Source organism: Grampus griseus, assembly GCF_964374135.1.
Source record: "Grampus griseus genome assembly, chromosome: 14".
Classification (NCBI taxonomy): Eukaryota; Metazoa; Chordata; class Mammalia; order Artiodactyla; family Delphinidae; genus Grampus; species Grampus griseus.
The window spans coordinates 32655768-33232483 of NC_139008.1; the positions used below are offsets into that span (position 1 = coordinate 32655768).

General features: G+C 42.5%; 2 protein-coding genes across 12 annotated transcripts; one reads left to right on the forward strand and one right to left on the reverse strand.

Annotated features, from left to right (window-relative positions):
- Positions 1 to 78921: 78921 nt before the first annotated feature.
- Positions 78922 to 79780, forward strand: LOC309832601 (small ribosomal subunit protein uS5-like; the record flags this gene model as incomplete). Its single annotated transcript, XM_082670538.1, is given in 2 exon segments — positions 78922 to 79031; positions 79033 to 79780. Coding segments are annotated over 2 exon segments (858 nt in total).
- A 19350-nt stretch (positions 79781 to 99130) lies between these two features.
- On the reverse strand, positions 99131 to 463368 carry RBFOX1 (RNA binding fox-1 homolog 1). Of its 11 annotated transcripts, XR_014297671.1 has the most exons (15): positions 450244 to 450520; positions 283493 to 283735; positions 229981 to 230124; positions 223297 to 223350; positions 216403 to 216495; positions 214597 to 214657; positions 204604 to 204657; positions 182185 to 182265; positions 158010 to 158142; positions 141292 to 141334; positions 136650 to 136714; positions 117106 to 117158; positions 103380 to 103455; positions 101772 to 101849; positions 100417 to 100468 (listed from the first exon to the last, which is right to left on the reverse strand). XR_014297671.1 is itself a non-coding variant. In XM_082669671.1 (14 exons), the coding sequence occupies exons 1-14, from the start codon at positions 450328 to 450330 to the stop codon at positions 100433 to 100435; spliced, it is 1248 nt and encodes a 415-aa protein (XP_082525797.1). In that variant the 5' UTR covers positions 450331 to 450520; the 3' UTR covers positions 99131 to 100432. The 11 variants fall into 11 exon arrangements, 9 of the variants coding, with proteins under 9 accessions (XP_082525797.1, XP_082525801.1, XP_082525799.1 ...); XR_014297670.1 differs by lacking the exon at positions 141292 to 141334 and having other exon boundaries at positions 99131 to 100468; XM_082669671.1 differs by lacking the exon at positions 117106 to 117158 and having other exon boundaries at positions 99131 to 100468.
- Between the last annotated feature and the right edge of the window lie 113348 nt (positions 463369 to 576716).

A 576716-nucleotide genomic window follows, 5' to 3' on the forward strand; every position in this document is an offset into this window, starting at 1 on the left:
CTTGGGGGAGAGGTGACCAAGAGATTATCCTGGAAAGGAATGACGTCTAAAATGGTATCTGAAGGTCATAGAGCAGTTTTCCAGGCTTAAAGGAGTGGGGAGGAAACAGAACTTGCCAAACACTGATAATGAACAATACCTGGTATATTCCGGCACTCCTTGGTTAGTAATAAGTAGCAAAATATACATGGGGAGATATGAGCGTCCAGGGAGGTGAGAGTCAGGTCATGAAAAGCTATGATGCCATATCAAGAAACACACTTTCAAAAAACTGAGTTGCCACCTATATAGGGCAAAGCATATAAATCTAGGCATATCGCTTGATGAGTTTGGATGTACGTGTGCATCCACGGAAATAACACTCCAGTCAACATACAGAACAGTTTCAGCTCTTGATTCTAGCCTTATGGTGGTCAATATCCCCCAGGGTTACACCTCTGCTCTCTATCACTGAATATTATGTTTGCCTGTCTTTGAACTTCATATATGTGGGATAATGAGACATACACGTTTTAGGTCTGACTTCTTTTATTCAATATTCTCCCAGTAACGAGGTTTTCTTGTTGTGTTTAGTTCTATCTTTTTTTTTTTTTTTTGCGGTACGCAGGCCTCTCACTGTTGTGACCTCTCCCATTGCAGAGCACAGGCTCTGGACGCGCAGGCTCAGCGGCCATGGCTCACGGGCCCAGCCGCTCCACGGCATGTGGGATCTTCCCGGACCGGGGCACGAACCCATGTCCCCTGCATCGGCAGGCGGACTCTCAACCACTGCGCCACCCGGGAAGCCCTAGTTCTATCTTTATTGCTGTGCATCTTCCCATTTTTTGAATGCGTCACAATGCATCCATCCCCTTCTACCGTGGGTGAACATTAGGGTTACTAACAGGGTCACATATTCTAAATAATGCTGTGATAAACATTCTCACACGTGTTCTTTGGAGGACACTGGTGTTCATTTCTGTTGGGTGTGTACCCAGGAGTGAAATCGTGTCAGGGGTATGTCAGGGTGTGGGTTAAGGCTACTAAGAACCTTCGCATACATTGTCCCATTCACTCAAGAACATTTCTAGAATACCTACTCTGTGCTGGGTGTACAGCAGTCAACAGCACAGCACCCTACCCTCTTGACGCTTGCTGGTATAACCTCAATGGACTATATAAGCCCCAAATCATGGCTGAAGAAAGTTTGCCATCATAATGCCTCCAAGAGTCGAGAATAATGATGGAAATACTTATAATTGACATTTGCCCTATCAGTCTGCCTGAACTCTTTAAGAAAAGCTAAGGTGTGGAGAACTAGAAATCTATTATTACTCAACGATAAGAGAGAAGGATTTTAGGGGAAAAAAATCTGATGGAAACACATTGCCCACCACATTGCCTCTGGGTATGGTGTGTGACCACCTTGTTCACCTCCCAGGGAGAGTGTGACATACACAGTCCCTAATGGGATGGACTCAGAGCTATTGGGATGTGACTCAGAATTGGCCATAATTCCTGGAAACCGGAAGTGAAACCAGAGCGTAGTGTATGGTGTGAGAGGGCCACCTGGCCCTCCCAGGATGGTCATGCCCTCAATCGGGTACATCAGCTTCTCTTAACAGCTTTTCAACTTGCTTCCAAGCTGGAATCCTGTGGCGGAGGCAGGATGCTGGACCAAGCCCGGTCCCTCTTTCCCATGTAAGAAGCTGGCTTATCCACTGTACCTAGTTCCCTGGCTACATTTTCCTAAGAGTACTCTCAACAAATCCTGGGTTTTGAGCTCTTGGACCAGGTTTTGAAGGCTATTTCTAGAGCAAGGAACTTAACAAGGGAAAAGGAAACAAAGAAGGAGTAATATTCTTACCATTTTGCAGAGGAAAACAAACAAAAATTTTATCTACGTGATAAACCAAGCAAGAACTTCTGGGGTGGGGGGGGGGGTGGTCACATAAATTCCAAGGGTTAAATAGAAACTTAAGATGCTACAGCTTGTTTGGCATCTCAGGAAAAATCTGAGCCACTACCAGCCTGAACCTCCATCCATCAGAAAAATGGGGGGCAAATGAAATGTATCCTCTGAAAATACTAGTGATGCATTGTGAGACCCCAAAACCTTTTACTCTTTGATCCAATAATTCTGCTTTTAGGATATACAAATGTACAGAATATTCACTGCAGTATCATTTATGATAGAAATAAACCAGGGGGAAAGTATGTATTCAAAATAGGCGAAAGGTTGAATAAATTATCAAGTGTTCATATGGTAGACTAGTACAAACGTTGAAAATTATTTTAGGAAATATGCCTAGTACATACTTACGATATAAATTTAATTGATGAAAAAGCAATATACAGACGTTTACATATTAAGCGTGGTAAATCAGTTTCATTCTTCGTGTCATCACCAACTGGTTGCTAATAGCTGTTTGGAATTCTGCATCGGAAAATATTCTGAGGTCCTATGTGCACTCAGCAGAAATGATTAGCAAGGTCTGTGTGGGCAGAAGAAGGGAGAATATCTCACCTTTGCCAGCAATTTGCTATGCCAGGTTTATTCAGAATAATTTAAACTATGACACATGCAATATGCATTCACACACATGAGCATGTTCATGCAGACAAGGGGAGAAATAATTGAGCAAAAAGAAAGTAAACTCTGTTGATCAGCAGAAAAGCATGACTTTGTTTACTTATGTGATAAGGTGGGTAAGGATTTCTGGAGCTTCCATCTTAATGATTCCTTGGATTAAATAAAGTCACATAGAAATACAAACAGATTTCACGTCCACTAGAAAGGTGACCATTCAAAAGCAGGCGATGATGAGTTTGTGGAGGTGGAGACATGGGGACCCTTATATGTTGCTGGTGGGGATGCAAAGTGATACAGCTCCTTTGCAAAACAGTTTGGCCATTTCTTGAAAAGTTAAGGGTAAATTTATCAGATGACTCAGAAATTCCATGCCCAGAGAAATGAAAGCATGTAACTAACACACAAATGTTCTTAGGAGCATAGTGTATAATAACACCAAACTGGAAACAGTTTGAATGTCCATCATTGGGTGAATTGAGAGACAAAATGTGGTCTCTCCATACAATGGACTATTATTCAGCCTTAAAAAGGGATGAGGTACTGATACCTGCTACAACGTGGATGGCCCTTAGTAACATTTTGCAAAACGAGAGAAGCCAGACACAAAAGTCCACATATTGTATGATTCCAAGTATATGAAATTCTTCATGGAAGACATATGTATATATAGAGAAAAGAAATCAGCTGTTACCTGAGGTTGGGAAGGAAATGGAGATTAATTATAAAAGAGCATGAAGGATCTTATCGGGTGATGAAAATGCTCTGAAACTGGTTTATGGTGATGGTCCCACAACTCAGTAAATTTACTGACAATCATTGAACTGCACAACTACAAAGGGGATATTTACGATGTATAAGTATACCTCAATAATGTTGTTTAAAAGGTATAAATGGAAGGAGAGAGAGGGCGTGCTCCCGACAGGATGCTATCAGTGACTTTCTTGGTAGGATGGTGGAAAATTATTTTCTTATTTACATCTCTCTACGTTTTCCTTGTTTTCATCTGAGTATACCTTTTTTCTTAATAATCAGAAGAAAAACTACCATCCCCTAAACCCCACTCAAACCCCTTTCAGAATCAACAGATCTTTATGATGGAGACCTCCTATCCTCATCTCCATTCCTGTTGGGTGATACGATTGGACCAATGCGCCAAGGGCACCTTGGTGGATGCGCTAAGCGTATCCACATGGATGTTGAAGGCCCTACTCTTGGCAAACATATGATTCTCCTCCTCTAATAACTAGATGAAACATTTTCACCTTTCGAATGCTTATTTTCCAGCTTCCAATTTCCCGGGGCCATGGCCTCCAGCTCTTATATGAAGTGTGCAGTCATGCTTCATGCTTGAGAAAAATCATGCCATTGCTGTGTAAGGTCAAGACTCGTGTTTGAATCCTCTAGAGCCCCCAGAGAAATAGCCCTGCCAAGTTTTTCTCGACGTCGCAGATTTCACGTGTTAGAATTGCTTGCAGTGTCTGGCACAATATTTTAAAGCGGTTCTGTAAGTAAAGGCCCTTCCTTAGAAGCAGGCCGTTTTTCTACTTGTGTTGGGAAAATGTCACACAATACACTAGATTCTCACCCTATTACATTTCCAGGTCACTATAGAGAGGAGTTACACCTCAATGAAGTGGGTCAGACATAGGCCATTGTAATGTAGCAAATAATAACAAGTATTATCACTGAGCTCTTACTATGTGCCAGGTACTATGTGAAACATTTTATGTACAGTATTTTTCATTGTATATACAATGAATATAAAACTTCATTCTGTATACATTATTTTACTAAAGCACTGTTATTATTATCAATAATTCACTTTAGAGGAAATGGGTCAAAGAGAAGAAATGAGTCAGTTAGTGAGGTGCGGAGTCAAATTTAGGACTCAGTTCTGTCTTATTTTGACTTTGGGACAGACAAGACACAAAGTGACCTGGAACCAGGGGACCAGATGGAAAATATAAACTGCTTAGCCATTTGCAACTGAGATAGATGCATACAGCTGGCCCTGGTCATGGTAAAGTCCATTGCAGTAGATTCCAGTGCTGGTAGACAATGATGAAGAAGCAACCACAGTCTCCTCCACCCGAGTGATGTTAAAAATCTCCTCTGCAGTATATATGTAACCCTTCTGAAAATACATAGGAGCAACCACTGAGTTGTCTGAAAAACACTGATTTAACTTGCATTGCCTTAAATTGATTCGTCTTCAGTTTCTGTCATCAGGCCATTTGGAGACTTTTGATAAAAATTCGTTTCTGTTATTCAATAACAAGAATTAATACATTTCCTACAAATGAATTCGTGTCCACTGACACAATTTAATTGCTAACCCTGTGAGATGATTTTCTTTACGATAAAAGACTGTCCTTGGGTGAGCTTGCAGACAGTGTAACTGGAACGGATGGGGCTTCTTAGAGGAAAACAGGACTGAAAAGCGTCCTGTTGAAATGAGGTGTCAGGACATGGGTGAGAATGAAGGCTCCATTTTGAGTTGTGAATGTCCTGAGAGTTCGTCCCCACCTGTCCATATATCCTGGGAAGGTAGGGGGCAAGCACCTGCCCTCGCCCACATTTTTTGTCTTCTCTCTACCTCTGCAATAGCAGATAAATGGACCATGGTGCAGTGTTAAGACATTAGAAGGATTTTTCTCTTTGGATTTCTGCTTTTCACTGTTGTGTACAGGAAGGATGAATAATGTTGAGACATAATAAAAATGCTTTCAGTCCCCTGAAGCTAGGAAAGCATTTTAATGGAGTGAGTGATGTTGCAAAACCTTCTTTATCAAGAAACACGAAGGAAAAGCTTTTCAAATACTGACTGCATACACAAACCTGCTATGTTAGAGACACCTCCCCAGAGGTGGTCAGGAAGGGGCTCGCTTAGAGAACACTGCCCTCATTCCTGTCCTGTAGCTGAGGATTCAGGATGAAGGGGCACAAGGCTTTTCAAGAGCTGGCTCTCACCCCCTCTCCAGCCTCATCTCTTTCCACAAATTTTACCCCCTAGACAGGATGATGGAATTTCTAGTCCCCAAATGCGCTGCGGCTTCCTGTTTCTGTGGCCTTGTGTCTCTGGGGGTCTCCATGCGTCGTGTGCCTTTTTCCTCCTCTTCTGATTCATTCTCATGCTTTGTGACTCATTTCACATTTTCTCCACTGGAGAAATCATTCTCTAAGGACTCAGTCACAGGGTGTTGTCCTCTTTATATGTACCCATAATCACCTTGCATTTTCTTCTGACAAGTGTTTTACATCAATATATAGCAATATGTCAATATCTCTACATCTATATCTTTACACTTCTCTCCCTCTCCTTAAGTGGGGACCAGAGAAATCCATATAAATAACAAAAGGTGGGGAAGTTTTACCGAAAATTATACCTTATACTTAACCCAAGCAAAAAATCACCCAAGCCCAGGAGATTGCAAGAAAAAAAAAAGAGAGAGAGAGAAATTGATTAATAGTAGAATGGTGGTTGCCAGGCACTGGGGGGTTGGGGAAAATGGGGAGATGTTGGTCAAAGGATACATTTATAAGATGAATAAGTCCTGGGGGCCTAATGTACAGCGTGGTAATCATAGTTAATAATAATGTATTATAGACTTGAAATTTGCTGAGAGTAGATCTCAAGAGTCCTCACCCCCACCCCCCCCGACAAACACACACAAAATGATAACTTTGTGATGGACAGGTTAGTTAGCTTGACTGTGGCCATCGTTTTATGATGCATACTTATGTCACATTGTCGTGTTGAATACCTTAAATAAATATAATTTTAATTTGTTAATCATACCTCAATAAAGCTGAAAATATTATGTAAAAATTTTAATTCAAGTTGATTCCAAACCAAAGTGTTGAATTCTGAAACCTAGGGCAGCATTTCTGAAATCAGGTGACCATGTTAGAAATGTAGGTGCCAGATGCCTTCACTTATCCTGGTGATAGGAGTGACAGGCCCCCAACTCTCCCATTTATGTGGGGATCTCATCTTTCTGTCCTTTAATGTTTAAATAAAATCATGTCCATCTCTCTATCCAATATAAGTTAGGAAACTCAGTCTTCAATGTTCTTTGAATATTTCAAGGGAGTCAGAGATGGAGTATTACGCTTTTTAAAATTACTCTTGAAAGGTCCTCATCTAAGCCCCAAATTTCCCAGTAAATATGAATTCCCGCAACTGTAAATTATCCTACCATGGCTGTTTTCAGGGGGTGAAATGGTAAAATGGAAAGAGAATGAGCTTTGAGGTCAACATATTGAATCCAAGGCCAGGCAATTAGGTAAGCTGTTGGCTCGGCAAACTGAGCTAGAAGTCAAAAAACAAAATGGAAAATGGAGATAATGATGGTCTAATTGTACCTCTCCTATAATGTGCTTATCAAGATTAAATGGATCAATATATGTGAAATGTTTAGAACAGTTGTCTGGGCATAGCGAGCACTTAATGCGTATTATCTACTGTTACTCTAAGTCAGTGCCAAGCGTGTGTTGGGGATGGGAGAACTCAAGATGGAAACACGTTATTAGGAAATAGGAGATAATGGAGTTATACTTACTATTCCAGTATTTAAAGCTTAGCCTAAAATGCTACTGATGAAGTGATTCCTGTATAATGAGAATAATAAATACTAAAAAGATAATGAACTCAGAACATTCCTCAAAAAAAAAGCCAATTGTTTACTCAGTTATGGTAAATTGCTTATGTAGTTCCTACAGATTATGAATTAATTCTGCTTTTTCAAGCATAGTGCTACATAGGTATGTGTACTTGTATTTTGTGTTGTTTTTCTTTCTATTGTTGAAGATAATGATAGGGATGTAATACTTCTTTTTTTTTTTTTTTTTTTTTTTGCGGTACGCGGGCCTCTCACTGTTGTGGTCTCTCCCGTTGCGGAGCACAGGCTCCGGACGCGCAGGCTCAGCGGCCATGGCTCACGGGCCCAGCCGCTCCGTGGCATCTTCCCGGACCGGGGCACAAACCCATGTCCCCTGCATTGGCAGGCGGACTCTCAACCACTGCACCACCAGGGAAGCCCGGGATGTAATACTTCTTGAATTAAAACTGTATTTCTGGATGAAGTGGAGAAAACTTATGCAAAGCCCTAGCTCATGACTTGAGACACAGAAGGAACTCAATACTGTCTCTTCTTTTCATGTGCTTCATCTTCTACACCCTGACTTTCCTTGCAGTGCACCTACTGATTCAAAAACTCTGGGGAACGTCCCAACAATCTGTGTTTTCACAAGTCCTCCTGGTGACACTGATGCACTCTCCAGTGAAAGCCTGTGTTTTGGGATGGTAATACTGGAAACTATTGATTCCTGAGCCAGAGGAGAAAACATCACCAGAAACAACAGAAATAGGAGGGGCTTTTAACATTGTTAAGTCTACTCAGTGACTACAGTCATCCAAGTCCTGAACTGGGTATAACCAGGAAGGTTATAAAAGAAGGTACCAACCATGAGATGCTATGACATGCAAATGTTTAGGAAAATAATTTTATTATTATTCCAAATTATGAAACCAACACCAGTTATTGTAAAAAATATAAAAATGAGGACATTTTTATTTTTTTATTATTTTTTTTTGAGCACATTTTTAAATTGTCCAAATCCTGCCACTGGTGCAAAATAATTTTATATATTTTGTTCTAGATTCTTTCCTTTCAGTCTTTTCGCATTTTTTTGGGGGGCTGTACTGTGAGGCATTTGGGATCTTAGTTCCATGACCAGGGATCAAACCTGTGCCCTCTGCAGTGGAAGTACAGAGTCTTAACCACTGGACCACCAGGGAAGTCCCTTTCTTTTTTCCTCCTTTCAGTATTGCCTCTGTGTGTATAGGTGTAGGTGTGTTTACTCTAAAAGATGAGATCAAATTTTACATTGTTTCACATTCCGATTTACTTGCTTGCAGCTGGATCGTTTCTCCATATCATTTTAAGTCAACTTTGAGGTGGGGTTTATATACATAAAATGCGCCCATCTTAAGCATACGTTTCATGAGTTTTGACAATGTGTTCACGCATCTAACCACCACCACAATCAATATCTAGACATTTTCTTCATCACAGAAATTCCAGTTGTGACTCTCGTCAGTAATTCCTGCAGCCCCACCCTGGCTATTAGCTGTCTACTTTTTGTCAGTAGGGATTATGTTTGTCTTTTTTAGAGTTTCATATAAACACATTAATTTAGTTTTTAATCTTCTGTGTCAGCATAATGTTTTAATATTTCTGCGTTTGTCTGTAGCTCATTCCATTTTTATACTGTATAGTATTCCATTGTGTGGACATACCGCTATTTGTTTATCCATTCATCTATCGATGGACCATCAGGCTATTTCCGGTATGAGGGTATTATGAATAAAGGTGCCATGAATGTTCACACACAAGTCTTTGTATGGACATATATTTTCATTTCTTTGGATGAATTTCTAAGAGGGGAATTATTAGGTCATATAGTAAGTTTACATTTCATTTCATAAGAAACCTCAACAACCTTTTCCAAGTGTTATACTATTTTATATTCCCTGGGACTCCCAGTTGCTCCGTATCCTTGCCAACAGTTGGTGGTGTCTGTTTTTTTTTTTTTTTTTAATTTTAGCTATTCTTATTGATATGGAATGACATCTTATTGTGGTTTAATTTTTCATTTTCCTGGCAACTAATAATAATGATGACCATTTTTCTTGTGCTTATTGGTCGTTTTTAGATCTTCTTTCATGAAGTGTCTGTTCAAAAATTTTACCTCTGTTTTATTGGCTTACTAATCTTTTTATTGGTAAGTAAGACATATCTATCTATATTCATATATATGTAACAAAGATACATATATATATTCAAATATTTTCAATATTTGTCAATATGACAAGTGTATATATTCAAATATACTTCACATTCATTCCCTTAGTTTGTAACTTGCCTTTCATTCTCTTAGAAGTATCTATTAAAGAGCAGAAGAATTTAATTTTTCTGAAGTCCAATATATCATTGTTTTTCATTTACAGTTCATGCTTTTTGTTTCCTAAGAAATCTTGTCAACCCAAGACCATGAAAAATGATCCTATTATTCTTTTAGAAACTTTATAATGTTAGCTTTTAGGTTCTAATGTATGATCCACTTTTAGTTAATTTTTATATAGGGTGAAGTTGATCTCATTTCATATAAATATCCAGTTGTTCCAGTAACATTTATTGAAACTATTGTCCTTTCCCACACTAAATTACCTCAGCACAGTTGTTGAAAATCAGTTGATATGCAGTATATTTATGGATGCCCTATTTGGTTCCATTGACCTATATACTCACCTTTATGCCAATTTCTAGTCTATTTTTACTTCTATTCAATGCCTTGATTATTGTAGCTTAATAATAACTCTAAATAGTATAAGTCATCCAGCTCTGGTCTTCATTTTCTAAATTATTTAGGTTATTCTAGTTTCTTTGAATTTCCACATACATTTTAGAATCAAAATCTAATCAATTTCTATGAAAAAAATCCCACCAGGGCTGGAGTTATGAAATTGTTGAACCTATAGATTCAAATCCCTTTAAATTTTTTGAGACCTGTTTTATGGTCCATCTTTTCTGGGGCAAGTGTTGGAAAACCATAAGTTAACTCAGCTTTATTCCTGTCATGATCTTTCTGGGTCCTCACTGAATGCCCCAAATACTCACCAAGGATCTTCCATTTTTTCTGATTAAAACTTGAACGTCTACCCACACTCTATGATCTCTGGTATATTTTCTGCTTGCAATTTCCTTGTTCTTTGACCAGTCTTTTGTGATGTCCCTTTGTGCATATGTGGCCTCATGCTAAGCAAAGACTCAAAGGGACCCCTATGTAGATATGAGGCATTCTTTTTCAGCATAAATCACTTCCTCTTTCCCTTCTTCTTCTTCTTACTTTTTAAGAGGATGAAAAGATTTTACTACATACTTCTAGCAACTTAATTTGGAAAAAAAATCAGTTTTAGAATAGACTTCTACTTCTCATATCGAAATATACTTATGTTTTATTACTTTTAGAAACGTTATATATTTAAGGTACACAATATGATGTTTTGATAACACATACATTGTGCAATGATTATTAGCATTATTATCAGTCAAGCTCATTAACATGTCCATAACCTCACGTGGTTACCTTTCTGTGTGTGTGTGGTGGTGTAGTGAGAACACTTAATATCTACTCTCTTAGCAAGTTTTGTGTGTCCAATACAATATTATTAACTATAGTCACTATGCTGTGCATTACATCTCTAGAATTTACTCATTCTACAGAACTAAAACTTTGCAACCTTTGACCGACAACGTAACTCCCTTCTTTCCAAAACTGTTTTCTCACGTATTTAGGCTCATCAGCTTCCTTAAATATTTGTTATCTCCATCTTCTCAAATCATTGAGGCCACTGGAGTCTTTCTGGGTTCTGTCTCCCACACAGACACACCATACCCTATATATTCCTTCTATGGAGAACGGAGAAAACTAGGGCTCAACTCATATTATTCTTCTGTCTAGGTCCCCAGACCTGTGTAATCTATTGTTTGCCATAGTTGTGATACAGATATAGATATATAGTGATATATTTTTTCATAGTTGTGATATATATAATATACATATTATATTATGTGTATATAATATACATATCATATATATATATACGTGTATATGTGTATATATTAGTTCCCCAGTGTCATCCAGAACAAGGTTACTTTATTTTTTATGCAGCCTTAAAATGTGGCTATCATCCTCATGGTCACAATATGGTTGCTCTCCCTCAGAGCATTGCAGCAGCATTCCAGAAATAAAGTCAGGGATATGGTTCCTCAATTTTTTCATAAGTGTTATTAAAAGCTCTTAAGAGTTATGAATTGGGAATATTGAATATAATTTTACCTTCTTTTATACATTTAGGCAGTTTCCAATATTTAGATAAAATGAACATCTGAGAAATTTGACTTCTTAAAATATCTTTTTCTAAATAGAATTTTCACTACACTCCTCCTCCAAATAAATGATGTTTCCATTGAAAGGATAAAGGCATCCCCCAGATCTCATCAAGAAATTTAAATTACAACTTCTGTAAGAAGAATCTAATCTAATTTTTTAAAAAAATCTTAATGCAAGAAGGTGTTCCCTGGAATTTTGTTTAAAAAGAGAAGCCAAGGGGTTTTATTTCTCTCTCTCCCATTCTTCTGCTCTCTCCTCTTTTTCCTCTCACTGTCTTCCTTCTTCCTTCTTCCTCTCTTACCCCATCCCTTTTTCTTTAACGTCATTAACAGTTCCTAGCATTCTTAGCAGGTGATATTTTTTAAACAATAGATACAACAACATTAAATGTTGTTTACATTTTAATTTTGAATTCGAGTTCCATGAAAATATTAAGGTCCTTGAACATAGGAAGCCTAAAATGTATTTTAAAATTTCCATTCTAAATTATATCCCAAAACTTACATTCTAAAAATTTTGGTAAATGTTTATATTTTATTTTTAAAAACTCCTAAAAATGCAGCTGTTATGACCACCATGGTATTGATCTATGTAATGGATTATTGATATATCACTTTAGGAAAAAGGCATGTGTGTACACAATTCCTATGTGTTCTTTAAAGGTGTGTATAGAAAAGATCCCCTAGGGGTTTAATAATTTTATAAATGGGGTTTTTTTTGAAGCTTGGCTCTTATAAGTAGAAATTTTACCATTGTTCTCATACCAAGAAAAAAGGATAAAGTGGGGTTTTTTTTTGTTTTTATGTTTGTTTATTTTTTTCCTTTATTATACCATTAAATGACCCAGAGCAAAGGGGAAAATTCCAGGAGATAGAAATTAGTAGAAGTGTTGCCACTAATGGAAGGACTGTCCCAGTTTTAGTACTGTTGAGTCCCACATTCGGGGATAACCTTTAGTCCTGGCCAAATTGGGCAAATTTATCATTAAATGTCCATGTCCCAGGAAATCACTGAGTCACAGGCAAGCCAGGACAGATGGTCACTCTAATTAGAGGGGAAAAAAGAGGGCCCGAAATTAATGTAATGTCTATAAGACTTGGATTGGCTCACTGTAGGTTATACTTTGTTTTTTATAGCTTTGATCTCATTCAATCATCACAACTGCCACAACTGCCTTATGATGTGGACATTATGATTCTACCGTATAGGTGAGTATTCATCCCCTGCACCACAATGGATGTTCAAAGGGGAGGCTATTAAACCAAGCAGGGTGAATCACCAAGCATCCCTGGGAGTTTATCTTCTGCTATTAGGAGAAAAAAGTTCTTTCTCTTCTTTGGGACTCCTATGTCCTGATAATGTAAGCTTGGGGCTCTGTGCCTCTGACTTCAGCTCTTGGTAGAAGCCCTCTTAAAAGACAAAAGAGGAATATCAAGACAGAGAGAGATACCAAACTGGGAAGAGGAGGGAAAGTACTAGAGAATATGGGGGAAGAGAGAGAAGGGGAGAAGGAAATTGATGAAATTGAATCCCTAAACTCCATAATGTTAACCACACCCCTGGAATTCCAACCAAGCTCCCCAGTTGCTGTTTACTGCTCCTAGCTAAATTGAGGTGCTTTTTTTTTAAACTCTTAGAGATAATCATATCTTCACCAATACGCTGTCTTTATTGGGGAGATCCAGTGTTGGCATCCCCAATCTCTCATTTCTCCTAAGTAGAACTTAAATGTGTGGGAAACATGCTCACACATGCAAGCTGTGATATTGGGATTTATAATAGAAATATATATTTGGTCTTCGTCCTGTTTCTGGCACAGAGCTCCTAAAACCCTTGGAATTTCCTGAGTGATAAGAGTTCATAACAAACCCCTTTCAACCACACCTGAGTTTATGTTAATGAGGTGATATTTGGAATGTACTGAAGGGTGGGGGCTGGTTGCCAGGGGAGCCAGCCATGTGATTAGAGGGTTGGAACTTTCAGTCCCACCTGCCCTGACCTCCAGAGAGGAGAGAGGGGCTAGAGGTTGAATTGATCACCAGTGGTCAATGATTCAATCAGTTGTGCTGATACAATAAAGCCTCCACAAAAAATTCAAAAGGATGGGGTTTGGAGAGCTTCCAGATTGGTGAACACGTGGATGTTTGGGGGGAACGGTACCCTCTTTTTCTTTATACCTTGCGCTAGGCCTCTCTTCCATCTGGCTGTTCCCTGAGTTACACACTTTTGTAGCCAGTAAGTAAAATGTTTTTCTGCATTCTATGAGCTGCTTTCGCAAATTAATCAAACCCAAGGAGGGGATAGTTGGAACCGCCCATCTACAGCCAGTGGGTCAGATGTATAGGTGACAAACTGGACTTGTGATTGGTGTCTGAGGGGGGTGGGCAGTCTTTTCGGACTGTGTAATCCGATGGTATCCCTCAACTTGTGGAATCTGTTGCTGTCTCTGGGTAGAGAGCAACAGCATTGAGTTAACTGTAGGACACCCAGCTGGTGTTGAAGGATTGCTTGGTGCTGTGGGGGGCAAAAAGCCCACACATGGGGAGGACACACCCTCCACATTTGAGTTCTGCTTAGTCTATAAAAATGATATTCAAAATGCCTTAAGGACATTAGGAGAGGCTGCTGTTACTGTCTGAGAAAAGCATAGAAAAAGAGGTTTGGGGACTTCCCTGGTGGCGCAGTGGTTAAGAATCCACCTGCCAATGCAGGGAACACGGGTTTGAGCCCTGGTCCAGGAAGATCCCACATGCCACAGAGCAACTAAGCCCGAGCAATGAGCCTGCATTCTAGAGCCCGCGTGCCACAACTACTGAGCCTGCACTCTAGAGCCCGTGTGCCACAACTACTGAGCCCGTGCTCTGCAACAAGAGAAGCCACCACGATGAGAATCTCTCGCGCGCCGCAATGAGAGTAGCCCCCGCTTGCCGCAACTAGAGAAAGCCCGTGCGCAGCAACGAAGACCCAATGCAGCCAAAAAAAAAAAAACTTAATAAAAAAAAAGAATAAGAAAAAGAGGCTTGGCTTTCAAAACTTCACCCTGGCCGTCTCTCCAGCTCCAGCCAAGAGGGAGAAGTGATCTCTCCATCTTTTTTTCTGTCCGAGTGGAGTTTTGGCAGAAATGCCTCCAATTTGTTTTTGAGATTTGCTTTCTTGCCTGAGTAAGCGTTAAACAGAAGGAAACCTCTCTCTCAAGGTGAAAAATTACTTTTAAATTTTCCACTTAGGAAACCGCGTGTTGGCACCTGCGTTGGTGAGTAACATGAAGGCTAACCTCAGGGGCTCTGCAGGAAGCCCAGACAGATACAGTCTGGGGCTGTCTGCAGACAGACATCTCCCTCGTGTTTCCAGCCCCTCTCCAACTTAACCCTGTTTTTGTCTTTTTTTTTTTTTCTTTTTTCCTTGAAGGTCTAAATGCCTTTGAAAACCTTTGGATAAACAGATATCCACTGTGATGCCAGTTTGCATGGTTCTTTCCTATTGATTTAGCTTGTAATTTATTTCTTTATTTCTGACACATTTCACTTACATTCCCTGGTAAGGGCAAAGTGCTGAAGCTAGAAAACTGTAATTAAATAATTGGGCGGCTGGCCGGCCGGGAGAGGCTATGAAGCTGCTCTTTGTGGGTCATCCCTGAGAAGGCAGAGACGGGAGTGGCAAGCGATAGGAAAGCCATGTGCTTGTAGGCATGGGTAGGCTTTATTTTTGTAAATAAGGATCAAAGCGGGTTTTCACGCTGAATTACGGCAGTTCCTTCAAAGTGCCGTGAAATGATATATTATTACTCCTTGCATGCCTGATTCCCTCGACTGGGAGCTGGGGAGGAAAAAGGCCCATTGTGTTATCCATAGCCAAGTCTTTAATGAGATGATGAGACGTGCAAACTGCACACTGTGCAATATTTTTCTTCCTGACTCAATCTATATTAAGTCCACAGCCCGCTGAAGCCCAGGGTTTGGTGCATTTTTCCAATTTCGTTGCTGTCGATGACTCTGGAAGTGCTGATCCCATCAAACTGCCCCTCTCCTTCCTACACAGATTTCAGTAACTTGGGAAAGAGAAATTCCATTAGCGGGCCATGGAGCTGCTTTAAACAAACAGCATGGTTTCCCTCTTTGCCCACTTTACCTCCGATTGGCTTGTCTTCTCATCAGGAATTATAACCATGTGTGAAGCCATCTTCCCAAGGAATGCTGTGAGAGGGCATTTATTTACTCATGAAACAGTGGGTGAAATAATTGATGAAAGTGGCTATTTCTGAAGTACACCAGCCAAGCTATTAAAAAAAAAAAAAAAGCAGAAACAAAATCCTGTAGACAAATGGATTGCTCCATATACTCCAGGTCAGGGATGGGCCCACTTTTCCTGTAAAAGTCCAGATAGTAAATATTTCGTGTTCTTTGGGGCCACATAGATCTCTACTGCATACTCTTCTTTGCTCTTATTGTTGGTGCTTTTGCTGTTTTACAATCTTTTAAACATGGGGGAAAAACATTCTCACTTAGCTCAAGGGCTTTGCGAGGAAGGGCTGCAGCCCCAGTTTGTCCTGCTCCAAATGATGTTTGTTTTAAACGTGAGCCACCAAATTAACGTTCAGGATGGTATAAAAGGCATTTGTGTGTCGTTGAGAAATCTCTGGGTTCAGAGATGGGCAGCTCTGCGTTTCCTCTCCGCTGTGACTGCTCCTAGTTGGGTCCTCTTGGACTAGTTCTTGGTTTCTCTGAGCCATGAAAAAGGGAAGTAATACCTACCTTATAAAAGCAGATGACAGTTCTGAGGGCAATAACCCTGTTTTTTATTTTTAGTTCAAAATTGATCCTAATGCTTGCAGGAATGGCTAGCTCATAGCAGACGTTCAATACATGCTCTATGAATGACGAGATTAATGTTAATGAAACATTATCTATGTGAGAACCTTAAAAAAGAACACGCTGCTTACAGGTTTGGGAAATATGGCCAACGAAGGGAATTCCCTGGCGGTCCAGTGGTTAGGACTCCACGCTTTCACTGCCGTGGGACTGGGTTCAAATCCTGGTCCGGGAACTAAGATCTCGCAAGCCATGCGGTGCGGGGGGAATAAAGTGGCCAAGAAGCACAGTTATTTGTATTAGTCAGGTTTCCAGAACCAGTAGGATAAAGAAAGATGTATAGATAGAGATTTATTAGGAGGGATTGGCTCAGTTATGGAGGCTGAGAAGTCCCACAGTCTGCCATCTGCAAACCAGAGACCCAGGAGAGCCAATGGTGTAGTTGCAGTCCAAGCCAGGGGCCTGAGAACAGAAGGGCCAATGATGTAAGTCCCGGTCCAAGACTGAAGGCCTGAGAACCAGCGCTGATGCTCCAGGGCAGGAGAAGATGGACATCCAGGCTCAAGGAGAGAGCAAATTAACCCTTACTCTGCCTTTTTGTCAATTCCAGCCTTTGATGGATTGGATGATACCCACCCACATTGATGAGGGTGATCTTCTTTACTCAGTCTATCAGTTCAGATCTCTTCCTGAAACACCTCACAGACACATCTAGAAATAATGTTTTGCCAGCCAGCTGGGCATCCACTGGCTCCCAGGGCAAAAGTAGTCTACATTTGCTTCAAGAATATATAGAAATGATGTCATAAGAATGTAATGATGGCTGAATCCTGAGGGAGATTAAATCATAACCTGCAAAGGCATTTTAATATTGCCATTCTTTCTTGTTGGCCCAGCTTGGGTTTGCAGAATGCTGTGAGCAGAGGGGATTTTCTTAATTCTTGCAGAAAGATGCAGAATAGGTGGGAGTCAGAGAAGAGGATGAAGCTGGCCAGAAGGGTCAAGGATTGGCCAAGGAAAGGAAGGAGAAACATAAACATTATGTATGATCAACATGCAGAACAAAAATAATGAAAGGACTATGGTTTATAGATAGTCACTTTAGGAAGCTATATGCTTATTGCAAAGATGCCAACAGTGCTTTGTATATATCTGAAAGCACCATCTGGAAACGGCTATTTGACTTTGTGCCACACACAAATGCTTTAGTAACAGTGAATCTTTTTCTCTGGATGTGGCAGAAAGAACATGGAATTTATAGCTCATACAATATAAATTCAAATTTTTATCCTCTAGTTATGTGATAAAGAAAATATGATCAAACATTAATTTTAGACTCTAGGTGGTATGCACATTGAATTCCCTATTTTCCATTTTTTCAGAAGTTTAAAATTTTTACAATTAAACGTTAAGAAAAGTAGTAAAAAGCAATCCTTATTCTCTACTTCTAGCCATGTGCATTGCTTTCTCTAAACCTTCATTTTGTCAACCACAAAATGAAAATCATGAAATGTATGTCACATGGTCATTGTGAGGATAGTAACACTCCACATTCAAATCCTTGTAAAGGGAAAATAACTATGCAAATGCTTTTTATAAAATCTACGTTTAGGCAAATCTTTTATTAATTCTACTTTATAATGGGCAATGCACACGGGTTGCAATCACTTAAACAGTACAAAAGAGTTTACAGTGAAGAGACATTCTGTTCCCTCCTGACTCCCATCACTTCCCTTCCTAGTGGTGACCACATTTTTCACCAATAGTAGTAACACAGCAAATAAACATCCCTAGCATCTGTAGTGATGTCTCTTTTGGTTTCTAACGTTATCAGTTTGTGGCACCTTTCTTCCCCTTTGTCTTTGATCAATTTTGAAGGACTTCTGTCAACTTTATTAGTCTTTCTAAAAGAATCAACTTCTGCCTTTCTGATTCTCCCTGTGATAACTTTTGTTTTCTATTTCTTTAATTTCTGCTTTCAACTTTATTGTCTCTGCTTTTTCTAACTCCTGTGGGTTTATTCTGTTGGTTCTGTTCCAAACTTCTTAAGTTAGATGCCAAGCTCATTTATTACATATATATAATATATAAATAAAGTATATATTATATATAGTTATACATTTATAATATAGATATATAAAATGAATATCATATATCATATATATCATATGTATATAAAAATATGTATATGTATATGTATGTGTATATATATAATATGTATATATGCTTAACACTTCATCCTTCATCATTTGATATCTGGTATTTTAATTATAATTCAGTTCCAAATATTTTGAAAATATCCAGTATGCTTCTCTGAACCATAGGTGGTTTGGAAGTAATTTTTTAAATTTCTTTTTTTTTTTAATAAGGTAAGGATTCTATTTTCTTTTTTAATATTTATTTATTTTTGGCTGTGTCGGGTCTTAGTTGTGGCACACGGGATCTGCGGCACGTGGGATCTTTCATTGCTATGCACGGGCTTCTAGTTGTGGCATGCAGGCTCAGTAGTTGTGGCACGTGGGCTTAGTTGCCCTGCAGCACGTGGGATCCTAGTTCCCTAACCAGGGATCAAACCCGCATCCCCTGCATTGGAAGGTGGATTCTTAACCACTGGACCATCAGGGAAGTCCCTAAAATTTCTTAATCTATATTTATTTTAGTTAATTTTGGTAACACTTTTCTAACTTAATTACATTATAGTCCAAAAACTGTGGTCCATATAATACCAATTATTTGGAACTTGGTGATACTTGCTTTTGGAACTCAGGTAGCTTCTGTAGCTGAAGATGCTGTCCTCAGTAGCAGGGCTAATGTGTTCCTTCTCCCTATGAAATATCCGTTTTTACTCCACTTGGAATACAGCATGAATGCATAGTTACATTTGTTATAAATGTTTCATGGACCAGGAAAGAGTCTTTACTCTCCAGGTACTTTATATACATCCATTAGGTCAAAAGTCTCAATTAGGAATATAAGACTTCCGGCACTCATTGTCTTAGACCTTCATCTTAGAATAAGACAAAGCTACACTTACCACCTTGTTTTGTGTGCAATAGCTCTTAACACAGTTAGGGGTGAAAAGCAGGAGCTCAACAAATATTTGCTATGATCCTTCTTCATATGTTATTTTGATGGATTGATTACTTTTAGTCTTCTCTATTAGAAGGTGAGTGTTTTGAGGTCAGGAGTGCCAGTACCTCTGTGTCATCATAGGCACAACAGATGCTTAGTCGATGTTGGTGGAAGTAAAGGATGGTGACAGATGCTTTCATTTTTTTTTTTCCTGATAAGAAAAAAAAAATTGATTTATGAGAAAAAGAGAGAGATGGAAACTTCAGTTGACTTTGTAGATAGTAAAACACGTTATATTAGAATGCTTCTAAAATCCCCTTTTACTGAATTTCTTTACATAAAGAAATCAATGACCCATTCTCAGGTTTGATTTATGTGAGAACTGCCAGGTGGTACGGGGGTGAGGAAGGAGCTGCTGGGAAGATCACATACCCTCTGGACGTGTCTCTGAGATAGGCCAGTACTTTTACTGGTGGCAGGGCAAGGAGACATTTTAGTCTTCAACAAAATAGAATAAAACATTTAACCACCTAGCGATACTTAAACATCTTAAACTAATGATCAATAAATCTGATTAAACAAGATTAGGGGTCTCCGGGTGCTGAAAATCCCATGGCTTGCATACAGCTCTCTGTCCATCTAGTGGTTGTCACAGTGAAGGATTAATCCAGCATTAAACTTCATCCTTTCACAATTCAGAGCTATCCTACAGGGAATGATGAAGGGCAGAAGGAAACCCGTGTGTCCTGCATGTATCTGCACTTCAATGAGGTGAAATGAATAGAGAATTTGGGGTGAGATCGCCCTGAATTTGACGTTTCTCATCTGAATTTTTATTTTATTTTATTTTTATGGGAGTATAATTGCTTTACAATGTTGTGTTAATTTCTGGTGTACAAAGAAGTGAATCAGCTCTATGTATACATATATCCCCTCCCTCTTGGACCTTCTTCCCATCACCCCCATCCCACCCATCTAGCTCATCACAGAGCACCGAGCTGAGCTCCCTGTGCTATACCACAGGTTCCCACTAGCTGTTTTACACATGGTAGTGTATTTATGTCAAACCTAATCTCCCAATTCATCCCACCCTCCCCTTACCCACCCCTGTGTCCACACGTCCGTTCTCTACGTCTGCGTCTCTCTTCCTGCCCTGAAAATAGATTCATCTGAACCTTTTTCTAGATTCCACGTATATGCGTTAATATACGATATTTGTTTTTCTCTTTCTGATTTACTTCACTCTGTATGACAGACTCTAGGTCCATCCACATCTCTACTCTCATCTGAATTTTTAAAAATAATGATGATAAAAGCTAAATAAATATATTATAGCTTTACATAAATCAATTTATTAAACCTTAATAGCTTCATGTGGTAGGTATTGTCATTAGCCCTAGTTGGTAAATGAAAACAATTGAATCCAGATGCCAAGTGATTTCAATGGTTGTAGTAGCTAATAAACTGCAGCTATTATCACTACAGTTTTAGTAACTCTGATGCCACATCCCGGCTGGAGAAGTATCTCTCAGCTCTTGAGTGGAGGGGGGCTTACCCTGTCCATGGAACTCAGGTAGCTTCTGTAGCTGAAGGTGCTGTCCTCAGTAGCAGGGCTAATGTGTTTCTTCTCCCCATGAAATATCTGGTTTTGCTCCACTTAGAACACAGCACGTTTTATGTTGGACTGAGCTACTTCTCTTCATTTCGTAAGCTGTTTTGGATGCTGTGCTGGGATCTTGTAGGTATCCTCTCTCCTTACAAAACAACGTACCCACAGACTTGTAGACTGGAAGGACACTTGGGGATCATCAAGCACACGGGTCTTAAATCGTGGCTGCCCCCTGCTTTACTCATAAATGCAGAATCAGAGTCTGTCCATTGTCGGAGAACATAGCGATCACTCCAGGGGAGAACCATGGATCTATTCCACACAAATCCCTTTTTTCTTTTTAATAAATTCGTTTATTTATTTTTAATAAATTTATTTATTTGCTTTTGGGTGTGTTGGGTCTTTGTTTCTGTACGAGGGCTTTCTCTAGTTGCAGCAAGCGGGGGCCACTCTTCATCGTGGTGTGCGGGCCTCTCACTGTCGCGGCCTCTCTTGTTGCGGAGCACAGGCTCCAGACGCGCAGGCTCAATAGTTGTGGCTCACGGGCCTAGTTGCTCCGCGGCATGTGGAATCTTCCCAAACCAGGGCTCGAACCAGTGTCCTCTGCATTGTCAGGCAGATTCTTAACCACTGCGCCAACAGGGAAGTCCCACAAATCCCATTTTAAATATGTATTCATGGAGGTCCAGAGAGGGGGTAGTTCTTCTCTCGAGGTCATTTACTTTCTGCTAGCTAATACCAGAGTCAGGACTGACACCCAAATGTTGAATTTATGCTTCAAGATACATTCTCAGTTCAACGTCCCATGTCAATGGTGCATTCCGATAAAAAATGAATTTTAAAACTTCTAAAGATAAAAGCCACAGTAAAAGTAGATGCTGCTAACTTGGCTTCTGAATTTATCTTTGTGATGTGTAGGTTTGTTTTTTCAGCATTTAGAAGTGGGGGGATAAAAGGAGCAAGTTTGGTCTAGATAAGAGGTTTTCTAAAAGAACCTTGACTATCAGGTGAGAAAAAGGAGTTAGGGAAAGCAAGAGTCAAGAAGGAAAAGCAGGTGGCTCAGGCCAATCTAGGGACTGAGATTATTTTCACACTTTGTTATAAGCTGTGAGATGGATAAGTGCCAGTGATTAAGTAACAACCACCACAACGAAATCACGGAACGAAGCTGTGTGGCCAGGAGAAGCACATTTCTGGGTTGACTTCTCATTGTGCAAAATGAGACGAGAAAGTGGCAAACAGAACAGAGCCATGTTGGGTTGGAAGGAGAAATACGGAAATAGGGAGATCAGCACCCACACCCAGCTAAGCATCATCACGACAGAGAGAAAGGATGTGGGCAACTCGCCCCCCTCCTGTTCCCTGATTCAAGGTGGGAACATGTTTATTAAATGACACGTAATTGGATAACAAGGAAGTTTAGTTGCCAAGACATTTAACGGGTACTGAAATGTCATATTGATTTGAACCTTGCTCTAAATGGCACATTATATTGTTAGAGGAGAAAATTAAAAATCAAAACATGGGCAAGCTATTTAACTAAGAGCAATCTTTTGCATTAAAATGCTGCAGTGAGTGGATTGCAGGCCATGGTACCTGTTTTCTCAGTTACCCCCTGATACCTAGTGCCGAGACACAGCCACGTTTGATGGAAGCCTCTTGCCTAGTTTAAGGTTACAAGTCTAATTGCTTAAATGTCAGCTGGGTTGGGTGGTGGTGTCCAAGTACAAATCGAATCCATGGTGGAAGTTACTAGGGGGTCACAGAACAATGGATAAAAGGAAGTCTGGAGTCACAGAGAACTGGCTTAATTTCTGACTCTAAAGCCAGGCAAGTTCTGAATCCCCCTCGTCTGTAAGATAGAACCAATATTAGCTTCCTGGCAGAATTGCTTGAGTGAATGTCATTTTAAACTCTTGTCAACAGTAGCCTCAGTCACCGGTGACTATTAGTATTGTCAGTAGTAGTAGTGGTAGTAAACAACATTAGAAAAAACAGCATTTAACACATAGATATGGAATCTTAAAAAAAAGTGGTTCTGATGAACCTAGGGGCAGGACAGGAATAAAGAGGCAGATGTAGAGAATGGACTTGAGGACACGGGCCGGGGGGGAAGGGTAAGCTGGGACGAAGTGAGAGAGTGGCATTGACATATATACATCACCAAATGTAAAAGAGCTAGTGGGAAGCAGCTGCATAGCACAGGGAGATCAGCTCAGTGCTTTGTGACCACCTAGAGGGGTGGGATAGGGAGGGTGGGAGGGAAACGCAAGAGGGAGGGGATATGGGGATATATATATATGTATAGCTGATTCAGTTTGTTATACAGCAGAAACTAACACACCATTGTAAAGCAATTATACTCCAATAAAGATGTAAAATAAAAAAAAAAAACCCAGTATTTTCTGTCAAGAGTCTTATACTGCTTATTTTGTAATCTATTTTGTGATACAATTTAACAGGTATGAACTCACACGTATCAAACTCCTTCACCAATGTTGGGCCCCTTGAATCTCTGTTGGCCCCTCCTTAGGAGGAGTCATCTGTGTTGACAAGGAGATGTGTTCCTCATTCTCCTTGGAGTCTAACCTCAGGTGGATACAACAGAGCCTGCTGTGCTGATGGCCTTGGAAGCCATGTTAGGTGTTTCTTTCAATAAACACATTTGGGCTATTAAGTAGCTGGACCCTTGGGAAAGACTAAGATAAAGCTTGAAGTTGAGATTGTTCCTGATGAGGACAGAAACACCCTTGAGTGACAGGCTTGGGCTCAGGGACTCAATCTTGAAAGCGGGGTTTTTATTTTGACTTCTCCCAGGAAGTGCACTTTTGCCCCATGTATTTATACAGCAGATCCATGTGTTTGAGAATAAATATACTAGGTGAGAGGCTGAACAGAACTGAGAGCTCTCTAAATTTCCTCCATTTCAAAGATCCCTTGGTTTCTGACCACTGAAAAATCCTGGAGAGGAGGTCCCTGACATTTGTGAGGGATGTGACAAAAAGATGTAATGAACCACCCCCATCCCCATCATCCATCACTCGCTCTGACATTTTTGTCTTCTATACAGTTTCCGGAACAACATTGGCAATTGGCTTTCTTTTGTAGACTCTTCCTAATGAAGAAGGCAAGCCCATAATCTGTGATCAATAGAGATAAGCAAAACCAGACAGGAAGCTAAGGGAAAGGGGTTTACTCGCTGGGTACATGAGTCACTTTTCCCTCCCACAATCCAGATTCTTTACAGAAGGGCAAATGACTACATAGACATGTCAGAGGGATTTGGCAATCTCAGAAAACAGTTGAAGCTGGAACTGTAAGATCTATGAATGTCGGAATACCCTTGCCCTTACCGTGAAGATACACATAACTGGATTTATCTCCTACAACATTCTCACTCCCCAACAAGATTCAGAAAGCCTCAGGCTATAAAAATTGACCAAGACCAAAAACAAACAAACAAACAATATCCCTCTATGCCCAAACTATTCAGTTATAGCATTATTTGCAGTGTCAAAAGACTGGCAGCAAACAATCCCGAAGTTCTCAATGAGCAGTTCATTGAATTATCCATGTATATCTACACAATGGCGTTCTACACAGCTATAAAAAGGAATGAGAAAATATTTCATTATGTTGCCATGTAATTATCTCTGGAATATATTGTTAACTAAATTAAGACAAGGTGGAGGTAAATGTTTATGTCACACTGTGCTTTATCACAGTATAAGCAAATAGTTGTGAAGGGAAGTTTCATTTAGCTGTATTCTAGTGAACAGAGAAGACATAATAGAATTAAACTGTCACCATTTAAAAAAATCAATTCTTGGATCTAGTCAGTAATCATAAGTGGTTTATGATGATATGACAAAAAATAGCGAGAACCAGACAACGTATGTATAAGTAAACTGTGCCTTCTACGAAGTATTCTTGACCAAAAAAAAAAAAAAAATCATTGAACCCAGTATGATCAAACTTCTAAATCCAAATATAAATTTATAGGACACACAGGAGACAGAGGAACAGGTCAAAATGCACTAGAGAGATGTAATCAGTAAAATCCACCCTGTGGGAAATTGTGTGTGACAAATAATCTAGGTTATTAAAAGTAAAGATAAAGAATACGGAGGGGAAACTTTTGGATCAAAAGGGGATATTTGATGATATTAGGAACTTTTGTTAATTTTTAGGTGTGAACATGGAATGTGGTTATTTATTTTAAGGAGATTGTATTTTTGTGATAGATGCTAAAATATTTGCAGAGGAAATGATATGATAATTGGCATTTTCAACAAAATAATCTGGAGAATGAGGAGTGGATGAGGGTAGAGAAAAACAAGACGGGCTATGTTTTGATGACTATTGAGTTTCAGTGATAGATTGATCCGTTTTATTATACTATTGAATATTTTCCTTGTGCACATATTTGCAAATTTCCATCATGCACATTTTAGAAAAATACTCATATTCTTAGTCCCAAAGACCAAATGGAGATCTCAGAGATAAATATTATAGGTAGGGATTTTTTCCACTTAGATGTACAGAGAGATCTGTAAATCTCTCTATTATTATAAATAATAATTAATTCTGTTTATTTCGTGTCTAAAATATGCAATCAGTTTTTAAGCACTTCATCTATTTTGAAGTGATTTAATCATCCCAACCATTCTGTGAAGTAGGTACTATTATTATTCCAATTTCAGAGATGAGGTCACAGAGGCATAGAAGTTAAGTAAGCTGTTCAAGGTCACACTGCTAGTGATGACTGAGTCAGGCACCCAATGGTGGCAGCCTACCTCCAGACACATGCTGTCAACCACTAATTGAAGTGCTTGGATCTGAGTCACGGAAATGAACAGTAGCAGCTTCAGCAACTATAACAGCTAACATTTATTCTGAGCACTCTTCTGTAGCATGCACTGTACTAAATATTTTATATCTACTATCTTTAATTCAAGACAATCCTATAGAGGAGTCTTATTGTTTTCACTTTACAGTGAAGGAAAAGAAAACTCAAAGAGATTAGTAGCTCACGCATCCATGATCGTTCAGGTAGACTCTGGCAGAGGTAGGGTGTTATATAAGTTATCTGATGCTGAGTCACAAACTACTCAAAAATTATGGGCTTCAAATATTGGATTGGCCAAAAAGTTCGTTCGGGTTTTTCCGTAACATATTATGGCTGTTTGGCTCCTAACTGCAGGTGGCCAAGTTAGGCTGGGCTCAGTTGGGTGGTTCTTCTAACCTTGCCTGGGATCCCTCGTGAATCTGTTATCATCTGTGTTTTGGCTGGCGGCTCTGCTTGTGAGATTTGGCTGGCTGTTGAGAGAAGCACCTTGGTTTTCCCCCAAAGGGTCCCGTCCTCCAGTCGGCTAACTTGGGCTTGTTCTTATCGTGGAGCCATGGGTCCAAGAGCAAGATGTCACTTCTGCCAAATTCTACTGGTCAAGGCCAATGGCAAGGCCAGCCCAGATTCGAGGAGTGGAAAAACAGACTCCATCTGTTGATGGGAGAATCTGGAAAGTTACATTGTGAATGGAGCAGATTCAGTGAAGGACAGAAAATTGGGGCTGTTTTTGCAATTAATCTATCGTAGGCACAGACCCAACTCTTAGTAACTTGAAAGCAATTGCATACCTTTCCCTCATTTTAGGTTCTACTGCAAATTTCGATTACTTGTGACCAAGCCAGTCTGAACTTATCTAAATCAGAATTCTCCATCCGGCTCCGTTCTAAGTGCTGAGCCAGTGCATACTTGGAGCAAGATACCAAAGGTTTGATGCTGTGACTTGCCAGAGGATAGGATTACACCTTAGGAAGGCAAGAGACTGGATGCCATGGGAAAGAAGAGTTTTAACAAAAAGCCCCAGTTTCCAGGTAATGAGAGATTCCTGACAAGTAACAACAGCCATGCAGCCATAATAGAATTTCAATGAGATAAATTCCACTTTCTGCCCAAGTTTAGCCACTCAGGGAAGAAACAATTACCTTGTGAAAATGCAGCACTCTCCCTATATTATCCCTTCATTAAAATATTCAAATGAAGGTAACAACACTGTTATAACCTCATTTATAAAGAAAAATAACATTAATGCATTGAACGCTAATGCATTTACCTCGGAGCGCTTCCCAGAGATGCTAAAATGTGAAGTTTATAAAATGTTCAGTGATGTTGAACTTGAATTGCAACCTAATGCCTGAATTGCTACATTTAACATTAAAAGCATGTTATTAATCTTCAATTTAGGGGAGAATAATTTTCACTCACTGTGCAGAAAAGAAAAAAACAGTTATGATGGGATTTCATTCAGATCAAATTTGCTTTAATTGCAACTCTATTAAATTAGAAATAGACATTTTATCCTGATATGATTCTTTGATGTCTGTAGTTTTAATGCTAATAAAAGCATTATCACCACAGGTGTGAGCTGCATTATGTACAATAATTAGGACTTCAATTAAAGATGTGTCAAGCTACCCTAAGGTAATTTGGAAAACGAATGCAAAAGAAATAACAGGTGAAAATGTGGGGGCAGTTTAATTCTCTACGCTTTTGCCAACATCAACTTCTCATTATTGTGTATTTTGTAAAGAACAACAATGATGCCATTAAGAATAATACATCCGGGGCCTCCCTGGTGGTGCGGTGGTTGGGAGTCCGCCTGCCGATGCAGGGGACACGGGTTCGTGCCCCGGTCCGGGAAGATCCCACATGCCGCGGAGCGGCTGGGCCCGTGAGCCATGGCCGCTGAGCCTGCGCGTCCGGAGCCTGTGCTCCGCAACAGGAGAGGCCATGGCAGTGACAGGCCCACGTACCGCAAAAAAAAAAGAATAATATATGCATCAGTCAGCAGCCATCAACATCAAAGGAAGACCCTCCACTAGCAAAAAGGATTACAACTCACTGAAGGCTCAGATGATGTTTAGCATTTTTAGCAATAAGGTATTTTTTTCTTAAGGTATGTACATTGTTTTTTATTTTTAAAAAATTTTTTTAATGGCTTAAAACAGTAAACATTTATTTTCTTATTATGTCCATGGTTTAAAAAGCAGGAGCAGCTTAGCTGCCTGGTTCTGTTTCAGGATGTCTCATGACTTTGCAGTGAACGTGTTGGCTGGGGTTGCAGTCATCTCAAGGCTTGAGCAGCACTGGGAAATGTGCTTCCAAGCTCACTCACAAGGATGTCGTTCCTCACAGCCTGTTGCCTGGAGAGCTGTTTCCCACTGCATGGTTCTCTCCATAGGGCTGTTTGAGTATCCTCATGGACATTGTTTTTTAGACACAATGTTATTGCATACTTAATAGATTATAGTATAGTGTAAACATAACTTTTTTTTTTTTTGCGAACCTCTCACTGTTGTGGCCTCTCCCATTGCGGAGCACAGGCTCCGGACGCGCAGGCTCAGCGGCCATGGCTCACGGGCCCAGCCGCTCCGGGGCACGAACCCGTGTCCCCTGCATCGGCAGGCGGACTCCCAACCACTGCACCACCAGGGAAACCCTAAACATAACTTTTATATGCATTGGGAAACCAAAAAACTTGCTTTATTGTAGTGATCTGGAACTGAACCCACAGTACCTCTGAGGCATGCCTCTGAGGCATGCCTGTAAATCAATAAATGAGTAAAAGAAAAAACAAAAAAAAGAATAATACACCCAAGACATGGTTAAGCAAAGTACTGCAGAGCAATTGAGTGGAACACTTTGCAGACAAAGAAAGGCATTGTACAAGAATATTCACAAAATGATGAAATGCAAACAATGTATATTAAGTAAAGGAAAAGTCATAAATTCGTATGTATAGTATACCATATTTATAAAATATGCACAGAAAAGTCTGGGAGGAAATATAACCAAATGTTACTTAGTTATTATTAATCTTTAAGTGGGGGATTACAGGGGCTTCTTTTTTAAATGTTTTGATTCTGTGTTTTATAATCAGCAAATATTATTTTGTGTTAGGGGAAAATCATAAAAGAAAAAAATTTATTCAGTATGATGAGCTTGCCATAATCAAAGATTGTGTTGTATTTCTTTGTCAGATCTAAACACTAAGATTTCAGGCAGGTAACACCCCCTGGGGGGTAAGTGAATAAATGAATGAGTCAATGAATATACGAATGAATGAATATATGAGTGAATGAATATACGGATGAATGAGCAATGAATTTATGAATAAATGAATGAGTGAATGAATGTGTGAATGAATATATGAATTAATGAAGAGTTGGGGTTCATTATGTAGCTAACAGGAAGGTGGCCAGAAATTATGGTTTTGCCTTTTGCTTTTCCTGTGAAGACCTCTCTTCAGAATCTAAATCTCTTTGTTGTACTGAAATATATTAAAGGAGGGATGGTCAATATGATCCAATTATGCTCTTCTCCAAAATGGACAGAATTTGGGGACAGAATCAGTAGATGTGGACTTAGCCACAATGCCTCACTTAAGAGATGGCAACGTCTTTCTGTTCACACAGAAGTAAATTGACTTAGTTACGGTGATATGACATTAGACTTAAGGATTTCTTTCTTTTTTTTTTGCTAACCTTTGTTAAATATTTTGTTACTGTTCACACCCACTGTGTGTCAGGGAATGGACCATATGCTGTTGGGAAGGCAAAGATAGATGAAGACCTGTTTCCTGCCCTCTGGGTGGCTTGGAATAGAGAGAAAAGGGAGCTGGCTTTGAAATTGGGCATTCCTCAGGTCCAAGCCAAGCTCCGTCAGTCACTGACTGAGCAGCAAGTGACTTACCATCCCCCAGTTCCCATAGCCTCATCTCTAAATTTAGAAAAATCATAATACTCCATTGGGTTTTGTAAAAACTTAAACCAGATACTATAAAAATAAGCTGGCACATAGTAAGCACTCAGATAAATAGTAACCATCCTCGTGAAAGAAAAAATATATAATAAAATACAACAAAATGCAGCGTAAATATATTAACATGCACTGCATGATTTAGATTGCCTTTAAGTGACTTTCACGTATACCTGGTTTTGTCTTCTGAGGACAAAGGGGACCTTCTGTGTTTTTAGGAATTTAATTACATCAAGAGCAGTTTCAATTACTTGCAATGAGGTTTGGGTGCTATTGTGATGGGATGATGCCAGAGACTCAGATATTTCTCATCATTGCCCGAAAAGTCCTAGTTTTGGAAGCCCAGGAAAATCTGGATGAGATCTGGAGGTATAAATGGTGACTCCTACATTCTGCCCTGTGACTTGGAGTCTGGAGGCCAACATGCTCAGAAGAACTGAAGAGAAAGAGGACAGAAAGGGAGCTAGGTCATGGAGAATGACCTTGACAAGTCAACCCACCAGCTGTATGTTCAGGAAAGTGTGGAAAAATTGTGAAGAGCTGATCATGGCTCAGATTTCTCAGTGTTCACAGAATGCCAGAACACACACACACACACACACACACACACACATGCTATGTGCCAGACTCTTGTTCTATGTGCTTTGCTACAATTCTATGAAGTCATTACTATTATTATCATCATCCCTATCCTATGAATAAGGAAACTGAGCCCCGGGGACAGTAAGTCTCGTGGTCCAAGTACACACAGCTAATAAAGTAGTTGGCCTGGGATATAAACCGAAGCCCTCTCCTGACTGCTCTGGTATAAAATTGCCCTAAAGCCCAGTAACTCAAGCCAGTGTCTGCTTAAAGTGCTGGACTCTGATTCATAAAAATTAGCCGAGAAGTAAAATGTGGTAAAAAGTGGCTGGGGGCAGAGGCAGAAGCAACTGGGGAAGGGGAGATACCATTTGTGCCTCCAAGCTGTCATCATTTCCGACAGTCCTTTAAATGTTTAAAGAACACACAGTGTTTCCTTTTCTCACATAGGGGGCCACCTCGCACAGTGCCTTGGACACAGGAAGCTCGTTACGTAACGGTTCAGCGGTTAGGACTCTTCACCCACATTGGCCTGAAGCTTAGGCATGCCACGTCTCATCGGGCCAGTCCTGGTAAGTAAGCCTCGGCTTTGGCACCTGACACACCTGAATTCAAATTCTGGAATTCCTGCTTAGTTTGTGTGACTTGACCTTCCTTATCAGATCCTGAGTTTCTCAGCATTAGCATGGAATGATAGTGTCTTCTTGCGGGGTTGTCACAAGGATGCCGTCAAATTGTGCCAGGTGCTCCATAAAACGGAGCTGGTTTTATTCTTACAGCCATTATCCAGGTTTTAAACAGGGGACTTTACTTCTACTTTACAATCCTACTTTCTCAGTATGATTTTCTTCTTTTAAAAAATGTTTATTGAAGTATAGTTAATTTACGATGTTGTGTTGGTTTCAGATGTACAGCAAAGTGATTCAGTTTTATATATTATATATATATATTATTTTTTAGATTCTTTTCCATTATAGGTTATTACAAGATACTGAATATAGTTCCCTGTGCTATATAGTAGGTCCTTGCTGCTTATCTATTTTATATGTAGTAGTGTATATATTTTAATCCCAAACTCCTAATTTATCCCTCCCCTCCTTTTCCCCTTTGGTAACCATAGGTTTGTTTGCGAACGCGGTATGATTTTCAAAATGTGACTGTTCTCCATTTTAAAAGGCAGAGCGTTTGTGCACAACACTGAAATGGCATAACATTTGAGTCTCTTATTCAAAGTAGGTTAACACGAACTACTTAACCCTCACCCCCCATCTCAGTAGCTTCATAAACTTTTTTTTCTCTTTCCTGTAAATCAGAAGTGAGTCGGGGACCTTCCTGGGCTGCCCTCCTCCATGCAGCCTTGTGGGGAGCCAGTGTCCTTCTATTCTGTGGCTACGTCACTCTGGGGCTCTTTGCTTCTAGCCACATGGATGGGATTAAGAGGGGTCAGCAGATCACGCCAGATGTTTTAGGATCCAGGCTTCAAAGTAACTTACGCGCTCTCTGCTCGTATTCTTTTGGCCAAAACTAGTCACGTGGTTTTACCTAGATGTAACATGGCTGAGAAACACAGTTTGGGGTGTGCCGAGGAGGAAAATGAAAATGGTAATGTCTCTGGCCTCTACATTACAGAAAACTGTAATGTAGGGCAGGTAGAAGTTCCGGAGAAATACAAATAACTATTACCTTAATATTACCACAACAGACAGCCACACTGACCATTTCTTGGTTCTTATTATATGGTCCTATGACTATCATTTTAAAGGCTGCATAGATAGTCTAGGCTGTATTATAATTTTCTTAATCATTCCCCTATCATCGGGCAAATATGTAGGATCATTCTAATCCTCTTGCGCCGAATGTTACAGCTTCATCCTGTCAACACAGATAATGGCAAAGTGCCTGCCACCACTGTAGGTGCATTGCTATGCGGTTACCAGCCGGATGCCCAAATCATCCAATGTAACTCTCATGCCTCCTTAAGCAAAGGAATATTCAGAGTCCCAGAGGCCGGCCTGACAGTTCTTACCCTGGGTTCATTGCCTCTGAATTAGAAGGGGAGAGTTAGATAGTGTCTGAGTCAAATTAGACTTGACTTGGATTATATTTTCTTCCATAGAGGCAAGCCATCTCTATTAGAATGTTCAGTGGCCAGTGTCAGGGAGGAATGGTCGCGGTTTCAAATGATCGCCTGGCTAATAATCAGAGGACCGTCATGCCACTCAGCAGAACTCTGTCCTTTCAGCGGTGTTGCACGAACTGTAACTGCAGTCTTTGATGGCGTGGGATTGCAGAAAGAGTGCAAATAAAACGCAGATTTGTTTCCATTTTATTCCATTCCAACAGCCGTTATTCATAACAGCTTAATGTGCAGCCGCTGCATTTCCCAAATGCAACGTGGTGAGGGTTTTGCACAGTTAAAACTGGTTTTATAGGCAAGGGAAATGCCACCAGGTCAGCAAAATTGTTGCTACCCTTTCACTCTCCTGGATTTAGCTCTGTAGGATGAGTATTCAGATCCTGGAATAGTTGTTGCCTCCGTAATGCAAAATCCAAACTACCAGAGTCAGGGTTATGCCGGGGAATTCACACACACACACTCACACACTCTCACACACACACACACGAAGAGCAGCTTATATAACCCTATAAATTAAATATGAAGCCTCTTTGCGCTTTCAAAAAAATCAGAGAGAATCAAAGGCTTGTACAAATTCTTCTCACTCTGCTTGTAGACATCGTTACTCTCGTAAGCCTTTGCATCCTGGGTCCTGAGGTGACTTTCGTTCCTTTTTGATGCTTTGCAGGTTTCTGCATGCAAAGGGTTAATCACGATCACACATGACTTTTAATTCTGCTTCACGGCTTTATAAGAAAGACCTGTCCACCAAAATGTAAAAAGCATGGCATGTATTGGGAGAAGAGTGATTGCAGGCAAGATCACATCTTTTTTTTTTTAACCCAACGTAGCTGTCCAAAGGCAGTTCATTGTTATGACTGCTCTGACTTACAGTGGTGAGAAAACAGGTATCAAACAGGGAGACAAGTGGAGTCATTGCCAAGTGGTATTAAACACTCACTGGTCAGAACATAATCTTTTTTTTTTTTTTTTACAGATTTTATTTTATTTTTAAAATTTTATTTCTTAAATTTATTTATTTTGGATTCACTGGGTCTTAGTTGCAGCCAGTGGGCTCCATAGTTGTGCCATGCGAACTCTTAGTTGTGTCATGCATGTGGGATCTAGTTCCCTGACCAGGGATTGAACTGCGTCCCCTGCATTGGAAGGTGGATTCTTAACCACTGCACCACCAGGGAAGTCCCAGAACATAATCTTTCTACATGAAGAATATATATCTACATGCGGTTCTTCATGTAAAAAGATTATGTTCTGACCCATAGAGTTTAGCACTGCTTTTCCAGGATTGTACCTGGATTTGGTCTGATCCATTTTTACTGATCTCCACTCTTTCCAGACCAATAGCCCCTGTTTACCTTCCATTGCTTTGGAAGTTTCATTTTCAGAATTTGGGATGTGCCTGTGTTTTCCTGACATGGCCTCTAAAATTCAGAAACCATTTTAGAATTCAACACTCCTTTGAACTAAAGTTTCGTGATGAGAGCTCCATGCAATATTGTTTGATGACCAGGGAGTATGTCCAAGGGCCCCAACACGGTGATATGACATGTATTCCTTAGCGTCCCATTGGGGAACCTCGGTGACGATGGAGACAGACAAGTCTCTGCATCCCTGCTGTTGCCACAAAGCCGGTTTTACCGAAAGCAGCTCAGACCATAGTGGCAGCTTCCCTATCACTCTCTGAGTGGGACATTAAAGTGAGACGTGCATCATCAAGTGATTTTGATTCATTTTTTGGGAAGTGATGGCATTTAGTGAAATCCAATGAATTGTCCCTTTCAGCACTAATAATGTGTTCTGAGCTTTCCCCTTTCAGCACTAATAATGTGTTCTGAGCTTTCCCCACTAGATGCTGTGTAATGGTAATATAATAGGATTGCTATGGCAATTAAGTGATTGCATATTTTTGGGCAATGGAGGGCATCCACTGGGGCACAAGCCATTAGTAAAATGGAAATGTTGTCACAGGATTGGTTGGGATCTGGCTCAGGCACTGGGGACACGAGCCACCATCCATTTTATTTTTTCAGAAAATTTGGAGGTGGGCTTATAATATCACTGGGCTCCACTATTCACACTGGGATTGTACTGGGAAGGGCCCAATAGACTCTCTACCTAGTCAGTGACCATCATCACCATTAAAGCATTTAACAAATATTTATCTGCACAGATGCTAAGACAAAGTGGATTATTGGATATGCTTTTCCGATGGCTGAAGGGCATTTAATATCTTGTAAGCATCGACGATTTCTTTGTTTGCAGAATATTTTATGGTTTTCCATACAGGGAGGTTTCTTGGGATCTCCTTGTCCATCCCTCCCAACCCCCTCCCCTGCAACATACATGCCAACTACCATGTAAGATTAATAAATAAGACATTATCCCCATTTCATAGATGAGGATGCTGATTTCTAATGACCGGTCCCAGTTCAACTTAAGTCCATAGAACTGTGCACTGCTGAAGTGGGGACATCCGAGGTTGGAAGATCTGGACTGTCAGGTCTTCCCTCCAGCCTGAGCAACCTGGCATCAGTGAATCTGTTCTTTCTTTTTCATATCTCAACTGGCTGTACAAACATTTGCTAAAGCTGGATGTTAGTAAGTGGGTGATCCCTATACATTGTTCCGTGCTCTTTACTATGTTTGAAAATATTGCGTGATGATCAATGACCAAAATAAAATAAGTTGATTGCCTAAAGTGGGGATAACCACCTCAGAGTATCTTTTGGGGGTATTGACTTTAGAACGTGAATACTATATATTATGGCATTTAGGAAATGCTCATTTCTGTGTTCCCATTTTTGTTATTGCTGGTATTCCTTTTTTTTTAAATACATTTATTTATTTATTTATTTATTTATCTTTGGCTGCATCGGGTCTTTGTGGCTGCGTGCGGGCTTTCTCTAGTTGCTGCGAGCGGGCGTTACTCTTCGTTGCGGTGCACGGGCTTCTCATTGTGGTGGCTTCTCCTGTTGCGGAGTATGGGCTTTAGGTGCGTGGGCTTCAGTAGTTGTGGTACATGGGCTCAGTGGTTGTGGCTCACGGGCTCGAGAGCACAGGCTCAGTAGTTGTGGTGCACGGGCTTAGTTTCTCTGTGGCATGCGGGATCTTCCCAGACCAGGGCTTGAACCCGTGTCCCCTGCATTGGCAGGTGGATTCTTAACCACTGCGCCACCAGGGAAGTCCCTATTGCTGGTATCTTTGGAGGAGTGGTAGTAAGGAAGTGGTCATAGTGTCTTCACAGCCTGCCTTTCAAGCCAAATCCAGCCTCTGTACCCCTACACTGAATTAAATCTCAGAGACGGAGTTTTGGGTGAAGTAGGAAAGGATGGTTTTATTGCTTTACCAGGCAAAGGGAGCCACAGTAGGCAATGCCCTCAAAATTGTGTGTCCCAACCTGGAGGGGATACTGAGGAGTTTTATAGTAATGGTTCAAAGAGGAGGGCGTGATCAGCTTGTGGCCTTTCTTCTGATTGGTTGGTGGTGAGGTAAGTGTGAGTCAGCATCATCAACCTTCTGGTTCCAATAGGTCTGGGGTCTACGTGCTTGTGGGCAGCATACAGTTAACTTCTCCCACCTGATGGGGGTTTCAGTACCTGCAAAACAGCTCAAGGATATTATGTGTGTCCCTTGAGGGGGAACCAGGACTCTGCCCTGAGGCTGCGCTATTGTTTCTTAACTGTTCCTCCCTTGTCTCCCCATCCCCTCCCTTCCCTGATTATCAACTGCTTGAACCTGCCCGTTGGAACTCAGGGAAGGTGGTGGAAGCTGAATGAAGCCTATTTCCTGTAATCAAGAAATGGGGGGACACAGACAGGCTTTTGTGTCCAGGAGCCCCACAGGGTCCTGCCCGGTTTCACCTTTACAGCTAAGGTGTAGAGCCATCACAAAGACTAGAGCCTCTGAGGTAGTATTAAAGCCACGTGCTCACAGTTGTAATGCAAAGTAGAAGAGGGAGCGGGGTCTTTGCACAAGCTGTGTCTCCTATGCACAAGCCTCTTTCTGTACCATCATCCATTTCCACCAAATGCCCTTGTTCTTCCTCCAAGACTGTAGAGCAAGTTCACAATCAGCTATTAGCAGCTCAGGCACTATTACTCACAGAATCCTTCCACTGTACACCAGATCAGGTTGGGTCTCCATTTAATGCTCTCGGTATGCCTTAGACCTTTCTATTTTTATTGTGGTACAATACACATAACATTGACCATTCTAACCATTTTAAAGCAAACAGCTCACTGGCATTTAGTACATCTGTAATGTTGTACAATCATCATCACTGTTTAGTTCCAGGATGTTATGACCCCAAAAGAAAACCTCATGCCCATTAGGCAGTCACTTCCCATTCCCCCCTCCTCACTCCCTAGTAACCGCTAATGCTTTTTGTCTCTACAAATTTGCCTATTCTGGATATTTCCATGTAAGTGGAATTATATAATTTTACATCTGGCTCCTTTCACTTAAATATTTTGCCCAAGGTTCTTCCATGTTATATCTGGGATAAGTACTTCATTCTTTTCAAAAACACTATCAAGAGAGTAAGAAGACAATCCATAGGATTGGAGAAAATATTTGCGAATCATATAACTGGTAAGGATCTAGTATCCAAAATATATAAAGAACTCTTACGACTCAACAACAAAAAGACAAACAAGCCAATTAAAAAAAAATGGGCAAAAGACTTAGATAGATATCTCTCCAAAGAAGACATACAAATGGCCAACATCAGGGAAACGCAGATCAAGCCTTTCTTTTAGTAATTCCTCACACCTTGTATTTATTGATATGTCATTCTTTAATTAATACCTGTGTCCTCCACTGGACTGAGGGTTCCAAAAGGACTGGAACTAAATATCTATTTATTATTGCAATCCTAGCACAGTGACACATGATAAGCCTTCAATAAATATTTGTTGAGTAAACCAAGGGATGGACAAGGAGAAACAAAGAACTTTTGGAGATCAAAAAAGAGAACAATGTCAACTCTTTCAAATTAGGGAAATACTACAGATAGTTTATAGATGTCACATTTCTGTACAAGGGAAACAGCAGTTGTCCTCTGACCTCCTCTCCTAAATCTCCAGACCGTGAGAACTCGTGATATTGTTGTTTTCATTGTCTTTGATAGCAGTGTTGAGCTACCCTGTGTTTATTGATTACTGTAAGGCATTGCACTAGAAGCCGAGGATATGATGATCAATTAATAAAGACGTGGCTTGGGACTTGCCTGGTGGCGCAGTGGTTGGGAGTCTGCCTGCCGATGCAGGGGACACGGGTTCGGGCCCTGGTCCAGGAAGATCCCACATGCCGTGGAGCAACTAGGCCCAAGTGCCACAACTACTGAGCCTGTGCTGTAGAGCCTGTGATCCACAACTACTGAGCCCGCATGCCACAACTACTGAAGCCCACATGCCTAGAGCCCATGCTCCACAACAAAGAGAAGCCACCACAATGAGAAGCCCGTGCACCACAACAAAGAGTAGCCCCCGCTCGCCGCAGCTAGAGAAAGCCTGCACACAGCAACGAAGACCCAGTGCATCCAAAAGTTAAAAAAAAAAAAAAGTCATGGCTTAAGCTTTACGTAAACTCTTTCCCAGATCTCACTCTTGGTTTGCCTGTGAAGGAACTAGGCTCAGAAAATCCTTTAAATAAGTGATTCAGACACAGGGTCTGTGGGATGCCCTCGCCAGGCTGGGCCTGCCCCCTCCAGATCACTACCTGAGCATCTTTCCCTGCAGTTACTTGAGTTGGCTCCATCTTCTCCCTGCCCTTCTCTGTAAGGTGAAGACCTGGAGGAGATAATTCCTATTACAGTCCTTTGGGGATTTTCCAAAACATAAACAGAAAGACAGTCTGATGACAAGATTCCTCATGAAGAGAAGGAAGACCGTGCATAAAATATGCCATGAGCAAAGACAAGGAAACAAGACTGCAGATGCATTCTGTGGTTCCAGAAATTCAGAAGCCCTCCTATGTCTGACTGGGAGGCACATAAGGAAGTCATCACAATACAAGGTGTCAATCAAGCCATGTGGCTGACAGGGTCTTGGTGCTCCAGCCGGGTGTCAGGCCTGTGCCTCTGAGGTGGGAGAGCCGAGTTAGGACATTGGTCCATTAGAGACCTCCCGGCTCCATGTAATATCAAATGGTGAAAGCTCTCCCAGAGATCTCCTCTCAACACTAAGACCCAGCTCCACTCAACGGCCAGCAAGCTACAGTGCTGGACACCCCATGCCAAACAACTAGCAAGACAGGAACACAACCCCACCCATTAGCAGAGAGGCTGCCTAAAATCATAATAAGGTCACAGACACCCCAAAACACACCACCAGACATGGTCCTGCCCACCAGAAAGACAAGATCCAGCCTCATCCACCAGAACACAGGCACCAGTCCCCTCCACCAGGAAGCCTACACAACCCACTGAACCAACTCTACCCACTGGGGGCAGACACCAAAAACAATGGGAACAATGAACCTGCAACCTGCGAAAAGGAGACCCCAAACACAGTAAGTTAAGCAAAATGAGAAGACAGAGAAACACACAGCAAATGAAGGAGCAAGGTAAAAACCCACCAGACAAAACAAATGAAGAGGAAATAGGCAGTCTACCTGAAAAAGAATTCAGAGTAATGATAGGAAAGATGATCCAAAATCTTGGAAATAGAATGGAAAAAAGCCAAGAAACATTTAACAAGGACCTAGAAGAACTAAAGAGCAAACAAACAATGATGAACAACACAATAAATGAAATTAAAAATTCTGTAGAAGGAATCAATAGCAGAATAACTGAGGCAGAATAACGGATAAGTGACCTGGAAGATAAAATATTGGAATTAACTACCGTAGAGCAGAATAAAGAAAAAAGAATGAAAAGAATTGAGGACAGTCTCAAAGACCTCTGGGACAACATTAGACACACCAACATTCAAATTATATGGGTCCCAGAAGAAGACAAAAAGAAAAGGACTGAGAAAATATTTGAAGAGATTATAGTTGAAAACTTCCCTAATATGGAAATAGTCAGTCAAGTCCAGGAAGCACAGAGAGTCCCATACAGGATAAATCCAAGGAGAAACATGCCAAAACACATATTAATCAAACTATCAAAAATTAAATACAAAGATAAAATATTAAAAGCAGCAAGGGAAGAACAACAAATAACACACAAGGGGATCCCCATAAGGTTTACAGCTGATCTTTCATCAGAAACTCTGCAAGCCAGAAGGGAGTGGCAGGACATATTTAAAGTGATGAAACGGAAAAACCTACAACCAAGATTACTCTACCCAGGAAGGATTTCATTCAGATTCGACAGAGAAATTAAAACCTTTACAGACAAGCAAAAGCTAAGAGAATCCAGCACCACCAAACCAGCTTTACAACAAATGCTAAAGAAATTTCTCTAGGCAGGAAACACAAGAGAAGGAAAAACCTACAATAACAAACCCAAAGCAATTAAGAAAATGATAATAGGAACATGCATATCAATAACTACCTTAAATGTAAATGGATTAAATGCTCCAACCAAAAGACATAGACTGGCTGAATGGATACAGAAATAAGACCTGTATATATGCTGTCTACAAGAAACCTATTTCAGACTTGGGGACACATACAGACTGAAAGTGAGGGGATGGAAAAAGATATTCTATGCAAATGGAAATCAAAAGAAAGCTGGAGTAGAAATTCTCATATCAGACAAAATTCACTTTAAAATAAAGACTATTACAAGAGACAAAGGACACTACATAATGATCAAGGGATCAATCCAAGAAGAAGATATAACAATTGTAAATATTTGTGCACCCAACATAGGAGCACCTCAGTACATAAGGCAAATGCTAACAGGGGAAATCGACAGTAACACAATCATAGTAGGGGACTTTAACACCCCACTTTCACCAATGGACAGATCATCCAAAATGAAAATAAATAAGGAAACACAAGCTTTAAATGACACATTAGACCAGATGGTTTTAATTGATATTTATAGGACATTCCATCCAAAAACAACAGAATACACTTTCTTCTCAAGTGCACATGAAACGTTCTCCAGGATAGATTATATCTTGGGACACAAATCAAACCTTGGTAAATTTAAGAAAATTGAAACCATATCAAGTATCTATTCCGACAACAATGCTATCAGACTAGATATTAATTACAGGAAAAAATCTGTAAAAAATTCAAACACATGGAGGCTAAACAATACACTACTAAATAACCAAGAGATCAATCACTAAAGAAATCAAAATATACCTGCAAACAAATGACAATGAAAACATGACGACCCAAAACCTATGGGATGCAGCAAAAGCAGCTCTAAGAGGGAAGTTTATAGCAATACAGTCCTACCTCAAGAAACAAGAAACATCTCAGATAAACAACCTAACCTCACACCTAAAGCAATTAGAGAAAGAAGAACAAAAAACCCCCAAAGTTAACAGAAGGAAAGAAATCATAAAGATCAGATCAGAAATAAATGAAAAAGAAATGAAGGAAACAATAGCAAAGATCAATAAAACTAAAAGCTGGTTCTTTGTGAAGAAAAACAAAATTGATAAACCATTAGCCAGACTCATCAATAAAAAAAGGGAGAAGACTCAAATCAATAGAATTAGAAATGAAAAAGGAGAAGTGACAACTGACACTGCAGAAATACAACGGATCATGAGAGATTACTACAAACAATATATGCCAATAAAATGGACGACCTGGAAGAAATGGACAAATTCTTAGAAAAGCACAATCTTCTGAGACTGAAACAGGAAGATATAGAAAATATAAACAGACCAATCACAAGCACTGAAATTGAGACTGTGATGAAAACTCTTCCAACAAACAAAAGCCCAGGACCAGATGGCTTCACAGGTGAATTCTATCAAACATTTAGAGAAGAGCTAATACCCATCCTTCTCAAACTCTTGCAAAATATAGCAGAGGGAGGAACACTCCCAAACTCATTCTATGAGGCCACCATCACCCTAATACCAAAACCAAAGATGTCACAAAGAAAGAAAACTACAGGCCAATATCACTGATGAACATAGATGCAAAAATCCTCAACAAAATACTAGCAAACAGAATCCAACAGCACATTAAACGGATCATACACCATGATCAAGTGGGGTTTATCCCAGGAATGCAGTGATTCTTCAATACACACAAATCAATCAATGTGATACACCATATTAACAAGTTGAAGGAGAAAAACCATATGATCATCTCAATACATGCAGAAAAAGCTTTCAACAAAATTCAACACCCATTTATGATAAAAACCCTCCAGAAAGTTGGCACAGAGGGAACTTACCTCAACATAATACAGGCCATATATGACAAACCCCCAGCCAACATTGTTCTCAAGGTGAAAAACTGAAACCATTTCCTCTAAGATTAGGAACAAGACAAAGTTGTCCACTCACACCACTGTTATTCAACAGTTTTAAAGTTTTAGCCACAGCAATCAGAGAAGAAAAAAAATAAAAAGAATCCAAATTGGAAAAGAAGAAGTAAAGCTTTCAGTGTTTGCAGATGACATGATACTATACATAGAGAGTCCTAAAGATGCTACCAGAAAACTGCTAGCGCTAATCAATGAATTTGGTAAAGTATCAGGATACAAAATTAATGCACAGAAATCTCTTGCATTCCTATACACTAATGATGAAAAATCTGAAAGAGAAATTAAGGAAACACTCCTATTTACCATTGCAACAAAAAGAATAAAATACCTAGGAATAAACCTACCTAAGGAGACTAAAGACCTTTATGCAGAAAACTATAAGATACTGATGAAAGAAATTAAAGTGGATACCAACAAATGGAGAGATATACCATGTTCTTGGATTGGAAGAATCAACATTATGAAAATGACTATACTACCCAAAGCAATCTACAGATTCAGTGCAATCCCTATCAAACTACCAATGGCATTTTTCACAGAAACAGAACAAAAAATTTCACAATTTGTATGGAAACACAAAAGACCCCAAATAGCCAAAGCAATTTTGAGAAAGAAAAATGGAGCTGGAGGAATCAGGATCCCAGACTTCTGACTATACTACAAAGCTACAGTAATCAAGACAGTATGGTACTGGCACAAAAACAGAAATATAGATCAATGGAACAGGATAGAAATCCCAGAGATAAACCCATGCACATATGGTCACCTTATTTTTGATAAAGGAGGCAAGGAGATGCAATGGAGAAAAGACAGTCTCTTCAATAAATGGTGATCAGAAAACTGGACAGCTACATGTAGAAGAATGAAATTAGAACACTTCCTAACACCATCCACAAAAATAAACTTAAAATGGATTAAAGACCTAAATGTAAGGTGAGACACCATAAAACTCTCAGAGGGAAAGATAGGGAGAACACTCAATGACATAAATCACAGCAAGATCCTTTTTGACCCACCTCCTAGAGAAATGGAAATAAAAGCAAGAATAAACAAATAGGACCTAACGATACTTAAAAGCTTTTGCACAGCAAAGGAAAACATAAACAAGACGAAAAGACAACCCTTAGAATGGGAGAAATTATTTGCAAACAAATCAACGGACAAAGGATTAATCTCCAGAATTTACAAGCAGCTCATGCAGCTCAATATCAAAAAATCAAACAACCCAATCCAAAAATGGGCAGAAGAGCTAAATAGACATTTCTCCAAAGAAGATATACAGATTGCCAACAAACACATGAAAGGATGCTCAACATCACTGATCATTAGAGAAATGCAAATCACAACTACAATGAGATATCACCTCACACCAGTCAGAATGGCCATCATCAAAAAATCTACAAACAATAAATGCTGGAGAGGATGTGGAGAAAAGGGAACCCTCTTGCACTGTTGGTGGGAATGTAAATTGATACCGCCACTATGGAGAACCGTATGGAGGTTCCTTAAAAAACTAAAAATAGAATTACCATACAACCCAGCTATCCCACTACTGGACATATACCCTGAGAAAATCATAATTGAAAAAATGTCATGGACCACAGTGTTCATTGCAGCTCTATTTACAATAGCCAGGACATGGAAGCAACCTAAGTGTCCATTGACAGATGAATGGATAAAGAAGATGTGGCACATATATGCAATGGAATATTACTCAGCCATAAAAGGAAACGAAATTGAGTTATTTGTAGTGAGGTGGACGGACCTAGAGTCTGTCACATAGAGTGAAGCAAGACAGAAAGAGAAAAACAGATACTGTAGGCTAACACATATATATGGAATCTAAAAAAAAAAAAAATGGTTCTGAAGAACCTAGGGGCAGGACAAGAATAAAGACACAGACGTCAAGAATGGACTTGAGGACATGGGGAGGGGAAAGGGTAAGCTGGGACGAAGTGAGAGAGTGGCACTGACATATATACACTACCAAATGTAAAATAGCTAGCTAGTGGGAAGCAGCCACATAGCACAGGGAGATCAGCTCGGTGCTTTGTGACCACCTAGAGGGGTGGGATAGGGAGGGTAGGAGGGAGACGCAAGAGGGAGGAGATATGGGGATATATGTGTATGTATAGCTGATTCACTTTGTTATAAAGAAGAAACTAACACACCATTGTAAAGCAATTATACTCCAATAAAGATGTTAAAAAGAAAAAAATAAGCGATTCAAAGACACTCAGACCGGAACCAAAAAGTTGTACATTCAATCCATCTTTCTTCACTCTTCCACGCTCCTGGACTATTTCTCCATGGCCTCTGCCTTCTCTGCATCAAACAGAGGGCCCAGGGAATGGGAGATGTCAAAAGTTATTTAATAATGAACAGTTGATGGTAATGAGGGAAGGAGGGTGGGAAGCAAGAAACCAAAAAACAAGATTAAATTTGGGACCCAATATTGTTTCTTAAGATGAATAAAATGATACCAATAGCTAATACTTATTGAGTCCTTACTATATTCTGTGCAAAGCACTTAACTCTCATTGTCTCATTGACTGTAAAGATCTCCTATAGGCTGTAGGCACTATTTAACTATTATCATTCCTATTTTGAGTAAGAGGAAACTGAAGCACAGGACATTGATTAACTGGCTCAGGGTCACCCAGGTGGCAATGAACAGAGCCAGGATTTGAACTCAGGGATTCCACATCCAGTGACTATGTCCCTAGGAACGAGGCTATAGGTGCCTCCAAGGTAGAGTACAGTCCAGGGTATCATGGGTTCTTGCTCCTACGTTCACATGCCTTAGAGTCTAACACTTTGTAGAGAGAAATATTTATTGTTCCTGGTGTCCTTGGTACACATTGCCAGCAACACCCAAGGAGGGTAGAAGCTGCCCTGCTGCAGTCAGCTGGCAGAAAGATTTCCCATCCATCCCAATGAGTGAGGAGCAAAACAAGATGCCCATCCTTCATGGATTGCTCTGGAGGCTCCAATAGTGAACAGAGACAAGAGCACAGCTAAGCGCTGGGGAGTGCCCAAGGGGCGGCCATCCCGGGAAAGTGGACAATTCCATTGGCCGCAGAGACCTTTGAGTGAGACGCTGCTGGGAGAACAGAAAGAACACAGGGCAGGAAAGCTGCATTCCAAGCCCAGTTCTGTGCCTGGATCAGAGACGGTCACAGCCGAGCAGCGTCACCAGCCAGTGGCAACCTCAAGGACCCTTGTCGCTGTTCTCGCCATGCTCTTCCTTCAGATCTTGGCATCGCTGGTTCCTCTCATCCCCCAGCTCTTGGTTGAAATATCACATCTTCCTAGAGGTCTTCCCGAGACATCTGATCAACAGTAACTCCCCCTCTCCGTTACTCAGTAGCCCATTAACCTATTTTATGTTTTTTCATAGCACTGATCATTATCTGAAATTACCTCCTTTATTCTGTTGTCAATTTGTTCCCTGGCTTACTCCTTTCCTTGTAACCTCTGTAATTGTTTTCATGGTCATTGCTGGTACCTAGAACAATACTTGACATATGCTGAGAAAAGAAAGGAAGGGAGGGAGGGAGGGAAGAAGGGGAACTTTAGTGATCACCAACTCTTCTTTGTTTGGAGGAAGCAGCTGAGGCACAGAGAGGTTAACTGGCATGCCCAAAGGCACACAGCAAGTGAAGGAGAGCCAAGATTTAACTCATGTCTGTTTGACTCTACAGCCTCTGCCTTTTCCTATGATCACTCACTGCCTTGTTGGTTATCATGCTTACGTGGATGAAGGTTTCCTGAAATAATATTTCTACTTTCTGCACTGAAAGTAAGCCAACCATTCCTCTGGCTTCTACCCTCCGCTAGATATTTTCTTTGTTATATCAACTTGAGCTTTGTTGCCCTTGGCTTTTTCTACAAATCTTTGAAACTTATACAAGAGAGATGTCTCTCATTCCAGTCCGTCCTCTATCCCACACCCAAAGCCATCTTTGAAAGAAAGGATGGATACCTTAGGTTCTCACTCTGCACACAAACACTGCTTCCTCTGTTTGTTTACCAACAGCACGTTCATATCTTTAGGATGAACACCTAAGGAAAAAAGCCACGGCATTTGAAGTTACCATCTAGCCAGTCTCTCTCTCCTTTAGATGAAATTTTGCTTTAGTCTAGACACCTAAAACATTTGAGTAAGGAAAGCATCCCACCTTTGATCACTTTTAAATACTCACTAAAAAGAAACAAACTTCATTGAAGAAGAAATGTAAAGCCCTCTTGATCTCTATGAAAACACAGCCAATTATCAAGACAATTTCCAAATAACCCCAAAGCTCGTATAAATGTCTTGCAGCACTGGGAGAGTAAAACTAAATATTTACTACATGCCCAACAAAATTAAGATTTATCTGGCACCAAAGGAAAAAAAGAGAAAGCTACTTCTACAGGCTGAAATCCCACCACTACAAAAAGAAGCAGGGTGTTTTGAAAGGAAAACGTTTTAACCGTGTTTGCAAGGGTCATTTCCATGTCTCTGAAACTCTGCTATTAAATAATGCATGTTTTTCAAGTGAAAAAATGAAGCAGCTAAGTACTGTCTTCTTGAAGAATGTCTAGATGTCCAGGGGAAAGAAAAGATTGGACCCACTGGAGCGGTCTGATCCCGTCCTTCCCAAGAGAGGGTGGTGAGGGGCAGAGCAGGGGCCTTGGGGTCTTGTACAAGATCTGTAGCAATTTTTTGTCTTGTCAGGAAATTGGGCTGCAGGGAGGTAGGGATAGGGTTGGAGAACAGGGAGAGGGTTGGCTTGGGAGCCAGACACTGGGATTCACTCCCTGCTCGCTCATTTCCTTGCAGGCACATTCTTTTAACTCTAGTTGCTAGCCAAGTAGGAATAGTTGCTTAGCTCTCAGAGTCTTTGGGGAAGATTAAATTAAATAGCATGTGTAAAGCACAGTGCCTTGGGCATGGAATCCACTCCATAAAGATGAACTATTCCATTAGTAGTAGTCGTAGCAGCCGTGTACTATTGGCAGAGACAGCAATGATCATCGAACATCCCAGGTGCTCCTCTGTGTTTCCCAGTGTCCTTTGCAGATAGGTCTGGGCCATGTGACCCATTCTGGACAATGGGCTGCCAGCAGAAATGATGTGAGTCCAGGCAGAGCCAGGTAGGAGTGTGTGTGGGTTTCTGAAGCCCTCTCCTCTCCTGGTGTGAGAGCCGTGTTGCTATGGTGGCATCACAAGATAGTAGAGTCTCCACGAGTCTGGTTTCTGAGGGATTCTGTAGAGAGGTGTCCCCCCACTGACCATGTGGGACACAGAGCATGAGTAGGAAATAAGTCTTTGCTGTTAGGCTACTGGGATTCTGGGTTAGTTTGTCACTGCAGCAGTTAGCCTGGTGCTTATATGATTTATTATTATTTTTCTTATTATTTCTTGATCAAAGCAGGTTCAAGGGGACCAGAAACCCCCAGGGGGTTGGAGGGGGAAGGCATTCTGAAGCCAGTTTTCATTTCAGTTTTCATTATCAACTGATATCTTCTGTCATATATATATGTGTGTGTGTATGTATATATCTTCCATATATATTCTGTATATCTACATAATATCTATATAGTCTATAGATATCATCTATACTTTTACCCAACTCTTTTTTTTAATAAATTTATTTATTTTATTTATTTCATTTTTAGCTGTGTTGGGTCTTCGTTGCTCTGAGCAGGCTTTCTCTAGTTGCAGCGAGCCGGTTTCTTATTGCAGTGCCTTCTCTTGTTGTGGAGCACGGGCTCTAGGAGCGCGAGCTCAGTAGCTGTGGCTCGTGGGCTCTAGAGCGCAGGCTCAGTAGTTGTAGCGCGTGGGCTTAGTTGCTCCGTGGCATGTGGGATCTTCCCGGACCGGGGCTTGAACCCATGTCCCCTGCATTGGGAGGCGGATTCTTAACCACTGCGCCACCAGGAAGCCCTACCCAACTCTTAATTCTTGCTGGTTTATGGGTTTAACCAATCCTTGTGAGCAACCTTAAACAATTTCTGAAATTAGGAAGGAATGTATATGTTTCCTCCCAATACATTCTTCTGACTGCTGTTTTTGTATTTCTAAAACACCATCCTGTCCCCCAAACTCCCATTGTTCCCATTTCTATGAAGATAAAATACAATCTTTTCACCTGACAATCAAGGCTCTCTGAGACCTGGCTGCTTCATTCTCATCCCTTTCTAAACCCTCTGCTACAATCAGGCCGCTATTGACATTACTTTCCCATCTCTGTAGGATTCAGTTACTCTGAGTGTCAACATCTTTGCTTTTAACTTTAAAAAAAAAAAAAAATTTAAACAAATACTTACTTTCTGTCTCTTTTCCTTGAAGGAAGGAACCCAAGTGTTGAAACCAAGACTTAACTGTTTTTTTTTAAATCGTACCAAAGATTCCACAGACTTTATCTTTGCCTTTTTTTTTTAATAGCAGCTGTACTGAGATAGAATTGACATGCTAAACAATTGATCTATTTAAATTATAAATTTAAATGTTTTAATATAGGTAGAGAATTGTGCAAATATCAATACCACGATCAATTTTAGAACATTTTCATCACCTCCCCCTTTCCTAAAAATATCCATACCTATTAGCAGTCACTCCATTTTTTCCTCTACCCCCAGCCCCTAGAAACCACTAATCTACTTTCTCTCTATATAAATTTGCCTATTCTGGACATTTCATATAAATGGAATTACAATATGTGTTTTTTTGTGAATGGTTTATAGCATTTAGCCTAATGTTTCCAAGGATCGTCTGTATTGTAACATGTATCAGTAATTAATTCTTGTTTAAGGCCAAATAATATTCCATTGCATAAATACATTACATCAGTTGTATTTTACTTATCCATTCATCAGTTGATGGGCATATGAGTTTGTTTCCTTTTTTTTTTTTTTTACTATGTTGAATAACACTGATGTGTACATTTGTGTATATGTTTTTTCATAGATGTACACTTTCATTTCTCTTGGGCGCATACCTAGGCATGGAATTGCTGGGGTGTAGGGGACTCTGCTGTTGTTGATTTTTTTTGGTTGTTACTGTTGTTAAAGCGCAATGTATTCTCACTTCCTGTGACACGCGGGAAGGAAGGGGAGGGGTCGCTGGTGCACAAATACTGTGCTTGCTGATGGCAGTTTATAGAGGAGATACTCTTATCCCAGCAGCCCGAGGGCGCTCGGGAATTCCAGGATAGAAATGGCAAACCCACTGGAGGTGTGGTCTCCTGCCATCTTCCTCTGATGCCCCTTGTGCCTTCACAGGGCCTTCGCGGAGCAAGTGGGCACCCATCCTTGATGGGGGGGGGGTGAGTGTCTGCCGCTTGTGAGGTCTATATTCACATTCGGCGTCCACATGGAACAAGCCCCTTCACTCTGCAGCAGAATGGTAATAAGGATGATCGTGAAGACAATTGGCTTCATCAGCATCACTTATATAAACACCTTCTATGTAACTAGCCTGCACAGTATTAACCCATTCAACCTTCCGAATGATCTTATTGGATGAATATTAATTTTCCTTTTTACATATGACGAAGCTCAGCAATTTAAGAGAACGTGGTCAGAGTCACCCAACTGGTGTGTGAACAAAAGTCGCCTGGTTTTAGGGTAAGGTTACCCCTTGCCGTGTTCTCCTAAGATAGGCAGGTGGAAACTCCAAATACAACTGTGAACGGAATCAGTGTTCCATGTACATCCCAGCGTTAGGTGGGTCCCCACATCTCTCCCTGCTACTGAAGCATCCCCCTGAATATGGCTCATTTGTTAAGTCTATGAAGGTGACAAATGTTACAGCTAAGAGAATTGTTTCTACGTATGTTAAAGTACATCAATTATTTTTGAATTTATCAAAAGGATGTGACCGAAATCACAAATCGTCGCTTTGCAATCGAAAATTGGAAACATAAAATAACAGAAACTAAACAACATTTTAAACCAAGCTTATTTTTTCTGATTCTCTGTAATAGCCTTCAGATTATGAAAAATGTACGTGTTCATTGTAGAATAAGGATGTCGAGAAGAACGTAGGGAATTTGGGGAAAAACACGGAAATAAAACCAAAAAATCACCCTTAACCTTACCATACAGAAACAACCACTGTTCCCATCTCTTCCTATTTGTTTTAAATTCATTGAAAGTGAAATTGGGACTATAGGATAAGGATTAAAGTTCCCAAATCTCGAGTCACACAGGCCTGAACTTGATTCTCAGCACCGCCACCTGCTGGCTGTTTGACCTTGGGCCAGTTCCTTAACCTTAACTCTGGAAATCGCACCTACTTACCTGTTTGTGAATTAAATGCCATGACACATAGACAGCATTTAACAGAGTGTCTAGCATGTGGCAAGGACTTGGTCACTGGTGGTAGTTGTGTTTAATGACAGTGCTCTTATTTTTACTTTACTGTGACCCTCTCCCCCAGATGATTCAATAGTTTTTTTTTTAATGACTTTATTTTGGTTGCTTTGTCTCTTATTGATATACTATGATTTATTTAGCCAGTTTCCTAATTAGGTCAAGGGTACTTTTGATCTCCAATGAATTAAATAATGCTTCGGTTCCGTCTTTTTTTTTAATTGAAGTATAGTTGATTTACAGTGTTGTGTTAATTTCCGCCATATAGCGAAGTGATTCGGTTATATATATATATATATATTCTTTTTTATAGTCTTTCCATCTTACTCTTAAGACAGCTTTCTGTCAATGCCAGGGTCCTCTGATTCCCATCATTGGCCACATCTGGGATATCCCCACTCAACGTGGTCCATCCTGGTGGGGAAAGACAAGCTGCTTCAGCCCTAGACACAAACCCTCCAACGAAAATAAAATGAGCCATTTTTTTCCTAAGCAGAAAACACAGTGTTTGCTCACTCGGCAGTCTTTCTGGAGCATGGGGGTAATTTGTAGCTTGAACGATTGAGACAAACACTTGGCGTGAGGCGGAGAGAAGTAGGATGAGTCTGTAATTGGAATATTTTGTCTCATTTATTCTTGATAATGTGCCAGAGTCCACTCCATCAGCCAGAGGTGATTGTTCACAGAATGCCTCACACCTGGAACCAGTGCTTCTAGAAACCAGATGTGGTGCATTGTTAGATGCTATTTGAAAGCAAGGGTGAGCCAGCTCCTTCTAAACACCCTCCTGCCCTTTCTCATTCTCTCTCCATTTTTCCTACAATTTTTTGTCCTCTCTGGGGTTCTAGTTACACTTATTTGGAGTCCAGGGTTGCTGGCCCATTTTCACCAAGTCTCTGAATGGTCTATTCTGAATCCCCTGCAGGTAGTGATGGGAAGGGGGTATGCTAGGGAGGGGCACGGGAGTCCAGAAGAATCAGGAAGGATAACACATTCGCTCTGGCACCCACAGTGGTTCAGATACCTCTTTCTCGTGTGGCGAGAGCAGGTGCTAAGCCATTGTGTGGTCAGAAAGTTCAAATCCGGGAAACTACTTCTGCTTTTGTTGTTTTACAGAATGACATATATGTTTGAAACCTTTGCTTTCTTGGGTCTCTGCAGGTTACAAAAGGAAGGAAAGGACTGCATGGGCTGGCTTCTTCAGGGCACTGGGTCAAAATGCAATCTGGCATTTTAGATATTTATAGGAACCATCTGAGGAGCTTGTAAAGACACAGTCCTGTCCCCAGCTCCAAATACACCGAATCAGAATTTTCAGGGGAAGGGGCTGGACATCTGCATTTTTCATAAGTCTCCTGATGGTCCCGGTAAGGTCAAACTGGGAAAAGTTGATAGGGAGTGATTACAGCTCAATCTTGATCACCTGACCTTGATTAAATGCAGATTCTGATCCTGTAAATCGAGGTGGCAGAAGGGGAGGGGGCTGAGACTCTGTTTTTTTCAGGTACTGACAGGATCGCAGGATACATAACAGGGGTTAGCTAGCACCTGCTGCAGTTTTTGTACTGCCCATGACCTAAGAACTATTAAAAAAATAAAAAGAATATTATTTCATTATACATGAACATTTTATGAAATTTAAGTGTCAATGTTCATGAATGAATTTTTATTGGAACACAGCTGTTACCTGAAAACTGGGTTTGCCTCTTGGTGGGTATCAAGCCAATAGACAAAACCAAGCCAGAGATCTGGAGAAGGAAGGATTTTTTATTACGGGCAGCAAGTAAGAAGAGTACCGGGATCTTTCGCAAAGCAGTGTCTCTTTGAATAGCAAAATTGGGGAAGTTTTAAGCTAAGGGTACATGCATATTCATGAAGGGGCTTCAGCAGAGGAGTTTAGTTGATTGAAGTCAAGAAGGATCAGCATCATCATTCCATCCCTACCTGGGTGGGGGCCTTGGTACCTGCAGAACTCAAAGATATATTGTTTTATATATATATATATATATATATATATATATCCCTTGAGGAAGCAGGACCCTGCCCCGAGGCTGCACTATTGTTTCTTGACTGTTCCTCCCTTGTTTCTGCATTCCCTCCCTTAAGATCATTAATTACTGAGACCTGTTCAAGGGCAAGCATTGCAGCCAGGCTCAGATTACAGAATGGCTTAGGCCAAAATGGGTTCTCTTATGTGGAAAAAGCCACTCCTGGTTCTCTTTCCCTGGGGGCCCAGCCACACGCATTCTTACAGATTGACTGTGGCGGCAGAGTTGAGTAGCTGTGATCGAGATCATATAGCTCCAAAAGCCTAAAATATTTACTATCTGGCCCTTTACAGAAAACGTTTGCCAGTCCCTGGTCTAGATCTGGAAGCAAAAAAGCAGAGATGTCCTTTAAGGAAATTTATTCCTCAGTACCTGCTGGGATATGGGTGATAAGCCGGGCAATCCAGGATGTTGAGTTTGAATATCAATAATGATTCAGAAAATGAATATTACAGTAAAACAGGAGGTGAACTCTGACAAGAAAAAAATTCTCCGAACCTTTATTCTTCCCCACCCTTCACCTCCTGACCTCAATTTCTGACTTCGGATGGCATGTATTTGCATAATGGTTTTCTTTTGTTCTTTTTCTTGCCAACTAATTGAATTAGGATGGCAGGGGAAAAAAAAAAAAAAAAACCTTCAGGCTCCAACCCAGTTTCAGAAGCCTGTAAATAAGGGTATAGGTGAACCCAAGGGAAGCGTGTTTTGTTTTTGTTTCGTGTTTGATTTTGCTTCTTATATTTAGTATTTGGACATTAAGTGACTCAGTGATAGAATGTCAGTAGGTGAGTCTTTTCAGAGAATGGAGTCAAAATTCAGCTTAAACCTGCTTTTCCTGGAGAGACTCTATCCATCTCTCTCAACTCTATGGGCTTAGGGTCCTGTTAGTCGTGGTCTAGAATGGGTGGAGGAGACTCAGAAAATTTTGCAAACTTGGATATTCTACGGTCTTTACAAAGACTTCTCACTGAGAGGACATGGAGTAGGGTTTTCTGCCAGCGGATTGATTCCTTCTTAATTGTTTTGCCCCCAGGATCCCAGTAGCATAGTTTGGAGACACGTTGAGGTTTGAGAGCTTTTGTTTGACCTGGAAGCAAGGAAGAAATGGTGAACATTGACAATGCAGTGGGTACAATGATCAAACTCCCCCTCCAGTTGTAACTCTTGCCTCTGGACCAGATGCTTGGAAAGTATTTGGGCACTTTAAAATTTATTTGCCTTTTTATAGAACAAGGGTATTCTTCCTGTGCAAGAAGTTTAGTTATTTCTTCAGCGCACAGGGTTATACTTCTTTAACTTTGCTCATGTTCAGTATCATGCCAGAGTTCCAAACTCATGAAAGCCCAGGCAAATATTGACCCTGGCTGCATCCTTACCCTAAACTCTGCTCCTTTCTCCAAGACAGGGGTGTCGTTCCTTGCTCTTTCCCAGTGCTCCACTATAAGACAAAAAGCAAGGATGGAAACAATCAGGAAAAAGAAAAATCAGAAGCAAACTGAGTTTTTCCCTTTATATTTGTGACATTCAGCCTGCTTGTGTCTTGTCTCTGAAGTTGGACAAGATGCTCAGCAAAGTTTCTTTCCATCTCTTCTTCCCAAGGCTCCTCTTACTCCCCCTTGCCAGACTTGGGCCGTGTCTGCCTCTTCCTGCAAAGAGCTTGCAGCCCATGTTCCTTGTGTTGTTGAACCCAAGTTCATATGCCTGACACAGTCAGGTCAGAGTTTGGAGCAGAGGAAGGTCTATTGCAGGGCCAAGCAAGGGGAATGGGTGGCTTGTGCTCAAACAACTCCTTGATGGTTTTCAGGGAAGAGTTTTTAAAGGCAAAATGTTGGGTGAGGGTTGCAGGGTGTGTGACTTTCTTCTGACTGGTTGGTGGTGAGGTTACAGGCCGGTGCTCCAGGAATCTTGTGCTCAGCCTGCAGTTAACCCTCCTCTACCTGGGTGGGAGCCTTAGTTCCTGCAGAAGAACTCAAAGATATATTGTTATATACATCCTTTGAGAAGGAACTAAGGCTCTGCTTTATCGCTGCACTATTGTCCATTGACTGTCTTTCCTTTGTTTCTGCATTCCCTCACCTCCCTAATCAGTAACTATTTGTATCTGCCCTTTGGAACTCAGGGAAGCCTTTTTCCTACAAACAAGAAATGGGGGGCACAGAAAGGCCCTGGTACCTGGCAGTTCCCTGCAGGGTCCTCTTCAGTTTCACTTGCTTAGGCTACGTGAGAGGCTCCAGCTATGAAGGAAATAAAAGGCAAGAGGCCACTTATCTCAGAACATAGTCTTTCAAAAAGAAGTGACACATCTTAGGAAGGACGGAATCTTTGCATTTCCCCGTAATGGTCCCTGACACCATGAACTACAAAATATTGCTGAAAAGTCTACTGCCTGTCTCTTTCTCTCTCTCTCACCATCTCAGTCTCTTTCTGTTCTAGGAACAAAGAAAACTTTTAAAAGAGAGAGGGAAAGAGCAAAAGGGTTGTTAACTCTTTTATATGTCTATGGAGCCCGGATCTCTGATAATGGCAAGGTGAGGGTGGGGTGGGGAAGGCTGGACTAGGAAACAGTGCCTGGGAGCAGCTGACATTAGATAAGATAGTAGTTTTTTTAGGAGGGAAAAAAAAAAAAACAGAAACACCTGTCACCTCTAATTACATTCCATGACTCTTGCTGAATGCTACCCCAGAAATGGAATACTTTTTTTTTGAATTTTATTTTATTTTTTTATACAGCAGGTTCTTGTTAGTCATCCATTTTATACATATTAGTGTGTATATGCCAATCCCAATCTCCCAATTCATCACACCTCCACCCCCCACCACCACTTTCCCCCCTTGGTGTCCATATGTTTGTTCTCTACATCTGTGTCTGTATTTCTGCCCTGCAAACCGGTTTGTCTGTACCATTTTTCTAGGTTCCATATATATGCGTTAATATACGATATTTGTTTTTCTCTTTCTGACTTACTTCACTCCGTATGACAGTCTCTAGATCCATCCACGTCTCTACAAATGACCCAATTTTGTTCCTTTTTATGTCTGAGTAATATGAAATGGAATACTTTGATGTGAAGAAATAACAACTTCACCTTTCCCATTTACACCAATGCAATAACGAGGGAAGGAGGTTTGTCAAATTTGAACTTGAATCATTTCACTAATCCTCTAAGAAATTATGTAAAGACATGTTCTTCATTTATTAGCCATGGCAGGGGAGAGGGCAATTTTCCCCCTTCCCCCGCTTGAGTTCTTTTGGCTGGTCTAATAATTAAATGGATACAAAACAGATTAATAGGAGGAAAAAAATTAATTCATGACCATGGAGGTCTCATAAAATGGGACCCAAAAGAAGTGGTCAAAGTGGGCAGCGTTTGTATTTTTTAGACTAAGAAATAATAAGTGTGTGAGTCATTGACAGGACAAAGAAACTTTGGCTTGGGTGATTAATTAGTAAAGGGGTAAAAAGGTTTGTCTATACACACTTCTCAGCCCTCAGCTCCCCATGTTTCATGATAAGGATGTCCTTCTAGCTCCAGATAGAGAGAGGGCATCTTTCACATGGGAGATTTATTTCCCCCCTTCAGGGGGACAGAGGAGGATCAGAGTTTCCTTGTTAGATTGGCTGCTTTTCAAGTGACTTCAATTCAAAATCATCAATATGCCATTGGGGCATATTTGGGGGTGGCCTGCCCTGAAGCCCAATACCATCTTTTCCATAATTTTTATTACTAAAAAGAGAAAACGGTGATCAAAGAGGCCTGTATTCGTTTTTCATTGTTGCTAAGTTTGTTGTCACAAACTTAGTGGCTTAAAAAAAAATCGATGATTGTCTCTGAATCGGGAAAAGTGATCCTGAGTCTCATTTTCCTCTTTGCTGTTTTCTGTGTTTTCCACATAATAAGCAGGTATTCCTTTAGTCAGTCCAAAAAAAAAAGGAAAGGAAAGAAATAAAATAAATAATGTAAAGGGACATGGTAAAATGTGTTTCAATAAAAGCAACGTACCTGTGTGTGATTCTTTCAAATGTCATCCACAAGAGATTCACCTGCAGGTTGGAGAGCATTACACCCACATTACAGATCTGAGAGGTGGCTTGTATAGGGGAGCAAAATTTGCCACCCCAAAATGTGTCTCTTTGGCAGAAGGATTAATTTAGGCTGACTTTTTCTGTCTTTTTCTAAACCATTTTTTAAATTGAAGTATAGTTAATTTACAATATTGTGTTAGCTTCAGGTGTATAGCAAAGTGATTCAGATATAGATAGATAGATAGATAGATAGATACTCTTTTTCAGATTCTTTTCCATTATAGGTTATTACAAGATATTGACTATAGTTCCCTGTGCTATACAGTAGGTCCTTGTTGTTTATCTATTTTATATATAGTAGTGTGTATATGTTAATCCCAAATTCCTAATTTATCTCCCCCCACCCTGGCTGATTATTTTTAAAGCCCAAAAGACTCAGGAAGAACCTTCAACCTTCTCCTAACTGCCCGAAAGAATGTAGAGGACCTGTTGCAGGAAGGGAGCATCACCGTAGATCACTGTTGTAGGAAGTAAGTGTGTAGACAGAGAGGAACTTAGCAAAGTCTCTTTGTTAAAATTCCTCTCTGTGTCCCACTGTCTCTGCTGGCCCAGCGAACGTATGTTCGCCAAACATTTGCTTTTCCATCTTCATGTCAATTGCCTTCCTCCCCTCTGAAGTCCCAAATCACTGCCCCCCACAATATCCTCTTTTGTTTTTAGCTGAAGATGGTATTTAAGGTGAGAGATTCCACCATTTTGGTCAATTACTCCAGTTTCCTGGGTCTCTCCCATGTACACATGTTATTAAACCTTTGTTTGGTTTTCTCTTGTTAATCAGTCTCATGTCAATTTAATTCTTAGACCAGCCAGAAGAACCTAGAAGGGTAGAGGAAAATGTGCTCCTCCCGGACACCTGACTTGCCCAAGGCCACAGATAATGAACGTATACATACCAGACACCTAGTATACCTCAGACCTACCCTAGGTATGGGGCATAGGATGTTCAAAACAAGTGTAGTCACTGGCTTCCAGATGCTTTTAAGACAGACGTGAACAAAGTATCACAAATGTGTGTTTGTAGACAGCAGTCAGTGCCTGAAGGGGAAAATGCCAGGAAACGAGATTGGAGAGTCTAAGAAAACTTTGTGAAAAAGTGATGTTTAGCCTTGGACTCATCCTGTATGACTAAGAATGAATAAGAGAGAGAAGTGGAGAGGGAACAAGTTCACTGGTAAGGTCATAAGAAGGATCATTTTCTAACTCCCAGTTCAGTTGTGTTTGTTCCACTGTGTTCAGCTGCGTTTTGTCCCCACTCCTGGTTCTCATGCCTCAATAAATAACCTCCAAAGGGGCCTGAGCCAATATGATCTCTAGGACTTGGGGTTTGTTTTGTTTTCCACCCTAAGGAGCCTATAAATCAATTTCCTGCAGGTGGTTCCTGGAAATAGATGAGTGGGGAAAATCCAAATAAACTCTTTTCGCTTTATTATTAAAAAAAACAAAACAAATGAATGATAACAACAAAACCCCAATGTGCTCGGATATGCTTCAAGGACTGTCTCGTTTCATTTTCTCAGAACCAGTCTCCCCATTTCTATCAGCCTTCAGATGCCCCAAGCAGGTGGCCCGAAGCTCTTCCCACTCCCGAATTCATAGAATTGCTTACACCCAATTCCAGTAGAACACACTCACATGCTGGTTATTGGGTTCCTTTTAAACATTTTTTATCTCTATTTTTTATTTTTAAAAATGAATGTCCTCAGCCAAAAAGGAAATAAAGAATAAAATCATGCCATTTGCAGCAACATGGATGGACCTAGAGATGATCATACTAAGTGAAGTAAGTCAGACAGAGAATGACAGTTCCAAGACCAACCATAGGATCAAAAAGTGAATGGTGGCCCAATTCCTGGAATTCCCCGCCCCTTCCCAAAATAACTAGAATACTCCTCCCACTCATTAGCCTATGAAATTACCCATCCCTATAAAAACTGACAATCTCATACCCTGGGGCCACTCTTGCCTTCTGAGATGGCCCACACTCTATCTGTGGAGTGTGTTTCTCTCTAAATAAATCCACTTCTTTTTTCTTTTTAAGGTGTCATATTGTTGCAAATTTATTTTCTCAAATTTCTTACCATTTATTTTATAATTTTGTCCTTTATTTATTATTTATTTATTTTTTAGGTAATCTTTTTTTAAATTTTTTAAATTTAATTTTATTTACTTTTTATACAGCAGGTTCTTATTAGTTACCTATTTTATACATATTACTGTATATATGTCAATCCCAATCTCCCAATTCATCCCCCCACCCCCCCACCACCACCACTTTCCCCCCTTGGTGTCCATACGTTTGTTTTCTACATCTGTATCTCTATTTCTGCCCTGCAAACTGGTTCATCTGTACCATTTTTCTAGGTTCCACATATATACGTTAATATACGATATTTGTTTTTCTCTTTGACTTACTTCACTCTGTATGACAGTCTCTAGATCCATCCACATCTCTACAAATGACCCAGTTTCATTCCTTTTCATGGCTGAGTAATATTCCATTGTATATATGTACCACATCTTCTTTATCCATTCATCTGTCAATGGGCATTTAGGTTGTTTCCATGTCCTGGCTATTGTAAATAGTGCTGCAGTGAACATTGGGGTGCATGGGTTTTTTTGAATTATGGTTTTCTCTGGGTATGTGCCCAGTAGTGGGATTGTTGGGTCATATGGTAATTCTATTTTTAGTTTTTTAAGGAACCTCCATACTGTTCTCCATAGTGGCTGTATCAATTTACATTCCCACCAAGAGTGTAAGAGGGTTCCCTTTTCTCCACATCCTCTGTAGCACTTGTTGTTTGTAGATTTTCTGATGATGCTCATTCTAACTGGTGTGAGGTGATACCTCATTGTAGTTTTGATTTGCATTTCTCTAATAATTAGTGATGTTGAGCAGCTTTTCATGTGCTTCTTGGCCATCTGTATGTCTTCTTTGGAGAAATGTCTATTTAGGTCTTCTGCCCATTTTTTGATTGGGTTGTTGGGTTTTTTTTAATATTGAGCTGCATGAGCTGTTTATATATTTTGGAGATTAATCCTTTGTCCGTTGATTTGTTTGCAAATATTTTCTCCTATTCTGAGGGTTGTCTTTTTATCTTGTTTGTAGTTTCCTTTGTTTTGCAAAAGCTTTTAATTTTCATTAGGTCCCATTTGTTTATTTCTGGTTTTATTTCCATTACTCTAGTAGGTGGATCAAAAAGATCTTGCTGTGATTAATGTCAAAGAGTGTTCTTCCTATGTTTTCCTCTAAGAGTTTTAGAGTGTCCAGTCTTACATTTAGGTCTCTAATCCATTTTGAGTTTACTTTTGTGTATGGTATTAGGGAGTGTTCTAATTTCATTCTTTTACATGTAGCTGTCCAGTTTTCCCAGCACCACTTATTGAAGAGACTGTCTTTTCTCCATTGTATCTCCTTGCCTCCTTTGTCATAGATTAGTTGACCATAGGTGCATGGGTTTATATCTGGGCTTTCTAACATGTTCCATTGATCTGTATTTCTGTTTTTGTGTCAGTACCATTTTGTCTTGATTACTGTAGCTTTGTAGTATAGTCTGAAGTCAGGGAGCCTGATTCCTCCAGCTCCGTTTTTCTTTCTCAAGATTGCTTTGGCTATTCGGGGTCTTTAGTGTCTCCATACAAATTTTAAGATTTTTTGTTCTAGTTCTGTGAAAAATGCCATTGGTTGTTTGATAGGGATTGCATTGAATCTATAGATTGCTTTGGGTAGTATAGTCATTTTCATAATGTTGATTCTTCCAATCCAAGAACATGGTATATCTCTCCATCTGTTTGTATCATCTTTAATTTTTTTCATCAGTGTCTTATAGTTTTCTGCATACAGGTCTTTTGTGTCCTTAGGTAGGTTTATTCCTAGGTATTTTATTCTTTTTGTTGCAATGGTAAATGGGAGTGTTTCCTTAATTTCTCTTTCAGATTTTTCATCATTATTGTATAGGAATGCAAGAGATTTCTGTGCATTAATTTTATATCCTGCAACTTTACCAAATTCATTGATTAGCTCTAGTAGTTTTCTGGTGGCATTTTTAGGATTCTCTATGTATAGTATCATGTCATCTGCAAACAGTGCAGTTTTACTTCTTTTCCAATTTCTATTTCTTCTCTGATTGCCGTGGCTAGGACTTCCAAAACTATGTTGAATAATAGTGGCAAGAGTGAACATCCTTGTCTTGTTCCTGATCTTAGAGGAAATGCTTTCAGTTTTTCACCATTGACAATGATGTTTGCTGTGGGTTTGTCTTATATGGCCTTTATTTTCTTGAGGTACGTTCCCTCTATGCCCACTTTCTGGAGAGTTTTTATCAGCAATGGGTGTTGAATTTTGTCAAAAGCTTTCTCTGCATCTATTGAGATGATGATATGGTGTTTTTTCTTCATTTGGTGAAGAATGGTGTATCACATTGATTGATTTGCGTGTGTTGAAGAATCCTTGCATTACTGGGATTAATCCCCCTTGATCATGATGTATGACCCTTTTAATGTGTTGCTGGATTCTGTTTGCTAGTATTTTGTTGAGGATTTTGGCATCTGTATTCATCAGTGATATTGGTCTGTAATTTTCTTTTTTTTGTAGTATCTTTGTCTGGTTTTGGTATCAGGGTAAAAAATCCACTTCTTACCTATCACTTTGTCTCTCACTGAATTCCTTCTGCAGTGAGACATCAAGAACCTGAGCTTTATTATGTCCTGCAACCAGGTATGTGATCTCAGTTGGAAGACTGTGAGTTTTGGCCAGGTTCGAGTCCCAGCCGAGTGGGTTCAAGTCCCAGTGTGGGTTTTGGCTGGCTTTGAGTCCCAGCCACATGGCTTAGAGTCCCAATCTGAGGTGCATGGTTTCAGTATCACTTGTATGTGGAATCCAAAAAAAAAATGATTTAAATGTACTTATTTATACAACAGAAATAGAACCACAGACATAGAAAACAAACTTATGGTTACCAAAGGGGAAGGGGGGAGGGATAAATTAGTAGTTTGGAATTAACAGATACACACTACTATATATACAATAGATAAAGAGCAAGGACCTACTGTATAGCACAGGGAACCGTATTCAACATCTTATAATAACCTACAATGGAAAAGAATCTGAAAAAGAATATATATATGTATGTATGTATATATATAAATGAATCACTTTGCTGTACACCTGAAATGAACACAACTCTGTAAATCAACTATAATTTTTAAAAAAAGAATGTCAGCGAGGGTGGCCTCAAAGCCGACTCAGTGCTGCCATTGGAGGTGCAAACCCAGGGACCTGCATCATGATTAAAATACTTTCTCCTTGGGAAGAAGGCAGCTGAGGTCTGAACCCTTCAGCTTGAAGGGGGTTCTATGGAAACGTGTCAGGAAAAGAGAGGCTGAAAAGTTCACACAGCCACACGATTCAAAACATTCTATTCTCAGGTCACAGTTCAAATCTCGTTGTCTCAAGGTGATGCAATTCAACAGACTGAGACTTGTCCAGAAGCCTGGGCCATCCAACCCCATTATTTTTTCCCAGCAAAGTGGCCATGCCGGGTTTCGAAATTTTTGAACTGTGTCCTCAACACTCAAAATCCAATTTCCCAGCCTTCCTCCCTGAAAAAAAAAAAAAAAAAAAAACAGGACCAAAGGACTGCATGTGGTGAGATGAAGAGGATGTTTTCCTTCCTTTTCTTTCACTGTCTGTTCTTCCCTTTAACAAAGCAAATGCCTCTTTATGAGTTTGCACTTGGTTCAGCTACTGAAGAGCTGCAAGGAATGCGGTTACTGGTTCAGCTGGAGGGACCAGTTAGGGAATTGTTTCCCTCTAGATTAGCTTCATATCCTGCTTCCCACAGTAGCACACTTTTCATGCAATTCTGATTCTATTTCTTCCTCTTATTTCTTTGACTTGTTTCCACCACTTTCATGAATAATGTACAGGATGCAAGGCACGAGATATGGGGGATGCAGACATGCTAGGCTGTGCAGTCTTGCTTTTTTGACTTCTTCTCTCCTGGTTTCCATGGTGCCATGTTCCTTTGGTTACTCTTTAATCATCCAGCCGGACTTCCCAACTCCCTTCTGATTGCCGACACTGATTCCCCTCTACCTGCATCTTGCATGTTGTTGTAGGTTCTGTCCTGGGTTTTCTCATAAACTCTCATGTACTTGAATTTACTTCTTCCATCCCATTTCTATGAGATCTCCATGCACACATATTAAAATTTGTTTGTTTTTCTCCTGTTAATCTGTCTTGTGTCAATTTTATTGTAGTCCAGCCTCAAGCACTCAAGAAAGGTAGAGGGGGAAATTCCCCCTTGCTGACAATACTCAGTTTTTAGCTGGACATTTCCACCTATGCCATGGACTCTACAAATTCAATCCATCCCCAACTGAAGTCCCAACCTTTCACCTCTTCAATAAAGTGCAAACAGACAACAAAATTTGGTGATGTAGTATAAAGACAAGAAGCAATGTTTTACCACCTTCACTGCTAGTGGACTTGACAGTGTTTTGGGGTGAGGTGGCCTGAATTCCCAAACAACTGCATGGAGCTTTACATGGTTCCTTCTCTGAATGCAGTTAACTGCTTCGGGTCATCCCTGTTAATTTCCATCTTTCCTATGGACTCTGAATCAGTTGCAGACTTATTTACCCTCTAGTTTACAAACAGTACACAGCTTGGCACCTTCAGGCATGAAATGCTACAAGTCTGACTCACTGCAAACATTTCTGGAGGTGCTTTTTGTGCTGAATGCCAGAAAAAGTGATGCCAGTGATAGGGGTCATTTTTGAGAACCTAAATTTGTGAACGTTCTCCTTTAAGACATAGCATCAAACTCTCCTATGGAGTCTCTTGACTTCTTTTCTGGGACACTTTGGAATCTACAGGGAAACATACCCATAACAATTATCCCACTTGTCTTTCACATAAGGAGATGGAGGCTTAGGTCTATGGAACTGGTACGTGGTAGAGAAAGTGTTCATACGCATTGATCTGAACCCCAGTTGTTAGTTACCCCCTCTCCTAATGATTTTCCCTTATAAGTGTCTTTTAAATCTATTTATTTCTCTCATTGCCACTGCCACAGCTTTATTCTACGACCTCTATTTCTTACCTACATTATAGGAGTAACGTTTTTGTTCTCACTTCTCTAATCACGCCCATCTTTCTCCATTCTCTCTTCCTGTTATCTTTCTAAAACCAAGACTAATCATACTACTTCCCTTTGGCTGGAGTGCTTTACCAAACCCATGCCATTATCTTCTTTTCCCCTTTTCGTATTGCACTAAAACTTATATAATATAAAATTAATCATTTTAGTGTACAATCCAGTTGCCTTTAGTGCATTTACTGTGTTGTACAACTATCACGTCTATCTTGATCCAAAACATGCTTATCACCCCAAAAGGAAACTCCAAATCCATAGGCTGTTTCTCTCCTGTTCCTTCTTCCCTCCGCCCCTCCCATCAGCAATCTGCTTTCTGTCTCAACGGATTTACTTATTTTGAATCTTTCATATAGTGCGACCCTATAATATGTGATCTTTTGTGTCTGACTTCTTTAGTATCTTCAAGGTTCATCCGTGTTGTAACATGAATTAGTACTTTATTCATTTTTATGGCCGAATAATATCCCATTGTAGGTATATATCCCATTTTGATTATTCAGTCATCATTGATGGGCATTTGGGCTGTTTCCACCTTTTGGTGATTGTGAACAGGAGCTATGAACATTCACGGACATATTTCGTTTGAATACTTATTTTCAATTCTTTTGAGTATAAACCTAGAGATGGAATTGCTGGATCAGATGGTAATTCTATGTTTCACCTATTGAGTAACAGCTAAACCATTTTCCACAGCAGTTGTATCATTCTACATTCCCCCTAGCAATGTTCAAGTGTTCCGATTTTTCTACACCCTCAGCAACAGTTGTTTTTTTCCCTTTTTGCTTGTTTGCTTTGCTTCTTAAATTATAGCTGTATTAGTGTTCTGGGGTTGCCATAACAAAGGATCACATACTTAGTGACTTACGACTCTGGGTAGATCACTTTCTTTTTACAAACCTACATTTCTTCTTGGGCTAAAGGGGCACCATGAATAGAGTCATCCCTAAGGTCTTTTTCAGGATTCACAGTCTATGCTTCTAAGGCCACAAAGTTGTCCCCTTGAAGTGATGCAGGGACACACACACACACACACACACACACACACGCACACACACTGCTTATGATAGGTTTTCCACTCTGAGATGAAACTGTCTATTGCAAGATTTCCCATCCAGGGTGCTGGGATAGTAATCCCCTTGGGGCAGAGGGATGGGACCTAGGGCTACTAGAGCCCTCAGGCCAGTCACCTCTGGATAAAAGCAACTTCATCCATTTATCCCAGTGTACTGGGACCCAGTGTACATAGACCATTTTTCTCACGTGCCATATGTAAGAAGTCCGGGAAGCCCTTGCTATTAGAAGGCAATAGGTCACTTTGAGAAACAATGCTTCTGGACTCAAACAACATCCTGGTTGTATATATTATCTTCCCTCTCTCCTTTAAATTGTTGGTTTGTGCCCTTCCCCTTGTTTGGAGTATCTACATATCCTTTAGAACTCTGGTAAGCAAAACTTCCTTTGGAAGTTTTGTCAGTAGGGTTTGGCCAGGAGACAGAACTCTCACACTAGTTATCTTAACAGGAAAGACTTAACATAAAGAAATATTAAGTAGGTATTGAACTAAACAAGCAAAAAGAACACTGAGATACCGCAGGTGGAAAGCAGCTACCACCCCTTGGGCTGAGGGAACAAAGGGAAGAGGTTGGAATTATTAAAATTTAAAGGCTTGGAGGAGGAGTCCTGCCAAGCTGGGATGCACACCTCTGCCTGAGGGTGTTGCCCGGTCAGGGCTCAAGTCTCTGAGCTCAGAGTAGGGGGGGTCACTCTTATCAGAGTAGGGGGTGGACTGGCCGACCAGGGCTTGTGTCTCTGAGTGGGTATAATCAGGCTGGTTCTGTGAGTCTTGGAGAAACTGAAAAGTGGAATCAATCTCTGGTCCTAGAGCACCCAGCCAGAGTGTGGGAGCCAGGCTGGGATGATGCCGTTAGAAACAGAAAGGAAAGAGGAAGCCAGTGGTGACCTAAGAGGCAGGTGCAAATCCCTTCTCCAGATTTGCAGGCTCCCCGGGGACCCCCCATTTTCAGAACCAAAGCAGGAACCACTTGGCGGAGCATAAATGTGATTTGCCAACCTCAGCATCACAACACAGAGTATAAAAAAGTAGGTTTGCAATTTGATTAAGAACAGATATATAGATTATATACACATAAATACTAGAAGAAAATACATCCAGTTGTTAATAGTGATTTTCTCTGGCATTATAGATTTTTATTTTTATTATCTCTGGATTTTTATTTCTAGCCTTAAACTTTTGTGAGTTCTCTGAAATGCTTACAACATTCATGTATTTCCTCCACACTTAAAGGAGAAAAGATTAAATGTTTTTTTTTTTTAAGGTGGGTTTGAAACTAAGAGGTGGTAGCATATTAACTGGTAGCAAAGCCCCCTCAGTGCCTTTTCCTTGCTGAAATCAACGAGTCTCTTCCTTTATCCTGCAGCCCCTCGCATCCTGCTGTTCATGAATAATCTTTCCGATTCTCTCTTTCCCTTTAAACAGTGAACTACTTTGAGAGCAAGGGCTGTATTTTATTTATCTCTGTGTCCTCAAATTTTCCAGCTTCCACATCATAGTAGATGTTCACTAAATGTTTGTTGAATGATGCATGGATGAATGGATGGGCCAAGCAAGAAGGCAACAAGTGAGCCCCAGAGAATGGCCCTTAGCAGAACCTGAAAAGGAACCACTGGAATGAAGCCAAAGTGAAAGATGGCAAGAGAGACTCAGGGCAACACTATTCAATATCTTGGATCTGCCCTTGTTCTTCCCAGTAGGGTTTTTGTAATTTGAAGAAAAAGGAATTGTGCTTCTGCAGCGAGCCATCAGCCAAGCAGAGAAGGCAGAGATGCGCAAAGAGATCCATTGTGGGTGGGAGGATAGTCAGATATCCTCTAGGTCCAAGGTGCTGAGAAAGTGATTAGTAACAGTGAAGCGCATTGCCAGGACCATGGACAGAGGCATTAGAATAAAGGGCAGAAGTGGCGCCCCGGAGCCTGGAATACAAAACTCTTTGTAGCCAGGGTCTTGCTTATTCCTCCAACTCCATTGCTTAGCAGTCAAGTCGCATCCAGCTCAGTCCATGAGTCACTCCCTGTAGCTTTCCTCTGCCTGAAACTCCAGCCTCTACCCACCCGATTAATTCTTTTTCTTTTTAAAGAATCAATTTTATTTATTTATTTATTTTTGGTTGCGTTGGGTCTTCGTTGCTGTGCACGGGTTTTCTCTAGTCGCGACGAGTGGGGGCTGCTCTTCATTGTGGTGCACGGGCTTCTCATTGCGGTGGCTTCTCTTGTTGTGGAGCACAGGCTCTAGACGCACAGGCTTCAGTAGTTGTGGCACGTGGGCTCAGTAGTTGTGGCGCACGGGCTTAGTTGCTCTGCGGCATGTGGGATCTTCCCAGACCGGGGCTCAAACTCGTGTCCCCTGCATTGGCAGGTGGATTCTTAACCACTGCGCCACCAGGGAAGTCCCACCCGATAAATTCTTAATCATCCAGAGACACTCAAACCAGTTGTCTCTTTTTCCAGTAATTTTGCTTCCCAAGCTGCTCTTTATCTTATACATTTGTGGTTCCCTATTCTTTTCCCCCAAAGACAACCGACTGCAGGAATTCATCCAGGTTCTGGAGACTGGATGCAAAGCCTGACACCATCACTTGCCATCTGGGCATGTTTCCTAAATCTGCCTCAGTTTCCTTATTTGTAAAATAGCTATAATAGTGCATCTTGCTAAATAGTGTATTTGTGACCATTACAACACGTAAGCCATTTTCATAGCTTAGAACATCGGCTGGCGTATAGAACATGATCATAAGCATTGATGGTTAGTGTTATTATCACACTGTATTGTAATTGTTTCTTTAAATAAAATCTCTCCTATTAAGTCCTGGCAGAGATTTTAAGTTGTTCAGTGTTGTCTTCTGAGGACTTGGTATGCGGTAGGTGTTCAATGAACACCAAAAATGAACCAGAAGGAATGAATAAATTAAAGTTTTGATTAAGAAGCTCACCCAGCTAAGGCTTCCTTAGTGGAACTGCCTGTCTAATAGGAAATTCACGGAAAATCTTCGATGTTGCTGAAAATGTTTCTACGTTGGAGAAGCACATTTTCCTGTAAGAAAATGCAGTTCTGCTAAACATCATTAAGACTTTCTTGAGAAACTGCTTCCAGGTTGACACAATAGACATCAGAGCCCGTATAGGACCATCAGTGCAGATTATATGAAGCAGGGCTCTTTTGTTTGATAGAGGTAGAAACTCAACTGGAAAAAACATTAGAAGAAAATATGATTTATGGGAGGTACTGGGATATGATTGAATAGCTACAGGGAAATAGCTGGGCCTGGGGGTCAGCAGGAACCAGGGGTTTTTACTTTCTCCATCTCTTATTTCAGTTTGCCACTCTCTGGATTTCTATTATCTTGTTTTACTTTTTATTGACACTTTTCTAGATTGTCCCCACTACAAGAACATAAGAGATGCCAGGGTAGGGACGCTGTATCAGTTTCCTGTTGCTAGTATATCAAACGACGACATAGTGGTTTAGAACAATACAGATGTATTCTTACAATTCTGGAGCTCAAGCCTGAAATGAGCCCATCGTGGCCACAGGGCTACAATGAAGGTGCTGGCAGGGCTGATATCCTTCTGGAAGTCCTGAGGGTGAGTCCGTTTCCTTGCCTTTTCCAGCTTCTAGAGGCCGCCCACATTTCTTGGCTGTGGTCCTTCCACCGTCTTCAAATCCGGCAGCTTTGAAGTCAGCATCTTCAGATCTCTCTCTCTGACTCTGAATCTCCTGTCTCTTTCTTCTAAGAACGTCTCTGATGACATTGGGTCCGTTTGGGTAATCCAGGATAATGTCCTCATCACAAGACTTTTAATATAATCACATCTGCAAAGTCTTTTTTTGCCATATACAGTAACAGTCACAGGGTTCCGGGGATTCAGGTGTGGATATCTTTTTTTAGGGGGTGGAGGGGGAAAGGGAGGCATTATTTAGCCTACTGCAGGCATTATTTTCTCCAGGGTCACCACAATGTCTAGTATACAGTAGCGTGAAAAGTATCATCGATTGAGTGAATTAATGAAAGAGTGAAAGCACCTCTCTGTTTATCACGTTCAGTCTTTCCCTTCAAACAGGCTTCCTCTCTATGGGGGAAGACATGGCTGTCGGTTGTTCCTGAGCCTTGGGAACCTCCCTCCACCACGACTCTTGGAAAAATGCTTAATTCATTTTTCAGTCCCCTTTGAAAACTCTTGGAGAATGATTCTGATCAGGCCTAGTTGATTCAGGCCCATGCGCGGGCCAACTGGGCAGGAAAGAGTGGTTATTCATGGTGGTTCCCTAACCCCATAAGAGTAAGAACAGAAGTAGTCCCACAGATACAGGGGGTATTCTTCCTTAGCATATATGAGGTTATTTTTAGACAGGCAGTTAGTCCATATCCACAAAGCAGATGATGTAAGAACTGGTGAGAGGGCTGTTCCTACCTGGAACTTGTTTTTATTTCTCTTCCAATTAATATGTTCTGACTTTCAGAGCTAGTTCCAAATGTTCTCCTTTTTATTCTTCATAAGATTAACTTAGTGTATAACTTAGGCTAACAACTAAATAAAGTTTGGATGTGACCCAACGAATTAATTGATTTTAAAAATCTGAAAATTGCTACTTAAAACAACTCTGCGCCCATTATTCCCTGTAGGAACTTATTTCCTAATGATTGATCACTTTTGCCTAAAAATAAATCACGGCACAGCAATGCTAGCTATATTAGGGTTCTGGTTATGGGAGTTCTAGATCAGTGGTTTCTAATCCTATCAAACTCAATGCCCCCGCTTATTAAAAATAATGTCTGGGGACTTCCCTGGTGGCACAGTGGTTAAATCCGCCTGCCAATGCAGGGGACATGGGTTCGAGCCTTGGTCCAGGAAGATCCCACATGCCCCGGAGCAACTAAGCCCGTGCGCCGCAACTACTGAGGCTGTGTGCCACAACTACTGAAGCCCGCACGCCTAGAGTCTGTGCTCTACAACAAGAGAAGCTACCACAATGAGAAGCCCGCGCACCGCAACGAAGAGTAGCCTCCCCTCGCCGCAACTGGAGAGAGCCTGCGCACAGCAACGAAGACCCAATGCAACCAAAAATAAATAAATAAAATAAATAAATAAATTTCTAAAAAATATATATTAATGTCTAACTTCCGTTTTATGATGCTGAAGTGCAATTCTTTTTTTTTTTTTTTTTTGCGGTACGTGGGCCTCTCACTGTTGTGGCCTCTCCCGTCGCGGAGCATAGGCTCCGGACGCGCAGGCTCAGCGGCCATGGCTCACGGGCCCAGCCGCTCCGCGGCATGTGGGATCTTCCCGGACCGGGGCACGAACCCGCGTCCCCTGCATCGGCAGGCGGACTCCCAACCACTGCGCCACCAGGGAAGCCCCTGAAGTGCAATTCTTAAGTAATATATACACCTGCACAATTTTGGATACAATAAATTCTCAACATGTAATATAAGAGAGAATAAAGATATAATTCATAATAAAATAATTTGTATGTATTTAAAATGTCAATTGTCTAGAACGGCTACACTATAAAATAACTAAGTCACAAAATTCCAAAATCGCATTAGGAGGCACTACCAGCCCTGTTAAAAACACCTCTCTTGGTAGATAGGTATTGCAAATTTAATGTATGACTAACCCCCACCCTTTCCCACGTCAATTAATTTCTGTCAGATTTCTATCAGATCACACAGTTATGACCTTTCGTGGTACTCACTCCTACCTGAAGCCATCTTGTTCCGTTATTAATGGCTGAGCCGTTAATTGGCTCTCTCCTCTGCTTGAACATCAGCTTCATGATCCTGGGAATCTTCTCTGTCTTTTTCAGTGCCCAGTCCATAGTAGAAGCTCAATATACAGCTGCTGAACAAATGAACAAATCAATGTTCCTTTGACAAACCAAAGCATTTCAGGGTTGGGAAGGGCCTTCCTGATTTGATGACACTAAGACCAAACGATGGTGGAATTGATTTGCCCATGTTTACAGAGCTAATAAGTGAATGGGCCCAGGTCTCTCAATCCATGCCCTTGCATCCAGGCATCACACATGTATGGCTTAAGTTTATCCTTCAATAACTAGAGAGATTTTTGTTTAATGACACTGATACTTCTTCCCTTGATCCTAAGTAATCAGGCAGTGGGAATTTAAATATGATCATTTCTAATGATGATGAGAAATATTTAGTATATTCTAGCTGGCATGTGATAGCTTCCTTTTTTTCTTTTTTTCTTACTTTTTATATCAGTCTCCCATGTCTGTCCTGTATAACCCCAAAACAGCCCCCTCCAGGATGCTAAGGTAGCACATCCTCTATAGTCATTAACCAACCCAGCAAGTACTTTCTATTTTTGTCTGATCAACCTTCCAGAAAGACACATTTTTTGTTGAGAAAAAAGCCAGAGTATGCTTTACAGATGGCATGAAAAAGGAAATAGTGACAGAGAGTACAAATTGCCGAAAATAGCACGTAGCAGAGAGCTGCTTCGCAATATTAGTTTATGAATTTGGCCAGCTCAGTAAGGCTTTAGTGTCAGCAAAGCACTTGGAGGTTTTCCTTGTTTATTCCATTCAAAGAGATATTGCATCTTAGCATACAAAGCACTATCTAACAGCAGTTGGGTCTGCTTAGATTTAGAAGGAAGCTGAGAGAGCAGTTTATATTTGCTTTTGATTTCTCTGTGTGAGAGGAATGCAGTGATTACTTCCAGCAACTTTGAAAGTCATATGCTCAAAACCAGAGAAATACAAGGGAGAAAGCAACAGAGGTGCATTGAAGAAAGAACAAGAGCAAGAGTCAGCGATTTGTTTCTGGAAGCTGGTGAAGTAAATTTACAATGGAAGTAAATACACAATTTACTTCAAGCTCACAAATAAAGCCTGGAAATTCACCCCAAAACCAGTGTGGATGTGCATTAGTAAAGGAAATATTCCAAGTGTAGCTTAAGCTTGGGTTCTGGTTTCTCCCTGATCTCATTATATTCATCAAGTCTTGCAAAGATCTAGGCTTCTTTCTTTCTTTCTTTTTTATAAATTTATTTATTTCGCTGCATTGGGTCTTCATTGCTGTGCGCGGGCTTTTTCTCTAGTTGTGGCGAGCGGGGGCAACTCCTCGCTGCAGTTCGCAGGCTTCTCATTGCGGTGGCTTCTCTTGTTGCAGAGCATAGGCTCTAGAGCGCAGGCTCAGTAGTTGTGGTGCATGGGCCCAGTTGCTCCGCGGCATGTGGAATCTTCCCAGACTAGGGCTCGAACCCATGTCCCCTGCATCAGCAGGCGGATTCTTAACCACTGTGCCACCAGGGAAGTCCTGGGCTTCTTTCTTGCCTCAGAAGGAAAACTTCACGTACTGGAAAATAGCACCGCGCCCCATATGCTTTTCCATATGGTGAGGGAATCCAAATTTTTAAAATAATGGATTGTTTCCTAACATCTAATGGTTACTCTGAATCTGGATGACTGAAAACATTTAAGCTTGGTGACAGCCCACTTTAATTGCATCACAGAAGCTGAAAGAAACTCTAAATCATTATTTGTCACAGGTGAAAGGGAATTAACCATCTGGTAGCCCAAACTCTTCTTTTTACCTATGGGGAACCAACGTCCCAAGAGGAGAGTTGACCTGCCCAAGGTCCTGAAATGAGCCAATGGCAAGTCTGACAATGGAAGTTGGTGTAGAGGGTTAGTTATTCTTCACTTTTAGCCTTACTAGCAGCCCTCTCTTGAACCACTTACTTGACGTCTTTGTGAATCAGTTTTCTCATCGTGGTGCCAATCCCAGGGTTGGTGAGGGGGTCTGAACACTGTAAAGCTTCTCAGTGTGCGCTTCCTCAAATCTAACATGCTTGATAAGTAGCAGCTTTTATCATCTTCAGAGTTGTTATCTTTATCATTATCCCCAGCATCATGATTATACTTATTCCTAGTTCCATGTATGGGTCTTCACCTGGCTGCAAACATATCAATTCCAAAGTCTGAAACACAGAGGAGTCCTAACAGGGAAATAGACTGAAAACTGAAGTCTCTTCAGTTGCCTCCATAACTTGTCTACACTACATCACAATGTAGCCAAAATTTATTTCTTTATTTAGGTATCACCCATGGAGGACTTAAGTTAAATCCTTCAATAACCAAACAGAGGCTTTTTTCATGTTTAAAAAAAAAAAAACTAGTGGAGAGGTACCTTTTGATCCTATTGACCCAGATTGTTTTGTCTCATTTCTTTCCTTTTGTAATTATTAGGAGAAACTTCAAGGGAAAACTACCTTCTTGGCTGTCTGGGACTAAATTATAAAAACTAAAACATTTATTTTACTGAAATTGCCAGTAGTGCAACTGAGCAGAGCAATCCCACTGGGGTTTATCTAAACCACAGCAAAGTGATGAAGAGCTAATTTGAGGTCAGATCTTCATAGGGCTAGACTCCCAGCCAACCCAGCCAGTGTGCAATCCACTGTCTTGTGTTTAGCTTCCCGACTAAACAGAAACAGAAGGTTTGTCAGACTCAGACCAGACAATGAGAATAAAAAGATGCCACCCAACCGCTCTCATTGCAGAGGCAAGCTTGTTAGTAAATGTGTGTGAAGTTTCTGTATGTGGACAACGTGAATGAAACCGGCCCATACAGGGTCTCATCAACTCTGGTAGGTTAGAAGCTTGACCTGCCTCGTTTATACAAATAGACAGGCATTCTTAGTCCCTAGATGCGGCTCACGTATGTTTAATCAACATGTTGTGAGTGAACTGAAAGAATAAACCCACATGGCTCACCTACATGCAACCAGACACTAAACTCACACATTTGTATCTAATCCTTGTGGTCCAATGGCTGCTAGGAACCTTTGTGTCATAGATGCGGAAACAGAGACTCAGAGAGGTGATGTCACATCCCCATGGTCACTCAGCTGGAAAGTAGCAAATGCACAATTTGAACTCAGATCTGAGGACAAAGCCTGTATTTCTTCCTTTACACACAGACCCACCCCAAACTGTGTTGCTGTAATGACAGAAATGCACCTCAACAGACAGAACTTCAGAGCAGAGTCTGTCTCAGAAAGCAGTGTGGGCTGTATCACTGGCTCCCTAAGAGGAGGCTTCCAAGCACTGGAATTGTCGGGGGCTGGAGAGGTCGCACCGGATGACTTTTTTATTGAAGTATAGTTGAGTCACAATATTATATTAGTTTCAGGTGTACAGTATAGTGATTCAGTATTTTTACAGATTATACTCCATGAAATGTCATTACAAGGATGACTTTTCATGGCGTGGCCATCTATGACACATCAGTTGCTTATTCATTCATTCATTCATTCACACTTTAATTCAGTTTCCTCCTGATAAGCACTTGCACAATTTTAAAAAATGCTTTCAGTCATTAGGACCGGAAGAAACTGTGTTTCTCCTAACACCTGTTTGGTTTCATCCAGTGATTGACACAAATCACGAACTGATTATATATAAGCGTGTGTGTGTGTGTGTATTTCCATGTTCACTAGTGGGTTTAGAGCAAAATTGACAGTTCCCCTCCAAAAAGTGATTCAGCCACCCAGTCTGAGCTATATTTTATTAATCAGTCGATATTATTTCTCCATTCTGTTCTATATTTGATCTCGATTTCTTCCGTTTTTCCATCTTGTGTTTCTGTGTTTATTTATAAGCTGTGTCAAATCCCTTTTGTTGGGAAAATGATGCGAATGTGCATGTGCCTTTGTGTGTATCTGTGTGAATCCACAAAAATACCTGCACGCGCCTCTTTGCTATTCAGTCTTGAGCCTTTGAACTTCCGCCAGCGCAGAGGAATAGAAGCATTGCTGGCACTTGCTTCAATTAGAGCCAGCCAAGAGAAGCGGGCACAGTGAATGTCTGTTTTCCCCATCTCTGACTCCAAGGGCAGTTCATCACAGGATTCAAGCCCAACCTCACCCTATGTGGAATAAGGGCCTTTTCTCTTTTGTGAGCTTTAGGGTCCTAAATCTGACTTCCTTGGAAGGGAGTACAGTTTTCCTCTGCCAAGGGTAACCGAAGCCCTTGCATCTGTTATGCTGATCCATCCAGAACCCTTGCCAGATCTAGTATGCTGATCAATTACGCTGACCTGATAATACTAACATGAGCGTGAGGATGCCTAGAGCCAAAGGCTGGAAACCAAAGCAATAGCAAGGAGCGGCTCAGACCAGCCAAAATGAACCAGGACTTATTCTATTAGAGAGAATATTCCATTTGCTCCGATAATGAGAACTCAGTTGAGATTGGTTAATTCAATTCTGCCCATCTTATCAGATTTATTTTTAATGAAACTGAACAATAGTTTCATTTGTTATGTTATTAGTTTTCCCAGTAGAAGCAACGAGACTCTAACGTTGAAAGCGAAGCAGACAAGCTTTGCCAGTGTCTTTGGCTCATCAGTGATGTGAGCCAGTTTGGATATTACACAGTGAAATGCTTCTGTCCTCTTCTGGGTCTGCTGTCCTGTTCATGGGACTTAGAGCTGTGAGACCATCTTTTCTCTTCTGTAACCTCTCTGTGCCTCATCTAATCTCATCATTCCCTTGTTAATAAACCTGCCAGGGCTCCTGATGGCCACATTTCCAACAGTTGCTAGCTGAGTGACATTGGCAGAGTGGCTTAACCTCTGTAAACCTCATTTATTTATTTATTTTTCATTCGCAAAGTGGTGACAATATAAATCACTCCAGAGCCTTCTCATAAGAATTCAATTCAATAGTGTCTTACAAAGGTGTAATATTTGGCATGTAGTACGTGCTCAATAAATGTTGGTGTCATCTTATTTCTTTGTGTGTCCATCTACCTCAGGACATAATTCACTCCTTCAGGGGCAGAAACTACATTTGGGATGCCTGATTCTTTTTTTTTTTTTTTTTGCGGTACGCGGGCCTCTTACTGCTGTGGCCTCTCCCATTGCGGAGCACAGGCTCCGGACGCGCAGGCTCAGCGGCCATGGCTCACGGGCCCAGCCGCTCCGCAGCATGTGGGATCTTCCCGGACCGGGGCACGAACCCGTGTCCCCTCCATCGGCAGGCGGACTCACAACCACTGCGCCACCAGGGAAGCCCATGGGATGCCTGATTCTTATGTGCCTGTCTTGACTTGCTTAAAGCACTGAATAAATACTTGCTTAGTTGAGCTGACTGCTGTGTCCCCAAATATGGAGTTCCAATCCTCAGCCCACTTTATTGTTTTTCTTTGCCTCTGAAACTTCTAGAATCACTTTCTGTTGCATTTCTGTGATGTCCACCCTGATGAAAAAAACCAAACAAAATGAAAGTCTACCATACTTAGTTCAAACCTCAATGTTAAGATAAATGATAGTCGTCTTACACTGGCTTCCCTTCTCTCCCTGGGCAAGTGACTTATTGAGTGAAGGAACGCAGAGAAACTTACAAAAGGATGAGGGAAGGAGAATAGGGGAAGGCAGAAGGCTAGACAGAGATGGGGTTTCTGGAGAAGCCTAGCCACAACTGATCCCACAAGGATCTCTGGACTGTTGGTTGTACCAGCAAGTTTTCCCACCACCAGGAAAGGGGACTGGGCTGACAGACACACGCATCACTTAGACATTGCGTGAGCATCACTCCGGTGGGAAAGTGTGCACAGTCCTCTAAGCATCCTCAAGGCGGTGGCTCCTACCAGTGAAGTTCATTTTGCAGGGAAGGGTACAGCTCTGAGTGGCGAGCAGCAAAAACCGGCAGAAGCTGGGGTGTGGAGCTGTGACCTGGTAAGAAGGAATGTAAGCCTCGTCCATAATATATGCTACCAGAGCCAAGGAAGACGTTGGGTCTGGAATATATATAAGAGGCTTTTGGTCCAGCAACTCAAAACTTCCCAGAAACAGTGCAGCCTCAGGCCTGGAGCCAAGCGATGCTTGGAAACAGCCTGATGACATTCAAGAGGTGAGTCATTTATTATTTCTTAGAGAAAAAAAAAATAGGATTTTGGCAGTGCAGCTCTGATACCTTAACCCCATCCCCATTTTCATTTTGAACATGTTTAATTGGAGTGTTGTGCAATTACTTGCATGTCTATTCCAATATGGTGTTTACTTACAAAGCACTGTGGGCCATGTCAGCAATTAGCCATTTTCTCTGACGCCTGTCGTAGTGCTAATTACTAGCGGACGCAGAATACTTTTTCTGACAAAGACACGGGAGCGTGGCACAAAGGTTTCTCCAACATCTCTGCATGTTCCCTTCATCTGGATCGAGCTCTGGTTGACTTCCGTAAAGCCGATGCGACCGCTCAAAAGAAGGTTCGCCAGGAATCAGACAACGACGGTATAAGTTTCTAACCACGGTCCAATTGTACTGTCATGTCAGGGGCCCCACTCCCAGACTGTGTTTCTGGCCCTGGAGATTCTGAAAAGTCAGACCTGTGAGCAGTAAATCACAGAGCTGGAAATCCTCTGTTTCCTCGCAGGTCCTGCCAAACAATTATGCAGTGAAATGTTCTAGTTGTACTCTGATTTTAATGTTAATACCCATTTCCATAATTTCTCTGGATCTTGAAGGGGCTGTTTAATACTTGCCAGAGAAGCAAATCAACTAGAAGGAACACCCACAGATGGCTCAGGTTTCCCATTAAGCCGGAGCACCGAGATCGGCTTTGTTTCACGTTTGGTTTGGGCAGCCAAACTGTTCACAAAGAAGCCGGCCCGAAAGCTTGCCCAGCTCTTTAAAGGGCCACCTTGAAACCAAGTCATCCCGAGTGAGTGAATGACAAAGGGGAGCAAAGTGGAATGTCTTCTAATTGGTCAAATGCAGGCCTCTGGGGCTCAGTTCCTACCTCCAGGGCCTCCCCCTTTATGCCCCGGGATGGCTCCGACCGCCATATACGGGTGCATTTCTTAAAACTTCGAGGCTCAGAAACTCTTCACTGAAGGCCCCCAAGCCTCTACAGAGGCAAGAGCTGAATGGAATTGTGGGTGTATCTTCCTAGCACTGGCACGAGGCCAGTTCTCAGTGAGGGCCCAGAAATGAAGCACAGAGTGGGAGCTTATACCCGACAGGGACGCCCCTTCGTTTAATCTCAGTGACCTGCGCTTCCGTCAGTAGGAGCACATCACCACATCACGGTCTGCTTGCCTTCTCCCCCACTGGATGTAGAAGTCCCAAAGAGTGCACCTGGGCCCTCTGGTTCTCTTTCATGGCATGTGATACTTCCCTGATTCTTTATTGGTAAAAAATATCTGGGTTGGCAGAAGCCTAATTTTGTCTGCATTCAGTTAAAAGAAAGGCTGAGTGGTTCATGTAATAATGGGAACCATGATAGGAAACAGAATAGAATGGGATCAATCTTCTCTCTTCTTTTTTCATCCTTCACCTTTCTGTGTATGAGCACTTGACCTCTCAAATAATAATAGCTTTATCCTTGGGCTGGAACCATGGCTGCTATAGCTCTGGGCTCTCAGCTGCCTAGTTTTCAGAAGAAAAGGGAAGTACCCTCTTTCTAAGCTCCAGCTCCCAAAACCCCAGGAAAGGAAAATGAGGCCCACATTTCAGTCACATGACCACCTCTGGACCAATCACTGGGGTCCAGCATATGGAGCATTCTGATTGGCCAGTTTGCATCAGGTGTCTGCACTTGGGTGAGGAGGTGGGGGCCTGCTGCTCCATTTGACCCTATGACAGAGCCCTCCCCGCGGAGAAGGGGAGGAGGCAGCACAAACGCAGTCGCTGGGGAACATTTATGAGACGAGCTGTCATCCCCATCAGAGTTTCTACTACACATGTCCAGCACAATTTCTAATTCTTATTTTTACATTTATTTAATGCCTGTCTCTACCATCAGACGGAAAGCTGGTTCTCACCATAGACAACCCAGCTTGTGCAAAATGAACACTTATTAGGTGAACATATGACTTAATCTCAATAGCTTCATCTTAGGGACTTGGGGAAAAAGAAGATGAAATTCCTAGAAATCCTCAGGAATTTCCCATAAGTCGTTCTATACTTTTCATAACGCTATTATGTGTTTTTTAAAAACAATAACAGATGACCATCATCATAAAAAGTGGATAATTTTTTTTCACCGATAGGGTTATAGGAGATGGCTTAGAGGTTTTCTGTAACAAAAATGCATTATCATGCATTTTTAGGAACTGATGTATTGTGACAAGATTAGATATTTCAATAATATGTAAGAGTTCCTGATACAGATATTTCATCATAGAAATCATCAGCAAAAATAAATTTCAAATAAGAATCACTTTTAGCTCTTCTTCTCCGTAAAGACACCTAATGGCGGATGATGTCAGTGCTGCCGATGGGTCCGGAGGCCCCGGGGGCCCTGGAATGGGAGGCAGCGTTGGCTTCCATGGAGGCTTTGTCAGCGGCGTCCGGGGCCAGGGCTGAAAGCCACGGAGCTCGCGGAGGCGAGGCCAAGGGCAAGGAGTGGCTCCCCATCACTAAGCTGGGCCGCCTGGTCAAGGACATGAAGATCAAGTCCCTGGAGGAGATCTGTCTCTTGTCTCTGCACATCAAAGAACCTGAGATCATTGACGTTTTCTTGGGGGCATCCCTCAAGGACGAGGTTTTGAAGATCACGCCTGTGCAAAAACAGGCCCATGCTGGCCAGCGGACCGGGTTCAAGGCATTTGTCGCTGTTGGGGATTACAACGGACATGTTGGTTTGGATGTCAAGTGGTCTAAGGAGGTAGCCACTGCCATCCGTGGGGCCGTCATTCAGGCCAAGCTCTCCATTGTCCCCGTGCGGCAAGGCTCCTGGTTGAACAAGCTTGGCAAGTCCCGTACCGTCCCTTGCAAGGTGACTGGCCGCTGTGGCTCTGTGCTGGTGCGCCTCATGCCTGCCCCCAGGGGCACTGGCATCATCTCAGCCCCTGTGCCCAAGAAGCTACTGATGATGGCTGGAATTGATGACCGCTACACCTCTGCCAGGGGCTGCACCGCCATGCTGGGCAACTTCGCCAAGACCACTTTCGATGCCATTTCCAAGACCTACAGTTATCTCACTTCTGATCTCTGGAAAGAGACGGTGTTCACCAAGTCTCCGTATCAGGAATTCACTGACCATCTTGTAAAGGCCCACATCAGAGTTTCCATGCAGAGGACCCAGGCTCCAGCGGTAGCCACAACATAGTTTTCTATGAGAAAAATAAAGTGAGTGAAGCCAGTTTAAAAAAAAAATCACTTTTAAAATGGAGAGATAATTCCTCAGATGTTTAGTATTTTAAAATTATCATTCTTAAGTTGAAACTTTAAAGCGCAAGACATTCAGTGCCCAATCCAATATCCTGATCTTTCTTTTGTGACAAAATGGTCCAGACATGGAAAAATGCCTTTCCTTTTGCATTGTCATTGGTCGAATTGTTAAAGAAGAGACCAAACACGTCTTGGGGTGGTTTTAACACCCAAAGTTGGGTGTCAGGGCTCATGTTGTTTCATATATGTGCCCCTTCCCTTTTTTAAAAAAAATTATTTTATTTTATTTTTATTCTTGGGTGCATTGGGTCTTCGTTACTGCGCGTGGGCCTTCTCTAGTTGTGGCAAGCGGGGGCTACTCTTCATTGCGGTGTGCAGGCTTTTCACTGCGGTGGCTTCTCTTGTTGTGGAGCACGGGCTCTAGGTGCGCAGGCTTCAGTAGTTGTGGCTCACGGGCTCTAGAGCGCAGGCTCAGTAGTTGTGGTGCACAGGCTTAGTCGTTCTGCAGCATGTGGGGATCTTCCCAGACCAGGGCTCGAACCTGTGTCCCCTGCACTGGCAGGCAGATTCTTAACAAATGCGCCACCAGGGAAGCCCGCCCCTTCCCTTCTTAGAGATGAATCATCCTATCTATCTATCATCTATCTATCTATCTGTCTATCTATATCTATCTATCATCTATCCATATCTATTTTTCTTTCTATCTATCTCTATATATCTATCCAAGTATGTTTTGTCTTACAAACCTCTGTAGCCTACAGTGAATATTCAAACCCTGGAATACACAAGTGCACATTATTGGATAGTATTTGAATAATGCAGTGATTATAGCTCCTAGCAAGATTCACAGCCCTACGAAGAATTACACGTTGAAATGGACTATTTAACGATTTATTTTGCTTCCAAAATTTGCTATTTCTTGGAACACCACTCATAGTATTTGCATATGCTATGCATGTAAACTCATTAGTGCTTATTTTACTTTCAAGAATGACTTACCATGAGCAGCAGAAAGGGCCATGAACACACCCTTGTAACGGGGCAAGAACAGCCAGCAAGACTGACTGATTTGTTCATAACCCCTTTTCTCCTATGCGCTCCTGTCCACGTTCCAGAAAGTTTACTCTTTGATTTTACATGTCAGTGTTTCCTGCTCTTGCTGTTCACCAATGTCAGTGGATCCTTCAGTAATGACTGTATGCCAGGAAGTTATTCCCACATGGAAACCCTAAGCCATACATGGCACGGGACCGACAGCAGTGGACCGAAGTATGTCCTTGAGACTAACGACATCAGATTCCATATAGCTCATGCATCCTTCATGATAAGCGCCCAATGCTTACGGTAGGTGACATTGTATAAATTTTGCAAATAGGGAAATTGAGGCTCACAGGAAACTTGCCCAAGGTCACAAAGCTATAGAATGACAGAATTGGGTTCAATACTTTATTATACTACCTGTCATCCCTTCAAGCATCGGTATTTATATTTCCTTAAATTTCTATGTTTTTATTTCTGTCTGGAGTGCATGAATACTTATTTCTTTTGGCAGTGCTACCACTGCTATTATTATGTATTTTAAAATTATTTAGGGACTGCTTAAAATGCACGGTGCCAAATATTTTCTACATTCACATGTAGAAAATGTAATCCTTCCAATAGCACTCTGATGCCAGAACTCTTATTATCTCCATTTAACCAAAGAGGAAACTGAGGCTCTGAGATGCCTTCCCAAAGTCTCTTGAAAAATTACAAAGCTGATTAACGAAAGCAGTTCTGTCTCATTCCAAATCTTATGTTCTTTTTTTTTTAATATATAAATTTATTTATTTATTTTGGCTGCGTTGGGTCTTCGTTGCTGCTCGCGGGCTTTCTCTACTTGCGGTGAGCAGGGGCTACTCTTGGTTGCAGTACTCAGGCTTCTCAGGCTTCTCATTGCGGTGGCTTCTCTTGTTGCAGAGCACGGGCTCTAGGCGCACGGGCTTCAGTAGTTGTGGCTCTCAGGCTCTAGAGCGCAGGCTCAGTAGTTGTGGCGCACAGGCTTAGTTGCTCTGTGGCATGTGGGATCTTCCTGGACCAGGGCTCGAACCCGTGTCCGCTGCATTGGCAGGCGGATACTTAACCACTGCACCACCAGGGAAACCCCCAAATCTTACGTTCTTAAACACAACAACATCACTTCCTGCAATCAGGAAATGATACCAGCTGTATCCTGGAAGTAGGTGGAGTGACATTTGACTCAGAGAAGGGGACTTCTGTAAGCTTCCAGGTGTGAGATTTGGGGTGGGGATGGTGGCCTGGGGGAGTGAATGCAGTGAATGACCAAATGGTCCTGGGATGCTAGAGCTGGGAGGTCTTCTAGAGACCATGTAGGTTACGGAACAGAGCGGGAGGCTAAGGCATTCGGGATTGCAGAAGCTAAGAATGTTTTAGCCCTCTGTGGTAGGCGGCTCTGAGCACTTCCCAGAAATTTACTCATGTAACCCTCACAACAGTCTCAGTTACAAAGGAGAAAACTAGGCACAGGGAGATTAACTAGCTTGTCCAAAGTCATTCAACAAGGATGTGACAAAGAAATGCGGGAACTAGTGTCTCTGCCCTGTCCAGCCCCATCTCTGGGGTCTTCTTCCCTCTGTGTGCCTTGAGTGAGGGGTGGAGTTTTACTGCAAAGGATGATTCTTAACAATCCAGCTGCCTGATCAACTTATTTTTAGGGGAAGGGAGGAGTAGGGAATGATTAGTGACCTTAGTTCTTTCTCTTACAGGTTCTTAAACTCAAGTCGCGAGTATTTGCCCTGGATGGGCTGGGGGTTTGGTGGGCACAAAGAGTTCATTTAGGACATTTATTTTTCTTGGAGAGATGGTGAGGGCAGGTGACAGACTCATTTCTACAATCCCAGGTTAAAACTAAAATCTGAAGCAAATGTTCACCCTAGTGCCAGACACCTAAAGTGCTTTTAGACCCAGAGACACAAGCATATCATCGTGCTGTTATTTGCAGAAGTGTTCAGCTCAGCTGTGAAGGGATTGTTTCATTCAGTTCTGTTTAAAATCATGTAGGCAGGAACTAAAAAAGCATTTGGCTCAGGGAGAGAGGACTTTTAGTAATTTACACCCTTCCATTATTATAAGGCTCGTGTGTGTGTGTGTGCACGCTGTATGTACATCACATTCCTTTTGGCAAGTAATGCATTTAATTAATCTACGTGGAGTTTTAGTACAACATAGTTGATTAGCATAGTAGACACAGCGCCTTTTTAATATAACAAATCTACTGAGAAATATCCTTAGCTAACGAGCTGCATCATTTTGGGAAAGTTTGTCTTATAACTAATGTATGAAAATAACACTGTATTTTTTATGGAGCGTGCTCAGAGCCAAATAAGTCATCCTGGGTATGAATAGAGTTCTAAATCTTCTACAATCTGTACCCGCCCCCCCCAGTCTATTTTTTTTTTAACTTTTATGGGTTGATTTCTCTTCTATATGATTTCTTGGCAAAGAGGTAGAGCCAGAACAGACTCATCAACTTTCAGTAGAGGTTTTTTGTAGGTCATCTGAAGGCAGAAGGAATATTTACGACAGACAAGTTATGTGAATTGCCTTCAACCTCTTTGTAAATTTGGGGAAGAGTTCACTTATATTCCAGCAAGAGTACCCACTGATGGGCACAACTTCTAGCCCTCTTCCCAGACTAATAAAGAATGACTCTGCCAGCTTCAAAAGGGAATCTCTTTCACTACAGTCCCATCACAGAAATGACATTCTGACCTTCTGACTTTAGTCTTCCTTGACTTATGTTGTGGTTACATCCTGAAGGTTGAAAATCTCAAAAGTCAAAAATGCATTTAAGGGACTTCCCTGGGATCCCACATGCCACGGAGCAATTAAGCCCGTGCGTCACAACTACTGAGCCCGCACACCACAACTACTGAAGCCCACGCGGCTAGAGCCCGTGCTCCGCAACAAGAGAAGCCACCACAATGAGAAGCCTGTGTACCGCCACAAAGAGTAGCCCCTGCTCGCCGCAACTAGAGAAAGCCCGCGTGCGGCAACGGAGACCCAGTGCAGCCAAAAATAAATAAAAATAAATAAATCTATAGAAATTATTTTAAAGAAAAGAAAGTATGCATAAAAGTGCTTAATATAGAGAATTAAAAAAATACATTTAATACACCTAACCTACTGAACACCATAGCTTAGCCTAGCCTACCATAACCATGCTCAGAACACTTACATTAGCCTACAGTTGGGCAAAATCATCTAACACAAAGCCTACTTTGTAATAAAGTGTTGACTATCTCATGGAACTTACTGAATGCTGTCCTGAAAGTGGAAACCAGAATGGTTGTATGGGTGCAGCATGGTTGTAAGGGTAGTGGTTGTTTACCCTTGAGATCTCGTGGCTGACTGGAAGCTGGGGCTCACTGCCACACCCAGCATCACACGAGAAAATCAGACTCCATGTTGCTAGCTGGGGAAAAGATCAAAATTCAAAATTTGAAATATGATTTCTACTGAATGCACATTGCTTTTGCACCATCATAACGTCGAAAAATGCTGGGTCTAACCATTGTAAGTTGGGGACTGTATTTCATTATTCTAAGCACCAAACACATTGTTCAGACCTTCAGCTAGAATAAGAGATGAGAATGTGAACCAATGCTCAGAAATTCCATTTTGATTCTTCTGAGGGTTGATGACCTGTAGAACATTGAAATGCCTCTTAAAAATATACCAAGGTGGTTTTTTTTGAAGTATAATTTATACACAATGAAATGCACAGTGTGTGATCACAGATCGACCACATTTGACAAATTCCCGTACCTGTATAACCCATATGCCTATAAAGATAGAAATATGCTCATCCTTCCAGAAGCGCTCATATTTCTTTTAATTTGCATTTCTCTCGTAACTAATGATGTTCAACACTCTCTCTTGAGTTGATTGAACTTTGGTATACCTTCTTTTGTGACGTATATGATTAAATCTATTGCCCATTTTTAAAAATTGGGTTGTATGAGCTTTTTCTTTTTAATGTATTCAGCATGTAAGTTCTTTGTCACATATATATATATATTTTTTAATTTTTTAAAATTAATTAATTTATTTTTGTCTGTGTTGGGTCTTCGTTTCTGTGCGAGGGCTTTCTCTAGTTGTGGCAAGCAGGGGCCACTCTTCATCGCGGTGCGCAGGCCTCTCACTGTCGCGGCCTCTCTTGTTGCGGAGCACAGGCTCCAGACGCGCAGGCTCAGTAGTTCTGGCTCACGGGCCTAGCCGCTCCACGGCATGTGGGATCTTCCCAGACCAGGGCTCGAACCCGTGTCCCCTGCATTAGCAGGTGGACTCTCAACCACTGCGCCACCAGGGAAGCCCTGTCACATATATTTATATGAATATTTTATCCCAGTCAACGTTTTGCCTATTTATGATATGTTTAGCACCCTTTGATAAACAGACATTTAAAATTTTGATCAGGTTCTGTTTTTTTTCTTTTATAGTTAGTATTTCTGTGTTCTAAGAAATCATTGCTTACTGCAAGGTCATGAAGATATTCTCTTATGTTTTCTTCTAGAATATTGTTTTAGCTTTTGGGATAAGTCTGTGATCTAGCTCAACCAATAAGAGTGGGGGAGTGGTGAAGATTTTTGTTTTGTTTAATATCAGGGGTTGTTGAAAACACTCTTATTGAATTGCTTTGTCACCTGTGTCAAAAACCATTTGTTCACATATGTATTTTTAGACTTTCTATTCTATTCTACTGGTCTGTATGTCTATCCTCTTACTGTCAATTTATGGTAGATCTTGAATCCAATTAGAGTATATCCTTCAACTTTTTTTTCCTCTAAATTGTTCTTATTCAAAATTGTTCAAGCTCTTCTTAGTCTTTTGCATTTCAATATACATTTAGAATCATCATGTCAGTTTCTACAAAATTTTTTTATGGATATTGAAAAATATTATGCTGAATCTGTAAATAAATGCAGAAACAATTGACATCTTAGTACTATTGAGTCTTAATACCTGAACATTGCATAGTTTCCATATTTTAAGTCTTCTATAATCCTTCTTAGCAATATCTTACAGTTTTTGGTGCATGTCTTTTGTTAAGTTTATAAGTATTTTATATTTTGCATTTTTTATATTTTATATTTTGTAAATGATATTTTTCCCAATTGTTCTTTGCTAGTTTTCAGAGATACAATTGATTTTTGTATATTAATTTTATCTTTTACAACTTGCTAAATTTACTTGTTTATTCTAGAATTTATCTATTTTTTTTGTAGAATCCTTTAGGTTTTTTACATGTAAAATCCTGTCATCTGTGAGTAGAGTTTTATTTCTTCCTTTCAAACTTTATAACTTTTATTCTATTTTATTTTATTACACTTGTTAGGACCGCTAATGCGATATTGAATAGAAGCAATGAAAGCAGACATCCTTTTTTTTTTGCCTAATCTTTGGAAGGAAGCATTGAATTTTCACTGTAACTTCAATATTAGTTGCAGATTTTTTTGGTGAGATATTTGTTATCATTTATCAAGTCACACAAGCTACCAAGATTGCCAGTACAAATGTTGACATAGTTGCTTGAGAAATGCAGGGACTCCAGAAGGCAGTTTCCCATCATCAGCCGACATTGGACAGCCTCCTGGTATCTACAGGAGACCCATGCAACGTCATCAGTGATGATTGCTTTGCGTACATTCCCAGAAAACTTTCTGGTATCTTTTTGTTGAATCACCATCTGTGAAGCCAACCAGAACATTTGCCAAATGAACAACACGGTCTTGGCTTCTTGGACTCGTGGATCAGCTTTAGGTGGCTGAGGAAGGAATATTTTTTCCCGGTTAGTCCCAAGAGGGCTACAGTCCTGGATGTGCATTTTTTCCCCCAAGGGCTAGGGATCTTTTTTTTTTCTTTTCCTCCTGCTAGAAATAGCCCTCATCAAGTATATTCCATCATGATTAATTAAGATCAACAGTATTGCCCTGTCCAGACAGATGATGCAAGCTATGATTGAGGAGTTAAAGATCAAAGAACAAACAGCCCCTTCAACCAACTCTGGTCTGTTCCTGAGTCCTATACATCCCTGTAACCTTGTTTTCTCTCCTAACCCATTTAGTCAACAATGAAATGTGTTAAACTTAACCAAGAGGAGAACTGTAAAACAAAATAGGCACAATAGAGCATTCCCCTTGACTTTGACCCTTGAATCTTTTCTCCTCCCTATTTTCTCCACCTCTCCTCTTCCTGAACTTGACTGACAGATTTCAAGGCTTGCAATCTCTTTTTTTTTTTTTTTTTTTGCGGTACGTGGGCCTCTCACTGCTGTGGCCTCTCCCGCTGTGGAGCACAGGCTCCGGACGCGCAGGCTCAGCGGCCATGGCTCACGGGCCCAGCCGCTCCGCGGCATGTGGGATGTTCCCGGACCGGGGCACAAACCCGTGTCCCCTGCATCGGCAGGCGGACTCTCAACCACTGCGCCACCAGGGAAGCCCCAAGGCTTGCAATCTCTTTAATGCGCTGTTGGCTAGTTATGAGAATGGGATCACTAACACTCCTGCACAAGAGGCATAATAAAATAGAAAAATCTCTAACTTTTCCAACCATACCTTTACAGAAGTTAAAGGTGAAAACTGTTACATGTCCAATCTGTTCCTGAAGTCATGTACCCCTCCCTTGTCCTCACCCTATAGAATTCCAACCTTGCCTTGAGTTACCAAGTTCAGATGGTCCCTGAAGCATATTAGCCGAGTCAAGTCTTTTGCTCTATTTGAGTCACTTAAGCTATTTTCTTTTTAATAGTTCAAAGTTGAGAATTTAACAGTGTGTAAGAATTTACCCTGTAAGCAAAAGAAATTGGGCATATGGGTGAAAGTAAGCCTTGGAGTATTTGGTGGATTAAGTTATTTGGTACAACTAAATCCTGGAACTCATGAGAGGGGAAGAAGGGGTTAAATGGGGCCAGGTTATTAAGAGGCATGAGTACTATATTGGACTTTTAATCGTAGGTGCTTCATTAAAAATTATTGAATGAATGAATATTTATAAGACAAAGACTGGAGAGTGTCACCTGGAATAACTTACAATGTTCCTTTGGAAGAAATCTTAGTCGCCAAGAGCTTTGCTTATTTAATTAATTTACTTGCATATTTCTTTATTTTATTCTTAATAGCTAATTTAGATTTGAGAAAATGCTCAAGACATTAGAAGCCGAACACAATATCCAGTTTGAGTTTGGTTTGTAGAATACGGCAACTGATTGGACTGTAGGAGTTTGGGAAATTATTTAGATTGAGTTTCAGTTCAATCGTATCTACTTTGTGTGAGAAATCTCTCAATCTCACTCAACACACACACACACACACGCACACAGTTTTGGTCATATTTATCCATCAGTAAAACAGAAGATATCTTTGGGCAATTCGAAGTAATTTGGAAAATGTGTGCTTCTTATTCTTAATTTTGACTCAGGTCTCTATCAAAGTCTCATCAAAATGGGTTCTGAGAAGTAGATTCTTTTTTTCCCCACTTTAAAAAAAATTCTTTTCCATGAAAAGAAAGGTTTATTACAGGATACTGAATATAGTTCCCTGTGCTATACAACAGGACCTTGTTGTTCATCTATTATATGTATACCAGTTTACAGCCACTAACCCCAAACTCCCCATCCAATCCTCCTCCACCCCCTTCCCCTTGGCAACCACCCGTCTGTTCTCTATGTCTGTGAATCTGTTTTTATTTCAAACATAGGTTCATTCGTGTCATATTTAGATTCCGTATATGAGTGACATCATATTGTATTTGTTTTTCTCTTTCTGACTTACTTTGCTTAGTATGATCATCTCCATGTCCATCCATGTAGCTGCAAATGGCATTATTTCATTCTTTTTTATGGCTGAGTAGGATTCCATTGTATATACGTACCACATCTTTATCCATTCTTCTGTCAGTGGACACTTAGGTTGTTTCCATGTCTTGGCTATTGTAAATAGTGCTGCTGTGAACATAGGGGTGCATGTATCTTTTGGAATTATAGTTTTGTCTGGATATGTGCCCATGAGTGGGATTGCTGAATCATATGGCAACTCTAGTTTTAGTTTTTTGAGGGACCTCCATACTGTTCTTTATAGGGGCTGCACCAATGTACATTCCCACCAACAGTATAGGAGCGTTCTCTTTCTGAGAAGTGGATTCTTTTATCATGTGAGTTCTCCTGAGACTTTTTTCTCTCCCCTGATAATAATAATGGCTAAAGGATACCGTTTTGTGTCAAGCACAACCTACCTTTCCCTAGGCAGGGTCTCATTTCTTTCTCTGAACAACCTTATGAGATATGTTTCATTGCTCTGCCCATTATTCAGATAAGGAAACTGAGTTTCATAGAGGCAAGTGGCAGATCAGATGTGGTGAGTTTATGTAAATGATTTTTATCCTCATTGGTCAGCTGGGCATTAAGCAGTCAGTGTCATCTGGGGCATCGGTCAAGGAGAGAGGTTCAGGAAAATGTATGGCCCTGGGATTTAAGGAGAGTGCCTCAAGGTGAGACATGAAAGTGGTACAAGAGACATGCATAGCTCTTCAAGTTTACGGTGTTTTCCTCTGTCCACACTCCCACCTACCCAACCCACACTACATCTCAAATACTCTCATTCTCAAGCAGAGACATGGATTTGATTACATTGGTTCTGAAATGCCCCCAGGCTTTCAATGAAGTCTTTCTTTTTTTTCAGCAACAATATATACATTTTTTTTTCTTTTTCCCCGTTACATTTGGAAATCTGTCAGTAGAGAAACATTGTCCCAGTGGAGAGCCATGCCAGGGAGTCAGAAAAATGTACATATCTGTTGAGTTAGATCACTCACAAGTCCTGGACCTGCCCTTTCCCCCTCTAAAGGCAGGAATGTTAAGACCATCTTCTTCCTGCAGGAGCCCTTTGCCCCAAACCCACCAAATTTATCAGGCTGTAGAAAGTACCTGGAACAAGAATAATCACAATGGCAATAACGATAAGCTTTCTTGTACCCCGGATGCGTGAGAAGCATAGCGCTATGGATTTTACTTATTGTATCATTTACTTCTCTTCATAGCCGGTGGGGGGGTGTGGTTTCATTTATCCTATTTTTATCATATGAGGAAACTTTGGTTCCTGAATTTCAGGTGACATCCCTAGGGTCACCCAGAGATATAATGGGAGACCCAGGCTTTGACACCAGATCAGTCAGACTCCGAGCAAGTGCCAGGGACCCTGATAAGGTTACAAATCCAGTTATCATCCCTCAGGTGTTACGAAATCCATACTTGTAGAAAACAGGTGAAAAGTTCATAGTAGGGCATTTGCAGAGCATGGGTTGGCCAAAAAGTTTGTTTGGGCTTTCCTGTAACCCAATAAATAATTATTTGAAGAGTCTTCCTTTTCACCTATCAGTGGTCATTCTGGCTAGGATGGGACAGTGGAGGGTCATGGTTTGCCAGTGTGGGATCACCACTTCTGTGAACAAATAAACACAGTGACTCTAAGTGTTGCCTTTCCTGTGTTGGGAAGGAAACATTTTCTTTCTACCCTTCTAGGTCCTGTGGCTGGTCTAACAATACAAATGAAATAAGGCAGATTAACAGGAGAAAAACAAATTTAATTACATACTACACACGAAGTATACAATTTAATGAGTTCGGACATATGTATATACCACCGAAACCATCACCCAGATCAAAATAGTGAACCCCCAAGGGTTTCCTGGTGGCCTTCTGTAGTCCTTCCCTGTTCTACCCCCATCCCCACCCTGGCCCTAGGTCATCACCGATCTGCTTCCTATTCTTCCAGTCAATCCCATATCCTGGTGGGTCTTCTTGCATCCAACTGTATTTTATTTATTATATTTTGTTTTTCCCACTCTGTGTGTGGAAGACAAGTAAACAACACCCAGAAGTTTGGCTGGATGCACTCCTGGCCTTTTGAGCAGCCCCTGGGTGCAAGGCTTCCCTTGAGTGGCATCTGGACACCACCCCTACTCCCAGCGTCTTTGCGTGGCACTGTCTCTTATTGATGGTTTCCAAATCCCCAAGAGTCAACACACCAGGCTTACAGGACAGAGAGGAGAGTGATGGAGAGAGAGAGCCTTTGAGAGCAGCCCCTCCCGAGGTAAGGAGCACAGCTGTTCGGTGGATGTGTTCCTGGAACTCACATGATGTACGGTACACAGTTTCACATGAATCATTTACTGCTATGCTCGCAAAAGGCTTTAAAAAAAAGAACATACATATGGCATGTCACTCTTTCCCCATAGTACCATCCTCCTTTATTTCAGAGCATGATTTCTCCAGAACCGAAGCGGTCTTGGAGGTAGTGAATTTAAACAGTTTGGCATTGGATTAGGCCCTGATTTAAAGTGTTATTTTTAATATTAAAAAGAGGAGTGTTACTTTTATATCCAGGAGAAGCAATGAGTTAACAAATAAAAAATTGATTAGAGACAGGCTGCTATCTCTGAGATGATAGTATGATGTTAGAACTCGGCTTTCAAAAGCCTAAAACCCAGTCAGTGGGCCATTAGCTCAGCAAGCAGTCAAACTAAAAAAGAGCGATTTCGGGATGGGCAACGTCTGTGGTCTTCATTTTTTCAAGGTTTCAAAAATTAGCTTAGCACTTTCCCAGATGGAGAGAATACTTATTCTTAATGGCTACGGTCATGGTTATGTTGAGTAAATTAAATTTCAGTGATGCTTTGGAGTCTTACAGGCAGTGTTTCTTCCCCAATTTTACTAGCACACGACGTGAAGAGAAAAGTTTGGAGAAGAAATGAAGTATGCTAGTATTACTCAGTTCATGTCTGGGATGAAGTTTTCATTTTAATAATGCCATTAAGCCCCAAGGCTGGAATTCAAGGTCATGGATTATAGCATGCATGCACTTGTAGTTTTTATCTACATAGGGACATTTTCCTTTTTTGGCAATGCCACACTCCTATGCCCTGATGGGTTGTTCCTTGTCTTATACGATAAGAATGGAAACCTCTATGAGGATGCTAATCCAAACTTGGCCAATCAGAGCACCCCAACCCTCCCAGGCACAGTGATTGGTCCAAGGGGGACCAATCAGAATCCTTCCCTGGCTTTTGCTATGTCTTCACTACATGGTTTCACTGTGTGAGCAAGAAGCCATAACTTTAGCTGGTTTTTCTAAGATGACGCAATATAGGTTCAAGGCTGCCAGATGGCAACTACCCCACCAAACGGAGGGAGCAATTGGAAGTACGAAAAAATATATGAGGGCTAAACACAATGTGAAACAGAGTGGAGGGATGGAGAAAGATAGAGCTCTGACAGCATCCTATACTGGTGGAGTCAGGCATGCCTGAAAGTCAGGGCTTAATATTTCTTGCTGTTGTTGAGCCAATCCTAGTTGGGTTTCTGCCCCTGCAGCTGAAAGGATCTATGCTAATCTCACATTATACGGAAAGTCTTTCCCCCAGGTAGTCTGAGTTTGGGATAAAAGACTGACCTCCCAAGGAAAATCATGCTCTACATTTTAGTATTGATACTTTAACTTTCCCAACTTTTGAGTTCTCTTGGAGATTAGAAAGTACCTTTTAGCATCATTTTGGGTTGATAGGGCAGTTAAAAGAGTACAGACATTGGAATCCTTTAGACCTGGGTTGGAATCCTGGATTTTTCAGCTAACTGCTGGGGTGGGTCGCTTCCTCTTTTTTAGCCCCAGGGTCCTCGTATATAAAATGAGGATGGGTTAGTAACCGTTCGCAGAGTCTGGCAACCCGGCCCACCTAGATAATTAAATCAGAACCCCTGGGAATGAAGTTTAGGCATGGACTTTTGGCAAAAGCATCCCACCTGATTCTACTGTGCAGCTGGGTATGAGAACCTCTAGAGTTGATGAGATCTAAGGCAGGAGCTCTCAAAGTCTAGGCTGCGTGCCAGTCACCCTGACTCAACACTAGCCACTGAAATTCCAAAGCTCTGTGGAGGGTGGGTTTTGGTACCTATAAGACTTTGTGGGGTTTTTTTGGTTTTATTTTATTTTATTAAAACATATTCTTTTTGATGTGGACCATTTTTAAAGTCTTTATTGAATTTGTTACAATATTGCTTCTGTTTTATGATTTGGGTTTTTGGTCGCAAGGCATGTGGGATCTTAACTCCCCGACCAGGGATTGAACCTGCACCCCCTGCACTGGAAGGCAAAGTCTTAACCACTGGACCGCCAGAGAAGTCCCCATTTTGCTTTACTTTAAATCCTCTAAACCAGGAAGGAACAGAACTTTCTAGATGGTAATATATTGAGGCTAATGAAGGAGAAAAGGAGGGGTGAATATTTAGTGCACATCTTCTATGTTCAGAGCAGTTTATGTGCATTTTCTTACCCTTTTCTCACAACTGCCCTTCAAGGTAATTCTATTTTTCTCTATTTTACTAACAAGGAAGGGGGGCTTCATTTGGTTAAGTGCGTTGGCCCACAACCAAGTGTAGGTGCTGAGATTCACACTTGGGGTAGAGAGGCTTTAATGCTGTGTTGCCTGGCATTGGGGGGGATGTGCATTTGTGGATCTGCAAACCCAAAGCAGAGTCTTCCGGGCTGTTTTCTGGGTGGCATGCATGCAGACTCCAGGGCACTATGATGGTTTCCAAGAACAGTTTCAATAGGTGAGCATTCTCCCTGGTTCTCCAAATTCAACCTAGCTTGGAACTCCCTCCTGCCATTAAAAAATCCAATGTCTCACTTTTTAACATGGGGTTAGATTTTTGTTGCCAAGTGGGAGGTGAGTGACTTTTCCAGAACCAAACCTCTCGGTGCTACACACCGCATTTAATTCTCGCCAAAACCCTTTCGTTTCACCCACATGAAAATTGAGCCCCAGAGGGGCTGATTAAGTTGCCTAAGTTTGCACAGTTGGGAAGAAGATAGATGATAACAGAGTTGAAATGTCGATGGAGAGAAATTTTTAAAAAGAGGCAAAAGACCTCTACCCACTGAATTTTGCTGTCCGTGTTTCCATTCGGGCTACTGCATGTCTAAGTCTCTCAGAGCAAATGGAAATCACTATTATTTGTTTATATCAGCTTTCATGAGTCATTCTTTTTCTAAATGATGGAAAAAAGGATAAAAAGAAAGGAGGATTTTTTCTTCTACGAGGTAGGGCACAAACAATTTTGAATTTCAATCTCAGAAGATTGCAACTGACATTGAAAGTTTTGTGGGTTTTTCATTTTTCCTTCTTACCTCCTTTTCTCACAAAGCAAAAGCTTGTGCTCTGTCTCTCGATGTCTCTCGGTCTTTAGGGGGAGAGGGGAAGAACAGGGCTTGGGAAAAAAAGGAAGTAGTCCAAAGAACAATGCATCATCTAGTCGTGCAGTTTAGGAAAATAAAAAAGGGAAAAGCGGCAGCAGGCCAGTTAGCTGACAGCCCTGTCCCGCTGAGCGGCAGTGTCCTCCGGTGCTGAAATCCTACTTACAGTAATGAATTTCACTGCTGCTCGGCAGCCTAGGACTGTTTGGGGGAGATAAAAGTCAAGCTGTATGCAGTGCCTCTGACCTGTTTTTCAGTTCCGGACAACTTCCTGGTGTGGCTGCAGAGAGTTTGCCTTTCCGGATGTGAGCATGAGGGTTTCGTGCGCTGATCTGAAATTGCTATCTGCTTTTTTTTTAAAATTCTCCTTTAAGGGTTACTGGAGTCTGCGTGCTTTCCAACCGTCACCTGCCCGCAGCACCGCCGTGACCCTACTTCTTGGGTCTCTGCTCTTCTGTTTTCTACCCGCGGTCCTGTTGTTTCTTCTTTCTTAGAGGCTGGGGAATTCTCTTGCTCTCCCTGGCTTTTTGCCTCATGCAGGCAACGCACCATCTGCCTGCCTCAGTCAGAGAGCTGGGATGTCAAAGTCACAGGCACGGGCTGGGGACCCTGAGGATAATCATGGGAGGGTGGTCTGCACTCTCAGAGGCGGACTCTGGGACCATCCTGATTTCCACCTTTTGAACAAGTGTAGGAAGTCATGGCCAAGTTACTTACCTGGGATGCCGCAAGGATTAAGTGCCAAGTGTCTGTAAAGTATTGTTCAGCGTGGAGCAGCAAGAACTTTGGAGCCAGACAGCCGATGCCCAAGGCGTGGCTGCACCATGTAGAGCCGTATCCCTTGGGCATCACCAGGTTTGCTTAAGCTTCTGCTCCCTGGTGGGTAGCGTGGGTAATAATAGTACCTGCCTTGCCAGTTCTTGAGGATTAAATGAGATCGTAATAACTATGATGTTGATAAGTTCCATTTGCTGATTGCTTCCTCTGCCAGTATCTATGTGCTTTACAAGAACTAGCATATATATTTATGGTCCACTAATGGGTATATTGTAGCTATGCTAATGCATAAAAAGAAACATATTACATATTATAAAGCTTTTGGTATCCATGTGTGTATACAAAGAGATTTTGGATGTATAAACTGTATAGATTATACATACATCTGTATGTATAATTGTGTTACATATCATATAGATATGGAATATATATTATTTGAATGTATGCAATATATATGGACACAGATAAATTATACAGATAGATATAGAAATGATTTATTACTAAAAAGAAAAAATGCCATATGCCAGGCTAAGTGCTTCACACTTTTGAATGCATATCGTTCTCATAAGAACCCTATGAGGTGGGTATTATTTATCATCTGCATTTTATAGGGACTGTAACTGAAGCACAGAGAGGCTAAGAGACTTTCTGAATGCCTCTCATACACATGTCCATGTATAGACAGTTATGTGTTTATAGTATATAGATTAAATATGTCTGTTTTGTAGACGGTTTGAGATGGTATTCAGACAATGTTAGCTGGTCTTGTTATTTGTTTTATCCTCAGTACAAGCTATAACATTTGTTACCTTTAGGGAATGACACCATTAGTTTTAAAAGAACCCTGGGTGTTTTCATCACAATACCACTTTGCTGTCCAGAAAATATTTCCCCTTTGAGAGGGTCGGTAAATTCCCTTCTCTAGGCCAGATACCTGTGATCAAAGCAGCCTGGATTTCCTAGGCCGTAAGAGTCAGAGACACACCTCTGGTTCCCCCCCCCCAACTTTCCAGGAGGGTGATTAGGACACAGCATATAAGCTAAGACTGGGCTCTCCTAGGAGACTCCTCAAAGGTGCCCCGGGGCCACTGCTCCTGGTCACCCCCCAAATCTCTATTCCTTAGGACGGCAAAAAAGCAATGAGAAACCCTGGCCTTTGGTCCAGTATCAAGCATCACGTTAAGCGACTGTACAATGAGAATTTCATATCCCTCAGAGAATACTGCGCCTTGTGAATTTAAATACAAACTTCCTAAATATGTAATATATAGTGTATAACACGTAACACCACACATGCACACACACGTGCATCACCATGCATGCACACATGTATCATCCAGCAATGAATAAAAAACAGAAAAAACACCTTCATTTTCCAACAAAAATGATTGTTTTATCTCTTCCCTAGAGAGACTATTTTTTTAGTCCTAATTCTTGACTTTAAGTGTGAAAAAATAATCACAGGCTGTCATGAGAAAGGGTAAGAATATGCATGGATATATGCACGTGTAGGTCTGTGCTTGTGTATACGTACACTCGTGCACACACATGATTGGCTCCGCCGATGTTACGAGGGTCAGATCTGGAGGGAGAACAAGCCATGAACACAATTAGGAAGTCACTGAAAGATGGGACCTCCAATACTCAACCCTGGGAGTCCTGGAAGCAGATGGGGCCCAGGAATCTGCTTTTTCAACCAGCTCATCAAGTGTTTCTGAGAGAGAACGTCTCTGCATGGTACATTGGAGGGACATGCTCACAGCAGGAAAGGGCTTTTGCTTGTGTGTGCATGAGTGCGTGAGCACAAGCACGTATGCATGGGAAAGCAATGTGCTTACTGGAGCTCTTTGCAGGAAAAGTAGCTGCGTGCCAGGAAGTAGCAACAGTCTTTGGGTACCAGCCTAAAGAATCCAGGTTGTCGGGATGTTGAGTGGGAAAATGGGACTTAGAGTGGTCTAAGCTAATGGAGTCAGATTTGTGATGCGTATTTTTAAAATATATTTTTTAATTAATTTAATTTTTATTTTTGGCTGTGTTGGCTCTTCGTTGCTGTGCACGGGCTTTCTCTAGTTGCGGTGGGTGGGGGCTATTCTTTGTTGCGGTGCGCGGGCTTCTCATTGCGGTGGCCTCTATTGTTGCGGAGCACGGGCTCTAGGCGCGTGGGCTTAAGTAGTGGTGGCTCACGGGCTCTAGAGCGCAGGCTCAGTAGTTGTGGCACACGGGCTTAGTTGCTCCGCGGCATATGGGATCTTCCCGGACCAGAGCTCGAACCCGTGTCCCCTGCACTGGCAGGCAGATTCTTAACCACTATGCCACCAGGGAAGCCCTTTAAAATATTTTTTAACATGGAGAAGGTTTTCCTATTTAATTAAAATACGGTTCTAAGAAAAAAAATTACAGATGAGATGAGGCTCTGACTACCTCCCAGGCATTGTCCACAAAACAAATAAATAAGTACCAGCCTCTGTTTAGACACAAAGCCTGTGCATCACACCTAGTGGGCATCACCTCATGACCTTCCCCTGACCCGTTAGCTCACCTCTGCCCACAATCCAGGTGGAGGAGACGGGTGGGCGTCAAGCACTAGCGTCCACTGGTCGAGTCTTATAAGAAACCATTTCACTTCTGCCATCCATTTTTTATTTTCTTTACAACTTGACGTGAAATATATGTGTTTATCTCCGTTTTGGAGAAGAACCTGATTTGGGAGATTCACCTCTATTTATATCCTCCTATTTGGATGGGGCAGGGACTCAGCTGTAAGCCAGCGTTTTAGGAGATGTCCATCATCTCCTCACCATGTGCCAGGATAAAGCTAGGGACTTATTTTTTTGAAATTAATACAGCCTCACATATTTTGTAAGGAGAGTATTAGATGCCCAAGTTCACCATCACCACCACCACCATCATCAATAATAAGAGAGAATTTTTGGAAGAAGACGCAAGCGTCCCGGCCAACAGTCACTAGATGTGACTTTAGGCGGATCGTAGGACCTTTCCTTATCGTCTTCATTTATACAATCAGGGTAACACTGTCTTCAAAGATCAATGGACATAGAGCAGTGGAAGTTGACTTAACTTGTACAGTCCCATGTGTAAGGAGTTTACAGAGAAGGGACCACTGAATATACCTGAAATGGTATAATGAATGCTCTGAAGACAACTGCGTTGTGGGGAAAAAGAAAAATCAGCCTTTGGCTCGTAGAGCAAGACTTCTAAAATTGCTGAAATTTCCCATTGGGCCAGGAGAACAGGGACCCATTGTGGAATGTTGGACCTGCCACTGGCTTGCTGTGTGGTTCAGATAAATGAACCTCTTTGGTCTCAGTGTCCTCACCTGTAAACAATGAGCTTACAATTTATGAAGTACCACCGTAAGCCCTTCCCATATGGGCTTTTATTCCACATATCAGTATTAAAGGGTAGGTGGTCTTCTCATCCTGAATTATGGATGAAGAGACCGAGGCACGGAGCTTCGGTTTAACCTGCCCTTGACTGCAGCTAGCAAGGGACCGAATCAGGATTCAAACTCAGAACACCTGCTTCCAGAGCCCGTATTTTTAAAATCTTTGTGTCTTACCAACTTGATAGCAGTATTAAGTAAATAAGATAGGATTAAGATATTATTAAGATAACTAAATGGGGTAGATAATCCAACCCTGGTGGGAGCATTAAATAATTAAATGAAATGAGGAACACAAGATTCTTGGTCTTAGTAAGCCCTCAGTAAATGTAAACTCTACCACTTACTATTTTTTCATCTTCTTCCTACAAGTCTCCCTAACTGTTGTACTAGTAACTAAGAGTTGTACTAATAACTTAACAGATGTTAGTAGATGTTTCATTTGAAATGTACAGTTGTTGTTGTTGTTGTTGTTTTGTTTTAAACCAAAGGCTGATATTGCCATGCCAGGAAAGAGCTAGCTTAGTTCTGTTTCTTTCTTAAACATCTGTGGTTGGTTCCACGGACTTCTTTGGAACGATACATGAGGAAGGGGAGCCCTCTGAGCCAGGCAGCCAGAGCACCTGCAGGAAGCACCTGGGTCTACCTGTGGCAACCAGGACAGCCCACTGCTCACCTGGGCGGCCCCAACCCATGGCCCCTGGTGGGCACAAGGGCAGTCCTGTGTGGGCGTGATGACTCCACTCCCCCAGGAAACACACAGAAGCCAAAGGACTCAGAACACAACTCAGGTGGACCTTTTCAGACTAAGCTTTTATTTTTTGATATTACAAACCAGTTTTCTTTATTCACAAACCACTGTAAGTGATATAAACACTAATTTCTAAAGACAGATATACACATTTTCTGGGTTTGCAGATTGCGTGAGGTGTGTGTTAAGTCACTATATGCCACACATGATAGTAATCTTTTTTCCATAATTCATAATAGCAATAGTTATTTAGATAAATGAAAACATTCCAAATAAATACCGTTTAAAAAAATCCAAAATGTCTGTTTACATCTCTGACATACAGTTTAAAATGACTTATTGGCCTCTTGGAGGAGTGCCTGACAAAAGATTCTGTAACATCAGTTGGCACCCAGGCGGCTCTAAATGATTTTATTAAAACTACATACAATCATGGGGGAAAGTACAGCTCATCGATGAAAATCAAAACTGCAAATTAATTTTACTTGAACCAACACAGTAAGAATTCTATGTTTGTGATTCCAAATACAATGCAAATTCTGGATTTTGAAATCTGAGGCAAATGGGAGACATCACTTGATTCTCCCGAGCCCTCTGTTCCTTCTACCTTGTTCCCCTTTGGGGTCGGATGCGGTAGCATTTTAGTACATCGTTTCCCTTAAAAACATCAACCAGGCACCCATTGTCATGACACCATCTTCCGGGTGGGGGGGCGAGACTGTCTCAGGGATGCTCTGAAACACCCTCACGCGCCCCCGCCCCCACCAAATCAATCTGGTGAAAAGAACATCTTTTTCTACTTTTGGTCGCTAAGCAGTTTTTTCCCCCGTTTCTCTCTTTTTGCAAGATCACGGTGATCTGTCTTAGATAGCGAAGCTACAGAAACTCGGTTTTCAAATCTCGTGAGACTTTATTTAATATCCAACCGATCTTACTGCATGCACATAGGATGACAAGAGAAAAGCTGGATCACAAACACTTTTTTTTTTTTTTTAAAGTTTTGTTTGGTTTTTGTCTTAAAGCAGAGTTGTTACAGCAGTTTGGCAGGTCACAGCGGTGAATTGATAGCGTTACTAAAGTGAGTGCCGGATGGCCTGCACCGCACACATGGAAATTTTACCTATGGCAGCAAAACTACTGGGGACGACTTGCTGCAGGATTTTTTTTTTTATTTAAATACAAAAACAGGAAGGTCTGTGACACCCAACTTAGATTAACTTTGTAAACAGGACAACATGGAAAGACTTCAAACAGAAGAAGTATACGGACAAACTGCAATTTTTCGGCTGTGTCACTCGGGCCCTGCGTCAGAGGTGGGGGGACTTTGTTCTTTGGGGGATGCTGAGGGTGGGCCTACTTTTTTGCTTCCTTCTGACAAGTGTCCTGGGCCTTGGAGACAAAAAAAAAAAACAAACTAAAGATACTGATTTGAGAGAATCCTCGGGGACCAGGAGGAATGGGAGGGCGGGCTCTCACGGACTGAAAAATTGCAGGTTGCTTACACGACACGGTCATGTTTCAAAAAGTACCAAGCGGATGAAAGTACCATGATTATCTCTACCCAATGACTGCAATACTTGTAAAATGCTTCTATAAATCCGAATATGATTATCATGTAATTCCATAAAAATTATACGTCTGTCTGTAACAGTTGTTCTACAAGGCTAAAACTAAAGCTTCATGTGACTGTTTCTAGAACTTAACAATGCCACTGCACAGATGTAAATTTTATACATTTTTTTTCACTGGTACAAAGAATTTAAGTTTTTATTACTTTCTTTTTTTTGGAAAAAAAGAAAAAAATAGAAACAGTGCTTTTTATCACCTTTTTATTAATGTTATTTTTTTTCCCTCCCATAATATAAAAGTCAGCAATGATATCAATAATTTATTATACTGGAAGAAATATAAAAAGAATGCTTGTGGATGGCCTAACTATCAGTCTTTTGCCTAAATAACTAGCGGCTGGTTAAGAAGCTGAATACCGCCGGGTGGAATGGTTTAAAGGGTGGGTTTGCACAGCTGCATTCAGCTCGGATGCACAAGTATTATTAGAAGCATCCCCTTAACAACATAACCTTTGGCTTGAACTGACGACGAGTGACTTAGAACCGTTGATATATGGTTGTTGGTGCAGTGTGGGTCGTTTAGATTCATCAGTTACTATTTTTTTTTTCTTTCAGCCAAACCCCAGTCCCAACCCCCTAGGTGCCGCCCACCCTTCCCCTTTCATAAAATAAAATAATGCAGATGCAGAAGAACATGACTCCTGTAGTCACTTACACGCTTCCCAGACAGCTGATAACCCCAGTAGCTTAATATTCAGCATATATAATTCATTTACATGAGATAGCACTCTGGATATGGCCCTACACCAGTTTTTAGTCATAGCTAGCATCTCTCTAGATCAACCACAAAAACTCCTACAGCCAGCAACCAAACTACGGAACCTTCAGGAAATGAAAGACCCACAATATTAAAATACACAGAACAAAATATCTGAGGTATAAGATAAAAAATGTACTTTTTTTCCTCTTTTTATTTTTTTTTAGATGCTAAAATGATGCACTACTGCATGTATTGCAATACCCAGGCCTCGGAAAGCTTCCTTTCTCCCCACATTGGAAGGTTTTTATGGTTTTGTCATTTAGTATGGAGCAAAACGGTTGTATCCCCCTCGGTATATACTAGCCTGCAATGAAGAAAGAACGAGACCCACATCATCAGCATGGCTCCTAGTCTTGGCATCAGTCAAGGGTGCAAAAGCATTCTGAAACAAAGCAATTTAAGGGGTGTGTTTTTTACATTTTCCTTTTGTAACACATGGATCATCAAAAAAGACTAATGTGAAAAACAGACACTCAGAAACAACCAAGACGGAGGCACCCCTACCCATCCCAGGTCACTCTTAGAGAACCGAAGATAGGGCCATCCTGACCTCCCCCAATAGCTCCTTATAACGAAAAATCCCTGTAAAACCAAATTCCGTCGGCCAGCCCTGTGAGCTAAAAGGACTCGGGTACAAATGGACCACTGAAGGACTGGGGCTGTCTCATTCGGTTGGCTTGTTTGATTCGTTAATAATACTGTGTTCCGTCGGGAAAAGCTCTATCTACACTTGAGAAGTCGAATGCAGATGACTTACTGAATGTAGTCATTCAACGCTCCTTTCCAACACATTCCCCAAGTGGACTGGGTGTTGAAGCGGAGCTGATTGAATGCAAAATCAGGATGAGAATGTAAATCAGCTTCTTACTTGACTTGGCTCAACAATCTGTATGCAAGTTGCTCTTGAGAGAGGAGTTGTGCAGATGAATTACTTGATGTCACTAAACTTGTGCAAAATAATGGGTTTCCAAATCATGGCGGAATTTCTACGACCAAGCTCCAGGCAACTGTCTGGCCATGGCTTTAGATGGCTTGGAGGTGGCACTCAACTATTTCCTTTTGCGAAAAGTTTTGGCGATTCAAACGAATGCCTATGGGGATTTATTCTTAGGAGAAGGACTGATATTCTCGATCCCAAGCAGAAAACTGCATGCCAAAAGCTTTGTAATGATTGCATACGCTCTCACGTGATGGGCACGTCTTACTGTACGTTTTAGTGCATAGAAGTTTGAACAAGTACAGGCAAATTCACCCCCCCACCTCCCAGTGTTGCCCTCCCCCCACCCCTCCCAAAACAAAAACCCAGACCCCCCGCAAAAAAACAAAAGACAACCCCCAAACTGATTCCTTCTAATTCCTTATGTACTAGGCACACACACAAAGTGTGCCCTTCTCTCTATTTTCTTTCCTGGGCGACTATGACTTTAAACATGAATTGTAATAGGGGAGGAGAGGCAGTCAGATTCTCAGCTGCCTGACAGCAGAGGCCTGGAAGTGTGCAGCTTAGCTCCTCTGAAGTCTGTGCTGGGGCTGGAACCTTGGGGCTATGTGAATGAGCAGCAAGGGAGGGAGAAAAAAAAAGAAAAAAAAAGTTCTGCATTGACACTGCATTCTGTTAGTGATGGATTTAATTATCAAAATGACTAATTATTCCATTAAGGTAAGTGCTCGGCTAGGTGAGACTTGCGAAATGAGAAATATAATAACTTACATGCACTACATTGCCAAGAAATTAAGACATTTATCAAGTTTACCGGGAGGATTAATGTGGCATTTTAGCTGCTGTTAGCAGGAGACAAATTCAATTAAGGGAAAGTGAGAGGACGTCAACCGTCAACCCATCCTAAGGTCCCAGCTGTGGGGAGGGATGGGAGGCAGGAAGAAGTGAGGAAGAGGAGGAATTGGTACTCACCATGGCACCAACGCCGTAGGTGGGGGCTGGAGCAAGTGTGTGGTGGTAGGGGTCGGTAGCATAAACTCGTCCGTAACTGAAAGGAAGACAGAGGTGAAGATTAATCCATAATGTGCAATTATGAAGTAATAATAACAACCATAAAACACAAAATACCAAGACAGTGTGGAGGGGCCCTATTCATCTTGAGAAATAAGAAACATATTCCAATCGGCCCTGTAACATGAGAAGAGTCCATCTTATACAACACATTCCTTTGTCCACTTAACACCGCTGGTGATAAAGGGGTGTGTGTGTGTGCGTTTCCTCTCTCTCGCACACCCCTTGCTACACTGCTCAGGTAGGTACCTCGAAGATGGAGGGAGGCAGAGGAAACAATTTGAAAGAGTGGTTTTAAGAAAGCCAGTAACCACAAAGGACAAGCTATAATCAAGAGAAATTGTCCTCTTCTCCTAATATAGCTGTCACCAATCAAGCGAGACAGGGTGGATCAAAAAGAGTGAAGCAACCCAGTCTGTACACTTAGGGTCCAACATCTTAGAATGGGAGAGAACAAATGGATTCAAATAGATGCATCCTTAAAGGATCCGTGGGACCGCCGCCCCATCATTCAAGAATTACAGCCTGATTTGATTTTGGTTCTCTCACCCCAGAACTTCTATCTCATCATCTACAGCCAGGTTCTGGCAAGGGACATGTTTCAAACAGTATATTTCTTGATGCCATTTCCTTATCTGAGTTTTTTATTTTCCTCTCTCTCTCTCTCTCCCATCCTCCTCCCTTCACTTCCCTGGCTCCCAGCACAGGTTTTAGAATAAAAATGTAGAAGGGATGGAAGCCTAACGCATTGGATAGCTACAAAGTGTCTGGAACTGAACAGTGCAACAAATCAGAAATTAGGGTTCAGAGAAGTTGAGTCACTTGCTCAAGGTCACAGAGCTAGACAGAGTCAGAGCTGATCCCTAAATCTCTCAGGGCAACTATCACACCTTTTCCATGGTTCCAGGTACCCTTCGTTGAATGGCCTGCCAGATATCTTCTCGGAGAGAGTTTGAACATTGCTGTTTTGGTAACGATCAAAGCTGAGATGCAGGCTAGGTTAGGTGAGGGTCCCTGGAAGCAGAGCCCGAAATGGAGATTCTTCCGTACCTGGTTTGTTGAGGGGTGCTTTCAAGAGGAGAGAGTGGCGAGCAGGTCGGAGAAAGGGAAAACAGAGAAGCAAGGACGTATGTGGTCTGAGCCGGAGTTTAGCTTCTACCTGATCCTGAGAATTGCACCCCAGAGCTGATCCCATCTGGAGGCAAGTGGGTTGGTTTTTTAATGTTCATGTACATTAAGCATTAGCTGTGGGCTTCCCAGAAGGGCAGAGAATAACTTCCTAGTTGAAGTGACTCTTTGGCAGAGGGTAAGGCTCTGCAGAAAGAGGCAACTGGGTGCCATTAGTGACCAACATTCACAGCGGCTGGGGGAGGGGTACACCAGCCACTAAGCGGGGTAGATGTGGATTATCCACAGCTGTCAAGTCTTGAACTTTCCTTTAAAGAATGAAGGAACAAGGCAGGAAGAAATCGTTTGCCTGTGCTATCAACCCTGGAGCCTAATATGCATGGACCTTATTCTTTTCCTTCCCTATCTATCTTCCCCCACCTGTCTTCCAATCTTCTTTCTCATAGTTGATGGATAAGAATGTACTGGATGATCTCACACCATGGAGCCTGGGAAGGTGGGAAGAAGCTGGGGGAAGAATCTTCTAACTCTCAGGCTCCGAGTTAGACTCCAGATGGAAAACAATATATGATTATACCAAGTTCTCATTGGATATGTCTTACTCCCAAGCCCTCCTTTTGCTTGTTTCAAAGGTCCCTGAGCTCAGATAATCTACATGAGTCTTTGTCCTGATCCTCAAAAATAGTGACATGGGGCTTTCCTGGTGGCGCAGTGGTTGAGAGTCCACCTGCCGATGCAGGGGACACGGGTTCATGCCCCGGTCCGGGAAGATCCCACATGCCGTGGAGCGGCTGGGCCCGTGAGCCATGGCCGCTGAGCCTGCGTGTCGGGAGCCTGTGCTCCGCAACGGGAGAGGCCACAACAGTGAGAGGCCCGCGTACCGCAAAAACAAACAAAAAAAGTAGTGACATGAATAGATATTTCTTTTCTGAGATGACTCTCTCAGCGAAACTAACAAGTAGTCAACCCCCTCTTGCTTTTCATTCCTCGGGACACCCCTCATGCCTTTGACTCATCGAAAATGGCCTTTCATCAGATTCTCCCTGTCTGGGAGAAAAAGAAAACAGATGTACGTCCAAGACAGGGTGTGTTAAAACAAGAAGAATGATGACGTTTTTGAAAAAACTCTTATTCGTGGAGGTCACTCATGAAACCCGGGCCTCTCTACCCATTATTAGAAGTAGATACTAATAGGGGGAAAAGAACACGATGGATAACTTTGGTGTTGATTTTCATTTCACGAGAAAATAAAGTCTGTCATGGGTCTGGAGAAAAAAACTGTTAATAGGATTATTTTTTATGTATTTTCATCTGGCAAAGCTGGTTGTAGGAACAGGCCGTAAACAGCAAAGGCAAACTAAAAATGCCTGGACATTTACTAAGTGAAGCCACAGCATGGTGTTCCTTCAAAACAAGTGTGAAAATGCAAACTCAGAGCAATGACGATGTTTTTTAATTTGGGGACCGGTTTTACTGTGGCAAAACGTCCTCTTTTGGGGAGACAATAGATTGGCAGTCTGAATGTATTCCCTGAAAACGCAGCCCCACTTCTCCTCTCGCATACTTTAACGGTCAGTTCTTATCTATCTATAACCCTGGGCCAAGTTTCAACCCCTGTGGAAAACCCAAGGTAACAGTTTGGCAGTGTTCCCTTCCCAGGCAGAAGAAAAATACAGCAGCACCGAACTAGTCCTTGCAAATGAGCGAGCTCTTTTTTCTCCTCAGGGTGACCTCTACCTTCAGAATCCGATGGTTTTATTATGATTAATAAATTTCATTTCCACAGAGGAAAAGGGACCATGTCAGCTCAAACTGAAAGCAAGGAGGCTTCTTTTCAAATGCTAATCTCTAAACACGCCCTTGTGTGACACTACCATTTAGACACAAGGTTATTAGGGAAGATGTGGACTTGAGCTCTACTCTTACAGCAGGTATGCCAGGCACGTCAGTGACCTCCTATCCTCAGAGCTGGCTCAGCACAGCCCAAAGGAAGAGTGGCAATTCCCAGGGACCTCAATGGGAAAGATGGGTAATGTCGTAAGACCGCCATGTTATGACTAACCCGTGCTTGTGGTCACCCTCCACACCACCCATCCCTGGCCAAAGGGGACAATAGTGCAATCAGGTCATGATGCTCTCTGTGGCCTCACATCCCATCCATCAGAAATTACAGATGAAATCTGAAACATGTCCACTTCACTCCACTCACGCTACCATCACCCTGACATAAGCCACGGGTATTTCATCAGAACCAAATCAAAAACAGGCTTGAATCGTCTCCTTGGTCCTACTCTTGCTTCTTCAATCCGCCAGCCATTTATATCTAAATCTATCTGTCTATCTATCTATCTGTCCCTATCTATCTATCTATCATCTATATCTATCTTTCCATCTATCTAATATCAATCTATATAAATCTAATCATATCTAATTCCCTTGCTTAAAATCCTTCAGTGGCTGTCCATCGATCCTAGAATAAAATCCAAGCTTTCATGAGCTGCTCCTGGCCCGCTCTCAATCCTATCTTACTCCCCTCTACCCCTCGCTCACTGTGCTCCAGACACTCTGGCCTCATCAATACTCCTGGGATGCATGCAAATTCACTCTCTCCTTAGGACCTTGGCCCGTGCTCATCTTCTATCTGAACTGCGTCCTTTCTTCCTTTATGTCTCAGCTCAAATGTCAGCTCCCCAGCGCTGCCTGCCTCCCTGATCGCTCTTTCTGAAACAAACATGCTTTCCAACCCCATCCCCATCCTTCACGTGATGGAGCAAATCTCCATTCATTTTGTTTCCTTCTCTACCTGATGATGTACCTGTCCCCCTCTGGAATGCCAGTCCCTCGGGGGCTGGAGCCGAGTCTACCTTGTTCCCCCTTTTCTCCCCAGTGTCCAGCACAGCATTGGCCATGGGGCAGGTGAACAAGGGACCAAGCCAACGCCACATGTTGAGTGAAGGCAGCAAGAGGGAGGAGTAAAGAGAGAAGAGAGGCCCGGGAAGAGCCCTGTATCCATCATAGTGATTCTGTCAGGAGCAAAGATTCTCGCAGCTATGCTTTCTGAAGATTCTAGGTCAGCTGCTCCCAGAGACACTCAAAACCCTTCAAGACGCTCAGAAGAAAACTTTCTTGAGACTCAAAATACACAGTGTGTCATTTCACATCACCCCTGAGAGTTCACAAAACAGAGGCCAAGTTGCCATAAAGTTCATCAAAGCGAAAGAACAAAGGAATAAAAGAGAACTGCTCTGCTGGCTCGTTCACCACAGCTCGTGGCCATCGTGAACACTCATGTTTTTTTGACCTTAGCGACAAGTTAAAACCAGGAGGCCAGCCTGCCCTGCGGAGGACAAAGGCTTGGGGCCACAAGATCCAGGTTCAAGTTCTGCCTTTGCAATGTCCTTGCTCAATGACGCAGGGTAATCTCTCTGAGCCTCATTTTCCTTGTTTTTACGTAAAATGGTTTCGTTCTGTCTGAGCTCTGCCTAATTCACAGATAAAGTGCATGAAAGGAAACCAGATACATTTTAAAGCCATCTACAGATAGTGGAGATTATGATACAAGGGTTCTTATATAGAATCTCACAAGCTAACCTTTCACTCCTGCCCAGACTTTTGGTCTGCAGAGGCAACCGAAAGATCCTATTCCAATAGAATCACGTGTAGCTCTAGCAATCGAGTCACAGATGCTTCTGGAGTCAAGATCTATCTCATTTATGAGTTACAGATGTAGTTGCAATTGCTATATTTGAACTTGAGGTTATGCTGGAGTCAAATGAATAAGTAAGCGCCTGTTGAATGGGAAACATGAGCCCGTGTTTGTTAAAGTGCTTTGTCAACTCTACTGAGAAATGTAAATACTACTTATTATTAACATCTTCTAAATCCGGGTGCAGCTAGCTGGATGTGAAAGAAATATGATAGGGCCATGTTGGTACCCTACCCCAGGGTTTTAACAATCAAGTGATTTTCTTATAGGGACATCGGAAGAACACTGTAATTAGCTTCACTCCATAGAGTTCACTCTATATATTTTAATTCAGAGTCTTTATGCTCCTGGGACCTTTTATTCTTACTTTAGCATCACCTCCCCATGCCTCCTGTCCCACAGATAGCTGGAGGGAATCCCTGTGAGGCAGAAAGATGAATAAAATGGGCTCAGTCCTCAGATGAGGTTCGTTCCCAGTGTGGTGTAGGCCTCCTAGACAGCCTCAATGCAGCACGAAGGTGCAAAGGTTTGCGTCCCCACCACAAGGGGACATGCTACAGAGTATGCATTCAAAACAGGATACCTCACTAGGGATCAGAAGGCACGCCCGCAGTCTCTGCAATGCCACTGGGGCTACAGGCCCTCCTAATAATATCTAAGATAGAGTCTGGAAGGGGTTTGGGAATTTCACTCATTCAAGTCACACGCCTCCCACACAGTGTACAAACAGGGTCCCACACCATGGCCCTATGGTTCTTACAGTCTGCTATTTGGAGAGTGATGGCTTAGCTAGGACATGCTCCCCTTCCCTCCCCTGTGGTCATGACCTCAGCGGCTCATTTCCTCTTAGTGAAGGCACTCACTAAGGAATATTCCTCTATCACTACAGTAGCTTTCTCTGGTCTGATCTAGGCAATGGCTTATATAACTGTAGACCATGGGGTGACCAGGCTTTAGTCTAAAAGCTTCCCAAGATATATTAGTCAGAGGGATGGTAACAGTCCCATAACTCAAAACCTCTAAGGAAGATAGGGTAGAAATAGAAGAAATGCTCCAAGAGGAAGCACAGAGAGTTATCCCACCCCGACTCTCCTGCTGCTTGCCTCCTTAGCTTGGATTTGAAATGATTATCTTCGTAAATCACCTTTTCCAGTCTCATGATTCTTTTCCTCAGAAGTAGGAGGGAAAGCCTCTTCTGGGCTCTTTGGCTTCTAGATGGGAAGCCGCAGAGTTTGCTGCTGTACACGGATGCCTGTCCCGCGTCTGCACTGTGTGGATGTAAGTAGGCATATACACCCGAAAGCTGCAGAAGCTATGAGAAGCAGATCACATCCATGACAACTCAGATGGTACCACCCTTGCTATGCCTTCTCAATACCATTCACAACCTCTTCCTTTTACGAACGCAAACAGCACAGGTTTGAGGTAAGAACCCTTATTCTGGATTCATCGGAGCTGAGTACCAGCCTCTGTCTGGGAGTCGAGAAGACACAGTAAGTCCTGCTTTTGGTTACACAGTCCCTCCACTCCAGAATGTCTCCTCCAACAAAAGACGCATGGCCACACTCTCTTCAATGCCAAGGCCAAAGCCAAGGCCACCCTCCTTTTAGAAAGTCTGTTTCACCTTCTATGTGTCCCAACTACAGCTCTAGCAAAATCTCCCATCATGCCTTGAAATCAACATGACACCCCAGATGCGGTTTAATCCCTGGGGGACCACAATGAACATTCTGTGTTTGTATCCCCCCGTGAGATCTTCAGTACACTTGCAGAGAAGCAAGGCTGCAGAGCAGGTAAGAATTCCTCAGGGTCAGAATTCCTAGAATCAAATTCTGCTTGTGCACTTCCCCTGCTGTAACCTCAGAATGTTTCTCTCCTCTCTGAGCCAGTTTCTCCGTCCATGAATGGAGATAATGATGGTGCAGACTGGTTGTATAAGGCTGTAGTGAGGTTGAAATGAGGGTTGAGGGTCACCGGTTACTGAGAACCCAAACAAGCATCAGTTATTGATGTTGTTAAGATTATTGAGAGGATTGCAGCTCCTGCCCTCTCTCTATTCTATGTGAGGTCCCTCCAGTAAAGCCCCTGGGATACATGTGTCAGAACTACCCCTGAACTGAGTGGTCCTTCTGAAGCCCTGTGTACCAGCACCCTCCACGTCCCATGTAAGCAGATCAAAGATTTTAAGAGGTTAACGAACAGGATGAGAAGGAGATAGACTCTGGGCCCTGTACCCCAGGGATGTCCTTCTAGAACACGCACACACACACACACACACACACACACACACACACAGTCAGAGGCAAGATTAAAACATAAAGTCAAGACACACTACCAATGTCCAGGCTGCCCGTCACAATACTTTCATTCCAGGTGGTCTCTAAGAGACCAGTTCTTGGGGCACACACACTCTTTCAATATTCATTTGAGCAAAATGAATGAAAACACGGCTCTCTAACGTTACTCTCCATAGAATTATAACAAGAGCCACAAATGCTGTGACCGCCTGGAGGGGTGGGATAGGGAGGGTGGGAGGGAGGGAGGCGCAAGAGGGAACAGATATGGGAACATACGTATGTGTATAACTGATTCACTTTGTTATACAGCAGATACTAACACACCATTGTAAAGCAATTATACCCCAATAAAGATGTTAAAAAAAAAAAAAGAGCCACAAATGCGAGCCACAGAGGACACTGTAAGTTTCATAGTAGCCACATTAAAAAAAAAAGTAAAAAGAAAACAGGTGCCACTAATTTTTTATATTTTAATTTGACCCGACAGATTAAAAACACCTTAATGTTTTTAAAACACATTTAACGTGTCATCAACATAAAGATGATGAGTGAAGTACCTTACATCGTGTTCGTACCAGGTTCTGGAAATCTAGTGTGTATCTGGACCAGCCACATTCCAAGGGCTCCATGGCCACGTGGTAATCGGCCACCATGTTGCAGAGGAGGACTCCAGAAAAACCTACTGAATGTCCTCCACCCACTGAAAGGCAGAAGATTCCTGACTGATCAGCTCAATGTTTCCTAGAGTGTGAGCTGAGGCCTTCTCTATTAGAATGGCCTGGGGGGGGGGGGGACTCGTAAGAATGCAGGTTGTCAGGCTCCCTCTCCAGACCTAGGAATCAGAATCTCTGGGGCAGGCAGAGGGGAGGATGGAGTGGATTCTGCATTTGGTTTCTTTTTTCAGTTTCAATATTTTTTATTGAAGTACAGTTGATTTACAATGTTGTATTAATTTCTGCTGTACAGCAAAGTGATTCAGTTACCTATATATATATACATATATATATTTATACATTCTTTTTTTATATTCTTTCACATTATGGTTTATCATAGGATATCGAACATTGTTCTCTGTGCTACACAGTGGGACCTTGTCACTTATGCATTTGTAATAAATTCTGCAGGTGGTCGCCACCCACTCTGACATGGGATAGCCACTATTCTATATTTTTTAAATTCTGCCCTGATTAGCCCTCCCTTACTCAGGCTAATTCAGAGCTCTCTGGATATCGTTAATGTTCATAAGTAAACTGATAAAGACATTTCATTTTTAGAAGGTATAATTACTGCATGCAACAAGCTTTGAACTATGCCTAGTACACAGTAAGAGCTCAATAAATGCTATGATTATTTTTACTAAGTTCCTTTGCCTATATGTTCCCTTATCACTCTGTGCTTCCCCTATTAGAACACACATCACATTTTATTGGAAACAGACCAATTAACTACCAGTCGATTTGCTGCATGACAACTCTGCTGAATAATGAAATCACTGAAACGGAAGGAAGACCATTAGACGAAATTTGCTGAAGGATCAATGAGAGGAATGGCCAGTTTGGAAATTTCTTCTAAATATTATCTGAGGTCTTAGTACGACTGCATGGGTGTGCAAGTGTGTGCGTGTGCAGGTTGGGGGGGATAAAGAGATGGAGGGGGCTGGTGACACCCCCCCCCACTGTGCCCCTGAACTTGCCAAACAATGCCTCTAATAAAAGCGTATAGCAACCCATGTCATGGGGACTGGTTTCAACAGCATTTGCAGATGTGTTTTTATGGCCCAGGCTTCTGTATCCAGTACTCGTAAGGGACTGGGAGTCTCTCCGCAGGCTGGCTTCCCATCGCCACGATGGTACCTGCCATGGTGGAGGGGCGAGACTGGCTGCTGGACGGAGACCCAGCCTCACCTGCCCCCCAGAGACACACACATGCGCACACGCTCCCTTGGGCCAGGGGCAGCTGGCAGCCAGAACAATGAAGTCAAAGTGTCTGGTAGTTTTCAGGGCATGGGTTATCTGCTGATTTTTCACCACTGATTTTCAGCAAAGGAGGGAATTTTGGAGAATAGCACTAGAACACCCTTGGCTTGTGTGACCCTCTGTCTCCCTGGATATGCAGAATTCTCCCTTCACCACTCTGTTCTGCCCCCAGACCCATGCCCAGCATGTCAAGTGCTCAGCACACACGAGCTGCATGAAGGAGACGGGCCAAGTCAAACAAACTCCTACTGGAACAACTGTTTAGAGAATCGTTTAGTTCCCTTGGGGTCCCTCCAGATTTTAACAACGATGCCCATTCCCAACTCACAAATACTAGTTTTCTAGGAGCAAGATAGCACAGCCGAAGAATGCAGGAGAATTCCACCTGGAGGCAAAGGTCAATGTTCCAAGGTCAAGATGAAAGGAGTAATTGGGGGCAGTGTGGTCTCAGGGAAAAAGCAGTGGGACCAGATAGACTCCTGTGTGACCATGGCCAAGTTACCAAACCCCTCTGGGCCTGAGCGTTTTGTTCTTTTTTAATTTGCAAAGCAAGGAGAGTAGTAACCTCTACCTCACTGAGCTACTGTAATAAATTATATATGCATGTATATATACATACATACATATATACATAAATGCATGTGTATATATGTATATACTGTATATAATTTATCATACTTGTAAGTACACAGAATTTGCTCAATAAATGACGGCAAGTTATGACTACACCCTGGGGAATTCAGTAAAGCCCAAACGAGGGACAGTTACTGCAGGGATGAAAGGCTTGCTTTCCCTGCTAACAAAAAGCCTTAGCTCTCCAGGGAAATGACCAATACACCCTGGGGGCAGGAGGGACGTGTGGGCATTTAACACAAACTGGTCCTTGCGAGTTTCTAATCTGCCAGCATATCCTGTTTGTTCTCTTGTCAAAATACAGCCAAGGAACCACTTCTCAGCTCTTCTACAGCCATTGTCCTAACCCAGGCCATTGTAACACCTCCCTGGGCTGCCCCAAGGGACTCCCTTTCTTCTGCTCTTGCCATATTGAAATCCACAAAGCAGTCCAACTCATCATTAAAAATAGTAAGTCAAACCACAGCCGACCCTCCAACGCCTTCCTACCACACTTAAAATCTCAAATGGTTTCTGTAGCCTCCAAGTTCTAATTTGTTTGGACCCCTGGCTATCTTCCTGGTATTATCTCTAAAATCCTCCCTTTTACTCACATGCTCTGGGCACACTGTGCCTGAACACCTTAAGCATACCTCAACCACAGGGCATTTGCACTTGCTGCTGCTTCAGCCTGAAATGCTTTCAATTCCACAATTACTCACCTGGCTCACACCCTGGCTTGATTCGTGTCCCGGCTCAAGTGTCACCCTCTCAGAGAGGCCACCTCTGATCAATGAATATAAAAGTAGCATCGCAACTTACTTTCTACCCCCACCCTTGCTTTTTGATTCATTATAGCTACTGTATAACTTTACATGCAATTATATTATATGCTCATGTATGTTTGGGGTCTGGTCTGCACTAGGATGGAGGCTTTTTGAAGGATGGAGGCTCTCTGAAGGAAGGGCTTCTCTTAACTTATTTAATGCTATGCCTCGAAAGCCTAGAAGAGTTGCTGATGCACGGTGATGACCCAAAACATATGAATTAACTGAAATGAATTTCCAGCTGTTCTATCAAAATAAGTCATGTGCTTTTCAACCTCCATTCTTGTACAAGACCCACATTCTACTCCAACTACAATCCCTGGCCAGTCCTGGAAAACCTCCAGTGAATCACAGCAGCAGGGAGACCTCAGGTCGAAGAGAAGGGAAAATCACCTTGCCCTTTTCACCATCTCCTGCAGAATCCAACTCATCAAAGTTTCTTGATGTTACAGAATGAGAAGCCTTTGGTGTGGTTCAAGGTGAATGAGACAGCCACATAAACACATGTCTTTCAGGAACGAAAATCAGAATGAGACAACCAATATTGCAGTTGGAGCCACTGACAACGAAAACACATACCCTTGGAAATACAGTCTCATAAACCACACATGCTAGTGAGACATGTTTCCTCTATGTGACCAGCAAAGCAGAATCGACGTGTTGGCATCTACAAAAGACCCAAGTAAAAATAATCACTTTTCCTTTGGGAACTGAAAGAAAAATTCTTCAGGGCTTCCACTGCTCCTATCTTATGATTTGCATCTCACCTCCTCTGCCCCAAGCCACAGACAAAACTGTCCGGCCATCTCTGCCCTCATAGACAGCTGTGTAAGAATAATGCTTCTTTATAAGAATTTCAGGTATCAAACCCATCAAGCCCTCCAAACAGACTTTAAGCATCTTGTTGATCTCTTTTTCTCATTTCGATAGAGGTAAGTTGCCTTTCTGGGTCAAATACTGAAATCCAGGAGACACCAGGGTTCAATTAGACCCACCCTAAGGAGTGTTGTGTATACTGAGGGGAGAGCTCCAGACAGCTGGGCTGTTTAGGGTGTGGGTGCCCTGGGTTTTTTCCAGTATGTGGGAAATAAGAAAGACTTCATTGAAACCATGAGTCACAACCTTTGTTGACTGCGCAGTTCTGACTTTTCATTTTCATTCTATGAGGAGGGTGGTCTGGCTGGGAGATAATTCACGTTTGATTGATATGGGTGTCTCCTTTTTCATGCTTGATTCGAAATTCAGAGTTCAAATTGAACCTTATGAAGCATACAACATATTATTAATATGGCCATCAAAGCAACAGGGATATCTCTCTCAATTTGAAATTTGATCAATAGCAATTCATTAAGAATTTACGGAGCAGCCATCCTAAATTAGACAAGGTAGGTGAAAACACTCTCTCGACTCAGGCAAACTTTCATTGTCTGCAGCCTCTTTTCGAAATATTGTGTGTGGACCACTTGCTTATTACAAGGCAGGGTTTGTTAAGTCACAGGGCAAAATCAATATCTACCTCTTAGGTGGTAACTTCGCAATGTTTGATCTATGATGTCAAAATGAACCTAAGACACACTGGAACATGCATACAGATTAACAGGGAAGACAGAGGCTCTGGACCACCAGTATAACCACAAAGGATGTTCATTAACATTTTCAACCAACCTTCTTCCCTACCCTGATTTCCCCTTTAGTTGCATGCTTCGTTCTCTATAGGTTCTTCAAACGTTAAATGTCGCGTATCCCAGGAAGGTTCCCCTGCCACCCCCAGCAAAGCAACCCCCCATCTTCTACTGTTAGGCATTAGTGAATGCACCACCTCTCACAAGGAGAAACAGAGATATGTGAGGCTAAAGGCTGGAAGGAAAACAGCCGAGTTTTCAAGAAAGGAGTAAGCTGGCGCTTTAAAATATGAACACGCATACCTCAGGCACTCTCAGGGGAAGACTGTAACCCATTAAAAATACTGAGTCCGACCATCAGTGAAACAGAACAGAGAGGGCTGGGGATGTGTTCCTAGCTCTCCAGGCTTCCCTGATCTCTCTCTTTTTCTCCAAAGACTGTAAGCAGGGGGTGAAGCGTTAGCAAACACGCCTTTGTTCACAGCACGCCATTGATCACATGTGCTTGGTTAACAGATGAATGTCTATGTGTCAGGCTCCGTTTAATGTATGTTTTTGAAGGTCATGGCACACTCAATGACATGAGAATGAGCTGTCATATCCTCCCTTGTAGACTAAAAGCAACACATTGGTAAGATCTCCTAGTCATTGTTTTGGTCAGAGTTTAGGCTTCAAAGCAAAAAAAAAAAAAAAAAAATGTGTTGTTAGTTAAGGCACTCACCTATCTTGACATTTAATCAAGTAATTCCATGCTAATGGAAGTCCAAACATAACTGTTCTGAACCACATCAAAGCAAAAAGACAGGCGTTATTTTGATGGACACATCATGCAACTGTGCAATTTCCATAGGCCAATGCCCTGATTTCAAAATCAGAAGACTCTGTCTCTCTCATGTCCTGCTACTTGTAGTATGTTTTAAAAGAAAGAACTAGAGGATCTTTAACTAATGGAATAGAGATCCCCTTCTTATAAGACAGAGATAATTATATTCCCCAATGCCTCCAGCTTTACAGATTCGTTCTTTGAGGGCCTATAATATATACCAGTCATTCCATACAGATCCCAAATAATCACATAGAAATCTGTGTGAACCCAGACATAATACGTCCGAAAACATAGAAGTCCCATGACTGTGTCCCTAAATCTCCCATTTAGTATTTCACCATAAGATTATACCATAAGATTTTATTGCGGCTTCATTCAATATAGTGTTACTTTTCTGGATCATGTATTATTAAAACTGGAATTAAAATATCCAAGTTAGCAAAATGCCTACTGTCTTTTTAGACAGCAGAGCCGAAAAGCTCCAGCTATACTCCAAAGATATGACTTTTTCTTTTTTTTTTTTAAACTAAACTTTCTAGCGTGACCGACTGCAGCATGTGAAGGAAAAAAAAAAAAAAAAAAAAGGATACTGGGACTTGGATGGATGCATCAAGAAGTAGCAATGTTTGTTACCTGCAGAGGTGTTACAAGAAATTTCATCTGCTGCAACGAAGACGAACTGATTTCTGGAAGAGAAGATAAAATTCACAATACTGCTCGCTCAGGGGGAAATGCTCTCTCTGCCAATTGGTTCGATGTATTCAGATGAGGGGGAGGGAAGGGTGCTGCGTTTGGATGTTGCAAGGAAATGTGCTGCTCTCTCTTGGACCTAGAGAGTTTAGGAAGATCATGAAACAGGCATGCGGGGAACCCTTCCACAAAATCATGATGATGTCAGAACATGGACCACGTATAAGCTGTTGCACTGAAGTATTAATTATGTGTTACTAAAATGTCATCATGCCAGGGTATGTTTCTACGGCTAGGGCATTTCAAACTGGGCTTCTATGGAGTTCTAATGCTCAAAGGAGACCACACTAAAAAAAAAAAGAAACAAAATTAGACTACCTATTAGAAAAAGAGTATACTGCAACTAGCTAGGAAAATCATAAAATCCCAAACTCTATTATTATAGTATAATATCCAAAAAAATTTTTTAAATGAAAGAAAAAGCAATGCTGTCATTTCTGAAGAGTATGTTAAATGGTGTCATGTTATGGATAATAATTTCCTCACCAAATGAGGCTTGCTACATAAAGAAGGTAAGAGAACTCATCAATTGAAATAAACCCTGTCTTGCCAAATTATTTTTAACGATGCGGTATTAAAAGGAAAATAGAAATGGAAAATGCTGTTTCCCTTTGATTTAGTAAATCCAGAAAGATGATAAAACTCTCTTAAGATGTTTCCAACTGTGCCATTTCCACAATATAATGTTCTAATTCACGGGTACTGTCTGTTTCTCTAGAAATAAGAACGTCTGCGTCAGGCAGATTACAAAAATGTCCCAATGAGACTGGCTAGGCTCTTAAATGCCGCAGAAGCAGGAGTATTGAGGCTTCTAATTCTCATTTGTTAGGTTTTACTGTGCACAGGAATCATCTGGAACCCAGATAAATGCATTTTTGCCTTTTGGTTTGATTGGTCTTGTTCCAACGTTTCTAAAAGTATCTAGTGATTGAGCATCCCTTCAAACATCTTAAGAAAGTTTTACTATTGTAAGAGGTACACCCTGGAATACAAATAGAGCTACCATTTGAAAATTCACTAGAATTTAACATTCAGCTGAAGACTCTCATCATTGCCACACCAATGAAATCTCAACAAAATTATGCATGGTCTGAGGATAGCATTTTTTATGTTTCTCGTCCACATAACAAAAGTCATAACTAAGTTCATTTATCACCTCTCTTAAAACAATGAAAGTTAGTGTTGTTGGATGTTGGCTATCTTTTTGCTCTTTTAGAAACTTTTTGGGCCCCATCGTTATCTGGCATCAACTTTTCAAGGTTTGAGGAGAAGTAAAATTAGTATCCCTGAAAATGAAGCTGTTTGGGTTGAGTATCTGTTTTGACCTGCTCACCTAGGACTGACTCTAAGACACAGACAGCTCAAATTACATGTATGATATTGTCCGGTGGACCAAACAAGTACTTTGGAAGGACCTCTGTTTCTAGCATGATCAAAAGAAGAACCTACCATAACCAAGAACGGTGATCTGGTTTATCTAAGGGGCAAGCTCTTTGGAAGAGCCATTCTGTTATCTACGAGGGGGGCCTCATTCGTGAGGTGGCCCTATCCCATACATACTCGCTAACCCTAAACGCACTTCTCCCTTGAGTCTCTCTTCTGCATTTTCCCTAAGAAACTGTCCAGCCTGCTAGACTCTGGGAAAGCCATGGGAGGCAACCAACACAGATTAAAAAACAGTGTTTGGGCTTCCCTGGTGGCGCAGTGGTTGAGAGTCCGCCTGCCGATGCGGGAGACACGGGTTCGTGCCACGGTCCGGGAACATCCCACATGCCGCAGAGCGGCTGGGCCCGTGAGCCATGGCCGCTAAGCCTGCGCGACCGGAGCCTGTGCTCTGCAACGGGAGAGGCCACAACAGTGAGAGGCCCGCGTACCGCAAAACAACAACAACAAAACAGTGATTGGATGAAGAGAGAAAACTTGTAAAAATGCAGCCTGCAAGGATGATTATAAAGCAATGAGACCCTTTTCTTTAATTGTACCAGATTTTTAGAAACTATGATGGCTGTCCTTCGTAGCACTCTTATTTTTGACATGATATACTTACTCTTTAAAAAAAATGCTACACTTTCTCCAGTTCCTTCTTCTTTTTTGTTTTTGTAATCTATATATTTGGACTTTTTTCAGTGTCTTTGATTCCTGGGCAAATTTCTAAACAAAGGAGATTACTCCCATTGATGACTTACTGTCTTCAAAAGAGTTGGCTCAGGCTACCTCCAACTATCAAATCGTCTACATCGAAGTTTAGAGAGTTATCACCAACATTTTAAAGAATATACCATGGGCTCTGCAGCAGTGCCAAAAAAGGAGTATAAACATGTTTGTAAAAAAGTAGTAATCCACTGGACGTATCAATTCTGTACTTTTTTTTAACCCACACAAGCAGTCCCACTACATCCAAGGAAGGTTACCCTAACGTCTTAGAAAAGTGCATTCCTATGAAGCTCATTAATTCCATGGAGTAAGCCTGTGTGATCACCCCTCCCTCTAAACTACCCTTTCATCGACTGATTATAAGTACAATTAATAGGAACTGCCTGGCAAACATAGCCTGGTAAGAGACACCCCACATGTCAGGCCAACAGAGGAATGTGGGTAGAATAAGGGGCAAGTTTCATTGTGGTGTCTATGTCTCCTCTGTTAGGACACTTTTATATACAATTCTGTTTCTCTCCACTTGAAATTGAAGATAAACCATGTCTTTTAGTCTGCCCATAAAATGATATGACCCTCTCGGTGAAATTATTTACCCCAAATGACCAGAGAGAGGTATGATCAAAGAGATTAAAGACCTAGCAGAGAAGTCTGCTGTTCCCAAACTGTCAGGAAAACTTAATGATCAGAGCAACCCAGGTGTGCTCTGGACAGGGGGGTCACCTCTCAAGAGGGCAAAGGAGCCTGGCACGGGGCCTGTCCCCTTTTGCTAATCCTGCTCTTCACTGTCAACCCAGGCCTGAGAACTTAAACTTCAAATGCAGTTGGACCTTATTTTCAGCAAACTGGTTTGTGCAGTGGCTGTTGATGATTAGGTCTGGCTGAGTCATTCTCAACCTTGGCTGGACAGGGTAAACAGCTGGTGTGCTTCTAAAATTCCTAGTGACCGATTAAATGGCAGCTCTGTAAGTGGGTCTCAGGCATCTGTAGTTTCTAAAGACCTCCAGGTGATTGTGTTATGCAGCCAAGGCTGAGAAGCACTTGTCTAGCTGAATGGTTCTCCCCTTGGCTGCCCCTAGATTCACAGGGAGAGGTTAAAAGCAGTAAAGCCGAGCCCTACTCCTGTGGGTCCTGGCATAACTGTTCCGGGACTGGATCTGGAAAGAGGTAGCTTAGAAAATGCTCGGCAGGTGCATCTTATATCAGCCACAGCCGGGAAGCACTTGGGGATGGTACAAATGCAGAGTGGAAAGGGGGCTGGATCACCAAATCTCTTGCAGGTTTTGCTTCTTTTGCAGCTTCCGTTTTGCCACCCACCATGCTGGCCTCTAAGACAACCTAGCTGTGTGGTTGCTGAGGATGCCCAGGAATGGTTACTTCTAGTTTCTGAAGACCTTCTAAAAGAATGGGCTTTAAACCTCATTTCTGCAGAAGCTGGTGAAAGTGGCCATAATATCATGCTCTCTGTTTTTGCTTCCTCCTCTGTCCATCTTCTTTCACTGTCTCCAATGGATATACTCAAGTTCATCTAGGCAGGGTCTTCCCATTTTTTCCTAGTGAGTCTGCATCTAATTCTCTTTACCATTTTTTTCACCTAGAATTCCTCTCTATTTTTGACCTCTCCCTCTACTCCAGAACTTCTCAAACTTCCCTGAAGACAACTATCTACAATGTTTGTTAAAAATATAGATGCCTGGGTTTCAACCCTGACCACCTGCATCAGAATTTCCAGGAGAGAGGTCTGATCATCTGGACCCCACTCATACCTCCAGGGAGGGAATTGTGGTTTTAGGTATTTTTTTTTTACCATGGAGAAATTTGAGAAATCATGCTGAGAGATCTCCTGCAAGTTCATTCTCGTTTTCATTTCAAAGCCCACCTTTCCCAGGAAGACTCTTAGATATACAGAGGCTTTGTGAGAGAAGAGAGGATTGCTAATTTAAGAAAAATAAGGAAATAGTAAATTACCGAGCACAAGAGAGAAGGCTATGTTCATCTTGACTCTTTGGAGTGTTGACACCAAAGAGCCACTACCTAAAGTTGATGGGGCGCTTATCCATGACAGGCGGTTGCCAGGTGCTGTGCATATATATTCATGCAATTTTCCTTACAATCTCTCTTATTATCCCCACGTTCATAAACGAGGAAATGGAGACACAGAAGGTTATGTAATGTGAACAAGATGTTAAGTGAAATCTGGACATTGTTGGATTGGCTCAAGACTCTAATTTTTTTTTTTGCTTAAATATAAAAATCATAATAAAATATTTTATTTTTATTATTTTTAACTAAAGTATTTACAATATTTATTTTTAAATAAGTTTGTTTACACTAAATAAATATTGTAAATAAAAATTTATAATTTATTTTTTAACTAAAGTATTTACAATATTGATTTACAATAATTAGTTTCAGGTGTACAACGTAGTGATTCAATATTTTTATAGAGTAGACTCCATTTAAAGTTATTATAAAATAATGACTACATTCCCCTGTACTTTATATCCTTGTTGCTCATTTATTTTACACATAGTAGTTTGTATCTCTTCATCCCATACCCTTATCTCCCCCCTCTCCCTTTCTTCTCCTCACTTATTCTCTATATCTGTGAGTCGGTTTCTGTTTTCTTATATATATTCATTTGTTTTGTTTTTTTAGATTCCAAGACCCCAACTCTCATTCACCCTCTAAGATTCTGCTCAGGGATGCTCACAACAGAGGGTATTGAGTCAGTAATGGGTGTGGCTTCTCTGCGGAGAACTTTTCTAACATGGTCTTTCTCTCTTTTTAATATATTACCAGACTTCATGATGTTTTACGATGATTTCCAAAGACTGACCACCCAGACTGTGGGTCTGACTCAGCTGGTGGTACATTTACATGAGTCCTGTGACTTGCCATGTTATCCTTATTATCCTACTTTTCACCTTCCCTGAAATCTCATCTCTTGGCAATTTAATTTTCTTCTAAAAATCACCCACAGCTGAATCCTAAGAGTCAAATGAAAATAACAGCCAGCCAGTGTTGCTGGAAGGGGTGTGAGAAGCTAGGTATCAACAAGATACAGAGAAAATTCTGGCATAGGTTGTGGTGGAGGGAAAGGCCAGACAGGAGGTTCTCCCATCAAATAATACTGGCTTTAAGTTCTACTGTTAAAGTTTCTGGTCATTTATCATTCTTTGGCCTCAATTCTTTTTTGTCACTATTGTTACACAAAACTCAGGGTTGGCGCCATTCATAGCAAGTTTCCTTTTGTATCCAATGCTGGGAATATTCAATCGAACACACACACACACACTGACATGTGAATAAAACCCTCCAAGGCTATCTACTAAAAAACCCCTACAGCCTGAGAAGCGGGTCTTCTGGTCGGGCAGACGGCAGCCCCAAGATGGCAGTGGGACAAAGTCAATTTAATTCTATCTATAGTCTCTGGGGCATCTATTAGTTATAAGACAGAGGTTCTCAAACCTGACTGCCCATTACAATCAGCTAAGATTTTTTTAAATATAAAATACCAATCACCAGGCCATTTTAAAAAATATAACATACCAATTACCAGGCCCGATCATTAAAGGACAGAATCTTTGAGAGTGGTACCCAGGCACAGGTATGCCTGAAAAGCCGCTCAGGTGATTCTAACGTATCTGCCAGCATTGAGAACTAATTTCTCACTGTGCAAATATTCTCTGAACATATGTGCCCTGACTTCGCAGGAAATAAGAGTTGTGTCTTCTGTGGTTTTTTTTGTTTTTGTTTTTTTAATTAAATTGCACTAGTGTTGATCTCCATCACAGAGAATCCAGCCTTGAGTATTTCCTGAACAGTTAAATATAACATGCAGAAAAAAGGTGCTCCTATTAAAATTCCATTTGGTGCCTTTGCTAAATTGTTTACTGGTGTTGTTCATTCACTTCTCAGATGGTTAATGAGGGCTTACAACGTGCCGGGCACCCAGCTAAGCTTAAGGAATTTGATGCCATGCTCATGGCATGTTAAATCACTGAGGAATATCTATACTGGGCTTGGCTATCTCGAAGCTCATAATCTGATTATATTTCAGTTTTATCACCTTGAAAGGGAGACCGATTTGCTTGTGATCAGTATTTTACCTGTCACCCTGACTCAGTTCTAAAACTCTAGAATTGTACAAATCCCATTCAGATTCATATTTTTCCCTGCCCTGTTGTAATTTATATATATATATATATGTGTGTGTGTGTGTGTGTGTGTGTTTCTGTGTGTGTGTGTGTGTGTATATATATATTTAGTATTCTATCATATGTACTTCAAGAGGCCATGGCCAATTGTAGAATTGAGATGAGGTATAAAGAAACAAACAAGCAAGTGAATAAAAAGACTGACTATAGACTCCTCTGAAAGGGTCTATCCTGGTATTTTTTTATTTTAAAAGGGGACTGCATTAACACCCATTCAAAACTATTTTATTGAGCCCCAGTTCCTACTGCTAACACCGCACACATAAAAATGTTTAAGTGCAAAAGGAGTTAAGTACTGTGAATCTGTCCCCAGTGTGAATATTCCATCCAAAATCTCTGAGTTTTAGAGATTCAAATGCAAGAGCATCTCCATTTCCTGGAGACCTGGGGAGAGTCCACTTCTGTAATTTTAGTATCTCCAACATTTAATAATCTCCCCTGTTCCCACTGTACCACTTTCTCGGCTAAAGTGAAAGAGAACTGTGAGTCTGGAAGCTGGGCCTGGTCACACACAAGCTGTGTTCCAATAGAAAAATCATTTCACCTTTCTGGGCCTCAGCTTCCTCATCTGGAAAATGGGAATGAAAATAGCACCTACCCCTCTTAGATTTTTGTTTGTTTTGTGCAGATTAATGAGAACATGAATGGGAAAGCCTTTATTTGGGGGGAAAACATCATGTATTTTTCTGGCTGCATGGACTCATGAAAAATACAGGCTTCTCTCTCCCCACAAAGAGGCCTGGTGTTTGTGTTGTTAAGTCCTGGGCTTCTGGGGTTTTAGGGCAAGTGGGAGATAGTTAAGAGCCTTTCGAGGCTATAGGTCATTTTACAGGTGGGCTGGAGCCTCCAAGGACGGCAAAATCCCACCTCAGCTTTGGTTGGGCAGAAGGAGCTTCTCATGTGAATGAGTGCCTATCACGGGGTGGAAATGGGTCAGGCAAGTTCTCTGAAAAGCATACGTGTTCTCTAGGGGAAGCAGCCCTCATATGGCTGAGGGGGTCCCCGAGTTTCTGGAGGCTGGGAAGAGCAGCAGGTATCCAGGCTGAGGCTCTGGAGGGTGGAGAGGCCATGCTGAGAAGGTCTGGGTCCACTTAGGAGTTATGTGCAAAATGAAGTGAGCTGATGGTAGAAAGTTCCCTGGGGTTCCAATAACCCACCTCCACCGCAGTATTGGACTTCTCACCAAGCACAACGGGAAAAGGGCAGCACCGGCAGATTTAGTTTGACTTTTTTTAACTCTTTAAATCTAAAGCCGTGTTGATTTGGGGGCTGGGTTTACACTGGGAGAACTGGTTGTTTTTCCTAAGAAGCTGATGCATCCCTGACAGCCTGAGCTCCTTCCTCCTTGGACAGAAAAGAGAAGCAATAATCCAGGAGAAAGATGAACAGAAGGACAGGCTGTTTGATCTCATGGTTCCCAGTTGCTTCTTCCTTCAACATTTTTTGGCCCAATGTATTTTTCCCCAGTTTTGAGATATGATTGACAAATTAAAATTTTTATAATCAGGTTGTACATGCTTTTTTAAAAGTGTGCAAAGTGATGATTTAATATCCACGTACATTGTGAAATGACTAAGACAATCAAGCTAATTAACACATCCATCACTTCACATAGTTACCTTTCTTTGTGTGTGGTGAGGACACCTCAGTTCTACTCTCTTAGCAAATTTCGGGTCTATGTATTTTCATATTTCTAGGATGGAAGTCAAGATTGAAAAACAAAACAACACCAACAAAAAAACTTCTAGAGTCAAAAATATTCTCCTGACTCTGAAAACCTGCCGCCACAAGAAAGGACTCATTTTGGGGCCAAGAACAAAACAAAATATGCCTATCATTTAGTGATGCTGCTGATAATAAAAATAAGGAGGATAATGATGTTGAGGATGATGATGATGATGATGATATCCTGAGGGCTACTCAGTATCAGTGCTATTCAAGGAGCTTTTTCTTCATGATCTCAATTAATTCTCACAACAACCCATGGAGGCAGGCATGATTCATCAGCCCCACTTTAAAGATGAGGCAGTTGAGAGTCAATTAGCCTGCCTGTACTACCGCGTGTAGTAAGTAACTTACTGAGATTGTCTCTATATGTAAATCTCTGATCACAGTCTGTTGGTGAATAAGCAAAGGTTTGCCAACGCATGTGCCAATCAAAGAATAGATACAATGAGTATGAAAGACACTGCTTTACATCTTTGTCAGGCCAATGACAAGTTGGGGAAGGCACAGGTTCCCAGAATGTTAGTGTTACGGTGGGTCCTGAAGATTGCCTCATCTAAAAATGATTTGCACTTTTAGATAGATTTAATTTAATTTGCTTGCTTTTGCCTGTATACATCCAATGCTTTCAAATAACCATATACACCCTAAAAAAACCTGTCAATAGTCAATTGAGTTATTGATAACGCCATGCTTTTCGCCACCTCTTTCAGTTTATAAAGCAATGTTCACCTTCGTCTCTTTCTGATTCTAACCGGTGTTATGCTCTCCCCTAGCAGATGACAAAACAGAGGCTCCATAAAGGTAAGAGAAATCAGATGTGACTTTTCCAGGGTACGTGTTACAACAGTGTGAGTTTACAGCATTACACAACCAATGAGGAGATATTAGCATGGAATCACTTTCATTATTCTTGGATCTTTGGAATCAAAAAATGATTATTTGTGGCCCTAAACTAGTTGAGGAAGGAAGTCACAACAGAATGGATTGTGAGGGATGCCCAACCGTGGACAGCTCTTACTTTCTCCTTTAGGAAGGGAGAGAGCAGAGAGATGTTTACAAAGCAACAAGTTACAATGACAAACTCTCTTACATGTGGAAGATTTGTGGAAGGAGAACTCAGAGTGAACATTATTTACTGCCTATCGGGGTAGAATTGAAGCACCCTGAGAATGGTGCTTCTCACAAATCGCCCCGGGATCTTGAAAGTACAGATTGTGGTTCAGGTGGGGCTTGAGATTCTGCATTTCTCACAAGTTCCTGGTGAGGCCAATTTGGTTGGTCTGGGAACAATGCTTCTCAGAGTAAGGCTCTAAGGACCCTCAAGATGAACCACTTCAATCTTGAAATTTTAGAACAGAATAAGGTAAGCACTTCTTTTCCTGTTGTTTGTTTTAGTTCGATACAGATATTGAATAAACAATGAAAAGAACAGCAGAGAAACTGTCTTTCTGGGAAAGCTGTGGAGCTAATATTTTCCAGGAGACATTTTTCAAGTGTCCCCACCCCCACCAGCTGGGCTCCTATTCTAGTTACTAGAAGTGGTCCACAAACCCTCTAACAATATAGAAATGGCGGGGGGGGGGGGAAGTCCCTCAATCTTTTAATGCAATCAAATTTCAAATTACAAAATTGGACCATGAAAGGAGATAGGGATTAAAAGGATGCTAGAAGCATCCAGCAATACTAGTTTTCTTTTTAAAGAGATTCCACGGCTGCAAAAACAGTGGGAACCACTGTTCCAGGTTATCAGATGTATGATGTATGTCTGGACTCTCAGGCCAACACATTTCAATCTAAGTGATTAAGATAATGAAGGGAAAAGGGTGTTTGGCTTTGATTCTGTCTCATCTCCCCACAACCTAATGATCTATCTGAACATTAACACATCATAATGTAGTAAGAATAGGCCTGGAAACAATGACAACATGGACAAGTTAGTTCCTCCTCAAGCTCTTCCTACCCGACTACCCTAAATTCTGATAGCGGCCCTACTCTAAATGCTTTGTATGGTAATTCAAGATGAAAGGCACTATGATTTAGAGGAGAATCTCATTCCAGAAGAATAAATCACTGTGATTCACATCAGGGAGAAAACCATGAGAAGTCATTTATTTCTGCCCAATGACTGCTCACAGGCATGTATTACACACAAATATGAAAATAAGAGAGGCCACATTTAAGTAGAAGTCAGTTCTTCTGGAAAAGAATTAAAAGTTCTCTTCATAGGTACAAAAGTCAGAACTTGCTTTGATAACGTTAAAAGAAATACTAGAAATTTTTAAGTGAAAAGTTCCCTCTTACCCCCAAAGATAGATTTTCTAGCATATCTGATAGTGATCAAAAAAATAAAAGGCGAAGTGGAGCAGGTTTAATTTTTGTCACATTCACTAATGCTTCATCAGTTCAGAGTCTATCTACTGTGTGTATATTCCCTTCTACTTGACTGGAATACTGTCTTCTACGAGGAAAGTTCTTTATTTGCAACAGAAATGGCTCATCCAGAGGCTTCTGTGTACAGGTCCTCATCAGAGGTTCCTGACCAGCCTCTAGAAAGCTCTGGGCTTTCTCACCTGCTTCTAAACCTTTCACAGCTGAAGGACCCTGATGGCGCTACTGAAAAGATAGGTTTTATTTGCTTTTTTGTGGCCTATCAAGTCAATGATCTGCAACCCAAAAAGTATGTAATTAGGCCATGATATGACCAAAGGAGTTGTTATATCTTGTCTTGTCACTGGCAAACGTGTCTACCCAAATGGCTGTGACAGCTATGGTCTATTGGGTTTGGAATGTCCTTTAATATCTCCCCAACTCCTTCTTGGTCCAGTCTGTTGACTATTACAGGCTTGCTTCTTTTTTTAACCGCTTCAATTTAATTATATATTCATCTGGCAGTGCCTAACGGTTGTTAAGAAGCCGTTAAGATTATGGACCAAAGGCAAATACTTCTTGAAACAAAAACTTGAGCACTTTTTCATTTAACGTGTGCGCGCGTGTGTGTGTACCTGTCTGTAGATTAAAAAGAAGAGAAACTCAGGAAACACACTGATCAGTAACAGCCATATTACTTTTCATCACTGAGAGCTTAGTGTCCATAAACACAAGTTCCCAAAATCACACTGATGCTACCAGCAAGAGCTCTACATTCCCTCCTTCACTATCTCTGAGCATGGAATCAGCACCAACCTGCAGAACAGGTTGGCAGAAGATATAATTATCTTAGTTATCGTAATTTGTTTGGTGAACGTTCAATCAGAACTATTGATCCATAGGGAAAAATAAATGAGAGCATGAAATTCCATTCGCTTCTTAATCATTAAGTTATCAAGTTGTGTCTCAGGTATGACTATTTGAAGCTGCAAACGTGCCTTTGCCCTGACTTTGTAACAATAGCATAAGGAGGTAGAAACAGTCCAGGACCTGGACCGACAGACATTGGACTTGAAGCCCAATAGTGGGATTTCCCAGGGTGTACATCACCCTGCCTGGACCTGCTTCTCCTATCCACACACTGGTGGTTCTACTTAGGATGACCACACATGTTCTTCTGGTTTTACGACAGTCGTAGTTGAAGCCTGCTGTCCTGGAGTCATTACTACCAGTGCATCCCTTCTCTGTTACGTCATCCCATTTTAAATGATCATTTCAATGTCCCATTTAAAATGATCCATTTTAAATGATCATTATATGGGTGCCCTAACTATACTGCTTACCTGATCAGGTCATTTGTTCCAATGTTTTATATAGTACCTGGCACACTAGAGACACTACGGAAAAAATTAACTTCAAAACAGAAATCTACGTGGTGAAAAGATTTTTAAAAGTGGCAGGAAACATCATCTAAGACTGCTCACTTTAAGAAAACCTGACATATCAAAATCTAAACTTTGGAGGACTGATCAATTGGGGGGGCTTAAGTAGCCAAAAAAAAAAAAAGCATGTTTTTCCATTAAAAAAATGCAAAACAAAGCAAACATAAATTATTCTTGGAACTCAGTGGATTAAAAAGGATTAGAGTTGCGTATAATCCTACCTACTATATTTTAAAAGTCTTGTCCACATCATAATCAGTTGAGTATATTTGGTCATTATCCTCCCTAAACTTTGCTTGACTCTGGAATCAGTTAAAGAAACAACAGATTCAAAGCCCTGGATTACAGAGATTCAGGTGTAACTGAAATAACCTAGATATTTTTGGTTTCCTCTAAGCTCACTGTTGCTACCCAGATTTAAAGCTCTTAATGGACTATGTTGTGGGAATATGAAAAACTGGAATTTATGACTATGAAAATATAAACATGAAAATGAAAACAAGAGTATCTTATGTACTGCCCTTGATGCACTGAATATTTCATAGGCAGTGTCTCAAAACTTCCAAATCACTCTGTGAGGTGGAATCAATATACCCACCACAGATGAGGTGACGGAGGGCAAAGAAACGACTTCTCAAGGTTGCTCCACTAAGATGCAATAGAGCCTGGGGATTAAGGGCATAGACATTAGCTCTCAAGTTGAGCTGAACATCTGCTTCACCCTTCCCCAAGCTCGTCTTCCCCATCTGTACCATGGCGGTCAATTTAATACTTAGTGAGACAGTTCAGTGACTGTCTTTGTAAAGCACTTAGAACACTTAGTGCTATCACATAGTAAGGACTCCATACACAGCCATTGTTATTATTGCTATTATCATAATTATTGTTATCGTTATCACAGAGAGATGATTTGAATCAAAGTTTGCTCAGTTACTGTATTAAACTTCAAGAAGTCTTAAGAAATAGTGCAAGTACCAAAGTCCTCTATTTCCACCTAAGGAACACTTTCACAGGAGCATTCTCATATATATGGCAAGTTTTATTGAAGCAATTTATTTTCATGTAGTATGTGTGCCTTGTAACAGGAAACTCACAGGCAATCCCTGTTTCTTTCTTGTTACCCTGAAGCTGTCTAGAATAATTAGCTTCCCTTTCTCTTCCTGAGGGGATGCTGGATCACCAAAAAAAAAGAATCAGTTAAGAAAGTAAACTTTAAACCAAATAGAAGAATAAGAATATAAATAAAAACAAGGAAATATTATATACAATACTATGTATGAATATATATTTCAACCTGGTGTTCTAATTTTAAAGACTGGATGTGCTTTGCTGGGCACTGGAGTACAGAAGGATATAAATAAAGGCATTAGTGTCTCATTTCTATTACGAGTTCAAAGAGCATCATTTTCTTTTCTTAATTGCAGAGCCCAGAAGAGCTCATCAGGATGAGTGAAAACAGTGGAAAAGATTAAAAGCTAAAATCAAGAACAACTTCAACAGGGCACTAAATAAAAGATAGCAGAGTAACTATTGCTGCCATGTTTTAACTCAACAGATTAGAATGTGAGTCCAAAATAGCTTCCTTCCGACCCTGAATCCTTGTCTTAACTGCAGATCTATCCCCTCATGAACTAAGCCCTCAGTTTCTCGTTCATCTGAGAATACTATTCTTGGCATCACCAAGTTTTAGAATGCTCTCACTCTATTTTTAATTTAAATCCACCCGTGGATTTCTCAAAAAAAGATTGAAAATGTAAATAAAATATAATAAGGAGTCTATCATAGAGTTGCCAACTTTTACTTTGCCAAGGAAGAACATTAAAAACAAAACTGGATAAAAAAAGAAGAAAGCAAAGCTGTTGTCATCATTTCATACAAGAAAAGCTATTTTTCACAGCATATGCGAAAGAAGCACGGGTAAAGCCTGGCCATTCCCCAGACAAGGGAGTTGACGGCCATATTACATTGTCCGTGTTCTTCTCCTGTCCTGGTAAACCAGTAAGTGTCATCAGGTCTTGAGCTGGCCAAGGGAGCTAGTGCTTCACACAAAGCACCAGGATAAGACCTTGAAATCCCTCCTTACACACATCTACAAAGGATGGGTGCAGGGGCTTGTGACTGCTTTTTAATCAGAAACAGTTTCCACCCTTATCTAACTTGGTTCACATAAGAGGAATGGGGAAAACAATGAAACTTCCCGCCTTTCTCTGCTTCGCATGGTCTACCCTCATTAAGGGATCCACATTGCCCATAGATGAACTTTCTACATTCTACTCCACAGCAAGAGATAGTAAAATTGTTAATCCCTAAAGTATAACAGTATTTTTAAAATTAACCTTTCTACCAAAAAAAACCCTTAAATGGTAAATTAAATTTCCCATTCAGGGGGCTCATATGCTTTATAGGCTGACAACCCCTGCATTTTTAGTCTATATGATTTGGTAAGGACTCCACATAAAATGGTGTATCGTTTTAAATGCAATTATTAGCCTTATTTTAATGACGGCATTTCTCTATTATTTAACCTAAATCCAGGACGTCAAAAGTCCTAAAGTAGAGAGAGTACCCACATAAATGGAAATCAACTCAAACCCCTTTAGTTTTTCGGTTTAGATCAAACTAAGGTTGTACGTAAGGATTTAGTTCTACTTCCTGTAGTTTAGCTTATGATGAAATATTATAAGAGCATAGAGATGATAGTTTTTTCCCATCTGTCCATCCTTCCTTCCTTCTTTCTTTCTTTCCGTCCTTCTTTCCTCTCTCTCTCTCTCTCTTGCTCACTTTCTCTCTCTCTTTTCCTTTTCTTCCATTCTTCCTCCCTCCCTCCGTCCCTTCTGCCCTCCTTCCCTCCCTTCCTTCCTTTTTCTCTCTTCTCTCTTTCTTTCCATTCATCCACCTAACCACCTATGTATCTATTTATCTATCATCTATCTACCTTTCTAACCATCCATCCATCCATCCACCCATCTATGCATGTATGTATCCATCCATCCCTACCACCCGTATAATTTTAAATAGTTGATCTACAGATCCACCTCTCCATGACTCCAAAGACATGACTACTTATTCCTATTGAGTTTTAAGAAAGAACTACTAATCTATTTCTCTCTGAGATAGAACCTTTTATTCATAGGTTGTAGTATCGCATTTAATAGACGTTCTAGCATGGGGCTTGTGACTGGCTGAACTTGACGAGTCCTGACCTCCTTGTATTAAGATTTACCTAGATACTGTTATGAGTCCTCCATGAGGTCTTAAGGCAGAAGTGTGTGTGTGTGTGTGTGTGTGTATGTGTTGTGTACACATATATTTTCCACATATGTATATGAATAATATATATACACAACACACACATATATGTGTATGACCATACATATATATATTTCAAGTGCAGAGAGCAGGATAATTGATATTATGGCATTTTAATTGGGTTTCCATTAAGCTGAGCTATATGAAATTGCCAGTATTGCACCATGTGGGGCACACAAAGGTAGAAATTTCACATGGTACAGTCTAACATTGCTGATGAAAGTTAAAGGTCTCAAAAAACAAACAAAAAAGGGTAGAAAATAAAACAAACAGAAGCCTGTTGCTTGCTGTCTCTTTTGCTCAGTCTAGGGGCACCCGTATGGCCAGGACTACTACTGTATGTCAGAAGCTGCTAACTTTCAGGGATCTTTACGGAAATGCATGTCTTATATGAAAACAGTGGCCCAGGGTAACTATCAGGGTAACTGGATTGTCGTGAAATCTTGGAGTGAACCACTTTATTACCTTCTCCTCTAGCTGGTCTGAATTGAGTTCCCTTCTGCCCTAACGTGGAGGGCCGTTTCCATGCACTGGTTGTTAGGGGATGTTAGAATGTTTAGCAAGCAGGACAAGCATGACAAATGTCTGCCTTTTTGGCGCAGTAACATTTTCATCAAAGCAGTGTACACATCAGACATATTTACCCAAATATCTGTAGCATAATTCATGGAAAAGGAAATCTCCCCCCCACCACCACCCCTCCACCTCCCAGTCTGGCTGCTCAAAGATGCAACAAGGACCAAGTCGTGGACACAAAGAAACCGAAAGCCAATCAATAAAGAGAAGCCTGTCCCCAGGCTTAATTCAAGCAAGCCATTCACTGAGTTACTGTGATGATGGACCTGTCAAATCCAGAACATACCACGAACACATCAGCAACACCAAGTGGCATGCAATGACCAGATGACCATTGGCCCCACTGCCATGCTTTGATTGGTTCAAGCTCAGAAAACCATCTCCCTTGAGAGTTCAGACAGTTGGCTTTCCACAAATCAAAGTGAGATTTGAAGTAAAGATTTGAGGTGAGGTCAAAGGCTTACCAAATGTTTCCTAAATGCCAAGGAAAGATGTTTGCCTATTGTCATTCAATTCATCAATAAGATTATAAAATTACCTAGTCCAGTCAGGTCTTTTTCTTTGGGGGAAATCTCTGCCCACACCAGACGGTCTTCATTCTGGAGGTCAGCATTCAGAAACTCTCAGGGTACTCCGAGATAATCAGCATGTGATCATTTAACCAAGAAGATGTTGGGTGGGGAGTTGCAAGGTGGCCGTCAAGGACGTTCTGGCCAGTCCTGAGGCTACTGGAGTTCAAGATTTTCCAAAGGCCCCTGAATCTTTAATTTGATGAGGGCTTAATTTGTGCTGATAAAAGGTAAAATTCTACCGACTGGGGACATCAAACTTCTTTCCCTTTCAAGATGTCTGAAGAGTGAATCTCACGATTAGAGAGAAAGTTTGTTGCAGCTTCTCTTTTGATCAAGTTGACAGCCAGTGAGTGTGACCCAAACATTCTCTATTCCTGCTGATTTTACTTCCTATTTTGAAGGAGTTTCTTTGGGTTAAGAAGCTTTTCTCTTTGTCATCCTGCCTTTCTTCTAGAAAGTAGGAACTAAGAGTGTCTCCCTACTGATATGACACTGTGATTGAGTAAAAAGAAATGATTACACAGCTGCCCTGAGATAATTCTAGATAATTGGCATCTTAATCTAGATTCGAAAGCTATTCTGATCATTTCACATTTTCCCCCAAATATGCGTCTTCTCTAAAAGGGTCTTCCTTCTCTTTACCTGCTTAACTAAAAATAAAAGGAAGTACCACCATTTCATAAGTACACTTTACACATCAAACCAGAAACATCACTTTAAAGATTGTTTTCTGGTAATTTACCTATTACTGCATTTCCCTCAATGCGATATCTCCACACGTGGCAAGTGTCTTGCTTATAATAAAGTGAAATAGGGCTAGCAATCAATTGCCTCAGCAACCAAAAGGACCTAATCTGCAGATTTCTTTAATGAACAGCAAGAGGCCAATTATATGGACAAGAGTATATTTAGTTGGTTTCTTCAACTGAAACTATTACACCAAAGTGGGAATTGCAGAGTTAGTCAAGATTTACCAAACCAAGAATGAGGGCAATTTTTCAGTAGAACATGTTGCCGGTGAGAAATCTTAATAATATTAAAACAACAGATTTCATAAATACATTTGCATATATGGTGCCCCCAAATGCAGCAAATTGTTCACTTAATTTTTAAGATGAACGCAAACAGAGATGGCCAGATTCTCAAGTAATTCTATCTAAGAATAGTATTAAACATTGTTTTTTATTTTCCAAATGTCTAGATTGGTTTTATTGAAGAAAGCAATTTAAATTATGTCTTTGTAATTAACCTTTTTTTTCAGCTTGGGGATAGATGCACTTATACTGAGAAGCAAGATAAAAAATCCAAAGACAGAAATCTGTTTAAGATTCTTATAATTATGCAGCAGGCTAAAGTTACTATGATTATAATTATATACAGAGTGGGTGTTGGAGAATTTAGCACCCAGAGATATTTTCATAAAAATGATTAAGGGTTGTAGATGAACCACATTACGACTGATATTTGTGAGTCTTCAGTGTGCAGAATCTAATAGCATTAAGTCTTCTCATTTGTAGAATGATCTTGAGGATTTCAAGATTGTCATCATTTTTATTAGCTTTTGTGACCCTCTCAATTTCCCTAATCTAGTGTCAAAGTGTATTGAAGACAGCAACTTCTATAAGACATATTCTGCATCCTGGCAACTGATGACTGGGTAACTGGATAATTTAGGCAATTAGAACTGCACGTTGACAATAGTTTGGGTTCCTCTGGAAGCTCCCTCCAGCCTTGAGAGCTCGTGATGGCTGTTCATAAGAAAACAGGAATAATACCTGCATACATTCAGACAACAGATCTCAATTCTATCTTGCCAAAGAGCCATTTTATTACAAGTTTAGGCAGGGGGGTTTCAAAGTGAGGCTTTTTGGGTTCAGGAATTTCTTTTGCTTTAGTATACCTCAGAAGAAGTCTGTAGTTACAATGAGCTAACGACACACCTTGTGAGAAATGGAATGGAACTGCAGAGAAAGCATACCACAGCAAACCAAGATAAGGACTGAGTCACAAGAGGCCAGGGAGGAGAACCAGTGTCTGCCGACACTCCCCATTCTCGAGTCCAAGACATCGCCTGCTTACCTGTCGGACCCAGCATGCCTCAGCCACACATGCAAATTGGTACCATTACTGTTTTATTCATGAAACATATTTTTAAATTAGAGTCATTACCCAAAATAAGCACCCTCCATGACATTTGTGCATGCAGAGCATCTGAACATTCACATTTATGTCCTCAGAAAACAGAGCCAACGATTTGCATTCGATATGGAAACGCACACTTTTCTTTTTTTTTCAAAGCACTTATACAAAAATAGCTGTGGCTTGCCATTTCAGAAACCGAGTCATCTGTTAAGCCTGGGTAACGCGTAATAGAGCTCCTCCATCCCCCAGCCTTCACCCCCGACATCCAATTCTGACTTCTGCATTTCTTAAACCCTTCCGCTGCCAGTCTTAACATGTGGTGTGCATTACAAATAAATGTTGGCTTCTGTTCGTATGGTCATTGGGCGTTGCCAAAAAGAACAACTCTCCTTATGAATGCCAGATACACCTCCCCCATTCCTTTGGTTTGGATTAAAAAATGCAATAAGGGGAATGCTTTCCTGGATGTACAAAGATGTTAAAAAAAAAAAAAAAAAGGGGGAAACGGGGTACTGAAAATCGAGGTAAACCTGCAGGATCATCTCCTGGTTTTTGTCCTATGCGTTAGATGAAACCAGGGTCTTACAGAGAAGACCATGAGAAGATTGGTACAGGGAGTATACTTTGTGCATGCAAGGTGTGCTGTCGCAGGAATTGAGATCAGGAAAACAACTATGCACGGACAAAGTGTATCACTATCTTTGTGTCTCAGCAGAGAGGGCAGGTGTTTAGAATGAGCTAGGCGTCATTGTGCATCCTCTCTCTATGTGGCCCCCTGTTGACCTTCACCATGAGACCTAACTTTTGGGGTGCTGCCTCCCCAGCAGTCATGCATTTGCACCAAGACCAGACGAGAATCTCGTCTCCCACGAGTTAATTTCCAGGTAAATGTCAAGCATGAGAAGGAAGGCCCTTACCTGTCACTGTAGGCAGCAGCAGTGGCAGGGGTGGGCTGGGCGTAGCGATATGCAGCGTAACCACCCTAAAACACAAGGAGAAAGTGGACTTAGGAACGCAGAGGAAGCCAACTCAGGGCGCCCGATTGTGAGACCACATCAGAACAGTGGTTACCCACCTCTAACAAACTAAAGTGGAGGTTAATGAAAGCTTAGCATGGAAACACGCCAGAAAGATGGGGGGTGGACCACCAACCCCAGCTGGATGTTAAAGGTTAGCAGTTGTAAGCATATCCCAAAGGGACAACCCAGAGACCCTTTGAAAGAGATGTACCTACATGTTAATTAATGGTAATTGTTTTGGGGTGGGGAGGATTACGGGGAATTATTTAAATGCTCTTTATGCTTTGCTGAACTTTCCAGATTTTCAAAAATGAGTATGCTTTACCTTTACTTATCAGCTATTAACTTACATTTTATTCAATCTTTGATTACTTCCTTAAAAATCCAATATTGGTCAAGCTGATGCCCTGCTGTCTTACTTTGATATTTATTAAAAAAAAATAAGATAACCCTTTGATTGGAAGTTTATTAGCCATCTCTTGCACGTGTAGTTGTTCAACCACTAAAGCAGTTAAAGAAGACTGTCTCCAGCTTTCTATATATCACGTAATGATTAAAAAAAGGAATGGTGAGCACTTAAAAATTCTGTCTTTTCAGCTAAAGATATCACACTGGTTCAGATGGAGAATTTGTTTGGTGTGGAAAATATAAAGTCTTCCAATTTGTAAATAAAATCATTAGGAGAGAAAAAAAAATCTGAGAAAAATAATTAACATTTAGTTGTATGTACCAGTAATTGCAATTGTTCAATTAAGCAGAGGACAAACAAATGGGCACATTCTAAAGGAACTGTGTTCAGTGGAGCATTGATTATCAAACTGTGAAAATAACAGAGCTCCTTGCTCAGCAGACCACAGCGATACATCAACCACTGTCGAATGATTTCAGCACAGTTAACAAGCAGGATCCAGTCTCCACCGATAACACAGGGACCATTCAGGTTCTAATTAGAATACATAGTCCCATAATCCTCTGGGAGAAGGGTTCTCACCCTCACTGGAAAGAGGCAATTCAGGACAGACTGCGATGTCAGAGGGCATCTAACAGCATAAATAACTGGTGTAATGGGGGGATTTAATGGTAGGGTTTTGGGTGAAGGAGTTCATTATATTTGGCTCCAGGTATAGGATAGAAAACAGATGAACGAGAAAACTGCAAGAAGCGTCGCTATCACTTACACAGCAATTCCAAAAAGCTAGTTTCTCCTTAATCAAGTTCCTTCTTTGGATCATGCTAGAGACGATACCTCCAAGACATGCTGACAGATAATCACCAATAATTTGGAGCCAGTATTAAAAAAAAAAAAGTCTCCCTTGAAAAACAATGTGAAAGTTAAAAAAAGAGGTCTTAGCCAGATACCACCTGGTGTTCCAAACACCATGTCCTCTAATTAGGAATGGAGAAACTCATTAAATGTGCTGAGGAGATGGAAAACCAAAGCAATTGTCACACCCAGCACCAAGCAGATACAGAGTGATGCGCTGAGGAATACAGACCGATGGGCTGAGGGAAAATCGGGGTCACCAGAGTTCTGGAGCCATTCTTTCCATCTGCTTGCCCATCTCTTCAGCTTTCATCACGCAGCCATAAAAGACACAGGTCTGCAGGTATATATGTTCCTGAACTTAATGAGGAAGGGAGGGGCTGGCATTGGCTTCCTGATTGCTAGGAGGCCTTAGCTGCAACCAGCTGAAAGCTCTGAACAGAGAAAGTCTGAGTGTGTGTTTCATTTTTTCTTTCACTTCCAGAACGGAAAAGAAAAGTTATTGCAAAGTTCTTTGCATCGAGTTCCGTGTCAATCAATCATGCCTTGGTGACTGTGAATTTGGTCCCAGTAAAGATTTCTGGCCACGTCCTGCTTGCAAACCTTCTTTGAACTCTGTAGGACTCCCCCAACTTCTGCAATGTTTTCCGTCAATGGAAGTAGGTAGCAAGTTTGATAAGTGGGAAAAACTGTGGCAGTGCAACAGAATACACCTAAAACAAACCTCACTATTAGGTTGATACTTATTGCATGAATATAAAATGGATGTGTGTACACCTGGGATCCTGCAGAGGGACTTATCTATAACGCTTCAGGAAAGATCCATCCTCTGTATGTCTGCCTAATGACTTGGCCATTTAGAGAAAATAAATGTGTGTTTCCATGCAAGACAGGCACAAGTGGTCAATGTCCTGATACTTATCTTTGTTATTTAAGAATGTGTTTACAAGTATTCCTGATTCATGAGTCAAGGTCATAGTTTGCTAAAGTCTGTGGAACCAGTGGAGAGCTTTTGACCTTGGTCAGTGATCTTCTTGCTGTCCAGCAGACCTGATGATATCAGAAATGTTCTCTTTGCTGTCCAGTATGGTAGCTGCTTGTCCTAAATGTCTACTGAACCCTTGAAGTGTGGCTGGTACACCAAATGGAGTTTTTGATTTCTTTAAGTTGAGTTCATTTGAATTTAAATGTACACAACCACATGGGGCTGGTGGCTACAGTACTGGATGGTCCAGGCCTAAGTGATCCCTGAAATATGTAATAATTGGAAAAAGAAAAGGACTGGACGGCTGGGTGTCACCACATCTATATACTGCATTGTCTTCGTTCGCTATTTTTCTTCTGTATGAAATCCGTTTAAGGGGAAAACCAGAGTTGTGTATTAACTCCGTATATGTGTTCATACACTGTAAAGTAATAAAAAAAATACAAATTGCTTTAATTAGCCGTTCTAACAGGTGACTCTAATCAGTTTTATTGCCCTATATTTTGCAGCTCGTTGAGCAAAGCCAAAGCTTCTGCAAGGTTCTGGAGTAATGTCTGAAAAAAGAAGCACTCACTCCTATCTGCGGTCACCAAACCATGTTCACATTGAAACTGGTCCTCCCAGACCTTAGGACAAAAAAATGCATCCTTGACAAGTAGATTTTTCCCACCACCAAACCAAAGGTAAAAAAGGGATGACAAACACAAAATGGTCTACACTCCCTACTCACAAAATGTACTCACTTTCACATGCTAGGCAGCAAAATACAAGTGTGAACTTATAGAACATACACATTTTAAATGTCATTATGGATTTCCCCTCTCAACCTGGCCACCACCACCAGATGCGGCCATGGGAGATACTGACTCACATGGTCAGAAACACTTCCTTTGTTAGCAAGACTTCTGGAGGTCCACTGGGGGAAGTTATCAACTAAGGACCTTTAATGATACACCAATGAACCATTTTCAAAATTGTGCTTGGTGGGATATTCATAGTGGCAGGGAAGGGCAAGGTTTCATGATCAAATAGGTTTGGGAGATGCTGAGTGAAATGAAATGAAACTGGATACTCATTTGTGGAACTTTGTAAAGCATTATTAATGAGCCCTGTGGCTCTCCACTGCATCACAGAGTGGTCTGACAACGGAAATCACACGTTTAAACTTGAGAGCATACTTTTGGAAAAAGATGTTCAAATATCCAAACGGCGAATTGCTTAGGAAGCGAGGTAAAATTTTTGTCATTGGTGGGGACACAGGGATTGGGTAGGGCTTTTCCTTTCTGAGAACATCCAAGGATCTCACTTTGTCTAAAACGGGTGGATTAATAATATACATAAAATTGATTCACTATGACATTTAAAGAACATTTGCAAAATGTAAAACATAAATATAAATCATTACTCTTTCATCTGCGTATGTTCAGCTAGTTTTGAAATATGGCAATAGAAGTCCTGTTTTCTTAGAAAGTGAAAATAAAAGTTGATGTCAGGAATTTTAACTATTTGGTCCTCTCCTAGGTCCAAGTACCCATTTTTTATATTAGATTTCTTATTAAAACTTGATTAATCTCACAGTAAAAAAAAAAGTACCTTCTTAATTGACTTAATACTGAACCAAAACGAGGATGCAGGTTACAGGGAAACCCATGTAATAAAACTCCCACTGATCATTAGTTTTCATTCCTCTTTCCTTTTACTTGACAGTTTTAATGTTGGTTTTAGACCTAGCCAGCTACACTTCGATGGATGTGTTGATTTTTTTCTGTTTCCTTCCTACAAGTTCGTTCATTTGGGTGTTGCTTCAGCAGTGGGAAATAGGTTTCAGAGCTACGGCAAAAGTTGTGAAATAAATTTATAAGAAGCTACAATGAAACCAGGGGAAGTTATGTTAGCTATGCTGACTCTCAATGCTGGATGTATAAAAGGCTTTTTGGTTTAACCATCCCAGTTGACTCCAGGAACCTACTATTTTTTCAGACTATTGGTTCAATGAAACCCTTGAATTATTTTCACTGAGTTTATATTCATTGAAGCCAGATACATTTTAAGCCAAGAAATGAAGAGCCAAGCCAGACCTTTTGACACACAATCTAGCAAAGAGGGAAACATTTCATGATGAGCATCTCTCTTCTAGAAGAATTCACATCAAAACTGGAAAATTCAGTTAAGTCTTTCCTCCTTCTATGTTAGAGACCATCTCCCCTCCCCGCAATTGTCTTGTTAGTAGGATTTCACAGCAAACCCACAATCAATAGTGATGAGTTTTTCCACCAGCCGGGATTTCATACCTGCAGCAATTTATTGCCATACACAGGCTCTTGATACACTACTCTATAAGGAAACAGAAATGTAATGTTTTTCAATGCAAAAATGAAACAAAAGAAAATGCATAAGTCAGACAGAAATTCCAGAGCAATTCATTTACAAGTTTGCTTCTCTTATTTCACTAAGACCTAAGAGTGACCCATCAAACCAAAAGAAAGACTAAGCAATGCCGAGGCTTTTTTAGCTACAAAATCTCTGTAACTGAGAGTATCAAGACGGTGGGGCTGGGGATCAAACCGCACTCACCGTATTTGTGTTATAACCTGTGTTTATTTTTAAAGAAGAAAAAAGGATATTTTCATGGCTTCTTCCCCTACCAGCATATTTCAATAGTTCAAGTTAACTCGCTCACATTTATCTATCTCATGATTGGAATTCTCTGGAACACCTGAGGATTTAACTTTGATGCCTAATGATTGAGGCAATTAGGATGACAGCACAGTAGCAACCATAACTGTATCAACGCCTTTATATTTTTTAAATTTAATTTCATGTAATAACACAACACAATTGCATTTCATGAAACAATGAATCACAATGAAGCTATCAAAGCTGCTTTTAACATATATGACAAGAAACATTGTGTGTGTGTGTGTGTAATATATATTTTTTATATAGTCTGGCTTCTCTTTCCAATTTAATTCTACTTAGCCTTCCTTTTTAAGTTAAAATCTACATTTATGGAACTACAACTGTAAAAGTTCTTTCTCTCTCTCTCTCTCTCTCGCTTATTTGAATGTTTCAAGTACAGATATTATTCCCTGTGGCTTGTCCACCCCATACACTCTCCATTATCCTCTCACTTCTCACTCTCCCCCTTTCCTTTCTTTCACTGCATTTCTCAAGTTTGCTCAATAGGGACAACAGTGTTATTCTGTTGGCCCAGGGCTTAAGGGTTGAACTCGGCAATTAGATCACATGGGCTCAAACCCCAGTGACAGTGAAGATTTCTGAACAAATAATTTCATCTCTTTCCTGAAAAAAGTTTCCTCCTCCGGGAAAAAAAAAAAAATGGAGGTGATGGGTAATGAGATTGCTCCTTGATAGGACCATGTGCAGAGGGAATGAGGTGATGTAACAGTTGAGTGTCTTGTCTCTTACACAGGAGGTGCTTAACTTCTGGATGGGCTGTTGCCTCCTCCCCCATCGTTACTGACCAGCCTAATGACGACCCCCAGCTGGATCAGATCCTGAAAACAGGATCTCAGGAATAAACACTTGGGGTTTTTATCTGGAGAATTTTCTCTTCCCACCTTTCAATGCTACTGACACTTCTGTCCTGAGCTCAAACATCAGTGAAATGAGGACACCTTTTTAAGATCCATGGACAGCAGAGTGACATGAATGCAGAAATAATTGTATTTAAGTCATGGTGTCACCCAGAACCTTGTTATAATGGGATTTAGGCATGATGCAGAAATGCACTGGAATCTCATCCAGACATATTCACTAGGGAGCCTCTCAGCTGCATTGAGTGTTAGAAAGCTTAGGGCTTTTCTAATAAAAGGGAGTGAGGTTAACATTTATAGTCTATGTCATCAGGACTTCCCTGGTGGCATGGTGGTTAAGAATCTGCCTGCCAATGCAGGGGACATGAGTTTGAGCCCTGGTCCGGGAAGATCCCACGTGCCGTGGAGCAACTAAGCCCGTGTGCCACACTACTGAACCTGCACTCTAGAGCCCGTGAACCACAACTACTGAGCCCACATGTCACAACTAATGAAGCCCACGCGCCTAGAGCCCGTGCTCTGCAACAAGAGAAGCCACTGCAATGAGAAGCCTGCCCACCACAGCGAAGAGAATCCCCACTCGCCGCAACTAGAGAAAGCCTGCAATGAAGACCCAATGCAGCTCTAAAAAAAAAACAAGAAAAAAAAGATACCATTACTCTATATCATCTCTCTCTCTCACTCTTCCTCTCACTCTCTGGCTCTCTCTGCCCTCCTGCTCCCCCGTCTTCTCTTCCCTTCTTTCCAGTGCCCAGAACTCTACTCTCTTACTTTTGTTTCTACTGAGAGTTTCTCAGATCTTTTTTAACAGCTCTATTATTATTTCCTTCTCTGCATTTTCAATAGTTATCTTTTGATCAAATGCCATATTCTTTGCTATCTCCCTGAGCAGGTGAAAACACTTGTCTTGGTTCAGTTCAGTAACCCTTATTTTCAGCTCCTTGATTGACGCCAGCCTTATGAGATCTCTAGCTTCACCCCTAAATCTAATGGATTGCTTTGCAGGTCCTGGGGACGTGGTCCTTCAACTTTCAAATGGTTGATCATACCCATGTATCGCTTCTCCTATTGTTTATATATTTTTTCATTAACTTGGCCCATTTTTTTTTATTGACGTATAGTTGGTTTACAATGTTGTGCCATGGCCCACTTTTTAATTCAAAAGAATTTATGGAAATGGGTACCACTAAACAATGAGTGAATTTGTAGGTTTGATAGGCTAGTGATGGAAGCTCAATTCCTACCTTTCAAAATACTAAAAGTGTGTGTGTGTTTGTGTGTGTGTGTGTGTATGTAGTGTGTCCTCAGGTAGAAGGGACCCACGTGACGACTTTTGTGACCCTCCTTGCTGACTCAGAAACCCCTTGTGTCCTCTGACGTGTGGCCATCTGCACTGGGCCTGAGCATAACAGGCAGTATTTCCCCTGCAGGGCTGGGCTCCCGAGTAAGATGATTCTTCTCTGCACTCAGCCCAAAGGAGCGGCCCTGGTTTTGAACCTTAGCTTCTAGCTCACAGCATCTTCTTACAAATCCACTGCCTCCAGCACTTTCAGGATGTCCATGCTTATCACTCTCTCTCTCGCTTCAATCTTCTCTTCCCTGAAACGTTTAAGAGGAGCTAATTCTAGGTAAGGGGGATTGCTAGTTACGGGGATCCTGCGGGTCTTTCAAATCCTCTGTGCTCTGGCAGGACTGGGAGATGCCAGAGGGCTCCACCATCAGGTGGGAGGGATGGGGACCTTGGACGACAAAGAGGAGAAGGAGTGGAGAAAGCAGGGTATGTACAAAAGGTCAGTCGTTCTGGTACCCATGCTGTTATAGTTGCTGGGTTGCTCTGATCCACTGTCAAGGCTGAGGATAACCGGGGCAGGAAGATTTGGAGAGCAGCCTCCCCTTACTTTCCTTAAAAGTAACCAAAGCCAGAAGCTTACTACTCTGCCCAATAAAATGAAAAAGAAATAACTGGTTTAGACCTATTAGAGGGGACCAATGTGTCTAAGACATGTCCCAGGTCTTCTCAGGATGGCCCTAGACCTATTTATTGTGCACTATTTTTTTTAACACCTTTATTGGAGTATAATTGCTTTATAATGTTGTGTTAGTTTCTGCAGTACAACAAAGTGAATCAGCTATACGTATACATATATCCCCATACCCACCCCTTGCGTCTCTCTCCCACCCTCCCTATCCCACCCCTCTAGGTGGTCACAAAGCACCAAGCTGATCTCCCTGTGCTAGTGCACTATTTTTAATGAGATCAAACGAGCAAGCCACACACTTCCTTTAAATAAAATAGAACCTTGCGTGCCTTTTTATGAACCTCTTTAATCATCATTTCTTTAAAAAAAAAATGGAGCACGGGGGACATTTCTAATCATCAGAATATACCAGTATCTAAAAGGAAGTAGGGGTAGCAGCTTGAAATAGCACATTCAAGATTATAATATACTTCTGGCCAGGATGAATCCTGCACCATAAGCTTTAGAGTGCAGGAAATATTCATATTCTTTTTTGCCTTAAATCAACTTAAGGCCATCTACGAGCCCTTGGTTTGCTGCACTGATGGGGCAGAGTCTAGCTCATCACTGTCCCCCACATACATACACCACCCATGCAGCAAGATTCCAAAGCCGCCTTCAGATACAGAGTAAAGTATTCCAGAAGCTACCTTCCTGGAGAGAGGACAGAAATGTGCCGCGTAAACAAAGCTAAAACTTCGTATTTCAGTTAGCTTTGCCGTCACCAAACTGCCTGTCTGGAGCTGCCTCCTTAAAATCTTATCATCATAATATGAACAGTGGGAAGAATATATAAATGTTTTTGGCTAGTAGGGTGGCTTGATAAGGGCAAAAGGGACAGATTTCTAAGCCTTGGCACCAGGAAACTCGGGACTTGAAGTTACTGACGTAACTCTGTTCATCCAAACCTCACCCAGTGGGAAGCAAAACCCCCAAAAGGAACCGAAAGCACAAAGGGACTTTTTTGGAGCTTTTCTCCCTGAATGGAGTTTCTCTTTCCACCTTAGTCTGGATGCTCTCCTCTGAGTCCCTTTGCTCTCTCTACTTGCCTTGTTCTCGCGGCTTTTCATTGGTCTCAACCAATGCAGATGTTCTCTATCTGTTACTCTCGCCCATTCTTTTTCCTTATTTGTGGGCTCCTACTGCCTGTACCTTCAGGAAGCTTCTACTTCCTGTTATACAAAAAGCTATGAGGCAGGGCTTCCCTGGTGGTGCAGTGGTTGAGAGTCCGTCTGCTGATGCAGGGGACGCGGGTTCGTGCCCTGGTCAGGGAGGATCCCACATGCCGTGGGGCGGCTGGGCCCGTGAGCCATGGCTGCTGAGCCTGCGCGTCCGGAGCCTGTGCTCCGCAACGGGAGAGGCCACGACAGTTAGAGGCCCGCGTACCGCAAACAACAACAACAACAACAAAAACTAAAAAGCTATGAGGCAAGGAAGAGACACCAATTTGACCTACCCATAGGACAGCACAAATAATTCAATAAGTCATTGTCATCTTACAAATAATTCAATAAATTATTGTCATTTTATAGAGAAGGGAACACTCAGTAAATGGCAGCTAATAATTGTAATGTGTTTGATTTTAGCTAGGCTTAGTAATGTCCACATGTTTTTTCCCCTTGGGTGAGTGTTGATGAAGATAGTTTTCCTTTCTGTGTATTTTCTTTTTTTCTAATTTCTCCATCCCTTCTCTACTCTCCTCCATTTCCCAAATTAAAAAAAAAAAGTCCTAAACTAAGTCCTAACTCCCTCCATTTGCATCCTCTATCCAGAGGCTACCCTAGGGGAAGGGTATAGACTGATGTTGGGGTTCATGGGTTAACTGAGGATTTGGAGGAGGTCCAGCCTGTTTAGCCCCTGCCTGCTTCTCTGTTTAAAATGGTATAAACTCAAAGTTTGGAAAAAGAGGACTTGAGAAGGAGTGGATGGAGCTACACACACAAGAAGGAAACAGGTTGTTCCCTGGGTGAATAAAGAACATGTAGGTTGCTCTTTCATTTCATTAAGGGGGGAAAAAAAACCCTAACCCACAGATTATAATAAATGTACTTGATGCAATTATAATAAAACCCAAGTTCATCGTTGATGGAGATTAATACTCTGCCTCAAAATTGTAATTATTTGAAATTCGAAGGGAAGGAAATTAAATAACTAGTGTCTTTCCTATTTTCTAGTAAATTGCCTCAATTTGATCAGAAATATGGTTACATTTTTCTTTGTTATCTAATCTATAAAACAACAAATATGATTCCACTGAATTTATTTGAGGTCCCTCGTAATAAAAATGATATGATTTAGAAAATACCCCCAACCCCACCCGTTTCTTTTAAATTGTGTTTATTCCAAGTCATTTTCAAAACATTGAGGCTAATATCATACCATGGGTGAATAACTACCTCTAGATCAAGTTAGGTAAATTTAATTATGGCCCCATAATGAGAAACATCCTCCTCTTCTCTAAAAGTGAAAAGCTTAATAAAGTGGTACCATTTAACAAACAATTCTAAACTGGACAAATAATTCTACATCAGGTAACTGTTTGGGCGAGATGGAGGGAATAAAGAGTTGAAAAAAATAAGAGTTGAATGCTCAAGTTGGCCTGTATTTTGTTAGGAGATATTTCTTGCTAAAATCATCAGTGGGAGAGAGAGAGAGAGAAACGGGGTTTGGGGGAAGAAATATCTTTCTGGGGCTGTAGTGATCAACAATTAAATATATTTACAAGAAAACATCCAAAACATCAGCCATGAAAATATATTTTCACCCTCTACAGCTGGTAACTACAGCTGTCATCCTACATATTATACTGAAACCACACAGACCATACTGAGAACTTCAGAGAGGATTTCTTTTTGAAGGAGGGTCTTTAACTTGACATGGGAAAAATGTCATCTTTTTGGGGAAGGTGTTTTGCGTTTATTCTGAAGTTAATCAGGGAGTTAATGCCACTCACTCAACAGCACGATAGCTATCATGAGCAGAAGGCCTTCAGTCCTCCAAGCCTTTGAACTCTTTCTCACAGGAACAGGAAATGGGCGGCACCCAGTAGAGAAATTTGCAGCAAACTTGTAAAAAGAATGACTCGGGAGGAAACAAGGATGGCATGCACGTTAATGAATACTTACATAAATGTCTGCACCATAAAATCCATCCTGGTAAACAACACTGCAAGGGTGCACACACAAAGAAAAACATTCATATTAGTGCATTTCCCCATGCAGACACACCAACCCCTGCACTGGCGAAGTTAGTCTGGTCACAAGATCCGAAACACAGGAACCGAGGATCGTTTTCAGATTGGTTAAGGAGGTTGGAGACAACGGCAGTCCATCAGACTGAGAAAATTAGGCTGGGGTTCGGTGTCGGCCCAGAATCAAGACATGGCGGCGTGCTGGGTACCAGACTTTCCAATCTTTCCGGAGGGGTGCAGAAATGCAGAGAGGATTCACGTTTATTTTAAGTGACCCACGCAGATATGAGGATCGGGGTTTGCATTCAGCCAAACCATCTAGGTCCCCCGGGAAAAAAAATCATCTGCTTAAAATATATGATCGATAAGAGCAGGTGTATGGATGTCACATTTTCAGTACGGGTTAGAGCTGAGTGACCTCAGGGGCACTGCACAATCCAGACGATCTCAGAAACTTTCTTCTGTATTCTTTCACACTCTAGTATTCTATTTGGTAATTCCACGTGCCCCTCTTTTATGGTACATGTAGAATATCTCTAATTATACGGGTGTGTGAACAGGTGTGTAGATGTGTGTGCAAAAGTATGTGTGCTTTTGTATATGGGTGTGCTTCGTGCGTATATATGCATATGAATGTGTGCGTTACTTTGAACATGTAAACGCATACGTGTGTGCATGTGTATACCATGTACATGCGTATAAGTGCGTGTGTGTGCATGTGTATATGAATGTAGACACTGTGCATATGATGTGTGTAGTAGTATGTGTGTGCACATCTGTGTGTACGTGGGCTCATGAGTCATGTGTGTGTACACGCCTATGTCTGTGTGTATATTCGCATAAATTATAACCAGACTAAGCAGACTCCCACGTAATGATTGAACAAGCCTGGCCTCACAGCAGCTCTCTGATTCCTGTCCATTTAGAGAAGGGACTTCACAGGACGGGGTAAATAAAAGATCCTGGACTTTTCCAGAAGTTTTCTGGTTTACCTCTAGTGAAATATCCAGGAAAAGAAGCTCACAGCTCTGTGCTCCTAGGAAACTGACTTAAAATTCCTAAGCATTAAAACGGGTTTAATGAGGATCCCATGTAGCCTGCGCACCTCACAGGCCTCTGTGAAGATCCCAGAACATCTCAAATACAAAAATGCGGGTTTCTAAGGCATGTTTCCAAAGGATAGCAGTTGTTATTAATAACCTTCCCTGATCTCTTCCCCTGGAATTTACAGATGATTTATGATTCTGTCAAATGCGCCCCACCGCAAATTCTCCAATGCGCCCCACCGTCGAATGGAGCTGCAGTCCTAACAGAAGCAGGACTTTGATTACCGAAGGATTCCAGCAGGTTTCAGGAGCAGAGTGGACCCGCAGGTAAGCCAAGCATATCGAGAGCCAAGGGGAGACACTCGACAACACGCACATGCACACACGCACACGGCAGTGACACTGGTTTGCTGGAGAACACTGCAGCGTGCTTCTCAGAGCTTTTCAGAGTTGATTGGTTAAACCCCAAGTACCATCATCTTTAAAAACGGGGCAGGGATTTCACATGCTAAGGAGGTCAGTAGGAATCACTTTCAGCTGTTTTTGTTTGGATCGAAAAGGCGCTCCGGTTCACAAGAGCACTTGTCAAGCAGCGTCAAACCCTAATCCGAGATACAGAGGTAAGTGGCATCCTGAGCTAGGCTTTGATTTCTCTTTCAACGTTTCCAACATAAAAAGATACTGCCTGTTGGGGGTCAGAAGCCAGGGCTGGCCTCTGCCAACAAGACTGGGCCCAGAGCTGATCATTCAGCCAGATCAGAACAGCACTGTCCATTCCCCCAAGACGTCACACTGTCCATTCCTCCATGACATCACGCCCTTGCAAGTGCTGGTCCTCGTGCCAGGGAAGCCTTATGTCCTGATAACCTCATCCAAAAGCAGAACACCATTCAAGAGCCAAGTTAGAGAGGAAACACACGGGCATCTGGGTCACAGCCTCAGCAGTCAGCAGCTATGCGCCCTGGGACTAATGACCTAAGCTACCTGAGCTTCACTTCTTCATCTGTGAAATGGGGAAGGAGATTAAGTGCCCACGTCAAGGGAGGATTGAGTTAGGTGATGTGTGCAAAGCGATGAGCAAGGTAGTTGCCAACAAAGTTCTAATTAAATATCACATCGCTATGAGCTTTATCCAGTGCCCACCCCAAGCGGAGTTCTTCCTCCTTCCTGTGAACACCAGCACCACGTTTTCCGATCCTTAAATCCTCACTTGGTCCAACAATTTTAAATATTGGTCAAATATTAAAGGCATTTGTGTAGGCAGCTCATTTCGCCCTGAAAGTTGCACCCAATAGCTTACTCGACATTCTATCCCACTTGATGGCCAACACATTGCTTTTCACACTGAAGATGTAAGTAAATATCTATTGAGTGAACACTGCCCATAGTTTAAAGGGGGGAGTAGGCCATTAGTAGGTGACAGAAGGTGACACAGAACAATTCTAGGTAGAATCTTCATCTGGTTATTCAGCATCAATGGCTGTTGTCAATGGGGGGGGGGTAAGATTCGAAAACTGGACCCTGGGACTTCCCTGGCAGTCCAGTGGTTAGGACTCTGAGCTTCCACTGCAGGGGGCATGGGTTCGCTCCCTGGTCGGGGAACTAAGATCCCACAAGCCACGCGGTGAGGCCAAAAACAAACAAACAAACAATAAAACCCAAAAACCTGGACCCGGACTTAGGATACCAGTGCGAGAGGCTAGACAGAATGTGATGCACATGTGAACAATATATTAATATTTAACCAAACAATATACATTCAAATATGGGAAGGGATGCCTTTCTCTAAATATTTGTAGAGGGGGACTCCATCTGTGTCTGCTCTTGCAGACAATGGGGGCTGTTCCAGGGGGCACAGGACCAGGAGTTGCTGAGGCAGAGCTCTGGCTGAGAAAAGGGCCCCTTCTTTCATCAGGACAAGGTCTTGCGCACTGTGGCCAGCTGCGTGCCTCCATGGCAAGCCTCTTGGTACCAACAGCTCCCAGAAGTGAGTCAGGAACAGGTCCCGATGTTTGCCTTAGGCTTGTTCAGCCAGGTGACCTGGCTGCCACGCTCTGCCCTCCACCATGGACCACAGAAGATTACTCAGGGACTCTGACATCCCACGTTTACAAGACAGAGAACCAAAGGGAACATGCGATCTGGCGTCTCATTTGAACAGACTCAAACAAACTGACTGATGAGCCCTATTCCTCTGCTGTTGAAATGCTTACTACACTCCAACCAGGATGCTGAGGCTCAGGGCAAGTCCACCAGCTAAGGCTGCCCCCAGGGAGCTTACAGGGAGGCACAAAGCCAGGTACCCTGGTGTAAGGTGGCAGCCGCGAGAGCTGCTGCAGAGGAGGGGAATGATGGCGCTCTGACCTGGTAATGGAAGGAGGAGGGCTGGCATCAGAGGTGAGGGAACCCCAGCGAACGGCCCAGAAACCCCAGCACCTGAGCTAGTTCAAGAGGAACTAGGGAGGAAAAGCAAGCCAGACAAAGGGAACAGCCAATGCAAGGTCTGATGTCTACAGGGTCCAGGGCATAATTTCTAGTTTGGGGGTGTTCAGAGGCTCAGCCAACTGTGGTGGCTTCCCTAAGAAAGGAAGTGGAGAATTCTAGCTGCTCTTACAAACCACCCAGGGTAGGGACTGCTGGTTTTCACTATGGGCAACACCTGCACAGTTTGGAGAGAAACGAACCAGAGGGTGAGTGATCTACCTTCACGATGACTCCAAAAAACTAGGAACCGATACGGCCATCCTCATTGGCCGCATGAAACAAAGCCACTTGATGGGCTGCGAGTTTCATCACGATACTGTGTGTTTTTTCCCTAAGTCATAGCACGAATGTGATCGCTACGAGCCCTCACACCTAGAGAGCGATTCCTCTGTGTCCGTCCCTAGTCTGACCTAATTATCATTATCCCACCTAATCCTCAAAATACCCCTACGAGACGGATAATGTTATTATAGCCTCTTTGGACATCAAGAGAGTGAAATGGAGAGAGCTAGGTACTGATGAAGAAGCTGGGATTCTAGCCCAGGTTGTATTGGCTTCACAGCCCACATTTTTAATTGCCATGGCAGGCGGCAGTGGTCAAACTTCAGCAGGCATCAGGACCACCCCGAGGGCCTGTTAAAACACAGATGGCTGGGCCCCATGCCCAGCCCAGAGGTTCTGAATCAATAGATCTGGACGGCGGGGTGGGGAGGCTGGGTCTAAGAATTTGCATTTTTAACAAGTAATGGGACGCTGACGCTGCCGGTCCTAGGACTAATAGGCTTATTGCCCTACGGAGCACCAACCTCCACGTGTCATTTTACTTTACATTTGAGACAACCCTGAAGGTCAGCTTCCTAGGGCCTACTCTAAATAGGAGCTGGTTATAGGCAAGCTCTTAGAAAGTCCCATGTTGGTTTTCGAGAATGGATCCAAACATTTTTTTAAAACCCCACTAAACAGGTGCATATGTGAAGGGAAATGAGGGCAGGGGATGATGTCTAATGCATAGCTATCAATAAATTAGCCACATTCCAGTACAAGAGAGGAGAGTTGCCATCATGCATTGAAAGGTGCAGCCTTATTTTAATGCAGAGGCGGTCTGTCTAGCCATGCAAAGGTAACTGTAATCTCTTCGGAACTGCAATATGCTTTCACAAGAGCGTGATGCAAATGCACATCTCATTTTCTTAGAAAGGTAATAACAGGAGTTAAATATTTGAATGAATGCAAGCAGGGAATGATTGCACTATAGCAAATTAGTTTACTTTATAAAAAAAGGAAAGAAAGAAATCATGCGATGCCCAAACTATACAATCTGTTTGGGTAACATAATATATCCCAACCACAAATACATTCTTGAAGGAAAGGTTATGTAAAGCTGCTTTATCTTACTGCCCATTCCAAGTGGAAAATAATATTTTTAATGCATTCAAATCTAGTTGTTTCTGAATGGATATCAGGTGGGGCCATACACTCACTAGCATTTGTATAGAATTGGGCAGTGTATGTACACTGACATTCTCCTGGGGAAAATACATATTTTAATTAGATTATCAAAGGCATCTGTGACATCCCACATTCTCCCCCCAAATTTAAGAACCACTGACTTAGAGTGTTTGTCTTTAAATGCACTCAATTAAGAGGCTTTTTTTTTTTTAATGTGAGAGGTTACATTTTAAAACTGACTGAGAATTTAAACAAGAATTCACGGCAAAACCAAAAAACCAAAAAAGCTAAAGAGAATTCTGGGAAGTATTCTGGGGCTAGGTGATGATGACCTAATGTTTATGTTCATCGAGAAACGTCCCAAGCATCAGATAATACAATCTGAGGATAAGACATTTATAAATTAAAACCAAAAAACATGGTTGATTTACAGAAAGAAAGGTTTGCACACACTGTTCTAAAGGCTTCTTCAGGACCTAACCTGAAAGCACTCCCAAAGGCTCTGTGTATGGGCTTCATTCTTGCACTGACCAACTGTAAGAAGTTTTTTCCTGGGATACCACCATATCTTTCTTGCACTTAGAGTAGCATATTCAGCTCAAAATACTTCTCATGGTAACTCTGAGAGGTTGTACATACATGTGACATAATTAATGACTTGAGAAAGTACAAAATGTCTTGCTCAAAAATATCCAGAGAGCCAAGATAAAAACCCTATAGCAAATGCTGGGTGCTTAACTTAGAAGAAGAAGAAGAACTTTAAAAATCTCCTATGGTTCTCTACATCCCTAGCCCCATACAATGTGATGGGTACATAGTAGGCACTTGATAAGGTGCCATTAATTAACTAATTAAGAACAAGAACTTGGTGAGGCCAATCTCATAGGGTTTTGTGGGGAGAGGACTGAGGTTTAGTTGCTGTCCTGTAACATCCGATGTTGTACTGAGCCTGTGTATGTGTCTCTTACGCTTCTACCTTCCGTCTTCATCCACACATCATCAGCCTGCCAGCCCCCTTGGATGACAACTACCCAATGGGTAATTTCTCCCAAATATGAGTCCTAGGAAGACAGACTGGACATGGTAGCCATTTATCTAAACAGACTCCAGGGGCAAATGCAAGGAGAAATATGGACGACTTGGTCCATTTAGCTCTCCCTGAGACTGTTCACTAGTTAATATCTTATTTCCAATCTACAGATTCCATAAACCACTGAAGTGCCTCTGTCCAAAGCCGTCTCTGTGGCGTATGGGGAATGGAGGTCTGTGAACTGTAGGAGTCCCCCAGCCAATGGGTACGTGACTCATGGAAGGAAAGATATGGGTACTCAACATAAGCCAGAGGGGACCCTTGAGAAAGAGGAGGGTATGAGCAGCTAATAAAAAGTCAATAACCACGTTAACAGCAACAACAGTAGCTACGGTTCACTTAACACATGCCATTTGATGGAACTAAGTTGTAACCTTACCTTCATCTCCCTATTTCATCCTCTATCAACCCTACGGAGGCAGGTGTAGTCTTCACTCCCCTGCTAAGGCAACTGTGCCTGCAGAGGTTAAGTCAGCTACCCAGGGCAGTATGAGATAGAAAAGCAGGAGCCAATCTCATCTGCCCCATAGTCTGTGTCTTTATAGGATTGTAACAATCTTATAGACTGTGTAGACATTAGCTTTCTAACTCATCACCCATTCTCACTCAGTTAATGCTGGCAATCACTAAGGGGTTGGTTGGGCCAGTCTAGGGCTTTCCTCTCATTCCTGTGATCCCTGGTCCAAGTAGAGCCTTCCCCCCCGCCACCAGGAGTGATCATGAATTAATGTCCCAATAACTTTCTACTTAGCTATGTGAGAAAGAGGAGACAGGGCTCTTCATAACCTACATTCTTTACTTGCTGGGAGAAATTTCAGAAAATATCAGGACGTGGAGGGGAAAACCAAATCAGTAAAAGGAAATGTAAGAGCATCCTTAGTGACTCCTCCTGGGTGACTATCTTGACGTTGGATACTTCCAAGGGTCACTCAGGGCTTCTCAAAGGTGGCCTTGGAGGGTCTGTGGATTTTTTTCAATATCTCACAAAAAAAAAAAAAGGAAGCTATACCTGGACATAGGATAAATGACACATTCTTCGTTGCAATTTTAGTAACAGAGTATTCATATTGGATACTTCATGGAAAACAGAGGTTTAGGATGACAGATATGTCTTCAATTGGTGACAGTGGGAAAAATAGATTCTTCCTTAATAAATGCAGTTTTTCTCAGGTGATGGCTTATGAAAAGATGGGGGCCTCTGAGTATGAGGGAGCATCGCAGAATGAGAGCTTAATGTGGCAATTTAGGAAATGATTGGATTTTTCCTGATTGGATTCTTTCTTTTGTTTTCTTTTTTGGTTTTAAACTTTTCAAATAAAAAATATTTTTTTTTAACTGAAGTATAATTGATTTACAATGGAAATGATTGGATTTCTTCTCTCTCTGGAAGCTTTCTGGAACCCAAGCTGGTGCTCACTCAACACCCTATCTTATCACATCACATTTGTTGAAATCGTTAGCATCTATGGTGTTCCCCGTGCCTGACTGTAAGAAACTCCTCCAAAGGCACCATTTGCCTCAGCATCCTTAGCGTAAGACAGTGCATGGAGCTGAGAGAAGCAATTAACTGGACTGGAGAAAAGACAGTCAAATCTAGAAATCAGGAAACTAAAGGACTTTGAAGACAAACAGCTACAGGAAATCCATACTATTCCTGGGACCACCTGAATCCTGCTAATGTCACCCTGGAAACAGAAATGGGTTTCCAACCTCTCTGCTACTTGCTTCCACTCAACATAGATCAGGGCGCTCTCGACTCCAGCCAATGTCGGTTCTGTGTCCTGCTCAGCTCTTTTCCTCTCCAAGATGGGCTGCCCCTCCCAGGCCCACCCCCCCACTGTGGACTCCTTCAGCCTAAGCCAATGAAGGGAAAGGAACCTTCATTGAAGATGCTGAGTTCACACTTTTTCATTTCAAAGCACTCCAGGCAGTTTGTAATCCAGCAAAACACCCAGGCAACTAGCTGAATTTCCTCCTTTTCAATCTGCTCTTATAGAACATGCACACATGGACACACACACCCTTAGCCCTTCTAAGTTTCCTACTCTGCCCGTCTTGAGAATTTTGTCTTCCTACTAGGTGTGGTTTCAGAATTCCAACCATAATATTGCCAGTGAAGAGGCACAATTCACCATTATAACCAAAATGATTAGGAAGATCACTGGAATATTAAAATGAAGTCATGTCCAAAGCAGTCACCACCAACGTGCTTCACCGCTTGGAGATGCCTGGTTCTCTCCCTGGAGAACATGGCATTAGTTATACCTGGTTATTGCCAGCAAAGAGCAAGTTCATTATAAGTTAGCAAATTTCAATTTTACAGCAGGTGTGTTACTGAGATTTTTATAAATTGTTCACATGAGGATAAGCCATACAATTTTATTTTTTTCTGCTCAATATAGTAGTGATATACTGAGGGTACATAGACCAAAAAGCGACAATTACCATCTACTAAGGTAAGATAATGATTTTCAGACAAACTAATGTGATATAAACATGCAGTTCTGCATTTACGGCTTATGAATCTTGCTTTCATGAGCCTAAAGGGTAACTTATTTTTTCTTCATAACTCATGATGTGACCTTGGGAATAACAAATCTTTGTTTCTGCCTTTTTGAATCTAAAAATGGGCTCGACACTGTGGGCTGGAGATAATGATCATACTAGCAATGATTCCTTACAGTACACAGTCAGATACATAAGGCTTAGGACATGGAGACGCACTGTTTTGGAGGGTTGGGAGAATTTAAGGCCGATTTATCCTTGGTTCGTTATTATTCTCCACCTTTTCGGTAAAAAAACTCTAATGACAATACAGAAATGATGGACATTGTCTTATTTCTCTGCTTTTATTTTCCCTTCCTGATGATTTCATCAAATTTCACTTCTTAATAGTCTTAACTTTGTTTCATTGCATTCGTTTTTAAAACACTTCAAATGCTCTACTTGGGAATGCGTGAGATATGAATAAATAATGAACAAAGAGTGTTTCCCTTTGTCATCAGAATAGAGATGATCTAGGCTTATTCAGGTTTTCTAAAAGATGGATAAGCCAAAGAGCTATGGAAAATGCATTTAACCCTTTCACACAGTCCTGAATATAGCCAGATTCTTTCTAGAGACCAGAAAGCCAGTCTCCTGGCCAGACTGTGCTGGGTATAGCTGAGTTTTCCTTTGAGTGGTGCTATTGGCATTTGGGCCCTGTAACTCTTTGTGTTGGGGGGTGTGTTGGGAGGCTGTCCTGTCCTGTCCTGTGCCTTGTAGGATTTTTAGCAGCATCTCGGGCCTCTACCCAGTAGATGCTATCACAACAAACAAAAATAAAAATGTCTCCAGACATTCCCAATGTCCCATGAGGACCACTGCCTTAGAGACTTCCCTCTCTCCGACTCCAGGGGACCAGAATGTTCTAGGAGGATTCCTAACAGTGAGGCAGAAAGGGTAGCACTTCAAGAAAGCAGCCCATTACGCCAGTACCAATTTTTTTTCCCTCAGCATTCACCACCATTCCTTGATATTCACTCGGCAACAGCAAAGTCCATGTACAGAAAGACCAAACGGGCCTTGGGGAACAAATCAATCTGCATTGTCCTCAGAGAGGGAAAAAGGAAGGCAAAGGCAATTTTGGAAAATCCAACTAAATGAGTCACTTCCAATTTCTTTGAACTTCAAGAGTTTGCATTAGACTCGACACCTAATTTTCTCTTCTGGGCCAAAGGTTCATTCACCTTGAAGCACAAGATGTCTTTGGGGAGGGGGGCAAGACCGCCCCAGTGGATTGTACGTTTGAAACCCTCCTGTCCCTCCACCGAGGGATTCAAAGGGCAAATGTGATCCAACCTCCTTAATCACCAGATGTTTGCAATCATCAGAAAGACGTCTTGAGCTGTAACCATTTCTCTGTTCTCCAGCATTCAGTCTCAAAGAGAATTTACATAACAAAATGTGACATGTAGAATGCTTAAAGGCACCAACCATGACAAGACGAATTACACTCATTTTTCAAGACTCTTTGCAAGGTGCTGCACAGCAAGCGCGCGGGCTGCATGCCGGGCGGTTCCGGGAGGCGGGGTGGGGGGGGGGGGGCGGGCGGTCAAGGCCGGCATGCGCTAGATCGCACGCAAGGGGTGCTGGTGCGGGAGGCCCGCCCGGGGTCGGGGGGCTGCCCCACTTACCCGCCGTAGGCCGGGATCGGGGGCGGGGGCGCCGCGGCCCGGAAGGTGTTGTACACGGTGCGGCCGCGGCCTCGCAGGTGCGCCCCTCGGTAGGCGGCCGCGGCGGTGGCGGCTGGATACGGGAAGCCGGGCACTGCGGGCGACAGGAGAGAGCAGAGCTTTCAGAGGCACTCCTGCCTTTGAGGGAACCACCCGCCCCTCCCCACCCCCACTCAGGACCCTTCTCCCCGCAGGCCAAGGCTGGACACCTGCCCCCCTTCCTTCCCAGAGTCAGGCTTCCAAAGGCGGGTAGCAGGGAGGAGACCAAGGTCTGATTCCAGAAAGGATGGGCTAGTTCAGCCCGTGGTCCCTGTGCCCAAGGTCAAGGACAGACCTTCACAAAGCATTCTTAATAACCAGAGAAAAGCTCACTGCACAAACTTAAATTTTTAAAAAGGTATTGCAACAGATTGCAAGATGTATGTGCAGTGTGCTCTCAAATCTGTCTACCTATCACCCATCTATGCACAGTGTGATATATATGTGGATGAGCACACACTATGCATGTGTATATGTACACATACATCTGTATAAGCATGTGTGCATGTGGAAGTGAATATATGTATATGTGTGTATATACCATATACCTGGATGTGTGTATATACATGTATGCATGCATGTGGGTATATGTATATGTGCATATTTATATATGCGTATTTATATAGTTATATATACAAATTCATATACATACATATTTCAATGTGTTTGTAGTTATCTCTGGGGCTGAACTTCATAAGTAAATGTTAGTTGTCTATTCATAGCTTTCCCCCAACCATTTTAATTTTTTTCCTTATTTTCCTTTATGTACCTATATTGCTTGTTAAAAATTTTAAATTGAAATACTGCGTTCCTAGAGACAAGTGTACACATCGTTGGTGTATGGACCTCTCGGGCTCCAAGAAACAAATTATTACTAAGGTCCCATCAGCCCCCTAACCATTTACACAGCTTATAAAACCATTTCTACCACAAACATAATTGCAGAGAAGTGTGGAAATTCAACTCTGAAGGAGAGGGTTTGGGCAGAGTTTTCTTCCCTGGGGGAAAATTCTCTGAGCAGAGTGACTTGGTGAGGAGTCAGCAGGGAAAGTAAGCCTGATGCTTGAGATCCCTGATAATTAATATGGCTTCCGCTGCCAGGGGTGTCATTCCTCCTAGGATGTCTGCAAATCCTCAGGCATCAGGGCCCTTGAAGCCTTCACAACACCACCTCTGCCTTCCTGCTCCTTCTGTCACTGAATCTCACCGCTCTCACCATGCTGGCCATGCCTGTCCCATCCCACTTAGCAGCAGGCACTGTTGCCCACACTGAATCCCGTGGAGGGGATGCTTTTTTAGGAAACGACTGTCCCAGGAGCTCTATATTAAAGGCTCAGAGTCCTAAGGTAAGGGAAGTGCATTAACAGCATTAACCCAGAACCCCCAAACTTCATTTTTCCAGGAACTCTAGTCTGCAGAATACCCAACCTCTCACAGGTATTGAGAGAAGTCAGTCATTTGTTGCCTTTACCTCTTCTATTCATCTGCCAGCTCCTTGAGGCCTCCCACCGTATCCCATTCATCTTTGCATCTCCCTGCGCCTCCCCCAGGTCAGCAGAAGCCCCCTGATTTTGTCCACAGTAGGTTCTAGATACTGGACACAGTAGATTCTAGATGACTTACATGCATGAACAAGTGAATGAACTGTGGGCTGTGGTCCAGCCAAATGATTGACAGACTATCCAGGGAACTTCCTCTCCCTGTTCCATTCTCTTCCCTCATCCTGCTTACCTAACAGGAGCTTTGAGGATTTCAAGAGAGAGGGAGACAGATGACATGAACCAGGGTGGGAGGGCTTTCCTCCCCATCTACAGCCCTGCCTCCCCTGCTCCAACTCCCCTGGGATTTCAGACAGTGTTGGTAACAACAGGCAAGGCTGGGAAGGACACAGCTTCTCTTGGCATCATAGGACCCTAAAGGCTCAGAGAGGCCTCACAGCCAAGGAAGCTCTTTCCCTCAGTTAACTCAGCACATCCAAACTTCCCTCTGCCAGGATCTCTATTTTGCTGAATACCTAGCCTCTCACAGGGTGCTGTATTTCATATTATGTTAAACATATTATGTTGCCTCCACCCTACATCCAAACGGCAGAGAAGGGCTTTTCCCCTCCCCTCTATCACGTTCAAGAGTAGAAGCCCTCCACCCAGAGAACACACTGGTGGTTGCCAAGGGGGAGGGGGCTGGGGGAGGGATGGAGTGGAAGCTAGGGGTTAGCAGATGCAAGCTTCTATATATAGAATGGATAAACAACAAGGTCCTACTGTATAGCACAGCACTATCTTATGATAAACCATAATGGAAAAGAATACTAAAAAAAGAATGTATTGATATATATATATAATATATATAACTGAATAACTTTGTTGTACAGCAGAAACTAATGCAACACTGTAAATCAGCTATACTTCAATTAAAAGAAAAGAAAAGAAATAAAGAGTAGAAGCCCTTCACCCCATTAATTCCCATTACTCCCAGAGTCCTTGGATAGAGTAGGTTTGCAGCTGCATGTGGGTGGCAAGGGGCGGGGAGAAGAAGGAAGTGGGATTTCCCACAGGAGCCATTCCCAATTCTATATTCATGGAATTGCACGGAGTGGAATATAACCCTTGACCCAGAAGTGAAGGCAGACTAGCTGTCGTCTGGAATTCTCTGTGTTCTTGAATGGCCAACAGCTATCCTGTTTCGTGGATTCTACCATATCCTTCTGTGCTGATGCTGGTAAATGCTACGCTGGTAGAATCAAGTCAGAATGATTTTTATCTATTTATGTCTGAGAAGACCACCTAGGTTACTTCTTTTTTTTAAATTGTCGTTCAAGACAAATCATACAGCAGTACTTACTTCTCAGCTTTTCAGCCCTCACCACCCATGTTTCCTGGCTGGTGTTTCAACTACTGTTCTTGAAATTGCAAAGAGGTGTCAACCTCAATGGGAAAAGCAGGGAAACCTAATACCTTAAAAGCCCAGGAGTCATGAGATAGGAGATGTTGGCTTTAGGACTGGGGAGAAAATGAGCAAGCGTGCCTTTGACTCCAGCGCTATCTTGCCACAGTTCAAATATTAAGTTTTCAGAGGAACACCTTGGATTTTGAAATAAAGCAAATGAAAAGTTCACAATCTGGCAGAGCAGCTGGCTGCCTGTGTGAGGAAACACAGTAATTACGCTGACCCATTCATTATCGCTGGCTACGGCATGGAGCGAGCCAGACAAGATCCCTCTCAGCGACAAGCAGGTTTTACAATAATTCTTGGAGGATTTAGATGTTGAGATAGAACATGAAACAGAAGCTCAGCAGTAGAGCGAGGGGAACACAAGCTGCTAGAAGGGTAGAGCCAGGATGCCACTTTGTACCCCCTTTGCTGCAGGGAGAAAATATCCTTCTCGATGCAGGATAAGGGATTTACGGGTCTTAATACCAGGCTCTTTGGGCTGCTCCAAGCAGGGCACATTAGAGGGATTCTTATTTTGTTAAAGGAACAAGGGAAGGACTGCACATCAACTTCCTGCGAGGCCAAGTACCCTTAGGTAAAATAAGGAGGTTCCATTGTAACAAGGGCTTCATGGAGAAGGCACGCGAGTCTCCCAGATGGATGGTTTTCTCAGCTATCCCTTTCTTGTTGCCGTCTAGAGCTGGCCAAGGGGTCTCTTTATGAAGTCTCTAGCTAGTCACCGTGATGGATGAATGTTCCCTTCTGTTCCCCTCTTTTCTTCCCCCCTCCCTTCCTCCAGAAAATAAGCAGGACCCTGTGGGGCTCCTGGGCACAAAAGCCTTTCTGTGTCCCCTTCCATGAGTTTCAACAGGCAGGTTCAAACAGTTGCTAATCAGGGAAGGGAGGGGTTGGGAAGACACAGGAGGGGCAATCAAGAGACAATAGCGCAGCCTTGGGGCAGAGTCCTGGTTCCCCCTCAAGGGATACACATAATATCTTTGAGATGTTTTGCAGATACAGAAACCCCTGCCAGGTGGGAGAAGTTAACAGTATGCTGCCCACAAGCACGTAGACCCCAGACCGGTTGGAACCAGAAGGTTGATGATGCTGACTCCCACTTAGCTCACCACCAAACAAACAGAAGAAAGTCCATGAGCTGATCACGCCCTCCTCTTTGAACCATTACTATAAAACTCCTCACTAGCCCCTCCAGGTCAGGACAATTTTGAGGGCATTATCCCGCTGTGGCCCCTTTGCCTGGCAAAGCAATAAAGCTATTCTTTTCTACTTCACCCAAAACTCTGTCGCCAAGATTTAACTCGGTGTTGAGATACAGAGGCCAGATTAGGCGTCCATCCCTCCCTCCCACCCTTCCTCCCTCCTTCTCCTCCTCCCTTCCATTTATTTTCTAATCCCCTTCTGAAGAATGCTGCCATGAACCTTCCCGGGTGTACTAGCAATCAAGTAACTTGATTGATCAAGTAACAGAAGGAAAAAGACTCTCACCATTGCTAAAATGCAAGCTCCATGAGGGCAGTGCTCTACATCTGTTTTGCTATTTGATTTAGAAAACTGCCTGACACAGCAGCGCAGGTGTCAGCTACCTAATACCATGCGTGGACACCCTTTGATGGTGAACCCATGTTAGTCTCCTTTCTGGGACAGTAGAGGCCCTTCCTCTTCCTGTTCCACCTTCCACAATCCAGTCCTTTATACAAAGCACCCTGCCCAAGATTTGCAGATAAACAGTGTGCAAATAACACACCGGATCTCACTCGTCTTTATAAAAACAATCACTGCACCCATACTTAGAAAGCGCTGTACTGGCCCAAACATAGCAACCAGACTTGGAATATGTGCGATTCTGATGAAAAGGGAGACAACGTGGATAAACATACTGCACTGGCAATTACTGCCCCCCCTCAATTCACTGAAATTCATTCACGTTTACTGCTGCACCGAGTCGGGGCATGGAGATTGGTGTCTACTTCTGGGGGAAAAGCAGGGCTCAAACTTTTTCCCCAGACAGGTGATAACTGTCTGGTCTATAAAAGGAACTCTGTCACGTTCCTCCCTTCATGAAACCCCACACAGCGTTCCCTAGAAACCCAGCAAGTCTCAGTCTCTGCATGCAATACCTGTGTGCCACAAGGAACAGTGGAAAATAGCAATCGTTATAATCGGTAACTCGCCTGACTTATAGCCGTGCCTTCTGTGTTTCTCCCCATCTCCATTAGAGGCCTTTTCCCCTATGGCTGGTTTAGGACAGTGTGGCTCTCTTCACTTAACAAATGGTCAATTTCAACGGCAAAAAAAAAACCCACACCTGTTTGTCAAGCTTCCTTTAGACTCATATGGGATGGCAGAAACTGATTTATTTATTTTTACTTGCCTACCAGGTGTGTTGGCTTATTGATCATGGTTAACTGCATATGTGAAGCGAATACTTAGATGATTCAGATATAGATTAAAACAAAATCAAAATGGCATTATCCTTGAACCATGTAGAAAGAATGTTAATAGGGAAGAATAAGTCTGACTCCATGTTAAGTCTGTTTCTTTCACTTAAACCTTCGTATTCTATTGCTTTTGCTTGGATTTAAGAATGTTGTCTAGAGCCCAAAATAGGACAGCCCATTCTCAAGGCTCTGACTTTTCAGGGTATAACACTTTTCCATTCATATAGAGATAAAAAGTTCAAAACAGAGAATAACATTTGTCTTGCTGGAAGGTTATAGGAACATCCCAACCTGACCTACCAGACAGCTACAAGAACAAAGGATTCTGACACCAAGAAGTTTGCAACAACCAGCCACGCCCCTCCCTCACCTTGGCTTTGTTGAAACCATTTGGGGAGTTTGGGGTTTTTTGAGCCACCCCTCTCCTTGCATCTCCTTGCATGTCCCTGCGATAAACCCTCCTGTGCTCCAAACTCCGACATGTAGGTATTGTTTGGCCTCACTGTGCACACGAACTTGGGCTCAGTAACAAGAAGACATCTTAATTATGTGCTTATATTTCAGTGTGACACGTCTCTTTTGCTGAGTTATCATGTCCTCTCCTCTATCAATACCCCAGTTCAGGAGTTTGGATCCAGGAGGTGGGCAATAAATGTTTAATAAATCCAATGCAAATGCCAAGTGGAAACTCACAATGTCCTCTCCACTTCTGAGATGGAGTAAATCAATGCTAATAAAAGTCATCTACCTGTCACCCTGTCCAATATTTGTAAATGCCTCTTTGTTAATTAAAGAACAATGTTACAAAGAAAAGACACCAAATTAGAGTTATTTCTGAAGGCCAATGCTGGAGTTTGATTTTTTTTTTTCCTAGTTGAACTTCAAGTTAATAAGCATGTAAACAGACCGTCAATGGGGAACAATGGAAAGCATTAAGGCTGCTTTGTGGATACCAAATAAATCCTTAGTTCCTGGCATGAGGGAGACAAGGGACCGGAAAAAAAAACAACATAGGTTCATTATACTGGAAAGGTTTCCTCTTAAACCTGATCCAGCATGAATCAAAGTGAAAAATCTGGTATCACTGCAACGAAAATTGGATTTAACTCATAAGCTAAAAATGAGTTTCTCTCAAAGAAAACACGGCAAGAGCTTCTGGAGCAAATACCAATTGCACATCTTGTTGACACATCAACATCCTTAGCCCACCCACTCCCAACCTTCGGCTAGATTTATATCCACAGCATATTGGGAGGAGGTTAGCAGAGTAGCCATCTCAGTTCTCGGCAATAAGGAGTTCTCCTCCGCCAATGAACTCAATGAAACGGAAACTTTAGGAATGTAACCAGAGGCGTGCTGTGAGGTGCTCAACTATCAAGGCAAATCAACATTTTTAAACAGAAGATGTGTGGGTGTATCAACCCCGCCAAATGGGCCACTTACCAAAGTGTCAACTGCTTATTGCCTTTCTCCCCGCCAAGACAAAGCCTCCACCTCCCACCTCCGACCAGCTCGGCGTTCAATGTATTTACGGTGAGGAACACGTGATCGCCCCCACGCCCCGCCCCCCCCGCGTCTCTTTTACGAATGTGGTGCTTACCTTCGAAAATAAACACAAATGAGATCACCTGAAATCCCAAGAGAAGATACACAAAACCAGTGGAAAATACTTGAGGGTTATAAACTGCATATTAAAGTTTTAGAGCTCCAGGAGAGATGGAAGAGTAGCAGATGCAAAACCCGACAGGGGGGCAGATTCTGCATCAAAGCCATAAAAATATACAACTGCTTTAACGGGCAATTATTCTTTGCATTTGTGCACGGGCTTGAATTTGCATGAGGTTGCCAGATGCCCTGAAAAGGTGTGCCGTTAGGATGGTAGGCGGGGTGGGGGGGGGGAGCTCTCTCTTTGTCTGCTCTTCCTCTCCTTTGCTTCATAAATGCCACCCTCCCCCACCCTTGAAATGTTTTAAGACAGAGATGTTCATACTCCTTTGGGGTTCAATTGTTCCGTGGGTAATTTACAGTAGGAAATATTCACTTACACAATTCGGGGGGTGCAGACGCGGTTTCAACAGCAGGTTCAGGGTTCTGCAGGATTCCCCTTGAGGGAAGCCCCGTTCCATGAGCTGCACCATAAATTAGGACGTGGCATAATAGGTAACATACTGAGGTGAAATAAACAGCCAGCTATGGCTCCATTTCACAGGCACAGCACTGTATGATAAACCTCACAAGCGCTGTCCAAAAAAAAATCCCCAAAACACCTGATGATTTTTTTTCCAAATGGCAAAAATGTTTGCACATTTTTGCAAGACAAATCTCAAAGAAAGGTACATAAAATTGGTTTGTAGCACAGAATTTATACACAACTAGGTCACTGTCTTTAAATGGCATTAAATGGAAAATGTAATATGATGGACCATATTTATTTAGTTCTAGGTCAAACTCAAAATGGAAAGGCTTTCAATTTGGTTGAAATTTAGTCATTTAAAGGTCTGGGGGTAAAAAGGGAGTGTTCCATCCATGCAGTCATCTACAAAAAGACCAAAATGGCCACTCAATTTGCTGGACTCTCTGGTTCTCATATGCACATACGTTTATCCCTGAAATGCACATTTGGGATCGGCTTTTGTTTCATTTTAAAATGCATGTTGATATTAAATACTGCTGTTTAGAAGTGAATAAATCTACATTTTGGACAAACAGTTCCTTATAGGACATCCTCATTTGAAATGCATTGAATAGGAAAACAAAAATTTCTAATTAATGTACAAGTCTAATCACCATTCTCCACATGGAAGAGTAATTTTTCACTGTTCATTTGCTCGGTTTAATCTCAAAACTGACATAACAGAAACGCAATGTCCTATAAATCTGCACTCATTTGTTTCTTTAATATTCATATTCCATTGAACTGCAGCTGCTTGTTGCTGCAGCCTATTACAACTTGCGAAAGTGTCGATAAAAATATTATGAAAGGCAAGATGTGTTTCTTCCTGGCTGCATGTGCCATTTATTTGGGGAAAGACAATAAATGGCTCGTGGATTGTCCCCCACTCCCCCCACCTGCTGCTTGGTGGGTGATTAGTGATTAATTACCTGGCAGCAAATTGACATGGCACAGGGAAATTGACACAGCCCTGATTAATTAACTTTTTATGGGAGGTAGTTACTCACAAAACATTGTGCACCATAATTGAATCTCTTTACATAACGTCATGGTACAAAAGTTTTAGTCAAATCCAAATTAGCCAGAAGTTTCTAGGCTGTTATAGGTCTGATGAGGACGCATCCAAGGAATTGGCAAGAACTTGAACTTGGAGAGTGAGGCACATTTTTGAAAGGAAAAAAGATGGGGACATTGTGCTGGCTTGATTGCCCAAGATGAATTTATTGGCCTAACTCTTTACTGTATGAGGCTAAAAGGCCTCATTTTCTTCTAGCCTCCTCTGACTGCTGCTTCTCAGTGATAAACATTCTCGCCTTTGTCCAGTCTCTAAACATCGATTCTCTAATTCAATTCTCGGTTCCAGCATCACATCTTCCTTCAAAGGCTTTTCCTCTCAGTTTCACCCCACACTTCCCAACACGGCCACTGTCACCATCACACCACTCCTTTTTTTCCCCTTCACTTACCATCTTATTTCTACCACCTCATCTGATCGCAACTTCGTTATCTATCTCTCTTTTGGGGTGTCCTGAGGACTTCATTTTGGTCCATACTGTGTCTCCAATACCCAGAGGATTACCTGGTCCCAGGTCACTGCTGAAATGTTTATTCATTATATCATCAGATAAACTGAGGATGCCATATAGTAGGTCCGTTACAGAGGAAAGATGATTGACAGTTCTTGAACCTGTGAGAGTTGCTAAGGTGCTGCTTATAAAGGATGCCTATTTTAAGAGAAACTTTAATGAAGACGTTAGTGGTGAGTGACTCTGGACCTCACTTGTCTAAAAGTTCAGGCTGTGATAACTGAAATAATGCAAGCAAAGTCATGATTACAGTTGGCATAATTCCATCTTCTTGTACTCCATTATCAGATGGAGGAGATGCTACTGTATTGATGAACCAGCTGCTAGTCACTAACCCACAGATGAACTCACAATCTCTTCACAAAACCACACGAACCAGTTCTTATTTTGATCTTCACTTTCCTGGTGGGGAAATGAAGATAGAGAGCAGCTCAGAAGCTCTCCAATGATCTGAACCCAGGCAGCCTGACACTAGACCTGTCATCTTATCTATTACACAAGACAGCTAGAACGAAAGCATACCATGTCATCTTTGAGCAAAATCTTTCTACATCCACTCTCTCCACGCTGCTTAGAGGCTCTCAATTTGTACTTCCCTACTAGTGTCTGGACAGGCTGCTCCATCACCTCCCTCTATCCATATCACATCCAAGAGAACCAGCCCCGATTCATCATGGGCAGAGTTAATTTGCAGGGCAATCTGTTGACATGCCTCCCTGAGACCTTGTTGGGGGCCAAGGGGTAGGGGAGGGGGGCGGGTGCCGTTTCTTCCATTCTATATTTATGTTCTGGGATTTCAAGACACCTGGAAGGGCTTTGCTCCTTCTCTGCTAATTGGATACAAGCCATGGGGATCACTCCTGATTCATGTTCCTGATGAGAGTCCAAGGCAAGCTGTTTTCCTTCTCCACTGGGGTTGATCTCCACATCTGGATGTGAGCTGCCATCGGGGGGGCTGTATACAATCCCCAAATGTGGGGGAAGATGGGCTCTCCCAGCGGTGGGGATCTGGGTTATAACAGTGTGGTGTTATATACACAAACCAAATTACCGTCAAAATAATGAGCTCCTTATGACTAAACTCAACTAGAAATTTTCTCCAAGATTTGGCAGATGCGAATAGAAACTTTCAGGATATTTGGGAATGTTGCACTTTCTTCTGTGTACAATCTATTGGTTAATACTGTTATCAAATATCACTTGACTCACAACTTGGTTGGAAATAGACTCTTCCCTGGAAAGAAATGAGTCATCTAGGTAAAAAAAAATTAAAAATGCAATGCAGACACAGGGATGTACCCTGAGCAGCGAGATTGGTTTTCCCAAAGCAGACATGTTTCTGAACTTAACAAATTCAAAAAGCCACAACAAACCTCCCACACAATGCTCACACACATGACTATTTGATCGCTTAAGTCTTTGGGATTTTGAATGAGGACAGCAGCCTCGGTTTTTATCTGATTGCCACGTGATTCCTGCTTAGCTCCTGAACTTAGCGGTTGTCTCTTTTCTCGCAGGTTACAAATGGTCCATTTAATCCAACAGACATGTGGGAAGTGCCAGGGCTGCTGAAATGCGCAGTGATAGGCTTTTTCTGTGCAAAAGACCTATTTGTGATCTGTCTACTCACAGGTATTGACATTACCCCTGCGGGCAGGATCTTTGTAACAGTTCATTCAGCAAAAGGAGAATGAATCTCCATCTCGGAGTGTTTAACTCAGCAGGACCTCAGAGGGCATTTGCAAAAGTGCTTTCTGTCCTTTGAAGGAACATAGGAGACAAACAAAGCTGTGAGATGCTGAGATCTGTTGTAATTTGGACAAAGCAATTTACCATCATCTATTCCTTTGACAAAAACCTGTACCGGTGTCAATGTAGCTTTTTTCGGGCAGCCTTAGAGAAAAAAAAAAAGACTAATAATTTATATAAATAATTACTTTATCGAGTGCATACACACAGTAAAGTTTCAATTGTTAAATGATTCACAATCCATCTAACAGCTGGCTGAAACAGCAAGCTCCGTGAATTGCCTCTCCAGGTAGGAAGGAGGGCAAGTGAGATAAATGAGCTTCCCTATGCTGGGCTGGATTCCCCATGGTTCTCTAGGGCTGCTGGGGCTTCATGAACATGAGACCCCCGGAGGGGGTTGGCCGTGGCTCATGGGATAGGGATGCAATGCAAAAGCATCGCTCATTTCACTTCCAGGCATTATTGTGGGTAGAGCTGGTCGGTTTGTGTTGAGGCCCATCTGATCTTGAGAGCCAGCTTCCAGACTTGAAAACAGTCCTGATCTTTTGAGCAACACCCCGAGCAAACCTGGAGGACAGGTGCTATCTGGACCCTGGGATCACCTCCCTGATATCCCAGCTGGAGCCCTCCCCAAACACCCACATAGAACAGACTGAAGGAAGACCATTCAGAAATGGTCCAGCTGTCCAGGCACTAGACTAACATAAACCTTCCAAACCAGCTTTTTTGGTGAACTTTCAAAAGTGCCTGGAGAAGATGGCTTCTAAGAAAGAAAAGGAAAGAAGAGCCATTTGTTTGAGGAGCTGCAATGCCTCAAGCAGCCTGAAAGTCTTTTCACACAAGGATTTCATTAAATGCTCACAGGTAAGCAGGTATTCATGAAGACGTTCATGGCAAAAAGACTTGGCCAAGGTCACACTGCTAGTGTACCATGACGATTAGGACCCAGCTCTGCCTGAATCCAGCTCTTCTCCTACAAATTTTTTATTGCTTCAGGAGAATTTTGCAAAACTAATACTGAGGACTAAGATTTGCTGACAAAAAAAAGATCTTTGGGAAATGTTTCTTAGATCCCTATAGCAATGACCAAGGGTGGGGATGATATATATCCTTGGGCAGGTGTGCCCATAGAGGGGGCTCTTGTATGTTTGTTTGTTACACAAAAGGCAATCAGGTGTCAAGAGCCTACAGGGCATGCAAACCAAACCCAAGGAGATGGATCTAAAATAGGTGGTGTGTTATTTAGTCCTGAAAATGGCCTTCTGTTAACACTCCCCCCACAACCGAGTTCCCCAGTAGCGATAAAATAGCTCTTGGAATGTCAGTACTTTCACATGAATGAACACATGATTTAAGACAGTGGTGTTTTTGGAGTTCTTAGTGAAGTTAAGTGTTTAAATGATTGTGTTTACATGAACTATACCAGGCTCCTTCCCCTCTGGTGGGAGGTAAGCTCAGCCTCCTTTCATGCATTTTTGCACTGCACAGGGAGATTTGCTTTTGAAGAGAAATAAGGCAAGGGAAGTAGGGGCCACCTCTGTGGTTGGACACGTTTCTATGCAAGAAACACCAAGCGCCCCCGCTCCAGGGCTTGAATTATATGAGTGTCATTGGTGGTTCTTACTTCCCTGCTAAGCCAGTGGTCCCCAGCCTTTTTGGCACGAGGGACCAGTTTGGTGGAAGACAATTTTTCCACGGATCAGTGGCGGGGGCAGGGGTGGAGATGGTTCAGGGGGTAGCACAAGCGATGGGGAACGGCAGATGAAGCTTCGCTCGCTTGCTGCCTACCGTCTGCTGTGTGGCCCAGTTCCTAGCAGGCCAAGGACCGGTACTGATCCGCGGCCCAGGGGTTGAGGACCCCTGTACTAAGCTGCTCAATCCCAGCTGTGCAGACTTTGACGGGGCTTGGCTCCATTTACAAAGCCAGGTTCCCTAAACACATACACCTGCACCCCCTTATCTTCCAGGAATCAAACAGGATCTTATCTTTGGCCCCTGCAAATTTCATGTTCAGAGCTCTGAACTCAGAAGAGGATTTTTTTTTTCCATTTTAAATCCACATTAGAGAAAGACAAATATCATATGATATCACTTCTATGGGGAATCTAAAAAAATGATGCAAATGAACTTATTTACAAAGCAGAAATAGACTCACAGACATAGAAAACAAACCTATGGTTACCAAAGGGGAAAGGGGGTAGGGGAGGGATAAATTAGGAGTTTGAGATTAACAGATACACACTACTATGTATAAAACAGATAACCAACAAGAACCTACTGTATAGCACAGGGAACTATATTCAATATCTTGTAATAACCTATAATGGAGAAGAACCTGAAAAGGAATCTATATATATATTATATATATAACTGAATCTGAAAAATAATACATATTTTATATATATTATATATAATATATAAGTGAATCTGAAAAGAATACATATATTCTATATATTATATATATAACTGAATCTTAAAAAGAATATATAATTATATGTTTATATGTATATAACTAAATCACTTTGCTGTACACCTAAAATATTGTAAATCAACTATACTTTAATAAAAAATAAAAGTTTTAAAAAAAGAGTGAAAAACAAATATTAGTAAAAAACAAACAAAGCCACATTAGTTTGAGATAGCAAATACAGTGCAGATGAATGCTTAAACAAGAAATTCTTCAAATAAGCTTTTCACCCATTGAAGAATTTCCCTCTGGCTCTGCCGAGGGCTGGGGGAAGGTGAGCATGGTCATGGTTGAGGAGTTGAATGTGGGCGCTGCACCAGGCCTTGTGTGGATCCTCTTAAGAAAAAGTACTTTCTGTCAATGCTGTCACAGGACTTGGGGTTTCCAGGGAATTCCCCCAGAACAACTGCCTCATTGCCTTTCAAAAACATCTCATCTTGGCCTCGTTCTCTGGCTGTGCACGCGCCAGGATCCCAGGGCAACGTAGTTTATTGTTTTAATATCTGTTTGACACAAAGCAAACCATTCTCCAGTGACTCCTTATCTGTCACATGTATTTCTGTGCAAGAAATATCAAGACGAATAAGATGTTTGGGGGCACACCACGGGATGGTAGTTTTTGCAATTGGCAGCCTTTTGCAGCCGCAAGACCCCCATCTGAAAAAGACAAAAGTCCCCCTTCTGCATGGAGATTAATAACCAAAGTGCTGGGAGAGCAGCTGCCTGAATTGTGGCTTCTTCTCTGAGGAGTCTTCCCTGTGAACAACTGAGGGTGTTCAACTACTGCTTTTTAAGAATTTTCCTGAAGTTGGTAGAAAGAAAGAAAGGGAGAGAAAGAAAGATAGGAAGGAAGGAAGAAAGCAAGCAGGGAGGGAGGGAGGGAGGAAGGAAGGAAGGAGGGAAGGAAGAACACAACAGTAAACGAAGTGGTCTGTGACTGTGAGTCAGGCAGAGTAACCACAGATGTTGGTAAAGGAGCTAATCAGCTCGGGGGCGGGTGGGGGAGGTAGAGGCAAGTACTGAAAATACAACTGAACCTGTTCTGAAAACTGGTGTCCATATGGAATAACTAAGTTAACATAAGAGCTAGTAAAAAAAACTCTTAAAACCACCTGTTAATAAGTTAGAGATGTGCTGGGCCATCAGAAAACAGGGCAGAGGAAGCAAAGCAAAGAGATGGTGCTTCAGGACTGCAGAAAGAATGGTTCCTGGAGTCCATCCCTCAGTAGGGGTAGCTCGACGGCTGTGTCCAACTGTGGACAATCACTGATCGTTAAGTCAGGCATGTGCTATGATCGAGGCAACAGGCAGAGCCTGGCACACAGTAGGTGCCTCACAATCTCTCCATCCGTGGGCTCAATGAGGGAAATAGGATTTCAGTAGCCAAGTGTGTTTCTAGAGCCAAATGATGGTGAAAGCAGTGATACTTAGTTCACCTTCCAAGAGGTATTCAGAAGGCAGTGTTGACAGTGGGTAAGTCTCCTGTTGGGTGCAGCCTCCCAACTACCCCTGAGTACTGTGTTTGCAATTCTGAAATCTCAGCACTATGTATCCGTCTATTTTCTGTCTTGCCCACAAGAATGTGGGTGCTGCAGATGCTGACTTGTGGATGTATGGTTCACGGGGTCTTGCAGTGTGTAGAATGGTGCCTGGCACAGAAAGAACTTGATAAAGATTGGTTGAATGAAGTCATGCATTTTCACCCCCCTCCCCCCATCAAAGGACTGATAGAATGACTAAAGACTGGAAGGAATTATTTCAGAGATGATGATAAGGGGACTTAGGTATGTTGACACCACAATGCTGAGCCATAGACGTGGGAAAAGCCGGCCACTGATCTCTGATTAGAAGGATGCAGTCCAGAGGACCTCTCGGACCAGCCTTGTTGGAAGTGTGTGGGAGGAAACAGTAGGAGCCCAGGCAGAAGTTGAGGGATCCTGGGTACCTGGACAGAGTTGCACCATTTATCCCAGGGAAACTAGGGCAGGTCATAGAGAAGTCCAGCAGCTCCAAAATCATGGCTCCAAATCCAGTTGTGTTTCTTTGTTGTTTATTTTGAGAGCAAAGCTAAGTCAATCCATTGTATCTAGACTGAATTTATGCACGTATCTTACTCTACTATGGACCAGGAAAAGGTTATCCTCTTTATGTGCCCTACCTGACATTATTTGTTTTAAAATATGATAAAATGGCACAAAATGCAAAAGGTACACCACACTGCACATAAAAAGAAGTCTCCTTTCACCTCCAACCCCAGGTAGCCAGCTGACCTGTGTCTTGCCCTTTAAAGGAGAATAATGGCCTGACAAAGGGGTTGGTAAACAAATCTGGCACAAAGACTGTTTGTGTAAATAAACTGTTAGGGGAAGTCCAGCCACACCTATTCATTTATGTATTGTCTGTGGCTACTTCCAAGCTGTAAGGACAGAGTTGAGTAGCTGCAGTGGAGACCAGGTGGGACATAGGACTGGAAATATTGACTATCTGGCTTTTCAAAGAACAGCTGTGCCAACCCCCTGGCCAGACAGATCAGACAGGGGGAAAAAGGGCTCTCCAGAGATCTTGGGATGGAAAGGAGTAAGCACAACGTTGGGACTTGAATGCAGAGACTGGACAGCTGCCTAGAGGGTCCACCTGACCTCTCTCTGCTCAGACTTTTCCAGGAGCAGAGCAAGGAGCTTCTGGTGTGTACGTTTAGAAACTAGTAAAGATGGAAGGCTCGGGATTCAGTTAGGCTGGTTCAAAGTTGATCCAGCTGAGTGACCGTGGCCAGTTCTTCAATCCCTTGAAGACTAAATTTCCTCATGTGAAAAGGGGGCATGATAATAATAATGCCTATTTCATAGTTTTCTTGTGAGGATTAAGTGAGAACATTCATGGGAAGGGCTTAGCAGAATGCTTAACGTATAGTAAGTGCTCAGAAACCATTGCTTATTATTATCATTATGATTATTTAATTTTTTTATTATTTCAGGGCTGGAACTAGGCCTCACCTTGGGCATAAAATGTAAGGGGGAGAGGGCACCAAAACCCCCAGGATTAGGATAAATCATATTTTAATGCAATTTTTTTTAAAAGTTAAAATGATTATTAAAAAATCCATGATGAACAGACTCTCAAAATTTAAATAAAGAAGTGCTGGGCTGAGCCATATTGGATCCTACAGCAAAAGAAAAATGAATAATATTCATTTTGATGGAAAATTTTGATATTTTGTTGATCATGGATCTTTTTCCATTCATTTCCATTTTTTAAAAAAATACAGTAAGTCCCCTACATACAAATGGGTTCTGTTCTGAGGGCAAGTTTGTAAGTCCAATTTGTTCATAAGTCCAACAAAATTAACCTAGATACCCAATTCACACAATTGGCTATACAGCATTGCTTTTACTCTTGCTTCCAGACATCCTGGGCTTGAAATAAAGATACTGTACTACCGTACACTACACAGTACTATACAGTAAAGTACACAAAAGCGCAACCACTTGTAGAGGATGCACGCATGTGACAATGTACGCCAGACACATGAACTAAGTTACGTAACTGGACATGCGAACGCACGTCTGCATCTTTGAAAGTTTGAAACTTGAAGGTTTGTGTGTAGGGGAATTACTGTATTGCGTCAAAATGTTATCTATCTTGATGACTGAATTTTCTGGTGCCTCTTTAAATTTTGTCTGAAGTGAGCGCCTCACTTGCCTTGCCCCAGCACTGATTATTATTCTTTTAAGCGATTCCTCCAGAAAATATTAGAAAAAGCTTCTTGGAGGCCACCATGAAGTTTGAGTTACCAGAAGAAAGACAAAAAAGGGCACAGTTCTTTAAATCAATGTATCAGTAACACAATGACCTGTTCGTGCACCTTCTATTAACTGAACTCCACCTACTGACATTTCCTGTGTTGGGCAGAAGAAAGAGGAAGCCATCAATTAATTTAGGCTGTTACTTTAATTACAGAAAGCAATGGAAATTCTATCAATTACCTAAAAGTAGAACAGGGCAGGCCTGATTTATGTATGTTTCTGCCACTTAAATCATTGTTTTATGAATTCCACACAATTACTTCCATAAAATCTGCAATCAATACATCAATTAAAACTTTGCCACTACACTTACCCTTGAGTTTCATAAAAGTTAATTAAGGAGAAGATGCTTTTGCATTTTGATAACATTTAGGTTCTTGAGCATTTCCCTGGGATATCAGATTTTTTTTTTTTTTTTTTCTGTAGTAAGGGGTGAAAATATCCAGGGGGAATTAACAGTCATCTTCCTTTTAATTTACGATTTGTCCTTACATGGATCTAAAAATTCAGCCATGGCTTCCATGGAAGTGTGTGAAAATACACCTGTTTGCATGGATAAGCATATGGGACCATATAGAAATTTCTGTTGGAAAATGTTTTTCTGGCCCTTGACAAATAAAAGTGGCACCTGTGTGTCAAGGAACTTGCTATGGACTGGATTGTGTCTCCCCCAAATTCACAAGATGATGCCCTAACTCCCATTGTGATGGTATTTGAAGATGGGGGCCTTTGGGAAGTGATTAAGTTTAGATGAGGTCTTGAGGGTGGGGCCCTCATGAAGGGATTAGTGTTCTTATAAGAAGAGATACCTGAAAGCTTGCTGTCTCTGCCATGTGAGGCAACCATCTATGAGCCAGGAAGAAAGTTCTCATCAGAACTGACCATGCTGGCACGCTGATCTCAGACTTCCAGTCTCCAGAACCACGAGAAATAAATTTCTGTTGTTTCAGCTGCCCAACCTATGGTATTTTGTTACGGCGGCCGAGAAAACTATATGGTGCTAAATAAAACTTCTCCTGGCAGGGATTCTGTCATTTAAAATTATGTCTAAAGCTGGTAACAAAAGGAAGGACAGATACATTTACCTATACTATTAAAAATGTAGAGTGGAATGGAAGCAGAATTAAATGGCCAACACAGGAATTATGTTTGTAACATCTATGGTATTCATAGATAATGTCCCTCATGAATAATTTCCTCTCGATGTGAATTAAAAAATAAAATGAGAAAAACTTGGAAGAGAAACAGGCAGATGTGTATTGGAAATCCACAAGAGGTAACATCCAAATGAAAATTAACTATGTGAAAGATGATATTCCTCACTAAATGAAAGGCAAAGGCAACTAGAGATGCTATTTTTCACCCACCTGGTTTGCAAAATTAAAAAAGAGCAAACTATGCAGGTGCTGGCAGGAATGTGGGAGGGGCTGACAATCCTGTGTTTGGGAACCTCGATGTGGCATTTGGAACACGGGTATGTCAGAGTGTATGTAACGATGTTTGCTGCAGCCTTTAGGGAGAGGCTGAAAAAGAAGGAGTTTGAATGTCTGTGGACAGAGATGGTTGCATGAACTCTGGACCATCCACACCATGGAAGAGCATGAAATTATCAAAAAGGCTTAATAGGAGATAGTGAAAATGTGTTATTAAGTGAAACAAAATGTGATCAACATGTGTAACGTGCATATAACATGGAAGCTACTGCTCCCCTCTGTGTAAAAACAAACTGCTCACACCCCGCATTTCATGTGTGTATGTCCTTCCCTGCATTGTTATGGACAAAATGTGAAAAGATACTTACCAGGGAGTCAATATGGATTACTTGAAAGGCGTGTGTCTGCGGATAAGTTGGGGGATATTACTACATTATTCCATACAGATGTGTGTGTGTGTATGTGTGTGTATTTGTCTGCTTCCCTCATTACAGTGAGTACGTGCTATTTTTGTAATTTAAAATCTATTCATTAAACTGTAAAGACAACAAAATAAAGCTGGTAGCATTTACCTATTTCTGGACACTACTCCATATGGAAATAAGTATCGGTGAGAGCTGGCTTTGCTAATCCAAATTGGAAGTGGGTGTTCCCATTCATGGAACCAATGATTTACCTCTTGATATTTTAACTAAGTAAAATGGAGGTAATCTCTTAGTTTGGAAGAAAGGTGAAGAAAGGTGATATGCTCTTTACCTTCCTATTTCTGCCTTAAGCTGTTTTTTTTTTTTAAGGTCAGGTTTAAGGATGCCTGAAGATGCACTAAACCAAAAGAAAATAAATTTAAGAGCTCCCAAGATCTGTTGAATAATAACCTGAGGAACTTTAGAAGAGGGAGGAATTCCCTACTCACAAACGTTAGTGCTTGATTTGCAGGGAGGGTTTTCAGTTAGTTGAACACTACCACGATTTCAGATTCAGGCATTTTCTTGGATCAGATTTGTTATATATGAACTATCTCAAATTTTTCTCAAGTGTATAATTGTTTAACAGAGAAGTAATCTGCTGTCAGTATATTTGATTTTGTTAATATTTAATACATCTACTCAAATTTACATTTATCTAAATTTGCCATTACTTTGGATTATCTGGAAAAGACTAATGAACTCTCAGCCTGAAGCCTTTTTGATATAAGCAACCACTTGATATATGCAAACAGTGCAGACAATGATATAGCTGGTGCCCTTCCCCTGACCGAAGGAGCCTCCAGACCCCTGGCCCTAGGAAGGAGTGGGCACTGAGCAGGTCTCCAGCCCTGACCCCACTTTCACCAAACATCTCTGTTGAGGGGCTACATTGTTTGCTACTCAAAGCAAAGCACAATGTTAATTAATTAATTACAGTTATTTGAAAATTGATAAAATAATTTAATTAGTTTAACTTAGTTGATTAAAGGTTAATATTTTTTAGACAAAATATTAATATTAAATTTTTTGGTCCAAGGTGATCTTGCCTAATTCTCCAGAGTTTTGATCAGACTTCATTTAAATCTGATACACTATGGATGGAAGTGGTTTATTAGGACATGTAAGAGGATATTCTGGGATACAACTTGAACTGGGGTTTCACATGAGGGTAAAGTTTGGGGAAAAGGAGGAAATACTGGACTTAGTGGGAATGTGATGGGAAAAATCTATGGGATTCGGTTGTATTGCTATTGAGCTCTGAGTGAAAATCTTTCTCTTAATACTTTCATGTTCTGGATCATGTTATGAGGATGATTCACTTAAAGGGGGAAAAACCCATTATGCAAAAATGCATCTTAAAAAACAGTTAACTTCAGTAGGAATTATTTTCATTACAGACTAATTCAGCAGGGTTCCTTTAAAAACCATCTCTCCTATTGCACTTAAGGGTGTTATTTACAGATGATTAGCTATTCTGCTGGGCAGAGGGGCAATTTAAGTCAAAAACATCCAAGGCCAGTTAAAGATCCATGGAAAAAAGCACAAACTCAGGATTAATCCTGAAAGTCCGTAAACACATAGTATCCCATTGACAAATGTGTAATTTACACACACCTGGCTTCTGGAGCGCGACTGTTAGATAAAAATGAGAAACACATGCATTTTCAACCTGAAACACTGGGGTAGCCTAAAAAAATTGCTGAGACGTAAGGGAGCCTCAGCTTTGAGGAAGAAGGCTGGATTCTTAGAGAAAAAGAGGCCATGCCATTCAGACTTCCAAGACAAGGCACGTGGCTCTCAGCCCTGTGTATATCAGACCTGGAGAAAGGAAAAGAATCTTAGGTGACCGTATGTTGGTCCCCAGATTGTGTGTGTGTGTGTGCGTGTAAAAATGAACCTTTACTTTCTGGCTGAATTATTTATAGACAGTACGGTGTGACTTTGTACTAAGATATACACCTTAATCTGGAAGAGAAAATATGAGTGTTCCAAAGAAGCCAGCTAACTGCAGACAGGGTCTAGTTCCAAAAGGCATTGCTGACCCTGAGAACTAGAGCAGAAAGGAAACCTTAGCGATGTGTCTTAGGTAGGGATGGATCATCTTTACACTCAGCACCATTGCCTCAAGATGGAACCGATCTCACACCCCTGGGAACCCAAGTGGAGCCGGAGGGGTCTCAGGGTCGGCTGTCAGTACAAAATACCAATTGAGCTTGTCAATCTGAATTGACAACAGGAATTTGACAAGCGAAGATCCTTATTGCAAGAAACTAGCTTTTGTTTTGCTTTGGTATGGGGTAGTACGATTAGCTATTTACTCGTTTTCCTTAAAACTATTATATACAAAGTGTATACAAGGACATCTATTTTCCTGAATATTTTTGAAAAATTGCTATCAACCTAAGTACCCAACAACGCAGTGGGTGGATAGATTAAAATATAATATCATTAAACAATAGGTTATTATGAGGCCATTAACATATTTTCATAAAGTACATATGACATGATAATAAGTGAAAATAACAGGATGAAAACTGTATAGGTAATATGATGGATCGTGCAATCTAAAAATGACGGGTGTTGGACACACGACACAGTTTCTATAATTATTATAAATTTTAACTTTGAAACTCAAGAAGAGAAGTCTAATTATAAAGAGTGATATGATATTGCCCTTTTGGGTTTGTAATAATAAAATGGACCTTTTAAATCAGAGATCAGCACACTTTTTCTGTAAAGAGCCAGAATGTCAGTATTTTAGGCTCTTATGGGCCATCTACGTCTGTCACATATTATTTTTTGTCTTTGTTTTGTTTTTTAATCCTTTCAAAAATCTGAGAAGCCATTCTTAGCTCACCAGTGTTACAAAAGCAGGCTGGGGGCTGGATTTGGCCTTTGGGCTGTGGGTTGCTGATCCCTGCTTTAGGTGATTTTATTTTCTCTGTATGCTCTACCTATTTTAACTTGGAGAATTTGTGACATATTTCCATGCTTGACATTTATGACACATTTTCCCCAAGTCACTTTACAATAGCTATACCAATCCAAACTAGCCCTTTCTTGGAGTTAATTTGTTTTGTTCACTTCTATAAAGAAAAGTGAAATATACATACAGCATATAATCATAGAGAGCCACTCTGTCCAAGATGGTAGCCACCAGCCCCAGGTGGCTAATTAGAGTAACATTAAGTAAAATTAAATTAAAAATTCTGTGCCTCGGTCCCACGAGCATGTGTCCTGAACTGTGCAGATGTAAAACACTTCATTCTATTCAGTTCTGTAGGACAACAATGTCAGAGAAAACCCCAAATAATACTCTGGGACTATGGTGAGCTGGGGTCACCCTCTCTCCTACGGAAAATAACATTTATGGAGAAGGAGGGACAGGTATTTACAATGGAAAGATGATGAGATTTAGAGTCAGATAGAGCCAGAAAAGCAGACAAAAGTTGATTAATCTCACCAAGTTCAAAAAACAAATCTACCATATCCTGGCTGTGTGATCCTGGGTGAATCAGTCCACTTCTCATTGCCCTCCATTTCCTCAGCTGTAAAGCAAACATTATAATACCTACCTGGTGCAGATTTTGAGGATTAAACAAGGTTAAGCCTGTGAAAATGTGCGGTAGCTTTCTAGTTCTAGGAGACACATGCAAATAATTTACACTGGCCCAAATGGGACAACATTCATAAATTCAGAAAGAACCATTTCTCGCCAGTATGGTTAGATTTGGGCGTCTTGGGAACACGGAAAAATACCTTGCATTTAAGGAATGTCAAAGCTTCTGCTGAAGATTATACTTTGCTTGGGAGAAACAACTGGCTACGCCCACGACCTGATGACTTCAGAGACCCTCGGGTTTCTCATAACCATGATGTTTTTGGCTTCCCTGTGACTGCTTCTAACCTTTGCCCCCGCAGCGAAGAGTCTGATTTGTCTCAGTCTTGGGAATTGAGATGCTAGATCTTGGTACGTGGTGAAGAGTCCCCTCTTGTCTCTCATCCTCTTAATTGCCCTGAGGCTGTTGCCTCTGCTCTCCACCTGCCCGCTCCTCTAGCTGATCTCAGAAGCAGCCCACCTTCCCTCTGGCCCCCGGGCTCACTTTTGATCACCAATCCCAGTGAGGACCCATGTGGCAGTTATGGGGGTTCTCCAGGGTGTAGACGCACTGTATGAAATAGAGGGTAAGGTCTCGGCTGTGCCAGGGGACTTTGAGGCGGGGCAAACCAGCTGGAGAAGCACGGTGGACTCAGCTAGAACTTGTAATTCTGCAACCTGCTCTGGGAACTGGGGTGGGGGTGGGGCATTCTCCACTCCAGAGGATCCATCCCAGGCAGAGAAATCCTTGATTTTTTTCCGTGCCAACACTGTCATCTCTGTTCCATATTTATTTCTGGTCTCCTCCCCCTAGCAATTCATGGCTATATCTATTAAAGTGCTTTTTTTTAATATTATCCCCCCCCCAGTTAAATGGGGGAGAACCACATTTTTCTTTTATTTCTTCCTCCTTAGATGAATCGCAAAGGATAATACAGCCTTGCAAACAAGTCACTGGCCACGGGCTAGTAATATTTCCCACAATGAGAAAACTGTGCCCGAGATCACCAACCAAGCACCTTTTGCTAGGGTAGGGTGTCACTTGGATGGCCTGCATATTTTACTTCAATTATTTTCGTATTGATTTGCAAAGCTGTGATAGAAGGAAGGCAATGAACTATATCCCTCCCCTCCCATCCCCCTGCCCCCAACCCAAAGCCCCATGTCCCATCCTTTGGCCCCAATCCTGACAAAGGTCTAACGACGAATGGCTGGGACAGCTGGGAAGTGAGGATTCAGACATGAGCAGAGGGGTTAGATGCTAAGGCAACAGGGAAAACCAGAGACATGCTTATGAGAGTCAGCTTCACCTCACAGAGAGCAACAAGGGAGGGTGGTGCAGAGGGAGTGGGAGAGAACTTACATGGCAGGGAAGGTGATTGGACTCAGACTTATGTCACAAAACAAAAAGAGCCACGAGAGCGGGCTTACTTGCGGAGGTATATACAAGTGAACTGGGGGCACTGTACATGGAAGATCCCTCCTGGTTTGCCTGGCACAACAGCACGGTGCCTACGGAAGAGAGAGAGAGAGATGGTATCTGGTTGGGGGACAGGCACACTACACCTGGGAGATCATATGGCAATGCAAACGAGAAAGGCAGAGAAATGAAAACACAGCCACACGCCCGAGCGCAGGATGGGGACACCCAGGGAAGCCCCCTGCCTTGGCCAAAGGGGATTGGTAGGAGCCCACCCGCCCAGCCCACCACGCACATGTCATTCTTTTTCACATGGGGTTTGGGTGGTGGGGTCTGATTTCAGATCAGGAATGCAGGCAGCACGGCATAATCAAAAGGGAGCTTTAGAAATATCACAGAGAACTGGACAACAAGCTTGACTCAGATATTACTTAGCTGTGTGATCTTGATAAGTCACTGAACCTCTCTGTGCCTCGGGATTCCCATCTGGAAAATGGGGGTGAATATACCTATCACCAGGAAGGGTTATGAATCGTATTACTGGAGAGGTGCCCAACACAGGGGCTGGTATGTAATAATCACTGAATAAATGGTAAGCGCATGCATCGATATGTTTAAAGAAAACTTTTCCTCTCCCCCATTTTAGTTTTTCTGAATCAGTTCTTCAGAGGAAGAACAGAAGTAAGGCAGGGAAAAAATAAAAGCAACTTGGCCATCCCTGGGACCCACCCTGGACCCATACTGGACTCGGGTGAGACTACTTTTGGCTTCTGCGTTTCCAGTTTCTTCCCTAAAGCTCTCTGCCTTCCAGCAGGAGAGGCTGCTTCCTAAGCCTGAGGACCATGGCTGCACTGTAGTGATGACACTCCTCTCCCTGATTTAAAGCAAAGGGTCTTGGGCTTATCCTTGCAAAATGGAGTTTTATAGCAGGGAAGAGCGGTGGAATCCTGAGATAGCTCCTCAATCTATGACATCTTGTGAATAATACCCACTCCAAAGATGACCAGGTTAGGGAATCTTCAGGGTATCAGTTCTGTTCTCCTGCTTCCGCGAAGCTCAAACTCAAAAGAGTTTGAGAAGAATGAGAGAGACCTTTGAGGACTTGTAAGCGTGTTACTGATGATGGAAATGGGCTCCTGTGGTTTCTGTTCCCTTCCCTGGCTGGGCAAGGTCAGCCACCTCCATTTGTTTCTGCTTTCTCCTGTCATCACAGCCGCTGTGAAGCAATCTCCTGGGAGAAATAGCCCTGACTTCCAGTCAACTCACCTATATCCTTGGAGACCTGCCCTTGGGAGGGGTGCTGCAATCCTTTGGTATCTTTCCCAATGTCAACAAAAGGAAGTTAGAACCTCTAGAGTGAGAGGGAGGTTTGCCAAATAGAGAGGGGCTGCCATACAATAGCATTAAGAGACAGGAATTTTTTCTGAACTTCAAAACCAGATGCAGTTCCAAAGGGGGTCTCCAGGACTATCATCCTTCAGGTATTGAGCCAAAATAGAGGAGTCACATGAGGAGGACTAAAAAGGTTTCCTCAAATTCCACCCTGCGTTCCCTGTGTTTCTCTAGATTCTGTACATTACGTCCAGGCAAAACAAAGACTGTTAAAATCCCTAAGGCACCTCACCCTTCCCACAACACGAGGTCGGCCAATTCCCTCCCATCTTTGACAAGGAGAAGTAGCCCATGGACAGAAGTTCTATCTGAAGGGATCCCCCCCAATCGTTCTCACATTTAACCTGCTATGCCATGCTTATAGTTGGAGAAGAGCCCCCCTCTTTCTCCTCCTCCCACAAAAGCCTGGATAGAAGAGTGAAATTAACTAACCCTCTCTGATAGTCAATATATTGAGAGTCTGGATGGGCTTGAGTCATGATCAACCTTTGCTAAACTGATAGCTCTTTCTTCTTTCTACTTGATTTAAATATAATTTATTGCAACATGTAAGATGAGACTTCACATGTTCTAATTTCTATTCAGTAGGTTTTTCCAGTTCTGGCAGGAAACTGGCATAGTACGGGGATTAAGAACAAACTAAACACACCCAGATCGTGGGGCACAGGGTCCAAAATCAACCCACAGGAGGCAGGATACCTCCGAGAAAAGACTTGTCCTAGCCTCTATTCTGCTTTATCAGGGAAGCTCCTGATTTTGCAGGGGCTGCCTGTAAGCTTGTGCTCAATGCTAGAAATCTTAGAAGAAACTAATATTTCTATAGGATATACAGGAAGCTACCAGATCAGAATCTTCTAGGGAGAAGGGGACCCAGGCAGGCGGATCGTGAGAAAGCTCCCTGGTTAAAAACCACTTTAAAAACGAGATCTGAAGTTTCTTGGGGTGCCTAGGTTTCCAAAGAAAAATATAATTGTAGCAAAAACATATCCAGAAAGGCATTTCAGTATTGTGCAGTTAAAAACCTTAGGGTCAATGTTCAATGCTATGCTCTGTAATTTAGTGAATCCCACTGGGACACAACACAGATTCTCTCTAGAAAACTAAATCCTGGAAGTGCATAATGATGCTTTCCTAATTTTCTTATGCTGTGGATTCTGAGAAAATAGACTGAAATAACTTTGGATGTCCTCTTTGTAGCAAAAAAAAAGTCTTTATGCAATGATTTTGACCTTTGTAAAATAAAATCCATACTGTCACAGGACTTGGTTTTTATTTTACCTGAAAACATCCTCCAATTTAATTTGCAAAGTACTTATTGTATGTTCTGTTAGTACTTTGTGACCTTTTCTTACAAGAAAGCTTTGAATTAAACAAAACCAAAGCGGCAGAGAAGAACACTGTAACCTCCCTGTGTTTTTCGGGTGGGGGTCAGTAATGTGTGTTTGTTTAAAAAAGTCCGTCAATTAGATAATAGGGTACAAGCAGCAGTATGAGGAGTGTTTACAAGGTCATTCAAGGCACTCTGTGATAACCTATATGGGAAAAGAATCTAAAAAAGAGTGGATATATGTATATGTACAACTGAATCACTTTGCTATACAGCAGAAAGTAATACAACATTGTAAATCAACTATACTCCAATATATTTTTTTAAAGAGGCATTTTGTGATATAGCATGGACTGAGCTTTCTAATGAGTCTCCCAAACTGAGTCTTTGATCTGCCCCCCAACATAGACACTCCAACAACCATGAACTGTCTATAACCATCGCGACGTCCTGTATTTCTCAGACTTCCGTGTCTTTGCTTTATAAACCTCCTTAGAATTTAAGGATGGCAACTATGTTCAAATTATACCACTATCCATCCATTCCTTAACCAGGAGAAACCATTCATCAATTTCAATAGTGTCCTTTCCCATTAGCCTGGAATCCTCAGGATCATTCTTAACACAGTTTCTAGGCAGTTACTATCATTAGATCATTGTCAGTGGACGGGATGAAACCTCTATCCTATTCCTGCTCTGTTAGGTTAAACCATATGAAATTGACCTTTCTTAATGTCAAACAGGGTTGACATTGGCAATTATATGTGGTTCAATTGAAAAAAAAAGAAGTGGTTCTCCCCTACCCCCAACGCCTCTGCATTAAGTGTCACCTCCTCTCTTCCCAGTCCGCAGGAGTTAATTACTCCATCTTCTATGCTCCTATCACACTTAAAAAAAAAATCTCCCTAGTAGATCCTTTGATACGCAGTATTACAACTTTTTATTTACATATCAGTCTTAGCTACTGAGAATCCCCCTGGAACACAGCCAAATCATACTCATCCTTTTATCCCCAGCTCCTAGCAAAATACTTGGCCCTCAGAGGGATTAATGAATATGATTGAATTATTATGTTTTTAAAGACCTCTTCATTTCTATTTTCTTTGCTAAAAACAGTGCTTTTCCCAACCAACCTTTCTGTTCCTTGTTTATAGCTGGGAATTTGCATGCCTACAGTTCACACTTGTTTCCTCCTCTTTTCTGGTTCTTTGAAGGTTGACTCATCCAGTTTAAGTGAAACCTGAGGAGCCTGGTCGTCCATTTCCTGGAAGGTTGATGACTCTATCTGCAGCTGCAGGCACTGGGATCCATGTGACAGCCCACGATCTTGGGATCATCAGAGCCTTTCCCAAAGCCTGTCACGCTCACTTGCGAATCAGAGTGCCATGACTGTCAGCATCCTAAATTCTGGCAAGATGTGGGTCCCCGCGGCCGCCCTCGGGCTGGATTTGGCATCTCCAGCGGGGGGAGGGTGAGCCAGGATCCATACCTCAGATGGGGCAACCCAACTCTTCCTTCTCACCTGGAGACCCCCCACTGTGTAGAGGACCATTCCTGGCCCATGGAGGGGCAAGGAGAAGCCCAGCAGGGGTGTTTCCTACCACAGACAGGAAGGGGAAACTAACTACATTTTATTTTCCTGTGCTGCCAACCCTTCCGTGAAGAACTTGGACTCAAACCAACTGGAACAAGGGTGCAGTTTCACCCCTCCAGGCCTTTGCACAGGGTGGTTCTTCTCCCAGGAATCCCTTCCTCTCCCCCTGAGATAATTCCCCTCCCTTTCCACTGGGCTCTGGCTTCTCCTCCTCCTAGAGACTGGGTTTATTTGCCTCTACCTGGCCAGGTTCAGCTTCCCTCCTCTGCTTTTCTAGATTGTGTTGCAATGGTCTATTTAACGAGTATCTTGCCCATGGATGCACTGAACTCCAAGAGGTCAAGAATCATGTCTTGGGCTTCCCTGGTGGCGCAGTGGTTGAGAGTCCGCCTGCCGATGCAGGGGACACGGGTTCGTGCCCCAGTCCGGGAAGATCCCACATGCCGCGTGCCCCGGTCCGGGAAGATCCCACATGCCGCGGAGCAGCTGGGCCCGTGAGCCATGGCCGCTGAGCCTGCGCGTCCGGAGCCTGTGCTCCGCAACGGGAGAGGCCACAACAGTGAGAGGCCCGCGTACCGCAAAAAAAAAGAATCATGTCTTACTCATCATCCTGTCCCCATGGGTCCAGGGACCTAGGCTCAGAGTCAGGAAGCAACTGAGGAGAGAAACTACGGGAAGGGATTCTGGTAGGCAGCCCTGTCACACTTTCAAGAAACAAAATTAGAACGTTAAAGGAAGAAAAGAAAAGCTGTTTTGCAACGGTGGCCCTTCCATTTTAATACCAAACAGGCAGAGCCACAAGCTAGTCCAGTGAAATGCCTGGGCCCTCCCTATAATTTCTGAATTAAAAAAAAAGTCAAAGAAACATTCCAATTGCCTAGCAACTGGGAATGACTGATTCGCTTCATTAGCTCCAAGATGAAGATGGGCTGGGAGATTTAGAGAAGGATGCTCTTATCTCTGTTGAAATGCAAAAGACAAAGACCCAAAGCATAACAACAACAACAAGACTTTGTAAAACATCTAAGAGCCAATGGGAATTCAGGAGCACCTGCCCTGTGAGGTCTGTGTGTGTCCCGTGCTCCTTGTGTCTCCACAGACATCTAAGATGTGCTAGTCCAGGGTCACTTGAAAACAGAGATCATTGCTGGAGTCCCGCTTTCCGGATGTCACTTGTCCTACAATGGGATCCAGGGCGTGCTGCCCCAAAATGTGCCTCAATGGCATATTGGTTAGTTTGAATTAAAGTTACTTAAGAACACTGAAACTTCTCTCTGCCTCCCTGAAAGCAGGAAATAAATCCCTCAGGTGAAAGGTGCCCTCCCAGCATCTGGAAGTAGAAGGACACCCTTATCATCAGAGATGGGGAATTCTGGGCCGAGAAGCTGCACCAACAAATCCTGTGACTCCTTTAATTTACTGCCCCAAGCTCAAACCAAACTCTGTTTACACTCTTTACTAATTCATTTTCCAAAGCCTAAGCTTCTTTGTGCTGTCAATCCCTCACACATTTATTGTCTCTTTGTCTAACAAGTATAAAAGCTGCCTGCTTTGGCCACTTCTTAGGTTCCATTTCTATGAGACCTCTGTGCACACGTATTAAAATTTGTTTCTTTTTTTCTCCTGTTCATCTGTCTTGTGACAGTTTTATTATTAGACCAACCACAAGAACTCAAGAGGGTTGAAGGGGGAGATTTCCCACCCCCCACCCCCGATACCTAGTAACTCTAGAAAGAGGGCTGAGGGGAAAAAGTCCCAGAGGGGACCATTACAGAGCTGCCTTCCTGTCTCCAGTGCTCGGCTCGGGAAAGATGAGGCTATGAGTTCATTCATTCAGCAGCCGTCTATTGGGACCTACTGTGTGCCCACTGTGTAGATCTGGGGTACACCTGCTGAACCCCATATGCTTATTTTTTTTTTTTTTTTTTTTGCGGTACGCGGGCCTCTCACCGCTGTGGCCGCTCCCATTGCGGAGCACAGGCTCCGGACATGCAGGCCCAGCGGCCATGGCTCACGGGCCCAGCCGCTCCGCGGCATGTGGGATCTTCCTGGACTGGGGCACGAACCCGTGTCCCCTGCATCGGCAGGCGGACTCTCAACCGCTGCGCCACCAGGGAAGCCCTAGGCCTTTTTTATAGATGGAAAAAACGGAGGCACAGAACAACGATGTCATTTACGAAAAGGCTTATCATCAATCAGAGGCAAATTCCAGGTGAGAAACCAGCTATCTGTGTTCCTCGACCTTTGCTCACTTTCTCAGTGACTCCTTCCTGCTTCTATGGTTGCTGAATGATTTTTAAAGCTTTTTATTTTTGATTAGAATAAAAGTAGGAAAATACTGGTTATGGTTGAAAAAACAAACTGTGAGCTGGGGAGAAAAGGAGACTTCACTGAAACAGAAACCCGCTGACTTCTTTCTTGTGGGAGCAGTACTTTAAGAAAAGGGGTGGTATCACCCAGGGTTCTCACAACCACTTGCATCCCCAGAATCCCCTGGAGGGTTGGTTAAACACGGAACGCCGGGCCCCATTGCCAGTGTTTCTGATTCCATAGGTCTGGGCTGGAGCCTGGGAACTTGTATCTTTCACAAGTTCTCATGTTGTCTGGGGACCATACTTTGCGAAACGCTGGAGAAGAGCCAGTCCCCCAAACCTCAATGCCCTGAGTTCTTTCCACCCTTACATCAGAGGTTTTCAAAGCCTCCAGAGTTTAAGAACCACCTGGGAGAATCTGAAGTGCTGTACCCTCCCAGGCCGCAGCCCTGAAAAGTGTGACTCAGCGGGTGGGAAATCTGCATTTCATCAGCAACCCAGGGTGATTCTGCTGCTCCGCAGATGCACTCAGAGGAAACCAGGCCTTAGGTCATCACAGATTTAGAAGAAAAATGAAAATGGCTAAATATATCTGGTCTGTTTACTTCTGCAGGCAAAGAGGTAAAATTTATTTACTTTTGATCTTTCCCCTTTTGTCCTTTGACCAGTTTTGCTTTGGAGCATTTCAAACGGAAAAGCGTACCTCACTTCTAGTCCAAGCTATTCTGTCAAAGTCTCTGGAGGCAGGCTGGGGAAGAAGGCACACAAAACACTAATCACATAACCCTAGAGAGCTCACCCTTGGTTTTCCATCCAGAAGAAGACATACGGCACTCCTGCTCTACTGTATGGGCTGAGTGGTGTTCCCTCAAAATTCATACATTGAAGTCCTACACCCAGTACCTTAGGACGTGACTGTGTTTGGAGATAGCATCTTTAAAGAGGTAATTAAGGTAAAATTAGGGTAGAAACTAATTCCTACAACTGATGTCCTCATAAGAAAAGGAAATTAGGACACAGACACTGAGGGAGGACCATGTGAAGACAAAAGGAGAAGATGGCGGTCTACAAGTCAAGGAGAAAGGTCTCAGAAGAAATCAACCCTGTCAACTCCTTAATCTCACACTTCTAGCCTCCATAACTGTGAGAAAATAAATGTCTGTTGTTGAAGGCACACAGTCTATGGTACTTTGTTGTGGTAGTCCTACCTTATCATGAACTCTGCCTTGAGGATCAATGAGGAGCTACCATGAGGGTCCCCTATGCAGCATCATATAAGCATCAAACTTCTGTTCTACTTAGAGACCTGGGAGGTTGCCATGTGGTCCCTGCCAATGGAAGCTACTGCTTCCAGTTGACAAATTCATCCAAAGCCTGATGATTTTGGCTTTTACAGTTACGCATTTTTTAACAGACTAGCATTGAGCTAATCCACGTAAGAATATTTTCACAGCTAATACCTAAAGCTTTTATACATGCCTGAAAGATGAGCTTCTCTGAAGGGTTATGGGAGCATTTTAAGTACAGAGGTATTTCCATTTAGGCACAGAGGCTGCAGAAAATATTGCATGTATATTTAATTCTTATAAATCAAATCATGTTCTAATTGCGCCAGGGGATTTCCATATTTAAAGGAGCCCTGGAGTGAATCTGTCTATGGTGTTCATAATGCCTCTTTCCAGTTTATTTGGTGAGTTTTGACATTCCTATTTAGAAAGAAACACGTCACATTTTTTTCTTTCCACGTTTTATTTTGATGTAATTGCAGAAAAAAGTTGCAAGGACAGTATGTCAGATCTCTGTAGAAATTTCTCCTTGATTCTTTATTGTTTGAAAAATGTAATGACTCGACTGTTACCTTAAGCTCCTGCCTCCAAATTTAGGCTAATAGAGGCTTTTAAAGAAAGCAGTTGATTGACTCAATATGATAATAAATATATCAGATCCTCAAATGTTACAGCGACAATTCCAAAAATTGCTTACTGAAGACCTGCTAAGTGCCCCGCAAACCTCTCAATGTTTAATTTGGATCATCCCCTACTCTTAACCCTGTAAGAGAGGTACTACTATTATATCTACTTAATGGATGGGGATACTGAGACAGAGAGAGTTTAAGGATCTTGCCCAAGATCACACAGACAGAAATATTGTGGTGCTGAATGCAAAATAAACCAACTAGATTCCTGGACCCATGGACTTAAGGCTAATCTTCTAAATCAAGTGCAGGCAAACTACAGTCTTCTGGTGAAATCCGGCCTACCACCATTTTTGTATGGCCATGAGTTAAGAATGATTACATTTTTATATGGTTGAGGAAAAAAAAGATCAATAGAAGAATAATATTGGTGACAAGTGAAAATTATATAAAATTCAAATTTCAGTATCTATCAATAAAGTTTTATTGGAACACAGCCACACTCATTCACTTGCATATTATTTATGGCTGCTTTATGCTACAACAACAGAGCTCAGTAATTGCAACAGAGAATGCATGGCCCTCAAAGACTAAAATATTTGCTACCTGGAACCTTACAGAATACATTTGGGGACCCTTGTTCTAACGTCTACTTTCTGTTTGGAACAATACTACTACTAATTGTCTCTCAGGAGAGCATTAGCCACTCCCCAGGAAACTGTCACTAAAAATTTCAGAGGGTATCATTTTATCAATACTTTGTCAAAATTTTAATTTTATTTCAGTTTTGTTTAAAAAACAAACATCCAAAAACAATTTGAAGACATGTTTTTTCAATACTTGTCCCAAATTTCTTTTTAATTCATTGTGGTTTAAGACAATGGAACAAGGAGAAATATGGTCCCATAAGGTATTTGTGGAAGGATAGCAATTCAGTTACAACAAAAACAATGCAAATAAATTTTATTTCCTAAGGCATTTGGCCTTCTGGGTCATGGGTGTCAATATATAGATAAAGGCCATCCTAGAGCTTTGCTTCTCAAATGCTAATATGAACTGAATCAATGGGTGGGGACCCTTTTAAAATGTAGATCATGATCTAGCAGGTTTGGGGTGGGGCCTGAAAGTCTACATTTCTAATAAGCTCCCAGGGGATTCCAGGGCCACCAACAACAGTAAAATACCTATGCAGGGACTATATAAACAATCTTCAGTACAGGTGATATTAATAAGACTGACAATTAAGATGCCATTGAGTTTCTGGTTCTGGACCGAGTATGTTCTACAAGCACTATAACTTTTTTTCTTATTAAATCCACAAGGAAACTAAAGCTGAGAGAGACAAAACTATGAGACAAAACTGAAATCTGAGCCAGCTTCGCATGACTCCAAAGCTCAGACTCTCTCATGAAGCCTATCAATGGTGATACTTGGTCCTGAGTTGATGAAACATCTCCTCCAACCTTGGAATGATAAATATCCACCAACACCTTTCCAACAAAATCGTGTCTAAAGATTCTGCAGTCATCTTCTGGCTGAAAACACCTGACTCTGTCAGGCTAAAGGTGTTAGCTACAACCTCCTGATCACCTTTAAGAATCTGCAATAGGGTTTTAAATCCAACCAAGGAAGCCTCTGGGCAGGATGTATCTTCTGTAGATAAGAAAAATCCCACTTGCAGGGTAGAAATAAGACATGGGGGAAGGAAACATGGAGGAGAAATAGTGAACCCTTAAGCTCGGATAATGTAGTTGGAAAAGCATGGGCTTTGGAAACTTTTAAACTTAGTTTTTGCTAGCCTCGCTAAGTGTTCTTGACCTCATCATTTAATATCCTTGAGCCTTGGTTTTCACATCTGTAAAATAGGGGCAAAACTATCAGTTTCATTAAGTATTGTTGTAAGGATTAAAACTATTACATGAAAGCGTTTGGTAAATAGTAGCTAATCAATAAGTGATCTCAGTAATTGTAATAATGGAAATAGTAATTATTATTATTATTTGAAATCTCAAAATATGGCCCGTTGGGGACTTTTTTTGTTCTCTTGTTTTTGTTTTTGTCTTTTTCTTTTAAGAAAGGAGTAGCCCATTGCTAACTAATGTACTGTACATAATGCTAAACATAATAGAATTAATGGAAAACACTTTAAGATTGGGAAATAATTGCAAACATTTAAATTTGGGAGTTTTAATGTTACAAGACATATGTCTGGCTTCTCTTGAGGAATCAGGAGATGGGGCCACATGGGTTTGGGCTAGTATTCCTGCCTGGCAGAGCCACTCAAAGTGATGGGGAGAAGCTACTCCTGCTATAATTGAGATATGTCCCTTCCAATTTGCACATTTCACTTACTGGTCTCACAACCTCCTCCTAAAGATATTTTAGTGTGCAATCTCTGCTCGGGAGAAAAAAAAATTACAAATTGTGCTTCGGCTGAAAACAGTGGAGTTTACAAGTCTCTGCAAAGAACCCAGATGGACTTCCTCCCTCTCTGCCTCTCATCCTCCAGGTGCGAGAGCTTCTATGATGCTACAAGAGTCCAAAAAGCCTTCCAGAAAGCCCTCCCTAGTGGCCCCCTCTTATATTTCACTTACTATTACAGAACTGGATTTTAGGAGGATCTGGGTATATTTGTGGGATGGCTGTAGAGATTCATCTTGAGTTTCCTTCTTATCCTAGATTAGGTTTAAAATCCTGAACTTATTCTTTTGGTGAGAGTAGAAAATACTATATTTCAATTCTGAATCTCTCAAAAAATAATCAGGTACATTTATTTAAAGATACTCCTAAATCTCTCTCTTTCACACACACACACACACACACACACACACACACAGAGCAATGGGCTGAAAGCAAGTATAGACTATTTCACCTGGTGAAAATTGTTTTCGAAAATGACAGAGAACTAATATAGAGGGTTTCAGTGTTTACAATACCACATGTATATCAAACAAACACTAGAAACATACAAACGGATTTATATTTTTTCCAGAGGAAATATCAATGATATTGGGGTGTTCGTGTTTTTAAAATGATACTGACTTTAACACAATGATGAGTGTACAGCGATTAACCTCTGCGTCAGTTTTAAATGTATAACCCAGTAACTAATTTAATCCCCTAAAAAAATAACAGCCGTTGGCATTATTCTTTGAGTAATCCTTGTTTAGTTTCCATAATGGTATACAGTTTAATGAAAAACTCATTAGAATGTAGCATGCAGCATAATTAATTCTGGTTGATTCTTTTGGTGTTATTAGCTAATGCTGGATTCCATTTTCCATTGGCTTTATTAATTTTTCATAAACCAATATTTTGACTGTAATGGGTTGTAACAGTTCCATAGAAGTTCTAGAAATGCGTTAACTGTCATCAGTGTAGTTAATCTAACTAGGATTTTGAGATTTGTGTGTTGGTTCTTCAACACTAAATTTTTTAAAAGAAAAGGGGACAGCTTCGTTTTATACTTGGAGAATGAGTATCTACGTATTATTAACAAAGTATATTAAACACTATTTAGCCAATTTGTCTCTATTTACACAACAACTTAATTGGCTGGGCTAATAACAGTGAACCATAAATTTTGAAAAGAACGCTGAAAGTGGAAAGCAAAAAAATCTTCAAAACGAAATGGTTTATGATAGAATGGTAACTCAAGTTAAAACATAAAGAGAAAAATGAACCCACCTCATTTTAAAAATCTCTGGTAATCTGCTTTCCTCAGAAAAGTTTTGGACAAAAGTAGGAGACACATTGTATAATAGCTTTTGTTGTTGGGCACCATTTGGTAATCCTGGGGTCTGTCAAGAACCCAGTCTCTGGGATTGGTGACCAGTCACCGATGTGGTCTTACATCTTTCAGGGCTTAACCCACATATATTGTTCATGATAAGACTCCGATTTGTTGCAAATGTAGGTCTGGGTCCTAATTCATCACTGTGTTCTTATTTTTTTTTTATTATTTCATTTATTTAATCAGAGCTTTCAATGGTTGTCAACCACTCAACGGATAAATTCCAGAATCCAGATTCCTTTTTATGGTATTATCAGGTCTTTAGCAACTTTTCTCTAGAAGGTTCTTTCTGATCTCAGTCAATATTTCTCAGTCTTTGGAGAAAACTGATTTTGCCTCAGAAATTCCCATCTCAGATGAACATCAAGTACTTGTATTTATTTTTAATTCTGTTTTAATTTTTCTCAGTGGATTCTGAAGATAAGGTTGAGAAACTCCTTTGGACGCTACCAAACTTCTCCTTATTTACCCCTACAATGATCTTCTCTCTGCCTTCTTGGCTGGCAAACTCTAACTTATCCTTCCAGACCCAGTTTATGGCACCCCTATCAATGCAGAGAGAGCGGTTATTTTCCAGTGGTCCAGGAGGTATCATCATTTATTATACCCTGAGTTTATTTGTGTGCATCCTTTACTGCCCTGCCAAATTCTGGAGGGAAGGGCTGCTACCCCAGAGCCTACCACAGTGCCTGGCACTTCCCAGGTCCTGAGCTAAAGGATGAATTAATGGAAGCCAGTGGTATGTGTGAATTCATACACAGCCTCTCTCTTTGGCCCTTCCTTGATGGACATCATATAACTGAGTGACAGCCAGCTAACCATGGGTTCATGCAGTATCGTGTAATTGCTACCAAAATGCAATGCTAAAAAACCCAAACCAAAACCAAAACACCTCCCCAGGGCATAAGCTTTGTGTTTATTAAATCTGGAATCTACAGCCAGGGTCAGCAAAGTAGGGGCCAAGGCTTTCACAGTTTTACATAGCTGGTTGGTGGGGAGAGGAAGATGACTATTTCATGACACATGAAAATTACATGAAATGTAAATGTCTGTGTTTTTAAATAAAGTTTTATTGGAACACAGCTATGCCTATTCCTTTATGTATTATCTATGGTTACTTTCGCACTAGAAGGGCAGAGCTGAGTAGCTGTGGCAGAGACTATATGGCTCATAAAGCTGAAAGTATTGACTAACTGGCCCTTTACTGAAAAAGTTTGCAGACCCCTGCTCTAAGTGAAAAAGCCACTCATTCCTTCCTCTTTCATAACTAAATTCAGCTTCATCTTTTCTCCTAGAATCAGCAAACACAGTAGTACGTCTTGTCTTACATCACCAGCCTCATCCTCACCACTTCCATCACGATCACTCTTGTGATATGTTCTGAGCTTGCCAACTCCATTTTCTTTTTTTTGATGTTGGGCAGGAAAGGGTTAACTCAGCAAGCCCGGCCCGCTCAAACCTTGTGCATCTCCCCCCAAAGCCTTGTCTTTAGGACTGGTCAGCTCCTGGGAGATGAGTTCTGAGCCCGTGGAATATTCTAGCTGATGAGATTGTTTTTGGATGCCTGTGGCCTTGGGCTACACAGTACCAGTTTGATAAGATTGTTTATGGAAGCAATGTGATTTATGGTGAGTACTTATTTTTGCTCTTTGGGCTAAGGTTTGAGTAGTTGAGGTCAGTCATGGGTGCTCCAGGTCTACGTGACCAACTCCCCCCAAAAAACTTGACGCCAAGGCTCAGGTGAGCTTCCCTGACTGGCGACACTTTGCATGTGGTGTCACACATCTTTGCTGGGAAAACGAAGCACTTCCTGTGACTCTACAGGGAGAGCACACCCAGGAGCTTGCGCCTGGTTTCCTCTGGGCTTCCCCCCAGGTGCTCCTTCCCTTTGCCAATTTTCAATCTGTAGCCTTTTGCAATAAATTGGAATTGTGAGTGTATCAGCCTTTCTGCATCCTGTGAGTATGTCTAACCAAGCCAGCCAGCTCTGCAGCATAAATCAAACTATGCTTTTCCCTCTGGAGTCAAAAATCATAAAGGAATGCCCAGAAGAGGAAACATTTGGGCAAATGTCTCTCTTTCATTCTTTGCCATCAATAACTACAGCTGCTTGGACATCTTTAACAGTAGCCATCAGCAGGGCATGAGAATTTTTAAGATATCTGGTGCATAGGTCACATCTTTACTCATGTGCTTCTATTAGGACCGGGTTTTTCAATCTCAGCACTGTCAGAATTTTAGGCCAGATCATTCTTCGTGTGGGGGCCCATCCGGGGCACTGCAGGGTATTTTGCAGCATCCTTAGCCCCACCCTCTAGAGGCCAGTAGTGAACACCCCTCCCCCCAGATGTAACAGTGAAAATTGTCTCCAGAAATTGCCTGATTCCTTTGGGAGGCAAAATCACTCCCAGTTAAGAACCATCAATCCAAAATACTGGATTAACTAAAGCATGTCTGTGTAATAGGGAAGAACAAATCTGACTCCACATTAGATCTGTTTCTTTTACTTTAACCTTTGTATTCTTTTGCTTTTGCTTAGAGTTAAGAATGTTGCCTATAGCCTGAAATATACAGGATAGCTATTCACAAGGCTCTGACCTTTAAGAGTACAACACTTTTCCATTCTTGTAGAGATAAAGTTGCAGAACAGAGAATAACATTTGTTTTGTTGGAGGTTTATAGGAACATCGTGACCTGAGCTATGTGCACAAAGGATTCCGACACCAAGAAGTGGGCAACAACCAACCTGGCCCCTCCTTCGCCTTGCCTTTAAAAATACTTTGCTGAAACCCTTCAAGGAGTTTGCGGGTTTGGGGGCAAGAGCCACCTGTCTCCTCGCATGGTTCTTTATATAATAAAGACCTTTATATAATAAACCTGTCTCTGCTCCAAACTCTGACGTTTCAGTATTGTTTGGCCTCCCTGTGCCTCAGGCACAGGAGCTCGCGTTTAGTAACATATGGGAGGTAACTTGCAGGGAAAGGAATTGGCTTCCTAATAAGATATACAAAGATAGGGGTTTGAATCAGCTCTTTAACCTTTGAAGTAAGCAACCTTGGGCAACTCCACTCCACTGGATTTCTACTCTATCTGCAAAAGGAAGAAAATGACACTCATCCTGCAAAGCTGCAATCTCTGTAAACATATGTAAACATCCCATCATGGGGGTTGGGCATGCAGCCAGTAATATTAAATGCAAAGATACTCTTCCTAATTGCCATTATATTCTATGACCTAATGAATGGAAGGCATAGAGGGGGTGCCCTCATCTACTACTGAGGAAGCTGCATCGGAAGGTGGTGAAAAATATGGGCTTTGTGGTTAGAAAAAAGACCTTTATATAATATACAGATGCTTCACAAACTAGTTCTGTGATTTAGGAAATGAGATAAACTCTCCACAAAAACCTTGGTTTCATAATTTCTACAAAGAAGATAATGCTGTAACATTTTTATTAGAATTGGAGGAGACGCAGAGTTTAGCACAGCGCCTGGCACAGATTAAGCGCCCAGAGTTGGCTTATGTTGCTGATGTTTTGAGTTGCCGAGTATATTGATGAGGGCAACCTAGAACTTTCCCTATGAAATTTATCCAGAGCCAGATACCCGAACCTCATCTTCCTCCACAGCCTAGTGGTGGGGCTTCTCCTACAAGGACCATCCTGTCACTCCCTGCTTTGGGGCAAGCTCACCTTGCTATAGCCTTTCCATGCAATAGAATGGGGACCCATTTATTTAGGAAATGCAGTTTTCAGCACATAAGCGAGTGCCGATCCTGTTTGAAGATCCCCACAGGCTCCATCAAAGCCGAGCTGCATTCCCTCTGTAGGACAGGGAAGGACGCAGATAAAAATTAAGGCCAAATGTGGCCAGGGATGGAGTGAAATCCATTAAGACAGAAGCAGGGAGGAGAGAGAAGAAGCAAAGTGAATTGCCACCAAAAGGGGAGGCAAAAGTAAACAGATGTACGAGATAAACTCTTTGAAGTGGAACATTTCCAGGCTGAAAATCCTTTGCTCGGGGACTTAAATCTGGACTCTTCCGTTCCAGTTCACTGAAGTGCACTGCACTGGAATCTGGCAGATGTGTAAATTATACACAACGTCACCGAGCCAAAGGTCATTTGTTCACAAGAAGCAGCTCCTCACTGCCCTGGCTCTGAGTCCAGGCGAGGCTGGTCCTCTGGGTGGATATGCGCAACTTTAGAGTCATGAGGTACACCTGAATATTTGCTGCTTGGAGGGGCTCTGGGTGGTGGCAGGTGCCTTTCCAACCCACCTTATACTCTTTCAGGATGCTAAGGCAGTCACCCAAAACGGGGCGTGCTTTGTACCCAGTCTTTTGGCAGATCACCCCAAGCCCAATCCAAAGTCTAGGATTGTGACCAATAAAAGAAAAGCAACTTAGGTCAGGTTATCCCAGGTTCTGGACAAATTTTACATTTTTTCAGATGCTCTTGTATCCAGATTGCAGGAAAGGAAATGGAAAGAAGTCCATCCAAAAGTGTGGCTAAAGGTCATTCTCTGAACTGTGATGGACTCAACCAAGTGAAGTGGGGGGAGGGAGACCTACATTTACCTACTTCTGACCCAATTCTTAGATGAATCATGGTTCACAGTGGCCAAGAGCCCATAGAAAACCAATACCTTTGTCCCGGTAATCCAAGGTCAAATACACCTGCCCTTTCGAGCTACGCAATCACAGAGCACTACATCCATCCTCTTCATTTTTAACCTTTATATTGAGATCCCAATCCACTTTCTCATCCCCTAGCCTGGCATCAAGTCATGTGATCCGTGGCCAGGCTTGTGCCGACGTGGACACAATCCAGGTGACTTCAGCGATCACACTAATCTCTTATATCTTTATCTTACTTTACAGTCTGTGAAGATCTTTTACACTCATTATTTTATCTGATCCTCCCTATAACCCCAGGATAACCTAGTTTCAAGACCTGGCCACTTTTCAAGTGTGACTTTGCAGATAGGTATGCCCTTCTTTTAGCACCCGTCATTTTGTTTCACTCCCCACAAAGCAGAAATGTTTATTTTCAGAAGGAGGATCCACTCAGGACCCCCTTCTTTCCTCCCCCGCAAAAGCCCACTAATAATAATAGTGTCACCAAGACTATTGTTCACTGTCATCTTCAAGGTTTCCAAGTCGATTGACTCTGCATCTCTCTCCTTTTGAGTTTAATTGTGTATTTCTAGTCATCAGGACCTTACTCTATCTTAGATCTGCATTGCATTGGAAGATCTTTTCCTCTCCCTATTGATCACAGCTCGTGGAGTAATTTAACTCAATTCCAATTTTCCTTTGCAGGCGGGGAGCTCCCTATCCACGGAAGTGAGTTATGTGCGTTCAAGTGGTGCATCTTACGAATCTTGTGAAGCTTTGCTGCCTTATAGCCCCACTGATGGAATATTTAATCACAGAAATGAGTTGGCAGATATGATATAAAGTGTGCGTGAGCTTTGCAGCCATCTTACCACAGCAAGTGAGAAACGGATGACTTTGCCATTTGTCAGGACCATGTCGACAGTTGTGTATAGCCTTCTGTTATTTATTTTTATTTTGTTTTACTCATGTATGAAGATTAAAGGTGCTTTCAATCAGCAGTTTTGTTGGCTAGCTATCATGATTATCCCTTAAGAATATCACTTTTTTTTAAAAAAACCTTTTTATTAGATGGCAAAGGGGACTTCTCAGAATGACAGGAAACTCTAAGAATCCCTGTTGAGGCCTCCGCAGCGGGATTCCTAAAAACCCTATTTTTAATTACACGAAATAACCTGAGAAATGCTACTGGGAACAGATATTTGCAGACGTTTTACTTCTACTTAGTGCCTTCAGTTTTATTTTGACTCTAAAATGGAATGCCTGTACATGCTGGCTAGTGTTTGAAACTCACCTGGGCATTTTTTTGTATTGACTTATCAATCATTTGTCATGAGAATAAGCCTCAAGGAGTCTGAAGATGATTAGGCTTAGGAAATAATCAATGCTGCTGCTTAGTTTTATAGGAAAACACCCACTTGTCTTTGGAGGAGATTTATGTATGTTCATGGAATATGCTGATTTAGATGTATCTGCTTCTGGAAACTGGTATTGGATAAGAATTTAAAAGAGTTCTTGCAGGTATAAAACTTGATGAGAGTTCAGAAAAACCACCCCCAATGAAAGACCTTTCCTAACAGCTTTCTAAATGCTTCTCTTAGAACGTGTGTGAGGGAGAGTGCATGTCATAATTTATCAAAGCAAATTAATACTGTTCAGCTAGTAATTAAAGATCCTCATTAAGAGGTATAACTGCTCTCCCCACCCCCACCCTGCGTGAGCAATAAAAACACACTCCGGGCGTCAAGAGGTTACAGACGAAAATCGATAACCTGCCATTTTATAATTAAAGGGAAAATAAATGTTAGGGGAAAAGTCCACTAAATTAGCAAAATTACCTTTAGGAGAAATTGAAAATATTGATTTTAATTTACAAAATATGTGCACTTTTCATGCCCCATTCTGAGAGACAATTGGAGACTGGGTTGTTAATTCTGCATAAGCTTCATAAAATCAATAATTATACTATGGGAATATTGTGATCTTTGTCATTAACACGAAGTCTTATATATAGAAATGACTAATAAAATAAGGCTGGCTCTCTGTGTCAGGCAGATACAGGGCTGACCTGTGAAATACCCACAGCAAATCAATGACAAGGTCTTCATTTCAGCTCTGGGGCACATTCAAAATTCCAAGATAAATCCAGACTATGTTTGTAGTTGGGGAAATTTAAAATGCCCCCTAGATTCTTAGTCATGGGTATTTAAATGGATAACATGAGGCATTATACCTGGTTATGGAAATGAACACATTCTACAGCTCTATTTTGCATATATGCATTCCACAGATACAGGTGCCTGAAATTTTAGATGTAAGCTAGCAGGATTCTCAGTGTTTGTGGGTCTTCAAGTATTTAAAAGGAATCGTTCTGGAGTGTTGGATCTGCAGCAACACTTCCCCACATTTCTGAATATCATGAGCTCTGTCTACCTACATAGACAAACATACAGGCCAAAAGAGAAAGCCTCTGATTATCAAGGATAGCCCAGATATTGGCAACACCAAACACAAATATTCAGATTTCTCAAGTAACATTTACTTCTCCGTGCCCCCTCATCCCCCCCCCCCCTTTTTTAGATTTAAGTTTACTGAAGCAGCTCATAGAAATAATTATTTGGTTGTCTGGGCTCCTGAAAGCTTCCCCTGGCATAAGCAGTTAATACGTCTGAATACTGTGGTATTTGGAATAATCCAAAATTATTATCTTACTTCTCTTCTTTAATTTGACTGATTTGGAGAGAGCAGTAGCGTGATCTACTATCAGAGGGCACAGTCAATAAGAATGATGACTTTTAACATTCATAAAAAATAAAGCAAAGTAACCTGGTTGCAAAGAACACAGGCTCTTGATTTTAGCTGGCTTTTTACCAGCTGTGAAATCTTAGCCCTGTGATGCAAACCCTTTGTACCTTAGTTTCCACATTTGGAAAACTGCCATGAGGATTCAAACACATTAATTTAGGTAAAGTGCTTAGAACAGTGCCTGACCATAAAAGTACTCAATCAAGAGTAACCCTTATTACAACTTATTTTCTCCCCAGAGTCCAATGATCTTTTTTTTTTTTTTTTTTTTTTTTGCAGTACGCGGGCCTCTCACTGCTGTGGCCTCTCCCGTTGCAGAGCACAGGCTCCGGACGCGCAGGCTCAGCGGCCATGGCTCACGGGCCCAGCCGCTCCGCGGCATGTGGGATCTTCCCGGACTGGGGCATGAACCCGTGTCCCCTGCATCGGCAGGCGGACTCTCAACCACTGCGCCACCAGGGAAGCCCCAGTGATCTAACTTTTGAGGCTGGGCCCAGGGCTTATCTGAATGGCTGCTCTAATGTTCTAAAAGTTATGCAGATTCATGTATTCTCGTACGTTTAAGTCATTCTGAATTGTTTCTTCTGTCTTAATGGCCTCTTACACACCCACAGATATGCACAGAGGTTTGAAATCATTGGAAAGTAGATATTTGGTGTTTTCCTGGTTGCTTGAGCCAAAGGCGACCAGCAACTACATTGCGTAGGGCTGGAAAAATGTACTTTCCTCTCTCTGTCACAATTCGTACATTCATACCCTACCTCCTCATTGAATGGTTTCTTGCTTCTTGCTCTTGATCTCATTATTTTGGGGGAGAAAAAACATGCACATAGGCACGTGCACAGACACGGACGGACGGACAGACACACACACACACACACACACACACACACACACACACGCAGAATCTGCCACCTCTTTATTCCAGAGACTCCATTTCACCCAGCACTCCCAGCAGATACACAGAAGCTGCTTTCCAACTTCCTTCTTGCCCTTTTGGGGGATTTCATTTCTCTGAAGCTTTGGACAAAGATGTATCCCAGCAATATCTGTGCCCCCCTGAATTGATAAGCTGAGCACTGAAGGACTAGTCCTCTCATGAATTAAAAGAGAATCTTTTAGTCTAGTGGTACACTCAGAATTCAGCAGAATCAGCTCTCAGTTAACTTTCCCCTTATGGCAGAGAGGTGGAACATTAACTTATTTATTTCTATTTCCTTGACATTTATATGGTGCTGCTATGCACCAAACACTCTTCAGATATTAACCCATGTAATTCTTATAAATACCTGTGCGTTTGTTACTACTATCATCTCCCATGTAACAGATGAAGACGCTGAGGCACAGAGAGGTTAAGTAACTCGCCTAGAATCACACAGCTGGCAAGTAGAGAAACCAGGATTCCATCCTGGGCTGCCTGATAGTAATGCCCACGTTCCTCACTCTATGTGTCCCCTCAGGAAGTGGACCCCACCACATAGCCATGGAAAGCCTTATAGCTAGGTCTTGCCTCCCCAATAAGAGTCAACACAACTACTTCACTATTAGAATCCCTGGTCGTAACCCAGGCTTGTAATAAAATTCACACATGAAGAACAACTACAAATATTGCCTACCTAAAATCCAGAACTCAGCTACCACACTGGGCCTTCCAAGGTTTACCATCTATTAAAATCAAGTTGGGTTTTGTGCTAGAGTAGCTGTCTAAGTTTCCTATGTTCCTTTGTCATCCACTAGCGTCAATGTTTAGTTTCGGGAAGATGACTGACGTAGGGCATCTCAGAAGAGACAAAGCAAGGGGTGTGACTTACCATCAAGAGATTACAAAATGAGTGGATCTAAACCAACGGGTCATTGATTTCTCCTTATTAAAAAGCAAGGGCCACATCAAAGCAAGACTTCTTTTCAACATCAATGTGACAAATCTACTAAGGTTCTCAGGTGTTCAATGCAGCCTTGTTCATGAGCAGGGAAGTAACAGGTAGAAGTAACAGGCTATGCTGAGCAAAAAATCTCAGCTGCTGTTGCTTCTGAGTTACTCTCTCCCCAAATCTGATGACCAAGTTTTCTGGGACAGTGGATTTGAGTGGCAGTTGGGTGGCTGGGAAGGGATGAGGAGAAAGCTATATACCCTTGAAGGCAAAGCAGAGAGAAAGGGAATTGCTAAGGGAAATTGATTAATGGAAAAAGAAGGACAACTTAGCTTTCCTAGTTTTCTAAATAATCCTTCTCTTTGCAATTCCAAAACACTGGCACATTATTGGGATAATTAAGCCAACTCTCTGCTTTGCCAAGGGAATAAAAAATGCAATTCCAAATGGAAACGTATGGCTGAAAAACACGTTCAGGCACATTGAAAGAAAACAGGCATGAGCAGCTGTCCATTTGTTCAAACCTCTTGAACAAAATCTCAGTGCTTTTTTTGAGGCAAAATCAGTGTGAAATGTCACAAGGAGCCGCGGCTCCATGCTTATGCCACAATGTAACTTACATGATTCCCCTTTATTTTTTTAAAAGCTTTTAAACACTTTTGGTTTTGCCTTAAAAAAAATCATTCAAAACTTGCTAGGATAGGAATTTATCAGTTCAGATTATTTTATAAACCCATTCTTTATGGGCAGGCAAAGCACATTTAGAAAAGACCAAGAAGACATCATGCAAAGAGAAAACTCTTTACCTGCATAGAATTCGGGACTGTACACTGCACCCACAACTGGATTCAATTTCCAGCCTTAAAACAAATACACAAAAATGTTATCATCACATTTGATTCAACAACTCCTATCATTGCAAATTAACTACAAGTCAAATGGGTTGGTGTATTTCTTTTTAATTTTAAAATTAAGAGGATGTATAGTTTGGGCAGGCATAAAGAATACTTGAAAACTATACATAGGAAAAATAGATTTAGGCCCTTTTTTGATTTTCTGCCAATACAAGTTAATAGCATGGAAACTACTGACCAGCTACAGATGAACCTTTTGAAAAGGATGTGATAATTCATTTCATCCCATATCAATATTTTCTAGAGCCCCTATAATAATTTAAATTTTTTGGTCTTCTTTCATGGATCACTGCTAGATATTCCTTTGTATTAAGTTCATCCCTTTGTAATACATCCCTTTGTATTAAGTTTGCAAAGTTTTGGAAGATGAACAGAATTCTTTGCAGAAACATATTCTGAAAATCGTCATTCCTAATTGTGACCCAGAGACTCTACAGAACTCCAAAGTGCTTTTTAAATCCCAAAGAAAATGACATTTATCCACTAGAGATTGTGTGGAATACATTTCAAAGAATTCAAGAACCATAAAAATTCTTAATAAGCATGTGATATCTAAGGTAACTTTCAAATAACCTGTATATAGGATTAACAGAATCCTGTAATGTTCCAAACGTTCCACATGGTGCGTTTTCTGTAAAATGAATCCTGGCCCTTTAGAAACTTTTACTCAAGAAAAGAGCAAACAAGAATATTTGCAAATCAAGCTACCCTCATTACACACCCACTGGGCACTATTTAGGGAACAACCTCAAAAGATGATCATGTTTTAGGGTTTGGTGATCATTTCCTGCTCCTGCTGGTAAGTCTTTATAAAAGCATCTATTACAGACTTGCCAAAAGACACTAGACAGGTGTGGGAAACCTTGTGTCTTTGAGGTGAAGGTCAAACATCAGAGGTCCTCTACTAAATGCTCCTGAGAAAAGGCAATGGTGAGAGTTGTGATGTGAGAGAAGGTATTTGTGACAAGTACTCTCTGAGCTCTTCCCAGAGGGAGAGGGTGTGCCATCCTATTGCCTGGTCTAAGTGATGAGCCTGGAAGAACAGCTGAGAGGTGACCGCAATCTACTGATCCACTAAGGAAGACAGAGGCACTATATTGCAATAGATTGGCCCCTGGATGGACCTAAGAACTTCCTAGAACTTTCCAAGAATGTTTTGTTTCTAGAAACTTTCCATTCCAATTTGAATAAACTAGCTGGTTTACAGCACCCAGGGTGATCTTAGGATAGGGTTTTCCAAAGGGTTATCCTTGGATTACTTGGCAGGCATATTAATGGGAAACTCCTGGCTGCAATTTTAGACCCAGAGAACGAGACATGAAATTCTGAGATGTATTGTCCCAGGGGCTTCTGAAACTCCATATTGTCACCTTCCTCTCCTATATTAAACACATCTTATCTTATAGAAATTCCTATAGTGGTATAAAAATAAAAATTACCCCAATCATTTCAGAATATGTGCTCTATAAATATGGAAAATGACTTCAATTTGACCAACTGAAATTCACTGCTTCCTAAAAAAGAAAATACTCAATTTCTGAGGACATGTCCACATTTTAAGTCATTTGGAATCAAAGAGAAAATAGAGCAAACTGGCTGCAAAGAAAGTTTCAGGGTTATCTGGACATATTTAATTTTCTCTTGCTAGTTTTTCACAGAAATCTAGAGTTTGTGAAAGAAATCTATACATAGCCATATTAAGTGAATAATTAAGTTATGAATTTATTACCCTTCTTCTTCCCTCTGTCCTCCATCTTACATCCTGCTTATGCCCCTACCTTTTACTGGTAGTGGAGACAGGGTCGTTTTGAAACCATTGTTTCTTTTATGTATTCTTATTAACTCCCTTAAATAATTCCTTTTGCACACGAGGCTGGGACACACCATTCACTGAATGTGGAACCATTGATCAACTTTGATGTAACTCTCAAAGATTGTAAGTTAGGCCAACAGTCTTTCATTTTTTTTCAAAGAAACAGATTTCTCAGTCTTTCATTTTTCTCAAAGAAACAGATTTCTCAGAGGTGTCTAAGACTGTCTAGAAATCATGTTTCTTTCATCTACATTTACCTTCCTCATTTCCTTGGGCTAAGAAAACTCTATGTATCTATTTATCTATCATCTATCTATCTATCTATATCTATCATCCATCCATCCAACCATCTCTATCATCACTCTCTCTTTCTTTATTATCTATTTATCTTTTGACTAATCAATCAATCTCTCAGCTCTTGACAAAGCTGACCTGATGTCTTCTTAGGGCATGCTACTTAATGCCACTTTCTAACTATCTACCAATGATCTACCAGTTTACCAAGTCTCCCCATGGAAAACTTCCATTCAATATAAACATAATAGAAACAAAATGATACTCTCCCTCCTCAGAAGATCTATGCCATCTCACATTTGCAAGTATTAACTGAGAGAGGTAATTGATAAGGTCTCCTCTACAATAAGTCAGCTGGGATCTGTGAGCAGCAAAATGAAATGAGACTGCTCAGGTAGTCATGGGAACATCAGTGCAGGTTTTCCCTTCTTCCCATTACTGGTCTTTTCTCCTAAATAAGGCTGCTCTATTCCCACTGTAGGAAAAATAAAGGCTTTTCTGAACCACACCACAGGCACGAAAGTTCAACTTCTCATCTCCCTCCTCCCCTGAAGCAGATTCCTCACCAAGTCTTCCCCCCTTCAGCAAATGGCATCTCCATCCACTTGGTTCCTCAAAACAAAATTCTTGATAAATAATGCCTTGATGCTTCCCTTACCCTCATATCCCATGTACCATCCATTAGAAAATCCTGTTGGTTAGACTTTGAAAAGATGTTTCCACTATCTCCACTTCCCTCCCTCACCAATGCCACCATCCCAGCCCAAGACATTTATATTTCTTAGCTGGACAAGTCCATGGCAACAAAGTCCTAACTCTCACCATCTTCTCTTCCTCTTTTCCTAGTGGCCAAACCAATTTTTAAAAGTAAATCAGACATGTCATCCTGCTACTCAGAATTCAATAGCTTCCTGCTGCACTTAGAACACAAATTCTTTTTTTTTAATTTATTTATTAAATTTATTTATTTTTGCCTGTGTTGGGTCTTTGTTGCTACGCGTGGGCTCTCTCTAGTTGCGGTGAGCAGGGGCTACTCTTCGTTGAGGTGCATGGGCTTCTCATTGTGGTGGCCTCTCCTGTTGCGGAGCATGGGCTCTAGGCATGCAGGCTTCAGTAGTTGCAGCATGCAGGCTCAGTAGTTGTGGCTCACAGGCTTAGTTGCTCCGTGGCACATGGGATCTTCCCGGACCAGGGATTGAACCCGTGTCCCCTGCCTTGGCAGGTGGATTCTCAACCACTGCGTCACCAGGGAAGCCCTAGAACACAAATTCTTTACCTTGGCCTACAAGCCCACACAATCTAACCCCGGTCCATTTGTTTTGTACCACTGTTCCCTTTTCTCCAAACTGTGGTGACACTGGCCTTTTTCATCTTTTCAAAACAACTTAAGATCCTTCTAGACCAATCTAGACCATTCAGGATTGTATCCACTGCTCGCTCTGCTTGGAGAACTCTGCTCATTCCTCAAAAGTTGACCTGATATTATTTAGGTCTCCAATGTCTCCCCAGGGCAGGCTGTTTAATGCCTCTTCCTTCCCTACTCTTACGGCTGTCCCCTGATTCAATTCCCAGTTTTGTTTTCTGCATAGTGGTTAACGCCGCCTGGATTTATCTTTTTTCTTTTGTTGCTTGTTCTTAATTGTTTTTATAAACTTTCTCCTTCATTAAAATTAATGGTGAAGTGAGCGGGACTGACTGCTGTCCGATGTGAATTCCCAACATCTAAAGCTGTTTGGCAAATAGTCAGTGCTCCATATATTTACTTAGTTTTGCTCTAAAGGAACTGAAAGAATAAAGAGCTTTTTTTTAATGGACTCATTCCTTTTTAGCTAGGATCTCCTTCCTACCGTCAATGACCTGCTTCCCTATATACACCTAATAAAAAAGGGCCCTGTTAGGGGTGACTGTCTTCAAGGGAAAGGCAATAAGAATCCAGCCCTTGAAAATCACCTCTGCTCAGACTTAACAGGGATCTTGCAGGCTTATGTAAATGCATGCAAATCACATGCAAATGGCCTCCTAGTCCCTGTGACTCCTTCTAGTACCTGGAAGGGACCCTTGGGATCACCTTGCTGGACACAGGAGCCTGCACTGTCAGGAAGACGGACAAAATGATCCCAGTTTTAATTTCTCAGGCAGTTTGTGTATGTCCCCAGGCCTTGCAATTTCAGAGATTTTGATCAAGGACATTAAACTGAATAATGAAGCTTACAACAAAGGGAGAACAGCTGACAAAGCCCACCGCTCCCAGCTCCCAGGGCCCCCATACAACAAGGCAATGGAGCAGAGACCAGACATGTGGAGGTCTCACTCCGTATCACACGTAGGAGCTGTTTAGAGAGATCCCTCTGCGGCCTGGCCTCAAGGGGCTGCATCCAAATCAGTGTTCCCCTCCTAAAATTTAGCTTCTCAAAGGTCATCTGTCAGCCTTCTGCAGAAACACTGGCCGAGGTCCCCAGTGTTAACTATGGCTGTATTAGGTGTTAAAAGACAGGTCTGAATGTGCACACAAAAAACTCTGCATGTGCCTTCTCTAGGGCTTTGCGGAGTTGGGTATCGAAGGAACACATTCAAGAAATCACCCTTAAATGTCTGGGGTTTCCATAATTCAAAGAGTTATGTACCACAATGTTTGTTGTAGCACTATTTACAATAGCCAGGACATGGCAGCAACCTAAGTGCCCACAGACTGATGAATGGATAAAGAAGATGTGGCACATATATACAATGGAATATTACTCAGCCATAAAAAGGAACAAAATTGAGTAGTGAGGTGGATGGACATAGAGTCTGTCATACAGAGTGCAGTAAGTCAGAAAGAGAAAAACAAATACCATATGCTAACACATATATATGGAATCTAAAAAAAAAAAAAATGGTTCTGATGAACCCAGGGGCAGGACAAGAGTAAAGACACAGACATAGAGAATGGACTTGAGGACACGGGGAAGGGGAAGGGTAAATTGGGACGAAGTGAGAGAGTGGCATGGACATATATACACTACCAAATGTAAAATAGATAGCTAGTGGGAAGCAGCTGCATAGCACAGGGAGATCAGCTCAGTGCTTTGCGACCACCTAGAGGGGTGGGATAAGGAGGGTGGGAGGGAGATGCAAGAGGGAGGTGATATGGGGATATACCTATGCATATAGCTGATTCACTTTGTTATACAGCAGAAACTAACACAACATTGAAAAGCAATTTTACTCCAATAGATGTTAAAAAAAAAAAAGTCTGGGGTTCCCCAAACTGCATACCCAGGTTTTCTAAAGACATGACCTGAGGATGCCAGGGATCTGGCGTTTGAAATGGTGCAGACGGCAATGCCCAAAATGAAACGTCAGTTGCACATTGCATCTGGTTCACTCAGGAACTTTTTTTTTTTTTTGCAACACATATTTATTGTCAACATTTAAATTTCGTCTATACAGGATTTCTGTTTCTCTTCAAACATGAGCAGAAATAGCAACTTTAGATTAAGGATCCCCCATGGACCAATTTGCTGGGGGTGATGAGGGACCACCCCACTTAACCCTCCAGTTTGTCTCCTCCCTATTACACGCTGGGCTTGGAGGCCAAAGGTCAGCAATCTTTTATTGTTACCCTGTGTTGTTTCTTTCTTCTAGAAGAGACATACTTTGCTTTTCCCAGTATGAAAATGAAAGAGTCCCCAAAGGCCACAAGTTTCTCAGACCCTCTCTGCTTCCTTATTTATTTGACCTAGCCAGCTTCTGTTAGCATCTGAATGTTTGATCCTTAAGTTAGTATGTCTATCAGGAAACTCAGCTTACTATCTACAGGAAAAAAAAAAAAAAGAGAACAGGATGGCAACTTATTATTGAGATTATTGTGTAAATAAATTTTTAGGGGACTTTGTACCCCTGCCACTGTTTTGAGTATTTTATCTCCCATAATAATCACAAATACCCTATATAGTAGGTCCCATTTCTCAGGTCCCACTTGGGAAAGCTGTTATGTGGAGTGTTTCAACAGCCTGCCTGCAGTTCAATAGCCAGTGAAAGGCAGGTATGATGCGAAGTCCACCTCTCCATATAGTCTTGGGTCTTTTTGTCCCGTTTTCAACCTTCCTAAGATCTCGGAGAAAATAAAAGAGCTACATCCAACACCAATGCTTCTCCAACATCGAAGAAGTTCCTGAGAATCTGATTTTCAACTTGTTTTACAGAGGAAACATTTGATCTCCAATAAGCTCAGTAAAGCTTAACTCTTCTCTGAGGGTTGGTGTTCTCAGGAAAAATCAGCAATACAGAAGTAGCCCGCCCAATTCCCTCTTTGTGGAGCTTTCTGATGGGGCGGGTTTCCAGACCCCTATGTGTCATTCTACAGTCTTCTCTTATTGCCAAGTTCAAATGTGCTGGGAAACGGAATCCACATCCTCCATGATTTCATTAACTTTGGTCCTCTATAGCAGAGCCTCCTAACCTTGTGTCTTATCGCGGTTAGGGTCCTGTCCCATTCATCATCAAAAACTTTGCAGTTGCTTAAAGTTTTGCTGGATGACTGACAAGACTGAAGGAGTGCATGAATGTGATGCTGGCATGGAGAGCTATATTTTTCCACGTGAAGGTGATCTCAAAATTTGATGACTCTAGTGATGCATAATTTTGCTGCAGTCTAAGTTTGATGGTTTGTGAGAATGAACGAGGTAGCTAATGAATGAATCTCACCAATCAATTTTCTCATTTCCATGTGACTTTATTTGTCCTCACTTCTCTTCTTTTTCCTGGCTTTATCGAGGTATAACTGATAACTAAGTTTGTCTATATTGAAGGATTGAAGGTGTACCATTTGTTGATTTGATATACATACACACTGTAAAATTTTTGCCACAATCCAGCTAATTAACATATCGATCATCTCACACAGCTACCACTTTCTCTTTTCGTTTTCTATTTTTTTTCTTTTTGGTAGTGATAATATCCTCTATTAACACAGTCATGCTTGTCAAGGATCTGAGAGGGACCCATATCTTTTCAGTTATGTTGGATTGCCTTTTATGGGAAATTTTACTTGTAGTGATGGTACTCATGAATTAAGGATTGAAAAAGCTTTGAAAACTACTTTTCTTGAATACCAAAATTCTCCACCATCTCCACTATAGAAGCCAATCATCTTTATGTAGTTAGGATCTGCCTTTTTTTTTAAAGTCAGTTCTACTGCGACTGCCCATCTACCCCTTAGGTACCATCCTCAGTCCATGTGACAGGATAAGCCCCTGAGTACCCCCTTTTGGGTACACAGATTAGAGACCCATACGACATTTCTGGAAACTAAGAATGCATGGTTCCCTGGAATGGGATGTGGGATGTTTATGCCAACATACCAAACTGGGAATTTGGGGCTGCAACTTTAATAATCTTTCTGTTCCTGTAGCTGGTTGCTTGAGTGCAGCTCTGTAAGATGACAGGGGAAAGCGATGCACTCATAACACATGGGCATGGCCACAAGATTTTGTTATTTCATAATAAAAAAAAAGCCTTCACTAATCACTCCATCTCCTCTAGCCTCAAATTTTACAGCTTTACCACAGGAAAACTATGTCTTCTTTACAGGACTTCACGTGGACCCAGTGCATCTAAAATGCTTAACATAATGCCATACACTCAGAGTTGTTGGCTATTAATAAACAGGCTTTGAATTGTGTCTCCAAGGCCCACAGGTCCAGTTTTCAGCCCCTGGGTATGTCATTGATCAATAGCACTTTCTTTAAAATAAACATGCCTACATATGGCTTAAGGAATAATATTTGGCTTCCCTTGCTTTATTTTCTCACATAAGCAGCAGATATGAACATCTATGCATATGCATGAAAGCATGCGTGGTGCAAACACACACACACACACACTCACATGCACACACAATTGCTACTTCATAATTAAAGAAAGTGCCCAGTAGTCATGTTGGTGTCATTGTGTACTAGCTCTGGCAAGTTGCAGAGCTATCATTTTTACCCAAGTAGAAAGTCTTCATGACATGTAACTCAGCAGTTTGCTTCATTTCATCACTGGGCATTCAAAGTCTGTTGCAAAAATTTTCTATACCATTTAAGGTTATGTCTTGGGTTGTTGGAGCTGGGAAAATGGGTCAGCAGAATAAATAATTCTTCTGGTCTTTCTCCTTAGACTCCTATTATACTGAGGGTATATTTCTGTTTAATTTTGCCCCTTTTAAAAATAAGAACAAACTGGCTTAGCCTAATTGGTAGCCATTTGCACAAGAAAGAAGAAAAACAAAAACAAAACTACCAAATGCTTGTAGTATTGTTTATAATAGAAAAAAAATGTCAATCAGTACGTGAGGTGGGAATAAACCCATATATTCATTTTATGGAATATTATGTAACCACTCAAAAGAATGAATGTAGTCTGTATGTATTAACATTGAAAGAACTCCATATGACTTATAAAAGCCAGTTAGAAATGATATGTACACCATGTTCATATAAAAAGAATGCACACACTACTGTGAATGTTATAAATATATACTGAGTACGTATATATACAAGAAAGTGCAAAATAAAGGTATAGACAATAATCTGTAATAGTGGTACCTTCTGAGGAGGTAGCTGGGAAACCAAGGTGGCAGTAGTGTCATTCAAAATATAGTTTAGCCTTTTCTTCCCCCCCTTTTTCCTTCCCTCCTTCCTTCCTTCCTCTCTCCCTTTCTCTCTTTCTTTCTTTTCCTTTTTTAATGTCTGTATTTCCATGTTTCATGTGTAATTAAAATGTTAAAAATGGAAAATTCCATAAATTTTTCCTTAAGACTGTAATAAAATTGCTATTTTTTTAAAATCTATAAACCAAAAAATATCTTCCAGTCTCACAATTCAATTCAACCATTAACATTTTGGTGTACTGCTTACCTTAATTCAAATCATGCTATACATATAATTTTCTTATTTTAAAATTTTTAATTCATTATGAGGCCCTTTGTAGTCTTCATCCTACTCATTTTAATGACTATAATATTCCACTAAGCTCTAACTTTAACTTACTACATTACATTCTTTCTAATTCTGGTACAATTAAGTATGTGATTAGCATATCAGCAGCCTCCCTCCCCCCATATATCTTAAGAGACATTTTTTCTGAGAAGGATTAAAGAATCAAAATGTGTGAACATTTTAAATAACCCTTCATACATATTAAATCCTTATTATGAAGCGTCTTGAGATGTCTTCTTCTAGAGCAAGGGCAGAAATGCCTTGTCCTGAAGGGGTCTGCAATACACAGCAACACCCTCACCTGCCCCCAAATGCCACTGGTGGGCAACCAGTTCTCACTGTGGAACTGGTCATGAGACACCCTCTAAGGCACTTTAAAAGCCTAATAGCTCCAGAGAAGATTCAAAGCCAGAACCAAATTCTGCAGGCCCACTTCTGGGGATGATTAGTGATCAGTGAAGAGGCGGTGATGAAAAAAGAAACAAACAAAACTTCCATCCTCCTTCAACTAACTCTAATAACAATAAATTAAATTACCCAAGTAATTCCTAAATAAGTACTGTATCTCACTCACATGGGAGTTATTACAGAGAGACTGAAAGAAGGACATGCACTCTTAACCTGAGAACTAAATTTGTCTTTGTCATGAAATTTATCTTATTGATTCAAGTGGTTCACTGTAGCAGGTCAGCAGCAAGGACACAGTAGCCATGCTGAGGCAAATATGGCTTGTTGAAACAGATTCCCCAGTTAAATTACTTAATAGATTCTGAGGTAGAGACAATTTCTTGTAAAAGGCCAATCTCTACTTACCATTTGTATAAGGGTTGACAGTCTTTTTATTTGTCATTACACGTGCTGTGGCATTATTTACCTATGTACATAGAAAACTCAAATAAGCACATATTCCAGGGCCAGTCCACAGTTCAATTAGTTGCATGCATTATGACAGTGATTACTTATTAAAAAAAAAAACACCAAAAACTAAAATGCATTTTAATTTATAAAAGGCAGTAGGTGCATAACAAAATCATACATTTTTATAATTACATTTACTTCATAACCATTTTAACTTAACAAATCATTTCAATAAAGCAATGTCATATCATTTAAAAGTTTAATAAGGAGACAGTAAAAGCAAATTAAAAGGAACTGCATAATTGAAGACTGAAAAGCATGCGTGTACTCCATGGTAACACAGAAACAATAAATATTTTTTAAACATAAAATAAGGTTCACATGAAGGAACATGCAGTGGAATAGAAGAGGGGAGAGACAAGGTACAAGGGAACATAAATGTCAAAAAAAGGACAAACAAGTTTTAGCCGTATGCAACACTTTACGAGGGAAGAACCATCGGGAAGCAACATCTAGCATTCAACACTTGGAACAAGAGCCTTTTACATCGCAAGAATTAACAAAATCATTCAAGCTTTAAAGTCACAGCTAACAAAAGGATAAAAGAGAGGGTGCATTGTTTAACACAATATGGAGTTAACGATCTGAGTAAGATGTGCACTGGTCATATCTCAATCCAGTCAGTGCCTCCCAGGCTAGCTTAGAACGTACACTCAGTTACAGGCGTACCAATATCCAAAAAAATAGAGCATCAAGAAAACTTAATACAACAAGTCAAAAAAATTCACGTGGTATATATATGTATAGAGATATATCAGCACTAAATACGTGAAACGGCAGATGGATTTCACCACTTACCATTCACCACCATCGCCAGCATGAGTTTGTATACAGTTACCATGGTTACTGAGAGTTTGGTGAGGGGCCTAAGGGTTATCGTCGAGGGTGGGAGGAAATGAAAGGCAAAATATGCAACATCTTACTCCAAAGACTAAAGCATTTTTAACTGGTATTTTTTCTTTTTTTTTTTTAAGTTTTAACAAATACTACCCTGTGGTCATTTTGAGGGAGAGTCAGTGGTAGAAAGAGCAGATTCTGAGTATCGGAATTTTAGCGTTTTTTTTTTTTCATGAAGAACGGCCAGATATTGAACAGGAAATCCTGTTTGGTTATTCACTTTGTGATCAAAAGAATATAAAGTTCAAACTGGCTTCTTAAAAAAACAAAAACAAAAAAAAAAAAAGAAAGGTTTCATGACAAAAACCTCTCACTTTTTTTTTTTTCCCAAACAATCGTTCTCTTGAACGCCATTTCTTTCACAATTTGGCTTAATTTGCACACCACTGTGGATCCCTCATCAACCCTGTAGTGGAAAGAAAAAGAAAAGGAAAAAAAAAAAAGAAACTGCTCTGTATTTTGTTTTGTTTGGCAACACTCTCTCCACTGCTTGGAATCTACTGCACCCATTGGTTATAAGACATGAAAAATAAAATAATTTAAAAATCCCTTTCAGATTAACCTTTCTTTTGTCTCACTTTTGCCATCCACCTTTTAGCAGTAATAAGAGTAACATAATAAAGGAAAATTTAAAAAAAATTAAGGCCAGTTTTCCTTTTTATATATAAATATATATATATATATATAAACAATGAGAAGGGAGTAGGGTCACATACAAGACACAATGATGCATCTGAAACAACAAATGAGCGTGAAGCAGACACTTATCAAAAAGATGAAAAGGAAAATATTTTGGACATGCACCTCGATTTTACGGCCCTCTACCACGGTGCCGTGTAATTTCTCCCTCGCCCTGTCCGCATCGGCACTATTTTCGAAAGTTACGAAACCAAATCCCTGCATGCAGGAGGGAGAAGGGAAAACAACATGCAGATTATTATTTTCAGTCAACGACCACTGTGGAACGTTCTCTCGCTTTAATTTCTATTTCTTGTCCTGGCTTCAGTTCTGTAACATGCAAATTAGAGAAATTATAAGAGTACTAAAATGTGCAATAAGTAAGCGACAAATGTGAACAAGATTTTTGTTTTCTGTCACCCGTTAGCTGTCACCCCTGAAGAATTCAAAGAATGATACCAGAAATACCTTTCTAAATGTCACTACAGAAGAAAAGAAATCTAACGGAAAGAAAATGAGATCAAAATAAATGTACAGTGTCTTCACAGAGAAGAAAATGAAATAACGAGGAAAAAAAAAGGGAACCACTTTCTTGACATGCAAATTAAGAAGAAAAGAAAAGAAAACGTGTGCACAAAATTCAACAATGAATGCCAGAATCTTCTAACATTGCCTACAGAGTCATGCTGTGTGGTTTTAAGACCAACTCTTCTCCATGCAGTTTTAGGGTTATTCAAATTTGTCAATTCTACAGCCTTTATGTCTCAAAAAATAAAAATTAAAAGCCTAAAAAAAAGGAAAGACCTTTTTTTATAATAAATCTTAAACTCTGATCTAATAAGCAAAATAATCCCATGAAATGAATAGAAATAAACATCAATTGATTAATAATGCAAACGGTTCAAGTAACATTCTTGTATTAATACTTCCCCTCTGACCCTGAAAATAATATACATGCTTCGGGATTTGTCAACTTTCCCGACTACTTTATTAACCCAAAAGGGAAATGTGTATTCATATGGTAAAGTCCTAAGACATTATGCTGGTATTCATTTATCAAATCAACTGGTAGAAAATAAAGAAGCTCCTTTAATAGAATGTCATTTATAATAACACTCTGGGAACTTTTATTGGTCAATAACAAATATACCCTTTTCTGCACCACTGGCATATTTTGTTTAATAATTCAGCCTCAAAAAACAACCCCCCAAACATCGCATTGTTAAAAATCCATCCTTTTTCTTCACTGACACTGTTCCTAAGAAGAGTACAGAAAATATGACACATTATTTTTACAACCCCTAAAAATATTTGTACATCTTGTTCAGAAATATACACCAACCGTTTGAAACAATTCCAGTGCAAATATGCCCAGCTCGTTCTGGTCTTCACAGTGTAAACTGGGTGAAATAATGCAATGTGCCAGGACTCCTCTTTGTGTTCAGTAATCTTTACATAAAGGAAAAATGCTAGCTTTAAGCTTAGCTGGGGCAGTAGGACAGTCTGTCCCACTAATAAAATAGACCGTCATTACAAATCACAGCTAGTCATTAGCTGTTAACTCTCAGATCCTCATTAGATTGCTAAAGCGATGTCCGAAACTCAGGGTATTTAGAGAGCTGTTACCCAGTGCTTTAACTAAGAGAGAACTTTCCAATATTAAGATGGGCTCATGCATAGAAGAAACTAGCTGTGGATGTCTTCAAGTTAGATTAGATAATTATCTGATAGAGAAAAAAATTAATTATTCACTTGGGGGATTAGGCTGAATTACCCTCCATATTTCCCACAGGGAGGGTCCATGATTAGGGTAGGCCTGAACTATTTGATTAACCTAATAAGGTTACATGCTTAGAAGGACGCTACTTAGTTCTATACATCACTGGTAGGATGCCCACATTTGGTACTCAAAGATACGTGCCGATTAGTTTTGAAATAATAGCTCTTCAACAGGCAAAAGACAGAATTTGGGGGAGGGGGTCGCTCTATTTGACGGCTCTGACTCTTAGCCAGTGGGTCCCACACTTAGTTGTACATCAGAAGGAACTGGAGAGCATATTAAACATTCAGATTCCTGAGCCCTAACCCATATCTATCGGATCAGAATCCCTGAGTGGAACCCAGAAATCTGCCAAAAAAGTTACCTATGTGGCCCAGCAATTGGGTTTCCATGGCCTCTCATACCACTAAGCACTATCAGAAGGATTCAGTTCTTTGAATGAGTAGAATATTACATTGCCAGTTTCTATAGAGCAATTTAGGGAGTGGAGTGAGTTTTTGAGATGAATATCTATCTGACTTGGTGATTCGTATCTTAAACCTAGGGGTCAGCCAAAATCACATAGGAATGTTCTCTTCCTGACCTCTAAGCCCAGTGCTCTAGCACCCATAGCCATGCCATACATTTAATAAGTAATTAGGGAAACTAGGACTCCGGCTCTATCTGGGGCAATTCTTTCACTTGGCAAGGAAAGGAAGTCCACAGTCCGATGTGATTTATCGATGGAGGGCTTGGTGGCATCATTGTTGTCGACAGGCACTAACAGTCGGTGTCACCGCAGTGCTGGAAGGAACACAGGCAGGAGAAAGTCGAACATGCCACCCACCTGTCTAACACGATCCCAACGAATCGAGTCATTGTGATTGTGGTCTGAGCCCAGAGCAAACCACACTGGCCTAAAAGCTGCATCATGTATGTCAGGGAGAGGTGAAAGTGAAGATAAAAATTTATTCTGAACCCCAAGTTCATAAACTAAAAAGGAATTCTACTCCATTTTCACTTTCCTTTGAAGTAAAAAAAATATATTTATTCTCTTCATTATTATTTTTACTCTCATTATTTTCTGCTCAACTTTTTTTTTTTTGAGTGGCTCATTTCAACCTGCTGAGATGCCTAGCTGAGATCTGGCAAAGCTGGGTTCATGAAGACCTTGCTCCAGACTCAGTCCCCCAAATACCGAAGGGATTCTCCTACGTGTGCCATTGGACAATCCTACCTCCCACCCAGGTAAGAAGTGCTATGATGTCCCTGGGTCAGAAGATGGCCAGATTCTCATCTGGGGAGCTACACCATAACCAGAGACCACCAGCTGGCCATTTTTAGGCACCCTCTCCATCAAGCACAGGTGCTGTTTCTTTTGACCTGCCTCGTGGTCAGAATTCTGTCTTAAGCAAAATGTAACTTGCAGAATACTCTTAAAATATTTTGAATATTTTTATCTCAGTCTTAAAAAGGGGATCAAAAGAAGCACCTTCTGGACTTGGCCTGGTGAGCACAGGAAGGAACTGAGTGCAATGCAATAACCCGGTAATGATCAAGTGTGCAGGAGGGGCTGTATGGGGGGAGTCAGATGCTCCCTAAGTGCTGGAGGAGAGACACTGCTTCCCAGGGTTTACCTTAACAGAGAAGGGGGAGCTAAGAGAAGGTGCAATCCTTCAGGAGAAGAGAATCTGGGATATTTGTGCCCTATGATGGGAAGGCATGACCCCTAGGCAGATAATGGCGACCCTAACGTGGACCAGCCGTGACTTGCTTATTTTTAAATCTTTTTGTGAAACATAAATTCTGATCTTCCTGTATCCCAGTTATTTTTCTACTTTAGTGTTGTGGGATATATTTAGGCGATATCTTCCCTTTTTGTAGTAATACAAATACAATATTTTATAGCTGAAATAAAGGCTCTGAAGTATCCGGGATGGATGTGTGCGCTGACTTTTCATCTTACATGAAAATCTGATTCCACCAGTTTCTGGTGCAGAGAACTCCTATCACCTAGAAGAGGAGAGCTGTTGAAAAGGGCCTGAAGGCTCATTTTCCTGTGGGACTAAGGGCTTTATGACCCACTTGTTCCCAATCGCCTTTTCACACGCAGACCCTTCTCCCTGGAAGACCATCTTCCCTCCTTCCCTTCCCTGGGAAACCCTGACTCATCTTTTTCTCGCAGCTTAAATGCCACTTCTCCCAGAAACCCTCCCAGCTTCCAACAAGATTGGTCTGCCTGCTTGGAGTCTCAGCAGCCTTTTCGCTGAGGACACAGCAAACTCTGTTGCATCTGTTTGTCTTAAGGATCCGTCTCTCAGGCTACTCTGGAAAGTCTGTGAGAACAGGAAGCACTTCTGTCTCGCTCATGTCCGATTCACCAACCTTGTACTGGAATGCAACCAATACTACAGACATCACTGAATCAAAGAGCAGACTGCATTTCCTAGGTCTATGAAAAAGTAGCTATCTCTGGCTGCACCCCCCAAATAAAATGTTTCAGAGGTAAACACAACATCTTAAAATCTCCGAAAAGGAAAAATGAATGATAGTATCTCGCACCCTGAAATGCTATCTCATTCCATTTTCCAAGTCTGGCAGATCTTTTCTGAAAGTGATTTCCTTGTTTACTTGCTATCCTTCTATACATGAATTTGTACATTATACATTCCCAGGATGATATAGATACTGCTTGTGTGTATATAGGTGTATATGCACAGGCACACGCACACACACACACACACACCAAACACCCACATTGAGCCTCCCTCATTGAGCATTGAGTGGCTGTCTTGGGATGGTCCCCAAAGACGACGGCCAGAAGGTCAGCTCCTAGCTTGTAAGCTCTCCTGTATTTCCTGGCTACTTCTCCAATACCAAAGGATGAAAATCAGGTCATACCAACAGTTCAGGTTTCTCGACCATTAAAGTGGAAATGTTCCTTTAAATAAGACCTTTTCCCGTAAAGGATAACGTCAAGTACGAAAGAAGGATATCCCCGTGTGAGCTGTTTCCTTCATTCAGCAGTTCCCAACTGGACTGTCTCCATGACATTCCAGTGGTACCAGTCAGCTCCCACACCTGCAAGACCAGTTCTTTCAGAGGGAGCAAACCCACTGAGAGAGGCTATTTTTGATGGTTCTTAATCAAAAAAAAAAAAAAAAAGGCTTCACAGCTTCACAAAATCAATCTCTCGATGCAGCAAATTTAAATGGTCTTATTCCTAAAGCCCTAGAGACAGGCTAATCACGAGAACGAGGGAAGAAGTCTTAAAAATAGCACCACCATTGTCCTTTCAAAATAGCAAATGATATTCTTCTAATGTCCTTAAACAGCTCTCGAAAAAAATTAAATAGCTTCCTCCAACTTGCAAAAGTTACAAAACAAAGTACACATGGAATATAAATTTTAAAAAAAAAAACACCTTTAAAGGCAGCAGTGCTAGGACTCAGCATTAGAAGAAAGTTGGCCAACATCTTCTATAACTTTGCCCAGAATACATCAGTCCTGAGTGAAAAGGATCAGGCACATTTTTCTCTTAATGCACTTGACTTTGCACATATAGAAATAGTACCTGTAATGCTTTTCATACCACAGCAGAAAGAGAGTTAGCTTATTTATCCCCCCAGCCTGGAGGTCAAACTACTGACATATTACAAGGATGACTGTAAAACATCTGAAATTACACAATGATGAGCTCCCTAAAGTAGCAAAACCAGAGAGTATAATGAATTGATTTTTCTTTTTTTTTTTTACACTCATCTGGAATATCACACCACCATTTTGACTGTGGAAAAGAGAATACTGGCATTTTCTTTCTTCAATTCAATCAGCATTATCCTATTAGGTTAATACTAAACCTATTTAGGACGAAGAGGGTACAGACTGTCCAAGGAATAATAAAGGATTGCTTTGTGGGGAGGAAATGGTTACTATACCCAGGAGACTGGCTCTTGCCCCCTTAGGTAAAACCTGTTCTTTTTAGTAACCCTCCTGGATGCTGGCTTGTCCCAAATTGCCTGTGTACGAAAAGCTCTGGGGCTGAACCCGGGATCTCTCTGTGCTTGGTAATCAACTTCTCTCCATCCCCACTTTCACAGTCTGGGGATGTGAAGGCAGCTGAACGTTCCTGGCAGACCGGAAACCAGGCAGAGTTATTGAACGTGTTCCCTTTCTAGTTCCTGATGTCAATATCCAAGTCTTTTGCAGCATCCTTCCCTGTTACCACAGTATCTGCGGCTGCTCTGCCAAATGCACTGCTTTCCTCCGGGGAGATTCTGATGGCTCTCTTGCATTTTCCGTCGATGCAGGTAGAAGGAGGATGCTTTAGCAACCTCGAAGCCCCAGGGGGCGAAGGGCTAGTTTGCATTCAAAGGAAGCGAGGGCGTGTGTCAAAAACAGGAAGACACAGGGTTTATTAGTTTCACCACAGCCCTGGTAGGTTTGTTAAAACACAGATTGCTGGGCTCCAATTTCTGAGGATCTGATTCAATAAGGTCTGGGTTGGACCCTGAGAATCTGCATTTCTAAATTCCCAGGTCGTGCTGATGCTGCCCGTCTGGATACTGCTCTTAGATGACCACTGATACAGAAGATGTTTTGGAAGAGTTGGGCTTTTTTATTCCTACCAACCTATTTCCATTTTGAAGTTGCTGGAGTTTGACCACATAACCTCTGATTTTTACTAACACTGTTAGCTCTAAGAAAATCTACTTAAAAATTGGTTTCCCAGAAAAAAAAAAAAAAAAAAAGCTAACTAAAAGCAATGGCAAATTGCAAAATGTGGGTGGGTACACAGACTAATGGATCAAGTTTTATTCAAAAGGTTGGTGTATATGAGATTTTCTCCCCTACAACCCAGGAAAAGAACTGCACTTTATTAATACAGAATAATCACATATTTACCTGCTCATGAGACTATCAACTCACTTTTTAATATAAAGAACATAATTATCACTGAAAAACAAAAATGTAGCAACAACATTATTTTTTTAAGCATGGGTAGTTTTCCTCTGGAAAATTGATATATAGACATCTACAGATATATATAAAACAGCGATTTAAAATTACCCCCTCATACATTTTAAACTGAATCCAATGTAGTCCCCACCATTTTGGAAACGGGAGGTGGTCCCTAAAGGAATTCCCACGGAAGTGTATTTTCACAACGTACTGATTAAAACAGTGCAGTTGTTTCCCCGTATTTATAACAAGCATTTCAACATAAGCTAAACAATTCTAAAGTGAATGAAGTTGCTTACCTTTGAGCCTCGCTCATTAAAAATAATTTCAACATCTAAGATTTTACCAAATTGCTGCAAAGAAATAGAAATATTTTATAAGCAAGAAGAGAAACACACTGAATCATATTATGCGCATGGGTAATTGTGCCCCAAGTCAGAATTTGTTTTCTCTTTTAATGTCAAGGATATACATTTTATGTTGTTCTTTCATTAAACGATGCACTTGAACCAAGAGAAAATACAACCGCATGTATCATTTCCAAATTATGGCATATCCCACCATATAAGCTATCAGAATAGGGGCCCAGTACCAAGTATGTAACCGAGAGGTTAATTCTACTTTTCTTTCTTGATATGTGAGTGATTGCCTTCCCAGGCACTGAGCAGCAAAGATTAAAAACAGCTAGTATATACAAGGGCTCTTCTAGGCTACGTCACTAGCCACTGGGCAAAGCCCGCTTGGTGAAGTGGGATTTTGATAGTAAAATATCTGACTAGAATGGGATGTTGAGGATTTTGGACCTTGGCTCTGCAAAAGCCAGGAGCAGCCAGGCCATACAAGAGAAGTAAAGATAAAAGGAAGATTCACTACACAGACACCCATCACAAGCAAGAAACCAGCACAGTTGTGGTCTATCCTCAGGCTGAAATGTACTTCTTTCAAGATGATTCTCCATGTTGTTAAACAAACAAGATTTTAGACAATTAGCGTGAATAGGCTTTATAAAAAGCGGAAGAAACTCAACATATTCAAATCTAGAAACAAAGTTTCAGATGACAAATACATTAGGTAGCCTGATAAAATACAGATGCTTAGTTAAATTTAAATGTCAGATTTTTCAGGATAAGTGTACCCCACACAATACTTGGGACATACTTATACTTAATAAAATATTTGTTATCTGAAATTAAAATTTCTGATACTGTGTCTTGTATTTTGTAACTTACTATGACTAGTAACAGACTACCCTAGTAGTCCTAGTGACACACGCACATCAGTCTGTAATTCACACTTAAAAAATGGGAACATGGACCCCGCTCCAAAAGCATTTGATAATTCAAAATCCTTTTCCCTGATGCTGGAATCCTTTCTGTTTTCTTAGATCACATGAAGTCGAATGGGCATTTTTTGAGTGTGGTCTGTTCTACATGAGTATAGGTGGGAGACAGTAGCACAAAAGTGTGTGACAAGGCCCGGGGGAAAATCAGATAGAAATTTTACCCTGACGTAGAATGAGAGCAAATGCCTGTTTCAGTGATTAAAAAACAAACAGAACAACATAAAGTAAAATTTCCATCCTCTTTTTCCCTGATTTTGAGCCTTCCTATTGTTCCATTTGCTTTTGCAGCCTGAATTTTTATTACATCTTTTATAACCCTAGGAGATTCTGTATTCTGTCTCTCTCCACTGGGTGGAAAGCCTTAAGCAGCCTTTGTGTAGCAGAGGATGGAGCCATGGGGAGGGAGGGGCAGGAGAGAAAGGGAACAATTAGATACAGAGAATTAGGGGCAGCTTGACTGACCCATGTGCACCACTCACAGAATACTGGGAGGCCCGGAGAGCAAGTGTCAAGAAGGTCTTACTGAGATTCAAAAATAAAGAAACAAAAAAATTTGGAATATACAGAGGCTATCCTCTGGAATGTACAAATAAATCTACATTACTCAGAAAGACAGAAAAACATATGTATGCTCCAGTCGAATATAAATAGCTCAAAATCTTGAAATGAGAGTAGTTTTGACTATGAGAAAAAGAAACCCAAAGCTATGTCCTCTTGGGCCACAGAAATGTGCCCATCCCTCAGGATATGTACCCATCCAGTGGATTACAGACTTGAATTCTTCTTGTGGAGCAGAAGTGCTTCTCTACTTCAGAGAGAAGTAGAAGGATAGGAAGAAATCAAGAAGAGAAGGCTCAACCAGGAGAGAAGATGGGAGGTCTACATCTCTAGCATGCCGTGTGGAAGTACCAAGAAACGCGCAGCTAACCCACCCTGTAATTTGTGGACACTAAACTATTCTTTTGGTCAAGAGAAGATTCTTCTACTGCATTTTCCGTGCCCTTGATTTGGGCAGAGAAAATCGTTAAAAATAGAAGATAATTTTCAGATTTGGGAAACGCAGGATTTGCCATTGAAAGGTGAAGTGAATTTCATAGTTAAAAAGTCCTCCAGCTTTGTGAACTCCTCAGAAGCCATAATTCTGATATAACCTCCCTAGAATATTCAGTCCAGACAGATGCTATCATATTTATTTCAGGCCTAAGAGGTTGGAAGCACACATATTTATGGATAGAGAAGCCTGAAAAGGACTTCCTCTAAAACCACGAAGCAAATGTCATCCATGGAACATTCTCTAAGCAGTCAACACAAAAACACTTCCTTTAAAGTAAGATCTGGTTGAGACAGAACCAATGAAAAGGTAATCTTCACATGTGTCAGTCCCTGAATGGAACAATGGCACCATATGCCCTGGAACGGTCCCCAATGTTTGCCTCTTTGGCAGTTGCCACTGGGTGGAAGATCCTCAAAGCCAGTGAAACAAGCCATAAGAAGAATGCTGATGTAAGTCCCCTTCCTAAGGCAGTTGTGTACTATATTTATAGTATCAACAGTTTAATTGGGAAGTTTGGTACTAATGATGTAAACACAGCTGGCACATTTTCAATTTAAATAGACACAACTCATTCGCAGACATAACTAGGATTTGTTTGCTCAACACCGACATTCAGCCGTGTTCAACAACATCTCAGAATCCAGGCGAGGTGTTTCAATAGCTGTGTCAAGGATAAAATCCAGGAGCTTACAGGCACACACTTGGGCAAATAGGTACCACCCATTTTTAGATATTCACTTGGGCAAATAGGTACCACCCATTTTTAGATATTCTCAGATCAAATAATATTTCTCTGAAAACCTCTGAAAAGTGTTCAATGGATACAGTATAAAACATGAAAGTAAAGCTTAGTTCAAAGAGTGTGCATGGAGGCTAAGAAAAGGCATCATCCCAGTTTTCTTAGGGTCGGCTTCATGTTTTGGATGCAGAATAGAAGGCAACATGCCATGTCCGAAAACATCTCTATTTTGTTATACATCAAAGGTGATCGTGAAAGCTTCTTTTCTTCTCTAATGAAAACTTCTTTTGCATGTTCTGAAAGACATGTAATCTGTGTCTGGTGACAATAGAGAATTCAGTGGATCATATTCATGCCCCAAAGGCCTGTATTTTGATAACGAAAGCAAGGCTGTGCCCTTGACAAGGCAGTGGTAAAATCTGAAGCCAGTACTCACTGAACAGCTGTTTCTGAAGACAATTCTAGAATGGAATGCCTTGTATCAGAGGCCTGGATCTATAATCACCACCTCTCTCACACCGCAAATGCTTACTATTAAATATTAAGTTAAATTGAGCTTTTTATTCAAGAGCAAGACATTGTGATTAATTTGGTGGAAATCCATACATTGCTTTCATGGGTTCATTGAAAATTCAAATGGAAAGGAAACGTATGCTCTGACATGATCAAGAAGTAGGTAGCTGGGGCCAGAACCAAGGCCCCTGATAACATAAGATCCCATTCACTCACACGCCAACTGGTGTTTTAAAAAGACTCTGGCTTCTGCTTTGGATGTTGTGGCCACATCATGTTTTGACCAAGGAAAGTTCCATCTAAAAAAGAAAAAAAACCCAGGAAATCTAAGATGACCTGGATGATTTAATGCCAAACACTGGAACAAATTTATCCAAAAGAGAAGGAAGTAAAGAATATAAAGCAAGGTGGGGCAGTGGTGGAGAGTCCACCTGCCGATGCAGGGGACACGGGTTCGTGCCCCGGTCCGGGAAGATCCCACATGCCGCCGAGCGGCTGGGCCCGTGAGCCATGGCCGCTGAGCCTGCGCGTCCGGAGCCTGTGCTCCGCAATGGGAGAGGCCACAACAGTGAGAGGCCCGCATACCGCAAAAAAAATATATATATATAAAGTGAATTGTGAAAGAAGGGAAACCAGGATTCTGACAAAGAGACACTAAAGCCACACATTAAAAATAAAATGTTGAGGCACCTGCGGTAACCATTAGGTCTGCAGGGGTTGCGAGCTTCACGGCTGAATTGTTCACGGTTACAGAAGTTGTTCTAAACACTGTCACTGAAAAAGGAGGCTGTTTTTCCATTGGGTTTTGGTTTTGGTTTGAAATCCCCATGGCCATATTGAACAAAAGAGACCAAGAAGAAAAATGCAAAAATCTTTGTGAGGGCTTTTCTCTGCCATCTCACTCCTTGTAGCCCCTGCCAGAGTGAAGGGACCAGGGCAAAACAGCAACAAAAGGAAAGATGACATCTCATGTCTCAATGACTTGGAAAACACCTGATTGGGATTAAAATGTGATTTCTTAGAGTCTCTATGAACCGAAAGAGGAAACCACGTTTAATTCTCTCAACTGGAGTGGAGGAACCAATCAGAATGTTTACAGATGCCTTTTCACGTGATTCATGCCATTAAATGTATCACGTAACCACACGAGTTTGCCGCCACCCAGGTTTGGCCAGGAAGGATACATTTTTTGCAGTATTAAAATTCCTTGGCTTCAGAATGGTGGTTGTAAACCAAGGAGGTCTCAGAGTTATTGCAGAGTCCAGGAATCCGTAGGTCCCCGATGATTTTTATGGACAAAACCCATGAAAAAATCTTGCATACTTTAAAAATTGGACAGAGAGGCAGTTTGTGATGAACTGAATTAATTTCAGAATTACCGAATGCTGCGTTTTCTGAATAGATAGATAGATTCTAAGTGTAGCTATCATCTTGTCAAATCCACATCTTGTCAGTTGCTTGAAAATTTTGACTTACAAAAAGTAGCTCTGAAACGGGTAGATTTTGATCAAGGTTTGACAACCGGTAGCACGATCCATCTTTTGGCAAGACTTTGCTCTATGCCACCTGTTCTACCCCGATAAGAATAGAGAGGCTCAGATATTCACACAAGCAGGATCTCTTCTTCGGAGTCTAGCTGTGAATATTTTGAATACCTTAGCAGTGTAGCCCTCTGGTAACTTTCAAGATAACAAAGAAGACAAGCGAGGACAGAGCATCCTCAGGGGTGGGAGTTAGGGTGTGTTGCAATGAGTGACACCAGAAAAGAGCACAGGATGGCCATTAAGAGGACCAAATTCAAAGCCAGCATCCCAGTGACACTTGATGAATTAAGACACATTGAAGAACAAGACAACTTCTGAAGCTGACGTGGCAAAAGGGATCTAATTCTTCTGGCTGTTGATCATTCAAACCTGGTCTCACTGCTTTACACACACTTAACCTTGGCTTTAACTTTGAATGTTCTGCACTTTTCAAAGTCATCTTTGACCTGAAAGTGCCCGAGGGTATCTCTGCTCTGCAAGAGTCAGAGGGCTCAACTCAAGGTTATTACCAAATGAGAGAGATAAAAGAGCAGAAGTTGACCTTTTCCACTGAAATGTCAGGATTCAAGCCTGGGCATCTTAAATATGAGGACGCTTCTTTGCTTTTGTGTCAGATGCACACTTGATAAACATCACGCATGTTAAAGAAAATGTTCATGCTAACCCCTCCATTGTGGAGTGATGACACAGAGCTCGCCTTTTCACATGGGGAAGGAGATCTAGTTGGCTCAGAGCTAGGCATTAAAGTTGAGCCTCTTCTTATTCCTTTTGTAATATCTGCATCCATCCAAAAAGCTTTTAGAAGGGGAATCTCTAGGCCACCAACCTCTACTCTAAGTCATATGTTAAGGACGTAGTTTTGTTCATTGAATCCACAGACATTTCCCACCAATGCTGGGCTGTCATAGACAAAGAGACTGACTGCATTTGCAAAAATGAATACTATCCAAGTCCTGTCATAGCTTTGTCCTTTGATGGAACACTGAGTCCAAAGAAATGGCAAACTCATCCCTTCCCAAGGAGGATGGTGCAAATATCGTCCAGAAAAAGAATCAGGGTCACAATGTCCCATGAGCAAGCAACCCTATCATTTCTTTTCTCTGGGTTGGTGGTAGCTTCTGCCCTGCTCTGTGTTCCACCGTGGTGCCTGGGCAAGGCTGTCATTTGTGGCATATGACATCACAATCAAAATCTCTGAATCCTCACCACTGATTCTGGGAGAACGTACATTGCAGGATGCATGTCAGACTCAGAAATCTGTAGTGGTTTTGTTTTGTTTCAGTGAAGCTTTATGCAGAACTAATTATTCTCAACTTCCTCTGAAATCTAGATGCTCAGTGCCTGGGAAAGAGTAAGGTCTGCAGAAATATGTCATGAGTCACTCTTCCTAATAATTTGGCAACTGCAATAGCAAGAAAAACCAAGGTGGATCATCATGGTTATTTTAGTCATGACATGGGGTCCCGGGCCACTCGATGGGGGATCATCAATGGGCTTGTTGCAACCATGTGTTATCTGGGAGCCCATTTTCCATTTGACATTCAAATTGCTAATTAGAAGAAGTACCATTGGTCCAAGTGGAAAGCTGGTGAACATATGCAAAGAAATTCATACTAAAATCATAGAGATCCTGGCCCCAAGATACCCACAGACTAGGATCTAAAATGCCTTTTTTTCCCCAGCCATGTAAACACCTCACCTTCGTATTATGAATACCAAGAACTTACATGAGGAGGGAAGGGCTCTGGGGATCCCAGAGCGGGCACTGCAGAGGAGAAAGGCAGTACTTACGCCAAACATTTGTCGGAGGTCGGGATCCCGGAACCTGAAGGGGATGTTGGAGACGTGCAGCCTCTTGGGCTGGGACTTGTTTTCCGTATTTTCGGAAGGTTGTGTCTGGGGCTGACCATCCGTGGGCGCCGCATCATCTGTCTGCTAAAAGAACAAGAGGAAAGCAAAGAGGCTCTGAGTGGACCCGAATGTTCTTTCCAGTGTGCTTTTGCTTCCCCTAAATGGTAGGAAAATGCCAGAACAAAGGAATAAGGACAGGAAGAAACTGCTGAGTCATTCATTCATTCATCCAACAAATATTTATTGAACATCCACTGAGCGCCCATTACAGATCCAGGATTCAGCAGCAAGCAAAACAACAAAGATCGTTACTGTCATGGATCCTAATTCACACAGGGGAAGACAGACAATAAACTCATTAAGGAAATACAGAGCTGGCAGAAGGAGATAAGCACTATGGGGATAAAGCAAGGGGAGGGGCTCGCTGGTACTGGGGTGCAGCGAGTTCTAATAGATAATTAGAGAAAACCTCATCTAGAAAAGGAGAATACTCATTCAAGGTATCCCTTCATCGAGGCTGTTCAAAAATCTGAAAATACGCCTGCATAATTGTTGAGGCCATACAGATAAAAATATTAGTAAATCTCCTAAAACATTTGAAGAGGCTGTTTGGTGTTCTGAAGTCCAAGTAACCATCTGCCAGACTTAAATTTTATTTTTTACGGTTTTCATTTTTCATTTCTTGATTGTGCAGGCCTGTGCTGTTCATTATGGTTGACCCCATATGGCTCTTTAAAGTGAAATGGACTAAGATTAAGTAAAATGGGGAAATCCAGTGCCTTCCTTGCACTAGCCACATTTAGCATGCTCAGTAGCCACACGTGGCTGGTGGCTTCCATGTCAGACAATGCAGTTACAGAACATCTATATCTAGCAAGTTCTGTTGGCCTAAGTTGGTGTAGACAATGTTACATTATTAGCATAACTCATTACTCTGCCTCCCACTCTACCCCATCCCCCAAGTAAAAGCCTGGATAGTATGATATTACATTGACACCCCTATACAGGCAGGAACCAGGAGAAAAACCACTTTAACATTTGAGTTAATCATATAGGCCATTCCCATACTCTCAGTTCTAGAGTTTTAACATTTCAGAGATGCTTCATTTCTAGATACTTTCTCTGCAATTAGCATGTACTGCCTCTAGGTGGCAGTAGATGCCACCTACATCAGATAACTGGCTTCGTAAAACAATGATGGAAAACCCATGCAAGAAGCCCATCAAATTTACCAGCAAGGTATTGTCCCCACCTACTTATAAGCAATTTAGAAACATTTACCTGGGACAAAACTATCAATGCAGGCAGCTAGGTGTAAAATAATAAAGACAATCTTACCAACTAACATATGTATATATAAAGCCAAAATAACATAGGCATAATTAGTGACTTTCTCGTCAACCCTTGTATTTACTGACAGATTTCACTGGCAACTCCTTCCTAACACACCCTAAATTGTATCTGGAAGTCAAGACCTTCTGGTGGTTGCCATACTGCTCTTCCAAGCTCCTTTGGTATTCAAAACCTACCAGCTAACTTTCTTCAACTTTCAAGGGCCCCGTCATGAAGATAATGTACCTGGTCATTTTGCCAACGCTGTTGGATTGAATAAAGAGGATGGTGATCGTTTTCTAATCTGGAAAATGAGCAATAACAATGGTGCACACCTTATAAGGTTCTGTGACGACTGAACACGGTAACACATGATGCCGACTTGGTAGAGTTCTCGGCACACAATACAGTCAATAAATGGGAGGTAAGGCAATTTTTAGACTGGCGGTGATTTTTACAAAAATGTCAAAGGACACGTGCAAAAAGCCTCTCAGGAAACATGAAGGAAAGGTTCTCATACGCTTATTAAACACATCTTTCCTGAGCAACTACTATCCCCTGGACACTTAAGTTCGTCCTCCAAAGCATATGCGGTCCCCAGTTTAGTGGAAGTAAAAGAGGTAGAAAAAGACAATTGTAATACAGACTATTGAGAGCAGGGGTCAGAATGAATCACAGGGGGCTGAGTAAACTTAAATCAGGGACACACCACAGGCGTGCCGATTCTGAAGGTTACATTTTCACTGGGAGATGTTTAAGAGAAAAGGTAAAGGGGACCAATACTGTACCAGCAGAGGACAAAGCATGTGGCAGCATGCAGAGAGGTGAATCGTGTTCTGGATTCGGGGGAATACATGTGGACCTTTGTGTCACTAGTTGGTGGGCGTGTGTGTGAAGGAAGGGCGGGAGAATACACTGTAGAGGGAGGCAGGGGTTGGACCATGAAGAACCCTGGATGCAGCCCAAGAGGATACATTTCATCCTAAAAACTAGGAGGAGACACTTAAGGATCATAGCAGGGGTGTGACATGGGCAGTGCGAGACACAAGCTGAGCCATGGGAGATGAATGATAAATGTCTCTTTCCTGGATGGCTGACTCACCAACTGAATGGGTGAATGCATTACGAGTATATGAAGAAATGAATGAATGAGTGGACCATCAGCTTTGCCACCTTCAAGTGATAGTCGAAGAACAATATTATAACGCTGAGACCCAGAGCAGGGACTGTATTTTCTCTGCTGGTAATGTGAAGTCTGGCGACGTACCCGTGAGATAGATAGAAATGACTTTGCGTCATGGGACTGTCACTTTCACAGGGGTCAGGGGTCTTAACTACCCCAACAAAAGACTTCTCTAAGTTTGCAGAAGCAGCAGCTCAGCCCCCATGCTTTCAAGCCCACTTTTTCCCTCTTGTTAGAAGTTGCTGTTCAAATGCAAATTAAAACCAGCTCCTTCTCCTCCCAAGAAGGAAACTTAGATTTGGATTTGTGTATATCTGCTGGATATTTCAGCTTAATAAACCTAATTAGGAATTACAGAGATTATGATTAAACATATTAAATGATTAATAGCATTATGCTGCTCATGTGAAAATGAAAATTAATCATCTTTAGTCAAACAGGACTTTGGAGAAATCTTTGCATTGTTTCCTTTGATAAAAACATACACCGCTCAATTAATCATTGTGTAGCGTGTGCAAATATACAAATGCTCATAAATGGTTGTGTCGGAATACCTGTGTGTTAAAAGTAATTTCAGGGCTTCCCTGGTGGCGCAGTGGTTGGGAGTCCGCCTGCCGATGCAGGGGACACGGGTTCGTGCCCCGTTCCGGGAGGATCCCACATGCCGCGGAGCGGCTGGGCCCGTGAGCCATGGCCGCTGGGCCTGCGCGTCCGGAGCCTGTGCTCCGCAACGGGAGAGGCCACAACAGTGAGAGGCCCGCGTACCACAAAAAAAAAAAAAAAAAGTAATTTCAAAGATAACACGGAAGAAGAAAAACTCAACCAAAAATACTTCAGACATCATAGGGGAATGGAAAGGAAAGGGAAGAGGAGGAATGTCAGGATCCAGAGGTTGAAAAAGAAAAATAGAAAAAAAACCCTTTTAGATTGAGCGTGCCTGCTTCTGTGGTGTGATGTAACACAAGATGGGGCTTTGATGAGGACCAAATGTAGTAGGAGGTGAACAAAAAAAGCTACGACAGAGCCTCAGTCACGCTAGGAGTCAGAGCTACAGGAATGACCCTTACTGACCCACATCTTGAGTATTTCAGGCTGTGAGGTTTCCTTTTTGTTGGGAACTTTCAGAGAAAATATATTCAGAACATATTCAGTGTTTTATATCCCTCTATTAGTTTCCTAAGAAATTACCAAAACCCTGGTGACTTAAAGCAACAGAAATTGATTCTCTCCCAGTTGTAAGGGCCAGAAATGCACAATAAAGGTGCCATTGGGGCCACGCTCCAGATGGAGGCTTCCAGGGGAAATCCTTCCTTGTTCTTCCAGCTGCTGGTGCCTCTTGGCTCAGCGGAGCTGCATTGCTCCAATCTCTCGTCTTCATTTGGCCTTCTTCCCTCTGCATGTCTGAGACTCATCTCCCTCTGCCTTTTTCTTCTTACAAGGACATTAGTCATTGGATTTAGAGCTCACCCTAAATTGAGTATGATCTGGTCTTGAAATCCTTAACTTAATTACATCTGCAAAGACCTTTTTTTTTTCCAAATAAGGTCACATTCCCAAGGTTTACGAAGATCAGAACATAGACATATTTTTTGAAGGCCACCGTTCAACTCACCAAGACCCCTGCTAAGCAAACATACCAGAAATGCATGGAGAATGAGTAATTGTTATCAAGGGTTATCAAGGTGTGGTTGTACTTTTTACCAGCTCTGGTGGCATGGGGCTCTCAAAAGGGTTGGCCTCAACCCAGGTTCAGAAGAACGGAGAATGTCCCTACTAGAGGTGCCCCCAGGTTCTCATCCATCACACTGGCCACTCTGATGAGTTCCCTAAAACGAGAAGAGACTTGAGTCTTCCCTTCAAATGCAGAGGCTCCAAGACCCCCTTTCTGCACCTGCTTCTGGATGCACTGACACGCTTCGACCGGGCTGAGGAGCGTTCCTTCAGCCTCCAGAAAGGCCACCAGCACTTGCAAGAGGAAGACCTGCCTGCAGGTTCCCTGAACAGATGGATAAGCATCCCTGAGAACTCCGCTGAAGCTTATGGCAAAAGCGTAGGGCACAATGTCTAAAGACAAAAATAATGTGAAAAAGCTGCACAACTTACTAAAAGAATGAAACATCTAGAATGTGTCTTTCTGAAAGGCAGTGTCTACCTGGTTTGCAATTACATTCCCCAAGGCTTATGCATGTCAAAGCTTAGTGGGAATTAATCGTTGAAAGAAGAACTCTTGATTTATCCATGTCTGATGTTTTTCTTTTGAAAGTCATTTTGCCTCTAAAGTGGGAACCAACTGAATTAGAAATGTGCCTCGTAAACCCCATTTGGAAGATCAGAAGGTGGAACATAAAAACGAAGCAAATTCATACTGGTCCACTCACTCAGAGATTGAAGGAAATTGAGACAAGTAAGGATGTGAGAGCCGTGAGCAGAATGGCCAGGGCACCATCCATCTCAAAACCCTCCCATCCAGACCCTCACCCTGGTCTAGGAGATACAGCCCTAAACCCCTTGCTTCCTACCGCTCCCCTGTCTTGTTCACAGGCCTCTTTGCTCTCCCTTCAACATACTCAACACACACCTCCTTAGTCTTTGCACCTGTTTGTTAGTCCCTTTGCCTGGGTATTTCTCTCCCCGGACGCCTGTGTAGCTTGCCCCCTCTTGCCAGTCAGGTCTCTGCCCAGATAACACTGATCGGAGAAGTCTTCCCTGGCCCCATCATCTAAAACAGCCACAACACAGAAAACTAAAAATAGAATTACCATATAATCCAACAGTCCCACTCCTGGGCATATATACAGACGAAACTCTAATTTAAAAAAATACATGCACATCTATATTCATAGCAGCACTATTCACCATAGCCAAGACATGGAAACAACCTAAATGTCCATCAATAGATGAACACATAAAGAAGATGTGGTGTGTATATATATATATATATATATATATATATATATATATATATATACACACAATGGAATACTACTCAGCCATAAAAAAGAATGAAATAATACTATCTGCAGCAACATGGATGGAAACAGAGATTATCATACTAAGTGAAGTTAGTCAGAAAGAGAAAGACAAATACCATATGATATCACTTATATATGGAATATAAAATATGACCCAAAGGAACTTATCTGTGAAACAGAAACAGACTCACGGACATGGAGAACAGACTTGTGATTGCCAAGGGGAAGGGGGTTGGGGGAAGGATGAAGTGTGAGTTTGGGATTAGCAGATGCAAACTATTATATATAGAACGGATAAACAACAAGGTCCCACTGTATAGCACAGGGAACTATATTCAATATCCTGTGATAAACCATAATGGAAAAGAATATGAAAAATAATGTATATATATGTATAACTGAATCACTTTACTGTATAGCAGAAATTAACACACTGTGGATCAACTACAATAAAACATTTATAAATAAATAAATAAAACAGCTGCATCAGCCTCTCCTCCCTTCATGCCTATAGATTTGTTTTTTCACAGCACACCTCACTTCTTACCTTTATATTATATGTTTCTGTTAATTTCTATAGTCTGTCTTCTCCACCAGAATGCACAGTCCATGAGAGTAGAGACCGTAGAACTTCTATTCACTTTTTATCCCTAACCTCCTAGAATAGAGTTTCTCAATAACAGGAATGTTGCCACTTGGGGCTGTTTAATCCTTTGATGTGGTGATCACCCCGTGCACCATAAGAGGGTCAGTAGCATCCCAGGCCTCCACCCACTTGAGTTGAGACAGCTGAAAATATCTTCTGGGGTTCAAATGTCCCAGGGGGAGCAAAATTGCATGAATTGAAACCGTTGACCTAGCACAGGTGGTAAATTCTCAGTAAATATCTGTAACATAAATGAATAGGCCTGGTTTTGCCATGAGGGAGCTGCATGAATGCTAACTTCATGTCTCTGGGTCTTAGTTTGCACGTGCATAAAGAAACAAATGTATATCTGTCCTGGATCCTTTAGAGTGGGGTCATGAATTCAAAGTCCCATGAACAAACAGGGGATCATTACCATCTTTACTATGAAAAGGATTAATAACCATCAGCTTCTGCTCTTTATTTCTCAGGCCCACAGTTGCCGACGACTCTGCGTTGCAGAATCCTCACCTCGCAGGAAAGGTTGCAGGACCCTATGTGGATGCAATGTCCATTAACCTCAAGAGGTGGATGTCCAGGTAGCTCTTGGCAAGAGGTTCCCAAATAAGCTCATTAGAACAGCAAAGCCAGCTTCTGCTCTGGCCCAGTTCGAAGGCCCTGTTAGGAGGCAGGATGAGTGCCACAGAATTTCTCCTAATAAACAAACTCCCCAGATATTGGCTCAGGTTATAAATGTTAAGAAAACACCACCAGCACTTTAATCTCCTGAAGATCACTTAGTGCTTCCGCAAAAACCTTAATAAAGAACCGTGGGGCTCCCTCTGCTATAATCTTTCCTAATTCAATGAATAGCTCTGAGCAACCTAAGGCTAATCCTGGTGAAATTGGATTTTGATATCGACCAATCCAGGGATGACTGCTGAAGAGAATACGCATGGCTGTGCAGAAGTCTGCGCCTTTCAGATCCTGGCCCCGCCCCACGGTCCGTCTCCTCTCTCTAAGCCCGCATACGCTCTGCTGAGTTCACCTGTGCACCATATTTTGGGGATGACCAGGTTGTAGACTCACAGGCCAAGGGCTTTTGCAGCTGGATATCTCTGAGTTCAAACTCTGTTCCATCATTTACTAGTCCAGCTCCTTAAATTCTTCTGAGGCTCAGTTTCCTCGGCTGCAAGTAGGGATAAAAGAGTTGCCTGTAGTCCCAGGTCACTGGAAGTAACGTAGGTGACCATGACAAGGATGCATAAGTAAAATGTGGCAAAGTTGTCAGCAGAAATTTGAATTCAGAGAGAACGGAGAGATTTGGAAGCACAGCATGGAGTGTGTGTATGGGGGAGGGGAGACAATGATGATAAATAAACAGGCACTGTACCAAAGTATACTTGATGCAGGGAAGCAGAGGATGCCACTCCCAAACATGCCTTTTTGGCACAAGGATTATTGGGGGATGATTACTTCTGAGAAACAGCAGGCATAGGAGAAGCTATGAATACAGAGTAGAAGTTACCCTTCTTGTAAGAGACGTTTACATTTATACAGAAACTCTCCATTTGTAAGGGTGTCTCCCTCTCGGTGCAGGGAAGAGACGGTAACTAAATCTCTAGAAACTCTTAGCAATGGGAAGGTGGCAACTGAAATCTGCATCACAACCACGCCCTCGTTTACTGAGTTTTTCCTCATAACCCCCCAGACTGGCTCCCATTCCCAACATCTCCTTTTGTCTTGAGCTAGAGATATTATTTAAGGTGGTGGCTTGGACCATTTGGGGGCATTGCTCAGGTTCCCTGGGTCTGTCCTACGTGCACAGGAGGTGTACATGACATTATTATTATTAAACTTCTGTTTCTTTTTCTCCTGTGAATCTTTCATGGTAGGGGGGTCTCAGCCAAGAACCTAGAGGGGTAAAAGTAAAACTATTTTTCCTGCCCTACGTGACAAAAATTAAACCGCGTATGCTCACAACACAGCACTAATTCAAGGATGGTGATCAAGCACTTTAGGGCAGGCCTGCCCAACAAAATAAAACAGGAGCCACATATGTAATTTAAAAATTTCCAGAAGCCATTTGTCAAAAAAGTAAAAAGAAACACGTGACGTTAATTTTAAGAACATATTTGTTTAACCCCCTGAATAAAAATATGACTTCATTACATAAACAATGTAAGTGATATTTTACATTTTTTAACTCAATCTTCTAAATCTTGTGTATAATTTGTACTTAAGCTCATCATCTCAATATGGACACTAACTTTTCATTGGAAATGCCTGAGCTGTATTTAGGCTTTGAAAGATTGATGGTTGACTATTCAAGACTCTCAAAACATACCTAAATGGATTCAAATCACTGAATCAAGTATCAGTGTTTGCATTAAATTACAGTTGAATCAAAATAAAGATTCAGTTCCGCGGTCATACCATCCACATTTCAAGGGCTCAAGGGATACCCACGGCTGGCAGAGTAAGGGCCCCTTAGAAGCGTTAATATCCTAATCCCTAGAACCTGTGACTATGTTACTGTATATGACAAAGGGGAATGAAGGCTACAGATGGATTTAACGTTGCTAATCAGCTGACCTTAAAACAGGGAAATGATGCTGGATTATCTAGTGGGCCCAGGGTACCTACAAGGGTCTTAAAAGTGGAAGCAGGAAGCAGAACAGCCAGCGACAAGGACTCCACCCACCATCACTGGCTTTGAAGTTGGAGGAAGCAGGTCATGAGCCGGAGAATGAGGGCGACCTCCAGGAGTCAGAAAATGAAAGGAAAGGGACCCTATCCAGAGCCTACAGAAAACAATGTAATCCTGAAGACACCTTGCTTTTAGCCTGGTGAGACCCATGCCAGACTTCTGACCCCAAACTGTAAGATAAATACATTTTTGTTGTTTAAATCACTGAGTCTGTGGTACTTTGTTAGGGCAGCAACAGAAAGATAATGCATCCCCTACTTAAAAAGCATAGCTACAGAACACTTCCATCATTGCAAAAAGTCCTATTGGACAACACTGCTTTAGAGCAATGGTGTCTTGGGGGATGGGAGTGGAAATGGGTTTAAAAGGGAAGAAAGTAGGAAAAGAAAGAGAAAGAAAATGTCTTCTTAGGGCACTGGTGATGGGATGCTTCAAAGGAGGAATGTGATAATTTGAGAGTCAACTCTCCGTGGCTGTGTTTTAAATAAAAATATTTTTAAAGCATGAAATAAATTTGGGGTAATAATAGCTTCCTCATGTGGTACTGCAATAATTAAATATGCACCACATATACAGGGGTATGCTTCCCCACGCAGTTGGTCCTACCAATGGCAGCTGTAACGTTTGTTGCTATCATTATCATTATTATTATTGTTACTGGGGATATATCTCTTCACTCTGTAGATAAATGTCTCTTAACTTATTTCTGTGTTCTTAGACACACTAGGGTTTTATGAAAGCTATGGACCTACCAGACACACTAAGGGTTTTACGAAAGCTATGGACCTACTGCCTGGGGGGAAAACGCACATACACCTGAACTTTGCATACAATTTCAGAAGTTCACAAACACCCCGAAGGATAAAGTTGACATCCGTGGACCCTGGGTAAGGACCACTACTGTGTAAGGGCATTCACCTCCCCTCTATCCTGAGTTGAGACATTGGATGCTGAGACCACCACCCACGGGTCACTTATAAGCTAAGTGTGGACCTGGCTAAAGGGTCTGAGATAGAGCATTGCAAACAGAACTGTGCTGAGATCCTACTGTGAGTTGGGTATCTTTGTAGATGTTTTTCATACCTTATCCCACCGAATCATCATAAGGCCATGAGGCTCAGAGAGGTTAAGTGACCTGTCCAAAGTCGCACAGCTAGGAGATGGCAGAGCCAGAATTAAACCTAGGATATCTAATTTCATATCCTGGACTCTTTTGCCCCCTCCCCACCACGGCCTCTCAAGGTCGAGGTGAAGATGCTTTGGAAAGTCCAAAGACAGCCAATTCCTAGAAAGCAACTGCAAGGCACTCGTACAGAGGAATAAAGATTCAATGAAGTTCTAACTGTTTGAGCTTTAGGTCTGGGCTGGAAACAGAGAGATAAGCTCTGTGAACAGGGCCTTATCACAACCAACCAACCCAAAAGCAGACAAAACCAGTCTGCGTCAGATGCCTCCTCTGAGCGCCTAGACATCTTGTGTTCCTCTCTGTTCAGCCTTTATTAACCATAGCTTTTTTAAAAAAAATCAGTTTACTTACCTCTCTGTCTTAATAGAATATTAACATCCCAAAGACAAACACTATATCAAATGCATTTTTGAAGCCCTTTACCACATCACATAGTAGGTACTTAGCAAATCTTTATTGCCTCATTCCAGGAAACCTCTCTGGGTCCGGCTTCTTTCTCCATGAGCATCTCCCACTCTGCCAGGAAGGTATCGAAATCCAACACCCAAGACTCAACACTGAGGCAGTACCATCCCCTCCCCAACCCTGCCCCACTTCCCAGTCAGCCTACTGAATATTCAGCATCTTCCCTCTGTACAGGCCTGCTCCCCTCCACGCACAAAGCTCTTAACAGTGATAAATAAAAAATGTACTTTTGAATAGCCAGATGCTTCTCCCTCCTCCACCAGTCAAGTTATTTCTCAGAGAGAAAAGCTTCTGAGTGTCTTCAAGGCATTATTTAAGTTGACAATATTATGTGAGCAATGGTTGAGTACCCACTGCGATGTACTTGGGACCGAGTTGATTTGTGTAACGAACACTTGCCCTGTCTCTTGTTGCAGCCTGAATAGCAGTCTTGATTTAGCCAGGACTGTCGGGCGCCAAGTGAATTTACAGGATCCACAGTCCCTCTCTCTCAATCTGCAGAGAAGAGCAGGGGCAGAGCATGGACTGGCATAATTCAATACATTGTACTATAAGCTCCGAAAATAATATCACGGAGCTCTGCAATATACCTATTTGATTTGATTTGTAAACCTGATAAAAAAGCAATTGAGAAAAATTCAGGGGGAAAATATATATGTTCTAAGCAAAAATGTAACTATATTGAATGTGTACAAAGGACCAAAGAAAGGAGTGGGGAGGGGAGAAAATCATGCATACTAAATCAACTTCCTACCCTTGCATTAGACAATATTGCACATTCTCCATTTAAAACGAAGCAAGATAGTGCAAAGTGATTTTCCATTAAAAATAATAATCATGGTAAGCAATGTGAATTAAAACCCACATCTTGGGTTCTCTCGCACTCCCACTTCAAAATGGGGCTTGTGCAGATTCACTCAGCTTCCTGCTTTTTCATTTTAGCTCCGTAGGCAAACAAGTTAATCACACAGCTTTGGATGGAGTTAATGCCTCCTTCTTAACGCGGCTGGGCTGATTCCACAGCTAGGTGACATAGATTTAAGAAATACATAGAATTTCTCTCAACACAAATAAATTCAACGCTCTGCCGGAATGATAAAATTCCTCGGACAGGAGAAGGGCTGGAGGACAGAGACGGGATGACTCCAAATTCTTTGGCTACTTTTTTTAGTCTCTGAAAGAATAGGATGAGCATGCAAGGGCCAAGCATTGAACACATCTGTAAAGGAGATGACCTGCCAAGGTGTCTGTATTAGTCAGCACCAGCTGCTGTAACAAAATATCACAGACTGGGTGGCTAAACCCACAGACATTTACTGCTCATGCTTCTGAAGGCTAGGAAGTCCATGATCAAGGTGCCAGTGTGTTCGGTTTCTAGTGAGAGCTCTCCTTCTGCGTTCTCACCTTCTGGCTGTGTCCCCACATGGTTGGGGGGGTGGTGGGAAATGACCTCTCAATTCCTCTTCTAAGGATACTTATCTGATCATGAGGATCCCACCCTCATGATCTCATCTAACCCTAATTACTTCCCAAAGCCCCTGTGTCCAAATACCATCACACTGGGGGTTAGGGTTCGAACATATGAATTTGGGGGGTCGGGGGGGACCCAATTCAGTCCACAGCAGAGTTTGCAGAGCCTGCAAACACCTAGGAATAAGGAAAGGTGTTTTGTCCTAAAGAGGGACAGGGGTTTCGTGGGGATTGAAACTAGATGTTCTCTTATCCAATCACTCAAAATGTATTTATTGAGCATCTAGTCTATTTAAGTCCCTGGGGATACAGCAGGTAGCACTGGGGATTGGTGTTGCCTCTCAGAGAGCAGAACAATATGACTATGAAAAGTGCTTTTTCTCTATTTCTCCATGTTCAAACTTTTGGATTTTACTTCCAGGAATAAAGAGTTGAAAATAACTACTACTACTACTACCAATCAACATTTATATGCTCTGAAACCAAACTATCTGGGTTGGAATTCCATTTCTCTCACATCCTAGCTGTGTGTCCTTGAGCAAGTTACTTAACCTCCCTGAGCCTCATTTCCTTCATCTAGAAAATAGGAATATTATTAGCACCTAACCCCAAATGAGTCAATACCTGGAAGTGCTTTTCCAGGCCTGTAATTATTACGGTGGTCAACACCTAGAACAGTGCCTGACAGCTGGTAGCATTTAATAAAGGTTGGTTAAATGGTTAGCACTCTGTTAAGCTCACTGCATCGCCTGATGACTCAGAGAGGAAGATTCTACTATTTGTCCCCATTTTACGATCAAGGAACTGAGGTTCAGAGAGCTAAGGGCTTCTTCGGGATGCTCAGTCAGTACACAGCAGGCAGAGTGGCAGGATGGTTGGGAGAATTTTCTGGGTCAAATCCCTTAATGATATCTGAAGACCACATGACAGCTTTCTGGCCATCTGGTGATTAAAAACTCAGCCCAGCTCCTTTTTAAGGTTCGAAAGTCCATGAGATGCACACTCTCTTCCTACTGCTGCAGACCTGTCCTGACGGACCTGCAGTAGCAGGGGGTGTTTCCTGCCTTTCCACCCCTTCCATTCCAGTACTTGGCAGGCCGTGTGAGGAGGTCCACCTCTGGGACACTCTTCTTCCCCTATTAGGTCTTGTCGTTTCGGGCAGGGGGTTGGGAGAGAGGATGGAGGAGGCAGAGGACATTCATTGAAATAAGATGCTTCCTGGTGGTGAGGCACAAGTGCCCCACTCTGCTCTCTCATTCTGCTGGAGCTCGTGTGCCGCTGGTGGCTTTGTTGCGTGTGGCAGAGCCCGAGGTGTCAGCACGCTCGGGTTACTTGGGGCAGTGATCAGCCACCCCCATCATCCTCCACTGCTGCCCAGTGTCCTGTCTTTAAGGTCAGTACTCAATGCTCTCGACTCCCCTTGTAAACGGGGGTACCTGCCTTCAGCACTGGGTTTCCTGGACAGCCTCAGAACTCCTGCCCTGTCCTCTGAACTTCACGCTCTTCCAAGAGCCAGGGGAAGCACAGGGAGGGCCCTGACGCATTCTCCATGACAGTTCTTTCCCATCCTGCTGTTTCCAACTACGCCAGCAAGCCTCCACCTTTATAAATCCCCAGATAAGAAGCAGGCACGAGTCTCTGTTAATGACATCCTGGGCCCGACTAATTTAAGGAATGTGTCAAGTTCTCCCAGGAACTGTGCCACCTTCTCCTGCTTTGATGGCATCATTAAGATGAGACTTCTTCCCCAGCCCAGCAAGCATCCAGCCTGAAAGAGAGAGCAACACCCCACCCTCCCTGCCCAGGAGCGACTCTCCTACAGCTTTCCCCTCATCCCAGCTGAGCCCCCTGGTGGTCTTTAATCCACTGTCTCACTCAGAAATCAAGTCCAACTTAACCATCAATTTAAAAAGAAGAAATGTTGATATTTTGTAATGAATCCTTAAATCCTCAAAGATTTTTTTCCTCCTAATGTGTTATGTCACTCAGGATTTAATTTAACCAAATGACAGATCTATACATGGTGCTCATTTTCCAGACCTAAGGAAACTGCTGAAAGCACAGTTTGGCTGCAGAAAATTGGTGATGAATTTAAGACAGAACTGATCTCTGCTAAAATCCCTGGATTTTCCTTACTAATTACTTTTCTTTGTATAAATGCTTGAAACAAAGAAACAAGCAGTCCGAGGGTTTTGTTCTAGGACAGAACTGGGGTTTCCCCAGTGTACACTGAGACATGTGTAGATATCATTCTTTGTGAAAATTCACCTGTCTATTCACAGACATTCTGACAGTCAAAGAATCTTGTCTCATAAAGAACATGATTTCCTCAAACGGACACAATTCAGGTTACTTCTGAGTTCCAAATCCTATTCGTCAGTAGGCGAATTTCTCCTGCACTGGTAGATGGGGAGGGGTCTAAATATATGTTAGGAAATAGAAATACTAAGAAGTATACTATGAAAATAGAAATGCCTGCATCTCCCTTCTAGTTTGCTCTTTACCTAGATGGACAGCAAACTTTTCCTTAAAGGTCCATATAGTAAATAGCTTGATGTTGAGGGCCATTCAGCCTCTGTTGCACATGAAAGCAGCCATAGGCAATATGAAGAAAGAGAAAGATCCACTGGTCCTGGGGTCATCTCTCCTCTAATTATGTCATTCATGGGTCTAATGAGAAGAGGGTGAGGCTTGGAGAGATAAGATTTGGGAGGTGGATGAGATGCTGTGTGACCTGGGGCAAGTCACTCACCTTCTCAGAGTCTCAATGTCTTCATTTGTGAAAGAGGAAGGACAATACCCACTCCCTCATGGGTCAGACAGAAACAAATGGGATTATGCCCCAGAAAGGGCCTCGACTATTTCAAGGTGTTGTGTATCTGTGATCAACGATTTCCATTTTTCTGGGTTACTCTATGGAAAAAGCAAGATTTTCTCACACTGCAGACAAAAACATGGAAACCAATGGGGCATCTAGACTTTTAGTCATTGGAGGTCCTTCAATTCAGGACACTTGGATTCAAGCCCAACTTTTGTCAGTTTCTCACTATGTCAGGTTTCTGGGATGAAATTTATTGCACCTGAATAAATGAAGGCACTGAATTTGGTGGGCTTCCTGGTACATAACAATTTTAAAATTCAAGGGTCTGAGACTCAGGGAGGGTGGGTGGGGTCCCTGGGGTGTTGGGGGCAGGGGGGTTGTTCTTGGTCACCCTTAGCAAAACGCAGGGTTTGTGATCTGAAAGATGGACAGGCTTGCCTATAGTTGGAGAGGTAGAGAGTGATGCATGGACTCCATCAGTCTATCTCCAAGCCTAGCCTTCACAGCACACTGAAGTGACCTGGGGAAGCTTGTTGAAAATGCAGATTTCTGGGCCCTGCCCCACGACGAATCATTCCTAATTCTGGACTCAAGATGAATCATTTTAAATAATCCTCACGGGTGACTCAGAGGTATCCTAACATCTTGACAGCCACTGTTTTATATCCTAGGGAGGCAACAATGTGAGTTTTTGCGTCTGAACTAAGAAACCAAATGGGACTGGAGCTCCAATTCCCAGTTATCCGACCTTGGACATGTTACTTTGCCCCTCTATACCTTACCTCCCGTGAATCCATTCATCCAAAGAATATCCATGGACTACCTTCAATGTGACTGGGGAAGAACCAAAGGACAGGGGAGGATTAAAACCATACAGGCACAGCACTTACCAACAACTTAAGGCTTTTTTTTGGTTTTATACATTCATTTATTTATTTTTGGCCGCGTTGGGTCTTCGTTGCTGCGAGCGGGCTTTCTCTAGTTGGTGGTGAGCGAGGGCTACTCTTCATTGTGGTATGTGGGCTTCTCGTTGCTGTGGCTTCTCTTGCTGCAGAGCACAGGCTCTAGGCACATGGGCTTCAGCAGTTGCGGCACGTGGGCTCAGTAGTTGTGGCTCGTAGGCTCTAGAGCACAGGCTCAGTAGTTGTGGCGCACTGGCTTAGTGGCTCTGCAGCATGTGGGATCTTCCTGGACCAGGGCTCAAACCCGTGTACCCTGCACTGGCAGGCAGATTCTTAACCGCTGCGCCACCAGGGAAGTCCCGTTAAGGCATTTTGTGAGCACTCAGTAAACTTTAGTCACAGAAATCCAGTCTTCAACTACCCTCCTGAACCACCTTCGGAAAGCAAGACCACGGTTTAGAGGACACATCCTAAGCCCTGGATTGGATCTTTTGTGTATCAGGGTTTTGCACACAGCTATTGGACTGCTCTTGATTTGGGGGGCACACTGTCTCCCTGAATTCCCTCCTCTACCTAAAAAAGAGACGTGTGTTTTTAAGGCTGATGGGGTGGGGTGGGATGGAGGCAGGTGATGCTTCAAATGGTTTCTCTACTGAAGTTAAACAAGACTTTGTTATGGATCTCAGATACACCTAGTTTCTTCTATGAGGATATATATACATACATACATATATATATATATATATATATATAGAGAGAGAGAGAGAGAGAGAGAGAGAGAGAGAGAGAGAGAGAGAGAGAGAGAGGGGGAGAGGGAGGGAGGGAGATGTGTAATGTATACATCATAACACAATCACAGGGTTGAATTCCAAGGCAGATGCAACATTCTGATGGGGAGGCTCACCTCTGACTGATTATTTGATGCTTTTGATCTTTCATATTGAATTTGAGATTACAAGCCTCCTCTTCCATTCAGCCCTGCCCTGCAGCTTTCCCCGACTCCTTCACATAGAGCAACCATCCTTCACTGAATGGTAAAATAAAATAAAAACTCTGGCATATTTTTATTCAATTTTTAGAAAAAAATTTTAAGATGAGTAACAGTGGAGTTCATTTAGCCTAACTGCCTAGGAGCATCTGTTAGGAATGTGAATCCCATCTACATTTTTCAGATGCTTATCCTATTATAGGTTATTTTCATACACTTACTTCAAATATGCTCTGAAAGAGGCTTATGGCACTGGCTCTGGAATTTGAACGTGTACTGGGATCACCTGGGGGAACTCCTTAGAAATTCAGATTCCAGGATTCCTGCCTTTCCACTGCTGATTTTGTTAGTTTAGGTGAAGCTGAGGGGTGCTGCAGCCTGTCCCTGTGGATTTGTGAGAGCCAACAGTTCAAGGCATAGTAGCTTGACATCAGCTGTGGTGGGAGTATTTATACCACGGAAATTTGCAAATGTTTCAGTCTCCTGAACCCCTCCCATCAGTGCCCCAGGCTGCCTGTGAAACATTTACCAGCACATCACTGGTGGGAGCCAGTAATATGCGTTTGTGATAAGCATACCAGGCAATTCTAATAAAAGTGTTTTCTGGCCCACAGTTTAAGAAAATGCTGACAAAGATTTAGAATAGCCTGTCCACTCCATAACAGGAGTTATATTCTGGTCATTTTGCCAGTTGCTTTAAAACTCTCCATGGCAACAAGGCAGTGCCAAGCAAGTACTGATGAAGGGCTGGAGTCTAGCATCAAAACTACCTGGGTTCCAGACCTGGGCCCAGAACAGCTGTGTGCCATGCAGCAAATCAGTTCTCCACGAAACCTCAATTCCCCTATCTGCAAAATGGGTTTTTAATAATTGTTTTGCAGACTCATAGTAAACAATAAAATTATTATTATTAGCATGTAGCATCAAGCCTGGCTTCTAATAACTATTCAGTGAAGAATAGGTGTTTGATGAGATTGTGTTGTTAACAGAGGCATTTAGGAGAAATCCCTTGAAATACAGAAATAGCTGATGGCTATTAAACTAACTTAGTAATCTGAATCTAAGATTATTTTTCTCTTGGGGAAAAAACCCTTAATGTCCACTTCAACTTCTTCATTTAAACAATGATATCCAAACAATAAGAGCAAATGCTAATATGCTAATGGCCATATACACCACCGTACATTGATTATATCACTTATCCTCATGGCACTTCTATGAAATTGGTGCTAAAATTATGCCCATTTTATAGACGAGGAAACTAAAGCTTAAGAGGAGGTCACTCCACTGGTAAGTAGTAGAATGGGCCCTACAACTAAGGCCTTAAGCTTCTAAGCCTGTACCCTCCCCTTGATGTCATGAAGCCTTTTCGGGAATATAGCTCTTCATCTGTAAGAGACTGTTGAGGCTGAAAACAAAAAACAGGCGCATAAAGGGGAAACTGAAGGTGAAATTTCCACACTAGATTACTTACGAAAAACACAAAACATTCCAGAGTTATCTCTGACCTTTGAGAAAAATAATATGATCCATGTATTTATCATGGATGGTACTGCCACCCAGGGAAGAGGCTTGAATTCTACAAACACGTGACTCCATGAGTTGTGTTATTTCTAATCTCCAAGTAACATGGTTTTAATAAAAGGAAGGAAAGTATGTCATTTTGGCAAACAGCGTAAAGGAAACAGGACTGGATACAGCATCAGGTTTGAATCCTGGCTTTGAGGTCTGGCTGAAGAGCTGTGTGAATTTGGGCAAAGCTTGAGACTTCTCAAAGCCTCACAAATGGTGGTAATAATACTTAAATTTCAGGACATCATGAAGATTCTACAAAATGACATATTAAAGTGCTTAGCACCATACCCTAGGTATCAAAGCAATAAGCAGGTGCTACTTCCTTCTTTTAGCTTAGAATTTAGTATTTAGGTCTGTTGGGGTTCAGGCCACCCCAAGATAGGCCAGAGTGCCATACTGATAATTTTGAATAAAGCTACTTGAGAAACAGCCAGTGTAAGAAGAACACTATGACCCTCCTATGAAAGCAGGAACTAAATCTCCCACGTGAAAGGCACCCTCCCGGCACCAGGTGGTAGACAGACATCCTTACCACCAGGTAGAGGGAATTCAGGGCTGAGAAGGCTGTGTAAACAGACTGCTTGGATTCTCCACTAATTTGTACCCAAGCCCAAGTTTCTTTGTTTTGTCAATTCCTCAGCAATTTTTGTTTCTTTGTCTAAAAATTATAAAATGTCACTTCTTAGGTTCTATATATCTATGAGAAGTCCATACATGTAAAATTAAAGTTGTTTTATTTCCTCCCTGTTAATTAATATCTTTTCTGTCAGGTCAATTGTTAGACCAGCCAAAAGAACCTGGAAGCATAAAGAGAAATTTCCCCCTTCCCAATGGAAGCACTAAGTACATGGTAGATACAATTCCAGGTGCTGAAACTGCTTAGTGGGGAAAGTAGATAAAAAGCTCTCTTCCCTAGAAGCTCCGCTTTTAGTGAAGGAGGAAAGTGACAGGCAATCAAATAATAAATAAGAACATGGCAGAGAATGTTCGAAGTATAAGCACCACAAGACAACAGTGAACATGAAGACCGGGGGGTGCTGGGGAGGGTTTGGAATTGTTGATAAATGGCTTTTGAGATGGTGACATTTGAGACAAAATTTGATAAAGAGGAATGAGCCATGGGGATAGCTCAGGCGAGACAGGTCCAGAAACAGGGACAGCCAGTGCAAAGGTCCTGGGGTGGGGGCGAGACAGAGTGAGGCTGGTGGCTGGTGTGGGGTGATCAAAGGGCAGAGAACAGGAAATGATGTCAGAGAGATAATGATGGGGTTCCTAGAGCAGCCCACGGGTCTCATGTGAGACCTCGTAGGCTGCTCTAGGAACTCTGGCTTAAAAGAAACCTTTCTAAACTTCGGCAAAAATTCATATTCAGAGGTGTTGCAAGGATAGTACCGAGAGTTCTCACATACCCTTCACCCAGCTTCCCCTAAAGTTAGCATCTTACCTAACCATGTGCATTTCTCCAAACTAAGAAGTTAACTTTGGTATTTTATTATCAACTACAGATTTTATTTAAATTTCACTTATGCTTTTCTTCTCTTGCAGGATCCAATCAAGTTGCATTTATGGGATTTGGGCTTTTACTCTGAGAGAAATAGGGCAGCCACTAGAGGGCTTTTAACGAAGAAGAGGGATGACATAATTTACATTTTAGCAGATTTCTGGGTGTTTCCTTTCTCGACTTAAATCTGAGTTGAACAGGAGGATAGGAGGATTACTTGAATTGTAATTTAATGAGCTCTTCCTTAAAGCCCACAAGAATAGCAAATGTCCTTTATCAGAGTTATTACCAAAAGAAATAGACAAAAACAATTATCAGGCATTTAATAAATACAAAATGCTATGTAAATGCTAAATAATAAACATAATATCTATTTCTTTAGTGTTCTCCTTGATTTTTATTACTGCAAGTGCTAACTGTTGCAACTTCTTGGATTTATGTTATTCCTTTCTCCCTAATAACCAAGTATTTTCAACTTGTATTTTCTTAATTGTCTGAGCTAATAAGCTTGCCTGGTTAGCACATGGTGATAATGTGGCCAAAATTACAGGTTGGATGTCATGCATTTGGCTTTGCATAATAAAATGAAACCAACCAGGAGCTCAGCAGCCCAAAAAGTGGTCCAAATTGGGGGTTGTTAAGTTATAGGTGCTGGGTGTTTGTTTTCAAAAGGGTGGGGGCTGAAGGTGCCTGAGTCACTCTTCTGAATTCATTGACATTGAAAGTCAGCTGCTCACCTTTAGAGTTGCAATGCCGTGAATATACCCATATTTCTGATGAGGAAACTGAGATCTAGAGGGCTAAATCTGTGTTACTCCAGCTACATGTTAGAATAGCTAATGACTAAGAGGCTGATCTCAAGAATTTGATTTTCTTAGTTCGGATCTTTTTTCTCTACTATGTGCTGTGCAACCATGAGTGTGTTGGCTAATCTCTCTGTGCTCAGGTTGCTAATCAATAAAATGGACTTTCATATAAGAGGATATAAGATACAGGATTGCTGTAAGGATAATAGAATGCGTGGAAAGCACTTAGTATAGTGCCTGGAAGATGACTACACAGTACATGACTAACTGGCCCTGGGATGCCTTGGGAGGTTATTTTGCTGGCTCCTAGCATTCTCCTAGAATAATACCATGTTCAACTGAAACTATCTGTCACTTTGTCCATCATCCCAGCTAAGCCATGGGCCCTGTCTATTCTTTATCCTCAATGCCTAGGACAGAGCCTAGTATACACTGATGGCTTTACAGCAGAACTAGACTCTTCAAGAAGACCTCCCAGGCTGACAGACAGAACTACCACTGGTTGGCTGTCACCATTTACCAGGAACTTTGGCTCTTCTTGGCCTCCAGAACCAGCCTTCTCGGCTCATAAGTTCATCAAGATTGTGACCGCTCAAACATGCAGACTGCTCTAGCTGACTCCATCCTGCCATAAGAATTCCCTTGCAGTTGGGGCTTACGACAGAGCTCCATTTGGGCAACACCCAACAGTACCTTCTGGAATGAACTGTGCATCCTACCCCCTAATACAGTGACCACTTGGAGATCCTCATCTGAGTTGTGACTTTTGCCACGTGTGTCTTCCTTCCCCTGTGAGCGTATACCAGTGTTTAACACTGCCTCAGAGCCCTGTAAGCCTAACATTCATTTCCAACTGTTTTGTAAGATTTTAAGCTACCTGTACTGGTCTTTAAAAATTGTAGACGTCAGAAAATTCAAAAACAAAAGAAAGAAAGGAAAGAAAGAAGGGCAGAAGGGAGGAAGGCATGACCTTGTTCCTCCTGGAAGATCTTATTTGCTTAGTGAGAGAACAGAGGGGTTATATCAGAGGATATTTGAAAGTAGTGAACAGATCATGCAAAAAACAAAACAAAACAGAAGGATGGGGCCTCGGAAATGCTGGAGACATAAATCTTACAGGGTCACGAACTATGGATTTCTCCTCTCTGCCACTGCTGTGCATACTAAGAATGGAATTGAGGGTCAGTTCAGATTTTGCCATAAAAGCATCATTAACAATTGACATTGACCTGCTGATGACTCGGGTCATTGCTCCACTCAGGTCATTCCTTCAGGGTCAACTCTGCAACTTCTTTGAAGACACCCCGGTGCTCAAGAAAACGCTTCTGGAAAATGTCTTCCAAAGTCTTTTCACCTTCCCATGCTGCAGTCCTACACCTCTAGATGTTAAAGGAACATTCCTGCTTTCGTTTTTAAATCTGCTCTAACTATAAAAGAATGTCACAGACTATATAAGAAACTAGAGCTACAGAACAGCACTCTCACGGAGAAGGAAATAAAGAAACATTCCTGGGAATAAGTAGTATATTCTACTATGGAAAAAAAAAGATACAGACTCAGAATGGAGGAGACACTCTGAAAACAAAATATAAGGATGAAGGTATAATGATTATGTAAAGGTATTTTCTACTATGCTGACGTGGAGGACAAATGGCTGATACGTTAAGTGGAATGCAAATATCATTAAGAGGTTATAGGGAAGGGTGAATCTTCTGTCTGAATATCAGCGTGGACGGAGGCCTGGAGGATGTGGACACAGGGCCTTTGCACATGCAATTTCCTCTGCTGGAACATTCCTCCTAGGGTTCGCCTCATGAATGATTGGCTCTTTATCCTCATGTTCTGACAGAAATGACACTCCCTTACAAAGCCTTCCCTGACCACACTATCTGAAAAGGATGTTGGTATGCAACGTCCCCACCACCAACCAAAGAAAACCAAAACCCAAAAAACTACAACAACAAAAACCAAACCCCAAGCCCTGCCAACTTCTGTGGTAAAAATACTCTCATTCTGGGTGCTTTTAAGCTACCAACATGATGTCACTGAACACAGAGCTGGGAAGAAAAGCTTACAATTGGCTGTTGCCAGCTGCTCAGGAATCCCACAGATGTAGCTGAAATTACCCCCATTTATTTAGTCTTTCTCCAAATTATGTAAGCTCAGCAGAGTACAGACCTTGCCTGTCTCAATTGCTACTGTGTCCCCAGCATCCAGTAGCTGATACCCAGCAAGTGCACCCTAAATATTCCCTATTTGGGTTCCCCCTTCCTGCCCTGTGGCTTGGGAGCCCTCTCCATGTGGTGAGCTGGGCTCTCTGTAGGGTTCAGCTCATTTATTTTCCTTCTCCCCGTTTTGTTTCTTGTCCAATATGTGAATCCATCGTTCCTTACATGTTGATCTTTTTTTCCCCGGTTGTTTAAGGTGTGAATGTAAACCTAGCTCCTATTCCTCCATCACAGCTGAAAGCAGAAGTCCCATAAGTATTTCTTGTTTGGATGAATGAAGACGTCTGAGTTTGGGTGAACGGGGCAGTCACTGGGGTTACTGAGATTTTTAAAATGCAGGGCCATGTCTGAAAACTCACCATCAGTGCCCTCCAGTGAGTCTAGGGGCATCGTGCATGTTGTAGAAATTTCTAAGGCTTCCTACTTCTGTTAGGTGGAGATTAAACATGGGAATCCTTTTTTTGAGCGCTGTTTGTAACTATGAAAATCATCATTTAATTAGGACTAATATAAGATGCCCTGTAGAGTGATAATTTAATAATTCGGCTGTTTTATTTATACAGTGCCTCCAGGCTCCTCATTAAAAATGGAAGACACATTCCATGGGACAACGTCGCTTTGCCACTGCAAACATTCCAAGGGCTCTGAGATCATAAAGTCCACCCTCTGGGCATCGTAATAGCCATCTCTCTAGCCTGGGAGGAGATATTTTTGTCGCCAAATTAACCTTCATGGACAGGGGAGTCTGGTAAACCACTTGTTTATCCTGGCACTTAAGAGTAACCTCCAGCCTAGCTGGAAAAAAAAGGAAGACTCTGGAGGAGTCCACCCAAGAGAACAGAACTCTTGCTGCATCAGAAGCCTGTGGTACCGTCCCCTTGCTCTTCAAATTAGATCTGAACCCCCGGCTTGGCTAGCAAGGCTCCACCTTTACAACTTCATTTCAAGCACTTCTTTGCTTCTTCACATCCTTACAGCCTCACCTCCTGCCTTTCACTCCTCCAACACCAGCAGGATCTTTCCCATCCCAAAGCCTTTGTATATGCTGGCTCCTCTCCCTGGAACCCCTTCCTTCCACTGTTTGCCAAATAGAATCCTTCTCATCTGTAGTCACCAGCTTAAATGTCGGCTCTCTAGAGACCCCTCCCTGTCCACCCTGGATTACGCAGCACCATTCTTGTCAGTTTCTCTCCCATCACCATCAAGGCCAGCAAGTATCTGAGTGTGTGTTTGGTCCTCTGGAAGATAAGCTCTCTGGTGGCAGCATCTTTGTGGGTCTTGTTCAACATACTTCCAGAACCCAGAGACATCAGTTCTGAATCGTGAATACTTCATTAATAATTAATACACAGCGGAGTAGGTTCCTAATTAATAGCTGTGCCATGACAGTGCCATCGTGCCTGGAATTTCCTCTCTGCTTCCTGCCAAGGTGATGACTCAGGATAGAGATGCACGTAGGGGTGTCAAGTGCAGAAGAAACCACAGAGGGAAATGCTCCTCCCCCTGTGATGTATCAGGTGGTGGGGGAGACGAACAGACAGAAACTAAGACTGGTGAGAAGAAACTTTTGTGCCTCAGTTGTCTGAGCTCCCATAACATCCTGTTCGCTGGCCCTGTGAATGCATTTGCCATTCGCATTGGTCTACACCACTAGACTACCAGACTGGGTTAAGTTCCTTCAGGGCACAGAGTAGGTTTCATTCACCTCTATATCACCAGTGCTCAGCACCAGATTTTAAAGTTGCTTAAAAAATTAATAGCCAAGTGTGTGTGTGTGTGTGTGTGTGTGTGTGTGTGTGTGTGTGTGTGTGTGTGTGTGTGTGTGTGTGTGTGTGTGTGTGTGTGTGTGTGTCAAGGAGAATGTAAAGACCTCCTTGGTCTGTTTCAGAATAATTTACATGGTGAATACTCCCTTGAGAATGAATGGAGTAAACTACTCAAATTGCGAACATCCAGCTTATTGCCATCGCACAGAGCGCATTCTTCTACAAACATCCACAAAAGCAAAGGCATCACCCATGAGCAAAAGCTAAGATGGGCTGAGAAAAGTTTGTCCATGACACCTGGGCTTTACTCTGTCACCAAAGGAGCTAAACCAAACGGGCACGTGATCGGTGGGATCATCCATTCTGTTCTGTTCCCACCAGGACCGATTGCTCTTCTGCTTTAAATACACACAAGCTTCACATTCACTCATCACAGTAACAGGTTTCCACCTCACACCAGCCAATCCCAGAACAATAGCAAAGAACCCTGACACCTGTTTCCACCTGCCTAAAAAAATGGAGCAAGCAAGGTATCTGAATCAAAAACTTCGAAACACGAACTGAATCACTGAAAAGTCTAATTTCTAAAAGTCCACGCTTTCCAGTGGTCCAGCTATTTATTTCCCATGCCTGTTTTTCCATTCTGATTCCAACACTGCCAGTCTTGTGGTAAGTTCACTGCTAATGTACTGAAAGGATTATTTGCATTACTTTTCCGTCAATAAATGATGTCAGTCTTTTAAGTATCTCTAGCTTGCAAAGGGATTAAATGCAGAGTCAGATCCACTCATCATTTTCTTCCCAACTTTTCTCTCCTCTCCTTTGCATTTTTGGCATATAATGGAAGGCAAAAAGGCACTTCATAAATTATGCTTGCAGAAACAGTGGTGTCAGCCGACACAATTATGCACTTGTTGAGTTAGTGGCCACTTACGAACAGACTTTGTAAGTCATCGCACTTCATACTGAAAGGTGCTAATGCATCATTATGATCTGGCAGGTTGCCTGCTGAATTTTACAGCATTGCACACTACATTAACCTTTGGTACCGCCGATATTTATGACCTTATAAGAAAGTATTTATCAAGCTGAAAGCCAATATGCAGCGCCCGTGTTTTAGCTAGTGCTGTTGAGAAAACGTTATCACTCCTTTCTTCAGGCATTTTAAATCACTCCAAGATAATGCTTGGCACTGGCGAGAGTTCAGGAAACAGGGCATTCCCGTGCTATCTTGGTGGGAGTTTAAATTGGTATAATCTTTCTGGAGGGTGATTTTTTTTTAGTTTTATCTGACTATCAAAAGCCTAAAAAAATGTGCATTTTTACTCTTTGACCCAGAAATTCTACTTCTGGGAATTTCTTCTATAGAAACAATCATGAAAGTGTGCAAAGATTTGGGCAAGAGGAAATTCATCACAATGATATTTGCCACGGTGAAAAATGGGAAACAACCAAAGTGTCCAACTACAAGGAACTGGCTAAATAAACTAGGTCCAATCAAAACGATGCCAGGCACTAAAACACCAAGAGGCCATCAGAGACATAAAGGAAGGTTAAAATACAGGAAATGACTTGGAAAGACATGTATGATATTTTTAACTAGAACAGTATGGCATGTACCAACTTTGTATGTTTATTTATTTAAAAAATTTTGGTAACACATTGCAAGAGCTCTCAGAGGATAAAGGACCAGGTGGTCAATGAAGGGATAGAGCAATTGTGTTATTATTATTACTTGCTTATTTGGGTTTTTATCTTTTCTATAATGAATAGGAGTTATTTGCATAGTTTTAAAGAGTCAAGGAATTGGGTCTTTTTGTTTTTTAATCTGCAACATGGAACACAGGGTCAGTAACTGATTTTTTTTTAAATGAGCTCAGTGTCACAGAATAATGATAATAATTGCTTCTATTTTTTTTAATGCTTCCAGATATCTAAAGCATGTGCACATCTAATTTCTCATCTAAGCCTCAAAACAGTCCTGTCGGGCAGGCAGGGCTGATATTTCTGCTTCTGCTCCCAGAGGCTGAGATGCAGGCTCAGAGGATGCATATGACTTTCTGAGGGTCACACAGCCTCCGAAGGCAGTGCTAAGACCTTTTACCAAGTTTTCCAGCTCCCCATCCCATGTTTCTTCCCCTCCACTGTTTGTCTCTATCTGGCAAGAAAAACCACAGCAGCCAGAGGTAAACCAAGTCACTGTCAAGGTCAGACCCTCCATTCAGGGTACTTGGTTTAATTCTAAATTTGCTGGGTCAGAGGAGGACAGGAGTGGAGGCAGAGCTGGCGGGACTTAAACAGGTAGCAGCAGTACCCCAAACCCTGGGATATACAACAGGCCTGTCCAGAGCCCATTAATATGGCTGGCAGCTCCTGGAGGCTGCAGGGGGCAGAGGGGCTGGTGCTGGGGTTTTGATGTCTCCCAGAATTATCAACTAATGTGCGTCTGCTGCACAGGGAGGTGAGATCAAAGCTTCCCATGGAGGGGAAATGTGGGGCCCGGCCTCGAGCAAGGGGGTCAGGGGGCTGCAAAGACTGCCTCCCCTATCCCCCTACTGCCTGCATCCTGCCTCTCTCACCGGTGGGCTTCCTTTCTCCAAGGGAAACTGCTGGTCAAGAAGGGGAAGGCGTGGAGGCTCTCATCTTGTCAGTTTCTGCAGAAACAACCTTTGCTTTAACTATGTTCTCTTATTCTATGTAGCTCCTTAAGTTCCCCTTGGCTCTCAGCAAGGCAGACAGAGGGGCTCTAGGAAAAATATAATCCCTGCCTCGAATGATAATCATAACAGCTTTCAGTTTGCATGCCTGTTCTTGGCCAAATGCTGATGCAAGTTGAGTATATTATCCTGCTTAATCCTCACGACAACCCTATTCATTCATTCATTCAATCACTCAGCCCTTCATCCTGAGCATCTACTTTGAGCAAAGCATTGGAGAAACAGGGATGCTGAACGGAATGCACCAGGGAACTGATCTTCCAGGGTAGCCAATGGATCAGCATAAGTAAGTCAACTAACAAAGAAAATGTTGCGAGTTGCAGTAAGTGCTATAAAGCAAACAAATTCAAGAAACAAATACGTATTTGTTATGTATGTATGTATTAATTTCCTAGGGCTGCCATAAAGAATTGGGAACCTAAAACAATGCAAATTTATTCTCTCACAATTCCTGAGGCCAGAGGACCAAAATCAAGGTTTTAGCTGAGCCATGCTCCCTCCAAAGGCTCTGAAGGACAATCCTTCCTTTCTTCTTCCTAGATTCTGGTGGCTCCTGGCAATCCTTGGCACTTCCTGGCTTGCAGCTGCATCACCCCAGTCTCTGCCTCTGTAATCCTATGTCCTCCTTCCTTGTGCGTGTCTCCTCCTCTTACAAGGATGCCAGTCATTGGACTTAGGGTCCACCCTAATCCAGTATGACCTCATTTAACTTAACTAATAATATCTGCAAAGACTCTACTTCCAAACAAGGTCACATTCTGAGGTTCCTGCTGGACATGAATTTGGGGCATTATTCAACTCAATAAACAGTATTAAGTTCATTTTGCAAACTGGGTAACACAGCTAGCAAGTGTTTGGACACGTGTTGGTCTTACTCCAAAACCCACTTCCCCTTAGTCATTATCCCCCTACAGTAGTCATAATCAAGCAATTTTTACCCCCCAGGACAGAGGCAAGACATTTAATGTAGCAACTCAGAGCCCAGTCTTAGGAGTCAGTTTTGGGTCCAATTCAGGATTTTTGGTTTCATTTTTCCTCCTCCATAGAATGAGGGGATTCTCTCCTGCTTCACAGAGTCATTGAGAAGAAAAATGGAAATAAGGAATTTAGAACATATAGATACAGCTTGGCAAACATCAGGTACCCTGTAAATTACAGTTGTTAAGAAATCCTCCGGGAAATGGTTCTCGATTTTAACGTGCATAAGGCTACACTGAACATACTGTGTTACCATGGGCCCATGGGCCAACCATTTAACCCCTCCAAGATTCGGTTGTCTCATCTGAAAAAGGACAATATAGGGGTTTTTTCTGTTTTTTTTTTTTTTTTTTTTTTTTTGCGGTACGCAGCCCTCTCACTGTTGTGGTCTCTCCCGCTGCGGAGCACAGGCTCCGGACGCGCAGGCTCAGCGGCCATGGCTCACGGGCCCAGCCACTCCACGGCATGTGAGATCTTCCCGGACTGGGGCACGAACCCGCAACCCCTGCATCGGCAGGCGGACTCTCAACCACTGCACCACCAGGGAAGCCCGAAAAGATAGTTTTATCTAGGGGTTTTTGAAATTGGGTGATACAAGTGAGAGTGTCTGGCATTTGATGGGTCCTTGGCAATGGAAGCTACCGGCCTCACCATTATCATGATCAGGAGCTGGCCCATAAGAAGAATCTTGTATTTTACATCAGATTCCAAATGTCTCCTACCATCTGACACTCTCCAGTAAGTGAGCAGTGAGATTATCACAGAACACTAGTTCTTAACCCCTTGTGGGAAGCAATGTGTTGGTGGGCTGCATAGAACTCACCCAGGGAATGTGTTAAAAGTAGATTCCCACTGGCCTCCTACCCAGTCACCCAACCCCCACCCCGGTGCAGATCCAGTAACTCAGGGGATGTGTCACTTAAACACCATCCCTGCATGATTCCAAGGCACAGCTGGTGCAGGAACAGTAGGGGAAGGGATGCTGCAGCTGTGCAATGCTTCATCTGCCTATGCTCATCCCTTACTCTGAAGGACAAGTGCCTCTATGATTGTCAGAACCTGGGACATTCACTGGGACTCAGCCTATAGCAGGTAGAGTCACCGAGCCCCGAATGTCAGTATCTGCAGTAGGGATGTCACTGAATTCTCTGCTGCCTGTTTTTTCTTTGTCTTTTCAAAGAAGACAGAAATTATGGGGTGAGCCCACCCTCTCTCTCTCTCTTTCCTTCCCTCCCGCTTCACGCCTCCCCTTTTTGTCTCTCTGTTTTATTTTGTCTCTGTTTCCATCTACCTCCTCTGTGTTTACAAGCCTTTTGGAATCTGACCTGCACACCTAGATGGTCTGCAATCCAGGAGGGGAGATGCAGTGGGAAGCTGGGAGAAAGTGATCTGTCTGGCTTATGCCATCTTCTGGCCTAAGTTACATTCTCCAACTCTGTCTTTGTCATAGGTCCCTGAATCAGAGGATATATGTTGCTTGCCTAGATATTTAAAAAGGAAGATTTGAACTCCTCTTTGGACAGTCTTCCCAGTGTATACCTTCAGGTCCTGTCTACCTCATGGGGATGGAGGCGGGTGACAAACTAGTTTCAGAAGGTTCGGGTTTCAGCCTTTGTGACATTTAATATGGAAATCTCATCTGCTACTTCTAGAAGTAAACTGCTGCTCTAGGTAGCTCAGAGGCATCCCTGAGAAAGCCTCCAATGCCCACCGTCCTTTCCAGTTCAGGTCCTGAGAGAAGGAAAACCTTAGATACCAGCCAGTCCTGGTCTCTGACCTCAAGCAGCTGCAGTGTCCCTTAGGGAGGTTGCTTTCTTGGGAAATGGAGCATCTATTCACCCAAAACATCTTTGCAAGCACTTATTCTATGAGTGCCCCAGAAGACTCCTTCAGTACCCAAAATCACTCATATTATTCCACGCAGTCCTCATGGCAGCCAACAAGATCATTTGCTGGATAAAGAAACTGAGACTCAGAGAGAATGCCAGATTCCAATGGTTAGTGAGGAGAGCATAGCTGCTTGGACCACACGGCTCATGGTCTCCCATTCCAAAGGGATGCTCCCATTCCAATGCTCCCTTTGGAGCATTCCAGAAAATCCATCGTTAAACCTCTATGTCAGAAACCGATTAAAGGGCAAACCCTAAACCTCCATTAACACCATAGTATCTGAGACACTCTCGCTGGAATGAACAGGATTTTCATAGCAAATTGAGATGCTTTTCCTATGCCCTAAATGATAGTGAACATTCAATTCTAAGTAACATACAAGTCAGAAAAAAAAAATAAAAGAAGACACAGCTGACGTAAAGCAAACACTAACAGTATCATGTGATGAGGGTGATGTGACCGCAGGAGGTGGGAACTTCCTATCAGGAGGGGTCCTTCAAGGGCTAAATTGGGAAACATGCCAGGTAGACCTGGGCCTTTCATTTGAATTTTAGAACTGTCAGCAATTAACTCTTCTTTCTGGGGGAATTTACCTCTGGAGATTTTGCTGAATCGTTTATTTTTGAACCTCAGGTACAGTTCTTTGTACTTGTCCTTATGTATGGTTTCTGGGTAATTAGGGTGAATTGCCTTTCCGCTCGGGGTTGGCACAGCAGTAGGGGGTGGAAAGGGGTTTGAGTGAATGCTGGAGCCCTGGATTTCCAGGTAGGGGGCTTCTTCTAAATAAAAACACCCTGGGCCTTGGGCAAGGTGGGGTGGAATGTTTCTCTCATCAGATCCTCTGCGAGATGCAGCCAGTGCACTCACGGAACTAACCTGAGTCTGCAAAATGAAGGTTCCTCAGAGACACAGCAGGGACTGCATGCACATGGTCTGTAGAGGTAAACAGCGTCGGGTACGAATCCAGCCTTGGTGACACAAGGAGCCTGGGGCTGGGGGCGAGTTATGAGGCTTCTCTAAAACTCAGTTTTCTCATCTGCAAAATGGAAACATTCCTACCAGCCTAACAGACGCTGGGGGGGCTCCAGGAGATCCTTTCTGTAAAGTACCTCATACGCGTCTAATTATTGCTCTGCCTTCTGAGGCTTTCAGGAAGAAACAAGCCTAAGTACTAAGAGCAAACCTGACAAGGCCATGGCTACCATGAGCAAGTTTATATCTGTCTTTTGTGTCCATAACAACAACCAGAGAGATGGCAGAGACAGAAGCAGCCAAGGGTTATTGAATGCATCCTACATGCCTGCTCTAAGCGAAGAACTTTGCAATCACTGACTTATGTCTTCTTCACAACTACTTTCTGAGATAAGTACTTTAATTGCCCTAATTTTATAGTTTATGATAAATAACACACAACAGTTGGGGTGCTTGCCAAGTCTTGTAGGGGTGGCATGTGGCAGAATCTGCAATCTCTTAACCACGCCACCCACTTGGAGCCAGGCTGCCTCATCTTAAAGTACCGTGAGGTACAAACAAATTCCCGCAGGCAGAGACCTAAAGGCTTTCTCCAGAGATGAAGCAATACTCCAAGGATGGGTTTCAATAGGCAGGGTGGCTCTGAATTGACAAAATGAGCCTTTGGAAACAGGGGATGGAGGTTAGAAGAATTTCACCCCACAGGTGACAACTGCCTCTCTGAGTGCTGACCATAACAATAAATCCACACCTTAGTAACACTAATGGCATATATGATGCTCTTGAAGTAGTAGCCGCTGCAGCTGATGGAGTGCCTTCCACACTTCAGGGCTTAGTGAGATTAAACAACTTTCCCCAAGTCATGCAGTGAAGAAGGGGCAGTGTTGGGATTTGAATCCAATGCTTAGCTCCAAAGGGCTGTCTTCTCTATGGAAGAGATAGAAGCCAGTGTAGAGAAGGAGCCGCCATCTGGTCTCTATCTCTCTATATGCTACATTCTTACCATTCTGAGAAAGAGTCCTCACCCACCATTCATTCCCCCATTCCCCACCTGAAGCTGTGCCAGAAGGGCAGAGGCAGAAAGCCCAGTGACATCATGGACTTGGTGCACACAGCAATAGGAGGCTCTGTTTGGTCTGTTGTGGCTGCATCCTCATCCTTGTATCTCACCTCACTCTGGCCACCAGTGTCCAGTGGCTCCAACTTTTGGATGACTGCAAGTCATCAATTTGAGTGTGGTACTTTGAGTGATCCCTGTTGGAAATACACACGGTGGGGGGGGGGGGGGCAGGGAAATCACCATTTATGGAACTTCTACTGAGGTGACTGGATTTATACACATTATCTCTTGCCTCAGATCACACAGCTAAGAAGCAACAGGGACAGGATTTCACCCGGGTTTCTCAGATGTCCAAAAGCACACTCTTCATGCTCTGTGTTACTGCCACCTCCAAGTGAGGAAAAAGGCTGCCCTGGGAATACAGAGAGATGGAGCGTGTGGCTTTGTGTATGCTCTTCCCTCCTCCTGGAACGCTGTTCCCACTGTCTTCTCAGCTTGAATCTCTCTCATCCCTCAGAACACAGCTTAGCTGTCACCTCCACTGAGAAGGCTTCCAGGACCTCATGTCCCTCCAACCTTACCCTCTTCCTCAACCTTCTATGTGTATATTTCCAAAGATGTGGTGGATGGAAGAGGGCTGCACATTCTTTGCCACTCCTCCTAATCAAAAGTGAGTCTCTTTCCCCCTCCTTGGATGTGGGCTGACTATAGCCAATAGACTGGGCAGAAAGGGCAATGGTGCAAATGTCAAGGCTGAGCTTTAGGAGATATGCAGCTTACATTCCCATTCCTTGATTCCCTTTAGGAATCCAGCCACCATGTCAGTGTTTTTATTCTATGAGGATGCCTACCTAAGAAGTCTGCTTAACCACAGACCACCATGCTGTGAGGAAGCCCAAGGTAGTCAAGTAGAGAGGGACCATGGCATAGAGACAAGGTAGTCAAGTAGAGAGGGACCATGGCATAGAGACAATCACCAAGGTCCAGACATCTAACAGAAACCTTGGAACTTACTGCCCAGCCCAGCCACCAGCAGAAGATGAGTAGATGAACCCAACTGATCTGTCCAGCTGAGCCTTACCCAAACTCCTGAAGCTAGAAACATGAGCAAATAAAATGATGGTAAGTCCCTATTTGGGGAGGTAGCTTGTTAGGCAGCAACGCGTCACCAAAGCAAACACTATGATTTGTAATTATTTAATAGTGTTGTTTACTTGTTTCCATCTCTCTCTCCTACAAGAACATAATCACCCTGAGGGCAGAAACCATGCCTGTTTTTGCCTGTCCCTGAATCCCCAGTGCCTGTTATATAGTAAGCACTCAACAAATAATTGCGAATAAATGCTTTACCATCAAACTAATAACAAATGTATAAGTAGGAATAGCAGTAACAATAGAGCAGGGATAGTTGCAGTCATCATAACAGCCATCATCAAAAGAATAGTAATAGTAGCAGTGACTGCTGCCATGCTGAGTTAAAGGAGTAACACAGAGAACACACCTCTCAAAAAGATCATCGTGGGCTTCCCTGGTGGCGCAGTGGTTGAGAGTCCGCCTGCCGATGCAGGGGACACGGGTTCATGCCCCGGTCTGGGAAGATCCCACATGCCGAGGAGCGGCTGGGCCCGTGAGCCATGGCCGCTGAGCCTGCGCATCCGGAGCCTGTGCTCCGCAATGGGAGAGGCCACAACAGTGAGAGGCCCGCGTACCGCAAAAAAAAAAAGGATCATCGTTTTTAAGGTTATTGTTATGAACATTGTCATCACAGCAACTCCCTTTAATGCATGAGTATCATATGCAAGATACTGTGATAGAGGCTTCTGTACATTATCTCTACCTTCCACTTACAATAACCCCAGAATATAGTGAAGGTAGTACTATTCTCAGAAAACTCAAGTGATGCTCATGATTACAGATGCCCAAAGACTTGGGAAGTTTCTAGGTGGGTTTTGGGGAAGCGGTATCCTCACTGGTGGATCCTGGTTTCAAAGGTGCTGGAAGGTAGGTTTAAAACAAGGATCTTATTGATGGGGAAAAGGACAAGTGGAAGAAAACAATCCAACTGAAACCTCAGGTAGGGAGCACCTTCCCGGAACCCCTTCTCATATCCCCTTTTTCCCCCTGCTAGGATGGGGTACTCATGGGTCCCCCTAGTGCCCCATTTCAAGGTCTAAGCCAGTGCTGATGGCTCAGCCGTGCCTCCATTGATTTCTCACTCTTCCTGGGCACAGACAATGTGTGACTCATTTCTGTTTCCCAGCAAGGACCTGGCACACAGTAGGTGTTGATAAATGTTTTCTGCACTAAATGCAATTGGGATCAATGCCCAAAAGGCAGATTCTCTCACTTCCATTGTTTAAAAATACCACGGATTTCCCCTTATGCATTATGTATCACAGAAATTAATTTATCCGGAACTGTCTTCCAATGCAGTTTCCGAAGGCTCTAGTCTGCATCCAGCTGGAAAACTGTACTGGGGTGGGGGGTGTCTGGCTAGTCTCTGACTCTGTCTGTTAATCCCAAACACCACAGGTCCAAGGATAAGGGTCTGAGTGAAAAAGTCAGGTCAGAAGCCAACGTTTCCTGATTCCCACTTCCCTTGGCAAGGTCAGGATGGATGGATCTCACAGAATCAGGTACATCTTTCCTGACTGCCCTCACCCCAAACCCAGTGGCTTCTCCATTCTTCCCACCCTTTGGGAGAGGGCTGCGGGAGAAGTCGTACAGAGTTGTGGTTATTAGCACGGGTTGTGGTTTCAGACATAACATGTGCTAGTAACGTGGCCTTGGGAAAATCATCAAGTCACATCAACTCTCCAAGCCTTAATTTCCTCATCTGTAAAAAGAACATCATTACATCGACACTCAATGGCCAATCTCAGGATTAAATGATGTGGGACTATAGCACCCCAGACTAGTAACGAAGTTCACATGTGGGCATACTGCATGTTACAAAGAGCTGTGGCAGATTCTTTGGTCATTTGATAATTGCTCCAACTCTGTGAGTTAGGCAGGGTGTAGATTATTTTTGTGCCCATTTGGAAGATGGGAAAACCAAGAACTCAGAATGATGCCTAATCATAGCCTCCGTGCCAATTACATGCCAGGCAGAGTCATAAAGAGCTTTGCCTGAAATATCTTCCTGTGTTCACAAAAGTTACAAAGTTAAGACAATTATATTCTGAAAATTGAGGATCATGGAGATTAAGTAACTTGCTTAAATTGTTAAAAGGTGGTGAAGTAGGGGTTGAACCAAGACAGCCTGACACCATAATTGGTGATCTTACCCACTGCCCTGAGTGACTTGCTTAAGTGAATGCCCAAGTCGGAACCAGAGCTAAGGACTTCAAGTTTTTTTCTCTCCATTAGCCTATACACTGATACTCAATTTATAGAAAACTCTGTGTGTTTCAGATCAAAGCTAAAACATTTTTAATTAACTCCAGTCTGGCTCTCCTATTTTTAAAAGGGCACAGATTAAATGTGTCAAAAATTCAGATTCAACTATATTTTATTTCTTGTTTCCTACATGCCAAGGGTTTCCCTATTAATCAATCCACTTAAGAATCACAGCTAATAAGATAGGCGTTATTCTGTCCATTTTAAAGATAGAAAAATAGAGGTTTGCTTAATGATATAATTAGGTGTCTCACAAGCATCTCAAAGTTCATACACACACGCTGAATTTTTGATCTCAACTCCTTCTGTTCTTTGGAAAATGATCCTTATCTCCACCAAGACTCAACTGTGTAAGAGTTGGCATTTACCAGGCCCAGGCTCAGAGTCACTATGGACCCCATTCTCTTTCTTACATACTACAGCCAACAAATTGTCCAGACCACACTAGTTCATGTTGCCTTCTCTTGTCTGGACCACTGCAGTAGCTTCCTAACTTCTCTTTCTGTCACCCCCTACCCCACCCCATTTCTGTGACCCTCTAATTAATTTTCCATAGTACCATCAGATCATTCCTAAAATCAAAATCAAATCCTGTCATTCTCTTGCTTAAAATCCAGTGGCCTCTCAGTGCAAAGGATAAATAGATACACCTCCACCTCCACCCCCAATATGGCTCACAGGGCCCTGCATGAGTGTTCCCTGACCACTTCTTTAGCCTCATCTTGGGCCATCTTTTCCCCTTCCCCAACCCAGACACACTGACTTTCTTTCATTTGAATACACCAAGTTGCTTCCTGCCAGGGATGTGGTGGTAAGTGGTTAACAACCAGTTCTATAGAAAACAAACCCCCAAGAGCCCTGACTTGTAACACTGCCAATTTCCGTGGTGTAAGTACTCTCACTATGGCCATTCCAAGCTACTAACATGGCATCCTGGTCATGCTGGGGAGAAATGTACACCCTTGCACAGCACCTATACCTTTCCTTTATGGCAATTTCTACAGATGTAATCATTCAATTATGAAAGTGATTTTTGTCTGTCTGTTTGTATTCTATGGTTTATACTAGACTGTAATTTCTAAAGGAGAATCCATATCTATCCTTCACTCTTGCACCTCCAAGGCCTAGTACTCTGCCTCCCAAATAGCAGAAACTCAAGACATATTCATGAATCAGTAAATGACACACACTTGCTGAGTATTTTATTCTAGGCTCTGTGTTAAGCACGGAGAATAAAACAGATGAGTAAGGTACCATGGTGTCCTCAAGGACTTTCCAGCTGTACGGCAAAAGTAAAGTTTGAAATTATTGTAACGTTGTTGGGTGAGCATTTAGTAGATTAATGTGTATTGTGACATATTGTAGGAGTTCAAGAAACAATTTTATTTTATTTTTTGGATACCAGAGGAGTGAATTCTCAAGGCACATCCTGCATGTAAAGGGAATAACAACTCCGGCTTTGAGATGGTATCATGAAAGGATTTATAGATGAACAAAGGCTGGGAGTAAGTAAAGATCTGATAGAATTTCCAGCAAAAGCAATTACCAACACTTCAGAGTTTAATTTCAGCGTGGAAGGCCTCCTCTCCAGCGAGCTTCCTTCCTGATGCTTTCTTACCCAGTTCATTTTCAAACTATACTGAGGTATCGAAAACCACTTGCATTTCTGAGCCGTAACACACGGTGAGATGTCTGGCAACAGGGCTTGCCAGCCTCCCCACCGTGAATAAAAATGATGTGGACCAATTGCTTACATCTGTGAAAACCTATGTGACTATAAAGGTAGACCCCAGTTTCCCGGCCCCAGAAAGGGCCTGGGAGCCCAGCAGCCCTGAGCTGGCCCAGGGAAATGATGGGAAATTCAATTTCAGAAGGGCTGTTTGCAAAGTAATCCAATACATTATGGTGTGTGCATTATTATTGTACTATATTGAGTAATATCACATTTAAGAAGATTTCATAGCATCATAGCCATTCACAGGGGAATATAAAAGCGGTTAATAAAATAGGGAAGTACAATTTCCCTTCAGTGTTAGTTTTGCTCCTATTATACTCAGAATAATAATCAGAGGTCCACTTAGCTTGACTTGGGAAGTATCAGATCTGTAATTATCTCATGTCTACAGTGTCGTTATCAAGGGTTCAGCCCCAGTATCACGCCACAGTGAATCCTCAGAAAGCCTGCACAACTCACTACCCACGTTGAGGAAGGAAAAGCACAGGGCTTCCTAAAGTGCCACCCACCCACCCACACACACACCCCAGGGGAAGTCCAGATGCCTGTGCGGCCCAGGCTGGGCTCTCTGCTAGAACTAAGCTGCAAAACAAAACCTGGATCCTGTTTACTAGGGCTTCCTTCTGCCGTGGGTAGGCTCCTGCCCTATGAACCCTTATTTTGAAAAGGAAACATGTGATTTCCCCCAGCCACTCAACCTAACGTCTCCTTCTTGCTAAGGCAAGTGGAAAAAACATTCTCTGCAGATTTGTTGAGAGCAATGAAAGATGCTTAAATGACTGTTCGCTAAAAACTCACCTTCGGTGGCTCTAACCAAGCCTTTCAAGGCTCTTCTGGGGATTAGCTGTTCTAGCTACAGGAGAAGTGATCTCTTGGGGCTTTCTTACCACCTTCTCATGTCAGCCCCAGAGCTGGGCCCCAGTTGCCTATTTTAGTCAAGAGTTATTTCCACTGCCTGTGCCTATGTGTGTAAAGACCTGCCATGGTGTGTTAGAAAGAGCAGTTCAGTGCCTTTGGCATCAGCCAGGTCTGGGTTTGAGTTCTGTGCCCATCACTTACTGATGGTACCACTTGGGGCAATTTTCATCACCCCTGAGTCTCTGTTTTCCTTGTCTGTGAAATGGGGGTAACACTACGTGCCGCTAGGTTTAGAATAATGGATTGAAAGCCTGAATACATTACCCCAGACTATTAATACTTACTCTATTAATAATAACACTTCTGGCATTCATTTCATGATCTCAGAAGACGGAAACACTTGCTACACTCCTGCTCTGATTTAAATCAAAGTCAATAGTGATATAGGTTTCACTTTCAAAGGTTTTTTTGGAAAATGTGGGCACTGCATGTGTGTATGGATATGTTTGGAGGTACAAGGGGATGCTACATTTCTGATATAACTCTGGAATTCATTAAATTCTGACATTATGCAAACATTTATTTTCTTGCCAGAGTTCCACAGGGAAGTCCAGTTTGATGGAGAAGACTAAAATAAATGCAGTTTATTTTTCAGCTCAGGGGAGAAATTAGGATTATTGTATTAAAAAATAATCCAGAAGACCCAGATACCCTGGTCAAACTCAAATGCCTATGAGGGCCAGTCCAGGTAGATGGAAAAGGTAAGTTTGGTGAAATACTATAGGGAGTGGTGGCAACTACGGCATACGGTCTTGGGGAACAGCCCATCTTCAACATTCGCACATCATAGCCATGTTTTGTTAGACTTTTCCACTTCTAATCAAAGCCAGGTTATACTGTAAAATCTCCCATTTTTAATTGTAGGCAGTTTATTCCATTGGGAAGCCTGAGGTCTAAATCAAGTCAGCAGGCCAACAATATATAAGCTTTGTCCTGGATCAGGGATTAACACACCTTTTCTATAGAGGGCCAAATAGTAAGTATTTTCAGCTTTGCAGGCCCTGTATCTCTTTACAATTACTCACCTCTGCTGTCGTAACGTAAAAGCAAAGCAGCCATGGATAATGCATGAATGGATTGGTATGGCTGTCTGCCAATAAAACTTTATTGACAGAAAGAGGTGGTGGGCCAGAACTGCCCCATTGGTCAGTTTGCCAAGCCTTGGCCTAACTACTTAACGCTGATACTCTGATACTAAAGGCCTGGACGAGGCGAAGGCTGGAGAGAAGACGGGAAGGCTGGGCTGGCAAGGGGCTCTGGATCCCGTGGGCAGCTGGATCAGGTAGACTGACAGCCAAGGCTCCGGGGTCCATGCAATACTTCCTACTCCTCTTTCCAACCTTTGATCAGGTCCCCTCCATTCTTCAATGCCAAGAGTTTCTGGGATTCAAAACTGGAGAGGACTCCCAAATTCAAGGACTAAGCTGCCTTGCCTCCCTCCCGTCCCCAAACTTCCCCCTCCAAGAGTCAAGAAGACTCTCTGGGGCTCATCCCCCTGGCCTGCCCCACCCCTATCATCTCTTTCTCTTTTGTGAAGCCACCAGATGAGTGTCACCCAGAGACACTGCCTGGAAGCCCAGGCAACTCCTTGCATAATTGCTAACCTGACTCCCACTTGCAAGCCAATTAGAGGGAAAAGGGGGGACGAGACCCACCTCCTGTCATTCGGGCGCTACCGCCACCACCGCTTTTCTTAGTAAAAAGAAAAAAGGTAGTTAATTTCTGCCCCTAAAAAAGGTTAGGGAACAATCTCTTTAAATTACAGTGTGATAACGTGAAGCAAAGATGCAGAAGTCAAATACAATTTGGGTTATAATTAGTGATTTCCTTGTAGCAAGTTTCTCTGGGAGATCCAGGCTTCCTCTAGTCAGCTTGCCAAGTGGTCTGAAGGTCCCTTTCACTCCGAGGGGCCATTGGATGCCACGAGGGGGGGAGGGGGTGATTGGGGGATGGAAGAGTGTGTGTGTGTGTATGTGTGTGTATGCTATGTGTTTATAAATTGAAGCAGTTTAGACATAAATTCAGAATTATGGGGACAGCGATTATTAAGATACTTGTCTGCTATGATATTATCATGTTTAAAATAGCACGGTAAAATAAACTACTTCTGATGGGGAAGTCAAACAATGTGGGTTTAGGAATCCACCAGGCCTCTGCTGGCATTTACACTCATCCCTTTATTAGTTGTATGGCCTTGGGGCAAGTTATTTAACATCTGTGCTGTTTCCTCACCTGTCATTCTAGCATCACCACATGCATCCCTTGATGGGCTATGGAATGTGACTAAAATTTTCAGCATAGCGTGTGGCTCTTGAGTGAGTTAGGGAGCGGACCCTGGAGGTGGACTGGCTGCCTTTCAATCCCAGCTCTGACCTTAGTGGCTTTGTGATGTGACCTGGGTACTCTCCTTGATTTCTCTATGCCCTGATGTTCTCACCTAGGTAACAAGGGGTTTTAATTATGGGACCTATTTCCTCTGGATGATGTAAGATTCCATCAGATCATGCACAGAAAGCTGGTAGCATCACTGCACTGGGCATCTAACACATGCTCACTACATGCTAGTTACTGTTATGTAGACGTTACTCATACAGGATAGTTGAGTCTTCTTTTTTAATTTTCTTCCTTTCAGCCCCCAAACTTCTATTTGTTTTTCCCCATCTACCAGTCAAGATGCAGATTTACAGTTGCCCCTTTTAAAAGACCAGGGCAGCCCAAACTTGTTGAACTGTATTATTTGCAACGACTTCCAGGATTTTTTAAAAAACCTTTTTGCTTCCACAACAAGTCTGTAATACTTAAGGCTTCATATTACCTTGGTCCTGATGGCCTGGTTTGTTTTGGACTGTACTGTCTGCAAGCTTTGGTTTATTGGAGAACAAACTTGCCCATGCAGCTTTGTCTCAAGGACACCGAGATCGCATAGGAGTCACGTCCTCAAGGCTGGATACATTCTGCTCCTGATATCAGAGGCACGGATTAGTGTCTGCATTGTGTTGACCTGCTCTCCTAAGCCCAAGAGTTAGTTGCAGGGCCCATGAGAGTTTCTGGGGGATCTCCACTCTGACTGGCTCATCTGCCAGACCCACCCACCTCACAAGGGTCTGGTTACTTTACTATGGGGGGCAGAACCTACCCTTCGACCTTCTGCCCTTCTGGGAGCTTGGGCAGTGACCTGGACCTAGCTCTACATCAAAGGCTATAATCTGGCAATCCGACAGTCTCCATACTCTTCAGGGGTGCAAAGCTGGAAACCCAGACTCCCTAGTTAGAGTGTTTGGACCCAAGAGCAATTGGGACTAGAGCCGCTTGGAATACTTAACAGTACTGAATGAGCACAGCCCCATCAGCACATCCACCAGGATCTGCAGGAGAGAACTAGATAAAATAAAGACTCTTTTTAGAATTCTGGAAGCCTTTCTGAATGTAGGGCCCACTATTGGCTGAAACCTCTGGCTAGGAACCAAAACGGCATATCAAAGAGAAATGAAGCCTTAAATCGTATAGCTTGACTCGCTCCTATAGTCAGGGTCAGTGGCCTTTGACCATTTTAATGCAGAGATAACCCTAAGTAAGTGAATTTTGAAAGCTACTACAGAATCCAGGAGACGGAGAGGAAAAAAAGCATGGTCATAGCCAGTAGGATGCAGAGGGAGGGGCATGGTGCAGTGGAAATTTTCTTATAGGACGTCCCTGTTCTGGTTTCTGCTGTGATATTCGCTGTGTGACTCAGGCAGATCCCTTTCCCTCTCTGAACCTTGGCATTATTTGTAAAGAAAGCATGTAGACCAGATGGTCGCTTCCAGCTCTAGCATTCTATGCATCTCTGCACTGTCATGCTCAAGCATCCAAGCTGCCTTTTTTATAAACCTGAAATAGGGTCTCACTCAAAGGATTAAAGTTCCTAATTTCACCTCTTATTTTAAAAATAGTGGGAGGGAGACACAAGAGGGAGGAGATATGGGGATATATGTATATGTATAGCTGATTCACTGTGTTATACAGCAGAAACTAACACACCATTGTAAAGCAATTATACTCCAATAAAGATGTTTAAAAAATAAATAAATAAACGAAGTTTCAAAGACTAAGTCGGGGGTTATAAACTCAGTATCTTCAGAGGCTGGGCAGACAACAAAAATAAGTGAAACAGGAGCGAACAGGAAAGCACATAAAAATCCAAAATGCTGCTTGCTCTTGAAAAAAATCAAGATATTGTAATGCTGGGTCAGCAATCCAATATGGCCATGATTGGATGGACTGACAGAGAACGGCCTTTGGATGGACCATGTGCCCTCAAGACTACCAACAGGGCCTCCATCAGGGGTCACAAAGCATCATGCCTAGGGTTTTATCATTCCTATATTAATGGGGAAAATTATTTCTTTTACCTATGTCTCCATCATAAACTACTCTCTTTCAAATACGTATGTTACTTGCCTGAACCTGAAAGTATTTGGGTTTCAGCCCTTAACTTATGTAATCACCTTACATCTGTACAATGAGGAGATTGGAATAGGTGGTTCCCTCCAGCTCTTAACACTCCAAGGGCCTAGCTGAAGCCCCCAGGAACCCTCAGTTAACGAGGCACAGCCAACTTCTTTCTCCTGCCTAAAATCCAAATACAGCACAGACTTTGTAGGAATTCACTATCAACTTGCAAAATATACGGCCAGGAATTAAGAGCATGACCTGGTGGTTGGCTAATGAGGGATTCAAATACTGCCCACAGAACAGATTAACGTCTGAATCTAGATTCATTTAAAAACAAACAAACAAAAGCAATGAAACCACCTCATGAGGCCCATGAGCTGTGCAAAGGTTCTTCAACACCTAACCAGTCGTTTGTGTAGCTCGTAGACAGCCCACTTCATCTTCGAATTACCTGATCATTATCCCAACACTTCACAATGACACTGTGCTAACACTTGCTCAAAGACTAACACCTTAATCAAGGATACAGACTGCTTAGTCATACTGAGAAGGTAAAACTGATGACAATGTATATAGGTATGAATAAGCACAAAACACCAAGTTTATCATTCAGACAAAGTCACGATGTAACGTTTCCAATGACTTCCAATGGAAATATGACAGTGAAATCCCGCTAAGAAAACTGAATAGGTCTGATCTCTCCTCATTCAGCAAAAGCAAGATGGCTTCAGCCTTACGGACAAAACTTCAGTCATAGAGTCCTTTAATAAATCCTAACCTTGCTCTTCATGACCTAGACTTAGGTCAATGACTTGCTTGTACCAATCAGCCGAACTCAGGTGTGAGTGACTGAAAACTATTTGTATGGAAATCATCACATACAAGAATTCCTTTTAAATAAGTGTGGGGATTTGGGTCTTCATTTCCCCCTTAACACAGAAAATGTCACAATTCTTAGGATGGATTTACTGTCCTGAAAAACATTTAGAATGAAGAATTCAGGACAGAGGAGAATGCTGTGATTTCCCACTGGGAATGATGTAATTATTTCCTAATTATAATGGTTCATATGGTAGAACGTTTACTGTGTGCCCATCTCTGGGCCAAGCCCTTCATTGGCATTATCTCATTAGGATGTCATAGCCTCACATACACAGAGGGAAACAGTGAGGCTCAGAGAGGTTCCATCACATGCCAGTGGTCCCAACCTGGGTCAGAACTGGGATAGGAACTCCCAGCTCTGGAACGTGACGCTTCACTGCTTCTCCTGGTAACACCTAAGGGTATTTATTCTTCCAGAGCCATTTTTCCTGACCTGTCATGAGAACCTTCAATTCTCCCAGAATCCAAGGCTGTAGCCTGGTCCTACAAAGGGACTTGGGTCTCTGATGCTCACAGCTTTAGAATTATCCTAAGCTGGGCTCAATGGTGTCTCCTGGGCCACCAGGACGTGGCACTCTTTGGTCAACGGAGGCTCTGGAACAGTAAAATGGCCCTGGAATTGGGTAACACAGGCCTTCAATTCATCCTGAAAACCACAGACCATTTATTCTAAAGCAAAGACAGGAGGCAAAGGCATTAATACTCGGCCTCACGAGGGAACAAGAAGCAGTACCTGTGTCCTTAAAGTAAATGTGAACCTTAGGAGAGCAGAACTGATATTGACAAAACAGCTCAGCTACACTGTCATCTGAAAAGACAATTTTGAAGCCACTGAAACATATTATTGGAGTTTGCTCAAGGCACCGGTCTCAAACAAGAGACCGCGCTAAGCCTGTAATATTGCACATGCTTGGGTCTGCTGGGGCCCTTCCCAGGGTGAAATGAGGAATTCCCAGGCAAAGCAATCTTTTCTGCCACATCTCTGGATGCACAGAAGAGCCCAGAGTATGTGCCCAGGCCTGCCTGGGGGTGCCTTCTGGGCTTCGAGCCCTAAAGAGTTTTGATCTTGAGTCTGCCACACCTGGTTTGGAGCCCTGGTTTCTACCTGTTAGCTACAATGACCTTCAGGAAGTTACTTGCCTCAGGTTTTTCAACTGTAACATGGTGATGACAATGCCTCTTAACATACTTTTATTTTTTTTATTTTTATTTTTGGTGATGGAGAGTCAAGATGACTTGAGATTGTGCATGTAAAATGATGACAACATAGCCTGACGTTCCACGAGCGAAAATTGTTATTTCTGAGACTGTGATTCTCTGTCTCCTGTTTTGATGTGGCTACTTACCCTATTTTTAGATTGGCATCCCTCAGTGATTTTGCCAAACTTTAAATGTAAGCAGGGGATGCCAAAGTCCTCCGACAGGAAGAAGGACTCTGGTGCTTTACAATTTGTCTCTGATGACTGTTTCGAAGGGAAGAGGAAGGGTGTTTGGAGAAGGGCAGGGCCACTGTGGAGGAAGGGAACAGTAGGACTATAAGAGCAGAGAGGTCAAACAACCAGTCCAAGCGCCTTCAGCTTGGAAATGGTAAAGAGAGGGGCGAACCCTGACACACCCAGATTCCAGGTTCTTAGCTGACCTGCTTCTTTCAGCTGGAGAGCAGGCTGAAGGACCCAGCCTTGGGGCAAGTTCTAGATTGTTCACTCTGGTCCCAGGCACTGGTCCTCTGAGCTGCTGGCCAGGAGAACTTGTAGGGAAGAGCCTGGAGATGGAAGAAAGTCTAGACTTTGACACTGGCCACATCTGGTGAGGGTCTCTACTCTGCCATCACAACTCCTCTAAACTCCACGACATCTTGAAGCACTTGGTCCCTCAGTGTAAAATGGGGAACGCTAGTATCATGTAAAAGGTTTGGTGTGAGGATAAAATGAGATGAGAGATTGAAAGAGCACTTAGCAGGGTCTGTGACCACAGCAGGCCTCAATCAATGGCAGCAGCCTTTCCTTTTCTTTTCCCTGACACCAGGCAGCTCTCAAGTTACTTTCTTCTGTTAGAGAGGGGCTGTCTCCAGCCCAGCATACACAGGTGGAACGGCTGTGAGCTGAGTTGGGTGGCGTGTTGTGCTAGCCAAGGCTGTGGGCAGCAGGCCTTCTCGGGACTGTCTGTGGGCTGTACATGGGCTCTCTGGAGGGTAATGTCTACATTTAAACCCATGTACCTTTAACCACTCACACAGAGACACTGGAGGTAGACAGCAATATTTGTACTCAGCTGCTCACTACAGCCTGACTGGGAATAATGACACTGCAAGATGAACCCCAGAAAGAACCTAAATTCCATCAGTGGGAGACCTCTGTATGTAAGATAGCAGACAAATATGCAAAAGAACGCAAAGCGTGATACAGAACGACCTCCCAGGTATAAAAGGTGCCAAAGTGGGTGCTTAGTAGATTTAAGTTCTGTCCTTTTGGGAATGGAACTAGTGAGAAGTTAGAAGATGTAAAGATTGAATTAGAGACAGAGAGAGAGAAACTAGAGATAGAGGGCGAAATAGACAAGCAGGCTGCTATAAACCGAGTGTTTGTATTACCCAAAAATTCATATGTTGAAATCCTAGCCCCCAAGGTGATGGCATTTGGAAGTGGGGGCCTTTGGGAGATGATCAGGTCATGAGGGTGGAGCCCTGACTAATGGGATTAGTGCCCCAGAGAGCTCCCTCACTCTTTCCACTATGTGAGGACACAGCAATGAGACAGCCCTCTATGAACCAGGAAGTGGGTTCTCACCAGACACCAAATCTGCTGGTGCCACAATCTTGGACTTCCCAGCCTCAAAACTGTGAGAAATAAGTATCTGTTGTTTATAAGCCAGCCGATTTATAATATTTTTGTTATAGCAGCCTGAACGGACTAAGACATATGCTTGTGTTTGCATAAAGCATTTCTGGTAGAACTGGTGACTCTTGTTTCTGAGAAAATCTTAGTTTTCATTATATACACTTTCTAGTGTGTGACTTTTTGAAACCACAAACCTGAATTGCAGTAATAATAATAAGAAGAAGAATGGCTAGTTAACTAAAAGGAATGCATTGAGAAATTTTCCCCATACCTTAGCTGCACAATTGGCTTCCAAAGCAGAGCCAGTATGTAAATGGTTAAGAAGAGGAAGTCGCCACCAGGCCACGTCTTATCTTCCTAAAGGTATTAATGAAAACTGGAGACACAGTTAGCACTCCAGTTGGAAGCACTGAAGATCAAGAAGAACTTGGTTCCTTAAAGAGCTCCTCTCTCTGTCAACATAGCCCAGAGCTCAGGGACCAAGCTCTAAAACTCACATTGTTTCTCCCATCAGATCCTGGAGCTGGTGGGAGACTTTTAGACAGACTGCAGAGGTGATAAAAATAGAAGTTAAGTTGCTATTGGAGATACATGGAGAATTCACCACTTGCAAATCTCTAATTATAATATGTCAAGAGTAAAATACCTTGTCAGGAGCAGTATCTGATATAATACAGCATTGGCTCTGTCAGCACAGTGATCCATGATGTGTTTGGAGGCCCACATTAAATAGACAATCAGCAGAAAATTGTCCTGCAGGGACTCATCTCAGCCCTTGGGGAACTGAAAGGATGACCTGGTAGGTCTTTTCTCTCTGTACTTTCCTCAGCTCTGGCTGGGAGCTCTGGGTGCATTCTGCTTCCCTTTTACAGATCCTGCACTTTGTGTTAAATCATGTGCATATATTAGATGTTCTTGGAGCCTACCAGATGGATGGATCTTTTCTCTTACCCCAAACTACTCTGTTTTTCAAAGAAATGATGGTCCCTCCAGTGGCCTCAGACCGGCATTAAGCACATATCTGTGCATATCTGTCAAAGGACAGTTAGAGTTGTTTCAGGTACAACTCTACCCTGTGGGGAATAAATCAGGTGTATAATACAGGGCCATGTTTTCCGGGGTTGGGAGAACCATGGCTCTGACCCACTTTGAGGTTAAGTGAAGAGAAGGTGCCCCCGGTAAATGCACAAGGATGCAGAGACAGTTTGAAGAAACTTGTCATAGGCTATGTTCTGCTCAGTCAGGTCAGGGAACTACAACTCAAAAGTAGGTCACAGACAACAGAAACATCTTTCCTTTTGGCAGAAGAGAGAACAGCATAGGCATGTAATTGTAGCAGAAAACAAGATGGCACCTTTTAGGATACCTGCTCTTTCCCCACACCAGCTAAGAGTATATGTCCTAAGACTTCCTTCAGGGTCAGCCACAAAGCCCCTCCTGCTTCACCTTATCATGGTCCTCTTTCCTTGAGGACTTCCTGTAAGCAGTATGTGCCACCCAAACATTGCCGGAAGAGACAAAGTCACCGGATAACCAGCCTCACCACAAACTCACACTCCCCAAAGTCAGAGAGGTGACTACTGCCCTTCAAAAACCCTAGAATTGTATGAGCCACATTCCTGGCAGGTCTGCTCAATTTCAGGAATCATTCTGTTGCTTCTAAATCCCTTCCTTTCTCATTCTCTGTCAGTTGATAGTGAGCATGAAGGTAGTATAGAGGGACCTCCTCAGGTCATCTCTTGACCTCAAGATTTATCTGTTTCCTCACACATTTATTCTTCATTCTTGCTATGGTCTGAATGTTTATGTCCCCCATTCACTGCCCCAGACTCACATGTTGGAATCCTAAAGCCCCATGTGATGATGTTAGGAGGTGAAGCTTTGGGGAGGTGATTAGGTCATGAGGGTGTAGCCCTCATGAATAGCATTAGTGCCCTCATAAAAGAGATCCTACAGAGCCCCCTTACTCCTCCCACCATGTGCAAAGGCAAAGGCTCTGAACCAGGAATAGGACTCTCACCTGACCATCTGGTACCCTGATCTTAGACTTCCAGCCTCCAGAATTGTGAGCAATAAATTTCTGTTTATAAGCCAGTCTGTGGTGTTTTGTTACAGCAGCCAGAATGGACCATGACACTTCTCTTCTGTTTCAAAATTGAAATGTTTTCAAATATTCATGGGAGCCCTTATTTGTAATGTTGGCCATTTTTTTTGTGGCCCCAAATGGAAAACAACTCAAATGCCCATCCACAGGTAAATGGATCAACAAATTGTGGCACATTCTACATAATGGTATGCAAAGAGTAGGCTACTGATGCATGCAACGAGATGGATGAATCTGTGAACCATGATGCTAAGTGACTGAAGCCAGAAAACAAAGAGCATACGATGTTTGATGTCACGGATAGAAAATTCTAGAAACTGAAAACTAAGCTATAGGAGCCAATCAGTTGGTTCCTGGGAATGAGACAGAGGTGGAGAGGGAAGATTGCAGAGGGGTGCATGTATATTTTCGAGTTATAGTTTTTCCTGGATATGTGCTCAGGAGTGGGATCACTGGATCATATGGTAACTCTGTTTTGTAAGGAATCTCCATACTGTTATATATAATATACAATGGAACATTACTCAGCCATAAAAAAGAATGAAATAATAATGCCATTTGCAGCAAGATGGATGGACCTAGACATTATCATACTAAGTGAAGTAAATCAGACAGAGAAAGACAAATATTATACTGTATGATATCACTTACATATGTGGAATCTAAAAAAAAAATGATACAAATGAACTTATTTACAAAAACAGAAATAGACTCACAGTCAAAGAAAACAAACGTACGGTTACCAAAGGAAAAGGGGGGGGTGATAAATTAGGAGTTTGGGATGGAAAGATACAAACTACTCAAACCACTATATATAAAATGAAAAAGAATATAAATACATAAAACCGAATCACTTTGCTGTACACCTGAAACTAACACGTTGTAAATAAACTATACTTCAATATAAACAGACAAATCAAACAATACAGTGGTTTCCAGATTACAAAAAAAAAAAAACTTTGGGATGATGGACATGTCTGTTATCTTGAGAGTGGCAGTGGTTCCACAGTTATGTACGTATGTCAATACTCATCAAATTGCACACTTTAAATATGCAGTTTGTTGTATGTCATTTATATGTCAATAGAGCTGCAAAAAATAAAGTATTTCTTCTCCTTTCCCAGACTACCTATTGTATCTGTGTACCCTTGGTCATATTCCTTCCTATTTCCTCTAAAATACTTTGTCACTTTCTTTCTTGAGTCATCATTCCCTATCTCTTCTTCCCTGTCCTCCCCATCGCAATTCTCTGCGGTGTAAACAGTGAATCAAAATCCACTCTCCTACAAACTGCTTTCTCTGAGATCTGTGCTCTTCTAATGCTATGTTTTCTTTTTCCTCTTCCCTCCAAATGTTTACAATGGTACTGTACATACCCACTCTGATAGTTCCCATTTATTCTTCAACTCCTGGCCCCCTGGCATCTCTCCCCAATACTCTACTAAGGCTACTTTCTCCTGGGTCTTCAGTGATGTCCACAATGCCAGCTTCAATAATGTCTTCTCAGTTCACACCTGCCAGGCTGCCATGACAACACTCTCCTGGTTCAACTCCCCATCTGGGTACCCTCTTTACATCTCATTCAATAGCTCTTTTTCTTCCAAACCTCACCACCTATGAGCTCTCCAGTGATCAGTCCTTGACCTTCTCTCCATTCCCTACACTCAACAAATGAATCAATTCAGGCCTGTCTATACAAATGGATCACCATACTACCTTTGGTGCTGACCAGTTGCTGTCTGTTAAATAACTTTCACGAGAAGTCCCAAAGGCACCTTACCATTGACTCCGGTGGAACCATCCTTGGTCTATGTATTTGGGAATGGGGCTCCTCAGTGGCCCCATGGCTGAGACATCCATTCTCTGCTTCAGCCACTGAACTGCGCAAACCAGAGAGAGAGAGTGATTCCCAGGCTTGCTTGTATGGACTAATCCAAGAGTCTTTCACTGGGAATCTGGTGTGATGTCAAGAGCCTGAACTTGAAGGACCATCACACAGAAGTGGAGAATGATGAGCAAGAGGAAGAAGAGGCAGAGATGGATGCAGCTGGAACCTAACAGATGCACACCAAGAACTAAGCTGTGTCTAAAGCCAGAACTTGTCTGGAATTTTTTGTTTTATAAGCCGATACATTCCCTACTGAGTTTTCCGTTACAGCAACAAGAAGCCTACGAAATAATACTGCTTCATCAGTGATTTTGAGGTAGATCTCTTAGAAAGTGTTTTCTTCCATGATCATCATAATACACTAAAGCCTTGGAAATCCATGTTCTAGAACTTGCGACATTATGACAAGTAACAGAACACATATCCTACGCTCTCTAGTGGACCAAAACCTCTCTAAGGGAGGGAGCCTGTCTCCTCATCATTTCACCTCCTGTAGTGTCTGGGGCACTGTGGACATCCAATATGCAATTTAAATGTAATCGTGTTGATCTCTGGAGAGTTCTTTTTGTGAGAAAAGGATGTTGAGCTTCTCTACTCCCCAGCTGGATTAAGATTTCCTTTAAGGTAGGTACAATTAATCCTTTCTTTCAAAATGTCATTTTTTAAACTTTTCTGGCTTAAACTCTTTTCAATGGCTTCCCATAGCTTTCAACATGGAACCCACGAGGCCTGCGGGATACGATCCCTGCTGGCTGCCCCCATTTTATCCTTTGCCATTGCCAAACTGTCTTCATATGCCCTAGACGTACTGCCTTTTTTTTAGTTCTTTGAATAAGCCCAGCTCTTTCCAACCTTGGAACCTTTGACCTCGGTATTCCTTTTGCCTGGATGCTTTGTCTTCTCCCCTTAAATGTCATGTCCTTGAAGAAACGCTCCCAGACTACTCATTTACATGTGGCGCCTCTGGTCTTTTTTAGCCTCCCACAGCACCTGTCTTTTCCTTAGGAGCGCGTATCACAATGTGTGTTTATACAGCTATTTCATTGCTACATGTTTATTCTCTGTCTCTGGCACTAAGTTACAAGAGAGGAAGGACCATTTATGTTTGGTTCAACCACATCATCAAGTATGAGTCCTGGCCCGAGTAGATGCTTAATAAATATTTGTGAGTGAATGAATGAAACTTCCACAGCAGTTTGTATGGTTGGTCCATGTTGAGGCTTAATAAATGATGTCTGATGGGACCTTTTTTAGTCCTAAAATAACCTTCTCAAGCCCTACCACCATTGATTATGACAAAACAACCAGCATACAAATAAATAACTCCATCACTAGGTAGTCAACACAACAACAATAAACACCTACTAAATCCACAAACCCATTTAATGAACCCATTCCTAAGTTACAGCAGCCAAATACTATACTAAAAAGGCAATAGCAGCATTATTGACAATAGCCAAGAGGCAGAAACAACCCAAATGCCCAACAACGGATGGATGGATAAACAAAATACGATCTATCCATATCATGGAATGGTATTCAGTCATATAAAAACAATGAAGTACTGATCCATGCTCCAGCATGGATAAACCTTGAAAACATTCTGTTAAGCAAAAGACAGACACAAAAGGACACATATGGTATGATCTCATTTGGGGGAAAAATACAGAATAGGCAAATCCAGACAGAAATAAAGCAGACGGGTGGTTCCCAGGGTCTGGTGGGAGGGAGGAATGGAGGACGTCTGCCTAATGGATACTGGATTTCCTTTTGGGGTGACGGAAATGTCTAGGACTATATAATGGTGATGGCTGCACTACATTGTGAATGTACTTAATGCCACCGAACTGTATACGATAAAATGGTTAAAACAGTAAATTTTATGTTATATGTATTTTGGCACAATAAATAAGAGAGGACAAGCAATAGAAAAATTTTAAATTTACATTATTTTGAAAAATCTCCAAAGCTAACCTGCAAATCAGTGAGGTACCAGGTAGCAAAGCTAGTCAATGGTTGCTTTGGCTACAAGAAATATATCATGCTTCAAACCAATAAACTTCTTCGCAAATACCAGTTTCTCAGAGGGCAGAAGAAACAGGCCCAATTGCCTTGCACCTATAAAGTGTTCTGGACTAGAGGCTGGATGTGTCCAGGCTTCTAAAGAATTCCACAGAACAAGTTTGCCTAAGTGTACATATACCTCTTACGGTATGCACGGTGTGTGGTTATTTTAGGTGGTATATAAATAAACATTGTGTAATTTTCATCGTTATTTTTGTTTAGGGTGGTTGTCCTTTATGGATAGCCAGCAATACTAGTTTCTATTGATGGTGGTGATAAATGGTTTCTTTTCAGTTTGTTTGCTTGTTTTCCATCCATTTCATCCATTCATATGCAATAAATCTGACTTTTTGGTGCATAGAAGTGTGTCACCTCCACCATCAAAATGCAGAACAGTCCTGGCAAAATTCACTCCTGCTGCCCCTTGGCGGCCTAGGCCACCCACACCCCCGGGGGCTCTGAAATAAAAACGATGTTAGGGACTCAAGCCACAACATGGGTGAATTTCCAACGAATTTGGCTAGGGAGGGCTGGGGTGGGAATGGGGAGTGGCTACAATGGGCAGGAGATTCATTCTGGGGGTGATGGAAATATTCCTAGACTGTAGCAATGGTTGCACAATTCTGTAAATGCAATAATAATCGGTGAGTTGTCCACCTCGAATAGGTGAATTTTATTGTATGTAAATGGTATCTCCATAAAGCCATTAAAAAAAAAGATTATATTGTCACAATCGCATAATCATAGTGTATGATTCCCCTCAGATGACATAATTCCAGAAAAAGCAAAACTATAGAAGCGGAAAAGAGATAAACGTTTCCCTTCACAAATACACGCGGTTAATGGAAAATGTATTGATTTAAATCAGTGCCAGTAGGTAAGATGAACTAGGCGGGGCTGGGATGACAAGGATGAGCTTAGGGGCTGCTTTGCGGGAGAGAGCCTCCACCCTCCAACCCCGACCAGTTGCACGGCGGTGCGCCCCGCTGTCATTCCCGTAACCCTGGGGTCCCAGAGCGCCCCCGGAGGCCAGTGCGCACTTACTGTGGCGGTGCCCGAGACGGTGTGCGCGCTCGTGTCCGCTGCGCTCTGCTCCGAGTGCGACTGCGCGGCAGGGTACAGGTTTAACGTGTGCTCGGGAACGGTGGTCTGGCCCGTGTACTCTGGCGCGGGGTGGGGATGAGGGGCCGTGTATTCCGCGGGGATGCCGTTCTGAGGGGGGGCAAACTGGGCCGAAGCGTAAGGCTGAGCCATTGTGTCAGGGGCAGCTGCTGCTTCCTGATTACCCTGGAAAATCAGAAAGAGAGAGAGGGAGTGAAAACCATGAGTGGGCACCAAGCAGAAACCTTCCCCCCAAGGCACAAGGACAACTGCTCCCCGGATGCTTCGTGGGTTTCAGCAAGGTTGCCAAGAGCCTGAGATGGATACATCCCACTCAATCTTCACCGGACCCCATAAGGAAACAGTAAGCATTGTAGATAGAGCCCCATTGTACAGATGCAGAAATCGAGGCTCTGAAGACCCTTTCCCAATCATCCAGCCCAACAGCCACACACTGTGAGGGCATGTGCTCTCCTGGATTGGGTTGTTCTGGCAGATCTTTCTAATTTCATTCCCGTTTGGGGACCTGTGAGCATGTAGTTGTCGCTGGTGACAGCAGAGCCTTGATTTGATACTTAAAATGCCAAGACCGATTAAATTGCACGTGTGTGTTCTTGAGAGGAGAGACAATTCATGTAAGCATTTGAATTTAATCAACATTTTATGTGATTTGGCTCACATAATGGGACAGGGGTGGTGGTCCTTGCAATGGTCACAGCGTGTGTGTGTGTGTGTGTTTGATGTTCCCAGTGCCAACATGAAGCAGCTGATGAAAATTCAGTGCCTAATTTGGACAAAGATGGCCTTCTGTGATTGTCTCATTTTAAGTATCTCTGCAAAATGCTGGACTTAATTCTTAGCCTCATTAATCAATGCCTACTCCCATTCCCTGACTTATTATTTTTTTTTATAAGCAGAGTATTATGTAACAATTCGCCCTTCACATCTAGGCAAAACATGCAGTGTGATACTTATAGGCAAGTCAAAAGAATAAAAAAAAAAGAATTCAAATGCTTCCATTTCAGGAAGCATCTCTCCCTCTCCACCTGGACTCCCATAACTTTACTACCCTACACACACACACACACACACACACACACACACACACACACACACACACACACACACACACACACACACACACACACACACACACAGCATCAGGGACTGTAACCCAAAGGTCTAAATTTTCCACGGTCTTAAGAAGAAATGGGATTGCGCAGTCAGAAAAAGAAGAGAGAGAGAGAGAGAGAGAGAGAGAGAGAAAGCTTAGCAATTAAGCACACCAAATAGCTGCCTCTCCCATTGTCTGTGGTCAATTAGATGTGACTTCAGTCCTCCTATAACGATACCAGGGCAAAAGTGTCAGAACTGCTCACATCTCCTGGGTTCCCGCCACCAACATTTGAGAGCTTCTTCAGCCAAAGCAACTTGAGTGCAGCAAAAACCATTATGACAGAGAGGGGGAAAAAAGTTTATTCTCAGAGCAGTGCAAGGAGCTGGTGCATTTGTTTAGAAGGAACCTTAATTGGAATGTTAAAGATGACACTTGGAGAGAACGACACTTAGGATAAGTTTAAAACATTTTACAAGTGAAAACACTCCCCTCAGGCCCTTTCCTCCCCCAGACTAATTTCTCCAAATGTCTGTGCCATCGGAAGCAAAAATAAACAGCCGTTTCTTTCTTGGCAACGTGTTTTCATAGCACTTGGGGCTGAACGGGTCTGTCTGTGCTGCGGTTGCATCGATCGGCATGGAAAGTTAACCGCGTCCGTCCTTGGGAAACCACATTTACTGTCATTGCCGTTCATTGTTCACTCCTCTTCCAGGACAAGCCCGGTTTCCTTTTAGGGGCCACTTCCACTCCCAGTCCCCACATTGTGCAGATGTGGCTGGGCCCGTCTCTGGTTACCTCTAGATGTGGTCATGTTACCCTGCCTGGCTAACCAGAGGGCTCCACTCTTAACGGTCACAGTGACTTGGGCTTATGCCCATCCACCTAACCCCTAGCAACTCCAGTGAGGCTTAATCCTGGGACTTGGCTGGAGTTTGGGGAGGAAGTTCTTTCACTTCGAGGACTGGCAGCTGGAAAAATAACGTTCAGCCTAGAGCTGCCAAGAACTGCCTCTTGAAGGGAGCCTCCCTAAAGCAGAAGCCAACGCAGAGGAAAACGGAGCCCAGAAGTGGAGAAACAGATCACTGAGTCCTGCTGACATCATTTGAAGTCTTGGATCCAGCTTTTCCCTGCAGTGAGTAACACTGCTGTTTAAGTTCCATGAGTCAGTAAATGTCTTATTTAGTGTAAGCCCGCCTTTCCGTTACTTGCAACCGAAAAGGTCTTGACTAATACCAGAAAAAATCCTCTTCTGTATATGAGCTGACTAGCGTTCTTCTCTTCTACAGGGCTGCTCAAGGAATACATCCTTGTGCACAGAAAAGTCCATACAGATGCTACTTCTTTCTGGCTGACAAGAAACCCCAGAAACTTTGGGACCTTGAGAATGCTCCAAAGAGAAAATCACCGGGACAGATTCCACTTCTGCCCAAAGGTCCGTTTCAGCCTCCCCTACCTCCCACCTCGCTTGTCTCTGAATTGAAAGACAGACTTGTGAAAACTCCAGGGGAGCATGAAATGATCACAGGATCAATGGTAGAGAGAGATGGTCATAAAAGACAAAGCTTTCCTTTCTCCACCTTCAGTAGAAACACTTTCACGGGTACATATGTGCCCACATGGCCTTTCCTCACTGCAAAGCAGTCTCAGGAGGAGTGAACCAATCCTACAAGCTGCAAAACAGCAACAGCTCCTTGCTAGGATCTGACCTCTCTCTGTACTGGAGAGGGAAGGCCTGCCCTCAGGAAGCTTGTGGTCTCTCCATCTTCTCGACACCATCCTGTTCACTGCCTCCTCTGCTTGGGAATTCCTCCCCTACTCCCTTCCCTGGCTAGCCTTCCTTGGCTTCTCTTTGAGGTCCCAGATCAAGAGCTTCCCAGCAAGTCTTCCTTGACACTTAAACCACATCAGTTGCCTGCCCTCTACACTGCAGCTTGTGGTCACCTCCCACGTAACTCCAGGTACCACTATCGCCTGCTGATTAGCCTGTGAGCGTCCTGAGGGTGGGAGACTGTGTCACATTCTCTGTTCCACCTCCAGGGTTCAGCAGCACGCTGGCTGCAAAGTCAACATACACCGGTGTTTGCTAAGTGAATGCATGCTTGGCTAGTGGACTCTGGGCTCTGTCAGGCTTCACTAGCAACAGGATGGGGGTGGGGGGATGGGAGAGGGATCAGCAAACGAACCCTGGAAGAAATCTGGCCCGTGACTTGTTTTTGTAAATAAAGTTTTATTGGGACACAACCATGGTCACTGTGCTCTGATGGCAGAGTTGAGTTGCTCTGACAGAGACCATATAGCCCACAAAGTCTAAACTATTTATCTATCTGGCCCTTTGCAGGAAAAGTTTTCTAATCATTGTGGCAGAGTTATCATGAAATATGGGGACATCAGTTAAGATGCAAGAGGGAGGAGATATGGGGATATCTGTATATGTATAGTTGATTCACTTTGTTTTAAAGCAGAAACTAACACCAGTGTAAAGCAATTAAACTCCAATAAAGATGTTAAAAAAAAAAAAACAGCTGTTGTTGCACAGATAGTTTGGGCAGGAAATACAGTTGGTGGTGAAGTAGGGAGGGAAAGGGGGTGCCTTCTACCTAAACCAAGGAGGGGGTGGCTCAGCCAGATCTGGAGTTCGGCAGCGTTAAGGACGGTGGGAGAAAGGTGCAGTAGAATCTTTCTCAGAATGTGCTTTCCATCACCAGGTCTCTGCATTGTACACACACGTGCTTCAAACTCAGCAGACGTGGGCTTGTGCGAAGACCTATGATGGCTTCAGACTTCTGTGTTCCATCTGAAAGGCATCCTCTTCTCCAAACCAGAACTCAGAAAACAAACTGCGTGACACTCAGACCTAGTGGGCACCAGGCAAGGAGTCCTTAAGCAGGGTGACTGCTCCCCAGGAGACATTAGGCAATGACCAGAGACACTTTTGTTTGTCACAACTGAGTAGGAAGGGATACCACCAGCATCTAGTGGGTGGAGGCCAGAGCTGCAGCTAGACATCCTACAGTGTACAGGACAGCGCCCCCTCCACAACCAAGGATTATCTGGCCTAAAGGTTAATAGTGCCAAGGTCTAGACTCTCTGCTTTGCATGCACTGCATCTCTGATCCTGCTTTATTTTGTTGTGAAGGATACTGTAGCCCAGAGCTGGTAAATGATATTACGAGGTTGCAGTCACAAGTACCTCTGAGGGAAGCCAAGAGCTGAACCAGAGCCTGGGTTTATCCCACGCCAAGGTGTCCCTCATCTGGAAAGAAGATCTCTGGTGGGGAGATGTGTTTCCAATTTTAAATAAATAAACAGCTCTCTGTCATGTATACCGTGACCCTGAGACCTGTTTTCCACCTGGTGGCAGGTTACACCCTGTGGGGAAGTCAGGTGCTAGGGTATTTGATTCAAAGAGGCCAGGGTTCCAGTAGCCAGACTGGGGGAGGCGAGGGGTAACCCTTGGTGTGTTAGAGCAGCAGCCTGGGAAACTTCTGCCACCTCAAGCCCAAAGCCTGGCTTCCGAAGGCTCTGAGGCCACAAGGGCCAAGGGCAAGGGCCAAGTAGGGGCACCACTGGAGCCAGGGCAAACCACCAACCTCTACCAAAACTTATGCCATTCTGGCAAACCACGGGTGCCCACCTCTAGAGACGATGTCCATGGTAGCCAGGGAACCTCCAGGTAGCATTCAAGTCCATAGAACTTGGGATGCACTCCCGTTCCTGAAGTTCTCAAACAGATGTTGGTGGGACCCCGCACGGTTACTTATTAACACTGACAGCCATTCCAGAGGAACCCTAATTAATATTCCAAACATTTGTACTTTGGGCTAATTACAGCTAATATTTAATTAAGATCACTGTACTTCCTACGGAATTATTTTTCACCTTCAAAGGGCTTCGGAGATGTCTTTCTTTCCTCCCTAGTGATGTTCCTGGATACTCAGCTTGGCTAAAAGGGATTTTCTGGAAAAATATATGCACATTATGGGCACCTTTTCCACTCCAGGTCAAGGCAAATCTTGGGCACGTGAACAAGCTCCTGCTGGAAGGCTGAAGCCAATTTCACACTGGTGGCAGTGACAGGCAACAGTTATTTGGAGCGCTCTGGTTAGACGTTCCCTCATTTGCAGAAGCTGCCTTCTTTCTTCTACTCTAATGCCCACCCACACTTTTCCCTAAATAAGGGCAACGATCACAGAGATTCTGATATTTACTGAGTCAGGATGCTTGTGGCTGTTCTGAGTTGATGGGGAGGGTGATTCTGCTTTGCATGTAGTCCCACATTATCAAGGGAGTGCTTCAAGTGATTTTGCAAACCTAGCATCTAATTTTCAGGGCCTGGACTTTGCTGGGTTGCTGCCGAATACACAAAAGGGGGGAAAAGAAGCCAAGACCTCATGCTTTAAAACCCACCGTTGCTGCTGCAGAACTGGGTAGGAGTTTGAAATCAAGAGCATCCATTAGGATAAATGCAGAAGAAACTTCTTTGTCCTCATACACCAAACCTCAATTAGAACAGCAACCCAATGGCAGCCAGATGATAACGGGGGACCCCTCATTACCTGCGACAACCCGACAGGTAGTTTGTACTCCAGTTACAGAGAGAAGAAGGATTATTAAAATGCAACCAAGTCTGATTCACCACAGGAAAAAAAATGCCATGTCAATTTAAATATTTTACTGAAGCATGAAGTAGCCAGGATATCGCTATTTTAAGACAAATACCGTAATCTGACCATTAGCATAGTGTGTGGACTCCGCTGCGTGCAGGCATTCAGAGAGACGTCCCTCAAATACAAGGAGAATTTCCTTGGTCACTAGAACATCCTACACCCTTAATTTTCTCAGGAGGCAGAGTCAGAGAGAAAATGGGAGGTGCTTTTTTTTGGTTTCTTTTCAGACATCACCTTTCTCCCGTGCATGGCCCTTAGTGGTTTAATAAGGTAGTTTTGGGAAACTAAAAAACGAACCAAGAGAGGCAGCCCATCAGACTTGGCAAAATATTTTGGCTCAGAATCTAATGCAAACCACATTTCAGTTGCAGAAAATAGTCTTTACGTGGCAGAACATGAAATGGATTTATTCTTTTCACCGTAACTGTCTGACTTTCACCGAGGGGGAAAAGTGCCTGCCGAGGTGGACTTTAAGTATTTTTCTTTCTCTTCTGTGTGTGTGTGTGTGTGTGTGTTTTCCTAGCTCTAACTGTCAAACTTCTGGTGCATCCTTTCTCCTTTTGCTTCTGGAATCTATTTGTCCCCAGTCCACTTCTTGTCCCCCCACCCCAAACCTCTTCTGGCCTAAACACAGCCCCTATAATGAAGAAAGGCACAGGAATGGTTCAATCCTCATAAACCAGCTGATTACATCTGTCTGCACCGCCTAGGAGAGCAGCCACGGGACCCCCCACCAACTTGGATTTGCAGGAGGAAACTATCCATTCTCCGTTGCCTGCAGTTTTCCGTCTTGCTGACAGTTTGGTTTACTTTAGTTTCTTAGCCTGGTCTGTTCTACTTCTCTGGCAAGAAACGGCATATTTCTTGAAGAATTGCATATTCAGAGAAAGCCTCCACTGCTGGACGGAAAAGAACTAAACTGCATCATGCCCCCCAGGGGCACGGAAACCAAGAAGGAAAATGCAAAATTACATCATTAACCTGCTGGTTCTAAGACCGGCTCAGTTCCACCCATCAAGCAGAAAAGCCTGCTCGCGCGCGCGTGCACACGCACACACACACACACACACACACTCGGCTGAAAATCCTTTCCTCCCCCCCCCACGCCCCCCACCGCCGGCATGATTCAAGGAGCAGAATCCACATCATGGAGAGAATAACAGAGACTTAATACAAGGAAAGGCTTCCGCTTCATTCAAATCACAATTTCGAGTAAAATAGAAAATGGGGGAAGAATACCTGCTGTACCATCCTGCTTCCTTTCTCCTCCATAAACTTAGCAGCTGTTCTAGTGTCACACCACAAATCATCTGCCTGAAGCAAGCCTCGATTACGAGCCAGGGTGTGTGCGCTGTGCAACGTGGGGACGGCGGGGGTGTGGAAGGGGGGCGCCGAGGCTGCCTGGCTGACCTCCCCTTCAACAACTGACTGCTCCCCAAATCAACCCCAGATGGGACTCCTTCCTTGAGCCTGGCCCATCAATCACAGCTTGCCCCTCCTCTGGCCCTTGCTCTCAGTTTCAGAGTATACACTGAGCAGATGATTACATAGAAGAGGAACAGAAAAAAAAAAACCCACACAGCACTCGACTACATTAATAGCTGTTTAAAAAACATTAGAAATGCTATCCTCTGCGCTGCCTGGAGCTGGAGTTTTTCATTACTAAACTAAATATATGGTATGCAAAGTTAGGGAATCCACTGGGAAGGTTGCGACTATCCTATTTTTGAAATATTTTCAAGGTGGGGGGGGGGACACCGGGGGGATCAGGGGAGGAGACAGAAGAGGGATGAAGACAGAGCTCAAAGAGATAAGAGAGATGGTGATGGGTAAATTAAAAAAAAAAAAATACCGTGAGAACATTGCAGATAAATTTACAACAAAGCTGAGTGGTTAATTGTAAATTGACCTTAAAATAGTCATGGGCCAGTGTTTGGAAGATCTGGAGGCCTGGCTGTTTGGCAGACTCACCGTGTGATCTCAGACAAGTTGTTGCAATGCCCTGGCTCCAGTTTTTTTGCTTCGGTTTAATGGGGAGCATGATGAGTGACTTCACAGGGTAATTGTGAGAAGATCATGTTAAAAAATCAAATCACGGGGAAACAAACACGGCACCCTGCCTCATAGGATGCGCTACAGAAACAGATTCATTCGTCACACGCAATAACGTGGTGAGCGAAATCCAAAGCCATCTTTGTTCCTAAGGACCAAGCAGTCAACAGGAGAAACAGGCTTTCAAGAAAGGAACCCACAGTTGACCACAGAACCCCAGTGGTGATCAAGGCCATGAAGGAAAAGCAGAGCCATCTTGCTTTTCCCTTGTCTTCTTGAACTTCTGTCTCTCCCTAGCTCATTGTTTTTTTCTTCTCTCCCAATAAGCAAAAATAAAACCTCGTACAAAAAATCCCCAGTGATTTCAATGCCAAATGCTGCCTCTTCATTTAAAGCTACAAATACTTTGTTCCTCCTCTATTATTAAAACTACAACAACCACAGTGAAATGTCAACACAATTTCAGGTTTTATTTAGTCATGTCTTTCTGGCTCATCGAGGGAGAGGTTTCAAGAGTCCCATCCGCCATTCCCGTGGACAGCTGCTTATCGCCGAGACGCCTGCTTGGAAAGGAGACATCTCCCTACACTGGAGGGAATGGATGGCGTTTCTGAAGTGATTAAACTTGTAATTAAATTGTATAACAGAGGAGGAGGTGAGGGTAGAGGAGGCTGCCCGGAAGAATTCCACTTTCCTGCTGATCTGTCGGTGGTACTAGTTCAGGGAGCCCCTGGGTGATTTGTTTGTTTGTTTTAAATTCCCAGCTCCCCAGGGTTGGAAAGAAAAATCTGGATAAACAGTATTTGTGCCATCCTTACATTTCCATTTCCAATCACACTCCGGGGATGCCTCTAATGCAGGATTAAATTAAGCAGCCTTTTCGGGTTCCTTAAAGGGATGTGTCAGCTCCCCTCTCAGAGCCACATCGTCAGAGGACCAGAGCCCATTCCTCACAGGCCTCCTGCCCAATACGTGGACTCAGCAGTCATTCCCATGAACCGTGAGCTCCTTGTCCCACTGATAACTGAAAAGCTAAACTTCTGTCCTTCAACCTAAGTATAGGGGGTCTTACTTTCTCCTAGAAAGCAAAAGGGATGAGACCAAGATAGACAAATTCCCTGGTGAAGGATGTTCTGGGAAGTGATAGAGAAAATGCAAAAAAAAAAAAAGTCAAAACACCCAATAGCGAAGAGTGTTTCAGGTGGAAACAATCAGAGTGATGTAACAGGACATTGTTCCTTAGCCTGTGGACCATCAGGTCATTTGGGGTTTTCTTATAGAGCCAGATGCTAGGACTCCACCCCAGACCCACTGGCTTAAAATCTCCAAGGGCAGGATCCAGGCTTGGGCACTGTGTAAAAGTGCCCCAGATTATCCCGATACACCATCTCGGGGGGAAATGTTATGGGTTTTTCAAACTGTAGGTGTGAACCCTTGGGATGTAGAACCCATGTAGGGGTTATCACACCAACATTCTTTAAATGAAATAAACTATACCACACCGGAAAAGAATAGAAAAGAGTAAGGAACTGTTTCATGAAACTTTTATGTGGGTGAATTGGGTTGTGACATAAAATCTTTTATGGATTGCAGTAAAATAAATAAAATAAAAAACACTATGCTGGGTAATTTCCCTGTTTGTTACCTTCTAACCTTTTATTGGTGCTGTGACTATGGAATCAGAGACAAGTGTTGAAAAGCCAGGAGCATAATGGTGGAACTATTGGCAAGTCATTCAACCTCCATGTACCCCGTTTCCTCATTGATTAATATAAACCATAATATATATTCTTCTTCCTGATGAGGGTCTTGTGATTGTCTAGGGATAAAATCTACAGGAATGTGTTTTATAATCTAGAAAGCCCTGTGAGCATATATGCCCCATTGTGGGGATGAAATTGGTCCCCCTTCTGGTCCAGCAAAGTGCTTCCTCTGGAGAACACATGGGGAGGTGTGTTGGATTCTACTGTGTGCCAGGCACTTTAATCCCTACAACCACCCCCAAGAGATAGATATTATGGTCTCTTTTAAAGGTAAGAAAATTGAGGCTCCAAACGGGTGAAGAAATATTTCCCAGTATGGGAGTTAGTAAATTAGGTAAGTGGCAGAACCAGAACTTGAACCTGATTTAGTCTTATTGAAGAATTCCTGCCACTGAATCCGTACTAAGATGAAGATGGAGATGATGATGATGATGAGGTGGAGGATGGAGATGATGGTGAAGATGATGGTGATGATGATAAGAACACTTTTCTTGAGCACACTATGTACTAGTCATTGCTCTCAGCACCGAGAATACAAAATTCACCAAAGCAGCATTGCTTGTTTGTTTATAATTATTTTAGTTAGTAAGAACCCAGTGTGGTACATACTGTCACGAAAAGGGAGGTGGGGTTACTTCCTCCCACTCACACAACCAGTAAGTGCTAGTTACCCAAATCCACTAGACATCCTTAAACAGTTAGAGATGGGTTCAAATCTGACCTCAATTAGGTCAACATACAAACCTTGGTTTCCTAACTACACTGGCTTACAAAAAAAAGCATCTCTTGGACAAAGAACTCTGAAATTGCTCTGAGGCCATAATTCACAAAAAACAAACAGACAACAAAGATAATAGGAATCCGTTTCACAGATTCAAGTGAAAGCAATTTGTTTCATTTCACTTTCCCGGCCTCAACCGGGAAGCAGAGAGAGAGAGGCCAGGAGCCATCTTGCTGCGGCTGGCAAACACCAGCCCCAGATATACAAACCAGCCGAGTAGGCGGCAGGCTTGCAATGATGAGGTGTCATGTTTGCAAAATGTTCCATCCTGACTTTCCATTTGGAGCCACAGAAGACAGTAGAGATTGTTTTTCTCAACTCCTTAAAACTTAGTGACAATCAAATATTTATGGCACTGTGCTAGTCAGTAGCCTTGATATAGTTTCTTATGAGGTGATATTTCCAAAGAAACGTGCTTATCTCAGAAAAATCTGCAGCCTCTGGAGCAAGTGAAGTTCCCAGCCAACAACACCAGGCACTTAAGAACATGGGTTTTCTTAGCTTGCTCACTGCAGCCCCAGGGTCTCAGAGGGCCCTGACTTGTCCTTTAAAATCCTTGTCAAAGTCTGACATGATATACATTTTGATTTTGACATTACGTATATTTTTATATTGCATATATTTTGAGGTCTGTCTCCAACTAGACTGTAAACTTCATGAGGGCAGGAACCTCTGCTGTTTTTCTCACAGATGTTGCTTTGAACATTTCAAAGGATAACACGCACATGTACATATTCAAAATGTTTTGTGGCATGAAAAATTCCCAAGCTAGTCCCTTTGTCCCTCCTAGGACCAAGACATGCTCTGACTCACCCAGCACCTCAGGGCCCTGAGAAACAAGGTCAAACCATCAAATGTTGCTCTGCACCGTTGAAAAAAATTTCCCCGTTGAAACACCCCAACATCGTACTGAATGATTTCTTGTTGGAAAGCCAAGCAGCATAGGGCTTCACCTCTCTGTCTGTGAAATAGCTGTAAATGCCCTATTATTGTCCATTATTAATAAAAAGTAGCAGCCAGAGCAGCTGTTATTCATTGAGTTCATTCTAAGCATTAGACAATGGTAGTCACTTTAAATACATTATCTAACTTCATCTCTACAGGAACTATGTTTTTACTAACCTTATTTTTATCACACCCATTTCACAGATAGAGAAGCAAAAAGTCTGGAAGCTAGTAAGTGGCAGATGCAGCCCTCAAATCCATGTCTTTCTTCAAAGCTCAAGTCCTTTCAAAGATGCTACGACTGACCTCTTTGTTGGCTAAGATGAGGGGTGATATCTGTAAGGGTTATGGTAGAACAATTCAATCACAAAATATTTTCTGAAGTATCCCAGCCAAAGTTGGAGGTTACCAAAAAGGCATGAGATCTTGTTCTTGCCATCCCAAGATGCAGAACCTAAGTAGGTTAACAGTGCTAATGATGATGATGGTGATTATAACATTATTAATAACAACAAGAATATAATTAGAAAGGCTCTCAACATATGCTTTCCATTGCCCTAAATTTTGTATAAATGTAACTCCTTCAATGCACCCTGCAGCCTCAGGATGGGGACACAATCATTACCTTCATTTTATAAATGGGCAGCTTTGAAACACTAAGCAAACAATCTGAGTCCACCCCAATAGTGCATGCTGACACTCATATTTGGACCAATCCAATTCTGACTCCAAAGTAAGAAGTTGGAAAACAAATTCAAGAAAGTTGCTGTCTCCTTCATCCAGTTTCGCCCAATGGTAACCTCTCACATAACTATAGGAAACTGTCAAAACCAGGAAACTGACATTGTCGGACCAGTACTCTACATGGCTGCAAGCACAAGGGGAAGTTAGGGCAGCAAAAGTTCAGCTGTCATTTTTTGCATCAATACCATCACCTCATTGCCATTGCCATCTATCCCTGAGTGACAGCTGGAGCTGCCCACCACTGTCCCAAATATGGCGGTGGAGACAGAAGGGCAGATAAACTAATTGACAATTGAACCAAGCAAATATATATTAGCAAAAACCCTTTTCATAAGGGAAGGAACAGATAACGCATTGTAAATCATCATTCAGTAAAGATCCTTCGTCTCCTGGGTATGGAGGAAACCTTCAATCCTGAGCAGGCCTTTCACCCTCACAATCTATCTCCTTTCACAGCCAGCTATTTTCTAAAGAAGGGGACAAAAAGTTCTTACCACTACCACCAGGGTAATATTAGTATCAAATTTATATTCAGGATGAATTTCAAAGACCTACACCACTGTTGATATTACTGCATTTAGCCAAATCCACAAAAGGAAAAGAATGGCTTGTGTTCCCTTAAATAGCTTGCTTACAGTTACCCTGCAGATATGACTTGGGATAATATCACTGGGTTACTTACTCCATCATAGTTATCCAGGGGATTCTCTGTCTGTCTGCTTCTAAAATAGGAAATTAATAGATCTGGTGTAAAGCAACTTTTTTTTGTAAGAGAGGAGGTCGCTGTACATACGGCCAGCACCAAGTAGCTCAGAGAGGTACCAGTTCCACTGTGGATGTTGCTTAAGTACAGCATCCCACCAAGAGCATCACCAAGGGTCTGCCTCTAGATTGGGGAAATGGGGAGCATTAAGTCACACTCCTAGAAAGAGAATCATACACTCTCTTCACTGGAATGTTGTCACAGAAAATGAAATGCTCTAGTGAAGGGAAAAGTAAACATTCTAGATGCAAAATCAATGCAAGAAGTAGATACCATCGTCTTGTATATGAATGGATTCAGAATCATTTGCACTCACATCCTGTTATGAAAACTGAATTTCCTGTTTATATCCCAGGGACGTGAATCAACATTTCTTCTCCTTCTCTGGTCCCTTCTCAAAGGTGGACCCTAAACATAGCTGAGATAACCCATGACCTTGAGGAGACATGACACATGACACTGTTAATATACAGAAACTAGGTACCACCGCCACATAGTTTATGATGAATTTCCAGAACCAAACCTTTGACTGGGTTTTCAATTATCCAATTTCCGTATATCCAATATCAGCCTCTCACAAGATTGTAAACTCCTTAAAGGCAGGGACTTGCCGTATTCATCTTTAACATTTCCCTCTTTTTTGTAATCAGGTGTTTGACATGATAAATATCTGTTGGTAAATATCTGTTGGCTTGCATTCACCTCACTTGTAGAAAGATGTCTAATCTGGTTACGGCAACAGGCAAAGATGATAAAATATGACCTTGTCTTTCATGGTGCGTTGCATAAGTTTTAGCCTCTAATAGTTTGCCAACTAGAAAAAAAAAGGTTGTCACAAAATGAATTATACTTGGACTTGGAAGAAATGAAATTAGGAGAGACTGCCAGAAAGCAAGGGCAATGAACTACTCAAATAGGCAAGAACTTGATATTCATGCCATTGTTCCAGCAGTAAAACATTGGGCATCTTCTGGATGGCAGGTCCTGTGCTAGACTCAGGGGCTACAGTGGTGACGAGGATTCACGTAGCCCAGGAACCTCTGTAGCTATAGGTTGGTAGAAGTTACATAATAGACCAGGAATGTACAGTTGAAGGGGTATGTGCCATGAGAAGTGAAATATGAGGGGCTCGCCTATCCCCTATGGTTTATCAAGGAGGGCTTTCCAGAAGAATTGATGTCTAAACCTAGAGTTGAAAGGTGAGCAGAAAATAGCCAGATGGTATGAAACAGGTTGACAAAATAATATGTGGAAAGGCCAGCTTAATGTTGCAGAAGGAGGAAATAGCTCATACCCAGGGTGGCAGAATCAATGAAAAAGAACTAAAAGAAAGTGGTGAGGTTATTTTCAGAGCCACAGGGTGGGTTGAGATAGAGACCTAGAGGCTACTGGACTGTAAGGCCCCTGAGGGAAGAAACCCAAGTCTGTGTGATTGGGTACCACATTCCCAGGAGCATTTGAACGGCATGCACAGAATAGATGCTCAAAAACGTTTTGGGTAAATCAAAGAGTGAATGCAGTGATGGTATATGCCAGGATGAAGCTAGTCAAGGGAAGAAAGAGGAAAAAGAAAAGAAAGGGATCTGATCATTTAAACTACACCCTTTGACATTACATTTTCCCTTGAAGCAACCCAAATGCTTGAAATAGAAGAAATAAACAGATGAGTTAGGTGGTCAGTTTAGGTAAATAAATAGGACAGAGGCTCATCACTCTTTCCATCACCATCATCACAATAGCTTAGCCAATGACAGGATGTAAAGGTTTCTGGGAGTATTTTAAACATGGTCTGTTTGAGCCTCCATACCACATTGGAAGGTAGGTAGGATGGGTACCATTTATACCCATTTAACAGAAGAGAAAGCTGAGGTCAGGTAACTCAGTGATATGCTCAAGTTCAGACAGTGAATAAACGTTCTAGCTGGGATTTGAACTCTACATATATTTCCATTGCACCAAACTGCTTCCTAAGTTTTCCACCCATATGACCCAACAAGTCTATAGACTTGACTGCATGACGCATTTCTATCAATAGACTTGACTGCATGACGCATTTCTAGGTTTCCTCCATCCTCATTTCAAAAACTTTTATGTAGAGAAAAAGAGAAATAAACATGGACAGTATGACAATTGAGCTTCTCATCAGAACAAAAAGGAGATAAAACTTTACTGGCCTTACAAATTCAATACAACCTAACTTAGCATAAGCCAGTATTGCTTAATGCCAGTATTGAAGTTATTACTATTTTTAAAAGATAAGTCAAGAGAGACTGAAATCAAAGAGCTCCATCTTCCTAAGTGAAGAACCAAGTTCAGTAACTGGCCCTGCCCCAACACAAGGTCTCTGAGCCCAAGGCCCTCAACCAAAGCACCACTGGAGACTGGAAAACCTTGAATTTTTCACATATGTTTGATCAGTGCACAAGTATTATTTTTCTGGAGCTAAGGATGTGTGATATTTTAAGGATATCTGCCTGCATGAAAGCTGCGCTGAGAAGATCACACAATTTGGAGTAAAGCAGGGCTAGACTGACTTAAAGAAGAGTTTTTGCAAAATGTCAAGGTGGATCCAAGGAGGAGAGTGGGGTTTCAAAAATATGGAAGAAGTTTGCCTTATTTGTATATAAGAGAGAATTTGCCTAATGGCGCGACATTTTATTTCAGATACCAATAGCATGTAAGTCTGGCCAAATAAATTGTGTGATCCTCTGTGTACAACTTAAGACATTGATGTTAATTTATCTAAACAATTCTCAGGCAGCTTTAGCTAGGAAAACTGAGGCTGATGGAAGTTAAGTAAGTTTCATTGAAAAGACCTTTGGGGAGCGGCTTTAAATATTTTCAAATACAGTAACTGCAAAGCATGTGCTTTTGCAGAATGGAACTGCCCATCGGCAACATTCATCCTCTTCACATCCGGTTTTCCTTGTTTGATTTTTAACCTGCCTGTCTTCTTCAGACAGGGTAGAATATTTTTGGAACCCACCCGAAGTAGATAAAAAGTTGTCCTTACATTCAAGTATTATTGACTCATGTATCTGACTTAGGTTTATTGAACACATTCTGTTATAGGTGGAACTGTGTCCCTCCCCACCCAATCAAATTTTCGAAGTTCTAGCTCCCACTATCTCAGAATGTGACCTTACTTGGGAATGGAGTCACTGCAGATGTAATTAGTTAACACGAGGTCATACCGGAGTAGGGTTGGCCCCTAATCTGATATAACTGTTCTTATAAAAGGGGAAATTTGAACATAGGCACACAAGGAGAACACCACGTGAAGATGAAGGTAGACATTAAGGTGATGCTTCTACAGCCGAGGAACACCAAAGACAGCCAGAAAACCACCAGAGGCTAGGAGAGAGGCATGGGACAGATCCATCCTCACAGCCTTCAGAAGGAGCCAACCCTGCTGACACCTTGGTCTTGGACTTCTGGTCTCCAGAACTCTGAGACAATACATTTCTGTTGCTGAAGCCTTTCGGTTTGTGGTACTTTGTTACGGGAGCCCTAGGAAATGAATACACCTAGTCACGTCCTAGTGTACTAATACTAGTATACTAACACTAGTCCCTGGAGACACAGTGTTAAATGATGTCACTGCCTACCTCATGCAGCTTGAGGTTCAGTGAGAGAAATACAACGACCAAGTAAACCAGCTAAAAATGATGTAATATCTTGTCCTCTTATTCCATTCTTTATACTCAGGAGAAGGAAGTTGGGGCACATAATGATTTTCATGCAGTCTCATCTGATCTCTGGGAAGCAGATCTTGGAATCCGAGTTGGAGAAGTTTAAGAACTTGAGAGATTTGTCCAGGCACTGTGGTTCCCCGCAACCCCGAGCTGTCCTAATGTGGTAGCCGTTAGCCATGTGTGGTCACTGAGCAGCTGAAATGTGGTTAGTCTGACATGAGGTGTGCCGTAGGTGCAAAATGCACACTGGATTTCAGAGACACGGTACAAGGAAACGTATGCAAAATATCTATTTAATAGTTTTATTTTGAGTCCAGGTTGAAAATGATAACACTTTTGAGATATCGGATTAAATAAAACATTTTTGGTTATGGGTTGAGACATACTGGGTTGAATAAAATGTTGAAATTAAATTTACCTGTTTCTTTTTACTTTGTTTAATGTGGCTACCAGAATTACAAAAAAAAAAAAAAAAAGTTCATATGTAGCTCGTATCTGTGGTCCTCATTATATTTCTGCTGGACCGTGCTGGTGATACCATTGTTTCAAGGCTCATAGAACTGGGTTGGATTCATGTTTGTCACTGACTAACTGATGGGCAGATCTGGGACTGACCTCAGACCACTGAAATGTGAAGTCCTTGCTGCTTCACAATATCAAGTTACCATCTTGGCACCAAAGGGAAACAGCTTCACAAGTGGCCTCATTGAGATATGACTCCAGAAGACAGAATCGCGATTCCCACACCAACCCTCACCCAATCTATGTCATGTTACAATCCTTCACTTTCCCTGACCCTTTCTGCACAATTTCAGCATCAACCCCAAGACAGCCTTCACAGAAGGCCGCTTCTGAACAGAACATAACTTTCACTTTACCGAATCTGACAAAGCTTCCAAGGCCCTTGAGAATCTGTCTAAAGTATCTATTTGGGGACAGGAGAGGTAAAAGGCTTTTAAAAGCTTGTTTTAACTCTGTGTGAAATCAACTGACTAATATTTATACTGGGCAGCTTTCTGCAAAGATGAAATAAACTTTCTACAAATAGCCTACAGAGCTCAGGCATTCGCTGTGTGTGAGGTCAGGGAAGAACCTTGAACACGCTCCAGTATGCAGGATGCTTAAAGCATCAGCAGACATTCTGAGTTAGATCTTGTTCTGCAAGGTTATCCACTGGATTTGACCAGAAGGGACCTAGTTCTGTTTTAAACCTCACAGACATGTGGTAGGATGTCTTGTTTTCATTCATTCATTCAATCACTCAGGATGTATTTCTTGCCTATGCTTTAGGTACAGAGAGGTGCATAAGGACACTTTCATTCAGTGTGCCTTGCCCCTGGGTCTCCTCCGAATCGCATTTGTTTTTGCATGAATGTAAAATACATTCAGGCATGAGAAAACAGTCTCCACTCAAATGGAGATTTTAAATATGGATAAAGATAGATGCAGGAAAATCAATGATCAAAGCAAGTTTCATGGATTTTATAAGTCTAAGTGCAAATTATTATGGGAGCCAGAGAGGAAGCGTCCCAATTCAGAGATGGAAGGTGTAGCAAATGCTTCTTGAAGGATGTGATGGTCGAGATGAGTCTTAAAGGAGAAGTTGGAGCGAGTTAGGTGGAAATGCTAGACAGAGGAAAAGCAGGGAGACAAGTTTCAGGGAATAAAGGAACACAGAGAACAGGTTATATAGGTGACATATGTGTGTGGTGGAGATTTGGCAGGAATTGGAACCAGAAATAAGGTTGAAGGCATACAGAAAAGAACAGGGAATGCCATGTAAAGTAGCTTGGATTTGATCCTTTAAGTAATGGGAGGCCATTGAAGAGTTCCAGGAATGAGAATGGCATGGTCAGATCCGTGTTATAGAAAGTGCATTGGCCACTAAACAGCTGATGCACTGGAGAGAGAAAATGGTGGAGACAGCAGTCACCCACAAGCAAAATGACAAAGCAGAGGCAGAGATGGAGAAGGGCGGGCGGAATCAGGGACCCACTGCCAAGGCTATTTCTTTGCATCAATAAGGATACCAACGACTCTAATCTTAATGTCTGAAAGCTTTCGTGTGTCCAGTGCAAAATAACTGATTTAAAAAATTTTTATTTTAATGGGATTCTAATGAGCACACCCCCTCTCCACCACAGGAAAGAAATCTGGAGCAATTACGTGAAATAAGGAAACTGTTTTTGTGTTCTGTTGTCTTTTTCATGAGAATGTTAAAGTGGTCATATTAGAAAAAGAAAACCTCTACTGAGGATTACACTGTTGTAATATAAATACATTCAAGCAACCTAAGGCCTACTGTGAACTTGAAATGTGACAAGCTCTTGAATACAGGCTATGGGTGGCAGAGAAATAATGTTGATGATAATAATCATGGCCATTTATAAAGCCCTTTATATACCCTAAGTGACTTATACCCATTAGCTCATTAAATCCTCATAAGGACCTTGAGTTATATATTATTATACCCATTTAATAGATGAGAAAACTGAGGTTCAAGTCAAGGAATGACTTGTTCACAGTCACACTGCTCAGAAGAGCTAGAGCCAGAATTGAATCCAGCCTGGTGTCTTCCCACTACACCATGTTCTATAGGATTTCTCTGGGATGTCTTCCTTATTGGTCTCCCCTCTGTATGGGAGCCCTTATTAATAATCTAGAGAATTCAAAAATAAATTTAAATGAGCAATTTCAATGAGATTCTGCTGGTTTTCCAAGAAATTATCTAGGCTCTTTGAGAGGACAGGGAAAAAGAGTAAAAAAGATAGTATGGGTCCTGACGTTAAGGAGCTTAAAGTCTGGGAAGGGGGACCATTTGCTGAGTTCTAAAATGCAAGCCATCTCTGGAGCCAGAAGGCCTGCTGTCTAAATTCTGGTTTTTCCTCTTTTTAAAAAAAATTTTTTTAAAAAATGTTTATGCTGTGTTAAATGTTACATTCCATTTATAGTTATTACAAAATATTGGCTATATTCCCCATGTTGTGCAATATATCCTTGAGCCTATCTTATACCCAATAGTTTGTACCTCCACTCTTTCACCCTTATATTTCCCCTCACCCCCTCCCAACTGGTAACCACTAGTTTGTTCTATCTGTGAGTCTGCTTCTTTTTTGTTATATTCACTAGTTTGTTGTATTCTTCAGAATTCACATGTAAGTGATAACATACAGGATTTGTCTTTCTCTTTCTGGCTTATTTCACATAGCATAATGCCCTCCAAGTTCATTAAATCATGTTTCTCCCTCTCAACTAGGTACCTGATCTTGAGTAAGTAGCATTAACTCTCTGTGCTTTGTTTCTCCCTATTACAGTGGGAATACTAATAGTGTATCCTTATGGAGCTATTTATGGAATAAATTAGGCAATGCATATAAATTTCCTATCACCATCCTGAAAATAAGTGTTCAATTGTATTTGTTATAATAGTTACGGTATATGTGCTATTATTATTGTTATTTGAAAGAGACATAACTTGGACGACAGTGTACAGTGAGTGAAGGAAATTTTTCCAGAAAAAAAGAATCCATCAAAACCCAGTCTGGGAGGAAAGGAGCAGGTTGAGGGAGCAGAGAACAAGCTTGACTCATCACACCCAGTCCCATAGTAGGCTTGGAAATAACACACTAGCCCCTGGTGGCAGGAAGGGCAGAAAAGATCTCTCCCTGCACTGTACCTTCTAAGTCTTGGACTGAGCTTTGATTCTGATTCATCTAAAATCCTTTAGTAGGATTGTCACCTATGTTTTCAGCTCTGCCAATCCCATACGGACATAGTGCTCAAAACCAGAATTGGAACTGACAAACGCCCCAGTCCAAAAAATGGAAAGCGAGGCTATAGAGATCATCTTTTCTCACTTTCAAGTATTACAGCCCCCTCCAATCCTTGCTGACATTGCTGACTCATGACGCACTGTCTCTCAGAGCAGAAATCATGCCCGAGCCGCCACGAATATCTCAAATGAAAAAGGAGCCATTGCTTATGAGTTTGGTTCTTTGAACACCCAAGGGGTTGACTGGACTCTGCTTGAGGAGACTGCAAAACTATAAGAATCCGAATGAAATGCAAGAATCTAGTGAGATGATGATGATGATGATTGTATCTGTTTCCTATTGCTCTGTAACAACTCACTACCAACTTGGTGACTTAAAACAACACAATTGTACTCTCTTACAGTCCTGGAGGTCAGAAGTCTGAAATCAGTTTCACTGACATAAAGTCAGGGTGTCAGCAAGTTCTTTCTGCAGGCTCTGGGGGAAAATCCATCACCTTATCCTTTTCAGCACCCAGTGGCCACTTAAATCTGTTGCCTTGTGGTCCCTTTCCCCACCTTCAAAATGCATCACTCCAATTTCTGCTTCTGCCATCTCACTGCCTTTTCCTCTAACTCTGACTCTGATACTTCTGCTTCCTTCTTATGAAAAGGACCCTTGTGACTACATTGGGCCCACTGGGATAATGCTGGATAATCCCTCCTGGTCGATATCCATCCATCACCTAATCACATCTGTAAAGTCCCTTTTGCCATACTAAGTAACACTGACAGCACTGACAGGTTCCAAGGATTAGGATGTAGATATATTGGGGGGATGTTATCAAGTCTACCACAAGGATGATATTCTAGGGAAACACTGTCCAATAAAACTCTCTAAGATGATGGGAATATTCCGTATCTGTGCTGTCTAATACGGTAACCACCGGTCACATGTGGCTGTGGAGCACCAGAAAGGTGGATAGTGTGGTTAAAAAACCGAATTTTAATTTTATTTAATTTTAATCAATTTAAAGAGCCACACGTGGCTAGGGACCGTTGTACGGGACAGAGCAGTTCTGGAGTAGGCATTAGTCAGCTCCCATAGCATCAACAGTTATCTATTGTCCTAGGAAAATAAGACTAAATAATGATTATAGAAAAATGCATGATCTCTTATACAGTCATTTATGAACAGTCACATCATTACATTTACTAAAGCAGAGAAGTTGACTGAAGATTTTTCTTTTTTTCATTTTTCAGCACCAAGGACAGAAATACAAAGACTTCTCGTTGGCTCCTCTGATAACCTACATCCCTCTTGAATTTTTTACAGATGACTTTTACAGTTTTCTGATTGGTGAATGAATCCCAAAGAACTGAATTTTATGCCTGTTTAGATTATGCTGGGAATCAGTGCCAAATGCAGAATGCAGACAAAATCATGCTAAGTAGTCAGTTTATTGTAGAGCTTTTATCCACCTTTCGGCATGGTAAGTTTAAGGCTGAAAATTGAGCTGGTTCCATGATACAGAAGCATGAAACACAGGGTTCCAATGCTAGAAAAGTACAATAAGTGTACTGAGTAGAGTTTTTAGCCTAGGAATTAGTAGCACAGACTATATTCATCAATATTCAGGATGATAAAAAAGAGAGACACAAGAGTGATGGAATAAAAATTAACTAGATATAGAAGATGAGACAGAAAATTATTGAACTTGAATCACTGAAATTCAAATTCTTCTTGAAATATTTGTTAAGTAAGAGTCAATAAGATCCAATTTCTTATAAAAATTTAAATGGGAATAAACACTATGGCTATAAGATTGTTACCTATTAGGATGTGTCAGTTTGGGGGGGAAAAAAGCCCAAGGACTTAGTGGACCACAGACTCAAATATAGTAATAATGAAATTACTTGTTAAGAATAAAGAGTCCAACAAAAACATTTTAATACTACATAAGCAAAAAACTTAGAGAGAAAGAGACCATTTAAAAGCTTACCTCGGGGCTTCCCTGGTGGCACAGTGATTGAGAGTCCGCCTGCCTTTGCAGGGGATGCGGGTTCATGCCCCAGTCCGGGAAGATCCCACATGCCGCGGAGCGGCTGGGCCCGTGAAGCCATGGCCGCTGAGCCTGCGCGTCAGGAGCCTGTGCTCCGCAACAGGAGAGGCCACAACAGTGAGAGGCCCGCGTACCGCAAAAAAAAAAAAAAAAAAAGTAAATAAAAGCTTACCTTGACCCCAGCCCGGTGATCAAGAAGGAAGACTAATGCAATCTCTCAAAGGAATTCTGAAAATCAGAGAGACCACACCATCAGTCTGTCTGATGTTCAGTGTGTCTGGTCCAGCCCTCGAGGGCTGCATCTACTTATGATGGAGGCATATCCCATGAGCAGACTGAATCTTAAGGTAAAACCCAATGAGGATTCCTTACTAGGATATCAAGTCAAATCAAGGCCATACACAGGATGACAAGTTGTAGCAAAAGAGAAGTGAAGGATTTGGAGTCAACCAAATGGTCACAGAGAGTGGTAGAGGATGTGGTATTACCAGGCAAGCAACGATGGGGTGGTAGATGATTTAGGAACTGGTTTCAGAGAAAATCTAATGGTCTGAATATCTTGCTACCGTTAGAGGGCTGATCACTTTTTTTTTTTTCAGTACGCAGGCCTCTCACTGTTGTGGCCTCTCCTGTTGCGGAGCACAGGCTCCGACGCGCAGGCTCAGTGGCCATGGCTCACGGGCCCAGCCGCTCCGCGGCATGTGGGATCTTCCCGGACCGGGGCACGAACCCATGTCCCCTGCATCGGCAGGCGGACTCTCAACCACTGCGCCACCAGGGAAGCCCTGATCACTTTATTTAAGAGCCAGATGAGGAGCAGAGGAGATGGGAAGTGTGGGTCACTCCTTGGTGTCCTCAGAATCCCCAGCTGATGGATCTCTAAACTAGGGGTAGAAAGTAATTCCACTCATTTTATTGAATCCTTAAACCCTCAAATACATTTTATTTTCACTGTCTATGAAAGCAGTTCAGCAGTATATTTTTAGACTTTTCAAAATGTGATGATGAAGAGATTGGGAGTAGGTTTTTTCAGGCCACCGCAAGAAAAAAGGGTACTGAAATGGTCTAAGTTTCCATGGGTTCAGGAGAGCAAAGATGCCTTGTTGTCAGAGCCAAACAATCCAAGAATAAAAGGCAGAGCTGCTTTGGCATAAAGGTGGGATTTTATTTACCGTGGTTTCCTTTCTTTGAGACCATGGGAAAGCTCATTTTACCAAGGCTATAAGATCATGACCAACTGGTGTCAAACTCTATCTTCAACCAGATTCGGATTTAAACTTGTGAATCAGTACAGTCCATGGTTTCAAACAGGTTTTTAGCTCATGGTTCCTTCCCCAAAGTTGAAGTTGCTAACCCGAGTTAATCTGGGAGTTGAAAAAATCATAGTTGATTTTAATACCTCCCCACTGAAAATAGATAAAAATGGAGAGTGTGGGTCCATTATCCATCCCTTCCCCATTGGACTCAACCCTTGCAATTAAGAAGGCAGCCTGTCTAGCTAAAAGAATTTTAACTGCACACAGTGAAACCAGAGTCCTAGACGATCCATTCCGGGGAGTGGCCATGAGTTCTAACAGACACTCTGCAAATCTAATCTTGCCTGGGATAGCGCTCAGCAGAGCACTGCAGCCTCCCCAGCCCATCCAGGCTAGCGGATCCAAGATCAGAAACTGCACGGCTATTATTTCGAATGTCTGAGCTCTTGGAGAGACAAAGTGCCATCCTTTTCTCGGTAATGAGAAGAGCATCTGCCTTGAAGAAGGAGAAAAAGTCAAATCAGACGTTTCTGCCAATTTATTCTCGCTCAAATGACTGACAGAAGTTCTGCAGCCTCCTGTATTCGGAAGCTAGCCCCTTGGCCACATGGCAGCGATGTTCAGTAAATACAGCCGAGACACAGATTTAAAAGGGGAGAGAAAAACAGAGAAACACTGGAAGGCACAAACCCACCTTCTGGTCTATTCAAAGGAGCATCTGATGGAGAGACACATCTGGGGTAAGATCCCAAGAATTTCACTGTTCAAGCTCTCTAACCTTGGACAATCCATTTCCCCCTTTCAAATCACTGTACATATGTGTATCATTAAAAGATGGAAATAAAGTCTTATTTTGATGTGATAAAGTGTGGATTAAGGAAATATGCATAATTCTCTCTCTGAGCCTCAGTTTTTTCATCTCCAAAATGGGAATGTGAGGGTAGCTGCTCCAATGGATTATTTTGAAGATTAAATGGGATTAGGTACAAAAAGTGCTTAGCATTGGGACCTGGCACATATTAAGAGATTAACCAATGTCAGCAATTATAAGAACAAATATTAAGTAATTGTCCAAAGGTACCTCAGATAGCTTTTGGCATTTGGTAGATGCTTAACCAAAGGTAGCTTCTAAATTACTCAAACGTTAACACTGCAGAATAAAAAAAAGATTTCAGCCGGAGGTTCCCTAATATTCCCTTGTAGGGTAGCCTTCAGAGAGACAAAAGAGCACAAAGTAAGACAGAGACAGACAGAGGCAGGTCAACAGAGAGGTCTGGACAGAGCGAGAAAAGCAGACCCAGGAAAAGACCGACACAAACATGGAACTGAGATTCACAGCAAGATTTCAGATAGACAGACAGGCACAGATATAGATACAGCTACATAGCTATAGATAGACAGATAGATAGATAGATAGATAGAGGGACACATAGATGGATGGGTAGATAGATAGGTACACACACATACATACATATATATATACATATATATCTTTATATATATCTGTATATATACAGATATATATATCTGTATATAGATATATGTTCCTATCTATCATCTACCTATCCATCCATCCATTTGTGCCCTTATCCATCTATCCATCCATCCATCCGTCTATCTATTCATCTATCTATACATCCATCCAACCATTTGTCCCTTTATCCATCTATCATCTGTCTATCCATCCATCCATCTGTCCCTTTATCCATCCATCTATCTATCTATCTATCTATCTATCTATCTATCTATCTACCACTCTTTCTATCAGTCTATAAAATACTGGAGAGAAAGGAAAAGGTGAGAAAAGCAGAGATGGAAAAGGAATTGCACAGCCAGCTCTTCAGCTAGCTCAGAACTCCATCGGGCTAAGTCCACATGCTGAGAGCTGGAGCCCCTTCTGCCTGTGGGTATTAGCGTCACACATAAAGATGTAAGGGGGACTAACTCATCAATCACAACCACGCGGGGACGCGGGAGCCAGGCAAGAGGATTAGCACTGCAGCCCGCTCAGGTCCCTTCCCTCTCACAGCTTCCCTTTAATTAAACATCACCTGCAGTGCTTACTTCCGGCTGAGATGCCCCCTCCATTCCCAAGGCCGGCCTCCTGTAATCTACGTTCCAGAGTTAATTAGAAAAGAGGTTCTGAAAAAGAAAACACATATCCATTCCAAAGAGTGGGAATCCCCAAACGGAAATGATCAGATCCTGGTAATAAAGATTTGCTTTTCCTTGGAACTGACTGTTAAATGGCCTTCATTAAGCTGCAGCTTTTTTCTACCCAGGACCTCTCCAGTAGAGCTATTTGAGATCTTACTGAAGAGGCTGTTAGCTTCTCTGAGTGGGGAATGAAGGGGGGCGGGGCACTTAGAAAGGCTGTGTCTGGATCTCCCAGGAGAAGTCTGTGTCTGCCCGGAGAGGGCTGAGGGCAGGTGAGTGTGTGTGGTGTGCGGTCTGGGTGTGTGTTCCCACATATGTGAATAGGGCTGGGAGTGGATTCTCCTGGACAGCTTGTCTTTGTGCAGGGGAAGAGGGAGGGAGGGAGAGATGGCAGGTGAGACCCCTACAGCACTGAAGGAAATGCTCGCTTTCGGGACGTTCATCCATTCATTCATTTATTCAACTAGTATTTACCGATCTCCTATCTCATGCCAGGCCAAGGGCTCTGTGCTGGGCATAGAACAAGAAAACTTCCTCAACTGCCTGCGGAATGCCTGTGAGTAAAGGAAGAGGAGACTGACCCATAGACACGCAGACAGAGAATACAATGGCCTCGAAGGGGGATGAGCACAAGGCACCAAGCGAGAGTGCCGGAGCTGCTCTGAGATAAGGGAGACGGGGGAGGAGTCAGCCAGGTGCAAATCTGGGGAAAATGAGGCTCAAGGAACTGCAAGTTCAATGCCTTGTTGAAGTGGAGCGTGTGTTTGGCAGGACTTAGGGGCAGCAGTAAGAAGGCAGAACGAGGGCTTCCCTGGTGGCGCAGTGGTTGAGAGTCCGCCTGCCGATGCAGGGGACATGGGTTCGTGCCCCGGTCCGGGAGGATCCCACATGCCGTGGAGCGGCTGGGCCCATGAGCCATGGCCGCTGAGCCTGCGCGTCTGGAGCCTGTGCTCCGCAACGGGAGATGCCACAACAGTGAGAGGCCCGCGTACCGCAGAAAAAAAAAAAAAAGAAGGCAGAACGAGGCTGAAGGGATAGCTAAGGACCTCGGTGTTGGAATTCTGACTCTTGCCTGGCTTGTCTCTTAGAAACAGGCTTGGGCATCTGTGCAGTCCCCGAGGCCTCAGCTTGAAGGTCTACTTCTTAGCCTTGGCCCCGTAATAGCAGGGAATAGCACCCAGAACAAGGCGGACACCTTCTACACTAATATCCGGCCAGCTTCCATGCAACGAGCTCATCTTATGTGAACTGGACACGACGCGTGCCAGGCACGTCACCTGTCTTTCCCCCAAATCTTCAAACGACTCTACAGGAAAGATGCTGTTATCATGTTCAATTTATAGATCTGGGCATGAAACTCAGAGAACTTAGGTGGCTGGCCCAAGGTAACTGGACACCTATAAACTGCCCACATACAAAAAAGAGACACACACAAGGATGCACAGACAGTACAATGAAGGTACAGACATGCCAAGCATAATATAGAGCAGAAGCTGGAAAACTTTTTCTGTGAAGAGCCCAAGGTAACTGGACACCTATAAACTTCAGCTTTGCCATGCTTATAGCATCGCTGTTGCAACCACTCAAGTTGGCCACTGTAGCCAGAAAGTACCATGGACGATGTGTTAGTGAATGAGTGTGGTTGTGTATCAATAAAACTTTATTTGCAAAAGTAGGCAGCAGGCCAGATTTGGCCCACAGGCTACTGTTTGCTGACATTTGTTATTGAATATCTGTAAACTGAGAACCAAACTGATTTGGGGAACAACAAATGATTGTCAAGGGATTTAATGTTCACATAATTAAAAAGTAGACATTCTTTAGACACATGCAAATGCAGTCTTCTATCTATTTCAAACCTCTCCTTAGAATCCCTTGCCTGGGGGAGTGGGGACACCCCATTTGGGAGCTGAGAGCTTCTTGCCCCCAAGATAAAGGCCACATCCTCAGTTCATTCACCTCATTCCCTGTCATGTTTTAAAACTGAAAAAGCACACGTGGGGGGAGGTTGAAGCATCCAGTTGGATTTGGGGAAAACCAATCAAGTATGTTAATCCATTTGTGATTCAACAAGAAGAAAACGAAAGTACAAGGCAAAGTGCAGGAGACGGGAAAACGTCTTCCAGAAATGTGCAAGCAACAGTGCGTGGCAAGGCAAACCATTAAAGAGTCCGCACTCGGTCTGCCTTGAAAAATGGTGAGGGGGAGACACGTGGGTGTGCAGTTGTGTGTGCATGTGTAAACAGAATTAGTCACTGCAGCTGCAAACAGATCACAGTGGACGTCACGTGTAACAGTGCACATACATGTCAAAGGACATGTAATGAACATGTACTGAACAAAGGTTCATTAAACAACCTGAGTATAGGGGGTGGGAACACTTTCCTACAGGAGTGAGTGTGACTTCTCTTTATATATCTAAGGTGAATCCTCTGATATTTAACAAATATGATGATTTAATGCTAAGAAACCAAAACCTGCATACAAATTTTGATGTGCAAGACACATAAAAATGCACCTCAGTTGTGGAAATACAGACAGTGTCTCACTCCTCAGCAGTTTTGAGCAAGTCAAAACCTATCAGTTGGGACAAATGTCTCTTTTTTTTTTTTTGCGGTACGCGGGCCTCTCACTGTTGTGGCCTATCCCATTGCAGAGCACAGGCTCCGGACGCGCAGGCTCAGTGGCCATGGCTCACGGGCCCAGCCACTCCGCGGCATGTGGGATCTTCCTGGACCGGGGCACAAACCCGCGTCCCCTGCATCGGCAGGCGGACTCTCAACCGCTGTGCCACCAGGGAAGCCCCAAATGTCTTCTTTATTGTCCTAATACTAACATCATCGTCATTCATCTAAGTATCCAAAAGTGGCCATTAAACAAGAGAAAGCAAAGGCCAGAGGGTCTTATGCTGGATCTATATTAGAGACACTGGTAGCTATTAAAAACAAAGCAAAACAAAGCAAAACATCTGATGCCCCATGGGTGGTGGGCAGGAAACACAGTACAGCCCCAGCCACTCTGGAATACAGTATTGCCATATCTCATAAGGTTAAACCTATACTTGCCATGTCACCCAGTAGTGCCACTTCCAAGGATTTACCCAAGAAAAATGAAAACTTGTGTCCACACAGAGGTACATGCTAAAATTTCATTGCATTCATACTTGCCAAGAACTGGAATGTCTATTAACTTGTGAATGGATAAACAGATTGTAGTATATCCATGCCATGGAATACCACTCAGCAGTGAAAAGCACTGTTAATATGCATATCATGGATGAATCTCAAAAATAGTATGCTAAATGAAGAGAGTCAAACACAAAAATCTTTGTACAGTATGATTCCATTAGATGAAACTCAAAATGATAGGGAGAGAAAAATAGATCAGTGGTTGCCAGGGGCTGGGAACTCTGGGGTAAAATAGACTGAAAATGGTCATAAGGAAACTTTTTGAAATGAAGGGCTGTTCTATATCTTGATTATGGTGGAGGCTGTAAGATTGTATACGATTACCAAGAGTCCTCAAACTGTACATATAAACAGAGAAATCTTATTGCATGTAAATACTATCTTACAAAACAAAACAAAACAAAACCCTGTTTGTGTGGTCTCCACTACAAACCAGTTCAAACAGAACTCAGAATGAAAAGCAATTGGTTTTATTATTCCCAGGCCTGTTTCTCAACCCTGGCTACACAACCATATGACCCCAGTAACCTGCTTTCCTGAGTGGTTGGACTTAAATCCAACTCCAGAAAAACCATCTTTGAAATATCAGAATTTCCCAGAATGTATGACACTAAACTAATATTCTAATATCAGTTATCCCCATAAGACCACTGTCCTTCTACATGCCTAACCCAGGGAGTACATAAGTAGGTGACAAAGCTGGCATTGTAGGCAGGGCCAGGGTAGAAATGGTATGGACACAATGTCTATTGTCTACCGAGTGCTTACTAGGTGCTAGGCACTGTGCTAAGTGCTTATTTAGTATCACACACTTCTATTTTTACAAGAACTCTGTGAGATACACATCACTGTCCTCTTACAGATGAAGGAAATGAAGCTCACAGAATATACATAACCCATTCAAGTTCACGTGTCCAGTAAGGTTGAGCTGGGATAGAGTTAGGTCTGCCAGATTCTAAAGTCAACACTTTTAGTTAACGATCTAAGTGTTGCCCTGTTTGACTTCAAGTCTCCTGCAGAGCCCAGTAGGGACTCGAAATAGTTTGGCAAGTCTAGGCCCACAGACACATAGCAGCTGATGAATAAGGGCTATGCGTTGCTTCTGGAATTACAACAAGCCCTGTTATACTTGGAGGAACTCAGGTACGGGGTGGCTTCCTTCTCCTCCCACCGTGGTCCAGGCTGAGGGGCCCAGGTTCATGACCTGGGAAAATCAATGTAGGGCTAAACACCTTACAGAGCTCATCTCCAGGTGCAGGGCTTTTCCAACGCAGGGTAAAGTCTACAAAGCGATCATGGCAGGCAAAGCTGTCCTCCTCTCAGATCTTGTTTCTGCAACAGCCAAGCCCACCCCCTGTACGTGGTGTTCGGAATTTGGGGACAGAACATCCTGAGCATGTGGGAGGACGTATTTGCATAGAGGTGGGTAGGCAGGGGCTTACCAGCACATCCAAGAACACAAGCAAACACACCCAGGAAGGAAAATTCCTTCATTGCCGTGGGCTGTAACCCCCAGCAGGGACACCTCTAGGGATAGACCAAGGTTGCCTGTCCCAGCATCCTCTCCTCACTGGGTTCTCTAGTGAAGCAGATCCAGAATTTGTGTCTCTGGGGCTCAGCATCGTCTTTCATGATTTCTCTCCCCAAACAAACCCCAGGCAATAAGAGGGAAGAGACGAGCAAAGCTAGTAGCTGACTCTTGATTTAAAAAAAAAAAGGGCTTCCCTGGTGGCGCAGTGGTTGAGAGTCCGCCTGCCGATGCAGGGGACACGGGTTCATGCCCCAGTCCGGGAAGATCCCACATGCGGAGGAGCGGCTGGGCCCGTGAGCCATGGCCGCTGAGCCTGCGCGTCCGGAGCCTGTTGCTCTGCAATGGGAGAGGCCCGCGTACCGCAAAAAAAAAAAAAAAAAAAAAAAAAAAGAACCAGAGTGAAGTTGAGGGAGAAACTGAAGAGGTACAAAGGGAAGGTCAGGAATAAGGCTACTGCTTATTACATAATAGTGATTATTATCAGTATAAGCTGTGTGGACTGGACAAGTCCCTCTGAGCCCTGTATTCCTCACCTGTAAGGTGAGGCTGGAACTCTTACCTAACACACCTGGAAAGGTTGCTTTAGAGATTCCATCTTTGGAGACGGAATTAACAATGATCATAGCTGACATCTTTTGGGCTCTTAGAATGTGCCAGCACTGTACCAAGTGCTTTGCATGTATTAGATCATATAATTCTCTCTGCTACACTATGGCGTAGATGCTAAAATATTATTGTTATTACCATAAAGCAGGAGGGCTTGTTGCTATCATGACCGTTACTAGTCCTTGCTGTGTGAAGACAGCCAAATGACTTACAAGTACTATATCATGTAATATTCAAAGCAGTCTTGTAAGTTTGGTACGAGGAATACCAAATCACTTTTCAGTAGGAGATATTTGCTCTTGTTGCTGTATGCAGGATTTTATCCAGGGATTGAACAGCCCGTAGTCACTTGAATGGGGAGGTTAACTTCCAAAATAGCCCAGCAACAAGCAGGATCAGATTGAGGTATGATAGATTCTTGTTGACTCACCAAAGGAGAGTAACTTACACTAAATAGGCATCTCAATGTCACCAAAGAGCCACTTATATTATATAAATATGATTTTTCTATTATATATGGAAAATTCAGCAGCAATTTATAGCTAATATCACTAGAAATATGTGCATAAGTTCTACAGAAATATCCACAACTCTACATGTTATATAGATAATATAACTTTCATTGTCTGCAAAACTGTAAGCACCCTGAAGATGGGGGCCATGTCTGCCTTGTTTAATATCTTATCCCTAGCAGTTTTGAGACCCGACTGTGTTCCCTGTACATTATTATTCAATTTCTAATCCAAATAGCCTTTCAGACTATGTGGCACTTTCCCCATTTTACAGGTGGGCAAAACTGAGGCTCAGAGAGTAAAGTAACATGTCCAGATGTCACAAGGAGTAAGAGGCAGAGCTAGAATTCAAGCCCAGGACCTTTTGTCTTAAGAGCCAGGGTTCATTGCCCACATCACTCTGTTATCATGCATGGCAAGGAAACATGTGCCAGCCCTGAAAGCTACACAGAGGACAGGGACCCCCAAGTCTCCACCTGCCCCTCCCAAGATCTACTACTTCTGTGTGGAGAAATAAAGCCCCAGGAGGATGACTTTTATCCAAGAGGCTGCCCCAGTTCCCAGTGACTTTGTGTTTCCTCGAATAAGTGCCAAGACCCAGCAGATCATTAATTACGACTTCTCCCAAATGGTTTCCCACATTCTCTTGCAGGCATGTGTGTGCCCTTGGAGGGAAGAAGATTTCTCAGTAGCAGAAAGTGGCCTGTGCTTCTACACACGGCTCTCAGACCTGAATCTGCTCATGTGGCCCCAAGGCCTTCAGGCAAGAGGGAATCCACAGCTGAAAATGAGTCTGTGCTGGAAAGAAGGAGGATGATGAAAACAGGGCTTGCAGCTTTCAAGAAGTAAATAGCATAGGAGAGAAAAAAAAAAAAAGAGCTGGTGAGAATTAGAACACAAAAAAACTAATGTTTGTATCACGTTCATTTTCCCCAAAGGACCACTGTATCCACTTTCTCATTTGCGGGATTAGGATAAATATTTGCTGAGCACCTACTATGTTCTAGGCAGTATCTCCCTTAATCCTCTAAACAGTACAACACGGTTAGTATCGCTAGCGCTAGTTTCCAGGTAGGGAAACTGAGGACCAGAGAAAACCCAGTAGAAGGACTGGATTTCAGATCTATCATGCCCCACACTTCTTGCTCTGGCCATGACCCCATGTTGCTTCACAAAGACCCAGTGGGGTAGACAGGCCGAGACAAATGTTCCCACTTGAAGCACAGAAAACTGAAACTCAAGAGAGTTTACGTAGCTCTCCCAAGAGACACAGCCTTAACCATTAGTCAAAGACCCAAGAGATTCTACCTTTGCTCAAAAAGATGTTAATGAATAGCTTTAACAGACAGTTTGAGCAAAAGGCATGTGCTTTCTGAGCGCAGCCTTCGAGGGACTAATCCCAGGCTGTAACTAGTGTCTATGCTTGAGGCTCACTTCTGAGCACGCCCTGGCATCTGCATTTTCCGTGTAGATTGCATTAACCTTTGCTGGCACAAATTGGGGAGGGTAGAGTCTCAGATAAAACCCCCAAATTAAGCTGAAAATGCCTATTATGAAAGTGAAGTATTGAAGGCTCTACTGGTGAATACTTTTCACCTAGAGCTCTGCTAAAAATGGGGCACACAGGGGAAAGGGGAAGTTGAAGCCATTATAACATGAAAACACAGAACCTCTGGCTACAGTTGATTCCAAAGTCTACACCTGAGTTGGAACAAAAGCCAAGAGTCACATCTGCTCATCAATCAACTGTGATCAGAAGCACAAGGTCAATTCCATATTCTAGACTCCAGGAGTAAGAAGGGGCCCACGTCCTTCCCTATAGACAATGTTGCAAAGCCTGCTAAAGTGTCCTGGGGCAGGGGCAGGTCAAAGGGCAAACATTGTAGAGTCAAGTATCTAGGCTTCAGTCAGCTTTCCCCACCCCTGCCTGAGAGGGGTCATGCAGGTCACGTCACTTCCCTCTCTTCACAGATGAGCCTGGGACGAATGCACAGATGAGCAAAGAGATCACCTCCAAATTCCAAAGATGAGATTCAGGGCTCTCACACTTCCTACCAACAGGAAACCATCACAAGGCCAGCCTGTCTTCCCCTCCATCCACATTTCTGAATGCCTATATAATCAAGAGGATAATCGCTAGGGTAGTATTCAGAGTGGTCAAACGTACTGGATTTGAGTCAGACCAACTAACAGCTCAGGTTTTACCTCTCTGAGACATTAGGGTAACATTAATCCCTAACCCTCTGTCCTTTGAAGAAAGCAGACCATTGCAATGATGAGACGAATGACTATACATAAAATATTTTGCACAATATTTGGCTCGTAACAAGCACTGGTGAAATTAAAATGATATCTTCATTATCCTCATTACCTTGATCCATCAACAACTCCAAGCCCTAGGAGACAGTCACTGACATTTTGAAAAAGGTACTACCAAGAAGTTGCAAGCATGAATGGATGTCTCTTCTACATTCACATGAAGGAAGAGGCTAAATATTGTCCCCTGGGTACATAAGTTAAGGTCTGAGTCTGTGAATCCTAGGAGAGTATTGATTGGGAAGAAAGCTCTTCTGCTGAAATTTAAGAAGAGCTCCATACCATATAGATTAGGTGGATTTATATGGCAGGTACTGTTTGCCAACTACCCAGCATCCACTCACTGTTAACTTATTAATAGAATTCCAGTTTATTCAGGTAAAGGGATAATACTATTTGATCTCAGGAAGTGGGTCCACTTACCCAGATCTAGGGAATGAATAATGATCAATCTAATCTGGTCAGGGTCATCCAATTACCTTTTGCATGTATGCTATCCAGTTCTGGCAAATAAGATGTAATTTCACATATTCTTGATGGTTTTCCTTCTCAGAAAAAAGGCAAAACCTCGCAAAAAGTGCTTTATCCCTGTCCTTTTAAACTTGAGGCACTGGTGTGAGGACATGACACTTGGACCTTTCGCAGCCATCTTGCTGTCATGAGGAGAAGTAACGGCTAGATGCAACCAGAGTTTTTAGTGATAGCACTGAGCCAATTACCCAACTCTAAGACCACTTGCTTTAAGGCTTCTTGTTAAATTTTTTTTAAAGTCTTTTTGAGTTAATCCACTCACTGATAGTCAGTTTCTGGTTACTTTTAACTAAAAGAAATGCAAACTGATTCAACTCCCCCAATTCAGAGCTTGAAGGGTTTTTTTTGCATTTAGTGAAAAGCTGGCAAAAATGGTTTCTGAAATCACCTGAATCATTTATAACTACAATCAATTCAGCTTGCATTGGAAATCATCTCATTGCATCTCACTGTGTGCCATTGGGTGTGCCAATGCCCAGAATCTGGGGACCTCAGATCAGGAAGGAACTTCAGACGTCATACAAGAGATGTCGTCTCTCCATCCACTGCAAGTCCCAACCCCATCAGGAACATTTCAGGATCTTCTCCAACCGGACAGCTCTAATCGCTAGACCATTTCTGAATCTAACATTCCCCCCCATCCCCTCCCCCCAAAAGACCCTTCCCTTTGGATATACTTTTCCCTTTGACCTCCGTTGGGAATGCATTCCATTTCTTTTCCTATTGCTATCCCTTTTATCTACTTGAATAAGATGATTCTCTGCCGTTAGTATTCTTCATTCAACATAACGATCATGCTCTCAGAATGTGGAAAACTATGTTATATAAAGGTAGTACTTTCTATATATCCCAGGTAAAGTGAAAAGCCATCAAAGAATTCTCTTTTACAGACTCATTATAACAAATTCCTATTATTTAAAAAAAAAATCTGGGGTTCAACTCCAGCCCTTAATCATTGAGTTACAAGCACCCGTACATTTGAAATACAACTTATTTGATTTTGAATTAATTTTTTCCATGTCTTTAAAACCAGGCTGGGGAGAGAGACGGATGCAAATTATAGACTTAGGAATCGAAGTCAATGTCTCAATTATGTGTAGGAGTCCAAAGGTTCAGAGAGTACAGATCTAGCAATAGACAACAGCAACACAATACCAAAATGTCTTTGTTAGACTGTGCTGGCAGCCCTAGGAAAGCCCTTTAACCTCACCTTCACATTTTCCTAACATCTTTCTGAGTTCTGGGTCCATTTTTCATCTACCTGCCTCCCAGCCATGGGTTCGGGAAGAGAAAGTAAAAGTCAAATTTGCAGTGGGTGATGCTGCCTCGAAATCTACCTTGAAGTCTGAGGCTAGTCTCCAGGGCCCAAAGAATTAAAACCGATGCAGTGAACTTGACTTGCATGTAGTTACTGCCATCTTAATAAGGTGAGAGCAGCTTGGGGATCCCAGGAACATGTAACTCAGGCCTTGCCATATGGAGCCAGCCTGGAATCTGTCAAGTTCACTTAGCACATTTTCTCTTTGGGGAGTCAGCCAGGCAATCACATTTGGGGGCAGGAGGGAGAGGCAAGAACATGGGGAGAAAGGGCTGTTGAAACCTTGAAGCTACTGCTGATGTAAAGCCAGATGCGTAATCACGCTCCCACCCCCACCGGGAAGCACTCTTCTCATAGACCCAGGCTGGAGCTGAGCACTGACAATGATTTAGGGCTGTTTGGGGAAAGGAACTGAAATAGCTGGTATGAATATATGTATTTCAGAAAGAAGTTAATAAGCATGTTTCTCACTGTCGGTAAATGAACCACATTTGCATCAATGTCTTATTTCTGCCCTGAAAAACCCAAGAGATAGATACACCAATTTCAGCATCCACGCGAGTGCCGTTTTTTTGTGGATGGTTTTGTGATCCTCAAGTGTGAGAGATCTGAAGAACCGAAAGTAGTGAGAAGAAGGCAGGGATTTGAGGGGGAAGAGGAAGGAAGTAACTAGCTGTTAAGAAGAGTGTTACTCACTGCTGCAGTCTGATAGCAAGGGCTGGATATACTTCCCAGGAAGGGAAGGAGAGTCTAGGACTCCACACCAGTGCAATTCTGCTCTGATGGATGGGAGTGAGGGCATCTCTGCAGAGCTTTGCGGAAAAAAGCCTGAGTTGAAAATATAATCTCCATTTCATACTTTTCACTGATATTCAGCATAAAAGCAATGCTAGCCCATGGCCAGCCAAATTCAATGCAATTCATATGCAGCCTCATACATCTTTGCAGGGATTTTGTAGGGAGACCAAATCCTATTGACATCCCCTCGCTTCTGCGGTACAGATTTGCTGGGGTACAGAGTGACGCTTCAGAGGGGTCTTTCTGGGGGAACGAAGTGAGGGATTTAATTTTGTACAGTTAATAGAATATGCCCCAGTGGTGACATTTCCAGGGACAACTGGGCACTATTGTCCCTTGGAGATGAGGAAGACCATTTTCAGAATGCTGCTCATTAGGCCTTTACTCCTGCTGAGGAACTGACAAAACCAACTCAGGCTTGCTTCTTGCATCTTATGAGTCGTGTGAACCTAGGCAGGTTCTTACCTGCTCTGGGCTGACTCACTATGGGTAACACCATCTAGCAGTTGTGATGCTTCCATATGGTAAAGAATAACCAGCATTTATTCAGTGCCCCATACCTGTCAGACATTTTTCAAAGTGTTTTACATACATAATCTCAATGAATTCTCACATATTACACGTGAAGGCTCTGAAGAAAAGAAAGAGTTAAGGAGACTAAGATCACAGCTTATAATTGTTGCAGTGAGGATTTAAACTCAAATATTCTGACCCCAGAGCCTTTTTTATGAGCTACTGCATGGCGGCTGGCTCTCTGGAGAGAAGTTCTCCACTCCGTTCCTGGCATACACTACGTGCTCAATAAATGCTACACCTACCTGTACAGAATTCATAGACATTAAAATGTCTCAGGTGCTGGGCTTCCCTGGTGGTACAATGGTTAAGAATCTGCCTGCCAATGCAGGGGACACGGGTTCGAGCCCTGGTCCTGGAAGATCCCACATGCCACGGAGCAACTAAGCCCGTGCGCCACAGCTACTAAGCCTGCCCTCTAGAGCCTGAGAGCCACAACTACTGAAGCCCGTGCGTCTAGAGCCCGTGCTCTGCAACAAGAGAAGCCACCGCAATGAGAAGCCCGTGCACCACAACGAAGAGTAGGCCCTGCTCTCTGCAACTAGAGAAGGGCTGCGTGCAGCAACAAAGACCCAAGGCAGCCAAAAGTAAATAAATTTATTAAAAAAAACAAACAAAAAGTCTCAGGTGCTGTATTAGCCACATTAATGCCTTAGGACAATCCAATTCTTATTTTCTTACAGGGAAACTGAGACCCAAGCAGGTTTAATAGCTGCCCAAGGTCACTCAGGCAAGTAAGCAGTCAAGCCAGGATTATAATCAAGGGTTCAGACTCCAGAAGTAGGATCTTAGCTACATCTCTATACCAGGATGCCCACCCGTGAGGCATCTTCAAAATCTATTAATTAGTAGTCCCACCCAGTATAGAAAGTGGAATCACATACGTTTTCCCTTGTTCTCTTGAGTAATCCCCCTCCCCAGCTCCTGTGAGCCAACAGAAAATGACAGAGAGGAACACAGATCCCCCTCCTGGGTCTCTGCATGAAACACAACCTATTGGGAGGGGCCTATGGTCATTAAAAAGGCACCCATCTGTCTTTTCTAAGCTCTTATGAACTCTCAGAGGACTCCCTGGCTTAGTGAACGATCACTCAATGCTGCAAACACCTGGATAGGGTGGCAATCATTTGGAGCACAATCGTAAGACACGCAAGAATCACAGGGGAAGATGGTGGCTCGGCAGTGGTACCCAGAACAGCCCAGGCGCGCCATAAATAACAGGTGAATGAATGAGCGAGAAACGAATGAATGCATTTGGCTAACTAAACAGCATTCACAGTAAGAGCTGACACACAGAGAATGCTTACTGGGCTCAATGATTAGGGCCCCCTTGCTCACGGCTTTAGATTCATCATCACATCTCATTCCCCCCCGAAATCTTAGGATTTCATCTCTGCTATCATGTCTATTTCACAGAAGTGAAAATTAAGGTTTGGAAAGGCAAAGCACTATTATCCCTCCAAAGGCACACAAATAATAAGGAGTGAAGCCAGTCTGACTCAAGAGCCAGGCTGCTTCGAGTTGGCTGTGCACCAGCTAACTGAGGCACTGTCAAATTGCATTCAAATAGCCTAAAGGGAGAATCCACCCTTAATTGTTAAGAATTAGAGGCATGGATAGATTATCTTCTTCGTGGTGAAGTTGAAGTGCACAAGGAAACCCTAAATGGTAAGCAGAGGGCATTTGTTCAAAAGCATAATAGCCGGGAAGATGGAGGTGGGAGGTGGTTTCAATGAAAAGATAACATTGATTTCTAATTAACATCCCAACTGTTTGCCAGGTAATAGATGGTTCAACCAGTGCTTAAGGGGGTTTAAAAAAAGTTTGAGAGCTACAGGGTGCTTGCGCGTTTGACACATCCGCTAAAATCATTGTTTTAATCACTGGAGTTGCCTAGGAAGAAAGCAACTGTGAGACAGGAATGAATGCCCAAATGTAACAGATACACACTACTATGTATAAAATAGATAAAAAATAAGGAACTACTGTATAGCACAGGGAACTATACTCAATCTCTTGTAATAACCTACAATGGAAAAGAATCTGAAAAATATATATATATATATAACTGAATCACTTTGCTGTACACTCGAAAGTAACACAACATTGTAAACTCACTATACTTTAATTAAAAAAAAAAGAATGTAAAGAAGATGTGGCACATATATACAATGGAATATTACTCAGCCATAAAAAGAAACGAAATTGAGTTATTTGTAGTGAGGTGGATGGACCTAGAGTCTGTCATACAGAGTGAAGTAAGTCAGAAAGAGAAAAACAAATACCATATGCTAACACATATATATGGAATCTAAGAAAATAAAAAAGGTCATGGAGAACCTAGGGGTAAGACGGGAATAAAGACACAGACCTACTAGAGCATGGACTTGAGGATATGGGGAGAGGGAAGGGTAAGCTGTGACAAAGTGAGAGAGTGGCATGGACATATATACACTACCAAATATAAAACAGATAGCTAGTGGGAAGCAGCCGCATAGCACAGGGAGATCAGCTAGGTGGTTTGTGACCACCTAGAGGGGTGCGATAGGGAGGGTGGGAGGGAGGGAGACGCAAGAGGGAAGAGATATGGGAACATATGGATACGTATAACTGATTCACTTTGTTATAAAGCAGAAACTAACACACCATTGTAAAGCAATTATACTCCAATAAAGATGTTAAAAAAAAAAAAAGAATGACTATCCACATGCTCCATTCATGTATGAAGGCAGCAAAGAAGTAGGGGTGCAGGATACTGATAAATAAGAAACCACTCTTGGGTTACACACTGTCTCCTCTCTCTCTCTCTCTCACTCTAGCAACTAAATCTAGCCAAATAGAGCATTAAAAAAATATTATTGTTTGAGGAATTATCCCAGTAAATTACAATATAGGCAGGCAAAGAGGAAAATAAGTAAATCCCTATTACTGATTACTTACTACATTCCAGGTCCTTTTAAGACTGTGTTTGCTGTAAACAAAACAATGTACACTTAAAAGAAGTACCGTTCATGGTATTCATGAATATTCATGGTTCACACTATTGTTCCAATATTTTTATCTAATAATATTTATAGCTAATAAACTCTGTAGAACAAGTATCCCTCTCTGTGTCTTTTGTTTTTAATGAAATAATTGAGCCATCACCCTTGACTTGGATCTAATGTAATGTGACCACATGCTATTATTTATGTGAATATGCTTAATTGACTATCTCTGGAAAGATGCACAAAAATGGTAACAGTGGAACCTCCGGGGAATAGAATTGACCTGGGGGAGTGGGGTGCAAGGAGGTCTTTCACAGTAAACTTGATATTGTATGTTTGCATTGTGTACTGCACAAATGTAATATTCTAAAAATAAAGTATTTTATATCAAAATAATGTAATATTTTCTTTGCAAGTTTCATAACACTGCTTTCTAGACTTTACAATGCAGCAGCGGTGGAGAAAACTGACTTCCAAATGAGTTAACCCGTAAAGAATCAAGTGTGGCAGATGCAAGAAGGTGTTATGTTAATGGAACGTTTATGTTGCTTACATAGATTTTCCCCTCATAGCACCATGGGTTTAGGTTGAAATTTTGTATAAGACTAGCTACATCTTGTCCTAAAGGAGAAAAATGTCCTATGTCTGTATCTATCTCTTTTTTTTTTTTTAATTGAAGTATAGTTGATTTACAGTGTGTTTTTGGTGTATAGCAAAGTGACTCAGTTATATATATATAATATACATATATCATACATATATAACTGAGTGTATATATATATTATATATATATATTATATATATATATATATATATAAAACCTTTCTCATATTCTTTTCCATGATGGTTTATTACAGGATATTGAATATAGTTCCCTGTGCTATACAGTAGGACCTTGTTGTTTATCTGTTTTACATATAGCAGTTTGTATCTGCTAATCCCAAACCCCTAATTTATCCCACCCTTTTTCCCCTTTGGTAACCCTAAGTTTGTTTTCTATGTCTGCAAGTGTTTCTATATCTTTTTATCTCCGAATTAAAAGAGAAGCTACTTTTTTCCCACTGCATGACGGAGAAAAAGAAGATACCAGAAACATGCTCCATGCTCTTTGTTTTTTCTTTTTTTCCAGTGTCAAATATCAGGCAGGTGTGTTGAAGCTGAGATGATGGACACAGCAGTTCAGTTGTGTCAGACATACGCTAAACTGTTTTTGCCACTCTTTCACCTACTGCCTCCTCTGTACTCTGGGAAACAGCCAGCCCCAAACTCCTTTTCATCAACTTCTTCAGCCCATACTGAACGGGGCTGACATTTGACCTGTGGAAGCAGGAAATAACACAGAATATAGGGCATGCCAAACCAGTGACACCTCTTCCCAGCAGTAGTGACAGCCGAGCTGTGGGTTAGATCCTGGAGCTCCCAGACAGAAGAGAATCACCCATCACTCTTAAGGGAAGGCGACTGAAGGTCTTAACCTCTTCTGTCTCTTCCATTTGAGATACATCCACGGAGGACAAGAAAAGGGACTGAACTTCAAATCTTGTTTGAGTTCAACATCTCTGAATTTTCCCCTTTCTTGATCTGATGTGCACAGCTTTACATGTAAAGGAGCCACCTCTGCCCCCTTTCAGAATTTATTATAAATTAGAGAATATCATGACTCATCCTTTGAAGAATCCTAGTAAGGTTCAGATGTAAACTGGACCAAATGCTCCAACCTTATGTGTTTTAACTAGCATGGTTCACTCATGTTAATATGATTGACAGCAATAAAACAAGTCACAGTACATAAGCCAGTTCCAACTTTGGGGAGAGGCACCCGGCAACATATACCAAAATGCAAAGTGTATGTAACATCTATCAAAATGCAAAGTGTATGTAACATTTACCAAAATGCAGTGTATGTACTTTAAAAAATTGAGCCCAGAAGTTCTCCTTCAAAGAATTTACCTCATGGATATGGTCACAAAAGTACTCCAAGACGCTGCAGTTCTGTTACCAACAGTCAAAAGCTAAACGTCCTCCCCGATAAGGAACAGTTAAATAATGATATCTTCGTGCTGCACGTGAGTGGGCACCGTGAAAAAGAGCGTGGCTATGTATATTCATCGATTATGAAAAGTTCCCCCAAGAGTGGTTGTAAGCACCTAAGATGGAGTTCACGTGGTTACCTCTGCAAAGAGGAATTTTTAATTTTTATTTTATTCCTTCCTTCCCCCTGTGAACTACTTTTTGTATATTATTTTTATATTTACAAGGTCAATAGGATTCATTTTGGCAGTAAGACCACAGGAAAGTTTTTCATTGATTTGTTTTATTAAAATACTAAGCCCAACTTTTTAAAGTACAAAAAATGTAAAGCAAACTATACTCCCCTACCCCCCACCCTGAGCTCCACTCTTGCTTTCTGCTCTATGTCAGTTTAATCTTGTGTTTTCCCTTGGCTCTGAACTCCTGTTTTCTAATCACATGCTCACCCATTGGACTTGATAGCAGGAATCAAATTGCATTCCCTGAGATATATGCTTAGGCCCACCCTCATCTTTTTATCCATCCATCCATCCATTCATCCACCCCTCCTATGAGTCATTCTTTTCAAATATTTGCTGAGTGCCTCATGTGAGCCGGGCATTTTCCTAGGTCATGGAGAAATAAGGGTGAACAACTTGCTGGCATGGCACCTATACTTAAGAAGTTGAGAGTCTAGTGTGAAAGGCAGATGGGGAAATAAGCTCCCACACTTCCGTGAGATAAGCACCATGACAGAGGGGACCATAGGATGCAGCTGGGTAATAAGGTCAGGTCAAGAAAGACCTTGTGAAGCCAAAGGAGGAAGCAACCCAAGTGTCCATGGCCAGATAAATAGATAAACAAAATGTGGTATAAACAAGTCGCTCCTCAGTATCTGGAGAGGATTGCTTCCAGGACCCACCACAGATATCAAAATCCAAGGATGTTCAAATCCCTTATAGTTGGCCTCAGTATCCATGGGTCCTGCATCCACGGATAGGAAGGGCCGACTGAATGCACGATGAAGTATATCACTCAGCCTTTAGAAAGAAGGGAATTCTGGGGCTTCCCTGGTGGCGCAGTGGTTGAGAATCTGCCTGCCGATGCAGGGGACACGGGTTCGAGCCCTGGTCTGGGAAGATCCCACATGCCGCGGAGCAACTGGGCCCATGAGCCACAACTACTGAGCCTGCGCGTCTGGAGCCTGTGCTCCGCAACAAGAGAGGCTGCGACAGTGAGAGGCCCGCGCACCGCGATGAAGAGTGGCCCCTGCTCGCCGCAACTGGAGAAAGCCCTCGCACAGAAACGAAGACCCAACACAGCCAAAAATAAATAAATTGAAAAAAACCAAAAAACACAATAAGTTAAAAAAAATAGAAAGAAGGAAATTCTGGCACATGCTACCATATAGATGAATCTCGAGGACACTATGCTGAGCAGAATAAGCCAATCACAAAAGGACAAATCATGCATGAGTCCAGTTATACAAGGTCCTTAGAGTAGTCAGATTCACAGAGACAGAAATGGTGGCTGCCAGGGGCTGGGAGAGAGGGAGCCAGGGAGTTAGTGTTTAATGGACACAGAGTTTCAGTTTGGGAAGATGAAAAGTTTCTGGAGATGGCTGCTGGTAGTGATTACCCAACAATGCAAATATACTTAATGCCACTGACCCGTACACTTAAAAATAGTTATGATGGTAAATTTTATGTTCAATACTGTTTCATTAGTTGTGAGAAATGTTCCACAATAATGTAAGATATTAACAGAAGAAACTGGGTTGAGAGTAGTATAGGAGATCTGTACCATGTTTGCAACTTTTCTGTAAATCTAAAACTATTCCAAAACAAAATGTTTATTTAAAAAAAAAAAAAGGCTTCATGAAGGAAGGTAATTCTAAGCCTAGGTATGAAGGATGAACTGAGGTTGCCCAAGGGAATGGTGAATGGTAAGATCGTTTCAGACAAAAGAACCTCACACGCAATGGTCCAGGAGTGAGATGAACAGCTTGTTAGGTTCAGGAACTGAAAATTACCCAGTCTGGCTGGGACCGTGCTTCCAAAGCCTAAGATTCACAAATCAGGTCATTCGTTGGGTTGGGACTCTATGGTTCCAGCAACATCCCGACCCTTGATAGTGGCTTGAGTACCAGTGGGATCCACCATAGGAAAGCGTTTACTTATGATGCTTGGAGAAACACGGGTGAGGACCCAGGGAAGCTGTTAAATCCCTGCTCAGGGGCTGGCCTGATACCACTTACCACAGTCCACAACAACTTTTCTTCGGAAGACTGTAAAGCATCACACGTGTCATCTGACATTTTCCCTGACCCACAAGTTCCCCGGATTCCTAAATGGCTCATGCCAGGACCTACATCACACATCAGGATGAAAGCTCTCACACCCCGAAAGTTCCATGAGTATCAGTGTTAATAGCTCAATAGAGAAATAGATGGAAAGAAACTCCAATGTGTTATCTGCAAGTTGTCATTTAAAAAAAGCAGCATCGGGGGACTCAAAAACAAGCAGTGTGGTGAGTATGAGAAACAGCGTGAGCTATCTTCCCAACAGCTCAACACAGTATCAGCTTTCTAATCGGGATATACCCAGGGGAGAAGAATTTATTGTTTTAATTATAATCTGAAGCGCAGCCTTGTTTTTTGATAAGGCGCCAAAGCACACGCTCTTTGGGGTGTTCCTGACGGTAGAGGTTGGGCAGGTGTATGGGAGGTAGCTGGGGCATTGTCCCTCTCCCCTTGCAGCTCTTTTGATCCTGTGCACCGAGCAATTTGGCTGTGGAGATTTAATCCCAGGGTTTTCACACACAGCTTGTTACCTTCCTGCCAGCTCAACCAAGTTCTATGATGCTCCCTTATTTGCAAGCGGCTAAGCGGATTCTGTCCTCAGAAGCTCAGCAGCTAACAAGCCAGAATTAGCGTTTTCCTCCCGCTCCGTTTGCCGTGAATGCACTGGGTTCAGCTAAAGGTTTTCCTCTTAGCAATATTATTCAAAATGTACAAATTATGGACATACCCAGTCAAGTTCAATGACCGGAATTCTTGGACTGAATCAGATCAGGCTCATTACTTTGGCTATAGATTGAGCTCTCAGGAAACAAAGGAGGATTCTTCAGAGACTGAAGTCAGGCAGGACAACAGTGGTTCGCAAAGGGCTGCAGTGGGGACAGGAAGGATGCTGCAGGTGCACTGTCTGAAGGATATGGGGTTTCAGACCCGAATTTCTATCTCCACTTTTCTGTAGGTGTGCAATCCCATTTAATCCTCAAACAAGGTCAATCCTCTAGCAAGGTCACTTTTTTACCGTTGGATTATCTTGCCCAAGGTCCCACTGCTAGTAAATGACAGAACTGGGATTTGAACCAGTGTTTGATTCCAAAATCCATGTTCTCACCCATTATCTTATAGTGCCCTCTCTAATATTCTAGGGGTTAAATGTCCTCTCTGGGCATTTGGGGGTTTCCAACCTCTGTAGTTGTTATGCTCTATTATCCTCTCCATCCAAAGTGCCTGCCTTTAAGAAGGCACCAAAAGCCAGACACACAAAATCTCCCCTGTCAAGGGTTGACACTGGAGATGATGCAACCTATGAGCCTTGGAGGTACGGGATGTCCCATGCAGTGGTCTGTCTTTAGTCTTTGTTCTCTACTTCAAGGTCACCTGGCAGGTCATGGGGGGATGGGTTAGAAAGTTCTCCCTGCTTTTCTAAGTGCCTAAGTTATAACTCTCATCGGAGTACTTTGGAGCTTGAAGAAATCTGATTTCTTCTCTAGGAGACACTCCTTCAGTTGCCTCTGTTATACACTTGGATGGCTTATCCTTCTCATCACAATTTTAAATAATCTACGTAGTTATGGGCATTGTTTGCTAAACACACTGAAGCCGCACAGAAACCGTATCTGTTCACCTCTGTTTTCCTAGTGCCTTAAGTTGTCCCTGGAGCACAGGAGTTGCTCTGTAAATATCTTCGGATTAGATGAGTCACTCCTGTGGCTAAAGAGCATCAGTTTCTCCAGCCCTGCCTGGGTTCATGTACGCCCTGGTCATTCTGCCATCTGGGTCGTGCCCTGCTGTAATCTGTCCTCATTCCTCTGGAAGTGTGGTATCCCCAAGTGAACACTCTGTGTACAACGAGACCAGGATAATAACACAGTCCCCTTGATGGAGAACCTTTGCCCATGCATCACATAGACGCTTCCTTTTCCTATCATGCCTGTGGACGCACTTAAGTTTCACTGTTGTCATTTTACAGATGTGCACGGCTAATGTGTGCAGAGCTGGGATCCAAAGCGATGATCCATACCAGATAAGCCGAGTTCTGCCTTCTTTGTGAGGCTCAGGGGAAAGCAAGACAGCCTGAGGGTTAAAGCAAACTTCACATCTGCACTCCTGTACCCCCTGTATGACCTGCGGTGACTCTCCTTAAACTAAGCTCCTCTTTTCTTACCTGGAAAATGCAAACATTAGTACCGGCCTCACAGGGCTGTATGTGAATTAAATGAGATAATGCACTTAGAAGGGTTAGCTTGGCACAGAATAAGCACTCACTTAATTTAACCTTTATTGCCATTATTAAATAGCAGAGGTCTGGCAAACTGCAAAAACGCAACGGCATTATTTCCATACACAACACTGCGGCATGGCACTGTTAGGTTTTTGTTCCATAAATCTGACTTTTATTAGATGTAAATGACAACCGGGCTAGCTTTTTGGCAGTTTAAGTTTATTGCTGACCCAGACAGCCTTCCCTGTTGGCTAAAACCAGGAGCCTTTTGCTCTGTGCGTGCTCAGCCCCAGGGCTGGTTAAGCTGAAAAAAATTCCCTGAGTAGGTTTACTCCACCCTAAGCTCAGGATCAGAAAATGGAGCCGGTACATTTCCTGCTTAAAATTGGAACGACGAGATTTGTTAGAGAGATGTCTGCTTTCTATTATCCAGCCTGTCATTTTTAAAAAAAATAATAAAACTGCTTAGTTGAGTACCAAGAGATATTCTTGTTGGGCAAGAAGATATCTTTATGGACAGATAACAGGTAACACTGAACACTCCAGGTCAGCGATTCTAATACCTCCGTGCAGATCAGAGTTGCCCGGGTTACCTGTTGCAAATAACATTCCTGCAGCTCAGCATCAGGGATTCTAATTCGCCAGCCTGAAGAGGGACCCATGAATCTGCATTTAATAAGTGTTCCAAGTGACTCAGAAGCAGGAGATCTCCAGGGTATACGCTGAGAACCCAGTATAGGAGCTGACTTTATAAAGGCAGATAGAACATTCCTGAGGAATCTTGGAAGCAGTTAAGTACCATCGTCACTATTTTTATTGTGTTAGTTTCCTGAGCTGACACAAGGAGCCTGGCAATGCTCTCCCTGGAGCTGGGAACAGAATACGCGCTAAGTTATGCACAAGACTTCTTATGGGAAAGTAGAGATAATGGTGTTTTCTCGGAAGTCATTCCACAAACATCTATTCAGCTTACTCTGTGCCTGCCCGCAGGGGAGGCACTGAAACCCAAGAACAAACAAGACAGGCAGGATCACCACCATCATGGAGCTCATAGACGCATAGAGGATCCCACTCCAACACAAAAAGACAGGCCAAACAAACAAACAAACAAAATCAACTATTTACAAATTGTGATGAGTTTGTACCTCGATTAGGGTTGGCAGAGAAGGATTCTCCAAGGATAGGACATGTCAGCGCAGAGTGAGTTGAAAAGATTAAGCTAGGTTTGTAAAGAGTTTGTCAAAAGAAGGGTTCCAGGAGAAAGGAAAAAACTAGGCAAAGGCCTGAGGTAGGAAAGAGTTTGGGGTTCTCCAGAAACTGAAAGGAAACCATGGTAGCTGGAGCTTAGTGGATGCTGGGGTGAGAGGTGGGCAGGGGCCTGATCATTCCCTGGAAGAGAGAATATTCTAGCAGAAGGTAATCCCAAGGGATGGAAGAGAAAAGATTCCAGATGTATTTTGGAGAACAAATCTATAGGAAAAAGAAGACATTATAGATACTGCTTCATTTAACAGAAGAAATTGAGAAGCCGTCATTCGGGGATTCTTTTTCTGTTGTTTTTTTTTTTTGCGGTACATGGGCCTCTCACTGTTGTGGTCTCTCCCGTTGCGGAGCACAGGCTCCGGACGCGCAGGCTCAGCGGTCACGGCTCACAGGCCCAGCCGCTCCGCGGCATGTGGGACCTTCCGGGACCGGGGCACGAACCCGTGTCCCCTGCATCGGCAGGCGGACTCCCAACCACTGCGCCACCAGGGAAGCCCCATGTGTCAGCTACTTTTGGTTAACTAAACAAGAGGTAATTTTCTGGCAGACATAAACCCAAATATTTCACTCACCTCCTGACAACCAAGCCCTTCAAGGAAGTTGAGTCTCTCCCCAATGCCAAAGGGGATAAATCTGGATTGCTCTATGTCTGTAGGTCTCAAAATGTTGTTCTGGGACCAGCAGTATCAGCGTCACTTGGGAACTTAAACATGCAGAATCTCAGGCCCCACCCCAGACCTACTGAATCAGAAATTCTGGGAGTCAGGCCCAGCATTCTGTGTTTTCTCAGGCCTTCCAGGGAATTCTGAAGCACATTCAAGTATGAGAATCACTGTTTAAGTCAATCTTAGGGATCTCATTTCTTTTGCTAAGTGATTAAGGCAAATGATAATCTGGCCAATGCAATGTCAGGAGAAATCTCTGGGAGAGGTGAATGGGCTGCTAAGGAGTTTTTCATAAGAAGAAAAATCCAAAAGGGGCATTTCCTATTCTTTTCTGAAGTGTTATCATCTCTGCATGATGTCTGGAGCAATGGCAGATATGTTGGGACCAGGAGGAATGCCAGCCTAAGAGGATAAGCAGACACAATGAGAATGGCAGAATGGCAGAGCAGAAATATAGCAAACCCCTGAAATCTTACTGATGTTGAATTGCTAAATTATCTGAATTAGCTGACCCTAGCACAGCCTCATCCCCTGAATTCTTAAGTGAGATCATACATGCCCTTCTGCATAAGCTATTTTTAGTTGAGTTTTCAATTACTTGCTCAAAAATATTCAACCAATACACTATTTAAACACGATTCCTGCCTTGAGTTATCAGTAGAAAACAAAAGTCATTCAGCAGGCTGATAAAAGTTACAAATAAATGTGAGTATATTGTGGCCTATAATGGTTTCAAAGAAAATGGACTAGAATAAAAGATAAGTCTGAAGACCATGCTGATTATATTTTCCAAACCAATTTGGATTTGGGAAAGAGATTTTTGTTCGTGCTATTTCCAAGTGCAAACAATAATTTGGAATGCCAAAATATTGCAATTTCTAGGTCATTTCCTTGATTTACAGACACACACAGTAGAATATTTGAAACTAGAATTGCTCCTCCCAAATCCAAGCTGAATGGCTGCCATAGCAATAACTTTTCCAATTAACAGCTGAAATTTTAAATGCTTCCAAAACCTAGACGAAATGTTTTAATCTGGCAACATGAAATGTATAATACTCTGTCGCTTGGTTTTTATGTGTATTCCACTCTAACAGGTCTTTGGAAATTCTTACTTCAACCATAATATTCAAGTTGCCAGAGAAGAAAGGGAGAAAAGAAGCAAATATATTTTTGCACAAAATGGCAAGTGCCAGGTATTGCCCATATACCAAGTGAAGCACAACGTTCTCTGGACTTGTCCCAGAAAGTCTGTCTCAAAGTATAGTAATGATAGGTGTTTATCCTCAAATCCAAAATCTAGAAATCAGAGATGCTATTGATATTAAAACCCAAGGCTAAATCTATCCATTCTTCCATCCATCCATCCATCCATTCATCTGTCCATCCACTCATTCATCTGCGCATCCATTGTTTTAATTATTCAAGAAATACTTAATAAATCCCTACTCTGTGACAGGCGCTCCAAGGATACAGTAACAGTCAAAACGACTAAAATATCTACCCTGGTGGAGCTTACATACTAGTGGGGAAAGACAGACACAAACAAAAAACATAAACATAGTGTATCAAATGGTGATAAGTGAGTGATGTGACAAAATGGCAGATAGAGAAGGGGAATAGGATATCTGGGAATGAGCAGAGGGTCTGATTTTAATGGAGGGGTCAGGAAAGTCCTGTCTGAAAAGATGATATATGAGCAAATTAGAGAGGGAAGTAAGGGAGTGAACGTGAATATAAGACACTGCCTGTCTTTCTCAGAAGATGGACAAGGGGAGATTTGATAAATGGATGTCCCCCATTGCGGGGAAGTGAGCAGCTGGACACAGAGTAGACTGAACCAGTGACACAGCAGCCCCCAGGGGAAGGTGGCAACCCATGGAATCAGACAATTCCTGCATTCATGACTGTTAGAGGCAGGTTCTGTGTGGGCTCTGAGGATGCACTGGGGTGCTAAAGACACAAGATCCCTGCCTTTATAATAACCATGATCTGGTGGAAGAGACACGTTGTGCACACCAGGAAGAAAAGTACACAAAATTAGTTAGCACCTAGAACAGGGAGTCTTCTTCTGATTTGAAGAGTTAATCAGAGGTTATATCCCTAGAGAAGTGATGTCTGAGTCAAAGAAGGTTGAACATAAGAGCCGGCCAGGGACTAAGGTGGGGACTGGGGGCTGTAGCATCCCAGGCAGCAGGAAAAGCATGTGCAAATGTCCTGTGGCAGAGAGAGCATAATTATTGGAGGCACCAAGGAGCAACTGCTTGGCTGGTCATGAGAAGGCTGCAGGTGGGTAATGAAGCTATAGGGACCTGTCGGATTGTAGCAAAGATGTTGATCTTAACCACTGAAAAAATGTTTTTAAATTATGATCATTTTGGCTGCTGGGTGGGAGACGATGTGCTCATTAGGAGAACCAACTGGACTGAGGCCAAGAAGAGAAGGGTTTCTTTTCAGATGTTTCTGGGAGGACCAGGAAGGGCCCTGTCAGGCTGAGGATATGAGGAGAGTAAGATGGCAACAGAGACAAGTTCCTTGAACCGGGGAAAGGAGATCTGATTCCTGCTATTAAAAACACTTCACGAATAATATTCACGATCAAAAACAGGTTGAAGGCAAAGAAACAGAGGCCCAGAGAGCTCCAGGGACTTCCCCAAGGTCACCGCAGCAGGAAATCCAGCCATCCTTCCATTTAATTAAACAGGAGGGAAGAATACAAGGTGAGGTATATTTATACGTGAATAAGTGTGTGTGTGCTTGTGTGTTTTCCACTCATGCGATGCTAATGCCATGACAATGAGATTGACAAACTCTATTTCAAAGCTGTCACTTTGGAAGTAAGAATTAGGTCCACATTGTCAGGAGGCCAGGGGCCCAGGACACGGACATGGAGATGGCATTTTCTATTTGATGCTCCACAGGTCTGTCGCTGACCCCCTGGATATCTGGGGCTACTCACTTGTAGGCATGACACTACTGTTTGAAATAAAAAAGACATCCCTCCCAGCGGATGAATGGTGCCCCTTCCTCCAGGCCAATGTAGCCATGCACCAGCACACAGGGCTTAAACAGAAGACCCAGAGTCGATTTCTGCCCGCTGCTTGTTATCTCTGAGGCCCCCATGAGAAGAGCACCGCATGGTGGTGGCCCTATAGACACCCATCACTCTCAGGAGGGTGGACATCCCAGGATGACCATCCAGTGGTACCAAGGCAGACGGAGGAGGTGAAATGCACGTCGAGGTGTGTTCTCCCAGCTGCCATGCCCCCCTGGCCTACAGGTCCTCAAATCAATTTGGAAATTATTACTCTGAGTAGATGATACAAAGATTTTGTGACACCAAACAGGACAAAGCGCAGAGGGACTCGGGCCCCTGGCAGATGCTGCTGTGAGTTGGAGATGCACATCATCGTGTCTTGTGTTTAGAGCTTTGCAGCTGAGTACTTCGTCTTTACTTTGGAATTAATCCAGGCCCATAAAACGAGTGCTATATCAACATAGCAGATATACTGGAGCAACAATACATGAAAAGGTGATGCACTTCACAGTGAGAATCCACCCACAAGCTGGAGACTGAAGGAGGTATCTTCCAGATTTCCCTAGGAGAGGCCCTTCCTTGACATGAAATACTGGGTGGGCGGCCCTCATTTGGGGAGCCGTTAAAGGAACAGATTTTGTGCTTGGATCAACCCTGCACGGACTTCTGTTCCTACTTCTTAGGCAGGACCGGCTACAGATCTTCCAGGGCTGGTGCAGGAAGAAAATGTGGAGCCCCATGTATAATTTAAAAATTATTAAGAATATTCCAATTCTTTAAGAAGAATAATTCAGAAAGAACCCCAAGCAGAGTGTTACACTGTATCTGGGGCCCCTCAGAGCATGGGGCCATGTGTGACCATACAGGGGCATATGCCCATGAAGCTGGCCTTGCCCTCAATGAAAGGGATTCAGTTTGGCATTTCCAAAATAGGGATGTTAATGTATTGACTTAATAGGGTTGTTCTAAGAATCAAAGGAGGGAAAGAATCTTCGACTGCACACGGGCCCATACTCTCAATAACGTTAGTTGTTAGCATTCGTTAAAGTGTGACTAACATCTCTTACATCATCCAAACAAAATGCCTGTATCTGTATAAATATTTAATATTTCCTCGCCAACAGCTCTGAGGTCTGTTAAATTCCCGCAGAGAAAACGAGGCTAGATAACAAAACAAAGCACATTCCGAAGAGCTGGAAGAATGAAGCTCTTCAAAAGAGGTGAAGTATCAAAATACAAAGAGGGTAAAGTATCAAAGGAGAGCATCTTTGGGTGTTCCAAAAGGGGGAAAGAAAAGATATCTTTTAGCTAAAACCTAACCATTTGGTAGGTGGAGGGGCTCAGAATAGAGAATTTTCAATCAAAATCTAACTGTTCCTAGTATTTGATTCTAGCTGTTTGGAAGATACCGCCCCATTTCAATTAAAAACTAAAACATGTCCCTTCTAGATCTTTAGCTGCAAGATGGCGGGGACCACAACTGTCTTGTTCACTCTTAGCATCATATCTGTCACGTAATTTTTGCCCCATAAATAGGTGTTGAATGAATCCATTAGCCAAACGTGGAACGATGGGCTTTATTATGGGAAAGGGATTGGCCGAGGGCTGACGCCACATACAGAGCATGGGAAGAGGACAGTGGTCATCGCTATAGTCCCTGGTGGAACCGTCCTGGGTCCACTCTTGTCCCAAGGACTTACTTGGGACCCAGAAGTTCAAAAGGATGGTCAGAAAGGAGAGAAAATACAGACTGGCAATCCCACGTGTTCATGGTGGAAGTGTGTAGGTCAAAAGACGGCTGGACCTAGGCTGAGGCAAAACATCATTCCTCTGTTGTATCTCAGTTTCCATCCAAATGTTTGCTATTGAATAGACAAGAGTTTTGGATGGTATTTTGTCTTTTTAATTTCTTGATCTAACCGGTTGACTTCATGCATCTCTGTGTAGCTTGCCGTCATGCACCAATGCACAGAGTATAACCCAAAAGGTGGCTTTCATTTACACTTTCTCGTGTGCATGGGAATACTGGATTGTATGAATCTGACTTCACCATACGTATAAGAGCCTATAATACACGTATGACTGGGAAATAGGGCAAGGGGAAAAGGATAAAACATGAATTTGACTTAAAAGCATCGGGAGACTACCTTCCGGTGAAATGATACAATTTTAGGAGACTCCACGTGACACTGATCAAGGAGGTCCATCCTGGGAGCAGGTTCCTCATCTCCTTCCCCAGCATTCTATCTACTGACCCTGAGGATCTTCCTCACCTGCCACTGACCGTGGTTGTCTTAATCATGCCATTCTCCCTGCTGGGACACCAACCCTTCCTCCACACCTTCTTTGCAGGACAACTTCAGTCCTTCGAAGATTCTGTGCAGAGGACATCCACTCTAGGAAGTGATCCATAAGGGTAAAGGCCCTTTTCTGTGCATCCTAATTTCATCAAAGTGCTTGATATTTAAATCATTAGTTAATATGACCTCCACCTCATTAGCCTGTGAATTTCTCACGGGTAAGGATGCTCCCTCGTGTGTATGCATCCTCTGTGCCTTGAACAGTATTTGGTATAAAGTGGATGCTTACAGCATGTTTATGAAACCACATGCAGCACCTATTCAACAAAGCAGCTTTTGTCTTCCTGGAGCACCCAAATGACTGCAAGATGAACACAACAGCTCCTAGGTGGGGCTGGTCCTAGCCAGCTCCTCAGTCCTAGGCCTCCATGTAGTGCTTGGTGCCCTCCTATGGGTCCCTATTCTTGGGGTAAAGTCACAACTCCTGATCATGACCTGTAAGACCCTGTCTGCCCCTTACATGTCCTAAATGGACTTGGCTGGACCACTCTCTAGCTCCAGTATAAGGATACACGATCTTTCTCATACTCACCAATGTCCTCCCTACCACAGGCCTTTTGCACATGTCAACTTCACTGCCTGGAATGCTATTCTCATCCCTCCTTAACTGCTTAATTTAGTATCTTTTCACCTTTTGATGTCAACTCAAATATCAGTTCCTTCAGAAAGCCCTCCCTGACCAACCCAAATGGAACTTGTAGCATATATTACTATTGCAATTTTACATTTATTTTTGTGATTATTTCATTCAGGTCTTTTTCTCCTACTAGACTATAAGATTCCTATAATCTTATAAAAAAAGATTATACATAGTTTGCTCATTTTCAGATCCTCAGCAACATACAAAGCGTTCAATACATTTAGTTGAGTGAATAAAGAAAGAAATTGATCGACACCTTCCACAGGGAAGACCCCAGGTCTAGGATATTGACAATTTGTTTATTTTGCGTGTGGGTTACTGATAATAGAGGGAGAGGGAAAGCAAACATTTGCATTCCAATGCCAGAGAACCAAGTTAACCTAATGCCATAGGAAGCAATCAGTTGTTCTAGGCAGGAGGGGGACAGACCAGGCATGCCCTCTTGTTCTAAGATCTTAATACAATTCAGATCACCTACCTACTAATGTGGGCCGATTCATTCTCAAATGATGTGTTTTTTGTGGAAATTGTCAAGCTACATTGTTACCCTAAATAGAATATTACTAAAGTGCTTTAACCAAGCCAGCTGGAAGGCTTGACATTTTATCCATATTGTTATTTATATACATATTTACAGCTGCCACCTGCCTGTAACTTGGCTGTGTCATAAAGCAGTGGTGTTCCCCTGTTTCATTATACTTTGACATTTTACTATAACTACAATTGCTTCCCATTCCGTAGTTTCCAACTGCTCTGCAGCCACTCTTGAATTATATTGTCTTGGTAATAGAATAAAAAATCGTTCTCTGTGGTTATACTACTAGTCTCTCTCTTATTCTCTCTCCCCACCCCCTCCCATACCCAGATGGTACAAATCGTCACTGGCGCATGTAACAATTATAGCACAGCTTCTGCTGCTTAAATGAACCTCCACAAACCTCACTGAGTTAGATTAGATTAGGGAATTGGGCAGTGAGTAGGAGGGGCTGGCCAGGGGTCTCAGCTGAAGCCCATGGCTGCCTGGTTGTGCCTCTGCAAGGTGGGAAATCAATGTTTCCTTCCTCAGAATGGTTCTGGGAGCCCTTCCTTCCGAGAGACAAGACGGGAAGAAAAGCCAACGACTCAGTGAAAGGCAGGTAGGTTTCATTTCCAAATGTTGGCATAGTCCAATCTCAGAGAATACGTGCAGCTCACTTGGAATTAAACAACTGGATTCCGAGAGCAGGGGGGAAGCAGGGGTTTAGGGATCTCACAAGTTAATGCGTTAAGCTGTGTTATGCAGTGCAGGTCACAAGCACTGCGGTCTCAAGCCTCTGATGGATGCAGAGAAGGGGCAGCCACCCCCCCCGCCCCGCCCAAGTTAACTTCGCCATCACCTCAGCCAACCAGCTTGAGGGAACAGGGCTTTCCCTCCAGTTTCCTAAACTATTGCAGTCAAAAGAAATGACTTTTTGCGTTTATTGCAAGGAAGAAGCATGCTTTCAAGGCATCCCCTGCAGGATTTGCACAGGATCAGCGCATAACAAAAGCTCATAGAACTGACTGGAATTCAATCTAATTTTAACATCTAAGGTCCCACCCAAAACTCCTCCATAGAAATCCTAGAAAACTGGTGCCCCTCTCCACCCACGCCCACTCAAGTGTGTGCATCCCCTTCCCCCAGGAAGCTGTCTGCCCTACACAGGATTCTCCTCCCTCCAGACCTTAACCATCCCCTGTCTGTCCTAGCAGGCCAGTCCCCTCCTTGTCACTCAGGGTCTCTCAGCGGCCTCTGAGTTTACTACTCAGGAGCGAAGCCCAGGTCTTATCAGAGCAGCGATGGAAGGAGGCAGTTGCCTCTCTGTTTGACAGGGAGAGTCCTCTTCGCAGGCTGGCCTTCGAGCTACCAATACACACTCTAGATCCCTGCCCTGAAACCCACCAGCTCTCTTGTTCTCTCACTGCTGATGTCGGATTCCATCCCCCCCCACCCGCCGCCAGACCAGGTCCCTGAATCCTACTGCCGTCACGGAGCCCCATCAATGTCTAGTGGGATCACCAGTCTCTCCCCCGAAAACCCACTCTACCAGCCTGAAGACCTAATCATTAACATCCATGCCTGGCACCCAGTAGGCAATTAATAGATGCCAATGCCCTTCCACTCACTTTAAAGGCACAAGGAGAAATGAAAAAGGGGAGGGCTCCAGGGATCAGCATTCAAGTCCCAGACATGCCAGCAATTCTCTTTTTCATCTTGAGAAAGTCACCCAGGCTCTGCTGTAGACTGAATGTTTGTGTTCCCCCCACCAAACTCATACACTGAAATTCTAACCCTCATTGTGATGGTGTTAGGAGGCAGGGCCTTTGGGAGGTGATTAAGTCATGAGGGTGGAGCCCCCGTGAATGGGATTCGTGTCCCTATAAAAAAGGTCTCACAGAGCCCCCTCATGCCTTCTACCATGTGAGCCCACAGAAAGGAGAGGGCCGTCTGTGAACCACGTTGAACAGGTAGCAGATTCTGACCAATGCAGAATCTGCCAGCATCTTGACGTTGGACTTCCAGCCTCCAGAACTGTGAAAAATAAATTTCTGCTGAATATAAGCCACCTAGACTATGGGATTCTGTTGTAGTCGCCAAGGGACCAAAACAGGCTCCTGGGGCCATAGTTTCTTCATCTGTAACCAAGGGGAATTATCTTCAATTCCTTAGAGTTAACATTCTCTGTGGGGGTGGGGCAGGATTTATACTCCACAGATGCTTCTTTTTGAACTGGCTCTCTGTAATTGTCTCCTTTATTTACACTTCAGCCTGGATGTCTTCCTCCCTCTGTCTCTCCCTTCCTTCCTTCCTTCCTTTCTTCCTCCCTTCCTTCCTTCCTTCCTCCCTACCCATCTCTGGCAGTTCCCTCAGGGTTCTCCAAATACAGTCATCTCTGCTGTCAATTTTCCTCTTCCATCTTTCTCCCGATCCTACCACATCAGCAGTGAGGATGATAAATAGGATCTGAAACCCGCAGGCAGAGAGGCTCCTACGAGACTGTTGCCCTGAATGCCTCTCCCGTGGTGTCTTTTCTCCACTCTAACGTGGCACCGCCCTCGTGCTGGAGCCAGAGATACAATTCTCCATTTCGCTCTGCTCTCGTCTTTTAATAGTTTTCCTCCTCAAATGCCTTCAAACGCCTTACATTTCATACTTACGGTCTCGGATGTCATCAGGGCAAGCCCCCTGAAGCATTTCTCTTTATGGCAGAGAGGCGGTGCTTCTACTTACTGGAGGAGACAAATGCGTTTCTTTCTCCCCAGCTAAAAGTAGCCACTCAACAACTTATCCCTGAGAACCTACTGTGCGCCAGCCCCTGTTCTAGGCATGGCGGGAGAGGGGGAGGGGAGTACACAGGCCTGAATCTAGTAGGGATTTAAAGTCTCCTGACGGTGAGGTGAGGAGATGGTGCTAAATAAGGAATTTAGGAACATGGCAATACCACAACAGAGGGTGATACACTAGCTCATGACTCAGGCAGCCATGCCCTCCTGGCAGGGGGGAGCATTTTAGCGAAACCTGGGTGGTGCCTGGGAAAACTCCCTCCTCGGAAGATTTGAGTTGGGAGTGCTCCAGGAACAGAAAACAGCCAAAGTGCCAAGACCCACAGGCAGCATTAACTGCAGGTAAATGAAGGAATAAAAAGAAAGTCCCATCACTGTTCGCCCCAAAGATCTTAAGAGTAAGCAGAAAGGATCTGGATCTGATTCCAGAAATATGGAATTTAGGAAAGAAAGCATTTCCCCCAGATCATAGAATCTCATGCCTTCCAGAACACAGCCAGCACTTTCTGATCACTAAGCAGACGAAGGAAGACGGAAGGGTGAGTCCCTCTAGAATGGTCTCCGGATCTCAGGATTACTTTTCTCTTTGAAATCTGCAAATATCTTCTCCTCAAGGTTCACCTTAGATTATCTTCCCAAATGTTTGACTCAGGACTCTCCTGGCTCAGCGCATTCTCCAAAATTGTGTGGAAACCCTGAGGTTTGGCAACCAAATCTCCCTCCCACCATGCTAGGCTTCCTTTTGCTTCCTGACCACTATCTTATACGTGGCCCCCTTAGAACCCCTTCCACACTGCACAACCACAGCCCATCCAAGCTGTGCAAACATACTTCCCACACACCGGAAGCTCCCTTTCCCCAGTCCGGGAACTGACACATGCTGCAGTGTAAGAAAGTCTGGGGAAGCAACCCATCTGTCCTTTTCGTTGACTCCTTGAGCTTTCAATTGGTTCTAAGCTCATCCATCTCTTTTCACTGCCCTTTTCCCTCATTCACTACCTTTGCGTGGTGTCCTGGGTTGAAGAGGATCCTCCCACCAATTCCTGTCCACCTGGAACCTTGCAGTGTGACCTTATTTAAAAACAGGGTCTTTGCAGATGTAATTAAGATGAAGTCACACTGGATTAGGGTGGGCTCTAAATTCAATGACTAGTGTCCTTATAAGAAGGCCGTGTGAAGGTACAGATGCACAGAGGGGGAAGAAGTCCTTGTGAAGATGGAGGCAGAGTCACAAGACAAGGGACACTGAGAATGCCAGCCACCGTGAGGAGCTGGGAGAGAGGCATGGACAGATTGTCCCTCAGAGCCCTCTGAAGGAAGCAGTCCTGGTAAGATCTTGATTTCAGACTTCTAGCTTCCAGAACTGAGAGAGAATAAGTGTCAGTCTTTCTCAGCCACTCCATGTGTAGTCATATGTTACGCAGCCCTAGGAAACTAATACACTTGGATATTTCCGTTCATCTTTTAATTCTCAGGTGAATGTTCCATCTTAAGAGCAGCCTTCAGTGGCCTAGAGAGCAGTACTTTTCAAACTTTTCTGTGCCTCAGAATCATGGGAGGTGGATGACTCTTAAAATGGAACCCCCTGCATTCTAACCCCAGAGATTCTGATTCTGTAGTTCTGAAGGGTCAGGCCCAGGAAATTACACAGTTAACAAACTGACATTGGCCCCCTCCCCAGGTGACGCAAACACAGGTAATCCACAGAACATACACCGAGGAATCTGTTGTAAACTAGATCAATTCAACTACAATGTCCACTTTTCTTTCCCCTGGGAAGCACTATGACCTTGAACCAATGAATTTAGGTCTCTTTAAACTTGACTCTTCATCAAGAGAAGATGAGTCCAATTGAGGCAGAGGTTCATAGAGAGGAAGAACAGGGGATCCAATGAAGCTTGGGGCCCAGTTCATGACCACTTTGTAAAATTAGCTTCATTGCTGCAAAATTTCATTTGGGAACACAGGTGGATAATTGGAAGGTGATGGAGCTTAAGCTTCAGAGACCATCACTTAGGACCGTGTGTTTCCATGGCCACACCTCACTTTGCACCAGTCATTTTCTATCTTTTTCGAAAGGGGGCATCTCAAACTGTGCAAGTCTCACATTTCATAAAACCCAGATCCACCTCCACTTGGACGTGAGTTTATGGAAAGGTGAGTTTAGGTTTACAGAGGAGGGTCTTGATTATGAGAATAAGAATTCTGGGCGTTTCTGGAGTCTGTCCTGGGGGATTATCCAATAGGGAACTCCTGAGGTTTCTGGTGTAAGGGCAGGGTCATGTGCTTCCGGAGGCTTGGTCTCATGGGATGGGGCAGCATTGAATAGTCCAGGAAAAGATGCGCTTGGATGACTGCTCAGATTATGTCTATACTGCTTGGTGTATGGTTGAACTGCAACATCAGTCTCCCCTCCTCAACTCAGTTACAGCTCAACTAGGGACCAGTGTGGGTTGCTAGCCCACACCGTTCAGGGGAGAACCTGCTGACAAACTTTGTCTGGTTGTACTAGGAAAATGGAGGCTCATTGGTTCTATGCCACTTGAATTTCTGAAGCTAGAATCATGCAATTGTCTATCCCAGGACAGCCTGAATGAAGGGACTCCAAAATTTACAAACTCAAGTGACAAGTAGCTCAATCACAGAGGGGATGACAAAGGTCATCCTTCTAAATTCACATGGGTCTAGGGAGACCCAAGTGCTGGCCAAACATTTCCAGGAGAGCTGCTGGTTATTAAAAGCCCTAATTCGTCAATGACAATTCTGTCTCCATGTCTGCTGGTAATTAGTCATTTCACACAGTATCTGACAAGGAGTTAGGTCCCAGTTAACCCAGCTTTTAGACAAGATGGAGCAGCAAAGAAGGAAAATGGCTTTACTAAGACTACCCTGCAAACTGTTGGCCAGGCTGAGATTAAAAGCAGAAGATTCCTGTCTCCCTGGATGGCCTTGTTTAGCTAAGAAAAGGAAAGATGTGGGAAGGAAAAAGAAGCTTAACAGTTTAGTAATACAGTAAATTAAAGTGGACAATACCTACCACCTGATTGAGAGCATTCTCTTAATGAATGTTTATTAAACAACTTTCATGAGTGAGGACGTAATACCAGGCTCAATGAATATTTGTGGTTGTAGACTAGGTACTTTGGGGATATCAGTCTTTGGGCATCTTCAAAAGTCATCCCATGTGCAAGGACAGGGAAAAGAACTGTGGCGCCATGCAGGAGATCTCTTGTTCTGAATTTCTAAGGGAGCCGAGGGAAACACCCTCTGTATTCCAGGAAGGGCTTCCTGGGGATGAACTTGCTGGGGAGAAGACATTTTACATTCTGAATTCGATGGCCGCAATCTCACTTGATTTACGGACCTGTCACTACTATTTGATGCTGTATCAAATGCATTTTGAGAAGTTCACTTGATGAGCCTCTTCAGTTCTCAAAGGCTTGTCCTAATTATGCAGATCTGGGGCCAATATTGTGATTCCTGCTTTCATTTATTCTAATGGAGCTGGTGCATGGGGAGATCAGGGACCCGCTGGTCCTCCAGATTAGTGAGAGAGAAGTGGGGAATTTCATGGCTGATAGGGTAAGGTTACAGAGCCCCCATCCATACTGAAGCACACGCTGTCACTCTTTTTTCTTATTATCAATTTTCCTTCTATTGTTTGTAATATTCATACTAATCCAGGCACGAGCACTAAGGTCTGCCCTTTGTTTAGTCATGGGTATAACCACTAGGCACTATGCTTCACCCTTCTTTCTCCCCGAGCACAGTCCTCAAACCTAGCACCAGCATCACCAGTTGACGAGGCAATCTTTCTCCAGGCGGTAAAAAATTTTGTTCATTGTCACTCCTAAAAGAAATACATCCGAAGTCAGGTTCAACAATAGAGTTGGGAAAAGTTCTTCCTATGACACACCATGATGCTGGACTTGCTGAGACTCAGAATTCATGGTCAGCTTTTATGGGCCCTGTGACGGTTCACTGTATGTGTCAGCTGGACTAGGCCCGGGGCCCAGATTAAACATTATTTCTGGGTATGATTGTGAGGTGTCTCTGCATGAGATTAGCATTTGAATGGGTGGACTCAGTAAAGCACATTACCTTCCTCAGTGCAGGTGGGCATCCTCCAATCTATGGAGGAGGATTCATGCCCCGCCTGACTGCTTGAGCTGGCACATCACGTCTCAGCTTTCTGGTCCTTGGACTGTGAGTTAAAACCATTGATTCTTCTGGGTCTCAGGCCTTTGGACTTGCGTTGAAACTATACCACTGGCTTTCCTGAGCCTCCAGCTTAGGCTGTGGGACTTCTTAGCCTCTACAATCCCATGAGCCAATTCCTTATAACAAAAACATTACACATATTGGTTCTCTTTCCCTGGCGAACACTGACTAATAACGGTGGTAGCACTACTACCTTACTATGTACACTCACACTAGACCCTTCAAATATAGGCCAGGATAAAGAGGAAAAAGCCTACCCTGGCCAGTCAGAAACTGGCCAGAGGTACTCTTGCAGGCCATCTTCATTATTTAGAGCAGTGGCCCTTGGCCTTTCACTTTCTCCCCAGGTGTTTAAATCTCTGGCTCTGTCATCTGTTCCCAGTATCACCACTGGCATCCCTCATTGGAGCCCTTTCTCTAGACTCTACAGTCTAGATAAGGAACTCTGGAAGATGGACATCTCCATAAAAAAAAATGACCCTGCCCCAATCTCAGGGACTCTATGTCAGGCAGACCACACCCACTGTTACAAGATGATCCTTTATGAGAAAGGTCAGGACATAAGGAACTGCATGTGTAAACTCCTGGTGAAACGGAGCAGGACTCTATGGTCCCCCTCCGCCCCCATGTCCTCCACCTGCCTTTTGTCTGTTAGAAAAACTTTAGCCAAAGAATAAGGTTAATCAGAGAAGTGAGAAAATGCAGAAGCAAAGAAAAACAGTCAAACAGGACAAAACAATAATAGTTTAGTCGGTAAGCAAAGTCAAGGACCTTTAGTTCCTCCTCAAGAACTATAGAGAATATTCTGAGCCGTATCCTGTGAGCTGTTTTATAGATACTGAAACCCTCACCAGGTGGAAGAAGTTAACTACATGATGATGAGGCTGTAGCCATGACATAAGCTGCCACAATTCTGAGAACTGCCCTCAAGGAAATGGGAACAAATTGACGCTGGAACCAGAGATAAACTGTACTTAAAACAATCAAGATGATGCTGATCAGACCACTGCAGGACCAATTTCAAGATGACCGTCAGAGCTGATTGTGCGGCTCTGCACGTAGCCCCTCCCTCTGCCTGTGCAGCCTTGAAACTTCTCTCTGAAAGCTCTTGCCCACTGGTTGTCCGTGGGTGGTTGTCCCACCCTCTACCCCTCCAGTTGCCGGCCTCCAAAATAAAGCAAACTCTCCTTTCCACCAACCTTGCCTCTTTCTTGGCTTTTGAGCAGTGAGCAGCCAGACCCCACTTTCTGTAACACTGAGGGAACATTTCCATGAGGCTTCACACTGCAGAGCTTCATAACTATAATCTGAAATAAGAACCCCAGCCATTATTGCTTTAGTATTCTGTGGTTCATCAAGCGTTTTGTGCACGTATGGTCTTGTTTGACTTAAATCTATAAAGTAATACATCTAACTTAAGGCAACTGCAGAAAACAACTCCAACTATTCCCTGATCAACAAACTAGAAGTATTCTCTTGAAGATAAATATGTATAGTTTTTGTTTCAGCCCAGCAAAAGGATGCCTTAAGCAATATAAAAATATGAAAACAGCAATGTCTTATTGCAAGGAGTTTGGAAGTCAACATTTTCACCCCATGCACATCCCTCACTAGTTATAAAGTCTGAAACAAGTCAGTTCACCTCACTGTACATCAGTTTCCTTGTTTATAAAATAGGGGTAACAGATCTCTCCCGGCTAAACCTCAGGGATTTTCGTTTTGCTGTCAACTAAGACACCACCTATGAAATGCTTACAAGTTTGTGAAGTACAAACTTCAAAACTGGATGAGTGCCAACTCAAAACTAGATGAATACAGAAACAGAATGAACCTTTTATGATGCTTAAACTTTATCAATGAAATGGCTTAGAAAAAGAAGTGTCAGAGAAGAGGAGATATTTATTACAAAAAGATAAGATGAGAATGTTTGTTACACAAATCCGGTTGTTGGATTTCATGCCTGGCAAAATTCAAGAGGCTCGGCCTTCCAGTCAATTGCAGAACTGAAACCTTACAGGGAGAAGAAAAAAAGGGGAGAAAAAAAAAGCTCTTGAAGCCAGAGCTTATTAAATCAATTATATGATTAATGTGAAGGAGAGTGTGTGAGCTGGGAGGGGCAGCAGTTCACTCAGCCCAGTAAAGGACGCTGATCAAGCATTTTTTGTAACCTTCTAAGCCACCAAGAAAATTGCCTCTTGGTGGGTGAATCAAATGGGAGAAATATATTTGTTGGCAGCTTTTCATATTTAAAAAAAGTGGTCGTATATGAAATCTCCTGTGCCACTCAATCTCAGGACTGACAAATACTGAAAACATTAGAAACATCTCCCTATGAATCAAGAATGACATTTTATCCTTGGTTGGAGTTTTCTCATGCCCCAGAAGGGTAAGGCTTGTGATTTTGATAGGAAGGGGGCTGTCCCAAAGAAACAAGGATGCTACTTAGAGTGTTTGATGGAGTTTCTTCCCAGTGCATCCTGGGAGAAATGTGACTTGAGTTCCATAAAAGATCACTAGTCAGAAACAGGCAATGACTCCAGTTATCTTGATCGAGTTTGAAGATGAATTCTTCTTGGAGGCCATGGACCTGGTCTTGAATCAGAGAAAAAAAAACAAAACAACACCCAGCCACCTGGACCAAATGAGCTGATCTGGTGGTGATGACAGAGGACTGAGACCAGGGTTTCTACTAGCAACCAGGTCTTTCCCGTTCCGGTTGACAAGACGGACAACCATCCACCCTCGTAAAAGATTCATGACCCAACTTTGCACTCTCTACTGCTTGCTTTCTCATAAAATCAGTGCAAATCCTATCAAAAATTTAGCAGAATCCCTGCCTCATCTGTTTAGGCCTGAAGCTAGTTGCAGGGACAACTCATTAGGGACAGGCTCATTAAAACCAGCCCTTGGGCAAAAGCAGTTTGCAAGTCTCCTCATTTTTATTCACTCTCACCTTCCTGCCCAACCTCTGTGAGCCCTCAGACATAGGCTTCTAACGATTCTGTACAGTGTGCAGGTCTGTTCGCAGAGTTGCAGGGCCCAGGGTTTGACAAATGCAGCTCCTTACGTCTGCCAAAGATAATCTGTGTCTTCTCCTCTGTGTGCATCAGGAGGGCTATGCCAGGGGGTGGGGTGCGGTAGAGAAAGGAAGGAGAGAATCCTGAAGGTGGGCCGGCTTCTCACCTGGGGATAACACCTGGCATTGCAGGGGTCATGGGAGCCCTGAAGACCAAGCCAGAGCTCTGGCAGGACCAGGGCCAAAAGGTAAAATCTTTGGGGTCTCACTCATGTGACCCCGAAGATTTAACTCATGAACAGGATGTTCAGCCCAGCACTCAGACCCTTCGGCACCTGCAGCTTGAGCAACAGCCTGGCTAATGGATTCATTACCAGATGTTTTCTGCTCTGTGCCAAGGATGCCATTCTCTCCATGAACTTGTGAAGAAGCTTATTTGTGCTGAGAAAGAGCTGCTGGATTCTCCAGGCAGAGCTGCAAAGAACAGGCAGCCCCGATGCAGATGCAAAGCTTTCCTATTGCCAATTTCTCTGGGCAGGTTTATTTTTCGAGGGGCGGGAAGACAGGGCTGCAAACCCAAATGCTTGCGGCGGCCAGTGGATAGTTAAGCAGGCTGAGTCGAGGTCAAGAGTGAGTTGCAGGGACCCAGTTGAACTGGAAAGCTCATGCCCCACTTAAGCGGGCAGATGACACAGAGCCTAAGGTGACGGTTCACACGTGGGGAAGTTGCCCAATATGCCGATAGTCTGATTTTCACAGAAGCCAGACATCTGGATTTCAAGTGAGATCTCTGGGTATTTCAATATTGGCAGCGAATAACAGAAAGAAAACAAAAACAACTCTATGGGCAAAAGAAAAGTACAGATTTCAGGTTTGCAACACCTGACGTGAGAAAGATGCTGAATTAGGAGGGACCTGGGTACCAGCCTTACCACCGCTTGGTGACGGCAGTACACTGGTGAACCCCTACGGCCCCTCTCTGTAATTCTGTAAAGTGAGGGGCTAGTGCAGGCCATCTCTCAGACCCAAATTCTGTGACTCTAATCCTTTTAAAAGAAACTTTATTAGGTAGGGCTTATAGATTCCAAAAGCATTTAACCATCTCAAATGGAACTAATATGCTAATAGCTCCACCATTGCCAAAGCCATTGACGCTGACTGTTCTTAAAACATAGATTATTAGCCTAATAGAGCTTCCAGAATTGCCAAGTCATGTGCACGCAGCATCGATTCCCTAACTGTGATGGGCTTCAATAAAACAAGACAGGTTGGTTTCGGGGGCCAGTGGTGAAGTGGGAGGGCCCAGGTGTAGCCCCATCCCTCGATGTGCCAGGGGTCACATCCTCCAGCTTTCCCTGTAACAGCATGTAGCTGAACTTGATTAGAGGTTGGCACACTGGGCCATGCTGGACCCCGAGGGGTCTGTGCAGCCCCATGGGGGCTGCTAAAGGTGAGGGACAGAGAGGAAGGGGTGGCAATGAGGAGGTAAAGGCCTGCTTTCATTTCTCTTTTTTTTTCTTTCTTCCCCCCAGCCCCCAACAGAGATGCTTCATTTGAGCAGTATTATTTTGCTCCTTAACCTGAGACTTTAAGCAAAATGTGTGAAAGAAAGAAAGAAATGAATGATGGGCTGGAGTGGGAGTTTGGGATTAGCAGCTGCAAACTATTATGTATTAGGATGGATAACAGTGTCCTGCTGTAGAGCACAGAGAACTATATTCAGTATCCTATGATAAAACATAATGGAAAAGAATATTTTAAAAAAGAATATATATATGTATAACTGAATCACTTTGCTGTACAGCAGAAATTAACACAACACTATAAACCAACTATACTTCAATAAAAAATATTGGAAAAACGAATGAATGAGTTACAAAAAAGTTTCTCCGAATGAAAAGTATAAATACAACAGGATCTTGAAGCCCTAATTTTCTAGAAGCCTGAGCTTTGCTGACCCCACTCAGCCACTTACTGCCTGACTGGCCAGATCACCCTGGTTCCCTGCGCCTCCATCACCTATCTGGGTTGGAGGCATCCAAGGGGAAATTCACCCGGGAGAAAGTTCTTTCCCTAAAAACGACCATATTCATATTCTCTTCATTTCCCCCCACCTGGAAAAGTGACTGCAAAAACAATCTCACTTCGGCTCACTGTTAATTCTCCAATGCCCACCTCTCCCTACCCCAAAAGCCCATGGCTGGGGTAAAACAAACTCTGTGCTCTTGATTTCGGGAGGCCACAAGGCCCCATGGCATGATTGACCTTATCAGAAATGATTCGGTTGTTTTGTGGTTAAAGGAAGCAGGAATCCACACCACGAATCTATTCCAGTACAACTGTTTTCTGTTAGCTTTGAACACATCGCCGCTTCTCTTTTTCATCTACATTATCGTCACCTCTTCCACAAACCCCGATTTACAGACAAGAAATCTGTAAATTTGGGGGTGGCTGCTCTGGGAAGACTCTGCATGAGGGAAAGACACGTCCATTAGCAATGCAAGTACAGTCACAAATGAGACCCGCACTTGCACGAATAGTGCCTTTAAAACAGGTATTTAATCCAACTAAAATTTATCTTCAGAAAAAAAACCAAGCAGCATGGCGACTCAAGACATTCTGCATTTACAACATGGATGAAGTGCTCTCCGAGTGGCCCTTTTTAGGGGAGATGCTTGCCGATCGTGTCGATGCCACTTTCCAAGCTGGCAGGGCCTGGATGAATAATTCTGGGTTAAAAAGTCATGGCCGGACTGGAAGAATACAAATGCTTGGCTCTCTTTTTAGAACAAATGGGTACATTTTGCTCCATTCAAGAAAAAAAGTGAGACTATAGTTCTTATCTGCGTTTCAGGCAATCCTTCCACCTGCACAGACTTCATGATGTTCTACAAGGAGATGGAACCGAAAGTTTCAAATCGCCGCCCTGGAGATGTGGGGAAGGCCACGCCATTGGCATGATCGTGTGGTTTATATCTTTTCGTCCCTGAACTGGATCTGTGGGTTCAAGGTCTCCCAGAACAGGGAAGACAAGCACAACACAAAGACCTGCATCTGGGACAGTCGACCAGAAGGACATCCATCCATCCCCCAGGCACCAGGAGCGGGCTCCTTCAGGCGCCCAAGGTGCACCTGGAGAGAGTCCGCATTGGCTCAACAAAACAAGACGCAGAGGCTTCTGCGGAACTCCACTCCACCACAGCCCGACCTGCCCTCATTAAAGATTCCCTACAAACAGGTGCTTCTCACTGGGCGGACTTCTGAAATGGCTTTCTTTTTATTCCCAGGGACACATCAAGAGCTGAAGGGGGATTCATGCAGTATAGATCAGTCAGCCATTGACAGCGCCTCATGCTTTGACAAGCTGCTTGGCTCGGTTGAAAGTCTAGGTTGGGCTTGGGCCTGTCAAGGCTACGCTATTGAATTATTGACAGGCGCTCACCGTGGTGCAAGGGGAGAGCGAACCATAGCCTCAGCTCAATAAAGATGAAATGGAAACCCTCTCTGAAGCCGACTTTAGCACGTTAAAGGAGTTTTAATGGGCTGGTTTAAAATTCAGTAAGAGAATGCATTAGGCTGATTATAGTTTCAATGGCTAAATGCAGACACGCACAGAAGTTTGGGATTCTGAAGGGCTTACAAATGAGTGGGGAGCCTGTCAGGATGAATTACGCCCTTTGAAAGGAAAGCAAGAGTCCGGGTATATTCCAGCCTGGTCTCAAGAGGGGTTACTTTCCTGCCGTTTCTCCTTTATGCCCTTCTTCTGCCATTCCAGCCTAGGGCTAAACTGCTGGTCTGGATGTCGCAGAAGAAACCTGCGGTGTCATCCCGGCTACTTGGGCCTCAAAGGACCCAAACCACGGAGTGCATGCAGCCCTTGGTGGCACCTCTGACTCCTTCCGACCCATTCATAATCTCCGGCCCCATCCCAGGCAAGAGTAAGGCGTCCCTCCTATCGGCATCCTATTAGAGGGCTTGAAGAACCGTCACTGGCCAGTGTCCCCTGGTTAGCAAATTAATATTAACAATTCCGATTTTTCTTATATAATCTCTTTTCTTCGTTAAATTTCCACCTGCCAAGATTTACTTGTATTTTAATAGCTGATGTCAGACCAGCTGCAGAGAGCGAGGCCCATCTCAGAACTATAATTTTAAATACAATGAGACGCACATCAACTGTCGCCTTGACGTGCCGGGAATGATTCCACGTGGACTTCTAAAGTGCAGCCTAAGAGCTTCAAAGACCGAGCACATTTTAAAAGAATTTAAATTGATGATCACGGTTTGCTTTTTTTTTTTTTTAAGCAATTTGTCTAATGTGACCCTCTATTCATTTTTTTCCAACTTTGCTTCCAAGGGGCTGCCTCCTGTCAAATTGCAGAAAGGGCCAACCAGCACATCTAAATCTGTGTTCATTTGCTTTCTGCGGGATTATCTCTGCCACGTTGAGCAGTATAAGTAAATCAAAGATGCTTCTCAGAGCTGCAGGAGTAGGCTAATCTCCAGACAAATATTTAGAAGGCAGCTTTGCCTACTCCGGCCTTAATCGTTTCCAACTGATTTGACTTATTCTAATTACAGCCTTTATGTTATAAAAGCCATTTTTATGTTGCTGGGGAGCAGTTTCATTGCAAATACATGAAATTTTGCTGAGTTCCCGTTCCCATGTTGATTATGGAAATGGTACTCTGCAGCTTGGCTCTAATTAGAAAAACACACTGCATGGAATGTCAACAATTTTTAACATTAATAACGTACCGGCTGGGTCCTTTTGTCTCTCTTAACATCCCTTCCACAAAGGCTGACACCAGGGAGCCTGGGATCCACTCTGCTGCAGAAGGACCACTCATTTCTCCCAGGGTTGATGGGTCAGAACTCCCTCACCCCCACCCCCTCAAGTGGGAATGGCCTGTTGGAGGAAGTGGGTTACTAATTTAATATAACAAAAGCAAAGGAAAAAAAGAGAATTAAATGCTAGCACAGTTTAGGGTAATGCATTTGCTTCATGACTATGAACTTGGAAGAGTCTAGCACAGTATCATAAAGCAGATTAAATGGGTCCTGTTACAAATCTGAGTGATACATCTGTTCCAGGGCTTCTTTCGGTGTCATGAGGTTTTATGTGTTGGAAGGATCTCAGCAAAGAGACCAAATGATTGTTTAGATTTTGCACTGAGAGTGGAGGTAGCCCAGGGCCAGGCCTTTAACCTCACTGAGCCTCAGTTTCCTCATTTTTAAAATGGGAATTATCATGCCTACCTTGCAAGGTTATAGTAAGGATAGGTATAATACAGTACACTTGCATCATGTCATAAATGCACATCCATCCAGCTGTCCTGGAGACTGAACTGCTGGACCCTATACAAATTTCAAATGTGCCTAACCCGGAACAGGCAGTTCTACTTCTTGTAAAATATCTGAAATGAAGCCATGCACATAAGTTTAAACACATTTGTTTGCCTACCAAAATATCAATCCTTTGGGATACAAATAAAGAGCATGGAAAAACAAACTGGAGATAACATAAACATAGACCAAAGGGAAAGCTGTCCATGGTTCATTGTTAAACAAACAAACAAAAACCCAATAAGAATAATTCCCCTGGAAAAATTTATATTGCTTGGCCAAAATACAGGAGCATTTTAAATTGGAAAGGTACTGCCAATTTGCCCTCCAAAACGGCTGTCTTGAGTTACACTCTCATCAACAGACTTGTCTGTATACTTGGAGAGAAGGTTTCATGATGTAGGAGGGCTCAGGCCATACTCTCCCCCGCCGGCAGAAAAGTGTGCCAGAGGAAGAAGAAGAAAATGATATAACTGATGATTGTAGTGGAGAGAGAAGAAAAGAGGTTGCTGTGTGATAGAAGAAAGTAATTTGCTGCAGTGATAGTGAAGCACTTCACCCAGGGTTGCCTTCTTTGGTCATTTCCATGGGGAAATGCACCCCCCCACACACACACACACTCCACAATGTGGCAACTCCTGAGGTTAAAAAATTCTTCTTCTGCGTGGAAGAATAACACGCTAGCTTTCCTTCAGACAAGATCTGAAGTTGTGGCTATGATGTCTGTCTGGATGATGGAGACCTTTAAAGAATCTTACTTATGCTTGCACTGAACCCACAACCAAACAGTTTTAAGTGGTAGGCGCTTTTCCTGGTAGTGAGCCAAATCTGCTTCAAGTTGGCTTGCAAAGGTTCTTGCATTTCCCACCCAATGGCCCTTAAACCAGGTCCCTCTGCTGCTTAAACATCTCCATGGATACCTATTTGCCCTCTCTCGGAGGTACAGCATAACTTCCCAGCCCTAAGTGTGGACTATACACAGTGACTTCCTTCCAAAGAGCACCATATGGAAAAGGAGAAAAAAAAGAGTAACTCTACAGTGGAGAAATCGGACAAACTCTACCTCGTCCAGGCAATCAAGGTGAACATCTCAACAATGATCAATCTGATAGTATGTGCCCTTGATAGCATGCCATAAAAATGGTACTTGACCTCTGTGGTCTTCCTCCCCAAACTCATAACCCCAGTCTAACCATGAGAAAAACATCAGACAAACCTACATTGAAAGACACTCTACACAATACCTGACCAGAATGTCTCAAAACCATCAAGGTCATCAGAAAAATAAAGGGACCGTCTAAGAAACTGTCACAGACAGAGGGGACTAAGACGACATGATGACCCAATGTAATGTGAGATCCTAAAGGGAATCCAGGAACAGAAAAGGGATATTAGATAAAAATTAAGGAAATCTGAATAAAATGTGGACTTTGGTTAACAATAATGTGTCAGTATTGGTTCATTAGCTGTGATAAATGTACCATAGCAATGTAAAATGTCCACAGTAGGGAGAATTGTGTGCATGGTACATGGGAACTCTGTACTATCTTTGCAACCTTTCTATAAATCGAAAACTCTTCTAAAACAAAAATTTATTTAAAAAAATACTAAACTTCAGGGGCCGCCTAGAACCTCTCAGAGATGCAGTCCAGTAAGACACTCTGGCCCTTGTTTTTGGCCCCTTCCTCCTTTCCCAGGTTCACCTCCTGCCTCATCTGCCGCAACACCAAGTGTCAGGGTATCCTGTGCTCTTACCTGATTCACGGGTTTTGCGCCTGTGCTCTCCTCTACCAGAAGCATCCTTGATCTTTCTTCCTTTGTACCTGATTAATGCCTTTCAGTGTTTCTAAGATCATTCAGCCTTGACCTCTCCAAGAGCAGCTTCCAACAGTATTAATTGTTCATCCTCAACACTCTCATTAATACCCTGTCCAAAATTCCACTTACCTCCTCAGTTTATAATTTATCGTCTAACATACCTGTCTACCACATTTCTCTGAACTCCTTCAGAATTGATCTCCTTTACCTTTTTCTCTCTGCCACTTGGCTTAGTGCATGGTACCCAGCAGATCTGAAATAAGTATTTTCAGGCTGAATGGATGAATCGATAGATAGATGGTTGAGTGGATGGATGGGTGGATGCAGGGATGAATTATTCTACCTCTGCTCTTAGAGAAACTAAGTTGATGGTCTCTTTCTGAGAAAACTCCAAACATTTGAAGTCAGATAGCTTTCATGGACATCCCAGGAACCCCATACGAGCCAACTCCAATGCTGTGTCCTTTGTGAATCTTTCAGTGAGGTCACATCACTCCTTTGTCTGGCTCCCACGGGGCACTGTGCATTCATTCCACTGCTTTATAACTGACTTGAATGGAGCATCTTTCCTATTAGACTTTAAGTTCCTAAGAACAAAGCCCATGCCATCTTTGTACCATGATATAGAGGGTGGGGGCAGGGGACAGTATTGGTCAGAATTCCTTTTAGGAGAGTATTACCTTTACTATGGAGAATGCCTGGGTAAGAGCTGAGTGTCTGATGTAGGACTGGACCCTCACCCATCACTCTTCCCCACTATTCAAGGACCTCTGTGTTGACCTGTGCTCAGCTCAGAGGGGGCAAGAGACTCTTCTGAGTACTGAAGGCACAGGAATTTCAAAATTGACAATGAAGTCTCAGGAGGAAGGAGAAAGGAAACAGGCAGGTTGCACACTTTGTTGGAAAGTAAAAGCGCCCCCCTACCTCGCCGCTTGCGTGGCTGCCTGAGGAGGAGTTTGGGGGAAGCAGGAAGGACTACTTGAGGTGTCTGCCTGTCGTTTGCCGGAGGACATGGGACCCCAATGCCCTCCACAGAAATTACAAAGAAGTCTCCTACACTGTTCACAAATGCTGCTTTAAAGAATGAATTATCTGGGGGAAACTCCCCAAAGCTGCCAGTTCTGTGTTGAGGTGGCCAAGAAACAGAGATGGCCATGCTTGCAGTTTCAGGGACTGGTCAGGAACAGGGTGGGCAGAAGTGCAGTAGTTTATAGGAATGAGCAGAAATCCTGGAGAGGTTCCACACTTCACACAACAGGGAGTGCGCTGGGGTCTAGGACAGGGGTTTCTACCTAAGGCCAGGGGCCAAATTCAACCCAGCACCTTTTTGTAAATAAAGTCGTATCAGAGCACAGTCAAACCCATTTATCTGTATGTTGTCTAGGGCTTCTGTCACACGAAAACAGCACAGTTAAGTAGTTGTGATGGGGACTCAATGGCCCGAAAAGCCTAAAATACTTATTATCTGGTCCTTTACAAAAAATGTTTGTGGACTCCTGGTCTAAGACAAGGAATCCTCTAATTTTAAGGAGGAATATTCCCCGGGTGTGTGTTTCCCCAAACATCCTCAGTAAGCATCCAGAAACATTAGCTGGATTCACAAAATTTCTCCCCTCTGGGCCTGGGATCATAAATAGTTCTGCAGATTAAAGACAAATAGGGCAACAGATTAGCCTCTTCCCTGGAAGTCATTCACACAGAGATTTTTAGTGGAATCCCAAAGCTCACCTCTCCCAGAATTCCATCCCAGCTTGCAAGTCACACCCCAGCTTTCAGACAAGAACCTAAGTTAAGAAAATGGGTGTGTTATCTGAGAGCCACATCTCTGCCCCAGGTAAAGGCCCTGGACTGGCCTCAAGCATCCCTCTGACCTGGCCATTTCCTTGAGAACCAACTCTCTGGGTACCTCCTATAGGGTCTGGGGACTCATCTTCCCACGACTGCTGGAATGACTCCCTTCTCCCTATGGGGTGGGTGTAGGAAAAACCAGGGGAGGGTGGGAGGACTCCAGGTGACATGGGTTTCCACTGGTGGCCCTCATGTAATGAGACCTCAGAGAGAGTCATCTTTTGCATCAGTGAAAAAATAAGCCCTTCAGAGTTAGTGTGAATTGGGTGGTGGGGAAATGTCTCTCGAGTGGGGAGCTAATTTGCTTAGCAACTCAGTACTTTGTACTGGGACTAGCAGGCTTCTTCTTACTAATGTGGGTCTAAAGTAGGCCAGTTAACCTTTCTCTGTCTTTGTTTTATAGCTTTTGCCTGGGGCTAAGGAGACGTGGGCATGAAGCATGACTGCTGAATGGGTATGGGTTTCCTTCTGGGGTTATGGACATGTTCTGGCTCTAGACATTGATGGTGGTTGCACGCCATCGTGAATGTCCTAAAGATCACTAATGGTAAATTTGAAGTTATGTGTATTTTACCAAAATTTGTCTTAAATGACATAAAAGCTAGGGTCCTTTGTTAGAGTTAAGGAAAGAGATTGAATGAGATAACCACATAAAACACCAGCACCACGCATGACACACAGCTGATGATCAGTCAATGTCTTTTTGCAGTTGGGGTGTTGTTAAGAAAATCCAGACCCTGCACTCGCTGTTGGAGTCTGCTAGAACACCATGGGAGGACTTAGACTCCTGGTTAATGATGGTAAAAACAAACCATCCACCCAATGTATTAGATTCAAGCACATGTGCTTCTATTTCTCTGCATCCAAAAAACAAGCAAGCTAAGGTTCTTTGGCATATACCTATGCCAGATTCTTTTCCAGTCCTAGCACACACACTCCCTTATTTAATGTCATGACAACCCAGCCCCATTGTCGTCCCCTTGCACTTGCACGTCCAGCTAACAAGGGGGTCAGAGATAAAATGTGGACCTGCGTCACTGAACTTGAAGTCCACTGTCCTACACCCTGTCCATTGTTATGGAGACACAGAATGGTTGGGTGCCATTTTTAATCCAAGGGTGGGTGTTGCTTCAAACTGTTCTCAATGATGCGATAGATGCTGAAGCTTTGCCTGTGGGAATGGATAAACAACAACAAAACAGTACACACCTTTCCAAATAGGGAATGGGTGCAGGCAAAGACACGAGGCTGGGATGCAGACAGAGCCTATGGAACATTGTTTATTCCAAAATATTTAAGTGTGCTAGATTAATGACGATCCCATTGGGCTGGATTACAGAGTTAGTGGAAGGAAAGTGAAATTTTAAAGAATTCCCTTCATTTGGCCAATTTCTATTGAGCACCTACTCTTTGTAAAGAATCATGTCAGGAGCTGGGGTAAAATCATGAAAACAGAGTCACTAGGTAAATACAACATCGTAACATAAGTTCCCCAAGGGCAGGGCTTTTTGTGTATATTGTTTACTGCTATTCTCTAGCTTTTAAAAGAGTATCCAACATAGAATAGGTCTCAGCAACTAGTTGGGTTAGTGAAGAAAGGAAAAGAGTAGGGTCTTCGGAAGTAAAGACATGTCTGACTAAAGCACCGTGCGTGTCCTTTTTTCAACAATGGAGATCGCAAATTCCCGAAGGGAAAAGATACATTCATTTTTGCCTTGACCCACCGTGGCTACATAGCATCTTTGATCACTTCCTCCCATTATTCGTTCACCCATTTAATAACTATTTCCTTCACACCTACTATGTGTCAGGCTCTGGAGTAGGTTCTAAAGGTATCTCAAGGACAAAATACGTGGCTTCCTATCTTCATGGAGCTTATTGCAGAGTAAGAGAAAGAAATATTCAATCACATAAAATCATTGCAGAAAGAAAAGTATGGGGTGCCGGCAGAGAAAATACAAGCTGTCTGGGAAGGGGCTACTTTTGATGGGCTGGCTAGGGAAGGATTCTTCGCGGACCTGATGCTTAAATCAAAGGCTGAAGAATGAGGAGGGGGTGAGGGAAGGAGAGCCAGGCTGGCTTGTGCAAAGTCTTCGGGATCCCAGAGGGCTCCAGCATGAGAAAGAAGCCAGGGTGGCTGGGGATGGGTGAGCAGCACACGGAAGCCGCCAGAGAGGGGAAGCAGCTTGGCCTGTGTCCACTAGAAGTTATCCCTTCCAGTTACTCCAATTCACAGGAATATAATGTTAACATCAAGAGACACCAGAGAAAAGCGTTGCCCTGCTCAACTGCCCTACAGCTCCTGTGCGGGTCCCTTCCGCTGTCACCTACTCCTCTCCACAGGTCTGATCCTCATTCTACCAGTGTGGATGTCCCACAGTAGGAAAAAGAAAAGAAAAGAAATATCCTTATGTTTTGAATTTTTGTTATGTGTCAGGCATTGTCCTGTGCCTTTTATTACCTCTGTGTGAAGGAAGTTGTGGGAATGCTATCATTGTTACTGCTACTACCACTATTACTATTATTATACTTATTAATATTCCCCTTATAAAGATGGGTAAGACTGAGTCTCAAAGGGGGGAAGTGAATTACCTCCAAAGCAAAAAACCACAGTATGGTTGCATGAAAATTCAAACACCGATCATCAGACTCCAAGAGTTTTGTCCTGACCATTAGATAATAATTCCCACAAGACAGATTTGTCTCATGTAAGAGTTTACTCAACAGAAATGTTACTGTGCAATGACTATGTGCCGGGCACAATGCTAGGTGTTGGCTTAATGAAATGAATAAAAGCCATCCCTGATTTTACTGAGAAAAACACAGAAACACCATCATACAATGTGACACAAGCATCTGACAGGTGTGTATAAAGAGCTATGGAGATTCAGATTGGGAGGGAGTGACAAACTTAGCGGGGGCCACCCAGGAGAGGCCATAGTTGAGCACAGGCTTAGCAGAGGTAATGACTTTCCATGTGAGAACATGGGAGGGAGAGACATTCTTGGAATGTAAAAGCACATTTGTTTTTAGATTCTTTTCCCATATAGACCATTACGGAGTATTGAGTAGAGTTCCCTGTGCTATACAGTAGGTTCTTATTAGTTATCTATTTTATATATAGTAGTGTGTATGTGTCAATCCCAATCTCCCAAGTTATGCCCCCCCTTGGTGACCGTAGTTTGTTTTCTACATCTGTGACTCTATTTCTGTTCTGTAAATAAGTTCATTTGTACCATTTTTTTTTAGAGTCCACATATAAGCAGTATCAAAAAAGAGTAGATACATGTATGCGTACAACTGATTCATTTTGCTGTACAGCAGAAAGTAACACAACATTGTAAATCAACTATACTCCAATAAAAATTAACTTAAAACACACATTTGTTGTGAGGGCCTAGTTCCATGTTCCCAGTTAAATAGCTTGGGCAGTAAGACAAGACCGGAGAAGGAGCGGCCAGATTACAAAGGGTCTCAGAAGTCAGTTAAGGGTTGGGGACTTTATCCTGAAGATGATGGGGAGTCACGCATGGGTGTCAGGCAGGGAGGCTGGGGATACATTTCACAATTAGCAAAGACCAAGCCAGTCAGTGTAAACCAGAGGTTCTCCAAGTTTGGTTTGGTCCAGCTGCATCAGCATCTCTTGGGAATCTCTTGGAATGCAAATCCTCTGACTCCACCCCAGACCTCCCGAATGAATCTGAAACACTGCGGTTTTAACAAACCCTCCAGGGGATGCTGTTGAGCGCCCACGTATGGGAACCACGGATCTACCCCACGCTTTAGCTGCTTCTGCATCCACCTCCACAGCACACAGGATCTGCAGGGGCTGCTTCACTCCTATGCTTCTCCCAGCTCCTTACAGAGACAGGAAAGCATGCGGCATGTCTTGTCCCCTTCTTGGTGTCAACCCACTACCCCCAGGTGGTCATCCAGCACAGTGACCACCTAATTTCTCGGGAGAGACCCTCTCTCCTGACTTATCTCTTTGGTTTTTGTCTGAAGACCACGAGATCTTCTCTCTCTCCTTCCTAGTTTTGCCCACTGCTCCGGGAGCCGGAGAGCTGATGACGGATGCTGTTCGGGAACTCTGGCTGGTGCTCGAAATGATCATTAGCTAAGTGCCAGGCTAATGCATTCAGAGGTGGTGAGTTAATAGGAAAACAGGCCTGATTCGGTAGGCTGTGCCCATGGTGACCTAGAGCTGGGTGTTAAGTGGTGACGGGCGACTCCCCTCTAATCACCTCTTGTTAGCTGCAACTATAGGCAAATTGCTAGCGAGGATTAAGTGGGGAGACTATGCCAGGATCACTGTCAAGCAGAAAAAAGACTCAATTTGTAGAGCAATCACGACTCTGTAATCACTTCCTTAAGAGCTCTTTTCGGCTGTGTTTGCCTTTGGAAGGTGGGGACCCTGCCTAGGCAAAGGTGGGCTAAGAGCTGCAGGCTGGCTTTTTCTGGAGCGTTCTAAAAAACAATTCCCCACCACCACCCAAGGAGATAAGCCTTGGGTGCCCTGCCCCCAAGGGTCTCTGGGCTTGAACAATGAACACCAATGTGCATAAACAATTGATGGGAGCGCTCCTGAATAGAGCACATTTCTGTAAACTCAGGGAGTCTGGGAGGAGCCTCTATGGGGGAAAAAAGCAGATACATATTGTTTATCACTGTTTGCATGATGTCCATATAAAATAGAAACAAATTAACAAGGCAATACAGTCATCCCTCTGTATCTGCTGGGGACTAGTTCCAGGGCCCCTGTGGCTCCCCAAATCCATGGGTGCTCAAGTCCCTTATATAAAATGGTGTAGTATTTGCATATAACCTAAGCACATCCTCCTGTATCCTTTAAAGCATCCCTGGATTACTTATAATACCTAATACAATGTAAATGCTATGTAAATAGTTGTAAATACAGTGTAAATGCTATGTAAATAGTTGCCTGTGTGTGGCAGATGCAGGTTTTGTTTTTTGGAACTTTCTGGAATTTTTTTTCCCAAATATTTTTGACCCACGATTGGTTGAATCCACAGGTGCAGAATCAGGGATATGAAGGGTCAACAGCATTTTAAGAACCATTAAACAACAGTGGAGAGGAAAAAACGCTGCAAGGGTATCCTGTTCCCCCCCTTTCAGTTCAAGGGGGATTTTTTAAAAGGTGGTTGGTGGGGCATGACTTTTCTTTTCCAAATGTTTGGAGCCTTTACCAGGTTGGATAACAGCTGTTTTCAAGCTTATTCTTAGGGCTTAACGCCTTCATTATTCTCACACAGTTACCTGGAGAAGTTTGGTGCCAGAATAAGTTAGAGGGATACACGTCATCTCAGAAGAAACATTCTGAAGCTTGGAAACAAAGGAGATCGTTGGGAATGAGTGGATATTTGAAGCCAAAACGTGATTTGTTCAGATAGAAATGTTATTTTTTTTAACATGTTTATTGGAGTATAATTGCTTTACAATGGTGTGTTAGTTTCTGCCGTATAACAAAGTGAATCAGCTATACATATACATATATCCCCATATCCCCTCCCTCTTGCGTCTCCCACCCACCCTCCCTACCCTCCCCCAGGTGGTCACAAAGCACCGAGCTGATCTCCCTGTGCTATGCAGCTGCTTCTTCCCACTATTTTAAGTCCTTCAAAGAAAGGCTCCAATCCTTTGCAATTTCCCAAGTAGAAACAAGTTTTGAGAAAGTTTCCTATCACATGATTCACTGGCAGGCTGCCGTAAGGAAAAGGCAGGAGAGATGAGAAGTCTAGGGGTAGGTGAAAAGCCGGCTCATCTACTACTCATCATATATTACTTCCCCCCCTTGCAGGTTTATAAGAAGTCGTAGTTTAAGAAAAACAAAACCCCTCTCATTAAATTTGTGTTGTGAATCTGCATGTTCCAAATGAAGCATAAAGCAATGCTGGGAATGTAGCTTGCATTTCAAAACACAGTTTTCAAATTTTTCTCTAACTGTCCAAAGGAGATGTTTTCTCACCCATACAAGACTTTCCTTGAAAAAAAGAAATCAGCATTTGCCATAAACAATACACTAAAATTTTTTTAAAGCTCCCTTGTATATTTCAAAATAATCAGAATGGGAGATTTGTATTGAAAAACTAAGTACCATCTCTATGTCAAATGTCATTCTTCTTAGTGCCCAAACTTGTAAACATCCTATCCACTTTGGAGAATAGTTTGTTTCAGTTCATCTCCAAATTTCACCTCTCTAGTGGACATTCAGTCAAAATAATACCTGTCATTCACTGAGAAAGGAAACTGAAGAAAAATTCATCGGAAATTCAAGGTGATAATCTTGGTGGTGGGTCCAGCTGGCACTGTGTTTGGTTTGTTTGCTTGTTTGTTTCTGACTTTGTTTTTGTATTAGGATAACACTATGGCCGCAAACTGTCAAAGTTGAGATGTTGCCCCTTCCCTATGAATTTTCCAGTTCTTTCTGATGCTGGGTGCTGTGTCATAGACCAGATATATATGTGGTCAATATATGTCCGAGGGTGGGGGTGGGTCGAACATACGAGTCTTAACAGCGATCTCACATTTGATCAAACATAAGTGAGTGTACGTACAGTACATAAGTAAAAACCCCAGCTCCTCTATTTGTGCATTGCTTCAAAACACCGTGACAAACCCCTCAAAATTCACTACTTAAGAAGCTCCAAATGCTTAAAAAAAAAGCAAAAAAAAACTGTCTCAGAATAAACCAAAGGAATAATCAGCTTGGAGGACTTTTCCTGCCTCGCGCGTGCTTAAGTTATATAAATAAAGAGAACAATTAACGTCAACTGCCTTTTAGTTCTCCATCCTATTAGCTTTGGGGAGCTTCAAGGTAATCTCTCCACAGAGGGGGGACACCCTGAGATTAAAACACAAGGTTTTCTTGAGAAAAATGGGCATCTGGACAAGACAGCTCACGGAAATAAGACATATCGCTTCCTCCACTCTTCTGCTACTGAATCGTGCTGATTTCTAGAGGACAGGGATTCGGACACGAGGAAAGAAATCCTCCAAGTCAGGTGAGGAGAAATCGGGACAGAGCCGTGTGACATGGAATGTGGAAGTGGCTCAGCCGCCCCTTTCTGCTCCTTTTATACCAGCCAGACACATGAGCAGGTCAGCGAATCAAAACCCAGAAGTCCCCCCAAATCACAGGCACAGTTTCAACACCGCAAGCCACGGCTGCAAACTCTCCTGGGTCCACAGTCAGCAGGAAACTCTCCTTCCCAACGGCGTGAAGGTATGGCTGGCAAACCGGGGGTACAGATCGTGATGGGAGTTTGGGTGCAAAGTCTCCCCAACTCACAAGGGCCCCAGAAAGCTCCCATCTTCCCCCACCCCCCACCCCCGGGCTCCATTCCACAGTTCTGGCATCAAACGAAACTCTGGCAACACTAAATACTTTTTCGCATGACAGCCGTGCATCCCCTGCCATTATTTCCCCCTTTAGTTTCTGTTTTGCAACATGCGCTCTTTGCATCTAGAAGTGGTGAGAGAGATGCAATTAGTTAACTAAGAGAAACGACATCTCTCCACACAGCCGCGGCTGGGGCAGAATGGGGCCCAGTTCATGGATGAGCTGGTCTTGCTTTTTTGGGCCACTCCACACAGAAGGCCAAGCCTGTGCTGACAATTCAGCGGGGCTCAAACTCCCTGGGATCTATTTCCTCTCTCCCTCTGTCTCTCTCTCTCCCTCTCTCCCTTGGGCTTTCATGGACAGAATCCCCGGTGGGAGGAGATAAACTCACCCCAGGTGTGAAGCCAGCCGCACGAGGTGGGGTGGCCAGGCGTCAGTGGGCAATGCTAGTGGTGAGCTCCATGGGTGGAAAGGTAAGCCAGAGGACACAAAAGGAGGGGTGGAGAGGCTTGGCAAAAGGCACAGTGAAAAAAGGCAGAAGGAAAAGCATCAGGAATATGTACAAAGGGAAAAAAAAATAAGGCAAAGGGGATGGGAAATTAATAATCCAACAAGCAGGCTTCCTGCGTGTTATTAATCACACTGCTTCGCCCAAGCTGCAGAGAAACCCAGCGCTGCACATGGGAGGGGAGGGCTTTCAACACCATTGGCCGCTTCTGCTCACTCCTACACACCTCAGCCAATCCTCCCTGCGCCTTAAGGTACAGATCCATCGGACTGCAGTTCCAAACCCCTGGAAGATGAGAAATTGTGCTCCGTGGGTAAGGCACTGCTCTGTCTGGTTAATGCACTGTAAACTTTATTTGAGCTGACTTCTCCTCTGATCCCCCAGTGACGAGGTCAGGGAGCGCGAGCAATTCCACCCCAAATCATGCCATAATCGAATTGCTGCCTATTTCCCGAACCTATAATGAAAAAGGCAACCGAAATAATGCAGGTAATGTTGGCGGCCTCCCCTGCCTGTCGGACATTATTACCTCCGATTGCTTGCTGCCATTTCCCCGGGACTCTAACAATGAATATATTTCACAGCTCACTTGCTCTCCTGTGTGGGTGGCATGGTATAGACACCTCCATGATCTGAAAGGGAATCTAAGACAATAGCGCTGTTTCTGAGCTCTGTGCCTAACAGCCTACTGGAGGGAGAGGTGTTTTTATCAAAGTGCTTCATACACACACACGCACAGCAACCTGATGGGGTCCAGAGTCACAGATTCAGTCAAAGCCAACTCAATTTCTCTTTGTCTCTTTAAGTCCCCAGCTTCGTCACCTACAGCAGAATAACCGAGACTGTGACTCCTTTGTCACTCAGATGCTCTGGAGGTTTTTATTCTATTTTCTCCCTCTGAATAAAATGGGACAGATATGGCTTTAGGGACTGGAGAGGAGATAAAATAATATGTGTACACACCCTACCTGAAAAATGCCTTTTACGCGCTTGTTTCTCTTTTAAAAGAAAATCAACACTGTATTTGCATGCCCTTAAAAAGCGGAATTCTGCGTCCCATCATCTTTTTGCTTCTCAGAAAAGTGCTGACAGCAGCACGATTCAATGGTACGGAGTCAGAGCCACAGAAGGAACAACCCAGACAGCATACTCAGCTGTGATTTGTGTGACCACCCTTTGGCGAACGAAGGCCGTCTCCAGGCCAGTGGAAACGTGACGTGGGACGCCGAGTGTGCCTGATTTCTGGAGAAGCTGTGTCCAACTGAGCGCCTTGGTAGTCTCCCAGCCCTAGCTTTTCTTCCTCCAACTTGTAGGTTTGGTTTAACCTGAGCAGTGGCTTTGAAACTGTCAGGCATCAGATACGGCCATTTGTGCCTAGGAGATGTTGCTTTTATCTAGCCATCATCACCAAATACTGGGGCTGGCACCTCGGAAATAGGTGTATTTACGGATGCGTGAGTCTGGACAGTCAGAGATGTGAAAGCATGCATTCAGTTAGCAAGCAAATACACTCCCAACACATCTGGTTTAAGAGCCATACAGGGGATACGTAGAACAAGTCAGAAACAGGGTCCGAGAACATTTTCTTAAGCTTGAATTACAATACAGACTCTCCCCCTTTATATTTCTTAATTTTGTTTTTCTTCTGCTTTTTTTTTTTTTAATGGGAACTGCACTCTACATAATTTTCACTACACACAAATGTATTTCCTCCTCCCTACTTTGGCCCTACTTCTAACGAGGAAAACCAGGCCACAGAAATGACGTGCTGTCAGTCACGACAAGACAGTCAGGTGAGAAGAGTCTCTAAGAGTTCATCAGGTGAAGGTCTCCAATTTTCCCCTTCCAGCTCGGTCCAGACTGATGGACGGGCAGCCCCACATTTTAAAAAAAGATACACGGGTTCAAGAGTGCACGCTGACACACGGACGAAGAATAATTCTTAAAAACACTCAGCACTACGGGCTATAGAGAACAGATCTTATAAGAAGGAGGAAAAAAGATCAATATAAAGAAAAAAATGCTCTAGATGTAATTGAAGTCATACATTTGTACATGACTTCTGCTATACGCCCAATTACTGCTATTTATCAAAGAGTAGACAACATTGAACCTGGCAGCATGAAAAACAAATTTTACTAAGTCAGAGGGAAAAAAAATCATCAGAAAGAGAAGGGAGGAAAAAAGATACAAATAATAAATAATTCAATATTCTCAAGGAAAGCTCTTGGAGAAAAGGCTTGGTTGATTCAAACATCAGACATGGGTCTGACAAGAGATGTATCGATTGAGACAATTCTATCATTATTATTCCAGCCGGAGTCCTTCACAAAAGCTGCTCTTTTTGTTCCTGTTTTTATTGCTGTAACTACCAACCTCCTTCTTATACCTCGATCTCTTTGAACCGGTATTCATTACAGCTTAAATCTTAAGCCCAAGCATAAGATGATAAACAGATTCTGTGTCTCATGTTTGGCGGAGGCAAGGGCTCAGCTTCCCTAAAATCTAATAGGATGGGAGGCTATTCACAATCTGCTGAGGATTTCCACACTCCATGGAATAAGTCGTGTGCCCCATCTGTATAATTACCAAGGCGGAATATTTAGATTCCAGCAGGAGCATATATCCAAAGCAAATAGGACCCACATCTAACAAAGAGTTGCCAAACGCTGAACAGGATAGCTGACAACAAATGTACCCTCATTTGTTACTTTCAAGGCTATGAAAAGCAACACTGACAACATATATCCCTAATGATTTCCTTCTCTTCTGCCCAAACTGGGTTCCCAAAATGTACTTGTTCTTCCAACCAAAACAATTAAAAAAAAAAAAAAAGAAAGATCCTTATAGGTCAAGGCAGATCGGAGGCATACAGCAGTATAATTAGTGGAGGAAGAATACACCTCCATTAGACAACTGCAAAAAGCAGAACTGTGTCTTCAGCGTTCCATGTGTTAATTACAACCAGATAGGAGGTGCCACAGAAAATTAACAGTCTCGCACAGGCATGAGAAGTAAACAGACAAAACAGGGGCTGCTGGAGGGTCGGGAGAGCAAGTCAATTTTGAAGAAAGATAAAAGAACTGCCATGTCCATGATGGCTGCGGGGAGGGGAAGGGGCAGTGGATCTTGTTATCATCAGTTAATTAAGCAGGAGGTCCAGGCTTGCATATGCGTAACATTTGCCATGGTAATCAGATGTATTATTCAAATGGGCAGGAAAACAAAAGCCATGGCAGGCCTGACAAGGAGCAACGACGATGTCTGCTCACTCCAAGGTGCTGTATACACGGAGCCAGAGGAGGGAGCAGGGTTCTGCTCCTGGGGGTCTAACCAATGGGGTGGCTTCCTGAAATTCAGATGGGAGAATGGAGGCGGGTGGGGGATGAGGATAGATTCTCAAAATTAAATACTCCCCAGGTCTGTGTTTGACAACCAGCCAAGGCTGGGGAGGGGCATCAGCTGGTAGAAGACAGGACGGCATCCAATCAGGCTGAGGCTACAACGTAAATGGCACTTAGTGGGTCTGAGAAGGGGGCTCTGGAAGACTGTTTATAGGGGAGAGAAGGAGAGAGAGAAAGGAGGAGAGACAGAGAGAATGTGAGTAGGAGCTCAGATTCAACATGGTTATCACCTTTTCTGGGCTTGCAAGAGTAAGGGGGTAAACCTCCCCTCCCCAAATCTCAGATACGAGCTAATCTACTAATACTCTGTGGCAAAGGCTAGTTCAGGTTAGCTGGTCTGGTCTTTCACCCCCAATGTGTACTGACCATTTACAGCCAATGACCTTCATGGGATTAGATACAGCATCAGGAAAGTGAGGCTGTCCTTGTGTTGGGCAGTGACCTGTGATGCCCGACCTCCACCTCTGAGGCCTGACTCACATCCAGAAGGGGCAGTAGTCATTTCACAGGATGTGAAGGTTTCCGGACACTGTGACACAGGCAAGACTGAAGGTCGTTTGCCATGCAAGATTTTAGGAGATGTTGCATCTTGTGAAAAGTGGAGGTGGAGCCCCCTACCCAGCCACGGACAACACAAAATACAGTCTGATATCCTCTGTAAGACCTGCTTTAGCCCTGGCAAACCTCCTCCTCTGCTATAACTTTTTAACCAGGACAGGGCATCATTCATCAGCCGCTGAAGCTGGTCCTCATGTCCCCAGGCTCAGTGTGGCTAATGGGTTGGGTTGGCTGGGGAAGCAAGGGTGACGATAGGGGTGGGTGGGCAGTGATAGGAAATATCGTGGCCTCCAGTGGCTGAACTGGAGCTGGGACTGTTGCAGAATTCCCACACAATGACATTGGGAGACTGTCCCTGGGGTGGGAGTGGTGGTTGTGGGCTACACACTGGTGTCAAAAGTGTATCTAATCTCAGTAAATCTGCTGCAAAAGGCCGGTGGGAGGTGCCAGAGGAACTGAAGGGGACCAGGAAGCCGAGTGGACATACAGTTCTGTCCCCAGACTGGCTCTGTAACCACACACATGCACAGAGATGGCAGATCACAAGTGCACGCTTTTCACATACTTCTTGTAGAGCATGCTTGAAATGACACAATCGCAGAGATGGAGAACAGCTTAGTGATTGCACGGGTTTCAGGCGGGGCAGGGAGGGAGAGCCAGGGATCATTGTGTTGGAGCTGCTCTATGCATTGACTGTGGAGGCTCTGCAGGAAACTACACAGACGATAAAATTACAAAAGTAAATGCACAAGCATCACTGAGTGCATGTATAATTGGTGCTATCTGAATAAGGTGGATGGGCTAGGTCAATGTCAGTTTCCCAGTTGTGATACTGTATGAAAGTTATGCAAGATGTTGCCACTGGGGACACTGGGTAAAGGGAATAGGGATCATCTCTTTCTGTTATTTCTTACAACTGCCTGTGTATCAACAATTATCTCCAAAATTTAAAAAGAAAACGTTTTAAGCAAAGTGCAAATTTAGGAGTCATGCATGGGATTCTCAGGGTCCCTACCTATCAGCCATGAGTCCTTGGACAAGTTACTTCTTTAAGGCCCAATTTTCTGCTATAAAATGTGCATAAGAATAATGTCTCCTTCAAAGGATTATTGCGGGGGTTAAATGAGATATGTTTTCTGTGGTTGGCTCTTAGTGAGGGTTTGATAGGTGTTAGTTATCACTTTTAATGTCATCATTACCATTAGTATTTACAAGTAGTGTCCAAATCTATGTGGATAAATAAGAACACGTCTAAACTCTGAGTTGCCTTTACTCAGAGATTAAAAGTGCACCTATCGCCGCTAGATCCTCTGAGTTTCAATGATTGGGAATGGAGGGTGTTTTCCATAATTCATCACTGACAAAAAAGACAAGAAGCCTGTTCCTAGGAAGGGCTCTTGTGCTCCCCGCTCCCGACCATCATCCATTTGTAACTTTCCCATTTTATCTACAGGAGGCCCCTCCCTCCGCAGTGTGGATCTAAGCTCTCCTGCATCCTTTATACCAGCCAACAGAGGTCAGGGGGTGACTCCCGGGCACTCAATCACATCTGCTAAGAGCTACTGAAAGGAGCAACGGGGAATAGAAGTCTCTATTCTGATCAAATTAGTTGGACATGGATCAATAGCAGGCTTTGGTGTGTCTGTAAGCTCAGAGCCTGCAGATTCCCAGCATAGAGTAATCTAGAGAGAAAGAGAAAGAGAGCAAGGGGGAGAAATAATATCTGTTTCCTTGGCACAGAGATTTCCTTATATTGAGTCTGTCACTTCCCATTTCAGTTAACAAACTGCTGAATGGAGCTCATCGTTGGGCAAATATCACAGCTCCATGGAATACAAAATGGGAGCAATTGTTTCAGATCGGGGGTTTAATAAGAAAGAAAAGGCCAAGAGAGAAAGAAGAAATCTGGGTGGGGGGAGCGGACTCTGTCTGCAGAGGGGAGACCAGCTCTACAGAGACAAGGTTTAGGAAAGGAGAGAGAAGACAGTCTTCAGCTTCACTTGTGTTTTTTGTTTTGTTTTATTTTATTTTTCTCTCTCTTCAACTACTACTAGCCCAAGATTCACAGCAAGCATTACTGGGTTCAAAGCTATCACAGAGAGTGCATAAAAAGGACAGCTCTATTTTTCCCAGGGGAGGATACTAAATTTGGAATTGAATTACTTTGGAAAGAAGGGTCTGGGGAAAAAAAAAAACAAAAACTGAATGTGCTCTGCTTATCTTCTTCTACTTTCCTGTACTGAAAAAGGAGCATAGTCACTGCCAGGTGGAGAGGAAACTGTGGCCCTCTTCTTGTCTGCTTGGGATTCAACAAGTCTCCTCGGTAGGGGGTGGTGTATTAGAGAAAATAGGGAATGTCATGTGGGGAGCCCCTTATGTTCTTAACAATGTTAGGTAAGGAAGAATTAGGAAAAGTTAGGTTTAATACATCACCCAAAATCACAGAGCCAGAGAAGAGCAGAGCTGGGTGTCAAACCCTGTTTGGACTCCAAAGCTTGTGTTGATTCCACAATACCATTCTGTCTGCCCACTCAAGGGGCTGGTCTGTCTCTTATTTCTGAGAGATTTATCACCCTAGTGATCATGAACCTCAAGTGTACTGGCTCATGGCTACCCTCTGGATCTGCATCCTGAACCAGAGCTCCACTGGTTATACTGCCAGAAAATATTTATTAGCCTCGGACTATAATGCTAGCCAGTGGTACCTGCCAACGGCTGCACTTCAGATTCATCTGAGACTTTAAAATCCCTGATACCCATCCCCCACTCCCAGGGGATCTGCATGGGCAGCCAGGATTATGAATGACTGGGCATGGCAATGTAATGAATTTAAAAAATGGCAACAAAATGGTTCTTTAAGAGGATTACGGCAATATGGTTGGTAGCACTATGAATTTTGAAAACGAATAAAGTTCAGAATTTTATACATTAGAGGCTGTAGGACGTAATAGAAAGAGCCAACATTGGCCATTTACTAACGATGTGACCACGTAACTTCTTCAAAACTCCTTTATCTATAATGTGGAGATGCTATGCTTCCCCTTGCAGAGCTGTTATGGGGATTAGAAATTAAAATTGCAAAACACTGAGCATTCTGCTCAGGATATAGTGGACATTCAACCAGGTCTACCATATTGGCTGGGAAAGCAATGTTTTCTATTAAAAAAAAAAAAAAGACTAAAAACTAAAAATGACTACATTTGTGTTAAATTGTGTGATTCGTATTAGAACTTGAAATTTAGAATCTCAAATTTGAATTGAAGATTCTTGTATGTTTTCTCTCTTTATTCAGTCTTTCCTCTAATGTCAGCTTCTCAGAAAGACCTTCTCTGACCACCCCATACGTATCTTCTCACACGGCTTTTACTCTCACTTTATATCACTCCCTAGGACCTGGGTGTTCATTACGCACTCATTCGAATAGTGAGGGCACTGTCTGTTTAGTTCATGGCTGTGTCCTTAGCACCTAGAATCCCACTGGCATGTGGAAACCCACCACAAACACTTGTTGAGTAACTGAGTAAATGAATGATGAATGGATGGATTGCCTGTAGATCACGTGAATTGGGATTATCCACATTTCTTTTTCAATGCACAGATTCATCCCAGCCTTGATGAGTCAGAATCTCCAGAGGTAAGGCCTGGGACTCTGCATTTCCACAAGCTTTGCAGGTGATTCTGATGGACACCAAAGCCTAAGAATCACTTTTCTGGAGCTAGAGAAGTAATCGTCATTGAATTGCTTCAGTGTGCCAGGTTCTCTGCACATTCATATGTGTGCTACCAATTAATCCTCACACATGCTGAAGAGGTGAATATCATCCCTTTTTTTTTTTTTTTTTTTTTTTTTGCGGTACACGGGCCTCTCACTGTTGTGGCCTCTCGCGTCGCGGAGCACAGGCTCCGGACGCGCAGGCTCAGCGGCCATGGCTCACGGGCCCAGCCGCTTCGCAGCATGTGGGATCTTCCCGGACCGGGGCACGATCCCGGGTCCCCTGCATCGGCAGGCAGACTCTCAACCACTGCGCCACCAGGGAAGCCCTCATCCCTGTTTTATAGTAGAGAAACCAAGCTCTTGGATTTTATGAAATACGCCTGAGGTCACTCAGCTAGTAAATAATGGCACTGACCCTGGGACCCAGATCTATAGCTACAAAGCGCAATACTCACTCCTTTTGATAAACTGTGCTACTCTCAAACCAAATATTCCCTATCTCCTACCTAGCAATTTCTGAATCCTACAGCCACTGGGGAAGACTTCACTGATATTTATTTTAGATATTAAGTAACCAGTGCACGAGGAACTGCAAGAGCAAACATATGGTAGCAAGACAAAGCCTGGGATCTATGGAGAACTGCAAGACAACTTCACAACCAGAGCAAAGGAACATCAATGGTTTTCAAAGTGTTGTCTCCAAGCATGACATCACCTGGGATCTTGTGAGAAATGCAAATTCTCCCTGCCCCATCCCAGAGCCACTGAATCAGGAACTCTGGGGGTGGGGTCTGGCCATCTGGGTTTTAACAAGCCCTCCTGGGAAGAGTAAGACCCACTGCCATAAAGAAAGAGTGGGAGGGAGAAGAGGGCGTTTCAGGTAGGGTGGGATTGCCAGGGGAGAGAAATGGTTTCAGCGTGAGGATTTCTGTGGAGGCAATAAGGAGTCACTGCAGGCTTTTGAGCAGAGCACTCATGGGAAAGTGGTCCAGCCCTGCTTCCTGGAAAAACTGATGCTAAGAAAGCCCTCAAAATCAGGGAAGCTTGTGACCTAAGTTTATTTTCCCTATAGCTCTCTCTTTTTTTTTTTTTTGCCTCAAACAAAAGGATTCCATGATTAAATCAGTCTGGGAAGCCTGGTTTAAAGCAAATTGCACAAATATGTTGATGCTTATGGTGAGACTTTTCAAAGCCTTTAATTGTCTGATAGATACTGTGAAAATATGAAATAGAACATTTTGCATCACTCTGTGAGAAACCCTTATTAACAGGAAACCCTGGGACTTTTCCGTTATTCCGTATTTTCTGTGTGTGCTTATGTGGGTTTTTTTCCTCTTTTTTAAAAATAAACTTTATTTTAGAATAGTTTTGGATTTGCAGAAATGTTGTAAAGATAGTACTGAGGGTTTGTACATGCTCGACACCCAACACCTCCTGTTATTAATATATCTTAATAGTATGGTACATCCTGCATAACTAATGAACCAGTATTAATGCATTACTATTAACGAAAGTCCATACTTTACTCAGATTTCCTCAGTATTTGTCTAATGTCCTTTTTGGGCTCTAGGGTCCCACCTAGGACACACGGTATTTAGGCATCCAGTCTCCATGGATGGGCTGGCTCCTCTTGGCTGTGATAGTTTCTCAGACTTTCCTTGCTTTTGATCATTCTGACAGTGCATTGGTCAGATTTTTTGTAGGATGTCCCTTAATTGGGATTTTTCTGATGTTTTTCTTAAGATAAGACTGAGGTTACAGGTTTGCAGGAGGAAGACCACAGTGACCCCATTTTTTTGAGTACTTACTATTTTCAGCATCTTTCCTAAGACTGTTATGGCTTTGTTTCTCCAAGTAAAGATGGGATGATTTTGGGAAGGAAGATTTCACAACTGAAATCCCATACATTGCCAGACAAACTAACGTGGAGGTTTGCCTAATCTGATGAGGATGAAATCTGATTCTTATACATACACTTCAATGCAACACGGTATGTGGGTGATTCTTAGAATTCCGATTTGATGGAAGCTAGCCTATTACTGGGTGGTGAGCAGCTTGCTGGGGCCTATTAGGACTCCTCATAATCAGGCAGACTTGCACACAAATAAAAAAACCTTATTTTCCCCATTTCTGATGAAATTGCAGGACGCTCTGTGCAAAGTATGAACATCTATGTAAAACTGTCATCCAGCCAAGGGTGTAGGCTCGGGGTTATGAACATAGATTGCAGTATTAACGTCCTGGGTTTAAAACCCCAGCTTTGCTACTTAGAGGTCTTAGGCAAGATATTCCCACAGCATCAGTGCCCTCATTTGTCAAATGGGGGTAAGAACAGGATCTCCAACAGAGAGTTGTTGTGTTGGACCAATGAGCTAATGCCTAGGCAAGGCTTATAGCACTGCGTCTGGAACAAACTAGTCACCCAATACATATTAGCTATTACTTTTACAATGATGAAGTTGAACCATGGGAAAGTGACACTTCAGTAGGCCAACAACTGTCAAACGCCAGCAATTTCATAGGGTTCAATCTACCACTCTTATCATCGTCATCATCATCATCACCTTAGAGACCAAAGTAAGATGGAGCTTTCACTAACTGAAGTGACCCTGGAATAGGAGCCATCCAGCTGTGCCCTGGTGGTCCCCCAGGCCCCTCTATTAGAGAACTTTCAGCTCATACAATAGGCAGCATATCCCCTCATTTCTAACCCAGCCACGTTGGACCAACTCCCATTTAAGTCATGGCCTTAACTCCATTTTTCCAGGCTTCATTCTCTCCATTGCCTGGCCTGTGCCATATCAAAGCAATGGGACTAAAGAGAAATTTCACAGCTCCTGACCTTCAGCAGGGAAGGCCCAGGAGCAAAGAATTAATGAAACATGATGAAGTTTCATGAATTTTTCTAGAAAATCTAACTTTCAATGAAATCGGAGAGGTGGGGGTCACGGAACAGGCAGACATAGAAGGCCAGCCCCACGGTGATCGGATTTCATCCACCAGCCTGTGGTTCCTTATTAAGACCATTCAAATGGATGTAATATAGATCACGCACGCATATGTATTCAATGCACGCACATATACTACTTGGGATCCTGTGAAATAATTGAAACAAGAAACAATAGGCAATGTCTTTTCAACGGAATTGTGTTCAGAAAAAGCAGCGTTGTTTGTTTTCTCCGTTTTCCACATTCCGTGACAAAGAGGGAGGGGAAAGAAGTGCCACTCTCCAATCACTAAAAATAAATACTTGTGTTATATTCTGTTGCCTCCGCAATGAATAAAACAGGCATGAGCGTTTATAATATCAATTCACAGGGCTCTCTCTGCTCCACTGAACTGTTACTGAACGGTTCAGAACAAAGCTACAGGCAGATCGGACAAAGCTCTTCTAACAGGGCTGACATTAGGCTCAGCCTGATAAGACCACATCAGAGATATGCTCGTGCTCCAGACCCTCTGATCACAGCAGGCCGAGCTCCTGGAACCTGATCACAGACCTGGTTCTGCTGATCTGGCTTAGAGCTACAATGCAGCTCCAGGTTATCTGCGAAGCTGGAGGAGTTCAAGGCAATCTCCTCTTTGCAGTGCCTTTAGACATTAACAGGAGCCCAGCCCCGGAGGAATGAGAGGAGGACTTGAGGCGGGGGGTGCAAAAGGAAAAGAAAAAAAGTTCATCTGATATAACAACATGTAATATTTTACATACCCGGATGCCAAGTACCTCCTAAGCCCCTTAAAACCATCCCTGGGATAGAACAACTGTCTCAACTGGGGGCCAATTTGACTCCCATTCCTCAGGGACATTTGGCAATGTCTGGAGACTTTTTTTTTTTTTTTTTTTTGCGGTACGCGGGCCTCTCACTGCTGTGGCCTCTCCCGTTGTGGAGCACAGGCTCCGGACGCGCAGGCTCAGCGGCCATGGCTCACGGGCCCAGCCGCTCCGCGGCATGTGGGATCCTCCCGGACCGGGGCACGAACCCGCGCCCCCTGCATGGGCAGGCGGACTCTCAACCACTGCGCCACCAGGGAAGCCCCTGGAGACATTTTTGATCATCACACTGCGAGGGTTGTTTTCGACTGGTATCCAGTGGGTAGAAGCCAGGGATGCTGCTAAACATCCTACAATGCACAGGACGGCTCCCTCACAATGAACACATATATGGTACAAAATACCAATGATGGGGAAACCTGCCCTAGGAGATAGCAACCCTGATTGCCTCCAGACCAAGATAAAGCCTTATTAAATTAGATTATCAAGTTAGTTATCGGCAACAGCGATCTCAATCCTCAGCGCAATGGATGGACAGTCTGGAGAGGGGACAGTGTCAGGAATTAGTTACTTCTCTTCAGCAGATCAAACAGATGGTTGTAATTTAAGGATATTTATGGGATATTTTTGGAGACATACTGTTTACTCCCATTCATCTCAATGCGGTAACAGTCTCGAATCGTTTGCTGTATTTGACTTCCTGAAGAAGACGCATTTTAACTTTTATTAAAATTTCAAAATGAATAGTCACTGTATTAAAATTTTGCCCGCTTTACTGGCATCTTCAAGCTACCACGGTGATGCGCAATTTATCTCGCTAAACATAGCTAGGGAGCAAAAAATCTAAACAATTTGAGGGTCTGCCTCAATTAAGTTGAGAGTTTTATTAGTTGCAGTAATAAGAGCATTAATAGGATGATCAAATACTATAACCCAAAGAATGTGAATGGCCTGACATCTGAGGTAGCCAGACAGTGGTGTGCTGTGGTGAATCAAATTCTCTGAGCTGTCACGAGGTAAGGTTGTCAATGTTCCACTGTCTAAAGCAAGGGTTTCTGAATTTTTTCTGTGAAGGTCCAGAGAGTAAATATTTTAGGCAATGAGGGCCATACGTTCTGTTGCAACTACTCAAATCTGCCGTGGTAGCACGAAAGTGGCCATCAACTCTTTGTAAATAAATATGTGCATGGCTGTGTTCCAACGAAACTCTGTCTATGAAAACGGTTTGCAGGCCAGATTCAGCCCTCGGGCCAGTCTGTCCATCCCCAGTGAGAGAGAAAATCCTAGAACTTAACTGAAGTCACTGAATCTGCAGGGGTGTGGATGGCACTTGAAAGTGTATACAGTCTCTAGGTCATGACTGTGCGTACCCATCACCATTGTACTAAGGTGAGTCTCAGCAGCAACGCGTGTAATGAAAATGGTGTCATACTGGGGCTGCTGTAACAGACACTGTTTCTGCTATGTTTCTATTGAACCCTATACGTGCATTTCTTAGAAAAACTAATGCGTGAAACTAATTGAGCACCTGCCATGCCATACACCAGGCACCATAATAGCCTCTGAGGATACAAAGATGAATCCAAATTACAATAATCATACCTGCCCAAGAGTGATTATACAAGCGTCATGTTTTCTTTTCTGCGATTATACAAGCGCCATGTTTTCTTTTCTGCGTCAGCCTTTTCTAGAGCTTGTGTGCACGTGTACACACACACACACACACACACACACACACACAGAGGCACACCCCATACAAGTTACTTGAAGGTAAAATTATACGGTTTTTTTCATTCCTTTTTTCCCAGTAACTCTAGCAGGGATAGCTATATAGTAGGTGGACAGAATAATCCCCTCCTCCCTCCAAAAATGTTCAGGCCCCAATCCCTAGAATGAATATGCCACCTTATATTGCAAAAGGGATGTTGGCGATGTGATGGAGTAAAGGATTTTGAGGTGGGGAGATTACCCTGAATTATGTGGATGGACCCAGTACAATCACAAGGGTCCTTTAAAGAGCAGAGAAGGAGATATGACCGCAGAGGTAGAGTCAGAGAGCTTAGAAGATCCTACACTGCAGGTTCTGAAGATGCAGGAAGGGGCGAGAGCCAAGGAATGCAGGAGGCCTTGAGAAGCTGGAAAAGGCCAGGAAACAGCTCCTCCCCTAGAGCCCCCAGAATGCACAGAGCCCTGCCAACACCTTGTGAGAGCCACCTGGGACTTCCGAGCTGCAGGAATGTGAGATAACACATCTGCGTTGTTTTACACACCGTGTGTTGTTTGTGGTCGTTCGTTACAGTAGCCACACAACACTGATGCTCTAGGCATTGAGTCACAGCTGACGGCGGGGTTGAAGGGTCACTTCCTAATGCAGGAAGCTTTTAGAGAGAGCAACTCTGGATTCTGGAAATTTTTATTTTTTTCCTTCTAAGTATTTTGCATCGCTCTCTCGTTTACTGTTTACTCAAAAACAAGATTCGAAAATGGGTTTCCTTCGGGGTTTGGGCCTCTTTATTAGTACAAATCAAGCATGCATGCCTGATCACTCTACCCTAAAGGATCTGGAGGCTTCCTGTGGGGAAAAGTGTAAGAAGATGCCAGCCTTGCAATTTGCCAACAGCGTAAGTCCAGTGATTTAGCTGCTGGTGCACAGTTACTGTATATGTCCTGGGTGCCAGGGAACTGAATATCCCCCAGCCACCAGCAACAGGAACTGTGGGGTCTCAGAAGAATCAGAAGATGCCCTTTATGGAGATGAAGCCCTCTCTGTTTCAAACCAGCAGATGGAGTAAAGAAGAGAAGGCATCTCCTCAGACCTGGAAGGCTGGGAGCCAACTCAGTGCATGTTTTACCCCATAATTTGTGCAGAAACCACTGAGGTCCACACCTGCCTTCCTGGCCACAGGGAGGGACAGCAAGTCACAGGGAAAGAGACAATGGCCCCAAAGAAATCGGATTTGGGTTCAAAACCGACACCCTGCTCAACAGCTGCAGAGCAAGAAACACAAGCTCTCTGAGCCTCAATTTCCTCTCCTATAAAAAGAAGCAAGAATCCCACGCTCAACATCATTTCTGCAAGGCTAGAAACGGCCTGAGCAATGTCCTTGGCACACAGTAGGTCAGCAACATATGGCACCTCTTTTTCACTCCTTTGTCGGCTGTTGCCTTGGCATAATGTGTAATTGTAGTGATACAAAGGAGCTCTTCTGGGACAATCACAACTGGAAAGATTTACCTCAATGTGTGTTTTGGAGAATGCAATCATCTTGCCAATACAGCCTTTGTCTCTGGAACGCAGTTTCTCAACCTCAGCACCACCAGCCGTTTGGGCGATTCTTTGCTGTGGGGTCTGTCCTACACATGGTAGGATGCTTAGCGGCATCCCTGGCCTCTCCACCCGACACATGTCCACGGCAACTCTCCTTTCCTCCCCAGGCAGCCCAACCAAAAGTATCTCTGGACATGGCCAACAACCTCTGGGGACTCAGTCACACCTGGCTGAGAATCACTGATCTAGGACTGTGACCTCATGGCTCTGGATGTAGAGTAATGGGAAGGGGACAGGGAACAGGTGCTGAGAAGCAATTACCCTGTGTTAACAGACAAAATCCCTGGCATAGAGAATTCCCCTTGTGTGCATCCAAGGTGACCGTCCACTTCCTGGTAAAAACGCAGGCTGACCACAGGTGCCACTGGGACTGAGGTTGGTGACCTAGATCAGCATGAGCTTGTGTGGTCTTCCACCTCCAGCGTGAGAGTGTGTGGGCAGACCCAAACGTGCAACACAGTGTGCTGATTTGAAATGTGAGGCATGGGGCAGACACGGAGACACATTTCAAGCATAACATTTACTTGTTGCCTTCTGAGCAGCCCGTGTGTTCCAAAGCAGCTGCGAACACACTTTGCCCGGAGCTCGGCTCTGCTCAATGTTCTCTGGCAACACCTGGTGGAACAGAGAAAAAACTGCACAGTGCCTTGGCGTGAGCTGCTGCGTCTGCTAATCTCATCGCTGCTAAAGGCTCTCCAGCGGCAAAGGTTTGTGGCAGGAGGGGGGAGTCCCATCAGAGGCCCCACCTCTGGGCTGCCATCAGTGCTGTGCCGTGTTAATTTCTGCTGTTTTTCTTTCTACTTTACCAAGCAAAAAACAAACACTGCTGTACTGGCAAGAGCTTTCTCGCTAGGAGGAGGAAATAAATTGCAACGGCAGCCTCACTGGAGGTTTTTCTCTAGCATGTGCCCAGAAAGCTGCCTCAAAGATCACCTTACAACCTAGCAAGCGTGCACTGCCCAGCTTTAAAAGCACAAACTTCTGGGTTATTACTGTACCCTAAAGGATGCCCTTTCTGGTGTGGCAGGCATCTATCCAACTGTAGAGTCGAGTCAGCTCTGCTTGGAGCAGTAGAGATGAGAAAGTTGGATCGCACCCCCCACCCCCCAACCATCTACTCCCTGGGAGTAAGATGCAATGACCCAGGAACTCCATCCTAGCTGCCACCCACGCCCCCTCCTCACATCAGCATCCCAGGGGGGATCACATGTGTTTCTTTATTGATGAGAAGGAAAGGCTAGCCTGTCATGCATTCTACCTGATAAAGGTGTGGCAGGAGAGAATCAGAGAATTAAAAAGCACATTCAGGATTTCTTTCCTTTTTTAAGGCCGAATAATATTCCTGTGTGTGTGTGTGTGTGTGTGTGTGTGTGTGTGTGTGTGTACACACACATATATTACATTTTCTTTATCCATTTATTTGCCACAGACATTTAGGTTGTTTCCACATCTTGACTTTTGTGAATAACATGTGCAATAAACATGGAAGCACAGGTATCTCTTTGCAATACTGATTTCATTTCCTTTGGATATAAACCCAGAATTGAGATGGCCGGATCATAAGGTAGTTCTATTTTTAATCTTTTGAGGAACATCCATATCGTTTCCCATAGCAGTTGTACCAATTTACATTCCCACCACTGTGTACCCTTTTCTCAACATCCTCACCAGATTATTTCACAGTTTATACATATATCAAGCATCAAGCTGTACATCTTACATACATACAACTTTTATTTGTAAAAAAATAAAGTGAACTCAACTTTTTGGAAGAATGTTCTCTTGAAATCTACAGCTTTACTACATATTTCTAAGAGAACATTGTAGCTTGGATGGAGGCAGACTGGTCTCAGAGCTTTAGGTCCTATTCACTCATGTGTTAGGTGTGTGATTTGGGGCAACTTATCTACACTCTGTAAGCCTTTTGTATAGGCTGTATAACAGGGAAGGTTGTACAGTTGTATAACAGGGAAGGTACGAGTACCTATCCACGGAGGTCATGCATGCCAACTGCTTCACATACCGTCTGACACCTAGAAATGCTCAGAAAATGTTAGCTAGAGTCATAATTGTTTACCTGTAAGACATTATCACTAGATGTCAGAAGTTGGGGGACCCATCTCAGGTAGGTCATTGATTTGCAAAGTGACCTTAAATAAATTCCCATCTCTCTGTGTTAATCTTTCTTATCTGCCAAAATAGAGAGGACACCATTTGCTTTTAAAAGTTATTTCACTCAAAATATCATTGTCAGTATAGAAGGGGTTAGGACATGTCAATGCTTCTGAAAAAGATCTAGTTACAAACATGCAGCATTTTTCTATATTTGTTGCTCACATCCATGTAAAATGTACACAGCCCATGTCATCAATTGGGCATCTTTTAGAAGACACTGGAGGGCTTCCCTGGTGGCACAGTGGTTAAGAATCTGTCTGCCAGTGCAGGAGACACGGATTCGAGCCTTGGGCTGGGAAGATCCCACATGCTGTGGAGCACCTAAGCCCGCGAGTTACAACTACTGAGCCCATGTGCCACAACTACTGAAGCCCACATGCCTAGAGCCCATGCTCCGCAACAAGAGAAGCCACTGCAATGAGAAGCCTGCGCACCACAATGAAGAGTAGCCCCCGCTCACCGCAACTAGAGAAAGCCCGCACGCGGCAACAAAGACCCAATGCAGCCAAAAATAAACAAATTAAATAAATAAATTTATAAAAAACGCTGAAGAATTATTTGGGAGTGTCTCAAAATGCGTGTGCCTCAGTTACTGACCGGAAAGGTCTCTTCTAAAATTTAGTTCTACCCAGTCAAATGGGGAGGGGGAAGGTGTCAGGAGTGGTCAGACAATCCAAGGAAAACCAAGCCCTGTTTCATGGCAAAACGGCACCATGAATATGGTGCTCCACTTCCTACAAGATCAGATTTGCAAATGATCTGCAATGTTTCTGGAACTTCCTCCAAGTCGTCCTGTGTCTGTGGACCATGGTTTGTACTTTGGGTGGCATCAAATCAAAGAGAGACTTTTTCTGCAGTTAAGCTGTCCTGGCTGTTGATGTTGAGATTCTAAGTTATCATGTCTCACCCAGTGGATTCTCAAGGAGAGGGGTTCCCTTGTCAAAGTCACATTCTATGAAATATTTAGCATAGTGTGTGCCAGGGGCTGTCAAATTAGGCTCATCTGAAATACTATAATTAAGAGGGGAGCCCCACTTACTTAGCCTTGGAAGCCAGTTATATTCAAATTATGCATAAGGGTCTGGAAGCCAAAGAACATCTTTCTACAACTGCAGTTCAGGTACTTTGAAGAACCCTGCTCCCAAACAAGACCCGCTAAGAGCAGCAAGGGATCTCTATTTGCTCCTTGAAATTCTCAGTGCAGGATATTCTCAGTGCAGCAACATCATCAGCTGCACTGTTTTCTGCTATGACAGAAGGTCCTGTCTCAGTGCAGGATATTAATCTTATTTTTAAATTTTATTTAACACCGTATTTTCAAAATGATATTCATGTGTATCCAAAGACAATACCTTAATCTGAAATGATTAAAGACTGATGACGAGGCTCAGGAACATGCTTACTCTTTTCCACTTCAAAAGGAAATGATTAACTACCACTTTCAGGGCACTTAACAATGTCCCAAACTGAATATGTTAGTTCATCCTTCCTTACAGGTTATTCTTCAGACGAGACTCAGTGAATTTTTAAACATACTTTCAAAGAGTTGCTCATCACAGCTAGAGTTTTAAAATCTATATATTTGGCAGAAATACGTCCTATGTTTGAGTTAAAACTTTCCTTTAGAACACAGTCTGACCACATGCACTATGCCACTCTGCATTTTTAAAATCTAAAATAAAATAAAAAATAAGCCTTTAAAGCAAAGGAAGAAGAACACCCACCTGCTGCGCGCTTGATGGGTTATTAACAATGATGTCCTTCTTTCTGAGATTGAACCTTATTGAGATATCGCATGAGCTTGGAGGGGAAACTTCTCAAGGGTCATTTTTACAGGAGAATCTAGTTTCCTTTATGCAATTTACAAACTCCTTTGGCCTCTGCTACATCATAACATGTGAAAAGAACTGGGTATGTTCTAGCTCCTGGCGGTGCCACTATGTCTGTAGAGGCCATAATATTTTCAAACACATTTTATCATTGAAGCCTTACTCCTATCCTCAATTCTGGAGGCAAGCAACACAGATACCATTTTCCTCACCTTACAGATAATGAAAGCTGGGATCAAAGAAGTTAAGCAAGGAATTTGCCAATCCCCAGCACCATACAGGGAGTAACCAGCAAACTCAAAACTTTTGCGTACTCTGATCTGGGATTCCAAACTATTTTTCTACCTATCTTTCTCTGTCTTTCAACCTGTCTAATCTGTCTGCCTATCTATTAATATGTTTGACTATCTATCTCTTCATCAATCTGTCAACCTGTCTATGGTTTCACCAAAGCACCTGCCACTATTTTAAACTGGGTTTGAGAGTTTATCAGAGAAAAGCCTGGAATAACCGCTAACTACTTACAACAGTTACCTCCTTGAGGAATGCAAGGCAATTTGGAGGCTCTTTAAACTTTGGAAACCTTCACCTTTTACTCTCTATTTTTGCATATTTATGTGTCATGTGAGTCGTTTCACAGAGAGAATGAATTTACGCCAACCACTGTGTGATTAAAAATAAATGTGCTAAAGATAAAAGTTTAAAAAATAACTCTATCAAGCTGCTTCACTCTTCTTGACTTTCTAATACCAGTTGTTTCTTCTATCCAGGCAAGTTCTCCTGGGATGTCTTGGGGCTATATTTGGGAAAAACCCCTCCAATCAGCTCCACGGAGCCAGATTTCATATTTCTGTCCCTTCCCATTCCTGGGTTTCATGCATGGCTCCGAGGTTGGCAGGGCAACATATTAGAAATAAAATGCACTCGTGGTATGTGACACTTCAATTTTGCTGCTTCAGCAGCAAGATCATCAGCTGCACTGTTTTCTGCTATGACAGAAGGTCCTGTAAATTTCACTTAACAGGGCTGTGCACCAAGGGCAGCATGGACGACTCCCCACCCCACCGCCACCACACTGCCACCACGCTGCCGGAAATGAAATCGATTTTTAACTGACTAGATTATTGTAGGACTATGGCTCCTCTGCTGTGCTTTGCTGAAAGACTTCTCCTCTCTATCTCTGTGGGCATCCTCCACGTGGAAAACTTCAAATGCCTGAAGAGCAAGCAGACTTAAATCTAGGAAGGTACTCAGAGCATCACCACCGATACCCACATTTCCTCCTGAAGGTGGATGATATGAAACGGTTGTTTGAGCAAACAGGAAAGGGACCTGTTGGGGGAAAAGCTACGGGCAAAGAGAGCTTTAGCAAACAACAACCAAAAAAGGAACTTGGCATATCTTGTGAGAGGTTTTTCCCTTTTGAGGATTTCTAACTTTGGGGATAATCTGTACATGTCTGCTAGACCCTGTACTAGCAGGGTGGCAATGACCTGAGAGATAGGTTCGGGGGAAGAGAGAGGGGGCAGAATTACATAATGCAGTTATTTTCAATGTAGACCATTACCCTGCCCCCACTCCTACAGAATCAGAATCTATGGAGATGGAGCTTGAATTCCCAGAAGATTCCTATGCATGGCAAAGTTTGAAAACTTCCAGCGTGAATGTTCAAAGCAAGGATTTGGGAATTAGAAAAACCTGGCTCAGGATACCAACCTTGGCACTCTCCCGGTTGGCTGATCAAGAAAAATGAGCTTCCCCTCCTAAGGCTCAATCTTCTTATTCATAAATCGAGGAGGAGCATATTTCCTACCTCATAGGATTGTTGAGATGAATAAAGAAGATATGCATATAATCAATCAACACAATGCCTGGCCCATAGTAAGTGCCTGAGGATGTTGCCTCTTTTTATTATACAGTCATTGAATGGTCTCAGTTAACTCCAACTGTTTCTCCATACAAGGGTGTTTTACACACAAAAAAGTGGTAGTGGGTTGAACTGTGACTCCCCAGAAGGTAGTCTAAGTCTTAAGCCCAGAACCTGCAAATGTGATGCTATTTGGAAAAAGTGTCTTTGCAGATATAATTAAGGATTTTGACATGAGATCATCCTGCTTTAGGGGGAGCCCTACATCCAGTGACAAATCCTTATAAGAAACAGAGGAGGGGAAGGCACAGGCAAGAAGGCCACGTGAAGATGGAGACAGAAATTGAAGTGATGTGTCTACAAGTCAAGGAAAGCCAAGGACTGTCAGAGGCCACCAGAAGCTGGCAGAGACGCATGGGATGGATTCTCTCTGTCTCCAGAAGGACTCAACTCTGCTGACATCTTGATTTCAGGCTTCTAGCCTCTAGAATTTCTGATGTTTAAAGTCACCCAGTTTGAAATAATTCGTCATGGTAGCCCTAGGAACTAACAGGAAGCTCTTCAGTTCCTCTTTAGTCTAAGGATCACATTTGGAAAGGGTCATCTCAGAATGATCTTCTCCAAGGAGACCGGCTGAAGGTTGGAATCCCTGGTCCCTCACCACATGGGGCCACAGCCAGGACTCTGCTTAGTCTCCACACTTGTCAGTGACTTCAGGAACCCCTGGCCACCGCCAGCTACATCAGTAAATGTCAAGCTCAAATTTCACTCTCTGGCAGCCACCTGAAAGAATAAGGAATTTCTTCTCTAGAAAGCTCCTTAGGTAGGGAGATCTTAAGGTGGCATATGTCAGATCAGGGTCAAAGAGCCAACATCTAGGTAAGCCATGCAGGGTACCTGTGAGCTTGAAGCTCTGCCCTCAGCTCTGGATTCTCCAGAGAATTCATCCATGAATCTTTATTCCCAAATTAATGTAATAATAACAATGATGACAGCCACCATACACTGAGATCCTTTAGCACACTAGAAATTTAATTAAATGCTTCACCATCATCATCTCCAAAACTTCTGTGATACTGAGATAATTCTCTGTCCCCATTTTACAGATGAAGAAACTGAGGCCCAGCAAGCTTAAGGATCCTGTCAATGTCACGCAGTGGGGAAGGAAAACTTACAGTATTCAACCCTATGTTCCTCCAATGGCTATAGGCTGCCTGGCAACAATGACTATGTTTTGAGTATGAACGTCTGAGACCTTCCCCACCAATGCCCTCGCTGTTTTTTTTGTTGTTGTTGTTTGTTTTTTTGCGGTATGCGGGCCTCTCACTGTTGTGGCCTCTCCCGTTGCGGAGCACAGGCTCCGGACGCGCAGGCTCAGCGGCCATGGCTCACGGGCCCAGCCGCTCCGCGGCATGTGGGATCTTCCCAGACCGGGGCACGAACCCATGTCCCCTGCATCAGCAGGCGGACTCTCAACTACTGCGCCACTAGGGAAGCCCGCTCTCGCTGGTTTGAAATGGGTCCACAAAGGGCATTTTCTTCCCCCATGTGGCATCCTGCTGGGGCATACCCTTTCTCAGGTCCTCATACTTCCATTTCAAGTACCAGAAATGGAAAATTTTAGAGCTAACTTCCCTCTTAACATTTGCATAGTTTCATTGTGCCATTTTGCAGATGAGAAAACTAAGGCTCAAAGAGACTAACAGACTTATTCAGGGCTGTGTAGCTCCTGACACAGACAGGACTCCAACCCAGAACTCTTGACACCTGTGTTCACACCATCATACGTACATCTATAACTTGAACACTCAGGACCAAAAGTGGGGGTAAAAATATAGGTCAAAATCTTTGCAGGTGCCAGGACAATTTTCCCATGTAAGTGCCACTTTACTTTTCAATTATTCACCGTAAAGTTCATCTGTAGAGTCTCAAGAATTGGAACACTACACTGAAAAGTATCGATTTTCATCTCCCTCTATTTGCCACTATTACTCTTTGATACCAACTTCAAAGTTCATAGTGGGATGCAAGGCCCTGAGGTTCCCCTCTGTCACCAGGGGCGTCTATTCACCTCCACGCAGACCCATGTTTCTACTAGTCTCAAGAAGACTCAAATGCCCTCTACACGACAGTCATAAGAAATTAACTCGATGCTTGGTGCTCCTATGAACCAGTGTTGACAGGCTGCTGTCCTACAGCCTGTGGATAAGTGATCCCGAGAAGTCACTTGCAAAATGAATGACAAGGTAAAGAGGCTGTGATTTGAATCATGTTTTAAATACATACTGGATTTAAATACAATGCAAGCAATTATTCTATCTTTACTATAGATTGAGGATCTCTTCCTAGCACTGTATTCCATGCCAGAGATAGCAGATAAAGAGGATGTCATTTTTTGGTGGAAGATCTTATAATTCAGTGTCTTTTGAAATAAATCATGATCATGTATTTGCTGCTTTAAAAAGATGTCCTCATTTTTCATACACTGAGTTTCCTCAAAGCCAATCTGACCTCCGTGTTTTCCCAAAGCTCATGTGAGTCTGTATGTTATGTGTTTGTCCACTGCTAGAATCCTGCTGTGTTTTGAAAGGCAATGCCCCTGTTTTTGTAGAAAGGAGAAGGGACCGGTGGAGCTGGAACTAATGGTGGGTCCAGAGTGTGAACTCAGAGGTGCTCCTGGTGACAAGGTTGTGGGCACCTACCTGTGAAGCGGGGCACGTGGGGAAAGGCAGAAATGGCACTGAGAGCCTTCAGCGTGGATGTCTGTGGAGAGATGCTCTGAATCATTCAGAGAGAAAACAAGAAGAAAAACCTTACAGCCGTGAAACTGCTCTCACAAAATCCCCATCTGCTTGCAACTGAGGTATGCCTGTTTACACTGTTCTCCATCTGATTTCTCAGGTGCGACACCTTCGGGGCCATCTTCCTCCCGAAGGCTCCAACAAGCAACAAGCAACAAGTCCAGGTAGGGAGTTGGAACACTGCAGCCTTGCTCCTGGAGACGCAGCGGAGGGCTGTCAAGTCCAGGGAAGAGATGGCGCTGTCTTTTCCCTTTCTTCCTCCTTCTGCCCTGCTTATTGGCAAAGGATCAGCCGCCAGCTGCTAAGTGTCCCTCCCCTGACACTTACAAGCTGGGGGCACCCCACAGGACCCATAACCCACCACTCACAATTCTGGTGCCTCCCCCGCATCCTGGGAAAACCCCCCTCCCTTCCGAGCCCCACTGATCCATGTTCTCAGCGCATAATTATCTTAATTTAGGTGTGTATTTTGCGACAATATTTTGGATAACCCTGGCACTAAGTCTTCTCTATTACAAACATTTATGTAACCATGCCAGCTGATTAATCTGAAGGATGTGGCAAAGAGACGGGGAAATTTTACCCACAGGAAACAAAAACCCAGTCTTTGAGGATAAATATGTACTCCAAAATTCATAACTTATTGCAGATTACTACTGATATTTCAGCAATGTATTTGTCCCTTGGACATATTCATAGAGCGTTTCCAAGTCTATAGACACATCTATTTAATAACTGGACCGAATAATTCTTCCACGCTACACATACATGAGAACTTGCAAACACCCCCAATCCCCACAACAAAGGTAATAAGCTTTTGTCTCATCTTTTTTTTTTTCTGCTTTAAGCATCTGCCTTAATGAGCTCTGCTTCTTTGTAACTCAAGAGATTTAGTGTTCTGTCCAACAAAACAATTTATTGCCCAAAATATTCCTACTGCAGATAAAATCTTTGCTTCCCCAATACTTCTGGCTCCACAGTTAATACCCTAATGTTTCATTTACAGCTGAACAAAGCGGCTTATCTCCACTAAAAGGGGAATTAGTAGTAAGAAATAATTTCAATCATCTGCTGAGTTTCTAAGTAAAGTGATGACTTCTGCATTCTAGCTTCTATCTGATGACAGGTGTGTTGGGGGCTCCCAGAAAATAGAGCAGTTCTGTCACCTAAGCTTTGTAATTTGAACAATGCGGCTACATAGATCAGGCAGGAGTTAGGTCTTAGCTGTCAGGGAAGAAGAAAAAAAAACCTGCACTCGGATATATGCTGTAGTCAGCAGTTCTTAGCTACAGATTGGGTACTAACTCAAGGGAGGAAAAAAAAAATTGGTTTGAATCAACAAATGGCTCCATTTTTCCCCCTAGTCTGCGGCAAACTTATTATACACCTACAAACGCACAACCACAGTCTATTACATTTCCTCGGCACGTCCACACGCCCACACGGTACTGTGATGGCTATATATCCTCACACGCGTGCGTGCAGCCTTATTTATGTGTGCGCAGACATGAAGGCTGCGGGAGACCGCGGAGCCACGGGGAGGGAGGATGGTGGGGAGAGTCGTAGTGAAAAACAGCGAGGCAGAGGAATCATGGGTGAGTTTGCAGCGGGTATCAGATCGTTTACATCAGATGGAGAGCCGGGGGATGTGCCTTCCTGAGATGACAAGGGGAAATTCAATTTTCCATCGCTCATGTCACAACCTGGGCGCAGGAACACCTGACGCTGGCCCCCAAAACTGCCTAACAGGTAAACTGAAAGGCAGGCAGTCAAGAACCTAGGGGCTGGACAGACCCCATTTGCAGGAGAGTAGAGAGGCCATGACCCTGGACTCTAGGAGATGGGTAATAGGACATGTAAGAGGATGGGAGGTCCAGGTTAATTTCTCTCCCTGTGTATCTCAAGGTAGGGTGGTTCACCTCCTATGTCAACCCTTTTAATAGAAAGTCTTCCTTAAATCTGGAAGTCAGTTGTGGCCACCTGGGTGTGTAAACAGGAGGCTTAGGTAGGAGACTTAGGGAATGGAAGAGGTCAGGCAGAACTGGGACGAATCAGAAATTAAAAATAGGGGCTATGATTTATATAACGATCCCTCTAATTTCTCATTCTTCTATGTTTCTTTGAAGCTCGAGCCTCACAAATCCTCCCCAGTTTTGTGAAACATCTCCCAGCTGATGTGAGTATTGGCTGCAAACTGCTCTCAACCTGAGCTTTCCTCTGAAAGGTTGAACGTGACAGATAGGGGCTGCTCTAGTCAGACATACCCAGAGTGGAGGGTAGGAGTAAGGGCTGGTACCGTCCGTTCCTTGGGTGAGGTGGGGGGAGAGCCTGAGCCTGTGGCCAAAGACAAATTGATGTAAAGGGGTGGGAGGAAGACTCTGGGTGAAATCATCTTTGGTGCAATGAATACTCCGGAGCTCCCCAGAGGATCAGACTGAGGCTGGGTTTCCCCCTGAAACCACACCTTTCCCTATGTCTTTCCCTGCCCTACCCTGATTCTCTACCCCATCACCCATAGGTTTCCCCTGAGAGCATCCCTCCAGTTAACCACTGGCATGCCAATCCCCATCTCAGGCATAATCCCTAGGGAATCTGACCTAAGGCAGATGGAGGTAGGAACACTGTATATAAATCTTGATTAAAAAAGTACACTCCTATGACTATACACTTGAGCATAATAGCTGGATTTCAGATGCAGTGGGGATGCTAAAGAAAACATGCTGATCGACTTCCAGATGTGGGCAAGAAGTGATGCTTGTCCTGCCCTTCAAAGACTCCGTCTCCTTGGCCACAGAATTAAAGTTTAGGGATGGACTCATGATCCAGCGTGGGCTGCAGCTCCCCGCCCACCCACGCCCAGGCATTTTCTGTCAGATCTGAAGTTGTAAGAGCCACTGACTACATGCAAGAAGCTGCAGCTAATAAAACAAAACAAAACAAAAAACTCCAAAGAGAGGCTAGCTCAGCGGTGGAAAGGAGAGACCCCTGTCACTAGGGCTTAAACCCTTATACTCAGCAATGACTGATGGCAGTGAGAACTCTGCCTGGATTTCTCAGTTTCTCGAGATAATCAATCTTCCTTTGGCTTACGCTAGTGTGGGTTAGGATTTATAACCTATTCAGCTGAATCGATGTCATATCAGGAGAAAGAGGCCCTAGTCCCAGCCCAGGGAGAGATGAGCCTCCACACATCACAGGAAGTGAATGAATATATGAACATGCACGGCCCCTTTTCCTCCTTGATCCTAAATGTCTCCCAGCAAGGCCACTGGCTCTTGGTTGGACCGTAAAGGGGGTGGTGTCTGTGCTTTACAGTTTTATTTGACAGCCACTTGTAGCTGGACACTTAGTGGTAACCAAGACTGACAATGCATTTCCTCAAGTAGCTTACTCCTCAGTGGAAGAAACAGGCCATTGTCTAAATACACACATTATCATTTCTTTAAAGGGAAATACAAGATTCTATGAAAGGGGATTCCAGGGGGACCTGGTCTAACCTACAAGACCCCACGAAGCTTTCATGAAAAAAGTGGCACACAGGTAGAGGTATAAAAAATGATGATGAAAGACCAACCTGAAGAGGTAGAGTAAAACATTTTTTTGATGGATGGAAAACATGTGCAGAAATTCCCATGAAGGAAGAAGTTGGGTAAGCTTCAAAACCTGAAAATCATTCCAACCCAGCTGAAGTACTGTGGTAGAAACTGTGCAAGGTGTCATATGAGATTGCAGAGGGCAGGAGGGGAGAGAGGATGTGTGGAGTTTGTATTCTGTGGGCATCCGAGACAGATGAAGAGGTTTAAACTGGGATGGGGTGCAGTGAGTTAAGTTAGTGCAAGTTCACATTCTTGTCCCTTATGTCATGGATCTCAGCCTTCCTGAAAGCACAGGTGTCCTGACGGGCTGGCCCTGTAACCCATTCATTCATTCATTCGTTCATTCACTTATCCATCCAGTCATTGACCAAAGCCTACTGTATATAAGGCAGGCATAAAACCACATATGGCCCTCCTCCCCATAGTAATTGTCTTTCAGGGAATGAATTAAATCATTATATCAAAAGATGTAAAACCAAAATGACCTCACAAGCTACAAGTAAAGGTACATGAAATTAAGAAATAATACAGTAGAGGCACTTGACTTAGTCAAAGAGGCCAAGGAAGTTTTCCTTGAGGAAGGGACAAAGCAACTGTGTTCCAAAGCAGACGTGAGTGTTAACTAGGCAAAGAAGGGAGAGAAAAGGTAGGAAAATCTAGGAGGAGAGAAAATCCTGGCACAGCTCCTTCGGTGAGCCTGGAAGAACGAGGGAGGGGGCAGGTTCCCACCTGGCCCCAAATCTGGTGCCCTTGGAGCTCTTAGGACCCAGAACTTCTTCCCTCTACCTCCATGAGAGCCCCTCTTTTACAAAGCAGTGCACATAATCCCACAAGCACACTTAGAGGGACATCAGCAAACGCCATTCTAAAAAGGGACTAGAAAATCCATGCCACCGATCAACACGCTGGTGGAGCTGAGGTGGTACAGGGGGTCAGGAATAGGAGAGACGACGCCTGGGTATGCTGCCCTATCCAGAGCCTCGCAGCGGATTACCTTTCACAAATTTAGTTCAAAAGGTCAGCTGAGGATAGGAGATATGATTCAAAGGACTGGGGGCAGAAGAAATCGCCATATCGAGGGGAGCCAACGAGCCTGCAAAAAAAACCAGGGTCTGAAAGGTCCAAGAGCCTCAGGGAAGGTCCGGCTCCAAGCCATACAACTGAAGCAGGTAGTAGAAAAATCTCCTTCCTGGACCTTTTATTCCATATTTGCAGTTTTCTTACATTCCTGACTTTCTGTATCCCCAGGGCATACAAATCATAGTAAACAACCCGATTGTTGAAGCTGTCCTCCCTTTAGCACAAACATATTCTTGTAAATGGAAAGAAAATGGGCTCACTGCATGCTACTGAGGTACACAATCTCTAAATGGATGGTCAGTTCCTTTAACCACTAATTCCTCTTTAAAGAGACAGCGTATTGATTTTTTTCATTAAAAGTTGCCAAACTTGTAAATTCACAATCCCAAACACAATCCCCAAATGATCTGTTGTCCAGGAAGGATGCAAAACAGGGCACCTTACACTTGCAGAACCTTTGCGAGGTACAAAGGTATTTTAGGTGCTTTCTCTTATTCCACCTTTATAATTCTGTGAACAAGGTTTTATTATTCCCTTTTGCAGATAAGAGAAGCAAGGCTCTGAGAGGTTAGGGGATGTGAATGAGGCTCCAGCAAGTCAAAGTTTGAATTCCAGTGTTTTGACTCCAAGTCCCAACATCTCATAGTGAAGAACATGAGTTTGGGTGTCACATTGATTGGGTCAAGTCCTGGTTCTGGAAATTTATCATTTCCATAATTATGGGGAAGTTACTTAAATTTCCCGGGTCCCAATTTTCTTATTTGAAAAATGGTGGTGATATCATGTATCTAACAGGGTGGCATAAAGATTACATGCATATAAAGGTATTTAGTCCAGTACTAGGAACATTCCATATACTCAAGTGGTAACCACCACTATTACTATGGGTGTCATCATTGTTGTTGAATCATAATACCGTGGCCTCAGCAAACCTGGTCTTCTGCATATTGGAAGCTCTGGCCAGATCATCCTCTGAATTTCTCTCTAGAGTCTGAACATATTTGGATGACAACTCTGCCCATTAACAATTTTAGGCAATGTTTTCCCCCACTCCTGATTTGGCTAATATATGTCATCACCTAAGGATCTTCTGGAGTCGTTCACAAGATTAAACAATGTTGTCTTAGGACCTGAAGTCCAGAATGAAGATCAATCGTCAACCTTTAGGTGGCCATGGGTTTACCCCAAGTAACATTTCATTAAATAGACTTGAATTTTAAGTTTTCAAGGAATGGTGCTGTGCTGTGCACATTAGATATCTCCCCTCCTCCAATTTACTCAGGTTTTCCAAACAACTTACATCCTGACATAAAAGCAATCTTTTAAAAGTACTTATTCTGTACCAGGCACTGAAGGAAGCTCTATTTGACCCTCCCTAGAACCACATGGGGTGCGGACTATTACTAGCTTTCTTTTATAGTTGAGGGGACTTAAGCTCAGGGGCGTGGTACAAATTGATGATAAAGAGTTAGAATTTGAACCCCAAAGTTGTCAAATTCGAAAGGTCACGTTTCACAGACCTCACTCTACAGTTTCTGAACCACACACCCCAGCAATAATGACGTCGATAAAACATCCGTTTCAATTGCTTTCACATATGCCATTTCATTTCCATTTGCGTTCAAAATCTGCAGTGTCTGAATTCCCCCAGAAAGAGGCAAAATCTACCTGGGAAAATGATTCCAAGTATGATATATCTTGAATACCTAGTGCAGAATCACACCTAATCTGTGTGTTCCATAGACCCTTTCCAGGTCAGGAACGACAGGGTCAATCTCTTCTCTGCTCCATACAATCTGGGATCAGATGCCTGCCATTTTAAGTCTTGAAAATATCAACCTCCTCATAAGGTAAATGTTGACTATGTAACTTGATCTTGATAAAAGGCAATGAAAATGATTTATGGGAACAAAATGAGGATATTATGTTTTGGGTCATTTGTTTGCTTTGCTTTTTTCCCCCATGACAGCTAAAGAACAGAACACTCTTAAGCTTTGAGAGGCTTTCACCATTGCAACAATAGCACGAAATAAGAAGTCTAAGAGCACAGAAATAAAGCTCATGAAGTTAACACATTAAAACAATCAAGTCCATTGATGGATGAGTGGATAGAGAAGATGTGGTACATATATACCATGGAATACTACTCAGCCATAAAAAGAATGAAATAATGCCACTTGCAGTAACATGGATGTAACTAGAGATTATCATACTAGGTGAAGTAAGTCAGACAGAGAAAGACACAAATGAACCTATCTACGAAACAGAAACAGACTCACAGATACAGAGAACAGACTTGTGGTTGCCAACGGAGAAGGGTTGGGGGAGGGATGGAGTGGGAGATTGGGGTTAGCAGAGGTAAGCTATTATATATAGGATGGATAAACAACAAGGTCCTACTGTGTAGCATGGGGAACTATACTCAATATCCTATGATAAACCATAATGGAAAAGAATATTAAGAAAAGAATGCATATATATATATATAAAACTGAATCCCTTTGCTGTACAGGAATTAACACTATAAAACAACTACACTTCAATAAAAAATAATCAAGGGATTCTGGAGACCTCCTATGCTGATAGGGAAGCCCAATATGCCCTCTGCTCTCTTGAGCATTCAAAAGATGAAGAGGTCTGCTATCCGTGAAGTTGTGTAGAGCCTGGAGCTGATGCATGGCGTGTGACACAGCTGCCTGCAGCTGCCACGGATACTGTTCCTAATGGTACCCTATGTTGAAGACTCTGCAGTATCAGCTTCCTTCCAAACACAAAATTGTTTCCATGGTGTCTGACCATACATTCCAGGAGTCTCTCTCAAGGTGTGTGTTTATTTCACAGTTTGGGATCAACCAACGCACGACTCTCTTCTTGCCAGGAAATGTACAATTTTGATAGGAAACAAGATCAAGGAAGATACACTCTGACAGCTGTTGTAGATCTACGCGTTCAGAAGACATGAATATCTGAGTGAATATCATGTCATTCTGGCAGAGTGACTATAGACCTCAACTCTGGAATTGGAGATTCCAGCTCTTCTCTTTATCAGGCCTCGGTTTTCTTGCCTATAAAATGGGGGATAATAATGAAACATATCTCATACGATTATTATACTAATTTAGCAAGAGGATGAATGCTGGGTGCTTTGCACAACGTCTGGTGTATGACAAGCATTAAAAAACCTGCCTGTTTCTCCTTCCTTCTTCTACTCTCTTCTTTCTCGCTGTTCTACCCTCTGTTCTCCATATGACCTTTTCAGTCTTCTCCATTGGCCACTGAAAGTTGGGATAGCGATGTGAGAAGTCAAAATCACCTTGGTTGCACTGCCTTCAAATTTAGAGTCATTCACCTGTCCTTGAGGGAGGTACCTTATTCAGACCCATGTGTGGGCACCACAGTGCAGAAGCATAACATCATGAGACACAGTTCATCCTTAGTCAATGATTTTATAGAACTCAGAGCAAATCCAAGGCAACAGGAAGATGGAGGCAATGTGCACGTAATAATATACACTCTCTGTTAATCTCCCCCAATTCCCTGGTCAGAGGTGCTCAAGGATACCTGGAGTGTGTGCTGGTGTGCCTGGTAGGATGGGTGGGAGTTGCTGAGTTTGACGTGGTGGAGAGTTTGTAGAAGTCGTGGATAATGGGATTATTTTTAATGACTGGATTAGTTACTCAGTGATGAATCAATTAATTAATGATGAATAAACTAAGCAAATGTATTTTGAGCAAGGATTATGTCAAGTATGATCCTAGGTAGTTATGGCACACTGCAGAACATGGGCAAGTCAGTTTAAAACTTGAAGGAGTGGGACTTCCCTGGTGGCCCAGTGGTTAAGAATCCACCTGCTGATGCAGGGGACACGGGATCGAGCCCTGGTCCGGGAATATCCCACATGCCGCGGAGCAGCCAAGCCCATGTGCCACAACGACTGAGCCTGCTCTCTAGAACCCGCGAGCCACAACTACTGAGCCTGCGTGCTACAACTACTGAAGCCCGCATGCCTAGAGCCTATGCTCCACAACAAGAGAAGCCACCACAATGAGAAGCCTGCGCATAGCAATGAAGAGTAGTCCCCGCTCGCCACTAGAGAAACACCGCGTGCAGCAACAAAGTCCCAACGCAGCCAAAAATAAATAAGTAAACTAATTAATTAAAAAATAAAAAACCTGAAGGAGTGTCAGAATCACCTGAGAGTCTGATAAAATGAAAATTCCCCAGCTCCAGAGGCTAATGATTCTGACTTGGCTGATCTGGGGTGGCAGAGGGATTGCCCTGGGCCTATTTGTTAAGGGTGATTCAGAAGCTATACTTGGAGAGACTTTGCTTTACGGGACCAAGGAGAGATGGAGTCTGGCTTCCTCTGAACCACAAAGAGCCAGCCCCTGTCCTCCTTACACAAAGGCAGTCAGCGAGAGGACCCTGTCCTGGGCTCAACAGATCCAAATTCTGCCCCTGTCCTAACTTGCTTTGTGATCTTGGACAAGTCAGATGTCCTCTCTGACCTTTGGTTTCCTCCTCTGAATAATAACAGACATGATCCCTAAAGTCTCTTTTAGCAAGACCATTGATGGATTTGATGGAGAGATGCCCCGTTCATGTGTGCAGTTCCACAGAGTACCAAGAAACCTCATAATGCCTTGTTGGGGGAAAGGCAAGAACCTAAAACTCAAAGCCTGACACTTAGAAAATACCCAGCACAACAAACCCACTTACTGAGGTCTCTTCTACCATTGTGTTCCTCTCTAGAATAAAGTCCATCAAGTTCCGATGCCTGAGATGACCACTATACAACCTGATCTTTCACCTCAGTTGATAACCACTGCCTTTGAAATTTCTCCTAGAACTTCTGAGCAGTGATTCCAGCTCTGCCCACTGCCTCCAAAGTGCGATTTCTCTGTTCATGACACCACCAGCTCCAGGCCCCTACCTCAGCACCGAGAGTCGTCTGTATTCATTTCCTCCCACCTCAAGTCAGTTTCCAATGCTCCGCCCCTTGTTCTTCTACACCTTCCACTCCATGACCACTGTAGTCCAAGTCACCACCCCCTTGGCCTGCAATCCTAGGTCACTTTCTAGCAGCTGTCCTAGCTTCCTCTCCTGGGCCCCATTGGTCAGTGTTCCACACAGCAGTCATCTTCATGAATGCAAATCTCTGTACTGCCATTTAAGTAAGACACAAATCCCTAACCCTGGTTTACAAAGTCCTGTATGATCTGACCTTTGTCCCTTTCTCAGAGCTCGCTGTGCCACTCTCCCATTTTCTGGAGGTCTTTTCATCCCTCATACGTCTCAAGTTCCTCCTCTCTGAGGGCATCTGTCTGGAATGGTCTTCCTCCCTGTCTTGGCATGATTTGTCATTAGCAGCTCAGCTTCAACTTCATGTCTTCATAAGAACCTTCCTTGAACACCCATCAATCCCTGTTTAATGACCTGACTAGCACCTATCATTAACCATTTTCTTATTTATTTATCCTCTCAACTAGAAGGTAAACTCCATAAGAACAGCATTTTATTTGTCCTGTTTAGCACCACATCCCCAGTGGCTCAGCAGAGTGGGCATTCAGTAAATGTTTGTTGAGTGAATGAGAATATCATTCTGACTTTTCCAGTCTCTGCTTGCTTCACGTCTAAGTCTAGGTGGTGAGTACAGGATCATCTTATTCTCTCTCCACCAATTCCAAACTCGGCATGACCTGCAAAGCTGTTCACCCCATGACCCCCTCTCTCCCCCATCTCATTTATTTTCCCAAAAGAGAAATAAGAAGATAGAGAAATGACATAGCCCAGGGTTCCACAGCCAGAGAATGGTGGAGATGGCTTTCAAATTCAGTTATGTCTGACGCCAAAACCTACTGCAACACGCAGCTCTTCATTTTCAGCTCCAAGTCTAAATTCGGGAACCAAAATAACAGAACAGCCGTGTGTTTGCAATGGCCCAAATATACAGGTGTGTGATGAACCTGAGCCCTATTTTCCCCTTGTTTTGGATACTGAAGTTTGTATTGGGAAAATCCAAATGACTGCTTCCTTTCTCTTGCTTTACTTATATATATATATATATATATATATATATATATATATATATATATATATATATATATATATATATGTATTTCATTATGTACACTGATGTTTCCCTTACTTGAGGGATTATAACATACTTTTTAAATTCTTGTTTGGATCTGAGTATTGCTTGAGTAAGAGTTTAATGTACATAATGGAAACTCAGTGTCATTCCAGATTAATACTGATATTAAGTGTCACTCTTAAATTTCTTTATCCTGAAGGTGTCATATCCTCAAGCCCTCAAATACAAAATGGTTTTCAGCATGGAGACTGTGGAGGAATGAGGCCAATGTGTCAGGGAAAGCATTTACTGATGCTCGCTGGAAACTCCAAAGATGAATGATAAGTGCATTAATTCGGTCTGCACCTTGGCCTGGCTAGCATAAAACTCAGATCATTCTAGAGATGATTTCAATGTCAAGGGTCTATGACTCCAAACACTTAAAATGAGGTCACTTACATATTTGCCATCAGCCTTTTCTTTTTTGCCCCTGAGGTATCTGATTCTGTCATAAGCAGAGAAGTGATACTATCTTATAAATGCATGCTAGTGTTGTTGTATTTTTTTTTTTTAGTAACAATTTTCAGTTCTAGAACTAAGCATTGAACAAGAAACTGGACCAAGAACTCCTCCTAGAATCAGAGAATCAGCAGGAACATCCCCTAACAACGGTTATCCTAAGATCATCTTGAATGCTGCATTTTTTTTTTTTCTTTAGATGCCAAAGAAAATTCTCTATTCCTTAGGCATTTTCTGGCCTTGCTTACCATATGTCAACTCTAATGAACAGCTCTTTGGCTAGATGTCCATTCTTTTCTCTTCAGTGTGGAACCCTTTACAGAGAGATGTCTAAAGACAAATATCTAAACTAAACTTACTCGATTTAGGCAGCTTACAGCTCCTCGATTTAATTGCATTACATGTCTATAAGTGGGGAGCAATTTACTCTGAAGTGGTACTTAGGCATCATTCCTCGTGGCTTCTCCAGGAAGCACTTGGGCTAAATTTCTATTTAATGTATGCTGGCTTTGGAACATAAGTACAAATGGCAGGATGTGTATTAATGTTTTAATTATGTGGCGATCCTCTGTTAGAAAGTGAATCCGGGGTGGACACAGACTTTAATTCCTTTTAACTAAGAAAAACACTTTTCTTGCCATTTTGTGCATTATTCAGTCTCCTGAAATGTGTATCTCCATCAGCTTGCAGCAAGAAAATGGAACCAATTCTGTGAGTTATGCCATTTCCTGCGCTGCATTATCTTTGTAATGTTCTCAGCATTTAATAAGGGCTAACAAGAAGAAGAGCACTTTTGTTTAATTAAAGTAATATATCATTTTTAATAATTAGTCATAATTAAGGTGAATGATTAGCTAGGAAAGATATGAAAAATATACATTCTAGATAAAGCTTCAAGTCACATTTTAAAAGTCCAAAATAAACTCTTGAGGGCTGTGCATGGCTTTTAAGTATGATATAATTTATGTAATGAAATAAATCTTGAGTGCTAAAATACTTAGTGGAACTGAGAATAATGAGTTGAGATAGGATTAGTTTAATTAGTTTACTGAAATGGAGTCTTTATAGTGGCCAAGTGTGATATATTGGCTTTTGTCACTTGAAATAAAAAAGAGGTAATTAGTCCCTACTCAAATATATTGTTTTCCCAAAATAGGCTGAATTTTATTTTAGGCACTAATCCAGGGCCAACTTCCAATTGATTTATAAAGGCTGCAAGATAAGATCATCCTTCAGACAACTCAAGAACCCAATCACTTGAAAGCAGTGGTTCTCAAAGTTTGGGGGGGGTTGTCTCCATCCCCAGGGGACATTTAGCAGAGTCTGAAGACATTTCGGGGTGTCACAATGGAGGGGGGAGTGCCCCTGGCATCCGGTGGGTGAGGGCCACACAGATGCTGCTAAATCCCTAACAAAGCACAGGACAGTTCCCCAAGAGAATTATCCATTCCAAAGTGTCGATACTGTCAAGGTCAAAAGGGGCTGCTGTGAACAGAAAATTCAGCAGCTACCTGTCCATGCCACTGGTGGGAAAGTGCGCCCCCTGTCCATAATTTGCAAATCTCAAATCTACATTGTATGACACTTGAATTTCTCCAATGAGGGAAAAAAATTTACTCAATAGTACAGAAATTTAAAAATAATAATAAAAGCAACCTCCCAAAATAATGAATCTTCTAACAGTGAGGCATAAAAGGGGGTTGATACAAAAATTCACATCCTCTATTTAACGGTTCATTCATGCCATAGAATGCTGTGAAGCTGTTAAAAATATCTATAAATAAGTTAATGAAATGGAATGGGCTTTTTATATATCATTTTATGGCTAAATCAAAAGTTACAAAACAAAGTGTATAGCATGGACCCATTTTTATAACTATGTATTTTCAAGTATGTATATTCGTTGGAAAAAGAAGTCCGGAATTTTAGAAAGGAGAGTAGGAGTTACTTTTATGTAAGTTCAAAGACTTTTATTCCCCAATACTGATTTTTTTCTAATTGCTTCTCATATTTTACAACTTTTCTCACAAGGTATATACATTACTTGTATAATAAAGCAATAATACAGACAGAAAAGGAAAAGGGGCCGGAGAGGAAACAGGAAGTCGGAGCCCGGGAAGACTTCCCTTCTCTTGCACTTGAGTTCAAGGGAAATGACCTCAGCCCCGTGAAGGAAGCCCTGAGATGAGAATTCCCTATAAAGAGCGTAAGGCAGGAGAAGGTCAAGTTGCCAAAACGGCTCACTTCGACGCAAAGCCAAAATACAGAGCTTGTTTGATAAAGCATGACATCCTCAAGGTGGCCATGAACTAGGACCTACACGTTAAATAGTCAAACAGAGAAAATGCCTGGAAAGCGTTTCAAGCAAGAAAAACTGGGAAGTGCGGAAGTCCAAACCCCACATTAAAATACTGTTCTTTCTCTCTCTTTTCCCCTTCACCCTTTAGTGATGACATTTACAAAGCCTGTGATTCCTGCAAGTCACCAGCGTCTTGGAAGAGGAGGCGGCTGACGAGAGGGAGGAGATTCTGTACTTCCCTTAAATCTGAGATTCTTATTGGAGATTTTTACATTTTATTATTGTTTTTTTCTTTGCCCCCCAGAGAATGAATTTCAGCTACACAGTAACTGAACACTCAGGTGAAAACCAAAACACCTGGGGGTTTGTCCTCCATTTGGAAAACGCATGGAGTGAAGTGAAGTCACCGTGCTTGACTGTATTTGAAAGCAACCCAGGGTTTGTAAAGAGTGTTTTGTTTTGTTTTTTTAAATACACATGTCTATCAATAAGGGGAACTATTTAAACAAATTGCAGGACATAGAAGTATGATTACGAGGCAGGTGTTAGTAGATTGAGGTAGATAATTTATATGTACGGACACTGAAGATTAATTCACTATTTTTAAGTGGTGACAGAAAGTCACAGATTATTATATTGTGTGTATGTTTCTCAACGTGTGTATTTTGAATGTGTATCAAAATATCTGGAAAGATACACTATCAATTATTAAAAGATGGAGGGTGGGAGGGAGAGAGAGTGAGAGAGAAGGAAAAAGAGAGACTTTTATTTTTATTTCTATAATTCTTTGTTGTAAATGTGGTATGTATATATGTATGTATGTATTTGACACAGAGCATGCACTACTTTAAAAACAAACTATGATACAGTTCAGACATACCAAAAGGTATGTAGAAAAATACAAACACATCCATGTAAATGTTACCCAGCTTAGGTAATAGAACATTTTAGGGCCACTGAATTCCCCATCTGAAACCCTCCTCAAGTGTCTCTCTCCCCTTAATCTCTACCAGCAATCAATATTCTGGATCCTGAGCTTTCTTTTTCGTCTATATATGTTTACCACATACATATGCACAGAGTACTAAAGCTATGGCATGTTACATTTTTGAGTAAATTATCTTGGCCACTGTGCATTATTCACCCAGGATCATATCAGCCAGAGCCATTCTTCTTGTTACGTGTGTCTCCAATTCATTCATTTCCACTGCTCCAGAGTGTTCCTTTGTACGTCATTCTCTTCAATTAGGCTATTTCTGATTTATGTTTTTGCTCCATGAAGTATTACCTTTATTATTTAAAAAGAGCCTAAAAAATAAGATACATTTTGGATAGGAAGAGGCAAGCCATGGTTATTACTGAAGCTCTTTTAGTTTTATGGTGAAAAAGGAAAGCTACATCTCATTCAATCCCGGTGCTTTCTCTCTTCCAAACACTCCCCTTATCCCTGGAGAACTTAACTACAGCTACTATTGTACTATTATCAAAAACACTGACTACTACTTTTTCCAATGCTTATGACGTGCCAGGAACACACTCGGTGCTACACTTCCATGTGATAAGCACTGTTCCTATTTCCGTTTCACCGATGAGGCCACTGGGATTAGAGAGTAAGTACCTACTTCACAGTCTATCTGATTCTAAATATTGGTGGTGGGATTTTTCCAACATGTCTGCTCCTCTCTTGTTATATTAACCCACAGACAGTAGCCGCTGCTACTGTCACTTGACAACACACCATCCTACTGCTTTGGAAGGGTCTTTCATGCCCTCTAAGAAGAATGGCTAGGGATGAGGCTGAATTAGCAATTCACCCAACACCTGTGTCCATGCCCTGCTGTACCAATCAGCCACTGAGAAGAGCAGCAAAGAGCTCATCAGAAAATGACTGGGTGTTGGGAGAAGAGGAAATATCTGAAAGATAAAAGGCTATAGCAGCAGGGAGGTCAAAGCTGAACTTCTACCGATACTCTTCAGGAAAGGGGAGACAGACAATGACTCTAATGCTTCTCACCACCCTGTCCCAGATTAAATGCATCCTCAGGTTGAAACTGCCACGGGCTTGGTAAAATTCCATTCCCAGCTGGAAAATTACCCAAGAGAGAAACATTACACAAGTACCAGCCAGCTTAGAAGGCTTGACAAGTAGCAGTTTCAGGAATAAATTTGGACTTGGCCATGAATGTCAACCTCGCTCTTGTCAAGGACTCTCCCATGAACTTGGGTCTTCAAGGTACAGCTGGCCAACACAGGTTCCCATCCTCTAAGCCTTTGGGCCTCAGTGACGGGGCCTCCTCTTCACCTGTACATTCCCCTTGCCCCCCACCCCCACCCCGCCTGCCCCTGGGATGTTTTGTGCACAGTCATCAGACCTTACCTCATGACACAACAACTTCCCACTCTCTTAGCATAAAGTTCACTCTTCTTATCTTGCCAACCACGCTCTTCTTGATCTGGTGTATCTATTTCTCAAGCTTTCTTTTCTGCCACCTCCTTCGGAACCCAAACCCTCTGGCCACTTGAGCCTCTTAGCTGTTCTTCAGACATGTCAAGCTTGTTCCAAATTTAGGGATGTTGCATGTTCTGTTTCCTGTACCTAGAATGTTCTTCCTCTACTTGTTCACCTGGCTGGTTCCCTCTTGACATTCATGTCTCAGCTGAAATGGCACCTTCACCTTCCCTGAATCTCTGTACTGAAGAGGACCAGTCCCCTAGCTGGTCTTTTACCACCTGGTTGTATTTCTCTGCACTGCCCTTGTCACCCTCTGCCCCTTCTCTCTCTCTCCTCCCCGACCAAGAAATTTAAGTTCCACGCGAGCAGGAAACCTAGATTTTTCATTCACTGCTGTATCCCTGGTGTCTGACACAGTTCCTAGAGCATAGAAAGGGTCTCAATAAATGTACATGGAATGAATTAATAAATATACAAATCAAATAATGAGTTGCCTTTCGTACTGTTAAGTGCTATAAAGTTCTACTGACAATGCCACAGATACTTCTGAAGCGTTTTTCCTACTCTGCAAATATGGATTCCAGAGCAAAGGGGTTCATCTCCTCCTTAGGCTGTTACTATAGTCTTTTCTCCCAAATGACTGATTTGCAAGCACAGCTGTCATATTCAATATTTCTTAATGATGAAATGATTCTTCTGAAACTCTTCCTGTGTGTCACCTACAGTGACAAGCAAAGAATGTAAACAGGCGTGTTTCCTGTAAATGAGATGTCTGGTGATGGGTTTAGCCCAGAAACACACACCACCAACTCACTCGTGTGATATGGGCTCCTTGTGTCCCAATATCATTTGCCCCAGAATCCAGTGGGGATCATTGATATATACAAGAGCACTTTGTATGGAGGAATCCTCCATGAGTGGAGCAGAACAAAGCCAAGAAAGAAATTTTTAACATTTAAGCTGGTATAAAAAAGGTACCCTGAGTATTAAATCGTCTTCGTGAAAAAAAAAGGTGGAATTTGGAAGTTCTTTAACTTTAACTATTTTATACCTTCCATCACTTCTGTAAAAACCTTTATACAGATCTATGGACATCACTGGTTTTGTAAGCAATCACATGATGCCAAGGATGTAAAGGCATACTGTCTATGTCTATCGCATGGACCACACCAGTCCTTCATACAACACATGTATATGTGCTGGGGCCTCCTTGTACCTGCCCCCACCCCTCAAGGAAGTTCAAACCCTAGTAGGGAAGTTTTATGTTCCAAGAAAGACACCAGCTACTTTCAAAGATTCCAGAGCCTACACACGCCCTGCTGCAAGGAAAGGCAAACCGGCAAAGATGAACTCAGCCTTTGCATTGATGTTTGAACTTTTCTGTTATTTAAGAGTCTAAAAACTGGATTAATTATACTTGTACTTCAGAAACAAAAATTCCTTTGCTGCAAGAACCGTGAAAACAAAATGCACTGATGATCTTTAAATGACCCAGAAACCAAGATAATTATAGTTGTAATTAATTACATAACATGACGTCCCACGGTAGTCAGCCAGAGGTCTAACCCAGAAAATTCTGAGGTTGGAAAATTTGAATTTAGGGACTTATCAGACACAGGGCCTCAGTGAGCACTCACCAATTCCTAATCTTTCTTTCTGCGTGCTGGACCTCAGGCAGAAATCACTTAACCTGTTCTTACGTCCCATGCTCATCTGTAAAATGGGGATGGGAATCCTGGATCCCCTCGAAAGGGAAGCTGGGTTGAGCCATATATTAATGATTTGAAATAAAATGATTTCCCATACAACACAGTCGAGGAATTTTAATGAAGCTGAGTTGCTAATATCATATAATAGCAGCAAGAGCCAGTCAGTGCCAATGAGACGCTCTGTTTATTGGAATTTCGTCTAAAATAGTTCTTGTTTTACCACATCAACTGGGTGTATTTCATTTTTTATATAACTAATTTTATTTCAATACAATTACACAAACGTTGTTGATTTCTTTTTTTTTTTTTTTTTGGCCGTGCCGCATGGCATGCGGGATCTTAGTTCCCCAGCTAGGAATCAAACCCACGTCCCCTGCAGTGGAAGCATGGAGCTTTAACCACTGGACTTCCGGGGAAGTACCAACTGGGTGTATTTTTTGACAACTTAAGAGAAGACTGCACGGTTTTATATATATTCCCCCAATGCAATAACTGATTGCTTACTTATTTGCATGATCTCATACTGTTTTACAAACGTGCTTTAGAAATACACACCCCATATTTTGCAATGCACTTTTTTACAACAATGAAAAATAAAACCAAGCTTCATGTCTGAGTCTGGTATGAGATTCCTGGCTTGTGGGATGTATGGATTGTCCCTAATGGCTCTAGGCCTTAGCCCCACCTACTGAATGCTTATACTTCATTTTGTTTTTAAGCCAGGAGCTTACACAAGATCTTCTCTTTGCAAAGCCACCTGTATCAGAGAATATTTGTCCAACATGGTAGTAGATAATAATAAAATTGTTGCTAGTGTCATAATTAGAAAGTGGGTTTAAAATAATTCATAAAAGCGCGGGGAGACAGAGTAAAGGTGTAAAAGAGGAAGACAGAGAGAAACCATTCATTTTGTCACTTCCTGTGTTTGGGGGTAAGATGCTATCAGCATAAACTTGACCAGACCAACAAGGAATATAGAATTTTAACCTAGAATGGTTTTCCATCACTGTTTATGCTAAGCGTCTTTCCGTCTTTGGAAGGAACCGGGGATTGAGAAGGGTATAAACACCTTTGCCAAATGCAGGCAAGAATGGATGAGGACACTCCACACCCGATTCTGAAGCAAACTCTCATAACAGGGGAGCCCAATACAGGTGTCACTTTTATGGGGTAGGGATTCGATGGCTACTGAAGACATCTTTGTACTCTTACCGGCAAAATGGGGTCCCTGGATCTTCTGTTTTCATTTACCCTAAGCAGACATTGTTTTAATTATCAGACCTCAAAATATGTTAGACTCATTGTATCCTGAAATGGATACCATAGGAGACGGATAGCCCAGAAAGACTTCAAATTTTGAAATGAGACAGTGCTGGCTTTGAATACTGACTCAGCGATTTAGTAGTTGGCAATTTGGCCATAGAAGCAATTTTATTTCTCTGAGCTTCAGTGTTTTATCTTAGGGTATGGATAATGATATTAATCTACCAGGGTTACTGAAAAGATTAAATAGGATAATACCTGCAAAAGGTCTGGCACGATGCCTAAAACATGGTAGAAACCAAAACGTTCCTTCTTCTCCTGGAACACACACATATACCCATCGACTCTACTAGGACACAGGCATGCCTTAAGACTACCTTTACACTTCCTTCCACCAGTAGGTGTGCTGTACGTATTAGTTTCAAGTAACGACAATTAACCACACCACATTTAGATTCCTGAATGCTAAGGCCTTCAAATGCAAGTCCTGGCAAGTTATGGAGGGAGATGCATTTTGGATGGAATGGAAAGAAGGCTATTCTGCTATTTCAAAATACCCAGTTGCTTGAGATCAGATGAGCAAAACTTCATGACAACAACTAGATCTCCAGGATATTTGACATTGTGCAAACAAAGTCATTAAAAATGTCTGGGAGCAAAAGAAGAGGATTGAGTACATGCTGGAGATAAAAGGGAATTTTTAGGTATTTCTAGAAGATTCCCAGGGTTTCTGTTATTATTTTTTTAATTTTAGTTTGGGCATGACAATCGCCCCTTCGTCCCACGCAAACTCATCTTCCTGTCAGGTTAATGTTATAGCAATCATGTGGAGGTGGGATTAGAGTGGGTAAGAGTCAGGTATATTTCTTGGGAAACAAGCATTAATATACATATCGGCTTAAGGCTAGAGTCTGTTGGCTACAGTTGTGCCATATCTCAGAACCAAAGCCCTCATGAATTATTCAGCTCAGCAGAATAATCCAGCATAGCTAGGAATAAGCAACCCATCCATTTGAGGGGAATCGTATGGAAGACAGACAGGAATATTTGATGGTAATCTTTTCTGTGCCAAACACTGTGCCGAATTAATTCCCAGAAGCCCCTAATGAAGGACATGCCATCAACCCCCTTTTACAGAGAAATCATTGAGGTTCTGAAAAAAGATTTAAAAATTTGAATCCATAGGGTGGTAAATGTTTAAGCCTATATTGAAACCCAGCTCTGTCTGTCCCCGCAAATCCACGCTCTGTGCTATTTCCACCGCTCCAGATCACGTGCAAACCTCAATGCTACAATAAAGTGCCAGGCAGTGGCCCTTCTCCCCACTCCATGGGAGCTGTAGAAAAGCTCACGCCATGTCTGGGCCTGTATCTGCCTCTCCATGTGTGTCTCAGAAAGATACTTTATCTTTCAAGGTTTATGGCTCATATCTGTGACTAAAATATCATTTATGACAATCCCCATCTGCTAAGCTTCAAAAGTGATATAGTTTCATTGCAAAGGGCTGCTAGTGGGGGCCTAAGTTACAAGCCAAGAGTTGAGTGGAATCAGAATGTACCTGAACTTGATCTCACAGGGAGCTGAGCCTCTTTAAAATATGTCCGTTTCCTTGGCACAGGGTGCTCTGGGAATGTGTCAAGGCCCCAGAGCGGGGAGCCTCCCACCTTCCCCCGGATCAGAGCAAAGAGCTGGGCTCCTACAGCCCACGCAGGTCGGACCCCGTTTCTTATCCTGAGCAGGAAGCAGATGGCCCGGGTCCTCCATCACTCTGACAGTTATAGACTAGCTGGGAACCTTAGTAAAGAATACGGTTTGCCTGGGCATTCTCTTTTGGCCATCGCCTGTTCACAGTCCAGCATTTATTACAAAGGGACTGGAGATTAACACCATCCATCCTGCTGGGAGAGAATGCCCATCACTTGGTGGTCCCACAAAACCAACAAAATGCAGAACAATGCAGACCTGCCTTCCGTCTCCCATCCCAGGATCTCTGCGCATCTTAACTTTACCTGGTAGCTTTGCTTTAAGACCATCTTTATTTTATTTTGTCCTAACAACACTTATTGCGGGTTTTTTTCCCTCCTATTTTCAAATGCAATGTTCCCTGTAGTAAATTTTGAAAATATAGAAAAGATAAAATAAAGATCAACGTAGAAGCAGGACACTCTTCATATTTTTGAGATCTTTCTGTTCTCTCTTGCTTTCTCTTCTCTCTTCCTTCTTCCCTTCCTCTCTCTCTTCCCCCTTCCCTTCCTCTCTCTCCTCCCCTTTCCCCCAAAGTTGCTTTCATACGTTGATATGTACGTTTTCTATGAACCCCAAATAATCATAATACGTAATCCCTATTTATTATGGAACGATGGAATAAGAATACCTACTTTCCACGTTGCCCTTCCTCTGTTCAGTGCCCACAGCAGACATCACCAACCCATTATGAACCACCTCGTTCCTGAGTCAGACAGAATCCTTCTCCAAACAAGTTCCAAGCAGCCACTACTAATCAATCAGGGTTGGCGCACGATGTGAATTCTCCTTCAGTATATAGCCCCTGTCCTCAAGGAACCAACACTTGGGCAGCAAAACAAATAAAGAGGCAAATTTCAAGCAAGATGGTATTATGAAGGCACACATTAGATGCCCGACACAGACTCAGTAGCTGTCAGATTCTCCTAAGGAGAGTGAACACTGCCTCCCTCTGAGTCGGCCAGCACCGAGAGGCTCCCTCTATTATGGGACTCAAAAGTGTACGGTGGTTACCTTTCCTCCCATGAACTCCAGTGCTGAGACCCTGCTTCAACACTGCAGGGAACCTAGCACACGGTCCGAGGTCAAGGCAAGGAGAAACACATCTCCGCATAGTGGATGCTCAGTAAATGCCCGTCTTTTCTTTCTTTTCCTGTATCTTAAAACAGGATGTCTGTATCAATGGTGAGAAAGTGACGAGAACTAGTATCATTATATATAGTAGGAGGTAAGCTTTGAATCACATCTTTAAAAAGTCCATGATGGACACCAGCTTTGACCCCAAAATCACACTGCTAAGTAAATAACATGCCTGTAAAAATTAACCAAGGTCCCTCTATCTATGTTTTATTTCTATATCTCTGTCTACACAGATAACTCAGTGTGTGCACCTGGACTTAATTCTTGTAATAGACTAAAGCAAACAATTGAAGAGTCCATTAAGTGAACTGATTAAATTAGATATGTCACAAGCATATAATGGAGGACAACGGAAAGAGCGATAGAAACCAGTTTGTGCTAATATGAGAAACTGTCCACGGCACGTTTTTACGTCAATGAAAGCAAAGTAAAAGGAAAAGAGAGCATAGAATCTGGTGATTTTTTTGTGAAAATAAAACACGTCTGTACACATACACATATATATCATACATGTACATATGTACACAGGCTGTATCCTTCCCAACCCGCAAAGGGTATTTACAAGAAGCGATTGATAATGATTAGCTCTAGCTAGAGCTGAGATTCAGAGATGAGCTTTATTTTGCTCTCTTCTTTGCTAGTGTTGGTGCCATTTGAATTATTAATCGTAGGCCTGCAGCCCTTTAACTTAAACCAAAAAATGTTTCCTGGTTGGTCTAGTTGATGGGACGATGGCCCAGATGTTTACTTCTTGATTCTTCATGGAAAACATGTAATACATAAATGTTATGTTAAAGAAGCAATTGATAAGCTTCGAGTGATGGCGTGTGATCCGGGTGGGAGAAGGGCAGAGGAAGAGGAATAAGGCAGGCGTGGCATGTATTAAAATATCAGAAAGGCTTCTGAGAGCCTGCATAAAACCAAAGGTTTCTGGAGGTAAGGAGACTAAAGTACAAGCAAGTCAAAATTACAGAGACATCTGTCCACATAAAATACCTATCGTGCTGATGCAGAAATTCCCCTTTAGGGGCTTTGCTTCTGAGGTCACCGTGCATTAGTATTCCACTCACCAGGGCTGCAGTCACCATTTCTCTCCATTTCTTTTTGACCTCAAGCATTTTATGCATAAATGTCAGTGTTCTTTGCAATTAATCATGCCTACCACAGACTAATTGTGGACAACAGTCATGCAATTAGCCAAAATGTGTCTCAAATATGCATGAATGTTCAGAAAGCACTCACATTCCAAAACCTCGGGTACCTAAACAGGGATATTCGCCACTCTTTCACAAGTCCTTTTCAAATTCAATGTGAACTAGCAAGATAATCAGATCATAGGTGACAGCACCCATGCCTAGGGTCGGCTAATGAGAAAATGGTATCCTAAAATGCATGCTATGAACTCAGCAAAGCGGCACCTCTGAAAATATCAAGCATGCCCTTCAGAGAAGTTAGAGAGAGAAGGAGAGAGACAGAGAGAGAGGGAGGGAGAGAACACTTAACAGAGTTGATCAAAACAAAGATGCCTTATACAATTGGAAGACTCACATACAACACGATCTATCTCCCAAGAGCCAAATATGGTTACAGCGCCATCATCCTAGTTAGACACAGCTAGTTACTCATCACCAGTAGACCAACCTAGACAACACATTTGCCCATTATTATTTTGTCTTAATATATGTAAAGAAGGTAACCTAAAGCAGTAGTTCTCAACCAAGGGCAATCCCTCCCCCCCCCCCCCCCCGGGGACTTTTGGCAATGTCTAGAGATATTTTGGTTGTCACAGATGGGCTTGGAGTTTCTGCTGGCATCTGGTGGTCAGAGGCCAGGGATGCTGCTAAAAGTCCTATAAGTACAGGGCGGCCCACCCCCCCCCCGCCCCCAACAAATAATAATCTGGCCAAAATGACAATAGTGCCGAGGTTGAGAAACTATGACTTAGACTAATGAAAAATGTAGATTCTGTGATGAAGAGCTAGGAGAGTTCAAGGTTCTGACAACAGCACTGTGGCCCCAAGCAAGCCCCTGAACATCTGTGAGCCTCAGTTTCTGCCTCTGGAAAGTGAGGATAATACTTTCTACTTTGGAGGGCAGTGGCAAGAATTTGAAACAATGGAAGGGAAAGCACCTGTCACAGAATAAATGGAGCTATCATCATCTTTGCGACTATTATTATAAACAATTATTTACTTGTTTTTCAATCACATCACCAAACAGAAACAAAACAAACTTCTTGGAGAATCGTGCTATTGCTCATCGGGCACCGTGGCAAGTATCACCCCCATCCTCCCAGGAATAAACTAGTCTCACTTCAAACAACTGTTACAGTTTGAATCCAACTGACTCCAGACAAAAGTATTGAGATAATCAGCATATTAAAGCCAACACTATAACCATATGTTAATTATGTAAATGATTCATTTTAATCAGCTAGAACCATGTAAAGAGTAACTAGGAATGCAAATGCAGGGAGTTATTAAAAAGCTCATTATTATTCATCTTGGTTCCATGCGTGAACGTATCCATCCAAACAGATGAATTAACAGTGAGAGGAGAGATGAAAGTGCTAGAGGGAGAATCTGCGGGATACCATCTGTCCGCCTTTGCTGCTGCTCAGGCCTCCACTTTGCAGAAAAGCTGCAAGAGGCAAGAAGGAGACTGAGCTTCCTCCTGCTGGCCTGGTCAGCCTCCCAGAGCTGAGGGAGCACCGTGGTTTCTGTTGATTTGGGTACGTTTGCTTTTTAAGGTCGGGACCGGAAGTGCATGGGTAGCAAGGAAGCCACTCTGCGGTATTAAGCAGACTATGGATTTGGATGGACAGGGTCCTCAATCCAGCCTTGAGTTGTGAAAACCTCCTTCGTAATTCTTTTTTCTTTTTCTTCCACCTTCATTATAACTTCCACCACCACTGTGCTATTTTCTCCCTCATCAGGAGAGCTTATTAAGATATTATGCAATTACTATTAATAATTGGTAATGATTATACTTTTCTGTTTTATTTTTTTAAATTGAAGTATACTTAATTCACAATGTTGTGTTACTTTCAAGTGTACAGCAAAGGGACTCAGTTTTACATATATATATATATTCTTTTTCATATTCTTTTCCATTTTAGGTTGATCATACATTTCTTACATTGTTATTATTGTAGAACCCTTTCTCTATGTCCAAATCCATTTCCTCTTTTTTTTTAATTTTATTTTATTTTTAGAATTTTTAAATTTTATATTGGAGTATAGCTGATTAACACTGTTGTATTAGTTTCAGGTTTGCTCTTCACCAAGGTCACTGGACTTGAGAATATTTAGTAGTATTATGCCTGCCTCTCCTAGTAACTATGTCCTCAGCTCAGCTCATTGGCTAATTAGATGCTTCCAGTAGAAATTTATTTCTGAAACTTTGAGAAGGAGGAGGTGTAGCATTCCTGGAATATCTATAGTTTGCATATCGGGGGTGGAAGCATTAAGGACAAGGCTCTGCATGGCTTATCCACTGACTCATCTTATTTTCCCCCAAATTTTCATGATGTAGTTCATTATCCCCATTTTATAAATATGAGAAAACTCAACCTGGAGCAACCTGATGACCTCATGAGGAACTAGAATTTGAACCTAGATCTGACTCCATCACTCACAATTTCCCCTGCTTGAATCCTGATGAAGAAAAGTATTAACATGTCTCTGTGTATTGGTGAGGAAACCATGACTCAGAGAGGTTTGATGGCTGGCCTAGTGTCCGGTTGTTGTTGTTCTGGATTTGAACCCAGGTCTGTCTGGCCCTCACTGTTTTCATTACTGCTCTGAGGGTAAGATCCTTGTTGATCCCCTAAAATCATCACCACATTATACCTGCTGGTATAATCAGTGCAGTTCAATAGAACTTTCTGAAATGATGGAAATGTTCTACATCTGTACTGTGAAATACGGTAGCTGTGAGCCACATGTGACTACTGACCACTTGCAATGTGGCGAATGGGACTAAGAACCTGAATTTTTAAAATTTGATTTGATTTCAATTAATTAATTTATTTTTAATTTAATTTTTATTTTATATGGGAGGACAGTTGATTTACAATGTTGTGTTAGTTTCAGCTGTACAGCAAAGTGATTCAGTTATACATATACCTATAGCCATTCTTTTTCAGATTCTTTTCCCACATAGGTTATTACAGAATATTGAGTAGAGTTCCCTGTGCTATACAGTAGGTCCTTGTTGATTATCTATTTTATATATAGTCGTGTGTATCTGTTAATCACAAACTCCTAATTTATCCCTCCCCCACAAACCTTTCCCCTTTGGTAATCATGTTTGTTTTCTACGTCTGTGAGTCTGTTTCTGTTCGGTAAATAAGTTCATTTGTATTAATTTCAATTAATTTAAATGTGAATAATGACACATGGCTGGTGGCTGCCCTACTGGACAGTGTGACTCTAGATTTTCACAAATGCTATCGCATCGTTTCATGCTCACAAGTCCTCACATGTGTTAGGAAAGGCTTTTCACAGATAAGGACTCTAGGAGGGCAGCTCTATTAAATGGGTGATGGAAGGTTGCACAGGTCAGTGAGGCCTGGGCCAGGACAATCATCTGGCACTTCCTCCTCAGCTCCAATCTCTTTGTGTTGAAAAGAAGAAAAATTCACCACCCTTCTCATTCCAATAAAGAATGGGGGTCACTGGGGTGCCCTTTCTTTGTTGGCTTAATCTGAGGATCATGGTCCAAGAGATAACTCCTTTTCTCACCATCAAGCCCCTAAACTACACTAGGACACTTGTTCCATTTTAAAATAATGGGAACTAAAATTAATGATGTTTTGAGACCTTCATGGAACCTTTTTAAGTATATAAAGACTTGATCAATGATGCTGGTAATGCTTAAGCATAGGTCTTCTCAAGATAAATGGGGGAAAAAACTGATGGAATATAAAACACTGGTTTGGGAAATACTTATGGCCTTTCTTCTCTCTAGAGAAGAGATTAAAAACTGGTGACCCTTGGGCTAGTGATTTGTTTAGTTATGTGTAACACACACACACACACACACACGTTTAGTTATGTGCAATATGCATATGTATGTTTGGTTGTGTGTATATACATATATCTGTGAATACATGTTTCAAATTAGTTGCTGGGCTTCCCTGGTGGAGCAGTGGTTAAGAATCCGCCTGCCGATGCAGGGGACACGGGTTTGAGCCCTGGTCCGGAAAGATCCCACATGCCGCGGAGCATCTAAGCCCGTACGCCACAACTACTGAGCCTGCGCTCTAGAGCCCGTGCTCCACAACAAGAGCAGCCACCACAGTGAGAAGTCCGTGCACCGCAACGAAGAGTAGCCCCTGCTCACCACTACTAGAGAAAGCCCATGCGCAGCAATGAAGACCCAACGCAGCCAAAAATAAATTAATTAATTAATTAAAAATAATAAAATAAATTCGTTATCATTTGAAAATCATGATGACTATTCCCTTAAAAATCTAGAATTTTCATTTTAGTTTCTTTTGAAATATATCAGAAAATCTGGTAACACAGAGCTTCTAGTACTGCACAGGGAAAGAAAACGATGTAGTTAAGTAGAAGCTGCGTCCTTTCGATGGAACATATGTGACGGGACATTTGTTTTCTAGCTCCCCACAGTTCCCCTCGTCCTGACTGATGTACTTATGTGGAATTATGTGGGTATCTGAGTCTGGGATTTGGGAACTATCACAAGATACGTAGATTTCCATCTCTTCCATCAACTCTACTACACAAATCTGGAAAAGATACTTTATGATGCTCTAGGGGGAGGAATCTCCTCTTTTCTTCATTTGAGGTCGCATACCTATTTCCTTTGCAAGGAACTGAGGGCAAATCAAACATCTGGATAAGAATTTATCAGAGCATCCACCGAAGGGAGAAAGACCAGAGGAAACACAATGTCTGATTTACACCTGGTTCTGTGAAGCTCTGCTGTGCCAACACATCTTCAGGGCTGACGAGGTGATGGCTACACTCAGAATGACAACTCCGTACCTCAAAAGAGAAAATCCCAAAGGTCCATCCCATACGCCTCATCTCTGCAAACAGTCAAATAAGGGGGCCAGGGGCCTTGACCACACCCCAGGGTGTAGCTGCCAACACCACCCCGTCTGGGAGCATCTCTATCAACTAAATAAACGCGCTCACCAGCAGTGATTTCATGAGTCACTGACACCAGATTGTCTAAGACCAGGCAGAAAAAAAAATGATCAAGCCAGAAAACCCATCTGCAATTCATTTCACACTAGACTTTAAAAACACGTCCACCTGACAAAAGTACAATCGATCATTTCATTTCATTTTTAAGAGTAAACATGCTCAAAATTAAATGATTTTGGGGGGTGAGAAGTAAGGACATCCACAAAGCTCTATGTGGCTTTGTTCTTCATATTCTAATTCCTTCATGTTTCTCTGCCTGATGTTTCCTAATGTACTTTCACTAGAATCCAATTTTTGATCTTTAATCCCTTTATGTGTTTTTCTGTGCTTACTCTTGAATGCCTTTGTAGCTGCCGTAATTGGGTCTCTGGCACCATTTTAATAGGGCTTAGCACAATGCAGGCTTGACAAATTTCATCTAAGTTAAAAACAACAACAACAACTATCAATCATCTGAGAAACTGACCAGAGTTTCAAATACACTGCAACAAATATGTCAAACAGGACACAGGCAGAGGAAGGCAGCCTCCATGGTGGGACCAGGAAGAGATGACAGAAACCATCTAAAGTTGAGATATAATAGCCTGTATGTCCTAGAGCTTTACAAATTTGCAAGTCTGGAGGCAGAAAGCCGGGCCAGACGATTTTTCAAGGCCCAAGTTGGTTCAACAACCTCACAGTAAATGTCAGGGCCTGGCTTCCCTGGAAACACACAGACGTTGTTTTCTCTGCAGGTGCCCATGCCTTTGTGAGTTTTGGCCAAGGTGCTCAACAATCTGGCGATGTCTAAGTGACATTCTTCGACACAGCCCTGCTGGAAACAATGTCAGATTTACAAATGTCCTGGCAATCAGGGGACATGCAATGGAAGCAGACATTGTCAACAGGGTGGCAGCCTGGCTCAAAATAATCCCTTTCCTCTGGGAGAGGCCTCAGTATACCTTAGTGGAGAGTCAGGGGCCATGTTTGTGTCACATGACCCAGCCCTGCACCCAGACCATAGCTGACCGGCTCAGTAGTGTGCACCCGACCTGTGCTGGGCCACCAAAAACCTTCCCTGGGAGTTTCTGATACGGAACCAGGGAAAAAGACTCAACCATCCTCTGATGTCCAAACTTAGAGGCTCAGTAGCTCACAGCAGCCACATTTCCCACAATGTGCAGGAAGCAGATTTGTGGACGTGAAACTGACACAAAGAAAGGAGACAAGGAAGGAGAATCTTATGGTCCCAGATGTCCTGGTGATAATCATATGAGATATACCTGTGTCCTCCTAATAGAGGCATCACTTTGTATAAGTCGATTTGAGTGGCATTTCCATCGCTTACACTAAAGCAGGGTTTCTCAGTCTCTGGACTCTTGATATTTTGGGTGCTCTCATTCTTTGTTACGGGAGGTTGTCCTGTGCACTGTAGAATGCATAACAGTGTTTCTGCCTCCACCCACTAGATGCCAGTACCAACACCTCCATCCCCCAAGTTGTAACAACCAAAAATGTCTCCAGACATTGTTAAAGGTCCTCTGTGGGAAAAATTGCTCCCAGTTGAGAATCACTGCACTAAAAGAATTTTAATCCAGCAATTCAACATCAGTAACCAACAAGGTTCTCTGGCTCTGCCTATCCATGGCAACTAAGGTTTGGTGCGTGAATTGAGACTATAAAAAAGTGAGTCCCAGTTTAGGCTCTCAGTCTTCGATATGCTCTAAATTCTTCCTTGCTACAAAAAAATCTGGCAAGGTCCTTCATATATTTATTACCCTGTGGAGTGTTTCATCTGTTTCTCTGGTTTCTGGTGACATTTATATCTCCCAAAGATATTTATGGTTACAAAGAGGAAAAAAGGTCCCCTGTATTCATGGCACTAGTTTTAAAACATAGTCCATCATGAGATTGTATATGTATCACACCTGGATGAATAATATACATAGATATATGCATAGATTACACTATGTTACTTATATATTATCTATATCCCACAGGAGTCATTCTGATCTTTGCGGATCTGTTCTAATATCTATCTATCTATCTATTTATCTATCTATCTATATATATATTATTTTTTATTGGGTATAGTTGATTTACAATGTTGTGTTAGTTTCAACGTACAGCAAAGTGAATCAGTTACACATATACATACATCCACTCTTTTTTAGATTCTTTTCCCATATAGGCCATTGCAGAGTATTGAGTAGAGTTCCCTGTGCTATACTGTAGGTCCTTATTAGTTATCTATCTTATATATAGTAGTGTATATATGTCAACCCCAAAATGTTCTAATATATATACGATTAGAATTTTTGGCATCTAATGCCGACAGTCAGTAGTAGCTATTGCACCTTCCTAACAGCATCTTCATATCCTTTTACATAAACTGCCTCTTCCTCATTTATATGCAGAATAACAAATGTATGCCCTCACTATGGGAGCCCTAATGGTTTCTCCAGACTTCTTTCAAAAGATTCTCTTGCGGTAAGAATACAATCAGCAAGACTTGGAATTTCAACTAGAGAGTTGCAATGAGAGAAGATATGGCTGGAGGGTCATTTGGATAAAAGAAAGGACACTCATCCTAGAACTAGCCCCCAATGGTTTATAATCCTCCTGGTATCTTCCTTAGGTTACAGCCCCTTTCTCTGGTCTACCTATCAACTCTGTGAGCTACGCAATATCTACCCAATAAATGTTCTCTCTTGCCTAAGGTAGTCAAAGTAGATTTCTAGTACTTCAAACCAAGGAACTCAAACCTGATACAACCAAGAAAGGCCAACTAAAATGGTAAATGCAAAAAGCACAGGGAACTCAAGATCTATGAATTAGCACCAGGATGTATTCAATTTTTTTCTATTAAAAATGTCAGATTCAATACCTACACTTAATTCCAAGGCCCCTTCTCCATAGTAATCACAAGAGAAACAGATCTCATGCTTAAAAAGGCTCTTTCTTTCCTACCAACCAAGTGTTTGGAAAATGAGCAAGCCACAAGCCCAGCTCCTCCCTAGCCACTGATGTGAGAGAAAACAGCTCGTCAGACATAAGCTCTTGTAAATTCCTGACCCCACTATCACCAACACATCGTGCAAGATGGATTCCTCATCCTTAAAATGCTTTGAAAAGAAAGATGTGGGCTTTACACTGGACTTAGGAGTTCCAAAGGTGACTGGCTGTTTGACTTTTCCATCACACCTACAAGTACAATCTTGTTCTGCTTTCCTGTTCCAAAATATTTCCCCTCAAATGTCCTCTTTTCCTCCCCACGAGATACCAGGAAGGCCATATGTCTCCTGCCACTTCTGCTGAAGTGTCAACAATGAAACACAGAAGCTGCCATGTGCTAACTGGCCCTATCCCTCCCCCTCTACCCAGATGATAAATAGCAAGAAAGACAGGGGAACTTCCAGGCACTTATTTGTTTCCCCTGAAACTGAAACACAGCTACTCCAACTTCTAGGGAAGAGTCATTAAATGCTCCATAAAATGTATTTTGCCTTAAGCAAAAAGGTTTTGTCCTCCAACAAAACAATCTAACTGGTGCCAGCAGAAAGGATCCAGGGGCATCAAGTCCCCGTGTGTTTAAAGGTTCTATGAACTCGCGGTGACCTTTCTCCAGCTGCTCGGCACACTGCCTTAAAAGACATGAGACCCATTTTATGCCAGGCACTTTGCCCGGATGAGAGGTCTAAAAGAGCCCAGTCCTACAGGAATAAAGACGCAGATGTAGAGAATGGACTTGAGGACACAGGGAGGGGGAAGGGTAAGCTGGGACGAAGTGAGAGAGTGGCATGGACATATATACACTACCAAACGTAAAATAGATAGCTAGTGGGAAGCAGCCGCATAGCACAGGGAGATCAGCTCGGTGCTTTGTGACCACCTAGAGGGGTGGGATACGGAGGGTGGGAGGGAGGGAGGGAGGGAGGGAGGGAGACGCAAGAGGGAAGAGATATGGGAACATATGTATATGTATAACTGATTCACTTTGTTATAAAGCAGAAACTAACACACCATTGTAAAGCAATTATTCTCCAATAAAGATGTTAAATAAATAAATAAAAGAGCCCAGTCTCTATTATTATTATTATTTTTTTAATAGCTCCAGGGGTGACCTCTTATTAAGAATTTAGTCTGGATCAGACACTGTCCTGAGTGCTCTACACCTGTCATTTCATTGGCTACACATGATCGTGGTGCAGAATTGGATTCACCCCCCTTTACTGAAGAAGTCAGAGTCTCACTAACTCTAAGGAAGAAACACAAAGGTATTTAGACTGGAGGCAGGATTTCTCAACTGATTAATGTCTTCATTTGATGATTCCCCTCCAATATCACAGCGGACAAGGAGTCCAGGCCATGTGAAATCAGGATGGAGGCTTTCTGCAATCTCCCCTGTGGTTCTATTTCTGGCAAAGTCCCTAATAATAATAATAATAGCAGCAGCAGGAGAGGCAATAGCAACATTAACCACTGGCATCAACAAATCTAATTATCTCAATTATCTGGCAAATTCTGGGCTGGGTGATTTATAAGGCATCCTGTTTAAGGTTCTGGAAACACTCCATGTGTGTCTTATCCTTTTTCTCTTCTTTTCTTTCTATCTTTTTTCTTTTTTTTTTTTTTTAACAGATTATATGAAACTAAGGTTCAGAGAGGCTGAGTGACTTGCCCAAGGTCACATAGCCAGTGCATGGCTGAGTTAGAGATTAACTCCAACTGCACCTGATTCCCACATCTGGGCTCTTAATCTGTACATTATAAAATACACATGCTGTCACATACGATTTTCTTACTTAATGTTCAGTCACTTCACAGTAAGTGCTCAAAAGCACACATGCACATTCACATTTACACACAATTTGCCCTCCAGCGGTTCAGCCTCTAGAATCTGTATATGTTTTCTACTACTGTCATGAAAACATGGGCATGACCAAACCCAGGAATCATTCCCTTCTTCCTCCTACCTCCACTGGGTGTGGGAAGGCGATGCCTGCGTGGTCTGGTTGCTTTAGTTATCCTTATGAGTAGAAATAAGGCCAGAGCAGCTGCAGAGGAAATAGTCCCCTTTGCCACCGGCTTCCCTTAGACTCACCTGGTCTAACGTGGACTTAGTCCACTTCAAGGAGCATGAGGGTGTCAAGCAGGAGATGGAGTGGGTCTCAGTAAAGCAAAAGAAACAGTTCTCTCCTGCTTTGCGGAAATGCCACTGCCTTGTTCTTTGATGCAAAATGGTTTTTGCTTTTTTTTTAACATCTTTGTTGGAGTATAATTGCTTTACAATGGTGTGTTAGTTTCTGCTTTATAACAAAGTGAATCAGTTATACATATACATATGTTCCCATATCTCTTGCCTCTTGCGTCTCCCTCCCTCCCACCCTCCGTATCCCACCCCTCTAGGTGGTCATAAAGCACCGAGCTGATCTCCCTGTGCTATGTGGCTGCTTCCCACTAGCTATCTATTTTACATTTGGTGGTGTATATATGTCCATGCCACTCTCTCACTTTGTCACAGCTTACCCTTCCCCCTCCCCATATCCTCAAGTCCATTCTCTAGTAGGTCTGCATCTTTATTCCCGTCTTGCCCCTAGGTTCTTCATGACATTTTTTTTTTCTTAGAATCTTCCCCAAGAGTAAACATCTGCTTAATGCAAAGCTTTCTAAGTCAATTTAGGCCTCCTGTAAGTGCTGCCTAGACGCTCTGCAGCTATTATGGGCAGGCCCAGCGAGATGGAACTGCTATAAAACGTGCAGTGACACAAATGGTTCTTTCAGGTCCAGAACTTGCATGGAACAGAACTGGCCTCACTGCGCAGGCTCGTGGTGGGCAGGTTAGGCCCTGAGACTCAGAGAGAGGGCGTCCAAGGGGAGGAATGGAGCTCTCTCCATCCCTGGGCATGTGGCCTTCTCCACGTGGTCCAAAACCCCAGCAGGTGGACAGTTTGAAAACGTGGCCACAGAGTCATTTTCTTCGGTTGGTTTTGGTTCATTCTATCGATGGCTCACAGGGGCTGGAGCCTGAGGTTGCCCTTGGAATGAAAGAAGAAAAATTCACACCCAGTGGATGTGACTCTCCGGGGATGAAGATAAATTAAGGGGCTGTAAATATTTACTCAGAGAGTATACTTCAAGATGACTTGGGTGACATCTCTGGGAGGCGAGGCTGGAATGTGGAAGCCTAATTAATGGCACCGTCTGAAGAAAAGGGACGTGAAAAGAAGGGACCTCGCCAACACGGGTAGGAAGGAAGGAAGCCCAAAGTGTCAGACATTGGCCGCGTGTCCACAGCACCATCCAGAAAAGATTTACAATGAATCCTGGGGACACGGGCTTTCCAAATAATGGAGAGGCCTGCTGTGTTATAGGGAGGTTAATTCCTCTGGCCTCATGAAAAGTCCTTCAGAACAACCCACTTCCCTTTGCACAGGGACTCTGCTGGATCCTCCAGCCAGGTTTCCTTCAAACACACACACACACACACACACACACACACACACACACACACACACACACACAGACAAACACACAATTAGCTGGCATTTATCAGACACTTACTATGGGACGAGCATTTTACATATTAATTCTGTTAATTCTCACAACAACCCTATTGGGTCAAGGTTAGGAACTGAGGTTCAGAGAGATCCTGAGACTTGCCCAAGGTCACACAGCAAGTACATTCATGACTAGGGGCTGGACCCAGAGCTTATGAATATAACTAACACACATTTTTTCTGTATTTTCTTAGGCGACTTCGCTGTAGCTGACAATTCCCAGGTGAATCAGGGTTGAAGAAAAATGGAGACTGCAAAGAGTTTAACCAAAGTCATACTTCCTACCCCCAAAACATAATTAATCTAGCTTTATATTAAAACGTTTTTTTCTTTGTAGATCTGAAATTCTGATCATTAGGAATAAAGAAACAGGGGTGAAGGGCAGAATTCTCTCATGTCCTGTCCTTAAAAAACCCGGTTTTCTCTGGCCACACAGATACACTAACGTACATACAAATAACATTACTTCTCTCTGCTTCTCTCTGGGCTTTGTCATATTAAGATTGCTGTACTATCTGCCTCCCTTGGCTACCCTGTTCCTATCAAAAAAATACAGACAGGACATCTTAGCTTTTCCCTGGAAAACTGCAGGTGCCAATGGAGAATTATTTGTCCTTCTGTATCAGATAATTTGCCAGTTTTCGCTCTGATGCTGCTGTTACCTGCCCCTTTTAGGAAGAGGACCATCCCTCTGTTCTCTCACGGTTTATTTGTAGAAGAAGCTGACCTGGCTATGAATTCTTCCAAAGGTGTCTCAACCCTCTCAGGACAGTCTGTGCATCTCCAATGCAATGACAACAGATACATAATTTATTTTCTGGAGTGAGTTATGAAAGTTAATCAATAAGAACTGGAAGTCTTATAAATTATCTACCGAAGATCAGCCTACTAAACGTTCTACTTCTATGAGGCTGCTTTGCGTTGACATCTCAGACTGTGCTATTTATTAGCCTGCATGCAAGACAATGTGATCCTCAAGCAGATGAAGGCAGACCTTGCTATTAAGACAGAGACAGTAAAAATGAAAATGAAATGTGTTTTGCTACAACAGCAAACCCTGCTCCCATGATTGCCGAGGGAAAAAATTAAATAAATAAATAGGAATCAAAAGTAGGCTGAGAAAATCTCTCTCCATGAATAGAGTAAAAGGCTTACAAGAGAGTAGAAAAGTAAGGAGGGGGAGAGGTTGCACCGGCAACTCCCCTGAATTCATCTCAAAATCAAGTTGTCGAAGCACCACTTTGCATGGCAACATCTCCGAGGGCCTGTTCTCATCTAAGGCAGCCTAGCAAGGCAAGATGAGGGCCTTTTGCATCCCCAGGACTGCATACAAGCCCTGGGCAAGAGACAGAAAATGGTGCCAGGCTTGGTCCAAAATCCAGCAACATGGGTCAAATGCACCCATGCACTTTTAGGGGTCAAGTTACAGGGCAGAACAAGGTAGGTCACGATGAAGAGAGAGGGATGTGGCTGGACTTCTTCAATCAGTGGGAATCAGGAGGTTTGTAGGGGACAAAGGCCAAAGAGAATGAGAAAAACAAGATGGTCCCACCTGCAACACCCCTGCCCTACAACCATCCTGCTCTCTATTATTAAGACTCAGTCACTGGGCTTCCCTGGTGGCGCAGTGGTTAAGGTTCCACCTGACAATGCAGGGGACACGGGTTCGAGCCCTGGTCTGGGAAGATCACACATGCCGTGAAGCAACTAAGCCCGTGCGCCACAATTACTGAGCCTGTGCTCTAGAGCCCGCAAGCCACAACTACTGAGCCCGAGCACCTAGAGCCCGTGCTCTGCGACAAGAGAAGCCACAGCAATGAGAAGCCCACGCACCGCAATGAAGAGTAGCCCCCGCTCACCACAACTAGAGAAAGCCTGTGCATAGCAACAAGACCCAACACAGCCAAAAATAAATGAATTAAATAAATAAAATTTTAAAAAAAGACTCAATCACTATCACTGACTCATTGGATTCTTGTTAATCATTGTTTAATCTCTATTTAAAATATTATTTGGGTTAAAAACTAAGAGCGTCATGACAATAACTGAGTGTTCTTACCCACTGGGCTGAGATCAGCCAAGGGGATGCCTTGATTCCTCTACTTGGGGTGATGTCAAGGCAATGTATGTGCCTGTAAAATCCAAAATGCTTGTGCTCCTAAATGCGGATGCCAAGACCTTGAGTACAGGGTTCCCTTCCCCATCTCTGGTCACGGCACCATTAACAAGCTCATCCACTTGGATACAGGATGTTCCAAGGCCGATCCTTGGATTTCTGAGCAAAAAAAAGCTTTCTGCTAGTATGAAATGGTCATGCATGGTGGGGCCCTCAGCATTTGTGTACGGAAGAGAAACTAGACGCTCTAAGACTTGGTCCCAATGTTCTTTCCACTGCACCAGCCTTGCTATGGGCTCTTGCCATGCTTTGATTATGAGCTTTGGTTCAGATGAAACAGACACCAGGCTATGGATGATTCTAAGTCCACTAAAGCTGGCTCCGAACACTTCCCTCCATCACTCAAGAAGGCATGGCAGAACACATTGGAGATCAGCCCTGCTATAAGAGAACCTTTAACTCTTCTTTAATGTGTTTGTATTTCTGGAAAAGCAAAGCATTTGTAAACTTCAGAGTTGTAATGCTGTTAACGTAGAGCTCTCAGGATAAACCAGACTGTGCTCTTGCCTTGCTTCAGACAGTCCAGTGGCCTCTTAACACAACTCGATAAAAGTCCAAACTCTTTACCACACTGTGCAGGGCCCTATCTCTCCAACATCCTATCTCACCACTATGCCTCTTACTAACAAGGCTCCAACCATCCTGGCTTCCTCTGAACGTTCTGCAATTTCCGGTTCCTCTTGGTGGGATGTACCTTCGTGTATTCGGTTCTTTTCCTCAGTGTCACTGCTCAGAGAGCCTTAGCTGAGCACCCTTTCCACGCTAGGTCCTCACACTCAAGCCCTGGGGTTATGGGGCACCCCTCCCATTGCAGTCTCTTATTCTCTCTGGAAAGGTTAGACACCTGTTTGTGTGCCGCCATCTCTGCCCCATCAGAACGTCCATCCTGTGAGAACAGGGACCTTGATTCTGTTCAGTGCTGTATCTTCAGTGCCTAGAACTATGGCTGGCATTGAATCCATGTCCGATTGCTATCGGGTGAAAAAATGATTGGAGGAACATATTCCACACTGTAACTGTAACTGATCATAATGCATCAACCCATGCGTGGGGCACCGGGGTTGAGACACACACCTTGGAGGGGGCTTCTCAGACCTTGCTTCTTCACCTTTCGAACCAATGAGACATTTTGCTTGGACCATATTTACCCAAGTAAACACCCCTCCTACTGAAAGGAAATATGATTTAGGCCTTGACCTCATTTCGCCTCCGGCAGAATGCCTTTGGCTGTCAGCAGCTAGAAGCCCAAGCAGAGCTGGTGGAAGGAGGTGTAAATGACCCTGAAGGTTGAAAGGAAAAGAAATTATCACCCAACAGGTTGGCAAAAATTTAAAAGATTGATGATGTCCAGTTTGGGCAATGATGCAGGGAAGCTGGTCTCTCATGCTGTCTTTGAAGGGGTAAGAATTGGCAAAGCCGTTTTCTGGAGGGCATCGGGCAGCATCTATCAGCAGGTAACGTGTGCAAACCCTTGGAACCAGCAAACCCAATTCTAGGATTCTACTCTAAACATGTCTTCACACCAGTGCACGAGCACAGATACGCAAGGGCATTCATGCTGCAGCACTGTTGTAAGAGGAAAAGAAAACCGGAAGTTACCAAAATGAGTAAAAAATAGTGATAATGGCTAAATAAATTATGGTACCACCATCTGTAGAATTTTGTGCAGTCTCTTAAGATGAATAGGGTAGACCTATACGTACTCATGTGGGAAGACAGCCAAAACGTGTTGTTAGATAAATAAAAGCAAGTTTCAGAATAATGAGGGTGGGGCTTCCCTGGTGACGCAGTGGTTAAGAATCCGCCTGCCAATGCAGGGGACGCGGGTTCGAGCCCTGGTCCAGGAAGATCACACATGCCGTGGAGCAACTAAGCCCAAGAGCCACAACTACTGAGCCCACGTGCCACAACTACTGAAGCCGGTGCGCCTAGAGCCCGTGCTCCGCAACAAGAGAAGCCACCGCAATGAGAAGCCCACACACCACAACGAAGAAGACACCCTGCTCGCCACAACTAGAGAAAGCCCGCGCGCAGCAGCAAAGACACAACGCAGACAAAAATAAATAAATTTTTTAAAAAAAGAAGAATGTGAGTGATGTGATCCCATTTACCTAAAACGTGCATTGTGTCCATGCACACATGCCTCTGCATATAATTACATAGAAAAGGTATGAGAGGACTTCAACTAACCAACTCTCCAAACTGTCAGCGTGCATTACCTCTTGGGGAGGGGTTGGAATGTAGGGAGGATGTGGCAGGCAGACTCATGTGTTTTACTCTGCTTTCTTATTTATTTCTGGAACTGTTTTAGGAGAAACATAGCCATTACACTGCAATTTGAAAAGGGAAAGGAAAAGGGATAAGACGTCTTGAAAGAATCCTAGCCGGGTCCAGGAATGGGATTTGTGCCTCAGTGAGAGGCTCCGAGCACCGGAAGAAGTAGATTAAAAGGATGGAGAGGACAGATCATTAGCTTTGTGAACTTGAACAAGTGACTTAACTTCTCTGAGGCCCAGAGAAGTTTTATAGTTTTCTCATCTATAAAGCTGGGATAATGACAGTACCTACCTGTTAGAATTGGTGTGAGGATTAACAGAGATAACACATGTTAAATGCTTGGCACACCACCTGGCACAGAGCAAGCGTAAATATTAACTATTCATTTTGTTATTGTTACATTATTCATCACGTTTCAGCACGTGTATCTGCCTAAACGAGGGAGAGGCAAAGGAGAAAAAGGAAACCACAACATAGGAATATAACTACTTCGATATTCTGGACCGGTGCTGTCCCATAGAACTTTAAGCAATGAAAGAAATGGTCTATATCATGCTGTCCAATACCATAAACACCAACCACACGTGGCTACTGAGCGCTGGAAATGCCAGTGGTGTGACTTGAACTTAAATTCAAATAGTTACACGTAGCTAGTGGCTCTCATATTGCACAGCGTGTTTCTAGAGAATTTAATTTTCCCAGCTAAAATACCCTTATTCTCTCCTGATCGTCATTGGTACCAAAGATTGGCACAGGGAAGTCTTAGCACTTAAAATATTATGAAATCCTAAGCATTTCATCTCATTTGTGGTAGAACAGATGAGTTCAGATGGTTTTAGGAAGTTGTTTCCTTTTTAACCTCATTCAGTTCTTCTGGCCACTTGAAGGGGAGCGTTTCCATTAGCGCTCTCCTGCCTTTAACATCATGTTTAGAACACTTTCGAATCTCCCTCTTTTCCTAAGAGAGACCAGGCCTCAGACACAACAAATGCCTTTAGTAAACACAAGTGATAGAGGATTTGATCGCACTGCTTTGTTTTCAGTGCATTTTTGCATTGAGATAGCATTCCCAAACCATAAAACATAGCCTTTGAAAAGTGTACAGTTCATTGCCTTTTAATATAGTCACAAAGTTTGGCAACTATCATCACTATCTAATTCCAGAACATTTTCACCACCCCAAAAGGAAACCCCACACAGTCAGTCACTCCCCCGTCCCCCAGGCCCTGGCTACCACTAATCTACTTTCTGCCTCTACAGATTTGCTTATTCTGAACATTTCACATAAGTGGAATCATACCATATGTGGTCTTTGGTGTCTCCTCTTAGCTAGCATAATGTTTTCAAAGTTCATCCACATTGTAGCATGTATTAGTACTTCCTTCCATTTCATGGCTGGATAATTTCCCTGCATAGGAAATACACCACTTTTTGTTTAGCCATTTATTAGCTGACGGACATTTAGGCTATTTCTATTGTTTGCTATTATGAATAATGCTTCTATGAATATTTGTGCACTAGATTTTTGTGTGGGAATAGGATAATTTCAGTTCTCTTGGGTACATACCTAGGAGTGAAATTGCTAGGTCATATGGTAACTCTATATGTAGTTTTTCGAGAAACTACTAAACTGTTTTCCAAAGGGGCTGCGAAATTTTACATTGCCATCAGCAATGTATGTAGGTTCCCATCTCTCCACATTCCTGCTAACACTTGTTATTACCAACCATTCTAGTTGGTACCATCAATGTATTTTTAGCAGATACCATTTATATCACATATTTATATCACATATATATATCACATATATATATATCACATATATATATCATATATATATTATATATATCATATATATATGATATATATGATATATTTATATCACATATATATATATCACATATATATATCACATATATCACATATATTATACATCACATACCTAGTGATGGTAAGTGTCTGCTGGAAGTAGAGATGGAAATTTTCCTTCTGTGAATTAATTTATATTAGTTATAAAACTAAATCAATTGAAATAAAAGTAACAAATATATAGTAGTACTGGTGCTACAAAGCATGTGAATGTCTGAAGTTTAGGAGCTGTGGTCAAAGACAAGGATTTGGGTTCCCCTTATGGGAACCATGCATCTCCCCTTATGGGAGATCTATGCATAGATGTGAAACCTGAAATCATGTACAAAAGCAGTGTGTGTACATTTGTGCACACACACTCAGATGTGTACGTGTCTATGTTTGAAAATTTCTGCTTTGGCCTTCTCCTTCGCTCTACATACATAAATGAAGAACAAAGAAGCCAGGAGACTTGCTTACAGAGGCACAGACATCCAGGGGGCAGATCTGGACTGAGAGTGCAGACTTCAGAACTCATGCACCAGGGTCTTTCTAGAACTGCATGGGAAATGCAGAGGTATCACTCAGCCAGTTTTTGCAGGCAGGACGGACCACTATAACTCTCTTCCTGGAGAAGGACCATAACTTCTGGCTTCCTTGACCATTCTAGTCCCATCTTACTCCCCTTTGGGATTTGGACACCAAGAGCCCTGGAGGAACAGAGCTGACCAAAGAGCAGAGGTGGAGAGCCTGAAGCAAGAATTTAGTGGTAGATGGATCTCTATCAGTTCTACTGTTCCCCAGCTGACGTTCTCTTGCAAAAGGGCAGGGCTAGCTATTCCTAGGATGGCACACAACTACATCCAGGATGGGATGATGCAAGCTCACTCTCCTCCTATGTGGTCATATGACTCACAGTCGGGGAGAGAGCCAGTCCTTTCTGTCCTGTCTGGGGACATGTGCAAAGATTTAGGTTACACTGTACTGCAGTATCCAGTTGACCTCCTCTGAAAGGCTGGAAGACTTTCTCTGCCCAGAAGCCATAAAGCCACAGAGCCATGCTGTTTCTGCAGCAGAGATTCTTAAGTATGTTTCTGCTATGGGGTGTTTTGACAACCAATTAGAAGTTAAAAACCCCTCCATGGAAAGACCATATGCTCACATTTTGACATATATTTTGAAGAGGAATTTCCAGCCACCCCAATTAAAAACCCATGCCCACGCATCACTCTGCAGGAGCCCCTCTTTCCTTCTCAGCTCCAGAGAGTGGTGACAAAATCATTGGTGGGGGTCGTGATGGGTTTTCATGGGGTTGGAAAGTCCTCGGCAGTGGATCAGAAGAGACAGCTGTTGACAGCTGAAAATTCCCGGCCTGTGCCTCCAGATCATGGGACAGAATGTGCGTTTCCATGGCACTCCCAGAAACAGGTGGGTCCCAAACTCTGGAAAAGCACATTTCCCGGCTCCTGCAATTTCAGCTGCACCCGTGGCCATGTGCATTTCAGGCATGGAAGAGTGCAGTATCAGGTGTATCCAAGACAAACCCAGGAAGCTCAGAAAAGTAAAGGCATGAGCCGACACAAGAAGGATCTCTAGACACGGGGGTGGGGGTGTGAGTTCAAGGGCAGGGTATCTTGATCTCCCTCACCATCATTAACTCTTTCTTCCTTCCTACATTATTTTTTTCTTAGCACTTACTCCAACCGTAATTGATTAATTCCTGTGTTGCTGTAGCTGTTCTGTTCTTTGTTTTATCTCTTTCCCCCATGAGATCATGAACTCTGCTAAGGAAGGGACCACATCTGACTCATTGGGCATCATTCTGCTAACATATGGCATGGTGTCTTGCACGTAGCAGATGTTCAATAAATACCTGAAGAATTATCAAAGGAATGAATGAACCACTCACGTCGCAATCTTTTCTGCTGCTCTATGACATACGAACATTTCATTCTATTTTACGCCTGAGTAAAGTGAGGCTCAAACATGCAAAATAATCTATTCGCGATAAAGTCTAATAGAGGATAAGGCTGGTTCTGGAACCCAGATCTGTCTGAATCCAAACTCCCAAATTGTTCCTGTTGTCACAAATTACAAAAATGAGACATCTAGCCCTCAGGGGCCTTTCCTACTTCTGCTGAAATAAAATAAAACGAAAATCAGCCAGCCCAAAGACAGAACTGTCCTGTGATGGAAAATCCATTCCATGGGCACATGGATCACTAGATGTGGCTCACAGCTTGGTACAGCAAGACTTAACAACACGCCCAAGACTGATCTCCCATGCTCAAGCAGGTTTGCTTGTAGCCCTTGGATGCATTTTGGGGTCATTAACAATTAAATACTCATGCTGCATTCCCCTGAAGCAACAGGAGCTTCAGACCCTCAGACACACTTCTGTAATTCCCAGTCACCTCCATAAGCATTGTGATTTTCTGCTCCACCATGCCCTCCAAAAACTGTCCTTCCTTTCAGGGCAGAATTCTCTTGTCAATCAAGATCAAAGAACAGTATAGAGGTTCCTTAAAAAACTAAAAATAGAGCTACCATATGATCTTACAATCCCACTCCTGGGCATATATCCAGATAAAACTGTAATTTGAAAAGATACATGCACCTTGATGTTCATTGCAGCACTATTTACAATAGCTAAGACGTGGAAGCAACCTAAACGTCCATTGACAGAGAATGGATAAAGAAGATGTGGTGTATATATACAATGGAATACTACTCAGCCATAAGAATGAATGAAATAATGCCATTTGCAGCAACATGGATGGACCTAGAAATAATCACACTAAGTGAAGTAAGCCAGACAGAGAAAGACAAATACCATATGATACCGTTTATATGTGGAATCTTAACAAATGATACAAATGAACTTATATAGAAAACAGAAATAGACCCAAAGACATAGAAAACAAAAATGGTTACCAAAGAGGAAAGGGGGGAGGGATAAATTAGGAGTAAGGGATTAACATATACACGTTACTATATATAAAATAGATAACCAACAAGGACCTACTACATAGCACAAGGAAATCTACTCAATATTTTGTAATAACCTGTAAGGGAAAAGAATCTGAAAAAAATAGATATATATGTATGTATAACTGAATCACTTTGCTGTATACCTGAAACTGACACAACACTGTAAATCAACTATACTTCAATAAAAAAATTTTTTTAAGTGGGAAAAAATGAAGATGGAAGAAATGGTGGCATGAGGAATGGATATTCATTAGCCAACCATGGCTGCCGTGGTGTTGGCATCTCCACTTGAATGCACACAGGCTGTCCTTCCTGGTTCCCTGTTTTCCATATTGTCCCACTAAAGACCATTTGTCCATCTCCCATCTAGCTTCCAAAGGAATCCTATAAAAATATAAAATCAGATCATGGTGTTCCTCTACTTGAGACTCTCCAGGGGTTTTCCATCTCTCTTAGACCAAAATCTGAACTCCCTGCCACGTCCTAGAGGGTTGCAGACCACACAGTTGACTTTATATCCTGCTTCCTGCTCCTTCATCCAGTGGGCTCCAGTCATGCTGACCAGCCTGTGAGCCCCACATGCGCCCATCTCATTCCAACTTACGGCTTCTGCGTGTTGCCATTGCCTGAACTTTCTTCCCTGCACCAGGGCATTACACAGCTGGCCCCTAATGTCAATCAGATCTGAGCTCAAGTTCCACACCTTCCCTCCTTCAACATCCAAAATAACCCTCTTGGTCGCTATCATGTAACTGCCTTATTTTCTTCATAGCACTTTACGCCACCTGACGTTCTCCTGCTCATTGCCTGTTTTTTCCTATTAAATCTAAGTGGTCTTATTCACCCCTGTAACCCTGTTGTCACACACACACTGAACGTTCAAGAAATATTTACTAAATTAATGAACACACATGGAAACCAATGTAGATCCATCTGAATTTCCAAACCAACCCCCCTCTTCAACCTTTAAAATGCACAGGGCATGTCACCACCCTCATTTTGATTCTGAGGGTCAGATATAGAGATGGACAGGGGAGAACGTTAACGGGTAAGCTACTGATGGAGAGAAGGTCCTTTGCATTCTCTGCACACACTCTGACAAGGGCTGTCTGGCTCATCTCATCGCAACGCCATTGGCAAGTCCAGTCTGCGACTTCTTTCTCCAAACCATAAAGGGAAAATGTGATACTTTTAGGACTTAAGGGAATTAGGAGACAGATTTAGTCTTTTAAGAGAGAAAACAAATTTATTTAAATGGAAAACTGATCTTGTGCCTTAGATATGTGTTTGGTTTATAAGAGAAATACTCAGGCAGGAGCGATGACAGCTGACCAGGCAAGTCTGGTCTGTGTCCCGGTCTCAGGTCCTGAGAGGAGGCTTCCCAGAAGATAGCCTGATGTCTTGAGCAGCTGGGTTTTGAACCTAAGTGGTCGTCCCAAAATGAGCATGAACTTCAGCCAGGTCCTAAGAGAAAGTTGTGTGTTCCACAAGTCATAAGTACACTCATGCCATCCTGATGGTGGTGGAATTTTTCTTTCCTCAAAGGGAAGCCTATCTTTCAGTGTCTCCATTTCATGAAACTTGGAAGGAAAGTTGGGAAGAGAAGCATCCACTTGGCTGGAGCCAGCCCACCTGTGCCTCTCTCTCTTGTAATTCTCGAAGCCCTGGGATTGTTTGGTGGATTCCTCTCCTTCAACCCAATCTTCCTCTTCCCATCTGACTTAAATACTATAATTTTCAGATGATACATTTACTAGGATCCCCAGCTACGACATTATCAAGGCTGAAGGAAGGCAAAAGAACACAGGATATGCATTTTTGTTTTAAGATATCACCCTAGTCTTTACGTACCTAACAAAAAGGATATTCCTAAGTTTAAAAAAATCATTGATTCTAATTTTAAAAGTTTCTTATTAAGAAAAAGTGCTGGCTGCAAGTGATACAAATCTTCATGTGTAGGATGAGGGTATGAGAACTTTTTTTGGAAGAGAATGTGGATAGAAAAAAGTGGTTTGAAGTGGTTATTTTTGGGTGGTGGATTATAATGTATGTGTGTATGTAGTGTGTGCGTGTTTGTGCTTTTCTGATTGCCACAACTTCTTTAGCATTTATCCTGAATTAATTTTAAAATTAGAAAAATAGACAACAATTATTTTTTAATGAATCTTCTTTTGGAAAGGAGCCCAAGAAGGATGCTATAGGCTTAAATCAAAGAGCAAAAAGATTGGCTAATTGCTGAGACTGGCACCAAGGTGCAACACGCTTCCTGCAGACTGATAGCCCTGTGTGAAAAATGCTAGCAGGACTGGACCTCAGCCACAGGTGAGGTCCACTGAAGGCTTTCGCAAACCCTGTGGGACCCATCTCCTGGGGAGTCTCCTGGCTCACAAGTCTCAACCTACCTCCATTGTCTCAGGACTGTTTAACAATGGGCTCCAAGTACCTGGAGTCTGGAACATAGTTCATTGATTCAAAGATTGAGACATACCCTGAGTTGGATCTGAGACAGGCTGGGACTTGGGACCTAGGACCCTTTGCTGCAACGCTTGCACCTGGACAAACGACTCCTCAAGCGACAAAATACAAAGAAACTATAAGGGACTGAAAATAAATGCGTGCGTGCACAACTGGGGCAAATTATGGACAACAAGACACAAAAAGACCAGAAAAACCCAACTGACACTTTTGAAGAGCTGGGAGCAAAAGCAGGGTACTGTGCATGCCCTCTGCACTCAACACCACCAAAGAGGTGGGCAGACCAACTCAGGTGCCCTTCTGGCCTGACCCCTGGACCCACCCCTACCCTCACCCCATATAAGGAACCAGCTGCCCCCACCCCCACCAGGGAGTGAGTGAGCAAGGGAACCTGTTACTTGTTTTAGCTCCCTTCTGCTGCAGCAGGGGTCCCAGTAAAGCCTTGCCTGAATTTCTTGTCTGGCCTCTAGTCAATTTCTATTGATTGGAGAAGGCCAAGAAACCTGGTCAGTATCAGATCCCTCAGATCCTTTCCTGGGAATTTGAATGGAGACACACAGAGGCTGGCGGTCTTTGTAGTGCAGTCCCTGAGTGTCAAGTCAACTTGGCTCGGCTGACACTTTGAGACAGATAATTCTGGACAATTTTGAATAATTCTGGTTGTCCTACGCATTGCAGGGTGTCAGGAGCAACCCCAGTCCAGTTATGACAACTACAAATGTCTCTAGACACGGCTGGGGCAAAAGCGCTCCTAGCTGAGAACGACTCACCTGGAGACAACGTCCATAAGCTGCCTGCCGAGGTCCGCAGGCCTGCCCAACCTCCTGTACTTCCCTTAGCTTGATTTTCTCTTTTTCCCTCTTTTGAATCCAAGATTTTCTGTGAGTTCAACTGTTTATGCATTACGCATCAGAAAATAGTAAAAATATAAACCTCCCCCGCTATATTTCTGTTAAGCTAGCCAGGATTGGGTTCTGTTCCTTCAACCAAAGGAATCTTAACAAAACCACCCACTTTCAAGAATTGTGTTTGGTTTCCTGACGTTCAAAATGGTGGATCATCTGTCATCTTTCAACCCACAGAAAACCAAACAGTTCTTAACTTCTCTCTGATATCGGAGCAGATCTGAGCACAAAGGCATGAATGAAGCAGACGCCCCTGGGCCATATGGAGGCTGGGGATATACAACAATGTGTCAGCAACCAGACCCTTACAGAGTAAACCAAGATGGCAGAGGAGTGTTCACCAGGGAGGGGTGGGGGACTTGATTGTGATTGGAAGTTTAGGCCAGCACCAGAGGAGGTTGGGAAACCATGAAGCAGAGATGGCATCAGATACACGCCGTGTCCACCCCCCCAGGAGTGGACTCTACAAAGTGCTCCTTAGTGAGGCTCTGACTTGCAGGAATCAAACACTAAAGAAAATACACATGCAGACAGCATCGCACACTCAAACCCCACAACTGTTTGGACAGATAAGAATCCCATATGCTCTGCATTACCCTCAGCCATGGAAAGCTTTTTATCCATCCCCAGGCCACCCCGTCACCATGCAGCAGGTGGGAGCTCTGGTCCCCTACAATGCAGACAGGGACAGGACTCAGCGGCTAATGACTGGCATACCGTATGATGGGTGAACACGCCCAACATCTGCTCGGCCCCTGCACAAATCTTAGACCCTCTGGCAGGCAGTACCAAGTCCCTCAGCTAAATCACAATGGGAACCGCCTGCCAACACGCCAGGTGTGAAACAAGCCCCAGCTCTTTAGAGTCCTTAAGCCCCCCACCCAAATTCCCGGAAAGGGCTCCAGGCAAATGCAAGGCTGCCCGTACGGCCAGTCTCTACGAGGCCAGAGGAGCCACCTTATTAGGATGGTCATTGGATGGCCCATGTCAATTTCACATTTCCTGTCAAAACCACCCAGCTAGCAGGCACCTCGGTGCTTACACCTCTCACCAGAACAAATGCAGAACCCTTGAAGGCAGAAATAACACACCAGCACAGTAACAATAGGAGACACCGCTTGCAAGCTGTCCGGGGCCCCTGGAGTAACTGACATGTTTGACAGAGAATGCGTGTTGGTAACATTGTTTGATTCATGTTTAAAGGAAAAATGGAGAGTATGTTTCAGGGAGGTTTAGACATTGATAACCAAAAGGAAGGGCTTGTAAACAAAGCCACAAGGACCACGTCCTAGCGGTCCCCTCCTCGCCCTCTGTCACCACCCCACCTCCCGTTTTGATCTTCTCCCGGAGGAACAAGCCTTCCACGGGGAATGAGACCTCTTGACAGAGGGCTGCCAGGCAGCGAGAGGAGAGCTGATGAGAAATGACAGCAGCACAAAACTGCGTTAGCCTTCTGCTCAGAATAGGTTGTACGGGGCACAGACGAGGCGGGTCCCCCACAGAGGACGGGGAGACACCACCAGAGTCACACATAATGGCAGGGTCCTGGCCAGCAGAGCTCGGAAACCCCAGATCTGCCACATCCCAGCACTGGGAGCTGGGGCAGGTATTTAACTTGGCTGAGCCTCAGTTTCTGTCTTTCCAAGATGGTTTGGAGTGGTAGTAAAAATATTCTAGCAGAAATATTGTAAGGAAGAGTAACCAATGGAGTGAAGAGCAGCTGTAGCAATAGCAGAAATAATAATGACATAATTATTATCATGTAATTATATAATAAGATAATTATAATAATATAATAATATAATTATTATGTAGTATTATATATTATATAACTATATATTATAGGATATATATTATATATAACAATGTATAACACTATATATTAATATATAATGTGATAAGTTTTATAATATGTTATATATAACTATTATATAATGATACATAATATTGCATATGCTTATGATATATTTCATTTATGTATTATTATATAATCAGTAATATGTCACTATACAATTATATTAAATAGTATAATTTAAAATCATTATGTCATTATGTGATAATTATATGTAATATGTATTTTATATATGTATTATTATGTCTAATGCATATTATCACACAGACACAATATGCAATACATAGTGATAATTATGTAACCTTTATTTTATTATTATGTCTGTCCTGAACCCTTACTATATACCAAGTACCATTACAGTACCTTACAAGTATTAACTCATGTGATCCTCAAAGGCAACTCTGGCTTTGTCCCCATCCAATACAGGGAGATGCTAAACCATGGATTTAGGTGCTTTTAATGTGTCCATTTTATAGATGAGAAAACCACAGTACAGAGTGGTTTAGGAACTTCCCCAAGGAGGCAAAGCTGAGATTCTAACTCAGCAGCCTGGCTGAGAGCTCACACTCTTAGCTCATATATAACACATACATATATATTTATATATGTGTGTGTGTGTGTGTGTATATATATATGTATATATATATCAAAACTCAATATTGTCTCTCTTACAAAGTTTGGTTGTGGTGATGTTGCAGTGCACTTGGAAATAAACTTGCTGATACATGTATTGAGCACTTTCCATGTGCCAGGCAGTTGCCTATGGACTTTATATGCTTTGATTCCTTTCGCTACCGTCCAGTGAGGTGACTGCCACCCAGAGAGGGCAAGAACCATGCCCAAGGTCACACAGGTAGTAAGTAGTGCCCAAGATCACACAGGTGAAGGAAGGAGATGAACCAGGGAGTCTGCCACAAAGCCCACATCCCTACACCATCCTGTTCGACTGCTTTTTCCTCTCTAAACCACAATGCTTCAACTAGATACTGTAGGTGAAATGCCTTACACATGGCCTAGTACATAGTAAATGCCTGAAAACAAGCAGCTGCTGTTGCTCTTACTGTAACTAAATGCGAAAAGCCCAGTAGGCATTTTCTTCCAGGAAAATGACGGAAGTATGAATTTATGACGCCGTCTGTTCAGAGGACAGATTTGTCGCCCCTTTTAAACCCCGACATAGCCCCTGCACGGTCAGTCCACACCAGTTCCTGAATCCAGCTGCTCATCGGAAACCCGGGATTACCAGTGAGGCATGCAGTTCACTGGGCTCTGCTCCCTGCCTTCTGATATAGATGACCTGAGGTTCAGAGTGGACACCTGCATTGTTAATGAACTTGCCCAGGCTCTGACCAGTAGCAGGACAGGCGAACACCCAGGTTTGCAGGAAGTCCTCCAAGCAACTCAGAGCCGTGTTTTTCCCCAAAGGCTTCTCCCACAAGCTGCCCCGTGCCAGTCGGCTGTCCTGTGCTCACACTTCCTCCCTGCCACTGGGCACTGACAGATGGGAGCTATTCTTAATATTTAACATTTATTAAGCGCCCACAGCATGCCAGGAGCTGCACGGAACAGGGGTGTGGGTGGTCCCAAACAGTCTGTCCCCAGAAGGCTGTGGCCACATAGAGGAGAGAGGACAGTCCTCTCTTTTCCCCTTCAAAGCTCCCCCTCCCTCTCCTCTCACCCAGCCCCAGTCCCAGTCCCAGGTGTCCTGCCAGAGCAAGTGGACAAAGATTTGGGCCAGGATTCAACATGACTGAGACCCGTACACCCTCCTGCATGTGTGTCTAGTAGCCCCATCTCCCCAGGCTATGGACTTAGAAAGTCAGAGGGGATGTAGGTTTCATGCCACCCAAGGCCCTGGGCTCAAACCCCAGGGTGGTATATCCCTGATTGCACCCTACTCTATTCAGCTGCACCAAAAACGTGTGTCCCTGGTTAACAGGAATCTCCATGGGGAGCAGAAGCAGGGAGCTGCATACGTGCCCACCCACCTCCAAATGGAGAGCATCTTCATATGAAAAAGAAACTGCAGCAACCAGGATATGATGAGAAAACCATGACAACGGCGATGTTGGCCAACCGCTATGGAGTTCCTACAATGAGCAGGTGCTGCTCTGGCTGCTTCACATCATCACATCAAATCCTCTGGGCTCCCTTTCAAAGGGGGTGTGATAATTCCTGCTGTCAAGTTGAGACAGTGGGAGCTCAGAGACGCCAAGCCTGCATGACACAGGGGCCCAGGGGCTGCTCAGGTGGAGCCCTTGGCATTATGTCATCGCAGCTGGCCTGCAGAGGCCCTGGGGATAGTCACTTTGGAGGTCTTTTATTCCTCACATTGACTTTGGGAGGCAAAGCACATGGGATGTTACTCCCATTTTATAGGTGAGAAAGTGGAGGCTCCGAGAGGTCACGCAACTTTCCCAAAGTCCCCAAGAGAAGGTCATGGCCAGACTCAGCTTCCCCTATTCTAAATCCCATGCTCTCAATTCTCTGGTCTAAATCCTTAACTGTGCTGCCTCGTGAAATGAGAAGAAATAGCTCTTTGGAGAGTAGTTTGTGAGAACACTGTGGAATGCACAAGCTGGCTGCCTCTGTCACCAAATCTTCCCCACGTCTGGGAGCCAATGCGGATTAGAGAGTGGAAGGAAAGGTAACAGCTGAGGGAGGCCGCCTTCACCCACGGCAGCGGTGCGCCGGACTCCACTGTGTTACTCTGAGCCAGACGCAAGGTAGGACGGGGCAGAGCTGGCCGCTGCTTCAGACACAGGTTTCTTGCCATCATTCTTGCAGCCAAAAATACAAACAAACAAAAAACACTATTTGTCCCCTGGAACATACCAGAAGCCCTGTCATTTGGGAAAGACAGAGAACTTGACTATAGAACATTATCTTCCTGGGACTGTAGAGAAACCCATCTTGACTGTCTGAGCCACTGAAAGTGGTAAAGATCTCGTATTGGGTGGGGTGAGCGGGCCTGAGAGTCTACAGAGTTATACCTTCAAGCAGTTGTGTTTCACTTCTGACTCCACAATTGACATTGTGGCCATCGAAGCTACCTCTGAGGATGGAGACTGGGTCCTAGTCATCTCAATGTCTCCAGAGCTTAGACGACATCCCAGCATGGAACCCATGATCCACAAATCATCACTGCCATGAATGAATGGATGAAAGAATTTCATGGTGCCTCTGCCTCCTGCTTTTATAAGCCTGAAGAGGGACTTCCCTGGTGGCGCAGTGGTTAAGAAGCCACCTGCCAGTGCAGGGGACACAGGTTCGAGCCCTGGTCCAGGAAGATCCCACATGCCGCGGGGCAACTAAGCCCGTGTGCCACAACTACTGAGCCTGCGCTCTAGAGCCCGCGAGCCACAACTACTGAGCCCATGTGCCTAAAGCCTGTGCTCCGCAACAACAGAAGCCACCGCAATGAGAAGCTCGTGTACCACAACCAAGAGTAGCCCCCGCTTGCCATAACTAGAGAAAGCCCGCGCACAGCAACGAAGCCCCAATGCAGCCAAAAAAAATAAAATTAAAATAAATAAATAAATATGTTGACTGGCATCAGAAAAAAAGCCTGAAGAACTCAAGCTAGAAATTGGGCTTTGCAATTTATCCCAATAAATTAGGAATTTGGGAGTGACATATACACACGACTACATATAAAATAAATAAACAAGCACCAACTGTATAGCACAGGGAACTATACTCAGTATTTCGTAATAACCTATATGGGAAAAGAATTTCAGAAAGTATATATATATATATTATATATAATATATATATATACACACATATGTTTAACTGAGTCACTTTGCTGTATACCTGAAACTTACACAACATTGTAAAGCAACTATACTTCAATAAAATAAATATATAAATGATTTTTAAAAATTTTTTTAAAAAAAGAAAGAAATTGGGATTTTGCAGACAACTATGGTCCCAGTTGCCCAGAGGAAAAGACCCACAGAATACTGAGTTCATTGCTCTGGACAGCATTTAGGGTTCAGCAGTTAATCAAGTGGATGAGCTGGCGGCTTGTACACTGGTGGGATGCATGTGTGATGGGTCTATCTTTAGACGAGAGAGAAACATAAATAGGGGTGAGATCTCCATCCTAAGTCAGCTGGGGAAAGCACTTACCCAAAACAACCTTTAAAAGACAGGGAGGGGGCTCTGCTTCACCATCAAGAGCTCAGATCGCCGAACACCAAAGCAGCAAAGCAGAGTGTGAAATCTGCAAGTCTCTCCAGCCCCGCTTGCCCCATGCCAACGTATTATAAAAAGCATACTTGCTGATATAGCATGCCTTTAAAATGATCAGAATGACAGATGGCTGCGGCAGGAACACATCCTTTTTATAGGACTGCTATTAATCAGAAGAGATTGACAGCGTCCCTTTAATCTTTTAATTAAAAAAAAAAAGTGCATCTCTGTACAACTGAAGGGGGCAAGTTGCTGGCATTTCCGACTGCTTTGAGACACTCGGAACAATGTGGAAGGTCCACATTATTTCAAACTTAATAACTGGAGGGCTTTAGTTTCCCTTTATTTATAGATTTATTGATGTAGGTCTTGCTAATATAAAAAGAAGGTATGGGGTGGCATGATGTGAGAAACCCCATCTTGCCTCAGTTATGGTGTTACCGGTTCTCCCTGTCAGGCTGTCTTTACTCCCCTAGATTGTGGTGTTCTCACCTGTTAAAGAGTGGGGACATCCCAAGCATACTCTGGTGGGAGACATTCCTGTAATTACTTTAGGTGGGAAGATACTGCTTAAAATTGCCATATCTGCCTTTGATTCATCTGATCAGGAATGAAGAAGCAAGATGCACTAGATGATAGTCAATGCCTGGTGAATACACAATCACTGGCAAAAAAGCAATCGGATAAGTAACATTAGAAACTCACCAATTTCTTCCCTGGGGAGGGTATGTGCAAGGTCTTGGGGAGAAAAACCACGTTTGGATGTTTGTAATAGCTTCGATTATTGAGATAATTGTCATAGCTCTCAAGTAGTTGAGAACTTGTTTTTTTTGCCTGTTTAGCACCGTAACTGGATAACAGGACTCTGACTATTCTTTTACCCACAGGCAGCCCATACAGCTCAGCTGGGCCTGACCCCACCCTCCAGCTTGACTCAAGGCAGTCAAGATGATTGACTTGGGGATGGGTGTGGCCTACAAGATAAGCCAAGCAGACTGCTACTGGAATTTTTGCAGTTGGCCAAGAGGCTTGCTAAGATGTGTTGGGGTGTAAGCCTGGAGTTTCTGGGGACCATCTTTGCCACCAGTTGGACATGGTGTGTTTGTGAACAAAGATCAAGTAGAGATAACCACTATGGAGTCATGGGGAGACATGACTTGGGGTTGTTGGAGCCTCTGAATGCAACTGTGCCTGAAATTGGACATTTTCTTTTTCTCCTCTAAACCAATATGAATTAGATTTTTGTCACTTGAAGATAAAAGAGGTCTTCTGGTATATATATATATATATATATATATATATATATATATATATATATATATATATATATATACACCAGACCTTTCCCATATATTAGGATATAGGCTTCAAGTTGACAAGGATCTTGTATGTTTTTATTCTGCCTCATCACCTACTCCTAGTTCACAGCCGGGCACACAGTAGGTGCTCAATAAATAATTGCTGAATGAAGAGATGAATCACATGTAAAGCTCACAACCACTCTGCAAGACAGGTATTCTTGTTTTCGTTTTGTAGCTGAGAAAACAGCCTTGGAAAGGTTAATTGACAAGCCCAAGGCCACACGCTTAGTAAATGCCAGAGCCAATACATCAACCCGGACCTGTTTGACTCCAAATTCTCTTTGCCACCTCCCTGACTCTTTAATTTAGTCTGCTGTTGACACGGCCTCTTTGGCAGTACAGAAAAGTCACTTAGTGACTAAGATGGAGCAGCCGCAAAGTAAATGACACCACCAGCACTCATATCAGGCGTGCATTCTGATTTCTTTCCCCATCAGCAGATATTCCAAACATGTAGATAACATTGCAGGACAACAATACCAAGATTGAAAATGGCTCCACTAGCCACAGAGCAAAACAAGTTTATTTCTTTCAAGTTTACCCCAAAGACCTGCATGTTCCCTACACATTTCTCCACCTTTCTGTAGGGACGATTACTCTTGGTCCATTGTTAAAACCAGCAGTTTGATAATTCTTTTTTTGTTTTTTGCGGTACGCGGGCCTCTCACTGTTGTGGCCTCTCCCGTTGCGGAGCACAGGCTCCGGACCCGCAGGCTCAGCGGCCATGGCCCACGGGCCCAGTCGCTCCGCGGCATGTGGGATCTTCCTGGACCGGGGCACGAACCCGTGTCTCCTGCATCGGCAGGCGGACCCTCAACCACTGCGCCACCAGGGAAGCCCCAGTTTGATAATTCTTGGTGACACTACATATGTGTATGCAGATCTCATTAAATACACTGCCAGATTCGACGATGCTGATTTCTGTTTCAAAATCCAGAGTGCAAGGTTTGCCTATACCATTGCTATCCACGTCAGCGAGGCATTAATCAGCATTTCTCTGCTACCATCTAGTTCTGTAGGGTATAAGTTGGAAAAGACAGCCTTCAGAGAGCTTACTGTCTCAGAGAGAAGGACGGCAAACAACGATCAGGAGTCAAATCCAGGGAATTCGACATTCAACTGCTGGATTCACAGAAGGGTATTACAGGGCCCATTCCTATGTGGACACACAGAGATTCAGGGCTTAGGAGTTCCATTTCTGAGATTCCTCCCAGGTCCTTTGGAGCCATGTCTTTTGACTGTTGAGACCTATGTTTAAATAATGTCAAACCCCACAGTGCCAACGAGCTGGCGAAGAGACCGCAGCTCTATCTTGATGTGTCAGGCCAACGTCGCTAGTTCATCCAAGCTCTCTGCTCTACTAGGAAGGGCTTTCTCCTCTGCTTGCCCGGTGAATGTCTGCTGATGCTCTACAGCCCGACTCAAATGCCACCTTTCCCCTTTGAACCACCCTCTTCACTGCTCCAAGAGGCATCCACCTACTCCCTCCCCTGTGTTTTCATGTGCACTCCCATGGATACACCTCAACAGTGGATCAGTGGTTGAGAGGGAAGGCTCCAGTCCACCAGACCTGGTCTACATCTCAGCTCTGTCACAGACAATCCCTGTGACCTTGGGCAAGTTACCTTTCTCTAAATGTCAGTTTCAGGTCCTCCATATGCAGAAAGGGTATCATAATACATAACTGTGATTTCTTAACGGAGACCCTTGGGGTTACCTCTATCTTGAAATACAGATTTTGGGGGATTTCCTTTTCCAGAAAGGGATTTCATCAGACACAGATTATGTAACATTCTCAGCAGGGTCTGGGACAACACTCTGAAATCAAACACGTAAATATTCCCATAGCAAAATATATGAATATTCACAGTAAGTCGGATAAAGAAAGTCTATAAATAGCCACACATCATTTCAGGTCAAGTTTTCTTCCAAAATGCATTTTGGTGCCAAACTCTCCCCCCGAAACCTGATTTTCAGAGCTTTTTGGAATTTACAATTACAGGTAAGGGTTGGTAGAACACCAGTACCCAACTTTAGGGTTACAGTAGCCCCCGTTAGCTGCGGTTTCGCTTTCCCAGGTTTACCTAAGGTCAACCACAGCCTGAAAATATTAAATGGAAAATTCCAGAAGTAAACAATTCATACGTTTTAAATTGTGTGCCGTTCTGAGTGGTGCTGTGCCATCCTGTCCTGTCCTGTCCCAACCTGTCCCATCCTGTCCTGTCCAGGATGTGGATCATCCCTTTGTCCAGCGGATCCCACCCGTTAGTCGCTTAGTAACCGTCTCGGTTATCAGATCATCTATCGTGTTATCATGGTGCTCGTGTGCAACTGACCCTTATTTTACTTAATAATTGTCCCAAAGTACAAGAGTTAGTGATGCTGGCAGTTCAGATGGACAAAGAAAAGCCGTCAAGTGCTTCCTTTAAATGAAAAGGTGAAAATTCACGACTTAATAAGGAAAGAAACAAAATTGTATGCTGAGATCGCTAAGATCTAGGGTAAGAACAAATCTTCTCTATGACATTTCAAAGAAAGAAAGAGAAATGTGTGTAGTTTTGCTGTCTCCCCTCAAAATGCAAAAGTTACGGCCACAGTGCGTGAGGAGGGATTAGTTAAGATGGAAGAGGTATATTGGGGAGGGCATATTCACATAACTTTTATTGTACTACATTGTTATAATAGTTCTATTTTATTATTAGTTATTGTTAGTCTCTTACTGTGCCTAATTTATAAATTATACTTTATCATAGGTATATGTGTGTATAGGAAAAAACACAATATATCTAGGGTCCAGTACTATCCACCATCTCAGGCATCCACTGCGGTCTTGGGCCATATCCCCCTCCGATAAGGGGGGACTACGGTACTGTTAGAATAAATTGAGATAATATATCTAAGTACTTAACACAGTGCCTGGCACATAGCGAGTACTCAATAATTATCACCTATCATGCTTTCCTGCTGTTTTTACTGTAGTATTAGATTTACAGTAGTATTACTGTAGTATTAGTTTATCTCCTGCTCTCTTTCACTGGGCTGTGAACCCACCGGTCAGTAGCTGTAACTGCCACTTTTGTTTTCCAGGGGCTTAGAACAGTGCCCGATATGGAATATGTGGGCAGCGACTGAATAACTAAATTAACAAATGCATGGTGAGGTGGACGTGGCTGTGTTTACACTGCCCTCCATCGAGGAAAACAGTCTCCTGACCTGATCTGTAATACACGGATGAGATGAGAATGATTTGTCGCGGTGTGGAGAATGATCTAGCCATGATGGTCAAAGGGCATATCTGTCGGACAAATATCTAGAGTGAGGGGCTCAAGGCTGAACTTGAACCCAGAGCCAAGGGCTCATTAGACCCAAACACCAGCCAGACTAATCAGTTACAAAGCTCTTGTTTGGATGATATCGTCTGACACGGGGTGGGCATGGTCCACGGCTGGGGTAAGTCCTCTTGGGAGCTCCCTGGACTCAAGATTGACTGACAATCAACTTGTCAAATCTCCTTTGTCTTCCGGTCAGATAACTCATTGATCATTCAAGGTTTTGTTGGAAATTGAGAAGCAGTAAAGAGGCTCAACGGGAAGACACATTGGTTCTTCTTATCCAGAGATACCAAGATTAAGGTCTACAGCAAAGGTAAAGGAGCAGTGTTTATACACTGCACTTGGCAATACTGCTCTTTTCCTCTTCTGCTTCTCACTCCCCATGAAACTGCCCAAACTGTTTCAGCTCAATCCTCCACAGTCACTCTGGAATTCTTTACGTGGCTAGAAGGAAAAACTACCCGCCTTGCTATCTATTCAACAAGTTCAGACATCAAAAGATGGGTTCAGGAGATTCAATATGGTAAAGATTCTAGTTTTCCTATGGGATGGCAGGTGAGGTCAGTGGTCACTATTGAATCTACTCTTGGGACAAAAAACCCTATTGAGTAATGTCCCCAAAATTATTATGAAACATCTTCACTCACTGCCTTTGCAGGATAAGGTGATGCTCTCCTAAAAGCCTCTTACGATGTCTGATCAATTATTTTTTTGTTCCTTTGCACTGAGCAGACGAAAACAGGGCAATAAAAAAGTGGCACTTGAAAGGATTATGAAAAGGAAGTTCTTATGCCATAGAATCACTGGCTCTTCGGGTTGGAAAGACCTTGAGAGGAATCTTAAATTCTGATACGGTAACCCTGCTAAGTGGCCCCTACAGCTGTTTGCATATCTCCAGTCACAGGGAACTTACTACCGAGGATGGAGTACACACTCTATTTTGGATCCTTTGACTGTCTGGTTGATCACATTATGAAGGTGTGGGTGCCACCTTAATTGCCTCTAGGAAAGCCCTTGCATCTCAAAGAGCTGGGAAGAAACGCACAAAATCAACAAATTGGTCAGCAAGCTGATATAGTCTGCAAGCATGCAGGGCAGCTGGCATCAGAAGCATCAGCTGAAAGGTGTGTGTGTGTGTGTGTGTGTGTGTGTGTGTGTGTGTGAGAGAGAGAGAGAGAGAGAGAGAGAGAGAGAGAGATTTTCGCCCTTTGAGTTGCCTTTCCTCTGCTTGGAAATGTTGCTGCAATGGAGTGTTTGAGTTTCCAGTTGATGCCACTGGATAAATAACACAGGCTGTCTCAGAACACCGGAAATAAGGCCAGTTTCTCCCTGCCCAGAGCATTTCAGTGTGATCCATGGTGGGTGGGAGAGGAAGAAGACGAACGATGTCACAGCAGCTGGGCTAAGGATCCCCGCTGCACTGCTTTCCTGACTTAAGGGCAACTAGTTAGCACAGTGTCACCTGGGAAAACAAAGTATGATCCGGCGAAGATTTGCAAGTAAAATCACTTGTTCCCTCCCCAAATAACTGGACATGTTTCTCAAACACTCTGCAAAGGAGGAAGAAATTGGGCCCCCAATTTCTCTGCTCGTCCGGGTGTCTTCTCATCTATCACTGGGGTAATACGTCCAGAGTGGCATTTTGTAATGACGGCAACATTCCAGCGAATCGATAGTTATTTAATTCCCAACAAGCTCTCGAGTCCATTAAGCCTGATTACATTCACCCATTTCAGTGGGTGCCGTTATTTTTCCTACACCGGCACTTAATCTATAACAGGAACTTATGAGAACTTGCTAAAGCAATTTCAGCATCAATCAGCATAGAGTGAAGGGCACGATTTGCCTGTAATTATTTATCAGACAGGGTGGCAGAGCGTCTGACAAAACTCCAATGGCTAAACTTCACCCCAAATTTCCAGTGGAAGCAAAGGCCTTCCAGATTGCCACTGAGTTCTACTTCAGACCTCGGGTGGGCCACACTGGCCCTGCTTATGCCCGGAAAGATGGAATAATTTCCATGTTGTTAAGGACCATTCTCCAAGCAGTCTGTTATTTCTCACAATAATATAGGAGCCTCCAAAATCAGTAAGGACCATAAATCTGGGATGGTAGAAGGTTTTGCTTGATTACTTGGAATCACTCCTGAATGGCTCAAATCACCAAGGTTCTTACAGTTTATAAGAGGTAACAACAGCATTCAGCATAGGAGAAAAGGGTTTGACCAGAGCCCTCGCCAGAAATTTTAATTAATGAGCTAGGGTGCTGCAGAATTTTAAACTATTGTGGAGGCAGAAGCACAAGGCTGAAGGGAAAAGGACATCCTAACTACGTGCAGTTTTCCTTTCCTGTAGAAACGAGATACAGAATTTATTACAAAGAGATTGTTGTTCTCAAACAAACAACAAACAAACCACAGTGGAAAACATCCGGGTTTCCTATGATGTTCAGGCTCTGTCACTAGTTAGCCTTCCACAGAGAAATTCAGACACACATCCAGAAGCCAACCCTTGCTTAAGAAGTCACGCTTACGATGCGGAAAAATAAAAGGCCCCAAATATCTTATTTGATGATTCTCCTGACACAAAATTAATAGCCGTAAGAGTAATACCAACACACATTTCAATCCTTCACTTTCAACTGGTAAGGAATTCCTAGGATAATCTCTGAACTTCATAATTAACCATCAGTAGAGTGTTCCTTTTTGCCTCCATGCCACCACTCTACCCAGGTTTGGGGGTGGGGTGGGGGGAGCCTCTATGAAAATAGACAATCCACGGGAAGGGGAAGCTAAGGATTAATGCATATTTCACGCTCCTTCTATTTCCTGGGTGAAAGCGCTTAACCAACTCACCTCATGATCAGGTACTCTGCCTCATGATCTGCTCTGGGAGACTGAGTCCCTCAGAAAGCTGGGAGGGAGAGCAAATCCTTTGCCCCGTGGTCAACCTCCCGAAGCAAAGGCATGAATGTTAAACAGCAGCCGGATCAATACAAGCAAATATAGCTCAACTACACCATTTATTCAGCCATGAGAGATGTCAATAGCCAGATTAGGGTGATCCATCTTTTTGATTTCCTACTGTCTTCCCACTGACTACACGAGAGCTTTTTCCTGTATTAAAAGTGTTTGCTTTCTCAACCATAAAAATTCCAATTATTACTCTGAGTGCTCTGGAGTTAAGTTGCTTGCTGGCAGTGGCCTTGAATTACCTGGATCAGTCCGGGGAAGTAGGGGGCTGCTGGAACAATCATAGGCACGCCATAGGGATGCAGGAGGACTCCTTGAGAAGGCAACATGCTTTACGGGAAGGTAGGATTCCCTCAGAAGCTCAACGCATCAATGGAGAGAGTTAGGGGAAAATCTATAGACCCAACTTCTTCGGAACCACAAAGCTGAGAGCCAGATCGCTCCTGTCAGGAGCCGAGCGCTCATCCATGCGCAGAGGCGCGAGAAAGAAAATCCGGCATCAGCAACTCTTAATGTGAAAGTTTTCCTCCCAGACGACGGAGAGACACAGCAGCTGCAGGGTTGAAGCTACCAAAATGGAAGGTTCTATTTTGGGAACGGCTTGCCTAACATGACTAACCAAATACTCTTCATTAATTTAGTTCTCAGAGAGAGTGAGAGAGACTAAGAGACTGGGAGAGAGCTGGTCAAGCTGGGAGATTTGGGCTCTTCCTAATGAATTTGGGCAAAAGGCAAGGGACGGAGTCTGCGTGGGATGTCTAGAGAGGAAAACTGAGAAATGTAAATTGATATGATTATCAGTTGCCACTTAAAACCTAAGTAGGGGAATGTGGGCAGCCTCTGGTACTGATCACAAAGAAATGAAGAAGATACTTAGTCGAGTTTGTTATCCTCTGTCTCTCTCTCTCTGGTTTTAGTTTTAAAGGGCGATTTGTGCAAATAATAATACCACCAGCGAATATCTTCAGTGTGTGCTATGCACGCAGGATGAGCTAAATTATTTACATATGTTTTGTAATTTCATTCTCACAACTCTCCCAAGTAGGTACTATTATCAGTTCCTGGTCCACACGGGAAATGAGGTTCACACTAGTTGAACTGCTTGCTCACAGCCCTACACGTGTGAGAGGCAGTGTCAGGCTACAAACACAATTCCTAATCAGCCACGATATCCATTACAGTAGTATTTCGTTCTGTAACAGATCTTCATATGCCTTAAAAAAATTTTTTTAAACATTTTTTTTCTTTGAGCTTTCAATTGTTATATTTTAATATGCAATCTATTAATAAGAGATGATTCCCTGCTCCCTGAGTTTAAAGGCATAGCAAATGAACGCCAAAACTGCAGATGAAAAACACATTCTAGTATTTGAAATCTTTCTGATGTTTGAAAATATCCAAGTGATTGGGATACATTACACGGAAATAGATAAACTTCGATGGGATTGCATGAATTGGAATTATACTGACTTGTGTGTCCTACTTAATAGCTGTGTGTTCTTGAACAAGTTACTCAGCATCTCTGAACCTTAGTTTCTCCGCTTGGAAAATTGAGATAATAATAGATCCTCATAGGGTTGTGTGACAAGTAAGGTATTTGGCATCCTATCATGATGTGTACAATACAAGATGTGTACAGTATTTGCCATTCTTATCCTGTGTTTCCTGTTCTTCTACTAATACCTGGTATAGACACATCTTTGACTTCAGATTGAAGGCGCAGAAAGCATTCAAATTGGCACTCTTCTAATCTGCATACCAGGAAAGAACGTGGGCGTGTTGAGAGTTTCCCAATTTCGAGAGCACAGAGTGAGCCCACTCAGCTTATGCTCAAGGCCCAGGGATCATCGAAAATCACCTTCAAACCGGACACCTGCTTACCACATTCCACCTTGAACTTGAAATAGGACACGAGATATGGATTTTGTCGAAACTTGGAGAGCTTCAGACACCGCAAAACATATTCAACTATCGGCTTTTTCTAAATCCAAATGTCAATTCCTCCACTTTTAGATCACCAAGGTGTTTTTACACGACACTAATTTTAGTTGCTTGATTTAGCTGCATAATTACATTTCTAGATAACGACAGTGGACAGCATTTGGCAGAGAATTCAATTATTTAAGGCTGAATTTGGGCCATCTTGACAAGGTTTCTGTGTAATTGATTCTCCTGTATCAAAGGGGCCACCTTGTTACAATTCAGAAAGCTCCAGGAACAGCTGCGAGTTGACCCCTCTTACTTAACAGCCTGATATTTCTAATTTTAGCTTTTGACTCTGACTTTCAACACTGCGCTTCTGAGAAGTTACCAGTGAGGACAGTGGCCTTGCCATGAGACAGCTTCCTGGGAGGGGAGAGCTCTTCCTGACTTTGGTAAGGGGTGGGTCAGATTGTACTATGTCTCTGGTGTGATAAAGTAGAAAGACCACTGGACCAGGAGTCGGAACTTAATTCAGTCATGAAGGCCAGAAACGTATACATTTGGACTTTGTTTCCTGAACCTCGTATAGGAGTGACAATATCCACTTACCCTTCACAGAGAGGGCTCTGATAAGCAAAAGTGTGGGAGTGTTTTGGAAACTGTAGAGTTACATAAATACAAAAGATTATTCTGTGTATTACTCTATGTGTTTTTTTTTAAAGAACCTGATGATACATTTCAGAAACATAGATAGATATCGTGGTTGGATGGAGATATCGTGGTTGGATGATATCGTGGTTGGATGCCAAACCCCTGTGATAAACAGAATATCACAGTAAAGCAAGTCATACATTTTTGCTTTCCCAGGGCATATAAAAGTTATGTTTACACTATACTGTAGTCTATTAAGTGTGCAACAGCCTTGTGTCTAAAATAGTATATAACTTAGTTTAAAAACATTTTATTGCTAAAATATGCTAACCATAATCTGAATCTTCAGCAAGTTGTAGTAATAACATCAAAGATCAGTGATCATATATACCAACAAACAGAAGAACAATGAAAAAGTTTGAAACAGTGAGAGAATTGCCAAAATATGACACAGATACATGAAGCGAGCAAATGCTGTTTGAAAAGTGGTGCCCATAGACTTGTTTAACACAGGGTTGCCACAAACATTCAATTTGTAAAAAACGCAGTATCTGTGAAGCACAATAAAACGAGGTGTGCCTGTACACACAGGACATTATAGATGTATACTATATCATTTGCAGAGGATATTTTCTCTTTTCTTTTTAAGAACTCCATGCTACAAAAGCTTTTCTGCTCCTGAGTAGTGAGTATCTCTTTTCCTCACTCTGAAAATAAAGACTCATTGTTTTGTGACCCTTTTCACTTTGACTTCCAGGAAGCTCAGAGCCCCAAAAGAGGTTCAACTCTGTCCATTTTATTGGCCTTTACTGCCTGCATATTTGTGTTTTCATCTTCTTGTTCTCACCACCTCCAGTCCTGTTATTCACATTTTCTCTGATTCTGATTTTATATTTAGATATTACTGCCATGTATGATTGTAGTGGTTATACTTGTAAAATGGTATGAACAGAATGTACCCTTGTTCAAAACCCACCCCCAAAACTTTATGACATTACAAAACATAAAAATAAATAATGGTCACTAAGCAAAACCTCTTTTTTCTAAAATGGGTTCTGTTTTCCCAAATGGGAAGCATCCAGTATTACTGGACTGTAATTCTTTCCTCTTGGGTCCCTCTCCTCCACTGAATGTGCAGGTACCACATTCCATGTATCTCTGCTTTCCAGTGGCTCATGGTAAATGGTTATCTACCCAATGTCTAATGGGTGGTATTAAGCTCATAGTATTTTGCAGGAACTTAAAAAAAATGTAGAATAAAAAAATAAGGTGAAGAACAGGGGAGATAGTTCTGGCAGCAGGTAGAAAACATAGGTAGGTTGCCAAAAGGGACTGAATGTAAACCAAGGGCTATGTATCATCATCACTCTGGCCATCACAGGCAGGGGAGGGCAAACATTTTTCTGTAAATGGGCAGATTACAAATATTTTAGGTGCTGTGGACCTTAAACTCTCTGTTGCAACTACTCAAAACTCTGCCGTTTTCATGTGAAAATGTTTACAATAAGCAAATGGACTCTGAAATTTGAATTTCCTATAATTTTCACCTGTCACGAAATATTCTTCTTTTGAGTTTTTCCAACCATTTAAAAGTGTCAAAACCAATCTTAGCTCGAGGGTCGTACAAAAACAGTCAAAGGCCAGGTTTGGCTCTCAGGCTGTGGTTTGCAGACGCTTCATTTAGAGCATGTATTTTACAAACCTCTGGAGTCCGGCTTCAATACAATGACAGGTATATACTCCATCTTTTACTTCTGCTTCTTCACTTGCTTCTGGCTTTCCTGCCGCTTCTTTGGTGCCAGTTCTGTCAATTATCCCTGTGTCGGGGATTTCCATCAAGCCTTTTTTTTTCTTAGCCTGCCTTTGCTAGTTCAGGCTCATCCATCCTCCCTCCAGAAATTCTCCCGTCTTTCTCCATCTTCCGTGATGACACCCCCTTCTTAGTTAGTGACCTCTCTTTTCCTTTCCTGGATTAAAGTGGTTCCTCTCATGCTGTCAGATACTACATCTCCTTCCCCAGATCCTGAGAGCTAACATGAGGATGACTCTGCCCACCAGCAGCCCTTCCGAGCAGCAGCCACCCCAAGTTTAAACACCCATGTACCCATGTAAGAGAAGGAAAGAGAACAGAAACACAAGCATTGGCTGGAGGATGGGAAAGGGGAGCATTCAGAGAAGACTGATTCCTGCCTTGTGGATTCTATTGGTCAACAGAGCCAACTGCAGCCTCATGGACCAAATCCAGTTCACAGATGAGGATGATACTGAGGATGCTGAGGATGATGGATGCTGAGGATGCTGATGACCAGGAGGAGGAGGAATTGTCCGCATTGTGTAAAAATAAGCTAATATTTTTAAACGGAGGCAGCTTATATAAAACGTAGATCTACAACAACTCTTGAAAGACTGGAAGGTCTAGAAACCTTGGTGCACATTCCCTTGGCCCAACTGTCCCTGAAGCCTGGGAAGAAGCTGCCCCCTCCCCAGATTAGGAGCTCTCGTGAGACCATTTCCATCATTCTCTACCTGCTTCTTGAAAAGCAGCCGGATGTCAGTTGCCACTTGTCCACCATACCATAACAAAACAAAAAGCATAAAACTGAGTGTTCCTCTGAAAGCATTAAACATACTCCTTAGCTTTGGGATATTAACAGTGGTTATCTCCTAATATGAATTTATGCAGATTATCTAATTACCCATACCTCCCCATTTCCAGGCCAAGTTACATGACACAGAACTTCCTATAGTTTTCAAGGCCTTTCACAATATTCCTCAGCTTTTCCAGATTCATCCTCCAATACACACTGTCCTTCCTTCTACAAATCACTCTTCTCTGCAAACCACACTGGCAAGTTGCCTTTGCCAAACACCTTCATGCATCTAAGACTCCTTACAAATTTGCCTGCTATGCAGAACTACCTCTCCTTCCTTCCTTCCCTTCCTTCCTTCTTTCTTTCCTCCCTCCCTCCCTCCCTCCCTTCCTTCCAATTCAACATTACTGGCCTAAGTCAAATGCACAAAACCTTCCCCACCACCCCAGGCAGAACGAAATACACTGTCACCTGTGTCCTAAAGTCATGTTAGCATTGTATAATAATAATTCTTTCAAGTGTGATGACTCCTTCTAGAAGGTAGACTGGCTCAAATAAGGAAGCATGCCATTCATTCTTATTCACCCAATGACTAAAATGCTGAGTAGACAAATGAAGTTTCCCCAAATGCTTCTCAAGAGAATGACGGACTGAATGAACGCTTTGGACAAACGCAAGCAAAGCTGCTTGCACGTATTGCCTTTGCAAGGGGTCTCCAGGCCACTGAGGGCCACACATTGCCAAGGTCATCTCAAGTGGTGCCCAGGGCACCTGGGCACAGTAGAAAAAGCATGAGTTTCATAGCTGGAGAGTATGGGTTGGGATCTTGGCTCTGTCATCCTTTTAAAGATCTGACCGGAAGGAAATACTTAGCCCTGAGCCCTGGTCTCCTTGGGGGTAAAATGGGACAACACCTGGCCCTTCGCACAGGTACGCTGCTGCCGTGAAATGACAAGGGTGCATATGGGTGTTCCTGGCACTTGGAAAGTTCAAAAGGTGCTGGTTTATTTGATGTTTTCTTCTTTGGCGTGTCTTTCATGTACCCATGTCAGTTGTTTTCTAATCATCCCAATCCGCAGGTCAAGTCTGCCTCCTCAATGCCCCATGTGTACCCCACACCGAGGTCTCTGCAGGAAACTTCAGTCTATCTGTTCCCTCACACGACCCATGAACACCCCCTGCTTCAACAAGCAGTCACACGTTTGATGCTCCAGGCAGCCTCCCCACCTTCTCTAGCACTTACGACCCCACTTGTCTAAGCCCCCAAAAGACCAGCGTGTTTTGACCTAACATGGTAAAGACCCAGCTAGGAATCACTTCCAGGTATGCTTCTATTTTATTTCCTCCATCATTGTTTTCCTGTCTTTCTCACAGGACTGGGCATAGAGTAGATGTTCAGTAGGCACTTGAGAATTACCTTTGGTAGCCACAGGATGATAGGGAGGTTCAGAGAGGTTAAGTGACTTGTCTGAGGTTAAACAGCAAAAATGGATGCTTTCTTATTTAGCAAGAGCCAGTTTTCCCTTCGACACACCCCTAACCTCTGCTAGACCATGACAAATGACCACTCTAGAGCAACGACTCGAACCAAAATTGATAAACTCCACTCACCACCAGGCATGCATTCAAACCCAATCCAACGCAGGTAAGAACACAGCACGGAAGGGCTTTACCTCAAAAAGAAATGGACCTCAAAGAAAAAGTTCGTAAGATGCTTATGGCCCTGAGGCCGAGGACTGACAGGTGAGTTCCTGGAAGAGGGGAGACTGAAAGTATCATGTGAGTTACCATGGAGGCAAGACCTTCCATAGGAAAAGCTTCCACAGACTGTGGGTAGATGTACCGGGCCACCAATCAGCTGTTCTCCAAGTTATAGTCACCTCGTTTGTAACCTCAGCAAAGGACCAATCCAGCTAGGAAAGTCACATCCTGGGAACAGAAGACACATCCCCAGCCCATTGGGTTCAGTCAACACGTGTAAATGAGGTGATGCATGGAAAGCTTTGACACGAGTGATAAGTACCAAGTAAGCATCAGTTCTCACTGTGGCATTACTATCGTCTCCTATTGCCCGACCCTTCCACCGGATTCTAGCTGTGTGTTCTGGTGCAAGTTACGTAACGTCTCTGTGCCTCAGATTTATTATCTGTAAAGTAAGAATATGATTAGTAACCACACCTCATGGGGTGGTCTAGAGATTTAAATAAGAGTCATATACAGGTTGACTAAAAGAGTCACAGACACATTTAGCTGAGGGACTGGCTCTGAGCAGATAGTGGGTGCAGTAGTTGTCATAGTAACAACACATTAGCAGCATCTGCTTCCAAGGATCAAACCAGCTCAAATCAGACCTCCCCCAAACCCTTCCTCCCTTCAACTTCTAATTGGTTAAATAAAATAGTTCTTACAGGTGCTACCTGTGATGTGCCTTTTGGTTGTAAGAACCTACCTTCTTCTTCCGGGATGTAAACCAAAAATTCAGACAGAGAGGCTAACGAGCTTGTGGGCGTAGCTTCTGTACACGGAAGACACCGTTTTGAAAACAAAATACGAGAATTTCAAACACAGTTGAGGGTTTATGGGGATGCAGAAAGTAGTGCCTCTGAAACGGGAATAACCCAAAGAATCCAGGACACTGGGTCACTCCTACCCAACAGTATCGCGCCCGCCCCCCACCCCCCAAAAAAGTGGTTATGAACATGCACAAAGAAAATTCCAGTAGGTCTTGTAAGTGAAGAAGCTGCTGATTATCATTAGAAACTCGAGCCCCCAGTGGCGGAGGCAGCACAAGTGCTCCTCTTGGATCAGTAAGCCCTTCCTGACCTGATTCTCCTCTGAAAGCCAGACTGACTGGCTGAATGAGCAAATCTAAGAATATCAACCCTGCACATCATCTCTGCTGAGATCAACATGCTTCAGGAACTGACCCCTGACCTGTCTGGGGATGAATGGCAACTGGGTTTGAGAATGTATTGACCTTGCTCCAGGCAAACAAATACTCCCTGGGGACTCTCGGGATGGGGGATGAATAATCAGCCACCCCCCCAGATCGTGCTCATGCCCTCCCTGCATCTTCTGCCTCGTGTGCTGCAAGCAGGTCCCTGCAGGAGCCGGGTACAGAGCCCGCTCCAAATAGCACGAGTCTCCAGGACTCAGAACTGGGTCTTTCTGTCCCAACCCCATGCACGCCCTTTACTCTCTGGGAACGGACTGAACCACCTGAGCTCTACGCACATCCTTTTCCCTTGAGAGACTAAGAGTCTGGACTGGCCTCTCCCAAAGCTAGCTCTGCACTAAAGATGCCTCATGAGATGCTTTATTGTAAAAAGAACCACGTGGCCAAAGAAGTGGGAGAAATTCAGCTTGTTCTCTCTCCCAGCTGGGGGTTCATGGTGCATAGCATAGTAAAGCACCTGAAAAGTCCTGCAAGGGGAAAAAAATAGAAACCTGTTTGACCTTGTTTGAGGCAGACATTCCCGAGATTATTTGATGACTGACTGGCCATCCATCCATCTATCTATCCATCCATCTATCCATCCATTCATCCAACCATTTTGCTGTCTATTTCAATATCTGGCTATTGAGAATAATAAATTATGTCAGTCCCTGTGCAAAGCTCTTCACTGCTTCTCCTAGTTGCCCTCCTCCTATTTCTTCACCTTCATCAGAATCTTTGTGACCATCACCATTATCATCATCACAGTTGCTATGTATTCAATGCTTACTTTGTGCCAGGCCCTGCACTAATTTCATCAGATGCATTATCTCAGGTGATCCTCTCTAAATTCCTATGAAGTAGATTCTGTTAAATGTATTACATTACAGTCAAGAAAATAGATCCACTCAGAGGAAAAGTAAATTGGCCAAGAAAATACAGCCAGTAAATGACAGCTGCACCCTGAATGGGCCAGAAGCCCCAGTGCCTAACAACTACGAGAAACCCTTTTTTGGCCTGTGACAATCATGAACACACTCTGAGAAATGCTGCCCTGGACTGAACTCAAGCTGAGTGGATCCCTTATCTCCTTTGCTCTCAATCCCTCAAACTCAAGCACCCTAATTGCCATTAAAGGCAACACAAGACAAAACCACAGCCAAGAAAGACAGACGGACAAGACCTGAAGATCTGGAGAAGTGCTGGCCTCCACCCCCCACCCCATCCTACCTCACTGAGTCATCAGGAAGCAGAAAAATACCTCCCAAGGAAGAGGAGGTCCAAGGCAGTGGAAATGGCTGGCACATGGGAACACCAGCAAAGAGTGACCATGGAAGGAGAAAAAAAAAAAAAAGAGGAGGTGATCCAGGAGAAAAAGCCCTAAAGAGATGACCCTGCGACCTTTCTTTGTGAGGCTTAAGCACCATCTCAACCTCCAGGGCTCCTTATCTCCTTGGGCTATCTTGTCCTTGGCTTTCTTGTCTGAATGCCTCTTCTGGGGGTGAAGAGATGGTTCTTCACTCTCATTTCTGATGCATGGACCACTCTGAGAATTTTGCCCTCATCCCAGAAAACTGCACATAACTCACAAAATGTTGCAGATCATTGCAGGGACTTGATGGTCCCTCTGAATTCATCTGTGGACCCTTGAGGGCCCTCTGAACCTCCATCAGATTTTGAAGTATGTAGCCAATATATGCTATGCTTTTTCTGAAGGAAAGATATGGAGAGAGTCGGAATCCCTTTAGTCAGTCTCGCAGTGACAGCTTGGGTGACCGTTCTCACATGGAATCATGTTGACCAGCACTGTGGATGTATACCTGCCACTCAAAGAACTCTTGCCACAGCTCAGCAGGGCTGAGGGTTTCAAGAAGGCAAGAAGGTCAAACAACTTGGGAAGATGCTGCGGCATCTACATTGTAAAACCAAGGCAGACGCTAAGAAATCCAAATGCACATCCTTAGCCTTCTTGTCCAATAATGAACAATCACCCAACAGGGATTGCTTTCTCTCCGCTGAAGCTTTCAGGCCAGGAAACAGAGCATATCAAACCAACGAGCTGGTGTTAGGCATAGAAGGGCATCCACCAAACCCAGAGCTGGGGGAGAATGGAGGTAGGAAATATATGCTTGTGTTTTCAGAGACGATGCAGTCTGGTCTTGTAGCCAAGACAGAGAGAGGAAGGACCCAGGACCAAGCTGTGCAGCTGAGCATCTAAAAGGCTGAGCCAAGGAGCTGACCACTGCAAATGGTTTCTCCGCGATGTCATGGCCAGGCAGCTGGTGGCAACAGAGAGCCTCTGACAGGTGGGCTTTTCAACTTCCCAGATTAGCAGCGCCCTTCTGGGACACTCTGGGGACATCAAAACAGGAACCACCCTGAGTGACCTCGTTTCGTTTCTGATTCTACATCTATTTTTAAATATTTTGGGAACAAACCATATATATCTTTTACTATTTGCCAGACACCTTCTAACCCCTTTAAGTATTAACTCATTTAATCTCTTTTTTTTTTTTTAAGTATAGTTGATTTACAATGTTGTGTTAGTTTCAGGTGTACAGCTTCAGATTCTTTTCCATTACAGGTTATTACGAGACATTGAATACAGTTCCCTGTGCTATATAGTAGATCTAGGTTGTTTATTTTATATATAGTAGTGTGTATCTATTAATCCCACACTCCTAATTTATCCCTCTCCCTCCCCTTTTCCCTTCAGTAACCATAAGTTTGTTTTCTATGTCTGTGAGTCTGTTTCTGTTTTGTAAATAAGTTGCCCTGTATTATTTCTTTAGGTTCCATATATGAGTAATATCATATAATATTTGTCTTTATCTGCCTGACTTACTTCACTTACTAAGTGACTACTCACTTATCACTGGTTGACCCCAAACATCACAGTTTTATGAATCAATAAAGTCCCATATTGCTTAAGCTAGTTTGAGTCGGGTTTCTGTCCCTTGCAACTAAGGGTAGATACACATCCACACATGCATAAAAAAAGTCACAGGAGATACCTTTTGCTTATTTGTATCAGCAAACATTTTATAGCACTTTCTAAGAGTCAAACACCATTCTAAGCACTTTAAAAACCTTAATTCATTTAATCTTTTAACAAGTGTCTGATATTGGTGCCTGTAATAGCCCCATTCTACAGATGAGGAAGTGTAACTCAGAGAGCTCACATCATTCATGGCTAGTTAGTTGAGTGAGAGGGCCATAGCCAAAGCCATGCCTGTCTGTTTCCAAAACCTATTTCCTTTCCTCTGCGTGCTTCCCATTACCGACAAATGTTGATGTATTTGCTAAGTAAGGCATCCTGGAAATCTACTTAGGAGCCAACACCAGCACTCAGGTACCCACCTTATAACCCTTGCCTTCATGCTGAAAGCTCTTGTAAGTGAGCCCTAGGAAAAACTGCATGAACAGTGAGCAAGAATTCCAAAATATCCTTCCAGAGAAATCCCACTGCAGAGCCATGACAACACAGATTGCACCACCTCCAAACTATATTCAGACCCAGACACAGAAACAGCGACCTGAAATCAACCTACTGCCATCCACATCTTCTTTTTAAATAATGTTTGCCAGAGAGAGCTGTTTGCCCCTTCTGCAAATAAAACTTATTGGGCTGGGTCGGTTTTAGGTGCTTATTTTTATGCACACCCACCTATCACAGATCTGAACTCTGTTAACAAGTCGGCATTCCATAAAATATTTACTGTGTTCGTTTGCATCTCTCCAAACAATATTGAATAGAGCTCAGTGTGGAAATTCACAGATTCCAGGGTGGTTGTGTATGTTATGATTACAACCCAGACCTCACTTCCTTGGAGGTTCTGTGGCTGGCCTCAAAGATGAATATTCCTTTTAGGACCAAAATGGAACAAAGGGACAAAAGGGAACTGAAGGATTTAAAATCAGGCTAAAAAAAGAAAAAAGAAAAGGAACTCTGGCACTGGAGCGGCCTTCCTTAACCGCTTGAAACTTACCAACGATGCCCAACTTTTAGTGTGGTTTATCCCCATATGTTCCCACACTCCCACTGGGACCTAACATTTGCAGGCGCTATTTATCATTCTGGTTAGTGGTGTGCTCATCTGCCTACCACATTAAGCAGCCCTCGTTGTTATTTTTATAATTACTGGGAGTCTTTTTCATGTTGCACTCCGCCAGAATCCCAGCTCACCACACACCTGTTATACTCAGAACACATGGAGAGATGGGGGCGCGTCTGGCAGAGAAGGAAAGGGGAAGATGGCCTTCCTGCTCACTATGCAAACCGAAATCAAGAATAAAGAAGCCACTGGGTACCTTTTTCTTAAGGCTGTACTCAGGGCCAGTTTGTTATTTAACAAACACTCTATGCTCATTGAAGAGTTCATTTATTAGAATAAATGCTGTACTGTGTTGTTTTTTTTACAAACATGAATTCCTTTTGTCATTGTAGTGACTGACAATGAGTATCATCCTCCCCATTTTACAGAGGAGAAAACTGAAACAAAGACAGGTAACTTGCCAGTGGGCACACAAGATAGCAAGTGGCAGATTTGGACCCAATTTCAATCCAGGTGCTCCGAAACTACTCTACTACACTGCATTTTAATCAGTATCACCAACGTCAGCATCGCCACCAACAGACCTCCACCACCATCTCTCTTGTCACCACTACCACAACTGTCAGCAGCACCTCCACCACCATCAACACAACCACCATCATCACCAAGAGCAATTAGCACCACCACCCCCAGCACACCACCATCATCATCACCATCACTACCTCCACCACTGCTATCACTACCAGCATCAGCACCACTGTCTCTACCACCACTGTCAGTACCAATACTATCACCATTGCCATCAGCCATCACTCCCTCCATCACCAGCACCTCCACCACAACTACCAAGAGTAAAAACATTTACTAAGCTTTCATTTGCCAGGGACGCTGTGCTGGGTGCTATACAAATAATCTCATGCCATACTCATGACAACCCTATGTTACTGGTCCTGCTACTACCTCTATTTCGCAAATGTAGAAACTAAGCTTCAGAGAGGTTAAGAGACATGTCCACTTAGCTGGTCAGAGGTCCATAATCTCCATTATGTTTTTAAGATTCAAAGCCACTTTTGCCTGACACCGACGGGAACACATTTAACTCCTGAGCTCCCCTGACTGGAGGTGGGGGATAGAGCATTGCCCCCCGGGACATTTCATCCAACTAGCTCTCCACTCCTCACTCACGATTTCAGAAGTCTGCTGCCAAGATACGAGAGGTCACCCTGATGATCTGGGTGTCATTTTGTGTGGTAACTCTGCTACCAAACAGTGTGCGAGACCAGCCGCTGAGATTCTGAGCTCTGGCCAATTAGAATCCGGGGAGCTTTGGCTGGAACTAGCTTGTAACTCTCTTCGGTGAAGGCCCATGTATTCCAGGGTGGTACCTCCTGAGAGATTCCCATCCCCACGCAAGCCCTCACTTGCCCCTCTCCAGAATATCACGTGTGTTCTTTGGCTGAACACCTGCAGTGGGGGGTGGACGGGTGTCACAAAGAAGATCAGGTTTACTTTTCAAAACTTTCACTCCTGTCCGTCTCTGCTGTCAATTCCCAGTGACCGTCCTCTTGCGGCTGAATTATTGCAGTGGCCTCCTACCTGAGCCCCTGCTTTCAATCTTGTCCCCCTCTAATCTGTGCTCCATAGAAAAGCCAAACTGGTGTTTTCAAAGGTCAAATTCAGTCATATGTGCCCCCTGCTTAGAGACCCTCTGTGCTTTTTTTTTTTTCCTTTTTATTTCTCTTGGATTAAAATCCAACCTCTATATCAGTGCTTCTAAACCCCTATGGCTTCTGGCCCCTCTCTGCCTCTTTTGCCCTCTCTCACTGACCTCCTGGCTCCCTGGCCTTTTCTCAGCCCCCCTGAGATCACCCAGGCTTGGGACACACACTCTCTGCCTCAGTGTGAATGGTCTCTCCAACCCTCCCCCTTTGTCCACCTCCTACTTGATCTCAGCCTCAATGCCCCTTTCCCAGAGAGAACACCCTTCACCTCTGAATCCAACCCCTACTATTTTCTGCGGACCCTTCTTCTTTGCTTTCGGACCATTTATCACCACTTGCAATACAGATATATATGGTGATCACTTAGGTCTCCAACAAACTTGTGAGCTCCATGAAGGAAAAATGAAGTTGGTTTTCCTTGTCTGTGTGTCTTTAGGGACCAACCCAATTTCTGAGGCAGAACAGAGGCTAAGTAAATATTTGTTGAATGAATGAGCGAGTGAATTAATTATTAACCAGTTACTTAAGTGGGAGAATGAGGTCTGATCCACTCATTATGGGTGTCACACGCTTTGCTGTAGATGACTCGATAAGTCTCATAAATAGATCATGAAGTATGAGGAACATCCTACAAATGGTTAAGAACATAGCTTTTCTCTTCTCTGAGAGTATCGGGTAAACTTTCAAAAGTCTGTCTCACGTGTCAGCTGATAGTTGTCTTATGTAATATAGTAATTGCTGGCTTGAATTAAAGACATCGTTATTTTGGAGAGTTGTTCTTTTTCTGATATAAAAAGTGAAGGATCCATCCCTTATATTAACACATCATCTTGGCATGCTATGTGATTAAGGAGGAAATGTGATTTTATTTTTTGGGCAATGTATATTTTTCACAAAGCCAAGAAGAGCCCTCAGAATAAAAGGATGTTTATTTGGGTGAATCACCAGCTTTGCACAAATCCCAAGTGCTAATTGCATAATGGGTCTTTACAAAATGCCATAATACGGGTTCGGCCTGTTTCTCTGTTTTCCGTTTGAAAAATAGATTGTTTAATAACCCATCAAAGCTATATGTAAACCTAGTAAACAATGGAGCAGATGTTGACTGCTGTCTTGTGCCTCGTAGACATAATTAAAGACAATGAGACACTCACAAATTCATATAATAGAGGACAAACACAAACACAAAAATCAGTACAATATGAATGTAAGCTGCATTTGCGGGACACCTGCTTTCTTAGTCCAAAATGCTGTATCATATTTCCTGTGATGAGAAACGTTTGTAACATTCTTTATTTACTTATGTAAATATGTACATTCTGTTCTCCACTTTTCAAGAAGATGAGACTGCAAAAGGTAGTCTTTTCAGTGGAATATTTGTTTCAATTTCATTACTGTTGACTAAGACCCTGGACAGTTTCAAAAAACGTTTTTAATTTTCTCATAAGCATAAATGTGAATGAGAACCAGTTAGCCAAAACTTTCACATTTCTAAAAGAAATTAAAGCCCTTGTTTTGGTGGGGGTTGGCTGGGGCTTTATTCATTTGTCTTTGCATTCAATCCTTCACGCATCATTTAGGAACGCTACTAAATTGACATGTTTATTTCCTAAAAGCCTTACATCTCTTTTTTTGAAAGTCAGGCGCTTTTCCCTAAAATCAAACTTTTATCTTATATAAAAAGAAGCCGGTTGGATAGCATATTTAAAGAATCATCCTAATTTTCTAAATATTCTGTTTTCCCCTCAAACTCCTACTCAGATCTCTGTTAGTTGTCATCAGTCAGTTCTATAGGGGAAGAAATAAAACCACACACACACACACAAAAAACAAAAAAAACACACACACAAAGTGAAATGAATGGTACAATTAAGAGGACACAAGTGCAATACGCCCCTTTCCCCTCTCCCCGCCCCCCCCCCGGCCAAATCCAGGGCTTTTCTCTGCAGATATCTTGAAAAAGGAATTGAGGGTTGTAAATACACCATGTGATTATACACTTTTTTTCCCTTTCAATTAGGAACAACAAAAAAAGAGGGAGGTTAAAATCCACTGTCTATGGCTCACTAGACAGGAGCAAGTTTCCTAGATCCAGAATTCTCAATTTGGAAAATAAATATCCTCCCTCATGTTCAAAACGGAGCCAAATTCTTTTTCTGTGAATAATTTAAAAAAATTTAAAGGCTCAAAAATCCCATTGTTTAAAGAACACATGAAGTCCTGTTGGCTTGTAGTGAACAGTGATTCTGCCTTCAGAACACCCGCCATCTCCCTCTTCTGTTGTTTTTGATGCTATGGAAGGAAGGGGGATTCTCATGTGGTCTGCATCTCTTTATGCTAATAAAACGGTGTCAGCCCCTTTTCACAGACAACACCATAAAGCATGAACACCAAATGGGAAACAAACCACTGTGAAACAAACCAATCAACCCTGAAACACCTAAGATAGATGGCACCCCCTCCTTCATTCATTCTTTACAGAAAAGCAATGGAAATGTCCCGAGGTGAATCTGATTAAGCCCACAACACACACACACACACACACACACAGACACACACACACACACACACACGCGCGCGCGCGCGCGCGCGCGCTCAGGAAGGTTGTAAAGCACTAAATTCTTTTGACTGATGAAGCAGCCTGCATTGCATTGAGGAAAACAGCCTGGTAAGCCCAGACCCCACTCCCAGAAATTCCTTTATTAACAGGACCAGGCCCTGCATGTGAACAAAAGCAGTGGTGCGGGGTGTATAAATCATTAATACGGTGCTGGGCAATGACTGCATTTCCTGTGTTGGTTGGAGAGCTGCTCAGCACAACGGGGATTTGGGGATTGGAACTGGCAGTGGAGAAACGCACTCCATTCTTCTCTGAGCGCTTCCCATCAGCTCTCTCCCTCCCTGGCTCACCCTCCCTGAGTCTGACAGCCTCGCTGTGTGTTGTTATTTATGCAACAATAATCATGACGACCTAAAATCTCAGAAAGCTTCAAAGTTGAGAGATCTCCGGACTTTCTCCCTTTTTGACAAGTTTTGCCTTTAAAAGGAAAGAGAACCGAGGGTGTGGTTAAATGCAGAGAGATGGCCTAGCAAAGGCAGGCTCAGGCAGGGCCAGCAGCCTGCACAGCCAGGGAGAGGCCAAGGGGGCAGCACAGAACCGTGCTCAGAAGGCTGGCGCTGGAGGGCGATAGTCTGGTTTTAAATATGGACTCTTCCACCTAGGCCTCCCATCGTAAAAAAAAAAAAAAACAAAAATGATTCCTGATTCCTGTCAACCCTCCTGGAGGCCTTTTGTGGGGGACTAAATGAGGTAATCCAAGTAAAAGGGTTTAGTCGTGTGCCTGTCACCCCGTAGTCCATAAAAGTTATTGATTATTTCACTATTTTCATTATTTTATCATCATCATCATCATCCTCAGTGAAGCCTGCTGGATTCTCTGTTTATCTACATGATCTTAGAAGCGGCATCTCTTCCTGCTTAGAGAGGAGTCTCACTTTTTGAATGGAACCAAAAGGAGACTAAAAAAAAAAAAGAAAAGAAAAGAGTTCTCAAGAATCCTGAGTCACATGTTCTAAACGGAGACCCCCAGTGGAAGGTTGTGCCATTGCACCCTGAAGAAAAGGATTTCTCCACTTAACTGTTCAGTGCAAACACTTGGGGGTGGGGGGAGAAAGAACGAAGGAAGCAAAAAAATGCATAGCTTTATACAGATTATTTGGATGAGAGAACCTGTCAGAGAGTTTAAGTAGAGACAATCGATAGACCCAAAGCCAAGCCATTTGCAAGAGGTGCTTTTGCATTTCCAGAAATTCCAGGAGCGGCTCAGATGAGAGTGATGTGAAGCTCGGAGTCCAACGCTTCGTTCTTCTGCTTCAGAATAAAGAGGACACAATGACACAAGCACCCTCTCACAGGGCAGATCCAGGGTCTAAAAATGCACATGTCAGCTGGACAATCCATCCTGAAACTGGGGCATCCACCCAGGCGTCAACCAAGGACCCAGACACCACCAAGCCCCGGAAGGACTCCTCTGGACTCTCCCGGGTGACAATCTTCACTTTAGCCGGAACCCTCCCTAGGAAAGCTTATGGGAATGAACTTCAATGCCTGTGCTCAAGTCCCTTGCATCACAGAACAATGACATTCTGAATAGAAATAAATGAAGCCCCTGCAGTGTGATTCTGTCAGCTTTTGAAAGTAAATAACTTTCCTACTGACAAGAGCAAGACAATTTCTATTTTCCCTCCTCCTGTCACAGAGCATTAATTGAGCTGCGGCCACATTACAAGCCAACACCAGCAGCAGGACTAAAAGGGGGCAGAAGGAGGAGGGGGAAGAGACCCAGGACAGGTAGGAGGGGCCGTGGGACCTGAGAGAGACACCGACCTCCACCGCTGCCACCATTTGAGGCCTCGTGTGTGTCCTTGGCAAGCCATGGGGGCATATATCACGTTGATTTGGGAGAAATGGAAAATAAAAAATTATGTTCAATAAACAGCTTCCATAAACAGATACCTCTTTAACACAGATATTCATTAATTCTTTCATTCACTCTTTCACTTCTTTAATAAACATATATTGGCTGCTCACTCTGTCCCAGGTACTGTGCTAAAGATCATACTTAATCTTACAAAGAACAGTATGAAATAGTTATTCTTATCCCAATTTTTCAGAGGAAGCAATTAAAGCCCCCAAATCAAGTAAAGTAACTTGCTCAATCCAGTTGAATCAACTAATTGAGTAATGGAGTTGGGATAAGCCTTCAGCTTACCACTTCTGTCCTACAAACAAGCTCCAGAGACACCAGTTTTTTTTAAACTAGGCTTTGCAAAGACCTGACACCAACGGGTTCTAAAATGATGTCGGTTTCTCATCTGAATTTTGTAGGATCCTTGAGATGGACACTTGGATACTGCAACATGGTGACCTCACCATTCCTTCTCTTTTTCGGAGCCAATGTTACCCACTGTTGAGGAAGACTCATGATGCGGGGTGGGGTGGGGGGATATCTCTCAGCTCTCACCCTTGCATTAAGAGCAGAGCTTGCCCCATGCCTGGAGAAAGCAGAACCATCCAGGGAAGGGTGGTGATATTCGCTGTTGTTTTTGATAAGGGGAATCTAGTCCTCCAGGTGAATCCTGGGCAAACATCAAACGCCAAAAAGAAAAGGCTCATTGAGACTAAACCTTTTGTGCACTTACTCATCAGTACCAGGAAAGCTGAGGCTCTTAAATCCTACAGCTGCCTGTACTTTGTTCCACAGCTGCAAAAGGTGAAAAAAAACAAGTCATTACATCCCCAGGAACATACACTCATCTTCTGAATGCTTTGGTTTTGTTGTTTGTTTGTTTTGTTTTGCTTTGCTCTGGCTCCAAAATTCCTAATTTTGACTCTTTGTGTGTTTAAACACAACATAAAGAACAGGATGAAAAGAGGAGGAGGCTGCCCCTCACCTGGAGCCTGGTTGAGTGTCAGAGACCACAGCATTACCACCGCCCCCGGCTTCATCAACTCAAACGCCCCACGCGCTGTAGACGTGAAATATACGGCAATTTCTCTCTACTGTGTACTCGGAATGCTGCCCTGGCAGAGGCGAGAAGAAGTGACACAAAGATGACTAGAATCTTGCTTTTTGCAGATTGGGTTGGGGAGAAATGAGCGATTCCAGGCCAGGCTTGGAAGGGGATTCCTAGGAAACCCAATGGACCCAGGCAGAGTTAACCAAAGCGTGGTACTACATTGACAGTTCACAAGATGGCACATGGATGAACAACTGAATGGACCCTCTGTGAGGACAGGGGCCTTTGCTTTGTTTCTTGAAACAATGTAGAAGATCAGCTGGTACCTATTAGGAATTCAATAGACTGAATGAATGAACACGTGAATGAATAAATATTTCAATGTATATTGGGAAAAATAATAGCACAGCTGTGATTTCGTGGGATGTATTGATCCATTTATTTATGCATTTATTTTTAGTTTGGACAATCTACTTTGAAGTTCAACATGTAAGTGAATTTTTAAAATCTTTAAGTGGATATCAACTGTATTGATGACTGAATTGGCAAGGATTAGGAAGGGGATGCTTGAATGACTGACGTTTTAGAAACACTGGACCACATTCATTGTTTTTGATGAAATAAGCCCACTCACTGTGTAAGCACCTTGATGGGGTTTTGACAGAAGATACCAGCAGGACTCTTGGTGCTCAACAATTAACGTCCTTCTTACGGCTTCCAGCAAAACCGTCTCTCCACCTCCAAGCCCCAAACCTGTTTCCAAATGTCCCATGGGACAACTCAAGAGGGGTTTTGTCTCCTTCGTTCACTGGACATTGATTTCTGTCCTTTCTCCTCTTTTCAACATGGCCCCAGAGGGTCACAGAAGACACATTCTATCCATAGAGACCATCACACTGGCAGGTGACCCAATTCCACCGCTTACTGTCTCCCTAGGTCTTTCACACCCTTTCTGCAGACAAGGTGGGTGCACTTGCTCTTCTCCATTCCTGAAACACCTTTCTCAACTTTTCACACGCCCCAAGCTCTCTTATCCTCAGGTCAGGAAAATCATCACCTTCTTCATGGGACCCACACTGGCGCACCCATCAGATAAAGCCCAATAACCAACAACTGCCACTGACTGTCACCCATCACCCTGCTTGTTTCCTGCACAGCACTCTCCACAATCTGAAAATAGCTCTTGATTCACTTACTTTTGCATCATCTATTCTTTTACTAGAATGTCAAGCTCCATGGTGGCAGGGACCTTTCCTACTTGTTTTGCTGAAATATCCTCAATGCCTGGAAACAGTGTTTTGTGTGGCCAGATGGAAAAAAATGAATGAATGATTGGATGTGTAATTGTATACACCTATAAAAAGCAGTGACAATCACTGTCTCCTCCTGCTTAAAAGGTTCAAACGTCCCCATTCATTCATCCATTACGCATTTTTTAAAAATTGAACAACTACTATGTCTTAGACTTTCTTCTAGGCAGTGTGGGTAGAGTAAAACAGAATGAAGGCGTATCTGCCATCATGCTGCCTACAGTCTAACAGGTCAGAACAAGCACAGCAAAAGTGCTCTCTACACCCTCTGGTGCTTAATAAATATATATTTTTTAAAAAAAGGAAATTAACAACAGAGCAATCATAAGTGGGATCCCAGGCAATAACAGAAAGTTGTCATCTTTTGCTCTTTTTCAGCCGAAATCAATCAATCAGGGCCACAATATGAAGATCAGAAACAGCTGTGAAACTCCTTCCCCCCCAAACCCTTTCAGGAGCCAGAAAGTTCCAACCCCATAAGCCCATTCCTAACCCTATGCAGGCTCAGGAATGGAATTGGCGGGGGTCCTTCGGAAAACCCCTTCTCCAAGAGTTTCTCCCAGCAGGGCCCGCCTGCAGGGTCTCTGCTTACTTCCCCAGCTGGCTCGCACTCAGCGTGGTTGAAGGGCCAGGGCCAGGGCCCTCCTGAGCTATTGTGCCTGAGAGCTGACCCCATCTGACACAGCCCCTCTGCACGGGGCCAGGCTAGGCAAGCCACATCAGGTAGGCAGCCACAGAGGAGCTCTCAGCCCAGCAAAGCTCTCTCGGGCAGCGCCCGGAAGGAGGAAACTTTATTGATGAATGGAACTTTCTTCGCTTTTCTTCACTGAATTAAACAGCACACTGGGACACCTCTCCTGGTCCATTAAAAAGGTCTCTACATATGGGGCAATTACTCCCACACTTTGTCAGCTCTGCCTCATTCACCGGACAACATCTCCTGCGCATCATACAGCCCCCTTAGGCACAGACGAACCAACCTGATTTTGTTTACAATGCTGCAATTTCTCTTCCAGAAGACTATTATTTGCCTGACAAACTACACTGTTTTTATCCAGCCAATATGAATAAACAAGCATTATGTTTTCTCTTGGGGGCAGAGAGCCTGGTTAAATGAATCAGAAAACCCTAAAAAAGATTGTCTACCCTCAGTCCATCAGCTACTGGACAATTACTCAAGGGCCAGCTGTAAGGAAAACAGATGGCATGAGCACTAATAACATGGGCTTTCTCTACTCGGGCAAAGGCAAAAGCGGCCGGTTGTACGTTCTGACACAGAAACCGCCGCGAAATGGCAGACAGAGCTGCCGAATGGCGCAGGACTCGGGTCTACAGACTAACAGATGTTTACAGTTTTCATGAGTGAATGTTGGATGAAACAGACTTAAGGCAGAGGCAGTCCAAGTAACCCTACGGTGAATCAACCATCACAGATTCCTAAAATGGAAGAAACAGAGGGTGAACCCTAGCCCACCTGAGATATGGGCCTTACCTGGCTGATCAGAGCCCAATAATTCATGTCTTTCCCCCTTAATTGGAAAAATCGGAGAAACCAGGAAGATTGGTTAATTAACCAATTGATGACATAAGATCTCTCTAGAAAGAGACAGAGGGTCCTAGGTTCTAACAGAGTCACCCAGGCCTGGGAATTTGCTCATTCCGGCTACTTAAATTCCTTAAACAATTCAGACATGAGGATAATCTATCCTAATTCTTTTCTGCATTATTGACACTATTGACTCCCCCTAATCCACAGCACGATCTAATAAATCAACACGGGATTAAGCCGAGAAGAAAGAAGGTGATAAAATGCCATTTGGTCCCCTATAAATCATCAGGTTCAGCAGCACTAAGTAACTAGAACGAGAATTGAACTTTTCTACGCAGCCATAATTGTTACGGCCTCCCTAGCATCTCCCAAATTTATAACCACGGCAGGTGCATGGGGGGGTGGTCCCCCATCCTACAGCGGCGGTGTGAGAGCCCATCTTCCTGGCGATTCTCAGCTGAGATCCACTTTCTAATTAAAGACAGAAAGGGTTGATATGCAGGTTTCAGTTCAATTGCTTTCGATCTGAAGATGTCCGTAGTGAGCAATGGCTTCATTTACCAGAAATTACCCTTTGTACAAACCACTTCACTATTTAAAACAAACCACATGGATCATCATTAAGTGGGAAAAATGACCAATCTTTGGATATTGACAGTGGCATGGCCCACTTTAGAGGCCCCCTTTCCCCCCTGCTTTTAATGTGGATTTTAAGCATTTGACTTGTTTTTAAATGTAGGCTGATAAAAAGGTTCTGAGTGAACAGGATTTGACAGATGAGAAGCCTTCTTAGAACGGGACTGGGAGACATGGATGGGTGTTTAGGAACAGGGAAAATGAAGTTAATATGCTACTTATCCTCTTTCAGGGAGTTAGAACTCAGTGTGAAACAGCTTGGGGGAAATCTGGCAGGCAGTGTGCATCAGAAAACAAACCTCGTCTGTTGTGTCCGTAGCCTCACCATACCTTACCGTGTGATGCTCTTTGGTATATTCCCTGTGACTTAGGATGGACATCAAGCATCTCTAGATTTTTTTGTTATGAGTGTGTGTAGTTGTTTTCTATTTCTCTGTGAAAAACGAAACCTATACTCTTTTGACCCAGCTTGGAATTTGTATTTAGGATTTTCCCTCCAAGCAAGACTGTCGCAATGCCTACCCACTTTGGAACTCTGAGCAGATTCCATGTTGGGGAATGTGTGAATTTGAAGTTCACCTGGGAGAAGAAAATTCACCACCCAAGAAGACACCAAACAAAGCCACTGCAGTATGTCAAGAACAGCGGCTGAAGCAGAAACTTTCCCTGGACAGCAAGATTGAAGCCAGCTGCTACAATGCCTGCCTGTCCCTTCCATCTTAACAATGGTCTACAACCACAGGATACATGCTCTATCCTAGAGGGATACAGATGTGGGTATATATGCATGTGATGACATCACTGGCCTCAAGATATAGATGCCAGATGGACTGTTCGACATGATCCCATCTTCCAGTTCCGAACTGTAGTAACATCTCTGATGTTAAAAGAGAGGAGAAAGAGGAAAATAAAGAAAGAAATTGTAGCTGTAGGAAAATACCAATCTAAAGTAGAGTCATTGGGAAATATGAATGAATGAAATGGAATAAGTCAAATAATTGAAAAACCAAAGTCGCCTCTTCTTTGGCCTGAATAAATAAGTTCCTTGTGGCAAAAGGGTTATGTCGTTTTCACTTGGTCATTCAGGGTAGACTTGATCCTGAGGTATCCCAATTGATTTTTGCTTTTATGAGTTGTCTTAGGAACAAATCTGGGAGGGTTTAGGAAGAGAGTTGAGATGTCAAGGCTGAGGCAAAGAAAGCAATTGAAACTTCGTTCCAGGAAAATATGTTTTAAGGAAGACTCAGTGGCCCCTAATCAGAGTGTTTGCCTTTAGAAAAAAGAATGATAAAGCCTCCAAAATAAGAGAATTGTGTTTTCATTATTTTCTTAGGTAATTAGTGATCTGAATGACAAAGACTCCTGAAATATTCTTATTTCTAAATAATAATAAAAGAAAATGTTTCCAGTGAAGGTGTCCTTTATCAGAGATATTGCCTGATCCAGCCGTCTGATCAACTTTGAAAGTATAGATTAGCCCTCCTATCATCAAAATTAAATAGAGATACAGTAATAGCTATAGATTAATAGCAGAAAAAAACATAGTGGCGATGTACTGATAGAAGACATATAGATTGTAGCAGTAAGTGGTTTGTGGAGATTGAAGTGAACTGTTTCACACCCTTCATCAGCCAATTGTCTGGACTGCTAAATAAAAGCAATGACACGAGACTTCTACACAAACTGTCATGCCAGCAGTGGCTAGGAGAGATTACCTGAAGGTACAACTCTCCCACCCTGACAGTGAGCTTTTTGCAAGGTGGGATGTATGGCTGGAAAACCTGATTCTCAACCAGACAGGCAAAAAGAAATGTCTGCCTGTACTATACTTCAGGCATTTAGTGAAACTCAGAAAAAATGCACACGCGCGCACGCACACACACACCGCATTCTGACGCTGTATGTCAGCATCACCTTATCAACACTTTCGATGAAAGCATTACAAGCCCTTTTAAGGGAGGGGGTGCATTCCACAGTACATTTCAAAACCCACCTCCATCTACCGCCATATGGAACCACAATGCTGATTCAGTCACTTCTAAATACTTGTGATGGCTGCCAACATTCCCTTTGAGCCTCCCCTTTCCAGAGCTGGAGTGCCCCCCCCCACACACACACACTGGAAGACACTGCCTGGTTGATGTTGAAAACCCCTGCATTCATCCCAGATACTTGTCCTTTCCATGGCAAGAATAACCTCAGTCAAAGTCACAGACAGTCTTCTTTCCTAAGTTGTGCCCACCCCAAAGCAAACCAATTTAACAAGCTAGAAGGAAGAAACATGAATTTATTTTAAAAAAAGAATCATGCATAAAGAAACTGTGAGAACACTGAATACTTACGGCATTTTACTTGCTAGGTAATGCCTCTCCAATTGGTTAATAAATAACGTGAAAGAAGTGAATACGGTAGGCAAAAGATCAACTCATATTAATAATTTGATTAAATTCAACTGAGGCTTAGCATCTGTAAAAAAGCTTATTAGGATACTCTTCTGGTGGGTAACTGGTATAAACCACACATGCAAACACACACACATACACACACAGGCACTCACAGCAAAGGCACAGAAATGGTAGAAGCAGATGAATCATATCATATGTTACCAATAGCCTCTTGGGAAATGTTTCCTGGCACAATTTACTTAATGACAAATGGGATAAAACAATATTTAAAAGGATAAACCAGTTTGTTCCTAAGATATTAAAACGACGAGAAAAAATAAAAGGTTGTTCTCAAAAAGATGAGATAGAAAATACGCCTAAGAAATATTTTCTGGAGGCAAACGACTTGATAACAAATTACCCAAAATGTTCAAAGCAGAATCTGGACATTTTGTGAATACGTAGAGTCCTATAACACAGGTTGAAATTGAGGGTCTTTGGAGAAGAAGGCCCCTTGGAACACTTGTAAAGGAAGTTTAGTCAACTACAACCACACACACTTAACACAGGGTACTCTTGAAGGGAATCAATCGAAAACCAGATAAAAAGATACAGTCAAGTTAACTCTTCACCGAGCAGGACAGTGATCCTGGGAAGGAAGGATTCCCATCTGCATGTCAAAATCCTTCTAACTCTGTCAGTTCACATCCACAACCCCTGCCCAATGAGACAGAGCTGGGCTTGTCACTCCACAAGGCAAGGTTGAGCTGTTTCCCAAGCCCTGGAACCAACTTAGGCTGTAGCCCTACTAGTAAAGAAAGAAAAAGAGACAGAAGGTCCGAGGGAAACACCCAGAGAAAGAGAGAAACACAATGCGAGATTCTGAAATATACACAGAATGGAAAATAAAACGCAGAATCCCTCAACAAGACCGTTAAGGGAGCGTAGAGGAGGAAAAAAAAAAAAAAAACCTTTATACATGCCAACAAAGACACATCCTAAACCCCTCGCCTTCATCACAGCATTTCCAGTGAGTTTACAGGCAGCTTCTGGGGCTGACACCCTCCAGAAACCCAAAGGCTCAGATCCCAAGCTGACGGAATATAGCACAACCCAGACAAACTTAAGAAAACAAAAATACTCAGCACATACACACACACATATATGTTTTTGCACTCCTTATTAAAGCAGCTGAATTAAAACGCCAGGCACCCAAATGCCTCCACAAAAATCCAAACTCTTAGCATCAAAGAGGTCTTAGACTGGGATCGTCACCGGACGCACTGACACGGGAAAGATTCGAGTAAGGAAAATGCAGTTTGCAATTTTAAACTCCCGGTACCCAGGCTCAGAATCAGGCGTTCAAAGTATCCAGAGAGCTGCAAAAACAGCTGGGCGCAGAGTGCCCGGGCTCCACGGAGGACTAGGGTCTCCGATCCACCCCTCCCGTCCAAACGCAGGATCCTCCTCCCCAAACCCATCCAAGGTACCAAAGCGCATCCCCGCGACGTGGGTACCAGTCCGCCGAGACCCGGGAAGCAGCCACCGAGGGAAGATGCGCGCCTTACCTGCTGTAAGTACATAAAAGTCAAGGCACACGAGAGCTGGGGACACATGCCCACGTTGGGGAGCGCCACGCAGGTGGCCCCCGTCAGAGGATGCTGCATCGTGTCTCTCTGGCGCCCGCCGAGCACGAGTGGGGACGCTCGCATGCAATCACGCCGCTCTTTGCCTGGTCGCTACAATTTTTTTTTTTTAATTTTGCTGATTATCTAAGTCAAAACCCAACCCGGTGGCTGTCTCCCTTTCTCTCTCTCTCTCCCTCTCTCTCTCTTTCTCTCTCTCTCTCTTTCTCTCTCTCCCTCCCCCTCGCCGCACCCCGCGCGTCCGTCCCTCCTCCCTCGCTTTCCTTCCCTTTGGGTGTGCTAGATCCCGGCGTTCATCTGCCTCCAGCTAAGACACTTGAGAGGGCCGGGAAACTATTTTGTTCCCTTCGTGGCTGTATCGTTTTTTTCTGGTTTGTTGGTTCTGCTTTCTGAGGCCCCTCAAAGTGGAGGGTGTCCCCTGCCCCCCTCCCTCGTGAAGATGACAAAACAAGCAAAGGCAACTTCTATGAAAGGTACAGGGGGGCCGATGCCCTCCTGTAGATGCTGAGCAGTGGGGGCGGAGGGGGCGGGGAGGATAAAGCTAAAGGCTAGAGAGAGGGAGGGGGAGAAAGGAGAGAGGTTTAGACTCACACTGAGGCTCACTCCGCTGCTGCTACTGCTGCTGCCGCCTCATTTGTCAAATGGGTCCAGGGGCAGGGTTTTTTTTTTTTTTCCCCCTCCCCTTTGCTTTTTTTTTTTTTTTTTCAAACGACTCACCAAAATTCAAATTGTGTCTGCTAAAAATCTCCGCGGGGCGGGTGAGGAAGCCAGAGAGCGCCTCACATCGCCAGCACCCAGGCGAGCTGGACAATTCACGCGATTGCCCAGCTGGGACCCAGAGTCTTAGATTCGGGGTGGCGGCGGTGTGTTTGCCCGACTCGGCTGGCAAATAAACACGGAAGTGGGATTCCCCCTCGTAGGAGTGCTGAGACGACGCTAGGGGCTGGGGGCAGGGGGAGCTGGGGCTGCCCGCGCCTGAGGCAGGGCGGAGAGGCGGCGACGCACCTCCAGGCGTTCGGAGCGCAGCTTTCGCTCAGCACCTCGCCCTGGCTGGGCAGGCGGCGGGGAGCGCACCACCCAGCCCCGAGCCTGAACGGGAGAAACCGCTCTGGCTGGGGCTGGCGTGGAAGTCAAGCCTATTGGACCAACACGCCAGCCCTGCGCGAGTTCAAGGGGGCTTCTCCCTGCCTAGAATCCCCGCTCTTCTCACATGATAAACGCACAGGGTGGGGAAATCTGGGTCTGAAAAGAGATGACTCCGTGGGCTGCAGCGGGCAAATGACAAGGGTTTATTTATTTAATTTTTTTCCTGCCTGGCCAGCCCTCCTTGGCCACATCAGCATTCCACTCTTGCAAAGGGGTCTCCCCCCTCCCCTTTATTTTATGAAGTAATAATTATTCATTAGTAGATTTCGTTAGCCTTTATGCAATAAAATAGGATGTGATCTGCAAATCAAAAGAAAATATTAAGACTCTAAGGAGTCCTTGGTCCCCACGGGGGGTGGGGGGGGGGCGGGGGGAGGCAAAGCACGTTCTTGGCAGCAGTAAAACCGTGATCAGGGATAGTAGCCATATTTTGTGATATAGATTTTGACCCGGTGATTGGATTTTCTTTTTCAGAGCAAGAGGCTTGTCTGAACAGCATCTTTTTTGATTGTTGGGTTCCCTGCAAGAAGCCTTGCAGGGCTGGGGGGTGGGGGCACCACTCTGAAGGACAGAGTGACAGGGGCACCCTTGGGGAGGAGCATTTGGGACAGAGCTGGGGACTGGCCACCGGGGGCATCCCCAGTGACACTTCTGTGAGGCTTGAGGGGACACTCAGCCAAATGACAGTTTCTAGGCCATCGGCTCACAAGGCACAACTCCCTTTGCAGGCTAATCAAAATGCTTTCTGAAGAAAAGGAAATTAATTATGCCACAGCTCCTTTTTTGTTGTTCTGTCTTGAGACACCATCGATAATATAAAAGTCTCCACTCTGCCAAACACTAGGTCCCAACCAGGCTGTTTCTTTCTACTCTTCACCTTGCAAAACCAGTTTCTCCAACACCCTGGGACTCACACATCTCAACAATTTAGAGGGGACACAGTAGGATGTTAAACCCTGAGCAGAAGTTGGCTGGAGGATTAGGGGAGAAGAGCCTGGTATTTTACACTGCTTTTTCTGAGGGTGGGGAAGTGTCAGTGGTTATTTGAAAAATCCCTGCTATCTGTTGTCTCACATTCATCAGACAAGGTCTGATTTACAAATAAACTCTTTCTCTTTTTTCTGTCTTCCTGTTTTTATTTCATTTTTTTTAATTTTGCAATTCACAAAATCAAAGGGAAAACCAGCCCACAAAACATATACGGAATAAAAGTCAACGATTCTGCCCTTCCAATCCTTCCTCTCTCCTTCCCATCCTCTCCTGTTGCCTCAAGCAATTTGCTGTACTGACAGGGGTTCACCCTGCTTTCTTTCATTTTTCCCCCCTCACTGGCATTGGAAAAGCCTGCAAATGCCCCAAGAAGAGAACAGAATTTTCCCTTCAGCTCATTTTCATAAGAAACACGATAAATAATACATGGCACTTTAATAAGACCTTATCTGAATGGTTTAATGAAAAACAAATACATTATGTAAGGAACCAATAACTGCTCTTGGCTGTACTGAGCCAGCACCGGGTTTCTGGTCCGTTTTCTCCCCAAAGTTGAAAACTCTCAGTGGTGATTGGATTCCCACAGACCCACTTTACAATAATGGCTCATGCTTCTCCTTAGACTTAGGTCTCCTCAGTCAGGCAAACTGGAAATCTGCAAAGGGAAATGGTGGAATCTGGACCGTGCAAATGCATCTCAAAATGATTCGAGGCCAGGCTGCATTCTCTGGACAACCAAGTCCAGAACATCCCTGCACAAGTGCATGCAAACCGATTCATGCAAACGTGATTACACACACAAACAAGTACACAGACCATCAACATGGCATAAAGGATGGGGCAGGAAAGGTTTTGCAGTGGCTATTATCAGCAGACTGTTAATCAGGAACACAGCGTCAGATTACCCCAAATCAAATAGTAATGCCCTAGCTGCAACTATGGCTCAGTGAAAAAACCTCTGCTAGCCTTTTAAGCAGTGTCTGGGGATGCTGAATTTGAATGCTATCTCAACAGAGACTGGGAAAGAGCCACATCAATGCTACTAGCTCCCAAACGATTCTTCTACATCAATAAATGGGAGACGTGGGGGAAAGAAAATACCCTTCTCTCTTCCTACAAAGGGTCCCTGGGCACTCAGTATCACTTGAGCGTATATACTGCGTGCACATTCAAGGGCTACCGTCCTGCCTTTCCGCTATAAGAACCCTTCATTGAATGTGTACCCTGTAGAAAGCAGAGAGTGCCGGAAAACCAGCAATGAACAATGCCATCTTCAGATGAAACTTCCTCGGGCAGAAGGCAACTGTTCCAGTTTTAATGTGACCCACACAACAGTGTTTGTAACTTTTCCCTTCACTCAAATTTGCCAACTCTTCAAAATAATCAAGGAAATTGTTTTTCTTCCTTTTCTCTCTTCCATAATCCCTTATTCTAACTTCCTAAGGCTGTCAAAAAGGCAGGCATTTAGCTAAAGGAAGATCTTCTATGGGAGTTGCTGTGCCTCAGAGCAAGAAAAACCCCAGTTAGACAGAAGGAAGGACTCCTTGATCTTAAATGCAATTATCCCTTCCAGGGTTAGCTCCATGACGATGTCCAGAAGTGGCTGAGAAGTATTTTATTCTCACTTCCAAATTCTGATACGGGCGATGACATATTCTGAATCTTCAGGAAAGTGAGAATGAAAGTCTCTGTAGGAAACTTTGTTAGTTATGATCTCTATCACAAGCACATTGAGTCACCTACTTGTTCAAACATTTGAATGATACTTAGTGAGTGTTGGTTACACTCAGGCACTGGTCTGGTCCCTAAGGCTGTTTCAGTGGGAGAAGGCGAAGATTCCTGACACCGTACCATTTACTTTCTGGTGGGGCTGTCATTAGACAAAGAACAAAGATAAGAAATAAGTCGATTGTATAGAATATAGATGCTGATGAGTGCTGTGCAAAACTAAAAGATAGAACAGGATCAGGGAAGCCGGGACACCAAAGATAAAGAGGGGTGGGCAGGTCGCAGTAAACACTGTATAAATGTGCACTTGCTCTGCAAATGCAGTCTTCAGCTTGACATGCACACACTACTATATTTAAAATGGATAACCAACAAGGACCTACCATATAGCACAGGAAACTCTGCTCAAAATTATGTAACAAATGGGAAAATAATTTGAAAAATAATAGATACATGTATATGTACAATGGAATCACTTTGCTGTACACCTGAAACTAACACAACATTGTTAATCAACTATACTCCAATATAAGATAAAAGGTTAAAAAAAAACGAAAAGCCTCCTTGAATCCTCACCCCTTCCACTCCGATTGCCAAGCCCCAGATTTGCCTAATATATTAATTCTGGAGCTCTCATGGCTCAGTCTACCAAGAGTGGTGGTGGGCAAGTTTGTTCCTACCGATGACTAAAAATGGGCAAGATTCCCATCTGCTGTGTTGTCCATTTGAAGTGCAGGGTCTAATACAGTGTCTGACATATTGTAGGTACTCAGAAAATACTGCATTAGTGGATGGGTGGATGGATGGATGGGTAGATAGGTAGATGGAGAGATGAATGAATTAATACAACAGAATTTGGAGCAAATGACCTCTAGCTATCTCTTTCTGCTCAAGGAATCCATGGATTCTGAGTTTTATTTATTTTTTTAGCTCTCTATATTAAGCTGGCTTCTTGGCCCCTGGAATGAGGTCTCAGTCCCTGATGGTCCCTCCGGGATACCCTGGAGAAGCCCTATTTCTCAGACAGTTCTTTTGGCAAAGGTCCCCCCACTCCATGGCACACGGAGTTGGAAGGTGGAGGATTCAGCAGTGCTCAGATAATGAGCACGGCGTTCTGGTTTCAGAGTAAAGGGCTGTGTCTGAGGCAGAATGGATTTCAACCATTTAGAGACAATTGCTTTGCAAGTAATCACGGGATTGAGGCTGGAGATCAGAGTCCACTTCTGAGTCAAGGACCCTCAAACTCCACTAGCTTTCCAGCCTGGGTGTGTGGTATCAGTGAATTCAAGTTTAAAAGAACAGAAACACCAGTACAAGGATGCTCAGTTCTTAACTAGCTCCTACCACCCAAGCTCTTTTCAAAATTATACTGGTTGTTTAAAAAGTTAACTACGATCCTTTGTCCACAAGATGGACATCAATTAAGAAATAAAATCAACTAATTAAAAATAAAATGCCTACCAGTACTACCTAGGATCTATGTCTCTGTGGAGAAATGGGTAGTCTCAAACACAGATGGTGAGAGTTAAAATTGGTACAGTTCTGGAGACAACAGTTTGGCACTTACTCTCAACATTTTAAATATGCTTATCTTTCCACCGCATTATTCACATTCTAGATATCCATCCTGCAAGAAATACCTGAGATGGGCACAGAGATACATGTACTGGGATAATTTTTTTCCAGCATTGCTTGTAAAAGCAAATAAGCAGAAGCAACAGAAAAATAGTACAACACAGTATGACGGCATACCTACCATGCAACTGTTAGAAAGAACAAGGTACCTCTAGGTGTCTTTCCTTGGAAAGATCTCTATGAACGATCTTTAAGAAGTTGCAGGGCATAGATAATCAATTTTGTATGTGAAAACCAAACCAAGCTAACCAGAGAACAACAAAAACCTCACAATCTCTTTATGCACGTGTGTGTGTGCACACGCACATACAGACCTACACACAGGCATGTGTGGATGTCTGAATACAAAGACACATACATACACACGTGTGAAATGCATAGAAAAGGATCTGAAAAGATACAACTCAAGTGGTAAATTTGCTTACATCTAGAGTAATGAGGCAGAAAAGGGAGGTGGGGGGACTTTCAATTTTTACTCTATAAAGATGTGTGTTTGAATTGTCACAAGAATGGATTTGTGCATGACTTTTATAATAAAATTAAAAAATATTCTTCTGCTACAATTACTGCCACTACTGCTATTATCTTTGTTCTCACTATGAAGAACTTGGGTTACGTGTTCCTAAGGAGTACTTTTCTAAATGGTGGTAAATGTTCCTGGCTAGTCCATAAAAACCTGCTTAAACACGCTACCAAGTTGGAATATTCTAGATACTTACAGCCACAACAAAAACGGGAAGCACACATACCTTGGTAGCTGTACAGGATTCCAGAAACTAAGAACCTCATTTCTGTTTACAACTTCACTTCTTAGAGACAAGGTTTTCAGCTTCCCTGAGCAGAAATGAAAACAAAGCACCAGCCCCAGCACTGCCTCTGGTGCCAAGGCTGCTGAGAAACAGACCCACAGGCAGGAAACCTGAGAATGTTTCCGTAGAAAATAAGGGACAGAATTGGTTTGAAATCTCTGGAATGTCTGATTCTCAATCCCCCCACTTCCTAGGTGGGGTGGTTTGTCTTTGTACCAGGCCTAGCATATAGTTCAGGGAGATCTTTATGACTTAGAGAATGAGTTTCTTGTTTTCTGTTCCTGCTTAAACACCTCTTCCCTGCAGGCCCAATGAGGAAGGGGTTCAGGAGGCACAGAAGATACGTCTCGTCTCTCCCTTTATTCCCACCCCTCCCACTGTAGTCGCCTCACTGGCTGCTAGCTATGGTCCCACAGAGGGCAAGCCTGCAGCAATGGACAAGCTTTCCCCACTGTGTTGGTCTGCCGTGTACCAGTCATCAGAGCTTCTTCATCTGCCTCTCCAACATCATGAATCTCCCAAAGAATCTCCCAAAAATCTGTCCTGGATTTCAGCCTGCAACCCAAACGAAGGCCAAAGAGTCCCAGGACTCTGAAAATGGCTTCCTGGTCTGCCCCCTCCCTGGCCAGAGGAAGGCTAGGGAGCTCATTGCTGCAGAAACACCATGATTGATGCCCATGGTGGTGTTAGTATCCCAGCTCCCAGAAACACACAACCTGGGTTTATACCCAAGATTTGCCACTTGCAGGATCTGTCCATGAGGGTGTGTAAATTAACCACTCTGAGGCTCACTTCTTTTATCTGTAAAAGGGGGCTAATAATACCTCCCTCACAGAACTGTAATGATTCTTAGATTTTTTTTTTCTCCCTAATTCACATAATAGTTTTTATCACAGTAAAAGTTTAAAAACAATGGACAGGTTGCATGAAATTAACGACTTAAATTTTTTTTTGACCAAGTTAGTATATTCTCTCTCACACACACACACACACACAAACACACATGAACTCACACACACATACAAACTCATACACACCATCTGCTCTCATCATCATCTCATAAGGGAAAGGGCATTTTGTACCAAAAAGTAAGAAGGACATAATCTCAAAATAAAGGACAGCCCTTCAAATTGATTAAATTTAGGTCTATTAAAATTTTCACTAAATTGCCCTTAATTTTCTCATTTAGCTGCAGTCTGTTGAAAATGTCATTATGGAATCAGATGAATTCGTGGATCTGCATTTGGGAACCACTGAGATAATGAATGTAAAGTGCTTCTTAGCCCAGGCACTAGCACCCCAAGAATCAACAGTACACGTTAACTATTGTGGGGATGCTTGAACATGATCAACTGTGACACTCATTAGGTCGGAATAACTAACCTCTTCACCCCCACCAGCTCCTTGCAGCACAACCAACCAAACACCCTTCTCATTTCTGAGTCCCCTGCACCATGGAGCAGCACGCCTTTCACGTAGGAGAGGCTTAATAAAGGTCAGATGGATTGAATTTGTTGGATACACTTTCCTCAATGACACTGTGGTTACAGTCTGCTCATTCAAGGCCACCTGAAATGATGGCTCTGATGGAGGACTTGGGAGCTCCTTCTGGCTCCCATGAGGGCACGCAGTACCCACGCAGTGGGTACACCGTCTTTTGGAGTCTCACTGCTTGGGTGTGAAGTTCTGGTTCTGCCTCATACTTCTATGGCTGTTATGAAATGTCTATGGAGTTATAATCCTTTAAAACCTCAGTTTCATTCAAAGAGGGAATGATGCTAATTTTGCCTTCCTAAATAAGTTGTTAAAAGATAAATGAACACAATACATGTAAGTCCTGAGATTGATGCCTGCTATCTAGTGACCACTCAATACATATTAGCGACTGTGATTATGAATTACTTTTGTGCTCAGTCCCCGACAAGTTGCTGAAAGAGAGATTCCTCTTTTTTTTTTGCTAAAAATTACACAAACAAGATAAACAAAATCAATACATTCATGGGACAACTAACTCCAAATGCAATTTTTTTTTTGAGAATTTTTTCATATGACATGGCATTAATACGAAAATCTGTAGACATCACCTTTCTGCCCTGGTCATCTAAGTACACACATTTTATTTAACCTTGCTAATGAATCAAATGAACACAACCTTTCACATTAGTCCTTGTCAACTAAATTCTTCACCAGCTGGATCTCACAAAATGTCAGGTCTTTTACTGCTTTTTGGAGACTGACTAGGGTTAACACGTGTAAAGAGACTGCTTCTGGCCAGTGTGATATATCTATGTATCGATATCTGTCTATCTATTTATCTATCTCCTCACAAAACCCTGTAAGGTAGGTTTTATAGCCCCAATTTACAGAAGAAGAAACTGAAGCTGCAAGAACTATACCCCCTGTCCTGCTAATAAAGGATGGGAGCAGTGTTTTCAATAAGCTCTGTTGAATTAAAAAAGCAGGAAGTATTCTTTCCATCACCATGCTATACCAGTAGCAGTAGAAACGCTGCTTACAAATCATCATTACCATCATCATTATCATCATCATCATCTTATTCATCATTGTTTGCAATATCTAAACCTAGCAAGCACTTCTCTGAAGCATTATTCTTTGTCTATCCAGCTGCAAGATTTCCTCTTCCAGGAATCTATCCCTAACACCAGCTACCTAATTTTATAACATGAGAATTTCCTAGCTTTCTAGTCCCTACTTACTTACAGGAGGAGTAAGTCGCACACCACCCACAGGCTACCTGAATCTCTTCCAAGGAAACAGCCCTGCGTCCATCCTCATTTGCCAATACCTCCCTAGCGCTACCCCAGGCAAAAGTGACAAGTTGTAGAGACAGTGTTCTATCGGAGCAGCCAACTGACATTGGGTCAGGAGAGACCCAAGACACACCAGACAGAGCCCCCAACTGAGAAAGACCCAGAGCAAGCAAATACCTTAAGTGCTCACAGGAGCTTTCCTAAAACGATTGGTTCCAGGAGGTGATGCTGAGGGAGAGTGCAAAGTTTGACACTTGAGAGGGTGGGAGTCTGTTTCCAATGCACAGGACAGAATGTGAGAGCGTGGGACAAGGGACAGTAGGCGGTAGAGACAAAAACAGCTAAGTGGTGGTTTCTCCTAATGAACAAGTGGGTGGAGAGGTCTACTTTGGGAAGCCTCCACACGCCCACCCACTCTCTGTGTTGCGGCTTTCTGGATGGAACTTCGAGCAAATCTGAAGGCAAACGAAGCCTGCAGAAGATTCTATTTTTCCTCTGTAATAAACTTGGCTGCAGAGTTCTTTGACCCCACAAATGCTCAGAAATATTTATCTTTATGTAACAGGAGTCACCCTCAAGCCTCTCCGACTAGAAATGACTTTGCCTCTAACATCTCAAGTCCTGGAATAATCCCTTTTGACCTTAACTGGCCCAAGGTCCTATCCTGGCATGCGGGCAAGAGCTGCCACAGGGATCCTTGGTCCCCGGCAACACTGGCACACCTTCAAAGGCTGGTGATTTTTGGTGGTGACCTAGGAAGGATGTAAGGATTCAAAGCAAAACTAGGTTAGTCTGCAAAAATTAGAAGGTCACGTTGCATATGGACTGGATACAGGGTGGAAGACCTTCCTGGTTCTCAAGATCTCCCCTCGACAGATACACAGGCTCTGAAATTCCAAGTCTTGGTCCCCAAATTGCAATTCTGCCTTATGGGAAACTCACACTCTTACAGCCTCATCTGACCTGTGAGCTCAGGTTTTTATATTCCCTGTCTCTGAGCTCCATCCCAAGAACCCACAGTGAAGCTCAGCCCCTTGTCATATTCCACAATACATCCACTCGCAAAAGGCACGTCTGAGTTTAGTAGACATGAAAACTGTACATGCATAAGGAAGAAAGAGGAGAGGAGAAATGATATTCATCTTAGAAACATGATTCGAGAAGGATCTGCATGTATCACATCCTTGCAAATGACATTTGCCTATTCTACCACCATCAACTACGATTAGACTCTCTTGATTTCAGACTCTCTCGATTTCAGACTCTCTCAGCCATGTTTGTATTACCTCTTTCCCTTCCCACTGAGAGCCCAAGAGCAAAGTCTTATCCCCACTCCTTTGTCCCAAGTTTCCTTCTCCTTGAAATGTTGACATCAGTTGACCACGTGCCCCTGAGGGGATCACCGTCTCACCCAAGTTTGCATCAAGCCTTTTTTCTAAACCAAAACAGTACTCTCCAGAGGATGATTTACTATGCCCACTGTTAAAAGAAGAGCATCACCTTTACCTGGTTTCTGATGGAATAATTTGACACTCTTTCAGGCACAGTGGCATGTAAGAGAAAAACTACATGTTTCCCTGGCTGGACCTTCTTAGATAGGTCTGTGGAAGAATTCTTACATGCTCCATAAACATAAGGTCTCCCTTGGCATCATCATTTTGTGCTTTGTTAGGTCTCTTAACTCTTGTATCCCAATTGCCATCACCCTGAATGACCTGTTTACTACGATACTCTTTGCACATGGGTGAAGGTTTTGCAGCAGTGGTTGGAAACCACTGCATGAGGAATGATCATGCACCTCAAACCGCTCCCTGCATGTCTCAGTATGAAGGTCCTATCCTTGCTGTTTCAACATCCCCCCAAACAAAATGTCTGCACATCCTGCTCTTCCTCTGTAGACTTGCTTTTTGTTAACAGAAGCATCTCCCTTCCATTTACATAACCTCGAAACCCTAACATCTGCCCTTCACACCTCCCTTTGCTTCTCTGACTAGTCAATCGAGTCCCACATTATATCATTCTTAGCTCTCCCATCTCCCGACTACGAAGTCTCTCAATTTTCCATTGCCGCTGTCCCAGTGCATCCTATTATTCTCCTTAACCTAGACTAAAACAAAAACAAACAATAAAAAAAGCGGTTTTCCTAATTGGTTCCTTTGGTCAGCCTCAGTTCTTCCCAATTCACACTCTACACTGATTCCACAGGGAAATTTTAAATATAAAAAACAGGCATGCCCACCTTCTGCTCAAAAGACATCACCGACCCCTCCCACTGTTGAGGGTCTGATAGCAAATGCTTTAACGTGCTCCTGAACCTCCTATCTTGCAACATAACTGGCACTTTCTTTAATGTACCTCCCCCTTCTCCAGATTCTGGTCACCTCGTATCTAGTCTTGTAATTGTGTATGCCCAGTGCATATTAATACCTCTCCAAATATATGTTCTCTGGCTGAAACTGCTTTAATGATACGAGTGTACAAATCCCAGAATACCCAATGTGTAATTAAATAAATAAGCCCAGAATGAGACACGCATCTTTGTTTGTTCCGCAATGTAGAGATGGAGATGAGGAGGAAAGCACCTATGTGCGTTTCACTTTATTCTTCACAGGGGCAGTGCTGGGTATGTACTGATAGCACTGTTACCCACAAGGATGCCGAAACCCAGGCGGGTTATGTAAGCATCCTTACATGGGATGCTTACATAAGGATCCTTAAATGGGACAGCCAGTGTTGAAGTGAGTTCCTTGTCGGTTTACTGCCTATCTCCTGCCTTCCCATCCTTTGCACATTGGCATGCACTTATTCCATGAGAACTTTATTTTCCCTCTTAATGCTTCATCCCCATCAACTTAGAACAGCACCTGACCTATTGTAGCAGAGGCTTGTTAACTATTGGTAGAATCAGTGAGAAAACTTGGAGATGACAAGTCCTCCTCCACTTCTACGCCTCTGAAATCCATTAGATACTCACTAATTGATTGATTGATTGATTCATTCATTCATTCACTCATCAGGTATATCTTGAATGTATTCTCTGTGCCAAGCATGGTGCTGGAGATACAATGATCAACAAAGCAGGAGATGGAATTTACATTCTAAATTAACATGATATTTGGGGGCCATTTGGTTTAAAAAAAATTACCTTTTGCAACTCTGTGTCAGCATGTGAATCAGCATTTTCTCAATATTCTGCAACAAACTAAAATACTGAAGTGAATTGGATTATGAGGCTAATTGAAAACAATATTACTTATCCATACTCCCCTCTTCAAATATTGGTGCTCATCAAAAGCCTCATTTTCTCACTGATAGGCTTTATAATAAATGTTTCACATTTGAATTTATAAAATTCATCTCCACTCTGCCCCTTTCATCTCTTTTACAATTGGCATTTCATGTAGAATTTATTTGTAAAAGGGTTTCTACTGGTGTAAATGTATATATATATATATATATATTTGAGAACCTCCGGTTTCCTGTGTGACACTCACACTCCAGTGTGAGGCTCTGATTATAGGCTTACCCTCCTACAGAAAAGGAAAAAAAAGAATTAAAAGGGCATGTCCTGAGGCCACAGAGTTTACTCTATCCTTATACTGCCTTCTTGACAGTGAAGTGGATCATAAGAACAGAGGAGGCAGATTACCTGGTCCTGAATCTTGGATCTCTTTTGTCACCTGGGTGACTTTTGGCAAGTTATTTATACCTTCTGGGTCATAGGGTTCTCATTTATAAATGGAGACAGAGTATCTTTTTTCAGAATTTGGATAACATGGGATTATATGTGTAAATTGCTTAGTGCAACCCATAAATGCACTATGCGTATTAGTGTCATAGCTTCATGGTGATGATGATGGTGATGATGGTGATGATGGTGATGATGGTGATGATGGTGGTGGTGGTACTGGTGGTGATGATGCTGCTGCTGATGATGATGGCAGTGTTGGTGATGGTGGTGATGATGATGATGATGGCAGTGGTGATGGCATTGGTGATGGTGATGATGACCGCAGTGTTGGTGATGGTGGTGATGATGTTGCCTATGGTGATGGCAGTGGTAGCAGAGCTGGTGATGATGTTGCTGATGATGATGATGACAGTGGTGATGGTGTTGGTGATGGTGATCTGGTTATTAACTGTGAACACAGGGTTAAGACAATGCAACTAGCCTCTGTTGGAAAGACAGCCCCATCCTCTCTGGTCAGAAAGAAAGAGGGTCATTCTTTTCCTCCTTTCCAGAAGAACTCTTTGCTAGTTCACTACCCTGCCCTTCTCTCTTAACTCTAGTGTTTCCAGCTAAGGAAGCAAACTGGCATCCCTGTCACCACCTTGACTTCTCCTGCTGTCCCTCCTCATAACTGGGCCATAGACATCTCTAAGGAGCCTCTCTTGTACAGCAAGCAGGAGCTGACACCACTGTTCTTCTGGGTAACTCTGGAGGATGTTAATATTTTATGACCTCTTTAGTGAAACACCAAACTCCAGGGTGCTGATACTTCCTCTAATACTGCTCAGATTCTCAGCAGGCTTCCACCCTCCCTTTCTCCACCCCCGCCTCTCACCAACCAAGCCATTCCAATATTTTTTTTTCCCCGCATAGCCATTGTCCTGTCAAGAGCCACACAGTTCCAAGAAACATCATAAAAAAATAGCAAAGCTAAGAAGTATTGAGCCTTTACTGTCTGCTGGGTGGTATGCCAAGTATTTTACACTTGTTATCACACTTCGTTTTCTCCAAAATCCAGTCAGGAAGGCGGTCTGACCCTTCCCATTTTAAAGGTGAGGAAACAGGGTGGGAGAAGATAAATAGCCTTTAAATGCACACACTCAGGCCCTAACTCAGGTTGGTGTGATTTCCTTGGCTCTGATCTTCCACTTTATTGCATAATTCATTCCTAAAAATGGATTTTAAAGCGGAATGTCTGAAAGTTGAACAGTTGCTATAAGGTGGGTCTTTCCCCGTGAAGTAAATGGGATTATAAAATCCTAAACTGTGGTTCAGACAGATGCTGCCTCCTCCAGGTCCCCATGAGTATCATAAACCACCACAGGGTCTCCCTGTTGCCATGGAAACCCTGGATCAGGGTAGGAAAAGCTCAAGCTTTGACCCAATGCCTGAAGGAGGTCTAGGTGCCTGTGCTTCTCCTTTCCTTCCACACAGCTTGAGCAAAATGGATCTCAGCCAGCAAACATCCTTGGGATTCTATTTTGATTTTTGGTCAAACAAACAACCATACAAACAACTAATTTACTGCCCATTCCATTGGGACTATATCCCCCGGACTTAGAAATATAACTAGGGAACAATAGTTTGAAAAGCAGAAAAATGCATATGAAATGAGGGGGAAGGGGTGGAATGAGATATATGTCCATATTTATGTGGTATGATCCCATGTATGTAAATGCAATCTATATCTACAGTTTACACTCTCCACTTCCAAGGGTATCGCCTTCTAGATCAAAATCTATATAGCTAAATAAATACATCTAAAATGTGTTGAGACTACTGGTGACTTTTATTACTTTTTTATTGCTAATCTGTATTAACCAAGTTTTCTCTCATAACCATGGGGTACTTTCGTAATAAGGAAAAGGGAGGTTTCCCCTTCTTCTCCTTCTGTTTCTTTTATTTAAGTGGCCCAAGTCACAGAGTGAAAACACCTCCTCCCCCATCACAGGCCAGGTCAGAATCTCACCAAGGCTTGAGGAAGGATGGGGATGTGATCTACCAGGAATGAACTTGGACATTCTCACTCTCCCAGCCCTTTGGAGATAGTTGAAAAGTGATTCTAGAAAGAGGCAAAGAGCACTGGTGCACAATTCCCGAGCATCGCCGCTCTCCATGTAAGCCTAATTATAGTCACCAAGGAAGTTTCTTTCTCATCTCTCCAGGTCTTCTGTGACAGCTCATCATTCTGGTGGCATTTTTGTCGGGAAAACCTCATTTCTATTTTTATTATGAGGACTGCTTGTCTTTACGAGCTCTTTGTACATAGATCAAGACGTTAGGAAGACCTGCGCTTTCCCCAGGCAAATGAGAATTACTAATTTTCTCTCTCTATTAAGGACTGTGCCATCTCCATCCACTGCAACAATATTTATTTCACATACTAAGACCACAAGGATCCTGGGATAAGGTTAACCAGTTCAGCACCAACAGCCTCACACTCCAAAGGCTTCTATCATTTATTGCCTTTGCTCATTTTCAACAGAGAAAGGAGCCATGTAGCTTCACCCTGACCTATGGAAGCAGGATCTTATTTAAGGTATGAAGCCCAAATCCCCACCCTGCTGTTTTCAGCACATTCATGAGACATACTTTTCTTAAGAGAAGGAAGTAGAGCCAGAGCTCAGACCTTTGGAATCCTATAAAGCCACATGATGTTTGTGTGATGAAGGTGGAAGAACTTGAAAGTTACATCATGTTATGCTTAGCCAAAATCACATCTGATGGTGACAAAAATTTACTTAGTATTAGAGGTTTCTCCATGCTACGCATTCTAAAAAGTGATTTACATATATTATTTTACTTAATCCCCATGCCAAAAATTTTATTCATGCACTCACTTATTCATTCCTTATTTAATTCATATATAAATATTTATAGACTGGTAAATTATGTTCTAAACTTTGTGAGATGTCCCCAGTACACAGTGATTAGACACACAAACAAGCAAAGAGACAAACAAACAAAACTCAGTCTATTTACTCTGATGGAACTTTACTGGAGAGAGAGATTTTAAAAATCAATTCAAGCAGTTTCTTATACAACTAATGTCCCAGCAATTTCATCCTTGAGCATTTACCTTGGAGAAAGGAAACTTACGTTCACACAAAAACCTGTACATGAAGTTTTATTTATAATAGCTAAAAATAGGAATTCATCCAGATGTCCTTCAACAGATGACTGGTTAAACAAACAGTGGTCCGCATCACAGAATACTACTCAGCAATGAAAAGAAACAAAGGGTTGATGTACACAACAGCTTGGATGAATTTTCAAAGAACTATGCTGGGTAAAAGAATTCAACCCCAAAAGGTTATGAAGTGTATGATTCCATTTTTGAAATGACTAAATTTTAAAAATGGAGAACAAATTAGTGTTTGTCAAGTGTTAGAAATTGGGGGAGGTGGGGAGGGCAGATGTGGTTATAAAAGGACAAGGGAAAGAATCCTGTACTGACAGAATTTTTCTGGAAGTTGATTGTGGTGATGAACCCGCAAATCCACACGTGTGATAAAATTGCATGGAATGAAATACACCTCCCCCCACAAACACACACACCAATTAATGCAAGTAAAACTGGGGAAACCTGAAATAACATCAGCAGATCGTATCAGTGCCAACATCTTGGTTGTGATACTGTATTATAATTTTGTCAAATGTTACCATTAGGGAGAACTGGATAAAAAGTACATGGAATCTCTCAGCATTATTTCTTACAACTGTATGCGACTCCACAATGATCTCAATAAACTTTTCCATCAAAAAATAAATTACACAGTTAATGTGATAAAGGCCAGTTGCGGTCAATGCTATAAAGGAAAAGAACCGAGTTTAACATTTTTAGAAAGAAACTATACATGGTGGGGCCTGGATTTAGACTAAGGGTGAGGAAAGACTTTTTTGGAGAGGTGGCATTTCATTGGGCAACGGAGAGATGTGTAGTTGGTGAGGAGAAAGGTGGGTGGTGAAGAGTTCCAGGAAAGGAAACAGTGTGTGGCAGGGATGGAGAAAGGGTGTGCGTGCTCGGGAGCAGAAACAGGAACACCGTGGAGAGAGGGAGTCCGATGTCGGGAGGCTGCAACCCAGGATGAGGGGCCACAGGTGAGTAACCTTCCTAATCCCGTATGAGAACCTAGATTCTACCCTTTCTTCTGTTGCAGGAAAAAGAGGCTCAGACAATCTATGTGAGGTCACCCACCTAGGAAGTGTCAGACCTAGCACTCAACATCAACACTACACCAAGTTCACTGTCTCGCCCCCAAAACTCTTTAAACACACATTTGCTGTTCAACCCAGCAATACCTCTCCCTAGGGATTTACCCAAGAGAGTTGAAAATGTATATTCATAGAAATACCTAGACACAAAGGTTTATAGCAACCCTTTCATAATCAGCAAAAACTGGAAAGAACCCAAAGATCCTTCAGCTGTTGAATAACAAACCTATTTGTAGCCACAATACGGTGATACTCAGAAATAACAGAGAAGAACGAACTATCAGTAGACAAAACTGCATGGATGAATCTCAGATTCACTATATGCAGAGAAAGAAGTCGGACTCAAAGGCTACCTACGTAGGACTCCATTTACATGGCTTTCTAGAAAATGCAAAACTAGAAGGACTGAAAAGTGATTGACGATTGCCAGGGCTGGGGCTGGGGACTGGCTACAGACAGACCCCAGGGAACTTTTTTGGGGTGATGGATATGTTTGATATCCTGATGGTGGTGGTGATTATATCACTGTATGTCTTTGTTGAAACTTGCAGAACTGTATGCTAAAAAGGGCAAGTTTTATAAAATAGATAACTGACAAGAACCTGCTGTATAGCACAGGGAATTCTATTCAATACTCTGTAATGGCCTATATGAGAGAAGAATCTAAAAAACAAAAAAAGAGTGGATATACGTACAACTGATTCACTTTGCTGTACACCTGAAACTAACACAGCATTGTACGTCAATTATACTCCAATAAAAATTTTTAAAAAATAATAAATAAAAATGCAAAAAAAATGGGCAAGTTTTATTCTATATAAATTATACCTTGATAAACCTGACTTTGATCAAATGTGCAGGGTGAGCAGATATAGCTTAAATCCAGGGAAGAGCCCTTCTCACGTCTAGAAATTTCTGGGTAGCCCCAGGAGGCAGTGACGCGAATAAGAATCTTATTTTCAGGAGATGTAATGAAGGAAAATGGAGTTAGGATACAGCTTCTGGTAGGGTGGGACAGGGAAGACCCACTCTTCCTATTCTTAGGATCCATAGATGGAGCAGAAAGACTCTGCTCTGCAAGGTGGAACACTTGACTCTAAGTAGTCACTTGTTTTGCCCGGCTGGAAAAGGGACCTCAATTCTCTGAACCATGACTTTGCTCACTTCACAAGGATGGCAAGGATGGATGGAATGGACGAACAGCTAAACAAAGCCAAAGTACGTGTTTTGTTTTTCTTCGTCTTTGAAGAAAACCAAAACTCTGTGTTCTGTGGCCTAAGAAGTCAAACTCAGGGCTGGGATTTAAGTCCTGCTCTGAATGCAAGTCCAGTGTGGAGGGAACCATATACCCTCAAACAGCTGACACAGGGCCAGCCCTAGGGCCAGAAATCACCCCAACGTCTGCTAATATGGCCCATTTGCTGCCATGGACCTGCTCTCACTAAGCCCCTGGGTTTCTCGAAGGTCTTACCCTGTGGGAACCATCAATTTTCTTTTCAGCTGCCATGAGTCACTGGGAGGTGGCTTTGAGGCAGGGACAGAAGGTTTGGCCATTTCTGGAAGTTGCCTTTCTTCCTGTGGTTTCACCTTCAAGAAAGATGAACTCTGTGCCAACTCTGGGGGAGAGCTGGTTCAGGTCAGGCGATATTAGGATGAGCTGGCATCTTACACCCTGCCTGGCCTGTTAGCTAAGGCAACGCACCTGATCAAAGTCAGCCTGACTCTCTCAACCTGCCTCCATGCCAGACCCTCTACCCTCCACCCCTCTACCCTCTTCCCATAGTACTTTATTTTCATCTCTACTGTTGTCCTTATCATAACATATATTCATCATGCCTTCCTTCACCTGCTTCTTAAGTGCCCCATTTACCCCAAAGATGGCAAACACCCAGGGACAGGGCTGGGGTTTTGCGTGACTATAACCTGAACCCTTGACTCAGGTCTGAGTGTGACAAGAACTCAGCAAATGTCTGCTGAACAAACGAATAATAGAAAGCTTGGTGCTCGCACAGAGAAATGAATTCAGGAACAAACCTCCAAAGAGACCACCTGGTGAAAAGCAGAAAATATCATTAACTGGAAACAAGACATTTTTGAGAAATCCACATTTCAGCTTTACCAAAGAGACATTGTAGCACTTTGCCCAAGTGACATGTTATATACAGAGAAAATGCAGCATTTATTTCTATTACGTGGAGGCTTACTCTGTAAGTTAGAGAGGTTAGATGCTCAGCACGGGGCCCCCACGTCCAAAGATCTATGTTAAAAAAAATAAAAGAAAGAAAGAAAAAGAAAGGGAAAAAAAAAAAACATTTTAAAGAAAGAGTCACCAGAAACTTATGTCGCTTTTATAATCCGAGAAAACAGGCCTTCTTATCATCCCGCATCAGTAGTTACATTTTAAAATCCAGCTCCTAAGACAACTATAACCAAATGTTTTCTTTGTTGTTGTTGTTGTTGTTTTTGCGGTACGCGGGCCTCTCACTATTGTGGTCTCTCCCATTGCGGAGCACAGTCTCTGGACACGCAGGCTCAGCGGCCATGGCTCACGGGCCCAGCCGCCCCACGGCATGTGGGATCCTCCCTGACCAGGGCACGAACCCGCGTCCCCTGCATCAGCAGACGGACTCTCAACCACTGCGCCACCAGGGAAGCCCCCAAATGTTTTTTAAAGAAAAGAAACAAAAAAAACAAGAAGAAAGCAATTGAACAATGAAACTTTAACTCTTTTCATTCTCTAACCCCGATGAGAATAATTCCCTTTCGATGAGATAAATTTAGTCTGAGAGCAAGACAGCCTTAACCCAGCTGCATAATTCATTGGCAGCTTTAATCTTCGGAATGAATATTAGTGTACATTTCAGGTTTTACTGCATTTTTTAAACAAATGATATTTTAAGTTCAAAGTGAATATATCGTGAGTTGGCAGTTTGTAATACGTTTTTCCCTAAAAAGGAAATCAACATAAAATTCCTTTAGACCTTCTGATGTCAACTGCAGACTTGAGAACAAACTGAATACAGAAAATGTAGGATAGGAATGCAGACAAACAGAAGTCAACGCGATGCAGATATATTCAATAGACAGTCATGATCGACTTTTAATGAGCTGTAAAAGTATGGATGAACTTCCTTAAAAGGATATGCTAATTAATACAGGACACATCTACATGACGCAAAGGAATATATTTAGTCAATCACTGAAATGGTTTGCCTTCAAAATGTCCAACACCCCATGGTTTGTAAATGTCAAACATATATAGGAGTCTTTAGGCAGATATTATGATCTTGGGCAAATTTAAGGCTTAGCTGTCTAGAGACACAGGCAGGTTTAGTCTCTCTTTAAGTATTAATTTGGAGCCCGTCTATTTAGCTGGTGTATTTCCATATTTAGTCAAAAGGTGTGAGGAAGGCACACATTTGCAACCGGGTAATTTGTTGAACCAATATACCAAGTCTCACCATATCAACCATTTCCCACTTAAAACCATGTGCCTGGAATTTAAATACCTTAGGGTTTTAGAAACTTAGCAGAACCAAACACGTCTATGATACACTAAGCAATCTTTCTAGCTGCCTACTGATGAGCTGCATGACAGGTAAGCCTAACATTAATCTGTGTTGACCACCAATAAGGAACTGGCAAAGAATTTTTGCTTCTTTGGCACTGAAATCTTCACCTCAGTCTTAATCTTTGTGCTTTTATACCATCTTCTCCTCCTAGCATTTTATATCCTTTTCCCCCAAGTGGGCCATCTTCTTTTAAAACAGGAATGGTTCTAGAAGGAGAACAGCTGCAAAGGATTCTCAAATCTCTAAGAGGGGGTGCTACCAATTTCATCTAATGAAACTAATACCAATTTCATCTGAACTAGTATTCCCACGTACTCTATAATGGACTCCGCGTCCTCGTATCAATTCAATATCTTGACTCTTCTTTGCCTGAAGAAGTATGAAGACTATGATTTTTGGACAGTGCCTGCTCCGGTAGACCCCTCTCAAGCTTCTTCGGTGTGTAAGGAACCCTGGTGTGAAGCTTAAGAACTAATGACCTCCCAGATTTAAACACTTGTATTTTCATGACCATCCAGGTTATGTTGGTTACAATGACCCCTAAACTAGCTGCATTGAATATCATGGCCTCCTCTTAACTATCTGGTGTTCAATTTGCCTTTGTCCATAGAACAGCATCCATCTGGTGGCTCAGAGGAGGTTTGACCATCCCACCCAGAGATGGGGGAGCTTTCAGGAAAGGCTTCTGAAAGGAGGGGGCATCAGAGAACAAACCACAAGGAATTTTCTCTGAGTAACTATATATGCATTGCAGTTGAATAACATATTTTCCTTCTTAATAATCCATCCATAACCAACAGACACCATTCCTCCAGGATGAATAACTTGTGAAAAAAAATCATTAAATAAAAGTTGGTTAATTGCATTTCTTAAGAAATCCAACTTTTTAATGTTTCTTCTGAGAGCAGAACTGTAGTATAGTCAAGTGATCAATTATCTTTTTTTTCTTTTTCTTTTTTTTAAAGTTGCAGAATACAACATTTTCTTTCCTTAAAGGGCTGCAGACACATTCCCATTTCTTTCCATAAGAATAACTTGAAAAGGATGCAAAGTTACACAATCGACAATTCACTGCACACAAGCTGCTTTTGATTATATTGCCTCACAAACTAGATACTTTGCTGGGAAGCATAAAACTGTTTATCACTAAACATCTGAGATTGCACTCAGATAATTTACACATAATTAGTCAGAAGCCCACACTTCCTAGCAGTAGCATTACATCCTCTCTTACAGACTATTCTTAAGAACATTTTTGGTAGCATAATGAGTATTTTATGAGGCTTTGTAATCAGTCTTAAGGTAGGTGGGAACAAAGGTGAATTACTCTTCAACATGATCAAATCATTACATCATTCAGTGCAGAATAATGATGAACTGAGGTTAGGAGAGGTAACCTGCCCAGGTATTTGGAGGTATTAGGAAATTCTGGTCTTTTCCAGAGGCATAAAATGAATTAAGTGATCCCGTAGGAAGTAGAAAAAAAAAAACACGAAAGAAATCAGCCAAGGAGAGAAGCCCCCTACTTAGATTTCCCTACCCTTTGCTCTCTATCAAGGAAGGAGATGAAAAAGCCAGGATATAGAGAAGGGAAGGAAAGCTAATGGTATTTTCTATCCGCGGAGTCTCTCTTTGCCCTCACAGATGCTAAGCTCTTTGGGGTCTAGTCTTGTATTTTCTAAACATCTGTCCTAAGACACAATCAAACCTTTGGTAGGAAAAACTGAGCCAACTGTCTCCAAACAGACTGACCATCACTTAAATATATAGAGTCATCGGGGAGAAGAGGAACATAGCGGGGTGGGGAAAAGTGTCACCATTTCATGATACAAAGACCAAAACCAGAAATAGCTTGGTTTCTCGATACTGTATCGCTCTGCAGCCACACTTCAGACTTGGCACTGTGCCTCCAAGGGGTATTTCAAAATTGCCACCTTGCATGGTCCCTTCGAGTCCACAAAGCTGAGTTGTCCGGTTTCCATTTATGGGCAAGGAATTATGTTTTGGTTTCTCTTTATATTGCCTTTTCAACCAGAGAGGGTCTGTATCATGCGTTTATGCATGAAATTTAAGCAGCTTATAATCGCAGCTATATTCAGTGTATATACCATGACACAATTGTGGGTTTTTTCCCCCAGATTATTTACAAGGAGAGTCAGCAAAGCCAAGCCTTACAGCAATCCTTGGAAGATGCTGCTCGGATCCTTGGCTCCAGGACCAGTGAGACGCTATTCTCTGAGGGCTCGCCCAGCTCTAAACTAGGCGACATGGAAAGGTACAGCTTCGAGATGGTACCCTGGAGGCTGGAGATAGAAAAGTAGATTTGGATGCTGGTGGCATACACAATCAAGACAATGCCTATTAATTTTATAACTACCATCTTGCAAGACAGTGTGTCCAGGACTCCGATTGTGTTCCCCGTGTCAGCTAAGCTCAACATTTATACAGATTTCACCTCAACATTTTGTCCAAATTCAGCAGGCTTTCCGGATCATGTTCTCCCTCACTAAAGAAAGCCAAAAATTAAAAACGAAACCCAAAATAACAATTTTCATGTAATTATGGAAGCAAATGTATGTATGTCAAAAACTTACGTATAAGAACATCTGTGCTATACTTGTTTATGTTAATGCCTGCAAATAATAGTTCCCAATAAAAATATGACGAATAAATGAATGGTAAAGAACCAGAAGCAATGTACATGTCTAAAATAGGGGAAGGGTTAAGTAAAGGATAAATTGTTTGATATTTGAATACCATACAGCCACTTGAAATCAAGTTTTCAAGGAACGATGAACGGCATACACGGGAAATAACCATGGTGCAATGCTATTTTGGAACAGGTTAATAATGGATTGTATAATTTCAGTTGTGTGTCTGTTTTCTCCCCTCCCTCCTTCCTTCCTTCCCTCTTTCCCTCCCTTCTTCCCTCCATCCTTTCCTTCCTTCCTTTCTTTCCATCCATTCATCCATCCAACCATCCACCCCAGATATAAGCATAAGTGCACTGGTTAATGGAAGTCCAGAGTTCTACCGGCTCAGCGTTGCTTTCCCTACCCTCATCACTCCTTCTGGACCACTTACTCAGATTCTTGAGCTTCCTGAAATAGATTAGAAGCCTATGATCTCATCCAACCCTCCAAATCTGGACCATCAGGAAACTCGGTCCCGGAGAGAAGCTGTGATTCACTTCATGTTAGTGTCAGTAACAAGTTCAGAACAGAGAGGTCCCTAACTCTCAGGCATTCAACATATGTATGCATCCTCTGAGCTTAGGAAGAAAATGAGTTTCTTAAGTGAACAGAGCAGTGTGTGTGTGTGTGTGTGTGTTGTACACTTTGCAGTTGGATTACTTCCTTATGTGTGTCCCTGAGCAAGGCAGTTAAGCTTTCCAAATTTCAGTTTCCTCAACTATAAAATGGGGACAAAAAAATCATACCTCCTTTATGAGGTCGCTGTAAAGATTAAAGGACTTAATATAACTAGGGTTTATAATAGTATTTACCTGGAACATAGTAATTCCTCACTCAGCCTTAGCTAATTTTATATTATTTATTAATGTTGTTATTTCTATCTGAAAGGCTACATAAATCTCTTGGATAGACAAAGGTGGTATAAGCAAAGATCTCAATTCGTTTCCTGGATTTCATAAAGCCAGTGGGAAAATTTCACACTGTGTTGTTTTCCAGTGCTCTGTGTCATTTCAAGTGTTTAAGTGCTGAGTTTTACTTAGTGGAAAGGGGTATCCTTCACCCAGTGTTCAGAAACATGGAGATTTAATAAAAAGTATGATGGACTTAAGTAATACTACAGAAAAACAGAAACAATCGACGACTTATTGAGAGAATTACATAACATATTTGTGTATGGCAAATAATGAAATGACGCAGTAGCAAAGAAAGAGAGAGAGTAACAAATGTGACACTGGGAAAATAAACAGTTTTATGAACAAGGCAATGAGATGGGCGTGGCAAAAGCCTTCTGAATTGTGCTCCCAGGGATGGAGGGTTTTGGTAAGACTACCAACATCCTATATTTAGAAAGAATGCTCACTTTTCATCAGAACAAAGCCTCACAAATTGCAAAGCTATTTCTCTTACCCTTTCTCACTCATCCTCACAAAAATCCTGGAACGTAGGTGTCTCCTTTTCAGTTTCTCAGTTGAGAAAGCCAAGGTAGAAAGAGGTGAAGCAACTCGCTCTAGGTCACCCGGATTCAATGAGGGAGAGCTGGCACTTGTCCTTCCATCAAGGCCAAATCTCAGTGACTCTTTAGGCATCTGAGAATACCCCAAATGGACCCATTGTTCCTAATGTATGAAAATGAAATGCTTAGAGATGAGACCCCACCAAGCCATCATCCAGAGCTTCAGTCCAACCTGAGGTCTGGTCGGGGTGTATGGAACTGGTAACCCAAAGATGCAGCAAAGAGTAGTGTTTCCATAAGCACCACAGTCTGGGATCATTGGTGAGGATGAAGGGGGAGGGCAAGGAAGGAAGGAAGGAAGGAAGGAAGGAAGGAAGGAAGGGAGGGAGAGGGAGGGAAAGAAAGAAAGAGAGAGAGAGAAAGAGGAAGGGAGGGAGGGAAGGAGGGAGGAAAGAAGGAAGGAAGAAAGAAAGAGGAAGGAAAGAAGAAAGGAAGGAAGGAAGGGAAGGAGGGAGGGAGGAGGAAAACAAGAGCTAGACCTTCCGTGAGAGGAATATAAAGCAAGAGGATGTTCCTGAGAGGTTTCAGGAAGCGTGTGGGGAGCTTACAAACCCCAAACACAGGGGATGCACAGGCTGTGATCTCAAGCCCCCATCACCCTTTCTGCCCAGTAGTGTCTCTAATTTACAAGAAGAGTATGTAACTCCAAGGACGAGAAAGCAGCAAGAGTGTTACAAGAGAGGAGGAGGTTTCCTGGAAGGCTGGGCACCCCTGGGATATCCAGCAGGTTTATAAGCACAGGGGACAGGGTGAGAAGAGCTCCCAGGAGTAGCTCTGAGATTTTTCCCGAATGAAACTACTTAGTTATTCAGAATAAGACCCTAGAAGATGGTTAATTGTGGGAAACTACTTGACTCTCTAGAAACACGACTGCTTTGCCCCCACCCCTGTGAAAACTATTTTTTAAATCAGGGTTTCCCAACATCTGGCATGGGAGCCCTGGGTGGTAGATCAGATGGTCTTAGTTGGTAGTCACAGATTTATTTTTAATATTAAGTTACTTGCATAGCGACGCTTCAGTTTATAACACTGGGTTTCTATTTACTGCGGTGACATAAATACATTCAGATAAAAGCAAATTAATTCGACATTTAGTAAATAATAAAACAGCAATAAAACAATAAGAAAATGGCCAACGTTATAGCAGTGGAACAGGGGTGACTGAAATGTCACCGGCCTGCGTTTAAGGGTAATTTTTAAATGGGGAAGAAAGGCACTCTATGTATGGGGGGGCGGGTGTTCATGTTGGCTCTTCCCATCAAACAGCACAGTTCCAGTGGTTCCAAGTCCAAATAGCACAGTTCCAGTGGTTCCAAGTCAAGCCTGTGTCTTTGAAGCTGAGAAGATGCTTGCAAATGTTCTCACAAACACAAAGGATGGAAATCAAACGTTACGCAGTGCGTGCGGATAAGAAAGGAGATCATGGGGCAGAATGTTCAAGTGCTCCCCATCCTCATTTAGGGGAAAAGCATGCTCAGAATATGGACTTGAATCTTATATTTAGCCTCCACGCATGATCCTTCAAAATGTGCACAATGTGATACTCTCTATTTCAGGTCTTCTTTAGAACTATGATGCAATGCAGCAAAATAAGGGAAGCTTAAATTACCTCGCTGTTTAAGCAGGGCTAATAAAGACACAGGCCCTGACTTGCAAACATCTATGTCTTCCAAATGGCTTGGGACATAGCCCCACCGTGACCCTCAAGCCTCTTCTACTTAACAGGATAGGAAGGCGGTTCCCAGATGTGGAAGGAATTTTAGTTAAAAAATAACGATGGTATTGAAAGGAAGGTTTTAGAGAGTTGGTCCAGAAAGGGAGAAAGTGGGGTGGTTGACAGGGAGAGAGGAGGAAGGCCAGCAAGCTAACGGTAGATGCAAACTCAAGCACCCGTTGGGATCAATCAGACGCGATAAATTATTGAAATGAACAGTAGTGAATGTTCCCAGAGCTTCTGTTTTTAAAGAGAAGGTGGAACCCAGATTTTTGTGTGATGACAACAAATTCAGTAGTCCAAGCACTATACATATGAAATAAAATAAAAGTGGGCTTTGGGCTGCTTGGAGATGAGCCAGCACTGAGCAACCACTGAATTGAAGGTAGATGTGACTTTGGCCACGTCTATCTTCCTTATCATTCCCAGATGTTTTCATTTCTATTACATTTCTGAAAATTCCTTCTATAAGGGAAAGATTTATTTAGAATAGTCAGTAGAGTTTTTTTGTTGTTGTTTTTTGGGTTTTTTTTAATCCAAAGTCGGAGAGATGCTTCTGTTGGTCACTCACATATTCGTGTGAATTGCTTTAATCAGATTGCTTTCCTGACTCACATCCAGCTGAGAGGGTCCTTTCATCTTGCCTGCTCCTCCCTGGAGGCAGAATAGAGCTGGAGCTTACAGACTCAGGGGATATAATGGCTGGGCCAGATTCCAGTAATAGCTCCACTTTTTACCAGGTAGCATTAGTTCCTCAATTTGTAAAGTGAGGTTAAAAGTACCTACCTCCTAGGATGGCTGTTATGCATGAGGGCATCACACATGTTTGCTATTTGCATTACTAAACAGCCAAGTTAAAAAGGGGGAGTTTTAAACAAGGAGGTAAGAATATTTGCCTCTCAAGTTGATACAAGTATAAAATAATACAGGCAGACCTTGTTTTATTGTGCTTCGCAGAGAGTGTCTCTTTTACAAAGTGAAGGTTTGTGGCCACCCTGTGCTGAGCAAGTCTATAGGCACCATTTTTCCCACCGGCATTTGCTCACTTCCTGTCTCCGTGTCACATTTTGGTAATTCTCGTGATATATTTTTCATTGTTATTATATTTGTTATGGTGATCAGTGATTTTTGATGTTACTATTTCAAGAAAGATTATGACTCGCTAGAGTTTCAGATGATGGTTAGCAACTTTTAGCAATGAAATATTTTTAATTAAGGTATGTATTGACACATTGTTTTTATATATAATGCTACTGTGCATTTAACAGACTACAGTATAGCATAAATACAACTTTTATATACACTGGGAAACCAAAAAAATTGTGCAACTTGCTTTACTGTGATGTTTGCTTTATTGTGGTGGCCCGGAACTGAACTAATAATACCTATGAGGTGTGCCTGTATCAAATAACACGGGCAATGACGAGATGAGATGGCGTCCTAACAGACTACCATTATGGGATGTACACGGCACAACTGGTTTAACCAGCAACTGCATGAAATCTATTCAAGAGGTATAAAGCTGCTCATATCTTTGACCCCAAAATAACACTTTTTAGAATTTAGTCCAAGGAAGCACTCAAGAATGTAAACAAAGGCTTACATAAAAGAATGTTCTCTGTGGCATTATTAGTAATAATAGTAAGGGAGAGGGAGACCAAAGAACAAATTCTTAAATGTCAACGGTGGAGACAAATTCTGATGCTGTAAAAAGTTATGGAATCATTAAATATAATTTTGAAAAATGATTAATGGCAGAGTAAAATGTGCATGTTTTAATGCCAAGTTAAAAACGTAGGATAAGTTTTGAAAATACAGAGTCTAATATTGTAAAGGTACACGTACACACACACACACACACTGAACAGACCAACAAGAGAAATGTTAAGAGTGTGATTCCAACTATATGACATTCCGGACAAGGCAAAACTATGGAGACAGTAAAAAGATCAATGGTTGCAAGGGGTTGGTGAGGAGGGAAGAATAGGTAGCGTACAGGGGATATTTTAGGGCAGTGAAAATCCTCTGTATGATATTCTAATACTCTAATGGCATGTCATTATACATTTGTCCAACAAACCCAGAGAGTCTACAAGACCAAGAGTGAATCATAATGCAAACTATGGACTTTCGGTGATGATGATGTATCAGTGCAGGTTCATTGATTCTAACAAATGTGCCACAGTGGTGTGGGATGTTGATACCAGGGAGGCTGTGCATGTCGAGGGCAGTAGATGTACACGAAATCTTTGTACCTTCCTCTCAATTTTGCTGTGAACCTAAAACTACTCTAATAAAATAAAGTCTGAATTAAAAAAAAAAAAGTTAAGAGTGATGACTTTGGAGCAACAGGCAGCTGATAAGTGATTTTTGCTTTTGCATGCGTTTCTAAATGTTTTTCAAATGAAAATATGTTGTTTTTCTAAGCAGAACATTATTAAAAATGGGTTTAAAGGGTGTGCGTGTGTGGAGTGGGAAGCATTGAGAAGTTGAAGAAAATGTGAAATAAAGAACCAAAATGCTGTATACTCTATGAATTCTGGGTGAGAAAAAGGCTAGATCTGAAGGTGGGGTATTAATTCCCAAACAAAACATGGATAGGATTGAATTATAGTTATACGAGCTCAAGTAAAATAACTTACTGTAGTCACAAGATAACTCCAAACCATCAGGAGTGTAATCTATTGTTTACCAGCTGCAAAGCACAAGGCAACTGGTAATTCAAACTCCTCATTAGAACGTGTTACATTCCTCATTAGAACGTGTTACTTCACAGGATCTTCGGAAAGAGATGTAATGCACTCCTGAGAAGGGGCGATTTGGGTTTGAGGAAGACCCACAGGCCCTCCCAGACTGCAAGTCCCAAGCCCTTTTTGCCCCAAGAGCCACGAGCAATCGGAGAGCTCGGGAGAAAGACAGCGGCCCCTACCGTCCATTCCCCACATAACATCCAAAATACTGTGAAAATGCAAATTACTCCAGTGTTTCTGACTCAACTGAAGTCCTCCCGTTGCATTTAGAATAAAATCCAAACTCTTTATTATGGGGTCACGATGCTCTACTTTGCCTACCCCTTTCCAGGCCCCCTGGTCTTCTCCCTGCTCTCCTTGCTCACCCTTTTTCTGTTCTGGTGGCCCTTTGGAACCTGTTCTCTCTCTCGGGCGCAGCTCTTCCCAACGCTGGCTTCGTTTCTTCCAATCTCACGCCTCAGCCCAGGAACCTGTTCAAAGTGTCCTCTGAAGACGGTTTCCAGCATTATAATCCCTGTTCCAGTTAATCCCTGTACTCTAGTCATGTTTTGTTTTGTTCTCTCTTTCCACCACTTACCACTGTCTGAATTTATCTGAAGTTATTAACATTATTTTGTTTCTTTGCTGTCATATAGAGAGAAGGTAAGCTCCGTAAACACAGGGGCTTCATTTCTCTTGTGCATCACTGTTATGGACTGAATTGTATTGCCCGCCGCCCTCAGATTCACAGGTTGAACCGATAACCCCCGATGTGACTGCATTTGGAGATGGGGCCTTTGATAGATAATTAGGTTTAGATGAGGTCACGAGGGTGAGGTCCTCCTCCCTACCTTGACTTCATCCATCTTTTTCTACCACGTGAGAAAGCTGCCAGCCTACAACCAGGAGGACTCTCACCAGAACCCAGCCATGGTGGAACCCTGCCTTGGACTTCTGGGCTCCAGAACTGTGAGAAAATAAATGTCTGTTTTGTAAGTCACCCAGTCTGTGGGATTTTGTTATGGCAGCCTGAGCTGAATCAGACAGCTAGCATACCTTTAGTGCCTAGAACAGAGGCTGGTATCTACTAGGCATTCGATAAATATTAATACAGAAAGGGTTTGGGGGTTTACAATGCTCTTGACAAAGCAGAAACAATGGGAGTGACCCACTTAAAAGTTCTGGGGGTCCCCCATTTGGAAAACACAAATGCATTCGGCCAAGAATTGCTTGCTGGGGTTGATTTGGGGAAGACAGAAAGTGTTGACTTCTTCTTGGCCTGTTGAAGCTTCCCATGTAAAGTTAAACTGGGAGGCGTAGGTTTCAAATGGACATATATTAACTTCTTAAAAAAATTTTATTTTATATTGGACTGTAGTTGATTTACAATGTTGTGTTGTATGTTTCAGGTGTACAGCACAGTGATTCAGTTATACATACACATGTATTTATTCTTTTTCAAATTCTTTTTCCATTTAGGTTATCACACAATATTAAGCAGAGTTCCCTGTGCTTTACAGTAGGTCCTTGTTGGGAATCTATTTTAAATATAGTAGTGTGTATATGACTTTCTCACTAACTTTTTTTTTTTTTTTTTTGCACTATGCGGGCCTCTCACTGTTGTGGCCTCTCCCGTTGCGGAGCATGGGCTCCGGACGCGCAGGCCCAGCGGCCATGGCTCACGGGCCCAGCTGCTCCGCGGCATGTGGGATCTTCCCGGACCGGGGCACGAACCTGTATCCCCTGCATCGGCAGGCGGACTCTCAACCACTGCGCCACCAGGGAAGCCCTCTCACTAACTTTTTACACTCCACGTGCTTTAGAATTTAGACCATGGTAGGCAAATTATGGCCCAGGAGCCATATCTGTCCCAATGTCTGTTTTTGTGCAGCCAATGAGCTAAGAATGTTTTTTTACATTTTTAAATAGTTGAGAAAAATCAAAAGGAAAAGAATCCTTCATGTCACATGAAAATCATATGAAATTTCAATTTCGGTGTCCATAAATCAAGTTTTATGGGAACACAACCATGTTTATTTGTTTATATATTCTCCATGGATGCTTTTGTGTTGCAGTAGCAGATCTGAATAATCGTGGCATGAAATGCAAGGTTCGCAACCCCTGAAATATTTGCTCTCAGGTCTTTACAAAAAAACCCAGCTCAGACACTTAATAGCTGTGTGAGTTTGGGTAAGACACTAGACTTCTCTGAGGCTTAAGTCTCCTCTTGTAAGCTGAGGGTCATGGGTTTTGTCTCACATAGCTATTGTGATTTCATCACAATGCCTTGAAGAAATATGAAATCTGCTTTTCACTTGCTGTGTCATTTGTTTGTACTTTTATGTTCAGTAGCTCTCCTTGGGTTTATTGATCTTGTATTTCCTCCGGCCCAGTCCACTCCCATCTTCCTTCACATTTACCTTGTGTTTTTGAATGAACACAGCCTACTGGATCAGTGCTTGGGGTCTGCAGTTTGGCAGCCTGACCCTTTAGTTTCTAAGCTTCCTCTCTTTTGCTGAAAAGGGGATGACAACTTTGCTTAGGGTTGCTGTAAATATGAAAGGTAACAATCATCTAGGCACGTGCCTGGCTGGGTGGCTGTGAGCTTTGGATCGTAACAAGGACTCAGCCAGATCCATCCCCAAGTTCCCTTGGTGTTTATTTTGTCCTTTCAATTTCATCATTCCTTCTCCTATCGGCCCATCACTTCTTCTAGCTCAGCCATCCCCTGTAGTCTTGGAGCCTGGACCCAGATCATCCAAGGAACACTAGGTGCCACATCCCAGAGACTCTGATTTAAACTGGGCTGTTCCAGGGCCAGGCATCAATACTCATTACAGACTCTTTAAATTGTTCTTACACCAAGCCAGGATTGAGAATCAGTGGTTCTAGTCTCTCGATACACCATTCCTGGAAGTATCAAAACTCTGGGGGATTTCAAGGGCCCACACATGCCTAATCAGAGGACCAAACAAAGCGTCTTTGACTCCCATGTGTTTCTTGGGTACTGAGGATGGTTGCCAGGTGCCTTCATGTTGCTGGAGGTACCAGGAAAAGTGACTCATGGCTCTTGCCTCAAGTGGCTCAGAATCTAACAGAGAACACAGATGCATGTTTGAAACATCCGCAACAGGATTCAATTTGTCATTTACTGAGTGTCTAAAAAAGGCACAAGGGTGGTGGCCGGTTAGCTCAGTTGGTTAGAGCGTGGTGCTAATAAAAAAGGCACGAGGACAATGCAGACACTTGGTTGGGCTTCATGAGAGTCTGGCAGGGTGGTGGGGAGGGGAGAACAATCATTCTGCCTTCAAAGCCTGCGGACAACTTCAGACTCCTTCTTGTGGCCCATCACCTTCCTACCACCAGGGTACACTGGGGCCCCGGGGAATTCAACCTCTTGTCCAATGCCACCAAACTGCAGGTCCTTCCAAGCAGGTTCTGGTTTTCCAATAAGAACAGTAAAGTTCCAATAAGTTTCTCTCTCCACTCCCCTCTCTGATACTGAGTACCCGTTCACCCTAGCGTTCAGACTAATTTAGAAAAAGAAATGGATTCCCAAGCCTACGACTGCCTTTGCAACAGCTCTTCTGCCCCCTCGGTGCATGCCGGGCATGGCATCTTCCCTTCAGTGACGGCCAAGACACCTGTTGATTAGCCAGCCACCTCCGTGTCCTCCCCTGTCCCCTAACAGGTGGCAGATGGTGCCTGGAGAGAGCTAGAAAGGTTATGATAATAGCCTGAGGCAGAAGGGGATAAAAGTTGGATACAGGAAGAGGTGCAACGGTTGCCCCATATGCTAGGGCACCATGGGTGGATGTATAAGTGGTTGACTGCAGTAGGGATAACTCTGACATTCTTTTTCTTCCAATATATGTATCCACAACTGCCTAACATTCATCACGCATTTTTCTGTGCCATATTTTCCAAAAATGGTTCCCTAAAGGCGGAAAACACTGAAACCTTCAAAAGAAAAGTCAACTGTTTTCCTCATTGATATAAAGAAGGAACCAGTATGGAAAAGGATAAGGAGGAAAAGACAGAGCATAAGTATGACTCGACAACAGCCACTACTCCACCCCTGAAGGAATGACTTGCAGTGGTCCTCCATCCTGTCTGTGCATTAGAATCACCTGGAGGACTTCTCACACTGTGGATGCCCAAGGGGCCTGACATTTTGACCAAATGACTCTGAAACTTTGGGAACGGGGTCTGGCATCAACACAGGGCTTTGAAACCTCTCCAAGAGGATTCTAGTGTCAGGTTCATATCATTGTACTTTGTTCTCCCAACCATCCTATGAAGTTGATATGACGATGAAGATGACGGTGGTGATGATGATGATGCCCATTTTTATCAATAAGGAAAATGATGCTCAGACTAGCCTCCCATTAGATAACTAGTAAATATCAGAGTGGAACAGTAACTTCTGAGCTTGAGTTCCTAAGCATCATGCTATACTGCTGTCTACAGAGAAGTCTTTAAACTTAACATGGCTTTAGGAAGGAACCAAGTACTGCTGGGAGCTATGTCCTTCACAGATCAAGCTTTCTTGTTGTCAGGGAGATAAGAAGGGACCCATTCATTCACTTTCCCACAGCATCTAATTTTTAGCTATAAGGCACCAAACACAGACTAGGCTCTACACTAGGCTACGGAGGATAGAGTTTGCTGCCCTAAAGTCTGGGCCTCACCATGTCGGTGGTGTTGATGATGGTGCAACCACAAGCTGAGATCTCTTGAGGGCCCACCATGTATCAGTTCCACTTTATACATCAAATACTGCTTCCTTTAATACTCAGCACTATTTCACAATAGAAGGTGAAGGCTCAGAGATGCGAAGTGACTCGCCCAAATTTACACAGCCGAAACATGCTAGGGCTAGAGCAGGGATCCTGGCAGCCTGGCTCTGTTGGAAATGTCACCTAGAGCAGAAGTGCTGACACAATGCCACTGTTCCTCTAAATTTCTCTATTTCCATTTTCTGTTATTCCTCAGGTTGAGTAGTACATGCCCTGCTGATCTTGGGGGGAAACTTCCTCCATCTCCCAAAGAGACTCAAATCCTTGGCAGTGAACTTTCCTGACCCTTGAAGGGACAGTGAGACACTTAACCAGAGCCTAGCACTTACCCTAATCATGGGGCCAACCCCAGTGAGTGCATCAGAATTCCCCCTGGGCCTTAATTAGATACGGGTTCCATAACTCTCATGCTGGGGTCGATAGAAAAGCAATTTTTCCATTTGGTCTCTCTGAGGACCCTGCTTTTTTGCCAGCCCAGGGAGGTAGCCCATGCATGTGGTATACCCTGAGGTCAATAAAAAGCTTTAGAATCCTTCAGGATTGAGTGGAAAATATTCTCATTATAACATTAGAAAAACTTTAAAAAAATAAATCAATGAAGTAATGGGATATAACACCGAATGAGCCCTTTAGGTAGACTCAATTGTTTTACCCACATAAAGCCTCTGGATGACGCATAATGGAGATGCAATGAGTTATTCACTGAAGATGCAGCCTGGGAGATCCAAGGAGATGAGTAGCAGTTAAAGGGGGAGGGAGCATCTCAATAAGAATGAAAACAGAAACCGAAGATAATCTTATCCCCAAAGTCAAAACTAGGGGTTTCATGGGTGATTTGGAGGATGGTTGATTTTGTTTCTTTCTTTCACTGTTGTTGTTGTTGTCATGTTTTAGAGAAACTGTTCATGGAATTTTAATAAAATACATGTTGCATTCACCTTTTAGTTCACCTTTTAATTAAGATCAAGAGTGAAGCATGCCTGGATTACTGAGAAGTCTGAATTAGTAGCTAAAAGGCAATGCAGTTCTATTTCTCCTAAATGCAACAACTTTCATTAAGTTTACAGCATGTCATTCCATGGTGATCCCGAAAGAGTTCTGATTTGATCTGGGGATAAGAATATTATTCATTCTCTCTCAAGTCACAATGTTTGAGGACCTATGTCCACGGTGTATGGTTAGGTACTTACAGAAACAAAGCAGTGAATAGAGAGTTTCTGTTCTTGTGGGTCTTACATACTACGATAAAAGATAAGCCATGCATTGCAGAAAAGTATTGGGAACGAGCAATTGAGAGTGTGAAACTCCTAAGCCAAAGAGGGAATGGATAACACCAGTATACACTGACAGGCATTCTTTCTCCTAAAATTGTTTGCCAAGTGCCCTGTATGTATTAGGGACTTAATACACTAGTTATACGAGATTCTTATTATACACACGTACAGTTATCCTTCCTGGGAAAATGTTGTATCTTAGAAGTTTCCCTCCTTCTCCATTAACTCACTAGCTCTTGATAAAGCATGTGGCATTGTTAATATAAGCTGGCCCCATGGCTATGCAAGTGATTCATAAACATCAGAAAATGGTCACTTCACAAGTAAGTGATAAATTTTCAGAAGCTATAGGCTTGTTTATTAGGAGGAGAAAAACAAAGAGAGAAAGTAATGAAATTTAAACTGCTTTTTTTTTTTAGTGTTAACAAATAAAAATTTATTAGATTTTTATTTCATAGTAAAGAACATAGGCTCATTCATCAATGTATCTAGTAATGCTTTTTATCTTAGTTTTCTCATACCATGAATTTATACTGACCACTTTCTGTTTCTCTCAGTAAATGATGTTCCCCATGTTCAAAGGAGTGCTTGCATCACCACTAAATGCAAATAGTTACAGGATTTTGTGCAAAAGGGAGGGGGGGCAGTCTGGCTCATTTAAAAAATAAATAAATAAAAGAAAACACAACCCTAGGACTGTGTTATGTTTGATGTGTGCTGTGAACAATTGAAACCCATTCTCTTCTGGTTCAAGATCATGGTATACAGATTGCCAGCAAACACATGAAAGGATGCTCAACATCACTAATCATTAGAGAAATGCAAATCACAACTACAGTGAGGTATCACCTCACACCGGTCAGAATGGCCATCATCAAAAAATCTACAAAAAACAAATGCTGGAGAGGATGTGGAGAAAAGGGAACCCTCTTGCACTGTTGGTGGGAATGTAAATTGATACAGCCACTATGGAGAACAGTATGGAGCTTCCTTAAAACACTAAAAATAGAAGTACCATATGACCCAGCAATCCCACTACTGGGCATATACCCTGAGAAAACCTTAATTCAAAAAGAGTCATGTACCATAGTATTCATTGCAGCACTATTTACAATAGCCAGGACATGGAAGCGACCTAAGTGTCCATTGACAGATGAACGGATAAAGAAGATGTGGCACATGTATACAATGGAATATTACTCAGCCATAAAAAGAAACAAAATTGAGTTATCTGTAGTGAGGTGGCTGGACCTAGAGTCTGTCATACAGAGTGAAGTAAGTCAGAAAGAGAAAAACAAATACCGTATGCTAACACATATATATGGAATCTAAAAAAACAAATGGTTCTGAAGAACCTAGGGGCAGGACAGGAATAAAGACGCAGATGTAGAGAATGGACTTGAGGACATGGGGAGGGGGAAGGGTAAGCTGGGATGAAGTGAGAGAGTGGCATTGACATATATACTCTACCAAATGTAAAATAGACAGAAAGTGGGAAGCATCTGCATAGCACAGGGAGATCAGCTCAGTGCTTTGTGACCACCTAGAGGGGTGGGATAGGGAGGGCGGGAGGGAGATGCAAGAGAGAGGGGATATGGGGATATATGTATGGATATATGTATACGTATAGTTGATTCACTTTGTTATACAGCAGAAACTAACAACATTGTAAAGCAATTATACTTCAATAAAGATGTTAAAAAAAAGAAAAGAAAAGAAAAGATCATTTAAATGTGTGTGCCTGGGAGATGGCGGTGTTTTGGTTGGGCTTAAGCCTCTGTTTGAAGTTGGTTTCCTTCTAGCAAAAGGTTTCCACCCTTCAGTTTAACTGTACAGCATCAGAGAAGAAGCTTCTTGCCCTACTCATAACTTCAGTGTGATGGTGGGAGAGAGGTCTCTTGGTGTCAACAGTTTCTCTCCAGGTGACAGATTGATAGCTCTGGTCAACAGGGTTAAATTGCTTCTGGGAACTTTTCATAAAGTAGAGTTGCTTCATTTTGGCTACTGGTCTTCTCAAAGCGGGAGGGGATCACTAGTTTGAAGAGGGGCAAGAGATGAGGGGATACACACGCTCGGAAAGGAATGTCACCAGGGAAACAGGACCTATATTTCTCCTACCTAAAGACTTCACCTGAGGTGAAACCAGAGTACCATCTGACGAATGTTAAATCAGAGTCCCTTACTTATAAATTCCAAGGCGGCAATGACATCTGTTGGAAGAACCCATTCTCAGTCAGTTCAAAATCAGCAGTGGTTGCAGCCACGAATAAAGTTGAGGTCAGTAATGGGGAGACACATGAGATTAAACGGCCCTAATAGAATAGCAACCATGACCTCTGCATTTCATTTGAAATTCAGCCAACATGTTAGTAAAATAATACAGTATGGGATGGATCCTATTTTGCTAACATGGTATGTAGATCTCTGATACAAATCTCTTACTTATGAGTAAATTACAAATGTGCCAGCTCTGATATATTTTTACGTACATGTACTACAATACTTCATAATCTACATGCAGTAATCCCTCACCTTGACCAAGAGAGAGAGACAGAGACAGAAAGGAGAGAGAGAGGGAGAGAGAGAAAGAGAGAGGAGATTGAAAAAGACAAATAATGGACATAAGTGAAATAGCATCTCACATCTTCCCAAATTGAGTGTACTTGGACATGAATCTCAAATATCCAGTCAATAATTATAGCCATTAACATTCCTTCCTATTGTTTGTTGCTCATTTTAATGTTCAAAATATGGAGACTCTATAAACTGACTAGAATAATTAATAAGAAACATCCTGGGTTGAAAATGCAATTAAGGTCTCTACAGCATGTATACGGATGCTTCTGTTGGTCGCCTATTTTAACCACAGATCCCTAAAGACTTCCACAAGAAAATAGTTAAGAAATTACGGCTGGTACCTATGAAAGCTGTGAATTATAAACAAACATTTTCATGAACAGAATATGGTCAACTGAACTTTATTTTTCAGTGCAGTGATCTTCGCCTAAAGCTACCAGTTCTGCTGGTTACATTAAACATTTCAAATGTCAGGGTTTTGCCGATACAGAATTCCTTCATTAGGTGCAGCTGAGCTGCCTCACCTCCCTCCGCTCCCTTGAAAGTGGGAGATACCGAGATGGAATCTCCTTGTAACCAAATCATTCCCAGCCCAAAGAGTAGCAGAATCCAGCCAGAATGCAGGGCCTTCACATTTAATTTCCTTAGCTAAATGCTTGCTATCTGCGGTGAGAGCCCTTGCAGCCCTCAAATCTTTCATTCAAATCTGCAGCGTTCCACTGAAATTCTGACAGAGGCGACATCTATGCAGAACAGAGCAGAGGAGGGATTTCCAGACGGCAGAGAAATAAATGTGGTTCCCAAGTAATCAAAGGATAGGTACAGATGAGAGTTTGGAGTGAAATCTCACCTTGGAAGAGAAGTAGTTCTTAAGAGGGGTCTCTTGGCGGATGTGGGGGACAGGGGTGGACTGTGGCTTGGTGGGGGGGGCGTGGGGATCGAGATGTTTCTAGGGGAACAAGCACAGAGAACTGATTAAGCAGATGAAAACAGGGGGGATGGCTTTCTGACAGAGTTAAACACATCCAGCTCTCAGTGACTCCTATTTCACAGTTTGCAATCAGTACATTTTCAATCCTGTGATTTAAGAAATAAAAGGGAGAGGTAGAGGGGCAGCAAGTTTCACCAGGTTGCCACGTCATTTTACCCCCAGGGTGGTGGGAATCACACAGGAAATGTGTGGGTGCCGGGAATGGAGAAGGATGGTCTTACTTCCTCAGCTGGGGACTGTAGCATGACCCCCGGGAGGGGAAGATATTACCGATTAAGTCTTAATGAGATTTTCTGATAGAGAAACAGTTGGACCAGGAAGCGTTTTCTGAAGGCAATTTCATTCAGTTCCACGACTATTTACAGGGGGACTATGGCACGTAAAGCCAGAGCCATGCAAAGCTCCAGACACCACGGGGAACAGAATCATGAACGGTGCCCTGTCTTCAAGGAGGAGACAGGAGCAGAATGAGTAACCAGGTTACTAGTAACTAGTAACCTAGTTACTAGTAACCAGTAACTAGGACCAGCCTAGCCATGGGAAGTGCCATGAGAAAGGTATAGAGAACCTCCCCCAGGGGGTCAGGGAGAAGGGAAGAGACTTGGGTTTCAAGATGCTGTGGTTTTTCAGATCAATCAACTTGCTATGGTTGGAATACAGAAGTGAAAGGGACCTAACCTACAAGGGAAAAAAAGAAACAAAACCTGTGGGTTGGAAATTTAGGGAGGTGGGTGACCATTGGCCCAAGATGCTAGGTCAAGCATGTGAGTCACAGAGAAACTCCTGTCACTGACATTTACATGGATGAGCACAGCCATGCATTCTCAATGGGGGACAACATGATTTTGCTCCTTAAGGGGGTGGAAATTGGTTCTTGGTGGGAGGGGGCAAAAAAATCTCATATGTTACAATGGTTTGAGACTCTCCAGAGAGCCACTCTTCATAATCAGATATACAGCACACTGGTGGAATTAAACTGAATGCGGGGAGGGAGGATGGCTAGTAAAACAATTGTCTAGAAAGGCTTGTTGGTGAAGGGACAGCAATAATGACAAAAGACTGAGAAATACTGGCCGAGTCTCTTCCCACGACAGCTGCCTCTGCCTCTCAAAGAGACTGAAAGTGAATCTGGGGCAAGTCCTCAACCCTCTGGCACACAAGGCGGCTTCTCCAGAGACCCGAGTCCTGACTGTGGAGATGCGGCTTAACCTCTCTCCTCTCCGCAGCTCTAAGAGTGAGACATTTGGGAGAAGGGGGTGACAGAGAAGGAAGGCAAGTGAGCACAGAGGAGAGTCAAGATCAGACAATTCCCGGCTTCTCTCCGCCATTGAAAATAGGTCACGGATTTACATTTTGTATATTTATTTTTAAAAGTGTATTTTAGAAGCTCACCACTCCCTCTGAAAAATGAATGATGTCTTTAATAGTTTATTTTAATTACAAAGGTGGTATGTATCCATGATGGAAATTTGGGAAATGCAGAAAAGACAAAAGAAGATAATAAACTAACACCAACCAACGCACGTAATCCTATTATCCCGAAGAAACACTTCATGATCTTATGATATTTCCCCTAGACCAGTGCCACCCAATAGGGTAACTGCGAACCACACGTGGCTACTGAACCCTTGAAATGTAGTTGATCTGAATCGACATGTGCTGTCAGTGTGAAATGTGCACTGGATTTTGAAAGCTTAGTATAAAAAAAATAAAATATTTCATTAATACTTTTTATACTGACCACATATTGAAATGATACTATATTGGATATGCTGTTTTAAATGAAATAGAGTAAAATAATCTCAACTGTTTCCTTTTACTTTGTTTCATGCAACTACTAAAAAGTTTAATATTTACATATGTGGCTTGTACTATATTTCCATTGGACAGTGGTGGTCCAGACCTTACTTATGAATGTACATATGTACACATGCATATACATACCTTAGCCAATAGATAATGAGGTGCAAATTCTTTTGCAATCTCTTTTCTACTCTATATAAGCTGGGCATCTGTCTTGGCAATACATATTTCATTTATATTTAAAGTGAATGTTTAAATGCTAAATAATGTTGCATTACACGACTGTAACTAAATGTATTAAGCCAATCCCCTATCAGTGGATACTTAAGTTGTTATCAATTATTGACTATCCTCACAACTTTGCAATCAACATCCTTTTAACCACATCTTTGCACACAAAGCTTCCACAGCAGCGTGGTAAAGCAGAAACAGCACTGAGTTTAAGGCCAGACAATTCCTGATTCAGATCAATCTCAGCCTTTAACTAGCTGTTTAACATTAGGCAAATTGTATCTCCAGCCTCAGGTTCACTGTCTAAAACGGGAGCAGTTTCACTATTTTTCAGCCCTGTTGAAAGAAATGGTATTGTTTGGGGTGCACTTGAGACACTCAGTGAATAATAGGTAACATTTTTAACACTGTAAATAAAACAAGGAAGACGCTATTGCTAGAATATTCCAGAACTGCAGACACTCACACCACAACAAATAAAATGACAGAAACTATAGAAAATGACTTCATATTAAAGGCCATCAGTGAGTATCTGAGTTGAAATTTGAAACGTCTAGAGAGATTGTACAATATCCACTAATCATGCTCCCACTGGGAAATTTTCACCGACTTAAGACCAAAATCACTCATCCCAGAGTTCCAACCCTCTTCCTCTAGGTCAGCCCTGAGTGGAATATATCATAAGGTACCATTCTAGGTAGACATAATCATGTTTCAGAGACATAATGCTTACAGTTTAGTCTGATGATAATAACAATTCCAAAATAGGCCTGTGAATGTCCAGCTTAGATGTGAATGGCTCTCACCTCTGATAGGAAGACAGAGTTGAGTTGCAACATCACTCCTTTTATAAGAGGCAGTACAGAGGATTATAACCTGGGAGGCATATAATGATGTTCTGGCACAGTTAGATAAATGACAAAATGGCACGCGGAATGGGTATGTATTGATAATGAAGAAGGGAATAGAACATGCTGGCATCTTGGAGGGGTTGATCAGGCCACTGATACCTTCATGATGGAGACTGACTTGGGCCATCAAAGACATGGGTTGATAATCCAATAACCTCAGTTAACCTAAGGAAGCCCAGAGTTGGTCTTGCCACTGGATGAGTCATCCAAGAAACAGTCAAGTGGCTAAGAGTAAGTAAGTCAAGAACTTCTTTACAGAGTGATTAACCCTATGAGTCTTGACAGCCAAGCAGCTTCTACTGGGATCCTTATTCCTCCATCACTTAACTGTGCAACTTTAGCCAAACTATTTAACCTCTTTTCTCATCGGTCTCCTCAGTGCCAAGCAATGGGGTCAAGGGTTGATGTGAGGATGAAAATAATAATGAAAAAGCCGAGCTTGCTTAATGTGGTAGCACAATACCGACATAGAGTAAGCTCTCAAAAATATCAGGAATTCTGTAGATTCCACTACTTCTAAGTCTTGTGCCATCTTTTTTCTTTCTTTTTTTTTTTTTTTTTTGGCTGTGCTGTGCAGCTTGCAGGATTCTCAGTTCCTCAATCAGGGATTGAACCTGGGCCATGCAGTGAAAGCCCGGAGTCCTAACCACTAGGCCACCAGGGAACTCCTGTGACATCTTTTAAAGACAACACTGATTTGCTGTCTCAAATTCTGATATACCCTTCTCCTGATACAATAAAGCTCCTAGGTAAAGACCTTACAGACTTAGGTACTGAACATACATAACATGAAATCCTACAACAAGCATTTCTCAAGAGCTCTCATGCACAGAGCTAGGGCTCAGTGTTAGAGACACAACAAGACAAGATCTCTGCACCACCACCCCCGAGGAGCTCACAGCCATAACTAGGTAGCATGATAAGTCATGAGAGGGTTGGCACAGAGTACAACGTGGCGACGGAGAAGGCACCCAATTGCTAAGAAGCTGGACAGAGAGGGGTGACGCTAAAGGTTAGGCAAGATGGGCAAGGAGCTGTTGGCTGGGGATAAAAGAAAGAGGCAGGAGGTAAAAGCATTCAGACAGAAAAAAACATCCAGAAAAGGCATGGAGGTGAGAGTGCCTTTTGGGTTTTGGGGGAGGCGTGAGGTTAGAAGGGGAGGGATGGTGGGAGTCAAGGCTGGAGAGGTGGGTGGAGGTTCGATTCTGAAGACTCTTTGGGAGCTCAGACTTGACCCTGAGGGCTACGAAGAGCCTTGCTTGGTTGTTAAACCAGAGGGCACCACGCAAAGCAGAACCAGAAATCAGAGCCTGGCATTTTCTGCTTTTTCAGCCTTGAGGCCACTGGCATTGACATGAGTTTCTGAGAAGCTTCTCATAACAGAACTGAATGATTTGTCCATTTCTCCCCCAGGAATATACCTGTGAATGGAGAAGCAGCTGTGAACTACACCCATTTTGGTCTTGGTCCTTGCTTCTCACAGAGAAACAAGACAAGTATGGATTACACTTTGTTTAACAGAACTGTCAGAATGCAAACAGACTGACCTGGATATGTTTGCTGAGTCCAGCAACACTCTGTCTAAGAAGTTATTATAAGAGAGTAAATAAAGAAGAGGGGAAAGATGCAGAACGCTTATTTACCCAGAAGGGCTTATTATCAGAGGTTAAGATGCTGAACTTCTTTTAAAATGTGTGCATGCATGTTTAAAAAATTGACAAAACGTGTGTAGTCATACACACACACACACACACACACACACACACACACACACACTGTGGAGGCTCTAAGATTATGGCTCTGACAAATATGGGAAGGAAGTTACAGTAGTGGAAAGGCTACTTGGTCTAAAGCCAGAAACCTGGGTTCAAATCCCTCATTTGACACTTCCTACTATATAACTTTAACAAAAAATGACTTAATTTCATCTAAAATTGAAGTAATACTAGCTAACCTAAAAATATCTTGGGTTTGCTATGTGACCAAAATTAGAGAAAGGATTTTAATGGAAAAGATCAGCTCTGAAACAAGTTTATTGATGAGTAGCGTGGGCAACTAAAGGGCTCACACACACCCAAAGCGTTTAACAGCTACCAAAGCCCAACAGTTCCTTGTGGTGCTGGAGAGCAGCCTGTTTTGCCAGATCTGATTTCTAATAAGAAACCAGAAATCTAAATGTCTATGTACAAATTCCTGAGTTTTCAGTGTTGGCACCAAATTCAAACTTGAAGCAGCTGGAAGGCAACAAAGCACAAAAAGCCTCTGGGCTTTCAGACTGAGACCTCTGCTCTAGTCAAGTGCACAACCTTTTCTTGCAATTAGCATACATGGAATGGTGAATGAAATGTGTTTTCCAGTTAGCTTATGAGTTCCATTTTCCACTTACTTTCAAGTCAGTAGAGGGAGGGACTGAAATTCCAAATTTCAAATGAATGAATGAAGCAATTAAAAAAAAAAAATCCTTCCAAGGGAGGACCAGTGCTTTCCTTCTTTTTGGTTAAGTAAGGGAACTTCCCATATCTGGCCTCTGAGCTGGAAAATAAATTCCCTTCTCTTCCTGTTCTGAATTCCAAATTCAGTAGCTATGTCTCCAGTATCCTAGTAAACACCATCCTTCTCCACTTTACTTCTCACCACCAAATATTGTAGGCATTTTGTATTTGCCTTCAAGAGTCTTTTTTTTTTTTTTGCGGTACTCTCACTGTTGTGGCCTCTCCCGTTGCGCAGCACAGACTCCGGACGCGCAGGCTCAGCGGCCATGGCTCACGGGCCCAGCCGCTCCGCGGCATGTGGGATCTTCCCGGACCGGGGCACAAACCCGCGTCCCCTGCATCGGCAGGCGGACTCTCAACCACTGCGCCACCAGGGAAGCCCAAGAGTCTCTTTAAGAATCACTCAATGTCCCCAGTTCATTAAAGGAAGGGGAATAGCCAGGAGAACGCCAACCTCCTAAAGCCTGATTCATTGGCAGACTGACATAAAAGGTGACACCCAGTGTGATCCTTCTTGGTAAACGCTTTCATATACAAATGCCTGGGCCCATAAAAATTCTGAGAAACACAGTATCATGTTCTTCCACAGTCAATTGGTAAAATGTATTCATCTAAATGTACTCAGAGTCTGCTGAATTATGACCCAGGTGCCCGGGGTATAGAATCTGAGTCTTCGCCTTCAGGCAGCTGACTTTCTTGGAGGGAGGGGGTAAAAATTAATTAAGCAGAAGAACATGTAAGTATAAGCACAGTGGTTGGGGAGGCAGCTGAGGGAATAAAACAGCCTACTTGAGAGGCTCAATTAGGAAGACCTGCACTGAGAAGACAAACATGAAGAAAAGTTGGCTCCAGAGCTTTTAATCACCATGTCGACAATGACGGCCATCACTGTAACTGTAAATATAAGCATCCCATTCTCCCAGATGATTCTGTAGGATTGCATCCTAATAGCTAATCCACAAGCAACTGCTAAGTGAAATCATGCTTTTTCTTACCGTTCAGAAACATCATGTTTGAATTTTAAAAAGGAAAAATAGAGACACAACTTTCAAAAAATCAATAGAAGACATGAAGAGAATTTTCCCAGAACAAGAAACATGATTGGTCCAAGAACAAAAGGAGTGAAAACAAGAATAAACTTTAATAGTTATCAAATAAATGTAAAGCAAATAGTTTCTAGTCAATATATTTTGCCAAACTGGCAATTGGAAAGGATGTTTTAATGCTACTCTTCATTATTAAAGGAGATTTGGGGAAAGAGTCTCTCTGAAACACTACCATTGAGAGTGTAAATTGGTTTAACCTTTCTGAAAAGACAATTTAACAATGTGTACCAAAAGGCTTAAACATTTGCATAACCTTTTATTCAAGTATTTCCACTCCTAGGGACTGATTCCAGGGGAAGTCCTAGGTGTGATTAAGATATAGACACACAGTTGCCCATCACCATCCATTTGTTGTGGTGAAAAACCAGATATAACACAAAAGCTCAGCAACTGTGGACTGTGGGAGAAAAAAATTAAGATCTGGTACCCATCCAGTGGTTTACCCTTCAGCCCTTATGTTATTCTAACCACCCTATTTTTTATAGAAAGACGCTTTATGAAGAACAAACTTTCCCACAATGTATAGTTACACTGAAAATTCGCATACATATGTACAGTTGATATACAATGTGTTGAGCAGCGGGACAGAGAGAGAGGAGAACCCAGAAGGAGAGAGGAAAATCCTTTCTCTTTGTGGATGTAGGTAAAATTGATGCAAAACTCTAATTGCTATGGCCTTTGGGAGTCTAAAGACCTTCCCAGGTTTCTGCAAATTCCCAAGTGGCTTTTGTTCCTATTGCCTTCTCTGCCCTCCAGGATCCTCCTATCATATTTATGATCTCTCTACTGCACCATTTGCAGGGTCCATCAAGAAAACAAAGAAAAGAAGCAAAGGAAAAGGAAATAAAGGGAAGGGAGAAAGAGAAATAGAAACCGATCCACCCCTGCAAAACATCTGAGAGCACAGCCAACTTTCCTGAAGGTTTGGAGTCACAGGAGAAGGTTGCACCCCGTAACCCTGAGCTGCCTGTCCTCCTCAGCTTCAATTCCATCCTTTCCCTCTCCCTCCACCTCTCTTGCCCTCTCCCCATCTCCTGTCAGTCCAGTTCCTGGAACTCTTCGTTTTCCTCCTTCTGTTATACAGAGCACTGTGCTCTCTGGCTCCCATTCCCAAACTCCCAAACTCCCAAAATCAAACCTATCCAGGTTCCACAGACAAAGGGCCTTTCTCTGAACAGGATGCAGGCATCGCTCCTCTTTTGGAGGCAGCTATACATAGCAACTCTGCCTTGTTCCATATAGGTAGATGAGACATACATATTATAAATAGATGATAACTGAGCTGTTACAAAGGCCATTGTCACAAATAGCAGTTTTCCTGGTACATTTAGATCCAGATATACAGAAAAATAAATGAACTATAATGTCAACACACATTATCTCTGGATGATGAATGCCAAGCGATTCTGATTTTCTCTTTGTGCATATCTGCAGTACCCGAATTTTCTATTATACATTGGCATTGCTTCTGTAAGAAGGAGGTGGGAGGGTAGAAAACAAGTTAGCTCTCCAGAAAGAAGAAACGCCTGGTTCTGGAGGGAAGGTGGGGTCATGGCTGAGCTAACAGATAAAACCATTGATAATGGCTAAAATTAAGTAAAGCTGCTTCTAACTCAGCCAACAAAGCCAGCAAGTGTAAGCATGAACGTCCCTGTTGATCCAGACCACCTTTTCCCCCCAAGGCTGAGAAGATGTGAAAAGATACAGCTAGAAGATGCTGATCGAATGTATTCTGCCCACATAGGACATCCTACTAAAAAGTGCCAGTAACTGTGAAGGGTCACCAATGCTGTCCTTTATGAGAAGGGAAGGGAGGCAACAGTGGGTAGGATAGGAGCACGGATTTGGGGAGTCATCCATGTGCCAGACACCGTGTTAGTACTTTGTACGTCATATTTCTAATGGTCACAAGGACCCTACGCCAGAACTAGTACTATCTTCAAATGACAGATGAAGAAACCAAGGTTCAAAACCTAGAGCTCATCTCTCTCTGATTTGTTCGCCTTTTTTTTCAGGCAACTTTCCCAAATCAGGAGTTGTTCTTCCTTTGAGAACTACATTCTAAAATACCTAGACAGAGAGCCCCAAGTTTGCCCCCTGTAATGAAAACATACAATAACCTGAATTTAAAGAGGCTGTGTTTATCATATTCTATGACAACGGAATGGAGAGATTCATAATAATAAACAGTCACTAATGTGTTCCTAAAATCACAAAATTTCTGTGTCAGGATAAAATTCATTTAAGTATGACTCATGAGCTTACAGCTGTTTTAACATAAAACTAATTTTTAGGCTCATATAATACTGAAAGTGTCATGCATTTGATTTTATAGAAAAAATATTATTATTAATAATAATTTCAAGTAACAATTGTTGAGCATCTATTAATATATCTAATGCTTAAAACCCATTATATTGTTCAATTCTTAGTTAATGTTAGAGATACTAACTCCTGCCCCACCTTCAGAATGTGTACTTCCCCACCCTTGGCTGTGGGTGTGTCTGTGTGACTAGCTTTGGCTAAGGTATGTTAGCTGGTAGCCAGTGTGATGTGGCCAAAGGCTTGAAGGTGCTTGTATGATTGGGCTTATTCTTTTATGCTTCTCTCATCGCCATGAGAACACCCCTGAGCTGGCCTGCTGCTCCCAGGAGGAGATGTGAGACACATGGAACAGCGCCCTTCCCAAGCTGAGCCCCCTAGATCAGCAGCTGTTAGCTCATCTGCAGACACAAGACTAAGTCCAGCCTAAACCAAAGTCCCCATGGGACTCCAGACACACGAGCTAAATAAATGCTTACTGTTGCCTGACAGATTTTGTGATTGTGAAGTAGCAGTAGCAAAGGATACAGGCAAGTTTCCTAATGAGGGAGGTATTGTTCTCATCCTTATTTTAAAATAGGAAAACCAAAGTTTAGGGAGGTTATGTAACTTGTACATCTAGTGGATGGCAGAACTGGAGTTCTGGTTTGACTCTAAAATAAAGCCTTCATGCTGAAGCCTACTTTGATTAATCAGACAGCCAGTCATTGAACCTAATATTAATAAGCACATGCTATGTGCTAGGCACTGTCCATGGTGCTGAGAATACAGCAGTCAGCACAACAAAAACCCATGAACTTCAAGGGTTGTATTTCAGCAAGGAGGACAGAAAAGGGATCATTAAATTAAACTTGAGTAAAGAGAAAGAAGCAGGTGACCATACATGACGACAGTAAATAGCTGAGCAAGGGCAAAGGCTCTAGGATGGGAATACACTTGGTAAGTTTATGGAAAAGGAAGGAGACCACAGTGGAGAGTGTAGTTACATGGGGGAGAGTGGAGAGAGATGAGATCAAGGCTCAGAGGCTGTGGGCATTAAAAAGGACTCTTGATTCAATTCTGGTTACAATGGGAAGCCACCAGACCATTGTAGGTACAAGAGAAAAAATATTTTGGTTATCATTTCAGAACAATCTCCATGGCTGCTTTGCTGCAGACAGAGTTTCCGGAGCAAGGCTGGAGACAGGGAGATGGGGGAGGAGGCTGTTGGAGCTGTCCAGGTGGGAGATGGTTGTATTGGATAGGGCAGCGGCTACCGAGAAGCTGAGGATTGTTTCCAAATTGCGTCTCAAATTCAAAAGCAGTCCTAACTTCCCTAATTCTAAAATAGACTTGGCTTCAGCATGCCTGAGCAAAACATTTACCAGATTAGAGACCAAACTAAATTGTGAAAAATTCTCTCAAAATATTTGCTTAGAGTAAAAAGTAAAAACACACATAGCAGTTGTGAATTAGTCATTCGCCTAAGGTGGGTGATAATTTATGCCGCACTTGTAGTTGAAAAAGAAATTTACATTTACACTGAAATCTATACATTTTTTCCCCCCAGGGATGGGCTAATTGTGTCTGCTGAATTGTCTCAAGTCCCATGGACTGGGAGAATGGAGTATCAATTTGCAAGGCTATAGGGATTAAATTAGATAAACCCAAAGGGAAAATAATTGGTAAATTGGGAAGGGTTGCATGAGTGTATGAAGTATTGTCTAAGGCCCTATGAAAGATTAATGGACAGTCAACTTGAAGTTTAAAAAAAAAAAAAAAAGACCAACTTAACTTTGATCCTGAGAATCCTTAAGCCAGTAAGCAAACAACTTTCAACAAACAAATAAAAATATAAGACTATACACACTTGTCTACCTGCTTCAGCCTTGGTGTAGCACCCCCAAAAGACTGATGTGCTACCACTCAGAAAAATTATAAAGGCCATATTTTGAAATATTCTTCTTTCTTCTTTTCTTTCTTTCTTTCTTTTTTTTTTCTTTTTTTTGAGTGTGAAAACATGTTTTTCAAATCAGAATGTTCTCTCCTCGTCTCCCACCAGTGACCCAAAGAGCACACTGACCACCCCCCACCACACGTATGTTTTGTTTGGCTCAGGTAAGGTATAAAGAATGACATCAGAAGTCAGATTTTTAAATGGAGAGATTTTATCTAAAACATATTTTTAGACTTTCTTGAAAAAAACCCAGAAAATCTGGCATATTCCTATGTCAAAATGTGCCCTGGAGCTGAACAGCAGCTGTCAGTGTTAGATGAACTTGAGTTCTCCTCTCTGCCACAGTCCCTATCACTCCCTCCTGTGACCCTAACCTGAAGGCTCAGTAGCCAATTAGCTTCCCATGTGATACTGCATTTTTCTTATTGTAGAAGAGTATCTATCCTTATCCCTATCATGAAAACTAGACCAGGATGGTCATATGTTTTATGACCCAGGCTGCCTCCTTTAAGTACAATCACTTCCCAGCTCCTGGGTTCATACGTCTGATCTTTCCACGATATGTGAAATTAGAGGAAAGTGCATGAGAAGTGGAGGGAACTCATGGATAACAAGCCAGAGATTTACACGTTTCAGCAGTGACTTCGGTTGAATATTCACTATAACTGGAGCCCTAGGCCAACACCCTGTGTGCTGATTGAAGTGCCCACTCTTCCGTAGCACCGCAACCGAAAGTGGCTGCTGGCTCGGATTCTCGTGGAAGCATGCCAAACACACAGTCCCACTTAAGGAAATTGAATATGATTTTGCAAAGGGGATGGCCAAACTTGATCTCAATATGACAAGGAATAACAGAGATATGTGCTGAAGTGGCTCACTCAGGGAAAAGGTCCAGCCTGGCCTGAGGTGGTGTATCTTCAGGATTTGAAGAAGCTCAAGCACTAGCAACTCTGCAAATCAAGACAATTGTAAATACTAAAGCATAGTTAATATAAAACAGTAGGGTTTTAAATTCTTGTGGGATATTTTGGCATTTTTCCTAGAACACATTCTGAAAAGGAGATGAAAGATACATTTCCATGGGTGTGTATTTACTTTTATTTTCTTTTTCCTATGGAGACACCCGTTGATGACAATACTGCTGTCTAAAATTAAGCCAGAGAATGACCTATGAAATAGAAAAAAAATTTTAATATACAGGCATTGCTCAGAGATAGTGCAGGTTTGGTTCCAGCCCATCGAACTAAAGCAAGTCATATGATTTTTTTTGGTTTGCCAGTACATATAAAACTTATGTTTACACAATACTGTAGTCTATTAAGTGTGCAATAGCATTGTGTCTAAAAATACAATGTGCATATCTTAATTTAAAATGCTTTATTGCTAAAAATTGCTAACCATCACCTCAGTCCTTAGCGAATCATAATCTTTTTGCTGATGGAGGTCCTAAAACATTAGGAGAATTACCAATATGTGGCACAGAGACATGAAGTAAGCAAATGTTTTTGGAAAAATGGCTCCCACAGACTTGCTTGATGCAGGGTTGTCACAAACTTTCAATGTGTAAAAACCACCATACCTGTGAAGTGCAACAAAGCAAAGCATAATAAAGTGAGGTGTGCCTGTATAATAATGATTTTTAACCCTGTTGAGAACACAAAGACCACTTTGAGACACTGACTTACAAGCTATGAACATTCTGTACAAAAAAAAGAAAAAGCATGTTAGACACACATACAGAGTTTTCTATGTGGCTTCAGAGGGTCTCCTGATTCTAACATTGAAAGTAAGATCTTCGATCATGTGAAATCCAAGAATACAGCATCACCGTTAAAAATAAGGAGTATGGGGTCAACTGCCTGCCGTTGCCTCTGGCTCAGCCACACCCTGTGTGAACATTTTGAGCCTCATTTTTCCTCATCTACAAAACAATGATAATGTCAACCCATAACTCATGGACTTGTTTGGAAGATAAGTGAGCTGAATTCATACCAAGGGCTGGCATAGTTGCTGGCACGTGGTAAGAGATCAATAAATGTTTGCTGAACATTCACTTTCTGATTTAATACTGGCTGTGTGACAGTTTTAATGAAAACCTTCAAGTGTATTTTATATTGCCATTCCTAACATTTTAAGTTAATGACAAAGAGAATACATTATTATACTATCTATTTATATTAACTAAGATTGCCAGAGCTTGACATTCTGAAAATCAAGTCACAAAAGCAAGAGGAGGAGCAAGAAAACAAAAGAAGAAATAGGATGAAGGTGGTAGAGATGTAGGGCAGACATGACCCAACAGGCAGGACAGGAAGTATCCATTGCACCTGACCACAGACTCCCAACTATCCCACTGGCACAACCCGTATCTGGCCAAGACAATCAGGTCTGAATCAACAGGTCGACCACTTGCCTGAGGTCTTTAGTCAGTTCTATCAGATGACTGGTCAGTCCAACCATATCAACCATACACGTGGCCAAAGCCTCAATCACAAATCCAGTCCAACAGGCCAAGGGATCCGTATCAAGAAGTGTTAACGTCTGAGTGAACTGACTGAGTGCGGGCCGTCGTGAAGCTGTTCTTCTGAGAGTTTGTTTGGCTTATTCCCAACAAATGGCCAGGGGACCTTCAGATGCTCAAGTCACGATGCAATCCCGAGCATCCTATTTCTTCAGTGTGTGTGTGACTGAGGGTGCAGGCTGAGGTGCATCCTATCCATGAATTCAGCAAGTGGTAAAATGAAAGGGCTAATTTTTCCTGTGCCAGGAAGCCCTTCAACCTACATGGACAGCCTCCTCTTCGTGGGCAGTGGGTTCTACAGCCTCCCGTGGCCAGCTCACCTTGGAAGAAATCTGACGGGATTTGGCCCTCCTTGGGGGAGTAGCATACATTCAGGGAAAGGGTATTAGGAAGCCCTCCAGCATTCGAATCATTCTTCTCGTGCCCAGACACTGGGAATGCTTCTCCTTGTCTGCATTTTGACATACCTCTTATCTGCTTTCTGCCTTCTTCTGCACCGTTGTTTGCAATAAATTTTGCAAAATAACCATGATGTCACAGATGAGGGAACTAAGGCTCAGAGAGCTCTAGTTACTTGCCCAAGGCCACACAGCCATCACGTGGCACAGCCCTTGTGTCTGCAGCAAAGACACCTGCATTTCCCATGAAATAACTATGCCTGTTATTAGGTATTTATTTTTTCATTTGTTTTATTCAGTCATTTATGTGCAGTCATGTCCCTGAATGTTGGGTGAATGTTGCTGTCAGTCCATTGATAAGCTACTTGTGAAACCATAGTTTCTCTGTGTTAGAGTGTATATATAATATACATGTACATGAGTGTGTTTGTATGTGTGTAGCAGTGAACAAACAGTGGTTCTCATATGGGGTGGGGTGGCAATCCCTTCCCCTGACATTTGGCAGTGCCTGGAGGCTTTTATTTATTTATTTATTTTTTGCAGTACGCGGGCCTCTCACTGTTGTGGAGCAACAGGCTCCGGATGCGCAGACTCAGCGGCCATGGCTCACGGGCCCAGCCGCTCTGCGGCACGAGGGATCTTCTCGGACCGGGGCACAAACCCGTATCCCCTGCATCGGCAGGCGGACTCTCAACCACTGCGCCACCAGGGAAGCCCTAGAGGCATTTTTTATTGTTATGACTGGGATGTGTGTGATAACGGCATCTAGTAGGTAGAGGCCAGGATGCTGCTAAATTTTCTATAATGTGCAAGACAGACTCCCCCCTCAAAAAAGAATTCTCAATCCAAAGTATCAATAGCACTGAGGTTGAGGAATTCTAAATATATATACACACACACAGATATACCTATTTCTGTATATGTACACACACACACACACACATATATATACATATCACATATATATACATATAACCCACCAATATAACTGTATATATTACATATACATATATATGTGTGTTTATGTACACATGTATTGTCTATCAACATATCAATATCTATATCTATCTGTCCATATCAGGAGAAAGAGAGAGAAGAAGAATGTGGAGATCGACATATGTATGCATGTGTATGTGTGTATGTGTGTGTGTGTGTGTGTGTGTATGTGTGTATACTTGTGTTTGTGTGTATGCATATATATTGATACAATTGAATCTGCCCATTTGTATCATATTTGTCTTCCAGATGTGGATTTATTCATAATGTACTCTTACTGAAAACTTGATGGAGGTAAAGAAGAGACACAGTTTTTCTTTACTAAAACTTCCAGATGCAACAAAACATTTTAAAGAACCCGCTCACAATACCCCAAGCCCAACCAAATCCAGAAAGGTCCATGCCATACAAGTTTTTGCTATGAAATTTTAATAACTTTTGAAACATCCTGCCCAGAAACATGTTAGTCAGCTTGAATGAACCAAAGGCTTTAATTAAACAACCACATTTAGATGCTGGAATGCATAATTTGCCCAGTGAACTTCAAATTCCCTAATATTATAGGGAATCACATGCTTTTCCCAAGACAGTTCCAGGGGTCAGGAGGTGACTTGATCCCTGCCTGGGCCACATCCACTACTCAAGCTGAGCGGAATTAAAATAAATACCAGCATCAAAACAGAGGCGCCAGGATTCAGCTAATGAGTATGAAAACTCTGTGGCGATTTATTTCAGAGATGGGGCAATTTGTTTCAGGATTCTGAATAATCAGTCCTCTAGTGGGTTTCTCATTTTCCAACTGTAACAGTTACTTCTTCCTTGGCTCTCCTAACCCAAAATGGCAAATCTGATATAAATACAAAAAACTACACTTCATAATAAAAAAAAATTGCTTCTCCAACCCCAACCTTATGGCTTAATTTTCATCATAGCTAGAACTGATGTTGCCATATGCTAAGGCAATTGCCAGGCAAGGTGGTAAAAAAAGTAAAATGTCACATTAAGAAAAATGTTTGTGCTTTTCAAAGAAATCTCCTTACTGGGAGAAAAATTTTAAGTAAACAATATCCATAATAGAAATCAATACAATAAGTAACATACGTGTCTTTCGTCTTTAACATACATCTTTCACACACATTATATGTATCAAATGGAGATTTAAAAATAAAATGTTAGTGCTTTAGTTTCCTCATCTCCAAAATATGAATGATGATTTATAAGCATGACTAAGTATTTTATGGAGACCAATGAATTAATACGTTTAAAGTACCTGATCAGTGTCTGATATATAATGTTCCATAAATGTTTATTATTAAGTCTTCCAGTTTCAACAAGTAGGAAGTTTTTGGAATTCCATGACAACTAAAATATTAGTCAGTATTGAGAAATTTTCTCTTTAGCATATTGATCTATATAGACTCAGTTCAAGTATTGATAGTAGTTTCAAGTAGCCAGATGAATGTAAACGACATCTATTTTCTTCCTGCAAGCCGCATGCCCCATTTGCCCCATTTTCATTCTTAAATGAGCTATTGCTGATTCAAAGGAACACACATAAAACCTCAGCACTTTCGAATAAGCTAGGTGTCTATATCAAGGGTCCAGGATAGTAAAATAATACTCAAATCTAAGACAAGTGTATTGTTACAGTCTTAAAAGGGAGTAATAGTGCCTCAAAACATCCCAGTGTTTTCTGATTTCACCTTTTCTTTCATACACATGAAATGAGCTTGACAGGTCACTTAATGCACTTTTTTTTTTTTGAGGCTTTACCCAGCTGATTCTATCTTTTCCGGATAACATCCCAGCATCTAAAGTCCCTATGTAAAAGGAGAAGTAGCCCCATGGTGGTATAAAACAGTGTGCTGTAGGAATGACAAGAAAGAAAAAGGATAGTGGAAGGAAATGCATATGCATTTTGTAAGAGATTTTGAATTTGGAAGACTTGAAAGGCAGGGAGAAGACAGAAGTGGGGCTCCCTAATAACGTGATGCTTGGGCCAAGGTTTGAAGGATGAGGAGAATTCATCTAGGAAAGGGGCAGGTAAATGTTCTGGGCAGAGGAAACAGCCCGTGCAAAGGCCGTGTGGAGGCAAGGAGCAGGGTCTTTTTCAAGAACTTATAGAAGGGTAAGTTGGCGCCGGTGCAGAGAGCAGTTTCTTTTCCAAAGTCACACATGGAAAGAGGCAGAACTGGGATATTAAGCCAGTTAGTCCAACTCTGGTGTCTGAATTATTTGCTTTTTTACTTTGCTCATTGCATTCTGCTTTAGGCTAATGAGATATGTAGATAGAAAACAAATATGTAAATGAGTTACAATCTGTGCAGCATTTCGAGCAGTGCCTGGTCCATAGACTGAGCTATGTAAGGATCCATTTGTACTGTTATTACTAATTACCATTGTTATGTACAGAAAACTTGATTAAGGGCATGGCCGGAGTCTATTCTACTCTCTGGTGATCCATCCAAATGCTCCGTGGGCATGGAGGAAGGAAGGGCCGAGGGGCTCATGGTCCCAGCTGGACCAGAAGACAAGTGTGCAGTCTTCTGCATGACAAGGCGAGTACCCAGATGCCAGACAGGGGAAGTTATTTTCTGTGATGGCATCTGGCATGCTGGCCTATCTCATTGACATTTGTGTTGGCTGCTGTGTTGCTGTCCCTGGAAAGTTTGGGAAGCAGCTGGCTGCCCCCAAACCCCACATCTCCTGAATCTGGCTGATGGGTGAGGCAATAACCTCTTCTACGTTAAGAACGGTTCGCCTCTTCCCAAGCCAGCCCTAGATCCACCTGGTATCCAAACCACAACAGAGGCGGTCACTCATGCATGTCAATGTCCTACCAACAGTTACAGGCATACGAGAGAAAGAAACCTAGACTTTTCACCACCACTCACACCCCATGTGTGCTTCTGATGACCCTGTCATTTGCTGAGTAACAGGCATGTGGACAAATCCAGATATGATGACCAGACTCTTCCTTAGCACTGACTGCATTTTCAATGATGGTTAAATAATTCAGGGCACTGAACACTGTTGTATGCCTGCTGCGGCCGAGGATTTTAAAATCAGAAAGTTGTTCTAACACTTCTAAAAATGACTACCAAAAGCCACACAGAATATCAGTATTTGGGAAGTTGGCTACAATACCTTACAAAGGGGAAGCTATTCCCAGTCTAGAGATATCAGCTCACATGTTCGTGATTACAAAAACAGATGGCCAAAAAGCCAAAAGTAGGATCTTAAGGGCAACAGGATGGGTGCATCTGGGAGCTCCGGAGCAGAAAGATATTCTGCCCGATTTTACAACAGCTGAGAGAGAGCTGGTGGCTGTGTGCTGTGCAGTCTCTGAACCACTGCAAAGAGGATATGGGATCTAGATAAAACAAGAAGGGGAGAACTGCTATACTTTTTGCATATGTGACATTCTTCTCTCCTGAAATTGAGTTAAAGCAATATGGTGTTAAATAGGTCCTATTAACCCTGGTTCACCCTGAATATGGGGTATTTGGGGCTTCCCTTTACAGATCTAAAGTACAACACTTGAATATTTGCTTTGATTTTTGAGCTACTAAATACAAGAAAATGAATGCTTAATTTGTTTAGGTGTCCAATATAAAACACAAACAAGAAAAGGCTTGAATTTCTGAGATGCTAAAGAGCTGAGCACAGCCCAGATAGTCTATAGCCTGTATCTCTGTGATCTGAGGGTTTACTTAAAAAAGATGGAGGGGTGGGATAGGGAGGGTGGGAGGGAGGGAGACGCAAGAGGGAAGAGATATGGGAACATATGTATATGTATAACTGATTCACTTTGTTATAAAGCAGAAACTAACACACCATTGTAAAGCAATTATACCCCAATAAAGATGTTAAAAAAAGAAAAAAGATGCCCACATTCTACCTAAATCCCTTTAGTCACTAATGAGCTACGGTGCAATTCAGAAAATACACCTTTCCCAATGAATATTGAAATTGGCTGTCATTAAGAGAAAGCATTCGCAGGAGGGCAACAAGACAGCGATCAGTATTCATATGGATCTACACTGCCTCATTGATTAATAGCCTTCAAAACTGGAGTAAAAACTGGAATGGTGTAATAAAGCATTATTTTTAGTGCAGCCTGACACAGGATATTACTTAGATTTAAACTTTTTTTTTTAATTGAGCAAGTTTTAATGAATAGATTGCCAGGAAGGAAAACAGAAGGGCTTCTCTCCATCCCTCAACAGGACTTTTTTTTTTTTTGGCCACACTGCTCTGCACGTGGAATCTTAGCTCTTCGACCAGGGATTGAACCTGTGCCCCCTGCAACGGAAGCACAGAGTTGTCTTAACCACTGTACCACCAGGGAAGTTCCAACAGGATGTTCTTTTTTTTTTTTTTTAAGTATTTATTTATTTATTTTGGCTGCACCAGGCCTTAGTTGCGGCGTATTTAGTTTCAGCATACAGGATCTTTAGTTGCGGCATGTGGACTCTTAGTTGTGGCATGCATGTGGGATCTAGTTCCCTGACCAGGGATTGAACCCGGGCCCCCTGCACTAGGAGCATGGAGTCTTACCCACTGGACCACCAGGGAAGTCCCAACAACAGGATACTCTTAATGCCACATGAGGTGGCATTGTCATATTCATTTCAAAAAGGTCTGTTCATCCCTAGATGTGGCTGACATCAACTCAAAAGAGCGAAAGGCAGTCCCTCTCCGCTTTCCACTATGCATGTTTCCATTCCTTGTATATAATGGACAAAGCTAGGAAGGCTCAAACAGTGTTGAAAATCACCAGCTTCTCCTTGTTAGTTTACTATGCCTACATTTTAGAAATAAAGGTCTCTCAACCAAAACGTTTTGCTACTGTATCTCTCTATCTGTTCTTTTCAGCTTAGTCAGCCAGATCTCTTCCCTTTGCCTCTTGGATACACACCCTGCTCTAAGCCAAGAGCCAGAAATTCCACTGGGGATGGTCAGGCTAGTTCCTCCACTTTGGCGATCCTGAACAAGTTGCTGACTTTCTGTATGACCCATCTTTTAAATGTGAAATGAAAGTGCGCATCTCAGAACTCTTCCCTCCTTCTAAGGAATGCCAACACGTTAAAGCACTTTGAAAATATAGGGTGCCAAAAGAATGTTTATTATTAGTGTGCCTACTAGCGATACATAGATTTATATGCCTCTTAAAGAACCTTGGCTGTTTTACATTCTTCCTTCCAGTGAAGCATGTCTTGCGATGAAGAATTCCACCAAGACACTTTGACTCACCTAGCAAAAACTCATTAGACAGTCCCTTTTTTGGACTGCAGCAGGAGAAATACATTTCTTGGATCCAAGCTATAGCTATAAAAGCAAGTCTACAATAGGTCTCTAAAAATGGAATTGGGAGATGTTCGTGAATAATTCTCATGGGATATATGAAATTTCTCACTATTAAATGCTAAAAAACATCCATGTACCAAAATGGGGTGTCTTGCTTTTTTTGGAAATTGAAAATGACTTTGAATGTAGTCTATTACTGACTTCTGATTTCTCCATTCAGGACAAGGTGTTTGGAAGGATTTGGTGAGACAGCAAGTTTGCTTTTTTTTTTTCTTTATTATTATTATTATTAGACCATTTGCATCTAGAAAACTTCATTTTTAAGTGCTGACTGGGACCCAGAACACGATGCTTATATTCCAGGCTGAGAACAAAAGCTTGAGGCTGCCCCCCTTCTTTATGGGGCAGTGGCTTTCTTCTTGCTCTCTCTTTCACTATCCAAGGATATTCTTTCTCACCTTGTAATTTTGTAGTTTAAACGGATGGAACCACAAGCAATTGGATTTCCTGTCCTAGTTCACTCTTATACCTCCATGTTATATGCAACACACACTTGCTAGAAGCTAAACCATCCAGGAGCTAGTTCTTTTTGGTTTCTTTCACATCTTTATTGGAATATAATTGCTTTACAATGTTGTGTTAGTTTCTGCTGCATAACAAAGTGAATCAGCTATATGTATACATATATCCCCATACCCCCTCCCTCTTGAGCCTCCCTCTCACCCTCCCTATCCCACCCCTCTAGGTGGTCACAAAGCACCGAGCTGATCTCCCTGTGCCATGCAGCTGCTTCCCACTATCTATCTATTTTACATTTGGTAGTGTATATATGTCAGTGCCACTCTCTCACTTCATCCCAGCTTCCCCTCCTCTCCCCTCTGTCCTCAAGTCCATTCTCTAGGTCTGCGTCTTTATTCTTATCCTGCCACTAGGTTCATCAGAACAACTTTTTTTTAGATTCCATATATATGCGTTAGCATACGGTATTTGTTTTTCTCTTTCTGACTAACTTCACTCAGTATGACACACTCTAGGTCCATCCACCTCACTACAAAAAACTCAATTTCATTTCTTTTTATGGCTGAGTAATATTCCATTGTATATATGTAACACATCTTCTTTATCCGTTCATCTGTCGATGGACATTTAGTTTACTTCCATGTCCTGGCTACTGTAAATAGTGCCGCAGTGAACATTGTGGTACATGTCTCTTTTGGAATTATGGTTTTCTCAGGGTATATGCCCAGTAGTGGGATTGCTGGGTCATATGGTAGTTCTATTTTTAGATCTTTAAGGAACCTCCATACTATTCTCCATAGTGGCTGTATCAATTTACATTCCCACCAACAGTGCAAGAGGGTTCTCTCTTCTTCACACCCTCTCCAGCATTTATTATTTGTAGATTTTTTGATAATGGCCATTCTGACCGGTGTGAGGTGATACCTCATTGTGGTTTTGATTTGCATTTCTCTAATGATTAGTGATGTTGAGCATCCTTTCATGTGTTTGTTGGCAACCTGTATATCTTCTTTGGAGAATTGTCTATTTAGGTCTTCTGCCCATTTTTGGATTGGGTTGTTTGTTTTTTGATATTGAGCTGCTTGTTTATTTTGGAGATTAATCCTTTGTCAGTTGCTTCGTTTGCAAATATTTTCTCCCATTCTGAGGGTTGTCTTTTCGTCTTGTTTATGGTTTTCTTTGCTGTGCAAAAGCTTTTCAGTTTCATTAGGTCCCATTTGTTTATTTTTGTTTTTACTTCCATTTCTCTAGGAGGTGGGTCAAAAAGGATCTTGCTGTGGTTTATGTCATAGAATGTTCTGCCTATGTTTTCCTCTGAAAGTTTTATAGTGTCTGTCCTTACATTTAGGTCTTTAATCCATTTTGAGTTTATTTTTGTGTATGGTGTTAGGAGTGTTCTAATTTCATTCTTTTACATGCAGTTGTCCAGTTTTCCCAGCCCCACTTATTGAAGAGGCTGTGTTTTCTCCATTGCATATTCTTGCCTCCTTTGTCAAAAATAAGGTGACCGTATGTGTGTGGGTTTATCTCTGGGCTTTCTATCCTGTCCCACTGATCTATATTTCTGTTTTTGTGCCAGGACCATACTGTCTTGATTACTGTAGCTATGTAGTATAGTCTGAAGTCAGGGAGCCTGATTCATCCAGCTCTGTTTTTCTTTCTCAAGATTGCTTTGGCTATTTGGGGTCTTTTGTGTTTCCATACAAACTGTGAAAATTTTTTGTTCTAGTTCTGTGAAAAATGCCATTGATAGCTTGATAGGGATTGCACTGAATCTGTAGATTGCTTGGGATAGTATAGTCATTTGCACAATGTTGATTCTTCCAATCCAAGAACATGGTATATCTCTCCATCTGTTTGTATCATCTTTGATTTCTTTCATCAGTGTCTTATAGTTTTCTGCATATAGGTCTTTTGTCTTCTTAGGTAGGTTTAGTTCTAGGTATTTTATTCTTTTTGCTGCAATGGTAAATGGGAGTGTTTCCTTAATTTCTCTTTCAGATTTTCCATCATTAGTGTATAGGAATGCAAGAGATTTCTGTGCATGAATTTTGTATCCTGCTACTTTACCAAATTCATTGAGCTCTAGTAGTTTTCTGGTGGCATCTCTAGTTCTCTATGTATAGTATCATGTCATCTGCAAACAGTGACAGCTTTACTTCTTCTATTCTGATTTGGATTCCTTTTATTTCTTTTTCTTCTCTGATTGCCATGGCTAAAACTTCCAAAACTATGTTGAATAATAGTGGTGAGAGTGGGCAACTTTGTCTTGTTCCTGATCTTAGTGGAAATGGTTTCAGTTTTTCACCATTGAGAATGATGTTGGCTGTGGATCTGTCATATATGGCCTTTATTATGTTGAGGTAGATTCACTCTATGCCCCTTTTCTGGAGAGTTTTTATCATAAATTTGTGTTAAATTTTGTCAAAAGCTTTTTCTGCATCTACTGAGATTATCATATGGTTTTTATCCTTCAGTTTGTTAATATGGTGTATCACATCGATTGATTTGCGTATATTGAAGAATCCTCCCAGAAGGGTTACCATTTATTGGCCTTGGAACACTTGCCTTCAGCATGCGAAGACTTGCGGTTCCTTTGCAACTTTATTGCCATGACCCATGTATCTGATGAGGGTGTAGGGCAACAGGACAGCCTTTTGTGAACAGAGCTGAATGCAATGGAAACAAAATAAGCATTCTCAGGGAATAATTTCCACACTATCCTTCTCTTTTCATGATAATATGACTCCTTGGGGTTGTCTCAGTTTTGCTGAAAATGAAATATATCAAAATAGAATTCAGCACATTCACGTCTATTCTCTTAGGACCAGGAAAGCCAGTCAAGATGGAAATTTGTCCATTGGCTAAACAGTCAGAAGCACTCCTGTTGAGCAGTGATTGGCTTTTTGGCTAAGCTCAGCAGAAATAAAGCTTGTGGTCAATTAGTGTTTCCCTTAACAGGATTGTGTTGGGCAAAATAAACTAGAGAAAGAAATTGAAGGGAAAACTGTCATTTAATGAATTCTCAGATGTTGTCATGTTTCCCTGAGACATACATCATCAATAAAAGAAGGGTTCAAAGTTCACCAGGCTGTCACCTTGTGCTAAAGTCTCATTCCTTGTTGAAAAGGCAGAGGAAGGAGAAAGAGAGGGACACCCAGAAGGCAAAGTATATGTGTATCCCTTAAATCATTCCATCAGTGTGTACTTGATGGCAAAGCAGACTTCATAGCAATGTTAGGACTGTAACAGTAATAGTTTCCACACGTGGATCTCATTTAACAAGCACTGATGAGAAGGCTTATTGTGTACCGAGCACTGTCTCGGCAGAGCTTCATTCATGAATAAGACAAAGAATAAAAAGAAATAAGTCAATTTAAAAAAAACTTACAAATGGTAATAAGAGTTTTGAAGCACGTGAACAGGGTGCCATGGCAAAGAATAAAGAAGTCGTAGAGTCAGTCGTAGAGTTTGGAAAGGGTGGTTAGAAAAGGTCTTTGAAGAGGTGACTTCTCATCTGGGATGGATCCAGCTAGGGACAAGTCAGTGCCAATGGGATCAGAATGAGAAAAAAAAAACAAAAAGGATGGGCTCTTTGGCTGTTGTGAGAAGAATCAAGTGTAAGCAAAGAGAATAGAAGTATGGGATGCGGCCGTTCACAGTTGTCTGGGAAAGTGTAATGGCACCCTGACTGATGTGGAAATGAAAAATAATAATAATTAGTGAGAAATATTGGAATGCGGATTTGATAGGATTTGCTAGCAACATGTGGTAAGTTTTTTATATATGCCATCTCAGTCTTCAAAGTAACTCTACTGAATGGGAATTATTTGAGTGACAATGTGCATATGTGTGTATTGGAGTGTGGGTGGGATTACATGTTCCTTATTTATTGAGCAGCTAGCAGCTGCCAGGAACCATTAGCTTGTTTGAACCCCGCCATCACCCTAAGCCATAGGTATCTCTGGCCCTTTTTGCAAAACAAACGTGTAGCTCAAGCAAGTTATGTATCTCCCTAAGACTGCACCCTAGGTCTCCTTGCCTTTTTTTTTTTAAATTAACTATTTAACTATTAATTATTAACTTTTTAATTTTAATTAACGTGAACAATTCAGTGGCATTTGGTACATTCACAGTGTTGTGCAACCACCATCCTTGTCTAGTTCCAAAGTATTTCATCATCCCAAATGAAAACCCTGTACCCATTAAGCAATTACCCCTCACCCCCTTCCCCTTTGCCCCTGGCAAACACCAATCTGCTTTCTATTTCTATGGACTTATCTAGTCTGAATATTTCATATAAGTGGAATCATACAATGAGTAACCTTTTGTGTCTGGCCTCTTTCACTCAGCATAATGTTTTTGAAGTTCATCCACAATGTAGCATGTCAGTACTTCATTCCATTTTTATGACTGATTAATATTCCATTGTGTGTATAGATCACAATTTGTTTGTCCATTCATCCCTTGATGGGCATCTGGATTGTTTCCACCTCTTGGCTCTTGTGAGTAATGCTGCTATGAACAACCATGGACAAGTATTTGTTTGAATTTCTGTTTTCAGTTCTTTGGCGGTACCTACCTAGCACTGGAATTGTTGAGTCCTAGGGTAATTCTATAATTGCAAATCAAACCTTTCGAAGAACCCCTTTTTGCCTTTTAAGTTTGGCTAGAATGATGAGTGATCTGGGTAAACTGCTTGCTCTTAGAGGCCACAGAATAGTGGGCATAGATATTTCCTCCCATCATTATTCTTACAAATTCTCTAACACTGTAGTCACACCAAACCACGATAGTCCATTCCTGACTCATTCTGACCGCTTTAAGGACATATGCATGCCCAGGTCAAACCAGCACAAGTCCTCCTATCTGTCTTTGCCCAGATAACGAAAACCAAACATGTTCTAACTTCCTGGGTTGTTCTGCTGGCTGGATGGGAGTTTTGGGCTATAGTGGTCTCTTTGTTACCATGTGGACAAAACCCACGTGATCCAGATAACCATATTTACTCCACACTGTATTCTGGAAAAGTAGATCCTGAAAAACACTCTCCATTTAATAGAAAGGCCCCTAGTGCTCAGAGTGTTTACTGAGGTTCCACAGTTGGTAAGTGCTGATGCTGGGACTCAGAATCAAGTCTTTTGGACCCCACAGCTCCAAAGACCAGTGGCTGGTTGCCTGGTATATCAGAGGGTAGAATTACAACCAGTAACTTGGGGGAAAAACAAACGCGTTTTCCTAAAAGAAGGACTGTCAGTTGTCTAGGAATAAAATGACCTGCCCTGTGCAGTAGTAATTCTGTTGGGTATCAAGAAACTGATCAAAAAGTGGGGAGTAAGTTTAAATCCAGAGAGCAGAAATCCAACAGTGTAAATTCATGCTGGCTGACTTACATGATCTTGAGGTCACTTTGAACTCTAAGTGGCTCTCTCCTCTATATTTAGTGCCTTGACTGATGTTCAGGAACAAGCTCCAGAATGAACACATCAGAAGCCACCAGGAGAACCCAACTCCATCACTTGGTTTCGGAAATAAAATCAACCCAGCTTTCCTTTCCCACATTGATTGGGGGCTGAATCTGCCACACAGTGCTTCATTATGGCCTAATGTGTCCACCTTTTTCCTTAATGTGCTGATCCAGTGCCCCCAATACGTGGGTTTGAAAGTCAGGCTGGTAAATCAGTCAACTGTTGAAGCCAACATGTTGAGCCAGAAACGAGGTGTGAATGCAGAAATACAGACCCTTCCCCAACACACGTAAGAGTAATTATTGTATTCTTTCTTGCCTTCCCTCCTAGATCATGAGCCCCAGGAGAAAAGGCACTGTGTTTCTTTTTGCTTACTGTACCATTATTTCTCAAAGCTCATACAGTGACTGATACATGGGAGAGATGCCCGATTTAAAAAAAAAACAACAGTGGAATGAGTAAACAGATGAATGGAGGAGAAAAGGATGGCAAGAAGGGGGTTTTTCTTTTAATTTCCCTTCCCTTCTTTTCTTTTCATCTCATGACACTAATATTTTCATATATCAATATCTGAATAATAGAGCCACCTACAAGAGACAAGAAAATATAACCAGGTCACTTCCATGTGTCTTTCATAGGGCAAGTTCCAACACAGCGTTTTCTTTATGGTTAATGTACAGAAAGTTTAGTAGTTTCATTTTATTTTTAAGGAAATTTGGACCATCTCAGGGATTCATCAGTTTAGTGGGAAAAAGTATGCCTTTGTGAAATACTTTAGTACTTTGCAGAAGATTGCAATGAATTACTGGGACATTGCAAGGTTTAAGACTGATGCTTTCTGAAGCATGAAAGAAGTATTTGCTGCTTTTTTCTTTTTATGTTTAAATTACTCTGCTTCTTACTTGACTACTTCTTCTGACCTTTTAGAGGGCTTCCTTCTTTATATTTCTCCTTGAGCTCCTTAACCATTTTTTAAAATAGTTTAGATACATCTCTTATGAGCTATTCTTTCTTAGCCTTCTGTTCCCCATCCTTCCAGCTCATATTCTCCTCACTTGACCCTCTTCCATATAAAGCCTCGCAATATTATTATACTCTTTGCCCTACTCCATCCATCTTCTTTGTCTCACAATGCAATAGATAATGTGAAGCTATGGATCTATAAAACGCTCACTTCTCATTTTCAAGTGAACATGAAGTTATGACCAAGGGGTTCTGGTTTTAATCTATTTTCCCCCAAAATGAATGTAATGGGAAACTTGGTCAAATCCACTTAACCTCTTGTACATTTCACCTTGGGATTAATGTTCTTCATGTTGTTCTTCATTGAGCTTTGACAGAATACAGTGAGCCAGTAAAGTGCAGAGGGAAAAAAGGACTCCGAGAATCCTTGCACACCAAGGTCTGAATCAAATCTCCACAACCTTATAGCTGTGTGGACTTAACCTCTCTGGTTTCCACTTTCCCAATCTGTGAAATGCGGTTGCTATTACCTGCCTCGATGAGTCACTGAGGAACTTCATTGATAGCACCTATTTAGAACTCCCACCCAGTGGCCACTCAAGAGAGTCCTAATGATGATTCAGGCTTTGAATCAGCAAACATTTATTGAACTCTTTTGATGAGGATGGTGGGAGAAGGAAATGAGAAGGAGCTCTTGATTCCCCTCCTAAGACGTGAATTACAGTCACTGTGGTTTTTCCATTTTACCTTGGGGATGAATATAATTTCCAGCTCTGACCAGTCGGAAGTTCATCCACCCATTTATAAAATATTTATTGGGAATCTTCTGTGTGTTCACAAATAACAGTGAGCAAAATCAGACACAGCACTTGCTCTATTCAAGCTCATCCATGCCATGTCCCTATAAGGCAGTGATTCTCAACTAGGCAAATTTGCCCCAGGGGACATAGGTCAATGTCCGGAGAAATGTTGGTTGTCACAACTGTATGCTATTGGTACCTGGAGTTGAGCCCAGGAATACTGCTAAACATCCTACAGTGCTCAGGAGGACACAACAAAAAACTGTCTGACTGTGGAGGAACACTGCTATAAAGGAAGGGATCAAGATGTGAACTAATCCATCATTAAGGCAAGGAGCAAAAACAGCCAACACAGACTTCATTGCTTTGGTCTCTCCCAAACACTAAGCTGCAGTTACAAGATTAGAGTTTCCTGAAACTGCCATAGGAAGGAAAGGATTCCTGGGCATGTAGGCTAGGTGGTGCAGCTCAGCCTGGGGGCAGGAGGATGGACCAAATGGCCATGTTAGTGCCCTGTCTTTGCCCCCTGCTGCAATGACTAGGCTGGGAACACTGGGTGTGCAGCTGGCATCCTTGGCTTTGAAGTTCAGTCAATGTTTTCGGACTCCTAAATCTGCCCCCAGGGAAACTGCTGCGTATAAAGAGCTGCAGAAGTAGCACTTCAGTAGAGATAGTTAGATAAATAATCCTGAATAAAATTGCATATTTTTAAGTGCTTTATTAATACGGTTGGGTAGAGAGCATGCTAAATTCCTACATTGTGGAGATGAAGGTTACAAGAGAGGGATTATGCAGAGAGCTAAATGAGAGGGGGGTAGGGAAGGAAAAGAACAAGGCAAAGGCAAATTCCTCTAGTGTGTGTGTGTGTGTGTGTGTGTGTGTGTGTGTGTGTGTGTGTGTGTGTGTGATACACACAGTGAGAATAGATACAGATGCATGGATTTGGAGTACATGGTGTGTTTAGGAACAGTTCAGGGGAATGCACTGACACATTGCATAGGCTGCAATGTATATGACTGAAGCGACATGATGCTATTACACTAGGATTTGCAAACTCAAATACTTGCAGTGCTGAATAATTCCCATAAATAACTGAAGCTGGTCAGGTGGAAACTTTGGGGGAAGCCCAGAAAGCATGAGGGGGACAACCGTATCTCAACTCCAGTCATTTGTTATCTTGGTGGGATGGGGAGAAGCCAGAAATTCATATTTTTATGTAAAATGTTATTTGTTAACTACAACCATGCACACACCATGTGAGAAAAAAAAAAAAATTAAAGACTCTATCTACAAGCCATGAAGTCCATTTGCCTGTCTGTGAGCCTCAAGTTTGTAATCCCCTACTTGGATTTTATTTTAATGAAATAATTTGCTTACTTATTTATTTGCAGAGAGGAATGTACGAGAACAGGGGTTCTGAATATTCTAACCAGGTAGTCCTCCCGATTAGCTGTGACCTTAGACCCATCGCTGAATTTCTCTGTGTTGCCTTTTCTGGTTTGGGAGTTTGAGTCTGGAAGATCTACTTTACGGAGTCATTGTGAATAGAAAATGGTTTAACTATGTAAGCACTTAGCACTGTTCCAATATCAGACAGAGCCACCAGATGCTGGCTCCTTTCTCCCTAAGGAGGCATGGCTGAAATAAGTTGTTATGGCAGGCAGGGGAAATATCCAGAATTTTGTCCTCAGACTGTACATGCAGGCAGGTGGAGATCAATGCAGGTCCCTCTGTCCCCTCCACTTCTTTCTACCTTATTCCTTTAACTGAGGCCCTTTAGTGGACATTTGTCCCCTACATATACCAATAATTCCGACCTACTTCTGATAAGAATAACATCTTGCGTTTATTTGAAAAAAAATTCCTATTACAACCGTAGTCTTATATAGTACACAACTTATATGTTCATATGGGTTCTTAAACATCCTTGGTTCTAAACCTGTCTAATCCAGATATCTTATGCTCCTTATCAAAGTAATTGGTTCAAGGATGGGTATGGGATACATGAGAGTTAACCCTGGGATGCTGCCTTGCACTATTGGGAAAGAGGTACTCTTTTTATGGTGATCTTGTTAAACTGATAGGGTCTCAGTCCAGAATTTTGAGTGAACATCTTTCTATGATTTAGGGAGAATGTGTCATGGAATAAAGTCAACACCACGAAATTCAGAGCCTAGAGATACAGCAATGCACATTTGGTCACCTTGATCCAGCCATGACTGAAACCCACTAGGACATTAAATTCAGAGTTTTTAAAAGTACAGTATCTTCCACTTTCGATTAAAGGCAGTTCTTTTTGGATTTCTGTCACCCATAAACCAGAGTTTGGAGGAAAAACACTACTCTCCCCCATTTGGTTATTGTTTAATGCAAGGCTCAATCACATCATCTCATGTGGCCCGTGGAAAGGAGACAATGTACAAACTTACATCTATATTCATACTTTCTATCCATTTACAGTATGGCAGATAGGCAAAATGAATGGCTTTGGGGAAGGACCCCAGTTGGCCATCTAGCACTTCCATCTACTATCTGGGGACTTTGAGCAAGTTACTTATGTAACTGTCTTACATGGATTAGAAGGACTGTATTACCTTCTGCATAAAGTCATTGAAAGGACTAAACAAGGTAATAATAACCTATTTTTGGAACTTTGGATAGCATACACTTGGCTTACTGCTTTTCATGCATCACCTCATTGAATTCCTGTAACAATTTAAAGAGAAGCATGTCACAAAAATGTCTTAGCCTAGTGGCTGACATATAGCAGATGCTCAATAAAAAGGATTCTGCTGGAGGGAAGGACTGGGAGTGTGGGATTAGCAGATATAAACTATTACATATAGGATGGATAAACAAGGTCCTGATGTATAGCACAGGGAACTATATTTAATATCCCGGGATAAACCATAATGAAAAAGAATATATAAATAAAAAATGAATGTCTGTATTGCATAACTGAGTCACCTTGCTGTACAGCAGAGATTGGCACAACATTGTAAAACAACTATACGTCAATAAATAAAATAAAATAATGCATATAAAGTGGAAAAAAAAAAGGATTCTGGGGCTTCCCTGGTGGCCCAGTGGTTGAGAGTCTGCCTGCCGATGCAGGGGACACGGGTTCATGCCCCGGTCCAGGAAGATCCCACATGCCGCGGAGCGGCTGGGCCCGTGAGCCATGGCCGCTGAGCCTGCGCGTCCAGGGCCTGTGCTCCGCAATGGGAGAGGCCACAACAGTAAGAGGCCCGCGTACCACACACACAAAAAAAGAATTCTGTCATCATTATCATCCTCCTCTTCACTGAGACCGAGTGCAGTGCTCCTCTACCTCAAAGCGCACCGAATCACCTGGGGATCATGTTCAAGTTCAGATTCTGAACTTCATGTGTGCGAGGGAGCCTGAAATTCTGCATTGCTAACCAGTCCCTAAGTGATGCTGATGGTGCTGGTCTTCAGACTATACTCTGAATAAAAAGGACCTAGGGCACCCAGAGCCAGGATAGCCCAAAATGAGAATCCCAATTGACTGGGTTTTGATTCTTCTATTCAATTTTAACCAAACCATAATTCCGTTTGGAGACATGACCTCCCCCATCCCAACACACACTAGACTGAAAAATCTAAATATATGATGCTCAAAGTTCTCTCAGAAGCTCTGTGGGTGGGGCCCAGACAGCAGTAGTTTTACAGCTTCATAACGTGCAGGCAAGATTAAGAACCCCTTGACTAGAGGTTCCTGGGGAGGGACAGCATAGACCAAGGGTGATGACCATTTCCACTAATTCACAAGAGCAGATTTCAAATATCACTGGGACTGCCAGTGACTTGATAGAGTAAGTAAACTGACATAAAATATGTTAAACTTTATTAATAACACTTAGCCAAACATACTCCATAATTTTTGCTTGAAACAAGACTAAAATAAGCCATTTTGTAACTGAAATATTGGTATTGTGGACCTCTTCCCATTCGGTGATTGCATTAAGCCAGTTTTCAACTGAAACTTTTTAGACAAGGGAGGAGTCAGGGTAGAAAATATTATTTGAAAATCTAGTTGCTGCAAAACCTAGAAATATCAACTTAAGAAATCAACTGTTGGGAAGAAGAAGAGAAAAAGAAAGGGACTGAGAAAATATTTGAAGAGATTATTGTTGAAAACTTCCCTAATATGGGAAATGAAATAGTTAATCAAGTCCAGGAAGTACAGAGATTCCCATACAGGATAAATCCAAGGACAAACATGGCAAGACACATATTAATCAAACTATCAAAAATTAAATACAAAGAAAAAATATTAAAAGCAGCAAGGGAAAAACAACAAATAACATACAAGGGAATCCCCATAAGGTTAAAAGCTGATCTTTCAGCAGAAACTCTGTAAGCCAGAAGGGAGTGGAAGGACATATTTAAAGTGATGAAAGGGAAAACCTACAACCAAGATTACTCTACCTAGCAAGGATCTCATTCAGATTTGATGGAGAAATTAAAACTTTTACAGACAAGCAAAAGCTAAGAGAATTCAGCATCACCAAAGCACCTTTACAACAAATGCTAAAGGAACTTCTCTAGGCAGGAAACACAAGAGCAGGAAAAGACATGCAATAACAAACCCAAAACAATTAAGAAAACGGTAATAGGAACATACATATCGATAACTACCTTAAGTGTAAATGGATTAAATGCTCCAACCAAAAGACACAGACTGGCTGAATGGATACAAAAACAAGACCTGTATATATGTTGTCTACAAGAGACCCACTTCAGACCTAGGGACACATACAGACTGCAAGTGAGAGGATGGAAAAAGATATTCCATGCAAATGGAAATCAAAAGAAAGCTGGAGCAACAATTCTCATATCAGACAAAATAGACTTTAAAATAAAGACTATGACAAGAGACAAAGACAGACACTACAAAATGATCAAGGGATCAATCCAAGAAGAAGATATAACAATTGTAAATATTTATGCACCCAACATAGGAGCACCTCAATACATAAGGCAAATGCTAACAGCCATAAAAGGGGAAATTGACAGTAACACAGTCATAGTAGGGGACTTTAACACCCCACTTTCACCAATGGACAGATCATCCAAAATGAAAATAAATAAGGAAACACAAGCTCTAAATGATACATTAAACAAGATGCACTTAATTGATATTTATAGGACATTCCATCCAAAAACAACAGAATACATTTTCTTCTCAAGTGCTCATGGAACATTCTCCAGGATAGATTATACCTTGGGTCACAAATCAAGCCTTGGTAAATTTAAGAAAATTGAAATCGTATCAAGTATCTTTTCTGACCACAACACTATGAGATTAGATATCAATTACAGGAAAAAATCTGTAAAAAATACAAACACATGGAGGCTAAACAATACACTAAATTAATAACCAAGAGATCACTGAAGAATTCAAAGAGGAAATTTAAAAATACCTAGAAACAAATGACAATGAAAACATGATGACCCAAAACGTATTGGATGCAGCAAAAGCAGTTCTAAGAGGGAAGTTTAGAGCAATAGAATCCTACCTTAAGAAACAAGAAGCATCTCAAATAAAGAACCTAAGCTTACACCTAAAGCAGTTAGAGAAAGAAGAACAAAAAAGCCCCAAAGTAGGGCTTCCCTGGTGGTGCAGTGGTTGAGAGTCCACCTGTCAATGCAGGGGACACGGGTTCATGCCCCGGTCCGGGAAGATCCCACATGCCGCGGAGCGGCTGGGCCCGTGAGCCATGGCCGCTGAGCCTGCGCGTACAGAGCCTGTGCTCCGCAACGGGAGAGGCCACAACAGTGAGAGGCCCACGTACCGCCAAAAAAAAAAAAAAAAAAGCCCCAAAGTTAGCAGAAGGAAAGAAATCATAAAGATCAGATCAGAAATAAATGAAAAAGAAATGAAGGAAACAATAGCAAAGATAAATAAAAGTAAAAGCTGGTTCTTTGAGAAGATAAACAAAATTGATAAACCATTAGCCAGACTAATCAAGAAATAAAGGGAGAAGACTCAAATCAATAGAATTAGAAATGAAAAGGAGAAGTAACAACTGACACTGCAGAAACACAAAGGATCATGAGAGATTACTACAAGAAACTATATGCCTATAAAATGGACAACCTGGAAGAAATGGACAAATTCTTAGAAAAGCACAACCTTCTGAGACTGAACCAGGAAGAAATAGAAAATATAAACAGACCAATCACAAGCACTGAAATTGAGACTGTGATGAAAAATCTTCCAACAAAAGCCCAGGACCAGATGGCTGCACAGGTAAATTCTATCAAACATTTAGAGAAGAGCTAACACCTATCCTCCCAAACTCTTCCAAAATATAGCAGAGGGAGGAACACGCCCAAACTCATTTTACGAGGCCACCATCACCCTGATGCCAAACCAGACAAAGATGTCACAAAGAAAGAAAACTACAGCCCAATAGCACTGATCAAAATAGATGCAAAAATCCTCAACAAAATACTAGCAAACAGAATCCAACTGCACATTAAAAGGATCATACATCATGATCAAGTGGGGTTTATCCCAGGAATGCAAGGATTCTTCAATATACGCAAATCAATCAACATGATACACCATGTTAACAAACTGAAGAATAAAAACCATATGATCATCTCAACAGATGCAGAAAAAGCTTTCAACAAAATTCAACACCCATTTATGATTAAAACTCTCCAGAAAATAGGCATAGAGGGAAACTACCTCAACATAATAAAGGCCATATATGACAAACCCACAGCCCACATCGTCCTCAATGGTGAAAAAATGAAAACATTTCCACTAAGGTCAGGAACAAGACAAGGCTACCCACTCTCACCACTATTATTCAACATTGTTTTTGAAGTTTTAGCCATGGCAATCAAAGAAGAAAAAGAAATAAAAGGAATCCAAATCAGAAAAGAAGAAGTAAAGCTGTCACTGCTTGCAGATGACATGATACGATACATAGAGAATCCTAAACATGCAACCAGAAAACTATTAGAGCTAATCAATGAATTTGGTAAAGTAGCAGGATACAAAATTAATGCAGAGAAATCACTTGCATTCCTATACACTAATGATGAAAAATCTGAAAGAGAAATAAAGGAAACACTCCCATTTACCATTGCAGCAAAAAGAATAAAATACCTAGGACTAAACCTACTGAAGGAGACAAAAGACCTGTATGCAGAAAACTATAAGACACTGATGAAAGAAGTCAAAGATGATACAAACAGATGGAGAGATATACCATGTTCTTGGATTGGAAGAATCAACATTGTGCAAATGACTATACTACCCAAAGCAATCTACAGATTCAATGCAATCCCTATCAAACTACCACTGGCATTTTTCACAGAACTAGAACAAAAAGTTTCACAGTTTGTATGGAAACACAAAAGACCCCAAATAGCCAAAGCAATCTTGAGAAAGAAAAACAGAGCTGGATGAATCAGGCTCCCTGACTTCAGACTATACTACAAAGCTACAGTAATCAAGACAGTATGGTCCTGGCACAAAAACAGAAATATAGATCAGTGGAACAGGATAGAAAGCCCAGAGATAAACCCATGCACATATGGCCACCTTATTTTTGATAAAGGAGGCAAGAATATACAATGGAGAAAACACAGCCTCTTCAATAAGTGGGGCTGGGAAAACTGGAAAGCTACATGTAAAAGAATGAAATTAGAACACTCCCTAATACCAAAAACAAACTCAAAATGGATTAAAGACCTAAATGTAAGGACAGACACTATAAAACCCTTAGAGGAAAACATAGGCAGAACACTCTATGACATGAAACACAGCAAGATCCTTTTTGACCCACCTCCTAGAGAAATGGAAATAAAAACAAAAATAAACAAATGGGACCTAATGAAACTGAAAAGCTTCTGCACAGCAAAGAAAACCATAAACAAGACGAAAAGACAACCCTCAGAATGGGAGTAAATATTTGCAAATGAAGCATCTGACAAAGGATTAATCTCCAAAATTTACAAGCAGCTCATGCAGCTCAGTATCAAAAAAAACAAACAACGAAATCCAAAAATGGGCAGAAGACCTAAACAGACAATTCTCCAAAGAAGATATACAGATTGCCAACAAACACATGAAAGGATGTTCAACATCATTAATCATTAGAGAAATGCAAATCAAAATTACAATGAAGTATCACCTCACACCCGTCAGAATGGCCATCATCAAGAAATCTAGAAACAATAAATGCTGGAGAGGGTGTGGAGAAAAGGGAACCCTTTTGCACTGTTGGTGGCAATGTAAATTGATACAGCCACTATGGAGAACAGTATGGAGGTTCCTTAAAACACTAAAAATAGAAATACCATATGACCCAGGAATCCCACTACTGGGCATATACTGTGAGAAAACCATAATTCAAAAAGATTCATGTACCACAAAGCTCATTGCACCTCTATTTACAATAGGCAGGACATGGAAGCAATCTAAATGTCCATCGACAGATGAAGGGACAAGGAAGATGTGGCACATATATACAATGGAATATTACTCAGCCATAAAAAGAAACGAAACTGAGTTATTTGTAGTGAGGTGGATGGACCTAGAGTCTGTCATACAGAGTGAAGTAAATCAGAAAGAGAAAAACAAATGCCGTATGTTAACACATATATATGGAATCTAAAAAAAGAAAAAAAGTGGTTATGAAGAACCTAGGGGCAGGATGGGAATAAAGATGCAGACCTACTAGAGAATGGACTTGAGGACACGGGGAGGGGGAAGGGTAAGCTGGGACAAAGTGAGAGAGTGGCATGGACATATATACACCACCAAATGTAAAATTGATAGCTAGTGGGAAGCAGCCGCATAGCACAGGGAGATCAGCTCAGTGGTTTGTGACCACCTAGAGGGGTGGGATAGGGAGGGTGGGAGGGAGGGAGATGCAAGAGGGAAGATATATTGGGATATATGTATATGTGTAGCAGATTCACTTTGTTATAAAGCAGAAACTAACACACCATTGTAAAGTAATTATACTCCAATAAAGATGTTAAAAGGGAAAAAAAAAAGAAAATGTGTAAAGATTTTAAAAAAAAGAAAGAACAAAATCAACTGTTGGGACTTCCCTGGTGGCGCAGTGATTAAGAATCCGCCTGCCAATGCAGGGGACACAGGTTCAAGACCTGGTCTCGGAAGATCCCACATGCCACAGAGCAACTAAGCCCATGCACCACCGCTCTGAGCCTGCAGTCTGGAGCCCATGAACCACAACCACTGAGCCCAAGCGCCACAACTACTGAGCCCATGTGCCAAAACTACTGAAGCCCATGTGCCACAACTACTGAGCCTATGCTCTAGAGCCCCCGAGCCACAACTACTGAAGCTTACATGCCTCAAGCCCGTGCTCCGCAACAAGAGAAGCCACTGTAATGAGAAGCCTGCACACCACAACAAAGAGTAGCCCTGGCTCACCAAAACTAGAGGAAGCCCGTGCGCAGCAACAAAGACCCAATACAGCCCAAAATACATTAATTAATTAAATATAAAAAAGGAATCAACTGTTCATCCCAATGGTCATAAATTAAAAATACATATTAATAATATATTTTAATCATGTACTTATTATTCATATTATTTCAGAAGTTCGTAAGTACTCTGAAAAGTAATTAACTGTTCCTATCCCGATATATGTCTACTTTCAATTTGGTACTTTTAAATTGTAAGATGTGCTGACCAACCAGCCATGAGAGATTCATGGATTTTAATAAAGAAATTGCTGTTTCTAGGGGAAAAATGCCCTTTTGGTTTAGGAAGTGTCCCCATTTCTATCAGACAAAATGAAAACAAAAAAAATGACCAGGGATAAGTTCTCTGCCTCTGTATACCCTGCTTTTTCTTTCCACACTGAAGGCTCTACTGAGGGCAGAAACTATATATTCTACACTTTTATTTGTCCCGTAACATCTAACACTCTTTGCACATAGTGGGGAATTGATTCAACACTTCTGTATCCCCCAGGCATGAGACAGTAAAATCAATAGCATAACCTGTAAGAACATGGCTTGGGAGTTAAGCTGACCTGTTGGGAGCTTGACGTCCTGCAAAATTCTTGGCTGAGTGAACTCACCTGTAAAATAGGAGTTCTCTTAAGTACCTCCTACAGGTAAAACACTAACACATAGTCTATCATACTATATTAGTAACATTACCAATACTAATTTATCATAAAAAAGACACTTTATAAAAAAGACACTTTGGTTTGGTTTCTCATTTCACATCCGTCAGGGTACCCCACCATGAACACCCATCAGCCCTGAGGCCTTTTCTACTACTGACTGTCCAATTCTAGGCTCAGAGAAAAAATCCTTTCACCTGCTCTGAGAATAGGAGGCACACATGGTTTCACCTGGACCTGTGAAGAATCCCCTAGAGGTCTTACCTTCTCATTACTCTGATCTCAAACTTGAGTTCTTAGGCTGACCTGGCCATGAATGATAATCTTCTTGGTCCCAGCTGGTCTGCCCTTTGCTCCAACCTCTAACCCTTGGAGAAGCAAGTGATCTGCCTTCATGGAGTTTGGTAGCTAACCTCTCAGGCTGCTGCTGATATCAAAGCAGAAATCTGTCCTTCAATCAGGCTTTAGACCACAAGAGTCTTCCAGGAAGCTGAATGGATGGAGAATAAGGCACAGTGGCACTGGCATACACCAAAGAAGTCTACGCTGGGTAAGTGGGACCCTAACAAAAATAAAGTCACCACAAATGAGAAGACTGGTTGGACAAAGCTTAATGAGTGAGGATCCTGGACAAATAACCCTTTTTAGTAAACCACTGAATAATGCCTATATACGGAACACTGCAATTCTTCCTGGCGAGTACCTTGGAGAGCTCCTTGCCGCGCTTTCTGCTTCCCAGTTTAAATTGCTACAGAGCACATACTGTGTGTCAGACATCAGGCTAAACCTGACACATTATCTCATTTAATCTGCACAACAACCCTATAAGGAAGAAAGGCTTACAAGTGCTCAAAACTTATAAAAAGCACAGTTCCCAAGTGGAGCTTTGTACTCAAGCAATAGAGGGTAGAACGCCAGCACCCAGATGAATAAACACTGGGTGCTGGCTCCTTGCCTCCCCTGGGTCCCATTATGGAGAGAGCTTTAGTGTGCATTAGGTTGTCATTTCCTTGCACTGCCAACTTTTCAAGGGGGACAACTAATTCTGACAGAGCTCTGGGCTGCTGCATGCCCTAATAGTTCAGTAAGAATGAAGGGGAAAATTCTCAGTGCTGAGGAATGTATTAATAATTGGGACTGACACAGAAACTACCTACACAACCAACATGAGACTTGGTACATTAGACCTGTTTGCCTGTCAAATGCTGCATTATCACTTTAATTGCTGGGACTCATTGCCCTCAAGTAAAATAATCAAGAAGAAAGGGGAATTTACAGTAGTGTGTGATCCAGCTCTCTGCTGTGGTCATTTCTGTGGCACCCTCTTACCTCCAGCTGGGCTTTTGAAATGAGGAATCTTTTTTTAGCTGGAATATTCACTGCCGCCTTTCATAATATCAGCTGGAAGAAGTGACACATAGTATTCAAACCGTGGCTTTGTGTCTTCATGAGGAAATGTTAAATGACTGATGGGTTGGCTAATAATGACAAAAAATAAAATGCTGCCTCTCTACTTTTCCATCAGAGAAGAGAAACAGGACTAGAAATCTTTTCTGCATTTTATTGTTTTCTACCCATTTTGTAGTCGGGCATGCTGAGACGTCAGTACTTGTGGGTTCTTAAATTATATCAGGATCTTCTTTGAGAAGATCAATCAATTTTTCAATTCTCAGCATCTTTGTTTTCTCAGATGTCACTTCTAAAGGATGTGACCATTCCAGTGGAATAACAAATGTCAACAGACAGCGAGTAACCACTGAAATTTTCAAGTATGTATGTAGGATGGAGGATAATTTAGAAAGAGTTAGAAGTTAGAATTCCCCTTTTATAATTTGGCCACCTTGCACTCTGAGACTTGCCAGGTGGCTGTATGGTCCTTATTCTGACAATCTCCAAACTGTTTCTTGAACCCCTATAATGTGCAAAGCGACTATTCTGAATCACACTCTCTAAGAGGCACAGGGAGCTGTCACGGAGACATCAAAATATGAGCCACAATATAAAAGGCAGCAATCACATCAAAACTCAGTCAGTCACAACCATTCTGGCAACATCTTCAGGAGCAGAGTGAAGACACACCTGATAAACCAAGCTCTCCATTGGTGGAGTTGGAAAATAATGGATTATGTACTTACCTGGACAGGTGTCCCTTTCTCATCAGTCCTTGAAATGTTAATTCATTTAGATTTCCTAAGCATACATCCAATAGAACAGTCCCAGAAGTGTACCGGGTCATGAGTGACAGACAGTAGCATGGGATGTGAATGTTCTTAGAGATCAAGGGATCATGGGGACACCAGAGTGCCCATTAAAAATGTTGATTCTGGGCTTCCCTGGTGGCGCAGTGGTTGAGAGTCCGCCTGCCGACGCAGGGGACACGGGTTCGTGCCCCGGTCCGGGAAGATCCCACATGCAGCGCAGCGCCTGGGCCCGTGAGCCATGGCCGCTGAGCCTGCGCTCCGCAACGGGAGAGGCCACAACAGTGAGAGGCCCGCGTACCGCAAAAAAAAAAAAGTTGATTCTAGGGCTCCTCCTGATATACTAGATCAGAAGTGGTCCTGGAAACTCCACTCAAAACCAGCATTCAAGATGATTCTGAGGCAGGCCCCAGGACTACAATCTGAAAAATACTGCCACAAATCATTTGCAAAGCAGATAATTGAAGAGTATAGGTAATCACCCTCAACTAGTAGGAAAATGAAGCAATGGTTCCTGTGTAACTGGTAGTGGTGCAGCTTCCAAGAGACACATCTGACATTAGGGTCATGTCCAAAGTAGGCACACAAAACAGAAATCACACATGGTCAAATCTTAGAAAATTGCTTAGCAAGGTACCATGCTGGTGACAACACACCACCCTTCAAAAATTTGGGACTGACAGTTTCTTCACTATTATTCTAATGCCTTGGTCTTTTCTTGAGCAACAACTGATTAAGCTGTTGACCTGTGCTTAGGGCTACGTTGCATGAATGATACACAATTCGAAAGTGGAATCACAGTTGGCATGATGCAATGCAACAGTCAGAGAGATGGGCTGGAACCGAGGTCCACTGAGGGGCACCATATTGAATCTCCTCTCTCATTCATTCAGAAATAGCTCTTGAATAACACCAAGAAATTCCCTGCCTTTGTGTTGTTATAGTTATTGAGAAGTAGGAGGAGTTGTAGCATGTGTAAAATTATTGGGTTTTATTGGCCTGGCACACAATTGAATTATCTTGGGTTAAACGTGGGAAAGAGGTGACTCTACTATAGGGACTTGAGTTTCAAAATGAAGCTTAATTGGACTAGTTACACCACATTAACAAAAACCAACTGAACTTAGACCTTTTAAAATAGCTACTGAAACTTACTGGGTTTCTATGTTTTGATCACATGGGTTTCACTCTGGTCAGACAGCCTCTTAGTACAAATGCACTCGCTCTTTCAGAAACAATAAAAAAAAAAACTCTTCGGTGGAAGGTCATGTTTTAATCTTACGAACACAGAGAAAAATAATTAAATTATCCATCTGGCTTTCTGAAAGGAATGGAATGGTTCCAACACCACTTTTATCAATCCTCTTGCTCCCATTTCCAGGATGTAGTCAGGGCAGGGATCTACAGCTAGGAGCCCGTCCTGCTTTGAGTCTGACAAAGACAATCCCATCAAGTGTGAAAAATCCACCACAGTATTCGTTCTGGAACAGCCAAGTCTCAGATTTTTCTGGGCTCCACGACATGCCTAGTCTATCATATTTGTTTCTAAATGCACATTACATTCTTTAATATACCTAACAGTTACTTTCAGGGGAAAATGCATTTATAAATGAGCCTGGTTGCAGCATCCGACGATCCCTTCCCCCCCCACCCCTCAAACTTTTAACTGTGCTCATCAATTACTCTTAACGGTGCAAAGAGTTGGCAGTGTTTACCTACCATCCTTTCTGAGTTACTCGGCTCGATCTTGTGGCTCATTAAAAGCATCTCTATTTATTTGCTGTGTGTTACAGTCCTTAACTTTGGCACAAGACGCCAAAAGAAAGCCCATTTTCCTTTTCCCTGTGGTGTTAATTGGTGGAGCATGCTGCCTGCCTCTTCATTAATTATGTCAACGCGTATGAAACTTCCATTTTCACGGGGGTGAATTAAAAAGACTTCTCTGAACAGGGCTGACAAAAAGCCAGCCTGACTGCCTGTGACGAGGAGAGTAATGAAGGCTACTGACGGTCAAGGCTATGTTCTGTTGCAAAGGCTTGCTTTGTCAGGCCCCAGGGCCCTTCTCACCTCTCCTTTTGTGACCCTCAGCAGGAGACAGGCACTTTTGTTAAGCTGGGGATATCGCTCTGCCAGGGACAGCCCCTCTGCCGGCCCAGACCCCAGAGATCAGATTGTGCTGACCATACTAACTGCATGCAGCTGATGAAGGCGGGGGAGGTGGGGCGGTTCAAGCCCCCCAAATGGAGTAGCGGCTTCTGATGCTCACAGAGAGGTTCCTGATTACCTCATTGCAGGGGAAGCGAGAAAATAAAAGGCAATCCCTGCTGAAAACTCCTTTTTTTATCACTCCGAGAGAGATGACTTGCGGAAGTCTCGCAGTTAGGTAGAGGCAAAAGAAATATACACACACACACGCGCGCGCGCACACACACACACACACACACTACATAACCCTAAGAACCTTAAGCCAAATCACATCTTCTGGTTAAACAAAATCATTCTCTCCCTCTCTCTCCCTCTCTTTTTTTTTTTTTTTTTTTTTTTTTTGCCTACTTCTCTGCAGTTACAGCGAAGGTTGGTAAAAGAGTGACACCTAGTTACTGTTCTACTGTTTTCTGTCTCAAACACGCATCCTCCTTGATGGAATTGCTGACGAGGACCAGATACAGATTTCGATCTCTCGCTCACTCGCTCTCCCCCTGGCTTTCTCATGCTCTTTCACTGTATCTTCCGCTATCTCTCCATCTCTATCTGGGGGGCTCATATGAGAAGCAAATTGAAGGAGAATGAGAGAAAGAACACATAGATGGAGGAAGTCCTAGTTAGAGTGTATTTCTTAGTTGCTTCTCCCAAACACATCTGTGGGGGGTAGAGAACAGTGACTTGCAGAGGATTTAGCCAGAATCAGGAAAAGAAAGAAAATGTAAGGTTTAAGCTTGCTTCCCCAAAGGATCATAGGGTTAGAAAGAGTCAGCAAGATGGAATGATTTAGCATGGTTTCTGAAGGGGGGAGATCCAGTCAGGCACATGTGTACCCCTCACACACATACAAACATCCTTATACACACAAAGACACACACACATACAAAAACAAACACACAGGAACACACACATACATGCATGTGCATACACATATATACATGCAAACACACATATATACAAATACATACACAAAACACACACATATACACAATAAATACACATATATATACAAACAAACACACATATACACATACACACATATAGACAAACACACATGCACACACACAGTCAGTGGAGATAGTGCCACAGTCTCTTCTGAGATGAGCTCTCCAAGATCGCAAAGCCTTGACCGTTAGGAAGTTCTTCCTGATGTCTCACTGCAGTCTTTCCTGCTGTGACTAAAGCTTTTTCTCAGAAGAAAGTGAACATCTATCATCCACCAAACACTCCTTCCTACGGTTAAGAAGCAGGTGTCCGTTTTCTGTTTTATGCTAAGCCCTTGATTATACTCCTTGAAGTGGCTATCTCATGATCCATTTTATTCCTTTTGTGAGGGATAAAACCGAGGGTAGCAGATGTAGGGTTGGAAGTCAAGAGGCAAGTGGATAACAGATTCGAATACACCATAAATGCAGGTTCCGAATATTCAGTGTTCAGTTTCATTCACAAATCCTGCGATACTTTTTCTTACCTATGTGCACTGGGGCACATTTCTGATTCCCCTGAGACTTAGTTTCTTCATATGGAAAATAAGAGAATAATGACTGGCTCACAGCTTTCTTGAAAAGAAGGAGCAAATTTTCACTACAAGGATGTAGTGAAAATTAAACATTTGTGAAAAAATAACAATTGTCAGTAATGGCTATCCTAAGCATTATGTCCCAACCAAAAGGGGGCTCACAGAAGAATAGCACAGGTTTATGGAGTGCTCGTTACGTATTAGATGCTGGGCTAATCTCTTTACTCACGTCATTACATTTAATTATCACAATGACCCATGAGGTCAATGTCATTGTTATTCTATTGTACGGAAGAGAAAACTGAGGCTTAGAAAAGTCAAATGGCTGGTGTTATTGTTGCTGATAGTAAATGGAGGAATCTGGACTTATTGATGCTCTTAATGATATGCAGAGAGTGGCATGATTCACAACACCAAAAAGTGGAAACAACCCACACGTCCACCAACTGGTGAATAGATAAATAAAATAATGTCTATCCATACAACAGGATGCTCTCTGGCAACACCTGCTACAACATGGATGAACCTGGTAAAGATGATGCTCAGGGAAAGAACCCAGACACTAAAGGCCTCCTACGGTCTGATTCCACTGATACGAAAAGTTCAGAACAAGCAAACCTACAGAGACAGAAAGCAGATGAGTAGCTGCCTAGAGCTGAGGGAGGGGGTCAGTGAATGCCAATCTGTTCAGGGATCTTTTGGGGTGGTGATGAAAATGTTCTTCCCTCCGTCCCCAACTCTGAGGTATAACTGACAAATAAAAACTGTATATATTTAAGGTGTACAACATGATGATTTGATATATGTAAACACCGTGAAACAGAAACGATCTCAAATTAGACTGTGGCAATGGCTGCAAGCCTCAGCAAATGTGCTAAAGAACACGGGATTGCACACTCGAAATGGGTGAGTTCTACAGTATGGGAACTGTATCTCAATAAGGTTGTTTAAAGGACAAAAATCCTTTTCTGCTCTAAGACAGGCTACCCAGACCATGCCACTTATAATCTCATGTAGGTACAGAGGCATTAAACATGAAGAGCATTTATCTACTTAATTCTGCAGAGGTGGGAACCACCAAGGACAGGAAACAATGGAGAGAAATGAGGCTGGGGAGCCCCAGGGAGGACTGTGCAGTCCATGGTAGGCCCTGTGTCCGGACTTTCTTTTCAGGGCTCAAACCAGTGTGTGTCTTTCTGTATGTGTGTGTTTGTGTGTACTTGCGTATGTGTGTTTGTGAGTGTGTGTATATATGGGTGTTTGTGTATATGTTTATGTGTATTTTTAGCATGTGTTTGTGTATATGCGTATGTTGTGTGTGTGCATGTGTGTATTGTCAGCACTCGGGGAAGAGTTTGAAGTAATGCAGAGACATGATCAGATTTGTATTAGAAAGTATGACTCCGGCTGCACAGGCTGGGGAGGAGGTGTGAGCTAAGGGCTGACCAAGCAGAACCCACAGTGGTTTCCAGTCTGAGAGAGAGATGAGGTCTGGACCAGAGATGGAGTGGAGATGGCAAGAATGGACGGCCCTAAGAGGCATGTCAGGACGTGGTGGCTTACTGGATGTAGAGAGGAAGAGGAGTGTTGGGTGCCGGAGAGGTAGGGGTGCTGATCTTCAACAACTGGGTCACGCCATTCGCTAACATTGGGATCTATACTGGGAAACATATTTGCTGGGTAAGATCAATGTGTCATTGTGAAGATCATCCTCACCCCACACACATAAGAAATTAAACCTCAGAAGTCCGTTGGGGAAGCAAGATGAGAATAGGATGAGAGAGACACTCTTGATTAAATGAAGGGTCTACATCTGCTTCATTAGAAACAGAACTCTTACTTGTTTGAGATACATGGTCAGGGACCAAGAAAATTGGAGGGTGGTGGAGGAAAGAAGTGAAAAAAGACATTCCTCATAGCCAAGTTCAGAAGCTTCCAGACAGGATCGGGTTCTAGGCAAGGGGAGACTGTCAAATTCTTTCCCACTTGCTCCTCAGGACAGTGGAGATTAATCCTGAGCTAGACAGTGCAAACTTGGAATGTTTTACTTTTTCAACCATGCACCACTTTGGAGTTCCCGCATGCCCTCTGGCTGGCAAAGCCCTCTAGCTGTCTTTAAGTCTGTTCCCCTATTTCTGGGCAGGACTTTTTCAACTCTCATCTATCACAGAAGTCTATTAGGAAGAATTGGCTTTGGCATTAAATAGTGTTGAGTTGGTTTATGGCTCTATCCTTTATTCAGGGTGACATCTTGGGTATGTTCCCTGGCTTTCTGGAACCTCAGCTCCCTCCTGTATAAAATAGGATAATACCAGGGCTGAAAGGATGATTAAATGAGATAATCTATTCCAGTGTCTGGCACACAGTTGGCTTTCAATTAAAGGTGATGGTGATGACCGTAATCCTCCGAGGCAACAATTTTCCACCTTTTTTGACTTGTTGGCATTAGGGGATCCCTTTGAGAATTAGGAAAAGCCATGCCCCACACCCTCAATAAATGCTCATGCGTGAAAACTTTGGACAGACCCTCTTGAAGTCTTACCCATGGATCACAATTTAAGAATCTTACCCATGGACCACATTTTAAGAATCTTCGATCCCAGGCATTGGTTCTCAACTCTGGCTGCCCATTAAAATTACCTGGGGAACTTAAAAAAGAACACTGATAATCAGGCCCTTCTTCCCTAAAATTATCTTTAATTGATCTGGGGTTGGACACGGACAACATTAGTTCTTAAGGCATCCCAGGGGACCCTAATGTACAATCTGAATGGAGAACCACTGACAAAGGGGGAAAGCACAGGTGCCTCCTTTCCTCTGCTTAAGATATTATGCCGAGTGTCCTGTATTTCCCTAGATTCTGGCAGTGTTTTGAGATCATTAGGAGGTCAGCCTCTGGGCTCCTAATGACCCACAAGCCATTCACACTCGGGCCCCACTAGCAGCATCATCTTGGCAAAATACTCAACTCTTTGCCTCTCATTTATTTCCTCCCGTCTATAAAATCAGGAGTGGGACAATCATACTTCTCTTCCAGGATTCTGGGAAGAATCAAATGACATGTTCCACGAATGGTTCACAAAATATGGGTGGCGCAGCAACAGCTCAATAATAGGTCATGTACAGCCATTATTGCTTTCATTAATATTAAGGCCATCATCATCATTATCTTAGCATACTATCCCTTCACCCTCAATAACTAAATTCAAATACTGATGCAATTTTTTTCCTTTTTTTTTTTTTTTTAACACAGCTGGTGAGAATGCCTCATGCCAGAGTTTGCAGCCTCCCAGGGGTGTGAGCCTCCTCTGTTTGGAAAAAGGTCTGTGTCCAGGACCTATCCCCAGTGGTTCTAGTTCAGTGGGACTAGGATGTGGCCTGCTAATCCATTTTTAGGGATCCTGCCAATGCTGAGAAAACCTACACTAGAGTGTACCCAGATTTTGAATTCCCTACACCCTAAAACAGCTTCTGCATAGATTCAGGTACACCCGAACACTTAAAATCATGTGTGGTTGGAGGTTACTCATCAAGTAGGTGCTCCTCAGTCATCAGATGCTAGTGCCACTGATGCTACAACCAAAAGATCACTCTCCCTGATGGTGAGGAATTGTGCCGATGTCAGGGGAAGCAGAAGCAAAGGGACCAAATACAGAGATGGCTGATGTGGGGACACAATTCAGCAGCTTCTCTCACTCCTGGTTCCTTTCCCTTGACCCTAAATGACAGGTGCCTTTGCTTCAAGCAGCGCTCCTGGACCAGCTGCCCACACCAGGTAACCAGATCACCTTTCTTTTGGGACACTCTCTTTTTGCCGCTTATCACCAGCTAATCGTCATTCCCTTGACTTGTCTGGAACCTCCCTGGCCCTGCTTTTCTAGAAACAGTGATTCAGCCAGGCAAGGCAGGTTATTCGGGGTGGCTTGATGGGGGTGAGAGGGGGTGAGCAGAAGGGAGGAGGGGTGAGAGGGGAAGGCAATTTACAGCACCTGTGGGTAGCTGGCTTCCCCCCACTGGCACATTTCTAATTTTATTTTGCTTGCATTTATATTAGGAAATGCTGCAACCACCTCGGGCTAGGGGCGGAGGACGGGCTGGAGGAAGATGTGAAGGCTCATAGCAGCTGAGAGACAAGGGGCTTTGGAAACCCCTCTGTGGCTTCCCTCTTCAGGCTCCTGCCCACCTGGCCTGGAAGCCGAAGAGGAAGTATCCCCATTTCCCCCAGCGCAGGATTTACTGTAACATAGGTTCTTGTTCATTTCCCCCTGGAAACGAAAGGAGGTACCTTCACTTACCAGGTGTGGCTCTAGATTCCAACAATGGTCTCTTTCCTCTCTCATTTCAGATTCATGGGATGCTTTTTATGTGGAAGATGCTCACTGGAGCCTTTACTATTTCCTGTATTTATTAATGATGAAGCCCTAAAGCCCAGAATTTCTGTCCTTCTGACAGCTACCAGCCCCATGGGTTCAAGCTTGGCTCTGGAGATCACACCGACCTAGTTTTTAATCCAATGAGACCTTGGGCATGGTATTTGACCTCACTGAACCTCGTTTTACGTAATATGAAGATAATAATTGAAATTCAAATGTTGTAACTAATACATGCAAGCACCTTAGTGGTGTGCCTGACACCTACCCAGCATCCGAATAAAGAAGAGCAATGGTCATCATTACCATCATCATGATGGTCAATGTTATGTGTCACCCTGCTTAGGCACCTAGTTATTTGACCAAACACTCATTTCAGTGTTGCCTTGAAGGTATTTTGTTGATGGGATTAACACCTACCATCAACTGTCTTTAGAGAAAGGAGATTGTCCTGGGAAATTTTAGTGGGCCTGATCTAAGCTCTGAAAAGCCTTAAGAGCAGAACTGAAGCTCCCTTGAAGAAAAAGGAAGCTCATCTGTGGACTGCAGCATCCGTTCCTGCCGGAGCTTTCAGAGCCCACTCTTCCTGGAGGCCTACCCTATGGCTTTCAGACTTGCCTAGCCAGCACCCACAATCATGTAAGCAATTCCTTGCAATAAGTCTCTCTCTCGCTCTCGCTCTGCACATCTTTATATGCAGAGCAGCTGTGTTTTCATTGTGTGGGGTTAGCCCCTCACATTTTCCATGGAAACACATTTAGGGTGGGTGTTGTATTACTTTGCTAGGGCTGCTATAACAAAGTATCACAGACTGGGTGGCCTAAACAACAGAAATTAATTTTCTCACAATTGTGGAGGCTGGATGTCTGAGATCAGGATGCCAGCAGGGTTGGTTTCTGGTGAGGACTCACTCCTTGGCTTGCAGATGGCCACCTTCTCGCTATGTCCTCACATGATCCTCCCTCTGTGCCTATCTGTGTCCTAATCTCCTCTTCTCATAAGGACACTAGTCATATTGTATTAGGGCCCATCTGATGACCTCATTCTACCTTAATTATCTCTTTAAAGACCCTACATATCTTTAAATACAGTTGCATTCTGAGATGATGGGAGTTAGGACTTTAACATATAAATTCTGGAGGGGGGTAAAGTTCAGCCATAACAGATGGTGAGAGCATTGGTGACTGTCTCATACCTTAGCTCCAGTAAAATCCCTGCCTCCCAAATCCAAATTCCGGAACTAAAATAGCAATCCTCAGTTGACCTGTAGCCGCCCAACTCCCTCTTGGCTATCTGCTGCAGGACTGGTGATGCCTGAAATTCCACCTTGCTAGAGAGGATAACAGGCACCAAATTCAGTAGGTGATGGCAAAATAAATTCCACTTATAAGAGACCCAAATAAGGTAACTGATGATCTTTCCTAAGACTAAGACAGAGGGAGAAGAGGTGGCAGGTAAACTGCCTTGGAGTTGAACTCCCACTGTGACAGTTTATCTTCTCCATGGCTCTGTCCCCTGAAAAACGGTAAGATGTTCTCTGGTGACAGATGGTGCCAGTGACAGATGGTGGCTGACTGCCCTCCATCAGGGAAGGTTCTAGCACAAAGCCACCTGAACTGGGTCCAACAGACAAATTAGCCCTGGATAGACTAGAAGCAACTGCCATACAGAGAGCCCCAAGTCACTGCTCCATTGTTGGGTTCTGTTAAGAAACATAAGAACTGCCTTCATTTCCATTCATCTTTAGGAGGCAGAAACAGTTCTCGGCACTGAGCACTATTTTGTTATAAGACTTTATAGTGAGGGTTTTGCACCTCCTAGTAAAATCACAAATAACCCATCTGGCCCCAAACCTGAATGGCTCTATTTCCATGTCATTACTTTTTGTAGCAAGATCAGCAATTAAATCAACCATTTCATCATTCAAGCAATATTCACTGGATCATCTATTGTGCACCAGGAGTGGTAGGGGCCAGTTTGGGGTGTGTTTGATTTGGTTTTCATAAAGTTTATGTTTTGGCTCTTTTATGCTGTGGAGTTCCTCTCTCTGCCATTCATGTGAATCTAACGGAAGGCGGAGTAAAGATTCTTGGAAGGGACGGTGGAGAAATAATGAAAAGCATTTCCCTCTGCTCAGAATCATCATGCTTGATCAACCTGAAGCCAGCAGAATGAAGGGGCAGAGCATGACCAGAGGAACCACTGTAAGCCTGGTGGATGATGCAACATACAAGGAAACAGACAGCTACGTATGAGAAAAAGGTAATGAAGATGCTATCAAAGAAAATACAATGTAAACCCCTTGCTGATCAGGAAAGAAATGCCATTAAGATGGATGGGGTTATTTGAAGACACTGCAAAAGCACCTCCACAGCTGTATGGTATTTCCACAAAGCCCTTGAAGTTGCTGGGATGAAGAATGAGATTATGGTGAGTAACGAAGGGCTAAATTGGCTGCAAAAGGCCATGAAGTTCTGTGCACCGTAAGTGGGACTAACATACACAAAGGGAACGGACCATGGCACTAGGAAGAAATAAGCTAGGGTTTCAAGTCAAGATGATTTCTCCTGTCTTCCCAATTTTTTTCAGGTAAGGGTATCGTTTGATCGTTTACAAACCCCAACCTAAAATAAACCCCAAAAACGGAACTGTCTGTGTTCTAAAATGTGTCTGTGCTATAAGGTCCCCTTTCAAACTCTTCCATTGCACATTTCTTCTTGACCAGGAGCTGGGAATTCAGCTATGGGAAATCTCATAGTAAATGTCGTGAACATGTGTTTGTCACTTTGTAAATCCTCACTCTCTGCTTGACAGGACTCCAAGATCACCTTTTAAAGCTAATCTAGAGGGATAAGACAGCATTCTTAGCACTTCAACTAGAGTACAATATGACTGGCAATAAAATCTGCCTTCACCCACGTGATTGGCAGAGGGTTATGGTAGGGTAGGCGACTCGCATTTGAGAACTTGCAAGGCTCTTTCTTACAAAAAATACCTGTAAGCAAATATCCCAATTGCTAAAAATGCATGCAATGTATTTGTGAGGGGGCTTTTAGTTGCATTTGGCAATGCAAAGTCAGACATGTTACATACATAGCACACAATCTCGAATCTCCTACCTACTACCCACCCTTAACTTAGCCAGATCCTTGCAGTGTAAACACCAAATACAAAGGCATTATTCCCTACTAAATCTATTTTACCTACTAAGTCTCTCTAGAATGATAATCCGTCTATATCAGAGGACTTACTCTGATAAAAAATATTACTATACAGAGGGGATTGTTTTTCTAAATTAGACTCTAAGTAAGCATTTGCCTAAATCTGCTAAACATGTTATTGAGTTTAGTTGATTCAACTAAAATGAAACATTCTGCTCTCTTCTGGGTGACCAAGCCACACCTGTGTTCAAAGAACAACATCTGCCATGGACCCATCATGTTGTTGACCAAATCATATAAGAAAGCCAGACAATCTTCCTGTATCCCACCACAAATGCTGAGGAGTGGGCTCAAATGCCTGCCTTGCTTTTGGGAGTGTAAGCAGAACACTATTTGCTCTTCAGTAATTGCTACACACAGTCCCCTTTGGGGTGAGGTGTCAATTCACTGCCCAGAGATAATCATTAAAGACCCTGTACTCCCCTTTGCCCTTTTAAAAGACTCAGGGGTCTCCTTTTCTTGTCTTTCTGCCCACCACCAAAGACTGTAGGTTGAATGACAAGGTTTATGTCAACACTATTAATGATCAGAAAGATACGAAGATCCAGTTTTCAAAACGTGTCACATACTGTAAACACGAATGGCAGAAACATAAACATGGTGGGCAGAGACATACTACTGAAAGTTTGGCATTTCTCTCCATAAGTTTCCACTCGATTGGAATTTTCCAAAATATTCACCTGGCCAACCCTCATCTTTTTTACTATTCCCCATCTCAGCCTCTGTCTTAATATCAGAGATAGGGTGGGTAGAGGAAGCATATATAAAGGAAATTAAATATTCCCACATATAGTTTCCATCTCTACTTCATAGAGGAGTGGCATAATTCCTCTCTCTTTCTCTCTTTCACATACACACACACATACCACATTAGAAGGAGAGTAAAGTGATAAACAGAAAATTGCATTCTTCTTCTTCTTAAGAAAGAGTGAAGACGAGTTTGTAGTTATGGTGGGCAGCCCTGGAGAGAGCAGGAGCCCGGGAAAATGGAGAGAATTAGGGCAAATATGACAAAAGTAGTAGCTTTCTACTGAGCCTCCAGTGATATGCTTTCAATAAACCTGATATCATGTTACACACCTACAGTAAAACCCATACCCAGTAGGACATCAGAAGCCCTACCTGGTACATCCTCTGTCTGCCTCTTCCCTCCCTGTTCATATCTCCTTTTGTCTTCAATGTCACCCCCCTCCCCCCACTCCCGCCTCCACCATCCACATTGGCCTCCTTTGTCTCTCTTGAGCACGTTGATAAACTTCCTCTGGCATTAGGGCTTTGAAGTTCCGTTCTTCCACTTAGAACTTTCTTCACCCTAACCATCACGTGGAGACACCTTTCCACCCTTCAATTTCAGCTGGCAACCCTTCCTAACTTCTTGAATATGTACCATTATCTCTCATCATGGTGAGGACAATGTGTTCACTGATTTTATATACTTGAGGGGTATCTCTGCCAGCACAGCACTGCAGGAAGATAGAGACCTCTACATCTTGTTTACTAGCTCACCAGTACCAAAGGCATCTTTGTTGAACAACATGAATGGCTCACCCATTGTCCACTGAGAGAGAAGACAAGAGAAGGGAAGGGAAGACGAGTCTAGAGGTCAAGATGAAAGGGAAAAAAAAAAAAAACTGCCAGTGAACAATCCCTGATGTCTGAGAAGACCAAGAAACTTTAAAAAACAAGGATGCTAGTATTGAATTCTAACCTGTTTGCAGGGCTGTGATCCCCCCTGCCCCGACCATCTCCAACTCACATTAAAAGTTGCTACACACACGACCTTGGATGTTTGGGGAGGGTCTGAAAGAGGCAATAGACTAGAGGTGGGAGGAGATCACAGGGAACAGAAAATTGGAATGAGCAGTAACTGAGAAAGTAACGAATCCTACCACGTGTAAGCTGGTACCCGAGAGGGGGAAAGGACTTCCCACCACCCATGGATAAGGACTGTAGCCAGTTTAAATATAGAAACCTGGAGAAGTTCGAGGCACCCAGGCTGCAGATCTAAATGTTAATCAAAGATTGCGACAGTCTTAAAATACAACGTGAGTGATGTTTGAGAACACAGCACAGCTTGTGCAGCCCTATGTAAAGCAGATGCAAATCATATGTAAATGTGGATGTGTCCTCCTTGACTAGTTCTGACTACAGGCCCCTTTGGAGGATTAGTTTTCTGGACATACTTAGATTTCTAGTTATCAGTGTATGGGGAGCCACTCTGTCACTCTGCAAAGCAGAAGACTGCCTTTGCTGGGTTTTGAGGGGCTTTTGAGAAAGCATTGCTAATAAGTTGATAGTTGCAGAGGGAAATGGGAAACTCATAGACACCATTTGTCAACAAGGTGGTGGCCTGGGACTCACATATAAAGGGACCTTTCTTCTGAGCTGTGAGAAGGATAAACAAGATTGTGCTGGCTGAGAATTCATTGCAATCCCAGGGGCAACCCGTATTGATTTTTTCCCCATTTTTTAAATTGTGATAAAATACACATAACATAAAATTTACCATTTAACTATTTTTAAGTGTACAGTTCAGTGGGATTAAGTAGATTCAGACTGTTGTGCAGCCATCACCACCATCCATCTCCAGAACTCTGTTCATTTGCAAAACTGAGACTCTGTCCCCATTAAATGCTAACTCCCCACTTCCGTCTTCCCCAGCCACTGGTAACCATCATTCTACTTTCAGTCTTTATGATCTTGACGACTCCAGGTGCCTCATATAAGTGGAACATACAGTACTTGCCATTTTGTAACTGGCTTATTTTACCAAGCATAACGTCTTCAAGGTTCATTCATGTTGCACAATGTGTCAGAATGTCCTTCCTTTTGAAGGCTGAATAATACTCCACTGTATGGATATACTACACTTCGCTTAGTCATTCATCTGTTGATGGACACTGGGTTGCTTTTACATTTTAGCTACTGTGAATAATGCCGTTATGTACAAATACCTCTTCAAGTCCCTTCTTTCAATTATTTTGAGCATATAACCAAAAGCTGAATCACTAAATTATACAGTAATTTTATTTTTAATTTTTTTGAGGAACCATTGTACTGTTTTCCATAGCAGCTGCACATTTTACGTTCCCACCAACAGTGCACAAGAGTTCCAATTTCTCTACATCCTCTCCAGTACTTGTCACTTTCTGTTTTTTGATAGTAGCCATCCTAGTGGATGTGAGGTGGTATCTCACTGTAGTTTTGATTTGCCTGTCCCTAATGATTTGTGATGTTGAGCATCTTTTCATGTACTTATCAACCATTTCTATATCTTCTTTGCAGAATGCCTATTTGAGACTTCGCTCCTTTTTGAATTAGGTTGTTTTGTTGTTGATGTTGAGTAACCCATGTTGATTTTTTCTTTCTTTTCTTTTTTTTTTGGCATACAGTTAAGTGACTCTAGTAGGAAGACTGTAAGAGATTCTTCCAAAGGTAAAGCAGATACTATATCTATGCTCAATCTCCTAACACAGACTTTCAGATTTTAATTAGCTGCCCAAATTTTTTGAAGTTTCATTAGCGCAATCTCCAACCTAAATCCCACAGTCAACTCTGGTCTGGAGGTCTATAGTCACCACGTAAATGATTTTCCTGACCCCACACGTGTCATGCCCATTCTCTACACAGCAGCTTCGGGGAGCTTTGGAAATAAATATCAGATCATCCTCCTGCCAACATCAAACTGAGGACTTGCTGCCTTGCTCAGAATAAAATCCCTAGTTCTTTTTTTTTTTTTACATCTTTATTGGAGTATAATTGCTTTACAATGGTGTGTTAGTTTCTGCTTCATAACAAAGTGAGTCAGTTATACATATACATATGTTCCCATATCTCTTCCCTCTTGCGTCTCCCTCCCTCCCACCCTCCCTATCCCACCCCCACTCCAGGCGGTCACAAAGCACTGAGCTGATCTCCCTGTGCTATGCGGCTGCTTCCCACTAGCTATCTACCTTACGTTTGGTAGTGTATATATGTCCATGCCTCTCTCTCGCTTTGTCACAGCTTACCTTTCCCCCTCCCCATATCCTCAAGTCCATTCTCTAGTAGGTCTGTGTCTTTATTCCTGTCTTACCCCTAGCTTCTTCATGACATTTTTTTTCTTAAATTCCATATATATGTGTTAGCATATGGTATTTGCTTTTCTCTTTCTGACTTACTTCACTCTGTATGACAGACTCTAGGTCTATCCACCTCATTACAAATAACTCAATTTCGTTTCTTTTTATGGCTGAGTAATATTCCATTGTATATATGTGCCACATCTTCTTTATCCATTCATCTGTTGAGGGACACTTAGGTTGTTTCCATCTCCGGGCTATTGTAAATAGAGCTGCAATGAACATTTTGGTACATGACTCTTTTTGAATTATGGTTTTCTCAGGGTATATGCCCAGTAGTGGGATTGCTGGGTCATATGGTAGTTCTATTTGTAGTTTTTTAAGGAACCTCCATACTGTTCTCCATAGTGGCTGTACCAATTCACATTCCCACCAGCAGTGCAAGAGTGTTCCCTTTTCTCCGCACCCTCTCCAGCACAAAATCCCTATTTCTTAACGTGGCCTACCAGAACACGCAGGACCTGTTCTTTCCTGACCTCACTTGGTGACATCTTTACAGCTCCTACCACTATCTGACCCTTCTAACTTTCTTTCGTTTCTCAGTGAAGCCATTTGGTATCTGGCATCTGGCATTCCTTCAGCTTGGAATGTGTCACCCGCAGAACTGCACATGCCTGACCCTCTCTCCCCTTCCCCATCCCTGAGAAACCTCACTCTTCACCCCAGTCCTCCTCTCTCACATCTCTCTGCTTTATTGTCTAAAATGAACCAGCTTTTGCTTTCTGAAATTATTTTATATTTGTGTTTTCTGTCTTGATCTCAGAAGCTTGGGTTTGGTGGTTGTTTACCTAGTCCCTGAATAACTGTGGCTTCGACAAAATATAGGTTTATTTTCTCTCCCATAAAATAAGTTCAGGACAAGGCAGTCCATCAGATATCTTGCTGCTCCCTTCACTTTTCTGTTCCACCATCCTTAGGACATAGAATCCACCTTCAAAGTCACCTCAGCATCACCTAGTTTCATGCAGTAGGAGAGAGAAAGGGACAGAGGGCACATGGGTGCTGGCTTTGAAAGTGAGTCAGCCCCTACTAAAGGGTTTGCCCAGAAACCACACCTAATAATTTTCATTGCCATCTTGTGGGTGATCCCACTCTGCTAGGGAAGCTGGAGAACGCAGTATAATTTTCCTTTAATCTGAGCATCTTGGCTATGACTAAGGGACCAAGGAGATCGATTACTAAGGAGGAAGGGATAAACGGCTGTTGGTAGGTGGCTGGCAATTTCCATCATAATTCTTTCTTGACTGTTTTTTCCCCTGTACCAGAAAATACGAGCTCCATGCAAGCAGTGATCTTGTCCGTGTGGTGTAATGCAGTATCCCCAGCGTAGGCTGCAGTGTCTGATGGGCACATCATACACAGACATGCAATAAACATCTGCTGAATGAGGATGAAGCACAGTAGTGGCTTTTAATTTCCAACGTGATGTTTAAGAACACACATGGATCCTTCCTGCCACGTTCAGATTCTCCCATGACAGGAAGCCATCCTCTTCCCACTCCCCTCCCGGGGAAAAACCATCTCCCTTTCATCTGAGAGTCATAGGATCATTCTTAGTCTACAAGGAGAGTGGAGCTTCCTTTCTAAAAATCACTGCTGCCTAGAGTTTAGCATTTTGTTCTCCATGGAGCCCAGTTTGCAGGCCAGAACAATTCAAACCTCTCCTCAGGGAATCCATGGGTTCACATCCCTCACCATAGAATGTAGCTGTAATCTGACTTTTAGATTTTTCTCCAGAATTTGGCAGGAATCTGGCTCTCTGATCGTTGCTATACACATTCTGAGCACATTCAAGAATGGGTGAGTGCACGAGTGGCCCCACAGTGTTTTTTGTCTAACTTTGTTCCAACCCTACCCAGACAACTGACCGATGCCATGTGTGGAGGTGGGTGCCATCCCTCCAGACAGGAGGATGCACTTGGCATGACAAGTGTCTGCTTATCCTAAAAGTTCCAAACCTTCAGGCGTCTGCGACACAGGACACGCAGATATGCATTTCCAAAGACGTTTTAAAGCGCCTGATTCAGATCCCATCTTGAAAACATTTCTCATCTATTATTTTTTAACCGATACCATTCGATTTTTCAAATGATAAAACAGAAAAACCTGTAAACACTCAGGGGATCCTGAATTATTAAACATAAAAGGGCACTTTGGTATATTTATTATCACACTGGAGGAAATCTTGTCTGGTTTAAGCTCTTAGATCCTTAAAATGTCCCCTCTACACCGAAGTGGAGTTAAAAATGCATTGCCATAAAACTCTATCCATTTCCAATTTTCTCATCATCGCTTTCTGACATTTTGAGCTGTCACCTTCCCAGGCTGCAACTTCCTCTGGGGAGGAGGGTGGTCACGTGATGCTGGTGGTCATACTTCACTGGCCCCTTGGAACTGAAATTGAACCCTGGTCCTTGGAGCTGCCTCCTTTTCCACTCTCTAGATGGACTTTGTTTCTCCAAGGATCAATTTCTGGGGGTTTCTTGCAAGCACAGTTCATACTGTGCAAACTGAGTGCAATGCAGCAAACTTGTATCCTTGGAACCTGTGCTAGTGGTTTTTTTGTTTGTTTTTAATGGAGGTAAAATTCACACACACAACATGAAATTAACCATTTTAAACTACAATTCAGTGGCATTCTGTAGATTCATATGTTGTACAACTGCCACCTCTATTTAGTTTCAAAACATTTTCATCATCCCACAGGAAAACCCCATACCTGTTAGGCAATAAATTCGTATTTTCCCTCCCCTAGAAACTGCCATTCTGCTTTCTGTTTTTACAGTTTCCTATTCTATAAATACAATCATAAGTATATGACTGTCTGTGTCTGACTTATTTCACCAAGCACGATGTTTTCACGGTTCACCCATGTTAGAGCATGCGTCAGTATGTCAATACTTTTTATGGCTGAATAATATTCCTTTGTATGGATGGACCATATTTTGTTTACCCATTCTTCCACCGAAGAGGGTCAGGGTTGTTTCCAACGTTTGTCTATTGTGAACAATATATGAACATTAATGTACAAATTTTTGTTTTGAATGCCTGTCTTAAATTCTTTTGGATGGACGCCTAGTAGTAGAATCCTGGATACAATGATAAATCAATGCTTAACATTTTGAGGACCCACCAGACTGTTTTCCACAGTGCCGTAGTACTCTTTGTTCATGGGTTTTTAGGCTCTCTCCTACTGATGCCTTTTTAAACTTAGTACTCAAGATCACTCCAGAAACAGAAAGAAGCTCTGGAATTCCCCAAAGCAGGTGTTATAGTCCACAGCAAGCTCACCTCTCCCTGCTTCAAATGCAACCATATGAAGTACAAGATACCGAGAACCGTAGTTTTCCTTATTCTTTTTCTTCATCTCATAGGGGAACAGCTGTGTAGCAGGCTTAGAGGAACAACATTTGTATTTAGTTTCAACAGCCTGGAGAAACCAGAGAATCCTGGTTGAAAGGTATATTGGAGGTGGGATCGTGGGGGAAAGGAACAATGAGGGAGATGGGGAAAAATGTATGTGTTCAGGTGTTAGACGACTCAGAGAATTAGCCTGGCTGCTCAGGCTGGCTAAGATGTACACTTCCGAAACGGAGTCTTTTGAACTCTCCTTAAAATTGACCCGACTTGCACATAAAGGTGATACCACTGGCTTTATATATTTCAGATAATCCAGCTTCCCCTCTTGCACACCACTCTACCTATATTTAGCAGTGCATATCTATCTTTGGCTCAGCATTCTACTTCCCTTTCCCTTTGCAAACGCTGTCCTCTTTGCCTGATACATCCTTCCACAAATCGTCTGTCTGAAAAAAGCCTGCCCACCCTCAAAATCCTGTCCAGGAATCACCCCTCCCCCCACCTTCCACGACACCCTTCTCAGCACGATTCTTGCCCCCGTGGACACATATGTCATTCAATTTTGTTTATCATTAGGTGTGACTGTCTCCTCTTCCTAACTGTGCGTTCTTTGAAGGCAGGGATCCTGGCTTCCTCTGAAAATAGGGATAAAAATATTCACTTCTCAGGGTTGTTGTCAGATTGAGCTCACATATTTAAAGCGTGCGCATCATAGGTACTTAATGAATGTTTGCGAAACATTTAGACCTTTAGATACCTACACCATCAAGGATGGCAATGGTCTGAACAAAAGATGCTTCTTGATTGTGTACTGCGAAACCAGTCTGATAAGTGAGGCTAGGGAGAGAGAAGAGGGGTGCAGGAAAAGTTGGGTAAAAGATTCTCTGAGAGATCTTCAGAGTGAATTGTGAGAATGAATATAACATGGCCGGCACCATGAGTAGTAATTTTACAACACATACACGTACTAAATAGATTTAGTCATCGTAACTATTATTATTATTGCCACTCTATGGGAAATACTGATTTATACTTCAAAATCGCTGGACCAAGCCTGTGCCTTTGCTTTCTTGGATGAATAAAAGAAGGAGGAGGAGAAAGCAGAGGGAAAGAAGGAGGATGAAGAGAGGGAGGAGGAAGCCCAAAACAAAACAAAAACAGTCATCAATGAAGCTTCAAAACTCCCTCTGGGAGGCTGAGAAAGATGATACCCACATGCTTTAGATTCTCAGAGCCTAGAAGAAAGTCCTTAGATCCTGCTGTAAACAGCAAAGTGACCAAGATTAAAAGAAAAAGCATGTTGCAAGTGCTAAGCTGCATTCAGAAATCCTTTGATAAGAGATACAAGCCAGGTACCTTTCTTTAAAGTGCGAGCATTTTACGTACCAATTAACTCTTTTAAACCTGTGCTGTTGAGTCATTGTCTTGTTCTGCCATACCAAGTACCGGATGTGGTACCAGATGTCAGATGCCTGCCCCTGCCCGTGCAATAATGCTCATCTCCTCGACCTGTAATTTGTACAGTGGACAAACAGTTTGCACCCCAGTTCATTGGTAGAATCGGTTAGCGTTGACAGCACAGCCAAAATTCTAGCAAGGAGCCATGTCCTACAATCCTGCAAGATGACACATAATGTAAGCGGATGAGCTCTGGTGAGACACATTCCTTCCCATCATCAAAAATAAAGCTATGTTTGGGGAAAGCTGGACCACTCTCAGAGTACAGGCTCAGCTCCCAATATGGCATGTCCAAAGACAGACTTGATTCAAGATAAAGCACGGTGAGGTGAACAGACAGTAAGAGCTTTTTAATAAAGTTCAGCAAATGCTATGTATTTTAGATATTTTGTTTCTAGAATTAGCAGAACAATCAACAGCTAATTAAGGACCAATGGATTGAGCTAATCCCAATCAAATTTTAATGTTACAAAGATGGTTCATTTGTCCTGAGGTCTCTTCTTTCTGAATTCAATGAAATTACTTATTTCTG

Excerpts from the sequence above, each read along its gene's own strand:
- RBFOX1 (XM_082669669.1), bottom strand. The coding sequence starts at position 450,330 with ATGTTGCCTTCTCAAGGAGTCCTCCTGCATCCCTATGGCGTGCCTATG. Across the intron at positions 141,335-158,009 it reads CCGATCCCGGCCTACGGCGG|AGTAGTGTATCAAGAGCCTG; the intron begins GTAAGTGGGGCA and ends GTTTCCTTATAG. Across the intron at positions 136,715-141,291 it reads ATGGCAATAAATTGCTGCAG|GGTGGTTACGCTGCATATCG; the intron begins GTATGAAATCCC and ends CTTGTGTTTTAG.